Here is a 566,768-nt window from a genome sequence, read left to right on the forward strand (position 1 = left end):
TGTTATCCTGTCTCTCTGTGGGCTGTCATAGGATAATTCAGACAGGTACTGAAACTAGGGTCAATGAGGAATTTTGACTGAAAAAAGGCATTAAGGGGTGACAAGTTGAAGAGCCCATGTGAATGCTCTTGCAGAACTCTTTTTCCTGCCTTCTTCTAATCAACTTCTTTATTTTTCACACCTCAGTCTTGTTCCTATTTTTCTCTCTCACATTCACCCCATTTATTATTTTCTCTTGCCCCACACCTCCTTCTATGTCTTTCTCTAGGTATGTTCTTGTGCTCTTCAAATAGTTTAGTGCAGTGTGGAGGCACGTTGCAATGCAGCAATCACTGCTGAGTGGTTCTGCTGCTGTTGCATGGCACAGTGGGAGGGATTTAATCTCCAACATGACACTTCAGGGGCACAGCAGATTGATGGAGGAGCTTGCTCCCTAGGAACACTGCTAGACACTATTCCTAGCTAGATTTAATTTTACTTCCTGTAAGTTTGTTTCACCATGAAGTCCCAATTTAAAGAGTTGTTATGTAAAGATGGGTTTAGGTTCAGAGAAGTGGACCACTGAAGAAGAATAGGGTAAAGTGAGACCTGAGAAAATGAAATATATTAGTCAGTAGTCTTTTTGTCCTTAGACATATGTGCTGTGGGAAGGTGGTCTGAGATGTAGAAGCAGAAACAGGAAACTTGCACACAGTAACAGATAAGTCTGCCAAAGAAGGGCAGAGAGTAACGCACAGCATAACTGTGGAATTTCAGAACTGTAATAAAAAGAGTTTGAGATCCTCAACGCTACAAATGAGAGAGAACTGACTTCATCAGCAAGTCAAGTCATTATACCAACAGCTGTGATGAAGCTGACGTGCTTCTACCACAATGTAAAAGAGGTTCCCATGTGGTAAAATACAATGACATGGTTTCTGAATTTCAAAATCAACTTCTTTCTCTATTTTAATTAAAAACCATCTTTGACATAGAATGGAATGTGCAAGGGACATCAAATATATTCATCACCATCACTCTGTGGAAATTTTGTACCACACAGACTTCATTGCTAAAGTAACAAAGTGAGTTTGTTAAGTTTGCAGATCTGTGCACAGAGTAATGGCCTGCTCTTCTCCATCCTGTGCTAGTAAATGCCTCTCAGGTTTTTAATTTTGTGTCAACAAATAATCCAATTTATCCTTTCTTAAAACCTATATATCAAATGTTCCCATTATTTTAATTTGGTCAATATTAAAGAGCAGTCAAAGTCTGATGTGAACAGACTTAACAATGTCTCTAAAAACCAAAACGTGCAGAGAGCTTTAGAGCATTTGCTTATGAATTTTAGTCTACTTGGCCCACTGCTGATGAGTATAATTTTTACAGAAGGTACATGGTCAGAGCCAAGTCCCTCAGTTTCCTGTTATTAAGTTAAGCTTGCTAACCATTATATTATTTTTTAACAGAGGCTTCTCTTAAAGGTGAATTAATGCAAAGCTAAGGTATTTTACCTTGCTAAGAGTAGCTGCATCATTTTAGGACCAATATCTGGACCCATGCATCAGAGCCAAATTTAGACACAGATTTGTTAAACCTGTAATGAAGTCAAAACACAACTAGTCTGTAGCTATAGTCTATGTAGTTAAAGTTCATAGCAGTCATATAGTGAAACACAGCACAGTCAGAGACTTAGGGAAGCTATCCTCATGCCGTAGCCATGAAAAACTGCTAAATAAATCTCTCCTTTCTTTGGCAAGGACTATGTGTTCACAAAAGGGGAGATGATCGTGCAGACCCACAGTAAGCAATCATGGTTGTGATCAACATATTTATAATTAGCTGTAGCAAACACTTCATTTTAGATTTTTAAATGTTTTTATAGGTATTTTGTTAGGCATTGCCTCTATTTCCATCTATCACAAACTTTTCTCAGGCTACAGAATGAGTTTGGAAATATAGATCCTGGTTTAGAAATTTAGATACCACTGCTTTCTGGTAAGGAAATGACCTAATTAAGTTTCTTCAGTATTTCACTATCACTGCTTCAAATGCAGTCTACAGTAATACAGGCATAAAAAAAAATTACCTGCCCTCTCAGAAACAAGTTTGAACTTCTGTTCAATATATGCTTAAATCCTTGCAAAGAATTTGAGTCATTCCCTGTAATATCTGAGTCGTCATTCTTTCCTGTGCTTCCAATCTACATCTTAGGTAAGCTGTTAAGTAAGATGGAAGATATGTAAAAATCCCCAGATTTTATGGACACAGAAGAGCAAACTAGATTTTCAAGCTCTTGAGAATTTCATGTAAGACTGACCATGATGCTGTTTAAAAGAATATTAAAAGCATTTTCTGAGTAAAAAAAAAAAAAAAGGTACTTTCCAAAGCAGATTTGAGGATTATCTGATAGATCTTTGTGAGTGAATAAGAAAATCCCATGCAAAAGCCAGGTACTTAGACCATTTTACAACCTAGACAAAAAGAAAGATTTTCTTTAGCTTCAGTAAGAGTCTCTTTGGGCTCTCATATGTTAATATTCCTGTCAGAAGCCCTACTCTGACTCTGTCTGAAGAGTAGAGTGAGAGTCTCCATGGGTTTATTCATGATCCCAAAAGGACTTTTTATGTCTTGGAGGGATTTGCAGATATCCACAAAAATATCAGAGAATTATTTTTGGACTCAATGGCAGGTTGAGGGGGTTAATCCATGGGTCCTCGAGAGAGCCTCCCTGCACTGTACTGCAGTTTTGCAGTTCTATGGGGTTTTTTCATGACCAATATTCCTACAGGCTCTTGCAAAAAAAAAAAAAATATATATATTAAAAAAAAAAAATATATATATATAAAGCCAGGAAAGACTAGAAATACTGGGTTGGTTTTTTTGGTGCAGTTTTTTTGGGTTTTTTTTTGGTTTTTTTTTTTTTTTTGGTTTTTTTTTTTTGTTTATTTGGTTGGTTTTTTTTCTAGGCGGGTTGTTTGGATGGTTGTTGGTTTGATTTGAGGGGTATTTTTTTAGGTCTGCTTGTGCATTAAGTTGGTTTCAGTCAGCCTTCTATCCCTCACCTCTCACCAGCTTCACCACTTGTCACTCAGGGACTTTGAGTAGCTCTCATAAGGTTTTTGTATTTAACAGCACAGGTGTGATGGGTGATCTGAGGATAATGAAGTACTGTGCCTCCAATTTGTGCTGGGCTGCAGAGGGACACTTAACTCTTGCCACACTTTTCCTTCAGAAGATATATCCTTGAACCTAATGATCTTTGATTCAATCTGATCAGAAACTTAAATAACTCCTGCTGAGGCAACCTTTCTCATGGCTGAGGATAGGTATCATTTTAGTCTGAGTTCTAGCACGACTATTTTAACTAAAGTGCTTGAAGAAGATAGTTCTAGTTGTTTGGTTGATGGGTGTGAGGAGCTGCAGTCAACTTCCAGTAACAGTGGTGCATCTAAGCAGAAATGAGAAGTCACTTACTGAAATCTATAACTTTGATGTCTCTTTTCTCTCTCTCCTATAACCTCTACCAGCAGAAATCAGTACAGGTGCACTGATGAAATGTGTATGTGGTATGAGCTAGTCTCCAGTTTTTTTACCTTTTGATGACATCATCCACTCTTCCAACCCATTTATGATATTCTGTGAAACAACTTTTTGAGTTGGGTCATATCCGAATTGGTGACGAAATGATGGTGGTTGCAGTGAATAAACTCAGGTCTAAGCACAGGTTTCTGTGCACTGGCTGCCCCAGCCTAACTAGATCACAGAATATTCTGATTTGGAAGGACCCACAAGGATCACGAAGTCCAGCTCTTAAGTGAACGGCCCATCCAGGGATCACATCCACAGCTGTTGTGTTATTAGAACCATGTTCTGACTGATAGAGCTCATCCCAGGTTATATACCTCTTCATCCAGACTGCTTGCTCTGGGAATATTTAACTGTAATGGCTTCAGGTTTTCATCTAATTATATCTCTGCTCATTAATTATAATAAAATTTAAATTGCAATAAAATGTGGGTCTCCTCTGCCTGTGAGTTAAAAAAAAGTTTTTTAAATATTTTTAAGCCATTCTACTGCTGAAAATTACTGTTTTATGTGGCAGCTGCTTATCTGTGCCTCTAGATGGAGATGCTATCCATTTAACTCAGCCCTCTAGAGAAAGCTGTGGGATGATTCCATTTTGCCTTTCATACTCCAAAGACTAAATTTCTTTTTTTTCTCTGATTTCTGGATTATAAATTTATTTTGATCTTAGCAAATAGACATATTTCACACCTTACCTGAAAAAAAAAAAAAACAACAAAATATTAAAAATGCTCTTCTCTTCTAGTTTTCAACAGTAAGAGCATCCCTAACTATTTACTTTGCCTGAAATGTAATGCTAAAACCTTCTGCCATTCTGAAAACTCCCTCTACTGTGTAAGCACCTCTAACAAGCTGAGGTGCACAGGATTGCAGGTGGAACTCAGAAGGAATGACATGGACCATTGTATTCAGTCACTTTTATCATATGGATAAATCTCCTGGTTCCACAAGAACAGAGAGGAAAACCTTCCATAACTTCACCAAGAGAATTGGTTATTTTCTCACTAGTTTTGGAACAAGGTTTTTTATTATAATCCTAGCAAGAATGAGGCATATGAGTAAAAGTATCTTCTCTAGTCCAGAAGGTAAAAATCCCATTTTTTGGATCAAAACCAGTTAGATTGAACAGTGTGTATTGAGCATATTTTTCAGGTTTGCCCAATGCCGTAGGATGCAGAATTTAGCTTGTAATGGTATCAGCTGCCCAAAGACAAAATGCAAACTCTCTCTTGATAACACAGGTCCCAAAAACCAAAAATATATCTGCAGCCAAACCTATACTGACAGAAAGGTATTATTTCATGTGCCTTAGTACCAACAGATGACTATTATAACAGTAGTAATAGTAATAATAGTACCAATATATTAGAAATATTTTGTTATCTGATCTTTGAGGGAAAACGGCCTTTTTTATTTTTATTTATTTCCTGAAACTAGAGAGATTATTGTTTGGTTGGGTTTTTTTGTTTTGTTTTGTTTTTTGTTTTTACTATGTTGTCTATACTACTACTTGTGTCATATTTAATATCAACAAGTTGGGCTCATGACATTATATTTCCTTCTATATAGTTTTTCTATATTTCCTTATATACAGTTTTAGACTGCAAGAGAAGCAGTGTGCAAGATGTAGTTAACAGCATAAATCTATTTGCAGTGCGCAAATGGCAATGCACAAATCCTCAGACCCTAACGTGCCTTGAGGCAGCAGCTTTGGTGCCAGCATTGACACCTACTCATGTACAGTCCCCTGCTGCTTTTGGGGGAATATTTTCATTTCTGTCTTGTTTCAGTTGTTGTTTGTGGCACACTGTTGGTGGTTTTTTTAATAATTTCTGACTCTGATCTACTTGTTGTTTCAAGATCTGTGCAGAAATTTTTAATTTTGCCCATAGGTAGCCTTCAAAATTAGATGGGGAAAAGTAGATCCAAACTGGCCCACAGTATATCTTTTTTGTAGGACATGTGTTGATTGAGATAAACAAAAGTGCATGAAAAAGAAAAAGAACAACAGACCACACCTAGACAGGAACTCTTAGCAAAGCTGTATCTAGTTTCAAAAGGATTGCAGAAGATAACTCATGTGGTGAAGATTTTAATCTTCAGGTGTTTGGGCATTTTCTGAAATGTATTTTTACCAAAAGTCCAGACTATAAATGTATTCTCTCTTAAAGTCTGCAATAAATTCTGGCTAACAGACCTAGGATATTTGTCACAGATTAAGGGATTTTGTTTCTCTCTTTTTTTTTTTTTTTTCACATTGTGAGTTTAAAGTGGTACCAGGAAGAAATTTAGAATCAAAATCAATTGAGCTCAAGATAAAAATCATTTCAGGAAAAAAACATTTCATTATTGCTACAGCAAACAAGAAATCTATTTTACATAGGTTTGTTCTGAAGAGGAACTAGATCAAAAAAATAAAGTTAAAGAAGTATATTTCCTTCTGCTTGAGACTTAGATGTGCCCTCAGAATGGCAATGCACATACATTCTTGGGTAATCCTGTTTAAATCACAAATATAACTTTCAGGTGCTGATCATTTGTTGCCTGTTTCATGTCTTGACCTTTATATGGTTTCAGAGAATTCAAAGAAGACATTAAATCCTTACCAAATTTAACTTGTCAATATGCACAATACAGAAGAAGAGTTTGTCTAATTAACTCTGACAGGCATGATGTATCAGCCATTTTTTTCAATATACCAAACATTTTTGTAGTCTGTTCTGTGGCAGATGTTGGAGATATATTTTAAATTTAAAATTACAGTGTTTGCTACAAGATTTGCCTGCACTAAATGGATGTGTTCCTGTCAGGATAAGTGGAAAGCACAACTCAGCAGGATGCAATGCTTAAGTATGCCCCAGCTCTGCCCTAAACTGTTGCCCAGTCAATAGAAGGGAATGATTTTCAGTACTGTGAGTTCTTTACAGGGAGGAACTACTGCACTGGGAACATTTCCCAAGTACATATCAAATATCAAACAATGAATTCTTTTATATGTGGATTTCTTGGCTTTGGACATTTTCTGTGCAGTGATTATGGTGTTTCCACTCCAAAAAGTCATATATATTTTGAAATATATTTCAGAAAATTATCTTGGTTGCTTTTAAGGTCACAAGAGACATTTCTTGCCTTTTCTGGGTATTCTCTGTTTAGCAAGAATGCACTTAGTGTAGAAGGATAAATTATGGTAGCCCACGGGAGTCAGTGCCATATTGTGCAACTCACACAAACACCCATGGGCTGGCAGAGGAGACCTCTGTTTGTTCAAGAATAAGATCTGGTGTTTCTCACACAGGAGGTCATATTACCTTAAAATGCCTCTGCCCTATTGGTCTGCCTGATGAATAACATCTGCTTCCATAACAACTGCCTCTCCAGCAGGAGAGATGGGCTCTGTGGAAAGACAAAAACAAAAGTCGTCCTTACAAGCAGTCTTGTAAGCCAGCAAGCAGCCACGATGAGAAACAGAACCCTCTCTGTGCACCTGATTCCAACCCTGCTGCAGCCCACAGGAAGGAGCCCAGAGGATTGCAGGGGCTCTTGAGTTAGGAAGCGTGCACAGCCCTGCCTCTGCATGCGTAATTTTAGTACTCTGAGCAGTGACCATGTATCAGATTTGTCTCTCCAGCCCTACACTCTCTCATCAACATACACAGCAAATTGTGCTTCACTTTACAATCAGGCAAAGGGAAGTTTTACTGGAGCTGGCGACAGCAGATGTTTCCCTGTACCTCAGAAAGCTGTAACTGCCCTTGTAATTTGCAGTCCTGAGCTACCAGCCTTCTTAAGGGCTGGAAAGTTTTGTGCAAAAAGAGGGAAAGAGACTCCTTTGCTTCGCTTCTATTCATATTAACACAATGAAATCCTATTCCTAGCAAGTAAGATTAGTTTTTAGCTTTCATCCATCTCCTTGCATCCTATAGACTCCCATAAAATCAGGGAAATTGTTACTGAATTACCAATATCACCAAAATTTCACCTGAAAACATTCAGGAATAAAGTCAGCTGGGAGATAGCAATTTGGTTTCACAAGCTTCAAGTTTTTTAAATTAATTTTTTTCTTCAGTGGAATGAAAACAGAAATTCTGAGCAGTTTTTCAAAAATATATTGTGGAGAAACACTTGTTTCCTTATAACAAAGCATAATTTTTTCATCTCTAATCCACTCTCACTCGTTTCCATTTTGCTCCCCCACTCACTTTCTGTCACCAGAGGTAGCTGCAGAGCACTAGATCATGAACCTTCTTCAGCTGATTTTTTTTTTTAATCAATACATCTCTATGCATGATTTTGCCTCTTCATTAAAAATGCATTCTGTTAAGAATGTTCATAAACAACTCTGCTTGGGAGAAATTCTTAGCTTGTCCAAAAAATGTATGCCTTACACATCTAGCTGGATAACCAGCTGCTCAGCTGTGAAGCTTTGGGAGAAAAATAGACTGGGAATTGCTGAAATGACAGTCCTATATATTAAAGGTGTCCCGTCAATGTTTTTGCACAGAGTAGAAATTGTGCTACATTTCACTCAGCCTATTCTTACTGTGCAAAGCACACACTTAACTAAAGCATTCCTCTTCCTCATTTTGTTATCTTGAACCCGATCCCAAGGATTTCAGTGTTGTACCTGTAAATAGATAGCAAAAAATAAATATCTATCGAGCCTTATGTTCTTCTATTTATTCATATTCTATCTTCCTCTATTTATTCATTGAAGTATTCACTTCAACATAGAATTGGCAAAAAAATTTTAGCTGTTTTTGATAGCAAAGGCAAATGCATAAGCCCCACCCTCTCTCTGTCAGTTGTATTTCTCTAAGTATAAATTTCAAGACTACAAAGTTTCCTCAGACAGAAAACCTTTTACCCTGGTTTAGCATTTTGACTTTTCCACGGAGACAGGCTTGCTTATTTCCCCGAGTTCAGAAGGGATTTTGCCACTGTGCTGACATTTTGCATCACGTTCTCTCTTTTGCATCTGGAAAAAAAAAGGGAAAAAAAATAAAAAAGCACAGTACTGAAATGACAGTAAAAATGCATTCCTCCTTTGAAGTGATGTGGACTGCATATGTCTGTGCATCAGCAGGTTACTTAGAGGAACCAGAGGAGAATTTTCTAATCCCTGGTGTATAGAGGAGCAATACATAGATAATTTTTTTGTCTTCCTTTGATTGCACCACCATATTTAGAGACTCTTTCTTAAAGAAGTGATGCCTTATGTGTGAGGGGGGAAAAAAGCAGAATATTGTAATTAGGAAAAATACCTAACTTCCCTGTCACATCTGGCCTTCATGCTTCAATAATCCCTTGAGCACAGCTCATAAATAATGAGCACTCAGATGCTGTACAATTCCAGTGCATTCTATTGACTTCCAGGGGATGCGCAAAAGGATAGAATATATCCTGAAGGCAAAAGCATGCACTATTTTCTTAGTCTTCTAGCAAATGTGTACCACTAGCAATTTAATTACTATTTATTGAGCACTGCCAGTAGGGTATAAGGGGCACAAAAAGAATTGCTATGTGTAAACAGAACAGATTTTTATCTGTTTCTTTATTTAGCATTACCCTGCTATCTATTTCAGACCTTTTGTTTTAGCTTTATGTGATGCAGATTAAAAATATTGTGATTTGAAAAATAATGGGAAAAGTACAATCAAAGCAAGCATCAAAAGATAATACCATGTTTAAAAAAACCGAAACAACAATGCCTTATCCAGGTACAAATACTCAAAAGTAAGTAAAAAATAATTTTCATCTTATTACAAATGAAATATGTCTGCATCTAACTAGATAGGCAAATGACCACTGAGGTGAGTTTACAAACTGTTAACTTCAACAGACCCACCCTCTTTTGTTTATTGACAGACTAATTAGTTTGATGAAGTGCCAAAACCTTTGTATGTGCTGCCTAAAAAAGGAACTGCTGGGTAAGAAAACTGGGGGAAGATATGGTAAAAACCCATTCTATAAACCTCACAGAAGCATGCCCAGGTGGAAAATGAAAGACAGAAAGAGAGATCTCCTTCCTGTGATCTGTGTCTCAGTGGATTACATTCTTATAACTTCGGGTTACAAGAATGTTACACCCTCCAGTCTGGACTTTTTATTTGGAATAGGGTTTGAAATGAGCAAAGCGAACCATTTTGTTAGCAGGAAAGAAAATAATATGCACGTTCAGTTCCAAAATATTCAAGTCAATATTAGTTTTAAAAAATAACAAAGAGAAAAATGCATCTGAGAACTTAAAAATATAGTTTTGGGTCCAAATGTGTGCCTTTCTCACATATTTAGAGCTAGCCTATTGTTCTGTTATTCTTAAACTGTGGCGTCGTACTCTTTCTCCCAGGTCCGGGGCAGCTCTGGCGCCCGTCGGCGCCGCCCCTGCCCGGACTTCCAGGTCTGTCGCTTCTCTCCCGTGTGCTGCTGCTGCTGGCACGCCAGTCGAGGTCTGCCGGGTTCTTTCACCCATGCGAGGGTCCGAGGCAAAGAGGGAAGGAATGTCCAAATCACCCACGAAGGAAAGTGGGAAGGCTTTATTGTCACGGAGAGCTGCAGTGGGGGGGTAGCGACCTGCGCTTCCCACTCCATGTGGGGGAAATGGCGCCAGAACCCAGGAGGGAGTGGGATGATACAGGGGATGTGATAGGGAGGGCAGACGCCGCCCCCCAATCCATGCAGGTGCCGCAGTGATGACGTAAGACAGCGACCAACCAGGGAACCGCAGGGGCGGACACCGAGCCTCGGGCTGAGTGGGATTGTGGGGATGGGGCGGCAGACACAGGGGGTCCCAGGGCTGGACGGGAGAGTGGTCACAGGAGCGGTAGGGGGGGGAAAGCCCAACAGCAGGCAGCATGGGGCCAGAAACCACGGGGGGCGGGGGGGGGATACACGGGGGAAGCGCAGGGGTACACAGGACTCAGCTAGCTATCACCAATAAGAACCCCTAAAACCCAATCCCAGGATGCAACAATTCCCTCTTTTTCAAAAATATAAAAATGAAGAACGGCTGCTTGATCTTCCTCACTGCTCGTCTGACTGCTTCTTCGCTCAGCTTCTGCTCTTGGTGCTTCAGCTGCTGCAACGGCTGCCCTTTGCAGATGGAGAGCGCCTGCTGCGATGATGCTGGGGTGGTTCTTCCCTGGGTGTTTGGGGATAGGGGAACTGGGACAACAACTTTATTACAAACATGGGGATTTGGGACACACACAGACTGGGGTGGCTGGAAGGTTTTTCTGGGGCTTTGGGGAAAAGTGTTTTTTAAAGAGATTGTAGGGTCCTTTTTCCTTTTGCATCGCCTGCAGTTTAATGCAACCCCCCCATTGGTGGGGTCATCTGCCGCACTCACAGGCACCCTAATGTTTTGAACTACCACCTGCACAATTACTTGATCAATCACAGCTCCCCTTAAGGTGCTGTGGCCTGCCTTATTTTTATCTTCACGTAAGGCAGATGCACGTTGTTTTTTCAGTTTTTTGGGGGGAATGGGGTCTCCTCTCACCCCTCCCCCCTCCCACTGTCCCTGGGGGTGCCCTGCCCAAAAATGGACATTGAACAACAAAATGTCCCCTCTGATCGCAGTGGAAGCATTGGCGTCTCAATGGAGGCTGCTTCAGACCAGCATTCTTCGGAGGCACAGCATCCAAGGCAACCATGTGGCTTCTGGGCCTTTTAGGGATCTCAAGCTGTGTGTCAGTGTTCATGGATGCTGCTTCCGAGACAGATTTGTCCTGGACCTCCAATCCCTCCATATGCCTCTCAGCTGCCACCTTGACCTGTTCCATGGAATCTGGAAAATGCTCAGAAACCCACCTTGGCTTCCCCCTCCCCCTGCTTCTCTCCCTCCCACGTCTCTGGGAACCATGGGACTGCAGAGTCGGGGACTCTTGCTCCCCCCTCCCTCCTCTTCCCTCCCTCCCCGCTCTCCAGGAACCATGGGAATGTGAAGGAAGGGGCTCCGATTCCCACCCCCCCCACCCTTTTCCCTCCCACCCAGATGTCCGGGGCCCATGGGAACTTGGAGGTAGGGGTTCCTGTCCCCCCCCCCCCCCCCCCCGCCCTTTTCCCTCCCTCCCGGCTCTCCGGGGCCCATGGGAAGATGGGGGTAGGGGTCCCCGCTCCTCCCTCCCCCCTCTTCCCTCCCGCCCAGATCTCTGGGACCCATGGGAAGATGAGGACGGGGTGCAGGGAACAGGACGGGGGCTGCCTCCCTCAGGCAGTGGGGCGGGGATGGTAGAGCTCTCCCTGGTGGGGGAGGGCAGGGTCGATGACTCAGCAGGGAGGACATGCAAAGGACTCGAGGGAACGCCCACACGAAAGGGAGCAATGGGTGAGGGGGTAACCTGACCTCCTGAGGGGGCGGCGCTCACTCCCACAGGGAGGCGGGTAGGGGTTGGGTCAAAGGCGGGGATACAGGGAACAAAGGACAGAAAGGGGTTGTGGGAAGAAGAGACCCTGCCATGTGGCTGCCCTCCATCTTGGGAAGACAAAGGGATTGAGCACGTGGCCTCAGCCTCCTCAGGGAGACAAAGGAAGGGGTTTAAAGAAACAGAGCAGCGTGGGGCAGCTCTAGAACCGGGATTTTTAGCAGGGAAAAAGGGATTGGAAAAGGGGTTTAGGGTCAGTTCCTCAGCAAAGTAGCCAATTTCGCTAAGGCAGGAGTGCCAGGGGAGCTTGGGGGAGCCAGGAGCACAGCCCATGCTTGTGGGGCTGACCTGCACCTTAAAACAGTGGAGTACCTCCCCCCGCCACCCACCCACCCGGGTTAGGGGAAGAAGGGTAAGAAAGAAAGATGGGGAAACACGTTCAGGGGAAACAACATTCTTGTACGACGGCTCTTTCCCCTCCCTGCTCGCTTCTCATGTGGATTCAGCTTTCACCACTTCTGAAATCCGCAAATGGAGGGTGGCAAAGGAATCTTTCACAGAGGGATCCCTGCGTTCGATCCCCTCCACCAATTTCGCTCCTACCCGCTCCCAGAACTCTTTTTTGCGAGCGTCCCCCGCGGTTACGCGTGGGAAGGAAAAGTACAGCCACCTTACAAACTGTTTAACCGAATTTTTGGGGTAGAGGCCCCTCACCAATAGAGTTCCCTTAAGTAGGGTATAAAATTCCTTCTGGTCGGCAGATAGCACGGTTCCCATGCTACTTCTACCCACACAACCTCACCCCTGGTGCAGAAAAAGAGGAAAAAAAACCAAAAAACGCGAAAGACCCCGGCGACTGCTGCTTCACACTACGTGCTGGGTGTCCGTACCCTCGGAAACACGGCAAAGCCTACCCAAGTGAAAGAGAGTATAGCCTGGGTACCCTCCCGTCACTAAATACTCAACAAACAGGGATCTCTGCAAACAGAAGGTTGGCACCAGGGTCCTCGGTCCTGGGAAGTTTCTCTTCTTTGCCTCTTCGTGGCCGTGAAGAGTTTCACTTCCCCTCCCACGCAGGGGGCACCGCGTGCCTCCCTGTGGGTGGCGGAGAGTTCACTGACCTACTTTAGGCGAGTCTCCTCTCCCGTTTTCAGTCTAACACAAAGCACAGTTCTGGCACAGCTCTGCGTCTGCGCGGCGGTGCTCCATGCGGACCGCACACGCTTGGCTTGGCGGCGGCGGCCATTGATCGGTGGCGTGGCCGCGCCCTGGTGGCGACGGCTCTCTGCGTGGCTCCCGGTGCTTTGCGGTGAGTCTCCGTCTGCGCAGGGCAACTCCGCCGGCTCAGGCTCCACTGTTGGGCGTCATTTGCGGCGTCGCACTCTTTCTACCAGGTCCGGGGCAGCTCCGGCGCCCTTCGGCGCTGCCCCCACCCGGACTTCCAGGTCCGCCACTTCTCTCCCATGTGCCACTGCTGCTGGCACGCCGGTCGAGGTCTGCCGGGTTCTTTTGCCCATGCGAGGGTCCGAGGCAAAGAGGGAAGGAATGTCCAAATCACCCACGAAGGAAAGTGGGAAAGCTTTATTGTCGCTGAGAGCTGCAGTGGGGGGGGGGGTAGCAACCCGTGCTTCTCACTCCACGTGGGGGAAATGGTGCCGGGACCCGGGAGGGAGTGGGATGATACAGGGGATGTGATAGGGAGGGCAGACGCTGCCCGCCACAATCTGTGCGGGTGCCGCAGTGATGACATAAGACAGCGACCAACCAGGGAACCGCAGGGGTGGACACCGAGCCTCGGGCTGAGTGGGATTGTGGGGATGGGGCGGTGGACATGGGGGCTGGACAGGGGAGTGGTCACAGGAGCGGCAGGGTGGGGAAAGCCCAACAGCAGGCAGCATGGGGCCAGAAACCACAGGGGGGCGGGGGCGGGGGGGGATACATGGGGGAACCGCAGGGGTACACAGGACTCAGCTAGCTATCACCAATAAGAAACCCTAAAACCCAATCCCAGGATGCAACATTAAACTGCACATGTAAGGTGTTTCCTTTGGCTTTAGCCAAAGCTGACTGTTTTTTCTGAATACATCTTCTAGCTTTAAACATTTGCCAAGTCAGTTTTTTTGGAATCCATTCCTTAAAGGCAAAGAGACTAACTTCCTGACGATATCTGTTTTCTTTTCTTTCCTCTGCAGGCTTAAGTTGTAACTGGGTATCTTGTTATCAGAAACAAAATGAATAACTCAACTTACATAAACTCTTCGTCTGAAAATGTGATGGCCTTGGAGAGTCGCTATAAGACTGTCGAGGTGGTGTTCATCGTCCTGGTGGCAGGGTCTCTCAGCCTGGTCACCATAATTGGGAACATCCTGGTCATGGTGTCAATCAAAGTCAACAGGCACCTCCAGACTGTCAACAATTATTTCCTGTTCAGCCTGGCCTGTGCTGACTTGATCATCGGCATCTTTTCCATGAACCTGTACACCCTCTACACTGTGATAGGCTACTGGCCCTTGGGGCCCGTGGTGTGTGACCTCTGGCTGGCTCTTGACTACGTGGTCAGCAATGCCTCTGTAATGAACCTGCTCATTATCAGCTTTGACAGGTACTTTTGTGTCACCAAGCCCCTGACGTATCCCGTGAAGCGGACCACGAAGATGGCCGGCATGATGATCGCAGCCGCCTGGGTGCTGTCCTTCATCCTCTGGGCCCCTGCAATTCTCTTCTGGCAATTCATTGTGGGAGGAAGGACTGTCCCAGATGGGGACTGCTACATCCAGTTTTTTTCCAACCCTGCTGTCACTTTTGGCACTGCCATTGCAGCCTTCTATTTGCCTGTTATCATCATGACTGTCCTTTACTGGCAAATATCTCGAGCCAGTAAGAGTCGGATAAAGAAAGGAAAAAAGGAAGCCGCCCAAAACCAAGAAACAGTTTCCCCCAGCCTTGTCCAAGGTAAAATAGTGAAACCAAACAATAACAATATCCCAACCAGCGGGGATGGGTTGGAGCACAGCAAAATTCAGAATGGAAAACCCAGTGAAGAGACTGTAACCAATAACTGTGTTCAAGGGGAGAAGGAGAGCTCCAATGACTCCACCTCCATCAGTGTGGTCGCTTCCAACTTGAAAGAGGATGAAGCTACCAAAGATGCCAGACAGGCTTCTGCCTCCCAAGACCATGTCAAAGCGGAGAACTCCAAGCTGACATGCATCAGGATAGTCACCAAGTCCCAAAAGGGCGACTGCTGTGCCCCTACCAACACTACCGTGGAGATCATAGGCACGAATGGGGAGGAAAAGCAGAACAGCGTAGCCCGGAAAATCGTCAAGATGACAAAGCAGCCAGCCAAAAAAAAACCACCCCCTTCTAGAGAGAAAAAGGTGACAAGGACGATTTTGGCCATCCTCCTGGCCTTCATCATCACCTGGACTCCATACAATGTGATGGTGCTCATCAACAGCTTCTGCACATCCTGCATCCCTGGCACCGTATGGACCCTAGGTTACTGGCTCTGTTACATCAACAGCACCGTCAACCCCGCCTGCTACGCGCTCTGCAATGCCACCTTCAAGAAGACCTTTAAGGACCTTCTTATGTGTCATTACAAGAATATAGGAGCTACAAGGTAAAAATAATAATGAAAATAATTGTGGAAAAGGTGAAGGAGCTCCAAATTAAATTCAAAATACCCTCGATGCTATAGCACTTTATGCTCTTCTATGGAATGTGCAATCCAGGATGTTAGTGGAAATACTGATAAGGGGGCATCAGCTGTACCCCTGAGGACTACACCATAAAACATTTTTTAATAAATGAAAATAAATATTTAGGACACGGGGATGTTTGAGAAATTATTCAAGTATGAGGACTGGAGGCATGGTTCCTTACTTTCTGAGAGTATTCTGCAGAAGGGCTTTAAAGTCAATGATTTTTGGTCATTCTGTGTAAAATACTTTTTCTTTCATTCTCTTTTTCTTGTTTTTTTTCCTGTGTGTGTTTATTACATCTTCATCTAGGTTAAAAAAACCCCAAATTTTAATATTAACTGTGTGGAAGAGGCATAGGAGTTTGGAAGATCATTGCATAATCCAAATCAATCATGGCAGAAATTTTCTAAAGCTCAGAGTCATCTAAAGCTGTTTTGCCACTGTCATGTAAGAAGCTAAATGCTAGGTAAATCATGATGAAAGTTTTTTATGTTGTTTATGACACCACCATTTCCAAAGCCACATCGATTCTGAAAGTGTTCTTATGCGCAACATGTAATCATTGTATATTGTTCCAAGTCTGCTGCTTGTCCCATCCCAGGGGCTTTTGTTCTGTGACTACTTCATCATGTCAAGATAAAAGTGAAAAGACGTGGTCCAGACTGCTACATGCCAAGACTTCTTCAGCATCCATGTAAACCAAAGCTTTTGAGATGAATTTGTTCACTTTGTTCGTCACATAACATCAATCTGAGGATTTATTTGTCTTGTACCTTCATCAGCCTTTTCTTCCTTTCTGTACCTTACTTGTCTAGGGCAAGACTGAATATCAAAAGAAGCTGTAAATTTAAAGGTCTCATCCAGTCAGCCACCATGGTGGCCAAACAAAGGGTCTCAGCTGAAGAACAGAAACAAGATTATTACTAGAAAAATGAAAGGCTACATCCATTTAAAGTTGGATGTACAGATGAAGAGGTATGTTGAGGCTTCACAGAATGAATAGCTAATATTAGATGGCCATGCTCTTGACCTCTGAAAAGATGATTCTATGATTAATTTATTGAGGAAAAGAATAAGGTATACTGACATACCCACCTGGATCAAGCTCTGCTAAGCCCTTAGTGTGAAACTGAGGTCCTTTTTGGGTGAATCCTGCACAAGATGTTTGCTTTCTGGAAAAGATATTGGTCACGTTGCCTTGTACTACCTGAGAGCCATATTTTGACTGTAAGCCAAGGGGTAACACTAATAAAAATGCAGAGAGGAAAACTGTGATTATAGAAAAACAGATATTAAAATAGTCTTGATGAGAGTCTGGCAAGGGTTGAGTTCAAATATTTTTTGCTACTCTACATTAGGTGAAATTTAGATAATTTCTGCCTGACAAAGAATTTAGTATTCCAATATTTGATGTTTACTGTAGCAAAACTAAACATTTTGTGGACAGGTCAGATGGTATCAGGTTACTGAAAACAGAGATTGTCTTTGAGTTATGCATATTTTATTTACCTCTTTCCTAGTACCTCTAACTTCCAGGCCATAACAAAGGTACATTTATATGTTTTCTTACCCAAAAAGAGCATAGATAGTGTCCTGAGAATCTCTTTTCTGGAGTGAAAGCCACCCACCAAACAGGACACCAATTCATTTGGTTATTTCATGCTACAACTTCAGCACATCAAAATAGCAGTTTCTGAGATTACAGAGAAATTAATCTTGCAGAATTAAGTTTTACATTTGACAAGCTTAATGGAACACAGTGTCAAAGCACTTTGGTATCATGACAATTTTCATGTTTTGCAGTACAATTCTCAGCAGAAAGTGAAAATGAGGAGGATTAAACTGCAGTAAATTAAGGCCACATTAAATTCCGGATTAACATGTCTTAATATGAAGTCATTGAATTTATGCCCCTAGTTATTTCATCCTAATATAAGTGTCTCTGTACAGCCAAGGATCTAATTTTGCAACCCTCACTTGCCTTGTGTCATACCTACTATCACTGTTTTCATCTTCCTGCTTGTAAGGAAGAATAACTAAACGACAAAGCTTGCCAAAATGAGCACTGCTTGCTTTTTAAAACTTCATTCACTAGGTTTATCTTGACAAGTCAAAGGAAGGACTTACACATTCCCAGGTTGTTCATTCTCTTACGGTGTTCAAAAAATCCAGATAAAATCTCAAGATAAAATAAAATAAAATAAAATAAAATGTGTTCAATTTCTAAATCTGACTTCTTTAGAGAAGTTGCATAAAAGAGACACACCTGTTTCTTTCTTTCAGCAAGTCCTGTGGGTATGGTACAGGTACTCAAATTGGGAAATAATGGTTTGTATAGCCATACTTAATCTTTTAACTCTGGTTTTCTAGCAGGTGTGCAAATCCCTTATTCTCACATTTGAAGCTATCACTTGTTCATAATGAATTAATCTAACAGCTAAGGAAACTCCTACAGATTAAGAAGTGTGACAGATAGATTGCAATTATATTCCTTCATCATGTGATATGATGACACTCAAAATACCACAGGACCTAGCATTCATGAAAAAAAACAAGCAAAGGAAAAACATCAGTTTGAAGTTTTCTAGCACTTGTCCCTAGCGCTACCCTCACTTTTGATCTCAGAAGACACAGTTTGATTTGTGTTATAGTATATTTAAAAGGCTTGCAGGACACACAATCCTCTGTGTTTCCACCCTGTAACAGTTTATGGTACATTTACATTTGCAGACAATTAAACAGTGTAAAAATAGATGACATAGAGCACCTATGTATGGATCCACAGGCATGCAAACACACAACCCTACATGGTTTATATACATGAAAAATAACCACCTGATATTCAAGATATTGCATGGAACCTTGTCTGCCTAGTGTGCATTGCCAGCTGCTGGGAGGTGCAGAGCCAACACTTAATTGCACTGTCTAGCCCCTCCTGAAGGTAGAGAAGAGGCAGAATGTGCTTTCAGATATTGGGAACCTCTTGGGTCTTCAGCTGGTTGTGGCTCAGTAAATCAAAAATGTGCTAATGGTTCAGAACTGCAAAATAATTTGCTCTTGAATATCCTTTGAGCTTTCATGTCTTTCTTTTGTGTCCCAAACCACGTTCACCAGGTTTCATTTCCCTCCTGAGTGATAGTTCTGCAAGATCTACATGTCAGTCTTGAAGCACAGCTCTCCCTGGGTAACTTCGGCTTCCCTGGCTGTCACCTGCACCCTGTGGTCCCCAAGGCCCCAGGTGGCCCTGCTGCTGGAGCTGCCTCATCTTCACCTTGGGCTTGGCCAGAGGACCCCAGCGGCATGTCCACACCATGTGCTGCACTGGCCACTTCTGTTTCACATAGATATCAAGCACACTGTGCAGGTGACTCATGAGAACAAAAACAAAAAGAAAAAAATCCCCAAACCCATACCAAACAACAACAAAAAATTGCAGCTAGAACTTCTTGTCCCTTCTGTTTCTTCCTCTTTCATTATTTCCAGAAAGAGGTAGCCCACGGGGAGTGATTTCTGTTGTCATGGGACAGCCCTACCTTCATGCTCCACGAAGAGAACAGCAACTTGGAAATGCATCAGTCTAGTGGGCAACTTTTCTGAGTATTAAAGATGTCTGTGGTCAAAGAGAAAGGAAGAAAAAGAATGAAAGAAAAAGAAAGAGAAAGAAAAAAAGGGAAAAGGAAAAGGAAAAAAAAGGAAAAGGAAAAGGAAAAGAAAGGAAAAGGAAAGGAAAAGGAAAAGGAAAAGGAAAAGGAAAAGGAAAAGGAAAAGGAAAAGGAAAGGAAAAGGAAAAAATAAAGAAAGGAAGCTGAAGCAATATTTAAAATCTGTTTTTCCAGTGAGAACAGAATCTAAGAAAAACTTGTCAGCCTTCTTTCTGTTTGAGACTTTCATTTGATTTATTAGGAATCATAGGATCTATTGAAAGATAGCAAAGTGTTTGAATGTTGCCTGATGAAAGGCAGTCCAAAGACAACAAAGACATCTATATAGGTCAGATTGCTTTTTCTTGCTTTCCTTCATTGTTTTTTTTTTTTTGCAGTACAAAAGCCCAAGGGGATGGGAGTGCCCAAGTGAACCCCAGAGATCAGTTGTTTGGCATACACAAAGCATAAAGGGGACAAAAGCAAGTGCTAAATCTATGAGCCCTCTGTTTTATACTCTTCTGGTGGAAGAAAACATATTGACAAGAAGAGGTGCCTTCAATAAGTGTGGCTGTGGTGAAAACAGCCCACACACCACTGAAGAAACCCTTGAAGTGGCCCAGCAGCTCCTGGCCTCCCATCCAGGGATACGAGCAGGAGGGCAGAGACTTCTTTTTTATTTTATCTCTTTATGGATTTGAATGTGCCCATCTGTCTGTGGGACTTGCTAGCAAACTCACTGTCCCCTTCCCCAGTTTTGACTGATTTTGATCTCTGTTCTTCATTCCAATGAATGAGCCATTCCTATGGATGAGTGAGTTTTGCCTCAGGATACAGCTCCCATTTTCTCCTGTGATGCTGGGGTGGCACACCTTGAATTTTTCACCTCTGCTGATAGTACCTCTCCTTGCCACTTCTATGCCCCAAAATTAATCATAGCAGTGGCCTAGCAGGACTGAATAGGTAAAGCATCCTGACAGCCAACCTGCTGCAAACTTGACATGAATGCAGCTTGGGGGCAGGAGTACAGTAGAGCCATGCTGATGTTTTTTCTCTCTCCCCTTAAAATACTTTGGAAAAAAAAAATTTTTTTGACAAATTGTGGAGTTTCTGGGGGCAAGAATCTAAAGTTTTACCTAAGAAAGGGCAGGGAAACAAACTCTGGCCCTGTGCATGGGGGGTGTTTGCTGACAGTGAGTTTGGAGTTTAATAGTCCCAGATGACAACAGTACAAGTGGTAGAAATTGAGAGGCTTAAAAGAAGTTAGCTTTTCTTTCACTAGAGACACTTACAAGGGTATGATTTCTATACAATATTGCTTTTTCAGTTCTGGTATGTTACAAAATGCTCTAGACTTTTAAGGAATCTTTCTTTTTTAAAGTTTATAGAGAACCTTGCCTTGAAGGAACCTCAGAGATGGTCTTTATTTTCTGTGGCCTCTCTTCTCTGCCTGTTTTTCCTCTTTTGCCACGGTTTTACTAAAAAGCTTTCCTCCTTACTTTAACAAGTGTCACCTGTGTTACAGGTTTGTAGTTTCACTTGCCTTTCAGGCACTGTGAATGCTGATATTTACCCTCTTTGACTCTGTCCAAAAACTGCCTTTCCTAGCATGCAACATCCTCCTCCACTGAAGCCCAAGCTACTGCGTGGACTGGCAAGTTCCATGAATCCTTTCTGCATGGGTTTTAAATTGGAAATAAAACAAACCCTCCAATGAAACAAAGCCAAATCAGCTCTTTTGTTCCCCAGTTGTGTTATCTCTGTGTTAGGCACAGCAGTGGATAATGTCAAAGAGTGAATGTGCTTGTAGTGGGATATCATGCTGCCACATGCATGGATTAATTTTCTGCTCTGTGCAACAGAAAGGCAGCCTTGCCTTCCCTCGAATCCCCTTTCATTCATGAGCTTGCTAGCAGAGCATTCACTGAGAGTCCAAACCTAAGAATGTAATTACAGCAAGGCTGTGTTGAACATCTACCACAACCAATGCAATTATTTCTCCTATATTTTTACTTCCCTCCTTTTGCAATGGCCTCTTTTGCTACACTGTGGAGCTAGTGGGTTACATGAGCATATCAGTCCTCCCAGGCCTCATATTTCAGAGTACTGGGTAGATTTGTTAAATGCATTTCATTCCAGTAATAACCAAATAAAAGAAAATAAATTCTGGTGTCTTTTTGCCTTCCAAAGTTCTTCATTACCTGAAAAGTACCATTCAGTAACTACTCTTTTTCATCTTTCCACTGTGAGTTTCTTTTCTTTTTTTTTTCTCTTTTTTTTTTTTCCTTTGGATCATACTTGCCAAGAAGCACACAGAAACCATTTTCTGAGGTGTCCCAAAGTGCTCTGACTCTGGCAGAAGTAGCTCTATGTGGTTCATGAGGCAGTATGATCACTGCCCATGTCACAGTGCTTTTGGAAGGAAGAATTTATTTAAGAATTTAAGATATTAAACACTGGGTGTTTAATATCTGGACTAACTCACCTGACAGCACTGGAGAAAGCACAGGGGGACAAGGCTGGTGTGTTCTTACTGGCAAAGGGACAAGCAAGTCACAGTTGGATAACTTTGCTGCTTCCCCCAGTTCATGTAGGCTTCAGGGAAGAGGTAGGGATTTCTGCCCCCACTGGAGACTGTCTCTCCACCTCTATCCAAAGACAGCCCTTCCCTGAAGCACAGCCTGGTAGTAGTGGCAGTAATAGTAATAAAAACACTGGTGGAAGAGCCGTGACTGCCAATCAACAGACATCCTTCTATCCTATCCCTTATTTCTGGTGCCACTTGGCTAAGGTGGTAGGGAAGTTAGAGACTAGCAATTTGTAAATACCTTTAGATTGTGTGTTTTAACATGACCACCACCATATCTTGACAGTGTAAAAAATAATACATTATGTGTAACACTATCCAGATAAGCTCATAATGTAAATATATCTACAATGAATGTCAAATTACTCTTCAAGCTCTATGTATGAGGAAGAACCTCATCTCTTCTTGAGATCTTTTTTAACTTAACAATATGAAAAACTTGTTATTCATTTATATATATATATACACATATATATTTAAAAAAACTGCATTCTTTTCTTCAAAAGAAAATACTACTGCAAGAAAGAAGGAATGCATTACCTGTATGTGATCTCCAAAATCATGTGGTAAAACCAGGACTGGTCAAATTCTTGATGCCGTACATTTGATCTCATATAAATAAGATAAGCACAAGTTTATGGTTAGCTGTGTAAAGCTGACCCACTTGATTATATATACATGATAGATATATATTTATATATGCTGTATAGATATACATATATTATACACAACATTCATACAGTGGAAGCAAAGTTTGATGAAATTATATTAACTGGGAATTTGGATGTAATGTTGTGATCCATTTGGAGAAAAAAATTCTGTGCTATTCAGCAGTATTTGTTATACAAGATGAAGAAAGAAAGTATTTCATCAAAACAAGCCATGAAGGAATAAGATGATGAGGGTTTGAAATATTTTGAAGAGACAACTAAAATTACATGCAATATATATGTATGTACTTCTGCTGAGTTGTATTCCTAGTTAAAGCATTGCATTAAACAGAGAATTATAATAGTAAAAATGTGTTAGCATGTGGTGTCTCTATTTATTTAATCTTTCTACTGACTGAACTACTCTGTGAAATGTAATTGTGATAGATGGAGAAAAATGGTTTTCCTACAGTAGCTGAGAATGCTTGTAGTAACCAGGAAAAAAATTCTAAGCTTCTTTTCCCTGACTTCCTTGGCAAGTGTGAAGTTCAAGTGAGGTCTGAAGTACAACTGCACTTTTTCTTGTTTTGTCCACATCTTTGTTCCTCCTTCAGAAAATGTCACCTTTAACCACAATGTCCCTAGAGCATTCTGACAAGAGCCTCCAATAAAAGCATTCCTCCAGATACTTCTGTCAGCCAAGTATTGAAAGGGAATAGGTAAGATTATTTTAGAGCTGTCCTGTTATATCCAAGCAAAATAATTTTTTTACTTTGAGGGGAGATGGCACCACTAACAACCGAATACTTGTTGAGCTTCCTTTGCCTTATGAATGCAAACCTGTCTGCATGGCATGCTCAGAAAGCATCTAGGAGTAGAGATAAAGAAATAAGGTGCATATTCACCTTCTCAGGATCCCAGGACACTGTTTCACCCCCACTTCAGAAGCAGACAGGGCTCAGAAGCAGCAAAGGGAGTGAGTGGTAGTGACTGGGGACCATGGCTGCCCAGGTAAATCTAGGTTTTGGAGCACAGTCTATCAGTTTGACAAGAGGGGGTCACTTGGGCATGATGAGTACATGAGCTCTGTCAGGGTACTTTTGTCCAGCTGCTCCAGAATGAGAAGAAGCCATTTTAATAAAGTAGCCTATGTTGGCTTCCTTTTCCTAATTTTTCCTTTCTAAAATTTGAGAATCTTCACTGTTTCCACATTTACAGGATATTACACCTGTCTCAACCTCTCTGCCAAAGACTTTCTGCCTCTGCCATTTGCTTTACTGTTTCTTCAGCCCAAGCTCACCTTCAGCCATTTCACCGTCCCTCTTCACCCGCACCTTTCCACAATGAAAGTGAGAAAAGCCAGTTTTTCACCTGCCTTTGTCTCAGAGAAGTCAGATAAATTGATGTGTTAGAATAGATTTATTTACTTGTCCTGTATCTAAGCCCCCTTGCACGCTGCAGAGCAGGGACTCTACTGGTAGGTTGTAAGGTGGGAAAATTTTAAGTGGTAGACCCTGATGGTCAAAAGACACTTGTGAGAATCACAATAGAGACACAAACAGGTACCTGAAATCTTTTCCCAAGGCACAGCTATTTTGAGCATGCACATTTCTTATTTCTTATTAAGAACCACATTGTAGAAACATATAGCTAAGGCTACCTGTAAATTCAGAGCACTGATGCTAAACTTATGTTTATCTTCCCACACATATTTTGAAAACATTTTTGTCAGTGCTGTTTCTACACAGAAAAGATACATAGATATGCCAGATTACCTGCCTGAGCCATTCCCTCAGACTCACAGTTTCACCACCAGGCTGTGAGCAAAGTTACCTTTTCCTTTAAAAGAGTAGAATCATGCTTAGCACATAAAAATTACCACCCCAATCTTCAAGTACAGCCAGTAATATTTGCAGTTAATGTACTACTTAATAATGTACATCATCTCCCCTCTGGAGAGACATTTTGAGACAATGGCCACCAGGCCAGAAGTGTCTTTATTAAGTGCTTCTCTTTGAGGCCATTTATTAGCAGAAAAAATTAGGTAAAGTGTAGCTACCTACATCACCCTGAGTTCTGGGAGCACCCTAAGAAAATCAATACAGAGAAATGCTGCTATTTAGTAAATCCATTAACACTGTTTCTGGCCTTTTGCCAAGCATTGCATGCACTGTCTAGATGTGGGAACCTACTTGGCAGCACCAGGACATTGACACCTTCTCCATGGAGCTTGCCAACTTCACTTCTGCCAACACACAGAATGAGGGAAAATAATAAAATCAGCAAGAATGATATTGAAGAATTGGAGAGACAAAAATACCCCTTTCCTTCTGCTCTCAATCTTTGTTCTGTCTTGCCACCCTCTCATTCCTTATTTTGGTCCTTCCTCCCTCTCCCTGTCCCTTTCTTCCTTGCCTGTCTCATCTGCCTCTCCAGATTTCTCTGTCTCATTAACAGCTTGCTAAAGGTGCTAAATAAACCACTATGAAATCAAAGCATTTGGCTTAAAAATGGAAAGCAATGTAAGAGGGAAAGAGACAAGAAGGAATGCCTCAAAAAACTCTGGAGTTAATTCATTTAGTTTAGGAACCAAAGATTTTCCCTGACTCCCCCCATAATCACTGCTATCATTTTGTCTGCAGTTGAAAAACACTTATAAACAGAGCTGAGCAGAGATTATTAAATCCATATGGCACAGGAGCAATATTTCTAAATAGAAGTATTGCCAATGGCAGCTGCAGCAGATAATTTTCTGGAACTATAAACACAATGGATCTGTGGTTTTGCAAAATTCATCCTACTAAAATGCAACCTAATAAAAGAATAAGGAACAAGGTCAATGCAGTTAAATCTCTCCAGTACAGATCTACCTTAGCTCCCATCACAGATGGAGTGCAGTGCCAGGAGTGCCAAAAGCAGTGCCAGGAGCCCAAAGGAGCAAGAACTCTGTAAAAGTCGCACTCTTTGGGACAAATTAACCTACTCTTGGTTGTCTGGCCAGGTTGTCATTTTGGGTAAGAAGAGCTAAAATTCTGCCAATGTTGCATATCTTTCAACAGGAGGGTTAGGCTTCAGCATTTCTGCCAGTAGCCAAGAGATAAGGATGAGAGTAGAATTCAGTGTATACAGGCTTAGTTATTAAATTAGTGAATGTTCAGGATGTTCCACAGAAAATATAAACAAGACATATCAAATATGGACATCAAATCCTAGATTTTGTTATGCTGTCTTTCTAAAATGAAAAACAAATAAACCAAAAGTTTCCAAGTGTTGTAATTGGTATATTTTCGTTACAGGGAAAGTAATTTCCTTCTATGGAAAAAGTCACCATAATTTTATAAAAGGGAGGGTTGAAGTCTTCTGTTCATGCTGAGAAGACATGAACTAGACAACTACAAAATAATGGAGTTGGTTGGGAGCTGTCTAGTGAAACTTTTTCCTGCTGTAAAATGCTGATTTGTTGTTTTTTTTCTTTTTCCTTTGGGGGGAAGTGGGGTGGGTAAAGCAAGAGGAGACTGAGGGAAGACCTCACTGCAGTTACAATTTCCTCATAATGGGAAGAGGAGGGGCAGACACATCTCTGCTCTGTGGTGAGCAGTGACAAGACCCAAGGGAATGGCCTGAAGTTGTGTCAAAGAAAACCTTCTAGGTTGGATACAGGAAAATATTCTTCATCCAGGGGGTGGTCAGACACTGGAACAGGCTCCCCAGGGCAGTGGTCACAGCACCAGCCTCACAGAGCTCAAGAGGCTTTTAAACAATACTCTTGGGTACATGGTGTGACTCTTAGGGATGGTGCTGTGCAAGGTCAGGAGTTGGACCCAGTGATCCTTGAGGGTCCCTTCCAACTCAGCTGATTCTGTGATTTCAAAGGAATCCGTGGTTTTTAAATACTCTAGGAAAAAGAGGGATAGGTTTTATGCACAGCCTTGAGCAGTGGCCAACCAGAGACATGCACCAGGCTAGAACAAGCATAAGCAGGTTTCCATAGCATTCCACAGAGAACAGGAATGACCATGATTTTTGTTCTGGGCATGCTTGGGTCATAATCCAGAGCACACAAACAGCATGATTATGCTTTTATAAACACTTATAGAGGTGCTCCTCTTATACGTGGGACCCTGCAAAGTGGAATATATACTTTAAAAGATACATCCTAAAATATGTGTTAATCCCTTGGAAGACACAGTTCAGAGCGGAAAGGGCTGAAAAGTGAAAGTCAATGGTGTTTGCAAAGAACTGTGAATCCACAGCAAGAAATGAAGATGAGGCATGTCACGCTTCATCTGCCAAAAGTAGGGCACCCTTGTAGGGGCAGTGTAGAAACATAATTTTCCCTTATTTAAGGAACCTTATTTAAATGGGTTGAAGGCCTCTTTGGACACAGTTTTTCTGCCTATGCTGATGATGGGGAGAACCAGGGTGACAGGCTCAAACAACCTTCTTTTGAACAGCTACAGTCAGACGAGATGCTTCTTAGTCCATGTGTGCACAGCCCCAGGGTTTCATCGGTTTTGTAGATGCAGCTGTATCTATGATTATAATAACTGGTGTTACGCTGGGAAAAAATGAGACAAGAAGTAGAGATGGGAGGAAAGAAGAGAAATACATTATGCAAAGCTGCAAATTGTATGGGGAGAAAATAAAGCTGATTGGTTCTTATGCCTTTGCTCAGTACTCAGGAGTGTCTTTTGTTCTGGGAGAGCATTTGGTCCTTACAGCAGCAACTGTTATGTCCAGTTTTGCATGCCCTCAAACACAGTAGAGCCACCTTTGAGCTAAGTTTCCTGAGAGCACAGGAGAACAGCCTTCTTTCCTTACCCTGGGTGCAATGGTCGTGGCTGGCATGGACCTGCCCCTCTCATCCCTCACAAAGGCTCTTCATGAGAAGAGAACAAAGCAATAAGGCAGAGAGCTCCAGCCTGGTGCAGTGCAAGTTGGGAAGGGCAGAACAGGAGCGCTGTTAACAGGATCTGACATCCCCATCACGTTTTCTCCTCTCCATCACTCCCTATTAGCATGCACCCCACCGAAGGTGCCAGGAAAGCCACTTCGCAATAACATCACTCCACTTGAATACTAACCTGAAATGAGAGGAGCCTTACAAAGGGAACTGAGAACATGATTGCAAAGGCCCAATGTGACAATCACCCAAAGGGTAAGGAAGGGACATGCAGTAGTTTACATGCACTTTTTCCATTTCCATCCACTCCGCCCTCTCTAAGTTTGCATTTTATACAGAAGGGAAAAATAAAATAACTGATTTGGATTCAATTCCCTACAAGTCACTGCTCTTCCTGTTATGCTGGACACAGCATGGATGGATGGATAAGCATGTGATGGGTAAGCAATAAATATACTGAATAAAAAAATACACCCTTGTCTGTAAATTTGCCAGGAGAAGCCTTGAGACTCTGGTTTAAAGTAATTTCCATTGCACACCCTGTCTCCTGCTCTATTGCCTTTTGCCCATTGTTCTAGGAAACCTCCTACAAGGGGCTTTCTTTCTATTAGTTTATGAACTAATCATGGAACAATAATTCCTCAGGGGTCCAGACAGTGCTGATTACCTTCTAATGAGATAAAGTACCCCTCATCTCTAGGTCAATCCCTTGAAACCACCTCTAGTTTCTTCATGGCTAGGAGTGATCCTAGCCTGTTGATAACAAAATATGTTAATGGTGGTGGGTACTGCTGCCTCAAAGCAAAGCATTTAAAGGAAGAACCTAGATGAAATGTTGAATTTAGGGAAGGAGCATTATGAGTTCTATCTTTAATTTCTGCTGTTTTTCATCAGGTCAGTAGCTTATCTGAAAATAAATTCAAAATTAATCTTCAACTCAGAGCAAATACAAGCCCAGTGACCATTTTTGACTACATCTCACCCATACATTTGTCAGTAAATGATTCTAGAGGGAAAGTGGCAAGGAGAGGGAGGTGTGTAGTATTATACCTGTAGTGACATAAGCATCAGAAAAGCAATTCAAAACTAGAAATGAAAAATTCAGCAAAATTAAAATTTCATTTAGCACAATTCCATAATTTATTATTTGATTATGTCATGGTTTTGCATGATTATTATATGCATTTCTAAATGATGCTCTAACAAATAATGAAATTCATTAAATTCATGCACCACATAAAATATTGTAAGTCGTTTTCAGGATTTCTCATTTCATGGAAAATTGTAGAAACAAACTTTTGTTCCAAGGTCATTTAAACAAAATAATAATTTCCTATTTTTCCATGAATTGGAAATCTGTATTTCAATGTCCCTACTATTTGTGTGTCTGCCGCATGAGCACATACACAGATGTACAACTGAAAAACCTGAAGGCTAGGATGATGACATACTAGATATCACAAAATCAGGCATAGAAGCTGAAGTATAAATAACTACTGTCTCCTCAGTACAAATACATTTTTCAATATTTAAAATTTGTATTCAACGTAATTGTGCAGTAAGTGTGGTTTGAGCAGAGGAAAAGAAAAATATGCTATTTAAAACCTCAGAAAAACACTGAAAAGCAGCACTTTTTCAAAATCTGGGTGGGGGCATTTACTGTCCTCTTCAGTTGCTCAGCTGGAAGGAGGTGGTGAGCATCAGCACACAGCCTGTTTTTCATGCCTGGCACAAGCATGTCTCTCCAGACACCTGGGAGTGATCAACCCTTGTAAGAGTTTAGGCCAGCTGAGCAAGGGCAAGAAGAACCTTTGTAGGCAAGAAGGGAATTCTTTGCCTGCACAGCCTGGGTGCCAAATTCCCCACAGCTCTTTCTCAGGAGCAGAGCTCTGTGCATTGATCAGCACAATACAGCTGTCCACCCACATGGTTATTAATGGCTAATAAACAGCTCAAGCACCCACAAGCTGCATTTTTCTTAGCATCAGCCTGCAATCAATTAAATAACCAGAAGGGCTCCAAGAGGTGCCATCAATTGCAGAAGTTATTACGCTCTCAGGATGCTTCACAGAAAACTCCCACACAAAGAAATTAGCTGTCAGATGCTGCTGTGTCTTAATCAGGAGTTTGCAGTGGGGTTGGGGCTCCTCGTGGGCACTGCCTGGTGCAGAGTGGCTGCTGCACAGAGCCCTCAACTTCCCAGGTCCCTCTGTGCTCAGCTACCTTAATTGACTGGTCTGTCGTCCTTGGGAATAAGAGAGGAAATTGGAACAGCTTGAAAGGAGCATGGAAAACAAAGCACAGAAAAATTATCTGTGGCTGGCTCCCATTAAGGAGCAAATCCTGTTTGCTAGTCAAAAGGCCCCAAAATATTGGGTGCTTTCCAAGGGAAATATGAGGAAATTTGAGTGAGGTATCCCATTTTCACTGCTTAATTTAACAGCTTGCTGTTGGTGTATGTGAAAAAGGCAATTGTAGCAAACACAAAGCAAATAAACCTGATTTTAAGGCCAGTGGAAAAAAAAAGTTAGATATAATATTTATGTTCAGAAAAAAAACAAGAGAAGACTTATTTTCCTAGTTGTTTTTCCTAATAATATACAAGGGGTTTTTTCATAGTTTTAGCTATGTTCTGTAGTGTAAAGCAACTTCTATCCTGGCTTTATGACATCCATCATACTGAGACTGTAGTGAACAAAGCAGAAGAGAAAGGTAATTGACTTCAGGTCACTAGACCACAGCAAGAAGACAAAGTAAGCTAACATCTTCAGCAGAAGTCAGCAATACCTAGCAGGTCTCATTTCCCCTGTGCCCACACTTCTGACATAAGAAACAAATAGTCCAAAAGTTTCAGCAAAGTTATAACATAGGAAGACAACAAAACATTCTTCACATACTCAAGCTCTTAGCCATAAGGACACAGAAGCAGCCATACAAAAAGTCAGAGAAAAACATTTAAATGAGCTAAGAACAACTTACACGGCAGCTGAGCAAGGACTCTTGAGTTTGTAAGACTCCCTGTGCAGGGACAGAAGCAGAGGTAAAATACCCCCAGTGCCTAAAAACTTGCAGCTGCATTGCTACAGATGCCTCTGCCTGCAGAGTGCTGACCATGGAGGGTCTCTGTTCATCCACAACATCTGATGGGATTCAAAAACTCATAAACAAATATTCTTCTACCTGTCCATCCTGGTTTCAACCAGGACAGAGTTAATATTCTTCTCAGTAGCTGTTCCAGTGCTGTATTTTGGATTTAGTATGAGAATAAGGTTGTTAACACACTGATGTTTAAGTTGTTGCTAAGTAGTGTTTACCCAAACTCAAGGACTTTTCAGAAAGCAAGTGCACAAAAGCTGGAGGGGAGCATATCCAGGAGAGCTGACCCAAAATAACCAAAGGCATGTTCCACACCATAGAAATCATGCTCAGTATATAAACTAGGGGGAAACTGGCTAGGGGTGGCCAATCACTGCTCAGGGACAGGCCAGGTATCAGGTGGTGATCACTTGAATTGTGTCTTTCTTGGGTTTTATTTCCCTCTCCTTTTCATTACAATTTTTAGTATTGTTATCATTGGTATTATTTGTATCATATTTTGCTTTGTTTCAATTATTTCTCTGTTCTTATCCATGAGTTTTCACTTTTTTCCAGTTCTTCTCTCAGTCCTCCTGTCAGCAGGGGCTGCCAGCAATGTCTCCTCATATCCCCTGGCTGAACTTTTCCTACTTTTTAAGAACTACAAGAGTGGAACAAAAGAATGACTCCTTACCTGCTGGGTACCTGCTGTTAGGATACTCAGCTGTGACAGAAGATGCCTGTGGGGGCCTCAGATATTGCTTGGGACAACTATGAACACTGACTTTCCCCTTTTTTTTTTTTTTTTCCCCAGTGCTCTAAACTGGAAGGTGGTCACTCTTTGAGCATAAAAAAAATTTAAAATAACAATAAAAAAATATTTAGCTGAATCTGCTCCTCTTATGGATTTAAATGGAAATGGATTTTTCAGCTTTCTTGGACATGACAGACAGAGATATGAACTAAGGCCTTCTAGTGGTAGACAAGCATTCTCAGGCCACTAAAGTATTGTTCAAGCCTAAGAAACTGTCAGCAAGCTGGGAAAAAATTGTGCCTAGAAATACAAACTAGAAGAAAGTGTTCAGTCTTCTCAAGCCTTTTTTTATTCCTCCCTGCCTCCAGTTAACCAAAAAAACAGCTCCTTCCTAGCAAGCAGCTCTCAGGTCTTCCTCTCCAAGGCACCCAGCTCCTTACAAAGGGAGATTTTCAGTGCCCTGTCACTAAAGGGAAGCGTAGCAAAAGGCCTGGCATTGAGTCCCCAGCTCCTTTTATGACTCTGAGTTTGATCATGGGGTAGATGGGTGTTTGGCAGCTCTGCACCTGGAGACAAGGAGATAAGGTCCTTTCCTATTCATGACATATATTGGGGGTAATTCAAACACAGCAGAATAATTACAGCAATAGGCTAGAAATAGAAAAGCAAATTGCCCTTTCCTTCAGTGTTGGAGAAGGCAACATATTCCCCATGGCACACTCATCCTCACAAATGCATTTGCTGAAGATAATGGTTGCCTGCTGCTTAATCAGAGGGGAATGCACTGTAGTGATAAATCATTCTCATGGAGGAGCTTCCCAGGCAGCTCTTCCAGCTGGGGACCCCAGGCTGTCACCCACAATGCTCTGCTGCTTGTCCAATGCTCCAGGCTCTTCAAATCAGGATCCAAACAGGTTTAATCTCTCCAGCTCTGGAACTGCTCAATGCAGTAGATCACCACTTGCTGACTGATGCAAGATGACAGAATTCACAGAATGGCCAGGTTGGAAGAGACCTTGAAGATCATCGAGTCCAACTCATGCCCTAACACCTCAACTAAACCATGGCACCCAGTGCCACATCCAGTCTTTTTTTAAACACATCCAGGGATGGTGACTCCACCACCTCCCTGGTCAGGCCATTCCAGAACTTTATCACTCTTTCTGTAAAAACTTTTTCCTACTATCCAACCTATATTTCCCTTGATGCAGCCTGAGATCTGTCCTCTGGTTCTGTCAGTGCTGCCTGGAGAAAGAGACCAACCCCCACCTTACCACAGCCATCTTTCAGGAAGTTGTAGAGAGTGATAAGGTCACCTCTGAGTCTCCTTTTCTCCAGGCTAAACATCCCCAGCTCCCTCAGCCATTCCTCACAGGGCTTGTGCTCCAAGCCCCTCACCAGCCTCGTTGCCCACAAGATCCCCCTTCCCCAGCCCGGATCAGCCACCCTTCTGGGTAACTCCCCCCAGTTTATACACTGGGCATGACATTCTGTGGTATGGAACATCCCTCTGGTCACTTCGGGTTACCTGTCCCAGCTGTGTTCCCTCCCAGTTTCTCTTGTGCAGCTCCTCATGGCAGAGCATGAGACAAAGGGGGGAAAAAAGTCCTTGATTTAGGATAAACATGACTTAGCAAAAACCCCAAAACATCAGTGTGTTATCAACCCCATTGTCATTCAGAATCCAAAACACTGCACTGTAATGAGAAGAAATTAACTCTGCCCTGGCTGAAACCAGGACACACATGCAGTTCTGTAACCTGATCCAACAGCTGACCACAAACACAAGAATTATACAGAAATAGGCCTGGGAGCTAAGATGATGAATCAGCTCAGGTTTCATCACTCAGAAGTATTTCTTGAATAAAAATTGAGCTCTTGATCACACACAACCCTCCCCAGCCCTGCCCTTCTTCTTTCTTCTCCTTCTACCTCTGAGCTTTCACCTTCAGGCAAGACCTTTGCCTTGTGCTCAGGGCCACAGGCTTCTGAAGTCCTGGAGATCCCATTGGTGATGTTCTCACTGTGCAAGAGGCTGCATTTGAACATGAGCTCATTTCCTTGTAGGCAGGAATCTTCCTTGAAACTAAGCTTCAGGGGTTATTGGAACCCTGTTCAATTTTAGGACTATCTGTAATGAGATGCCAACACAAATGAAGGTGGATTCTGAACCCTTTTTCTCTCCTGAAGTTGCAACATGCAAATTTTTGAAAGTAATAAGTTGAGGTGATTATTGCAGTCATCCAGCTGAGATATTTTTTAGATGTCACTATTTCTTTTAGAAATAAACGATTCAGACAGACGCTCAGACAATCAAAAGCACACACTGAATCTTCTTTGAAACTTAATCCATTTGCAAGCTTCTCATTTTACACTAAATGAAGGAGTGTTCAAGGAACTGCATTTTTAACAGTGTGTTGGATTCACCACACAGTAAGAAAGCATGAGGGATGCCACTCCAGAATGCCATCTCTGTGGTTTTAGGTGCACAACTTCTATATATCCCTGGGAGCTTTCCTCATCTATGGCATGCTTAGTAGGAAACAAAGAAGTGGATATTTTGAAAGCAAATCATCAAATACTTATGATTAAAATCTTCTTATAACCTTTGCCTTTCATCTTTGTGGAAATATTAATGAGAACAGAGAGCTGTCCCTTAAAATAAAATTATAAAATTCTCACTAGAAAAAGAGTGAAACTGGGCAGGATAATTTATTTCCTGTACTGAAATCATCACTAATACTGGTGAAATTCAGCATTTGTTTTCTCTTTTAGCCAGCTATAACCCTATTTAGTAATGAAGTGGTCTGGTACTAATTAGCCTTCATTAGCTATTTATCTGCCTTTATCATGGCAATTTGCTACTCTTTATTAACCATAACTACTGAACATCTATGTAAATAACAATTTTCTGTCATCTCTCTAGAACTAAGACTGCTACTTAACAAATTCTCAAGGGAAAAAAGGGACATGTCAGCCCAGGGCTTGCATGCCCTTCAGTATTGGGAAATGTAGCAGAGTGTGAGTTCAGATTCTTTTCTCAAAATCCTAACAATTAAGCTCAGATGTTAAGACATAGATTCTTTTAGTGGTGAGATAAATAAAATACATATTTGAGTCAAGCAGAGGTATTTATCAAATTTTTCTCAAAAATTACACACGAGGAAAAAAGGAAGTAAAAAATTTAAAGGAATAATTGAAATACTTTCAGGAAAATGTAAAAAAAAAAGGAATATATTTGAAAATTTGCCTACCTTATGGTTTAGTAAGTGGTAAAATTAAGAAAAGGAATAGGAAAACAAGCCTTGTTTCATTTAAGTAGATTTTAACAGAATGTCTAGTGAGAAAACATTTTTCTTGACCTATTTTTTTATTATCATTAATATTAGATTAATTTAAGAGGCAGGAAATAATTGCAAAATCTTAACTTCAATAGTCATCTACTCTGACCTTTGTAGAAGTGGTACCATGAGTTACCATCCAGAGATTCCTGCTGCAAGTTCAGAAATTCCACTTGAATTAAAACTGTTTTTTATAGAAAAACTTTCTCCTGGATCTTGAGACAATTTAAAAATAATCCTGGTTTAGTGACAGGTTTGCTGGCAGATATAATCAATTTCTCTTAAAAATGCTTCAGTGATTGAATATTCTTAGCTTAAACATTTGCCATTGATTTCTGTTCTGAGTTTGAGTAGCTTCAACTCCCAGCCATGACAGCCATTTGCAGATTTTTATATTTTCAGAAGGTTAAAATGTTGTCTCCTAGTAAATCTGCTCCTCTCACAGGCACTTATCTACAGTGAACAAGCATCATTTACCTTTAAAGATAAAAGAAAAAGACATTTTACAGTAAAAAAAAAAAAAATTCCAGGACTCCAGTATTCCTTGTAGCTCTTTTCTAGACTTCTCAGTTTGTCAATATGCTTTTAAAAGTATGAAACAGAGCTGACTGGGAACCCTGTTTTATTTGAAACTCCTTTCTCAATATAAAACAAAGCTTTCAATGGAAACACGTGGATTTACAGGAGATTGCCAAACTGCCTCAGAATTACACCAACAATGTAAATATTTTCTAGGAACATGGCTGATATGTATACAAGTCATCCAAGTTCAAAGCAGGGATCTCAAATCTTTAATTCTGGTAATCCAAGGGATTCAGCTAATACAGCAGTGCTCTACATTGATTGTCCCCACTTGGAGTTATTGCACTTTTTGTAACTCACTGAAGCTCAGTGGACCCAAACTGAGAACATTGCAGTTCATTGTGCCCTGCACAAGTGCTTTCCTGGCACTGCTCCTGGCACAAAAGTCTTGGGCTCAAATTCCTGATCCAAATCCAGCAAAGCAGATACCCTCAAACCTTGACCCATGTCCAGGTGGGAAGACCACCATCTTGGGTGTCCTGAGGGATTGTCCAAAGGGATAAACATGTCCAGGCCCTGCTGCAGCACTCCCACAGGATGGGACTTCTGCCATGGCCGGGAAAAGAGGTGGCTGTGGCTGGGGACCATCACGGAGGCTCAGATGCACCAGGTGCCAAGGTGCACCCAGGCTCCCTGGAGGCACCCCTGGAGTTTGAGACACTCAATCCAACCACTGAATTTAAGTCCACGATGTCCCAGGGGAGCGAAACTACTACTTAGCACAGGCTGCTTTCAATGCCTTTGAGTTCTCTAGCTTTCACACAACAAATATCAGACAACTTTAGTTTGCAGGGCTAAAACAATGACTGTGCCTGGAAACACCCTGAGAAACACAATTTCTGCTTTTCCGATCAGGTTTACTTATAAAAGCTGTGTACAGTCTTGCTACATGTGGTGGTAACAGTGGCTCTGCTTGTGACTGATCTTTATTTACACAATCAAGGACTGCTTAAGTGGCTCTTGTCTTGCTAATACACCATTCTTAGAGCTCATGTTGCAAAGATATTCACCCTGATCCTTCAGCCCTTTATCTCAATCATGATTTCTAAACACAGCCTTTATCTTATATAAGTAAGGTCTAAAATTTTCATTCCTAGATGAGCAACCTTGCATTTAGCAGTACTGAAAAAAAGGTGGTAGTTGTCCAGCTGAGCCCCCTATGCCATCACCAATGTGCAGCTTTTGAACGTTCCCACACACCTCATCCTTCTAGCTGGAGACAAGATTTCCACAGCTGCTGTGGTGGAGGGAACTGTACAAAGGGAAAGGGATGAGGACAAAGAGCATGTCAACAGGAAACCCAGGGAGACCCAGGGAGATTTGCCCTTACTTGCATATTGAAAGGCAACCCCAAAAATTGCCATGAAGATTTCTAGCTCTTAATCACCTACCACTTATCTTTTCCACTCAGGAAAACCAGACCTTTGAGAAATGTGGAGCATCCCAAATCTTCTAAAGTCCTCTTTTGCTCTGGAACTTGGCATTAACACCATTCATTCCTCCTGCAGCTTCAGTTCTTCACATAGGCAGGCAGTTTCAAAAGCAGTCACAGCCTTCTCCCTCTCTCTGTGACAAGAAACAAGAAAGCAGTCCAGACAGGAGATTTTATATGTCTGGAAGGAGGGTTTGCCTATGTTTTTCCAAAATACAGATATAATTACTGTGCCTCAGGCAAAGAGGAAGAGGGACAGAGAAAGAATATGTGCCTATAGGCGCATAGCACACTAGGTCCTGTACAATTCTTCTAGGTAAAGGCATTCTTCAGCTGTTGCATGCCCCAAATCACATGAGAGCCAGGTTCTTATTTGTCTCAAGCACAGGGTAGCATTTAAAGTTTAGTGTGGATTTTTTAATGACTATCCAGCTTGTGCTGTTTATTTCACTACTCATTCCAGCCTCCTAATATAGAGCAACTTTCCCAGAAAAATGTTAGGAGGCAGTGAAGTGACTCTATCCCAGGTAACATGGGTGTCCAAAGGAATCTCTTCTGTTTGGCGTGTACTGTATGAAATTCTATTCACAATTTCTCTCTATGCAGTGCAGTTTTTCAAGGATATACACAAGTAGTCTTATAGGATTACACCTCGTGCATGCAAGTTTCTGTAGAGTTTCTCTTTTCAGTATAGAATCCCAATGGCTCATTTTGTCAGAGCATCGTGCTAACACCAAGGTTGTGGGATTGATCCCTGGATGGGCTATTCCCTGCAGAGCTGGGCTTGATGAACCTTGTGGGTTCCTTTCAACACAGAATATTCTGTGAGTGTGTGACACAGTAGAACACTTGTAATTTGTCAGCTTGAAGGACTTTCATCAGTGTCCCTTTTTCCAATTTATCTCTGAATGCACAGGAGACTTATTCACACCTCCTTCTTTCCCAAGAAGAAAACTCCATCTCTCAAGAAAGCAATTCCTGAACCATTTACTGTGCTGCTGACTCCTGCATTATCCCTCCATTTCAAAAGACAATAACTTTCAGTGTTGGGGTTTTTTTGCTTGCAGACACGCAAAAAGTTTTTCTTGGAAATGTAGTCTTCTGCAAAGTTCATTTTTGCCAGCTGTTTTCTCCTCTGCCTTTTGTTCATCTCCCTTAAGCCAACAGACTTTCAGGGCCAACAGAGCCCAGCCAGAAGGAGCAGGGTTTACCCCTGCATGGAAAAGCATGCCGTGAGTACACAAGACAGTGTTTTCAATATATACAAGGGTTGTGATTACAGGTTAATCCAGGGTATCTCAATCTCTACTGGTAACACTCTTACACTTTTCATTTAAATATGTTCCTGGGTAGTTTTAGAGATTAAATTTTAAAGTGATGATATTAGGGATTTTTTTCTTTTAAATCCCAAATATTTCTATTCAGCCTCCTCAACACTATTATCCTTTAACTGTAGTGAAAGCTCTATCTCTTGGTTTTACAGGTTTCTTAATACATGCAAATAAAATTCCCAGGGAAAACTGACAGCTTCTATGAAAGCAATATTTAAGAGAGGGAGCTAACATACCCATAAAATTATATTTCAACAGGAAGATTTTCACTAAATGTAATAATTTTTTTTAAAAGTGGTTATATGTTCTTGGTCTCACAACCCACTGCACATGCAAAGAGAACACACAGCGAGGTGTGTACCTTCCCTGAGGTGGTGGTCAAAGGGAAGGACTTTGATGAAGTGCCTGAAAAAGACACCTAGACAACTTGTACCAAACAAGAGTGTCTCTCTCTCTCACCCCTTTCACAACCCCAGCCCTGCACCCCCAGGTCCCAGGGGCTGAGGCTGCTGTTACACAGGCACAACATCCTTTCTGCAAAACAATCAGCATCACAGCAGATTAGCATAAACCCCTTCTCTTTCCCAGAGTGGGGAATTTCTTGATTACCATAAGCTGTAACCTCATTAAACTATCACAAGGAAAATAATATTTCTGACATTCTCAGTGCTTTTGGTTTTTTAATTCGCTCATCCTCAGCAGGAGCAGTTATGGAGAGCGTGGGAGGACAACTCCTCTTAACCAGAAGCAGCCTTCAAGGGCAAACCGCTCTGATCCAGACTCCTGAGGAAGGGGGAAGAGGCAATCCCCAAAGGAAGTAAATCTTCAAAGGCTAGCATCAAGACTATTCTGGGGAAAAGCAAAGTGCATTCATCTCAAGTCTAACATCCCTTTTTTCCTCAATTTTCAGCTCCTAAAACAAATAAAAATGTAAAATTACTTGGGTTTTTTTCCTTTTTTTACTGAGCTACTCTTTTTGGACTCCTTTACAAACCAATTCCAAAACTGGTATTGATGATGCTGCAGAAAATGAACAGTGTATGAGTCAGGCTGAATACAAAAGGTGGGTAAAATACTGGCAACGTTGTGAAAGATGAGGTGGCAGCAGAGCAGTGGAAACACTCACATGCAGCTACTGGCTTAGCAGTTTGCAGTGGTTATGGTGTCTGTGGAGAGCAGCATAACCAGCTGAGTTGAGCCAATGAACCCCTGTTTACTTCAGACAGCTTGTTCCAAGCTTTCACAGAAAACAGGTGGTGGCTTAGGGAGAAATGTGATGAATTTTAAGTAGCAATACAAGTGCAGGTCTTCCTCCATTTAAAGTAATGCCTGGCTGCTCTTTCCAAGCACTACGTAAATTATTGGGCAGCCTGAGCTAGGGAGGGTGTGGAATCCAGCCTTGAGGTAGTTCATCTCCTCCAGCAATGCTCTCCTGATCAGTGGAATAAGTGGGTATCAAACAGGAATTCCATTTTTAGAAAATACCTTGTTTTCATTCTGCATTGGATTAAAGGCCAGAACACTGTGAGATACTCAGTAAAATCAGACAGATTGTGCTCAAAGATGTTCAGGTCCCTGCTGCTCTGGAATTTGTTTCATCCCAGGCACAAGCACCCCACAGCAAGCCATAATGTCATTCTCCATGGGGTTATCCATTTGGCAGCGCTGCACATTCCTTGCACACGCAGCAATTAACGTTTGAGAAAAAAAGAACATGAACCGGACAGGTTCTGTGCCTCCCACATGTTGACATTAGCTGAGAACCAAGAGAGTTCAAGTAACCCACCCCAGGCAACTGTAAGAGATAAAAAGAATTTTTGTTTGAAACTGCAGTGCAATGACTAAATAAGTAAATAGTACCTCATACATATCCTGTCTCATGGAGATATAAGAGGTTTGCAGCCAACAATTACACTGAAAAATGCATGTGATATGAAAGATTATACAATGTAAATGTAAAGATTCTTTCTAAAGAATTTAATTTACTAGGGCAGAAACCTTACCCAAGCAACTTAAATTCTTGAGCTAGAGTCACAGAGGTATTTTTAAGGTATTAAAAGATGAGAATCTGTTCCTCTGCTTAATGAGCATGGGATTAATAGAAGGACAGCATTTTCTCCATGGTGGTCTTTCTTTTATTTTTATTATTTGCATAAACTGATATCAATAAATATCTTATTTAAGGTGGCAAAATATCAGAGTATTCTTTTATCTTCATTGAAGCAATTTATTAAATTTTGATCAGCTTCTTTTTGAACAGACTAAACTCTTCTGACCTGTGTCCATAAAGTGTCCCAGTTATCTAACTTCCTAATATAATAAGTTTTTCTGGCATAAGTGGCCACTATTGTTTCCCATTTATATAAAATTACTATCACCATTTTTATCCTCCATTCATAATGGTTTCCACATATTATTTCCTACACTGTCCTTTAGAAGGTCTTACACTTAAGAAGGACCTACCAAAAGGCTTAGAATTAATTGATGGCTTTACTAATGAACACATTCTCTTTGACCAGAAGTCTGCTCAGTCTGATGTGCCAACTTGGCAAGTCTTCAGTACCCTGCAAGAAAAAAAAAAAAAAACAAAAAAAAAAAAACAACAACCCATAAACAAAAATTACTCTGTTCTGGAAGATATATCTCAAATAACATTTATTCCTATATATTTGCAAATCATTAAAATAATGCTCTCTGTTCTGCTTTAGTGAGGCTTTGAATTTTTAAGTAAAAGAAAAACACAGACAGAAATAGCACAAACTTTTTAAAACAACTTGCTAACTTAGTGAATGCTTCTAATCAGCGGCTATGACATTTCACTTAGAATTGATTAGTACAAAGTATCCAAGTCCCCTCTAGGATCCTTTGGGGCTTTTATTGTCCGAAGTTTACACAATCAAAGAACAAAACTTGTGCCCTCAAGTCATCTAAAAACTATTTCAGTAATTTCACTATTTTCATGCGATTTTGCTCTTCATGCAGAGTGCATTTCTGCATTAATTGTGAATGAAAAATTAGTCATATTCAAATTCCAAATAGCCCACAGGCCTTGGCTGGCTTTTCTATGGTTCCTTCCATTAAGCAATCATGACAATTTTAGAAGCTCAGTTTTGGGTAAGAAGTCAGCTCTTTATCAATTAATGAACTGACAGTGAATTACCAAGGCACATATGTTATGTCCCTGAAAAAAACATGCATTTACATTGTCGTGGCTGAGACCCCCAGTTAATTCAGTGTAAGGGCAGAGAATGCTCCAATTTTCAGTTTCCTCCAGCACACTGAGCAAGGACTCATACCCTAGGAAAACAGGAGTTGCTTAGCTCTGTTTTAGACTGAACATGCACCTAAGTCTATATTAGGTAGATGTAATTATTGCCATATATTAAAAGGGATTTTTTGTGTCTTTTTTGAACTGCTGTAAACAAATTCTGCTTCAAGACAGAAATGCTAAGCCCAAAAAGACACATTTTAGTGTCAGGGGTACATGGACTGTGGGTCATGCCCTACATTGGGGCAACACAAAGGACTCCTGCCTGCTAACCCTTGTGGAGAGCTCAGCTCCACACAGCTGCTGCCTCACACCCCAAGTGGGATAGGGAAAAAAACTGAGGAGTAAAAATGAGAAACTTTTGTTGGCTGAGATAAAGACAGCTCACTTGGTAAAGCAAAAGTTGCACAGCTAAGCAAAGCAAATTAAGGACTTCATCCACTACTTCCCATCTGCAGGCAGGTGTTTAGCCATGTCCAGGAAAGCAGGGCTCCTTCACACCTAAGTAGTTAGGGAAGACAAATACCATAAATCTGAATACCCCAGTCCCGTTTCTCCCCCCCAGCTCTAATTTCTGAACACAACATCATATAGCATGGAATATTCTTCCATGGTCAGCTGTCCCCACTGTGATCTTTCCCACCTTCTTGTGCCTCCTCTAGTGGGCAAAGTAAGAAACAGAAAGGTCTTCGATCCTATCCTTACGTTCTCAGCTCTGTTCTGATCACAAAACCCAAACAGCAATGTAGAAGCTACTGTATAGAATTTTTTTTCTATATTTTTTCAAGTTTCTAGCTGAAATGGAATGTAGAGGCATACAAACTTTGATTCAATTGTTTAATTTTATGTTGTGGATCCCAGGCATGGTTCCTGATTTTGCTTTGCCTTCCATTTTCTCTCCACACCTGCAAGAGGGAAGCTGATAAATTGAGATTGTAAACATGAGCTATTTTCTGTTGGAAACACAGGCATGTCATAGGAAAGCACTGTAAGCAGGTGGCTTTCTGAAGCCAAACACCATGTAGGTGTGAGCTGCCCAGGCTGCCCTGCACAATTCCTCGATCTCAGACCTGTCCATTTTCTGCCCCAGTGCAAGACAGAGATTGACAGAAAGGCTTGACTGGGCTGCTTGTGCTACAACTCATCTACTGTGTCAACTCTGAAGCTGATGGAGGCAATAATTCCTTTCCAGATTTTAATTAGAAAGATTGAAACCACCACCACCTTCTTCCCTAGCTTTCTTTTTTTCCTTTACTGGTGATATGAGGGAGAAATCAAATGCTGTCCTTTGCATGCAGTCAGTCACTGATTAAATGCAGTCACCTCCCTCTATGTACGTCCACAGTCTTTTAATACATTTACAAAGTGTCACACAAAACAAATATTAGCCCTAGGCAACAGAGGAAAGGAAAATAAAGTTTAGCAAAACAAATGTACTTATACTCATGGGTCCCAAAGACTTCTCCTAGCTTATTACAAGATCCAACAAAATCTAATGAAACTTCAAGAGGATTCTAGAAAACAATCATCATGCTGTTACTCTGCGGATAGTCTCAAAAGTATGAAGCTAACAGAGAGGCACTTGAAAAGAAAATAAAACATCTCTTTTAAATTGAGTGTGCTAAATGTCACAAAGCCAGTAGGAGTATCTTATTTCCACTAAATGCAGGAAGAATGGGAAACACATTTTTCCTGATAAACAACCCTGGTGCTAAAGCAAGTGAGATAATTACAGGTACACTTGTCTTGGGGATGGCACATACCACGGGGGAAATGAAAGACATTCAGATGTTCCATCTCATTCACACCTTTCTTCTATATTCCTGGAGATCATAAATTACAGGAGCCTACTGGGAAAGGGCTCTCTAAGCTCTTCCTTATTTTCCCTGTCTCCTTAGGATATTGCCAAATCCATACAATGCTATAACCCCCTTTCAAATCCTTTCTAAATATTAACAAGTTGCCCCTAATAACACTGACATGATAAAGTCTAGCACTTGCCTAATTGCTCCTCCCTGTGTGGATATTAAATCCTGAAGGTGAGAAAGTAAAAAGATTTTATACATTTATGGTTACAGTGAAGCAGGAAAATCTTCGCTTGCTCTTACATAGTGTGGGAGCATGTATATGTGTGCCTATATATTGTGTATGTGTGCCCATTTATTGTGTATGTGTGCTGGGTGATCCCTGGGTGAGGGTTTGATTGTGGTTCTCTTTTTGTGGCTTACATTTCCAGCAGGTTGTCTGGTGGCATCTGATGATTTATGAATGTTTATTTATTGCGCACTAAAATTTTCCTTCGAAGACTCCCATTGTCCTGTTGTGGTTGCTGCCCATAGGAACTGCCCATGGCCCATAGGTTGCTGCAGGGAAAAGGGAGAGCTTGTTTCCAGTGTCAATTTGTCTGCAATAAAACTGCTGTCACTGTCACACCAGAGAAATAAATCTGGAACTTGTGGCTACTATGCAGGTTATTATAAAATAGGTCAGTGACACTTTGACAAATGAACTGTATTCATTCTTGCCTTACACTAGAGCTGCAGGGGACTTCAACTTCCTTGAGATATACAGGAAAAAACAAGGTGGAATTATTTAAATATTATCAGGTAAAAACATACAGTGTGGCTGAAATCCATCTTCACCTTCAGGGTCTCCTTGCATGACATCTAAATTAAGTAAATTCCCCATCAATTGAGACAAGATTTTTTCTCAATGCAGAATCTAAGGAACAGTGGATACCACTCCAGGATACAACAAGGATGATGTCTCAGAAGCATCTTTGGCCTGTTACAGCCTTTCCTCACCAGTGTAATTGTTTCAGGAGTGGATTTCCAAGGACAGAGGAAAAGACATCACTTAGGATGTTGTGACACATCCCTCTAACTCCGTCATGTGCACTCTCAGTGTAATGACATGCCCTGACACCTTGTAAGAGATCACAATCAGGGAGTACAGTAATTGTGCCAAGACTAATTAAGAGAATTTATGAAATCAGAAATTTGAAGTCATTGCAGAGATTAATCCAAATTAGAAGAGTTCTAATAAAAGCTAGACTGATACAGATGATAGATAGCTAGTTTTTTTCCTCTCTCTTAGAGTTTTTTATTTTATTTCTTCATTCCCTTAGTTAAAGTCTAGTTCAAATCATTGAAAGAGATGCTTGTTCAATAGACTCTTAAAAATATTATTTTGTATTTCTTGTTAATTCAAATTATTCACCTTTTTGGGGGAGAAAGAGTTGTAGGTGGATGAGGAAAAAAAAAGCATCTTTATGTGTAGCCACTAGTTTATCCATGCAGCACTTCAAAGATGGAGATACTGACTGTGAATTTTTGCTTTTATCTACAACATTGAAAATTTGAAAAACAAACAAAACAGAAATCCTGCAATCATTTCTTGAAAAAGCAAATTTTCCATTTCCCTAAGAAAGGCCATCTGGGAAAGCAAAAATAATGTAATGTGAATATGTCATGCTTTCTTTACACCAAGAAGACATTATATAAACCAGCATCACCATGAGTTTAGTCATAGAATTTTTCTCCTTGAAATTTCAGAACAGTGCCAGTATTTATTTTTCCATTGGGTTCATCCTTAAGCTCTTGCTGAATATGCACAAATAAATTCCTGCCATATATATTCACCTTAAACAGCAACAGTTTAATTGCTCTGGCTGTAAAATACTATAAATCAACATTAACAAAGAAGTTGTGCCTTCATTGCAAGCATTCCTCAAACAAAAACACTACAAGCATTCAAGTGTAGTAGCCCAGGCAACTGGGTAGTAGCCCAGAATTCGGTTTTGGGGCACGCTAAGAAAAAAAAAAGTTAAAATAAAGCCCAGTCACCAATAAAAATTCTTCAACAAAAATGAGTGGCTGATTCTTCTGTGAGCATTTCCTCACAGATACATCCATAAATAATCCCAAAGTGCTGCTGTGACAGTCTAGCATGGCCAACAGCACAATACAGATCACATTATTTTCAGGACTGAATTATCTCTGTTTGGACAAGCATGTTCTCTGTGGAAGCATAATAATTTTTAATGCTGCAGTTTTCAAGAATGAAGAATCCATCACAATTCAGTAGAAATTCATTCATGGTTTAAAATATGCTTTGCATTTTAGGAATTGTCTTTCAGAAATGCCATCTGAAATGTTCGGGTTACTAAATGGCTTGAAGTTCAGAAAAAATCAAATATTCTTTTTGCAGAACAGAACATATTGCTTTCCTATAATACTTTTTATTTATTATGTTGGGTTTTTCAGTATTTCATAATACAACTCTCAAACTGGCAGGTCTGTCTGACCTTCAGTGTGTTTGAGGTGTATTATAGAGGCCCAGAGTACTTTTGCTTTTCCTTTAGTATTTGCACCACTTGGAACTGAGAACAACGTATGTGTGCTGGCTAGCACTCCCATGAAGGAACCTGGAGTGATGGGAATGTTTTACCTCACCAGACAGTAGTAAAAGCTGCTGCTTCTTCTTGCAATAAGGCACTTCTCCTTGTTTGACCCTGCATTTAATGTCAAAATAAAATCTTGCTAAGGATGACACAAGCTCAGTGTAATTTTTCTTCACTAGAAGCTTACATGCAGTCAAAGGAGGAGATGGCTTCAGAGAAGGCAAGATCCAATTAAATTGTAAATATCTATAAGATTAGTGTGAAATAAATTGGTTTATGTCCTATGATTAAAAAAGAGCTAAGATTTCAGTTTCTAGTGTAGCCATTGATCCTGCTGTGTGGCACAGACACAGCCCACACATTTGTGGGCTCCTTATGTATATGATAAGTCAAAGAAACAGCACAGCAGCAGCCCTATCCGTCCATTTCATAAGTATATTTGTGTATCTTACACCCCATACTCTGCACAAATATACTAAATGCAGCCAATATCAGTAATTTTGTAGACTGAAAAATGGCAGTCAACAACTACTGCATGCATTTATCTATTTCAGATTTTTAAAAAAGACAATTTTTGTCATGTTTTATTTTACATACTAAGGAAAAAAATCCTGCTTTTTTTCCCAGTGCATGTTATTTTTCTTCCAGTTTAATGCTTGCCTTTCAAAGACCCTTTAAAGGGAAGTTTTGGCATGTTAAAAAAATGGGAAAAAAGAGGGTTTTGCAAAAATTTTAAATAAAATATAGCTCCTCTGTGGCAACACTAAATAGCTTTTGCAAAACAATTACACTAAACAGGCTTACCTCTCCTAATATTAAAAAATTGACCCAAGGATATTGACAACACGTTATTTCAAACAAATAAGAGAACTAATTGATGGTTGTGCTGAGCTTTGGTTCACCAAAGGATCTTGTGAGAAAGTATTTCCAGCTCAAGAGAAACCGAGTGCTGAGATTTTTGCCGGGGGAGCCCAGGAGGCCAGTGCCATGTAGGATCCAGAGCAATTCAATTAATTTAAACAAAATGACAACCAAGGCTTCTCTAAGATTTTGGCTTTGTCAGAGCAAGGGCTGCAGACAAGATACAGTCACTATGTTCTTCTTCACAGAAGAGAAAATATTGTAATCTCTAATGCAAGGAACTAATAATTGTTTGGAAACCTTTCAGATAGGAACATTTGGAAGAAGAATTCAGTGTATATCAGACTGATGGTTTTTCTCTGCCACCTCCCACTGTCACTGACAGTTGTTAGTGACAATGAAATCATCCAGCAGATGCTGTATTGCTTTAAACCCTCAGAGCTACAATGCTACACCATGTACTTTTAACATTTTAACATCACTGACATAATTTTCATAGCTCTTCATGGCACAGTGCACATCCACATGCCCACAAGTCAGACAGAAATCTCCCAGGTTTATTTACCCACTGTCATCCTTTATGTAAAGTGAGTGAAAATGTCAGCAAGTGGAAGAGTGGTGGCTACAGGTGACTACAAATAGCCCCATTTAATCCAAAACTTGGGTACTAGGAGGATTTACCAAAGATCATGTTAAAGGCATGGGTCTAACAGAAAATACTATATCTTCTTCACAATATTCTTCACAATATTTCCAAGTGGACTTAACATCTCAAGATGCTATCTGTGTTGAAACCCAGCACTGCTCAAATCATGTCTGGTTTTCTGAACCTGTTCAGGTTTTCTGAACCTGAACCATCCTTTTAAACACTCCCATAGTCCTTAGGTATACGGTCAAAACTCCTTGTACAGGTAGATATCACCAGAAGATCAACCTTAGAGAAAGAAGTCCTCCAAAGAAAAATAGTCACAGTAGAACTCAAGATTCAAGTTTTATTTCATCTCCTAAAATTGATTCTTTTACTGTTTCCTTTTTTATTTTTCTTCCCTAAATGTGTTATTTTCTTTTCATCATATTTCTTGCTACTATGAAAGTCCCTTCCCTTCCCTTCCCTTCCCTTCCCTTCCCTTCCCTTCCCTTCCCTTCCCTTCCCTTCCCTTCCCTTCCCTTCCCTTCCCTTCCCTTCCCTTCCCTTCCCTTCCCTTCCCTTCCCTTCCCTTCCCTTCCCTTCCCTTCCCTTCCCTTCCCTTCTTCCCACATTTGGTATTGATTCAGTCTGGAGGATTTTGTGCTAATGTAGAACAAGGACATGACTTTGAAGGTATCACTATGAAGGTTTATCACCATACTCTGTGGGCCACAATGTGCTAAAAGGCACAAATGCCTGAGGCTGGGGCAGCTTACATGGCACAAATGACAAGTCATAATAAATGATAGCCTGTTTCTAAGGATGAACTCATTTAGCTTGTCTGGCTCTGAGTTTAAAAATAATTATAAATAAAAAATAAACTGACATACTGTACAGCCAAAACAGAAATTGAGTAGGGAAGAAAACAGCACCATATTGCCTGCAATTCCAACACTTTCTGAATTGACTTGAGATTACTTTTTTCAAACAAACACCAATTTTTTTTTCCCTTTTGGAAGTGAAATCAGTTCTCTGTTGCTGAAGTTTCTTGTCTTTCCTCATTACTTTTTTGCTACCATTTCAACAGCATGGAAGTGCATTGCTACTAGCTAGACATCACAAAACTGGGCTGAAGAGCCTGTGCCAAGAGGCAGATGAGGTATTTCCCTGGGAGTGCTGTGCTGGAGCTAGGTATGCAGACAGGAGGAACCAGAACTGCTGACTGATCAGGTAGAGCTGGGACACACAGGCAGAACTGCTGACAGCAAGGGAATGTGGCTAGAAGGTCTCTGACTGGAAAAAAAAAAAAAAAGAAAAAAAAATAAAAAAAAATAAAAAAAAAAGAAAAAAATTAAAAAAAAAAAAAAAAGAAAAAAAAGGAAAAAAAAAAAAAAAAGGGACCAGCCTATGGGCCTGTACAAGCTCTTAATCCAGCTCTGTTTTTTCCTTTATCATTCTCTTTTTCCTTGCAAAGATTTGTCTTCCTTTCTAAATAGACTAAATCAAAACTTGAAAGAGAGGAATGATCTTAAAGCAAACCCTCCTCTATTCCCTGAAGGCAATATTTAGTAAAACCAAAAAAGGTTATGAAAGCAAATCAAGCCACTACTAAAAGTCTGAACAGTTGCAAGAATAAATATTATTTATATTGATTTGGCCAAAGCCTATGTTAGTGCTTCCAAATTGTCAAAAGCCACTCCATAAATTCTCTGTTGAACTTTACTCTTGCCCTAAGAAGAAGGGCTCCTTCATTCACAGTATTCTTGCTACATTAATTCCTCCTTTTCTTTCTGTAACTATCCTGTAAAGGTTAACATCAACAAGGTAAAACTAGCAAAGAGGATCCACATCTATAAATTTAATTTAGGACTGGTTAGTCTCCCAGGCATGATCATTCCCTAGCACAGAGTTTTTACATTTTACCTAAGCTTCAATTAACTAGACTTTCTTCTTCTGGTGCACATGGAAAATGGATTCTTGAAAAAATATATAAAAGACTATTTATATATGAAAAAATATTTACTGTACAAGTAACTTCATCACTGAGGCTGGCTCCTCTTAGACCACACCTGTTAGTGTTAGTAGGAGAACCACAGCTGTAATTTATTCCTGGTACAAATGAGTGAGCCCACAGATTTAGTCCCTGGAGGAGTATTTGTTTCCCTACTGTTGCCTTTGGAGATGGCAAAGTTGGTATGGCACAGTTCCTTAAATCTTCCAATCTGACCCTGCAAAGTCATATTTGAAGTGAGGATTACTTTCCTGTTCCAGCTGGATAAGACACCACAGTTGTTATATCAGCAATTCAGACATTTCAGGTCACCATGAAGAAGAACATACAACAAACCTCATTAAAGGCCTTAGTGCCTCCTTCTGAAATGCTGATACCTCAGAGATCAAAGACCCTACCAGGATATGGTCTCATGGTTTCAAAGCAGTAGGATTTCCACTTTGGAAAGCCCCTATTTGTCCACAGTCAATTGCTGTGTGCATTTTTATTGTCCCTGCAGTGATGCCAGCCCTTCTGTATTTACCAGACTCTAATGTCAACTCTGGCTTCTGTATTTTTTCTGTATTTTCCCTTCTTTTATTTCCCAGCTTCTAATGTCAACTCTGGCTTCCATTAGCTATGGAAAGGTGGTTATCACTAATCCTACTAATAACAGCAGCTTGCCAGGGCTCACTTGCTTAATGGACTTGCAAAATGCACACAGCTACTGATTTCCTTCATTTGCTGTCAAAACTAAGGTCAAAAATAATCTCAGGAGACCCCAAACTTGACCTTTTCCAAATATTATGCTTGTCAAATTTTACTGCAGAAGATGAATTATCAATGCAAGCAGTGAGAGAGCAGTGGCTTGATGTGTTCAATGCCTCGCGCTGATTCAGATGAAGGGATGTTTGCATGTCAGCACAAATCAGAATCAGAAAAGAGGGTGATCTGTCAGTGGTGCTCACAACAGACATGCCAGCTCCTGTCCAAAATGGACCTGTTACCATTAGCATTTCCCTGAATTCGTTCTTCACTTTCTATGTGCAAGAGCAATGAAGCACACAGGAAAGTAATGCCATCCATATTGCCTCCCACTCCACTACAATAAGCTTTGCTTTTAAAATACTATTACAGGCTCTATTCATTGTGGGAAAGAATTGAGAATTGTGCAGGAAACCTATTTCCCCTCAGGGAAGGAGTAAGACATAATTTCATTCCTTAACATTATAAATTATGATGTTTTTTCCTTTTCCTTTTTTTTTTTTTTTTTTTTTTAGTTTGAGAGGTTAGAAAATGCTGTGGAGATTAATAACATCACTGTTATTAATTATAACCCACCAAAATACATATTTCTACAATAAGGAGGGAGTATTCTCAGTGGGAGATTATTCTGGAGAAGAGAAATTACTTAGGAAATAACCATGCCTGGGTCAATTGACAGAAAGCAATTAGTTTTTTCCCCAGCATGTAGGAAACAGGCAGTAATATAATTGACTCACTGTACTTTTTGAAATAAACCAGTGAGATAATGCACAGAAAACAAAACTGTGAGAACTTGTGTCAAATTAGTCAAATCCTGAAAAATAAAATTATAGCAAAGAAATACATCAAGACTGAGGTAGGTACAAAGACCCGACATCAGTAGCAGATTAGACAACTAGACTGACAGACCACTTATAAACAATGATGCAAATGTACTTACCAGACACAGCATGTGAAAATATTTCACCTTTTGATCTCACCCTCAGGTGTTACATATTCTGTTTACTCTGGGCATGTACATGCATGAGGAAAGTGACACAGTTATTTTATAAACAGTCTACACATGTGGTCCATGTGATACAAGCACACCTGCATTAGAAATAGAATATAATTTCCAAACAGAATTACATTCTGGACCTAAAAAAAAATGCTCACAGGGAGAGGCTGTAGGGTGCTGAGAATATTTTTAGAGTTCACAGACAGTCTGGAATCCATAATCCATCTTTTCACTAGCAAAATAGTGAATGTAAATTGAGGCGTTATTCCACCAGTTTTTGTGGCAGGCCAGTGGCACCTGCCCTGGAAAGTCAGAAGATGAGTACATGATTTAATCTGGAAAAGATGTCAGTCAAACCAGAATTCCTTTCCTTACCACAACCATTCCATGCCCATGCTCAACCAAAAACAAAAAAATGAGGGAAAAAAGTAAAGAAAGCAAACCCAATGTGACTCAGTTTTCAGTCACTTCAGTTTCATCTCAGTGTATCCTTCATGGTTTGTGGCATTTAATTATGTTTCTACTGCTTTGATGGTCGTTTTTAAAATAATAGTACATTAAATTAAAGTGTATAGTTCTACTAACTGATCTATGCTTCTTCTGTACCTTATATTTCCTGCAAAGTTTTCAGGCCACAATAAAAATGCATTTTTTGTCACTAGTGGAAATAAGTGACGCTAAATATTGTCTGGAACAGGAGACCAGTGATTTTCAATTAACATTAAATAGGAAACTGTTTAATATCAATTGTTATTAAATGAGCAAATTAGCTTTTAAATTAAAGCTAATAGGGTAGGCAAAGTTTTCCATTAAGCAAGCCTATATTAAATGTATTCAATCTTTTATGGTATCCACTATTCTGTTTCCTCAGCTGAAAGATGTTTCTTGATAAATAGGCATTTATGCAGTTTATGCCCCTTCAGCTACCAACTTCATCTGATCTCTATTATAAAAATTCAGTGGATAAGGCATTCTTGCAAATTTTGATGGGCTTTAATTCTATGGCTCCTGCCAACTAATTATCCTCATTTTGAACTTCCTCTTTGAGCTTCATCTCAGACGTACCATTAACTGCTTTTTGCTGTTCCACAAAGAGGAGCAGTGAAAACATCATGTTCGATGCTTCTCCAGTTTAGATGAGGGCCAACTGCTGATGTTAATGAAACAGTATTGCATAGAGAAAAAACAAATGCAGAAAAAGGCTTGATATTTAAAAATTTCTCAGAACATAACCCTCATTATAGGAGCTGGTAGCTTCTAAGATTCAGGAATATTTTTTTTTTTTTAAATGAGCAGTGTATGAATCAAAAAATGGTCATGTCAGGATATTTATTTACTTTCTACCATCTGAATAATAAATGGATGTTGAGTTGCATGGGGGGAAGGTACATGCCATGAGTTTTACTCAAACAGAAAACCTAGCAGGAATATATGTGTTGGACCATATCTGAAACCTACATGTTTGGAAAGAGATGAGAGAGTACCAGACAAGTCTGTACCTCTAAGATTCTGAAGCTCCTCTGAAAACTTGTTTGTTGGGTATGTTAGGATACAGCTTGAAATCTGAATTATTCATAACCAAAAAGCCATGGATTTTTTTTAGCCACTAGATGGGCCTTCAGTCATAAAGTGAACAAGACTTCTTGCAACTCTGACTCCCATCTCCTGCTGTCACAGAGTTCATGTTCTTAAACTCCTTTAACAACTTTATCAAACTAACTTGAAAGTTAGCATGGCAGTCTCACAAAAGAAGCAGATGTGTGTAGCTTCTTGAGTTAGGAATTCAAGTATCTCCCCAGAAGGGGACCAGAGACATAGGTGGTGTATTAATGAAATCAAAGCATAAATATACTTACATTTTAAAAGAAAGTTTTCATTTTTCTCTACCTAAAGATGGGGTGTTCCATAGCCTAAAATGTATTTTTCAATGAGTTTCCAAAAGCATTCTGAAATAGTCTCACATAGGTGAGCTAGTTTACCTGCAGTAAGAAGCAATTCTTGCCACCTAAATGTATAAACATATAGTCTTGCTGAATTGTCTCCGGAGAGAAAACAGAACTGCATTATAGAGGAATTTTGTGCAAAACAACTTGTCCTGTGTTTGTGAAGAGGCAGCATGTTAGAAAACTGGTGCGACAGTTTGATGGGTTTCCATGGAAACTGCTAGACTTGAATGCATGGGTGCACAAGCAAGCTTGCCAGGTGCCCATGATTGGTTCAGAGGAAGGAAAAATTACATTTCCATGACAGCCATAGATTAGCTGAGCAAGTCTCTTTCCAAAGTGATGTACTTGCAAAAATAGATAAGCACCAACCAGACTAAAATTTGTTTGTACTTTATACAGCAAACTGTGTTATTTGATCCCCCTTTGAAAATGGCCAGATTGCAGTTTCTGCCCATTGAGTGTTTGACCCAAGAGTCTATGGTCTTCTGCTGCAAGGTAATTTTATGGGAAAAAAAAAAAAAATAATAACCCAGCAGGTAGAATGAAGAAACCAAAACTGAAATGGAAGAATCATTCCCTCAAAGATAGCCGCACAAGCATTTCTGACACCAGTGAGATATGTAATAGAATAAACCAAAAATAGGGCTTATTTGATAATCCTTTACATTCATTGCACTTGTCTGCTGGCCTGATTCTAAAAATCTGAACATAACTAGGCCATCAGCTACTGCAAATCACTATTACTTTGATGAAATAATGAAACAGTAATACAACAGTACTGAGTGTAATACTGAAAGCTTCTTTAAACTGGAGCTCTTACAGAGTACTCTTCAATGAGCAGATATAGGTTAGGACCAGGGAAAAGGCTGAATTGTACCTGGTGGCTCCTCTGTGCTTTCTCATTGTGAGACTGCTGACTTTTTCATTCACTCTCTGAGCAGAACTTAGGACTAAACAATGCAAATACCAAAATGTCACTGTCACACCAAGAGAGAAAGGTGATGAACAATTCAGGAGATAATGGCAGGGAGCCTTAGACCCCTGAAAAATTATGTAGGAATATACTTTGGGATCCAAAAGGTAAGAAGCCTTTCAGATGCCTCTTTAAAAAGATTAGTGGTATCTGAACAAAATCTCACAGAAATCAATTCACCAGTTTCATCTGACAAGGAATTTAGTTTTATATACAGGGTAATACTCAGGGAGCAGAAAAATGGGCTGTATAGATGATGGGTAAGAGGAATTATAGAGATCTTGAAGTATCTGGATTAAGTCCAAAGAACACAGTGCAAGGGTAAAAGCTCAGATGTTTCGCTGTTTTGCCTAGATCCATGAGTTTCTTGCACAGTTGGAAGTGAAAACCTTGCCAGTACAAAAGATTTGTCTAGTACTCAGAGTTTCTGAGAAAACCAACTTTTCAACAGACTGCCTTCAGGTATTGTGCTCTGGGAAACAGCTCTTGTGTGTCCACACACCTGGAGGATATAATTACATCCTTGGAGCTTGCTTCTTGAAGGGAGTCTACACGCAAGGCAGTTACAAAGGGCAACAAAGAAAACTGTAACTTACTGAGCCCAAAGAAACCTTACAACTACTTAGGCTTCTTCCTACAGGAGTCAGGACAGCCTAGTAAGTCACCAAGGTGTCCATCAAGGCATCACTGAACAAAAGCTAAGGACTCTCTGGGCTCTGTCATTGCCCAGAAGGGTCTTACTCTTACACAGCTGTTAGATAATGAGATCAGATTTTGGATCACTGTAACTATCAATTAAAGCCTCACCTATAACAAGTCCAACAACTTAGAACAATTTTTTTAATGGATCATCGGGCATATACATAAAATGGCTTTGTACCCTCCTCAGCTACAGTGAAGACACTTAGATTATTCATTACACTCAAATTCAGATGTCTGAAGTACTACCTGTATGGATTTACCTGTGGTTCAGACGTCTGAACTCCCAGCACAGTCACTGGAGAGTTTTTCCATTTGTCCATACACTCTGTTTCAGTTATCTTATGGTATCTTTCCCAGCTTTCATTTATATGCTGAATAGCACAGGACTCCTTTGTGTCATGTGCCATACCTGCCAGTGCAATTCAGGTACCTTAAAAGAATTTCTGCTGGTTAGATATTCATAAAAAAACCTAAATAAAACACTGATTCTTCTCTGATTTGGATGGATACTCATCCACCCAACTCACACAAGATCTCTCTTTCATATTCCTAGTGCAGGTGTCTACAATCTGGAGCTGAATATCATCCTCACTTCCAGCCTTTCTTTCTAAACCATCCTTATAGGTCTTTATCCTTGGCCATACACCAAATGGTATCTCCAGCATCAAGTATTCATGTCAATAATAAGTAATTGTTTAAAGAAAAAAAACGTATTCCACACAGTAGTCTCCTAATTTTATATGCATATGGCTTTATACTGATTCAATGATAACGGTGTAAAAAGACCAGGAGCAGAAAGATTAACAGCAATGCTCAATAGAAGCCTCTGCCCAAACATTTTTTTTTTTAAATCCTTACTTGCTGTTTAAAGCACAATTTCTTTTCAGAACCTGTGGGTCTTTCATAAAGGAGTGGGTTACCATAAAGAAGTGGGTAACTGCATCTACTTTAAAAGTTGATCTCAGCCTTTATGAAGGGCCCAGCTAGGAGTCCTTCAGAGGGGTGGCTGCTGAGACACACTAGTCCTGCTGCCAATGGGCCACTGGTGTTTTGGGAGCAGAGGAGGTATGAATGAGTGTTACCACCACACAGAGGGCAGCTGGCAGAGGTACAAAGCAGCCTGTGAGCCCCATACATTGTCCAGCGGGCTGCAAACAGGACAAAGTAACAGCTTCAAAAAAGGCACAAGTAAGTGTTCAGTACACAAGTCCATTATAGCACATTGTACTTTTCCATTCTTTCATTTGACTAAATCACAGCTTCAGGATAAAATGATGTGACAAAAAGAACCTTGTACAAATGTGTTTAGTATAATGGCTGAATGAGCTGACTCCAGGAGAATCTTGCACGTTCTAGCAATTTTTTCTTTCTGGCTTTTCTTGACACTAATTCTGTCACTGGCTTCCTATAACACATAAATGATATGGAAATTAAAGCAGGAGTGAAGATCAAACAAAAAGTCACAGCACTTGAACACTATTATTCTTACTTTCCTGAGTGAAGTAATTTGTATTAAATTATGCCAACTAAGTTACCCTAAACAAATGTCAATGTTGAAAACTAAAGACAAAATATTGGACAACAAGGTGCTGGCTAAAGGATTTCCAGGACATTTTTCAGTTAATAAGACACATAAATTTTCCATATTTAGAAGACAAAATTCAAATCAGGAAGCCTCAAAGTACAATATTTTTGACAGGGAGCAAATACACAAGCTGTCAGTGGCACCCCATAACTTCCCTTTTGATTACATGCATGTAATGTTCACTATAGTTCTTATCTCTCTACTGATAAGAAGCTTTTGCCAAGTAGAAGATTCACTAACTTACCTGCTCCTAGCTGCAAATGACATGCTGCAACCCTTTCAAACTTATCAGAAAATAGTGGTCACATAATGAGATTTGAATATAACAAGGGCTTGTTCTACACTGGGTATAATCATTCTCTTTGTGGAATAAGAGTATCATAAAAGCATATGAACATAAAAATTATGAAAACAAGTAGGGAAACACAAAACAATTCTGGAAAATTGGGCAGTGAACTGGGTGGCGGGCATCTGAGTGTCAAGATTTTTAAACTCACATAGCATGCATTCTTACAAATTATTATCTAAATACTGCAGTCAAATGAGAATGTCTCAATATATAATGCCATTCCCTCAAGTTTTGTACAGGGTTGCTCAAAAAAGATCCTTAGAAAAGGTTTCCACAGGCCTGGGACACGCTTAGAATTTAGGTTTTACACTTTTCACTCATGCTGAAACAAGACACTGTGAAAAAATAACTTTGGCTGAGTGACAGCAAATTAATGAGTCCTATGAATAATGCATCAACCAGAGTGATAACATTCTTGGCTTTAGTGAAACAAGACAGGAATCTGGTGAAGAGCTAAAGCATGTCATGGACTACTTGCAAGCCCTCTTTACATTCTAAAACTCTCCTCAGCTGTTTTGGGTGTATTTTGCAAGGAACAGCAAACACTCCCAGCCGAAATAATTATCACTTCTGCAGATGTTGGGGGATTTTCCTTCTGGGAAGAACTGGACTCATAAGGTAGGAGCAGCTTGTATTTTCATGGAAGTTTCACTTGGAATGCAGATATGCTATGTTGTGAACCGGTAACCTGAATAAGGGACACAGATGTGCTCAATGTAAAATGTACATTCAGTTTGTCTGACCTAATTCTTCAGAGTCAGCCACAGCTGAGGTACCTCAGGAACAGAACAACCATACCAGGAGCCATCTAAGGACTTGCAAATCCTCTGCATTATTCATTATAGAATTATACACATACTTTTGGAATTTAACCAAGCAACAAGTAGATGCAATGGTTTAAAACAAAATCTATACTTACATGTTGGCATGTCCTACAAGTCTTCCAGAACTGGGCCAAAAGCCAGTAAGAAAATTTGCCCTCATCAGGGACTCATGTGCTCTGGTGCAGCTTTATAACACGTGTAGCACGAGTTGGGAAAATGGATTTCCCATTGTACATGGAGACATGGCTCACTTCTCAGTAACACTTCATAAATGTAGGCTGTTCAATTAAAGCTTGACTGCAACAGGATTCTTTTAGATTGGCTCACTGCATCCCTCAGACTCACACAAGCATCGGAGTGCTGGCTGGAAGAGATCTCTGGATGCCTCTGGTCCTGTTCCACATAGGAGACAGGGCTGTTGCCAGCATTAGATAGATCAGCTGTTGCTTTGCCTGGCTGAGTCCCAGGAACTTCCAAGGACAGAGAGTCCCTGACCACTCTGGTAACCTGTTCCAGTGCTGCACCAGCCTCACAATGAAGATTTTTCCTAATGTTCAACCTGAACCTGCCAAGCTGCAGCATGTGATTTTTGTCCCTTTTTATACCACTTGCCACTGTTGAGAAGAGTTTGTCTCAGGCAAGTTTCTTTGGATTGGAACTTTGCTGTTCGGCATGTTAAGCATTCCCCCAGTTTAGCATCATCTGTGAATTTGCTAAGGGTATGTTCTGTCCCCAAAGTTGAGAAATTAATGTTAATACAAGCTACAGCAATTAGTACTGATTAGAGTTTATTTTGTGGTGCTCCCATAGCTCATGTGAGAAAAATGAAATGTCCCAGTCAGGATTTCTAGCTCTCAAGAAAGATCCAAGTCTGGAATGCCAGAGTCCCCAAAGCAGAAACATCTGCTGGAGAGTTCTTGCTTGTTGCAGCACATGTACTCAGGATGACTGCAAAATGAAGACAGAAAAATACATGCTCAAAAAGAACTAGTGACAGCAGAACACTAAACTGGCTAATAAAATGTGGATGAGAAGCAGCAGAGTAGACAGTATTTGCCATTTTCATTTGTCTGTATCAGTTTTTTTTTTATCCTCCCCAATGCACAACATAACTTTTGCTACCTCAGAAGAAGAAACTGAAAACAAAAGTTTGCATCTACTATTTTAGCCATAGGTTTCTACATACATGTTTAGGAATCATTTTTTCACTACCAGGAGAATGCAGGTGAGTGATAGCTGATGATATCTGGTTGGAAAATGTGTACATTTCTAGGGACGAGGCTCAGTCTGCACTCAGATGAGAAAGAAAACAAACCACCTCTTGTGCTGTGCACAGCCTAATGTTTTCTTAGAGCAGTTTTCCTTATTCATTCTTCTTTTCTCCTCTAGAAAAGGCATCAAACAGGCTATTTTCACTTAGCACGGGGGATTGTATTTCATTAGATTAGAAGATATCTCCACTTTGCTTGACTCTACCTTTCACATATTTTTCCTGAGGACAAGAAAGTTTCAGTGTGCAATATCACATCATATCTTTGTTGCAGTTTGGTCAAGGCAAGGGAAAAGAATATTTGAGATCCATAAGAGGGAAGCTCTTTGGATAGAACTGAAAACTTACATGTCTCCAGAAACAAACTCATACATTTTTTTTTCTCCTGAAAGAGAGTATTAAAATTTAAAAAATAGGTCCCTCAAGCCTGAACTTGGTGAGTGACCAGGATTATTTTCAGGGAACACGTTGATCCTAACAGAGCAAGCCTCCTCTGTGCTATCAGAAAATACACTTACATGGTTTTACCACCAAGAGGCTCCCATGCATTCTTTAACAACTCCTATGACTTGAAAATCAGTGTTCCTCACATTATAAGCTAGCCTGTGATTCTGCAGGACCACTGAGGAAGAACGGTCTGATCCTCTGGTGACACAATACCAGATGTTTCCCTGGGTACATCAACATCCACTCTGTTCTTGCATGCTCAGAGCAGTGGCATAATCAGCCCTCCTTGCACTAATAAACTGTTAATCCACAGAGGTGGAATAGCTACAGCTCTTGAGATTTGTTTCTCTATTCAAATAATCTGATGCATGCAGTTCACTCTCTGCTGTTAATCAAGCTTATTTAGGTTCACACATGCTAGTGTTATAAATCACCTTGTAACAATTTGCGGGGGAGGGGGAAATTATTATTTTATTTTATTTTATTTTATTTTATTTTATTTTATTTTATTTTTCTATTTTATTTTATTCTATTTTCTTAGAACTGGTTTAGTTGCTCATTAAACCTGAAATACCTTTTTGAAACATCTCCACTCAAGCTATGTTAAAAGGCTCAGTGAGCACCTGGAGGGAGAAGAAGCATGAAGTGATCACAGTAATTTAGCCTCTTATGTTAAAATTTGACCTTCAATATAAAGCTTTGACTACCCTTGAGCCCTACACAAAAGCATTTTACCAGAAAGAGCAAACCCGGAAAGAAGTATCTCTCCTCAGGATGATGTTTTTCCTTGCAATTCTGAGTCAAGGAGAACCTGAGAAGTTCTCCTTTGGCACCAGGAACGCACTGATATCTACTTTCCCAGCATATGGTGTCTTCACTCATTTTTCCTCCTCTTGTTCCACAGAGTGGTGCTAAGCTGTGCAATCCTTCCTTGCAGTGAAGAGCATTTACTCAGGTGGGAATTACACATGCAAGCAAGAACTCACTACCAAAAGTAGCTGTGGCAAAGGGTTGGTTTACATTTGTGTTTACTCCAGGCTCAGCTGGAAGAGCAGGGCACGTTGTGGATTCCAGCTGAAGTGCAGGGGGAAGTCACCTACCTCCTCTAGGCCTGTGCCTCACCAGCTGCTATCAGAGTAGGCTTTGTGTATTTGATTTGGCCTTTGCCATCAATTTGTACAAATTATTCCTGAGCTAAGTGTCTATAATGCATGAACTCACAGGTCCATTTCCTTGCAGGTGTGTGCTCAGCAGAGATTATCTATAAAAGCTGCCATCAGCTATTGTCAAATCAGAAACCAGAAATGTTATTAGTGAGAATTGTGGTTCTTTTTTCAAGCAGCTATGAATCAATGCTCTATTGCTTGTTTATTGAGTTAGAGGATATTGGCAAAATGATACCAGTATGCCCAAGGAATGTTCTTTGCTCCTTTTTTTTTTTATAATGCCACTGCATGCACTGTTATTTTGAAACCTCACTTCCTCTGGATTAAGACAACCTGCACTGCAGGGCATCTCAAAAGAACTAAAGTGATGGGAATATCTCAATACAATGGTCAGGCAGAAGGGAGAAATGTCCCTTGCTCTAAGAAGCTGCTGGAAGAACTGTTTCTTATACAATTTCTGCCCTGCCACCAGCAGCTCCAGGAGCTCTGAGCTCCTGGCAAAACAAAACCAGAGCTCAGGAGCTGGGGACAAGAGGACCAAGGGAAGGTAGTGCTCATCTGGACATGAACTGGGGGAGAAGAAACTGCAGCTGATGAAGAGCCATAACAAATTCCCCTGGTGGCTGCTCATCCAGTGACAAGAAGGCTGTGTAAATGTTTGCCAGAAAACTGCAAAAAAAATCTCTGGAGCAAGATGGCTCCTGAGTGATTTCCTGCTCCTGAGTGAATCTGCTATAACTTAGGAGAAAGAGGAGTTCCTACAGCAGCTGTTTAAGAAAGAGCTTGACAACTACTGAAAATTAGCTTGGCTCCTATCTGCATCTAGAAAGGCAGCAACTGAGAAAAAAGATGAGACATTTTTTCCAGCTGTAAACTCAAATGCATATCGAGATAGTGGCAGAAGAAAGTCTGTTTATGTTTAATCACAGTGCATTTGTATCCCTGGGTATTCTGATGATTAAATGTTACTTATTACTTGCTACCTTTGGTAAAATAAAAGGTGTCAGAACCAAAGAGGCAAATGAGCTGAAATTTTGCTGTTACAAAAGCAGATTGCTTTCTGCAGATCTCTCTTTTCATCACGTCTCTTCTCCCCACCTTGGTTGCATAACCCATAAAACACTATCTTTCATCCTAAATACGCCAACAGTTGTAATTGCACCTGGCAGGGAGCTGGAGACCTGCACAAGAAAGTAACAAATCCAGAATGCCTCTCCAAATCTCTTCAGTTAAGAATTGCCTAAGTTATATGAAAAGGTAAAAGAAGGCACTGTCTGATTTAGTGCTCTCCTGATGCAGTCAATGTCTGAATGACATCACTGGTGTAGAGAGGTCTGCTTCTGCTGCTGAGCACTGACCAACAAAACTTTCCAGCTTACTTACTTACCAGGGGTTTGCATCTTGCATGGCAAAAGAGAGAAGCTCCTTTTCCTTCACTCACCCTGCAATGGGAGTTTTTAGACTCGTTAAAATATTTTTATCTCAGGAACAGAGCAGTCTCTTGTAGCGCCTATTTACCAGGCAGACGATGCAGAGGAGCAGGCCAACTGGAGCCATGGTATTAATAGTGGTGAAGAAAAGAACATTATCATGTCTAATACAGTTATGGACAGATGGCCTGCTTGTAGCACAGTAATCCTTCAATCCAGTTTCAGTCAGTAAAGTAAGTCCTCTGCCTCAAAATAAAACACTCCAAAGAATGACTCAAGGACCTCCTGCTTCCTTTCTAGGGGCAAGTCTCATTACAAAGTAAGTTTTCACTTTTTTGGCTGTTTAATCAGCAAAACTTTCTTACATTGAAGTATGCAACTTACCATCATATTTTTCTATGGTTATACTGCTTTCCTGTTGAATGTGACTCCCTCTGCTCCATTTTAGCTGCCTGCCCTGCCTCAGTTGCAAGGTGTCTGTGAGAACCCCTGCGGAATGCAGCAGCTTGCAGCAAAACCCTTACAGGAACAATTCCCCTGCTCCCTCCCACCATCATTCCCCCAGTGTCTGTGAAATCTCAGCAGTTAGGACTTGTCACGCTGCACTACAGTTTTGCATAGCTCAGTTTGAAAGAAGCCAGACGAGGTTAAAAAAAGGGAAAATTTTACCATGTACTCTCTTTTTTGACAAGTTGATGGTTTTATATGGGAAAGATAAGAATGCAATGATTTTTTTTTTCTTTTTTAAAAAGGAAGCAGTAATTAGAGAGAATGTATGGGGGGAGGTAATCACATGGCAGCTGAGAGGCAGTGAATCACTGCTGGCATGTGTCATGACAGCATCTTTGGACTGTGCAAAAATGCCTTACATTAAAAAGCTCTGTGTACCCTCTAGTTGCTTGGTGATGGGCTGGGCACACTGGCCATTCTGAGACAGGGTTGAAGGCAGCTTGAATGTTTTTGGACTGCTTTTAAATCTTATTGGCTTCCTAGCAAGTGCATTCACACTGTACAGTTTTAAATATGACCTTGGAAGGGCAAAATGTGGCAGGGTGCCCTCTCAAACTGTCACAGCTCCAAGTTCCTCCATGCATTCAAATCCAACAAACCAAACCCTGAATTCCCTGCTTTCCCTGCTCCATCTCTACAATGATTAATAAGAGCAGAAGCTTCTGTGCTGTCTTCTCTTTCATCTCTCACACAGACTTGTATTTAGATTGTTGCTGATGGCTGTTGCTGCTGTTTCCCCAGCACCTTAGAAATCTTTGCAGAATCCAAAACTCACATTTTCCTTTCTACGCCTACTGCCAAATCCCTTTATTACTGCTTTTTCTGGCTGGTACTGCACTATAATTCAGTGACCTACTGTTTGGAGCATGCTCACACCTGCATGGACTATAACATCTCTCAGGTAACCTCTAAACTGTGTAGTTCAGCAGCAGCCTTGCTATTATAAAGAGAGTAAATAATCCATGTAATAGTGTAGCTGAAGAGCTGCATGATTCATTGGCCAGTCTACAAGATATTATGATTAAAATTATCTCAGATATCCATATGATATTTTCAAAGTACAAAACAAATATAATCCTAATTTACTAGGGATCACCATGCGCACGTATTCCCTCCTTCCCATGTACCTTGTTTAGAAATAAAAAATCAGTATGTTAGAGCTGAAAAGTTAAAAACACTAAATCAGAAACAGAAGATACTCATCCCTTGGCAAGCTGTGTCCATCTATAAAGAAAAATAAAGATTTCATGTGCTGAAAAGTGCATGAGACTGAACTCTGTAATAAGGTGGTTAATTTTCCTCTTTGCACCATTTCCTGGTGTGTTTTGGATTCATGGCTGGTGTGAGGATTATAATTTCCATCTCTTCATTTTATGACTACCACTTATTTAAATCCTCATCTGTGAGGCTGCACACAACTTCACCTCAGTCAGCTCCTCTGCTTAAAAGTGTGACCCTTGCCCACTGCCACCCACAGCAACAGAGTGAGGCAGTGGGGGTGAAAAGCAATGGCCCCACAAAGGGGACCAGCCCAGCCCTGTACAGCTGCCATGCTCAGCCAGGTTGCTGCTAACAGGGCTCTGAAAGGGCTGGCTGGAGCTGGGACTAGAAGGTAGCTCTGTTGTCTGATAAAGTAAGTGGATGTGTTGCATGTCCTTGTGATCTGTGATGCTGGATTCCCCATCTTTCATGATTCAATCAATTTTTTGTTGCAGAGAATAGGGGGTGGAGAACAGGAGGGAAGAGCCTGGATAAAAAGCTCTTTCATTCTTCCCTTCTTTGGACAGTCTAGTTTGGTTTATTTTATCTTGACTGTAGGAAAGGATAATATCCTGCTTTGGGACTTGTGTAAACATTATTAGCAAAAAGATTTTGTTTGCTCTTCCCTTCATGACTGAAAGATACAAGCCATTAAAATCAGCTGTCAATTTTAGAAATGCTCTTGACTGTGCATTTTAGATACAGCTGCACCTAACAGTTGTCATTGTTCAAAAAGCCAGGCACCAATAACAGCCTGGCCAAAGAAGTATACAAGACTAACACAAAGCAGCAAATAAAATACTGCTGATGTAAAAGTAAAATACTGTTGATGTAACAGCAGCCACACCACCCTTTTTCTTCCCTCTTCTCTTTGTTCCGCCTGGACCCGGGCTCATTCCTGTTCCCTCCCTGGCAGCACTGAGTACCCTTCCTCCCTAGAGATGCCCAGTTCCTCTCCCTGTTGACATGTCTGAGCCTCACTTTCAGTTGTCATTGTGATCTCTTTCCCAGTAAGTGGGACACTGACCTGCTTCATGCACAGCATGTTTGCTTGACTCGGGATGCTGCAACCTCTGGTTCTGCCCCTGTGGAAAAATTACTAGATATAGAATTATAATTATTCCAGAATAATTCAACTGATTGAATATTTCTGGAGCATCACTTTGATCTCAGAACATTTGCTATTTAACTAAAGCAGGTTTTTCTGGAGTCAGTTTGTGCAGATGTAAACCTTTCCTCTATCCTTGAACAGTTATTGCACAATTGCTTTTTCTCAGTAACTGTTCTTTCAGTCACCCTACACCATCATGAAATAGAAAAAAATAAAAAAGAATAAAATTCACCACATGAGGAGACTGTGGTCAGACCATTCCTAGGGAAAGCTGGATTAATGAAAAGGCCCTACTCCAGCTTCTTTTTTCTTTGCTGATCTTAGGAGAAAACTTCCAAATCAGAAAGTGTTTTATGGATGACTTTCACTGCTTTGCTGCCAGGCTGGTAACTGATTCTACCACCTCATTAGCTAATCCATTCCCAAATTAAATATGGACTGGATTCAACAGACACATATACAGGAAGGGGTAAAGTAGATGAGTGTAATGGAAGTGTAATTGGTTTTAATGTGATGTAATGTCAGTAAATGCTCTGCATTAATTAGTGTCCCAGGGCAATCTTTCTGGTCTCCAACCTAACTGCTCATAGACAATGGAGCTTAGGGAGAAATACATACAGAGAAAGCTTTTCCATTATTCCCCTGGTATAAATGACAAATCAAATGACATTGGGATATAAAAAGGACACTGAATAAAGCAAAAAGCCCAGGATGACAGTGTGGGGTTTTTTACATAGTCCATAAGGTACATTTGCTCTCACTTGCCTAAGGTTTTATCAGCTCAATACGATGACTTGCAGCCCTGTTTTTTCCCCATCATACTCTCTTAATCTTCACTTGATTTTCCAGTAAAGATGGCAAGGGATATTACTGTGGCAGATGCAAAAATGGCAAGTCACCACATCACCTGATGGCAAGTACAGCAGGAAATTCCTGAGGGTGGTCAAGCAGAAGAGCTCGGCCACAAGTGCTGCCAGATTAGGGAGGACCAGAAAGGATAAAAGCAACTATGAAGTTGTCCCAGCTAAAAGTTGCCCTGAGCAGTGACCCTGCAAAGTACTGCACCATGTGGCAGGGACCCTTTGGAAAATCAAAATAAAGGTCTGGTGCCTGCACAACAGGCACAGTCTGTCTGGCACCAAAACATCTTCTCTAGTCCACCTAGTAATTGATCTTTTCTAGCCTTTTTCTTCTGTGGAGGAGAAGATGGCTGTGCTGGGAGAGCCAGTCAGCCCTTAGGATTCCTGCTGGATGCCTGGGAAATCACAGCAGACTGTCTTGGTGTCACTGTTTGCAAAAGGAGACCATCTCCAACAGCAGAGACAGCTAAAAGCTGGAAATGTGTTTTCACAGCTACAGCAGTAAGAGGGGATAAATTCATGGAGTTCTCTCTGTCTTGAAAATTGCATGACAATGTAAAGAATGGCAGTAATGAAAAAAAAATCAGTAATGATGTATTCAAAAGGGAAATAAGCGAAGATCAAATAATTTCATTATAAGCTAATGATGTGTCTTTTGATTGAGTTCACTTGCATCATAGGCCAACTGTATATATTCTTAGCCATAACTGAAGAGAAAAGCTTCAACTTATTATTAGTCCCCTGAATTGACTGGATTTTTTGATTTTCCTGGAGAGCTTTTGTTCTCTTCAGCAGTGTATGGACACAGTAGTACAATCTCATTGTCTGCTCATGGGGTCAGAGCACACACCAACCCATCAGCAATGGCTGGTTTGCATTCAGAGTATACACCAGTACCTTACAAACAGGTTCAAATTGCAACTACACTACAGGAAAATAAAAATAGATAAACACATTCCCTTGGCAGAAAGACAATTCCCATTTATGTTTCAGAGTATGAAAAATAATTATCTGTGCAGGGGTGTTCACCTGTTACTGAAATTTCCCAGCTTCAAATAAAGAATTTTGTAACTGTTGAAAATGAGGGCATGATGGTTCGATTCCTCTGATTGTCAGGCTTCCATGTAGTTCAGTGGAAATTTAGCCAAAAGCAAAAACACATGGAGTCTCAGATAAAACCAAAAACTCTCATCAAATCTAGAGTAAAATGTCTTCCACTAATAGTAATTCAGATTATAAGTGGGTTCCCTCTGAATGCATAGATGCCCTTTTTCTGTTAGCTCCCTGGAAAGAACCCAGCAGTGTGGTTTGCTGACAAAAAAAAAAAAAAAAAAGTCAGAATAAATAGCTCATCTATGTAAGTTTTTGAATCTGAAAACGTTATAATTTTTGCCAGAAAGGCAATTCTAATAGTTTCACAGACTCACTTAGAGGCAAAGGCTTTTTTCATGCCATACTGCAAGTGCATAGCTGATAAGCCACGAAGAAGTCACACAACAAATCCCTGCAGGAACAACAGAATTATAGAAGAGTGGGAACAAAAGAAACAAAAAAAAAGTGAGAATTATTTGCTCATTTAAAAATATTAGTGAGTATAGGATAAACATGACAGCTTTAAAGCACTAAAATGGGACTGATACATGACATTTCAGGCTTTGCTCAATTCTGTGACAGGGCTCCAGAACAGAGGAGGGCAGAAGACATGAAAGGATGGCAGCAGCACTCACCTTCACGGTGTGCAGCAGCAGGACACACTGCCAGGCTCCCTGGGAGTGCCTCTGAGTGCTGGTCCTTCGGGGCTCTTTACTCTCTTTGCTCTCCTTGAGCTCTGTTCCACTGTGCTCACTGACACCAGATTGCTGTGGCAGGGAAACAGAAGGAAATGCTGTTTAATAAAATTGCAGTATGAGACTCAGTGTCTTACAGTTAAGCTTTGGAAACATTACAAAAAACACAAACAACCAGGGCAAACAACCAGGCAGGTGGTGAAGTCTAGCAAGCTCTGTGTGCAGCCTCTACATGGCCAGAAAGTTTTGTGTTCTCATCCCTTTCTCTTTTTCTGGTTATTGTCCCACAACACTTTAGGTTTAGCTGCTATTTTTTGCCTTGTTTTGCCTGTTGGGGCTGGTACTGTGAGGCAGTTTTAGAGGTCAAGCATCATGTCAGCCTTCCGAGTTGTCAATACAGACAGTGACCAGTGGCATCAGGGGAAAGAACAAATTCAGGGCAAGGAAGGCAACCTCTTAACTCCTAATTAAATTGTACTTCCAACTTAGCAGCTACTTCTTGGAGATTTCTTAATTTACAGACAGCAGCTCTGTATTTTTCAGTCCAGAAAGTTTTGAGTTATTTTTCCTATTAATTTGTCCAATCACTATTTCAGCCTGTTCAGATTTTTAACTATGATGGTAACTTGAATAGAAACAGTTCCACAACTTAAGCATACAGTGAGTTTTTAATAGAGAACCCACAGAATCCACGTATAAGCCATGTAAAAATATATTTAGATATAGGCTATATATTAAAATCTATAGATGTATATTAAAAAAATTATGACTGGCATAAACATAGTGTAAAACAGTCATCTCCAATGCATTCTCTGCCTGGGACAGATAGAAAATGAGCACTGCAGGGCATCATTAACACAAACACTGAATAAAGGAATAAAGCAGGCTGAGAACATAAACTGTGTTTCTCTTCACCATCCCACCTCATTTCTTTACAGCCCACTCTTGGGGGAAATGGAGATAAAAGCAGTTCCAAATGCTGCTTGTAAACATGATGCCTCTTGGAGAGCATCCCGCCCCTGGGATGCTGCTGTTGGGTGAAGAATATTCAGGATTAGGTCAAATCCAGGCATTTCCCAGAGGCTCAAGAGAGAAAATATCTATCTGAAGCAGGGCTCAGGGCTCTTCCAAACCAGCTTTTTGGAAAAGCAGCTAGTACTAGCTCTTCCTTCACTAGGTTTCCTTTCAGTTGCATAGAAAAGAAGTCGAGATTTCTTTCTAAATATTTCCAACATTCAGGCAATTAAAAAAGGTATGGAAGTTTCTAATTAAAAGAATTTACACATAGAAAGCTAATGAGTGGAGAAACGCCTTTAGCTCCATCCCTTGACTGTTAAATATGTGTTTTGGAGCCAGCCCTTCTAATGAGGTGAAGATTAGAAAGCAAGTGGCTTGAAAAGGCATAATGTGCTTTGACAGAGAGCAGAGAGCTCTCACCACAGAGGTGAGCTGAAGTCCCTAAGGTCTTGGCAAGACATGAGCATGGCATGTTGACATCTTGCTGGGTGTTTGCAGTGATGAATGATGCTAAGCAAGAGAGTTTATTTCAGCCTCTTCTTCCAAGCCAAAAGGTACCTGCAATCCATTCTCCTGCCCTTTGAAATCTGTCGATGCAGAGCTGTTGACTGTTTTGAGCAGTAGTCTGCCTGATTTTGTGAGTGCTGTTTTGCAAGCCTACCTGGCAGACTATGAAAAAAACTTCTCTTTCCCTGGCAAGAGGCCAGGGTGTGCACTGCAAGCACTAGATACACGTAGGAAGAAAACTTATCCTGTCATCTCTCCAACTTGCCAGGCAAAACCGTCCTCCAAACTGTAAACAAAGCTTAAAAGTTCAGTTTACTTGTAGCTCATATTCTTTGCACACTTCACTATGAACCTGCTACCTTTCTTATCCTGTGTTTATTAGTAATTTCTCATTTTGTCCTTTCCTCACACTGTTCAAGCTGTGTGTAGATAGTGGCTATCCCTTTTTGTAACTGAGGTGGAATGACTGAAAATGACCAATCACGTCCATGAATTGTCCAACTCTGTTCCCACAGCATTGCTGTGGTTCAATGTCAAAGACTTCCTTGTGAATAGAAAGTTGTTGGAAAGTTGTAGGAATGTCAGTTTAGTAGTTCCTAAATTACATGCTGGTTGGCAATACAAAAAATCCTATTCTTACACATACAGTTGTTTCATTTTCCATGGATAGGTACAGAGTGTCTCTGCATGTCTAAAGGCAGCTTCTTTTAGTTTAAAATCATTCCCAGTTTACCTATCACTATCTGCCTGTATAAAAAGTCATCCTCTCTCTTTTTTATAAACCTACTCTAAGTATTAAAAGCACAAGGCAAATTCAGCACCCCAACCCTTCTGCTCTAACTTGTGGATGTGGCCTTTCCAGATTAAATGGCTGGATTTGGTGGTATAAAAGGTCTTTTCTAACCTCAATGATTCTCCGGTTCTCTGTGCTTAATTCTGTTTTTCCAAAGCTCTCGGGCACTGGCTGACCCTCTGGATCAATAGCACAGTCAGCCAGCCAGCTGCAGCCCCAGGCCTGCTCTCTTTGGCGTTCACACCTCCCAGCTGGCACTGGCACAGAGAGCTAAATATGTGATTTTGTCCTGGCAGAGGCTCCCACATGCCAGGCATTTGGCTGAGGGCTCCTGTCAGTGCAGCTGCTGATATGGGAGCAGGGGGAAAAGCATCGGGCTGGTGACAGCTCACCTCCCTCAAACACAGAGCAAGTGAGGAACTGGAGTGTGCAGAAGAGGGGCCTCTGGGTGCTGGGATAATTTGGTTTAAGTTTATGTAGCCCCTTTCAACTGAAGAATTGAAAAGGTGTCCAGATGAGCTTTTCACGGAGAAAAGTAGTTAAGGTACAGGTTTGAGGTCTCTCAGGAGATGCTGATCGCCTTGTGGGACAAAGCCCTGAATCTGTCAGCGGGAAAAGCGAGATAAGGAGTGGTCCTGCAGAGCTATTCCCAAACCATCCCCACTCTCACTCCACGGCCCCTTCCTGTGCTCGCTCGTTTCCAGGAATTCCTGGCCTGCTGTTGAGAAATGCGGCTTCGCCCTGGTTCCCAGTAGGGCCATGAACAGAGCGGGGGCTCCGTGTCCAGCCGCGCGTTCACCCGGAACCTGCTGCGTTCCACAGAGTGCCCGGAGCTCGCCGGGGGCACGGCTCAGCCTCCCTCCCTCAGCTGGGGCAAAGTGAACAAAAGCAGGGACTTTGGCTCCCCTCTCCTCCATACCAACACCAGGGCCACGGAGGAGGCAGTGAGCTCTCCACTGTCACCTCTCTCCCACCCCTCCCAGCTGTGCTATGTGGGCACTCCTTCCATCTGGAAGGGCAGTTTTGCACTAGGACTTCAGATAATTTCACTCACTGCCACAATACCTGGCTGTAGTCCTCTTGCCTTTTACGTATTCGGGTCCCCACATTCAGAGTTGTTAAGACACTATAGTTTTTAAATTCCTGAACACTTTTGAAGTGCTGCCTTCCAGTTTAGCAGCTTGCAACCTTACTGGAAGGGCAAACTACCAAGCAAAACTCGTCAGCCTCAAACACTTCATTTCCCTAAGCTCCCTCAGCATCTAGCAAGGAAAGAGGCCCTTTGTGACATCTTTCAGATTTGCTAAACTAGCCCTCTAGTCTGAATCACCTTCTGAATGGACTTGTCATGCTCCATTGACTGCAGAGGGAGCTTAAGGACAGCCTCTGAGATTAACCTCTGACCCCACACACAGGGGTGGTGGGTGCTGAGCACTGCCAAACTGCATGAAAGCCTGTGAATCAAAGGTGTTAACTGGGAGTGTATCACTAAACTACAGCATTAATCACAATAATGACTGTTACATCCTTGTTGTAATTGCTGCTAATACATCAGCAAACAAAGTATATTCCTGGATTTAAGATTAGACTGTTTTTCATCTCCCTTGATGAAGACTCTAGAGACCGGTAGGATAAATGCTACAAAGTAGGAATGTGGCTGCCTTTTCCATTGCCCTTTTCTTACTCTGTTGTACCAGTTTATTGTAACCCTTATGTGAAAGGTTGCAGGGCACCCTGCACTAAAAGAAAATTGACTTGTCTTTTTTCTTTGCATGTAAGCAGATAGAGCAGTAGCTTATTTAGGGAGCTTTCCTGATAAGACAGCAAACAGCAGTTGTGATAACCCAGGCCCAGTTCAAATTCAGCTACTTACAGAACAGTGTTTATCAGAGGGAGTGCATGTTTTGTCTCTGAGACACTCAGTTATACAGGGGGTGTGATGGACCCCTGTCAGCAAAGGAGGACAGCAGCAAAGAGAACAAACATGGCACTCCATTCCCAGCTAAGGATAAATGAAGACCTGGTCTTGCCACCCCTTTTAGCACTGGGAAGTGTCCTGTTGAGTCAGTAGGTCTATGTGCACAGCACTCATGTAAATTGTTACAGGACTGAGATATTACATACTTTAGGATCTTTGCACATTATATCATGAGTCTCACCACATTTTCCCATGCTGAAAATGGGCCAGTTCACATTTGGAATATATCCAAAATCAGGTCCTGAATTCAACATAAATCTTTTTTAGTATATCTTGTCAGATATACTAAATATATGTGTGTGTGTGTGTGTGTGTGTGTATGACCTATATCTTTTTATATGTCAGATATACTTGGCTTACCTTGCAACCACCCAGGCAAACCTATATTTGGGATAGGTTTCTTCAGTGCCCTAGTCTGTGTCCCTTCTTGTGTACTTTTCTAATACGTGTACCCAGTTTTTTGTTGTGTTGATCTTTACACCAGGGATTCTATTCCCACTTTTCAAAACCACTTTTACCCAGAATTTCTTCCCATATCTACTAGTCCCACAGACGTTTTAAGACTATTTACAACAGTGACTCCATGTAATTGCAGATATAATGGACACATTTCTTCTCAGGTAATCACTTAAACCCTGAATTCTGGGTCAGCAGTGTGAGTCCTAAGCCCAAGGAGAAAGTGGAGGAAAGGAAGAAAGCAAAAAAAGAAAGAAAGAAAGAAATGAAAAGAGAGGAAGGGGGAAACGACAATAGGGGTAATGTTGCCTTGTGTACATCTCTTTGGCTACTACTTCCACTGTAAATGCTTTGAGAAGGAGTTGGAAGCTGGTTCACCCTTCCAGCTGGAGATTCCATTGCATCAAGCACATCCCCAGGTAGCCACTTCATCCTGCTGAGCCCCACTGTGCACCCTGGAGCAATACCCACTGCATTTGACCAAGGCTGAACATCTAGATCCCATGAGCATCTCTAGTGAATTGTAGTAAGTAATAAAATTTTTTAAAATCAATGTAATAAAAAAGCTTTCAACCAGAAAGTCCCCACATAATTATACAGGTGCAGAATGCTTTCATTAGGAACAGTAGGGTTTTTAAAATTGAATATCAAGGGAAAAAAAATCTGTATCTCAAAATGCAAGGGTATGCAAGTTAATTATCATTATGGAAAGATCTTTGCTTTTCCTCCATTCCCAACATAAAACACTTTTCTCTTACTCTGCCTCCAGAAATTCCACTAATAAGCACCAGTAATAAAAACTCCTAAATAGCTGTTAATGAATTGAAAACAATCTTTTTAAGATAGATTTTTTGGTGTCTTTTGGTCTTGCAAGACTTTATGTACTGAACAGAACAAAAAAAAAAAAAAAATATTGTTACTGACCTTTTCAGATCCAAGATTTCATCTTTTGCTCCTGTGGTAGAAATGGTGTAAAGCAGCAAATGAAAAGTGTTAACTAAGAAAGCAGAGACTAAATAAACACAAACAAAAACCATTCTTTGCCAATGAAGACAATAATTTCAGTGATGATTGTGTAGCAACAAAGCCTTCTGTAGATCAGGGTACCCAGTAAGGATGGAGATTTTTTTCTGTAAAAGATATTCTCTGTCTGTATGCATATTTATATTTAATGTCAAATCTCATTTGACCACAAATGTAATAATCTTTCTTTCAGAAATGCTCACAGTGAAGATTTTATAACAGAATTGTGTTTTACTACAAGATTACAGGGATTTTTGCTTCCATTTGGGTTTCACTGGATACAATTAGTACCAGCTAACTTAAGAAAAACAGAGAATCTCATGTAGGCAAATTCCCATATCACTATAAAAGAAAATAATGGACAAAAACCTGGATTACTACTTTGTGAGAAGATTTCATCCTGAACATGAGGAGTTCACTTTGCAAATTCTCTGTTCTCAGTGAAAATCAGGCATTGCTGCATCATCTACAAGGCAAGGGATGAAGTGAGTGTGTCTCTGTGTCTGTGCAAGGATGACTATCAGGCATTTGAGTTTTAATTAAAAGTCTATCCTGTGCAAGGTCAGAGGGATGATGAAGTGCAAAAAGGCTTTGAACTTCAGCTGTAGCATTGCACGAGATTAGTTCTGAGGTCTCAAAGGTCTCAAAGTGGCTTTGTGCTGCTAGAAGATACTTGCCTGCAGACATCTCACTCTGGTGATCCTCCTTCCATCCACACCCACCTGATGAACCACCATTCCCAAAAGTTTGGAGCACAAATTGGTAGCAGAACTTAGGTCTCTTCTGCATGAAGTCCTCTCCATTCATCTACTCCATACATAACAAACCAAAAAGAGGCCATGTAATGACAGAGATGGCCTCCTAAGACCCTGTTCCAGGAAAGCAACCCAGCCAAAAAGAATGTGTGTAAAAGCTCTGTTCCATGTTTATAGCTCAATCAGCATCTGAGGACAGCGGTGGGAAGGACATGAGAAATCCAGAACTGCGTCTCCAGCATGACGGAGCTTAGGGAAGCTTACCATGACTTGACACACTCCTCAAGCAGCTCACATTTACTGACAGGATGAGATACCTCACATGGAAGTACAAGAGCATCTTAAAAGTCTTTCACTACCCTGTAAGCTAAAAATGTAACTAACTGTCAACCAGCATATTAAAAAGGAATTAACATTTTTCTTTTGTAATTAAACAATACTGAGTACTTGGTCTCCATTCCAAGGATAGGATTTAAGCTTCTGAGTTCATTAGTGGTTTGAAGAATGTACTGTCAGTTTCCATACCTTACAATACTTCATTTTCTTCCAAACAATTTTAGAAGCCTATCTCAATCTCCTCACCTTGTAAAAAATGTGAAGCACCTCCCTCTTTTGAAAGTGACTGATGGAACATTTTTCATGGAGTAATTAATTAATTATTCTAAGATTTTAACTAATAGTTGGCCACAAGAAAAATCCCAGAGAAATTGTTCTTTGTTCTACTCTTGAGTCTTAATCACCTCTCACCAAACACACACATTAAAGTCGCTGTTAAAGTAAATCAGCTGAGCATGACTAGGCTGGGAATAAGGGTACCACTGCTTACCTGATAGCGTAATTTTTAAAAAAATCAAACTCTTCATCTGTAATCCATCATTGTGTCAATATCACACAGGTTGAAATAACTGTATACTGAAACAAGCTGCTTAAAAGAACTGAAAAGTGCCAGGAAATTGGGACAGACAGGCTTTAGTGGTCACAATCCAAAGAAATGTTTCCTGCTAGATTCAGACCTCTTTCTGGCAGACCTCTTTCTACACACTAAAACTTTTTCTACATTTACAAATCTGTTTGTGTGACAAGCAACACCTATAGCCAACGAAAATTAGTATAATAAAGAGATACCATTATATACTTAGAATTAATTTAAGAAACTCTAGAAACAGTTTCCACAACCAAATGAGGACACCACATGTCTGTGTATTAGTTTATTTAATTCTTTATCGCCACTAAGAGCAAGTAAATTACGCTGATACAATTGGTAAACATATACATTCGCTAGAGCCCCCCAAAAATCCCACAGAGCTAAGGGAAACATCAAGGGATGTTACAGGATTAATGGTTTCCTTCTACAATATGGATATATGGCTTTCATACAAGTTTTAAAAAATTGAAAAGGTAACACACTGCTAGCTTACAAAATCAATATACAAACTGGAAAAAAAAAAGGAAAAGGAACAGGAAAAGAAAGTAACCCATAAGAAGATATCATATAGCACTGGTTTAATAGATATATACAGAATTAGAAATCCATTGAACATGATATTCAGGCTTTGTTATTTTGACTTTCATTTCTCCTTTCAGTTTACCACTCAAACTACAAGAATTAATATGATTTCTCTCTTACTTTTATTTTTCCATCTTATTTTACCCATTTTCTTCACTTTTTAGTGGAAGAGAAAAAGACTTTTCCTGCCTGTGTTTATATGTTCACACTTAACTGAAGCAGTTCGTCCACTTCAAAGCTTTGAACAAAGCCCTTGTGTGTACTTGGTGTGACAGAAGAGAACATCACTGTGATAGTAAGTAATTTTTGGTCATTACATTGGCATGTGTTTTGCATTTCCCTTGGACACAGCTATCCTTAAACTGAAGTGCTTGCAAGTTGGAAGAAATCTAGCTCCTCATCCTACTTGTGTGTATCCTCACTTAAACAACAGCACAGGACAAAAAGCTCTTTCATTTCAACCACAGCCTGAAAACGTGGCAGCACTGGTCATGATTCACGTTTGGACTTATGTATGCACCTTTCTAGAGTCTTCTCCCATATATGAATGTATATATATATATATATATATGCAGTATGCATGTGTGCATATTTAAAGATCAGCTGTGTCTGATGCTGACATCTGCATTAGGTGGATTCTAGCTCCAGGTTGCAGCCTGTCTCTGCTTCAGGCTATCTCAGCAACCACAACACACTCTGGACTACCACAGCCATTTCCTTCAGCTTAACAGTCTAGATGAACTACATGATGGTAATATGGGGAGTGCAATGAATGATCTAATGAGAAAAGTTAAATACTGTCTTGCTGCCAGATAGAGTGAGGGAGCAAAATTAATTGAATGAAACTGGCTGTGGGTAAAACAGCCCTGCAGAGGCTACCCAATTTTCCTAGCTTTCCATCACTGAATTCAGGGTTAAAGGTTTTGTACAGTCTTTAACTTTCAATGACCACCTGCAATGGGAATACTTGTGCACCTCCATTTTTAGCTCATCAATAAATCCACTCTTTGGACATGTTTTCAATTTTGTTGCAGGTGTTTTTTTTTTGTTTGTTTGTTTTTTGTTTTTGTTTTTGTTTTTTTGTTATCATGGGTTTTTTAAGAAAGGAGTCAAATCTGTAGGTACAACTTTTACCTATACAACTCACTCACAAAGCCAAATGGTTTAAAGGCTAGGAGATACTTACAGAGTTCTTTAGCCATCTGTGACTCCAAGACATCCAAATTTAAATGGCAAACTGCAGAAAGGGCTAAAGTACAACCTCACCAATGAGACAATAATAGTTGAATTCTCATGCTCAGTTCAGAGTGATGAGGCCACAAGACAGACATTTGTGAAGAGTGGCAGAAAGGGGGCCATTGGGAAAATGATTTGATTTCAGCATTGTTTAGTTTTGGTCCAAAAGCAAAGTTTGATGCTGCTATGCATGAGACTACTGACATCTTCTCCAAATGCAAACACCCATGGGTGGAAGAGGCTCTCTTCATGCTCTACAGCTGCTCAGGCAAGTCTTTCACTATCCCTGAAACTCTATGCACCACAATAATTTGATGATAAAAGAGGACACATAAAGGATGTAAAGGATACAACTGCTTGCCACTATTTATCTAGTTAAGGTGGTTTTCTGTTTTCTGTGGTTTTTTATTTGAAGGCAGACACTCCTACATCAATGTCTCTAATTTTTGAGATGATCATTTGATCATTTCTGTCCCCTGAGAAGCCATTACAAGGTCAAGTTATGAGGAAATTTTACTAGCAATCCATCCTCCCAGCAAATCCAGGGACTCTCTTTGCTCATTATCATACTTCCTTGTTCATTGTCACACAGTGATTAAAAACTTGCTACTGTATCTTTTAATTTCAGAAGGATGCAGATGGAGGAAATCTGTGGTATGGGCTTCCTTGGGCTGTTTTGCAACAATCCAGGAAGAAATGGAAAATATAGTCTCAAGGATGAGGAAAGATCAGCAACATCCACAGAAGATTAACTGAGAAGTAGAGTGCCTTAGCAGAATTGACAGAATAAATGCGATCAAAATTATGGATAAGTGTGGGAAGGCAGGCAACAGGTATACCTGTCTCTGCAAAAGAGAGAACGCAGTCTCAACTTCAGAGAAGTGCTGTCCTAGAGAATTAAAATGGACTGAATAGAACAAGACACCTACCCCCACTGGCATAGTAGGATTTGAGAGACATGAAATGTCTCCCAAATGGGAAACATTTTTCATGTGGAGACATGAAATCCCACTACTGTGGGATATCAAAATGGTTTCCACCTCACCCATATATTGCTTTAGAAAAGTGGTGAGTTTACATTGTTAATGTTGCTGCAGTTCCTAGACTTGAGGTAAAATTACGTTATTGTCCCACCCTCAACATTGACATTAGCCTGTACAGTATTTTCTCCTTTTGACTTTATCTCCACTTGAACACTTTCTTTTGAGGCTGAAGTGGGACTTTACTTCTCTGTAACACTTTACATTTGATTCATTTTAATTAAGGCACAAATCCGGGAAAGTATAAAAACAAATGTGCCAACCAGTAGTTCTGCCTTCTGCATGTAAGGAACAGGCAATAGAAATTTGTATAAAATGCTCCTGACTTTCTGTCTGTTCTTAACCAACTCTCCAAAGCATTTATACATTTTGTAATTGTTATTCTTTAATTTCTTCTAACTTTTCTCCTTTGAAAAGCAGTTCAGCCCAGAATGTCATTATGGAATTAGAAGATGAAAATCAGTAAATTACAATTTAGTATCTACCTGCATGTACAACAACATTTTCCCTTCCTGGAGCCTTGCCCAGAAGTTTTACTGCACTTAATAGACTGTTAAATAGGCCAGTCTGACAAGCAATGACTCTCATTCACTATGGGAATTCCTGTCAAAAAACATATCTAAGTCAGAAAATGTCCCAGTCCTCAAATACTATTTTAAATCAAGATATAGACAGGCCTAACTGAAAGCAGCATTGCCTCAGCTTAGTTAGAGAAAGGGAAGGGAGATATACCCAAATACACCCAAATATATTCAGGTTTAAACTCACTGGAGTCCAGAATCTGGATGCAGATTCATCCATAGCTGATGTTCAGAAACCCACCCATCTCTTTTATTATAGATTTAAGTGCTCAGAAAAAGGCTGTCATATGGGGGATTTTTATCACCTCCCCATACTCCATTACAGCTGTAGCAAATGAAGATGTAAACCACTCCTCAAGAGGGACATTCATGACGGAAATTTCTGTCCTTTAAACTAGGTAAGCAACACATCTATACTAAGTCATTTTTCATTGTAATAGGATAGCACCAAGAGGGTAAACATGTTTTTCATCTGAAGTAGCTGCTCCCACAGCACTGTCAGACCAGCTTACCCTCCCAAAGCAGGGAGGGTAGAAGATTAGAAAGCAAATATGGAGAAGTTTCAGAATGACTGAAGGAGAAACTGATCAAGATGGGTGGGAAGAGGTTTTGTTCAGAATTTTGCCTTTTGCTTTCTTGATAATGTCACTAGTGAAACAAGGGCTCCTTTTAGATACCGCAAGCCTCCTTTTAGAGCTGACCTGACTGACCTATTCAATCTTCCTCTGTGTTCTGCCATAAATTACTTTATCACCTCCTGCATAGCTAGACTTTCCACTGAATGTTTTCTTCTGGGTTATTGGAAATTTTCTTCGTTTTAGGTTTATAAACTAATATTCCAATTGCTGTCAACAATAAGATGCCAACATAATAGATCCAAACATATGTGGATGAGTTGCACATAAGAAATGTTCTCCTATTTCACACCCTTTGCTGAATTTTCTTCTGGTCCTAACATGATATTTTTTGTTTTGTTTCCTTGTTTTCTGTAAACTTTCTCCATGAAGGCCCTATGCCACCACAGGAACCTGACTGGCTTCCTTCAAAATCTATTAGGAATGTTCCTTGAATAAGCCAGATGTGCAGTTAAACAGAAGAACCATGAGGCATCAGAGGAAACACAGGGGAATTTAATTTCTTTATACTCACAGAAGTGGAAATAAGAAGTCACATCTAAGGTTTGCTAAAGGACAATCAAAGTGTTGGTCTCAACATCATTCCCAGTTCCTGCCAGCTCCCTATGAAACATGGACTAGATTAACCAGTGTGAGACAATGGTGCAACAGTGTTGGCACTCAAAGTTGAGCCACTTCAAGTGAACTGATGCAGCATGTAGACAGACAAACCTTTGGTGAGTGAAAAAAAGTTTCCTTCTCCCTTTGCTTTCAACCAGACCTACCAAACCATTAGTTTAATTCTGAGGCACAAGCACAGGTAGACCTGATTAGACCATGAACAAACCAAATAGCACCCAGAACCACCTAAATATGAGCCTTTATGATTTTAGATTTGGTCATTGCACCTCCACCATGTGTGGGGGACATTTTTAACTATACCACAGACTCAGGTATGTCTAACAGCATGGTCAAAATAACAAGGACATCAACACAGACTGCAAAACACACCCACGGAGTCTGGGAAATAATTGTGAGGCTAGTCTACCTTAAGCTATGTCCAGCCTTGGCTAGGAGGCTTCAGGAGTGTTTGGGAACAGAAGCACTTGCCTCACCGTGAGTCCAGATCAGCCGTACCCTCTGCGTGAGAAAAAAGAGGGCAAGCTCTACAGCTGTTACAACTTTTTCCACATAGAAAAGGGGAGTGATGTTAGTATGAAAAAAAAAAAAAAAAGACTCTCTACTTGTCTACAAGCTAATCCCAAGAGAGAAATGTGATTTACTCAGATGAACAGAGCCTGCTGCAGCTTTACTGAAGTCAGGGTACCATGCAGGAGTACAGGGGAGACTATTCCTCTTGACCAGCGGGCAAGCCTGCAGCCTACAAAAACAGCAAAGTTTATTTCTTGCTGTTGAATTTTAGGATTTAGAATTCTGAAGCAATTAATTTTAACTTAATTTGGGCACTGAAATCCCTTATATTTCCTCTAAAAATGTTGGTCTGCTCATTGTCAGCTTGTTAAACAACCCTTTACTTTGAGACAGAGCAGCCATTTGTCAGATCTTTTTCTACTTTGTGACTTCCCTCCGGATTCAGAATAATTTAAATTAGGTAAAACTGAACAAACTGAAAAACAGCTGGTTATAATTTTTCTCTTTTTTTTTCCCCTGCAGACTACACTAAAAAAAAAATTACAGCTAATTTTATGTTGACTGAGCTTTTCCCAAGGTCTTTTGCTTATATAAAAATGGAAGAAAGCAAAATATACTGGTTTTGTATTTCCCTTCTGTTTTACTAAAAGGTAAACCAAAAATTATTTCATTCCTATTGGCTTCAGGTCCCACAAATTGTCCCTTTTTTGGTCAAAAATATGAACTACCTCTGGTGGTTGCCAAGCAGATATCTCCTTTTATTTCCCACCAGATATACTATTTTTTATCCACCTATAATTAAGATCAACAGGAATATTGCCACTGATACAAAAGAGAGCTGGGTTAGGCAGAATCACAACAATTCCAACTAGATCTTTTATGAAAATTATTTTCCCCTTCTGTCAAAATGAACAAATAAAATACAGCATTTTTCAGCTTTGATAGGTGAAACGGAGGACACTACCATCCACCAACACTGATATGCTGAAAAGTGGAAAGTTCTGTCATCATTCCACTTTGAAAAATCATTGCTAGAAAATAATGAAAAATTAGGACTCTTTTATGTCCAGTTGTTGAAAGATTTTAGATTTACTGCCAACATTCAAAATATGGTTAAGGAAAGGAGTGTTACTGTTTTTCACCTGTAGATGGTGACATTTTGGAATTAACACAAAGCACACATCCAAGAAAATCTCATACTTGTAAATACTCAACAAAATGCCCCCATCCTTTCCTTAAACAGTTTCATACAGTTATGCAGAAGTAATCAGATATTAAAAAACAGGCCTCAATTTTTCAGATATAAGGTCCTAATATGAAATATAAATGCATGCAGCCAGAGTGCTATGTTCACACAGGGTACCACTGGCTTCAGTAGAACCCCACACAGGCTCAGGTTCTGCTTGCATGTACTAATTACAGATTTACTAATTACAAGACCTATGGCAAGACTTGATTTAAAAAAAATTAGAAACCTCTACATTGTTCAATATACAATAGACATAATTTTCTAAATGAGTTTGGAGTCCTTTATTACAGGCCTCTAAAAATTGATATTAGGGTTATACATTAAAAATACTAAAGTAATAAAAAAAAAGGATTTTTTTTTCTGTGTTTGCTTTTTTCCTTCTATGGTACCATTAAGCTATAAATAATTTTAGAATAAAATGCCTAGTATAAATGAAACTGTTAACTGATCATGTTTGCTGATGTCCCTTTCTCACATTGCCTAAGTTGACTCCATTAATCCAGCATCTTCTCTTGTTTCTTGCCTTCCTTTTTCTTCTTCTTGGATTCTGTCAAGATATAATAAAAACAATAAAAAAATTAGTGTCTAGCAGGCACTGCAATAAATTTCATTTAACACCCGTGGAACTTCCCCTTTTCTCTCCATGCACATAAGAATTTTCTCCTCATTTTGAACAAAGACAGGGAAAAAGAGAAGAAAAAGAAGAAAAATAACAGGGAAGGTCACAGCAGTAGAGAAGGTGGAGAGGGAGTTGCACGTTCACTTCAGAACCCTCCCTATCTGAGGGGCTGACCCTGTTTGGCATGCAAAGCATTGTCTCAGGAACTTGCTTGGAAAATAAGAAAACAGCAGGCATCTCCTGGAGAAACCGGGTCACGGCTCAGTGGAGAGCTGGAAGAAAGCATTACACACACTACCCACACATATACCCTTCCCCTGCTTCCTTTCTGTCTCATTGTGAGCCTTTGGCTTTCTCTGAATGTGTGAGCAGCTCCAGAACATGAGGAGAAAGCTCTCTTGTTTCTCCAGCTCCTCCACTGCCAACCCTTCCCCGTTCCCCTGGGACAGACACCTATGTGTGCACTCAGGAGGCAATGGGAGCTTGCCCTGGGGTCCTGGGAGCACGGCCTGTCCAGACAGCTGAGACTGATGGGATGAGCAAAGGACTAAGGAGATCTGCTTCTCTAATTTGGGTTAAATAAGGGAAGGATGGGAAGGCACAAGTAAAAATTTGTGCGTTGTACTACCACCTGCAGAAACTTTCACTGTACTAGGGTAGTGTGGTATTCAACAGGTAAAGGAAATTCACAGAGGGACCTTGGAAATTAAAACAAATTAAGAGGATTAGGTACTCTTGTGTCACATGTCACCTTGTAATGGGGAAAATAACAGCTCTCACTGGGAACACGAGTAAGTCCCTATTGATACCAGCACAAAACAGCACAACAGGTATAGCAGAGAGATGGAAACAGAGCTTCTGTGAAGTATCTTCCCTGGAACCAGAACAGCATGCAAGCAGACCCGAGTTTGCCTTAACCCAGATTTCATTAATCAAACCAAGCAAAACTATCAAAGAATCATAGAATATGCTGAGTTAGAAGGGATCCAGAAGGATCACTGAGTCCAACTCCTGGCCCTGCACAGGACCACCCAAAAAATCACACCATGTTGCCTGAGAGGGCTGTCCAAGCACTTCTTGAACTCTGCCAATCTTGTTGCCATGAACACCACCTCTGGCTAAATAACAACTATCACCTTGAATGAGAAGAAAAGCACTTAGCCGTTAAGGTGGAACTGTTATTTGTGAATATGATTCTTTTCCCTCTGACTCATTTACATAATGAGTCAGTCTAGGAATCATCAGTTGTGGTAAAAAGAACTTGTTCTCATGAAAGCCAAGGCAACTACACCAACTTCTTTCAGGTATGGATAGGGCCAGGTACCTCCAGCAGAAGGCAAATTTAGGCTACCACATTTCTCTGATGGTTATTTTTCCTTTTTTTCTAGTGTTTCAAACCAACATTTTTTTCTTCACCTGTTATAACAAAACAAAAATTACTTCCAATAATCCTTTAGTCAAAGCAAAACATAATACTTATTTAGTCATATAAGCTGCTCTAAAATCTCTTTCCCTTAAAAACTTTGCTTAAATTTCAAAGGGATAATAATAATTTAATTTCAAAGAGATAATTTAAAAGAAGCAATTTTTTAAATTTAAAAATGAATCTCCCCCCCGTTTTTGCATGTGTGGTGTGCTTGCCTGTGTGTCTGAATGTCTGTAGTCTGGAGCTATTCACAGAATCTGACACCATTTCATAACTTGTCATTAGAAAAAGCAATCTTTCATTGTCTTAGTATCTAATTTGCTTTCAGCTACAGCTTTCCCTCCACCCCTGCAAATTTCCTGCATCCCCCCTCAACCTCTTTTGCCCGCATCCTCCACTTCCTCTAATTTTGCCACTCTATAAGACTGACCCTCCTGGATTCTGTATTGATTGCACTCTCCCTTATACTTTTTTATTCCCCACATAACACTACTTTCTCTGAAAGAAACAGTGGCATTTTATCAATCAGACTGGCACTGGAATCTGCAAAATTTATTTAGAGCCAGAGCAGGCAGCAGGGTGCTATGCAGACTTGAACCAGGTTTACTAAGAGCAAAGGAGACATATAAATGCAGGCAGACTGCTAAGAGGACTCTGCTGAAGAGTCCAGGAGAAGACTGTGGTCTAGAGTCACATGAATGCACCAGCTCCCCATCCTCACTTGATCTGAGGTACCAGACAACCTACTGCTTATTCATTTGCACTTAATGCCTGTGGGTCCACATCTCTTCCTTTCTCAATTCTTCCCCTTTGTCTACCTTGTGCTAATTTGTACATCATCCAAGCTACCATCTACCTCCAAAGACAAATGACTCTGCTTTGGGCCTCAGCAGAGTAAAACTGTCATGTGAGTACTTTTAATGAGGGAGGAATTCCTCCCTCATTAAAAGTACTCACATCACCAAAGCTTCATCTTTCAGACAGGTAATCTGGATTGATGCACAGCATATTTGCTCCATGAAATGACATGCATACACACAATCATGGGAGTATTAAAAAAAAAAAAAAAAAAGAAAAAAGGAAACTGCCCAGCCCTTAGGCTCTTTTATAATTCCCACCACAGACACCAATACCCATGTGCTGACCCATGAAAATGTTGACATTCATATGTTCATGCACAAGTCTGTTCACAGCTACACTCCACCCGTTTTGATTATGATCGGGCTATGGTATGTCCATGATTAACAATGTATAAAGTTGCCTCAAGATGCACTCTGTTTATGTTTTTTCATTTCTCTACATATTCTTTGCATTTGTGTCATTCAGGCTTTTATTGTCCTCACCTTTGTTCACCCTATGCTACGATTTCCACTTTTATGACAAGCTGCTGGGTCACAGCCACACTGGGAACCACATCACCCTGATCACCCTGCCAGTGCTACCCTCCCCAGAGTAACCAGGAATGACTGAAAGGGTCACCATGCTCAAAAGGCTGACAAGTTCAGAGAACAGTGAGAGTTATCTGCCATCTCATCAGTCCCAAACTCCAGCATCAGCTGTAGCCATTTGCCAGTTAAGTGAGGCAAAGATCCCCTAGGTACACTGTCCAACCGTCCCCTTCAGTTTCCTGTTCCATATATGAAAATGACCAAAATTCAATTCGGGTTAGCACAGATTGGATGTTAAGACCTTCCGTTCAGCCATTTCCTACTAGGCATCTTAACGTGGTCCCATCAGAAAGTGACTAAACAGAGCCCACTGAGACAGCCTTTCTGATGGAGAAGCCACAAAGCTGATTCCACATCTCACTGGCACTGCAAAGCAGCATGAGCCCAGCAACACTCATCACTGAGCCAGAGGGGAGCAGGAAAAGCTGCCCAGTAAGCAGGGACTGTTCTGAGCAGAACCCTGCCATTTCCAGGAGCTTTGGGCTTACAGCAGCCTCCTTCACCTCACCCACCCCACTGAGTGCAGTATTTCCACAGGCAGAGCCACAGAGCTGTCTACCAGCTGTCCTTTGCCTTCAGGGAATGTGTTTGCTGCAGACAAGTGCCTCCAAAAATACAGAGAGACACTATGGTAAAAACACTTAACCAGATGAAACTCAGGTTCACACCAGCCCACACAGAATTTGAATCTAAATCTACTCACTGCCCTATTTGCTTTCAAGTCAGGTGGCCCACTTGTGCCAGACACCAATTGGCAGTATCTTTATGAGCTATCTATGGTAGAATTCAGGGTCCAGAGAGGCAGAAGCAAAGCAAAAATAAGGATGATAATCCTGGATTTCAGAAGAGCAGATTTTGGTCAATTCAGGGACCTGCTCAGCCAGGCTAAATATCCTGGACCAGGGTGCACGCAAAGAGCAAATTCCAAATGCCTGGTAGTCCCTGCAGTGTGCAACCACCAAGCATTGCACAGCCACTCTGCTCCCTTCCTGGAACCAGTGGACTTCCAGCAAAATCAAAACCAAACAGCCCTGCAGGAGCAAACTGTGTCAATGCACAGGCACTGGATAATCTAATCCTTCATCATCAGAATAACCCTACAAATTGCTGCAGGACTTAGAATTATTTACAGGATTAAAAACTGGTCATGGATTAGCACTGGACCCACTTTCTGTGGGCCCAAGATGACCAGTAACAAAAATTTCAGTCAGGGTCTTAAAGAGTAAACAAGTTAATTTGATTAGCAGAACTTTCTCTATGTAATTTGGAATCGCAGCAGTCCTCTTTAAACAGTCATCTTCATTCCAGAATCTCATTCTTACTATGGAAGCAGCAAATGAAAATAATTCAGTTGAGCAGGAGCCACACACCATTTGAAGCCACTCTTAATGTATAATGCACAAAAGGGAGGTAATTACATTTTAATGGAAGTCAAGCTTTGTAAACCAAGATTTGCAGGTCTTTATTCTCATTTTTTGAAAACAAGGTAACAATTCACTCATGGCACTGCTGAATTTCTGTGCATAAAAGTCAAGCAGTGTCCCCAAAAGCAATATAAATCATTCAAAATAGCAAAAGCTGTGCTGATAGAAGTTCAGAGTAAAAAAATTCCACATCAGATACAACGTTCAGGATACAATTTTCCCAGGGCCTAGCACTCACTCAGTCTTACCAAGCTCAGAGGAAGGCATGTTTTAGAAAGGCCTCTCTACCTCTCAACTGGAGCAAATTTTCCAAAGCACCAGGTTTCTGTGATGGTAAAGGGCAATAGTGCCATGGGGTGCATGGAGCTTCTGAATTTTGGGGATGAAATGCCTGTCCCTGTGGAATGGAGAAGTCTTAACTTTGGTATAATCAAGGATTTTACACCTTGGCACAAAAAATCTCACCTTACAGAGATTCACGCTCCTGTCTAGGAACATAAACTGTATTATTTTGTGATTTCCAGGACTGTAAAAACAACTACCTGAATTTCTGAAAACCCTTTAAGCATAGTATTTCTTTTTCTTGTAGAGGAAGAGAACGTTTCATGGCTATCTAAATAATTTTCTTCCTTTTTTCCTGTACTATACACAGCATTTATGTATTCCAAATGGTTTAAGATGGAAAAACTATATTATGATAGCAACTTTGCTCCCTAATGAATTCTTCTGAAAAGCCTCTTTGAAAAACACAGTTCTACTGGATGGGGGAAAAAAGCAATAATCCACCAGGTGAACAGCAGCAGAAGGCACCTCTCCAATCAATCAATGACCCTGATGTAACTTTTACGTCATTAATAGATTACAATTGATTGCATCCCTTATATTTTAGCCTCTGCACCTTACCAGCTTTCTCTAGTTATCTGTGTTTCTCAATTTCTTCACACTTGTGCTCACTCCTCTCCATCAGGTTTTGTTCTGCTTCTCACTTTACTAAAGTTTTGTTTAGGACAGACTTTCATTTGTTCCCAGTTGAACACAAGAATAACTTGATTTAGACCTAAAGGCTGCAGCTGCCCCATTTAAGTCACAAAGTCATGCTGCAAAGTTGTGTTAGGAATGGGGAATAGCCAGATTTACATTTGTAACAAAAACTAACATATCTGACAAAGGAACGGAATCAAGTCACCACTCACAGAAAATCTGTCAATAATTTTTCTTTCTCATTGGACTGCAAGAAGAAATAAGTGTAGGGGAAAATAATTCAATTTATTGTAATATGAGCCACAAAACTCTGAAATGATCTTAGTCAGAAGCCATTTCTTGAATCTGACATACTGATGTAGGACCTTTAAACCCTTTCCTTTAACATCGCAACTGACCCAACCAGTCAGAAATTACAGGGAGCTTTTATTTAAGAGATAATTTGCTGAAACCAAAGATTTTCATCAGAAAGGTTTCCCTTTGATGATTTTCTTCCTTCAAATATTTGGGAGAAAAAGTTTCAAAAGTGCCTATGCAGAGGCACTCAAAAGACCACAAAGACACACGCAATGTCTGACTTTGTTCAATGGCCTAATAGCCCGAAGGCAAAGAACATGAAAGTTTAATCTCATTTTCTTTACATCTAGGTTAGCCCTTAAGATGTTAGCTCTTAAGAGTAAGTATTCGGAAGATTGCAGTGGATAAACTTTTCAAACCAAGGCTGTTTTGCAACTGGAGTCTGCTCCAGGGGTCTAGCTAACGCTTTCAGAAGTAGTTCACTTTGCTCTTCGGTTGGCTTCTCATCTGCCTCGGGTACATTCACACTACTGCTTCTGTAGGGTAGGGACTTTCTCACTGTTCTTCATCACATTCTGAGCTCAGCACAAGAGGGACACAGTCCCAGCTGGCTCTTCAGCCCCCTCCCTGTCTATGCTGTACACAAGATCCCCCTTAATGCCAGCAAGACAGGTGCAGGCACAGGCTGATATATTAAGAGTTTGCTTGCTGCATTCACATGTCTGCAGGAGACTGGTGGAGACAGAAAGCTTTAATAATCCATTGGGACTTTAGTATATATCTATACTGAAAGTTATTTGTGGTATAATGTCAATAGATAAGCTATTTTATTCAGTTAGCTCTTGAAAAGCAGGCACATGTCCTTTTCAGCTGTGCTTACTGCATCTGCCCCAGATGAGCTCTACCCTTGGGGCATAGGACATGGGGCTGGCTTTGATCAGTGCTCCCCACTCTGCAGAGTCACATGCAAAAGTCTTGCAGTAAGCACAGACAGAAGGAAAGATGAAGAGATGGCAATGTGGAAAATGAGATGGAGGGATAAAAATGGGGGTGGGGGTGAAGAGAGCTTGAAAGGGAAGGAAGTGAAGAAATAGAAAAGGAAAAGAACAGAACGGAAGGAACAGGACTTTCTTTCTGTGTAACTGCTGGGAACAGTAATGAGGGTGAACATTTGCTGATGGCATACCTTTTATCACAGCAAATCCCATAGCTTAAGGCATTTTCATGGCTCAAGGGCACTAGCTAATGCCAAGGAGGCTGGACTGTTCTTACGAGCCAAGAAAGTGAGGCAATGAGCACATAACAGAATTGACACACACAAGGCTATTTAAGCTTTCACTCACAAAGATCTGCATTAAACCCTAAAAGAAACTCCTGCAGGTACAACAGTGTTAAATGAGAATTTGTCAAATCCAGTTCTTCATCTTTTGGGGCAGCATAGAAAATGAAAAAATAATCTGAAATACAAACCAGGGGGTCAGAAAAACATGGAAGTTTAGGTTTGCATGAAACATCCCAATGTTTTTCTTTTCAAAAATACCTATGAAAGATGCAGAACAGCTAAAAATTGAAAAATATTTACTTAAAAAAGTATTTTTTCTCTCCCTCTCCTACATGCATTTCCTTCTCCCTGGAATTAGAGTTGTGTCAATCAGATTGATATTATGCTATGATCTGACAAGGCATTCAAATTATTTATCCAAACAGTAAAATTTTTCACAGGTACAAAAGCAATCTCAAGGGAAACTACAGCACAAAGCCTCCAAGAAACATAAGGAAATGGAAACAGAAAAGCAGCCATTAAAAGACATCCAAACTTTATTAGTTATGGGCTGCACTGGCAGCTTATAAGCAGCTTGAGGCTGGTCCACACTGTAAGCAATTGTGTTTTGTTTTTCTCATATAGATAATTCTCATTCCCACTGAAATTGAGAAACATCATATTTCCTCCTGTCATGGCAGCAAGGAGCCAAATGACAGAGTCATGTGTCAAAGCCTAAAGTTTCCAGTGAGTTTTACTTCACCTTGAAACACAAGCTTTGTCCTCAGACCAGCACTGGGAAACACAACCAAGCATTTAGTGCCCAGTCTCGCCCCTCTGGACCACTGTTTCTTCTCTTGGTTTTCACATTTCCCAGCACCATAAGGCATAAATTATTAATGGCAAAACTGTTTCTCACAATGTTTATGCAGTGCTTAGTACAATGGCACCCTTTTTCGGCTGGGGCCTCTGGGCACTCATGCAATACAAATAATCATGATGATAGCAACAATAATAACAGCCAGCTATGCTTTTTCCACTGGGCACACACTTCCAGTGTCCTATCCCACAGAGCTCAGATCACTGTATTTCACTACAGGCTCCTGGTCAGTGCCAGGGGCTATTCTTCAGTAAACCTGTCTCACCCTTTAGAACAAGAGAAAAACCTCCCAATTTTACCTTTCAGGTTTTTCTGTAACTATCACAGCTGTTTCCTAATATGAGAGAATCCCTCATTTTTATAACTAATTAGTTTGAGCAGATTCTATTATTCTGCCTCCTGTAATACTAATTATTACACTAGCTGCATGCCTGCACGACTAATGAGTTACATTAAAGCTGGGGAATTCTAAAACCTACAGAGGGAGATACAGCATGACTGTGAAGCCAAAACAGGAGACACCAGCATCTTTCAAACAATAGAAAATCACAGCCCTAACAAGTCATTTCCTCTCACTCTGTGTCCCCTCCAGCTGCTTTGTGCTGTTGCACAAATGCAAAGTTGAGGGAGGGCACCCCAGAAAAAGCAACTTGTCCAACACGCAAAATGAAGTGGTCCAATTTCATCAGTGCAGCGCCCAGTTTGTCTGAGGAACAAATTGCTCAGGAGAGCAAGTCACTCATACACCACTGTCAGCTCCTTGCAACAACTAGCAGTCAAGCCATCCTGCCAAAGCTGGTCAGTCTGTTCTGGCAGCACACTGCAAGATGCTCTCCCAACAGGTAGGTATCTGCCACTGGAGTGCTCAAAAACCACAGGCTGTTTTCTGTTCCTGCCACCGAAGCAAAGACAACTTGAGTCCATCTCTATGATTTGATAAGAAGCTTCCTAAGAAGACCCAAGGTAAAATGGTGTTTAACACTGATGGGAGTCCACTGAGATGACATAAAACCAAGGACCCTGATTAAAGACTGCAGTTCAGACACTCACCTTGAAGTCAATTGTAACATTCTGATAATTTTATTTGCATTATAAAAGGGAGCAGCAGCTACTAGCTACATGCCTGGACCTGCCACTGATACTTAGTCAATCTGGGAAATCATTTAGCCTTTCTGACTTTCAATTACTACTTTTCTTCTAATTAGACTTCCTGAGCTCCAAGGAGTGAAGCAGGATTAGCTAATTGCTGCCTGTAAAGATACACAGATAAAAGAAAAAAGGTAGGGCAGATGATTTATACTTCACTCAGCTCTGAAGGAAAACTCTTCAAATTATATGAAATGATTAAAAATACAGAGTGCAGAAATTTCCTCCATGCAGTAGCATGCACACCGTGCCAAACGCAGGAAACTGTACTGACACCTTGCTATGCTCTCAAATGCTAAACCTGATCTGAATGATACAGAAGAGATTACAGCCATTAACAGCTCAGTTAGGTCTTGCCTTCATGTGGGAAATCTTTCCAAACGCTGCATGTTGGAGGATGTGATCTTTGGTTGGCACCCCAATTACTAAAGACAACAGTGGTGTGAGCAGTGTTAATATTTGCCAAACTTAGCACGTATTTTTCCTGTGTGGCAAGGACTGAGCTGAGACATGACAAAGTAACTCATAGATGTGATATACTGTAAATTGATAAAGAGTTGGGAAGGGAGATTTATTAAAAAGAGCTAAATACAGCCAGGTGAAAAAGTTACCAGAAAGGAGCATAATTAAAAACAATGAAGGGTACATTGCAGAAAGGGCAAGCAAACAGCTTTTTCTATTTAATTTTATCTTAATCAGAAGAATAAATATCTGAAAGTACAACCATTATGGGGAGAGAGAGAGAAAGAATGAGAGTGACGGAAAGAGTGTAAGAAGAAATAAAGCCCATCAGGCAACCCAGCTCAATGAAAATAAATTCCTCCTCTCTTAGCAGTTAAAGCAAAACGTTTCCTGAGTCCTGACAATACTCCATTCTTCTGCTTTCTGGCTGGCTGGAACCTGAACAGGCATCAATCAAGTTTGGGTGGGTGTGAAGCTGGCCAGATGGAGGATGTCGGAAGTGTTTTGTCCTCCTCAGCGCAAGCTGGCCATTAGAGCAGCCACTCGACAGAAGTGCCTGAGTCTGTCACATCTGTCAGGACAGTTTAGGGACATCTTCAACATCACCAGCCTTGCACACACTGATTAGAATATGCAATTGTGTGTGCTAGAGAACAGGTGCCTGCCTCCACTGGGATTTTTTGATAAAAATCATCCTTTCATCATTTCTAGACTTCGTGACAGGCTTTCTCATGACCTCATTTGTGGACTAAATACACAACAAACCGTGGTGCCTGGGACATCACTATCACACTGCTGACAATCTGTCTGTCCAAATGCACAGTATTCAAGAAGGAAAGATGTTTTTCATCCTGTGTTACCTACACTTTAACCCAGCAGCCCAGGACCATGCCACTGTCTTTCAGTCTGAGAACACGTTAGCAAAGCTATGGAGAAAAGAGCTTGTCAGGAAGCCAGGTAAGATTAAAACTCCTGTTTCATCATCTGCTCTCATCCTTAAATAAAGTTGTAATCCATAAGACAGCTGCTTAGAAGTAAAAAGTACTTCTAAGCACTTAGATCAGTTGCTAAGAAGAATTTTTTTGTTTGTTTGTTTCCAAAATAATGGAGAATGCTTAAAAAGGTTTTAAGCTTTTAAGCTTTTCTATGTATGCTTACTAAAGATAAAAGAAATCCATAAAAACACTTAGGTTACCAGTTTATGAAGAAGGAATTGATTCCCAAAGTTTATGAGCATCTCCTGCTTTAACTTAGCATAAGTTTTGTCAGAGATCATAGAAGTCCTGGAAAACCAAACTATATTTTATCAACAAATCTGTAAAATTATAAACCCTGAGATTGTTTTGCAGGTATGATTTTCCTTTCTGTTAAGAACAGATCCAACTCCTATGAACAGCTGTAGTTTTTGAAATCGTTAAGTGAGAGGAGGGAGACTCATCCTATCAGCAAAGCTGCCATATGTTGATGGGCTGGAAAGGTGGATAAGCAACAGTAGAGCAGCATCTACACTTAAGATCCATCAACTGGCACTTTCCTCAAAGAACAGAGAAAGTGAGGAGGAACTTTAGACACCACATCCCATAAAGGAAATATGTCAGCTGAAATTTGATGCACAACGCTTCATTGGTCAGGCTTAGACAAGATAACCTGTCTTACCCACACAATTCCTGGGGTTCTAAAATAATCACATTAATTTTTTTTTTTTAATTAGGGAGAACTTTGAAGGTCTCAGATACTGCCCATGCAAGCAATGATCAAAATTTAAATTATATTTAGCTAATTTAGTGGGTGTAATGAACAATAAAGGTAGTATTACAATGCTATTTTCTTCTTTCAACACAGATCTGTAGAGGACATGCTTGGAATACTGTTTACATTCCAGTCTCTCCACAACAAAAACTCTTTCGCAATAATAGAAGGAATTTAAGTAAGTCCAATAGTGAGCATGCTTATTGTGGATAAATTCTTACACCAAGAAATACTTAACTCAGAAGCTTTAAAAGATGGCAAGCGACAAAAAATTAAAAGAAGATATATAAAAGTACCATTGATTGGAGAAGCTAAATAGGGGCTTTTACTGACCTCATTTACAGTATGAAATCAAAAGGAAAATGGATATAATGGAGAGGTTACAAATACAACCTAATATAATAAAAATTTCACCTCACTGGAAAGGGGGTTAGTCAGGAAAATTATGAAAACTGCACTTTATTCTGAATATACTGGTATTTTTCAGTGCAATATTTTCAGTCAGTTCACGTCTACTTTTGGTACTCTCAGCCTGTTGCTGTCTGATATGCATTCATTGGTGCACCCCTTGAAAGAAAGACCAGTCAGAGAGGTGACCATTCACAGTGAAACAGATTCCTGAACTGCTGAGCTCCTGGCTGACTGCTCTGCTGCCAGAGCACCCAAATGTCAGAAAGTCCCTGCCCTGCCCTGCCCAGCCAGGCAATCCCAGTAGGAATGGCCAGCCCTTGATCAGCATCCACAGATCTAGCTGGATATGCGTACAGACCTTTCAGACTTCAGAAAATGACCTACTGCTTCCAAATAATGCATCATGGGCCTTCTTTGTTATACTCTTGAGGCACTGATGAAAAGTTAGGGTTGAAAAAGGAGCCTAACATATAACTGTAGACCATTTGAAGTGCTCAGGCCATAACCCAGTTCTTCTCATTTCCAAATAAGGAAATTCATTAAGATTCTGGCTACAGATTGAATGCAGTTTAAATCTTTTCCTTTATCTTAGCTGTGGGTTTGACTTACCTCCAACCTGTAATATCCTTCACCTCAGGAAGAAAACAAATTCTCTCATTCCAGCCAACATGCCAGCACTCCAATTTTTAACTCAGAAATAAAGTTCAGTGGGGCAAAACTTTTCACACAGTACTAATCTGCTTGACCTAATTTCTTCTGCTAATTCCTCCTCCTGGTGCCAACACACTGCCCAGTGTAGCTCCCGTGTAGTTATACCCACAGATCTGCAATATGGACTTTGTTAGCTCTGAGCCCAGGCAGGCTGTATGTGTGTGACTCCCATGCCTGCTGCTCCTACTAATGCCAAGAGCAGATGAGTGAGCAGGTGGCATGCAGGAAGATTTCTAACGCAGATCAGGAGAGCAGAACTGCCCACAGTTACTATGATTAAAAACCGACATTTGTACCTATTTCTCTTTCTGCATTCCTTCAAATCAAATAAAGCCAGATCTCGTAATTAAGTCAAACCCCACAACTGGTTGCTGTAGTCAGTCCCAATCCAATTTTCAGTCTCAGCTATAACTCACTCCTAGACTCTAGAATCAGTTAAAGTTGACTCCAATACAGCAATTTCTCAAGCTCTGCCTTTAAAACTCTAATTTGAAAATGAGCCTGTACCACCCAAGAGCACTGCTCTCACAAAACAATGCTGCATCAGTGCTCTGCTTTGGCCCCTCTCCCCCTGTTCTGACAGCCACTGACTGACAGAATATAGATATATGACTCAGTGGAAGCAGGACAAGGCAGAGGCTTGAGGGGCAGAGGCCTTCTGGCAGCACAATAGGAAGCCTCATTCAGTAAACTCCCAAAGGCTACTTAGGCATGGAAACTTGAAAAAAAGAAAACAGCAAAAACATGGAAAAAAGTCCTGCCCCCCAAACTGCTGAACAATAAAATCACACATCTCAAAGCCCTTCCTGCATTCCCATCCAATCACTTCAATCTTTAAATGACGTTTATTGTCACCAGCTCAAGCAACTCAGGTAGTCTCTGAAAATCTAGTTGTGACTTTGCTGCTCCACAGCCTGTCACTATCTGCATAGGTTCCAGACTCATCTGATAACTCCATGGATGGTGTACAAGGAAAACCAGTCACATGGATGGATGGATGGATGGATGGATGGATGGATGGATGGATGGATGGATGGATGGATGGATGGATGGACGGACACAAGCACACACACACAAAGTGCCTGCAACTTCTCTGGTTGCTCAAACAGAGCAAGCCACCTGCAGGTACTCCTCTGATCAATGGTGCACCACAGCCCACAAGTGGAAAATTGCTTGTCCCAGGTGCACCTGTCACACCTAATCACATTTATTTGTATTGCTATCCAAGCATTCAGAGCCTGGAATGTGTCAAACCCTGGTGGTTTTAAGTAAACAAGTGTCAGGGTAGCATAGCTTTTATAATCTACTTAAAACACATTACTTTTGTTTCTCAAACAAGATCTCACAGTTTTAGCTCCCACTATAAATCATCCTATACACATAACACCTGCTATTCCACTAAAGGAGTACATTAAAAGGTTTTAATGATTAGAAAAAAAAAAAGTTTTTCTAAGGGCCACATGGTAACACAAATGCAGGGCATATGTCTTTCTATGTACCAGGAATTATCCTGTCAGTCACACTTAAATAAGACATATATATTCTGTACTGTTCTTCCGGCTATGTTTGAATAAAGAATAAACAGCCCCAAGGGTGTACAGTATTTTCATATTTCAGTGTGCAATGAGAAGAATATGCTTTCAATGCTACTTGTCCAGAAGGAAAGCAGACCATTTTTCAACTAGTCATTATCCAATACCAACCAAAACTTATATAAAATATGTCTTTATCAGGGGATATTTTTTCATGTTGTTGTTATTATTATTCTGTTCCCATCGACGAGTGAGTTACAAAAAGAATCTTAACTCTGGAAGTCTAGGTGTGTAAGCAAACTGGTAACAGTACAGGTGGTCTAAAGTTAAAATTGGAGCTCTAATCTTCAGCTTACTTTTCAAGTGTGAGACAGCCTTGACTATCCAGCTCAGGAATATTCCCTGCCTGAGCCCTGACAGACAGCAGCAGTGCGGAGCTGAGGAAAGGCCAGGAAAGTGCAATATCCTGTACAACTGAGCTCCCACTGAAGCATGCACAACATCACAAACCCAGTGATTAAAGTGAACTATCATGCATCTTTCAGCAAATGGAATTTACCTTGAGGCTTGGGTTTGGTAAGCTTCCCACAGGGCTTTGAAATTGTGACAGTCTTCTGGCAGTCAGCGTTATGAAGGGCTCTCTTTAGGTTCCCAGTCCGAGTCTTCAAGGCCGTGTTCAAGTCACATTCTCCCCAGGCCTGGAACTGGTATTTGCACTCCGCTGCAGCAAGGAAGAAAAAGGCAAAATTTAAAACACAATGACTGAGTGTGAAAACAAAAACGTTGTGAGTCTAATAGGATATCACAGGCAGTTGGTGCTTACAGACAAAAAGATGTGCAACTGAAGAAAAGAATCACAAGAAAACTTTAAAGATTATTTGCAGTGGTAATTGCAGTCTCCTCCCCTCCCCAGTGCTTTAAAATTTAATCCTCTTGCTTTTGCATGGATATTGCATTTTTTTGGCATATTAAGGGAAATCCATTCAGCTGTGAATATGAACAGCACAACAACAACAAAAAAAAAAAAAAAAAAAAAAAAAAAAAAAAAAAAAAAGAAAGAAACAGCAATTTGAAATGTCATTTACATCCTATATGGTTGTTTCTCCATTTGTGTGATGCCAGAGGTTACCAAATAATGCTTGAACAGTTTCTAGAATGTATGTGCACCCATAAACTTCTCAAGTCTGAAACTGCAGCACTGATTGTATTGGTAAGGTCACAATAATTTCAAAATCATGCAAGCTGTTTACTAGAAAAAACCGCCAAGTTTGCAAGAGTAATAAAATTTGAGTTTTGGACAGATACCTTGTCCAGGACAGATCTGACATATCTTCCCAAATTGGTACATACAAACCTGCTGAACTGAATGGTAAAAATGAAATACAATGGTCTGGAATGATAAAAATACACTGGTCTTCACTCCCTCCTTTCACTGCACACACGGGTAGCCAGCCTCCCACACTCCACATCACACATTGTGAAGCCTGTGATAACCATCACAGAGGTTCACAGCTGTGAACTTGCACTACTGCCCTAAACAAGGCTGAACACCACAGAGAGCAGATTCCAGCATGCAGGAAGGCAGAGTTTATAATAAGCAGCTTATAGGGACTGTCTGCAGAGGAGCTCTGAGGAAGCTGCCTTCTGACACTCTGCATGTTCTAACACTGATGAACCTGAACTACAGGGCTAACGCCTTCACCAAGACATCTGCAGAACTAAGCAGAAAAAACATGCTTCCTGCTCCATACTCAAAATAAAAACCGAAGTAAACCCCTTAAGAGAGCGATGCTGACCTCCAAATTGCTTCTTCCAGTTGCAGGGAATCTTACACTTCTGAGTCTTGGTGGTTTGTTTGCACTCAGCTCCAGTGCGGGTGCCCTCACGTGTCCCCAGGCCGCAGTCACCACTGGTGGGCACGCAGACACTCCACTGCCATTCCCCACAGTCAGACTTCTTCGCCTTTTTCTCTGCATGAAGACAAGAAACCAAGCAAGAGAAGTGCTCAGTACCCAAAGCCTATGGAGAAGTTGCCTAAACTTAACCAAAGTCACAGGACCTGGAAGGGCAAGGAAGACATTTGTAACACAATTGCCTTTAAAGCAAAAGGTGTGACATCCTCTTCACAATTCTGCAGAGACAGAATTTGAGTCCAAAGCACGATGGTCATTAAAACTCAGTCCCACTATCATGTTTACTAGTCCATTCAGATATCCTCAAGTGCATTCTCATTTCCAGAAAACTAAAAACCCACAGGGATCACTGACCAAAACATGCAGGAGGGCTCTCACTCAGAAAGCTCTGTCTCCACTAGCTGGGGGCATGCAAATATCCTCAGTTCCAGCTGAAGCACTACACACTAAACAGTGAGAAATGTATGCGCTGAAATTGTGTATCAGAGGATTTGAGCACCTCCAGGAAACAGCTGTGGAATTCAAACTTCTGATTTGCTATACCATGTCACGTTTTATAGCAGAATATTTCAAAAGTAAAGGAGCTACATGGAGAAGTGTACTCAAAGTGCTGTTAATTCAGGTGGGCTTGTTGCTCAGGGAAAATGTAAGGATCATGACTTTATTTAGATCCTTAATCACAAGTCTTATGAGAAAAGATAGCAATGTTATCAAACGCAGGGATTCACAAAAATAATTACTTAGGCCCCTAAATCATCACAAGTAACTGTAAATATACTTATATAATTTTTTTTTCTTCTAGGTCTTGCATGTTTATGTTACCATTTTCTCATATTTCCACAAAGCCAAAATGGTTAAAAAGTTCCTTTTTTTTTTTTACTGGGAACACTAATTCGGACGGATTCACAGTTCATATTATCTGGTATATAAGTTGTCTGAAAATAATAAGACCTTAAGAAAAACACCAAAAAATACATTCTTAAAAAAATGTCAGAACTGAGTTTGATAGATATGAATTTTCCACCCTGGACCAGTTTCTCTTATAATGAGGTCTGAGTTCATCACTGACAGTGGATGATGTACTGCTGGATGTCTGGCTGTCTGTGCAACAGCAAGTTAGTACAATTCTTTGTCAGAGGATTTCCATATCACACAGCATCAGTGTAGCACTGTCATATATAACACTGAGTAAGTGACATAACTGCTCTTTCATCACTCCTGTTTGGTTCCCCCTAAGTCAAGCATGAAACTATTCACAGAGCACATTTTAAGCTGCTTTGCAATATCCACTGTGTGATAAACCAAGGACTCCAGTCTCTGGTGCTGTCAAGCTACCACTTGACAGGGAAACCCCTTTCTGCTTCCCTATTTAACACAGAACTATGTGTCACAGCCAAAAATCCTACCCTGATGTCAAAAGGTTAACAAATGACCTGATTTCATAACAAAACCAGAAGCATTTGACATTCTCACACACATGCAATCTATCTTGGAGATTAACTCTGAATTAGACTGGACCTTACCTGGTTTCTCTTTCTTGCCAGCCTCAGTGTTACTCACGGCTGCCAGAAGGAAAACGAGTGCCAGGAGGGCAGCTGTGAACATTCGACGTTGCTGCTGTTGCAGTTGCATTCTGCAGATCAATGACAGAGAGGAAAAAAAATGGTTAGTAAGATTGTAAAAAGTGGGACTCCAACTAAAGCATTTTTGGGAAGCTCTGCTTCAGGACCACAAGACACAAGCAGGTCAAACATAATTAGCTATTGCCAGAATGGGCAATTATCTCCACTCCAGAGAGAATACAGAGATTTTTAACTATTTACCAGCCTGTGTACCAAATCCCTGATCTACAGCAAGGACGTTATTGGAGGAGTTTTGCCATGGGAAGTTCTGTAACAATTGCTTGCCTTCTAGAAACCTGTTAGAGAATCAAGCATCCTGACAGGTCTGGAACTCCTCTCCTCTTTTCTGACCTCTGTCTGTGTAAATATAAGCAAAACATACACTTCATTTTTCACTTTACCAATTCATATGAGGTAGGGAATACTTTACTGTCCATCTTGCAAGGGTTGAAGTTCTTATTAAGCTTAATTGACATCTGAAAACAGCTTCAGAAAAATTTATATAGGTGATATGTGATGCATTTTCTTAATTGTCATTGGCATGTTGCTACATACTTCTTCCTTCCCCTCCAATTAGTGTCTCTTCATAATATAAATTAAGCTAATTGTTTGATGTGCAAAGTAGGCACAGAGATAGGACTTGCACACACTGCTAGAGGCTATCCACAGCATGTTCATAAACCTGAAATCTGGATTTGAAAAGCAAATATTCAAATACAAAATGGTATTAAATTCATTTGCTTGGGATTGAAGCATCATTCACTAACCAGTCACCAAAAGTCATTCTGAGCTTTCCCTTTCCCATTTCTATAATTTTGGCACTGTTTATCAGAACACAAGGCCTTCAATACATAATTTAAAAACAAGCTACCTCCCCCTTTCCTAGAGACATCTCTCTAGTATGCAGCCAGGTACCAACATAGTGGACTAGAGATTGCTTGGATGAAAGGAAGGTTTCTCCAATCTTTTTTTTGTTCTGTTTTTCTTCAAACCAGAACCCATGACATTCATGTTACATCAGCCTTCAGAGGAGGAGTAACAGTGCCACAGTTTTAAAGACAGTCGTTAAAACTCAGCTAGACTGATATTTACAGAGAGTTTAATGGCAGCCTGCTCTCATTTTGCTGAGCACAGCAACCGTGGAGGAAAAATATTTCTGAACATGAACAAAGAACAAAATGTATTTGAAATTTAATTTGGCACTCCCCAGTATTCTCTGCTGGCAATCTCTTGCTCAAATGCAACATAATTATAACTGACATGGAAAACAGGAGAGGAATCCCAAACATGGAGACTTTTAAGTATCTGGCTTTAATATCATTCTAGAAGTCAGATGAGACAACTTAATAGCTGTGTTGAAATAAAATTAATTTGAAGACTGCAAGAGGCCTGGCATTCAAATGTCTGAAAGACCTGTCATTAGCACCAGTTACATTTACTTCAAAAGAAAGTATCATTTCCCTTGAAAAAGAAAAGACCACCATTGTTTCCAGCAAACTCAAGAAGAGCCCAGAGTAAAGCACGTGAGTTGTCAGAGAGCTTGGATTTGTTTTTCCTTTTCTTCTGCTACATGCTTCCACTCAGAGCTTTTCATGTTTCACAGAAAATTAAAATAAATAAAACAGATTAAAAAATACATTAAAAAAGGCAATTAAAAACTAAATATACAACCTGCCCTTTAGCTCCGCTTACTTCAAATTGCTTTTCCATAATCAAATGAGCACCTCTTTCATGAGGAAAATGCTGAGAGAATTGTGTTTATGCAGTCTGCAAAAGAGAAGGTTTGGGGTGACCTAATTGCAGCCTTCCAGTACCTGAAGGGAGCTCCTGAGAAAGATGAAGAGAAACTTTTTACAAGAGCATGTAGTAACAGAACAAAGAAAAATTAATTCAAATTGAGAGTAGGGTTAGATTAGATATTAGGAAAAAATTCTTTACTGCACCCATGGTGAGGCACTGGAACAGGTTACCCAAGGAAGTTGTGGAAGCCTCATCCCTGGAAGTGTTCAAGGCTAGGTTGGATGGAGTGCTGAGCAACTGGTCTAGCAAAAAGGTGTCCCTGCCCATGGCAGGGGGTTGGAATTAAATGATCCTCAAGGTCCCTTCCAATACAAACCATTCTATGATTCAAATACAGTTGCCATACTATTTAAAAATCCAACTCCACACTCAGTTCCTTGTCTCTTTCCTTTGGAGGAGCTTTCCCACCAGTAACACTGCACATCCCCTAACATCCCATTTTCACTATAATTTGTCTTCTCACTTCATCTCTTCCAATCAGCTTTCCAGAATCCTTTGTTGAAGGAGAGAGTTAATTTCATGGAAGCACATATAGCAGAAGATATAAACACTTTCTCGAGTCACTGACTGCTGGGTGTCAGAAGCTGAAGCAAAGGCAGCACTAGTGGTTTTACTCTGCAGGATGCCACCAAATACAAGAGATGGTCACAGTTTTGGGGCTGCCTCCCACATCCTTGCTGCCCACCCCAGGGACCTGGGATGTGGTCACACAGACCCCAGAGGCTCTCCAGTCACTGGGAGTCATGGATAACTTACTAGGGAAGCTGCCTCATATAAAGTTGACAGGGACTCAAATTTAAATCAGACTGACATTCTTTTCAGCAAAACAGATGGGGAAAATAGTTAGGTTTTGAAGACTGAAACATTCCAGAAGCCCTATAAACAAAACCCCGCAGAGCCTTAATATAGCATCTTTTCCTAAGACTCAAGACTCCCCTACAGCCAAAACACTTGCCAAATGTCTAATGCAAACACTGAACCTGTAGAGATATAGATATTTTGTCTCTCTGCAGAGACCCAGGCTGCTTCCTGCAGTGCCTTTCCTATACCTACAAGTGAAAAGCCATGCTGTACAAATGGAGACCTTGCCTCACACCACACCAACACCTCGAATATGATGTAACCAGAATAACCATAGAAAACCATTTAACTGTTTTGCACAGTTTGCATGGTAAACAGCAAAGGTGGGAGCTCTCACAAAATTACAAGCAGCCTATATGTAGTACTCACAAAATAGCAGGTATTTTTTTCAAAAGGCCAAAAAATGCCATCTATCAGCAAGTATGTGAGTCCAATCTTCAGCTCTTCCTGCAAATATTTTAGTTGGCAGTTAAAAGATAGATTAAGATAACTCACCAAACAATATATTCTACTGTAAATAACTATCTTTTTTGGTTTACTTTTTCAAAATTCAAAGGGTTGATTCTTCCTTTTTATTAGATTCTTTGATAACATTTTCTGTTCAATCATTGATTTAAAGAACTGCCAGAACTGGTAATAGCAATGAAATAAAAAGTGTTTCACTATATAGAAAATGGACTTGTCCTGGATATTTTGATTTTTGCAATGAGCCCTCTGGCTACACCAATAGTAACAAGTAAATCATGCGCCATGAGAGGAAAGCATCTCTAAAATCCTGTATGACAGCCCCTAAACAGAGCAAGGTGGTAGCATTTAAACAAATGGCAGGGGTATTTACAACCACAGAAAGACAAAGATAAAAGTGAAAGAAAGAAAGGAAAGAGATTTTTGAGGTGTGGGCTGCTGCAGACAACTTCAGAAGAGAGAAAAGGTAAAGAGAGAGAAAGAGAGCTTAGAACAGTTTAAATTGGAAGTTGGAACAACATGAGGAAAAGAGAGTGAGTAATCACATAAAGAGCACCATAACAGGAAAGAGAGAAGAGAGAAGTGGTTAATGACAGTTAAACACTAAACCAGAGAGTGTCAAAAAAGCATGAAGTGTATAGTGAAGGAAGAATTTAAGAGCAGTTGAGATACACCATAGCAAGTAGCTTCTTGCAGCAACAATAAAGCATAGGAATTACTTCAGGCTTACAGTTGATTTCCCAGTCAATTTCTGCTTGGGAGTAAAAAATGAAAGGAAAATTTAAAAATGGCAGGCAATCAGAGAATTAATGACTTCATCAACCATCCATCCATGGTTTCAATTACATGATGAGCCTCAGAAAGAGAACCAGGCAGAAATCACTCCATGGCTGCAGTTTCAGGGACCTTTTGAGCAGAGTTTGAGCCTCCTACTCTAAATCCCACACTACCCCAACCTGATTTTACAATCCCACTCAAGTGGACAGCCCAGGCGTATACTTCTTAAACCTTCGGATCTCTGCTAGTGCAAGCCAAGCTTGCCAGAGGGACTCTGCACTCACACAATTAATTCACACCCAGGTACTCCTCAATCTGAACCAGTCTTTCCTGAACACAAGCACTCAGAACAAAGCAGACAACTTTGGATGAAGCTCTACTGGTGAGCAAGAGTTTATTTTTCCTAGCCTGACTGAAGCTGGCATATGTAACACATCCCAGGATCACATATGCCTTTTGCTGTTAATAACTTTTATGCACAAGTCTTTCCTTTCATCTGTTTTTTCCAAAGCAACTGGCAAGGCCCCAGAATACAGAAGCACATATTTCATTATTAGTCCATATGAGTGCAATCTACCACTCTGAACAATCAGGTCTTCTCACATAATTCTAACAACCTGCCCCTACCCTCCAGCTCTTCCAGTATAACGTGCCAAACACCAGCTGTGTTGATGATACTGTTAAGCTGCTGAAATAGATATTTTTGGGGTTTACTTAACAAAATGAATTAAGCATTTATATTTTAGCTTGTAGAGTTATGTATTGAATTTTAACCTTTTACTTAAGAAACCTCTGCCTGGTACAAAGGGCATAAGAAAATGCAAATTTCTGAAGCTTCTTGCATAAAGAACAATACCAGAGGAAGCAAAGAACCCAGATAAAGAAGCTCCTCTGTCTCCAAGCCTATCAAGACTGACAGACGTACTCAGATAAGCACCAAAGGACCAAAAGTGCATGCGCAGAGAGGAAAAGTTCAAAAGTTCAATCATGAGGAAGACCACAATCTTCAGCCTCAAGACCACCGAGAGACCCCCGTACGACCACCACAGCAAACCACGCGTGCCAAGAAGGGCGTGGACCTATTTAGCATGAGAGGCGAGGACAGGCGGGGCCAGGGGTTGAATATGCATTGAAAAGTTGTGTAATGTATTGCATATGGAACACCTTTGGGAATAAAAGTGTGGGTCAGACTGAGGCTCGGGGCACAAGTTTTGGAGAGATATCTCACTTGTGTCGGGCGCTGACATACATACCCACTTCATAACTACCCCAGGTTATGGAGTCTATCTATTTATTCCGCATATCGCTTCACTGCATCTATAGCAACACTGAAGGTATTGCCATTGCTAATGATGGGCCATAGGCTTTGGAGTGAGTTTGCCAGGGCTCTGAACCAAGGTTTGTCGAGGTTCACCTTTTCTGAGCATTCCTTGGCCTGTCCACAGCTTTGTCACATTTGTTTAGCCGCAACAGCATTTCTTCTAATTGACCAACCAGCTGTGGCTGATTTGAGTTACTTTTCTTTGTCATTGCATGGAGCCACACAGGGTTTGTGACTCTATTATGATAATATCTTATAAAGAAATGCAGGGCTGGTACGTTAGCAGAGGCCTTGAGAAATGGAGACATAGGATACAGTGCAGAGGAATACAGACATGGAAGATAGAAGATGGGGCACCAGCTTATCAACAGAGACACAAACACTTGCTATAAACAACTGTCCCAAGGTCAGATAAAGTAATTCAGACATGGACCTGGACAAAACTGGATATAGGGATAAGAAAGAGAAAGCAGAAATAGTTTCCAATATACCTAAAAGGTATCCCCTCTAGAAAGTTTGGATATCACAAGACTGCAGACAAATGAAGAGAGAGAAAGGCATCAAAGCATGCTAGCAAACATTAAAAAATAAACAACCCCAGGTTGATCCTAGAGCAAGGAAAAAGAAACCAGCAACATGAACATCCTCCTGGACAAGGACCCCAGAGGATGACAGGTCACCATAACCATCTTTACCACCCACACAATGAAATCATCAACCTGAGGGCTAAGAAGAGCTGGGGAAGGGTCAGCATAACATCAGGAAAAGCAGTTGAATCTAAGTGTATGTATAAAAATTTTACCTGTGGTGGCGGCATTATTGTTAACATTATTATAACACCTGCATAGATACAATCTTTTTTTGCAATAATTAATCTGCACTAATAACAATCCTTGGATTAAACCATTAAGATTTAAATTTTAATAACAATAAATCATTGACTTAATATAACTATATAAAAAAGGTATGGTTCCTCTTTTTCAGTAAAGAATATTTTGAGCTATGACTCCCAACTTCACACACTATTATTTTCATCCCATGACCGCAAATAAAAATGCATCCCAGGTGCAGACTTAAGAAGTTCTTGTAACCCATTATTTTTCTTAAAAACACCACTCATTTTGAGTTCTCTTTAAACTTCCTGTCCACTTTAGAACTAACTTTTGCATTAATCCTTCTTTTTTTCCTGCTTGAATGAATAATTTCTCATCAACTTCCACAACAATATTTTAATAAATTACAGTTTGATTAGTGCCAGATTAGTCATATCTACAAAATCAGTTTTTAAATGAGCTAGTTTGGGACATCAGCCTCCTTTCAGTAAATACATGCTGTGTTTAATGAAATTTAATATTTAACTCCAGTTCTTAAATTATTCCCTTATTCAAAATGTGCTCTACTTTGCAGTCCATCCAGGGCAGATGCCTACAGCTACCTGGATCTGTTTCTTTCCCTCTTCTTAAATGTAAATATTTTATTTGCTAAACTCTAGTTGTACAATAACAGGAAACAAAATTTGATCCATGGTTTAATGGATCTGAAATGTCACATGCCATTTTTAACAGTAATCAGAGATGTAAACACAAGTTTTCTCTGTAAAAGAAAAATTAAGAGCAGTTGGCTCTTAGGACTTTGGGAGTTTTACCTCAGAAACTCTTGAAGAATCTTTTGCTTCTCCAGGTCTTTATCTCATTCACCACCCAATGCCTGCCCCTGGATCCTACCTGATCTCCCATATGGAGAACTGAGGCAAAAGCTTACATACTTCTGGAGCCAGACCTTTATGAGCCACGATCTCCCAGCTGTACCGTGTTCCCTCTTCCTTCACACGCATACACATTTCCTTTGTTGTTTTTATTTGCGCTAGTAGGGAAATAAAATTTAAAAGCTAGATTTGCTCTTCATTGCCCTTGCAAGATTTAAGTCAGCTTAGTTTATGGTGAGTCTCAGCAATCTTCCATGTCTGGACTTTCAAGACAGTACTTTATAGGATGATCACTGCCAATTTTTTAAATTTCTTCAAGCTCACAATAGCACTTCAGTGGGCTGATCCCCAGTTAGATACAGAATTCTGCTCTACAGCTTTTTCCCCCACTCTTTTTCTTGAGGAAACAAATTTCAATTTTATTTCTAGCTTGATAGAAATAAATTTTAATCAGTCCTTTATTAAAGAATTTGCATCAGTACAACACACATCACTAGTTTACTTAATTTCACAAAAGCCAACTTTTAAAACTTAAAACTTTAATCAGATCTATATTCATGCTCCTATGCAATATAAAGCAAATCAGCTTGCTAACACTCAATACAAATGGTTATTTTTAGGGATAAACTTTAAGATGAGATATAAGATCACACTGAATCAAATTCTAAAATAGCTCAACTTTTTAGAGTTCTATATTAGGCAGTAAAGAAATCACATCAACAAATTTTAGCACCTATTACTATCAGCACCTTTTACCTTCCAATTTAATTTGTGAAAGATAACCCTTCCTGTTATAAAAGATCTCCTGTTTTACCCATGTATAATCACACAGGGTCTTCTAACGAAAGTTATCCACATCCAACTTGGGGATGTTTTTCCATACTCCTCCAAGAGAAGATTCATATGACTCAAAACTATCTTATGTATCACAGAATGACAGAGTATGCTGAGTTGGAAAAGACTCATCAGGACCATCGAGTCCACCCACTGGTCCTGCACAGGACGCCCCAAGAATGACACTGTGTGCCCCAGAACATTGTCCAGACACTTGTTGAGCTCTGTCAGGCTTGGTGCTGACACTGCTTCCCTGGGGAGCCTGTTCAGTGCCCAACCACCCTCTGAGGGAAAAACTTCTTCCTGATTATCCAACCTAAACCTCTTCCAGCCAACCTCAGGCTGTTTTGTCGAGCCCCATCCCTGATCACGAGAGTGAAGAGAAGCAGTACCTGCCCCTCTGCTTCCCCTCATTGCGGTCTCCCCTCAGTTTCTTCTCCAGGATGAACAAAACAAGTATACCAATAGCTTTTATTTATTTATTTATTTATTTATTTCGTATATATAATTAATTTCCAGCTATATTTCCTTTGCTGTGGTTTCTCTATTTTTGGAACCTTTTCTGGACCTTCAAGTTCTGTTAACCAGTCATGACTACCACTGCAGAGTGTGTGGGGGCTAACCCAATAATTTTTATTTGCAAGTACTACACCTCTTTCCAGCTTCTCCAACTAATTTCCCAGGCCAGGTGTGGACCTGATATTTAACTCTGTTCTCACCCAAATGTGTTTCAGGTTCCAACTTCTCCTTAACTGCTTTCCATCCTGACTACTGTGGTTTATAATCTAATTTAGTTCTTTGTCTTGTCTACTCTGCCAGTGTAGTGTCATTCTTTTATCCAATGTAAAGTCTTTATTTACCTTAGTTTTCCTTTCCCAAGTATGAAAAGCAGACATAGACATCACATATATTTCTCTGTATACTTTCTCAAGAATAAAGCTCACCAAATTCTTCTCAGAGCTCAAAATCTTGAGTCTCCATCATTTTATCATGCCTTCATGGACCAAAGAAATGCTGTGTTCATTTAAAACTATTACTATAGCCCTAGTGGTCTAAGTCCAAGATGGAGCCAATATTTAAAGAAAGAAAGAACCTTTAATTATAATAACTGACTGTTCAGCCAAATGGTCTCTCTCTGGCTGAAAAACCAAGTCTTAATCTCATTTATAACAATGGTGATCTTTCAGAATGATTTTGTTAAAGAAAACCTACTAGGATAATGATGAAACATTGAATTATCTTCTTTGGACAAATTAATTAATGCAATTATATTTTCCACTTGGGTGGGTAGGGATGAGTGAGTTGGTCAGTGTATCAAAAACTCCCCCATATTAATTCAGAGACCTTCAGCCACTGCAATTCTGCCCAAAGCAAAAGCTGTGTGCTCATTTTTCATACTTCTGTGACTTTTCTGAGCATGCTTGGTTTCCTTTTGGCCCATAATAATGAAATTTTGGCAGCTCCACCTCTAACTCCAAACACTGGATGCCAGTACTCTGAACCTGTGTGCTAATAAGACAGTTCAAAGCCATGTAGGAAACTGAAAATAAGCTCCCTGCACTTCAACTCTGGAGCAGAGCCAGCATCCCAACAACAGCCTCCAGGTCCCCATTTCGAAACACAGAACCCAGTGCAGCTGACTGGTTGTCCTGTCTGGGAAAATGATAAGAGAATCAGGGAGTTTCAACTAGCAGCCACTTGTGGGTAGAGAGAGGGGCCACCACACATGGAAGCTGCTCCAGCAATGCTCTCCCTCCACACAGAAGGGGAAAAGCTGGCAAGCAGCAGCTGGCAGGGAAGAGGCAATTGCTTCAAGGTGAGCCAGTGCTGGAAAGAGTTGGGTAAGCAGCAATTTATTCTGCAGTACAGTGGCAAATTTGAAAAACATAAATTTGAGTGTAACTGTCTGTTTGTGACTACAGATCAGCCAGGGAGATGTGAGAAAGGTCTAAAAGGCTGAAATTATATTTGGCAAACTTTCTGTATTTTTAAACTAGCATTTATGCTCAGCTACAGCATAGACTACCATAAGAATGAGCAAGAATTAAACAGTTAGCTAAAAAAGGAAAAAAATCATAGCATGACGCCTCTGATAAGCCCAAGTCAAACACTTCATTTCAAAAATTGCAGTGTGCAGCTCGGCGACAACATTTTTCAACATGTAACCAATTCTATATTCTCTTTTCAACATGGACATTATTAAGGGCAATGAAAAATTATAAAAATTATAAAAATGAGCAATGAGGCCGGCAAACTATACCAATGCCATAAAAGAAGTAGAGAACCAAGATTACATGCCTGAAGAAAATTACTAACATGCAAACAAACAAAAAAAAAAAAGGCAAAAAAAAAAAAAAAGGCAAAAAACACATCCCATCTAGTTTTGTTCAAGTAACTAAACTAAAGTAATTAGTTCATTTGTGGATAGCAGTTCCCCTAGTCTTTGATATTTGCTTAGCTGATTGCATATTTGTCTCTCACATCAGGCTAAGGCCAATACACATACTGGGGATATTTTATATTTCTAGTTCCCCAGACACAAATGAATAGTTCAAGTTGATAACAGACAGTTGATAACATGAGTTCTGCCTTTAAATGCTGAGCATAATTTAGATTGGTGTAAGACTCAAGACTCAAGAAAATGGACAGTACAAACAAATACAGATGGAACATTTCTTTCATTTTTTCCAAAAATGTTCCATGGGAGAGCATCAGTTTCCACAGGATAGTAAGTCTTTGAAAGCATTCTTATGAATTAAAACAAATTTTGTGTGGTTTTATAAGCTCACTAATATACAACTGCATTCCCTTCCATTAAAAAAAAAAATAATTAAATAATAAATGTGTAATAAAAGAATTTTACACAAGCTACACAGAGGACCCTAGTGCTTCTTTTATCTGATCAAAGAATAATGAATCACTTATAAAAGGTGCCATTTTCAGGGGTCAAAATTTAGCATTCATGCAGTACAGTCATGAACAAGACATAATGGTAGCAAATAGTTTCTTCCTCAAAGGAAAAGTGCAGTAAGTGGAAACAGAGTGCTAAACAAACACAACAGGCAGCACCTTGATTAAAAGGCCAAAGAATTAAGAATCTGGAGTGGAAATGGGCAAAACTTTCAAGGGGATTAAAAATGTCATGCTTCTCTCTTCCCAGATCTCCAACATAAGATTTTTAAAAAGTGATTTTATTTTTCAGAAAGCCTAGGAAACACATCTAATATTTCTTAATAGTAATAATTGAGAAGGGAAAAATACCCAACTAACAACATAGCAGCAAAAAAAACCCTGATATTAAGAAACCAGTCATGTCTATAAAAGGATGAAAAAACATGCTGTGCTTTCAAAAAAAGCATTACATTTCTTTAATGCAAAAGCGGTGGCTGCTATTTTTTCTGTTGGTCCCCAGTGAGTGTACAGAGATCATTTTCTTAGCCCTGGACTTAAAAAATTTTCTTAGAAATGAGATTTTTGAAATGAACATTGCTGTTGAAATCAGTTTCCTCTCATTCCCTGAGGTCTTATTTTGTTCTCATCCACAACACACATATTTTCTTCCCCTCTTTTGCTCTTTGTGGGTCTGAGCAAGTCTGAATTGATAACTAATACAGTTCTGCAACTTCCTCTTCTATTGACCTTCCACTCCTACTGCTCCAGCTGTGAGGCTGGAGAAACAAAACAAAAACCCAAACCAACCCATATTTCAGTTCATTCTACTATGTTTCCAGATCTTAACTGAAAAAGACATTTTAAGCCACTTGTTATTTCAATTCTTTTCCCCTCCCTGCTCTTCCCTCAACAATCACGGCTGTCATCTTAGTATCGACAAAATCACAGTGGGTTTCTTAGACTTTCATTTCCCTAGGACTAAAGATTAGACACTCCTGGATCTGCTCACCAGGAAGACACAGGAGACTGACCTCCATTCCCTCCAAAGGATTTGTCTCAGTGACAGCAAGGCCAAATTCTGACTGAACTTTGCTCTGCATCCTCTGCATCACTGTTTCTCCCCTTGTGCTGTGGTCAGAAGTACCACAGTGACTGGCAAATTCTCTCTCTATTCCCTTTCAACTCTGTTCTCCCAAGGTGCAAAAGATATAATTACTTGATGATAGCAGAGGGAAAACAAGCTCTTAGTAGTTATTCTTTCTGCCTCTTTTCACACCTCAAACTACCAGTGGTTTTGCTCTACGTAATGATCTTCTGGTTGCCTGAGACTGTTAGAGCGCAAAGAATTTTTTCATGGTTTTTCAAAGTCTCTGATAAATGACCAGATCCCAACTACTCCACTACCATGACCATAAGACCAGAAGAGGAAAAATAAATACTATTAGAGAGAGCGTTCTGATATAAAGAATATTGCTGACACCTCCTTGGCTACCTAATGTGCTTTCTTCTACCAGAGATTAATTTGGATACCTCCTGAAAAATGTTAGAGTAAGGAGGGGCATATTCCCATTCACTTGCTGAGCAGAATGCAGAAAAGAGCCTCTCACTGTCCCTGTCTATCCAAGAGAAAGTTTTCTTTACTCATATAAATTCATTTATTGAAACAAAACAAGCTTATGAGACCACATTTTCCTGTCCATTGCAGTTGCAACAACGCCCTGTGGGTATCACAGTCAGGAAGGAAAAAAAAAAAAAAAAAGAGCATTCAAGGAGCAATTTTTGTAACTGAGTCCAGAGCCAAAGATTATTACTAATACTGTGAGGATGCAAGCCATGTGCAGATATACTTTGATGTCACCACAGTCCCAGTGGCCACACCACCATTGTGAAAGAATCGTGGTTTGAGAGCTGTTTAAGCTGTGACATGATTTGCATAATGAACAGCTGTACTGTACAAGCCAAACAGATGCCTCCACTGTATTTTTATTTTAATTTTCTCCCTCTGCCCCAATGAAGACATTTTCAGCTCAATGGCAGTAGGAAAATCACAGCATCTGTCACTATCCTCACTTCTGCATCTATGGAACAGGGATAATAGCACTTGCCTCCCTTAAAAGAACACTGAGAAACCCATGATAAAAATGATTATGTGAAGAGGGGATAATTTTATTAGCCAGCATCAGCTGCAGTTTGCTCTACTTTCCTGCATCTCATGCCTGCATGGTTCCAGGTTTTGAGCAGGGTAGCCAGACTCCCTCAAGCAGAGGAGAGCAGCAGGAACACTGTGAAAACTCCCAGTGGCTCAGCATGTTGCTAAAGGAAAGCTGCCAGACTCAGCAAAACCTCCTTATCTTTGATAAACTACCTTTCCTCAAAAGTAAACAAACTTTGGCAAATATTTGAGTTTTGACTTGCCTGAGATGACTGTCAGGTTGGAGAATTTTTACTAGTTTGTTTATTTGTTTTTTTTTTAAACTTCAAATCAGGCTCTGGGAAATAGGCCATACTCATAAAGAAAATAACCCTTTTTATTTCTTTTATTCAATATGACTCTGTCTCCTTTGCTGTTTGTCCATTCAGATGACATTCCAAAATATGCAGTACAGTCAGAAAACTAACCTGAAAGCACAGAGCCTCTCACCAATGCTCTATATTAATCTTTCCAAAGTACTCTATGTATACTTTTTTTTTTCAGAGAAATTCTCTCTGCTTCAAGTGACAAACATCAGGGCATTGGGACAGCTATGCAAAAATGAATTAGGAAAAAATTAAATAAACTGAAACAAAGGCTATGTGAAATGAAATCTGTGTCTCAGCCTTGTTGTGACACAGGGCTAGAATGTGTTTTTAAATCCTTCTCTTCCAAAAACAGTGAGCAGAGGGCAGCAGCTGTGTGGCATGTTATCTCATCTTTGCCAGTCAGCAAACAGCATCTCCAAGGCACAAATGCCCTCCAGTGTGACACCAGTCAGCAAATAAAGCCAAGCCCAGACCTCATGTTCTGCAATTGATTCATAGGAACACAGAATATTTTAGGTTGAAAATACCTTTAAGATCATCAAGTTCAACCATCAACCTAGACTGCCAAGACCACCACTAATCCATATCTCTCTCACTGTCACATCTTCATGTTACAGGGATGATGACTCAACCACTTCCCTGGGCAGCCTGTTCCTGTGCTTGACAGCCCCTTCAGCGAAGAAATATTTTTTAATACTCAATCTAAACCTTCCCTGGTACAATTTGAAGCCATTTCTACTCATCCTATCACCTGTTACTTGGGAAAAGAGAGTGACCCTGACCTTGCCACAACCTCCTGTCAGGTACTTCACAGCCCTTCCCACTTAGCTAGAACTTTAGGAACTGCCTCACTTGTTCCAGTGGAATTTTATCAACTAAGTTGGACCCTCCCTCGAATTAGTGAAAGAGCATTCACCATATAATTTAATAGTAGCAGAAATGAGTTGGGATGCACTGCCATTTCCTTTTCAGCTCTTGGAGACAGGCCAATGCTCACTGTGACCTTATCAGTGCTAGAAAGGAACAACCTTTTGACAGCTGCAGTGAAGCAGCTTTAGGATGTTCACTGATGGTGTCAGCAGCACAAGGTAGTGCCTCCATCCATAGGAGATTTCATGCATCCTAGAAACAAGCAAGTCAGTGGAAGAAAGGAAAGTACAATCAACTTCACTTGGCAGAAAAGAAACTGAGGTTTATAGATATAAATCTACTTGCTTCTAATTATCCACAGATGTGTCTGACAGAGAACTTTTTTCAGAGAAAACAGTCTTTCACCTTAATGAGGAAAACATCTTAGACAGAAAAGCTCACTTATAAATATGCCCAGGAAGACCGAGTTGTCCCTGTCCAGTCTCTTACCTTATTGGAGTAAGTTTCATTTTTCTATCCAAGGTAAAATATGTCAAATGATGCTGTAGCTATGTCATTTCAGCTGATAGAGGATGAAGTCGTACAGCATGTAACTTACCTGAGGTGACACTTCAGTGCAGCCTTTTTGGCTTTTGGACAGTTGAGCTTTTTTGTTCCATTCCATAAAAACCTTTCCATTTAAGTCAATACAAAGCTGCATACTTGCAGCAAAATTTTGGTAGCTACAGAGTAAGGCTGCAGTCTGTATTACAACTGAAAGGACACTGTGCCTCAGCTACATTCCAGCAATGCAACAGGTCAAAATACATTCAATTCTTTAAAAGTCTATTTTCATCTACCCAAGCAGGGTGGGAACATGTCTTCATGGCTGATTAGTCCTCTCTGTTATCATCCTTATCTGGTAGAAAGTTGTGGAAAAATTAAGAAACTCTATTCAAATGAAAAATTCTTGTCATCTGACATCTCTGCTCTAAAGTGAGGGACACCATTTCACTCTGTCCTTTCAGTTACCCTTCCAGGTCTCATCATCTCCAATCACAGAAAGTCCTCCCTTCCTCTTTGTTCCTTCACCCTTGTCTACACATTTTTAAAGAGAATGTCCTTATCTGTTCTTCTGCACCTTATGGCTGCTTTAGGTTGCAAAGTTCTCTCAAGACTACTAAAACAACCCTTTTTAAACAAATAAAATAAGATAAAAAGTGCTCCCTCCAAACTGGAAGGTAGTATTCACCAAACCACTGGAAGGTGAGAGAGAGCTCCTAAGGGAAGTTATGTTCTTCCAAAACCAGACACATATTCTATTCCATCTATGTCTCTGATACTAAAAATAATTTCTAGCATTGGGAGAACATAACACCACAAGGGAAAAAAAAAACTGGAGGAGTTATTTATGCTATTAAGTATTTAACAAATTATTTGATGGGAAGATCATACAACAATAATCAGAAAACTGAAATTTCATTGAGTAATGCTAATGCAAAATTTGCAATGCAAAGGTGGAACTCTTCTTAAAATGTGGGCAGGCAAATACACATTTCACACTGTTCCCATTGTCTTCATTTTGCATCTGCTGCAGATCTCAGTATTCAATGTGCAAGTAGGAGACAGAAAATCTGAGGGAGACAAGAGGAGACTTTGGCAGCTAACAGGGAGAACCAGACCCATTGTAACCCTGAAAGTCCAAACAGGAGAACTAGATACTCAAAAAAAGAAAGAAAAAAGTATTGAACAGTGACATTTAAGACCACTATCTTTGGTGGAGAGAGTTAATAGCAAGCTGAGAATAACAAAATGACCCAAGAACTACTTTTCAGTTTACTCAAGATTCATATAAATAAAAATGCAACAGGTCACATGTGAAAAGCTTTCTACAGAGTTGTCTTTCCAAACTACAATGGCTAAAGAGATATTTTAGTTCATTTTTGTTTCTTTGATTTTTTTTTTTTGAATGGTGTCCAGATTCTGCACAGACTTGTGTGATATAAGTCATACTAATGATATAGTGTATCATGACAGTATTACAGAATCAGCCAGGAGATGCCAGAAAGATAAGATGGCATTTAGGAAGGAAGAAGTTGGCATTTTTAACCTCCAAAGGGAGACTACAGCCTGGAGGATGTTGAAATATTGCTGAAAGGCAGGTTTCATTCAAATTGAGTTCTTATTAACATATAAAAATGTAGTTTTTTAAAGTTGCATCTATACTACATATCCAAATGCAGTAATAATTAAAAGTAAAAAAGGGAAAAAAACACAGGCTGAGAAAAGCTCAGATTTCTTGATGATCAACTGACTGATTTTTTTTTCCCCCAGACAGTATCATTTTCCACATCTTTCCAAACCAGACTGGTTTTCAGTAACCAATCTCTTGATGAAGCTCTTTGAGAACCACCCCTTTGGCACTTTGAACAATCAGTTAATCACACAAACTTCGTGCTAATTTACCAGCAGAAAGTAAAAGAAAGAGAAAAATCATTTATGGCTATGCTTAATTTAAAAACAAAATTTTAAAGCTTGGAATATCTCTCTTCTGTAATTGATAGCTGATGTTTTGATTACTGTTTCCTACTCCTCAAAATAGCCCTAGCTACTGCTCAAAGATTTTTCAGGCAGGCACCTCAATCACCCCTATAGAGAATGTGTTTTATACTACAGATATTTCTGATGGCCTCCAAGGCATTTTCCTGGAAGGTGAGATTATTATGCCCTAGGGAATATTGAAGTATATACCACATGTCTAGGTTGCATAGGAGATGTGGGAAACTACTACTATAAAGTGTCTCATAGAACAATATTTATGGCATTCAGATATGCCAGTTTTGGGCTGAAAAGTCTTTCCCCCTCACTAAATATCATATTCAAAAGACTGCCAGAAAAGGGCAAGGCAGTATGATATAGAGCAGCCTCTCCCTTGTATGAACATACACTTTTAAACTTAACCTGTAGTCGTGCATAGCTACATTGTGTAACTGCATTTCTCAGTGAATAAAATATTTGCCAAGTGCTATTCAACAGCATTTTCTTCAGAATGCATCTCCCAGCAGAGCTGCAAAACAGTCCTGTTTGTCATGAGTGAAAGAAATTGCTTGTAAGCACTTCAACAATCATAGAGGCAGGATTCTTAGGAAAAAGTTCCAAATTTTTCTGCTCTTTGCATGATGCATGCGGGGATACTTAAGAGATTCAAGTGGTAAAACTCCATAGCCAAATCCATGTTTTCAGACCATGTTTCTAAAGCTGAAACCCAGGTGGTCTCTTTAGAGCCTGCTGCTGAGTGGAGCTCTAGGGATCACAGTGTTTACACCATTTGGGATGTACAATTTTTTCCCTTCCTCATGCAAACTGACACTTCTCCTCCTCCCAGACTTCTGCACTGCTAATACGTGCAGAAATTCAGTACTGTATTTCCCCATATGAAGAACTTGGCAAGGAAAGACCCTGTGCTCTTGGCAGAAGTTTATCCTGGGATTATGCCAATAAACAATCATTTTCTAGTTGCCACAAGCATCCCATTATTTCGGTTTAGCCATTCAGTCCACTCCAGTTCAGCTCTGTTAGTGCTTCCTTAATAAACCCTTATTATCAGGGGCTTAGGCCTCAGTCATTTGAATTCATGCTCAGCCGGGACTTGGTATTCAGAAACCCAGTCCGAATGTCCTTAAAAAAAATACAATTAAAACCCTTACTTGGCCACAGAGCAGAGACAATGAAATTTCATTGGCTGCAAGCTATATTTGCACTCTTAAAGACTTGAGAAAAGCTGGATATTGAGACTTGTTTTATAAACACTTGGAGGCTTTAGTTCTCACTGAAGAGAAATGCCATGGCAGTCTTTTTGCCTTCATCCTTCTTTGTATCTATAGCCTGTTGTTTACTACACAAATAAATATCTTTCTCTCATCAATTTTTAACACCTGTTCTTGGGGCTAGATTTGGTGGGGGCAGACAGGACCCAAAACCCAAAAGCACCTTGAAGCGCTCATTGAGGTAGGTACAGACTGGGGACAGCACCTGAGACAGCTCCTCCTCCTCCTGGGACACAACCTGGCTGCTCCACGGGTTTGCTGCCCACTGAAGAAGTAGCTCAAGACACTCATCAGTACAGCATGGGATTTACAGCTCTGATCCAGGAACTCCAGTTCTCCTATAAAGTAGCAGGCAGTCTGTAGCACTCAGGGCACCACCTACACACTGAATTTGTGAGGGGACTGGCTCCAGACTTTGAATTTTAGGTCATCTTCATTTCTGCACAGATCAATTAAGAAAAATAGTTTGCCTGGAGATTAGTTATAACTCCCAGACTGTAAGGTTTGTCACTGAAAAACTCACAACTACCTCCCTCATGTAATCCACTGTCCTAAACCCCTTAAAATTTAATTTGTTCTTGATTTTCTATTCCCTACAATAATGGTGTATAAACCATCAATCACAGTGTTTTGCTGCTCCCAATGTCCCTGTGTGGTGCCTGCTCAGGACAGGAGTAGCAGCATGAATCCCTCAGACAAAGCAAGGGTGGCATCTCTCTGCTCCTCTCCAGCAAGTTCTCTTTGTTCGATTTGGGTCCTCCAAGACACAATATTTAAATGCAAAAAGGTGTATCACCCATGGTTCAAACTAGTAAGGCTTTACACTGTGTTCCTTCCCTTCCAATACAACCTCCCTCAATATCACACCATCCTTACCACCACAGAGGTAAGCACCAGCAAAACAAATCCTCATCCCCTCCACCCTCTCCTCTCCTTTGCTCTCTGCAATTATAATCAAATATGCAAACCACAGAAAATGGATTTTCTGCCCTGCATCCTAATAAATCTGGCTAGTGCCCTAAAACAAACTGGCTCACAAGATGGGGAATCCACTGATAACTTCTTTTGGAGTTAGGAACTGGGAAAAAATACAAAGTGTGATAAAAAACATACACATTTTGGACATCTAAAGTGAAATCCTTCTCCATTTGGTGCTTCAAGCCTCTCTGCAGGTTACTCCAGAGAATTGTGTGACCTGGGAGGATAGGAAAAGTACACAAGATTTCTCAAAGAGATGCTTTACTTGAGACAGAATCCCTTGTGAACACTTTTTTTTTTCTGTTCCCATAAACTTAACTGAAACTCTTTACTGCTACTGCTGACTGAGGAATTTGGAGACTAGCATGGCAAAAGCAGCTTTCCAGGGACTGTGCTACTACTGTGAGCCGCCAGAGTGGTAATAAAGACGAGTTAGTGTGTGACTGAAAGACCAATTTCATGGGCTCCTCTCTGGGCCCAGGGACCCCTGTCAGAGCAAAGAGCTCCCGAAGGCTCTGGATTCTTCAGTTAGAGCAGAATTACACACACAAGAATCCTGAGACAACAGGAGTGCCATCCACCTCAAATGAAATCATTGTCATATAAACCTCTGAAATTGAAGCTGTCTAGAAATGCACCAGACCTTGTAAGCTTTCAACTGCTCTTTATACTCTTCACGAGGGATTAGAGAGCTGAATATATTTGTAACTCTAAATAGTACTTCCCATTGATCCTTTGTTTCTAATTTCTTCCCAGAGGTTTAATAAGCAGAAAAGTATGCATGATTTTTATAATTTCTGTAAAAAAGGAATTCCGTTTCAATGAGTCTCCCAAGAACACAGTCTATTTTAACTGCTGAGTTTTGTCATTTTTCATTTTTGTGAATTTGCAAGAAATACAGATGGAGGCAAAAGGCCTTAATAAAATCGCAATAGCTGAAGTTAACGGGCAGGTACTGGGGGGGTGGGGGAAGGAAGGAAGAAAAGGTGAGGGATGTTAACCCTTGATAATTTTAGTGAAAAGTTATGACAAGTCTTTACTGGTTTATTTCTGCACAGCTCAAACCTGCAATGTAATCAGTCCATTCTTATACTGGCAACCCCCAATGGGAGTGATTTTTCCAGAAATGCCTCAGGACTTCATTGCAAAATCCCAACCGCAAGGCTGGTATAATCTGCCATGAATTAAATGCATGATTTCTCATTAGGGAAGATAACTCAAGGGTCCTCGAGGTAGATGCATTTGCAGTTGCTGTATAGGTGCAATACAGCATTGCCCTCTGCTGGATTTTAAGCTGTCTACTCTTGCAAAAGTTGCCTCTGGCTGAGCTAGAGAGGATGATTTTTAAACAAACACAGTGCTAATTACCATAAGGGAATATCCTGCCACCAAGTAAGGAATGGAACAGTGAATGAATGCTTATTCCTAAGCATTTTTCCCCCACTCGGCTAGTAGAGCTTCACACAAGGGGTGGTGTTGACTTATTCAGCCCTTCCCTAGCACAGCAACAGTCACAGACTATTATGCATCCCCCAGAGCTCAAGTACTGCAGAGTGACTTGCACACAGATACACAACATCTAAACAATCCAAAACTGAATTGTAGGTGAACTCTGGCTGAATTCTGGTACCTACAAGAGTGGTCAGTCACACATGACTGTCACGTCCAACAGCATTCCTACTATATACAACTTCTACGAACTTTTCTGGGCATCTCCTGATGAAAACTCAAGGGCTGTTTCCAGTCTCTTCATAGCTATGAATACAGAGTCTGTGGACTGATGTAGGATGAATGTGACAAGAATGAGGAAGGATCTCCTGCTTATGACTAGGATAATTTTCTTCCTAGCAGTGGGTACAGTGCTGCCTTTTTGGGTTTAGTATGCAAATAATGTTGATAACACACTGATGTTTTACTTGTTGCTAAGTAGTGTTTATGCTAAGTCAAGGACTTCTCAGCCTCTCATTCCCTGCCAGCCAGCAGGCTGGAGGTGCACAAGAAGTTGTAGGGGACACAAACAGGACAGCTGACCCCAGCTGACTGAAGAGCTATCCCATACCACAGAATATCATGCTCAGTATATAACATCTGGAGAAATTGGCCAGGAGGAGCTTATCCCTGCTCAGGGATTGTATGGGCATCAGTCAGTGGGTGATAAACTATTGTTTTGTGCATGGCTTGGGTTTTATTTCTTTGTTTTGTTTCTCTCTTTTGTGCTGCCTCATTTTTCATTACAATTATTATTATTGTTATAAGTATTGTATTCTGTTTCAGTTGTTAAACTGTTTTTATCTCAACCCATGGGTCTTGCCGTCTTTCCAACTATCTCCCCAACCAGAGAAAAGGTGAGCTACTGGCTGCATGGTACTTAATTGCCAGCTGGGTTTAAACCATGACGAAGAGCAAACTAGATGCAGCACAATGATACAAAGCAAATCTTTTTGTCCATTCCTGCTTTTCATCATCTTATCATTTGCTGACTGTCCCCTATCTAATTGACTTTTTGGTGTAACCAACCAAATGCACACATATATACAGGTATACAGGCACACCTATTTATGTAAATACTTATTTGAACACACCTGGCTGCAGTGGGTTAATTATACTCATATGACCTAGATAAAGACAACAAACCCCATTTCTGTATTTCTTCAGTTATTATTCTTGCTGATCATCTAAAAGACACAGCAGGGCCTTTTGCATCCTGTAGCTTGATGCTGTACAAAATGGGACCCCATCCAGAGAATCAGGACATCTGCTAATTCAGACTAATATACAGGAAGCTGAGAGTTAGCAAAATACTGTTTCAGATAAAAAGGAAGTGCAAAAAGAAAGCTCTTTTCCATTTATACTAATTTCCAGAGTCTACCCTTGCTCTTCTTAAGTGGTCCTTTATTTGGTTTCTTCTAACTTTGCTTTTCCTATCATTCTTTTCCCTTTTCACTCTACCTTATTCTCTCATTTCAATCTCAATTTACCATTTGACTTATTTTCCCTCTTTCACCAAAAATACATGCAGTATATTCTTTTTGGAATACCTAGTCTGCAAAAGCTGCTTATATCCCCAGTTTTTTTAGGATTCCAACTCTGTTATGTCACTTCACTTCACTGTGGGAGAAACCCACTTTTCTTCATGGGTGGTATTGTTAATAGTGATAACAGCAACAACAATAAAAACTTCAGTTTCTAAAGATACTTTCTTGCTTCATTGCTAAATGAGAATATCTGCACTCTAAACAGCCCCCTTTAGCCTGTTTCTCCCCGCAAAATATTCACAGTTCTCTGTGGGAGGCTTCTTCCTAAAAATAAATGTCATTATTTGTTTTCTCTTATCTTACAGCTAATTAAATTTTGCCACCATAACATTTCCCCTTTTCATTGTGCTGCATTTCCAAAGTATCAAACTGCACTTTGGCCTTTTCCTGCTTCTTTTTTTCTCCCTGTACTGGCAAGCCAAGAGGAATGGCTGGGGTTTAATTTAAAATATTTCAACCCCAGCCACATGAAATGGAAACAAAAAACAAATCCTACATTGTTTGATCTCTAGAAAGAAGTTAGCACCACAGGTCAAGGTTTGATAATCTAGTGATTTCAGCTTACAAACTGTGCAAAGTAGAAAACACTGATTAAAGGTCTGCATTATTACATATGAAAACATTCAGACATGAAATTGCTAAGAATTTACTGAAAGAGTGACAGATGGAAGATAAGAATTATATACATAGTAAAAAAGAAAGGTGATAAGTTTCACATTATCTAGAAATCAATTCTTAAATACAAAGTCTACCTAGGTGCCAAAACAGACTTTTATGGACCAAGAAGACATTTAAGAACACAATTCACAGCATCAGCTCAAATTTTCACTGCTTTGTGGGGTTATTTTTAATTATCTATCCTCATTCAAACGAGTAGGCAAATGATCCATTAATGTTTCATACTCACCTTGAACCAGTGACTAGACAACATGCGAAACTATAAAATCATTCCTGTAACGATGGGAAACACCTAAACATGCAACAATTCCAAAGCAGTACCAGCAATTATCAATTGTTTTGGAACTATCAGTGGTCACTATGGCCAGTGATGCAGATGATGGCTCCAGTTTAAGACTGAGGGAATAAATCACAATGCACATATTTCAGCAAAGTGATCCAAGGTGCAAGGCAATGCATATAAAATTCTCAGTGTGTCACACTCAGGTTCATTCCCTACTTTACATTCTAAAGCACAACCATTCAAATGAAAAAAAACACCAAAAACTAAAAAACAAACCCAAACACGTTGCTGCTTAAAACATAAGTTACAATCACAAACTTACTTAAGACTGTCCTTGATCTTTGGGCACACTGCACTTCATGACTGGTTGTATTTTCGATTAACTGATTAAATTGACCTTTTTTTTCCACAACAGTAGCTATTCATGTTTTATATTGGAAAATGCTTGGTGATGATTATATATCAGAATGCAAAACATCTTCATATGACCACTGCCCTGTCCTGAACAACCATGGGGGAAAAAAAAAGATTTTGCAAGGCTTTAGATGGCCACAAATATAATAGTGATAGTACAGCCCTGATACTTTTCATAGCAATGTCAGAAAATCAACGCAGGAAAACTATCAAATGGCTGATCTTCTTTTCTCTCCCAGGGTGTGGGTGTCCCAAAAGGTTTTGGCACATTCCAAAGCAATATGCAAAGTCCCTGCAGGACAGAACTGGAGTGGGAGGACTCTGACAACATGCAGCCTCCTTTTGAGTTTAATGTTGCCAATAGGGAAAGGGGGAAAAATAGTTTGTTCTCTTTATAATTATACCAGATAATTGCATTTGGAAATTATTGCCAACAAGAAGATAGAAAAAGCCCAATGTAGTTTTCAAATTATCTTGCCTGAAAGAAACAGTGTATTTAAGCTTTCCTGAGAGTGACTTTTAGTCCCTATCAGAGAAAACACCTATGAGGATTGAGTTCAAGTTACAATTGCAATAAGGCATGAGTAAGGTAGCACAGTCTAAGCAGAAACAGAAAGACTTACATTCAACTCAGACCTCATGGCACCATAAATCCTGATGAAATTTGGAAAATGAAAGAGTAATGCTGACAGACAGGCAAGGAACAACCTTCCACTGTCAAAACTTTCTGAACATTATGCTATTTGTTATTGTTCATCACATGCCAAGAGAAAGCAGAGCCAAAAAATGTTTCATTTACAAACAAAGCCTAAAGTACTGGAAAATTTCATGCATTCATCATCCCTTCCCACTTCAGTTTCTACAAAAATAAAAATAATAAAAATATTTTAAAAAAATTAAGCCAAAACAGAACAAAGCCCAAAACATTCAATGGACCCAGCATTGGATCTTTTCTCATATTTAAAACTGCAAGATCACATGTTGATGTCTGTAAGGCTGCATACTTTAGAAAGTAAACACACATTAAATGAACTTGCTGCCTTTAATAAATGTGTGGATCTCACAAACTCCATGATTTTTTTCTGGCAACTTACCAATAGGGTTAATCAGGCAAGTGCTTGCATATTCAGTCCTAAGGGACTTGGGATTTTACTGGTGTGTAAGATACTTAGACTCGCGAAATATGTATCTTCTATACCTTTGCTCAGTGCTCAGCAAGTGCTGATAACTTCTCAGATGGCAGTGAAGTTTAAATACAGCTAAGCATCACTGCAGCTCAGCTCCAACCTGAGTAGCTAGAATATTGGACATCTCTGGCTTCATAGGGCACATTAGAAGCCAACTTACCTCATTAACTTTTTGTATTACTGTAGCCACACAATCTTCAGCACCCAAGCTACCACTCAGCCAGCAAGCCTTTAAGGATCTCAGCCATACACTCTTCATTCTCCCTGTACATCATCAATCTTAACAGTTCTCAATCCCACTCCTGAGCAATTAGCTCACTGAGGCTGAATGCACCTTCAGTGATGCATGCCAGCACAGGAGGCAAGGGTTCAAACACCAAAATCCAACTTTGCCATGTTATTTTTTTCCTTTCTGGATAGTTTGTGATACTGAGACCTGCTGGGTCTGTTCTACTTTTACATTTTACTACAAAAAGAGAACCTGTATCTGTTTGCATATGAGATTGCTTCTGAGAACATTTCAGCCATTCCTTGTTCTAGCAACAGGAGAAACAAAACAACACAGAACACAGAAAGAAGACAAGTTGAGGAAAGAGGATGAAGCATCACCCTGTTTTAAATTCATTAATATTTATATCTTCATTTATGACAGAAAGGAGGAAGAACAGCTTATAATGCCAAGGATCATAAGACCAGCTTTCTCATGTATGGATTCAGGGAGGCAAGAGGGAGCATTCCTGCAGGTAATTAGCCTTGACTGCTAATCACATTAGCCAAAAGTGATGAGAAAATTAGTCTGATGCTCGTCCTAGATTCCCAGAGTAGCACTGCTGGTTACTGTGATGCTCTGATGCACAGCAACCTGCAATACATCCTCACTACCACATGGACAGGACTGGCCATAACCACAGGCTGCCCTTGGAACGGATGGAATAAAGCCAGTGCCTCTTCAATCACTGCCCTGCTCTACCCCTAGGACCATGTTTCCTTGTGGGTCAGGGCAGATAGCCAGCTTCTGATTCACTCCGTTGATCTGCCCTCCTACTACAACAGCACAAAGTAAAGAAGAGTAGTAATCATTTGCTTCATCTTTTCAGAGTCAACATTTGCCTGTTTTGCAGTTTTCCAGAAGAAAAAGGTCACGATTCAGTCACAATGAACACATTGTGGAAGTGGACAAGGACTTGGATTTACATTTGTCTACTAATTCTTCTAAATATATATTTAAAAAGCAAATATATCACTGCATTTTCACATGACCTGTCCCCTGAGGTCTTATTCATTCCTGAAGGTGGAGAGTAAAGTCCTAGCACACAGATATTGCATATACATCTTATGAGAAACAGTTTCCAAAAGTTGAGAGGGATGCCACAAAAGCTGTATGTTAGATACACTGAGAACAGAAATCAGTCCCAACTCTGTCACTCAAGGAAAAAATTCTGTACCCTTTCAGGGTAGAGGACTGTGTCACAGATGGCAAAGGCCTAAAACAGATGGTAAAAGAAAGGACTTGGAAGAAAATGACAATCAGGAATAGGATGGGCCAGGACACACAGGGACAAGCAGGCTGTGAATTGAGGAGGAAGGCTGATATAGAAAGTCTCTGAATGTGAAGCTCAGCCCAGCCAGCTGGGATGAGGACACTGGAACTGAGGTAGTAGCTCACCTGAGAGCACGTGAGAATGGGCAATTAGTTTGTGTGACCTGAAACTCAACATAGAAAATGGAGAAAAATAAATCCTTCTGAAGATAGTCTTCTTAAGCCAAAACAATGAAAGCTTAATTATACTGGAACTTACTAAGGGTTAGACTTTTAAAAAAAGCACCCTGTAAGACTTCAAAGGATGGAAGCATAGAATTTAATAACTGTTACTACTAAAGCTTACAGAATTTAAGTGAAAAGCAATTACCTGTAGATGTCAGACTTTCAACTGCTAGAAGACTGGAGTAATTTGATTTCCCCTCATATAAACATTTACATAAGCCAGAGGCTGTCAGGGGATTTAACGATGGGAGTGCTACGTCAGAAGAGTGGGATTTCCAGCATCTATTTCCAGATCTGTGATCCAGGCCACCCTATTTCCTTTCACTCCACCTCTCTCCCAGCCACAGCATAGGCTTGTTGTAAGCAGCTTTCTGCCAGAAGAAGGTTGGATGATTAAGGTAACTACCTCACAAGGCTCAAGGATTATATCTTCATCTTCACTGACCCAGAAATAACCTTCAAATAAAAAGCAGGACTCCTAGTGAAAAAGCCTGGAGACTGGGGGCAGGAAGGAACAAAACCATCCCAGGAGTTCAAGCCATTTCAGGGGCCAGTTGACAGCAGACGATTCCAAGGCACTCCTACCAGTTTTCCTAGCAGCAATTCATCCTCACGGGTATCTGGGAAGCTGTATTTAAACAGTTCATGTGATCAGGACCTCTTCACACCACCCAGACTGCACAAATCATCAAATCATTCCTCTGCATTTACTAGAGGTTTGGACTTTCCTCCAAAGCAAAGATCATTCTGATTTAGATGGCTTCCTACCAAATGTAGCCCCTATTAGGCTACTTTGGCTTCCTGGCTCTGTGACCAAAGAAGACACACAGGATGCCCAGAAAGCATTGGAGTCTAAAGTGTTACTCTGGTATAAACCACAGCAGAGGAATTTCCCTGCAGCTCCAGGCTGTCTTCCACAGCAATTATGTCTCTTTGAAGGAGCAAGTACATTGTTCCTTCAGACACAGAACTTTATCAGGATGTCAGTGGCTGCACATGACTGAGACAGCAGCTGAAGTGGCAATGTTGCTACTCTTAGTTCCTACAAACAAAAAGCTAGTTTAGTACCACTTGTCCCCTTCTCTTTTAAGATAACACACAGTGCATGCTCTTCACCTCATCCATGCTAACAAGTTTTACAGTCAACATCCAGGCAGGGAGAGAAAAGTCCCGTGATTTAATGTTTTGCCATGTCTGCTCTTCAGCAAGAGCAACACCTCTAAATGGAACGCATTATTATTTCAGCTTGCAAAATGCTGTATTCCTGCATTTTGATTCCCAAAATGGCTTGACAGGAAAGAAAACTTCTTGTGCTTTACTCAAATCAGTACTACTACACCTTCTGCGAGGCAGTGTACTCTCGCTCCTCAGATAACGCACAATTAAGTCAGCTTCCTCTTAGCACTAGCTTTTCAAGGCAGAGCCAACATTAGCAAGTGGGTTTGCTATAGAGAGGGGAGGAATGTGTTCCAAGCATATACGAAAATACAAAGAAATTTAATAAGACCAAGCAAGGCAACACCCTTGAGGGTGAAACTATGAGACTGTCACATGAAGGAAAGTGTACCTGGAAAAGGAGGATCTAAGATAGCAGAATAGATAAATCCAGTCCCTGCAGCAAATCAAATTTCTATGCTTTCTGTCGATTGTCTTAGTTTTTTGTTTATTTCAGGTGAGTGGAATAGAGGAATAACAGAACCTAAAATCCCTGCTGGAGCAGATTTGTTCCAAACAAACATCTCACCAACAAAAGCAGATTAAAATAGGAGACAAATCTCTTAAGAGGAAAAAGAGAATAGCCCTGGTTCACCAGCCAGTGCACTCGGTACAAGTGCTGCTCCTGAGGCAGCTCAGAGCACCCTTTCTCTGAGGTGATGCTGCATCAAAGTCACCGTCCTGCAGATGCAGGGAGACCTCCCATCAAATGCCACAATTACCAACACGATAGCAGCTCCCCTCCTATTCATGTGCTGCTAAACACAGTCTGCGTGTGCTAAAATAGGCCAATATCTTCCTTATTAACAAAGAAACTCTACACACGCACTCCCTGCACTGCCTCCTTCTACCTGTCATGTAAAAAGACCTCCTATGCCTTTATTCTCCATTCACTTTGTCTCTGGCCTATTTCTGGGGTCCCCTTGGCCTGAGTTTGCATACCTCTGAACCAGTGGCTGCTGTTGCAGGTTTGATCCTTTCTTTCCCTGCCTGGCTTAGCTGCCTTTATTAGCTGCAGCATTTCTCCAAAGTTAGAGCTCTTTCTCTCAGCAGTCTCTCCTTTAGCATGGAATAATGAATATTACAGCTGATTCTTTCCCTCATTAGAAGAATTTTAACATCTCTAGAGTTGCCTTTGACTAATAGGACTCTTACTTATTCAGTAATGCAAGCCTCCATTCTGCCTTTGGTTGTCAGTTTAGAGTATTTCTGACAAGTCAAGCTGTTCCATCCCTATCTTCCCTAGCCCCCAAAACAAACAAAAAAATGCTCATGAATGTCACACTTTACTAATAACTTTCCTAGTACCTCATTTTTACCTCCTGTAGTTACTATATTCTTACTCTTACTCCATTGCAAAGATGCAGGGTTTGTGCAAATTAGTCTGAAAAACCCAGTGTTCCTTTTGCTACAAGTCCTTCTTTATTGCTTTTTAAACAAGTGAAGAAATGCTTAAGATTAAAAAATAATATGCTACATTACTAGACCAATTACTGGCTACTACTGTCTTATGTACCACAAATCAGTAAAAAAACTCAATGAAAATACAGACTTGGAAAATAAAAAAGAATCATTAAGATTATTATTTTACAGGAGTCCAGAATTCATTTTTGTATACGAAGGAATGCATAATAAAAAAATACAACAGCAAGAGCCTGTCACAGTCAACTTCTAGCAAAGAACCCTAACAGCCTCCAGCAAAATAAGTCCACCTTTCTAGCAAAATAAAAACCTCTGAATCCTCCTCTACCTTTAACAGGTTAAGCTGTTCATTGCAGGGCCACAGGGAAGCCCAGGGATGCTAGTGAGCAGCAAAATAAGCAAAATAAGAAACCATAATTACAAGGAAAACCTTCCCACAAAGTGTCAAGTACCCTGAATGAGAAGGAACTGAGTATTTCCAGACATCCCAACTTGATCTGGATGATGAAGGATTCATATCCTGTATTATTCAGAGTACAGAGAGGCTTTTATAAACTTTGGTTGCTGATCACACAGCACAGATTTTGACAGCAGCATACTCAGGACTGGTAAGAACAGTATTGCTCAGTCTGGGATCTAGATAGATGTAGCAAGCTGAGAAACATAACACTGGGGCAAGGTTTCCGAGCAGGTTCCTCAAGGAGTTTAGCACCAAACATTTTTATTTTCATTTAGTACAGAAGACTCAAGAAATCAAGCATGTCAAATTTTTTCCACTCCACAATTAGCAGGCTTTCCTGCTAGTTCACATTAGGCTCAGGTCATCATACAAGAAGAAGTGGAAACCTTGGAGATGGAGGGATAACAAGTTCTGAAACTCAACAGTATCAGAAGCAAAATCCCACAACACTTGGAAACTAACAGAAAATTCTGCTTTGAACCCCTGCCTCATCAGACAGAAGTGTAAAAAGGGGAATCTTAGTACAGTCTTGATTACCACCATGATGAGACCATTCAAAGAGGGGATGTGAATTCAGAATGTAACACACACAGCATGAGGTCATGGTGCATCCTTCCAATTCCTCCCCTGTATGACCAAACTTCAGAGAAAAAAACATCTGCAAATGTCAAAACTCTGCAGGTTTGGTTTTTGTTTTTTGTTGTTGCATGTTGGCTTTTGATTTAATATTGGCAAGTTTCCTAAATTAAGGTGTTTAAAACACCTAAATTTTGGATGTTTGGAAACAGCTTGATACACTTTGCTATTTCACATGGGGAACACAGACTTTCACTCAAGGACTGTTTGTATGATGCCAAGAAAACATCCCTCATCTTTGTGGGCCAAGTCCTCCTGGAATCTCTTTGAAAGAAATGTAAAAATAACCTAGTGAAATGCCAAAGTAGCTGGGATTCTTATCTACACTCAATTTCCCCCTCCCATTTCTCAGAGGAGAAGGGCTGTTTACTTAATCAGAAGATTACATTTGTTGATCAAAGGATGAGGGGAATCCTCCCTAGCTCACACACCCCATCCACATGCAGATTTCGGAGCATGGCCTCACTGAAGCACAGTGTATGGCAATACAAATGAACTACCCTTATATTAAGTCACCAGATGTAATCCTGACAGCAGCTCCAAGCTCTTGGTTTCCTCCTCCTCCTCTGATCTCTCTCTTTCTCCTGCCTCCCTCTCTCTTTGCTTTGATGACTTTGACAGCCAAGTTCTTGGAGAGTTACTCCAGGTTACAACGTGTCACCTTTAATGGAATTCAAAGCTTTAATTCAGAAAGTGGCCACTCTTGACCTCTGGCCCCACTGCCACCCACTCTGCCACCCCCCTCCTTTCTCCATCGCCATGGAAATGAATAGCTGAGTGAAAAAATGGGAGCAGGCAAAGTCTAAAGCTTTTCACAGAGCCCCCAAAAGAAAGATGAATGAAACTCATTCATCACTGAGCAAGGGACCCAGAGAGCAAGCCAGAGGCAGAGCAAGCAAGGGAGAGAGACAGCCTGAGATAGAAAAGGTTACCTCATGCAGGAAGTTATGTGATTTGAAAAAGAAAAGCACAGGAGGTGTGAGGGAACACAGTTCACTTGCGAAAACTACAGATTCCACCAAGAAAGATGCTGGTTTGGGGAGCAGGGGTGGTTTCCTCAGCCCCTTCCCAAGATAGAATTTCTCAGGAAAGGATTACTAGGAAAAGGATAGAAATTTGAGGGAAGAAGGGAGAAATGCCTGAAAAGAAATCTCTGTGAAAGTCTGAAGGATGGACCATTCATGGAAAGGAAAAACTATAATTGGGAACAAAGTTGTGGTTTTAGTGTTTCAATTCCATCCAGCAAATCTTCTGCTTTAGAGAGAAATATTTTTCTCCCAATGCATACACCTGCCTTTCCTCTCCATCACCTCCGCATCACATAGCTTGATTTGTCTTCATATGTGATATCAATCAAATTCCAAAGCCATTTTTAGCACTAGCGAGTAAAGCACTCTAGAGGCAATAGCTTAATTCACTCAGACATAGCACCGGTTTTCTGTCATGTTCCTCCAATTTCCCCATTTCTTGCAACCTCACTACAACTGCAAAGAGCTCCTTCTTTTCAGGGCATGTGAATGAGGTTCACAGTGAAACAACAATAATTAAAAACACAGCCAAAGGACACCACATACCCCAACATCAGACGAAGGAAAATGTGCTACTGCATGCTGTGTTACAGATCTGAGGGAGCTTGCTGATGCCAGTGACAGAAAGAAAGGGAGAAGGACAGAAAGCAAAGTCTAAAATGCAGCAGCTCCAAAGAGCTTAATTTGCCTGCACCACTTGAAAATGAGATAAGCAGGACAGAAGGAAGGCAACAAGCTGTGACAAGTGATTCCCTAAAACCAGAATCTTTTGCAAAGGTATTAGAGAAGTGTCATAGATTATACTAGGATATTTATATAATTGATGACTTCCCAGAATATCCAGTCAAAATTCATCTCAAGCATATTAAAAATAAGGCAGAAGCCAGCAGGGCCCTTGGGGATGGTTATGGGAGAAAAGCTGTAAAGGGCAGATCTCAGTAAGAGGCAAATTCTTACCTAAGCCTGCCTTCCAGCCTTATCCCAGCAGAGAAATAATAATGCAGTTCTCATTTTCAGTGAAGGCCAATCCAAAGCTTACCCATTAAGCACAACTCAGAAGAGAGCCTACCTAGAGATTAAGTGATAACTCCAGGAGATAGCTGCCCCTTGCAGAGTGATTACCATTTTAAACCATGAGATTCTTTTTCCTGCTTCCTAAAGCTAATCAGGCATGATTCTCTTTCATTCCTCCAATCCTTTTGCCACAATTCAATTCCTTTTTCTTAGCATTTGAGTGAAAGGGTATCACCTAAGAGGCAGGAATCATTAAACTTTATCCAGTGTTAATTCAGTGAACTGGATGCCAAGCCAAGCTTCCTGGGAATGACGTTAGCACCTCTGCTGGCCAGTGAGCTCAGACCCAGAGCTCATACTCAAGCTCCAGCTTTTGGTTAATCTGTATTACCGTCCATGGTAGCTCATACCCTGCCCCTGCCTGAGCTACCCTGAGGATTCCTCAGGGAGGGAAATTCAGGCACACAAGCAGAAACACTCCCTTCAGTGAATATACAATATACAGCCTGGGAATCACAGTCAGGGGGAGCCAGTATAGCCACAAAGCTTTCTGAATAAAGAAAAACAGAATTGGCAACTTGTATACAAATTAACTGAAATTAAAGCTGCCATTCTCCATTGCGTCCAAATCTCTCTCCACAGCTATCAAAACACATATCAAAACCAGAAGTAGGCACAGGTACCACTCCTTTTCACCTGCAGAATGCCTACTATTGAGGTGATGTTTTTGCCTTCATCCCCTGTTACTGGGAACTCAATCCCTCCAAACACACAGGGAGGCTTGCTAAGACCACAGGCATTGCCTATTAAAGCTGGTGAGGCACATCTCACTACAGAGGGATGCCAGCACTGAAGGCACAATGTAGAATTGCTGCTACCCCTCTGTGCCTTGTCCTTCATGAGAAACAGCTCTGCTAAGGTGGAAAAGCTACAAGTAATGCTACAGAATCACAGGCTGAGGACAGAAGGGAGAGTGCCCTGCAACACAGCTGAGGGGAAAAGGAAAGAGACCAAGAAACCCAACAGGGATATTCCTCACATCCTCACACCTTGCCTCATCTTCCCCAGGCCTCTGACCCGCAGACCTCTTCCTCTCTCCCGACCTTCATGTAGCTTTGCCTATTCAAAGCTGGCTTGCAAACAGAAAGAGATCACTTAGGAAAGGTTTTGCTAGTTCTTAAAAAAAAAAATAAATCACTGTTTATTCAGGGCACGGCAAAAGTTGATGATGGATGATGCTATCCTACACAGACAGAGTAAACACACAGCTCTGGCATAACAAGCTTGTGTTACTGTTAAGAACAGATATCAGTAATATTTTAGAGTTACTCTCTAAATGGTTCTTCTCTCTGGTGGCCTCAGGCTAAGGCTTTGAATTGTCCTGAATGAAGATGTCTCTGGTTGATTCCTGCTGTAGGGCAGTTCAGGTCATCTCTGTGCTGCACATCTGTTTAACATAAACAGACAGATTTTGGAAGCAGCAAATTGTGCCACAAATGGCTCCACAGAGGTGGGAAGCCTCATTTGGTCTTCAAAGAAACTTCCTATAGTAAATTTAAAAACTTCAGTGCACCAAACATGAAGGACACCTGCATGTCATTAAGTACTTACTGCTGAGCAGACAGCTTTCTGGGTCACCATCTGTTCATCAAGAGCACCAGCTCCTGGCTGCCTTTCCCCAATTCAGTGTGCTCCAGGCTTTGAACTCTCAGCCTTGGCAGCTCACAATTACTCAAAAGGTAGCATGGATGGTTCTTCTGTGTCAGCAACACAAATCAAAACACAGTGTCCCACGAGAGAACAATTCAACCAGGCACAGTTCAGTAAAGTCTGTTTAAGGATTTTAGGAGCTAATCTGAATAGCTCATAGTGTATTATGCCTCTGTTTGTGGTATCTACTGCTGCCCCTCTAATCTCATTAAGCTGCCTGCTTATCTGTAGTTATCTGGCTCTGGTAACACTTATTGTGTGTGTTGTTTAAACAAATGTCCTCTCCTGTGCTAGGAAGTTTGCTATCTAGGCAACTGCTCACAGAAGAAAGTTCAAAATTAAGATCCCTTGGCCTAAACAACACAACTTGTTGAAAACACCTTTTGTAGCAACAGTAGAAGCTACCTGTGTAAAGCTTGAGAAAAAATATCTCATCAGCTCTAGAAATCTAGAATTACTTTCCCGTCACTCCACAGAACCCAGGTTGGCCCAATCCTGGCACTTCTATCCAAAGTTTTCAGCCTAAAGTTTCAGCCTTTTGAAGCTGAATCACCTGATAGTTCCACGAGATCAACACAATCATCAAAACAGGCAAAATTAATCACAGAGACAAAATAAAAGGGTCCTAATGGGTCCTAATGTTCACTGGGGAGAATGACCCTTGTGCAAAACAAAGCAGGACAAAGAGATCAGAGTCTGCTCCAAGGTCTGTGGAACTGATGTATAACCACCTTCCACATCATAGGCTTAAAACTTCTGCTTTCTTGCCCCATGTCCTCCCCATCCAAGCTGTATTACACAATTTCAGGACTGGCACAGTTCCATATTCTCAGAAAGAGGAACAAATAAATTTTCCCATTTGGGAAAATCCTGCTTGGTATTTGATGTTTCAGAATCTTCTTAAATGAAGCCAGCCATTTATTATAGCAATAGCCAGTGCTCAGATTGAACTAGAGTTCAAAGCTGCTAAGCTTCTTCACTCTTCTCAATGAGAGGAAAATCAGCATTTCCCTTGATTCTGGAAACAGAACTGGCTTATCAACATGACCAGAAAAACCATGTGGTGCTCCCATGAGCAAAGGAAGCCTATAAAGCTGACACCTCCTCCACCACTCCTAAACACAGTCCACCTATCTCAAAAATGCATGTTTTTCTTCATTCAGATTCACCTTTCTAAGAGACTTCATATAGGTGAGACTTGAAGAGAGGAAGATAATGCTTGGATGGAGACGTTTTGTGTCTCAGGAGCTGGGTTTCAGGAATAAGGGCTGTGTCCTGCCTGTCTGCTGTCAAGAAAATATCTCTTGACTGGAAAGGAAAGCATGCACTTAAGCTAGCATTCCAAAAAAACCAAAGAAAGCAGGAGAAAAAACAGAAAACAGAAAAAACTACCAACAACCACAATATGTCTAGAAAGGAAAGAGTAAGCAACTCTCTACTTTGCTGGTAAATGACCTCTCAACCCAGCCCTTTTAGTTTCTATGATGCATGTTTCTCTGTTCCCTCTGCTTTTGACATAATGTTTGACTCTATTTCTCTAGGTTTACAGCAGCCAAGTTACAAATTGATATGATAAAGGGCAACACAAGAGGTGTGACTTGCAACATGTCACAGCCTTTGTAGGAAGCAAATTGGCACCTAAATTACAGTATTTGCATATTACAGTTAAAAAGAGAACTCAATTACTTGCTAAAGCAGGACACATTTGCTATCTTTTAAAACACAACTTCTGCTTCCCTGACCTGCCCACATTTCACCTCTGAGAAACTGAGAAAAACTCTTCTGTCAAGACAAAATGGAAGTTCTTAGGCAAAAGCCCCAAGTTAGTTCCTTGTACCAATCTTCTGGTATCCACAACTCCACATTTGCCATTTACACTTTGTAAGATGAGAGATCCGCTGCCTTCTAAGGAAAGCTTTTGTGAAATCATCATCCTGCCTCGCACCATCAACACTGTAATATAGTAAATTAGTTTGTAATTTAATTTTTCTTATCATAGCTTTCCCTAGCAAGTTAAGAGAAGCCTTTAGTACTTGTAATTTTTCTTCCCTAGGAGATATTTATAATGTGGTTATCTGTTCTTCTTGAGTTTGTCAGGCAGACTAAGCTCTTTAAGCAGCAGAGCAAACTTTCTCCAGACACTAGTTTGCTGAAGAGTTTTTCCTTTGCTTTCATTTCTTTCTTTTGTATCTTTTGATACCAACACAGGATGCCTTATCCTGGCATCTCCACCATCACCATGGTCTGACCCTCTCAGGCATATGCCTAAGACCTAGTTTTAAACTTTTCTCCACAGCACTACATCCAGAGCTCATCTGACAATTCCTGTTTCCTGTGACCCCCTAAAATCCTTTTTAATCACTGCTTTCCAGATATTTCCACTACATAGGTTTCATTCATACATATGGAGATAGAAAGGACTAAAACATGCTGTGCTAAGCCACTTGCATAATTTTTTTCAGCATTGAAACACGACAGGGAAAATGTCACCCAACCCTAAGACACAGACATAAACACAAAAAGGAACAGGTGGAAAGAGGCTCCCTGCCTTTTTTGGACATCTTTCCCTCTTTCCAGAAAGGTAGAAAGAGGTCCTCAGCAGCCTCAGACTGTTAATAATTACTCCAATGCTCAGTTAGAAATGGCTTTTGCAATATTTAACATTTTCCTTGTAGACTAAAGTCTAATTCTTCATTAATTTTTAAAAGAAAAAAAATTAAAATGTGTTTTCAGTCTTCAGCTTTAAAGAAAATACTTGAAAGTATGACCATCAGGTTCCATTCAAATAATAAAAAAACAATGCAGAAGACCAGAACAAAGAATCCCATCATTGTTTTGGATTTCCTTCATCTAGTGATTTTTAGGCAAATATCCTGACAGGAAAGGGGGAGGAGTGGGAATGTCAGTACTGTATTCAGTGAGTATAATTACACTGAATTAGTGCTAAGGCGTTTCGAGAGAGGGGAAAATACTATTCCACAGAGTTAATATAAAGTGGGCTTTCATGTACATACAAACCCACAAGGAGCAAGCTATTGCCTGCTGAGACCCATTTGAGAGCCAAGGGATTGATCGGACTCGGCCAGCCCTTGCTCGAGAGAAAAGCTGCAGTTGTGAATTACTGTAAAGCAGCATTCACATGATTGATGGGTTTACCCCCACCACCACATTTGTTTCAAAGATCCATTCTGTCTTCTGTGGTGATGGTGTGAATTAACCACACTCACAATGGTTGGCTGGATTTCGCCAGACCGATCCAAGGTCCTGGAGTTCGACAGAGCTTTTATCTTATGCAGCCTGTGTGACTGGAAAATGGGGAAGGGATGCTATTGAACACCCAAGCTTCTGAGGAGCACCACAACACCAACCTCCTCAAAAAGTTAGCGAACTTTCTGCCATCACACCAGCCAGCTCACGCTGGGGAAGTGTCTGAAGAAGCTCTGCCTCTGATTTCCCTTGCAGTCTGATACTACCCCCACTTATCCTTACATTCCAGGGACCATAAGGTGTAATTATTTCATCTCTTATCTTCTTAACCCAATATGTTTTCAGCAATAGATTTTTTTCCTCCTTTTCCCCAATGAAGAGCAAGAGAAAGCCTGAACTCTGTATCTAGTAAAAGATCCAGAGACTCCATATAATTTGGGATGGGATTTCTCCTCAAGGCTCAGGTGCTGCAAATTAAAAGTAATTAGGATAGCACAGGGAGAGAACAATCATACATGGGCCCAGATATTGACCAGCTTTTAAAAATGTCCTGAAATCTTTTGAAGGGACAGTATGACACAAGAAGCCAGAATTTTTTGAAAGTCCAAGCACACGCCTGCTTGGGACTGTCTCACAGCATCCCAGGAACTGATTTTTCAGCCAGGAATAAATAAATCTGTGTCAACTGCAAACTGCACTGGACTCCTCCCAGTTCCCTGGAAGGTACTACATATATGAATAACATTTTGTTTTCCTTTGTGTGGTAAACACATTGCTTAAGAGAGAGAAAAAGAAAACCTAAAAAAAAAAAAAAATAGCATTAAATACTATTAACTACACCAAGTTTGCTGCACACAAGCAAAATGTAATCTTCCTACACACAACTCTGCCAAAGCATTTCACACTGCATCATTTCATTTCTCTTGCCCTGGTCTTCCATAAAAACATGTCTTATCCTACAGCACTTCCTCTGTACTCACAGTCCTGTTCTAGCCACAAGGACGAAAAAGAAAAGATGCATTGCTACTGCAGTCCTTGGTGTCCCTGTACTCGCACCATTTCTTAACCACTACCTGCAGCATCCACTGCTCCCCACGGTGTGAGAGCCCTTTTTCCCAGCTCCACCATCCCAACAGCTGTCCCAAGACTGGCCCTGGAAAAAGGGTCTAAGAGCAGGACAATGCAGCTTGTTTTCCAATCAATGTTAGGCCTGGGAGCTTCCCAGAATGTCCTGTCTAGGTTTGTCATAGGACAACAAAGTCTTCTCGTCAGGTTTAGAGCACCCCTGCAATCAATCCTCTTTGGTCCTTTCTTGGACACCATCTTCATCTGCCTTTCCAGCTAACCTGGGTGTTCCAGGAAACACAAAGTCAAATGTTTTGAGAGGTCTCTACCTCTTCAGGAGCATCCCCAACTCCAAACCAACACAGCCTCCAAACAGGCAGATGCTGAAGTTGCACCAAATGGGGTTAAGCACATTTTAGCCACTACACCCAGCCCCTACTTGGAAATTCTCACACCAAAACGTGTCATAACTGAAAATATACAGTAACTAGGTTAGTCCCTGTGCACCAAACAACTCATACAAACCACAGTTTGAGCTCAGCTGTCCTGGAGTGACTGGGTTAAAAGATGAACACTCGGCATTCTTGGCAGCAAATAGGAACTGCTCTCAGACGGTCTCCTGCTATCATACATTTCCAAATTTTCTATGTGCACGTTTTATTAACCCCAAAGGACAGTGTGTTCCATTTTACAGTGAAAAGCTCTCTCAACTGCAGAGAAACTGATTTGTCCAGAACATTCTGACTTCTCCTGACCTCAGCTGCTGTGATTTGCCTGTCATACACACATGCTGTGTGCTCCACCACACACACAGGGAGAGAGGAAAATGGGATCAATAATAGGTTTCTCTGGGACCTCACAGAGCTGCTGGAAGCCTGCAAAGCACACACATGGGAAAGCACACCATAAGACAACATCATGGATGCTGCATGAGCTGTGGTGAACACCAGAGTAGCAGAGAACACACTACTGCTAACAGGGCCACCAAATCCCACAGACCAATCCCACCAGACCAAGCTGAAGGCTCACTCCAGTCCCAGGAGGCTGGCAGTCCTGTGATATGACAACAACATTTCCACTGAACTCTGATCAGCGCACTTAAATTCTTCCCTCCCCTACAAATCCTCTAACTGTGCAGTTCAGTGCAGCGGCATTAGCAGCTAGATGTCAAACATGGGTGTGCTATTAAGAAAGACTTTTTATTTCACTTCCAAAGCCTTTGCACAGTGGAGCACCATTGAAACCAGGCATGTTTTTCGTCAAGTTCCACCTAAACAATGACTGAATTTAAATAAAAGCTATTTGTTGTCACCCCTTCATTTGCCACACTCAGAGGCACGGTGGGCAAATGTTATAAAAGCTCCACCTTTAGGAGCAGGAAGTTATCTGCAACCTCACTTGGCTTCTGTCACCCCTGGTGCTGAGTGTGTCACAGCAAAACCTGGAACGCATTTAGTGACTCACATGATGACAAGGAACACTAAGCCCTTGTGCCCATGCTCAGCACCCTCCATAAAAGCCACTTGAGCTCATCAAGATTAGGAATGAACTCTTTCTTAAGTCCCACCCAATCCAGTTAACAGGCTTATATGGAAATGCTGAGAGACAGGGCTGACAAGTGGCAGTGCACCTAACCTGTAAACACTGGTTTGCTGAAAAGGAAGAACATGTCGGTACTGCCTAGCTCAGTCTCACAATTGCCTCTTTCCTTTTCTTATATTCCTTTACAGATGCTTTTCTCTAAAGATTTGAATTTAAAATGGCTTAGGTGACCTTTGAGATTACTAATCACTGTTATAAATCTTGTTTCAGTAGCACAAAGAAAGAAAACCAACTGTTAAAGACAAGCCCATTTCATACTTCCTGATCAAATAGCCTTCCCTTCCTGCTCTTGGCATATGTTTGCATAAGTTGATTTTCTTCTGCTAAAAAGATGCTGGCATGCATCAAAATAGAAAAAAAAAAATTGCAGAGATGTTTCAAGACTGCTTGTTGTGACATCAGCTAGTGATAAGATACTACATCCCATCTCTCTCGTTCCATCTGTGCACAGGAATGCAACCTGGGAGAAAGGGTTGCACATGACCTTCTGCTGAGGAGCAAGCACAGTGGCAGATGTCCAAGCCCTGCCCTCCCCACCACTGCTGAGCATGCAGGAAAGTTCCAAAATGAAGGCCGAAACAAAAGCTTCCTCTCTTTCAAAAAGGAGTTGTTTTGGGATTCCACACTTAAAAGGTAATAACATGAAAGTACCTGCAACCTCAACTTACTAAGACTTGATTTTCCATAATAGGAATCAGAAAGGGGAAAAAAAGAGAGTAAACATCAATTTTGCAAATAATGTAAATAATTCTAGGAGTTAAATGAAAGACATTTTAGAAGTGTGTTACTATGAGAAAGTTAATATTAAAATAATTTTCTGTGAGATGCATGGAGACTAAGTCAGCATCAGATAAACTGAACACAGTCAGACTTAAAGGAAAGTGGGTAGTTTGCACAGGATATTTCACTCCTGACAACATATTTGTTTTCAAATAGTTATCCATTTACCACAGCTGAAAAGCACCAGGGCAACAAATTAGATGTACATGGGTGCAATTAGCTCTCATTTCTAATAGCACAAACAGCTTCCTGGAGCACAGTTTGCCTAGCTGTTAATTAAAAAAAAAAACAAAAAACACCCCCACCACCCCCCAACAACAAGAATATACACATTTACTTTTACATATATATTTAGTTACTTTGGTGGACCTTCAGATATTTCAGATCAGGCTTTTAGTTAAAATGCTTAGAGGGAATTCTTCTGAAAAGGCAAAACCATACAATATTGCACACATGCCAGCTAAGGAGGAAGAAGCCAGAAGGACAAATAGGACTTTTCAGGCCTTCCTCACAGGGAGGTACAGGAGGGGAGAGTTTCCAACTAGAAATGTTGAGCTGCAGATTTGAGGATGAGTAATAGACGAGCCTTCAACTGAGACCAGGGCTGATCAATGTGAAATAGTCGGTGATCAAATGATGGCGTTACCATTTTCCATAAAAGTGAAAGTGGGATAATTTTTATAAATTATTTCTTGTCAGTGTAACCAACTCACATGGTGGCAGTTAGTTTGAAGATTGCAGAAGGGAAATCTACAATGAGTAAGCCCTAAACAATGAAAAAGAATTGATAAGGAATTAGGGCTGTTTCTAGACATTTCTAAAGTGAAGACTGCAACAGTTCAGATACATTTCCACAGGATGTAAACATAGAATTCTCTCACAGTCATTTGAAATCTTCACACCACAGTTACTGCCTGATTCTGGTATAAGACTGGGAGGTCACTATCAGCGCTAAGAGAACCAGGTTTTAAAAAACACAGAATCTGGGAGTCGCTTCTTTCTGTTCCCTGAGAGCCGTCCTTTCAAAAAGCATGCCAAGAATGCGCACAGATATTCTGAAATGATGCCAAAGTGAAATCACTGATGATACTTCAGGTCAGTCAGAAAAAAAAGAAAAGAAAACAAAATTACTTCACAAATGCCATTTAAGAATTTATTTACTCACAGAATATCTTTAAGAGAAAGAAAATGGAAATGCAGCCCAAGTGAAACTAATAGGAGAGAACAACTTTGGCAGGTGAGATGTAAAATGGAGATTAAGAGGTCCAAGAGCAAGGCTGAAGAACAAGGAAGCAAATGCATTGTGACAAGTAATAAGGCATTCCTTAAGCACACGGGAGACTGGAACTCCAGAAGAGCCAGTGGGTCCTGTAGACTCTCCTGATGCAAAGTCAGTGAGGGCAGAAAGAGAGATTGCACAGAAGTTAAATGGCTCCCCTGCTTCAGATTTCACCTCACAGCAGGGAAGGGAGATGCACGCCCCAGGGTTATACAAGTACAGAACTTGAGGCAGAACTGCCAGACAGAGTTAGGAGAAATAAAATTAAGCAAGTGAAAAAAAAAAAGAAACTACTTGAGAAATTTGATTGCACCAAACTGCATTTCCAGAGCTGAGAAAAGTCAGTTAAAGGCAAAAGTAAACTAGCTAGCCTGAAATAGGAGCCCCACAAAATAGAGAAGTCTAAAAAAAGCACATTTTTCCAATGATAAATCATAACCTACAAATGACAAGTCACTAACCTACAAAAGGGTTTCAAAACCATACCCTGGCTATTTTTTACCAGATATAAATTGTTTAGATTTTCAAAGGCTTTGGAACTGTTAGGAGAGCTCTTGTCATCTTGGGACAAGAGGTAACTGTCACTCTTTCAATATTAGCCAAGCAACAGAGACTCCCAGGATAACAACAATATTTTTTTCATACAAAAGGGAGATGTTTTAGCACCTGAAGTCCTGCCTAGGATCAGTGTTGCAGAAGGCATTTGTGAAGTATCTGATAGAAAGAATGGAAAACAAGGCCACAAAACACACTGCCCATATAATGTGGTGTTAACCAACAGTATGAGGATGCTTGTTCTCATAACTATCCAGGCAACTGGACAACACCAATACCAGATAAAATTCACCACAGACATATTGAAGTCTAATGGGAAAAAAAAAAAAAAACACAAACAAACAAACAATATATATATATATTTACCTGCTTCCAGTTACTACTGAACTAACTTCTAGACATCAAGAAAGTTCTGAAGACAGATGATGTCACATGCCTGTGCTTAGCAAAATAGTCATTTCAGAGTAGCAAAACTTTGGAGCAGCACTCCTAAAATTGCAAGCTGTAATATGAAAAAAAGTTTGACTGTGGAAATTAAAATTATAGAATGTTGGGTTAAATTTCAACTAATGTGATTGCTAAAATAAGGGCATGAATTGTGACCACACTTAGAAATAAAGAAACTGAAATATTCTTTTGATTTAGAACTAGGTATGGGGCTGTAAAAGGCTACTGAAAATGAGAAGCATGAAAGAATGTGTAATATTTATGACCTACTGCACTATTTAAATAGAAGAGAGATAAAAGCAGAGATAAGTTGAGGTTATGAAAATAAAGACATTATAGACACATGAATTCAAAATTAAGATTCAGGAAACCTCAGCTATTCAGAGTAATGAAAATACATCTTCAAAATCAAAAGAGATTGCTTGTGGCTTATCTGTCCAGGGGAAAACTCCTTCCAGATCTGTCCACATTTAAAGCTAAGGAAGGTGAACACTATTTGCAAAGAGTTTTAAGAAATCCACATAAGCCTGGTTTTACAGAACTCAACCCATGTTCTACCATCTACTGTCACACCTTTTACAATTGGACTGAAGAGAGTGGTCCATGCCTAGGGAAAAGCCAGGCCTAATTCACAGACTGACCCAGCTGCTGCTCCAGAAACACTTTCTGCCTTTGATGGTTTAGCTCTGCAAGGCAGCAAAGCTGGGACCATACAGGAATCTGAGCAAGGAAAGCAGAGTTCACCTGGGATGAGCAGCTGCAGCTTGGAAGTTCTGCTACTCCAAAAAGCATTTAGGCCTAGAATATATCTTTTAAACCTGAAGGAATAGACGACAGATACAAATGAGATTAAAAAAAATATCCCTTACATTTCATACCAATCACACTTTGCATCAGGCAGTGAAAACCAAGCTTATTGTCTGCTAACAGCACTGATCAAAGGCTAAAATGCTTTTTGCAACAGAAGTTATGATTATATGGGGAGAATAAAAAGAAAGAAAAAAGAAAAAATATCAAAACACCCTGTCCTGTGAAGCAATTGAAAAGGACATGCACAAGTTTGGGGGGGAAAAATGAAATAAAATTTCTATTTTTGTTCAATACTATAGTAATAGTAGTAATAATTATAAATAACAATTACAAATTATTTCAACTGTTTACAATTATTTTGTAAATAGACAACTTTATAACAACTTACAATTATCACAACTGTTTAAAATGTTTACAAATACTACACTTAGATTCTAATTCTCAAAGGTATGCTTTGAAGAAAATTTTAAATGAATCTGGAAAGAACAAACTTGAGAAAATGCTCCTCGTTGCCCACTGCTGGGTTCTATAGCACTTATTTCTGAGACACCTTGATCATAAAAATGCCCTAATGAAGAGCACAAGCTGGACATCAAGAAGAGCTTACTGTAGCCAATGTGTCTGTCTCATATGTAGGCTAAGTTCTTGTTTCCATTCTCTCAATGCCCATTAAGTGCTGGAAGTGTTCAGATAAAAACCAGAATTCCACTGACCTGAAATCACAGATTCAGTTACACAAAAATTTCCATTTCGATAAGCCTTAGATGAAATATTTCAACCTCAATTTTTCTTGAGTTAAGACAGATAATTTACACTTCACAGACTTCCCCTGCTTTGAGTTTTTTGTTTGTTGCAGTTTAAATAAGACAAGAAATTCCCATCCACAATTACTTGAGAAATCTCAGTTGGTAAAATCCCAACAGGAATCAGAGCCTTACTGCACATGCTGAAAGTGTCAATGCATAAAGATATGAACTTGTCATTTACAGTACATGTTGCACAATTGGTAAGTCTGAAGTTATCTAACACATTTTTGCTATGCATCCCTACATTTTTTAAAGCTTCTCCCAGCAGAGACCTGCTTTTGGGGTGTGTGTAAAGCATGATGTCAGGGCAAAATCTCCACACATCTCTCTCTGTTCCTCTATAAAAACACACGCCTGCCATACCCACTCATCAAACGGTTGTGGTTAGCACAGGAAAGAGGGGTTCTTATTTAAAGGACTTGCAGACACAGTCATAAATAATTCAAACTAAAATATAGTACATGGCAACTAAATGAACAAAGTAGATGCTGTAAGATGCCACCTTTATTTTTTAAATCCTTTTCTTGTGTGGCAGTATTCAACCTACTGCCGCTCTCAAAAGCTCTCACCCTTTGGGAAAACCAGTACAGAGGAGCTGTATTTGGGTACAGAGGAGCAGCCAAAGAAAGGCCAGGACCATGCAGGACACTGTACCACCAAGAAAGAAGAGGTGCTTGTAAATGTTAACTCAGTTGCAAAATACTGGAAGTGCCTACAAATATTTCTAAAAGCAGCTTCAAAATAACTTTTATGGATCAATATTATGAGTAAGAACAGGAAGTTCACACACTTCTCCTCCCATTCGCATCCCTTTTTGAACTTCAGATTTGGGTTTTTTTTTCCATCATGAAAACACGGCAAGTTTTCCAGGTAGTTACAAACAGAGAGAGAAAATGTTCCCTTCTCTCCTGCATTTCTGATTTCAGCCAACTTTACAAAACATTTCAGATGTTAAGCCCAGAAGATTTCTCCCTTCAGAGACAAAACCAAGGGTTGATCCCAATGGAAAGATGGCAGCCCCCACCTCTTATCAGGATAAGCTCAGAACCTTCACAGAACCATCTTGTCACCAGGTTTGGCAAGGGGATAAGCACCCATATGGCCCAGACTCTGCTTTGGAAAGTTATGGTTGGTAACATGGACAAATAGAAGCAGTTCATGTTGGAAAGTGGAGGAGAAACCCAGCTCATCATTAGCTTGACTTTACCAAAAAAGTTAATAGAAGAGCAGCTCATGCTTAAACAGGTCTCTAGAAATATACCAAGTGAAGCTTGGCCACATGGTAATTGTATTGCTAGAAAACTTTTCATAAGAGCTTTCATCCCACCCACTCACAAAAAGCATGACCTGAACACATACTGTGTCATCAGATAGCTTTATTTCCACTAATTATGTTAAACTTATAAATTAAGTTTGCACGATCAAGCAAAGATTTCACATGCACTTTTACATTTACTCTAAGTAAATCCCACTGTTCTCAGTGAGGTAACTCAGAGCCCATAAAGATGTTCCAGCAATGCACAAGACACACACAGGCTATAGCTCAAATTGGAAGCAATGGAAAGAAAAGAACAGCACCTCTTAAAACACATACACTTATAATCCAAATGACCACTCAATATTAATGAGTCCAAAATACAAACTAAAACCCATGTCCCATTTAATGACAGACTCTTAAGCTAACAAATATGAAGACAGAGGAGTTTGCCTTTTCTTCTTTACCACACCATAAATACAGTTTCCCATGGGATTTGCAAGCACAGCAAAGATCAGATTCAATGCAGATACCCCTACTTAGGCAGCCCATAATCCCTGCCAGCTCTTTACAAATCCTCTGCTGGTGGATGGTCTATTTGGGATTAGTACTAGAAGGAAAATGAGAGCGACCTTCAGGCTCCTCTGAACTCTGCAGATCTCTGGTCAAACAGGCCAGAGAATCATTGTACCATAACCAGCTCCCACACGGGTTTCTGATTTGGTTTGCAGGGGTTTTTGGTTTGGTTTGTGGGCAGGTTTTTTTGTCCTTCTGCTGCATAAATAAGCCTAGAAGAGGAGGAGGCCCAGAGCACAGAACAAGTATGCTAATGCCATATCATACCAACTGCCACGCTAACAGCAATCACACACACACGCCTGCTCACACGCTCCTGCCAAATAATCACTTAAGCAAACATCAACTACAGAGATTAGCAAAAGCGTCTGACAACGCGCAAATCGGACAAGAAACATGGGCTGAAGGGACAGCTTAGCAAAGTGAGGATTTACTAAGTGAAATGACATGAAGTTCCTGAATCAAAGCTTGCACCATTTTTGGAAGACTGCTGAAAATCCTATCTGTTGGCTAGTAGATTTTTTCCATCCACCCGTCCCTACTGCATATCAGCTGCAGCCAGACAGGCTTCTAATAAAAGCAAGTTACTCTTGCACAAAGGAAAATATCTTTCCGGCCTCTGGGAAGGCAGCAATCCAAGCAAACAACCAGGCACTCAGGTGGCACAAGCCATTGGGAAGCAACCATGGCATCTCAGGGGCTTTTCAGCACCAAAAAGCAAGCTAAATCCCTACAGGAAAAGGTTGGTTTTCCAGGTGAAACCATCCTAGGCAGAAAAAGAACTTCAAATTATTTCTGTTCAATAGATGGTGATAGTGATAGGGGGCTGGAGGAAGGCTACTTTTAAATATGTAATTTTTATTGTGCAAATTAAAGTGTTTTTCTATCAGATTTAAGGCAGACTACCAGAACAATATATTATCTCTAATTTACTAAAAGATGCTTCACTCCAAAGACACTTTCAATGAAAGCAATGAGGTTTTGCTGCAAGAAGCACAAGAGTCACAACCATTTAGTAGCATTATAGGGCATTTGTGTCTTATTTTGAAGAATTTGTTGTCAAAACAAAGGAGGAGGTACTCTTTCTAAATCTTAGACTGAACCATATATTCCTTATTCTGATGAAGCTCTTGCTGAAGCATCAACTTTGCCTGAATCATGTTTGGAGGATGTGTGCCTGGTTAAATATTAATCTCTTCTAGACAGGAAGAATGTGATTTCTAATGAGCTGAAAAAGAACTAAAAATTGAAATGGAAGAAGCTTGGTTGTCTGAAAGCAAGTTGTGACTTTGTAGCACCATTGCACAGATACCACCATATCAGAACTGCCATCTTTCTACCAAGGCTATTTCCAAATCAATTCCTATCTTACTTTCAAAGATAACAAATCTTCCTTAAGAGATCCATGCCTTACCATCTGACAAAGTGCCTAAATGAGCATTACAGAAATGTTTAAATGCACATTTTGAGACAATGTCACTCTTTCCACTGCTGCTCACATGTCATAAACCTGCAAAAAAAAAAAAAAGAAAGACAGAACACCTAAAATAGTTATCTTTAAAAACAAAGTTTTTGCTACAACAAATACCCTTACACAATGTATTAAGCACATTTTGGATGCTCCTATCACAGAAGAAAAGATGCTACAGACTGTGAGCCTTCTGTTGCTGGCTACAGATGGGTGCATGCATTTGCATTCCACTACTAAGGATCCTTTGCACTTCGAGATACATGATGTGTGAGGAGTAGAGTTAAAAAAATAAATACATACATAAATGAATCTGTTGTTCTAGTAATCCAGTAGAAACAAGGAAGCCTTAAATGCAAAGAGACATATCATCTTTAGTTGGTTATGAAACTAATGCCATTGTTTGCATGGCTCTGAGGAGAAAAAAAAAACAAAAAAAAAACCAAAGAGATCAAAACAGGTTTTGTGCCTGATATCCACTGGAACTGAATCTGAGAAGTTAATTCAGTTATATCTGTGCAGGGACAGTCTGGCTTCCACAGATACATATATATTTACTGTTTGTATCAACGCACAAGGAATTCCAATGTACCCATGGAGTCAAATTATCTGTTTTTTTGCCTTTTTAATCCTTAGGGACAGAAAAGGCAATGGGTAGATGCAATTAGCAAAGTCAGATGATGAAGACAACAGCAGAGCTGTCTCTGTGTCTTAACAAGCTTAGAAGATCAAGACCAACTTTGCAATCCAGCCTAAGAAACAGTCTAGCTTCACCTCATAGTCCTGTGCCTGTCTCCACTCAGCTGGACCAGCCTCCCTAAAATATCTGAGCACCAACCAGCCAGATGAGGCTTTTCAAAGGAAAGCAGAGCCCATCCAGTCTTGTCTTCCCTTCCAATTGCTCTGTCTGGTTTTACTCTTGAGAGGAGAGGTTTTTTTCCCTGTACAGACAGGGAATTCCTCCAAAAATATTGTTTGAAGATGGCAAAAATTCTGTTTCATTTATGTGGTTAGCTACCTGTAGACCAGTGTCAAAAAATGGATTTAGACTGGTATTAGAGAATTTTTCCTCTTTTTCTTCCCTCCCCACAGCCATTTGATGGTGGTTTCATCCACAACTAAATAGGGGACATTTACAAGGTCCAAGCTATGCTGAAACTGTGTAGAAACTAATGAGGAAGGAAGATTTTTATAATGCTCTTGTGAAACATTTAATGAGCTCTGAAATAGTGCTGGCAGGCCTCAAAGGAGAAAGGCCCAGTTTAAAACCAAACTTTTCAGTTTACTAAATGGCAGTGTGCAGGAGCCCCAAGCACTATTTATTTTCTAAGACTATTTTTATCTGAAAATACCCAACTCCTGTAACCCTCTTCTGCTCCAAAAGTCTTTACCCCTCTGCTGTAGCTGCCATGCCATCAGTGGCACTTGCCAAGCAATGTGCTCCTAAGGCCCAAAATAACACATTAATACATTTTTCTTAAAGTAGTGGAACTGGATTTTGCCTCAGATATAGTTAGCTCATCTCCTCACCTCCAGAGGTCGCCCCCATTGAAACCAGAATGTGCCATTCTGGGAAGGCTAGGAAAGGCTTTTTGGAGTGGAGGGATGGTGAGGGTGAAAATCCCCTGGCTTTATCAATAATACAGCTCTCTTTTATTACATTCCCATTCCCCCTTCTCATCTCCCATCAAACTGCCTTACAGCTGTGTTCTCTCAATCTTCAACCTGGAAGACATGAAAAAGCAGTCTGCAAGACAACTACAGTTTTTCAAAAGTCACTCCCACACATATAGACAAGGAAACAAATAAAAAAAGTTTGAAAAAAGAAAATTATCACAGAGCCACTGCAGAAGGTAGAGCTAGATATTTTAAATGGCACAGTGATTCTGTTCCCTGGAATTAAAGGAGGTGAGACATACTAGCCAAGAGAGAGTCTAGTTAGGTGAAGTCCTGCTGACCCTTTCTAGCATGGTAAGGTGAACCAATGCTGAAAACAAACTGAACCTGCAACAGGTCCTTTTAAGTCTTTGAGGTCCTTATTTTTCACTTGGGAAAAAACTGTAGGAGCCTAAAGAGAGTCTGAAAAGTATTGATGAAATTGGCATCACAAGATCACTTTTTCTGACAAGAACAAGAAAAATATTAAGAAGCAAATTCCATACTGACTGCCAACTCTTATTTCATGGGTTGGATCAAGCTCATGATAAAAGTAGCAGGATTAAAGAGGTCTTCAGCTGATGACCGCTTCTGTTCAATCTAAAATCAACAGCTTGCAAAGCATATTTAATTTTAAAAAAAAAAATCTATCTGGTCTTTATTTAGTGCCTAATACTGCTGACAAGAGTAACAAGTAGTCAGTGCCCTGGAATTTAGTGACATATAGAAGATCTGCCTTTTCTCATCTGGTTTCCCTGCTGCTGTGTCAGTCCACAGAGACACCGCCATACCATTTCTTACACAACAACTCATCTCTGTGGGTTATTGTAGTAAAACAAAAGCATCCACATTACAGAAGACATTGCTGGCTCCTCTAATTCCATTTTTCCACAGTGCTTCTGCTGAAGAAACTGATGTCAGACAACTGACTCAAATTTCCCCGAACTCCCCTCAAATACACATTGAGCACTTGACAATGCCCACTTTTCTATTTTCCTCTCCACGGCTCCACTGGAGAGGACCCTCTGTGCATTCAGAGCAGCACAATGAAGAATGATTTCCAAAGCATTAACTTGGAGCCATTGAGACTTGGATGTTTTCAAAATGACTCTATTGTGCTCAAAGGATTCTAGACTACCCCAGCTACTCTAGAAGAGAGTCTTTTTCCCCTTTCTCAAAACATCCATCCCTTGAGCCATCCCTGGAGTGCATTGTTGGGCCGATTCCTTAGTGCGGCAAGTTCCATCAGTCAAAGCTCAACAGATACAAATAATATCAGGATATGGATATAAATTAGTGCGACAGACCCTAAATAGTTTTGACAGGTTTAGTAAGTATATATAGCGACACAGAATGCTATTCCTGCTGTCAGACATCAATATGTAGACAGAAGATTGGGGGCACCATGGAAACTCAGCGACATAAGAGTGGTATTGATTGGATAGAAAATGAGGCTGCAATTTAAGCTTAAGGCTGCCAGAGATGCCAAGAATGGAGAATGACCTCCAGCAGTGAATTTTCAGCATAAGCTCCCTGTGAACAAGCCAGTCCAAGAAGGATAAATCAGGGACAAGCTCACCAGGGATATGGCTCAAGTGAGTGTCACTACCCTGAGCAGATGAGAATCGCTCTATGTGTGCACGCGTTACAGTGACCTAGTTCGTTCAAAGACAGCATTTTGTATGGTTTATTATGGAGCCCTGGAACAAAGAGATTTCCTCAATTAAAGTCCTGAAATGCATCCTCTAAATGAAAATGCTTTTGATACACTGACCAGCAAGAGGTTGTAAATATCGAAGCAAAGCAGACATTGTTAAAGACCAATTCCCACAGAAAATGCCACAGTTGGGAATGTAGGTAATGAGGGGGCCTGAACAGAGCAGAAGCAATGAGCCATGCCAGCTCCATCCCTAATGCCCTAGTCTTACACTAAAACACTTGTTATACCATAACACTAGATAAATTGTATTTTCCTTGACAAAAAACCCCAACACACAAAAAAAAAAAAATAGTATGAGTTAAATGAGTGCATTTTCAGAGCTCCTGTGAAGAATTATTTTTAATTCTTATCTAAGGAGTCAGGAACAACCATTCCCAGAATGATCAAGAAGAAATAGAGGACATGTCAAGGAAGTACCTTGCCGAAGCCACGAGTGCTGGAAGTTCACTAAGTAATAATATTCACATTCGTGGCAGAAAGATTAATCTACACAAAACATCCGTACATCAGTACAGCTGTGTCAGGAATAAGATAACCCTCCAAAGTGTCCCCAGTGTCAGGCATATGGTACTGGGATAGCAGCACTATGTTTTGTAATCCTATAGTGAGACAAACCTTCTGCTGGCAAGGATACATCAGCCACAGACTGCATCTCAAATACCTGGGGATAGACATCTGGATAACTGCAAAAAAAGCTGTTTTTCTTAGGCCATTTCTACACTAAAAACGAATATTTACCATTTGTAAAAGAAAGGTTTGTTGCTGGCGTCTATTTTCCCCACCCAAGAGCTGACTTGGGAGTAAAGTCAGTGAGTTTCTGTCCTTCAGTTTCACCCAAAGCTTCATACATGAAAAATCACTGAAGAGTTTAGCTCAGCCCAGAGACAGGAGTATATTAAATCTCCACATTTATTCTCTTTAGCAGAAGTTGCTAAATTATGCAGCAGGAATTGGTTTTGCTGCTTTTTGGGGTCAGTTATGGGGTTTGGGGGTTTTTTTAGTTCAATTAAGTACCCTCTCCATGCACTTCCAAATTTCCCTTCCTAAGCAAATTAACAAATTTTGTCACAAATGCACTGGTTCCTTTTTCCCTTCAAACTATTTCTCATGATCAAAAGTTCAGACTTCTTTTTTTAATTCTTATTCTTTTTCAGGGAGGAAACCAAAACGAACAAAACAAACACACAGAAACATTAAATTTGTTTTGTAATCAGCTCAAGAACACTGCTCAGAACACATAAAAACCCAAGTATTTCTTTGTAACAACTTTTACTTTCCTTTGCTCTCTCCCTCTTCATCCCTTCCCTCCTTCTCCCTAATACAGTCAGTTACACACATCGTTTATTTCTTGTTCAAAAAGTTGAGCTTTGCTAAAAGCTCAAAAAAATCAGTGCCCAGAGGGAAAACAAGGAAAGGACATGAAACTCAAGAGCTGATGAGCCACAGGTAAAATGCTCCTCTACCATAATACAAGTCATTGCAAGCAAACAGGATCTAGTTAAAACACCACTATCCATAGCTCCAGGGTTATGTCACAGAGAAAGATTTAACTCCTGTCACAAACATTTCCCCAGTGCTCCCAAGAACCAGCCAGTCTCTCAGATGGACATCCTAGGAGCCAGCTCCCAAGGGTGCCACTAAGTTAAAGTGCAGTAGCCATTCACCACCAAGGCAAAGCCACTGGCAGCGTGAAAGAGGTGCGACAGCCAAGTGGAAGATGTAAAAGGAGCAGATAAGCTCCTGCAGAATGAAGACTACCACTCCCCTATGAAAAGTTGTTTTAAAAACGAGAGAAGAAAGGAAGGTAAGGAGTTAGAAGCACCGAGGGTGGAGACCATGAAACATTTGCAGAATCACATATACGTTCAACAAAGAGGAAACTGTGTTTTCACCGTTGTTAACTCAGATTTTCCCCCAGCCTATCCCTCCCGAGGAAGGGGAAGACACGAACTAACGACGGCAGTTTTAGATAGATCTATCAACACTTGCTAGATTTAGTTGTTTCACCGGGAATAAATTAGGGATAAGAAGGCAAAGTCCCAAGAAAAATATCAGCCGAAGCGCTCGGTCTGAAGGTACAATTTAAACTCCCGAGTTCCAGCCGGGACGTTCCTGGCACAGGGTAACTGGGACCCGCAGGGGGTTTGCCGCTCCGCTGCCCTTTTGTCCTTTCGAAACGGACCTGCCCGCACACTCCTGCCTCCCTTCCCCGCTGGGTCACGTCGCCCACCGCCACCGCTGTCCCTCTCACCCCGCACTGGCATTTAAACGCTCCCAGGGACCAAAGCACCGCGGCAGCGCTCCCCACCCGGCAAAGCGCGGTCCCGTTCCTGCTCCTGGGCACTCCCAGACCTCACCCACCACCTCGGCCAGGTGTCTCCGGGGGCTCAGGTGTCCCTCTCAGGTGCACGCCTGCTCCCACCCAGCCCCACGGCCCCTCTGGCCGGCCACCCTCAGCGGCGTCCTGCTGGGGCAAGTGTCCCGGAGCCTCGGCAGGGACGAGGCGAAGCGCTTCCCACCCTGCCCCGGTGGAACAAGCGCTGGAGGTACCATCCCTCGGGCAGACCCGGGAGTCCCGGCCGCTGCCTCGGACTTACTTCGGGCGTCAAAAAGCTCTTCTCCCGCAGCTGAAAGGGGCGAGCCGCGACCGTCCCCGGTGAGCAGCGGCTGCTTCTGCCGCCGCCTATCCCTGCGCTGCTCACGGACGGCTCTGCTCTCTTTCCCACCGGAGCTTTCTCGCCGAGATTTTTATACTGGAGGCAGGGAACTTGATCCGCGCTTTGACTCGGCGGAGCCCGGGTTGCGGCGAGGCGGCGAGAGGAGGGAAGGCAGGCGGGCGCCGGGGCAGAGCGAGCGGCCGCGCTGCCCCCTCGTGTGATGCGGAGGGGGCGCGCCGCCGGGTGGGTCACCCGCGGGGCAGCCTCGCCCCCGCCGCGGGGCTGGGCTGGCCTGGGCTGGCCTGGGCGGGCGCGGGGGCGGGACGGGACCGCTCCTTTCCTCTGCGATCCGCCGCAGCTCCCCCGGGAAGAGCGCACCGAGGAGAGCCCAGTGGGGAGCTGCTGCAGCGCGGTGCGCCCCAAGATCCCTACCAGGCTTGCTAGCCCAGGCAACTTGCCCTCCTCTTCATCACCCAGGGAGAGGGAGAGGCATCTCGCCCTACATCTCGCCCCCCGACCGGTGGGGGGCTTCAGCTGCTTTTGCAGGTACAAACGTCCACCGCAGCTTTTGCTCCGGTCGCCTTTGGCTGTCAGAGTTTGGGGAGCTCTAACTTCGGCTTCACTGACTTCCATTTTGACCACGGGAGTGATAGGCTGGAAATACTGCTAGGGAGTGGGAAACAAGAAAATAAATAAATAAATAAATAAATAAAACCCCACAGTCGACCGCTTCTCCCCCCCCCAGTCCCCCACCCCCAGCTTTTAATTTCAACTTGGCCTAAAAGCACTATGAGAACAACTTTTGCCATGCCATTTCAACATTTCTGGTCATAGCGGTTGCTGGAGTTGTATCAGGGCTTTCATTTAGTGGCAGGCTTTTCCAACTTTTAGGTTCATTACATCCACTGAATAAGAGTGTTCCCCAATCCACAGCTTAATTTAAAACTACGTGGACTTGTTCCAAACTCCAGGCAATTTCTGTGTAATTCCCTCTCCCCAGAGCAAGTCTCTGCCTTCACTTGAAAGACTGGGCCCATTCACTGCTTAGGTCTCAGCTGGGTTTGCAGCTTGCAGCTCCTGCTCCAGGTTTGCACAGAAATCCAGTTCAGATTCCCCTCCTGTTTCCAGAGGAATGAGCTAAAAAAGTAATTTGTCTGGCACCGAACACATTGCATCATCTAACACCTACCATCTGTGACAATGAAAAGCACTGTACAGCCAGTCCCAGAGCAGGCAATTGCACTCACCTGGAGTCCTTCTTAGTAAAGTAAACTAACCCTTTCCATCCACACCTTGACATCTTCTTTTCATCACACAGTTATGTGTTCAGTCCTGGCACGGCTGTTCACGATTTGCACCACCAGCAGGTTTAATGACAGTGATGTAATTTAAAACAACAATTTTGATTTGCAGTGTAAAGTGATGGCTTGAGGTGGAGAGAATATCCTTTCTAGCAGCTGGATGAGTGGAAAGGAGAACTCAATGGCTTTCGTGTTTCAGAGCATGCAAGGCTGAATGAATGCTTGCTAGCCAGCTCGCACCTTCCTGAGGTCTTCTCAGTGAAATCCTGGCAGCACTGTGCTAAGCACAACAAGCATCTAGAGAAAGAAACTTTCCGTCAAAAAACACCTGGTAGTGGTTGACACTTTGCAGACCCAAGAAATTCTCCATACAACCACTATAGCACATGTCAGATGATCAATCCTTTCTGAGTAACTAAGTAGAAAAGAGAACAATGGCTCTAAGTTCACCTTGATTGAAACCAAAACGGATTGCATCAGAATGGGCCAAGAGGTTTCTTATTTTCCTCACAGAAATCCGAGTCTTAGCCAAAACACTGCAAGCTTACCATTTTGATAAAACAGTGGAAACTTTGCAGAAAGCAACTGCTTTTCACAAAGATGTGCATGATGTTAGAAGCCTCCTTTGACCTCTAAATTTGGAAGCAATGTCAAGACCACATTTGCTCCCAGATTTTCTCCCTACCTAGTTTTTCATGGCTTAGACGTTATTTTCCTGAAACTGAGTTTACATACAAAAAAATAGTTTTGTGTGTTATTTGACTCAGAATCTCCAAAATAAAACTGCTAACAAGGTTAGCAGAGCTTCTCAGGGGACAGATCATTGTTCAAAGCACCTATGACTGAAAAACAGAGTTTCTCGGTTTTTGATTGCCAAAAAAGTAAATGTTTTTTAATGTTCGTATTATTTGTTTCAATGGCACCTTGAGGCTTAACTGAGGTTTCCATTGCAATAAGCACTGTACAAATACAGGAAAAATATTCTTTTCCCCAAATTGCTCACTGTGTTGTATACGTTTGATATTAATGGGGCATAATACTTGAATTTCTTGACTGAACTTTTGCTATTGAGATAGAACCTGTTAAGACAGAGAAGACAATGAAACAGTGAATACAGCAGTCTTGAGAGGACAAATGTAACTTCTTTTGCCAAGAAAAAGGTCACCAGCTATGTTATTCACAGCCTCAAAGGTGCCTGTGACATTGGTTCCCAGTGGGAAACAGCAGTACAGCATGGAGAAAAGGGATGGATGGAAGATAAGCTATGACCAGTTACTTTCAGGCTTGCCTGAGCTTGCCTTGTTTTCCTTAATAAAAGGATATTAAGGTTGGAGAAGCTTATCTCCAGATCTTCTCTGCTGTTTGGTCTCTCCTGAGATTTTTCTCAGACAATGATATAATTGCTGCATGATCTCTGGAACTGCAGACCAGTCAACATTTTTTTGTGACATATAGGAAAATCCCTACTGGAAAAAATACTTTTTAACTATTACTTTTCTACTCTGAACACAAAGGAAACCAAGAAAAGAAACTTTGCTCACAGATTGTCAGGGATACTTACTTATCTTTAAAATTCTTAGCATTTGTTTACAGTTGTTGGTTCCACTCTGATCAAAAAGCAGTGGTGAGGAATGGACTGGCAGCTGTAGAAGTCCAGTTTCTGTTTTCACGTATCCTCTTTGCTACCTGGAGCAGAAATGCACAACCTAAGGAGTGAGCCAAATCTGAAATATCTCTTAAAGAGGAAAACTGATGGTTCAGGCCAAAACAAGCTGTAAAAGGACCTTTGATTAATGCCATGTGCAAATGGTCTCATAAACAATCCAAAATATTAGATCCTAATAAGAATCTCAATTCAATCAGTAAAAATTTATGTTAATTTTGGGGGAAGAAGCTCCCAAATTTAGGTACAGTTTTTACCAAAATAATATCATAATTTTACCATAATAAGTTGCCTTGAATTAGGTGGGGTTTTTTCCCTTTGAAAAAAACATAAACACCAACTTTTCTCTTTGAAGCTGGGGTTTTTTGTTACTCTTAGGTAATCACTTCACAACCCACCTGAAGGAAATAGTTTGAATTTCTAACAGCAGTTTGCACTTTTTTTTCCAAAGATGGCCTTAAAAATTCTGACTCTAAAGTTCAGAGAGCAAGTCAGAGGACAAGGCTTTATGCAATTTTCTCTCAAGAAGAGCTTCCCTGTTTTCAGTCCCACTGCTGAGTAGGTTAGAAGGTCAGCTGGAGCTGAGCTTGCCTTGTTTGTTTCAGCTCCACTGTAAATATCGATTTCTTTCCCTGCCCTCCCCAGCCATCAGCAACAGCAGCACCAGGAAAACGTAACATGATTCCAGGAAAGCAGAGAGTAGAACTCCACAACAGTTTAAAGGTTTCTTCACCTTTTGCTCCATTGTTGTTCCCGAGCTATTGAGCTGCCAAGCCCTGGCAACTGAGTGCTCTGCATCTCGACTGCCGCGCTCAGATCAGATTTCCATTAGTGATACTGAATTATTTAGTGAATGCATTGAGGATTGAAATCAACTACTTCTGAGCTGTTTACCCTCTCACTCTATCTTTCATTTCAAGCCCTCATACTATCATCACAGAGACTATCAATCTTATAATTGGAGTAGAAAAATCCACGGAGTTCAGAAATAATAATTCATACCTTACTCCCTAATATTAAAGTAATCCAGAGTATAAAAAATCAGATTTCCCAGAGGTATGTGGAAGACAATGGCAAGACCATGAACCCAGAAGAGTTATTCTTTCATGCACATATGCTAAAAACTTAAGATATTTGAAAACAAAGCCAGTGGCCCAGAACTTGATCTTAAGCTTCAGTCACCAAACCATGAATACATGTCGTAACTTTACACATTTGACTGACTCCATTTTCTACAAGGGGATTAAAGCTCTTCTGCTCAAAATTATTCATGTGCATACATCTGCATGCTGCAGTTTGAAATCCACAAATATAATGTGACACAGCAGGCCTTTCCAGATCCCCAGCATTTAAAAGGCTGCTCTTCATATGTTGGCTTCTCTCACTACTTTCTTCTTTTGTTTGTGCTGGCATTCCTGGGAGTGGAAGTCTACTGCATTAAAAATAAAATACCTTAGCTATGATGAAAAAAAAAATTGCTTTGAGTACATGGCCACCTTTTTTTTTTTTTTTTTCCATAAACAAACATGTTCATTTCATTCTAGTTTTGCAATTTAGGGAGAAGTTTAAACCAAAAGAAAATGGCATTTTATTATGAAGGGCTGAGCAACAGCTACCACTTCTGTTCTGTATTCTGGGGGTTTGTCACTATGCATTGTAAAATCGAAGCAAAATGCAAAAACAACATGTTTTTCCTTTGAAAACGAACCAATAAAATTGACGTTTTTAATTGATTTCAAACTTACGGCAGAAAATTACTCTACAATTAGAATGCAAATTTCCCTTTCAATTTCTCCCAGGAAGAACCTGATTTGCTAATACCTATTTTTTCACAAGGCACTACACCCACGTGCCTAACTATTCTATGAAAGGACTGGCTTTAGAAGTAGAGAAGATAGCATTTATAATCCCACCAAATCTGTCCTTGATGCTTCATTAAGGCAATCAGCCAGTGTCAGACACACTACTAAATAGCTTTGCCCTGGGCACTGGACTGAAATGGTCAATTTTACTCTCTGCCAAGCTAGCAATAACAGATTAGAGGCTCTAACTCTTTAGCAGGCAAGTGATTAGAAAATTAGAAGTATTCTGATCCTTTCCCTATGATCTAAATCATGACACGTTGTATTTTTCAGTTAGAACTCTAGTAACCACCTTTTGAAATACATAATCACTAGCTTTCAATCCAATTTTGCGTATATAATAAAAAAAATATTTCTTACTATATTCCCTTTAAGGTGAATTGGTAGTATTTTGGGAACAACCATTACAACACCCTTTGCATCTGCAATATGATGCAAACAGCACAACTCTGAACCTGAATGCATGAACAAAGAAGAAATTCCACTTACCAGAATGTTCTCTTGCCTTCTGATTTGTTTGTCAATTTGTAAAGAGTTCACCTGTGTAATTATAATGATGCTAAACTTCACATTTAAAGATAAATATAAGTGGTTTTAACAAGTCTTTCTTATGCACAATCAAATGTTAAGAGTTCTCCTTTGGAGCAACTGCAGAACAGGCAGCTAAATCATTGATTACAAATCTGAGTGAAATCACAGCAATAGAAGGAACACAAATTAATATCAAACATATTCAGAAATACCATTACTGAGAGTTCTTTACAGCTGTTTTTCCCAAGACTCTGGTGGCTTAGTTCACAGTTAAGCTCGTCAGCTCTCAGTGGTTACAGTACAAGCTTGCACATACTTAACAGAGGGGTTTCTCTTCACTTTAGTTAGTGACAGTCACTGTAGTAAAGGCAAACATGTATTGAGACTGACAGTTGTGGAAGTGACAGCAACTCATCCATTAAGTAGGACATAATAAAATTCAGGCCCTAAAATGGTTGCTTCTGAGGATGTTAGGGTTGCAAAGCACTTTAGGAGCTAGCTAAGTAGATAGATACTTTCACAAGAGAATAAAATAAAAAGTGAAATTGTATTAAAGATTTGTAGTACTCCTTCCCTGATACCATGTTTTTAGAAACAGCTGTAGCCAATGGGAAATTTGGGTGATATCACATCCAGAGATAACAAGAAACCTACATAAAGGTCTGTTGTTAAAAACACAAGAACTGGAAGACAATCAGCTATAACCTGCACGTGTGCAATACCTCATTAGTTAATGTAATAGCCAGGATTTTTTTGCCCATAAGAACAAAATTAGGTACATCTGTTCTTAACTTACTGGCAATTTCTTGCTGGAGATTTGAGCCAGTTGCCCTCATAAAGCACAATACATCTTTGATGGAAACTCCTGTGGGATGCTGTTGGCTTCAACGCCAGCTTGATCTAGGCTTTCATGTTCAGGAGTTTAACAAAATGTGGCATCATCATCCACAGGCCTAGACCTGGACTGGCTGTTATTAAAAAAAAAATATGCACATTAAAACCTTTTAAAATTCACATTAAAAATTTCATTCTGATATCAAATTATGGGGATTACTGTGGGCAGTGCTAACACTTCTTGCTAAATCATGTCAGTTTTTTCCCCAAAGACCTAGTTCCCAGCATTATGTGATTGATTTAGACATTTAGTTTTCAATAGTAAAAAGTGCAAACATAGGGGAGAAAGTCCTGATTCTTCCACTTATGCTTTACAGGAAGATCTCAGAATACAAATGTTAAAACATTGCTAAAAAAAAATCCAGAGTCAATAAAAATTCCCAGAATATGTGTCAAACTGTATATAATAAACTTCTATATTATAATATATAATACATATAACTGTTTAACACTTGGAGCCTTTCTCACAAGAGCTGGTGGGAGTTTTTTCACATTTTTAATTCTTGGAACCATCAACATAGTGAGAAAGACTCGATAAAATGGCCACACATGTTGTTCTTTTGGTTATTTCCTCTGGTACATCCTTCACTTCAGTAGTTTACTTTGCAGATTGGGAATCTGAAAGGAGTAGAACACAGGGGAAGGTGTCTTCCCATGCAGAATAATTTCTGACATTACTTAAAAAAATCCTAATTTTAGGCTCATTTCAACAAAACCACTACAGCTATTGCTCGTAATAATTTTGCTTTTACCATTCATTTCTACAGTGAAATTATGGAGGTTTTAAAAGGAGTTAGGTCTGAGCAAAGATACATGGTTCTACTTTAAAGAGAGGGAACAATCAGGCTTACCCTGTATCATGCACAGCTCTTCTGGTCATTAGTCTTCTTATTTCTACCGAGAAGTGGATAGGAACAGGGTCTCATCCTGTTTTCTAAGATCCCTCAGGTACTTTAGGCCTTTTGAAGATACCATGTTTTTTTTAGTAGTATTTATGCAATCTTTAAAACAGAGGAACACAATCTTAGCTAAGGTTCCTTTTGTCTTAACTTTAGTATTAATGTTAATTAATTAATATCTGACTTTATTGATGAAATTATAGTCAGAACCTAAGAGGATATATGTACTTGTACTTCAGTAGCAATATTTTTGCTTTTTCAATTTCCTTTTCAATGCTACATGAGATTGTTCAGAATTGTTTTTACCTCACCAGAGGTACTCTTGTTCTAGTTATTCTGCCTAAATGTTATGATATTGCAAAGTAGACCTTTCCAAACAGTTGAGTTCTGTCTCTCTCTTCAGCATTCATCCCTCTCTTTAAATAACCTGCATCCTTCTCTTTGTCTAAATGATGCTAATATAAGATCTGATTAGGACAGCATAAATAATGCACATCTAGAAATTGCAAGGAGTTGAAAGCTGCAACACCACCAGATTTGTCTTAGGAACCACAGTTAACTGCCTAAAGGCAATATTGTATATATTGGAATGCTCCCAATATTTTACAAAATTCCCATGCTTCTGGTACAATTTGCCTATCTCCATTGCCTTCATCATATCTTTTCAGGAGGTAGAAAACGAGTCTGTAACAAGGAGCTCATATGAGTCTGTGACCCTTTATCACTATTGCCTGAATTCTTTCTTTGGTGACATGTTTTAGATTTTGATTAATTTTTTTCCCTTCTGTGTATGTGTGTGTGTGACATCTGTTTTGTTTCAGCTGTCTGGGATAGGAAATGAGGAGCACTTTCCTCGCTGCATTGCCTGTCTTTACTCCAGCATCTATGGGTACCGTTCATTTTCCAGATGAAATATTGTTTTGGAATGTTGTAAAATGATACTCCCTTTATGTTTCAAATTATTCTTACAGTGTTGGTCAAAAAAATGAAAAACACCTAATTTTGAAGCATAGGCATAGGACCAGGTCACAAATGTAATTCAATGCTTTTTATATGGTGTTTTTCCCCTGGTTATTCTGATGATGAAAGAAGTGCTGGGAATCCATGAACTTGTTTAGCAAGTGTGTCTTTTGTGGGTTTGTTTATTCATGAAATTGAAAAGTGAAGATGGGTAAAATCCATGCAAACTGATACACTACCTGATCTGGACAGGAAAATGCCATCCTCCATGGAATCCTGGTTTATTAGCAGGGATAACATTTTTATTAAATCCTAGATGAACCCCCACAGCTGGATTCCCCTGCTGCCCCAGCCTGGCTAGGAGGTAGATTTATCCTGTAAGGAATGCCCAGATCCCAGTGCAGGCACATTGCATCTGGGCTCTTCTCCTGTGGAGCTGATTCTCACCTGTGGTTTCCCCACTAACTCAATAAGCCAGCTGTGTGACTGAGTCTGAAATATTACCTGGTACTTTGCTACAAGAATTGTTCTAGGAGGGGGATTCAAGGCAAATTTTGCTGGGCTTACTGTTATTAAAGGAAGAAAAAAAAAAAAAAAAAAAAAAAAAAACAAGACAAAAAACCCCAAGACCTGCTCTGTTGAGTAGGTAAATTCATTGGAATTTACACCTTCTCAGGCTGCAATAATAATATGTTTATTAAACTTCAGGATCACAATTCCCGGGACATCAAGGTATCACCCAAGATGTCTCAAAACCATGACTGATTCAAACTTTTCTCTGATTACAACCATTCAAAATTCAAATCCCACCCACTAAGATTATTGAATAGAATTTGAGAGAGGCCAACAATATTGTTTTAACATTCAGGTGCTTTTTTATGTGGGATGGTTGAGAAGAGGAAGAGTGTTGGATTTGGAATCTCTTCAGAATTCAGATAATTTTTAAGCTCAGGCTGTCTAAAAAAATGAAGATGAATTAAAGAAAATGGAAAGTGATTTCCTGTTACCCTTGTGCAGAATTACTCGACCAACTTGACTGTTAAAATTCTGGCATTCATATCTGTTAAAGTCATTAACTAAATGTCCTCCAGCTTAAAGAGGTCTTGTTTCATACATCTCATCAATACTTGAGACATGGGACAAGACTGAACTGCTGGTTTTGACCTCATTCTCGTGCCAAATTTTTCACTATGAACTCTTAAAAGCCTTTGTGCAATTAGCATATGAAGAGGATTAAATTAGTCCCCTTTGGTCAAGGTTTGGGGTTTTTTTGGTGTAGTTTTTTGTGTTGCTTTTTTTTTCCCCTTAATTAATATTTTAATATATTAATAAGAGCAACAGCCAAGAATGGGCATAATTGTTTCAAAAGGTAAGTTTGAAAGATTGAGAAAATGAAAAAAGAAGGCTTGGAATAGTAGTTCTACCATAAGGATAATTAGTTTTCTTCATTTGTTATTCAAAACTGTAGCAAATTTCATCCGAGAACTGAAAGCTACATCAATATTACTGCATGCTCTATACTGGTGTTCATCCCAATGGTTAAGATAAGTTAAAGCCAGTATTTGCATATTTTTTAATTAGTAAGCAAAATAAATGCCAAGTTCAAGCCTCTGGATGCTGGCTGGCCTCTGTGTGTGTATGTGTGAGACAGGAACTGGCCCTTCTGCCCCCCCTGGCTGGAGCTTCAGCCCTGCATTTTGCCTTCTCCCATTCTAGGACAAACCATGCTGGCACTGGTTTCTCTTTGCCTTGTTGCTGCACCAGATCTCATCAGATTCCCTTTCTTCATGGTTATTGAAGAAAATGATGACGAGGACTGGAAGACAGTGGTCACTGAGGCCTGAGTCAGTTGGCTGAGCTGTATCTACATCGTGACACTTCCATGGGAGCCTCCACCTCACACCCTTGTGGCAGGAAGATGAGGAATTACCTACCTGCTTACCTGGAAATTCTATGTGCTTCTTCCAGTCAAACACACTGCTCCTCCACGACCATGTTTGGGTAAGCATGAACTCAGCTGTACCCTGAACAGATCATTTTTTAACTGTTAGGTTCAGCTCACACTGAGATAAAGCCATTTTGTTGTTGTTGTTGTTGGCCAGTGCAGTGGTATTTGAACCTGTGGAGAAAGCAGCTCTCTCTTTTTCCACTGACTGACAGTCTTAAACCAGGCCCTGTAGTGCTTTTTACTGCTATGCTCACATTAAGATGGACAGAAGAAAAACGAACAAAGAGAAAACATTTCCATGTCTATTGTTTTAGGGGATCAGAATCAGACTTTTTCCTGGTGTCCATGTGTATCAATGGAAAGAATGTGGCAGGGCTGCAGGCTGTCCCTTCCTTCTCCTCCCAGTTTCCATTTAAAGACCCAACACATTTGAGAAGAACAAATCTGTTTTCTGTTTCCTATTTTCTGCACAATAGGAATGCAACTTTTAGCTTCAAGGAAAAAAAAAAAAAAAAAAACCACAAAAAAACCCCACCACCACAACAAAACCTAACAACTGAAAGAAAAGTGCATAAGTTCATGAAAATACCTTTGACACAAGAGACTGCAGAAACTGGAAAACTCAATAGGAGACACACAGTGCAACAGAATTTGCCAGATGTGAGGTTAACATAGTGAGAGTCAGAGGACTTACAGGTCTATTCTTTACACCCACCAGTGATTTCCTGGGTGACTGAGTAAAGGAGCCTCTCTTTAGTTGTCTGTGGTGTGTTCAGCACCTGATTCTGAAAATCATACACATTTTGTGTTTCTATTTGTCAATTCATATTCCCTGTTCCTTATAGCAAATACTTTTTTCTTTCTTTCTGCTTTTATAAAAATCCAAAGAAGGCCTTGATATGACCTAAATAAGGGTCCTAAATTCAAGGATCCAACCCTGATAATCGTGCCCTAACCTCAAAGTTGACCCTTCTTTGAGTGCAAGACTGGATCAGATGTTCCCACCAACATAAATTAGTCTACATTTGTATAATAAAATTTATATTTATGTATAGGTTATATAATATACGCAAACTGTTTCTGTAATCTAGTGAGGAAACATAACAAAGAGCTTCCAAAAAATCTCATATTGGTTAGAAAAAAGGGCAGTAACAAACGGAAGGTTCAATATGCTTGGGTAGAACCAAAGTTCAGATCTGAGACAACTAGAGCTGGACATCACAGTCTGGAAACAGAATGTTAATTTCTCACACCAAAAAGTTTTGTTTCCTCAAGTCACAGGTAGTAAGAAAGAATCTAAAGCAGAGAAACTAGCTTTGGCCAATGAAGTTCCTGAATTATCCACCATTCCCAAATCCTTGGATCCAAGATCTTCATAGAATCACAGAATCATTTAGGTTGGAAAGGACCTTTAAGATCAGTCCAACCATTAACCAAACACTGTCAAGTGCACCACTAAACCACATCACTAAAAGCCACATCTACACAGTTTTTAAATGCCTCCAGTGGCTCCAACACAACCACTTCCCAGGACAGCCTGTTCCAGTGCTTGCCAACCCTTTTGATGAAGAGACTTTTCCTAAAATCCAACCCAAACCTCACCAGGCACAACTCAAGGCTATTTCCTCTTGTACCATCACTTGTTCTCAGGTAATGGTAGAGAACAATAAGGTCTCCCATGAGCCTCCTTTTCTCCAGGCTGAACAGCTTCAACTCCCACAGCTGCTCCTCTTCAGACCCTTGCTCCAGACCCTTCACCTTACACATACATAAGGCCCTTTTTACAGATGTCTTTTTTATTGGATGACTGAGTTGAGACACTGAAAAAGGTTGCAATTTAGAAGGAACTGTGAATCAATACTCTGAAAAGATTAATCTCAGTGTTTGTTATTAATAATAACAAAAAAAAAAAAAAAAGAAGATCATCAGATCCTGTATCACTGAATTTTCAAAATTAGAATACAGGAAATTACAGAAACTTTAAAAAAAAGAAATCTTAAATGAGAAGGTCAGAAAGTATTGGCATTCTAAATCAAACAGCACTTCATAATCCTAATTATCCCTTATTCTCTTTCCCCCACATAAGCACAAAGGTGATTCATTTCTGGCCATAGATTGGACCTTCTTCATTATTAAAAAGGTGAAGAAAAGCTATAGATGATCTCCAGAGCACTGCAATACTGACCTTGCTCTCCCATTAAGAGGTCACTTCTTAGAGATGGTCACTGCAAGTAAAAATCAGCTTGACTGCAAATCTAGTATAAGAATTTCAGGGTGACTTATGGAATCAGACACTGCTCACTTGGTTTTGTATTGGTGAAAACTTCAAGCTACAAAAAAAACCTTTAAGTGACTGGAAAGACTAACAAGAACTTTTAATAGCAGTGTTACATGGAGAAACTGCTGGTTATCCAGTGACCCCTTACTGTACAATCATCACATTCAGCTGGACACCACTGTTCATTATACATTTCATAAAAGGCAGAAGGGAGGAACAAGGAAAAAGAGTGAGCAGCCAGAATAATAACCCCTTATATTTATATGGAGCCTTGCATCCCATTAAGATGTACCTCAGGGATGATAGTGAGACACATTAGCAAAACACAGATACTCCTGGAGCTAAGTATGTATTCATATATGGACTGAGAAAGACCAGAGCTTATTAGAATATCATCAGCTCTGTCAGTGAAGAAATTTATGAGGTACATATATGTATTAACAAAAAGAGAAGGCAACCATACCCTGTTTAAAGCAAACACAGTCTTCAGCCTGTTGGCTGATTATATCAAGAAGAAAATCCCCAAAATCTAGACACAAAACACTAGTCTGAATCAGCTAACACAGTTTTTGACTCAAGGTCAGTCAGATTTGAGCTCTGGGATCCAAACTATTCAGAACTACATTTTAAATCTTATTCTTTCCTTTTTAAGTCACTTCTTCATTCCCTTATCACCCTTAAAAAAGCCAACCAACCACCAACAACAAAAGAGATTCCGACTACTCTGTGCCCTCCGTGTTTTGTGGAGAGTAACAGAACTTCCTCCTGAGCAGGTCTACTTATATCCTTTGGAGAGAAGCCTCCTCCTCCCTCTAATTTTAGCAGAAGGTTTCATCCAAAAGCTGAAACCTCTGTGGCTCCCTGTCAAGGTGTTACATGCTTCGGAGACAAATGGAGAGCAATGGAGGCTGCAGTCAGAAGTTCTTCTGACAGTCAGTCCTACTAATTTTCATTAGTTCCCTGATAGCAAACTGTTTATAGGTGTTAACCAGGCAGCGTTCGATTCTCCTGGCTTCCTGTCGTCTACAGATTGAACATCTGAATCAACACCTAGCAGCCAACTCCTGTTTCTTATCCATGGGAAACAAACCCTTTACTTTTCTGTATCTTGAAAATCACAGCTCACCTTTAATACTGCAGAAGTGCTTGCCTTACTGAATGAGAGCAGCAGAATCTATGCACTTGACCCACTAATACTTCTAACTCCACACTCACATGGCAACAGCTCCTAACAAACACACTCTTATACATCCCTGGTGCTAATTTAGATTGTGGATAGGTGAGGCAGAAGCAGAGAGGGTGCACCTCTGAAGGTTTCCTTGTGCTGCTGTGAACAATACAGCTGCAAATACAATACTCATGTAGCAATATCAAGCCTTGAATGTGAAAACATGAGATCAAACACCTTGAAATTATGGGACTGCTTCCAATATTTACCTATTTTTAGACTTAACAACCTTGGCAACATGTCTTACAAGCATCACTCCCTAGTTTAAAAGGTCCCTTGTTAGGGAGAACCACATTTTAACTGCAGGGAAATGCTGAAATCACTTGGCTGCGGTGAAGCTGCAGGGGTTTTGGGGAGAAAAGGTTTCAAAGCAAATAATTCCTGTCAGGATTGGGTTTTTTCCTCCCAAGAATGGGGTTTTATTGTTTTCATTGTAGTTACATTCCTACTATGAAAGCCTTAGCTTTTTAAAGAAACATTATTACATTTCATATGTAAAGAAAGGTTGCATGAAAAAGGGAATTCCTCAGTTAAGTATATTAGTCTATGAGATAGATATTTTAATATATATATGTGTGTGTGTGTATACAGTTACGGATTTCACCAGCTCTATTAAAGAATTTTGTAGGGAATATAAGCAAGAAACAGCCCTGTGTTAGAAACAGTTAACAGAGCTGAAATTACAGGAGAAATTACAATGAATGAGAAAAGAGCAGTTGGACTCTCTTCAGAACATGTGTAAGGCCACACACATGCAAGAATTTGGGGTTCAAACCCAGTAGGATGCAAAGCTGTTTTCTCATTTTTTTAGATGCACCACTGAGCAGCTCTGCCTGCAGGTGGTGGAGCACCTCCAGAGGTTGCTGTGGGGGCAGCCCCGAGCACATCAAAAAGCACCACTTCTCCACACACATTTCCAGAGAGCAGCTGGCAGCCATTTGGTGCAGCTGGTGGCTGTGAAGGACCCCAGAGGAGCCAGTGCTTTGTACCACAGGGCTCATGAACGTCAAAGCAGTGCTTGGTAGTTGTTTCTTGCTGTGCAGGGAACTCATGACTAGGCTACATCCTCATCCAGCCCCAGCCAGTCCTGCACAGGCAGAACAGTCAGTGCTTTTAGTACTACTCTTATTAATAATAATAATATTCCTAAGCTGTCTGAGACAGCAGGAAAAGGGAGCTTAAGACATCTTTTAAAAGACATGCACACAGCTGGCTGCTGGCAACAGCAGCGAGCATCAAAGGGCTTGGAGTGGAGGAGGGAGACAGAACCATGTGTGAGGGAGGTGTTTTGGGGGCAGGCACTGTCCCAGAGAGACAGGACAAAGGAAACATCACAGAATGATTCAGAAATACAATTTCAGAGTGGGACAATTTCAGAGGCAGGGGAGCTGTTAGGAAATACTGACTTGCATAGAAGAAAGGTTACAAAACTTTTGTGTCAGAAATGGCACAGAAACTCCTGAGTGAGGCAGGGAGGGGAGCCGCTGAAGACAAGAAAGCAAGCAATGGCCATGAAATTCTCAAAAAATTTTCCATCAGACACAGCTGGGCAGAAACAAGCAAAGTTTCGTTATATGCTTATGGGTTGGTCCTGAGATAACATGGAGGTGAACCAGAGAATGCACTGGAGAAACTCTCCTGAGGTGGTTACCTAAGATCCTGAGGTGACCTACACACCTACATTACAGTCCTGCTAATCTCTGCTGGTTCTCTCCTGCACACACTGAATGCTGTGCTGGCAATCTGAGTTTACTAAGGGACTGAAAAGATGTTCCTGGAAGTATTAAAAGGTACTATAAACTTTTTTCTTTACCATGAGCTTGAAGCTGATTTATACAGAGGTTTAACACTCCCTTCTCTACACCAGCAGATATGCACATATATACACACATATGCAGAATTTTGACCCCTGGCTCCCTTTCCTCCACTGCCCCTCCACTCTTCACAACTTCCAAGTCACACCAGTCTTTCCACTCTGTCAGAAGCAGTAACCCAGCTCTGCTGGCAAATAACACAAAGAAACTCAGCCCAGCCAAGGCATGCACTTCTTCACTTTTTATTCTGTACATTTCCACACAAGTCACAATACAGAAAAAGTGTCCAAAAGGAACATTAACCAGCTCTTTCACTGTATACATATTTCTTCCTTCCCCCACTTTAAAATCTCTTTAGTTAGCAAGACAGTGATAAAGATACTTTGTATAAATAGGAAATGCAAGAAAATAGTGGAAGAAAATACTTTCTTACTTTGTTACAAAAAGCCCCTCCTCCTTCTTGTATTCCCCCTCACGGATGATTACCTGTGCCTTGATTCTCTGTTAAACAAACATCCTCCATTCATGGGTGCTGCTGCATGCCTCAGGTTCCTTTTGCCAGCTGGCAGCCTCAAGATGCTCCAGCGCATTATGCACAGGGTCAGGTAGCATAAAAGAGCCCTTTGAGGTGTTATTACAACTCTTGGAGCAGATGTGGGTTCAGATAATAGGATATATACAAATACTGGAACTCTGGATGCCCACGACATGTAGGTTAAAAATGCTCATTTGTTATTTGAATTTACTGCTCGGTTCAGGGGGTCAAACACATTATAGAATGGTCCAGCTTCTGACCTCAGTCACATCTTGGTTCACCAGGAGTGAAGCTAGTGCAGAGATCAAAATCTGCCCATTGTCCTTTCTCCACCATCTCCAGGAAGCATATATATATATATATATATATATACATATATATAGCTTGATGAAACTCAGGCTTTCCATCAAGAGTCTGTTCATCACCATCCCACTCCTTCCTGGCCTTGATGACTCCTTCCTAGCCTCCTTCCTTTTTGCACAAGACACTTCCAGCTCCCTAAATCTTTGTTAACCCTTGTCCTTGTACTTTACCAATTTTCATATCCCATTTGCCAGGTGGCCAGAGGAGATGTTAATATGAAGGCCAGGGAATCTGTTCCCTCAAATGTTTCTGTCCATTGCCCAGAAACCTTTCACATCAACAAACCAAAGTGATGACTTCTGGACTCTTAGGCAATATTCTGTCATAACAGCATAATAGCAGAGAGGTGACAGAAAGAGTTATTTCTGAGATGGGCACTCCCAAAGGAAACATTCTGTGCTCAATGAACTCAATACAATGGAATAAAGCTGCTCTAAAATTCAGCAAAATACTCTTCTCTGAAGAGAGATAAACCACCTGAATGCTTTCATTGACTTGAAATATTACCTGAGTTGCAACTTTTAATACAAGATAGTTCAAACATGGAAATCAAGCATGAAAAGTGCAAAATAGCTCATTGGAAAATTCTCATTCTCCATCCCTCTTTGCTATCTCAATTTAAACCATTTAAACTAAAAATCATGGGACAGGGCTCCTCTCATTCTCTGGAGCAAAAAATGGCTTCAGAAGAAGCAGAAGACGAGTAACATTACAAGGCACAATATAAAATAATAATAATAAAACCCACACAAAACAAACAAAACAAAACAAACAAAAAAAAAACAAAAAAAACCAAAAAAAAAAACCCAAAAAAAACCAAAAAAAAAAAAAAAAACAAAAAAAAAAAAAAAAAAAAAAAAAAAAAAAAACACACAAAACCCAAGCCACCAAACAAGAAAACCAAAGCCCATACAATTCCAAAACATTTAATATAGAGCATATTTCAGGCTTGTAACACAAAACACCTTACCTATTTGTGTATGGGGAGATGATATTATCCCCATTTTACAGATAAGAAAACTGAGGCACAGTAAGGCTAAATTATTTACCCAAAAGGACTCAATGGAAGTAGCAGGAATACAACCTCAAACCCGTGATTTGCTACCTTTGGACCCATCTCTTCGACCCCAGTACCTCCGGAGAGAATTCTGATAAACTCTGATAGTGAATACTTTCCCTATTCTGTGACACAACCATGTGGCACATAGTTAAACTTGTTAACTATCCTAAGACAGAAGCATACCATTAAACTAAGTGATTATTTTTTGCATAATCTTCTTTGTTTTGCAGCAAAACAAAAAGTCAGGTCTTGCTGGAAATAAATCCTCACCAAGCTAGCTGTGACAGTCTCATAAACCGAGCTCAGTCTTACATACATTGCATTTTCATTTGCACGAAACTGCAGCTGAGGAGTGTTTGTGTCCATAGGAAAAGCATGTTTTCCCCCATACCACTGTGTTTTTCCCCACTGCAAGGCTGCAAAACCATAGCTGTTCTAAAAGCTGTGCAAAGCAGCAATACCAGTGGCACAAAGGCAGGCCGGTAGCTTGTAGCAAAATATTCTGCTCACTGACTCAGAGAGGACACTGAAACCTCCACGGACTGCCAGAAGGTTTGTGTGGGAGCTGCAGAACACAAGTCCTCAGCTTCATCATTGGCTAGACTTTCAAAAATCTTTCAAAAGCCTCCTGCTTCCAAAAAGCTGTCTGCATCCAAAATGACTGGCACAGGGCTTGCAACACAAAATAATATGGGCAGGAGAAAAATAACTTTCATTTCCCACTGTGAAAGCACATTTCACCTTGAGGAGATTTCTACAGAGAAATGTTGGCAGTCATATTCCATTCCATATTCCCCTCCCCAGTGCACTGCACCCTGGTGGGCCGGTGGCCAAGCTCCTAAGTCCATTTTGAAAGGGATTTTAACTCTTGATTATTTAATTTTCCAATGGAGTTACAGGACACAGAGCACATGTACCACATGGTGTGAGGGCAGCTGGATGGCACCCATTACAAAGGACATCCTCAGGATGATTACTCTGGGAAGACACAAGCAGGAATCCCTGTCATGAGGCACCAGGAAGAGAATCAAAATGTGCTTGGAAGAGCCCTTAGGAAAGGAAGTCAGCCCCTACAGGCTTGCTGCTGTCCATATGTATTTTACACTCTACATGGCACTGATGGGGTGTCAGAATAGGTCCCTTCAAAGAGTTGTTACTTTTGCCAGTGAGGTGTGAGATTGATCTTTCTGCACATAAAGCATCCCCTGCTTTCCCTCTCCCAGCTCTGTGAGGTACAGCAGCAAGCTAGGGAGAGACAAAGCTCCCAAGAGCTGCTTAGTTCTTTGAAGGCTCAGCCACTTCTTTTCTTTCCTCCCAAAGCTGTTGCGTGATCAAAGGAGGCAGATGGAAGAGAATCACTCTGCAGTGACATGTAAACGGAACAAAAAATCCTGATAAGCCCCTGCCATCTCCCTGTGATTTCTGTGAGGTACATGCTGAGCAGAAAACTGTACAGTAGCAAAGCCAGCCTTTTTGCATGAGACCAGCACGCTCGCTTGCCAGTTGGAAGCAGCTGCCTCTTCTTGCAAGCATAAGCACAGAGTAACAAAATTTCATTTGCCCAGGAAAAGATTTTTTTAACAGGAAAATCACAAAGGGAAGAAAGATGAGAGTAGACAAAAAAAAATAGATATAAGAATTTTCCTATTGATATTAAAACTAAGTCTGGAAAGGCTGAAATCAAGCCCTCAGGTATGAAAAACCAAAGTCCCTCATACTTCCCATCTGTTTGATCCTGAGATTACAACTTGGGCATTACTGCCCTCAGAGGAGTCTTTAGTACTGCACATCCAGCTCATTCCTAGTACAGAGAATTTCAACATTCCCTACCCATGTCTTTACATGGTCAGAGGACATCCAACCATCTGTGACTGGTCAAGCAGAAGTGTCCCAAGGGTAAGCATATAAGCAGGACTTTGACCTTTCCAGTCAAAAATGAAGGTAGAATTTACTAAGGAAAGAAGAGGTAATGAAAGATTAAAGACCTCAGTACAGAATCTCTAAAAGGGTGGGGGGGGGAAATGAAGAAAAAAGCAAAGAGCACTGAAGAATATTTAAAATTAAATTTAAATAATATTATGTTCTATTTCCTTCCTGTCATTAGCTGCCAGCAAGATCACTTTTTTCCTTAGCTTTGACATGAATGTACTCCTCCCCTATGCCATGTAGATAAGGTCTTACAACAGTAGCAAGACCACAAACAACAACTGCACCCATCTTCTATTAAAACAGGCACATCAACAGACTTCCCATTCTGATGAAGAGAAAAAAAAATGGTCTTGGAAAAGGGCTGAAGCAGGGCACAGGAGAAGAAGGACAGCTATTCACTTTGTGACCTACAGCAAACATTTATTTTGATGTGGCATTGCCTCCATTCATTTGAAAGGAAAGCCTCCAGCGTGGCTCAGGAACAGGGAGGGCTGACCTTGCTCACCTTAGGGCTCATGTCTCACTTCACAAAGCCTAAAGCTTTGCAAACAGAAGGGTGTCCTCCTCTAGACTGTCTGGTGATCTCTACAGGGGCAGGAATACCTCTGCATCTGGGTGACATAAATATTGGACACAGTGAGCACCTACCTCACTATTAAAATTAGATATATCTAATTATGATACATAATTACTCATTACAGTGTCATTCAAGAAGTAGCATTACAACCCCCTATTGAGAAAAGAACAATGCATGTGGAAGCCATTCTGTAGAATTCCCCACTCCCAGGGGCCAGCTTAACTTTGCTTTTCTAATTTTGTCCTCTTTCATTTTTTATGTGAATGTCACACAGGAAAAGCAGCCCTAGAAAAGTGGGACTGCTTATTAAAGCCTAATTAGCCAAGTAGAAATCACTCATCTCTGCTCCATCACACTCAAGAGCTTCTTGAGCTTCTTCTCCACACCTACAAACCTAAGTGATTTGTACAGTTCCTAGACAGGATTTGGATTCTGTAGGAACAGAGATTACCTTCTACTTCTTCTTGACCAGAGGTTGAGGAAAAGAGTGGAAACTGAAGGTAGCTGGAATCAAAAGGGCATTTTTCTCATTAAAATGAAGAGCAACACTAAGAAATGAATTTCACATGGTTCATATGCTAGTAGTTAGGTAATTGCAGCAGCTCTTTGGCATTGGATTGCCACAGTGCACACTTCACTGAGTGCTGGGCTACACGTCAAGCAGCCTCCCAGACGGGGACTAATTGAAGAGCCAGGTGTGGCACTTCACCAGCAAAAGGAGGCTGGCAAGAGACGAGGCAATTATATATGTAGTATTATATTGCTCAAAGAAATAGTGATTTTTTTTCTTGCATTTCAAAATGCTGCAGTTTTTAAATACTTTGCATATGAATGCTGAGGCTGTTAAAATATTGGTGAACTCTGAAATAGCATTCCCAAATCAGAGCTCTGATTCTAGTAGATGAGGGTGGCAAAATAGAAACAGATTTTTGAAGAAAGTAGTTTTTTTGCTCTTTTGGGCATTCACCTACCTTTATGTGTCTGTCAAGAGAATTTCTGCCTCCTTGAATCCACCAAATCTCTGACACAAAGGAGATCTAAGCTGACTGTTTTAACAGGACTTAGCATCAATTTATTTCCTGAAATATAGATGTGTTAATATTGAAACAAATGCTTTTGTTGCAAGGCTTCCCCCTGCTCAGACTTTAGAAGTTATGAGGTACTACCTCAGAATCAGGAGATTTTTAAATGATCTGCCTGCCTTCCCTACTCTCCGGGTAACTAGATACATGTGTACTGCACAGGATAGATTGGTTTTTTTTGTCTTTTGGTTTGGATTTTTTTGTTGTTGTTTTTTTTAAATTAGTCAGGGAAACAAGAAACTACAGCTGAGACTGGAATGTGGCACCTTATAAATAAGGCAGGAGACAAGATGCACTCTGATGGCTGAATACAGTAAGGTTATTCAGCTCTAAGCCTGCCTAATCACTGAAGTCAAATGTAATGAATTTACTCGTGTGATCAAGGCCCGAGGGAGGGAATTTTCCCCTTTTGCACACATGGCACAGTACGTGGGCCAGGAAATTCCTTGGCCAAGGTAGGGGGTGCTGCTCCAGTGCACATGTACAGGGGGTGAGAGAATACCACTCTGTGGGCACAACCACGGGCAGCAGTGCTGGAAACACACCAGGGAGGGGAAACCCCTGAGCTCTGGTACCTGCAGGGGACCTCAGGCAGGCAGTCCAGAGAAGTCCAGTGCCATGGCAGAACCTGGGCTAAGAGTAGCCATGGTCACTTGCTGTGGCCACCTGGAGTAGCTTGCACCACATTAGTGAGTTGCTGCTGCAATCAACAGATTTTGGCAGGCAGATAATGGAATTTAAGGCTGTAGCAACCTATTGCTAAGAAAAATAGTTGCTAAGAAAGGAAAATGAGACAATGAGTACCACATAGCCTCACATGTATCCAGAAAGGCACAGGAATATAAGCTGTTTCCAGGACTGCTGAAATGTCCAAATATACTCACATTTGATGATTTAGACTAATTAGGAAATTAATAACCCAATGTCATTTTGGCTCAGATTCACTGAGGAAAATAAAAAGATGAAACATTATCTTATTAATGGAAAAGAATAGGTAAAATGGAGGTCAAAATGGTACTTGTAGCAAGCTTAAAAACAAGTCTAATAAAATACTTCTCTATAGATGTTAGTTTGGTGCAAAAGTGGGAGAAGGAAAATGACACACCTCAAATGGATCAGCACAAGGAACTGCTTTTTTCTTGTAGTAGATAAAGTACAAGGAGAGAATTTCCTTGGGGCTTTTTCAAGGCATTCAAATTTCCAGCATGCCCATACATTCCTCGAGTACTATTAAGCTCCCAGAAAACTTAAGGCTACCAATGTATCTTGCCCATTTCATACCTCAGAGACAGATCATGTCAACATACTTTTGTCATCCTGGAAGGGTCAACACATAAGCATGTCCCACAGAAGGCATCTGGGATGGCTGAAAGGGAAACAGCCCTTTCTAGATTAATTTGTGTTAGAAACTTTCACTACCATATGTTTCACCATCACAGCAAAGACAAAGACAAAAATGAGCCAAAGAGCCATGAAATATTACTAAAACAAACCTCCCACAGCCACATGACCAGAAAAACTATGTGCCCCATCTATTCTTACACAACAGTACCAGCTCAGCAAATACACCTGTGAAGACCAGTGGCAACAAAATATCAATTTTGTACTATTTTCTTCATCTATGGTTCTTCTGTATGACAGTCCTAATGTAGCAGGGGACATCTCATGTAGACTGATTCCAGGCTACAGCACCATGAGTTGGGACTGAGCAATTCTACTGCTGCTGGGGGAAAGCAAGAGTAGAAACACCTTGGTTTTCAGTAAAAACACCTACAAACATCTTAAAAGGCTAAAACACAGACAAGCAAGACACCACATGAAAGAGTGAAAGAGCCACTTGAGTCTGACACCTGTTTTGTAACAGGCAAAATTTGCCTTGAACCCCTGTTCAAGGCATAACTCAGCATAAGCATTGCATAAGCATAAGTTTTGCATAACCAAAAGCTCAGCCTCACACATCACAGTATTGAGGGATGCCCAGAGAAGTGGTGGATGACCCATGCCTGGAAGTGTTCAAGGTCAGCTTAGATGGAGCTCTGAGCAGCCTGGTCTAGTGCAATGTGCCCCTGTCCACTGCCATTCTATGCTATAATGAGTAAAAAATGTATGACATCATCATGCCTTGAATAACACATAAAAGATACCTCTAGCATTGAAACATGAAATAATAAGAGTAACTGATGCTATTAAATTACAAAATTAAATTTATTTATCAACATTATAAATACTTTCTTTCCCTCCATTTAACTCCAAAATGAGATAGTAAAACCAGTACAATGGAACAATTCAGAAGCTCCCCAGTCCTACTGAAAAAGCTTCCCTTTAATAACAAATTAAAATGGAAAATGACATTTTGTCAGTCCAGCAATCTCAGTAGCTGAGCATCCCTAGGGGCTTTGTCATTCAAATGGCACAATTTCAAGTGTGTTTGCATGTGTATGTGTGCACCTATATACATGCATACTGATATTTATAAATATACATACATATAGTAATATACACATATTAACAGACACAGCCACTGAACAGATGCTTTAGTAAATGGAAATGTTTTACATGTAATTTAATTGGACTCCCAGCTGCATGCTGGAATTTGGGCCCTGCCCAGTGCAGGCACAGTTGTACTGTACTAATCTAGACTCCAAGTGATCCAAAGATTCAATACATATGAGTTACCTTTAACTGCTGCAGAGTTTGCCTGCTTCTGGTAATCCCACCACACGTGAAAAGGATAAGGAATAGTCCTGGTCCCAAACTGCCCTCGGTGAACCAACTTTTGATATTCCTTGCCACGCACGAGCCGTTGTGGAAAACAACAGATGTGCTCTGTTACCTGCAGATAGCAAACCCCACCAGTACCTAGTGCCTCACATGTGCAGTGCTTCAGAACACCTCAAACGTTAAAAGGCACCACGTCCAGCCTGGTCCTGCCCTCCCTCCAGTGCTAGGGGCTATTTTTATCATACAGTAGCTGTCTCCTACTGAGCACACAGCACAGGCAGTTTTCCAGAGACACAACAGGCTCACTCTGATCATACCATCATAGTCCAGCTTTCAGTGAAAAAGGCAAGCCACGCTCTCTCGCATGCTCTGAGTTCCTCTGAGCAGTCCAAATGGCACAAAATTGCTCAGGAAATCTGCCTATCCTGCCAAGCTGCTTCAGAGCCAGCCACAGCTGCAGGCATCTCCTGGGTACCAGGGATGAACTGACAAGGGGAGGACAACTGGGGACAGAGGGACCAGAAGCAGCTCCCTTATCATAATCCACATCTGGCCTCTGGAGGCTACCTGTGATGAAAGTAAGCTGCTTCATGGGCCTAAACAATCAGGGGGCTCTCACAGGCTCAGTGACCATACTCAGCTTGGCCTCAGCACAGGACAGAGCCAAGCTCCTGTGCTATTGAAACTTCCTCCATTTCTCAGATCAGTAAAGCAACTTGTTTTCATCAAATGTATAGAAATATTACAGTAATGTCTTTTCTCACAGCTGGGAAATGATGCAAAACCATGAAACCACAGTGTGAGGGTCTTTCCTTGTGGAAATATCACATACACCAAAACGATATTCTGAGTTTTTATTTTAACAGTTGCCAAATTCTGTTCTAATATATACACACACTTATTTTCTCCACAAGCCCCTGGATAATTATCAAGGGAAGTAATTTGGCTTTCATATTTTATTTTTTAAATGAGAAAGGTAAAGACAGAAAGTAAGACAAAATACATTTCATGGTGCCATTGATCTATAGATTACAAATATATATAGTTTCCTTCCAGAGGAAGAAATACTAAAGAAATATTTTGCCCATATCAAATTAACTTTTGAAAAGAGGAAAAAAATTAAAATATATTGTTCAGCTCCCCACTCCCTACCACAACAATCACTCGTGCTTAAAAAAAAAAATTGCATTCATTTGATTTTCTCCACTTCTACCAAAGAAGAAAAACTTATCTGGATAATGACCTGAGTTATTTTCATGGTTTCCAAATGTATGTAACCCCAATGATCACCATCTACCAGAGAGCTACCCCTAGCAAGGGATGTGAAAACAAACACTGGTGGATCTTTTGATTTAAACAACAAAGCAAAATTCAAAAATGTATTGCAAGAGTTATGTCACAAGTCAGCCATGAGCATCTTCATGGGCACTGGTCTGACAAAGTAGAAGTGGAAGCTCTGCTATTTTGTCAACTGAGATATCTGTAGCAATTGGAAACCCAAAGATGAAACATTTTATTTATGCCTGTGTATTTGTTTGCTTTCTCTTCTTTTATGGTTATAAGACAGAGAACAGATGAGTACAGAAGACACAGCTGGCCTTTACAGCAGCTAAGCTTTACATTTCAAACCTATTGTGGGTAACAAGGCAAAGAGCTGCTGCTTGTCTTTCTCCAGGGACAGACTCCCCAAAACTTGGTTCCCCTGAAAAATCAGATAGTTTACAGGTTCAGTCAAAGAAGGTTTTCCCATTCCCAATGTGACCAGGCCAGTGCCCATTTGTTTGTTGGCAGCAGCAAGCCCAGGCTGGCTGCTGATGTTCCAGGTCTCCTTCCTCCCTCTGGCTGAGCTGCAAAAGGGACTAGGTCTGTCACTGAGTCCATCAGAATTCCCTCAGTCTTGCACAAATCTCTCCCCAGTGGAAAACCCATCTTTTCAGAAGTAAAGAACAGCTATCAACTTCTAGGCAGGCCTGAAACCTAAGAAGAACTGGGTCAGCCATTACACGCACAAAAGTGATATGAGAAACCTTCCTGGTGACTTTCTGCTCTGCCATTCAGCATGGAAAATCCCACAGAGCTCCTCTCCATACAAATGCCTGTCTTGTGAGGATGCCATAACCATATGCCCAGCAATGATAAGGTTGGGTTTTATCACTGCTGTTAATATGACTGTGCCACAAACCCTGGGTAACAAGGCAATAAGCAGCATCCTCTCCAAAACCAAGGAAACTCCATGGAGGCTGGGTACGGACAATTCAGCTTCTGAGAGGATGGCAGGGGAGGGAATGTAGCTGGTAAAAACACTGGATATTTCTTAAGGGCATCCAGAGCTCCTCCAACATTTTGCTACTGCCTGACCATTTGTGAAGACAACACAGAGATAACAAGTAATATTTAACTGATGAGAAGTGAGGGGAACAGGAGAATAAAAACAATGCAGGAAACTGTAAGGATGGAGCAGAGCCTGGTTGGGTGGCTCAATGTACCAGTTAGTTTGGATTTTGTTCCCCTACACCCTCTTGACTCTTTCCTTTTTTTCTTTTTTTTTTAATAAATTATACAGATGAACATGGGAGAAGTTCATGCTACTTGCTGGAAGCAATAAGGTAAATTTTTGTGGCCTATGGATTCCACAGACCTTTGAGTGTCCCACCTCATCCATCATGGGCTAACTTATGGAACATAACCGTTCCGCAGCAAGACTCAGTAGCCCTTAGAAACTGGTGGCATGTCCTCAGGTATTTTCCTCAAGAGTGAGACACGTGGGTTCCATCAGTTTCTTCCTCACACAATGCCCAAGTGCCTCAGGTGCAGTCTCAAGATTTCCAGGGATCCTCTCAGACATCAGACTGCTGTCTCTAGATCCTCGTGGGAAACCATTTGATAGTTTTGTCGACTCTCCAGGTAGGAGGCCAGATCTGGATCACCAGCTTGCTGAGCCCTGTCACGAGGGGTCTTACCCTGTAATAGGAAACATGAAGAGAAAGTCTTGTGCTAACACATTTAGAACAACAGATGATTTCTAGGCACAAGATGATTAACAAGTCAGAAGCCACTTGTCTGGATTTTATCTGTTTCAGAAAGCTTTTTGCAATGTACAATTCTGCCATCTGAACATGAGATGATAGAATCATAGATGACCTCTCTTCCCATTACAGGCTACCTCATAGAGCCCAAGAAGGCAGAAATTGGTTTTGATTTGACCCAGCTGCAGCAAAGGTGCTCCTGATTGTGGAGTCCAGAAAACCAACTCGCTCTCAAGCTGCTGACCACAGGGTGCTTGTGCACAGAAACTCCAGAGAGGCAGCTTCTCAACCATGTTCCTAAGCAGATTGCTGTAATGACAGAATATTCCCTGGATTTCATTTTTCCCAGATTTCTTTCTCAGTCAAGTTTACACCAAGAGAGTGCTGTGGTTAGTGTCACGCCAGTGAGCATAGGGGCAAGCCAAGGCAAAAGAAAATAGCCATCCTCACAAAGCAAGCCAGCCACAATAATCAAGCCTCACAGATGCTGTGCAATCAGAAACCAAGGCTCCTGCAGGTGGTCCTTGCCCACAGGCCTCTCTTTTTACCACACAGGAGGAGAATACTGCTGTGCCATGGAGATGTCTCATTCACACCCAATGCACCGAATAGTTTGAGGCCAGACTTTCACTATGGTGACAGTGACCCACATTGGGGACAGAAGTCTCTTGTGTTTGTTTAAATCAATACAGTTTTCTCTATAAAAATAGCTTGCTTAAAAGGAGCTGCCCTCGGCACACACACGGAAGCCTGAGTCATGCAAACAGCAGGGCCGGATGCTGCTGTCTCGCTCGGCTGCAGGGGTTTGTAAGTGGCTGATGGAGCTGCGTTACCTTGGAGTCTGTCTTTCTCAGAGAGGCTCCCGCATCCACCAGGAGCTGGCAGACGGCGCGGTGGCGCTGGCAGGCTGCCTTATGTAATGCTGTCTCACCCCTAGACCAAAGTACAGAAACCAGCAGTGAGACACATCACACCAATGTACATTTACGAAGCATGAGGAGCAGATAGACACAGAAGGATGCTGCATTTCTGCGAAGTTCCCTCTTGCTGGCAGAGGTAGATTGTGCACTCTCTCCCTTAGCATCTACATCCTTTGACTCAGTAGGAAAGCCTGCAATGCACAAATAGCAGACGAAGAACTTCTGAGGGATGGGAAAGAAACATTGACAGATTTTACGTATTCAGAGGACTGAATGTCACATTCCCGTCCAACCACCAACTCTGTTAATTGCTGCAAAGGCAAGCTAGCCACCTTCTTATTTCACAGCAGGCAAAACAACAACAGGGTTTGTTTCTTCCTGCAATTTCTTTCCTCAACCTCATTCTTGGAATCATCCTAGAAAAATCCTACCCACCAAAGCTATGACTGGTGCACTTGCTGCCCCAATTCTGATACCCCGCTCTCTTGGATGTATGAGAGTAAGAGCTCTCATGTGTTTTCCACCACTGGACTGCTGAGCTACCAGGGAAGATTAAATACATGCTTTCCAGCAGAGAAGAATGTGTGGTGGGAGCACATTTGTTGCAAAGCTTTTCACTCAGACTGCAGCTAAGTCTGACAGGATTCTGAAACTGACTGAAACTAGCTTACTCTTTACTGAGAGTAAAGAAATCTATCTAGATTTACCTAGGAAAAAGAGGAAACTATGCTTTGAGTGGGTTGAAAAGGAGTCCTTAATATCAGTATCCAACAACAAGGGCCATTACATAACTTGTGAAAGAGCAAATTACAAGAAATACATGTAGCAGGACAAATCTTGCACCTACCTACACAGAGTACATAAAAGAATCTCAGCCCCCATCCATGACAGGGGATGTTGAAATACTAAGAGGCAACCTTGTCATCAATATGCCCTTGCTGCACCAGAACCAGTATCAGAATAGGATACCATCCTATTTCCCCCTGAGGACCAAAAGACAAATTCATACTGCCAGTAACAGCTTGAACCTTCCCTTTCCAAGAGTTAGAGGTAGAGGAACCTCTGTAAAGGGAAGCCCTCATAGCTGTGCTCACTGACACTTTATGTGGTGGTGCTACATCCCTGGATGAAAAGAACCAGGCAGTCCATCCCATCCCTGTCACCTCTGGACTTTGCTCATGCACCTTGTGCAAAAGGTGTTCTCTATTAGCAGAGGAGGGCACTGTGGGATGAGAAATGGTAGGCTTGATCCCTATGAGAAAGACTGTTTTTATTTCATATGTATTACACGTATTTTCCAGGATTATTCATGCTTCCCTTGCATACTTTTGTGAAACTTTGATTATACAAGGTGTAAAAAAATTGAGACTTGGAAAGGAAAATAATTTGTTTGGGTTGGGTTTTTTTTTTTTTTTTTTTTTTTTTTTTAATGAGAACAGAGCTGATTGATGTTTTTGCTACTTGATGGAAACCTTCAATTGCACAAGTCCTGGCCACTTGGGAGAGCTAAGGCAGAGCACCCTGGATGAATCAAGAAGGGACTGAAAAAAAAGGTGTAGAGCAAGAAAAGTAATTTCCTGGCTTTTGGAATTTACTCTCCAGGTTGGTCCATTAGTAGCTGGAGGCCAGAAACATCAAAACACAAGGGAGGGCTTCTATTCCTCTAGAAAGATTAAGGAAGCATGGGAAGCAATAGGGAGAAAGTCCTCTGTGAATCCAATGAATGTTTGTTTTAGGCAAGAAAGCCACATATGAGGTGGTTGATGTGTGGTTTTTAGGGGGCCTTCTGTTTGTTTGTTTCTAAAGAGTTGTGCCTTTTTACAAGCTTTTTCCTACTTAACAGTTTCCACTTGAAAACCAAGAGGAGTCTGCTCATTTAACACACATAACATGAAGGACAGAGTAGGTTGTACTTACGTTTCACTGTCTGTCATGTCCAGTAATTCAGATGGACCTGCAAAAGATAGTCAGGTATGTCATAAAGCATTTGCCTGCATGACTAAAAGATATGTCTACCAGGAGAAGATTCCCAGCAAAAATATATAAAAGAAGCCAAGTGAAAGCTCAACCTGTACAAATATATCAAACTTCAATGTAATATTTGCTTGTGTGAGCCCTTGCACTAATAAAATTCTGAAAGCACAGTTACTGATGGAGTGTCAGCAACAGGGAGTAGCAGCCTCTAAATTATACTGGGAATGAATATTCATGGAGTTTATTTTCTCACTCTTCACCTTGCTCAATTAAGTGGCTCACATAAGTACAGTACACTGAAAATGCTGATATACTGGAAACCCTGATATATTGCAAGTTAAAATCCATTGTTGGTATTAGAGGGAAAATGTCATTAGGAATTTGAAATTAGCCAAATTCCATCCTGAATGACATCCCTGTGCTACTCCATTTAATAGCGTTATACAAAATGTAGATCAGGGTGGAATATTCCCAGCGGTCTTTATATTGATATGCAAATCCTGTACTCTACTAGTTAGCAATGATCAGGAAAGTAAGATTAAGAAAAACAGAGAAGATTTTTGTTAAGTGAGAAAAAATAATACATTTATGTTAATGTCCCTCTGTCCTTGATATTCACTTCAGGCAGATATTTATAGTGGCAAATTCCATTGCTGAATTACAGTGATATGGAAAGGCTGGAATCTGGATTATCATTTGAAAAAAATCAACTTTTCCTTTGCAGTCTGTCATAGTATTCTTCTCTCCTTCGCTCTGGAGTGTAGTGTTAGATGGTATAGAGCAGTTAGCAAGGGGAACAAGGAAACGTCACAAGACTTCTCCTTCCTGCACATGAGTATTTCTCTCCAGCACACTGTGACTTTGAAATTCAGGAGTCCTCAAGAGCTTACAGCAAATCTCACCTGAAACTGAGGAATTTCACACTACTTGCTTACAAAGGCCTACACACAACCTCTCTACACTCCCTTTACTGAGTCTGTGTCAAAACGGATCAGAGCAGCCTGTCTTTACCTCACTACTTTTACAAAGTACACATGGAGCATCACTGGGGCTCCTGGAGCTGCAGGCAGCTCCTTCATTTCATCTTCTGTCATCATGAGAAAGGGTGACGCTTAGTCCACAGTGCACAGGGCATTGTGTACCACTGCACACTTGTCATGACAGTTCTCCAAACTCAGTGGCCACCGTCAATTATTTAATGCAGCCTGACTCTACCACCATGCATCCTCATGTCCACACTTGGCAGTTGTGTGTTCACTCCTGCCTATCAAAAAGAAGAATCAGTCACTACCCCCGAGCTCCCAGAACCATGAAGAAGGATAAAGGGTGATAATCAGAGCCTCTTGCTCAGAGGAAAAAAAGATAATGCTGAGAAATTAAAAAGACAAGTAAAGAAGTACATATGAAGAAAAGGAGTCAATACATATGAAGAAAAGGAGTCCTTTACATTTCCTAGGAGAAAATTGTGTTCTCTCAAAATTAAAGGTAATTCCCCATAGCTTCCTGCAATGCCACATCCCTTTGATAAGTAAGCAAGAATAGAGAAGACACTGCCACCTATTATTTCTGCTCATGGTTGGAGCAAGGAAGGTTGTATTGCCAAGGTGGAGCAGGATGACAGGTTTAGCTTTATGGGACATAGATGTACTTGTCCAGGTAAGCAGAAGAAGCTGTTATAAGGTAAGTAAAGGTAGTAAAACAGAGAGTATTCAGAAGAATATGACCTGAGAGGGAGAAGAAAGCTTCAGCAGAGTGGGTCTGGAGAGAAGCCAAGGGTAAAGGACAACTGGTGTGAAGCAGGAAGAAATAGCAGGGCTAGGACAGAGGAGCTCAGTGCTGAGGAGCATGGGGGCAGACCTGAGTACAGACCTGAGAAGATGATAAGTACACCCCGCCTAAGTGTGAAGGGTGCTCTCCTGGATACTGTCCCAAATTAAGCATTTCATGGAAGAGCCCTGACTCCATCTGAGTCATACATAAGGGCCAGATACAGTGGTTAATAATTAGCTGCACACCATGGTACCAGGATTCTTTAATTTCATTCTCTCTGGCCTGTCTCTGAAGCTGGAATGTCCCAGCTCACAGCCTGAGCGGTGCCTTTTCCTTCTTTATTTTATTTTCACTTGTGCTTCTCTTAAACCATCTCACGCCCTCCTCTTAATTCCCTTTCCCCTCTTTTTTGGACCTCATTTTTATATCAGTCTCCCTGGCGCTGCCAACCGACCATTCCAAATCCCCCTCTGCCCGGGGACAAAAGCTGCACAGATGTGAGAAGGGCTGGCACTGGGAAAGCTAACGGCACTGTCATCCTGACCCAGCGGGGAGGCGGCTGTTTCACTCTGGGACAAGAGGCAGAGAAAGAAAAGGGGACCAAGGCACAGAGAGAAAGAGGACAAAATAACCCAATAGAAATCCGGAAGGGAAATGCATGAGTGAGATTTCTATCAAGGAAAACAGCAGGAGGGGAAATAAAAACAAAAGATAGAAATGTGTGGAGAGGTGGAGGGAGGAAAAAAAAGAGAGAGAGAAAGGGAAAAAGAGACTGGGGGGCTGAAGAATGGCAGGATGGGGACAGGGGACAGGGTGGGGGGGGCAATATTCACTTGAAAAGAGCTGAAAAGCATGACATACTGAGGGGAAGCCCAGCTGAGATCACTCTCTTTCCTCAACATCGCCCATAGACTGTCTGTGTAGAACTATTAACTTTTTTTCTTCTCTCCATTTGCCCTCTTTCGCTCCACCAAAGCCCTTCTCCAATTTCTCAGAAAGCAAAGCAGCCTGAGCTGGGTATGGGAGGAGAGAATGCAAGGAGACTCAAAAGCAGCTGCTCATTCACTGAGCTCACTACAATAAAAAAAAAAAAAACAGCATTTTAAGTGACCATATTTCAGAGGCATTTCCAAAATATACAGCTCCACACATTCTTGAAAGGCCTCTGAGCCCACAGCTTAGCCCTCTCCAATGGATGTGGTTACAGCTACCCACAGGAGACCCACAGATATTAACCCCTGCCAGTCCCATGAAGAAGGGTATTTACTCTAAGCAGTAATATCAGACATTATCAACATTTCTGGATGTTTATCTGTCAAAACCCTCTTTGTTTATTAATCTGATTGAGGTTATTATCTGGGGAACAAAACTGGATGTGGATCCTTACCTTCAAAGTAGGAGTATTTTTAAAATAACAGTAAACTGGAAATCCAGAACTATTTCAAGTCGCTCCCCAACACCACACTTTTTTTTTTTTTTTTAAATTTTTTTACCTGATGGGAAAATTAACAGTGGTCTTTTCTGCTAGTGTCTTTTAGCTCAGAATTTCCACTATAATATAGAGGCTAGACAGGTTATGGGAGCATTCCTTCCTACATGTCCATCAGCCACGTTGCCCAAAAATTTGGTACGCTTGAAATTAAAACAAACTATGTTATACCTTGTGCCTTCCAGAAAAACTAAACTGTTTTCTGCTCAGGCCCCTCACAAATGACCACTGCCCTAAAACATTCTGCAAACCTAGACATACTAACAAAGTGTCATGCAAACTCACTCTCATCCAGTGCTGCTTTTTGATGACTATTCAAACTTTGCCTCCAACACACATCACTATCACAGCAAAATTTGCTTTTCCAAAGCCTTCCAAGGAACTTCTGAATCTGATCAGGATGCAAATCAGTGATGGCTCTTAGCTCTGGACTTTGCAATGCTAAGATTAATGAAAGTATCATCATTTTTTTTAAATCAGGGGATGCTTTCTAGTGAAGCAAGGACAATGCGGTTTGAGGACACAGAAATGTTAAGGATGGGATGCCCTATGTACTGTCTGTTGCAGCAGAAGTTCCCACAACCACAACCTCCTGAGGCAACTGTAAACATCTTTCCTCTCTTCTGTTTAAAATCAAGATACCATAGATGAACTTTACAATTCTTGCTTGTCTTTTGAATGTCTAGAGAAGACAAAGGCAAATGGGATTATTTGTATAAGGTTTATAAATTACAAATTTTTCACAGCTGCCAGATAAAGACTCCAATCCAAGTTTGATACCAAATACAGATGATTTAGAAGGCTCCTTTTCTAACAGATATTCTTAAGCCTTCCTTAATTCTGCTTGTGTTAAGCAAGTAGACAGTTAACTCTTCTCTAATGTACATGCATTAGGATGCAATGCAGTTGCTGACTGCAGCACTAAAAAGCTGTGGTTGTGATACCCACTGAGTTTGGCCCTCAGTTTCTAGCTAAGCATTTCTTACCTCGGCTACAGACAAGTTTTTAAAGCTGACCCTCCTACTAAAAGCAAAAGACTCCTGATTTAGGTGGGCAATCTTGAACGAGTGATAGGTCTGTGTCTCTATGTATCTGCCCTTCCTGCACAGGGGATAGAACAAACTGTTTTACTGCAGCAGCAGCCAGCACAACTCTTCTTGCAGCAGCAAGCAGCTGTTGTCCTGACACCTACTACATTGGTGCTTCAGCTGCTATTCCAGGCTTGTGCTGGTCCACTGTGAATTATCTGGCAGCACTGCACAGCAGTCCCCCTGTGTGACTCATCCCTGCTATTTCTAATTTAAGATAGGTTATTTTCCTTCCCTTAACATCTGAAATCATTCTGATCATGATCACAGAATAACCTTGCATATAAATGTGCCCTGCATGTTTGCAGAAAGCCATCTCCACAAAGGACAGCTTTAGCACCACTACACTGTTTTTCTTCCTTTGTAATTCTAGTTCCATGGGTGCCACTCCTGCATTGCATTGGATTCATCCCACTGTTTTTCAGACTAGAAAGTTAAAGTTCCTGGAGCAGTGGGTTTTTTCTTCTTTTGTTGCTGTTGTTTTTTAGAGATATTCAGAAGATTTTTCACTGTGTGGTTAATAATAGATTTTCTGTGCTCTGTGCTTGAGGGTATTTTACAGTGGAGCTCCTATTATCATTCACTATCCTCAGCCATGTATTGAGAAGCAGACAAACTCCAGAGGAAGTGTAACTGGGCAGAGGTAATTGTCAGAGCAGAAGTAAGATGCATTTTTATGAAATTTTTATGGGTGGATATTGGAAGAATCAAGAAGCTCCACATAGGGAAGCCCTTAGATATTAGTAGCATTGGATCAGGTCATGTACAGTAATTAATGCTGAGCAGATGCCAAATGCAAGAGAATGCAAAGAAAAACAAGGGCATTATGATGATGATGATTCAGCAAGAGAGCTCATTTGTGGCTGAGAAGTGCCCAGAGTAGAAATAAGTTTCATTAATTGTTTGGTGGGAGAAGAGAGGAGGCCTCTATTAGATTGTGCATTGTCCCATGCACTCCCTGATCCCCAAAACAATGCATTTGGAGAAGCCCAGAGGACATATGTCTGGAAAGATGCAAAAGCTTCCTGCCATCCTTGGGGATAAAGAAGGGAGAGAGGAACTGAGCTGACATTTGCTCAACCTTCTGATTTGCCTTTGTCTAACAGTCCGTAATCCCTCACGTTTCTCTATTTACTTAAAAAATTCCCATGGATTCCCTGCTTACATTCTTATCAGTTTAAATTATCTCACTTTAAATATTCACTAAAAGAACAGTAACTGGGTCAGACTGTGGCTAAGTTAAAGTATATGTGTCAAATAAAAATCCTAGAGAGGCATCAATGACAGTGAGTTGGCATGGGCCATGTGCAGTGTGAAGAGATCAGGGCCAGTAAGAAAACAAAGCAAAATTATGCCTTGTCTACAGAATTCAGTGGCATATGTGTGCACTGTGACTAATGCAACAATCCAGAGCAGGTAAATAGGAGGTAGAGCTGGCACTGGTAAGGTTTGCTATAACTGGTAAGAAAACCAGTCATTATTTGGATATACAGCCAACTGCACTGACCTATCCATGTGTAGGTATCTATACATAAAGGAGTAAAAGAACAATTCAGGCCCTCTTAGTCAGATTTTTGGAAGACGGTTCAGTTGTCCACACACAGATATTTTGTGCTGTTTGATATACCTATGGGCAAGCCTTGGGATGCACTTGGAATGACAGAGATGCTTGCTTGGGCTTTGGCTGTCAGTGCAGGTCAGGCCTCCTCTGGGCCTTGTGTTTTATTGTAGACCCAAGCAAATGTCCTGGATATCCAAGGGCAAATGACATTAGACATTTATGTTTATCTAAATGAATAAAGTGCACAGGTAACTGCTGCCTGAATTACTTTCTGGGCTCCAGTGACTACCTTGGCTAAGATGCCCTTTGAGTTAGCCATGCTAGAAGCCTGCTGCTATTAAGGATGCCCTCCTCACTTCCATCTGCCACCAAAAGTGCCTCTGTCATACCAGAGCAAATGAATTAAGTCACAGATTGCTGCTGACAGTGCAGAAACTTGGACATATAGAATACCTGACACCTATATGTTAATACCTAACTTAGGGGTCAAGATTGAAGAGATGCATTGCTGCTTCTTCCTTTCTTAGGAGTTGTGCTTTTTTCTTCTCTCTGTACAATTTGTGCAATATCTTGGAGCAATAGCTAACACTTATTCTAATTACCAGAATTATTAATTATTAATTATTCTAATTCTCTCTGTTCACACTAACACCTCTGCTGAAATAATGTAGCTGATTTTGACATTCAGAAGCCAAAATAGCCATTGATATTTTGAAGTGGGGTCAGAGAAGAGTTACAACTAGAAAACTTTTCCTATAGTGAAGGAGGCTGATAACTGTGACTTCAGCTCTATGTGCAGGGCAGTGACTATTTTACTGTGCCACTCTCCAGCAGTGAGGGAACAAGGTTACAGTGGTTTAACAGTGAGAAGCTCCTAAATGTGACTGCCTCAGACACAAAAAAATTTCTGCATAGCCTGCCATCTCTGCTACTGACAAAGATGAGTGAAAAGGAAAAAAAGGGCAATAGAATGATCACAGTCCATAAATACAAAATGGAGATTTTTTAAATACAAAATGGAGTTTTTGCTGTTGGGTGGTCTTGAATCTAACAGACATAATATTCTAAGGCTGGAATGGAAGCTAGATGAATTTGTCTAGAAGTAAGGAAGCAGATTCCTGACCAGTGTGTTACTAAATGGTGAAATAATAACAATGGTTGTATGGGCTCTTTGTCACTGTAAATGTTTTAATAGAGATTAGATGCTTTCTACAACATATGCTCTAATTGAAAAACAGTTCAGAGGATCCCTGTGCCAGAGGTTTTAACTAAAGCTTCACACTGCTTCTTCACAGCCCCCCAGCTGCTGCAAATGTGAAAACACCATCCTCTTCAAAAGCCATTCTACTTCATCTTTTCACACTTTATCTGGAGCCATCATTCTCATTTCTACCCCATTCCCAGCCTCCTGCTCACACATGCTGCAGGTGGACATTTCACTGAGGGACACCACAGGTGAGTGAGGCAACTTCCAGCAGCCCAGTGTGGTTTTGCCTGACTGACACTTGGCTGAGGTACAGCTCTCTGTGGATTTGCCCGCCGGGACTCACCATGCTCCAGGATGTATTTCACAATCTCGCCGTTCCCAGTCTTGGCAGCGTGGTGCAACAAGGAGCAGTGATCAGGTCCTTGGATTAACAAATTGGCTCCTTTTTTACAACATTCTATGAACTGGAAAACAAAAAAAAAACACCAAAAAAAAAAAAACAAACAAAACAAAACAAAAAAAAGAAAAAGAAAAAAACAAAAAAAAAAAAAAAAAAGAGAGAGAAAAAAAAACATACAGAAGGATAAGATGGGAGGAGCAGAAAAACAAATATGTCAATAAATTCTCTTCTGGTTTTCACTGCAAGTCAGTACCAAATAAAATATTAATTTAAAGCCATCTTTTAGGCCCTGATATGAAACATCTGAAACCAGAAGTATTGACAATTACATGGGTTAAGGAGAACAGTCTGTATTTCCTAAACAATGAGACATTGCTACTCTACTGCTGATGATTTATTGCTTGCTAGGAATTCTTGCAAACCACATCTGGCAACACTGTTGGGATATTTTAAAATATATGTACTTGATAGAAAATTCTGGCTTTTTTTGCTGAAGACTCAAATTTTTCTTCAGCACAGGAGTCAAATATTTTATGACTAAATCAGAAAAGTCCAACTCAAAATTCCACAAGGAGGCAAGGTGACTGTCACGGACCTCCTTTCTCACAGTGCCCCCTGTTCAGGGCTGGCCGAGGAGGAAGCACTATGTGGGGTAAGAATGAGAGGGGAACAGCAACCAGGCAGGTCTCAGAAATACTGCAAGCTTTGGGGGAGAAAGGGTGGGATTTGCAGTGCAGATCACTGCAGAAAAACGAGAGAATTGCTACAGTGAGGACTCATGATGCGGTGCATCTGAAGAAGGGCAAGGAGTTTGCCCATCAAAGCCAGCTCAGGAAAAATGTTTTCAAGAAGTGCAAAGGAGACAATATTTTTATGACTGCTTGAAGGACTGCTCCCTAGATGCTGCAGCCACAAGAGCTGAAGCAGTGGTATAGAAGGGAGGCAAAATACCTGCAGGCAAAAAGTTGGCCTAACAGCACTGTCATTTTTACAAATGGCTCCAAGCTGGCTTCTCACAGATAAAATTGCAATCATTAATCACAGTCCTCATCCAAATTCGAGAGCATGTTTTCAGATCCTGACTTGGCTACTGAGGCAGGCAGCCTGAATAACTGTCTGATGTAGGACTTCAGTCATTGGCACAAAAAAATTTGCATGAGTAGTTTTGCCTCCCAAACTTACTCCCAATGTTTTGAGACATCCATCAGGTGATGAAACAACCAGCTGAGGTTTGTTCTACCTGGTCTGGTGGTTACCTAGATAGACTTTGAGAGAGCTAGCACTTGGGGGCTTGGCCACCAAGCTCACTGGTATAAAATATCCTTTCCTGTGTAAGGCTGTGGCTATTCAACACTGCCAGTATAGTAATTTCCCTGTTAGTAACTGGCACATTGCTCTGTGCAGTGGGCTCTGAATCCTGGGCAAAAAGGCTCTGGCTAACACCAGATCCTATTCATGCAAATTTCATGCCTCACCTGAATGATGTGTTCCCCTAGTATTCAGGGTTTCCTGGAAAGGCTGTAAAATGGCACTTGCCAGAAGTCCCCCCAGCAGCCTATTTATGATTTGAGCAGAGGTGTAATAAAATGTACCGTACATCTGACTGGCAAAAAACTGTAAGTGGACACTCAGTGCTCTGTACCTACCTTCAGTAGATCACCAGATATGACTGCTTGTAAAAGTGCTGCAAAAGACAAAAAGAAAACTGATGTCAGGCAGAAAGCATTATGCATACAGCTTCACAGCTGAGGACACAGCTCAGAACATGTGCAAGTTAAGACTGACATTCCTTAGTCCCCTTGCATTCTCATATACTACCAAAACCAGTGTAAATCCTGTGCTGACACATATTGGAGAGGCAGAATATAACCCATGGTGATGAAAGCTGTATGGACATCAAGCCATCATTTCCAATACTCTCCTGGAACTGCAGGCTTCTGTCTGAATTTTTCACTTGGGACACTTCTGAGACCTTTCAACAGTGTCCACAAGGTGGACAAGGTCAAGTCTCCAGCACCTGAACCATCACTGAAAGTATCAGTGTTATCTGCACAGAGAACCTGAAACTGTCTACAGACCTGTCAGACTTTGTCATATTGATGGTGGAGTGGTAAGTCAGTCCCCAGTACACAGAGAATCCCAAATTGTAGATGACTGAGTGACAAGAGAGAAATTTCTTAACAATTACTTGTATTACAAATACATTTTGAGATGCCAGAGGGGGGCAAGTCCCCTGAGTTTGGCAGGCAGGGTCAAAGACAGAGCAAGAGCCAGTCCTCACCTCATCAGCCTTTGTATTTTAAACAGACATAGAAGCAAAAAGAGACAAAGTGGACAAGGACTCACAACAAGCCAGGACAGAGCTGCAAACAGCTGGGAGTTTCTCACTACCCACTACTGTCTGCCCTGAGCCTGTTAAAAAACAGAAGGAAGCAAAAGCCTGGGACCCTCTATTGCCCAGAGAAGCTGTTACAAACTTATCACTATGTGGCTATCTCCTTCTTTTCTACTCCTTCTCCCTGTCATGATATATATTGTAAAAAACAACGATGAATAATCTTTCTGAGAAAGCATTTATATGGTTTGCATCTTAGAAAGCACTAAACATGTGCCTCAACTCACACTTTTTCAAGAGTGTCTAAACCCATTTCTATCTTTGTGTCTAGGCAGGGCAATCAAATTAGGCATTTGCTCAAGTGCCATCCATTATAAAGATGCCAAAAGTTCATGTAAGCAGGAGCAAGGGGGGAAAAAGAACCACAGCATAGCCCTGCCTCTGAAAAATAACACACAGGAAAATGCAGAGTAGGAATTCCATGATGAGCTTGCTACGCTTTCAGAAATGACAAAGCATCCAAGCTAAACACTGCAGAAGAGGAAGGATGTTCAGAGGCAACTCAACACATGTCCTTTTCTTTGAAAACACTTGGGGCTATTATGTGGCTTTCTAGTCTCAGTAATGCCTTGTGCCCTGGCCACACCACATGGGAAAAGTAAAACCCCAGTCCAGGTAAGCTCTGCCTTGAGGAAGCAGTAGCAGCAATTCTTGCAACTTTTGATTTAGGGCGATTTTTCAGTGACCATGAGTTAAATCAAATCCTAAAAATACCCCTGCATCTGTGAGAGTGAGGACACACAGATTTTAGGAATGGAAGGCAAACATCAGCAGGTAAGAGCTAGAAAATTCTTCAGTTTTTATTTTCAGTGGTTGACATCCTTCCTTTTTTCCCAATATTTCTAACAATTGCTCAGACCAAATTAGTAGCAGAGCAGAATTTGACTCATGTAATTTGCTTTATCTATTTCCCCTTTTTTTGGGTCAATCTGGTCTCACTGACAGCTTTATTCTTTAGGCTACTGCAGTCTGAACTTGCAGTAGCCTAAAGAATAAGTATTTTGCACTCCTCGCATGTGAAAATTAAATGAACTGGTGACATGAGTTTTTCATTGCCTTCAACATCCAATTTTTTAAGACATAGCTTCCCTGAAGTCACTTTCCTAAAAGGCAGTGGTACATTTTCTTATGCAAGCCATGCTGAAGATTACACTTCAAAAAAAAACAGGAGAGAGAGCTATGATTCTATGAAAAGCCTGACAAGATGTGAAAAATCTTCTACACTGAATATCCATAATCAGAATTGGTCTGGTGATAAGGCTATTAGGATAAAACAGCTCTAAAACAAATTCAACATAATTAGACCAATCTTCTCATCTCTTTCCTAAGCCTCAAATCCAGCAAAGCATTTAGGCAAGTACTTAGCTTTGAGCTAATTACATTCTTTTCATGCCAAGTCTACCTGCACTTTTAAAATTAAGCGCTTTGCTACAGTAGAACCTACTGGATAAACGAATACATTACAGATCAACAAAACCAGCTGGCATAACAAGAGATTAGACACCAGTAAAATAATTCAGAGCTGTACACCCCGACACAGGAAGATTTAGAAGCTATTGAGCTAGAAATGGAGAAAGGTTCTTTAGAATCAGGAGCATGTTTACATAAATATATGAATATTGCTTAGCACACTAACCCCATAGACCCAAATGGGGCTGCTGGGCATACTGAGGAGGAGGGTGAAGATGACAAAAATCACCTGGTTCTTAAAGAGGTGGTGAAGCAAGCAAGCAGATGGCATTGACAAGAGAGAGCAGACTGAGAAGTTGGAGAAAAATGTTGTTAACATGCAATGCCAGGCTAGCTTAACATTAGAAGCATTAAAGTGAGAATTGTTTTATTTCTTCTAAGCAACACTGGTGTAATACATAAAATTAACTATGCCACTGTTTTATCATATAGAATATACCTTCAGGTCTTAAAGATGTGTCAAAAATCACTTGAATTAATTAATATTTTAATCATGTCATTGTTTTCTCTGTTTCTCCCAAGAAAAGCATTTCTCATTACTAATAAAAGTGTTTTATTACCTTTTATACTTATTTATTAAGTAGCTTTATTGCTGATGTGACAGCTTGGCAAAACTGCCAACTGGAGTTCTCTGTTTATGTATTGAGGAAGCACTCGGTCCTCAGGCTGCCTCCTCAGCAAAGCTCTAAATACCCAACTTAGAAAAGAATCTTCATTTAAAAAAACTCAACCAAAAAAAAAACCAACATAACAACAAACAAACAAAACAAAAAAAAACCCAAAACAAACAAAAAACCCAAAAAAACAAAAACCCACCCAAAAAAACACAAAATCTAAACAAACAAAAAAAAAAAACCACCATACCCAGGCCTGCCAGCAAAAACAAAAAATGACTAGCAAAACAAACACCAAAAACCACCCTCTCCAAAACCCCCTCACACACACACACCTCTCCACCTCTCTTATAAATTATTATTGAGCAGATACAGGTGTATAATGCACCAACAGGAAAAAAAAAAAGCCACGTTGAAAAGGCTGCTAATTGAATTGTGGTAGTGCTGCAAGCTAATACAGATTGAGATACAGGATAAACAACTACTAGTAGTCTCTCATGCTGAAAACAATACTTTTCCTAGAGCATATATCACTCATCTAATTTCTATGTTATTGTCTATTGCTTCCATTGGAAACAGCTATTTTTATTTCATATTCTAAAATCTATATTAATGTCACTGAGTTACAACAAATATTTTTGTTTCCCGGACAAAATTAACTTCTGAAATAACAATTGCTCTCTGGCTCTGCATGTGAAGCCAGCACCATTAAAACAGTGCTGCAAAGTCAGACATTAAACACTGGGCATCAGAGAAAGGAGGAGTGAAGTATTCATACTCCATAACTTCAGAGGCTGCAAGATGCCTGAGAGGTCTCACAGTGTTGCTTGGATGGTCAGAAGAGAAAATAACTCTCCATAGAAAATAACCTCATTTGCCCTGCAACAGTTCATGTTGTGCTCCACAGACTAAAGAAGCCCTAGATAAAATTTCCTCCAACCTGCAGCACCTAAATTAAGAGTCAAACTAAGACAGAGAAGGCATCCTTCAGAATGGCATGACTCCAGGAGACATGTCTGATCACCTCCAGGAATGACAACCAAAAAAGGGCAAAATGAGAGGTCCTCTTTTAAGGTTTTCCAAGGTGTGATACTCCTAGTTCCAGGCAATGCTCATGGTCTTGGAAATTACAGTTTTTCATATACTGTACAGGCACAGAATGAGAATGTCTCATAAATGTAAGGGCTAAGGCCACAACTGCAGCACATCAGAATACAGCAGAAGAGAGGCAGAAGTCATCACCATCTCATTGCTCACTTCAAAAGCTATGAAAATTCTCAGAAGCATCACAAGCAACAACTACCCCTTCCTGTGTGCCCTGCAGAAAATTTTCCTCCGAATCCCAAAGCTTAATACCAAGGACAGACACAGGGTTACTATCACACCAGAAACTTTGCTGCTAAAACACCTTCTGAAGGAACATGAAAACAAAAGTTCTTACAAAGCCTTGTAAGTAACGCCTCAGGATCACAAGGTTCTTTGCTTAAAGTAGGTTGACATGGAAGATATTAAGTTATTTGAATAATCATTAGTGAGACAGTAAAAGGAGATGGTCTGCACTGAAAAGAATCTCAAAGAACAGGGTGGTTCTAGAGCCTGCCACTGTCAGCAGTTCAGGGATGACATGTCTTTTCACTTGAGTAAAAGATTCATAAACCAGAAGTAGCCTCCAGATTTTATTAGTCAGATTGCACACCTGATCTGACTCTTTCAATGCCATATTTGAATCCACTGCTTCTGTGCCAACTAAGCCACAAGAATGCAGATAAAAATGTATAGCAACTTCCAAGTTTTCAACACTTACAAGCAATTCTTTAGAGAAGATCTAAAAATTTTGAATGAAGGGAGCAGAATTATTTAAAACTGTGTTATAAAGTATAAGCACCACACCAAGGAGTTGTCATATTCATGATTAAAATGCAGACAATTATAGACCTATGAATGAAATACAGTGTGACAGCAGAATATTTGCAATAATGCATCCTATAATGAGTTAAAAAATACCAGAGTATCAATGCATGTAATCAGAGTATGACAATATTTAAGCACATGGGAAATTATGGCAGAATTCAGCTACCATAACTCAAGACCTGGTTGGAGGAGGGTGCTTTGACCAAAGTGGTTTGGTGGGTGGCATCCCTGCCCATGGCAGGGGAGTTGAAACTAGGTGCTCTTTAAGGTTTCTTCCAATCCAAACCATTCTATGATTCTCTGATCTCAAGCAGAATTAGGGCTCATAAAACCCTTAGCTCTTTCAAAAGACACAGTAAGACAGTTGATAATCTGAAATGATCAGCTCCTTGCAGAAACTTCATTTAACAGACAACGCCTGCATCTGTCCAGCCCTTTCTAAGACACATCTAATGCACTGATTCAGCATTTGGAATTGATATGCCATCAGCATCAGTGCTGAATGCTTCTTACTGGTTGGAGGCAGCTAATAAAAAATATAAGAGCTTTGGTGTGGAGTGCCCAGAATTTGAGTGTCAATGTTCACCACCATCTCCTGCTAGAGTGCTCAAGGGAACTCTTAAGGAATATCTCATAAAATACTGCTTCGTTCAAACCTTGTAGAGCTGAAAATGGAGAAGAAACTATAGGAGAAGGTGACATCATCAGATTTTTGAGTTATTAAACTTAACTTGGACTATCATTAGCTTCCAGAACATTTCCAACCCTTTATTGCTGTTTTAGTCTCTGTGTAATTCATAGAGTCAGAAAATTAAAGTAATTACTGTTTTACATATTGAGATGTTAAAAGCGGACCCTGATTAAAGGAGTACTTTTACACAGTTGGAGTCTTCCGAGCTGTTAAAGATCAGCATTACAGAAAAGATAACAAAAGAAGCCCTCGGGGTTTATTTTTCACCAGTTTTACAGAAATCAATAACTTCTATTTCAATCACTCCAAAAGCTATGCCCTCAGAAGACTGGAGTCCATTCAGAAATACACTATTTCTCACAATTTGTTCATAAAAGGTTTATGACAAACTGACATTAATATAACTTACCCAGAAATGTACACAACTGATTTTTTTCTACTCTAGTCATGATCTTCAGCCTTGACCTCCAGATGAAAGGAGTGAGGAGTACTACAGAAAATTGCTTTGTGGATTACTTCCCTTCTGAGAAGACTGTGAGAAACAGGCACGTGACATACAGAGCAGTGAATTCACTTGGTGTTTCTGAAGGGCCTGACAGTCCCATAGAACCATTTTAGGGATCCATGAAGAGAAGTTGCAAATCTCTGCACTTGAGCTTTCACAAAAACTACCTCTTTCCAACATTTTATCTGCTTTTAAAGTTACAGAAAGAAACATAAACCACCTATAAAATACACATGCCAAACTGTCTACATAACTGAGAAATTCAATTACAAAACTAATAACGCTTTGTTGGAATGACTGTGAGCTCACAGGTCTTTGATCTACAGACAATCTCAAGTCTCACCAAATCTGATGGTGATTAAATATTTCCTTTGAAGATAAGCTGAGTGAAAGGAGCAATTAAATTTTTCTTCATGTATTTTATGCACCTGCAAGTAGTGGAAGTGACAACTGAAAACCATGAAAAAATTAGACAGAAATTAAACCTTGCAGGTTAAGGGGTCTTCTAGATGCTGGCCAAAAAAAAAAAATCAGAAATAAATGCTAAAACCACTTATTCTATAGTCACTGAAAATATATTCACTATATTCACCTAGACATATTCACTGATATATATTCACCACATATCACTTATTCTATAGTCACTGAATTCACTGAATATAGTGAATATATTCACAGAAATATTCAGTATATTCTATTCACAGGGGATGGAAAAAGGCTCCTGAACTTGCTAGAGGAGCCCAAAGACTGCAGAAGCAGCATGATGGAAATAGGACAGCAAAAAATAGATGCAGATGCAGTTTAGAGGTTTCCTGCCTAAATCATAATATCCCTTGTGCTGAATAAAGCAAAGAGTCATTGATTTTTAATTTCTTTCCAACATCTATCTGTTTGCTACCACTGTCTTAAAGAAACAGGGGTTAAACAAGGGTTCCCCACAGGTTTTCAAATTCACAAAAGTCCTGGCCTTCTTATGGAACCTGAAGGCAATGCCACCAGTCCAGGCAGGTCACAAGAGCTCTGCTGTGAGGCACTATTTCCATGAAAGACAACAAAATAAAGAGCCTGAGAGCTCAAAATACTCCCAAGAGACCAAGAAAACTAATAGTGCAGCAACCTGCTGCAACCAAGAGCTCAGCAGCACATCAGCTGAGCAGCAGCCAGGCACACACACCTGTTCAGCAAGAGGGATATTAGGAAGGCCTTCACACACTATCTTCAGCTACTTTGTCTGGACAGGAAAATGTGCAGAAGGACACATCCTCTTGTGGTCTGAGAGAGACACTTCTGAAGTCTGCTGGCTCTCTGAATAAGTCATGCCTCAATAACATCTATTTCTAGGATTGGACAAAGAGGTAGAAAACCCTTCTAAATATTTGAGCACTGTTCTTTAGTTACAAAAGCACCACATCCCATGCAGATTTAGAGAATTGACATCGTTTTGACTACACCTGTTTGCCTAACTTGTGAATAAGAAAAAAATTTAACATGTAAAAAAATGAATCATTACTCAGGTAGCTATAAATATGCATTGTGAACATTTACTTTTTAAGAATTTAAAAATTCAAACAACTGCACCAAAACACTGGTAAGAGAGAAGGAGCTTGGAGGGGGAAGGCAAAAATAGCCACACATGCTTGCTGAAGGGAAAGAAAGGCTAAATTCTCACTTACACAGAAGTCCCTTCATACAACTCTGGAAGGATAAAGAGGCTTTCAAGCAGATGTAAATTACACTTAAGCTGCCTTTAAAGCCCCATTTTCACTCAGACTAGTTTAAAGCTACTTTGATGCCAATTAGAGTCCAACCTGAATTGTTTCTGTGGCACTAGTCAGAGCTGAGAGTGCAGTGGATAGGAGTGAAAGTATTCATACTCTAATGTTGAACTTTTGCTGCAAGACCATTTAACTCAGATTTATAAAAGAAAAATATGGTAAAAAAAAGAATACTTCCTTTGTAACTACTTCATAACCCTAAAGAAGAGTCACAGATAAACTAAGCACCATCTGGCTCACATCATCACTTTTTTGCTTTCCTTTTCCCTTCCACCATTTTAATTTTTAAACCAAGGCAACAATTTATGTCATTCTCAGGAGTGATGTAGTGGAAGAAAATGTCTGTGATGAAGTGAGAACGCAAGGCAGGGAAGACTTTGGCTGACTAATGCAGTAATTTTATCAATAGAGTGGCACTACCTTGGCAGAAAGAGAATTCTAGGTAAAATAATTAAGCAGAGGTTTATTTTTAATTTAAAAATAAATAGGACAGCAAAAAAGAAGCATTGTGGGCCACACTGTTCCTCTTCTCTGGCTTTGTGGACCATTCCCATCACAGGCACTCTTAGCACACTCCCTTCAGATTTTTGCCACTGCAACACTGGCTGCAGTGCCTTTGCCTGGCAATATCTAAGTAACCCTTCCTCAAAAAGCTAGGGCTTCACAGGAGGACTACATCATCCGAAATTCAGTTCAAGAATATTTTTTGTAGCCAAGTTCTTTAGTGGGCAAAGTGATTGCCACTCTTATCTGATTATGAGCAAGCTCCATCAAAAAAACCCAAACAAAAAAACAAACAAACAAACAAACAAAAAACAAACCAAAAACAGACACAAAGTAGGTAAGTAGGTTGCAAGGTTACCCAGAGCTTCGGCTTGAAAACAAGTACTCTGATTCAGACAACATATTCCTCACTCATACTTCCTCCAGAGGGGAAAAGGATAATGGCAGTGGCTATCGTGAAATAAATGTTTTTCTGGTCTCATCTATTACTTATTCATATGCCCACATCTGCCAGACATCTCCGCTCAGATGCCTGCTGACCCCTCCGACTGTTTGGATATGATGAGAGGTGGGGTGTAGGCACCTTTTAAAGGTTTTATCCAGAAAGGACCTCCCTCAGCCCTAGACATGTGCTTTCACAGAATGCTTTCTCTTGCCAGGGGGACCCCAGGTCTGCATCAACACCAGCCTCTGCTGAGCTGAGAAGCAAATGAACAAACCCAGAGCAGATCCCCAAGGCATCATTGGCTCAGCCACAGATACTTTCAAAACACTATCCAGGAGGGCTTTCTTCTCAAAGTGATTAATTAATCAAAATAAATACCTGCAGTCAGGAGCCTCCCTCCAACACCTCCCATACTCTCTTTAATTTGCACAGAGAAAGCATTCCAAGACAGCTCAATTTGTTGCTGGGTAAAAAGCTGCAGCATCACCATTAACAATACAGCATCTCCTCTCTCTCTTTCAAAGGCCTCTGGTGTGCAAAATAGCCATTCATTTCTTTATTTTTTCAATTCTACCAGGACTTAAATGTTTGGATTCATCTGCAGCACCCTGCTCATCCTTTTCATCAGTATGGCAGACTGCTTCAAAACTCTGGAGGAGAACATCCCTTTGCAGACTGTGACTATCAAGATTAGTGGAAAGTGGCTCCAGAAAGAAGAAAGGAGGCCAAGAGAGTGAAGTCTGCCTTCCCACAGGCCACCATGGGCAACAGGAAATCCCATCTATCAGAGGTTCCAGGAAGTGTTATTCCTTCTTGTGCTATTTTCTGGGACTCCTGCAACCATCTTCCTCCTTGCATGCATTTAGATGTCCTCTCTTTAATGGAGCTGGAGCAAATGCCAGAGTGTACAGGGCATTCTGCCTCCAAGGCAGGAGCAGATACTGCATAGTAAAACATTTTCCTGTGTGGGATGGAGCCACCACTGCCTTCCATGCACTCACTGGATCAGTCCCTTCCTTATCTATTCAGAGGGATATCCAGAGACAGAATTACACCTCCAACCTAAAACTTCTAGTTTGAATCCATGCCAAGCCATCCCTGTGGAAATTTTTTTCTAATAGAGACTAATTTAGAAGTCACCATTATAAACTCACTTTACTTCTAATGCACTCCTGGTCCTGCACAAATTCCTCCTAGGTGTAGGATATCCAGGCTGGATGACTCCTAGTCATGGCATGACTCCATGGCATGGAGCCAGCATCTGGCAGAATCTGAAAGACTTTTGAGGGTTGCTATTTGTCTTTTCAAGCAGAAAATCCATCCTTTATCTTAATCTCTTATATAATATTATTACTTTGTAATAACTGTCTTCAAAATTTCTCCATTGAATGTATTTCTCTCTTGTCTTAATTTCTCAGTTGTCCCCTATTCCTTCATGAATTTTGGATCTATTACAACAAAATGCCCAAAACCACAAACCCTAAATCACAGAAGTTATGCTGATGCAGCAAAACCACATGTCTGCTGGAAGCAAACAAGGCAAAAAGCCCAATCTCATTGGTTTATAGAGAAACGAGTAGGAGAGCAGTGACATAAATATTTGAAACCTCGTGTCTCCTGATCAGAATGCAACTCAGGTGTGTAAGGATTAAGCTCTGGTTGACTGCTACTTGAGGTGCATTAGTATAGCTACTTAAAACTGAATAATTCCATCAAAGGCAAGGTTCCTCTGTTTGAAGTCAGACACAAAATTATTGAGCAGCATCAGTTCCAAGTTGAATAACATACCAATGAATAACCAAGTTGAATGACACACCAATATCCCTACGTCATTAATAGCAACACTCAAGAATTTGCTGGGTTTTTTTCAGAATACTTGAAATGGAAATAGAACTCATTGTACTCTTTTTAAGGCCATTTCCTTCAACTGCTCACGTGATAATGAAGAATCAACCCAAATGTACAAGGTAAGCAAAGAATAGTAGAGAGAACCTAACTTTGGCCAGATGAAACTACAAATATAAATATTTAATGTAGATTTCTGCAGGGTGGCTGTAAATAGGAGTGGGCAAGGCATGATCCAGTGTGCACACAAAATACAGTGCAGCTCTGAAAGGTGCTGGGTGAATGAAGGGTTTGGCAAACCTCAACCATTCACCTAACCATAACCAGACAAGGGTGCACTGGATAACCAGGCAATGACTGTGTAGTGGTTATACAATGTATTAGAAGTCTGCATTCTCATCACACTATCATACTTGTTCCAGAAACAATGGATGCAAGAACCTCCAACAGTGTCAGACCTCCTGGGCATATCACCAGGACTTTTTATACAGAAAAAATATAGCAGGTGATACCCTTCACTAAAAGATGACTTGCCTGGCCCTCCATCATGATATCTACCAGGTCTTCCGTGGGCCTGACACTTGACCATTGTTGAGTCTCATTTAACCCCAAAACCCAAAGAAAACCACTGACTTCCAAGGCTGCAGCTGCACCAGGGCGTACCTGACTGACCAGGTCCTTTTTCAGAGACATCAATCCCCTGTCTAAACTGGTATGCTTTAGGATTTACTTGGCTTGTATCACTTTGTCAATCAGAGCATTTGAGGGTTAGGGGCTTTGTCTACTCATTTTGCTAATTTAAAAAAAGGAGAAAAAGAAAAGAAGAAGCTGATGGATTTCACTCTTTGGTTATCTGGTTATTTGGTTATACCACTCTTTGGTATATTTGGCTACCTGTACCAAGAAAAAAGACACAAACTTTAAGAGGTTTTGGGTATTTTTTCCTTTTGAAATTTGGGATCTTCTAGCAGTTCTCTTTCGCTTTCTGTGCCAATTAAAATGGCTCTGTTTTGCAACTGATAAAGGTGCCTCTAACACGTGTCCCCAACAAGGAGCATGGTGTGCAGTTACAATTGTTCAATAGATGCCCAGTCCCAGACAGATGGTGTTTTATCTTCACCCGCTTGTCAAGACAGCATAATGCATTGTCCTGTCAGGAATTAATGGAAGTGCCACTCACATTAGATGCTAATTCTGGTACAAGTCTGTTAGATGCTACAGTTACTGTTTCCCACTAGTGCTTGTGACAGTCTATCCACCCTGGAGCAGAAGCAGGACATTCAGAAACCAAGGTGAGGAGCACAATGCAAAAATCTATGCAGAACGCTACCTTGTGGTCAATAGGAAAGAGTAATTTAAAAAGCAAGAGGATGATAATAACAAAAACCCTACAGAGAAACAACAGTAGAAAAGGTGACAACTGAATATTAAAGCAGACAAAACACAGATCAGGAACCAAGAGGGAGGTTAAAACAAAAGATCTGACACAGAGAAAGAGCCTTTTCTCAGTAATGATCAACATATCACATCATCAGAAAATCAGCACTAGAATGGTGTCCATAATGGGGAAGAGCAGCTGTAATACAGGACAGAAAGTAGGTACAGTAAAGGTACATTATTCTGCTGTTGGATCTTCCCGCACTATGTAGGCCAAAGCATTATTGTCTTATAAAAAAAAGTAAATGTTTAACATATTGAATAGGTACACAGTTGAGTACTGATTATTAATGAACAGATTTCAAGATACATACTCCAAGACAATATGCCAGGAAACATCTGCATAAACACTATAAAAGACAGGTAATTCAGAGATAAGTTTTCAGCTCTCTCATGGACACTGTTTTGTTTAGATAAGAGATTTGAGATCTAAGGCTAATTTGAGATGCCTCCACACATGCAGTCTCAGCGGACTGAGAACCTTCTAGACTCTAAAGAGCTTATGCTGCAGCACTTCTATGCCATTTTCCTTTTTGTACTGTGCCCATTTAACATGGCCTGTAGCTGGCATAGTGGGATAGAGGAAATCCAAGTATTGGACCCTTCTTTCTGAAAAGTCTCTGGAGAATGGGAAATCTTTCATGCTTGAGAGAAGCTCCTATATACTTATAGGAATGACAAACATAGTTAGAAACTCCATGGTCACAAAACTTCTAATAACTAGCATTATCACATCACTAATTGGTCAAGGCCTTCCACTCTGCATTTCAGAAGAGGTTGCTTATGAGAGAAAGAGAAGAAAGGCAAGGAAGAAGAGGCTATTCAGAGATTTTGATCAAACCTGAAAAGCCAAACCATGGCAGCAGATGGTAGATGGCAAACAGGAAGGTTCTATCAAAAACTCAAATAGTATAAAAATAGTGGAAAGAAGAAAAGCATTCTGACAGCATGAAATACTAACCTTTAAAGATACACAAGGAAATGCATATACACCGTCTGTTGCTCCATTAATAGATAAAGATGGAGCAATAGAGTAAATGCAAGGGAAATGAAATAGCAAGAGCAGTCCATAACAAGTTTATGCAAAGAGATGCAGCTTGAATCCAGGTCCTGAAATAGTATATTAGACCATAATGATTTCAAATCTCTTCTGAAAGTTGGAGACATGAGGTATACTGTTAACTTCTCACAGTCCTGTACTGCATATTAGAAGCTGTGGCCATGGTAAAAAGCAGATGAACTATTAAACAGGAAAACTCCATCTGGTTCACAAAATCAATGAGCGGTAAATAAAAAAAATCTAATAGGGCACACCAGGAAATTAAACATGTATATTTCTACCAGTCTCATACTTTTATTTGTCACAGGATTAGCTGCTACCAGACACTAGGAATGGACTAGATGGGCCAGATATATCATTGCATGTTTGTTCATTTTTATGGCTTTCTTTACAACTTTTGTTATTGAGAAAGGACTCACCAAGGAGATGGAAGAGAGTTTTTTAATGACAATATGTTTGACATCCATTATAGTGGACTTGGCTGGGGCCAAGGACAATGTAGGTTGATACCTAACTAGTCACTCCACACTCCAAGTGAACATAGTTCAGTGACACACTTCCAGGCTCAGACCTCCTTACACCTCCATTTGCAGCAGTCCTTACTATTCCCATCTGGATCTTCCTTGAGTAATGCTTATGGTATTGGCCAGAAAATGTTCTGATTGTGTGACTGAATACAAATTGAATGCCAGAAGAACATAGATATTTCTTTATTGGACCAAAAGTGTATTCCCAGTTCAGAGCCACACAATGAGCTTTTTTCTCTCAGTCAGTCTCCCTTTTTTTTGTTCCTTATTCCTTATGCAACTCTGGCAATGCAATTACCACCCCTTCACAGTATGTCTCTGGATTTCACTACCAATGTAGCCATATATTGATATACTGCAGATGGACTTAAGTTTGCCAAATTATTAAGCAGCTGGTCACCACAAACTCCCTCTTTAGCCCATAGGAAAAATCAGATCCTTCAAGTCTCCCTCACAGCAAGCTTATTGCTATAACCTGCAGCTCCTGCTACTCAAGCCATGAGATTTTTCCATGTAGAAGAGCCTAGCTAAATTCCCTACTGTCCTACTAAACTGACTTTACTGGCAAGCCAAGATAATATGTGCCCAAGCCTTTAAAACACAATGCATTATTCTCTCAGTGACAAAGATGCTATTCTATGAGAGTCATAAAAGATGTGCTTATCTTTACAAAAAGCATGTATTGTCCCTTAAGCCACACATTTTCCACAGGTGAAGCTCTACACAGTTGGATGAATAAACTGTAAACTCTTGCAATAGTTCCATTTGATTAAGCAAGATTCATTTTACAAATAGCTCAACAACTTCTGTCAGTCCCAATTAAACTAACCAAATGATCAAGCACTTAATGTCTAGGGGTGAACAAAGTTTCATCAACATCAAAGTTTCATTTTTATAAAAAAAACATTTTTCTCCACCACAACTGTGTTAAAACAGAGCTTACTCACTAGTCTTTGGTCTCATTTTTAATATGCTGTTAGTATCTATAAGACAGATCTTACCTTGATCTTCTGAAGAAACTGGTGACCTGGAATAAAACAACAAAATCCAGTCAACCTTGGGTAAAAGGAAGGTCACAAATAAAGTTCAGTCTCAGTCTGGGGAATGGGATATGGAATAATTTGAAATTGTTATTCTTTATTCCTTAGAAGAGAGGACTGAAAGGCATCTGACAAAAAAAAAAGAAAGAAAAAAAAAAGAAAAAAAAAAAAGAAATAGAGCTGAACAGGTCATCTAGCAGCAGATTCTGCAGGCCAGAGTGACCATATGGAGGCATCTCCGTGAGGACTGATGCAAAGACTGTTTCTTGGCAGAAACTCATCTGCTACTGCCACTGCCAGGAGAAAACCTCACAACAAGGGGTGGTCAAGGAAATTACATCTCACATTCATTACACTGGCCATTTGTTTGCCATAAATCAATGTAGTGGTTAGCATAAAACAGTAGTCATAATTAATAAGAACTCATGCCATCTTCACAAAAGTAACACAACAGATCCAAAAAAAAAAAAAAAAAAAGTCTGGACAGATGTAAGTACAGAAAAAAGCAACCTATCAGCATCTACCAGCTTTTGTGTTATATCCTATAACACAAAAGCTATAGGATACCCTAGCCAGTGGATTAGGACTCTGATAATACCCCAGGAGAGGGAAGGGTTGTAAAACACAAGTGATGTCTCTGTGTCCCTGCTGACAAAGAGAAGAACCCCAGTGAATTCCAGGGATTTGTGTCACAGTTTCCTTCTCTAAGGATCACACTCCTGATGGTTTTGGTCACCACCTAGAACAAAGGAACACCTCCATTTTTCCCTTTGCTGCAGTAGCGTGGCTTAGCAAAACTGAGGCTAACCATGGAGCTGAATCTGGGATGTACCTTCATTACTCAGACCAGACTGACAGCACACAGTCCAGGGGACTGGACCATTCCTCAGCACTTCCCCAGCACAGATTTCAGTTGTATGCACAGCCTTCCCACCCAATGAGTTTGTTCCTGCAGCGAGTGGGGCAACCCATGTTTCCTTTCCAAGATATTTAATTTCACAACAATGTACAAAAATAACAAATTAGAAAAGATTTAAAAATGTTAGTGTTGCCAGCAAACAGATCAAAGTCAACATATGAAAAGGAGCCGCAGAGGGGTGAAGAGAAAAGAAGGAACAAAGGGGAAAAGAGCACATGTATATTTAACTGAGTCAGCAGGGGCTGAGGGCTGGAGGGGGAAAAGAAGTGAAGGAACCCCGGGTTAGAGGAATAAAGGAGCTGAGGAAGAAGCCATGATCTCATTTCATAACAAGGGCTTGAAAATGAAGGTTGAGGGATTATAGAACATCAGAAGCAGATATGCAAATATGTAGATGCAAACAGGAAAAATTGAAAGAAAAGAAGGAAGCTTTCCTGCCAATGTATGTAAATTTTTTTGCTTTAAAATAGAGAAAAATTTGCAAATAAAGAGAGGAAAGAGTTAGAGCACAGCTGGAGCAATGGTCACTGTGAAAGGAAAAAAAAAATTGATTGCCTAATTAGGATTCTGGCTGCACAAGAAGCCAGTGTGTCTGTATGGATCAGAATTAATTAATCCTCTACTCCCATTAAAGGCTCTGATTGCTGCTGAACATCCTAAGCATGTATCCTTATCCTACTCTGCTGCAACCAGGCCAGCTCTGCCCTAACCCTTCAGCCACGTGTGTGGAAACACAGCAGGAATGCAGGTAACCCAAAGGATTTAGCAGGCACCACTAGAACTGTCCTGCTTCGACCAGTCAGTTAAAGACTTTTATCCTTAACTCGTAGCAGAACCCCTTTTGAACATCAAAATCCACTGCATTTTCTACAAGGCTAAACAAATCAGAATGGGTCATATCAAGAGGTGAAAGTTTTTTAGATACTTGAAAATATTTTTACGCACAAGAGTCATACAAGGTTCCTTGGCTCACATATTCTGACTCTCCGCACATTGCTAATGAAGTATTCCACTGCATCAGCAGAATTTATTCCTTTGTTTTGTTTCTTAATTGCCCAGTTTCATCACCTTTCAGTTCTTTATTTGAAACAATAAAATAAACAAAAAAGATTATCCTATAATTTGGCTCTTCTTTATGCTTGGTTAAACAGATGTCATTAGTTCCTTAAAGCATCAGCAACAGAAGAGATGTTATTACAATACCACAATGACTTCTCAATTAAAACATTGATTGAAGGGGAGGATGAAAAATATGTTTATTCATATTTTGTGTGCCTAAAATTATTATATATTTTTCAAAATATTATTGCCTTTCTGCTTTGTTGCATGTCTCAAATACAATGTTTGTAAGAAATTTAACAATACTACTAATGCTACTATCAGTGGTTTTATTTGAAAGGATCCAACAAATAACTGTGTAGCCTGGTATCCTGAGAAAATAAGGTTTATATAACCTTATTTATATCAGTTTCATCAGGTTTATATCATTATCTTGATGTATACATATGCACCTTTCGGTATCACCCTGATAAACACTGAGCTTGCTGGCTCATTTCATCCCTTGTTAATTGACAGAGAGTCAATTCCTGCTTTCACACAGCAGGAAACAAAATAACATAAGCTCAACTTTTCTGATGTAGCAACAAAGTCACAAAGGAAGGTTTTGAATATCCCAGCCACAGGAAAAGCTCCAATGAGAGCTTCCACCACTGGAGATACCAAAGGCTCAACCACAATAAACTGGGCTTTCTTTATTCCACTACAGACATGAAGTATTTTGGCAAAGAGCAGAGAGGACTTTCAGCATCCTCCTACAATTCCAGGCCATACAATCTAGCAAGGGGGAGGGAGGCTTTCCTAACTGCTCAAGTCCTCTCTAACTACACCAAGGGGAGTCTTGTTTGTGGCTATGATGGAAGGAAGTGAGGCTGCAGAAACCTCCACACTAAAGAGAATTGGGCATTTTGTGCACTGACTCATCCACCCCATGCTTATGGCAGGCTCCAAGGGAGGAAGGAGAGAAAACCTAATCACCTGCTCTAAACCACATCCACTCACTCCACAGCCACAGGGGCCCTTCCTGACAGGAAAAAAAAAATCCAGTAGATGCTCATATTTCCGGTCACACATCTTTCTCTCGGGTCTGTAAGAAGTGTGAGAGACATGCTGTGGCAGCACTGGTCACCAGACAGGTGTTCCAAGAAGGGAGGATTCTCATCTGCTAACATCCACACAGGAACCATCTGTCTAGTACCTGTCAGCTACCCTCCCAGTATGATCCTGGCTATGTGTTTTACTGTCATAAAGAAGCAAGTTATCATCTTCACAGCCTCCATGCCTAAAAAAAAAAAAAAATTAGAGACAAGTCAGAGATACTTCAGGAAAACTAATATACTGTCAAGATCTGTGGTCTCACCTGGGTCAAAACACTTTGCCAAATGACATCTTGAAGAGATTTTCATTTGGTTTAACAAAACAGAAAAAAACCTTCAGGAAAAAGTTCAGGCACTGCAATATCCTCTTCTTGGCCATTTCAGAATGGAATAACCTTTTTCTTAATATGTATAGATATACACATCAACTGGGTTTGGTTTTATCTTGGTAAAATTAACTTGTAGAAAGAAAGGGTCACCATCTCCCCAAGAGAGTAAAGGCAGGCCAGATTATCTGTGACTGACTACATTTCCAGAGTCATGAGATTCAACTCTCTCTTCTACCAACAGTGATTTTTATTTTCTCATGCATAAATGAAACTGGGGAGCCTGATTTCACATATTTTCACCAAAGGCTTTAACCTGTCTTTCCTCCTGCTCTAGTTTTACAAACAGCTATTGTTGTAGCAGATAGTTTGAGTAAAGACATATTTCTGTGATAGGAAAGAGGATCAGAAGGGAGGAGCAGGAAAAGCATGTTGTCAAGAAAGGTCTTAACACCTCTGTTTGCTTTCCATGGTGTTCATAATCCTCCCTTCTAATAGGTCCTGCAGCAGTGTTGTCCTGTTGCAGAGTGGCAAACTCAATCCAGAGGGATAACAGAAGTTGCAAGCCTCAGCCAGCAAGGAGAAGCTGTGCCAGGTCTGTTCCACCATCCCTTATGCAAGCAAAGCAATACCCTTTGGGCTTAATGCAAAATCCTCAAGCATCTTCCAGAAATCAAGGTACACATCTTTAGAAATGCATTAAAAAGCCATAAAAATGGTGTAAAAAAAAGCCTGATCATACACACACTAGATGAATCCAGCAAATTGGAATACTTAAAATATTGAAGTCATGAGACCTGCCCACCTGAAACCACAACAGGCCTCCAAGTTCACTGTCTGATCCAAAGCTCCCTGGAATTTTCCCACTCAGTATTGCAGGGTTTGGATTAACTGCTGCAGAAATCTAATCCTCAGTATAGGCAAGGCAACCTTCAGTATCATACAAACCTTTCTCAAAGAGCCCAACAGTAGAGCTGTTTCCAAGTGCACATTCCAATATGCAAGCTCTAGGTTTATTCAGCAATAGGTGGGTGGAAGAAGGAATATTCATTTCTAAGGAGGGAAGTGCAGGGAATGTCACAATTTTGAACCTAGTCAACTGAGATTTAGGAACCTAGAGATATACAGCCAGACTCCAGGAAATGAATTGTAACAAAATTTCAGTAAAATAGTACATTATTCATGAAGACAAAAGCCTCTGAAGAAACTAAGTTGAAGGTGATGCAAAGCAGCTATTTCAATCAATAAACCTGTAGCAGAAACCATCTGCACCAGGCCCATTTAAAACCAGACATTTAATATTTAAAGGCCAAATAACAATCTCTATGCAGCAATTCTACTGGGGTTTATGACCATTCCATTTTTTTTCTGCTTAAGGAATGTATTTCTGCAAACTTTTTAATTCAGTCTGATAACAGCTGCCTGTGATGAGGGGAGAGCAAGAGCTGTCAAATTAAACCCATTCCTTCTCATTTTGCAAATGCTTCTCTTCAGAATCAAAAGTGGCATCCCTGTTGGGATTTATTCACATATCCTGATTGCAAATGAAGAAAATTTTTAGCACACCAAGTATTTTTTAAAATATAGGTGAGGAAACCCTCTCATTCAGCAATTTGTATCAATATCCCTGTGAGTTCCCTGCAGTCCCAGCTGCAAACAGTACATTATTTTACTGGTAGAAAGGCAGAACTGCTTGCTTTCCTGGTCCCTGACTAGATAATGCTCAGTCTGGGCATCACCATTTTCTACCACGGCACTTGATGAAAAATAAAAGCCTAAGAATTTTTGAGAGCTTCCCCACACTTTCACTTTGATCCGATACATTCCCAGATCAGAGTGACCATCAGAGGCTGGAGAAATACAGCAAGTTAGCAAGTTCAGCAAAGGCAAATGCAAAGTCCTACACTTCAGGAGGACTAAACCCATGCAACAAGACAGGCTGGAGGGTCTAACACCTGAGAAGAAGCTTTTCAGAAAAGATGCCTGATGTACAAGTTGATCATCTGTCAGCAGAGTTCCCTGCGATGGAAAGGTCCAAAGACACACTGAGCTGTATTTGCTAGAGCAGAGCCATAAAGTAGATGGAAGTGATTTTTGACCCTCTAGTCCATGCTTGTGAGACCTGAGAACAAGACAGACATTGACAAATTGGACTGAGTTCCAGAAAGGCCTGCAGAGAGGCTGTGGGCATAGGAGGACAGGCTATGGAAGCTGGGTTCATTCAGTAAGAGGAGAAGGTTTGGGCAAAATCTAATTGCTGCCTTTAACTACTTAACATGAAAGGCTAGAGAAGACAGAGTCTGCATGAAGAAGCAACAGTCACAAACTGGCACATGGGAAATTCAGATGGGATGTTAAGGAAAAAAAATTCTACCATGTGGATGATCAAAGAGAAGAACAGGCTGCATAAAGAGATTGTTGAATCTCTAGTTTTGCAGATATTCAAAACTCATATGGAAAAGGCTCTGAACGTCATCTATCTGGATCTATCTTGAAGATTTGTATTAGATGACCTTCAGAGTTTTTCCCAACCCAAGTTCTCTGCAATTCTTTAAGTCTCTCTACAAAGCTTTCTGGGTTTACTACCTCATTTTTCCTGTCATTCTTTCTTCTCAAATATTTCTTATAGACTCATACTGCCTCACACACATGGGAAAATGCTGACCAGCAAAGCCCCCGGAATCTGAGCAATTCCATTCAAGTTATTTATCAGTTTGCAGAAATCTGTCTGGACATGTCCTGTAACCTCCAACAACCATCTACTGACAAACACGAGAGATATTATCCTTTTTTAATCCTGCTAAAGGACAAGTTCAGTATTCCTTCTAGCATCTCTGTAACTTCTGATGCCTTAGGTAGTAGTTTTCATATTTTTCAGATTCTGTACTGCTTTAGAGAGTACTACTGAGCTTCATATTAAGGAATGGTAAGCTCTTTTCACAGAGTAGGTAGACAAAGCAATTCCTTTCCTAGCTTAGGACCAAGGAAAACTAATCCAAATCTCAGGCCCAAGAACATAAACAGTGTGGATTGAAGAGAGAAAAACAAGGAAGATGGGACTTCATAACCTAAAGCTATAATTGGACAATTAACTCCAATATGCTAATGGACGAGACTTATAAAAATGTGAGACCCTGTGACCGATTGTTCATTTTTTATGACCATTTTGGGTTCATCTTGGGTGTAGCCCTGGCTGGGCTCTTGTCCTGCCCAAGATGTACCTATTAAGGCCTCCTAATAAATACCTACTTTATGTTTTAGCTCTGTCTAGTCTCTGTTCTAGGTAGCTTTCATAAGGCATCACTTCCTTCAGCAGTCTCTGTCTCCACCTGCACAGCCATCACTGCCTCAGGCTGTTCACATGCAGTCCAACACACAGGAAAGTAAGTGGTGCTTCTTAGGGAAACCAGGGTGGCTCAGATGTGTTCTATGCTGGGTCTCAGGCATGTCAGTGTCCCCTGTATTGTCTCATGTCTTTTTGTACTACTGCTTAAATTTTTATCTCTTACCTTTCCTCTGTCCACTGTGGAATGTTTTACTGAAGGCTTGTAAGACCACAATGCAGCTATACCTGAAGCTGCACTGACACCCAGAGGAGTTGTCTGGGAATTGCTGCTTAAAAAGGGAACAGAAGATTTTATTGCAAAATCAGATATAAACCCAAACACACCTGTCATTAATTTTTTAAAAGGAGAAGAAGAATAGAGAAATGTTCTATGAAATTCATCTTGGATAAGATAGTTCCACCTCAAAACATGACCTGAGCAAGCTAGCTTGGTATTTACTTGAAAAAGAAGGTATTACCAAATGAGCAGCAAATTCATTGTAGGATAATCACAGCTTGTTTGGATTCGGTTTTTTGTTTTGTCTTCTTATAAATGCTTGGCCTTTCCTTCTCTTATCATCACATGACACTAAAATATCTCAGTGGAATGCAAGAGAATTATTTTGAAGAGGATTCTCTCCCAGGTTTTTGAAATGCTCTTCTTCCATTTCTGTACTTTAATTAAATCTTCATAATCCTATAGAAAGCGAGATCTAAGGACACCATGTAATGCTTTAGAGAAAAAACAATCTGGATGTCAAGGCATTTGATGTTGTTTGACACAGGTCACTGTTAAGAAGACCTGGAAAAGGAGCTAAAGTGGCTACATTTATGTACTTCCTTAGCACTCTACACAAGCATAAAAGCATATCTATTAGGTAACCATAGGTAACATCTGGCTCTTCCTCAACAACAAATCACTGCACTTTTACTTCTTTCAGGAAAAGATTAAAGCAGAGGTCACTTTGTTAGGACTTCAATTTTTATTTAACCCAGAAAAAGAAATTATTTTGCTAAGCACAATGCCATGACAGCCCCATTTTGGGCACCTCAGGTATAACCTGGTTCATAAGATACATCTTCATTTGGCCCTCAGGCTAGATGGAGGTGAAGCACATCAGCTGCTTGGTTTCTTGAGATACTACCCAAATAATTTTAGGCCACTTGGGGTTTCTAAACAATCCAGAAGCTACCCCAAATGGTGTGTTTGTTATGACAATGCAAACCACTTTTGAGAAACAGCATTTTGTTCCCAAAACACATTAATCTCTTAGAAACAGATTCTTGCAATTATGTTTAAAAAAGTCATCTGATTTTCACAAGTGCTAAGCACTAAGAAACCTTCACTTTCCTGCCATCTTTTAAAAATAATCTGAAAATTAAAAAATCACCTTAGTTAATATGCATGACATCCTAGGCAGAGTAGAACTGCTGAGCTGCTTACACTCCTGCTATAGATTAATTGATGGAGAAAAAAACTTCTATTGGGACTTTCAGATATGGCTTTTGTGCTGCACTTTTAGATGCCTGGCAGAGAAACAGGAATCTAGGAGTCAGGGTTACACTGGCTCCAAGCCATCTCTGGTTCTCTGATTTCAGCTCTTGGCACAATTTAGCCAGGTCCATCTATCCCTGCTTGCCCATGGGCATCAGCACTGCCAGAACCTCAGCAAGGCTCTCTGTTACAGCCCTGCTCCCCATGTATTTCTCTCCCTTGCACACACGTCTGTGCCAGCACTCCTAAACACCCTGTCTCAGCTACCAAGACAAAGCTGTGCGGTTCAGTGGGTCTTTCCTAGTGCAGAGGAGCAGCAGGCAAGCAGGGACAAACAGAATGTTTTTAAGCTTTCAGAAGTTTCTCTGCTCACCCAAGTCCTTTGGCAGGCATGTAAAAGAGGCACTGTACCTCCTACACCCTGACATATAAGCCCAGAGCCAGGGGATTCAGACACTCACACTAGACATGGAACAGAAAGGGCAGCTCCCTGCAGAGCAGCCATGCCAAGACATACAGACTGGGAAACAATGAACTTTCCAAGCAGCCCCAGTGAAAAAAAATCTCACTTTTTGTTCAATGAGTCAAGTGAAGGCTCATGTCAGAATATCGTTCCCAGCTTCACCCAAACAAGTAATTTCTGCAGGTCTAAAATACCCCATTGCAAACCTCAAAAGATGACCTCTTTTCACACAACTATCCTTTGTCTTTAGCTTTTTGTCACATGGTATTTTTGACATTTCCCAGTTTTCAGCCACAACAGAAATACAAACACGAAGATATCTGAAGAATTATGGAAAGGTTTGGCTTTTTTGAGTTTAACACAGGCAACTCAGGTGAAGCAGTACTTCTGTGTGATAGTTTAGAGCAGCTATTTTACCAAACTACATTTCTATTCTCTTTGAAATCCTGTTAATCCAGAACTTAGTGATATGAACAGGAATAGAAATAGAAATGTAGTCTGAATGCATATAATGAGATGTCCAGGTGTGAAAGCTTGAACACAGTATGTAGCCCAATGTGTGTGTAACACGTGTACAGGGCTGTGTTTCTTACCCAGGCTCTGAAGCTCACTAGTTTTGGCTTTCATAAGACAGCTTGGTACTGAGTGAGAACACATTAAGAACCAATCTCCTCTCCAAGCAGATGGCAGCTCCTTATGGCAGGGACAGAGCACATGGACACAGGCTTGCTATTCCTGTGCAACGCTCAGAAAACTAGGACCAGGAGGTTTGGGGTTTGGTTTTTGTTGTTTTGGTTGTTTTTTTCTTACTTCAACTCTTACAAATGAGTAAGAGGTACACATAAATATAGACATACATGTCTAAAACTACAAGGTACACAACTTTTCCAACCTTGATTGGCTTTTTAGTCTGCCATGTTGGAGAATATTTGACCTATATTTATAACAGTGCTTAAAGTACACCCAGAAAAATATATCTTTCTGTCAATCATCCTTTATCACCCCAGTAAACCCATCCATCTCCTTTTCCAGTGCCTTTAATGTCACTGGGGACCTTAGGTCTGTTGTTTCCAGTCCATAAAGCTGGAGAGAGGCATATTCACATTCTACAGGGGCATTGTCAGGTCCACTATTGCTACCCTGCTCCTGCCAGGTACAGCTACCACATGTCCAGTGCTTGCAGGGAAAGCAGTAGGCCCTAAAAATTAAATTTTCAAATGTCATTTTCTTTTATCCAGAAAAAAAGAAAACAAGATTATGAGAAGTTTTTCTCTTTATATATTACTGCCTTCTTTGCTGTAAAGCTGTTTTACTTCTCAGAGAAGATTCTGCTTTGCAAACCAAGAACTAAAGTAGGCAAGCAAGGATGGAAGCAAAGGAGCAAAGGAACACAGGGGTTTTTTTTGTTTGTTTGTTTGTTTTGTTTGTTTGTTTGTTTTTTAAGAGAAAAGAGATTCTACTGCTTCAGTCCTGGCTATCAGCCAGAGTGTGTAAAGCAAATTAATAACTGTTATGGTAAACCACTTAAAGAAAACCAAGGTACCCAGCTGTCTCTACTTTGCCAACATGATTTTTTTATTCTTTAAATGCATTCTAAAATAAAAAATTACATTCCATGTGGAAAACCTGGCTTTGCCCCTTTGTCTACTGGGAATATTCAGAAGGCATTTTCAAGATAGGTGGTAGCTGACTTTTTAACATTCAGGTAAGATGGTTCCTTTGTCAAGTACATGTGCATTCGGTTGCTTGAAGTTGCCCCAAGGAGAGGAGGAGAGCTGGACTGCTTGCATTTCCCTTTTGGAAAGTGGGATGCCAGTCAAGAAGCAAGATCTCTCTAAAGAAGCCAATTTGTAGTCTCATCGTGTGTGGGAGTGTTTTGCATGTCACTGTCTGTCAAAATAATTTGCCAGCAGGGTGAATTTCCTCAGCTGTGCATCAGGTGTTGAGATGGTACAAAAGTCATTAAGAGGGGGCAGCTTGGTGAAAAAAGAGGTAGACAAAATCCCACCTAATCCACTCTGGGGAGCTAAATGCTGAGTAATAAGATGTACTGGTAATAAATACTGAGGAGAAAAAGAACACTGTACAGGATGTGCTCTGTTTCTGCCATCTATCGAAGGGGTGGATGCACAAACCCACCTCACCTGTGCCCACTGTTACTAAAACCCCTTTGCCTCAACAGCAGAGGCTGGAGACTTCATTCTTGAAGAAAACACACTCTCTGCGTTGCATTTACATATACAAATAAGGTTATAGATATGCAAATCTAAAACAATTTCTGATTTGTTCTTTTCCCAATTATGGTTAACAAGTGCAGAAGCAAAACTTGTGTCTTAAAGCTCAGTATTACTGGGCTGGGGTTGTCAAGATGACATGTAAGTACCAATTACTAATGACTGTTGCAGAAAATTTCAAGAAGTAAAAGCCATGAATTTTCTACAGCCCAGTTCTCCGTAGATAAGGCCAGACTTGACAGTAGTGGCATAAAACTTCTACTAATCAAAACAGAGGAAGAGATGATTAAATAAGGATTTGCCTGTATGCAATCACTTAAAGGTAACACCAGAAGTTGCTGAAAGTTTGTTTTGAATAGCTTCCAGAACCATCTGATTCTCACTGTTTGCAAAGCTCCCACAGGTGCAGTGCATGCCATCACCACAAAGCCATGGCTCATCCCCTGACCTAGCAGGGCTTGTGTGTGGCACCACTTTGTTTTGTCCTGCTTTTGTGCCTTCAGACACCACAACTAAATGCCAGGATCTTTCCATGCCCAGAACCATCCCTGAGATGGTACCACTCCAGCTGAAATAGCACAAAGCCTCTTGAATCCTGAGTTGAGAGCATCTGTTGTCATGTTTTACCCACTCAGAATAAACCAAGAGCATATCTCATGTAGGCCAGTCTTTGCAAAGATATTTCAGTATGAACATTCCTCTCCATTCTCTCATTTCCTCTCACAACTCTGCCTTTCTTCTACAGCTGAGTCAAGGTGTGTCTGCTAATCAGACATGGCCAGGAGTCCTTGAATAATTCTTGTATTTTTCCCCACTGAAATCTCCCAAAACAATGAACATAGCTAAGAACTTGATTTGTATAGAGAAATCATATTCAAAACAGAAGCTTAAAATACATGACATTGTTTATTACACCTGTGCGCTAGACTAAAAAAAAATTAACAGGTGCCATCCTTGTCAAAGAATTCTTCATAAATGGAGGTAAGGGAACTGAAGAAAAGTTTGCCTAATGGAGGATAAATTGTAGCTTTTATGTAGGATGTGTATAAAATTTTAAGTATTTAATTGCATCATGCTGACAAATAGCAAAAGCTTTAAAAATACAGGATCAGACCCCGCACCAAAAAGCATCACTTTTTTCATGCTCAGTCTCACATAGGGAACTTGTTCTCCCTCCAAACAATTTTTTATTCCTTTGCTGTATTCTTATAATTTATTTTTCCTGCTTTGTTTGAAGTTCTTTTCCTATTTAACCCATGTTTACCTTCTGAATAATTCCAAGTCCTCTTTACAACACTTTTCCCCTTCTTTGGGTCTACATCTTCCTTTCCAGTGACAACCCCACCTTTTTTACATCACTTCCCTAGCAAGAGGCAGAGTTGCTTTAGGCAAATCTCTCCACTTTTAGGTAGTGAGAGAGATGCTTTACAAGCTATTTGTAAGAGTATCCAAGACAACAGAAGAGAAAGAAAAGGGAGAGTTGAGCAAAAAACAGACACTGCACTCTGGTATATTCAAGTTCTGTTATATGGACTACACAGGAGTGTACAGTAAAGGTAATGGTGATTTACACCTTCACTAAAATAAGATTTGTTTGAAAGCAATCAGTACTCATAGAGCCTCATCTGCAAAATAGAAAGCAATTCTTATAGGTGTACAAATAACTGAATAAGACATACACACTTCACTCTTGCAGTGTAATTTTATTAATGCAGCTTGAACTAAATCTGAACCTGAAAATTAATTCAGATGTTGCTATCAAAAACACCAGGGTAGACAACTCTTCCTATTAAGGAGCTGATGCTGAGTTTTCCAATACAATATTTTTCGGGCACACCCTTGGATTTCTCAAGTCCTTACCAACCTTTGAAATTTTAAAGATTCACTGTCACCAGACAGCCTGCCTAGCATGTTCTGAATCACCTCTTTATAGTTCCTAAACTTCTACTAAATGAGCATTCTTTCTCCTTTCTACATGCAAGTTTGTATCCCTGATGCTCTTCTCATCTTATAATAAATGAAGATTTATCTTTAAAAAATACCCTAAAGCACCTTGTAACATCTGTGTTGTCACACTGATTTCCTGGGCAATGATCAGATTCTTGTGGCTGAGTGAAACACTTGGCATTTAGCCTTTTTCTTCCCTCTTAGAATCTAGGTTATTATAGCTTCATAAAGCAATGCTTGGATGGTATTACTAGCTAATTAATGTCTATTTAGTGGAAAGGGCTGCAGCCATCTTCCAGCACCTACAGGCGATTTTTTCTTCCTCTCCTTGACAAGACCAGATGGCATTCTGGCCAACCTTCACCCACCCTTCACAAGCCATGCACTTGATTCAGAAAATGCAGCCAGCAGCTTGGGAAACACATTACCATCACAGCTGGACAGATGCTAGAAAAATGCTGGTTACTGCCACAAATGGTGGGAAAATTAATGACTTCAATTAAAAGATGTAGATTAAACCTCTACCAAAATATAGTCACCTTTTAATCTCTGTATGCTTTTGGGGTTTTGATTTTATCAAATTTTCCAGCTCTCATCATATAACAGGGCGACAAACAACTAAGAAGAGAAATATATGGCCAACAACAAACACACAGCAGGCTGTGAGGTCTTCTGCATCTCACTGCACCATTTGATCATAGGATGAAACCACTCATGTACAAAGGAAGTGTCCAATTTCCTGTATCAGTGCAGTCAGACCAGAATATTTATCTTTTTTCAAGATCAAGCACCTCTAGTCCTAGCAAATTGTCTTCCCAATGTGGGATTTTTAATACAGTGTTCACACTAATTGATGTTCTTATTAAACTACAATCTGCCCCAGCTCGTGGTTACTGCATCAAGACACTGTTTCATGTCCTGTCCAATCCATCACAGATCAAAAAGCCACCAAATAAGGAACAAAACATGAAATACTATTAACCAACAGCTACCTGAAAATAACATGAAGTTCAGTTAATTGAAAATAAAAGCTTAATTTTTCTCTCAGAAAGACCCCTGTCTCAAAACCATTATAGTAACACTATGCTTTAAACAAACAAGCTTGTGATCAAAAGCAACACCTAACATCATAGTTATTTTTCGATCACGTATTCCATTCTCTGCTTTCATTTATTGAAATATTATAAGGGATCATTCAACTTTGAATTTTTAGTTACATTCCTCACTTGTCAGAAATAATTACTTCATCTTAAAGAAGTTTTATAGGTATGGACATATATAGACATATATAGACATATATATATATGCATATACACACATCTGTATGTGTGTATATAGTGAGGACAGATACACACTAAGCATCCTGAAGATATTTTATGACCAGCTCTGGTCATACCCTGTTTAGGAGAAAAAATGACCCCTGAGAAAGCACTCCCAGTGAGTCAGCTATGGCACTTTCTCTCACACCTAGTCCCCTGTCATTTGCCCTAGGCTAAACTATAATGCATTTTGAGCTGTACAATATTTCTGACTAGATAAAAACATTGGATGCTGATGACTCTTAGAAGATCCATGAGAGCTCTGTGTACAGAAGGAATTGACTACTCTGTTCTCTGCCATGTTCTTGTTTAGGAATTTTGCTGAGATCCTTTTCTCAAGTTTTAATTGAAAAATAATTTCTGAAGGGACAAATCTCTGCAAAGAACCTGTGAGCAACTTCAGCTGCCAAAATATAAAAATGCTTTCTAAAGTACTAATTTTTTTTCTTTAAAGCGCCATGTTAAAGAGATTTTTTAGATTGCTAAGTCAAACATCCAGAAGCTTGGAAATTTGGGATCTCACATCATACTGTAACCCTGTTGCACTCAAATGTTATGAAAATTTTTAGTCACGTTGCTACTTTCTATTTTCTTCTACTGGACTCTTGCCTCAGTGTTTAAGTCAAAACCTGCTTGATATCCTCCATATATGCACTGCAAAGCCTCCAGATTTATTTCTTCCACACTGCCAAAACTGTGCACAGAATGCACAATGATCCATGTCCTGCTAAGCATCTCTGATAGAGTCTCCCCATAGTATCTAGGTTTCTCAAGACCATGAAATTTACCCTGTGCTCCTTTAAGGTGAGGTTGCAATATTATCTGTACTCTACAGCCGGGAAAGCAGGCACAATCTTTCCATTCATTTTAGTCATACAACCTGAGGTAACAGAAATCCTATTTCTCAGTTTCCAGCCTGAGAAGGTCTTTCAAGACCTCCTTGTAGTGGCCTCCCAGTAACCAAACCTACTTCACAGTTGATATACACAGAATGAGGAGCCCATGGTTAACTAGCCACTTGCAAAAAGCTTGTTGCAAATCCTCACCATTCAGAAATTCTGTCTTGGATGCTGAAAGGAGAAGCCAGTCCCACAGAGCAACATTCAACTGTCTTAAATTTAATAATACCTCCAATGTGGTCCCCTGACTCATTTACCATACACCTCCCACCTTGGTAGCAAGTGAAGCAGTGTCTAAACATATTTCAGAGTTTGCCCACCTGTGTAACAACCTGATTAAAGTCAGAATTCTGTATTCTGGAGAGAAACAGACATAGACCCTTCCCCCATGCCCCTAGCCTGTCTCATTCATCTCTTACCTATCTGTACCCCATGCCCTCCTCCTTTTCATTATTCCCATTCTGACTCCCCAGACACCTGGTTGTCCTCTGTGCCCTGAGCAGCTCCATCCTTTAATCTTGTTCCCCAAGTTCCTGCACATGCTCCCTTTTTGCTTCTACTCCTCTGGCTCTTGCAACCTCTTTTCCTTGTTCCTTCACACACACCTTCTCCTGACCATCTCCATCTGACCATGACTGATGCATCCCTTTTCTCCTTGCTGCTGGAGATCAGCTAATGAGCAGCACAGTCCCACTTCCCTCAGCCCTGCTGGCAGGTCTGCAACCTGAATTAAGCACTGAGGAGCATAACTCCTCTGTGAGCATGTACAGAGAGAAACTTTTGGAAGCAAAGCTCTTGAATCTGAGGTGTCTCCAAAGTGCACAAACAACCTCATCAGCAGGGCAAATTCAGGGGTAATTTTCAAGGCAGCAAAAGGCATCTCCCTGGTATTATGATGACATTTTACTAAATGTCAAGCTTCCAAAACTTAATTCCAGTGAGGTTCATTCCACTACCAGCACTAACATCTCAGGAAAGAACCACTGGATTTATTTATTAGAAGGAAGGTCATGTAAAGGAACACATTTCCCACAAATTTTGTCTCCAGAAAGAACTGGCTTTGTTGTTAAAGTTTTTACTAAAATAAAAAGAATCAGTCATAGACTGAGTCTTAGCATGAAAAATTTCAGCCAAAACATTTAAAGTTTAGAGAAATTGTAAAGTTAACAATTCCTCATAGTAGGCAGTGACAGGGACACTACTTTGAGCAATGCTACTAGCTTACTTTGTACTTAATAAATCCACCAAATGTAATTGTTACAGCTAAGCAAGCATTTCCAGTCATACTGATGTAAACAAAATCATTCTTCCTATCAATAAGAAATTAGTCCACATGTTCTCACCATCTCTCTACACTGCCTAAAACTGTCTAAGCATAATTTTTCTCACAGATTTTCCAGGTTCAGATTTTAGGCCCTTCCATTCCAGTCTATGGAAAAATGAACCTAAATTCACCATTCTTCACTTTGCAAAGAATATCAAGAACTGAGCCAGAATCCCTCAGGGAGAAAAGCAGGCAATTTTCTCCTGACAGTGGTACCTTGATCAGCCTTTCTTGCCATGACATCTCCTCCTGACAGCAGTATACAGTTAGCTGGAAAGTTTCCAGTTGGTAGCTTCATGGCTAGACAGCTTGCCATCCACACTGCACCTGTCCCAAAGCTGTAGGCTCTGCCTGCCCTGTACCTTGCAGCCCTCTCCCACACACATCCTGGCAGAAGAAAAAACCTGGAAAAAAGGCCTCATTGTCACTATGCCTAATTTTTCTATACTAAGTTTTAAAACCTGCCCATAGGGTTGCTGATACAGTAGAACAATGAATTCAATTATACATAATATAATTGTTGGGGGATGGGGGGAATAAGACACCAAAACACAAATAACTTTCAAAGCCAGCAGCAGAGTTCTGACAGACATTTCCCATCTAACCTTTGGTAGTGATCCACTGATGGTTTTGAAAATCTAAAGTGAAATAACCAAAAAGTTGAGAACAATATCTAACATAGGTAAGCAGAATAAGAGTTATTTTTAAATCAATCTGAACATAGTAGATAGTACTAAGGAAATAACTTATTTTATGGGGAAATTATCAAAAAGAAAACCACTGTACAGCCACTCTACATGATTCAAGATTATATAAAAACCTTTGCCTATATCTTTGACAGCAAGCAGCAGTTATAGTGGTTTCTGCTTTATCACATTGCATCAGAGCTGCCTTGAGGGTAAATGCTTTGACCTTTCACCAAACCAGCTGACAAGATGATTTTCTTAGCTGGAACTTCAGACATCCAAAAAAAGATATTTTCTTTCAAAAACTTGGATTTAGGTTTATGAAAAGGGGAGGGTGCCCAGAGAATGAAACGAAGGCAAGAACATAAAATGATGGACAAAGAGGACGAACATAAGGGAGAAGCAAAAGAGAAATGGCAAAAAAGTATTTGTAATTTCAGCATGTCAGCCCAATTCATTAAGCTTAAAGGAGACATTAGGAGTTGTCTGTGGTGACAGGGACAGTGCATCATCAAGCAGAAAAATGCAGAGGGCTCTTACTGCAGCATATGTGTCTGGTTGGCGTCCTTTTGTTTGTCAGGTACCTCGTAGTGGGGAGAAATCTTTCCAAGGCCACTGTCACTCAGCATCCTCTTCCGAACTGCAGGGTTCCACCGCTCCGGTATTCTAAGGAGAGAAGGAACAACAGAAAGGCATTCACACCCCACTTGGAAGCTGTCTTTCATTGCTCATTGGTTGCCAGCATTTTTCAGCCCAAGGCAAGTTCAAATAGATTAATTCACTTTGAGTGCTGTTCCTAAAGACGAATAGAAGCATTTCCGGTCTGTCGAGAGGATAATAAAAACCAGACATACTTCATGATCATTCTTCGACACAAAGGGCTTCAGGGCTTTACACAGTGGGATCAGAGCTCTGGCCATGCAGAGAAGTTTGTAACTCAATTGTTAGAGATTTATGGCAGGATTTAGGGTCAGGTGGTGTGAAGTGATCAAAAGGTGCTGAAGCCCACTAGTCCTGCTGTGTATTCCAGGAAGCCTACTACTGTCCTCCTGTCATTACCACAGCTGGATTTGTTCCTACAGAATACCTGCCCTCCCACATATCTCCTAATCCTTCAGAAAAGGGGACCAGAAAGAGATGCCCATCTCTAATACAACTGCTGAAAACCAGATTCCAGCAGCACTCACCCAGTTGCCTGCTCCACTACCAGGTCAGGCATTCCTGGTGGCGTCCCCACCTGCTGAGACATTACCATCTCTGGGTCCAGAATAAAAATCTCGTCCTGCGAAATTTCCGTCACAAAGTGCAAATGTTCCTGTCAGAGTGACACAAGCAACAAATAATGAACCTGCAGCATCACTGGTCCCTCAGAGTACCCAGCTGCCCTAAAATGAGTTGAGTGCATGTCAGGTTCCCTGAAGAATATTCAAGGGACTATGTGTATTTAAGTGTGTACTCATATATACACACACATTAAAATCAATGCCACAGAAGTAACCAATTTATATGTCATTGATTTCAAGCCAAACAAGATGCCCCCTGAGCAAGCTGCACACTCACAGCAATATTTAAAAGGCTGTTACTTGATGACTATGCCATTCTGATGAAACCTGGAGGTCTACCCATAAAGCTGAGGTTTGCATTTTGAAATGAGGACCAACACCTGGGGTCTCTTCTTTGATGATGGTTGACAGAACTTTTCATTGTTTGGGGGTACTCTTCCAGACCTCCAACAGTTGTACATTCGGTAATCACATCTTCATTACCAAAGAAACCAAAAAAACCACTGAGTGTGAGTATGCCTGTCTATGTAGAGAAATGGGCAGAAAATTTGCCACTGTTTGTGTGCTGGGACCAACACACAGTATTTAATTTTTTCCCCACAGAATCACAGGATGAAGAAGTAGGCATTAAAATGGCCATTACTACAGTACCAAGGATTAGAGGAATGCAGAATAAGCCAAACAGAGTCAAATTGCCCAATTTAATCTGTAGCAGCATCTTATTCATCCCTGCCTTCTGAATGTTAGATTACAACATCAAACCATTTATTTGACTGTGTGCAAAGAAGCCCCATGGTGTCTACATGCAGACACTGAACATAGGAACTCTGAACTAAAGTCACAGCTCCTTCTGCTTGAGCTAAAGCACCATCTGCTTCTGCTAAGAAACAGCAAAGTGTTCATGTGATTCAGAAACAGCTTACACAGCTCTCAGGGGGACCAGTTACAAGCAAACACAGTGTGAAATCAACAATTTGCACTTAATGTTGGGTCACTAATTGGCCTGTTCTGGCTACAAATCGGAAACACCAAAAGCTGTGTAAAATTTTATTTGTCTTTTAAAAAATATATTCAGATTGTCAGATCTATGCCACAGGTTTGAATCCAGCAGAGATACACATTGTTTTGAGGTCCCTTGTGAATATTTTGTGCATCTCTGTTCATAATTCTCAAATTGTAACAATATCTTAATTTCCATAGCTATTTCATGGTGCGCACACACACGCAGGATGAGGACTTCTGATGCCTAAAAATATCAATGAAAAGATAAAAAAAAATACAAGGGTGCCACACAGATGCCCCTAGTAAGATTTGATTAGTAAAACAATTGCAGAAAATTCTGATCTGTATCAGATTGGTAGTAAACAGAATGGCAGATGGTCAGCAGATACAAGACTTCAGTGAAACAACGTGAATTAGATCAATTAAAAAACAGCCCAAGATTTTCTTCTCTACTTCTCATGAGACATCATGAGTAACATTTTGCAATACACAGGAAGTATGGCAGATAATTCATTTTAAGCTGCCTTTAATGTAGCTTTAAAATAAAGAAATCTATAGAAACAAAAAACAAATAAGGATTTACCTGAGATCTGTCAATGCGGTAAAAACGATCAGCAGAAGTTGCTGCAAGACAGAGAAACAGCAAAAATAGTCTGAGCAGGACTGCATGGACAAGATGGGCTGCACTAACACTGGCTCCTAAAATAACCCCTGTGTCAGGGAAGTCACAGTCGCTCCACAAGAACATAAGTTAATTCCTATATGAGTGGCGTGTCTCGGGTCGGTACTGTGACCAACATCTTTGCGCGTGGCACAGACAGTGGGATTGAGCGTGCCCTCGGCAAGTTCCCTGCTCACACCAGCCTTGGTAGAGCAGTGAACGTGCTTGGAGGAAAGGGACACTAGCCAGGGGGACCTTGGCATGCTTGAGAGGTGGGCCAGTACAAATCTCATGGAGTTCAACAAAATGCAAGGTCCTACACAGGAGCCATAGCAATCCCAGCACACCTACAGCTGTGCTGTGGAGAAGAGATTGAGAGCAGCCCTACAGAGAAGGACTTGAGGGTGATGGCTGGTGAAAAACTCAGCATGAGCCAGCTGGGTGAGCTTTTAGTCCAGAAAGCCAGCCATGTCCTGGGCTTCAGTAAAAAGAAAAGTGGCCAGCAGGTCAAGGGAAAGGATTCTCTGCCTCTGCTCTTGTGAGATCCCGCCTGGAGTGCTGTGTACAGTTCTGCTCCCCCAGCACAAGGAGGACCTGGAAGTGTCAAGCAAGTCCAGAGGAGGGCTGTGAAGTTGATATGGGGACTGGAGCACCTCCCCTACAAAGGCTGAGAAAGTTGGGGCAGTTCAGCCTGGAGAACAGAAGGTTGCATGGAGACCTCAAAGAAACATTCCAGCGTCTGAAGAGGCCTACAGGGAGGCTGAAGATGGACTCTTCATCATGAACTCTGGTGACAGGACAAGGAGTAAGGGGTACAAACTGAAAAAAGGGAAAATTTCAGCTGGATATTAGGAAGAAATAACTGTGAAAGTGGTGAGATAGTTGAACAGATTGCCCAGGGAACTTGTGAATGCCCCAACCCTGGCAGTGTTCAAGGTCAGGCTGGGTAAGGCCTTGAGCAATCTGAACTAGTGAGAAGTGTCCCTGACCATGGCAGGGGGGGTCAGGCCTAGATGATCTTTAAGGTCCCTTCCAACCCTTAACATTCTACAATTTTGCAATATTCATATTGCATTAAATGCTGAATTTAAAGATAAGGCTTAATGAAACAGTAGTCACTGAAAATATTAACTTAAAATAAATATTTTAAAAATGCATAAAATGGATTTCAGCCTTATAAGAAGAACTGATTACATTAAAATATGTGACAGAAAAAGCTGCTTTGTTCCAATGAGAGTATAGCAAGCATATATTGAATTTGATGGGTCGAATGGGATTAATTCAAATTCTGAATCTAAAGAACAGTAATGTGCTTAGGAACTCTTTATAAATCAAATGCTCGGCCACAGATATTGACTCTGAATTAGCAATATGGTCAAGGAAAATTTATGCTACTCATGAAAAACACATGAAAATAGGGGGATTCACTAAATAAAGCAGGTATTATGAATCTTGTCATTGCCAAATAATTTATATTACTAACCCCACAAGTATTTATCATCTACAGTGTGTTTCACCAGATGTGATTTTTTTTGTATCTGCTTTGCATTTATTTGGGTGAGTGAAATCAGGTTCATTCACTCTGCAGTTTTGACACAAGAGTACAGTGATGTAGGATTGTAGGTTTTGGCACTTCACAGGAATATCAAATACTAAAGACAAAAACTGAACACATCTACCCATCCAGCTTTCTCCAAAAACCAAATAGATTCTCACTATGGCTTTTATCAATGTCCCTCATGAGAGACAAGGAATGGTGATTAGAAATTGCCAAGGAGAATTTGGTTTTGTTTTGAGCATTAAAAATTTAAGCCTCCCCATGCTGAAGCTTTTGTAAAAGCAGATGCCATCCATTTCAGCTGCTAATTCCTGTGCTCTGGAGCCTGATGTAAGGCCCAGTTAAGTCACCTGCTTTGACAAAGTCTGGGTCAAGCACAAGTGCAGCTCTCCAGCACAGAGTTACAAGGAAAGGGAGGTACACCTTTCTGTCACCTAAACACTGTAGTGCCTAAAGACTACAGCACCTGCAGAGAAACCAGGGTGAAGAACTCAGCCTTTACCAGCAGCAGTGAATTGCCACAACTGGCTGCACTCTGAGCACAGGCAGTGCACGCGATAAATTCTGCTCATCACAGGAGAGGCACTAATAAACCAAGCTTCTAACCTGCCTCAGGGGAACACCTCTCTGTGGCATGAAAAAGCTACAGCAGGTATTTTGATTGTTAGATGAAGGGCCTGTTTCATTTTTTTAGAGGGGAAAGGGGGACACTCAGCTCCTTTTTTACATGCTCAGTGTAACAAGAAGGAACAGTTACCCCTCTCTAGTAATCCACCCAAAACTATCCTCCAGAAGCAGGCAGCATGAAGGGAGATGCACTTACCATCTAGGAAGCACCATCTAGGAGAGAGCCTCTGAACAGAAAGTACTCTGGGGAAAGAGCTTTCCTGGTCCTGGATAGGGCATGAAAAATATGTTATTTTAAAAACCCAGCAACTGTTTCTTCTCTGAAAAGGACTATTTTCTAGACTTTGACTTTTTCATTTTGCTTTACTTTCATTGCACAATGTACAAAATCGATATAACCCAGGAACCAAATGAAATTGCTGAGGAGGAATTAAGATCTTCCTGAGCTGTATATCAAAGATTCAAACAGGCTATCCCATGTGTTTTTTAGTCTTACTGGAGAGACAAAAGGGATCAAAAGGGATCTAAGAGAGCAGAGGATGATTGTGGCTCTGCTCCATGCTGCCAGTGAATGGTCAGCCAACTTCCTAAATCTGCTGCATATAACATTTAAACACAAACATATTTGCACAGGGAAAAACACAGTAGCGTGGATCTTTGGCACAGACAAATTGTATAGACACAGATTCTATCCTCATTCACATTTTAAGCAGTACAATCAACATATCCATAAATGTTGTCAGTTCATGTTGGCTCAAGATTAAATTTTACTCCTCTTTCAGACAACAGACCACAGAGAGTATATCAAGTCACATGGCAGGAAAATAAAAAGTAAAAACAACAGGGAGGATTTTACTTGATCCCATAAACCTTATTCTCATATAAAGCTTATGGTATCCAGCATTACAGAGATGGAGACAATGACAGCAAAACATCCCATTAAGTGAACTATAACTGTACATGAGGAGCAAATAGCACATCTCAGGGATTTAATAGAATCAGATTTAAAATACAGCTTTGTCTAATATGGGCAAACCAATTTGTGGGATTTTAGGTTTGATTGTATTGCCACTGGAGTGCTTGTCAGAAAATCAAAAATCTCTGAGATCCACTAGGCTTGCTGACACTGTTGTATCTACATGCACAAAGCTTTATGTATCTTAATATTTAGTCCACTCTGGGTCGAATGCAGGGGACTGCAACACAAAGGACAAAAGGAAGAAAACATCCAATGGTGTGTACTAAAATGCAGTTTATAAATAGAGATGAAATTATTAAAATTCATAGAGTACAAAATGCTGAGAAGATGAAGATAGGAACACTGCTGGTAAATGCCAAGTTGAGTCACAAATTGCACATTGTGACATACTCCCTTCAAGACTTCATTATAGTTCAACTACGGAACTAGCTTGCAAAGTTTCAGGCCCACGAGAATATTTTGAAGCATTAAACTCATTAGAGAAACAAAACAGAATGAGAAAACACTTCAGTATACTTTTTCTCATTTGCACCTGGGTTTGCTTATATTTCTGCTGACTGCCTATGTTTTGAACTGCAGAGGAATCACACAAGAAAACTGCATTTATGAGATTTGAAAGTACCCATGACACTTTATTAGTGAGATATGAAGACAATTCCATCAGCTCAAGCACTCTATTCATGCCCTTTATCCCCCTCTTTTTCCCATTTCTGTAATATGTAGAGGCATACCAACAAATATGGAACAAACCTCAAATTAACCTAATGAGACAATTTGCAGAAATGAACCACTGAGGGAAAAAAAAAACAAAACAAAACAAAAACAAGAATACTAGACAAATAAATGCTGAAGACAAAACACAGAGAGGGTGCATTTCAAATGTGACATCATAAAAAATGAATAGTATGTTAGGGATTTCACACTGCTGTGCACTAGAGAAGATGGGTAGGCAACTAATTTATATACTGCTGCAACTGCAGAGGTTAGAGCCAAGTATGGAGCTGATTTCTGACATTTCATACTCTCTTGTACATCTCCCCATATACACAGATTTTGTTCTTCATTTTACCTCAGGCAGTTTCCTACACATGGAGCAGTCAGCAGCTACTTAGGTTAATTCATAATGAGTGGAACAGAATCATACATGCTGGTTTATTAGTCAATTTTCTAGACACTAACACTGTTCTAAAACCTAGTTCCAGGGCAATGATTGATGGAAATGTCAAAAATATGAAGTTAGCATTGGATAGGGAAACAAAGAAACAAACCATCAACTGATATAAAGAAGGGCAAGTCCAGGAAAACATGCCAAATTGCATTTTCTTATAGCGTCTGCAGTCAGTGCATCTACAGGCATTCTCGTGAAACTGGAATTCTGCATCCCCTGAGTAATCATTAGCCCCAAAGAAATTATCTGCAATTTCACCACAATTGGTTCCTGTAGGTTGGGTCTCTTTATGCTTTCTCAGTGAACTCATTCCTGCTGATCCAACAAGACCTGCATTGTTATTTCTAGGAAGATGCTATCAGCACCATGCAAACTTGTCCTGTGATCCTAAGCATGTCAACTGACCATGGTTTGTGCCAAGTCTCCAAGCTAATATCAAATCATTTCAGGAGTCAGTAGAGTTAGTCTCACTAGTTTACTTCCAATTTAAGCACTCTACAATGAATTGTTTTACTGAGAGAAATATGCACTCTCAAATGATACTTTCAACTGAAAAGTTCTGTATTGCATAAATTGTAGAATAAAGTAGTAAAACACAATGAGACCAATTTTAAGAACTATCCACCTAAACTAAAACCTATTTATCTTATGCAGAAAACACATATGTGCTTAGGATGGACTAAAAGTTATCCTGAAGATTATGTAAAGTAAAGGCAGATGGCTGTCCTGTACAGAATTATTAAGAGGCCGGGCCTGCTAAAACACCTTTTTTTTCCCCTCAGTGATAGACTTTATTACAACAGCTATGCAATACAACATGTCTTTGTTCAGTTTCTCAGAGAGAGAAACAATTTTACTTTTGTCATTTGTCTTACAGGACACATTTTCTCATTCACTTCAATATTGAAAATACTGCTATTGCAATGCCACTAGCATCATCAAACTTTGTTAATTTTAAAGGTGATTCCACAAAACTTTTCCAAGACAAAGCAGAACTAGCTTCCAGTATTTAAGGGTAAATCAGATAATCAGATAATTAGAAATTAATCTAACATATGGGTTCAAATGCAAAGAGTGTCATTCCCATTTTTAAGCCTCTTTCTGTTCTGATACTAAAAGGAAAGTTTATCTTACCTGGTAATGAACTCTCTGTGTAGTAGAGGTTACTGACTGTAGGTCCTAGCAGGAGAGTGAAAGAAATGGCAGTGATGAAAAAGATTAAAGCAACAACAAAAGCTGTTTGTAGTTCTACTGTCTGAAGTGGTTGGGCAAACACAAATCATTTTGCAAATATTTTTCACTAGTTTTAAGCATATGAAGCAAACTCCACAGAAAAGTCAAGGAAAGCTCAGTTTAGATTTGTATGCATTTGACCTAAAAAAATCGTTTCAAAAAGAGATCACACTAATGTATCTTTATCAGGTTAAAAAATCTATTTGTCCCAAGAGAACTATCTAAATTTACAATATCAGCAACAAAATTAATGAAAATATGCCAAAAATCTTTAAGACACTTTTGCAAATATTTCTGAGTGATTAATGCACTAAAGAAAATCACTGACAGTTCTCTCTATTTTAAGACAACCTCACTCCAAGAAGGTCATATCAGAATGATCCTGACATTTAACAGGGTTCAGGCATCTCATTTATTTTAATAGGGATTTTGTCAAATAGTTACAGCACATGACATAGTCTACTAAAGAGCCTGGCCTGCAGATCATTGCCCTCCAGCAACATTCAAATTGGCAGAGCTCAGCAAACCTTGGCATCTATTCACAGCAAATGGGACCGAGCTGAACCAAGCACACATGCAAAAATTAGTACAAGCACTGCAAAATGTTGGAGAAACACAGTTCCTCCACAACCACTATGGATAATTCAACCAGAATATCTAGCTGTGCTTCCTTCAGGGGTTGTACCTAAAACTGCCTGAACTCAGTGTGAGATCACATTTCTAATCTGATGAGACCATCATCATTATTATTTCACTGTAATTTTCTGTACTGCATACTTCAAATATGCACCACCTTACAATATGAATTTATGTCTGATAATAATAGCCATACCAGTCTGATAATAAAAGTCTGAAGTGAGATACTAAGTTTCATAGTCAGACTGCAAGTGTGGAGTCTCAAAATCTATTGGAAGTCAATGGCTCCCAAAGAGTTCAATGGAAGGGATGAGCTTCATAGTTCCTACATAAACTAGACCAACAATTTATAAATTCTTATAAATGTCCATATATATATATATTGTTTATAAATGTAATGTCATCAGACTTGTAAATGTTATTGACAGCTATCACTAAGAGATTGAAAAAAAAACAGAGTCAATACATAAATGAAAATCCATTCATTTTATCACTAAAGTTCACATTTAAAATTATTCGGGTAATGACGCATTTGGAGTCTGCATTTTCCAGAGTGTATTGCAGTATGAACTCTCATGAGACAAGGTGTTCAAGAATAAGAGCAAAACTATTGTTAGCTTCATGAACACCCATTTCTGTGTCTTGAAAATATCTAGTTGATATTTGTTGTGTTTAGTGGCCTCTCATATTACTCCATTATTAGAGAATGGTATTTGCATAATTAGACCCACTCAAATGCCACAGTGTTTATCCTTGCATAACACACTTTCTAATCCATAATTTATGTAATTTCAACAAGGTATATGCAAAGTCCTAGTATTCCTTTATAAATCAAGGAGAAGTAAATACACCCATCCACTTCAATTCTGTTATCATTTAAAAGGAATCAGTATTATTTTTAATTTCCTGTTTAAGGACTATTTTTCAGTCCTTTTATTATCATATCTTAATTCTAGAATTTTGGTTTAAATAGGCAAATTGCAAAACTCTTGAAATGTGGCTGTTGCAATTATTAGACCCCTGCACTCAGAACAGAAAGAAGCATAAAATAGGTTTGTGAATGACACCTGAATTCACAGAAGCCTCACCTCTTGCAGACGGTCGATGTACATACGACAAGTCTCCAAGTCACAATCTCCTCGTACAACTATGATCCCTAGGGGAATGGCTGAAAAAGTCAAAAACAAAGAAAAACCTCTTTAAATGAAGTCTCTTGAACTGTAACAGACTTGCAATGGTTTCTGATTTTTTTTCATATCCTCATATCCTCTCCGCTATCTAAACCTTAACAGTTACGTAAAAGCAAGAGCATATTATTCATCATCAGTTTCACCCATTTATAATTATCAAATATTTTGTTTTCAACCACCTTTCATGGTTTCATGAAATAAGCTAAAATATATTCAGTTAAATTGAGTACTTCATTTTCAGATCTGAACATCAAATATTATCTGTAAAACAAAGGAACACACCCCAGAACAAGAGTTATGGGAGGCACCCTTGTATCTTGAAATAAGAGTGATATTTCATTCTCAGAACTCAAAGTCTACAGGTTTAAAGCAATGGAAATCACAGCCTGATTTCAGGGAAAACTATCCAACACCAGATTATTTTTATCTAAGGCTGCTTTTAAATCAAAACAGATATTATTCAATTTACACGCAGAATCGACACATTTCCATATTTAGTCAGACAGAAAAAAAAAAAAAAAAAAAGCTTGCAAAAATAGAGCAAAAACTTTCAAGTTAGGGCAAAATTTTTAATAACAGGAGATTGAGGTTTCCACATTCATTCTGTTCTTGCCATCAAAAAGAGTCCAAAACAAAATCACAAAAAGAAAAATAAATAATAAAGAATACAATAAAAGAGAAAAAAGTGAGCCCACAAGAAAGGTTCCAAGAGCGCTACCTACTAAGATCTCATTAAATAAAAAGAAAACAAGTGAAAACTCTTGAGTACCTGATTTTGTGAAAGTGAATCACTGAATTAAGTTATTTTTTTTCCCTGAAGTGTCTTAATCAAATAATGGCAAAAAGATTTATGGGAGCAGCGGGAAATATATTTAAATCCTCACATGAAATATTCCAGAAGCAGAACAGAATATCAACTCATAAACAATTTTGATAACTGGATAATGAGCAGCAACATAAAATCACCAAGGTTTCTGAGATAAACAGAAAACACAACTGTGCTGCAACCCTTCCTACTGTTGAAAAGAAGTTGATTAAGTGGGAGAGATGTATTTAAATACTTACAAATTCTTCATTCTGATAAGAAAATAAGACAGTGCTAAAAGATATTGGGGAAGAGAGCTCCTATTTTTCTGGTCCACCAAAGCCTGAAGCACAAAGAGGAGCTCAGTGGTTTGCAGGGAGAAGAGCTGGGGAGCTCCTACTGCAGTCAAGGTCACTGTGGACCTCAGAGGCCAGCACGGGGCTCAGCAATGCTGCCAGAATTGTGTTTGGAAAGCAAATTGAACAGCAGAAGAGCTACAGACCCAGGAAAGCAGGAGGCAGGGAAAAAATGCTAGGGCGAGAACAGGAACATAAACAAGGAATAGGCAGGAAGGAAGAGGTCACACATCTCCTGAAAGAGCACTGACATCTAATAGTGATGACAGTCCCCCTGCACATTTTCAGAAGGGCCAGGTAGAAACAGTGCTCATGGAGACCTGAGATTTTTTCACTACAGAACAGAGACTGAGGCACAAGTGAGTGGAAGGAGAGTCAGAAACAGCTTCAAACACTCCAGTGCTCTGGGTTACAGACTGATTTTCTTTGCCTAGGGTTTATTATTGATTAACCTGTTTTGGCAGGAGCCCCTTAAGCTCTTTGCAGAGACTTCTTAATGGCTATCTAGATTCAATTGAACAGATCCCTTTGCAGCCCTACTGAAAGAAGCATTTGTTAAATTCATTTATAGCACTAAAAGCTGAATTGTAGCAGACATGGCTACACCTCCAACAGCTACAGAGCACTAGACAGTTACAGCACTGGCTCACAGACTGTCACCACAGACTTTTTTCTCTCTTCTATACACTTAATGGGGACTAAAGCTTTGACCTGACAAAACAACACAGATAACAGAATTGGAATCCTTAACTATCACCATTCCTGACAAACCAAAGAGAAGGACCTTAAGACATTTGTAATTCTAAAGAAATCCACAAAAATATCTAAAAAGAAAAAACTAGCATGCAATAGATATTTTAATGGTGATACTTTGTGAGTCTCATCTAATGATTGAAGAAGTACTGATTCACAGCTTTAATTAAATTATGTGATACTGGTTCTTAGTGATCAAAGAACAGTTCTGAAACTCTGGGCTGTGCGACTTTGCCCTTCAAAAGAAAAGTGCTGCCCTAACTGTTTGGAAATCATGAATTAGCATGATCTATGGCTTTTGGGGTCAATAGCTAGCTAAGGTGTAATGTGTGAGGTGGGTCTCAAGTGGTCCCATTCCATATGGTTCCTAGCCTTTGAAAAGCCTTTAAAGTCATTACTGGGTAACACTATAGTTTATGCTAAAATGTTGCTTCCCAGTTTATGTTGTTGTTGTTTGTTTGTTGCTTGATTGGTTCCTTTTGCAAGACTCATTTGGCTTACAGCAAGGAAAACGTTCACAGCCCTGATTTTTATCATAAACCACAACAAGCAATCAAAATGCACCACACAGTCAAGACTTACAAAGTGCTTCACAATAGTTGCTGTTCTAAAACAAAAGCAAATGCTTAGTGATTGATAATGGGATAGAAACTCTGGGGTTGCTGCTCATTCTACAAATGGTGCAATACCATGCAATAGAAGCAAAATTAGTTAATTTCTGATAAATCAGTTAAAGGTCAAGTCAACATACATAGCAAACAGTGATATTGTGGGCACTTTCATCCAGGACTAAAGGAGCCTCTGCATTTGCTGTGTGGATGAGGATGTGGACAGAACTGTGCTGTGGGGCTCAGGGATTACTGGATATGCCAGGAGAGAGGTGGGAGTGCAAACACTCACATTAAGAGCACGGGCACTACAAAACAACTTTCCATGTACCCACACACTGTCCACTCCTGTGAATATATGGATAAATCCACACATGTGACTATGCCAAAAATAAGGGATAGTCTCAGATCATGAGCCAAGCCACAGCACTCAAGTGCCAGATATTTTTCTCCTGAGGTGCCTGCACTTCTGGCTGCTTGCATGCATCTCCCAGTTCCTTTATGCTCCCTGGATGATGAAAAAGGATTTTGTCCAGGCAGTTGTGATGGGCAGCAGTGCAAGAACACCAGGAAATGAGATAGGCAGACAGTTGCTTCATAATCTGAACCAGTGCTGCAGAAAGACTTTTGTTCCTAGCAACACCAACCAAAACCAAGGATCAGCAGGAGGAAGGTTAGGCAGATGCGGCAGTATGGCCAGCCTGGTGCTCTAATTAACTGCAAAATTAGGAGTGATTTTCTAAGTCCTCATGAAATTAGCTATGGAATTTATAAACAACAAACAAATCTTCCACCCATATTAAGTACCCATTATGCTAAATACCTAGAGCTAGTGAACTCTTTAATAGTATTGAGGACACAAATGAAGGAAGCCCAAGCATACTTATATATATATATATATATATTATAAAATTCAATTAACTTACCTGTTTATTGTTATGAAAGGATTCAATTTGTGATCTTAATACCATGATTAACCCACTCAAATCCCAAAAAAAAAAACCAGCTTTGAGAGAGAACTTTACAGTAGATGTGAATGCCAGGAAAACTCATTCTGATTCTGACATACCTTGGGGGACTGGGGAGATTACACATTGGACTGTAAATGTTTAATGGAACAAATAAAGGATCCTCACTACTGAATATGTCATAAGAAAGCCATTTTCCCGAAGGGCTTCCACTGATATTAAGAATATGACGGACCAAGCAAATACATGGTAGAGAATTATAAAATATTCAGGCATTTATGTTAAGAGGTTTGGCTTTCACCAGTATGGTTTTAATAAAACTGAGTTTGTACAAAAGGATTTTCTTACCACACAAATCTAAGTCATGTGTCTCTTCAGATCCCTTCTGCCTATTATACTGAGAAAACTCAATTCTCCCTAGGTTTATTGGCTACTAGGTTTTTTTAGCTCACTCGCAAAATCCTCACATATAAGGAGGTAAAACAGTGGGGGGAGGTAAAACAGTTTAATATCAGATTAAACATTTTAAGCATTTTCAAACATGTTTGAAAAGTCAGGCATCCTCTCCAGTCTCTCAGTGATTTTTCCAATATCCTGCCAAAAGGGAAGAAGCTGCCCAAGTCAAAGAGAGAAACAGTGCCAAACACCACACAAAAAGCAACAGATTATAAAAAAAATTTTGAAGGGCTGGGAATTGAAGCTGGCTGGGAATGGATATTGGGACTAAGAGCTGACAGCAGAGATCTGGACAAACAATGAATAAAGTATTTAGGGTAAAGAGAAAGAGCAGGAATCTGCACTGTGAGGTCTGCAGAGAGAGACTAAGGCAGGAAGGATGTGTGTGGGATAAGTTATCCAAAGGGGACAGCCAGGACTGAAAAAGTAAGAGGAAATCAAATCAGAAAAGCACTGAGGAAACATGCAAGTAGAATATGGACAGAACAATCTCACAGAAAAGCCTACACGAGAAAGGCAAATTACAGTGTGATTTCCTGGAAAGTTTAAAAAGGAACTTAATATTCTTGCTTCTCCCCACTTCCCTAAGGTAAATATAAATTTTTTTATAAATTTATAAATTTTATATAAATATAAATTTTATAAATATAAATGCCCATCTCTTCTAGTTTAAAGAAGATGACAAACTTAACACATTACAATTTCCCACCAGCTCAAAAGGCAGAGGACTGCACTGAATATGCCCTGTGAGGTGTCAAGACAAGGTAGATTTAGATTAGATAATAGGAAGAAATTCTCTACAATGAGAGTGGCAAGACACTGGAATGGGTAGCCCAGATAAGTGGTAGATGTCCCCATCCCTGGGAGAGTTCAAGGTCAGGAACTCTGAGCAGCCTGCTCTAGTGGAAGAGGTCCCTGACCAGGACAGTGGGTTGGAACTAGATGATTTTAAAAAATCCCTTCCCACTCAAATCATTCTATGATTCTGTAACCTCATGATATGAAATATCAATGGCTTGGGTTTACTCCTTCCCCCAGCCTCGGACAATAACAATTTCCAATATTTAACTCACTACTGACTTTTAATCCTCTTGCGCTCACTTTACTGGGAGGCTTTAAGCAATCCATTCAACCCCTCTCAGTTTCAGGTCTTATGAAATCATCATGATGAAGAAATGCCTAAATTAGCTAATGTGTACAAAACACGTATTGACAAAACAAAGTTGTTAGAGCAAGGCACTGACTTCTAAGCAGAGTGAAGGTAATGTTGTAATTTATGGAGCTTCTACCATATGCCCAAAGAAATCCCCTGACAAATACATGCCCATTGGTGTATCCTTTACAGGATGAAAGAGAAGGTTTGTAGTTGTGCAACCTGCCTCAACTAAATCCATCCAGCTCAAAATTGCTTTCCAATATAAGCACATTTCTTTTGTGGCTCATCAGGAAGTCTGCTCCCTGCTGACTTTTATATTACACATTCAGGATATAAATACCAAGTCCTAAGTGTTGGGAGTTTCTTACTTAGCTAGTTCAAAATCACATAAGCTAGTCTCCAAATTAGCCTCACCTGTGACATACCTAAGTTTTAAAGAGTCATAATGCCTTTCATAGATCAAGTGCATTTCTGGTATGAGGAAGCTATAGTATCACTGTACATGTACACATCACAATGACTCACAATCTTGTCACTCTGTGTACACCCATGTATCTGATAAGAACTCCTAGGATGACCCCAAAACCCTCAGGTAACCCACAGATACTAGAGGCACACACATTATAGACATTTAGCTACAGATAATCAAAGAGACAAGAATTCAAGGTTAAGATCCCATCCTGTTACAGCATCATGCACACACACAGAGCAAGGAGGCTGCACAGAAAAGGATTGTTAGGTTACAGACAGTCCAATCATTAAACACACAGAACTAAATTTTCTCTTAAAATTTCTTTTTAGTCTAGTGTGCTATTTTATTCTAGAGGATATAAGGAGCAGCTGCCTCTGTGTAAAAGAAAGTATGGGACACCCACAGCTGATACAGCTCTGGAGTTATTTCTGATACTGTTATCACTGCAACTGGTTATGATTCCGCCCTAGTCTTAGTGGCACTGAGGAAGCTAAGATTATTCTCTATGGCTAGGGCACACACAGGGCAGTAAGGGTTGACATACCCTATTAAAAATCCCACCACTGTTTAGTTACTGCTTATGGTGAGTTATTTCACGGATATGTTTTTATGGTGTAAATCTGGAATGGTGTTGCTAGGAACAACTAAGAAGCACTGAAGATCACTAGGTCACTAGCTAGCTTATGTTTGGTTTGTTTGTTGCTTTTTTTTTAACATAATTCGTTTCTGCATATGCCTCCCTTGTCAGGAAATTCTTAGTTATATTAGAAAGGAGAAAATAGGGTGTCACACAGGAAGATTTTGCTGTCTTAAAAACAACTCAGATGTTCACCCACAGTGCTGCTTTGGCTCACACTTTCCCGCTATAACAGGAAGCCAGAGAGAGTGCACACAAGACAAGCAAGCAGCAGTGGCAGAAATAAATTCTGTCCACCTAGAAACATCAGTCCACCTCACTTCTTGAGTAAGATAATCTTGGTTGTGGTCATTGTAATGGCACAACTCTCATATTGTCCAGAGATGGTGAAGTTTGTGACTAAAGTGCCAAGTGTTTAGGACATGAATAAGGAGGTATTAAAAAAGACAACTACATTTGCAGTGAAGAATATTACAACATAACTAAAATGCCAACATATATCCCTTTCTTAAAATGTTGCATCAAAGCATTCATCCCTCCTCACTGAAGGATCAATAAGCACCCTCTGTACCATCATTAATCATCCCACACACAATACTGAGATGCTGACAGGAGAAAAGAAGGAGCAAGGGGAGGGAAGAAAGGGACAATTCAGAAACAGCATCTGGGTTAAATGCCAGCTGCATTGTCAAGAAAAGTAGAAAACAACAGAAGGAGAATGAGCTAAGGACAGTCATGCCCTTCAAAGGAAAAAATTACATTCTTTAATTGTTCTGGAGGCTCTCAAAATGAGGTGTCTACCTCCAGCAGAGTGAAGATTAATCTTCATGGAACAGTTTGTATGATGAGCTCCTCTATGTCAGGAAGGCATTCTTGGGTGAAATAGTTGATAGATTCAAATCAATATTTCAAACAAACAAGGGGAAATAATGTATTTACTGTGAGTTAAAATGATCCAGATTATTACAGTGAGGTCAGAGCTTTCAAAACTGTATTATGGAGACATGTAACAGGCAAAATCCATAACAGATTCTTTGCTATTTTTCCTTCACGGGTAACTCCTTATTAACTGGCTTCCTTTTCCTGTTCAGATTGCTGTGAGATTCTGCTTTGCTCTTAAATTATTTAGGGGGTCAAAGTGTTTTTAATCCTTGTGGATGGAGAATGGATATTAAGTATAGCATTCTGGATTCAATTGTAGGTATTCTGCCAAAACCTGAACAAGTACATAAACTCGGTTGCCTGGCAGCATCTAGTGAGACATCCACACACACAAGAGTTACAGTCCTGCTGAAGGAAACCAGCACCTCTTCAGTAACAATTCCCCAGTAAAAGAGGCATTTCAAGTTATATAACCAGAGAAGCAGGCTTGTGACCACCAGTATATAGTGCAAGTTACATGCCCTCTCACAGGACATTCCTACTGCAAAGGCTAAGGTGAAGTATCTTTTCTGGTCTCTTTTAGGATAATGGGGATATTTACTTTCTCATATTCTTACAGTAGGTAACAACAGTCATGCACAAGCACTACCGGGACAGTTAAAAGAGGACTGATAGGAAAAACAACTCAGTGAAAAATATCTGGGGAGAACAGTCCAGTCCAACTGTGTTATATTATCATGGTGGACATGCATTAACTTCAAAGATACAAAAGGGTTTTATTACAAATGACCCACCAAAAGCAATTATTTTAACTCTTGATGAACAAACATCTGTTTTTTGAATGATAACCTCTTAAGCACACTCCTAGTAAGTGATCAAATCCACACGAAATCTAAAACCAAGATGTTAGATCAGTTGCTGGCATTTTCTTATAATGTTACCATTATGAATTTTGGCAGGTGACAAATAACATAAATACACAATTACCACTGCAGTGACAATTGTGTAAGTTGCATATTTTGTGTCAGAACATGTAATGGCTCCTAAGAACAAAATACATGCTAACTACAGACACAGAAAATTTTCATCCATACTCAGTATGGATGAGTATAGCTCTCCTCAGATGGGAAACCCTCAAATGAACCAAGTTGTTTCTGACAGTGTTGGGAAGTTGTGTGTTCAGTGTGGCCTGAAATCTACTCAATATTAAACTCTCAATTTAAACTTGAAGCAAGTTCTCCCCCAGTGAGGAATAATCCTGATCCTGTTAAAATTCTTCTCAGTCCAGTGAAGAAGGCTTTGATTGCTTTAAATATGACCAAAATCCACTAACTTCAGTTAAGGTTGTCAAGACCTATATTAAAATTTAAGCTGTTTCAATTCTTTTGCTGTAAGGAGAGATGGTAGATTGAGGAGGGGTGGGACTGGAAGAGTGAAATGGGAACAGTTTAACCATCCTCCAACAATAAGATAAGCAAACCAATTAAAAGGATTGTCATCCTGTAATTACCAGAGCACTCTGTACTGCAGAGGGAACTGAAGCTCTGTTGCACAACAAACACTCATGCTTGTAATTTCATATGAATAATGAGCCAGATGCATAACAAGACTATTAAATTGTTATCACAAGCAGCCCTGTCCCTCATTGATTAATGGCTCTGTGTGTCACCAAGGAAAGGAATTCCATTTTTAAGTTCAGATTGTCATCATCGATGTTGCCAAAGCAACCACTGTCTGCTTTTGACTTACCCCTAAACACAGCAATTAAACCATTACATGAGGAAACAAAGCAGTGATTATTCTGAAATGGAAAACTGAAGGCTGGTAAAGAATAAGAGTGTGGGCAACCTAGATTTGTTCCCCAAGATAAATGTACATGTGCAAGAACCATGTTCCAGGTCAGTGCACATTCTCAATATCAAATATATCATGGTCTCCCACTCAGTTTGAAATCTGATGCTAATCATAAAATCTGGTACCCTTTCATATACTAGAAACCCAGAAGAACCAACAGAAAGACATGAATAAAAAATACTCAGTGTGAAAAACTTATTTTACAGTAAATATAATCAGAGGGCAGAAACACAGTTAAATAAGAAAGCAGGTGGAATCTCTATACATGATCTTTATGGAGGATATTATATAGAGAGAACACATTTGTACATATGCACATATAGATGAGCACACTCTTTACATTACTCATCCAAAAATGTATGCTTGACTGTGTTTGGGGGTTTTTGTTATTATTTTTGGGGTAGGGGTTGTTTTGGTCAATGTAAGATTTGTACAGAATGTTCTACCAAAAGCAGCTACAATCTGGCTTCTTCCAACTTACAAGCTTCCCGGAGCTTTTCCTTGTCGTAATGCAGCCCCTCGTATTCTTGTAAATTAATCCTGTTCACTCTGATCCGCAGACGATCTGGGATGGAATGAGGGCTGCAAGAAAAGAAGAAAGCTTCTTAGACAAAGTGTTCCCTGGAAGAGCAAAGGAAAACAGGATATGAAGGGATTTCAATCTTCCCTGAAAGAAGAAAATGAACAAGCCTCTTTTAAAGTCCCCACAGGCCTATTCCTGCATTTTAAAATTATGACTTTCTACTGCACAACAGCATAGACATTACACCTTAAAAAATAAGATCAAGAATCCCATTTGCTGTTTTCGTGACCTGAAACTGCAAAGGTTTTTTCTGAGTTCTTACACCCCTGTGTAGCTATCCTGCCCTTCTCCAGTTTGGCTTTGTGTAGATTCCCAGAACCCTACCACAGCCAGTAGACTGATCTGCCCACCTGAATTTCAAGACACAGAGAGATGCTTCTTGGGAAGTATCTCAGAACAACCTCTGCTCACGAGAGCATCTACACCACATTACTGAAGGATCCTGATCCAGCATCTCAGGTCTGAGAAACAGTCAACAAAAATGGGGCTAAGAACCAGATTTTGAAAGTTGCGAGTCTAATACTGTGAACCCAGGAAGACCTTTAAAAGCAAGTAACAGTATGGCAACCTCACTTTTACAGATTTTAGTCTGATTTAGATACCTCAACTATTGATGATTTTGAAAGACTCAATAGGTCAGTATCTAGAAATTTAGTGTTCGTATACTTAATATGAAATATCCATATAAATATGAATAGAAATTTGTCCAGAAAAGCTTTCTTTTTCATTTCACACTAGTTTCTACCTTAACATAATCTATTATTTGTTTTTCTAAGCTTAGCTAGATTGTATGCAAATTAATTTAGCCACACTTGTATCTTCCACTTTTAAAGAAAGACAATCTGTGTGTGATAATGCACGTAGCAAATGTCTGTCCTATAGGAACTCAGTCCCATGTCATTTAAAAGTAGATTACTCATTCTGTGCTTTTACCAAAAGACTGTCTATATTTTCTGTTTTAATCTTGTTACTACCAGGACTCTGTCTACAGTAATATTGACTAATTTTATATATATATATATTTTACACACTGCCTTTTCAAAGTCATAATGCTGTGTACTATCATAAATATACAGTTTTGCTTCCTTCTTTGTCTCAGTTTTCAACTATTTGATCTATAGCATTTGCACTACTAGTGAAGGACAAGGCACATCTCACAAATGTTACCTGTGTTATCGCATTTCTAAACACCAGTCCAAATGTGAATTTCCTTCACTAATGTCATCAATTAATCAGTGGTAGAGTTATGTCCTATCACAATGGGCCTCATTTCAAACTCATTATCACAATGAATAATCTGGGTATCTCATGAAAGCAGGAGAGGTAAGACAGGGAAACAGGATGACCTCACACCAACATCTGCCAAACCATGGCTGATTGCCTCTCTTCCAACCTACCTGGAGAACAGGATGGTGTTTGGACACCAAGGGGAGAGAAAAGACAACACTGACTTCTGTAGATTTTCTGACTTACTACCTAATACCACGTAAGGAAGAAAAACAAATGTTATTTCTTAGCTTGAAGCCGATGGCAATCTACTGCATGCACAGTATCACCTTCTGAGTCAGATTAGTCCTTTCACCTGAAAAGAAGTGAACAAGTTTTTTTCTTTGCTTGGAGCTGAAGGAAGAAAAATATCTAAAATGAAGAGCAAATCTAGAATATATTTTTTCTTCCAAGAACGACACACACGCTCTACAAAATTCTCTTTTATTTAGAAAATGTTTAGGAGGACACTTCCCATGCTTTTGCAAAAAATATAATTTTTTATCTATAGGTGCACTGTCTATCTCTGACTTTGCTTCTGCAGGAACAACAAGCACGCCATCTAAAGTGTGATGTATTTTCTGAGGAGAAATAGGAGCAGGTCCAGTGTAGAAGGGCAATCAACTGGCAAGTACCAGAGCTTGGTATTCTGTTCTGCCCTCCTCTCACACAATTTTTATAAAGACAGGCTAAAACCACTACATAAACAGGTTGTGTGCTAAAACATAAAACTGGAGAGAAACAGAACTTGGTCTCTTGTCTATTTGAAAAGTTTAGCTATCTTAGTGAAAAAAAAAATGTAACCTGGAAACAGTAACTTTCTATAGAAAATAAACTATTACCAGAAATAACAATGCCAGGACTTCCTTTCTACAGGGCAGAAATTTATACACTTAGGCAGCTCCAGTCACAAGTAGATATTCATAACACAAATAAACAAATCTACACGTTCCTAAAAACATGTGTGTATTGACACATACACAAAAGAGACATTTATTCAGTAACTGAAGCTTGATGGTTTTGTTCATCAGTTCTTTGCAAACACCCTTTGTTCTCTTATAATAGTCATTGGCTGGCACATCGTGCCATTAAATTTTATTACCTATTCAAAATAAATTTGATTCTAAAACTCACTATTTGAATATTCATTTCTTATGCTATCAGACTAGCAATTGACACCAGGGTATATTGTCCTCATCAGTCAAACTAATTAACTCATTCATTCACAAAACTATTTAGTGCAGCTGAGCAGAATACTTCCACTACTGTGTAGTGGAATGTATAATAGTACTTCCATATTATTATACAAATAGATCAATTTGTCTTTGTTTAGACATACTCAGTATATCCAGAAACCAGAAAGATTAAATACATAAGCATGTCCATGTAAAAGCAAATAACAGGGTGATGAATGTCACTGAACACAAACATTAGTACAGTATTAAGAGAAATAGATGTCTCTGAATACTGTGTAAAACAACTTGCTTAATGGCAAGGAGAGGAAGAAAAGCTTTCCACATAAAGCAGCAATTTATACATAAATTTGGGGAGATTGCTGCACTTTAATTCAACCTAAATTACTTAAATTATTTACCTCTTAACAAATTTTTTAAATGGTGTAATACATAGTCTACACAAAGTATTTGAAAGTACAGATGAATGAAGTCCATTACCTCCTAAAGAATCTAATTAAGAACTCATTCCACAAACACATCAATCCACAGAATTAAATCCTAAACGTCATTTGCCTCATGAGGATGCAAATAAAGATTGATGTCAAATAAGACATTCTGTTTGTTCATGTTTATTATTTATAATGACTTCATTTAAGCACAAACTTAAACATGAATCTTCTCCAAGATCTTTCATCTAGAAAACATACTTGGCTATTGATGAAGTAGTGACTTCCTCCTCTCACCCCTATTAATCATCCAGCAACAAGTGAGAGGATGCCAGACAGCTCACTTGGAGCACAGCTAGTTTTCCTAAGACACGTGCTCCTGCCCCCAGTCACCCAGGGAAGAGCACAGGCAGAGCAAGCTTGGGTCCTGCCCAAGCCTGGCACTCCTGCACAGCAAACAGCTACACTTCTGTCATGTCACCAGCTTGATTCAGCTGGGGAGACAGACTTGTAAATTATAAATACCCCAATCCCTATTTCAATTATTTATGAACCCAGTGAACCATTTCTTACACTTCATGTCTCCACAGAGAAAGGAATAATAAGAATAAACAGTCCAACAAGTCTACAGTATCCAGTGATAAATTTCTGATAGATCTTCAAGAATACAGCCAACACCATCCTACACACAAATTTTAACATGATTCAGTAAACAGAAAAGGAAATCTACTTCCTCCCATACAAAGCATACTTGAGTAAAAAAATCAGTCTTTTAGGGGATGTTTGCAGTGACAATGAATGATTAATGAATTACCTGTCTCCCAGAGAAGAAATAAACATGAAAAATTAATTAAGTGTTCTGGTGTTTAGAACAATTGGAAAGAGAAAAATGAATTCACCTTACTTTCAAGATCACATTGACAGAGCTTGGAAATGATACATTAAAAATAAATTTCTGACAGCATCTATCTACTTGAAACATAAGAACTGCCACAACAGTCTCTTCTATGGACAAATTTCAATGCTTCACAAATGTTCCCTACAATTTTAAGGTGAAGCTCTTGCTAAGCTCTTTACCTAAAAAAAAAAAGCCAAACAAAACAACCCCTTGAAATTATAAGCTCTACCATACATTTTTCTTTCATTTAGGAATCTGAGCTAGATGAGCAGTCATGTCATAGAGTGCTGGGCCAAAGGACAGTCCCCTTAGTTAGGAGAAGCATTGGAAAGAAAAGATAAACCTCATAGATGGGATAAGAATTTCATGATGGAACAAAATGGTATAATAATAATAAATATGGTAATAATAATAGTAATAGTAATTATAAGTGGGGGGTAGAGAGAATTACAAACACGAGAGAAAAAAGTGATGCACAATACAACTGCTCACCACCCAACATATCCCCAAACAGCAGTCAGACCCCTCCCAGGTAACTCCTCCAGTTTACATACTGGGCATGACCTTCTCTGGTGTGAAACATCCCCTTGGCCAGTTTGCACCAGCTTACCTGACCTCACTCTCTCCCAGCATTGAGTGCAGCTCCTCAGCAGCAGAGTGTGAGACACTGAAAATAGTGTTTACTTGGGATAAACACTACTTAGCAACAGCCAAAACATTATTCTTGCAATACATAAAAACAAACAAACAAACAAACATTAAAAAAAACAAAACAAACAAACAAACAAAAAAAAAACTAACAAAAACCACCTCTGTACAGCTACTAGGGAGAAAATCAACCACGTCACAGCCAAAATCAGGACATAAGTGTTATCCCAGATAAGCCAGGTTAGTAAATTCTTTGTCACTTTCTATCTCACAATTGCTTCAGCAAACACACCTGGCTTTGTAGAGGCTAGACCCACACAGACTCTGAAAGTACAGACATATTCTGAAGTGCCCAGTAGAATCCTGGAACTTGCTTTTCTTCTCCTGCATGCTAACTATGGTTCTCTCACACTTTACCCTTCCAAGCACAGGGGGTTCTCCATAAGTAATAATCCCTCTAAACAGAATTATAGAATTTTTGGGGTTGGAAGGGATCTTAAAGATCACTTAGTTCCAACTCCCTTGCCACAGGCAGAGATGCCTTTTACAAGACCAGGTTGTTCAAAGCCCCATCCAACCTGGCCATGAATACCTTCAGGGATGGGGCATCCACAACTTCTCTGGGCAATCTGTTCCAGCACCTCACCATAAAGAATTTCTTCCTAATATCTAATCCAAACCTACCCTCTTCCAGGTTGTAATGATTCCACTTGTCATTACATGCTCTTGTAAATGATCCCTCTCCATGTTTTTTGTAGGCTCCCTTCAGGTACTGGAAGGCCACAATTAGGTTACCCCAAAGCCTTCTCTTCTCCAGGTTGAACAATCCCAATTCTTTCAGCCTTTCCTCATAGGAGAGGTGATCAATCCTTCTAATCACCTTGGGGGCCCCTCTGCTGAACTCACTCCAACAGGTCAACATCCTTCCCATGATAGGGACCCTGAAGGTGGATGCAGCACTACAGGTGAGGTCTCACAAGAGGGGCAGAATCACCTCCCTGGACCTGCTGGCCACGCTGCTTTGGATGCAGCCCAAGATACGGTTGGTTTTCTGGGCTGCCAGAGAGCACAGGACAGCTTCATGTTCAGAAACCCACAAGTTAAACAGGAAAAACTGATGAAGAAATGAGGAGACTCAATTCCCTATAAATCATGTTTCAGAAAAAAAGGAGGTATCTCTAAGCATTTTCATCCTTAACTCTGCATTTGGAGAACAGTTCACTTTCTCCCTTACACCTTGCCTCCTACTGTTCTTTATTAGACTCTCCTCTTATAGACAGTAACCATATTCAGCCTGAGAAAATTGATTTTGTTTGGCATTCGAACCTCTGAAAGCAAAAATATTATTTTCTATTACCCTCTTCTTATTCACACAGATTTTATACACATACTCTGCTGCAATCATTACCACAAACTCCATAAAGGAGTAGTATTTACCAATACAGTGATATTTGTATTTTCATTTATGCAGATTTTGTAATTGAAAAAATAATTACTGCCTACCCATAATGTTTATTCCACTTGTAGAAGAGCTGTAGGATCTACACAAGTAAATATCTTCCTTTTCATTGATAATTTTCATCATTCCTTTGCATCAACCACACAAGACAAATGTACTCTCACATATGCATCTTCTCATCTCTGAACATCCAGCAGGAAAATGCAAGTTTTCACCTTCCTTTTAAAAGACCCTCAAAAATACAACACTTGTATTACTTACACACCTTGTATAAGCTTTTGCAATGGATCACACTACAGTTCTACTGTCTCTGCAAAAAAAGACCATATGAGCCTAATAAATTAGCTGCCCAAAATTCCCATGGATCTCCTGCTGCAGAAATCCTGACATTTATCTAGGACAGGCTGTAATCCATCACCAGGTCTCAGTAGGATCTGCCCTGCTGTTCAGTACTACCTGGAATTCAGTCTGCTTCTATGTTGTTCAACAAGAAAAAAACAAAGCATTATTTGAATCTCAAAGCCATCATAATCCAAATCAAATTTCCCTGTTACCTCATGGGTTCTTATTTTAATTTGCCAGACACATTAAGTGGCAGCCCCAGTGCAGCAGCATGTTTAATCTATTTTTACTGATTTAAAGATACAGAACATCTTTGACTTTCAAATTAGCTTGGGGCTCACAAGTCTTTCTTTCCCTGCTTTATTCTGACAGCTGATATCAAATGGGACATTAAAATTAGCTGTATCAAAACTTGGAGGTCATTTTCCAAGGGATATCCCTGAGCTTGGAAAAAGTATTCGTTCTCTTAGACACACAGCTCAATGTTCTCTGTAAGAAATAAGGGTTACCTCAACTTTTTTCTAGAGGCTGATTTAGATGCTGAATTGGTGAGGCAAGTTGGTTTCATTACTTTAGGCTTGTCAGCAGAATACAGCAAACTGGACCCATGGAAAAGGCACACCAAACCGGACATCTTTCCTTTTTCCAAAATAACAATGAAGTACTTGCAGGTTTCTGAAGATTCACAGAATCACAGAATGGTTGAAGCTGGAAGGGACCTCTAGAGGTCATCTGGTACAAACCTCTGCTCAAGCAGGCTGTCCAGGACCATGTCCAGGCAGGGTTTGTTTGTGACTAAAAATGAAAATTCCACAATCTCTCTTGGCAATCTGTGCCAGTGTTCTGTCAACCTTATGATAAAAAGCATTTTTTCCTCATGTTCAGAGGAAACCTCCTGTGTTGGATTGAAAAGATCTCATCTCAATTCTTTCCAGGAATGGTACCTGGCATTAAACTTCAGATGTACCTGTTGCTATGGATGTCTGGGGAGCTGGCTCATAGCTGAACCTGGTCACCATCACCAGACACATCCTGCTCACCTTACTTGGCTACTGTGGAACTGTGCCCTTCCTGGCAAGATCCTGCGCCCATCAGTCATGCTGTCATCTGAGCTCCCTCTTCCCATTTGTCACTGGATTTTACTGCCCCATCTCTCAGCTGAATGACATAAGGTATTAACAAAAGGCTGTGGAACTTACAGAGAAGAAAAAAGCCAGATACTCACACAGTGAAGGAATCAGGGGGAGCCGAGACTCTCCTCAGGTCAGCAGACTGCACTTTATGGATACTACAAGGCAGCAGGAAATGAGTGGCCAGGAGAAAAACAGCACACAGTGAGGACAGACAAGAAAAAAGAGGAGAGAGAGAGAGAAGGAGTGGGAGAGAAGAAAGAGAAACACACACAACATTTAAACAGAAACAAAAGGAATGTGTCACATAGAAGCTGAATGAAGGGACATGCAGAGCTCTGAGCTCACACTAGGAAGCCAAGAGCAACTGTAGACATGCAAATGGAGAAAATCACTGCTATGTGGCACACAGGAGCTAAAAACACAAGTGAGCACCAGTGAAAAGCTTAGCACATAAATATACAAGACAAGGAATCCCAGAATTTCTTCCACAGGCACTGAAAAATTTCAAGGCAACAGACTTTGGAAGCAGGTCCAGAAACATAAATATCAAAGCTGAGATCCAGATGGATGGAATTGTCTTCAAGAGTTGACCAACTCTAATTACTGTTTAAGAAAAAAGTACTCTTACTGGAGATTTTGTATCTACAATGACAAGTTGCTGTTTCCATTTCTCTTGCTCATACCTTAGGGAAACTTGCATTTTATTAATATTCACCTTTAGTGTTTATATTCACCTTTAGTGTTTATATGAATTCACCTTTAGTGTTTATATTCAAATAATCCCTTTCTTTTTCTTTAATGTATCAAATATGCTTTATCTAAAACTCTTCCCTCTTCTTTCGCTTCCATTATGCAGGATGTTCTCCCTCAACCCAAACTAAAAGTCAGTGAGAGCAAAATATATTTTGCAATTCAGGAAGTGTTCATTACCTAAAACTTTCTGGGGAATACACTATGCAGGAGTTTCTAATCAGAAAATTATTCCTGGAAAAGCTGAACCACAGTTTCTCTTCTTATTCCCCATAATTTTTTATATAGCTCACAACAACCACATTCTTGGCTCAGTCACAGAAAACCAAGCTGTGTTGTTTCTTTCACATGCTACCATGATCAATAGTGGTGAACAGGAATGAGAACTTAGCCAACAAGTGTTTCAAGGAGGAAAAAAAAAAGACACCCACAGAAAAAAAGAGGATCAGGACAAAAAAAATACAGAACAGTGTAAAACTTCAAGTCTTTTTCTACTCACTCTCACTTCTTATCTGGCAACGATATCAAAGCTGACAATAATAACAACTCTGCATTTCTGTGACCAAGATAATTTTCTAATTGCTTTCCTGTCAAGGAGCTCAAGAAGAGTTGTCTAGTAATTAAGGATAGCTCCAGACCCGCTGACGTATTTCACACATCTAACATTCAAATGATAGTCATTAAAAAACCCTTCATCTATCATGTTCAATCCAATACAAGGCTTTCTGGAAGATTCCAACAGAACAAGGAGTTATATCCTAGAGATCAAGTTAAAAAAACAGATAAACATATTTAATCACAAATTTCTTCACTTATGCAATACTACCAATCAGCATCATATTGAATGAACTTCTTACAATACTAATATGCTTCCTAGATTTTAACCATTAACAAGTCATTTACTTTTTATCACAGTAGAAGATTCAAGTCCTCTCTCCTTCCTTTTTAACACCTCAGAGCAAAGCACATACACAGATATATATATAGAAATAGATGTAAATATCTACACACACATTTTCTGATATGTGAAGCTGAGACTACAGTTCCTGACAGATCATTTGCATTTTCCCAAGACACAGATCTGCAGAAAAATACCTCAGCCAAATCAAAGGACTCTGACAGCAATTTAGTGTACTGTGGCACATTTAAATCAAGCTAAACCACGAAGAATATCCCCTTGACAATTGGCACGTACTACAGATCTGTATTTCCCTACCAAAGTTTAAATTCAGACTTAAAAATCCAAACCTAAGCCATGCTAATTATCAGTTTGAAATACCATGAATTCATTTTTTTACATTTGCATTAGTCTCCTTCAGTGCAGGAAAAGATGTCCCTGGCCTGCCCTTTGCTTTATTCTAGCTTTCACTAAAGATTGAGGAGTTGTGGTTGGGTGAAATTGGACACTGCTGCCCATAGTTAAGAGTCTGCTATTCTCTGCTCAAGAAAGATGAGTATACCTTATATATTTTCTAGGCAAAGAGAAATTGCATGTTAGACAAATTGGTTTCTATGCAACTTAAAGCATTAGTCTCAGTAAGAGAGGAGTGCTAAATTGAACAGGAACACATTGAAAGTAACCAGGGTGGCTTTGATTACATTAATAGATTGACAGCCAGGGGATGACAAAAAAACTCTTAAGGGCTGAAGTCAAAGTTTGAAGTAAAGCAGAATCTTTCTCTAGATATACAGCTGTAAGGGAGACAACTTTTAAGACAGGTGAAAAGAAAAGGTGTGCCTAAGACCTTGTCCTTTTTTTTCCAGTTATATGAGTTAGTCTTTTAGAAGGTATTACATCTCTTCACAGAACCTGCCTCACCACTACAATTGCAATATTAAAATTCCCCCACCCATCTCCCCAGAAATATTAAAGCCCTAGTGCATGAGTGTTTGAATTAAATGTGGATCCGTAATAACTTTAGGGCATTAGTTCAGTATCTTTGGATAAGGGACAGACTGTTTTGTTTCACATTTGGAATATTTGATGAAAAACAGCAAAGTCCCTTGCAACACTCATTCTAGCAGCAATAAAGACCTACACAAGGATTGCAATAATGCCCTCTACAAAATAATCTAAATTATTTTATTGGATGGCCACTTTCATAGCTCAAAATTTGACTATTTAGGTTTCTTCTGATTAAATTATATCTGTAGTGCTTGTAAAGAAAGTTTAATCATGAAAAGGAATGTTAGTCCTGTGTATTCCTCCTACAAGCTACTAGTTTCCAATCTTAGCTTTTCTCTAGTCATATTTACAATACTAATTTCTCATTTGGGTTTCTATACTGAAGAAGGATTTCCTACAAACAGTTCTTTCAGGACATTCAAATCTTTCTCCATAGACTCTGCCAGGCAGCATGTGCTCGTAGCAGAGACTGAAATATGTCCTGATTAGTTCTTGATTGTGACAATTTCTTACGGGGTCTTCAATGAAGCTTAAAAAGCAGATCAATAAGGCTGAGAAACTAAATCAAAAAAACTTCAAGGGCAAATGGCATACATATGCAGAACCATCAGAAGCCAAGGGGCACACTGCCAAGCCTGCAGAAACCTCTCTAAATAATAAATATATAACAGATAAAACACCAGTCTAAAAGCAAGACAGGGGTAACTCAGAGGATAAAGAGTAAAAGAAAGTCAGATAAGTATTTACAATAGAGTGAAAAGGGACTTCAGAATATGTGATTTTTTTAAAATTTATTTTTCAAATGCGTTGCAAGTCCAGTACATGCAAAATCCATGACGGAATATGCTGCCCCACATGGGCCTCCTGCCGTTAGGACATGCACATATGCAACTCACTCATTCAGCAAAGGCATGGACGTTCTCCTCTTGCTTTTCTGCACCATGTTGGCTTGGTTCCTTAAGGAGATCCGGATGAGGGAGGGAGCCAGCCGACAGGGCTCGCCGTCCACTTGCATGGGGATGGACTTGTACGTCAAAAGCGTCACCTCCCGGCACTGGTGCAAGCGCTCTCCATGACCACCCACCTGGAGAGCAGCCTGCAAACAACAAACAAAATACACAAACAAACAAAACACCAAGCAGGGAAAAGATAGCTCAGAACAGAGGCAGCTGAGGCAGTTAACAAATCCAAAATGCCACTTTGCTGGCAGCATCCACTACACAGTACTCCATACCTAAGCTATTCTGAAAGAGCACAAGGAAAGTGTTTTCACCCCAAAACTGCAAAGCAACAAGCAGATATCTAACCACATGCATTATAGGACTCACCATCTATATATACACACGTGTGCACACAAAAATTAATAACTGTGTTCATTTTTAAAGCTTTCTATTTGTTTTGGTTGGTTTGTTTTTTACAATAACAGTCATGCTAATAATTATTTGCTCTTTAAAACAACATCCCTTATTAGTTACATCTGGGAGACAGGCAAACTATTTCCCCTTCCTGAACAGAATAGTCCTTAATATGAATTAGATATTTTTTTTATTATGAAAGCTTACACATCAAGTCAACCTCAACATTAGATAGGCTGAAAAGAGCAAGCAGAAGGACCTTGTTAAAACAATTAAATATCATGTTAAAGAATTCACTTCAAAGAAATTAAGTAAGGAAGACAATGAGCAGATCCTTCGAGTTCTAGGCATACATGTTTGGGCAGAAATGTATTTTTTTAATGAATATGAGTATTATGTGACAATTAATTCTCATATCTCAGATGCAGGAAAAAAAATCTCATATTAATGCAATGCTAACAGAGAACAGTGCAAACACAAGTCAAGGCCTGTGCACTTAATATTATGGATCAATTGACAATGTGATCAATAATATAAGAATGCTTTTTATAAAGTAGCTCTTTCCCTTGGTTTCACAGACCCACTTAGGTACAACAAGCACATCTGAGACATACAAGGCAAGTTAGGATTATATTAACACAATCTACGGTTACAATCGTTCTTCAGCATCATAACCAAAGTACAGCTGTAGACCCACAGTTCTCCTTTAAAAAGAAACAGAAGCTCAAAGGGCCCTACTTCTTAAATTCAGCCCCAGCTGAAATTGTTGGTAGCTTTCAAGATCTATCTAGCCACTTCCATTGACTAGAACTGTATTAGTGGCAAAAACAAAAAAAAAAACAAAAAAACTCTTCTGACTGAAAACTGTCAGTTTGTACATGCTATAGTTTTGACAGCATTTTCAAAAACATGTCCTAAACTCCTCTTCACTTTTATTCCACAACATCTATTAGGCTAATAAACAAAATTTTTCTTGTGGGTCATTTCCCTAATCCACCAGGCCCATTTGAAGATTAGATTTGCCTGAATTTCTCTTTGAGGAAGCAAACACCATTATCATGGGTATTTACTGAAAGTGACATGGACTGAGGGCAGGTCACACAACAAAGGAGTTTAGCTAAAACAGGCTTATCCATCTTTGTTTTAAACTGGGTTACATGAGACAGCAGCAAAGGCCTACAGGTATGGAGCTAAGTGTGAGCTATAAAAACTTGCCAGCAAGTCCAGCTGAGGGCCTTCTGCTGGCTACACTAAGCCCAAGCTGCAGTGCCTTAGGTAGGCTGATGCTAACATGGGGATAACTGCCAAGTCTGGCTGCATTTAACCACCCCCTGAAGACACTGTCACAGTGACTGCCATAGCAGGACACCAGGGTATTTAGAGGAAGATTGCTTTTATGGTAACTCAATTTAGTTCACTTTAAGGACAGCATTGGAAGAAAGTGCACTGACAAATTAAAATTGTTGGCTGAATTTCCTTTTCCTATCAGAATAAAAAGGAGAGATAAAATTAATGCAAGAAATATCAATAAAGTCTTCCACAGCTATTAGTAAAGTTTCACAAGATTTGTGGTGAACATATGGAAATTGTATATCCATATAAGTTTATTTAATATTTAATATTTCTATACCAGCTATATTTAATAATAGACTTTAAAGCCATAGAATGAAATATATAAAAGTTAAAGAGAAAAAGGAGTGTTTATTTGATCATAGTATTATTAGTATTCCCACAGTAAAATCATTACTTCATGCTCTTATCATGCTGTTATTACTGTAATAACCTTGCCATTTAACTTCAGAGCACTGCACATGCAAATCAGCCATATTTTTCAAGTAATACTTTTTATTATTAAATAACACTTCTTTTATCAGAAAATAACTATTTGGCTCTGCCATTTAACAGCAGAGCATGCTTTGGCCTTATATGACCATGGGGAAAGACATCTGTTTTTCAGTATCAAGGAGTATTTTGCACTCTGCAGGGCTGCCCACAGAGCTCTCCCAGCCTGGCAGCACCCCCTGTACTCACCAGCGAGGCCATGGTGAACCCGATGACTTCAATGTAGCCATCGTCGTGACGCTGAGGTTCAAAGTCTCTGTGGTCACCAGGGTTCCCCCAGGGCATTGTGCCAGCACAATACCTACAGAGAGAGGTTTGGAGAGCCAGTCGGAGAAAGCAGCTTGCCCTGATGGGTCCTGCCTTTTTGCTTGTTCTTTTTGTTCCCAAGCTGATACAACACCCTCGGGTGTATCCACCATAAACTTTATCAGGTTCCTCTCTGAGAGGAAAATGGGGAAACACCAGGAAATAAGTCATGGAGCAGCAGCACTCCCTATTTGCTTTGATTCCTTCTGGTAAGCTGTTGAGCCATAAAGCTGTTTTGCCCCTCTTCCCCCTCTTCCTGTTAGCTCAACACAAGGAATGCAAAACGTTGCATAGTTTGAGGAGGCAGGGAGACATAAGAAGCTGGAACAGATACAGCTGTGGCATCTCTCTTTTCTACCATCAAAGAATAGATGTGAAAGTGATCTGAAAGTGATAGAAGGGGGAACTTTGGAGAAGTGGCACCAAGAAGAAGCTTGCAGTACAGGATTCAGAAGATTAAGTGCTTGGGACTGCCTGTGGAGCAAAGTAGGAAGTTGTCTAAAGCAATGGTCTCCAAAGTGGGGTGCATGCAAGAAAAATCCACAACTGACAAGACAATTAGAGTGTATGAAGAAGAATATTAATTTTACTTTCAATAAGAAAGCAAACATTAAAAAAAATTCAATTAAGCATGTTTCATCTTTATGACATTCTTAATCCATATTTATGCATGCTTTATATTGCTGGTAATACTAGAATAGAGGTACATGTATAAAATTTATAAATATACATATATTGGGGTGGTGTTTAAAAGCTTTCGACTGATAGAAATGAACAATAGAATTAAGTTTGGAGACTACTGTTCTAGAGAGCAGGAGATCAACAACTTTTCATAACTCAGCTATATTTTTATTAAGGACACCTTGTAACATGTTAAAAACTATGACTTCTTTCAGCAGTTTCATATTTCTGAACTGGTAAAATATTTATCCTTCCCCTCTCTCCATTTCTGTCCCCTCCTCCCCTTTTCCTTTTTTTTCCACACTTTGATTCTAAAGGTATCTGCTCCTTTACTAACGTGTTTGCAGGTTATATGCACAGCTCTTCAAACTGTGTTTGTTAAGCATTTCTACTGTATCAGGATATTAAACTTTTTAAGGAATGATTTTGCTGCACCCTGAGCTCTGATGCCATTCTGCTTAGCTCATTAACAGCATTATAAGCAGCCAGCTCTGAACAAGGTAGCCCAGAGGCAAAATGCTTCCTGTACATTCACCCAGCCTAGGACAAGTGGTAGGTGTGTCTTGAAAACTATTGTTATTTTTCTTGTATAACTTCAAGAATCTGTCTTGAGCTTACCTGGGTATGTTTAAAAACACTATACACTGGAACTTCAGCTCCTGGATCTTTGGAGTCAGGTCTGTACCATCACACTACAAAGCCAAAGTGACAGAGCACAGAGAAATTGCTGAATGGAGCCACAGACAAGAGAAGTGTTGCTGCTTTGTAACAACTTTCCCAAGACTTTCCTTGGAATGTGTTGTAATTGTCATGCTCAAAACTGAAAAGTAACAGAGCCATTAAACTTTCACCTCACACTCTCTCCAAACCTCCACCTCCACCTCCTTCCCACAATGCTATGACACTATTTCTTATACTCACCACAACTTTAACATGCTTGGATAAATCTCTTGAGCTTCTTTGCAAAAAGTCTGTAAAGGCTGCCTGCAACAGAATCAGCGCAGGAATTGTCAACACTTTCTCTCTTTTTTTTTTTTTCCCCTCAGTTCTTATCCCTCCACAGAGCTAATTACCAAAATGCCATCCTTTGGTCAAACTTCCTCTCTCAGAAGACATGATTTGATTTTGTTGTTTTAAATTGCGATACTTCTGCTTTTGAGAGCTTAACTGAAAAAAAGTCCTTGGACACCCAAGTGCAACAGTATCCTGGACCATTAAGCACAAATTCTTGTTCCCTTGTTTCCATGCTTAAGGTACAGTGGGTCATAATTCAGAAATACATTGTATGCCATTCATTATCAAACTGGTGTTTGCTCTTAATGGCTTTAGAATAAAGTGTTGTCCATGTGCCTCCTGGATGCACAAGTGAATAATTATATGTGCATATTCACTCATCATTAATCACTCAAAATATCTGATTTGTGCTCTGCACTCCCCACCACCCTACATCCAAGACTGCTCCTCAAAGCTACAAAGATACAGGTCAAAACTTTGGGAATTCCTCTAGGAAAGTCAGTATCAATGCAGTTCCCAAACCCTGAAAGAAGCAGAGCTGTGCCTTGAGAAGCTTATGAGCCAGAAGCAGAGGGACCAAGATATGACCAGGACTGTGTCCAAAGGAGTGGCACTTTTCTCACCTGCCCAGCTCTGTATAATAACAGTACCAGAGGCTCTTTTCTACAGACACCTGTGTGTGGCACTGCCAGAAACAGCAGGAGTGCACTTGAAATTGTAACAGGCAGAATGAACTGGCATAAGCTCCTGATGTGAGAAAGTGAGTGGGAAGGTAATTAAGAAGACATTCAAGCAACTAAGTTAACATCATTCTGCAAGACAAATCTGTACTTACCCCAGCATAAAACATTTTATTTCTAAATCGGCTGTTGAATTTCTCTGGATTTGCTTCTGTGAAAGGATGAAAAATAAAAGTAAAATACCCTAATAAAACTAGTAGACTTCATTATACCTTCACATTCCCTGCCAGCACTACAGTGCTTTCAATGTATCACTCATAGAAAATATTACCATAACTATGTTTTCCATATGTGAGTCCCCCATCTGTGCATTTCTCTGCTATCAGATTTCAAACATTGATATTGAATCCATCCCTTTTCTTGTAGAGAGTGGAAATAGAGCAAGAAGGTAACAAGAATTCAATCAGTTAATTTAACACCTCTCAGACTATTCAACTTATGATCCCTCAATAGAATTTTTAGAATTTCTGTTTCTAACAATGGAGAACAAATCTGTAAGAATTATTAGAAATTTATGAAACAATAACCCATGCTTTGAACCAGGAGTAAAGCATTAGTAAATTACAAGATGAAACAGCCCCTGAATTCTGATGTGTTAGAGTTACTAAGGAATAGACATTTCTACCCAAAGATTTCTGCAGAAAAAAAAAAAAGAAAAAAAAAGAAATTGCTTACTTTAAAACCTATTTAGAAACCTATTTCATTTTGATTAGACTCCAAGAGATGGATAATTTTAAGTTTAGTAGTAATGTACATCTAATGGTTAATTATTCTCGCTGTTAATGTAAATGTGGCAGCTTCCAATCTTGAAATTTTCAGTCTTCAACTGCCAACTGCTAAATCTTGTTATACTTCCCTGTCAGAGTAAAGAGCCTTCAACTATCAGATATCTTCTCCTTGAGTAAATACTTATAGGCAGTGATTAAATTGCTTCTTAACCTTCTTTCCAATAAGCTAAATGGAGCTCCCTTAAGCTCTTGATAGAAGGCAAATTTCCCAGAATGCAGTTAATTCTTGAGTCTCCTTGGAAATTGCTTTCCTGTTTGTGGCATCTAGAGATTCCAGAAGCAGCCCTTCTGACCCTGTATTCAGTGTTAGTGCCAACTACTCACCCTGGCTCATTGATTCTCTAGTGAAAACATCACTGCTACCAAGGCAGTCCTTCTGGCTAAAGCATCACATTAAGTGTGGACACATCCAAATTACCTCTCAAATGACCACTTAAAACAATACTTCCAGGTCTCTTGAAAGCCACTACATCTCACAAAATATGGCTCCATTTTGTGAGAATGAGCTGCTTGAGGTTTGATTTGCTTGTTGGCTCAGTTACTATATCTGTTGCTGTGTCACAGGTGACTCAAACTCTGTCAGGGCCACTTCTACTTCAAACAATGAATATAACTGCATAGGTCAATCTCATCTCACTTATTGAGCTCACAGCTCTTCGTAGAGAGTCTCAGCACTCAATGCTAAGCAGCAGAAGGCTTCTGAAGACTTAGTGCCTGTGCTGCACATTCTCTCATGTGAGTATCCCTGATCGTTCCAAACAGCAGACACCACAGCACTGGACCTTACATGGATCTTATGACTAAAGCACCAGTTTAGAACAAGGAAAGGAACCTTTCTGATGTCAGGGATTCAGCAGTCCCTCAACTTACTGGTCCTACTTCTGCCAACACAGATGAGCACGGGTAGGGAGGAAAGACTCTGTGATGTAAAATAGAGCCTTAAGTTGCTTAGAGTGTAACTTTGATTGTAGAAGTAAATTATTGAGTGCATATCCAATGCTTACTCCTTCCTCACCATTCCTAAACCATCAAAGAAGTAGAAAATGGAATGCGTTAGACTCTGTGTGCAGTGGGGAAGTTTCCTGCAAATGAACAGTCATGAACAGCTGAGGGATCAAACAGCATGTCAGCAGGGATAAAGTAAATTGCATCTTCCATGCTCTACCAAAGCATAAGGGTACCAATGGAGGAAGCTGGAAAGAGCCAGTATGCAGAGCACTTCTCAAAGAAGCAGAGCTAAATACTTTAGACTTGGATCCAACCCTCAAGTCTCAATCTGATTAGTCATAAGAAAAGTGTAGAAGTCGCCATGGAAAAGGCCACATTAATATATAGGTTCCTCTGAGACGCTGCAATCATTGCTTATTCTAAATATAGCAGCTGACCAATATCTACTGCTTAAAGTGTCCTGCTAGGCTGAGAGCTCATATTAATGTATATTTTTTTTGTTTTCAGGCATGATATTAATTTGTTTTAATACTATATATGATTACAATAGTTCCACATGAGGTAATTGGCTGCATACATTTGCTTAAGAGTACAAATGCTATAGCTGTGAAAGTACTTAACATTTTGCTACCATTGCTAAGAATTTCTCTGGATTATCATCAGTGGTAAATAAGATCATGATCTGCTTTGAATTGCTTAATTCACCAAGCCACAGGATTCCTTGGGCTGGAAGGAGCCTTTAAAGTCCATCTAGTCCAACCCCCTGCAATGGGCAGGGACATCTTCACCTAGATCAGGTTGCTCAGAGCTTCATTCAATCCAACTTTGAATGTTTGCAGGGATGGGACACTCACCACCTCTCTGGGCTACCTGTGCCAGTGTTTTACCACCCTCATTAAAAACTTATTCCTTGTATCTAGTCCAAATTCACACTATTTTTGCTTAGAGCCATTATCCCTTGTCCTATTGAAACAGGACTCATTTTTCCTATAAATTCCCTTCAAGTACTGAAAGGCTATAATAAGTGCTCCCAGGAACCTTTTCTTCTCCAGGCAGAACAATCCCAATTCCACATGAAAAATAATACAACCCACACACCAGCAACAGCAAGGCTATAAGCTTTCCTCTTCTAAAATACATAGAATTCACTTCATATTTGAGAAGACAAGGACTACACCAGCAGTGAAGATTTGTGCTACAGAAGCTCTGCTGGCCATATATACTCAGACACACAGCTTGCTCTGCCAAGTGCTTTTTCACCCGTGTAAATTTTTAAAACCCTGGCATGTCTGGAATAACATTCATCCTTTATAGGGCTCCATAACTTCATTATTAAATAATGCCTCCATTAAATGAGAAAGTAGCCATGCGTTTAATCTATACAGTATATTCACAGTCACATTAGCAATGCAGAGTGACATGCACTCATAAAAAAATGCATACAGCTGTCATAATTTCATTCCTGTGCCCTTTTGTGGCCCCTCATTATTATTCCTAAAGCTTAAAGCAGTCTTAAACATCATAAAATATGCATTAGCTCATTCCATCATGTATCCTGCTCTTTATTTAGCCTGGCATTAGAGTGCTTTCTTTTCATCTTGAAATGACACTGATAGTATGACAGTGACTATAAGGAAGGCTGTGTTTCAGAAAAAATACCCGCATATGAAGCTGGAATGACCAAAAGCTGAAGGCAGACATTTAAGCAAGGTTTGTTTCCACAAGCACACTTGCCTAAACCGTATAAATAAAGCCGTTCATATCAATGCAAAACTGCTCACATCAGTCCTTAAACCACAGGTCAGTCTGTACAGGGTGGCATAGCTGCCACTGGCAAGGGGACAGACAAGGTGCTACAACTGCTCAAATTCCTGACACTTCTGCAGACATTAAACCCTTTAACTTGCATAGAGACACTCTGGGTCTGTACCAAGTCCAGGGATGTTGTGGTATGCTGATCCATATGTAACAGCTGTTCAGTTTGAGAACACAATTATATTCCTGTCACTTCCAGTCTTGTGGCTCTTCTCTTCCTTCCACTTCCACACTCACACCTGACATATCCTATCTCCTTTACAAGATCTACCACTTTGTAAAGCTTCCCTTCCAGCCCTTTTCCTCCAGTACATTACAGTCTTCTTTGTACTTTTTACATTTCTTAATCATGAAGTCCCTTGGAAACTCATAACACAATCACTTTCTCTTCTTGTATGTATCTTAAGGTTTTATGTTCCAGCTTTACTTCTGAATTATAAGAACAGGATGTTAAATCCAACTCTATTTCTAATTAATAAAATAACAGCCCATCCACAAGGCTAAGGAAATAAAAAGTTCCTATTACCTCTGGATTCATGGAACTCCAGTGTAACATGTGCATCAAATCCAAGACTGAAGTAATTATTGAAGACATTGAGGGGAAGCTGTAATTAGATAATAAAGAGACATTAAACGAACATGAATGGAACATTTCTCAACACACCAGGGTATAACTATTTAAACTTGGCTCATCATAGAAACCTACTAAGAACAAAGTGGAACATATCAGGGAAATGTAAGCAGAAGGTTGCTCTGAGGGTTAGTAATGGCCTGTGGAAAATGGTCGGATACAAGAGCCTGAAGAACACAAATAGACCTACAGTGCTTTATGATCATATGTGTGTCTTTGTTAACACATTAAAGGGTTCTTTATGTTGTCATTTAGATTTCCCATAAGACTGCACCACTTAACATATCACCAACACAAAGGTTTTCAAAGGTTTTGCTGGCTCTTCAAGCTCAGCATGGCAAATGAAGCTCCAGCTGTGTTCTTCTCGCTCCATATATAACCAGGAGCAATCCAAGTCCCAGATAAGAAGCTCTAATCCTACTGAGGAAGCAGGAGGCAGGCAGGCACACATCTGGCCTCTTCATTGTTTCACACACCCAGCAGGCCTCTTGAGAGGCAACTGTAGCATTCAATAGATAAGCAGGAAATTATAACTGAGAAGAAGAAAACGGTTCACAGAATCGGGAGGTTTTTTTAGTTTTGTAGTATTTTCAACATCTCCAGTCCAAATGATAAATTACTATGCAATTTCCTTGCAAAAATTTTCCCATTCATCAACTACCAAGACCCACATAGAAAGAAGTTAAATATAAAAATACACTATAGCTTGCTGTAAAGTGGGAAACAGTTTGTATCCATTAGCAGAATCCTAAGGAATTAAATTGTACATCCTGTTTTTAGTTTTGTCTAATTGGGGAATGCATGGCAGTGACAGGGTTGCTTTTCCTGTGACTAGAAAAAAGCAACAATGACCTTTCTGATAAAATGCTAGGGATTTTTTTTTTCCAGGATTTATTCTTTGACATAAATGTTCAATGCCAGGGTGTTTCAAACAACAAATAAATGCCTTTCACACAACTCTGGAATCACTGACACATGAAAAGAATCAAAGGGAGAGATGCAAATAGAAAATTTGAAAGTTGCAGAACTCCCTACCCATGCTGCTTAAAATGTAACCCAAAGAGGTCCATGAGCATTCTGTAGCTTCCATGGGGAAAAGCTCTAACCTTACGTGCCCCATCCTCCAGCTCATCTTGGGGCAAATCAGGATTGCGCTCAACCTGGAGATTCCAACGGTCCAGCTGGACAATGGTTCCATCTTCTACATGGCACAGGATCTTAGACACTGGCTCATCTGTGTAACCCTGACAGCAGAGTGAACAGAGTATCAGCCACAGATGGTGAAAACAAATCAAGTTACCAATTACCTACAGACTTCCCTCCTTTCACACATGCCTAAGACCCTCAATAAATTTTTGATCAAGCATTTTAACAAGCTGCTATTGAGGTGCACAAGTCTAGGGCATGCAAAGTAAGGTCATAAGGAGAGAAATTCAAATAATATTTGCCTTTCCTGGAATAAGCTGTAGTAAAGGATAAACAAAGAGAAAGTTCAAATTATGCTTAAATTAGAAGCCTGTTTACTGTTCTTGTCACTTGACCTTAAATACAAGATATATCTACATACACTTTGTTGTTGTGATGCAACAACATCATTAATAATTCAAAATCCCAGACTGCAAATTGAAGCAAACCGTTCTGCCAGAGTGAAACAGAACTTGGACACAGGTCTGCCTGCTATTTTAGCCAAAAGGAAATTCCACCCCACACAACTCAATCTGAGCAGCAAGTTGAGAACCCCCACATAAAGGTACCCCAGTCCGTCCTTACCCCACCCCAGTTGAGGGTGCGGGCAAGGTCATTCCCAGTGCCAAGTGGAAGGACAGCTACAGGAGGTGGTGGGCTGAGTTGCAGCTCATCGAGGATGGACAGGATCCAACCCACCTATAAAAAGGAAAATAAAGAGAACCCTCAGGAATATTATAGGGGAAAAGACATATCTTGATGATATCATACTCTTTTTTACAAAGATCAAATAAAAGAAATCTAAAAATGAATGAAGAATAATATGGACAATTCCAGGTAATTTTTTTTTTAATCACCATTATGTCAAAAGAAACTCAACCCTTGACAAACAGTTATGAAATAAAATGAGAGACACATTAAAACAGTATGATGTCTCAGAACTTGTCCTGCGAAGCATGAACTGACTCACAAGTCTCCCTCTTCCATAGGAGAGACCTTAGTGCTGAATTATTTCACTCAGTACAAGGCATTATATCTATATATATATACACAATATACAGATATGCACACACATACATATCTAATAAAAGAATAAAAGACTAGACTAAAAGGCAGACTACAACTCCGGGTTGGAGGCTTTGGATTGGAACAGTGGATCTGTCTCTTTTGTATCCTAAGCTATTAGTTATTTCAGAGAGCTATTTCTTCTATCTTTCTTCTGGACTACATAAAGCTTTCAAATAGAAATCTAGCCAGAAGGAACAAATTACTGTAAATTATTTTGTTTTCATTAAATGGTAATTTTCAAAGAGGATAAAGAATTGTTGCTAAAGATGTTATCAAACTTTTGGTGACTCAAATTCTTGCTGCAAAAAAAAATTCTTCTTCCTTGAACTACTTGTCACCTAAAAAAAAAAAAGCTGAAGAATCTCTGCTGCATTTTTAGATAAAGAATTAATAAAAATTAACAGAAGTTTGTTGTTTTTTTTTTTTTTTCCTGTTTCCAGTTTTAAAAGGTCCAATTTCTACTGCAAATGTGAGCTTTTAAATAGGACAGAAAATCTGAATTCTGACTACAGCTGGACTGATTTTTTCTTGCCCCTGTTAATATTACTGTGATTTCAAAGATATTCTCAATCCAAACCAGGGTAGCTTCACAAAAGGCGGCCAGTATAACATGGCTATCAGGAAAAATAGCTGGAGTTTGAAGGACTGCAGAGGATGTGGCCTGATAAATGCAGAAACCACCATGTTATTTAGTATTCCAGGGTATTTCTTTCTCCAAGTCTCTTCAAAATAGATTTCATTTTGCACAAATGGCATTTATCAGACAGCTACTTATCATAACCAATTGTCCAATTATTAAAGCATTCATCTGGGATGTAATCCCCTACTTGAGTTCATTGTCTGACAACAGCCATCTCAAGTACTTACAGTTCTCATGACCTTGGATGTCACCAAAAATACTGAGGTCTTTAAAGGGATTTTCAGAGGTAAGTAATCCTCTCTCTTTGAAAATATCTATACTTCTGCACTGATAACAGGAGACAGAATAAAAAGTCAAGATAACATCAGTAGGGCCAGGACTTCTTTAAGAAGTTGGTCATTGTCATTACCACTGACTTAACACATCTGTGCTTCAGCCTCCTGCTGCTACAGGTAACATCAAAATACCCACCATTTTTCTAACTGCTTTTAACTGATGAACAAATTTCTATTTATAAGGACAACATCGCTATTTAACTTGAGGTCAGTTCTAAACCTTGTACGTTAGTTGCACAATCTAGGATGACACATACTATCATTTCCCTGTAAACAGAAAGCTTCTGACTGCTTTGAAAGCAAAGCTTTCCACTTCTGCCCTGAAGTAACAGTGGAAAAGTTACTATAAGTTCTGATTCACCTCAATAATGAGAGGTAACATCTGGTCTCATTGCATATTCATTAAGTCCATTTGAGCCAGATTTTTCATTTCTAGATGTAATGGCTTTGGGAATAACTAGATATTAATTTGTGCCAAACTGAGCAGCAGCAGAGGTAATAGTGGAGTGCTGCTCATACTAATGAGAAGGTGCTGCCACCTTTCGCACAGTTCAGGATAGGGAAATAGGATGGTTAGACTCAATGTAGTTGTATTCTTTTCTCTTTTAATATCTTAATGATAAATTTTCCCCCCCTTCCTCAGATGGGAAAGAAAACAGATGGAAACACTTTTTCTCAGCTGATGCCTCCTGCTAAAGGACTGCCTTTCATGTTTCTTAAGGAAAGTTCATCATTCAGTAGCAGTCATGTCTTGTTTTCCCATGTACCAGCAAGGCAGTGGTCTTTTCACTGATTTTTTTTCTTCATTCTTGCAAAGGAAGCATTGATATTAATAACCCTACCCCTGGGGTTTTAAAATAACCCACAGAAGCTGGAAAAATTCCCCCAGAAATTCAAGCCAAGGTGAATTAAGAGAGGGGATTCAGCTCTCTACAGAAGAAATCAACCACTTCTCCATACCCTAAATCTATAGAGATATGTACTGTCCAGTCACTGAATCTTGAGAGTAGTAATGCATTTTCCTTACCATACTTACTGCTAAAATTGCCATCAAATGCATATTGAGGAACTGAGGCTCCTAGAAATTCAAGGTCAGTTTTTCAACTGTACTAGCACTCAGTGGCACAGGCTGAAATTTAAAATACTTTTAACTACTGCAAAGAGAATGCAGTTATAATAACTCCATTACCACTCATGACCTTCTGACCATGAGCTGCAGAGTTTTTCTCCAAATGAAGGTGCACAAATCCTTTCAAGACCTGACCCCATTCACTTATCCAGGAACACAAATCATGTTGTAAAGAAAAGTACTGAATGTGGATCTGACAGATCTAGCAGGAAGGAGCAGAAATAAAAATGTAATGGCTCCCAGACACTAGGTTAACCTTCTAGACCCTCAGATCTAATGTATAGAATGAGAAACCAGCAAAGTTGTCTTTATCCCTTTTAAGCTGCACAAAATCTTTATGCATAAAAGAAAGAGGGCTTTGGACATGAGAATATGGCCCCATATCTTCACAGGGCAGACCACACAGAAAATTGAAAAACAAATATTAGATTTCACAAGTGTAAGATATGTTGTCTCTCTGCCTCTGCAGGCAGGGTGAGGTGGGAAACCCACCACTGTGAAGAGTTTAATCACTTGGCCAAAGACCATGGCGCTGCCAGGTCCCTGTCACCTACCGTCCCATCCCCACCGCATGCCAGGATCCGCAGGTTCGGCACTTTTCTGTACAGCTCCAGCCTGCCCAGGGAGGGAAAGTGGGGAAAAAAGGAGGAAAATGTAAGAACAGTAATGCAGACATTTCTAATGCATTTTGCTGAGTGACAGTGTAACCACCACTTACTGCACTTTCAAATATTCATTACTAAGAATATGAGTAGAGGTGGAAATGTGAAACCACAAGGATGTGAAATGAGGCCTTCCTCCATGTCAGGCAGCACCTCCTGACAAGTGTTTGATCAGTTTAGCATCTTCCCAGATTTTCAAATTCCCGCTAGGGAGGTCAAAATCTTTCCTTTTTCTCTTACCCTAAAGCAAACACATTTAAACACTGAGATTTTAAAACAATATTTAATGTTCTTCATCATGACTTGTTGAGCTACCATTTCTCAGTCTTGTATAATGTGACAGCTTCTTCAACTAGTGACTGTATTTTAACACCACAGAAGGCAAGAATATGTAATAGTCTTTCTCTGGGTATGTGATCTAAATATCAACAGGAGAGACAAAAAAAAGCACCCACTGAAGTCCTGCTCCTTCAGTTACACCCTTCTGCTGCAACCCAGAAATCCATAATGAAATGTTTTGTAACAAAGGGGGGAACATTCACATGAAGAGAGCTGAGTGACCAGAGGACCTAACCCTCTTTTTCCCCATTATACAGCTCTGAAAAACATATGTCTAACTTAAAGCTTCTAAACTTCATGAGAGAACAGCAGTGCAGGTGTTTCTGCAGGATAATATAAAGCTTGGGTGCCTTGAATAGGAAACACTTGGACTGTTCTTCTACAGGAAGATATTTGATTTTACATTATTACAGTAAAATATTTATAGTAATAATATTTACAAAAACAGACAAAACATATTTATAAAATGTGAAAGTAGTTCTGAACAGATGGTTAAGTAAAGTCAGTATCCCCATGTCCAATACCACAGAAGGATGGTTTCTTAGCCCTTGGCAGCAAGAATCAGCCCTTTAAAGAGAGGTACTCTCTCCTTGGAAGAGGTTTGCTCTTCAGTTATTGTCTGGTTAAGCTGAGATAGTTACTCAGTGAGCAGGGACAGTTGTACAGTGCTGTCACAAGGCAGTCTGGAGGCAGCCTCCCCCCACTGGAGTGCTCATTCATTAGGGAATGATCAGGCATTGGGATCCTCAGCAAGCCTTGGAGCCATCTGGACCTGGCTCTGTCTGGACACAGGGGCAGCTCCTGACCTCTTCTCACAAAAGCCCCCACTGCAGCCCTTCCCCTTGCCACCAAAACCTGGTCACTAATCCAGCCAAGCTAGATATTTTCCTGTTTTCCTGACCAGACCAGAAATAGGGTGCGCAGCAATGAAGGCTCCAGTACTTACGCATCTCTCGGCCCTTCCTGAGAGAGATCAAAGACCTGGCGTGGATTCAAATACCACATAAACATTTGGAGAACCTTGGTACCCTGGAAAGAGAGAAAAATCAAAGGAAGGGAAGTCATGAGCAGTTTAATGATTATTGGAAATAATAGTGTGCATTATTCACTGTATTTCAACTGCTTTTCTTTTTTTCTGTGCTTTATAAAGCCAACATAAAACAAGAAGACAAGCTAGAAAGTGGCATAGCAAATGATTGCTCTGTAGAATAACAATCCAGGACGAGGTGCACATGCAGGCATATAGACCAATTTCAACAACACAGATCACTAATGTTCCATAAGAACAGGCAGTTGGGGTCAGACCAAAGGTTCATCTCCCACAGCAACCTGTTCTCCTGCTTCTCACCACCTGCAACAAGAAGAAACCTCTGTTATCCCACCTCACCCTCAGCTATCCATGACAGCAAGAAGTTGAACAAGGTTGTAGCCAAAGTCTTCATCACATTGAACACTGTCCAAGCAATGACAGTTCTCTGGCCTCCACCATCACCATGATAATCATTCATAATTGTAACCTCTACCATCTAATGAAGCAGGAGTCAAGGAATTTGTGGGGTACAGCTGCCCCAGTGGTCCCTCACTCTATGCAGTGTGGCCCAGCCTATCACCTAAAGGTATAATTTCTGTTTTCTCAAACTCTGGGGTTCATATTCCCACTTATATCCCTTCCTTCATGTTCTGCCCAGACACAAAGTGACAAGATCTCTTACTAGTAGCAGAGAGCTAAGAACTCTATGGGCTGAACTTGTACTCTAGTTCAAGAACGCCTTTCAGACATGGCCTGAGGGTACAGATCAGGAATTTTCCATAGCTCTTCCTTCCTAGGGATGGCTCTTCTGCCTGACACCTTTCCTGAAGTGAAGAACTGTGGCAGCAACTCTCTGGCCACAGAGGGCAGCACACAACTTTCCCAGGCATTGTCCTGTGGAAGGCTGTAAGAAGATCAGAGAAGAGAATGATAAACAATTCTTATGTTCACTAGCTGCACCTGTTGTTGTGAACATGTGGAATGTGTTATGGAGATTTTTTTACCAAAGGGTGGTTTCTTGATTGGCCAATGGTGATGGTGTTTAAATTGAAGAACCAATTGGGTCCACCTGTATCTTAACTGTCTGTAAGGGTGATGGGTTTCTTAATAAGTATAGTATAATAAAGTGATTGATCAGCCTTCTGAGAAGCATGGAGTCAATGCTAATTATTACCCTGCTGGGGCCTGTGGAGACAAAGAACCAAGAAAGCAGTCATAGTACCTAGGAGAAGGTATAAGAATAGAGAAAATAAATGTGATGTTTGCCATAAGTATTCTTCCAATCTCAGCTGAGTGCAGTCCATAGAACACTTGAACCAGAGGGAGGCACAGGACTTCAGATTTCACTTCCAAATATCTCCTCCAGCCTGTGTAAATGTTTAGCATCCACAATATCCTAATGCAAGGAGTTTTTCACTGAACTATAGACTGTGAAAAGAACCAGGCTTTTCCTTTTGTTTTGAATCAGTCTAAAAAGTTTCATTTTATATCCTCTCTAATTCTAACAGAGGACAAAATGAGCAGTGCCTACATTACTCTCCATGCTCTGTAGGCCTCTGTTGTATCTTACACCAATCCTCTCTATTACTAAGCCCTGTTTATTGAAAGGCACTCCAATTCTTTGATATTCAAAAAGTAGCAGAACCAAGAAAATATTCATTCCAAGAATCCTGAAGAAGAAGTCTGCTGTATTTTAGTCACTGAAACTTGGTGTCTGTGGTACAGTACAAGACCACTAATGATTTTTTTAGATGCCATAGGAATATGTAATTTCACATTCAGTAATTTTAACAGCATTTCCTAGCAAAGCTAAACCACTTTCTGGATAAAGTCTGAAAGCTTCACTAGAAACCAAATTTTCTGTGGAAAGATGAAATCTTCTGAAAACTTCCAAAATATCATTTTAAATTCCTTTCAAGAATCTGAAGATAGGAGTACAACCACTCAAATACTCAAGCATCCATTCCAGTCATCCAACTCTACTGAAGTAGAAAGGTCATTCCACAGCAAGGACCTCTTCTGAGGAAGGTCTTCAGGCTTCTTCAGGCATAAAGTCCTTTCTATCTGACTGTCCAAGAAATAGAGTCATTTGCATAAACCCTGCTGTTAAACTTAAATTTTGCAATCCAGACCCAGCTGATACTCTTACCTGATTCCCTCCACTTTTTGGATTGACAAAAACCAGCAGTGGCTTCATGAGTGGAGAAGAGATAGGTTTTATCACAAAAGGCCGGCCTTTGTTATCCTGAGAAACAGAAGCAAGAAACAGCTTTAGTACAAGCAATGCAAGTTTCCTTAGCAGAGCACACACAGAAGACCCAACCTAGCCCTGACAAAACTACTGCAGGTACTAGAAATAGTACAGCCAAAACAGTGCAGTGCCCAGCTGAGAGTAATTTATCCAGCTGAGACAACAGAATAAAATAAGATGGGGGAAAATATAATTTCAGGGTAGCTTACAACTATTTCAAAATTCATTCAAGATTATTTCTGACCCTATCCCCCACAATTAGTCACACAATACTAATAACATGTCAGAGACAGTGTTATTTCCAACACAAACAGTTTTTCCAAAGGAAAATAGAATTACAAAAGTTACTTATTCCATTAATTCCATCGAACAGACAAGTTGCATAAGTACTTATTTACAGATGATCTGCTCTCAAACTCTTGGCCTTGCTGCCTTCCCACCTTTGAACAAATGCCACAGATCCAACATGACTCATCAATGAGAAAACTATTTACCTCCCTGCTCCCTAGCCCCTGCAGGACATGCAAGAGCCCAGTAATGGGGGCACTGTCCTGGACTTTTACAGATTCCAGTTTCTGGACTGCAAGAAATGCAAGGAAGGACTTGAACCAGAGCCTTGGCTATGCAGGGGTGAGTCTCCCTCCACCTCTCCCATGAGGCTGATTGTCTATATAATTAATTCACTAGGAAGGATATGGAAGCAAGGTCTTCTATAGACGCATGGTAAATAAACCAATAGATCAATAAACTGTTTTCTTTCTCTGTGGTCCAATTTTAATATGAGAGCCTCTGAAGAAGACATCCTAAAATGGATCACATCTGGATCACAGCCTTGCATCAGTGGGTTTCACAGCCCCAGTTTCACACCCCTGTTCTGCTTAGTGGAAAAAAAGGGTGTGAGCTGAGTCTCTTACATCCCAAGGGAACACCCTTTCACTAGGGTGGTGGTCCTTCTGGAGTATGGTACATTGTTCCTTGAAAAAAAATCAGCTCAGAAAATAAAACTTCTCATACAAGTTTTATCTCTTCTAACAAGAAATTCAATATCATGGAATTTCCCAGGGGGGAAATACATTAAACACTTCAGTGAAAAAAAAAGGGAAAAAACTTCTAAGTCTGTGTTTAGACATTTCAACAAAAGGAGCATGATTTCCAAAGCACTGGAATACCTACTTCATTTCCTCTTTTGCTGGCTTTTCTTTTAAAGGACGTTCTCTTCTTTCGCCGTGTTGAAGTCTTTAAGGAGTTCTACATCCAAAGAAAAAAGAATACATGAAAAGCAAAACAAAATTTAGAAGACAGGCCCAGACAGAGCCCCTTTACGAAGCTCTTCCATGCATGTCCACTTGGAGAATGATAAGAGTGTCTGGCACATGCTTGAGATTTAAATTACATGCGCTGCATGCTTTACACTTCCACACCACCGTTTATGGAGAAAGCCACACACGGAGACCAGACTGGTGCTTTGGAACCGGAAACTTTCCCACGCTGTGAGGGGGGAGAAAAGATCAGATGCTCCCGTAGACTCACATAACACCACATGTTGTACCTGCCAACCCTCCCAAAAGGGGTAGGAGACGCCCATTTCCCCTTCGGGGCTCCAGTCTCCTGCCCAATCAGGCTCGTCTCCTGGTATGGAGACCACCTGCATAAAGATGTAATAAAAAAACATGATAAATAAGGTATTTCTCATGTTTTTTTTGTTTGCTTTTTTTTTTTTTTTTTTTGGTTAAGGAAAGAAAACAACAAGTTTTAGCTCTGGCAACCATTATGATTCAACAGAATGTAGGCCACCATGGCATATGATGCTGGCACTGTAGAGTCAGTTCCAGCCTATCAAGAAACTTGTGTGATCATCTGCTAAGTAACAAACTGAATTGCTAATTTTTAAGGATTTAAGTAAAGAAGGTGTTTGTGGGGTGAGTTTTTTGTTGTGTTTTTAAATAATAATACCACTCAACTACATAGGAAAAAACGTACAAGTGCTTGTATTTTTGCAGAACCTATTAAAATAGAACTAATGTTAAGGCTATTCTCCAGGCAGAAGACAGTCTGCTCAGTGACACAGAGCAAAAAGGTGTTCTGGTGTGATAAGAACAGTCCAAAAAAAAGGAATTTTTTTAAATTATTTATTTTAATTCACTAATTGAAGTTATACCTGCAGGAAACCCTAACCATTTCCATAATGGAAATTTTGTCTTATGGGAAATACTTCAAATATTTTTGCAGTATTTCAACTTCTAGTCTAATCATCACCAGGAAATAAAGTAGCATGAGGAATTAGAGGAAAGTTCATTGATTTTTTTTTCCTTGATATAAGAGGGAAAGCAAGATTCACTCAGCTCATCTGAAAGTTCTTTTCTGTCCTAACCTTGATCAGATGTGCACCACTAATGAAAGGCAACAAGCAGAGATCATCAAATCTGTAAAAAGTGATGTTTATTCTTAATCCTGCTCACTATTCAACATCAACAGGAATAGCTATGAAGTTTTGTTTAATACACATCAACCACTTCCAGAATTTCAAGACTTAAGTATGACATGCCAGATACACAAGTTAATGCTTCCACATCCCTGAGAAGAGAAACTACAGCTATCTAACTGAAATGTCTAAAGGCATTGTCCTCTATCACATAGATCAAGAGAAGCCTTCCATAGAGCACAAGGTCCCAAGCTCCCAGCATTCCTGGAAAAGGAAATAGTCACGTCTTATTGCTTACTGAAAACACTGAAGACAAGACAGCTCTGTAGAGCAATATAAGGAATTTGCCCTTTTAGACCATATTTTGAGAAACCACCTAAAGAAATGTTCATACGTCCATAATCTTCCCTACCCTGATACAAAGTGATCTTGAAAGCATGATAAACCATAAAGACTGCACTGACTACCAAGCGCATCAGCAATCCCATCTGCATGGTCTTGTGCTGCCCTACCTCAGTAGTCGCATTGGCTGCAGGCAAAGGTCAACAGAAAGATATAAGGGCATTACATTCAAAGCTGCTTCCCATGGGGGCCTTAGCCCAGTTCCTCAGGCATTCTCTGAAGGATTCTCCCTGGATTTGGGCGAAACACAGGTCAGGGAGAGAAGATCTAGTCTATCCACACTCTTTTTAGCAGTGTGCTGAAAGCTCACACGCATACCAAGGGTAAAGACAATTCAGTCAAACTCTGACTAATTATAAAAGAATAATTTAAAGAATGTTTAAATGTAGTTATTACGTCCCACCATAATGGACCTAACAGTGGGGTGGGAAAAGGCATACAGCTATATTAAAGAAACAGTTTAAGGCTACGCCTCCATTCATGATTATAACCATTTTCATTTCCATACTCAAAAAGGCACTAAATGCTGCACCTCTACAATGTTATTTCACCTCTTTATATATATATATATATATATATATATATGTTTTTTTTCAAACATGCCTTCACCTACAGTGTTAACAGAACCTAAAGCTTTGCTACAGTAATTGCAACCATGTGTCCATAGCAGATGAACTGCAAAAAGCTGCTTAAACATAAGCAGGGTTTTTTTGCAAACATGCAGCAGAGTAACAGCCAAAGAGTATTAGCAGTCTTTGCACACCAAAGTTAAGACATGGATACATCATATCTTGTTCACAGAACAAGGTAATGAGTGCTTTGTAAACATATAATGTATTCAGCAAGGTACCTGATAGCAAAGCATACCTTTAAATGGCCACAAGAAATAAATCCTAACTTCCCTCTAGAGAGGAAACCTCTCTTTTGAGGATGTCAGTTTGTCCGTCTTCAAAAAGAGATTTTTCATATTATTGAATTGTCAGTATAGCTTCTCAGAAAGCTTAGGTAGATGAATAGAGGAATAGGAGTCCTTGTATGGTGTTGGATGTTGTGAAGGCCATGAACTATCTCAGACAAATCCACTGAAACCTTTCAACCTCTTCCTTTGCAACATTTCATCCTCAGTTTTCAGAGGCTTTTAGCACACTAATTTTCAAATTACTTTAACAATGAACATCATCTGGGAAGGTCAATCTTGACCATCTTCTGGTTGTTCACAAACCACTCTCAGACAAGCCAGCTGCACTCGGCAATTGAGGAAATAAAGAAATAAGCCCAGAAATGTAAGTATTCACTAGAACTAGTTCACAGTCCTCAAAGGAGGAGGAGAAAACACCAAGTTTATTCACCTTGAACAGAAAAACCTTGGAATTTTACAGTTACTGCCTTTGTCTTCCCAAACAGAAGACAGACTAAATCAGTAAATCCATCAGTCAGATCCTCCTTATCATTTGCTTTTCTCCCACAAAACAAGCATACGGCAAGTCCACTGCCAGAGCTAACACCACTTTGGCTACCAAACCTTACCTATATCAAAATACCACCAGTCAACAAGCGTGACCTGCTTCACAGACTAGGAGATGAAATTGTTTTGAACCCCAGGAAAACAGAGTTGGTATCAAAGCACTGCTAACAATACAGAAATCAGTAGAAAAGTTACAGAAAGTGGCTCACATTACAAATAACATGGAAGAGGTATTGGGAGTTTTCCATTCATGTAAGGAGGTCACTACACATAGGGCTACCACCAATTCCAAAACTGTTTGAACCATTCTGAATATTCTTCATCTTTAAATCAGTTGCTTACAAGAAGCAAAAGCTCCCCATTTAGACCACAGATTGTCAGCAGAAATTTGTTCTTAACCAATTAAACCATGATGCTTCACTAGCACAACATTGTTGGTAACGAGACACAGAGTGTGGTCTTTGTGCAAGCCTAATATTTGAAAGGTGGTGACCCACGTTGTACAAAATAAGCATGGAAAACAATTTTTGTGGCAGTCAAAAAATAAAAAATTGTAAAACAGGGCAAGGTTTTGCTACAAAATGCCATCTTACTTACTTAAAGGAAACCACAAACAAACAGGATGCAGGCACCACTAAAATCAATTTTATATGAGCAGGGAATTCAGTTCAGGAGTTGTCTGTGACCAATGTAAGTAGTTAATTAGAGCTGAGGAAATATTTTATACCCAAAAAGCTTCTAGCCATATTTATTCTGACTGTGGAATATGTGAAAAACAGATTGTTGGTTACACATTCATTTTTTTTAATGTGAAATTACAACAATTTGTAAATATTGTGTTTGTACTCTCTGGATCAAGTGATGTGAATATTTCATACTGTTTACCAAACATTTCTATAGGGTGAAGAGAGTCATAATACATAGAAGTAGAGCTGGCCAGAAACAGCAGGAGAGGAAAAATATTTCCTAAGAAAACAATAAATAAGAAAACAAGACTTCTGCCAAAAAATCTGAAAACACATGCAAAAGATGCATCACTATTTTCTAAAGTAATAAGGATGCATTTCCCATAACTCCAATGGGTGCTATTAGGAAGTCTCATGGAAATGCAACCTTTATCTGTGTTAAAGACAATTTTGATCTATTTAATGCTCCAGTTACTCAAGATAAAGTTTTGCATGCTACTGACCATGAATTTCAAGGACTAGAAATGTGATTGCAAGTTAATAATCAAGTATTTTCTCTGTGCTCATGACTCAGGCACACAAAGCTAACAGCTATTTTAAGCTGAACATTTTAAGCCTTTATTTAAAAGATTTTTTCCCATAAATTATAATTACCAAGATTAGATATATTTTTTTCATTTGAAGCTTAAAAAAATGGACTAGAATGCAAATTATCTACAAATATTATAAGGAAGATACCCTGCTTTGGGCAAAAGCCAAAGCAAAAGAAAGTTGCACGTCAGGGTTTGTTGGGTTTTTTTGTGTTTTTTTTAACTAAAAATTAGATAAAATTTAAAGGATTGAAGAAAAGCTTCTTTTAGTAAGGTCAAAAATCAATACATCTGTCAAATACCACACCATTGCTGAAAATTAGCCAAGGAAATTAAGTCCCTGCCAAAGACTCAAACATTCTTCAACAAAAGAGAAAAAAGTATTTCTCTAGAGAAGACTGAGTAAAACAGAGAAAGAAGAATGTGGGGGAAAATCTACAATCTACAAAAAATGGCAAAAAGCCTTTTTTCTGAGAGTGGAGGTGGCTAGGAATCTTGCTATGCTCTCTCTTGACATAAAGGAGAAACAGAGGCATCTTTGGTTGACTTTTTGCTAACTCTACCCATATATTTCCCCTTCCCTCTGCACCTTGTCTTTAACAACCAGTTTCCTACTCATGCCCAAATCTGTCACATCCCTAAGCTGGAACTAAAGGCAGTGGCACAATTTAGGCCTCAGGCCTTTTTCTGGTTTCATGGACTACTTTTTTCTTAATGCCTTGGCTACAGCCTGAACTGCTTAGCTTCTTCTTGACAGCCAGGAGGCAGAGTCAAAAAGCCCAAGTCACTTCCAAAGGATGGACTGAAATAAAGAATATTATTCTGAAATAAAGATTTAACCAGCGTTTCTGACTCCTTGATATGTTCAGTGTTTGCTTCTTTCAGCTCAACTTGGAATAAAAACAAACTTTCAAAGAAAAAATTATTCTCGCATGATGCGAACCCTCTTTTAATTTTTGGCCAGCTCTCTTTTAGATATCTTTTTCCCCTGTTGTTAATTCAGCAGTGAATTACCCTCTCCAAGATGTACCACATCCATCACAAAAGCTTTGAAGTCCAATGCCTGTTAGGTGCAACTCAATGAGTGGGTGGTTTTGTTTACTGTTGACTGCGCAAACACTGGTGTAAGACCTGATTCTTTACATGTCCATTAAAGAAAAATTCAGAGGGATGCCAGTCCAGACACAGCCAATTCTTACTGAAGTTCAAGTGAATGCTTGTGAAGTTTTTCCCTGTATTTACTCAGCTCTATTTAATGAAACATGCCTACCACACGGGATCTCTTGCAATATGCTTGCTGAACTCACAGTTACAGGAACAACTCTGAGCTGAATTAGCTCAGAACAAGTCATGTTTGTTGCTAATCATCCCAAACAGGGAAATTTACTGAAGGACTTGATGGAGGGGAAAGAGGATACAGGTTCATAACCACCATGGTTGTATGCCGGGTTTCAGGGATAGAGGCAGGGTTGAACAAGCATGCCTTGGTGAAGGAGGACCAAGCAAAGAAGCCAGGCTGGCCCTGCACAGCCAGACAGGCCCTGCACAGCCAGACAGCTTCAAAAACAGACATCAGCATGCAGTTACCTGAGGTTTCTTCACCTTAATGATCCAGGTGGGAGGCACAATGACAGCAGCATGAGCCCCCAAGGAACATGGCTCCTCAATGTGATGTAGCATGAAACAGGTGACTTTGTTATGAAACTGGAAGAGAGGGAAAGAGTAGAGTCAAGAAAGACAAAGGGGGAGCCTGGAGAAGAAGAAGAGGGTGACAGTACAAAAACTGGAGCAATATTCCCAACTCCATCATCTTCAAGTCCTTCAACATATGGAGATTTAGGACATGTAACTAAAGATTATCTTCCTAAGCCATGCCCTCTTAGAAAAAAATAAATAAAAATAAAAAGACATAAAAACAAACCAAGACAAACAAAAGCACTAAACCAACAAACCAAAAAAACCTCACAATCACTCCTAGTTAAACACAGTCTCCTGAAGTATTTTCCACTTACCGCCAGCTTGCACCAGGAACAACTGATAGCCACAATCTCTTTACTATGGAAGGAGAATTTCTGCTGAAAGCCCTAGAATAACCAGGGGGGAAAAAAACATTAAATTCCTCTTGATTATAAGAAAATCTATATCTCTAGCCAAGTGAGTGTGCTAGGCAAGCAGATTTTTGGGGGATAAAGCAATTGCAGGAGGTAACAGAGAAGGTTCTTCCTCAGGGGTATAGTCACAAAATTATTTTAAAAGAATTTCTGCAAGATTTTTCACTTTCCTTAAATTTTTTTTGTAGTTAGAAACAATGGAAGAAATAGAGAAGAAATGTCTATTTTAATTTTTAATGGATTTCTACAGATTTGAAATTTTCAGATTTTCTATTGAACAAAGTGTTCTGTCATTGCAGCCTCGTTTGTTCTAAATATAAACAAGAATTTGAATTTTCCTTTTTTGCTACAGAATAGAATTACCTTTTTTTTTTTACAACAGAACAAAATTAACTACAATGTCTCTCTGGGAATGTTCTGACAGGAAAATGAAGTAATTAAGTTTATAGTTTTATTGAACTGACTCAGATTAAAATCTTTCCAGTAAGTTACAAAAAAAAAAAAAAAAAAAAAAGAAAAAAAAACCCACTGTGTCTTGATTCAGATCTCACAATTAAAATAAATTATTTCTTTGCATTTTTAAAACAAGAAAAGCCCACCCCAACCAGAAAATGCAATTTTATTCTCCTAGAGATGAGAGATTCTTCTTTCTATAGAATGTAATATGACTTTGCTGTAAATTCTAAGGCTGGAAAAGACAATTGAGTCATATATATCCTTCTGCATGCAACACAGGCAACAAACAATAAGGTACAGTCTGTAATTTTGAGCTGAGTTAAAGGTTATTATAGTCAGAGAAAAAAAATTATTTGCGTTGATGGCTGGAGAGATGGAAAGTCCACAATATCAGTGAACAGTTTGTCTGATGTCTTTATTGTTTAGATTTCAGATTTGCAGTTGGTTGGATCCTTTGTTCATGGCCTTCCATCAATCCTCTCTCTACCTCTGTAAGCAGCCCATTACCACCCAGAGTTTTCTAATTCAATCTCTCTACCAAGTGATGAATCTCTGAGCCAGTTTTCTTTTTACCAAGCTGAGTATACCTAAATCTCCTACATGCTTGGGAAAATGCCCAAGACCCAATGCAAAAAAAATTAGAAACTTATTTAGTAACATCTAACAGATCATTGCCTCATTGATTCTGTTATTAAAGTCCTTCTTTCCCTGCAGGACAAATGAGCCTATTAGTGTTCAGTGAAATGAAAAGGTCAAGCACATCAAGAAGGAGAATTAAATAAAAAAAAAAAAAAAAAAAAAAAAAAAAAAAAAAAAAAAAATGCAGAGATGCCTTGGTCTTCTGAAGTGAGGGGTTGAGCTACGATCTGTCTATACAGGGTGACTGAGAACAATTCTACTGACAGTCAGAACAGGAGGAGGCTCTACCTGCCTGCCCAGAATGCAGAAGTACATCTTGCAGCTCCATCTATGGGTGTCCCCAGCATGTACTCAAACCAGTTTGCCACATGGACCTCATCACCAAGACCAACTCCTGAACAGGCTTGTGTCACCTCTGGCTAGATTTTTGGAGATTTGTTTCAGTCTTTCCCCTAGTGCCTCAGGGTTTACATTCAGAGAAATTCAAAGCATAAATTTTTCATAATGATGGTGATTTGGCATATTCAGGTTTAGCAATGGAGTGTAGTGAAGTGGCTTAACAAAGACAAGCTGGCCAGATACTTCTGGCTGGGCACATCTTGTCTGCCATTCAGTGCGGGCCTAAGAACAGAATGACGAACTTGATACGAGTGCTGGAACAGAAGTCTGACACCGGACAAAACACTCTTTCCTTATTTACTTACTCTAGTGCTTCACAATATTTCTAACAAATCTCACTACTCCTTGTTCCAAAGTGCATTAAAATAAAAAATAATTATTTCATTCCCTCATGGGCACAAAGTGTTTTGGTTTTTTTCTGCTTCATAACATCAGTGGGAAAACCCTTCTCTCCCAAAATCTCCAATAATAAAAGTCTAAATTCAGTACATTAATTCCACAGCCCATCAGCTGTGCATTTTAAACATATGGACTGAGCAGCTTGTCTGGTTCTGGATGGATCATTTTTCATTTATTTAGTAAGTCATTTGGCTTTTAGAGAGCCATTAGAGAAAGTTATACAGCAATAAAAACATATTAATGATAAGTAGCAATAAACTACCACTTTCCTTCCTCAAATTGCTTTACAAATGTGAGCTAATTCTTCCTAAGGATACAAGTTTCAGGTAAGATAGCATTTATTTGAATGCTAGCTTCACAAATAAATTGATAAAATAAACTGTGCACTGTGAGTCACAGTGAGATTTGGCAGGGACTAATGGACTGAAACATAGGAACCCTCCATATTTCATGAGAAATCATATTTTCTGCTGTCCCTGAGTGAGAAGAAACGCTGAATTTCAGATGTCTACAATCATGCAAGGAGGTCTTCTGCACCAAATTAGAAATTTTGAGATAGAAAATTACTTTCACTTTTTTGAGAGCATAGGCCTAACAGATATGATTAGCACTGATTCTCCAGTAACCCTCCACAACACATGAAACCCCATGGTGTGAGCCACTCCTGTAGAAATAAAGAGTTGTGCACACCAGAAAAAATGTACTTGTAGGAAAAGAGCACCTGAATGTCACAAAACCAGCTTGTGTTGGTAATCCAACCTGTCTGAATAGTCTGGATTAAAGTACAAATTAACATCGATACCTGTGCACTACAGTCAGCACATAAGGATTACTAGTTCTGATACGTATTATTTATATTCCCCAAAGTATTCACTATTAAAGGCTATTTTCACACCAGTGTTAGGGCTACTAATAATATTTTTTGCAAGTACTTTCCTACAAAAGATTTTCTCTCTTTAGTGCTCTTAGAGATACCCTAATGCAGCATAACTGTAGGAGAGACAGGTATTATTACAACTCGAATACAGACTGCAACAGAAGCACTTGCATGGCGATCTCTGCTAAAATACCAAAGAACTAGAATGGCCTTTCAAGCACTAGAAATTTCAGTCTTAACTTTACATGCAGCTCTGCGTCAATCCACAGGCCTTTAAAGGGACCAGTGACAGAGACACTGTAGACACATACTGCATCTGTGTGGAAGACACCCCACTCTGTACAGCACAGAAGGTTAAAGAAATAGTGTTTGTTTAGCATTATGGTCCAAAATGTGTTCTCAGTCTCAGAAAACCCCTCAGCCACTGCTAGCTGGAAGCGTATAAGAAAAAAATCCCTTTTCATTCATCCTTAAGCTTCTATTACTGCACATAGTTATGAAATGGATGCTGGATCACATGGTCTGAGCATTTTTATGTCATATTATAGAAAGAAAAAAATTAGCCATATTTCTCTGATGATCTCAGGTGACAAATAGCTAACAGCTACGAATTTTTTTTTCCACATCTTCAAGAGAAAGAAAAGGATTATTAAGCATCATGAATGGTGTGGATGCCATGGCTTGGACTCTTAATTACCATTCCTTCAAACACAACAACTATGAAGCATTAGGAAAAAAACCTAATGTGTGACAGGTTTGAAACAAGCAAATGTAGTTCTTCTCATAGCATGTAGTTAAGTTCAGGAATTTCTTCCTAAGGGATATTTTAAATGCTACAACTTTACATGAACTCAGGGATCGACAAGGCAAGACCACAGGAAAAAGATTATCATAGACTGTTAAATATAAAGGCACAATTTCTGGAAATTCATGAGACAAAAACAGGAATAGTTTTCTTGGTTACACTGCACATTCCAGGCCCCCTTCCCTGGTACCAATTTCTCTATAGAGTACTTCAGCAATAAATCAGTAAAATTACCCTTGCGAAGAAGAGTAAAAACCTAAAGCCTAGATGAGTTTCTATAAGCTGTATTTGCACTAGCAAGTAATGTGTAACAGGGTAACATAGGCTCTGTTAGTATTCAGATTACACATAAGCATTTTCAGAGGATTTTACTTTGAATTAGCTGCAGTCTGGTCCGGTGGACTGAATTCCCACCAGTAACTGCAGAGTGAGCTTCCAATTAAGTTTAATCTAAAAGGAATTCAGTTTATTTGTTACTAGACTGTCCCCCATCTGAACCATTGCAAGTGATGATAAGAAGGAAAATTTCTTTCAAACTGCACTTTTGATCTAAGGTTGAACACTGATAGACCCCTGTGTACTCCATTTTTCAGGAAGTGTCAGCCATAGAAGATAATGGCCCACAGAGTATAAAGCCAGGCTATGCTAAGGATATGGAGTGCATTAATCCCTATCCACTTACTTATGATTTGAAGCATGAGATGAAAACTTTCTTTATTTAAACTGTAATTAATGATCATTAAAATACTTAACCATCCCATTCCAGGCATGAGATGGAACCATAACACAACAATGAGATCTACCAGAATCCTTAAGTATTCCATGAATAATACTTTTTTTATTGCTTTAAAGGTACTGTCATTCTGTTTCAATTATAATTTCCCTTTTCTTGCAAGACAAGAGAATAATAAAAGTGGCTCTTACTTGGAGGTTTTTGAAATGTTATAGTAGTGCACATGCATTTTGCTGTAATAGGAGACTGTGTGACCAGTAAATATAACTGATTTTTTTTTTGTTATAATTTTCTCTAATTCTTTGTTTCCTGGCAAAGAACAACTCTACTACAACATACTTATGTTGTTCTTAACTGGATATTTCTTATATAAGGGGAAAACTGAGATTTTTTCTGAAGTTTTCTATATTCTCTGTTTGATAGTTGGATTTCAAGACCTATACCAAGCCAGGCTGCCCATGGGGATATACCTAGCACAAGTTTTGATATGATACCTAGTATGTACTCTCACTGCAAAATCAACTCCAAATGCCTGCAGGGGAGATCCAGGCCAAGAAGGCAGAGAAGGACGGCAAAGTCATACCCTAAGAATGCTGTGTGCAAACTCCCTTGCTGCACCATTCCCATGGTACTTGCTATAAAAGAGCATCACGTTTTATTGCATGTCCTATTGCAGCTGGTAGCTGACAATCTGCATGAGTATCCAGATACAAATCTCATTTTCCTCTGACTGAAGTGCTGTGCCATGGAGATGAGACCTGGACTTTCTTACTAGTTGTAAACAGGGAGGCAAAAGTATAATACAGTGCTAAGGAAAGGAAATTTAATCCCTGTTAATTTAATTTTTAAGTATCTCTCAATATATTCCAGGGGTTATAATATTTCAGAAGACCTTCAGTAGCTAAAGTACTTCTTCCCCCTTTTGATACTTTTTTAGAAATAAACTTTTACAATCTATGAAGCAGAGGAAACACAAAGAAGTCTCACAAATCTTAGAGACTGCTGGGGAAGAAAGAAAGCAACAGCCTTTCTGTTCCAGAAGCCTAAAAAATATGCCATCACAATTTTGGCACAGAGGACAGCACTGCAAGAAAATCATATTAGCAGAGGGTCAGCTTAGCAATTAAGGCTCAAGGAGCCACAGCTTTCCTCCTCCTCCTCACTTTCAGCAGCCAGTACACCACAACCTCCCAGGACAAATGCTGTGCTCATTCCTGCAGATGCAGCTGCCTTTCTCTTCCCACATGGGAATCAGGATTGTAACTCAACATCTCAGGTTTGTCATTAGCTATTAAAAGAGGCCAAGTGTTTGTGATAGAAAAAAAATGCAGTGACTAGAAGGACCTACTGGTTACCCTGAACTCCTAAGTGCCCTGTGTCATGCTTGTGCTGTGCAGGAACTCTCACCTTTCCACACTGCTTACATTTGCCCTCCTGCCTCCGCCGGTGCACCCAGTGATGCCGCACAAAGTTCTGCAAACAAGGACAAAAAAGATGTGTTATAGGAAGCATGGGCACCTTGCACTCAGTGGTACCATCTATGTGAAATTTGTTAACAGACACCAAGGGAAAAGTCCCTTCAGCCAGCTGAGGAATTTCTGGAGCAAAATGTGCAGCAGGCACTGCAGGAAACCTCAAAAACCACCAAAACTGTAAGAAGAATAAGGACAAGGTGGTGTTTTCTTTAGCCTCATTGAAATAAGGCCAGAATTACTTCCTCAGTATTCAGGTTTTTAAATCTTTGATTTTGAGATACTTCTAAAGGGGAAAAATATTAAGAGAGAAGAAGGGAAATGAGAGGAAAATAGTTTTTTAAAAAATAAAAATACTAGCTCAAAGGCCAGGAAGAAAAACAATGCTGCCAAAAAAAAAAAAAAAAAAAAAAAAAGAAAAAGAAAAAAGATAGAATGACTGAATGAATGGGCAAAAGACAACAGAAAGGTGAAATGTTTTCTGTCAGTGTAAGTAATAGAGTGCTTCAGCTAGAATTCATTTTACATTTATTCTGGAGAGGGGAATATGTTCCACTGGGAACCGATTCTCTAAGACTCCTCTCAATCTCAAAGCACTTCTGCAGCTGCACACCAGGGGGACCAGCACACATGTGAAATGAAAAGAAAAAAAGAAATTGTCATTTGTGTATTACTTACTTCTCTTGGAGATCTGGAGCCTCCTTCTCGGAAAGTTGGTTTACAGCGAAAATTAATCTGGCATTAAAATAAAAGTGTTAGAACTTAAGGTGAGCTGAAAGAAAATTTATTCCAATATCTTGATCTAGGCTAGACTTCCAAAGTACTTATTATCTATTACAATATTAGCTTCACTAGATGAAAAAAAGTTACGTACCTGAATGTCAGAAAAATCTCTTTTCATATGCCATGTTAATTCTCCTTGCTAGACCTTGACACAGCCCCATCTTCACTAATGCTATTGCTGCCTACTCAGTTCAAATATTTCAACTGCCTCCTCCTTCTAGAAGGAAACCACTTTATCTGTTCTGTTTTTCTGAAGATCATTTGCAAACAAGTGCAGACTTCAGCTTAGGTCTCAAAAGTCAGTAGATGCTGGAAACTTCACTCTGTAAGACCTTTTTGCACATCCTATCTTTATGTCTTTATAAACAAAATCTATGGAGAAGTTGCCACTTACATAAAAAACCATGCAAATTCTCATAGATTTCTACCTTTTCCTTAGACAAGGATGTTTGCATCCACCTCCCCAACAACAAATCTTTTGGGGAGCATTGTATTGCCTCATGCAGTGGTGTTGCCACTCCAAAGAGGACAACAGGAGCTCTCATGAATGGAAAACATTTTGAGGAAGGTGAAAAGAAAAAAAGTATTTAAGAAACAAGAAGGCAGGCCTATGAGAAAAAAGTTTTGAGAAAAGAAAAATAGAAATAAGAATAGAGGGATGTAGACACTAAAAAAGACACTGAAGAAGAGAGAGACCTGCAAAAAGTCTAAAGGATATGTGAAGTAAGGATAGGATGCACTAAATGAAACAAATACAGGTTTGAGTTGACTGCCCTTCAAAGAATTAAACATTTGAAGATAAAGCACAGCTATGCTTTTGTCACAAAGGTAGAATGATCAAGTTTCTTCAAATTTAAATACAACCCTCCCCAAATAAATAAGTTCTCCCCCCATTTAATAGTTGCTTTCAAAATAATAGTTCTAGGGAGAAAAATAAAAATAATAATTAAAAAGAGGCACACACACAAAAAAGTAAACAAAATACCTAGTACATCTAAAGAAATGAAAGGCATTGTAATACTAGTCTTCTTCCATTGCTCTTCACCTGGAATTGCAACTTGTTATTTCACTGCTCAGTCATGGCAGGCTGGAAAGACCCAGCTTATATTTATTTTCCTTAAAATTAGCACCTTTGAAGAGAGGGTAAAGCAGAAGACTGATGTACTAGTTTTAAACTTTATGGACTTTTAAAAAGCCCTCTGTCTGGAGGTGGATTTCATGGTCTGCAAAACAGCACAGAGAAGCTGGGTTTTATCTAAGTGTTCATTTTCTCTGGCTGGCAATGCCACCAACTCACTGGGCTATGGAAAGTCAGCACTGCTGCAATGAAGGAAGTCATTAAAAATTCACTGGTAACATTTTGTGCTGAAAGCATGTGCTAATGTTAATTTCACTGTGTTTAAAAGCATCAGGGGTGGAAATGGTACTTCTCCAACTTGGTATTATGGCAATCACTGTGGGAGTTGTCAGCATGAGTCCAAATACTTGGAAAGGAAAAAGCCCTTTCCTTATAGAGTTGCTGCTATAAATTTGTTATGCATCAGCTTCCTTTATGAAGATCAACATTTCTAAACATATAGGAGTGAAAATGAAGCTCTAATGAAAGCAATGGGGAAATTCCCACACATATTTCTTTGCACATACCCCACCAGGAATGAAAAGGGTGGGGAGGAGATTTCTCTAGCACATTTCCAGTTAGGCATAATGGAGACAAATCTCTGAGAGGAAGACTGAAGTCAGTGATAGATATTCTGTAGGTGCTTGGGTGTGATCAAGGACCCTTGAAGGAAATGATAAGCAGAACAGATGCTCACAGAAATCATGGTAGTATAAAGGAAAGGTTTGATGTTTTCCATTTTACAGACAAAACCTTGAATTCTAAAGTTTTGAAGAGAAAACAGTATAGTCTGTAAATACAGGGGGGAAAGCTCACACTAGCATCTTATGCTGCACTGCTCATAATAAATATAACTGTCATACAATGACAGTTGGGGAATTGTAAAAGGCCAATTTTGTACATGACCGGATACTCCATTTTCAAGCTTTATTTTTTAATCTAGAAGCAGAGGTAAATTATTTTTTAAAATATTAAAAGTGTGAAAGCATTCTGTAGTTTTTTCTTTGTTTGGTTTTGGGGTTTTTTGTGGTTCATGGGGTCCAAAGTAATATACTTTAAAAAAAAAAAAAGGTGCAATTTTAAGCCAAGTTTTGGTCACAAGTACATTGTTAAAACAGCTGTGAAAACTTAATTTGACACAGAGGGTTTTCCAGGCTGAAACCTCACTAAAATAATTAGCATGTTGGCTATGTCAGGCTCCAGAAGATGGCAATGTCTCACCTTCTCTAACTGCTCCATGCAAGCGTTGTGGACCACGATCTTGCAGGCAGCACACTTCCTCCGCAGGGCAGACTTCTGCAACAGGAAAGGGACAGTGTGTGCGTGGAGCTGAGCTATGCCCAGGGGGAAAACAGTCAGCTGAAAAACAGGAGATGTTTCGCTCCCGATACAACACACTTCCCCCCTCCTTGGTGCTCTCAGTTGTGTACAAAATTAAAAAATAAATAAATGAAAAAGATCTGCAGCTCTTCTGGTTAAAACATGAACTTTTGTGAAAAAAAAAAAAAAAAAAAAAAAAAAAAACACAAAAAAAAAACAACCAGCCACAGCACTCCAGCTTGTGAACTAGAAGTGAATATCTCCCTCTAAGTAGGGGATCATGTTAACACTGCAGAGCATCACTCTAAAAGTGAGCATCCTAAGAAGATGATGAGCAAAGAGGAGAAAAATTGCACATGTAAATCAGAACTCAGATCAGTTTGCAAGAGGTCTTTTCATGCTTATCGTAAAATATTTAATTTGATGGGCCTGACCATTGCCTTGCAGAAAAATACTTGGGTACGTGGGTCATTTTAGCAGAGAATGGCAAAATTCTCAAAGAATGTTGTTAAATGCTTCTTGAAATGTTACAGCAGGGACAAAATTCTCAATTATGCTGGTTAGTTTTATTAATTTCAGTAGGGCTTTTGAAATCATTTCCATTGAATCCCCTGGGCCAAGGCATATCAAAGGCAAGAGAATACATCCAGAAGAGATAATGTATTTATTTTCTTTATTTCCATAAACTCAATTTAATGAACCAGATTGAATTAATTTTCATAGAAGTTTAACTTACAGACTTGTGCTTGAGGGACAGAAGATTTATAAATACACAGTAAGCTGAGATTTCTTTGCTTCAGATTTTTTACATTCAATTTATTCATGTCCATTTAAATATCTAATAAATGATTTCTTTATAATTTTCAGCATATTTTAAATAAGCTCATTTAAAAAATAAAAGGAACACAGCTTCAGCTCACATTATGGAATATCATTTTATTAATTATCTTAATTCTCTAGATACATCCTAACTGTACATGTTCATATGTATATGGTGTTCTAATGTTTAACCTGAAGAATCATGGCATTGTATAGCAGGCTAATCTTTCATGACTTGGTAAGTTCATGGTTTTTATCTCTGTGTTTACCAAGTTTGTTTTTTATCTCTGTGAAAGCCATACACAATATCTTATCAAATTTCCATATCACTTTCAATGCACTAAATCATGAGGAAGAACTTTCTCCATTTTAAGAAGGCAAAAATCTACTGAGAACACAAGAACCACCACACTGGGGCAGACAAAGGTCCACTCAGCCAAAGAAATCCTGTGTCCAGCTTTTGCCAGAACTTGGTGTCTCAGGACCAGTGTAAGTGCATAGCAAACACGTAGTGACAGTGACACTTCCTTTGAGTACTACCACACAATCAGCAGTTGTTGGGACTTTGCTTCAGAACTCTGAAGGAGGCATAGGCTTCTGGGGCTTGGCCTTAATGCTATTTACCATAATGTAACCAATTTGCTTGGGAAGTTTTGGGAGATGGGTATTAAATTTGGGCTATGGAAAGCATTAGCATTTTGGATCACATTGCCCTGAAAACTGGGGGTGATTAGTGGATCAAAATGCTTTGATTAGAATTAAATGCTCAGAAGGTGGAGGGGCACTGGGGAGGGTGGTAGTAAAAGCAGAAAGACAGCATCATGAAGAGTCACAGGTGGTAACCACAAATATACCAGAGAAAAGGAATTCCCTTTAACCTTTTCAGTCCAAGGGCTAGGATACTCCCTTAGAGCATTCTTTCGAACCAAAGACATGAACACAGGATCCCCACTCTCTTCCCAAACTTCCTAAATACCAAAGTAAGAGGGGTTTGGGTATTTTCTTCTCTTTTGATGAAGCAATTTAACTGAAACCCTAGGCAAAAAGAGCTCCTGAAGTAGACTGGAGGTGTAACAGTCAAAGAACAGATACTCATGGATCTGAGATCAGTCCAATGAAATGTTCCCATAGACAGCAGAAAAGCCTCAATAGGAAAAAGGTAACCTTGAACATTCCCTAATAGGAGAAGGTAAACACTCAAATATGAACGCACTCATTGCTGGTGAGTGTATTCAAGAGCATGGAAAATTCAGTTCAAACCCGTGCAATGATTAAAATTGCAGAGATTTGATCAGATCCTCCTCTCAGAGGCTGCAACAAGTGATGTATTTGTGTATATTTTCATGTAAAATAGACTAGTGTCTTTTCATATTCCTGAAACATATCAGTATTCTACTCTTTTTTCCCTTACCATGTTAGTAAAGCTGTTCATTACATACATTCTCACTGTGTAAATAATCTGGATCAATCAAAACTGGTTTGTGGTTTTTTTTTTCCTGACACTATAAGGTCTTTACCAGAAGCGTTTTACCCTTTTTGCTCTCCTTTTGGAACACAGGCAAACAATTCAAGCTCTCAAGCGACTGAGCACTGCATCAGTCTGAAAGCAGGCTTGTTACCTCAGAAAAAGAAAAAGAAATCCAAAAGTAACTCACTGAGAATTTGACTTGGCAGCTCTCCTCCCCCAGGTAACAGAGGTCCCCAGAAACATTTGTCTCTAGCCACAGATGCTCTCCATTCACAGCATTTTCCTGGGAAAAAGAAATAGTTGTTCATCTGTTTTGTGAAATTCAGCCATCTGAGCATATAGGGGAAAAAATAGGTTATTCAACAAATTTAGAAAACTAAAATAAACTAAAAAAAAAAGCGCCAAACAAAAAAAACAACTACCACACCACCAGGTATTGCTTTGGTTTTCTACAACACAAAGCCATAGCATATAACAGTATTGCCCTGGCTGACCATCCCAGCTTAAAAGATGAGTCTGAACACAGTTCAGTTAAACTTTGCTGATGTTCTTCCCACATGCTGCATAGTTTAACTGGGAATTCAGATTTCATAGGTGTGAGATGTACACAAAATTTTAAAGAAACAGAAAATTCAGAAAGATGAAACAAAAACACAAGTAATGAACTTTCAATGGGAGAAACCAAAAAAATTGAGAACTGGGCACAGGAGTAAAAACCAAAATGCTGACTATGTCTTTAGGATGATAGGATAAACTAGACTAGGGAAAATGCTTTCCTTGAAATAGCTGGGTCAACACTGTTTGTGAATACCTCAATAAAGCATTACACTACCAAGAGAGACTGGACTTGAACTTTATACATGAAAGAACAACACACTCATCTGAGAATGCTCTCAAAAAAAGGATCTACCAAGCACACTGACAATTAGGAGTGATCAACATCTAACATCATAGGCTAACATCTAACTTTGTCTTGACAGCCTCATTTGACCAAATTTGTACCTTGATTCTGTGTAAATTCTTGTTCTAGAGAAACTTGATTGTAGATGGACTATGGGTTTCACTTGCCTGTATTCCTGATGTGGCTAAAAAGCCTAAAAGTCTACTGTACACTACTTGAACAAAGTGAATAAATAGGGATTCTGTTCAGCCAGAATTAGAGCATACCAGAAAACACTTTGACAGTCTGATATTTGCTTCCCACACTGCAGAAGTCAAAAACGATGATGCTCACCAAACAGATGGCGTCCGACAGCAGGATGCTCTGAATAGCCATCTTGAGGAAAATAATTTATTTAAAATACCCCTGTCACTTTCAAAGTGATAAAATGAGATAGCTTCTCTTGCTATGCTGATTTCTTAGTAATGCAAAAAAGCAGAAGTAGCAAAATCCTTTTCCTTCTGGAGTGCATCCACAACAGCCAGGACCTAGGCAAGACTGCATATGGTGCCTACCACAATCATGGTGTTCACTTCCAGTAAAACAAGAGGAAAAGACCAACACTGGGTGTTTTTTGGTGAGAGGTCTACCTGTCTGCAGGTCTTCAACTTCATCAGAAATGTTTCAATTCCCAGATCACAATTGTTTAGGTGAGGATTTTCAACACTTTTATAATGCAAAACAATTTCTAAGAACTTGCACTAGCTTAAGAAATTCTTCAAGCCTTTCTTAGAGCGTATTATTCAGACTGTAAATTCTGTCCCTAATGTGTGTCCTTATATTGCAGCTATTTTCTCTTCAGCAGCATGATACAAGCTCACCAAAGAGTGCTTGACCTGAGCAGATTCTCTGCTGACAAAACAGTGCCAACTCAACACTGTAACCCAGAGGTAAATCTCGTAGTATATAAAAGATTGTTAGGAAAAACCAACCCTGAAAGCTAAGCAAGAAAGCACTCAGCTTCTAGGACAGAATTTTTAACAAGGAATAAAAATTATATTAAAAAATAGATTAACCACCGCTTCATTTGGACCAGGTCCACATAACTTGCCATCAGGATTTCTAAAGATAAAGTGGCCTATTTCCATAACCTGGTTTGGACTGTTCGTTCCCTATTGTTCCAGATTGTATCAGAGATTTACATGTCAAACTTTACATCACCATGTAAATAAAATTAGTTAGTAGTCTATAAGGATGACCTTCATAGTTCATGTTATTATAGAGTTCTAACACAACTAGGTAATAAAAATGTAAATAAGCTGATCTAGTATGAGTGGCAACCTCCAGACACCTGCTACCACAGAAAATTTCACAGCACTTTGTGTGAAAACTCACAATTTCAATTCTAGCAAATGGACTTTTGGAAAATCTTTCATCCTGAATCAGAGCAAAGAGCTGAGACTGCTCAATATGAAATGCCCTCCCTCAAAAATCATGCATTCTCAGTTAATTTGTCTCAATAAGATCAAAGGGAATTATTTGAACTTCACTGTTTTAAATATTACAAGGCTCTGTCATTTATATGATGAGACATTCTCTTGCCCCTTATGAAAATCAAGATGATATAGTCAAAGGAAATGCTGTGACATTTTGTAAGCCAAAATTTTTTATTCACTTCTGACAGAAAATTTTAACAAAAATCAATGCATTTCTATGAAGAATTTTGACTTCAACAAAACAGTATTTTCTACTGCAAAATTTATGGACAATATTCCACAACATTCTGGACAAAAGGGCACTCATCCCTATATACCAAGACAGAAGCTGACAGAGGTCCCTGGAATAAGCTGCTAACACCTCTATGATGATATCCTGTATAAGACAAAGCTAAACCACAGTAAAGGTTCTGTCATCACTTGTATATTTTGACACAGACTTTTTTTTTTTTTTTCATAAGATGTTTGCCAGTTTGGTTTATTCTGTACTTTATGTCTTTATGTAGGCTTTAGGATTTAATGTCTTTTAAAGAAGCAGCTGTTCTCTTTTTGTCCCTGAAGACACAGATGCCAGTCTCATGCTCTTGCCATTTTTCTCATGTTGAATCTGTTGTAGTTGTAAAGCTACACACAAAATCAGTTCAGCTAATGGAAAAAAAGTAGATATCTTATCTACCAAATCAGATAGACAAAATGACTCGCCCTGTGACCACATAACTGTTGGATCTGACACAAAGAGTGGTGGGTTAAAGATGGCTTCAGTGGGACTGATGCTTTTGGTGCCACCTCAGCTGACCCAGAAAATCACACTTTTGGGCTGGCACATTTTGCTCTGACTTGCTATGTGGAAAATGGATACTGTCCATCATTATGGATAAAACAGCAATGATTGTGGCCTAATAAAGAAAACTGTGAACTCTCTCTCCTCTCCAGCTTCCCAGCCTTCACAAATGTGTGAACTCAATGTCCTGGGAAGAAAAAGAGCCCCTGCTCAGTGAAGCGGAGGCAGCAATGCTTTCCTGGCAGCCTGGCTCACAGGGGACACACCATCTCAATATCTCTCCATCTCCCAGATGGAGACCTCCCACTTGATTGCTCCTGATCCATTATCACCTTAATAGCAAACAAAAATAATTTCAGTATAGCAAACATTCCTTGCATACCAAACAAATACCACACACAATCCCCCCTGAAGTGGAAGAGAAATAAGAATTCAAGGACCAGGCGTTTGGGAATCATGTAATTACATGCGCGTATTCGTGACTTGCTGTGCACATTTCATTGATTGAACTAGATTTCTTCAAGTGCTCCAGCATAGTAAATGACAGAGCAAGAGTCACCATTTTTTTAATGCCCACCACTATCTCCATACCTCACTGTTCCTCAGACTGCAGTCAGCATGGTTTCAAAAGCAGTGGAGATAAACCTGGCTGTTTTAATTTGCCATGTCAAGAAGCTGTACTTATTCAGCCAAACAAATAAAGCAGTCAGCCCAAACTTCTAGCTCAAAAGAGCTGTAACTCCAATTGTAACAGGAGGAATGGAACTCTCCTCCACTCCCACTATGACTGACATTCCACAAAAAATTATTTAAGAAAAATCTCTAAATTAGATCAGTAAGAAAATTTTCCCTTTGTTAACCCTCCAGAAGAGAGAAGAATCTTCTTGCAAATACACATTTGGGTGATACTTATGATTAGTGTAAAATCAGTGGTCATCAATCTAAACTTAATTAAATATATTTGAAAGCAAAAATTACTAATTTTGGCCCTTTTTTAATGAGATGACTATTGAGTAGAAACAAATTTGTTTGGATGTCTCCTTCCCAAATATCTTTCTGTCATGTTTGGATAATGTTTCACCTTTAACTCTGAAATTTCAGAGTTTGCAATACTCATGTTGCAAACTGGAGTAGTGCCTCAAATATTTTCCTGTTAATATACATTCTCAATTTTAAGTCCATCTTAGCACATTTTAATTTGGGAATACATTTCATGTAGAGGTCACCTATTCTTTAATTATTGCAAATGTAATACGTGGACATAGAGCAAAACAAAACAGCATAGGGGTACGTTTCTCCTTTCCCCCACCATACTTTCCAACATCTCAGCATCAATTGCCTTTTGAGATCCCCCTGAGCCTCAGCTGAGAGATCACCTGTATACAGAAGCAGAATAACAACATTTGTCTTCATAGAGAAGCAATGTTCAGATGCTATCAACTGAGATGATGATTCCCCATGTCCTCATGAACCACTACTTCAGCTGATAACAGCTGCATTTCAGCAACATGAAAAAATACATATTTTCTAGATGTCACTTTCTGCAAAATCACTGCATCCTCTACGCCACTGGAAAAATACAAAGATATGGCCACCATTCTGAAATATGACAGACCTCTTTTCTCTTTAGATCTCTCTGGAAAGAATATCAGATCTCAAACCTTCATGAACAAAAAGTAGCAAAGTAGAACTACTGATCCAGAGCACAGCACTTCAAGTGTCAACTGTACACAACAATTCATCCATTTTTAAATATGCATGGGGCTTGCACTCCTCACTACATAATTTGATCTAGAATTCCTATCACCTCCTCATCTTTTTATGTGACTAATGGAATACCCCAGGATTCTCCTTTTGTCATGAGAGCATATAAAAATAAACATCTCTTTTCAACTGAAAGCTTAATTCCCAATTACAAAATTTAGCCTTGAAGACCCTCTAAGGGAAGAGAAATACATCCCCCAGTGTAAAAGTTATATAACTTTTAGGAAGTTATGATACAGAAGCCAAACCATTAATGGCGAAAATAAATAAATTTATCTAGAATGTGGGAAATGTTTCATCATATGCAAAACATGTGCTACTGTATTAACATATAGGCTAATTATCCAAGCTTTTGTACATCATTAGGCACTAATTAGGCACTTCTAATATAGACACTTACTGTCCATAAAAGTAAGCAGACAGAACTACTGACTAGTACCAAAAAGGCACAGAATATAATGCAACAGACTCCTTTAAAAGTCACATTCACTAATTTTAAATACCTCACTGATATAGGTCACTTGATGTCTATTTGTCTAGCCCACACCCCAATCAATTTATCTACAAGGATGTGATGGAAGATGGTGTCAAAAGCCTTGCAAAAGTCAACACAATGGCCTTTGCTCTCCCCTCATCTACCAAAACAGTCATTTAATCTGTTAGGCTGGTCAGGCACAATCTCCCATCCATAAATCAATGCTAAATACTCTCAGTCACTTCTTATTCTTAATATTTTTGGAAATTACTTCCAGAAGGATTTGCTCCACAACCTTCACAGAAATCAGGGTAAGATTGATTAGCCTGGAGTTCCCTGGATCCTCCTTATCCTTCTTGAAGGCAGAATGGACATTTGTTTTCTTGCAGTCCTCAGGAACATCCTCTGACCCTCATGACCATTCAAAGACAACAGACTGTTCTAGCAGTGATATCAGCCAGCTCCCTCAGCACCTTTATGTGCAACTCATCAGCTCCCATGGACTTCTGTATGTTCAGTCTAAGTATTCCCTAACTTGATCATCCTCCACAAGACTTAGTTTTCTTTCTTTCAGACCCTGGTATAAGTGACCTGGGACTGCTGAAGGCAGCTCTTACCAGCAAAAATGGAGGTTAAAAAAAAAAAAAAAAACGGGACTGAGCAATTCCAATTTTCCATGCCCTTTGTCACCATATTCTCTGCCCTATTCAGTGGCAGCCCACCATTTTTCCTGCTGTTGCTATCACTGATGATTTGCCTACAGAAACCATTCCTGTTACCTTTCCTGTTCCTGTTACCTTTCCTGTTCCTGTAAGATTCTACACTAGATGAGGTCTGGCTTTCCTTACTCCATCCATGTGGAATCAGGCAGTGCCTTGTACAATCCTCCTGACCCAAGCCTGCTTCCACATATTGCCAAATGCCATTTTTTAACTTCTAGTCTGACACAGTTTTCTGTTCTTGTTAAGACCTAAAAGATTTCTTTGTCTTTTACACACATAATTTATGGTATAAACTGTAATATTTCTCCTCTAAAAAGCATTCAGCTTGTACCCAGAGGACTCCAATTCTGCATTCACTGAGCAGAAAGCATATATCCGTCAAGTTTTTTCATTGACCACCAAGAATGGAAACTGAATACCTTCAAATGCCTCTTAAGAAGTGGGGGAAAGATTCTGAGCCTCATTGTCATGGGAGAAGGAAAGAAATGGGCATCAACAGAAAAAAATGCACTATTAAAAAAAAAAAAAAAAAGATTTAGGGATGTTCAGCACTCTACTATTCTAGTGGCTGTCAATAGTTTTGTAGGCACCACAGAAAGCAAGAGCTAGAAGGCAGTAATTAAAAGAAAATTACAGGAAACCTTATGGTTATAATCCTTAGTAGAAAATGGTAATAGAAAAATACACAAAGACCTGGATCCTCAAAGGTGCACAGACAGTGTATTGGGTGGCTCAGTGTGTACTCATTTGAGAATCTGGGCTAGAATTACCTGCTTTATTATTTAACACTTGGGAGTGATGTCTGAAATGAAGGTGTGTGGGAGAAAGGTATAGGCATAAACATATCACAGGGGCAGCCATTTAGGTAAATTCCTTTTTGGTAAGGCATCCCCAGCACTCCCCTCTGGTTATTATAACACCTACTCCACACACTCTATTCTGTATGGCCCTGGTGTGAAAAGAGAACTTTAAAGTATACAGCAAAGCTACAACTTGAACTAAGTGTAACAAATGTGATGAAACTGGACATTTGTAAGTATGTTAGGGAAAAGAAAGCTCAGGGAAGAGTGACAGTAGCAAGAACAATAGTAAAGAATACTGGGGGGGTTTGTGTAAAAAGTCTTAGGGGACATGAGAATCATCACCTCTATTTTACAGCTATAGAGGCTGATGTATTGAGAGAAAAAACAACTCCTCTGAGCTCACTCACAAGGTAAGTGACAGAGCAGAGAATGGAATCCCACACTCTGACTCAGTGCCCTGTTCACAGGTCCATCTGATAATGGCAAATCCCCTGCAAGGAACTCTCAAAAATGGAGGCAACGGCCAGAGAATTCTTTCCAGTTATTACTGTGAAGACTGTGGTAGAAAATATCTCCTGACTTTTAAGTCAAGAGACAATTTATGCTCATGTCACTTAGACTTTGGAAAGATCTCCCATCATATGTCCTTGGAGAATCATCCTCAGAAATACTAAAGAGAAGGATGATGAATATGAGGATGCAACACACACTGATCAATGCTGCCTTCCAGTGATTAAATACAAAAACTTCTTGTCTGGCTCTGAAACATCAATTGAAATATCTGTTCACTCTGCCAAATATACCTCTGGACTTAATTTAAAACTTAGAGCTTTTTTCTCTGTTGAAATTCACTACATATTAAAAACCTTTGGTCCACTTCAACCTCCCCACATCTCCAAACCTCACTTCCATCATACCTCAGATTTGAGAAATACCTTTCTCCTTTTTACCAGTTACCACAGCTGGTCAGTTCAGTCTCCTCCCAGCCACAGATGTCTTCCACTCACTATCATGTCCCTCTCCCCACATGACACAGAACTGCTTCCTTTCTCCAATCAAAGTGTGAAGTAAAGCAGCAACACCAGTCTGAGAGGCTGCAAACAGCTAAGAAATTGAACTGATCAAAAATCTAAACCATAACCATGGAAATAAGCTAAAAAAAAAAAAAAAAAAAAAAAAAAAAAAAAAAAACCAAAAAAAAAAAAAAACCCCACACAAACCCCAAAATATTTAATCAATTTTTACCAACTTATAGCAAATCTTGCTGTATTTAAGTATAGGGATCACATGAGGTAAAAGGAGTAATCATCATGGGATCATGAATCACCCTGGTAAAGGAGTAGCAGACAATTGGCTGAGCAAGGGCAATCTGTGCTTATTGGACTTGGGGTTCAGATTTTTTTTTTTTTTTTGCAGGTATTGTTGCTGTTGCTTTTTCTAAGTACAGTTTTCAAAGGTGTTTAATTTAGCTGATGTGCTTAACCCTTCACTGATGTGACTGATCCTTCAGATTTCTACTGAACAGCAGTGATGACTCAAGACAGGCATTTTTACTACCATGCTGAATCAGCACCTGGGTTGCTGGAATGAAAGAATAAGGTATTCTCCAAAGCACTTCCAAGAGGATTCTGTGCAAGCTTTCAAACTGCAGACCTCATAGTGAATCTAATCCAGCTTCCTGCAACACAGCCTGCAAAATTTCATCCCCTTAAACTTTGAGTGCAACACCTGGAGTTCAAGAAGAGCAAGCCATTTAAAAATCAATTCTGTTTTGGTACAGAGAACAAAGATAAACATAAGCCATATTTATCAAAACAGAAGTTATCTTCAACTCAAAGATGCTTGGGTGGCTGGTGCCTTGATACTGCAATGTATCAACCTCTTTACCAATAGCCAAGGGTAAAATCTGCTGCACACTTTGCTTTGATTGAGACATTTTTGTGACCTGCTGGCTTATGCTCATCTTTTTAGCTCTTACCAGTGCATAACCACATGGAAGGTGTGTGGGGATGGTTCAGGGGAGGTACAGACTTGCCATTAGTAAAAACAGAGAGGGTGGCCAAACCCTGCAACAGTCTTCCTAGAGAGGTGGTTGATGCCCCATGCTTGCCAGTGTTTAAAAGACGTTTGGACCATGCCTTTAACATTTTGCTTTAACTTTTGGCCAGCCCTAGAGTGGTTCAGCCCAGAAACATAAAAGAGCAAGACAAGGGGTGGAAACATTGTCTCCATGTCTGCACACGAGCTTGGGCTCAGAAGAAATCTAGTCATACCTACCAAGAGCTGTGACCAAAGATTTCAATTACCTACTCTACAGATGCAGACAACTTTACATGTGTCTTCAGCCTTAAATTTTGGCCCATCAAACAGAGGCCCAAAACCCTGCTGTGCTAAAATTAGATCAACCTTTGATGGCAGACTTTGTCGAGAAGGAGGTGGGAAAATGTAACCAGATAGCTTCCAAGCTGGAAAATCTGTCCTTTTTTGCTCAAGTCCCCACAAGTTTTCATGTTTCTGCCTTGTGCTTCAGCTCATAATAGAAGCATGTTCCTAATGACTAACAGCAATTCTGATAGCAACATGATGTCTTATGTTGATTTAAGGATGGAGAGGGCAACAACTAGAGATACCGCTCAAACTAACTGCCAAAAAACCAAACACCTACAGTCCACTCTAAGGCCGCTCTTGGTTCCTTCACAGGTCCATTGGTGACTGGAATGTTGAGGGAATGCACAGGAGCCAAGTGCTGGAGGCCTGACCTGGAGATTGCTTTCCTGCAAATTGAAAAGAAAAAGAAAATTGAGCGTATATATGAAGTGTATATGTAACAAATATATCTCTCCAACATAATTACCCAACATTCTCCCCAGCCTTCTCCAGAAATCAGAGGAGGCATCAATGCATTTCATTTCAGCTTTAGTGAAATGGTGCTTGAATGCCATCTCCTGCTAAAGCAGTTTAGGAAAAGAATAAAGCAACCTGATCACTGGAAATTACTGTTTAATGGAGATCAGTTACTCAGCTGGCACTAAGCTGAAATGTCAAATCCAGTGGACTATCTGTGGTTATGTTTGTCAGTGTCAGTGGAGTCCTCATGCATTTCACCCTTTCCTTACACACCAACTAGATCTGTTGAGTCAGTTGATGCATAATTCCAAATACCATTCATAGGAGACAAAATATGAGTTTATACAAAGAATCAAACCCTTGTTGTTTTTACTTAGCTTATAGGCTGGAAAAAGTCATCTATCTAGCATCCAACTACATAAAACAAGACATGGGGACACCACCAGGAAGGGAAACCATAAACTGCTACCTTCCTTGATCATATCAGAATCCCTCAAGGAATTACAGTTTCTTTCCACTTCTTTTTCTATTTCAGTTCTATCTTTCTGGTCCAAAGTAATTTTTACAGCTCTTGAGGCATAGATGCGACCTTCCTCAGAAGTCACAGGTGGTGGCCAAAAACACTGCTGAAGCTGGCTCCAGAGTGCTGAGGGGACATCACCCCTGGGATGTCCACCCTCAGGTGCAAGCCCGGTATGCTGCCAATACAGAGCTCAGCTGCACCTGAGCAGTCTGTTTCCTACAGCTTCCCAACACTATTGTATTGTAGGTATTAGAACTTGACGGTAGCGGCCAAAAGAATCTCACTGCTTCAGCTGCAGTGATTCGGAAGAGGACAAAAATAATCTCTGAGATCTCTCCCTTTGTAAGCCAAATACACACATCCCCCACAAAGTAAAATGACAGGCTGTTTGTGTAAAGTGCATTTTTGTGATACTGCTCCCACAGTACTGCAGCTATTTATAGCATCTCCTCATCTTACCACTGTCCCAAGGCAATAAAGGTCAATTGAGCCAGTGGAGACAATCCAGGTCAGCCATATGCTAAACAAATCTTTTCATTGTCCTGAAAATATACAACGCAATATATATCTGCAGTAAAGGAGCTTGGAAGCCTCGCTGCTCACAGTGCATGTCTGGAAAAATAGAGGGAACTGAAGCAGAATCTATTAAACCCCCTCTTTTGTGGGCAGCATGAACAACTCAGAACATTAACATCAGCCACTGACCATCCAATACCCTCTTTCTACTTAATGTGGGCAAGACTTTGACATTAAGGGTTTTTTTCCCTAAATATTTTGCATTTGATAAAAAAGGGGAAGAAGCCCAAGGAAAATACTTTAACTATCTGGCAATGTACCAGGAGGGAACAATTTAGCAAGAAAGATTTTATGCCAAATATATAAGCACAACATAAGCTACACATCTCAATAATTGGATTAAACCCTTAGAGAAATGAGTTACACGAAACTAAAGAAGTGCTTTTAAAATATATTTTTCAAGAAAACTTTCCAATATTTGGCAGTTTCTTTCTATGCTGTTTTTGGTATCAATGTAGTTATTCAGGCTTCCTAAACACAAGAGCACGTTCTTGTGTCTATTTGTGATTCATAACACGCTCATTTATTTGGGTGGAAACAGGGCAGTATCACTTTTTCCACTCTGCATCAGTGACAGGGAAAAAGCAAGCCTACTGAGGCCTGTCCTCACAAGAGAGGAAGGTAAATATGTGTAATGAGTGGTTGCAGACATCTCAGCAGCAAGCCTCAGATACTATTTCAAGTCAGAATTAGAGATGCACAAGCCTCCCACAGGAGAACCTGAGACTTGACCCACATTTCTTTAAGAGCAAGCTGAGGCTGATGAGCCTTTTTGGGGGAGACCTGGCACAGTTTTATGCCAACAGCCTGCCCTTCCTCTGCATGCCAAGCTGGATTTATGGTTTGTCTGGAAAGTACACATACACAAAACACAGGCATGACAATAATGCCTTTTTTTCCTTTCCTGGTCTGTTTTAACATGTTTAACTTAAAATTATCTCAGGGATTGCAAATTTGTATGAGCCAGCCAGAAGTGATCCCTAGGCCCAGGAACAAGTCAAAACATGTCTACTTTTGCACAGTTTCTTATCAGAATTTTCTCTCAGAGCAAAGAGAGACAAAGTGTCAAAACACACCATATGCACTGCAGAAGCCTTTCCCATTAAAAAAGGAGGCCAAGCTAAAGAGGAAACACATGGCCTTCAAATAAATATAGACAGACAAAGGAAAAATGGGAAAAAGGGGGAAAGGTAAGGTAGCACAAATCTGATAGCAGAGCAGATGCTGAGTATCCAGGTGACCATATCTCATATTACTCTGACAAATTACACCACCTGGCCCTTTTCCAATGGCAAGGTAACACAAATGGCTTTTAGTTATCTTTCCCAGAAATTTCATCTCCACTGTGCTGAGTGCATGAATGGAAACACAGGCTTGACAGTCAGCCTTTCCCATAGAAATAATCCCTGTTCCCTGATAAGAGACAGACAGAAAAATCTGTGGTCTCATCATATATTCCATTCTTCAGATGATGAGGAGCACAACTTTGCTAAAACGGGCACAATCAGTCCAGTTGCTGGTGTAGTAACCAACAGCTAGGAAATATTTCATCATAAATAATGAGTTGTATTTTGATAACTACTTTTTCACATCCAGTAATCAGTTATTTGTAGTAGATATTATTGACTTAGCTAACACACCACCGTTGAGAACAGGCATGGGTACACATAAATGCCTATGTCATTGAATATACAACTAACAAATATATCTGATATTAATTCCATAGATACCACAAAGGAAATTCTTTAACAGAGCAGTCAGCTGTCTTGAAAACCAAAAGCAATCAGACAGTCAAGACATTCAAGTACTCTAACTGACTTTTTTATTTTTTAAAAGCATTACATTTGCATTTTGCTGGAAAGTCAGGCAAGACTCAACCTACTTATTAGATCAAAGGATACATATTTGATCAGGGGAGATTTGAGCTTATATCCCAGCCTTTGGCTTTATTGAGCCTTTTCCTCCCTTGAAGGCATATAAGTATCCTCCAATGAGTTCTTTAGACTGAACAATTTTACCTGAACCTTCAAAGAGCACAACAATTAGTCAATAGCATGCAACTTATTTCAGTGCTAAGAAAAAAATCTATTTGGAATAGAAAGAGTAAGCTACTGTTGCATGTGGTTAACAGCTTTGACTGTCAATTTAGCTGTCACTGGTGTTGGAGTTGCTGCCTTTCAAGGCTGGGATTATCATCCTCCTTTGTATATGAGCATTACTATTGGGGTAGTCTCTCAGCTGCAAGGTTGAAAGAATATAAAAATGCAGGGAGACTGGCTTCCACAGATCCTATGGCTAGGAGAGATGTTTTTATGAGTCTTTTCTCAAAGTTAGCCTAGATATTTACAGAGAAAGGGACAATCATTTGTATAATGATGTTTAAGTTACAATAGCCCTGACTTTCTTTGCATATTCAGTGTGGGTAAACTGTACACCTGCCAGCCCTCAGCTTTGCCAATTAGAGCTCTAAAAGCCCTGTACAAGGCCAGACAGCACCTGTATGCTGTATGAACAAATTATATGTGCCTGAGTTTATTTGGAGGTGGCTTTCACTCCTGCAATTTGGTGCTTATGAATGTTATGAAGAAAATGTACTGGCTAATTTCTGGCATTATTTAAGTTTTCCCCATGCATCTCTGCTGACTGCACCAGGACCCTGAAAACCCACTGTTCCCAGCTTGCCTTCTGGGCATGCATTTTTCTCATTTTCAGCTGACCACTGGGCAGTGATTATTTCACTGCAACATCGATTCCCAGATTTTTTGCATTTGCTATGAAAGGAGCCAACTTCAGCCAAATTAAATAATCTGTCTGGTGCACAAACCCATTCCTGACAGTAGCAGGTTTTTAGAGAAGAACTGGCACAAATTGGGTGATCCTTCCTCTAACATACTCCAGTCACAGTTTCCAGTAATCAGTAGTTTAAGGACTTCCTGAGATGAAGGCTGCTTCCAGACCTTTGCACTTAATAGCCTGTAATGGCTTTTTACTCTAGGAATGTGTTGGTCCTTCCCTGAATCCATTTATAGTCTTGGTCTCCACAGCAGGCTATGTAATATGCTCCACAATTTAATTATGGGCAATGTAAAGTACTTCCTTCGTCTGTTTTTAAAATCCTGCCTGATAATTCAATTGCTGTATCATATTGTAAGTAACAGAGAGTAATCACTTGGCTCTCTACACCTTTTGTGATTTTATGAATCTATTGATATACCCCTTAAAACACCACAATTCCAAGTGGAAGCACCCTAGACTACTTTGACTTTTGCTAATCCTGAATATTTTCCATCTTTATCAATATTCTGTAGCTCAATTATGGGTTTTTTTGAGGTACAATTGCCAGAACTAGAAAAAATATTCAACATCTGGCTGCACCAGAGTGGTGGTGTCATCATACTTTCTGCACTATTCTCTTTAATTATCCAAAGATCTCTTTCCTGAGTGTTAATTGATAATACGAAGTCCAAACTTGATAGCTTTTTAATCCTGCACATGCATTATTTTCCCTTCACCAATCCCACATTTCAACTGCAATCTGCCTCAGAGTCATTCAGCATCATGAGATCCTTCTGAAAATTTCTGCAATCAGACCATGCCCACTCTAACTGTGTAAAACAAGCTTTGCCCCCTTTCATTTTGCTTCCAATGCAACTGCTCCCATCACAGCACTGCGCCCATCACAGGTCCCCAGTGATCCTCACCAGTAAACACCTAGGTAAACCTGAGCACCACCCTATTGCTTGATACACAAACAATTGTTTAGCCATGAGGACACCATGCCTTCCACCCCTGGTTTCTATACCAGAAGCTGTTTCTCTTACCAGATCAAAGTTTTCTGGAAGCCCACAGGAGCTCCTCTTGGCCAGACCACCCCAGTTCACAGGCCTCATGCCTCTGTCACAGCAACCTCTGCAAGATTCACCAGTCCTGGTATGGAGAAAGCTGTGCTGGCTCTCCTCCAGCACATCACATTCAGCAGGGCATTTACTAATCCTGCATCTTACCAGCAGCCTTACCAGTTTCTCTGATTAGAACTTGCTGCTGGGTTGCCCCATCAGCACTCTGTGAACCCAAGTGACCACCCCACTGCTTTAGGAGTAGAGCTCACTTAACAGGGGATTTATAAAACCATCTCAGCAGTTTCTTATTTGAATTACACCAGAATACTTAGCAAAATCAAACCTTAGTGATTAGTTACTGCCCCTTTTGTGGTCATAAGACTCCTACATTAACCTTCAAGTTTTCCTCAGGTTCATCTGCACAAGTAGCAGCTCAGCCTAGGACACTCTCAAGCACCCTCAGCAGTGAACATTGATGCAAAAAATTCAATAAGTACTGAAAGAAACAGCCCTTTCAAAAGTCCTCATGAAATGCTTTCCTAAGCATCTGTCACTCCCTGCTGCCCAGGGAACCAGTGTATGGAAAAGACAAAATTTGGGTAATTTCCCGGTCAGTCAAGATCCACATCACCAATACCCCAAACAAACCTTTTCTGCCTCTCTCTCCACCCCTCACCACACAAAGCTGTCTGAAAAAAGGTGCGTGGAAACTGGCACATATTAATGAGACACTGCAGCTCTATGCAGCTCTGGGCAGCTTTGCTTTCAGCCTCAAGCCCAGCCTTCCTCTGCCTGGAGTGGCTCATGTTCACTAGAGACTGACCTGAAAAGAGTGAAACAAATTCTCACTACAACAAACTTCCCAAGTGCCTCCAACAGCAACCACAGAACTGTAACACAGTGCATCGACTCCCTGGTAAGTTCTGCTAGGAACATTTGGATCTACCACATCAATAAACACTTTATTCAGCTTGTATTGAGCAGCTACAAGACCAAACAGAGCCATCAAGCCTTCCAACAAAAGGAATTACGAGGCAAAGCAAAGGGAGCAGAAAATAACTGCAGGGAATTGGATCAGGTTAACAGAGGAAATGTTTCTATGACACAATGATGTCTTTTCTGTGTCAACACTGCAGCTCACAGACATTTCTGTGTTATGCACATTCTTTAAAAGGAAGCATTTTGGTATTCTTGACCCTCAAATTCTGGGTGCAAGAATGGCAGGTTACTTTTCCTATCCCAAAAGAATAAAATGGATTCATGAAACAGGTCGTGTGTTACAAGAGGCATTCACAAGTTGTGGCATGAATATGTTTGCAGTTTCTTCAATGTAGACATGCAAATCATCACTGCCCTGTGGTTATACTTGGAGCTTGATTTAGTGTCAAAATAGTGCAAGTCCAAAAGCCAAAGATCTCTACTATATATCTTTTCCTCTTCTCTGCTTCAATTGACCAGTAGGCATACATTAAGCACCAAATTTTATCTTTTGGAAAGCAATTTATGGCTTCAATTTGATCCTGAACTGTGCTAAATTATTCAACCCCTTAAATCTTATCTTCCATCAAGAGTTCATCTTCTCAGAAGCCAGAGAAAGCACACAGTTTTGTGTCAGCTCCTATCAAGGTGACCAATATATCTTGTCCCAGATCTGTAAGTCACTTCAGAGTCTCTATTGCACTAAAATCAGGGTGACTTTGTTCCTGCATGCTTTCATTGGCCAGGCCCTGGATCCAGCTCATTCCCCTGGAAATTGTAACAATCCTCATCTGCAATGTTGAAAACTGAATATGGCTTAGATTCAAGATGTGGATAGTTAATGAGATAATTATAAGAAAAAGTCAAAGTCATGTGGAATTCTCTCTGAGCTCCTATCAGAGCTCAGATTTCCATATATCAATGGTTAGCACCCATTTTTTCTTCCTGCTCACTTTAGGAGTTTTTTTGCCTTTCTCCTAATTCATTCTCTAGATTTCTTAGCAAATAGGATAAAACATGAAGGAGACTTACGGTACAAGGCAACGAAATTTTAGGACCAACAGGATTTCTCCCAATATTTTGTTTAAAATTTCTGAAAAGATATGTACAAATAGGGTGCTTTCTCTTGCCACAAAAAGTGACAGGCCGTGGAGGACTCTTTGTAGTAACAGAAATGCCTGCATTAAGATTCATGAGGAGGAAAGGGTAAAAAGTGATACAGTTGGTGATGCAATTAAGATGAAGAGTATTCTCTATCTCTCTAATTTACTGAGAAAGAGACAAACAAAGGAGCCTAGGAAAGCTGGGGATAAAAAAGATACAGAAGCTTTCTTCTGAACTGGTTTATTTTGCTTTATTTTTGCTTCAGTCAAAACCAATTTGTTTCAGAAAAGGGTTTAAATTTTTTCTAGTCTGTAGCTTTTAAAGCTATGAATATATCAGACCTGGAAAGGACCTTTTAGGTCATGAAATCCAGTCAACTCTATTTCAGGCAAACTTATCATATGTTTGAATTCACAAAGTTAAAGACCCATTTCAAATCTAGCCCAGTTGTAGCTTCCCTCTTATTCCTACTGAGAAGCTATGCTAGATCTCCACTCTTTTCATCATTAAAATCCTTTTTTTTTTTCTTTGTAATTTCTATCCAATATGCATGCCCCTGCACAATCTTTCTTAAATTCATATTATTAGGATTTTCACATTTTATCCAAAGAGTTAAAGTTGAACTGACAACCAGTGATTTTATATGATCCTTCTACAGAATAAAAGGCGTCTGAAAGTTTTGATCCAGAAATCTTTAAACCTTCGGATCAAAATCCTTAGAGTGAGTTTATGTAGGGCAGAGATGTGCAGAGGGAGTTAGAAGCTCACATTTCAAAGATTCTGGAATCAATCGAGTAACCAAGATGATAAAATTTAATCACTGTCTTTCCAAGTAAACAACAAGAAATGCTCTAGGGAACTCTGAGCATAAATGATTTCCAGCTGCATCACAGACTGGACATCAGCATTAGAGAAGATTGATACATTTTTTTAATACTTCAGAAAGCAAAAGAAGTCTGAATGGGAATCATTTTCATAACACATTTTCATACATTTCATCCAGACAAAAATCATGGGCTATGCAGGACCTGCATTCTGTTGCTCAAGTGCAGACAAACAGTGGTGACAGCAAATTGGATAGACATGACTATGGTAAGATTGTGACCTTTTTTGGAATATATATATTCCAAAAAAAAAAAAAAAAAAGTGCAGATACTCTGTATTATCATTGCCAACCAGATTAAAAATAATTAAGCTCTTTTTTTCAGGGTGCTTCTTGGTGGCATTAATCAATATTCATTTGATCTGGAAGATAAGGAGAAGGAAAACAAAACAAGATAGGGAGGAAGGGAGGAATTTAGAGCAGCATTTTAACATTAGTCTTGGAAATGTTTTCTTGCCACTCAGATGCTAGCACATGCTTTCTAAAATAACTTAATTTAAGGTAATTTCTATATCAGACCAGGATCCTTCGTTGGCATAAGCTATTTACACAAGCTGAAATGTCATTATGATTCAAGGACTATATAGCCTCACATAAACTATAAAATATACTACTATGTTTTTATCCTTTTCTACAAATCCAATGTGTGCCTTGCAGTTTTGCACTCTAAGCTTCAGACAGTTGCTTCAAATATGGATTTTTTGGAACCTTTCCATGCCAATGAATCATTAAGTGTTCTTTTCTTTCCTTGTGTGGTATCTTTTCCTTGAAAATGGAAACACCAAAAACTGTGATTGTCCATTTCCTCGTTTTTCCCCATTATAAGCTTTCATTTAGCATGCAAGGGTCTCAGAGGGGTTAAAAATAAAAATCTTCCATTTCTGAGCATGCAAACAAAAATTGAAAAGTTAATGGAGATTCATACTTACTAGACAAAAATAATTCCACAGTTTATAGACAGCGGATTTAATAAAAAAAAGGAATATTATAGGGGATGCCAGAGCAAGTTCGTTATCAAGTACTGATATAAGAATCAAATTTTCTTCCTTCCAGATATATAAATACCTAGGACTCAAGGAAAGACCCAGAATAAAAGCAAGCTTTTAAACAACATAAAGCAACTATTTTTTTTCTAACAAAAGATTTTGCAAGCACACAGGACAGAGAAATACCCTCTCTTCTGAAAAGCAAGTTAGACTTTCACACTCCGAACACAGAGTCTAGAGAGCAGAGCAGGGAAGGGAGTTCAGGCTTTGCCTGCATAGTTCATGGAAAAAGAAAAAAGAAAAAAGAGGGGAAAGAAAAAAGCTTACATTTACTTTTCAATAGAGTGACACCCAAGAAAGATAAAAATATAAAACTACCATTCACTAACCAAATAAATTTTGTATTTTCTCCCTAAGGAAGGAAGTCCAGCAACTGAGATAAGATGAAGGTTTTCTCCCCCTTTCCCTCCCCAGGATCCTATGAGATACAAAAACTGATGCAAAAAAAAAAAAAAAAAAAGCAACAAGTGCCTTTTTCTTTTCATTCCTCACCACAAAGACTACACAATTTGATGTCATCTACTGCTGTGCTTAAAAAATATTGTTTTGATCACCTGAGACAAGAAGCCCTTAATGCCTCAGGGTCTGGTAGCTGTCAGGTGAGACAAGCACCACCACGCTCCAAGCACCTGCACCTTCATCCTCTCCATACCATCCCCAACTTTCTTCCTTTCCCTCTGGCATAGTTTTTATGCACCCATGCCAAGGAAGCAGATGTGTGTCCACCACTTTCAATTCCCTCTGTTTGAAGCAAACTGAAAGAGCTCAGCAGAAGGGGAAGAAAGAGAATTTACTGCAGTGAGTGAATGGCAGATGAAAACAGAAAGCATCAGTTCCCCACAGCAAATCTGTGTAGAAACCTATCCCTGCAGGACCCCATCCAAAGCTCAGATTCTAATCAAAAGGTTTTGATTACTTTTAACAAGTTTTAGCATCAAAGAACAGAGGCTTAGGGATAAAATTTCATCCCAAAAAAAATCTTAAACCAGGAATGAAGCATGTGTGTAGAAAATACAATAAATTACCACCTTCCCCTCTCCTCATCAGCAACAACTATATGGCAATACAGAAGTGAGGAAAAAGTTAACCTCCTGGACAAGATTCCCCCTCTCCCTTCAGTCCACCAAAAGCAGAAAATGTAAGAAACAGCTTAAAAATAACTTCTAAAACTGGAAGAGAATCTGACTCAAGCCCTGTTCTGAGGTGTTAACCTCAGAATACCCAGTGTGTTTATAAAAAATGAATTCCCGCTCACAGAATATGCTGAGTTGGAGGGACCCATCAGGACCAAGTCCTGCACAGGACACCCTGATAATCATGCCATGTGCCTGAGAGCATTGTCCAAATGCTTCTTGAACTCTGTCAGGCACTGTGACCATGCCCTGAGGAGCCTCTTCCAATGCCCAGTCACCCTCTGGGTGAAGAACTTTTTACTAATAGTCAACCTACATCTCTCATGATGCAACTTCAGGCCATTCCCTTGGGTCCTGTCACTGTCACAGAGCAGAGATCAGTGCCTGCCCCTCCTGAGGAAGCTCCTTTGGACTCTCCCCAATAGTTTCATGTCTTTTTTATATTGTGGCACCCAAAACTGCCCCCAGCACTCGAGGTGAGGCTGCCCCAGCCCAGAGCAGAGTAAGACAATCCCCTCCCTTGCCTGGCTGGCCATGCTGTCCCTGATGCCCCCAGGACAGGGATGTCCCTCCTGGCTACCAGGGCACTGCTGGCTCATGTTCAACTTGGCATCAACCAGGACCCCCAGTCTGTCCATACATCCAGGGTTACCCCTGTCCCAGGTGCAGAATCCAGAACTTTCCCTTGTTGAACTTCACCTGAAGTGAACTGGGCGAAGTGAACTTCGCCCACTGGGTGATGGCCCAGCTCCCTAATTTGTCAAGGTCTCTCTTCACGGCCTTTCTGCCTTCAAAGGAGGCAACAACTCCTCCCAGTTTGTATCATCTGCAAAATTGCTCAGTATCCCTTCCAGTCCTGCATCCAAGTCATTAATGAAGATGCTGAAGAGCACAGGGCCTAAGACAAAGCCTTGTGGAACCCCAGTGGTGACAGGTCTCTGTCTGATGTCACCCCTTGACAGTAACCCTTTGTGTCCAACCCATGAGCCAGTGCTCACCCATTGCATGGTGTGTTTATCCAGCTGTTTAGCTCTGAATAGAACATGAATTACCTACCAAAATACTTATGATTGAAGCTTTGCAGTTACACATAATATTTTTTTTTTTTTAATCAGACTTTCTGTAGCAAACCTTAACATTTCTGCCTGGAAAAGAAATCACACCAGGTTTCACATCGGATTTAGACAACAACATTGCCTGTGTCATGCATTGTTAGAAATCTCACCAGAATCACAGTGAGGGCATTCTCCCTTCACCGTGCAGCAGACACTGAATTGTGCTGCAGGGAGAGGCCAAGGCACTCTCAGTCAGGAGAGAGATTATTGCATTCCCTCCCAACCCCAAGGGACAGCCGTCACAGGGTTCAGCCTAGCTCTCAGTTTTGGAATAGGGAAACTTTCAGGGAGACAATGAGGCAGAAAAGTGCAGGCAGTACATCAAGTAGGTCAGTGATCTCCATGGCTGAGATGAAAGTGGAGGTTTTTAGCCTTCGTTAGCAGCTCAGTTGATCTAGTTAAACAAATGGTATAACTGGAGTTTGGGTTGTGTTTCTTTTCTTTTGGAACCAATTTAAGAAATGTTCATTTTTCTCATAATACGCCCTTTTCTTTTTTTCATCTAAATTTTGTTAAGTTATACATATGTGGTTCTGCTTCCTCCCTGTTGCCTCATCAGTTGTATACAAGCAGGCTAAAATAACCTCCACAATACAAAGCACTGTCAGATGAATATAACAGGCAAACAGTAGGGAGGAAGGAGACTTATTTTTCTTCTAATTTCTTTTTGGCTACAGTAATACTGGGTGCTGCTTCTCTTGTGCCTATATAGCTTCAGAAAAGGACAGAGTAAATTGCTGGTGCTCCTTCAGGGTTGGATAAATCCTCAGACAGAATGACCTGAAAGCCTACCTTGACCTGGACAAGATCTGGACATTAAGCTTACGACAGGACATGCACTATTACTTGAACATTATTTTAATTTGAAAGAGATTTTGAGTGTAAACCAGGGATCTGTAATGCCACACTCTTAACTCTTGTCTTGGTGTATTGCTTAGTCCCTGGGGTCAAAATACTGATTTGAAGTTAAGTCACTGATAAGACCGCTATAGAAAGAAAATATTACCTGTTGATGCACTGGTTTTATTATGAAAGAATAAGACCAGTACCTGAGGCTCTTTTCTATCATTGAACACTAAAATGTGAAGATAACTGACAGCACAGGAGATTAAAATGCTTTACCACAAAATTACCAGGGCAAAAGGTATCACCTGTACAACCATCCCACCCATTTTTACCCTGGAGTAACACTTGTAGCACTGAGAAGGCAGGTCAATCACCAGATTCAATCCAACTTTGACCTCATCTTTTCTTGGGGTTTTTCAAGAAGGGAGACATGATCCAATTGTCTTATGCAAGGATAAAATTACACGTCCCCTAAGACGTGACCTGTGTGGGAATGCTGAGTCATTTTACATTGGCACACAACTAAATAGTCATTAAATCATGCTGGTTTCAGGTAGAATTAAATCTGGATTAAAAATCAGCTAGAGGGAACTGCTCATCATGCCTCAAACTAGCACTGTCTCCAGATACAGCACTATTAAAAGAAAGAAAATCCAACTCTGGTGAACTAAAACCAAGTAGCACTTTCCTTGTTTCATTACATCAGCCCCACCAAGCACAGTAAGGTACAGAAATGCAGTAATTTATGTTTCTCCCGACATATTTTACTGCTGCATCACCTATTCAATAAGATACACACAGAGAAACCATTTATTTAGATAGCAACCATCTGTTGGGTGAAATCACACCTTGACCACAAAATGGCCATTGTTCTACCAAACAGGAGCAAAAACATCCCAGCTGCCTTTTGCTCTTGGCAGATATAGAAGCAGCTAGGCCAGGGTACCCTTTGGAAGCTTAAATACAGAATGAAACCTGACCTTTTCTTAGCATGGAAATCCAAACTACCTGAGATCATCTGATCTGATGGGATCATAATATAGATGTAAAAAACACTCAAGTGCAGGACCAGATTACTTACAGTTATTCACTATGCCACTTTCCCAGCACTCAATAAAGGACTGAATCACTGGGTGTTATTCTGGTTTTGGTACTACGTCCACTTCAGAGGGAAGAATATATTCTCCCCTTAAACTCCATCCTGTATATCTCTTCAATAAAGCCTTCAACAAAATTCTAATGGGCAGTCAAGTGAAGTGAGAGAAGAAATATTTTGAGTAGAGTGCTACTAAAATAATATCATTGCCCTCTTTCTAGTGACATTCCTTAGTAAGAGGGAGAGCACAGCTTGGCCAAACCAGCCAGCCAGCTTGGGGACCTGGCCCACAGCATATGAGGAGGAGGACATGAAGGAAGTTACACACTCCCACCCTGCTCCAGCTTCATTCTTCCAGCTGCCTTTACCAGAGCAGAAGGACAGAATAAACATAGATAAGAGAGAACATGAATAAAAGGCACATAGCAAAAGACAGAGAAATCCTGAAATTTTAAGGGAAGCATGACCAATTTCTGCTCAACCTAGGATTAAAATGTACTTTTTAGGATTGATTTTTGCTGCTCTAACAGTGAGCATAATCATCACATGCTGATAGTAGGACAGAGTTCACATCTTGGCACATTTACATGAGCAACAGGGAAGAGAAGGGCAATGCTCTGCTCCCAAGTCTTGCAAAAAGTACCTAACTGGTGAAGTTAATATGATCACAAAACCCATCCTTGCTAACTGCCCTCACAGCAGATTATCTTGACAACTCCACAGGTGATGCTTCTTCCCTACAGCCACATTCAGGCTTTCAAGCCCTGAAGGGATACTGAAAGGTTATGAAAAGTTCCTACTGAGAAAAATCCACCAGGGAGGCAATTGCAACTACTCAATAAGATCCTTCCAGATACAGGCAGGTAACTTCTCTTAAAACAAATACTGCACTAAAGCTCTTGCACAGAAAAAGTTCTGGCAACAAAAAAGAATGAAAATAAATCTCTTCTGTGGAAAAGCAAAACAGACAGAAACAAAAACAAAAACCAAAAAAGTGAGTACTATTGCTATTCTTTTGCCCCAGATTTTCTTCTATATATTGTCTGTTCCTGGAGCTGAGTAGGGGTGGCCACTTCTGAACATGTAGAAACCAGGAGCTGCCTTGCTGGGATCAAGAGCCCTCATCCCCAGCAGGCAAATATGGTCTAACTCCAACTCCAGTGAAGTACTACCACTTCGGATCACTTGATACATTATCCACAAATTAGTTCTTCGCAGACTAAGAGTATTCTATTAAATCAATTATTTATAAGTAACACCAAGCAGGAACTGAGTGAAAAAAAAATAAATAGGCATTGTCAGGAAAAATTTCAAAGAGCAAGAAAAACACTCCAATTCCCATTGCTGTTGGGAGGCACAGAAGCAGATAACTTCTTTGTATGGTGGGAACTAATACAACATCACGACCCACACCAAATGGTTCAACTTAAATTTTTAGACTACTTAATTCTTACTAGTCCAAATAAGAGTGTGAAAATTACTCCCACTTAAGAACATCTTACTGCAATTAAGGCCAAGTCTGTGCCCCTCGGACTACAACAACCTGAAACCACTGCTAAGGGAGTGCCTACAGGAGACACAGTGCTCTGAAGCCTCTCCTTCACACTGATACGTAAATCAAGTACAAATTTCCCAATTAGCAGCCCTCTAGGAAAAACTAAGTAACTAAATTGTGTACAATAATAAACACTGAAAAATCTACAGTGCAGTGAATACCAACTCCAATTCTTACAGGTCCTCCAGAATGTCCCCTTATTTTGTTATTGTGATGGCTTTGTTTTTTTAAGACATCTGATTACTGAAACCACATCTGATTACTGAAATTCAGACGAAAAAGCCTGTCTGAATTTGCAGAGAAACTGATGCAGTAATTTTGGTTATAAAAAGGTCATTATTCAAATGCCAATGACATTACTTCAACACTGATGAAAATGCACTGCTAATTAAAGTGTACAGGAGATGAGGGTGAATACCTACACAGTCGATTTGAGTGACTGCTCATTTTGGGTAGGCTTTTAAAACATTGCTGGTAGCAGCAATACTGCAAGCCTAGTTTTCTTGACAAGTCAGGATTCAGCTTTCTAAACTTGAGAGATGCTGCATTAACTGATGAAGATTGTAATTCCACCTGGGGGAACACAATAAATTTGAGCTTTGTTCTTGTGGTTTAGCATGTCACCAGAAACCTTTGCTGGAGTTACAGAAGCACTACATGCAGACAGGAGTGCATTACCTCATCAATAAAATGTTTCACAAGCTTTTACAGAGCAGCAGCAGAAAAACAAAGAGCAATTTGAACTTGCTCCAGGTACCTTCTAAAGTATTTTATTAGTCTTTACAGTAATATACTGCAAATAACTTGTAATAAAACAAAGATCAAGGTGAAGAATTCATAGGATTTGAATTCTACTTGCATAGCCATGGCAATATCATGCATCTCATACTAAACAGGAGACAATATGCACCCACATTAAAACACAAAATATCTGCACAGTTACTGGTTTCCTTTGACACTAAACAATGCAAAAGAATAAGTCATTTAGACATAAATAAACCTTGGATCAGGAAATCCATGAACATAATAACAAATCCTAAAGAAAGTTTTAGATTCCTTTGTTCATCTAGAGCTGAGGAAGAATTAAAACTCCCCATAGCTGTTAAGTAGTTTATATTTTCTAGATATGACTCAGGTGATGAAAGTCCCATAGCTTCCCTTAGGGATCTAATCCACAGGCTACCAGACCTCTGGGTCAAAGTCCTGGCTGTAGTAAATTAGTCTAGCTCCTTTGGCTTCGGGCTAACTAGGTTGATTTTTCACCAGCTGTTGTATTTTTACAGCAGTACAGAGCAGAGCAAAATTAAATGTCATTTTTATAATTGCCCCCTCATTTAACTCAATCTCTCTTAGAAGACTCCAGCACTGTAGACTTCTTTGTTTTAAAAGCTTAAAAAGGAGGTGAAAATGCTACCCGAGAAATAAAGGTCCTTTAAAACTCCAAAGGCATTTCCCTATGTTTCCATGGAAATGGGGCTTCACTCTTTAACCAAGATGACATTAATGATCATATGCCTGAAGTCACACAAAAGAGAGAGAGGACAGAAATTATCAGCTACTCCAGAGTGTGTCAATCTGGAGCACAACCTCCCCAGTTAGGGGTAAGACTTGATGCCCTTTCTGCAATTCAAAGCTTCAGCAGAAGCAGCTCTCACAGCATTAGAACAGATCAGGCTTGCTGCTTTATTTTTAATTTGGCTCAGTAACCATGTTTGCTAACTATAGAAGTACAACAAATAAATCAATGCCATCATCATCTGAGGGAGGAAGAGGAGGAGTAGGAGAAAGAAAGGGCAGCTTTAATAAAAGTAACGCTAAATGTGTTGCCGTGCTCCAGCCCCCTCGCAATGTGTCTGTAGCTGTTTTATCTAGCCCTGCTACCCATGGCTGCACGCTGAAGACTGGAAAGGATCACTCTGGATTGCTGTGTTGGAGGCTATCACCATTACAGCATGAGCTGACAGCAAACACCCAAACTTTACTGAGCTAGAAACGTGTGCCATGAGCAACAGACCCTGCTGGTATGAGCTGTTGGTCCAATGGCGAGTGGAAAGGAAGCAGAGGTGTGAAATTACTCGTTCGGGTTCCATCTTTTCCATGGCCAAGACAAGAGTAGTCAAGTTCCCTCAAGATATTCATTGCATCCCTTACCAGTGGATAGCCCTAACTCTCTGCTGAGGAGACTTTCAGCCTGGCAGATCTGACCACAGATGACTTAAGCCATATCTGTTTCTTCATTTGTTTGTGCCAAAGTGTCCTGACTTTCCATTTGTCCTAACTGCAACACCATCATTTTTTCACTGAGCAGAGCTGGAGCCTTGAAATGGATTCAGTGAAGAATGTGCCAGATCACAGTTTGCACAGTGCCCAAAGAGACATCACACACTACACAGGTGCTGAAGTGTCAAGGAAAATGCCCATGCTCTGACCAGAGAAACTACTCCAGTCCACCTTGAGATCCATACATAGAGCAAATAAAGGACAGATCACATACAGACAAGTGCATTTGGCAGGGGAAATATCAGCTAAATTATTATTTTTGGGACATTAAAAAAGGATACCAAAACCCAGTATTTTCAGACTACTTCTACGTAACTGTTTCTACTTTAGATTCTGCTGTTCAATGCTACGCAGAACATGAATCTTCTGAAGCGTCATTAGGACCAACTGTCGTGGTTTGACATGGAAGTGAATTTTTTCCAGGGTTGGGTCAAACCAATCAGTGGTCAGGTTTGGATATTGGCACCTGGAGTGACCACTGAAAGTATGGACACCCCTCTGAGAACACAGGGGGTTAAAAGCAAGAATTCCCAGGGGAACTGTCTCTTTGGTTCCGGTCGTCAGAGAGTGCAGACTCTCCCCTGCCCAGCCATCGGCTGGGTGGGCGAGGGGAAGCCACGCGGCCTTGTCCAGGTAGGCCGAGGGGGCTGAGGGTCTGGAACCGAGCCAGCTCCTGCGGGCAGAAGGGTGGAGAGAAGCAGAGATGCCTTTGTTCCCCCCCCACAGAGGGAAAGTGACAGAGAGCCTGGCGGCACCTGGAAATTTGCCGGCAGAGGAGAAGGAGAAGGGCAGGGGGTGGTGCCCAGCATGGGAGACGGAACGCTGGACCGAGATATCAGCTGTCCAGGGAGTCTGAACTTTTAACCCTTTCCAGGAAATGAGGGCTTTGTAAAATATTACTCCTCCTTGATTTGTAGTGGAAGAGAGACAGTCCGGGACCCGAGATGTTAGAAGAAGAAATATTTAGGTGGGAGGAGATGATGAAGTAGCTTTTGGCTGGACTTTTCTTGTTAGCCATAGACTGAACCAAATTCTCCTGCAATAGAGACTGCATTTTAGGGGGATGCAGTGGTGACCCAAGGAGACCTGCTTCAGCAACCACCAGCACAGGAATGGCAAGAACAGAGGAAAGCTGAGGAGGGAATGGTGATACCCTCTGTCTTTGGGAAAGAAGATGATTTCTGTTCCTGGACCCTTGGCCCCAGGGGAAAATGGGGGGGGACTGTAGTCCCAAGATGAGAAGCTGAACTGTTGTATCTTTGGGTCCATGGCAAAGCATCCTTAAAGGAGCCCTATGGGCAGTCTGTCCATGCACGGTGGTGAGAGCACTGTGACATGGAGAGGAGAGTGTCACACTGGCAGATTTTTTCCGGGCAGTTGCCATGTGTGACAGGGAAACACAGGAGGTGGCAACTGTGTTTCCTGGGGGGTCTGTGGTGCAGGAGAGACTTCTCTCTCCCTTGATAGCTTGAGTATTGATTATCTGAAGGGTGGTAATTTGATCAGGAATCCCGGGTGATGTTTCATGGTGGATGTTTTAGGAATTGGGAGGAGGAGGGGTGTTTTAAAAGGTCTTCATCCTGGATTTAGTTTATGTGTTTTCAGTAGTAGTAGTAGTTTAATAAAGTTTTTTTTCCCCTTTGTTATTAAGCTTGGACCTGCTCTGCTCTGTTCCTGATAACATCTCACAGCATTTATTTGGGGAAGGTGCATTTTCATGGGGGCGCTGGCATTGCGCCAGTGTCAAACCATGACACCAACCTATTGGGAACTGCTGCTGAACTTTGATTTTTTACACAGAAATAATAATAATAAAGAGAAATTAACTTCGGATCTGTAAGAAGGCTTGCCAAACAGAAGTCACATTGGGGAAATGAAAATCAGGTCTGATTTATTAATATGCTCTTCTAGGCATGCAAAGCCTTAGAGAGGCTGCATACAGGAAAAAAAATTCCCTTCTTTATCCCAAATTTAGATCCATAAAAGAAAGGAGCTCTTAATTAGTCTAGAAAGCAGAGAAGCCTATGATCCTTTGCACCATGACAACCACAAAGCGAAATGCTGAAGGTCTGGGGCAACAGATCCGTATGGAATATTTTTCCCCATATATTCTGTACAAGGTGTATGTCCTACCTTACACTAGTTCGGAGCACCAGACTGTAGAAGGACTGACAAGGGGGATCCTTTTGTGCAGATAAAAATAAAATATTAGCAAACATTTGAGAGTTTTTAGGTTTGCTTAAGCATTAAATTCTTGGTAGATTTAAATGTGAATCAGAAACAGAGAAAATATATTAAAATATATGAAAAAAAAGCCCACAAAAAAGACCAGAATTTGCTAAATGGTGCATTGATCCTACACATTATTCTGGAAATAATTATCATTTTTCAAAACCACATATTTACAGTATATAAATCTCTTGTATAAAGAGATGGAATTCAAAGAACAAGAATAACTTTCAGAGTAATATACATTACACATGCATACAGTACCACCTGAAACGGAGGTTCTAGTGAAAAACTGAAATTTGGGTGACTCATTTTACAGCTTTGGTGCTTCTCTTCTTTCTGTTTCAAATATGGTCAAGTCAAAATACATCTGTGACTAGACCACAGAGGTCTAGTTACCCCTCTGATTGTGGATCGACCACCATGCAAGTGGGTCAGCCTCAAGTCCAGTCATAATGACACTAAATTAATTATATGGCATTGAATTAAGACTCTCAAGGAGATCTGATGAACTGGAGTGCCTAACACAGACAAAAAGAACAGTTAGTTGCTTTGTTTTGGTTTAGGTTTTACTAATCAAATACAGCAGTGCTTTGCCAGCTCGGACTTCAAAACTCAGCTTTACGTAAAGACCAGGACTAGAAATAACTCCATGTTTTGGGTAAACGCTGTGAACGTACAAAATGTAAACACTAAACACAATCTGTGATATGGACTACAGCAAGTGTATGAATCATTGTGATGCAGTTACATGTCAATATATTTTATACTGGGATTGCCTTTGAAGCTAATATACTGGTAAATCAATTCAAATGTAACCAGCTGAGTATAAAAACAATCAATTTATTTGGCTTTTGCCACAATGAGTATTCCTGCATCGTCTGACATTCATTGATTTTTCTAATGGTACCACCAATGTAGAGAAACAATAGTTTGGCTGTTAGAAATTAAAAAGGTAACAGGATTACACTAGTGGCTTGTTCAGGTTCCTACAAAAACTCAAGAGCACTGAAGGAAATCTGAGCTGTGTTCTCAGTCTCTTAACTGAAGCCAGCAGCCCCACACATTCTTTTCTACATCTATTACTGTTTTTTGGCAACAGAATGCTGTGCTAACCTACCAACCAAAAGAAAGCCAATGGATGGTATTTGAATCTTCTCAAAGCACTACTTAAAGGGAAAAAATAGAGAAATTTCACTGAAACAGACAAGACCAAGAATAATATGAAAAGAGATGGAGTGTGGGTGTAAAAACAACTTTATCTTTCCTATTCTTTAGTTTTTCTCTCCCCCGTGGTCCTCTAAGCATTATATTTACAAGAGGCTTGGTGCTCTATTCTGGTACAGGATATCTCTGAAAAGAATTGTAAAATCACATATAGGTAACAAAAAAAATTACCATATCAATTTATTTTTTTAAACCAGGTAAGAGTAGGAAAAAACTTGGACTGGGATTTGAAATGAGACACTGGGAATGAGGAGAATAATGGAGATGATGAAGTCAGAAACATTTGGTAAGACTGTTGGTCAAAAGCACATCCTCAGTGTTCTTGCATTCCCATGGTTCATGGATGGAGTCAGGACAGCATCTAAGATCAGACAGGACCACTGCAAAGAGTGTTCATGAAACACTTATGCTGTCATGAAGATGAGCAAAAAAGAAAACAAAATCATGAGGGCATCCATAATTCCTCCCTCATTGTGCAGCCTGAATAATGTCAGAAGGAGCAATGAGAAGAAAACAAAACACTGAATAGCTTCTCTTGAAACAACAGTAGACATCCCAAGCACAGAGGGATGCAGGAATTCTATGGGAAAAGCAGTGTGCAACCGTGTAATTAAAGACTGAATCACAAGGCATATGTGCAAGAGGGTGGGAAAATCCACATCCTAGCATTTCCTAATTTTTGTATGTTTGATTTTGCAGTCACATGAGCACTCTTTTTCCATATATGCTGGTTTTGTAATGAACATGTGTCCAGTATGTAAACAAACACTCCAGGCTGCAATTCAGCATTGTTCCCCCCAGACTGAAGGACTGCACTGTACTTAACCACTTCCTTGAAGCCACACTGGTGTCCCCACATTACAGCAAGGATGGGAGTCACCCTGCAGTTCTGCAGCTGGGGAGGGTGCCCAAACCCAGAACAGTGTTATCCTCATTCTATACAAATACCCTGAAATGGAATACAGGTCCATTTCTACAAGTGGAGGATTGACTGGACAGGTCATAAGCCCATCAGAATTGTAGATGGAGCAAAAATAGCCTTTGAAAGAAAAATGCAGCTAACACTTAGACTAGCACTCATGAGCAACTTGTGGCAGCTCAGAAGAAGGGAATGAAGAGGAGAAGTCCACTACTAAGTGAATATATTTGAACAGCAACCTGCCAAGCATTGTTGCAGCACCAGTTCGGGGTGGAGGAAGAATAAAGGAAAAAATTGAACAGGACCTTTTTTTAAAGGTACCTTAAAAAGCTCTTTTAAATGACTTAAACTACTGCATCAACTAACTCTGTTAACAAGACACAATCCCTCCACTGCAGCAAAGTTGCTCACCTTCTCCTCAAAAATCCTGCCTGCCAATGAAACATGTGACAATGAATAACTGGACTCCAGTAATCTGGTTTTTGCCAATTGAAGCATTACATGAGTAGTTGAGAAGCTGCTGATATGTGTTGTTTCCTCCTCTTGCAGAGATAAGCTTTTGGGTTAAATTATTCCAACTCAAAGCCAACAAATCAAGGATTCCAGGGGCTGACTCTCTTGTACTCACTTCCAGAAGAAAGAAAGGAGGAAGGTCACATTTTACATTTGGATTACCAATATAAAAACTTCCTATTCTTCCAGTAATTTGATCTTAAGCATTATTTAATAACAAGTGAACAATTAACTTGCTATATAGTAAGTTTCATTGTTTTCACCTCCTCCATCTATGAACCAAATTCAGGCAAGAGAAGTAGGAGGGAATAGAAAAGAAATATCAAGAAATGGAATGTCATCCTTAGGAATACCTGTATTTCTGTTCCCACTCCCAGCTTCTCATCTCTTTGATCAGTCTTCCTCAGGTAGCATGTCTGATTTCCATCTCTCTTGCAAAAGCTAATCAAGGCTCCACAGAATAACAATAAATACAATGAGCAACAGATGAAGAAATTACAAAATACTTTCACAAGAATGTCTTCATGCTGATAGACAATTTTGTCTGAGATTACCTTAAGGAATATAAAGCTCCTTTGCCACAGGAGCTATCAATTCACGTTGGGACTTCAGTTCCAATGTTGCAGTTTGGCTGGGTCTCCCTAGGAACATGCCTCTGTTATTGATCCATGTAGACTGCTTCAGAACAAACACAAATGAGCAGCAATCATAGATCTGATTCTCTGGGACACCTCTGTTACAGCTGGAACAATCCCAGCACAACTAGAAAAACTCCCATCCGAGTTCCATCCACTGGCTAATGTGCGTCCTCATTGCTGAGATTTCCATTCCCTCAGCACTTATTCAACCTGCTGTATTTAAGTGCTTTTGGGCAGTGTCCTCAGTTGTATTTATTTATCTATCCAGCCATTGCCTGGCACCAACAGTTCATGCTAAGAGTTGGACTCAACATACAAGTCACCCTGGCAGTCACTGTTACAAAATCCCTTCCAGCAACACAGAATCGGTTATCAGTTGGTTTTGGTGAGGAAAGTCTGGTTCTACCAAACCAGAGCACTCATTGGTATATTTTAAAATAAAAGGCACTATTTCAAAAGAGGTGTACACTACCACAGTTTTAAAAAATGCCTAATGACTTTAAAATATATAAGACCTGTTGGGGTCCTAAGTGGTTCCCTTGGGCCATTTCAGACAAAAGAAGTTAATTCCATAAAAGTTTGGTCAGAGGAGGATATTCTTATTGGAGAGGTCTGGGATGAAAATAAAGTCTTGATTTTCCACTTGGGTCTCTAATGTTCTTTTAAACACACAAAACTGAATACAGATATCATATAAAAGGTACAAAGAGCATTTTCCTCACTCCACAATAGGCTTCTCATTTTTAATAGAGACACATATGGAAAATACAGTCTTTCCACTACCTTCAAATTAAAATTAAACACTGTATTGACAATAGAGTCTTTCTAGCATGTGATGCATTGTTCCATGTCAAGAGGGCATGATGAAGCATGATTTCGTTTCCTCATGGGCCTCCTGACCATTACTCCCTCCAAAACCATGAGCAACTTGAATATTATTCTTACTTTTATAACTTTACTCTCCTGGTTACCCACCACAGATTAGATTATTCAGTTTACTTCCTGCACCAGTTTAAACCATTATCTTCTTCCCTTTCAAATCCCCTCTGAAGGCCTACTTCTCCTGCATTGCTTATTAAAAAAAAAAAGGTCAGCAAGCATAACTTTTGTTCTCTTTCCCTAATTTACAAGAGTCAAAACAGGAAAAAGAGGGCATTGAAGTAGTGTTTGAAGAAGCAGAACTGAGCACTTTAACAAAAATAAACCAAACAATACAATTGCTGGCAGTCATTGCTAACAAACCACAGTGATTGTACCACCTATCATTCTCCCTCAGACTTTCAAATTCAAAACAGCGATTGCAGTTTCCACTTTTGCTGGTATAGATTGGCAATAAATTGCTTTTGTGGGAAAATACTTTAAAAAAAAAAATTAACCAAAAAGATTGGAAGCTAGGAGGAACGTTGCTTTTTTAAGTGCAGAGCTCTCTCTCAAAGCATCTATTTTCTCTCAGTTTGAGAGTTTGAGTTTGACGCATTACCTTATGATACATAATGTGCTTGGAGGCAGCTCTATGCACTGGGTACACCTCAGAAGTCTTCTCAAAATGAGCAGGCAGAAGGGCAGGTCCTTGTGTGAACTTACAGATTTTAAACAAAGAAAACAGGGCACTCCATGTAATCAATCTGCCATGTGATTTCCCCAGGTTGTTCATTTCAGGCAAATCAGAATATCTTTTCTACTTGTGCTAATGACTACAAATCCCACTCATCTGGCACTCCCACTGTGAAGTAAAGCAATAACATCCCCCAAACTTTATTTTTCTGTATCTTAGAAGAGAGTGACATGCAACAAAATCTATGGCTTTTTAATTTTCTAGGCTAAGGTAGCTGGCAAGAAAACATCTCTCCAGACAGGTAAAGGAACAAGACCTTCATTCTCCAAGCGCTTGCTGCTGGAGCAGAAAGGTGAGAAGTATCAAACAGATGGACAAGATAGAGGAGAGAAGGCAAAGGACACTGGATTCTCCTTTGGCTGATATTTGCACCCACAAATGTGTCAAACGTTCTCCTGAGTGGGTGCCACCCACACCATTCCTCAGCTGCTCACAGATGAGGATGGAGACAGCTCGTGTAGCACCAGCCTCCACTGACCCAATGCTCCTAATTTCAACCCACATGTTACTCATATCCCTTGAGGTCTGTGTGAGGCAGGAGACACCAAGTGAAGGGGGATGTTCCAAGCCCAACAATCCCTGGCTGCACAGACAGTGGGAAACCACTTGTTGCAGGGTAGAAAGGTCAGCCTTGGACCTCACAGAGAGTGAAGACAGCAGTTTTCCCCCAACACACCAGTGCCAGAAAATGATGCTTTCCATGGCCAAAGATAATCCTCAAAAGATCAGCCCAGGGGTGCAGAAGACCTTATTGAAATCAGCAAAAAAATCAGAGACAATACAATCTGATCCCGTGCACCTTAATTTTGGTGCTTTATACACAGCTAAGAATTAATTCTGTTCTTCAACATCTTGTTTTCTTCTCTCTGCCACATTTCTTCATGTAAGATCTGTTTTGCCTATGTTTTTGGATTTGAGGATTGTTTTTTGTAGGGGTTAGGGGGTTTTGTTTTAATTGGTTGTTTTTTTCATGAGCAAAGCAAAGCAATTCTTTTTTCTAGTTTTCTAGACAGTGAGGTCTTTGAGATCAAAGGTAGACTAAGCTACCTGAGGAAAAAAAAAATCATTTGACTCAACAATTTTGTTTTCTTCATGGAAGGTGTATACATCTTGTGCTAGGATTGAGGGCACCTCCTTGACTTCTACTTTAACCCCAGCTCCAGCCAGTCAGAGAAGATGCTCAAACAGAAAAATAAGTTTTAAAGTAAGGAAAGAACAAAAATACTTTTGAACTGGAAATTGTAGCAAAGAGGTGAGGTTTTAAATTAAGTCTTTTTTTTTTTTCTTTAAACCACATTACTCTTCCTTAATGTCAAAGACAAACCTCAGAGGACTCATGGAGGGCACTGTGTACACATATACAAGAACTAGAAAGAATTTTTTCTTGTTTTTCCTGGAAACTATGTGTCAGCTTCTGTACAGACTCATTTTTTGGCATGGATCTCTAGGATGCCACATGCTGAAGGACAAGTGGATATCTACTGAGCTTGCTAAAATCAATGATACTGCCTTGCAAAAAAATTCACTACAGTTTTGGCCAAAATAAAAAGCAAGTGCTGAATGTCTCATAAATCAGCTTTTAGCTAGTAGAAAACTGCAATGGCACAACAGAGCCACATCAGTGTGCAGAGGACAGCACCATTCTGTGCAGCTCTGCAACTGGGAATAGAGCATCAGGAAAGTGGGGAAAAAAAAGACAGCAAACCCAGCTTCCATTCCTGTTCTTTTGCCCTTGCATACACATCAGAGATCTGACAAATGCAACAATTTCCCTGTCTGGCAGCTCAGCAAAATTGCTTGTTTCAGACTGAGTTTTATGATGTTTGAAGGATTTTCTAAGCCTTCAACAGCAAAACTAGAAGCATGTGGGTAACATGGATTATTTCAAGCTTAGTGAACTTTCTCAGCAGTTCCTAACTGGTTTTAGACCTTAAACATGCATGAGGACAGCTACATTTTCAGCTTTCAGCACAAATAAAAACAATGAAACATAACAGGAACCATCTGTAAAAAAACAGGCTCCAGAACAACAGCTTGAGGCAGAAGCAGATTCATGTATTTTAATGTGGAGTCTTGTAGATATATTTTTAGATAACTGGCCCCACAAAGAAATACAGACTCCCTACATAATATTTTATTGAGAAGAAATGAATCAGGTTCTTCCAAGTAACATAGCTACTAAGCTGGCTAGTAGAAAGATGCCAGGAGAGTGCAGCAAGAGTGGTCTCTATATCTGCTTAAAATTCCCATGCAGTCCTGACACCTCTGTGACAGCAAGTGCCTCCATGTCTGTAGCACCTCACATGAATGGATCTCACATGGAGCCAGTCGAAGGCAGCAGGACCCAGCAATTTGGGATTTGGGTTTTGGATCAGTCTCAGTGCCATGTCAACAAGTTGAGCTGTTCTTCAGATTCAAGCTCCCAGCTGTACTATGCAAAGAGCAGTATAATCTCACCTCTGTCTGCTGTAGACAGACTCTAAGACTAAGAGAACAATCTTACTGAGACAGACCAAAGCCAGCAGCTCTTGCTCACAGCAAATTAGTGATGAGCATTAATAGAGAAAGCATGAGAACATGGCAGGTGCAAAGTTATGTTGCCTTCCACATATCCATCTTGCCTTTAGCAAAGCACAATTTTAGTCTCCTTCCCCTTAAAATCATCCAATCCTCCCATTCCCTGTTCACCAGCAGACTTTTGGTGTTCATTTAACTGGATTTTTAACACAGGTACGTTTGTCTCCATGACACTGTGTGGCAATGAAAACCACCACATAATATTGAATTGTAAGCAAACGTTATTCCTCTTATTTTAAAGCTGTTTGACAAATTCATTTGGCTCTCACACTAACTTAGCCTTCCCTACTTGCCTTCTGTTTGCTCTCCAAGCCATTCAAGCTGGTAAAACTTTTTCTATTTAGTCTTTTCCCAGCCATAAACTGTTCCATTTCACTGATCAAATTACTATTGCTCTATTTGAGCAGTAAGCAGAAATATTCAGAGACTCATCTACAGTGACTACTAAATCTCTCTCCAAATGGGTAATAACTAATGCACAGTCCATCCTTGCCTGAGTTAACTGCAATGTAGTGCAGATGAAGAAAAGTAGCCTTATCAACACAGAATTGTAATCCCCATTTTATAGTCCATTCATTCACTACAATTGATCTTCTCTCCACTCCACAGTTAATTCTCATTTTAAATAGCTTAGAGACAAGTTTCAGCACCCCATAGTTTACTTCCTCTTTCCAAACAATTTTCAAGAGTAAGAGTACATTTAGCACCAACTGCTCTAGCTCCACATAAATCTCTGTAACCCTTCCAGACCAAGCACCACTCATGTCTAGTCTTTTTTAATCCGTTTTTAGACCAAGAATCTTCACCCCGCAGAATGCAATTTTGCTTCTTCTAGACCAAGAAGAATGCTGTTCAGAAAAATAAAACAGTAGCAAATACAGATACATTATGTCAATTACATCATTAAATAAACAAACAGCTTTGGCACAGGGACCAGAAGTAGTGTGACTAAATACTGTCACTTCAGCCCATCTCCAGCCTTGAGCAATCCAAACTCAATGCAAGCAAATCCCAGTCAGGCTCAGGGATTTGTCTGCATATCAATAGTAAATCCAAATCCCTGGAGGATTCACAGTTATCTCCAAGCTCACATGTATGGGAAATAAAGCACTAGCCACTCATCCCTAAAGCTGTTACAAACCACAGCTCTTGCTCACGGGGTAGATATTGATGGTGCTAAGAAAGCAACTGTACAAAGGCAGTAGTTGGACTATTCCTGGAGCATTTCTGGAGGTCGAGGTGGGCAGGAATGGCATGCCTTCACCATATAAAAAATAAATATCTTCCTTTCTTACTGATAGAACTGAAATACTGTATAACACATGGAGGTAGCAGGCATTGCCCATTTTTTTTTTTTTACCATGTATTTTTAGATTAAATAGATTGAAGTATTTTTAGATTAAATGCAATCAGAGTGTGCCTCAATAGCTGATTCCACCAGGCTGCTAAAACACTTTGGCTGTCTTTCAGCTGCCAGATAACTCTGCACAATAACTACTCCACACCACTTCCCCAGTAAGGCCAACGTGTCCCAGGTGTCTGCAGCAAACTGTGAATGGCATCACAAATGAGAAGTGAAAGTGCTCAGAGCCTCTATAGCATAAGTCTGCGTTGCTAAGGAGGATAGATACACTGTAGAGATGTAAATGATTTTAGCCTATTAGTGATCTTCCATGAGAAGCACTCACAATGGAGAAAAAAATCTGGGAATTCATCTGCATGTATTTTTTTTATTCCTGCAATTCCCTTCAGTTCACTGGGCTGTGCAGACAATCATTTTCAATACAGTCCAATAGCTCTATTTGTTTTTCTCAGACTTCTTCCAATTTCAAGCCCTGTAGACTTCAGCTCTGCATTGTTTTAAGAGAAGCACCATAAATCTCTTCAAATTCACATGCATCTCTAAATTAAAGTGCATTTCTGAAGCTTTTCTTGCCCTTTCCCCTTAAAAGCATCAACAGCCCTGACCTAAGAGGAAGAATACAATTATGGTTGTTTGTCAGTAATTTTGTTCATAAAAAGGACAATGAAGACTAATTTATTTTTTTTTCATAGAAAAATACTTTCACAGCAATGCCAAATAGCTAGAACACAAAAAAAAAGAGGTGCATCTCCTATGGATGAAAGGCAAAAATCTTTGCTAGCACATCTTTTTCTAGTGCAAGCAACACAGACATGAAACAAGTAAAATGCACAAAGAGGTCCAAATGCATGCCAAATAAATTATAAGAGAACTAAGCCTCATATTGACCAGGACCAAGAAGTGCTGAGCTGTCACTGAAGCCCAGGCCATTTAAATTTGTTTTGTGTTTAGGAACACCAATGCTGACATCAGCAGAAACATTTTCAGAAAACCATTTCCTTCCCACGTAAGGAATGGCAGAAGAGAATGCAACCCAGAAAAATGCCAGTATAGATCAGTTCAAGGGTTTATTGACCTTATACTGACAGCAGTTTTGTCTTTTCCCACAGGATGTAATCCTAAACTGCTCAAAGTTCCACTCTTTGTGTAATGCTCTTCCTATGCTATACAGGATAGAGACAGGTTTTTAACAGGTTCACTAAGTTAGGAACTGGCCCCTAACATAAATGACCACTTAAACAGGAACTAGAAAAAGATCAGATTGTTTCTAACCAATATTAGATATCTTTAATGGAAGTCATATCCCAGCACAAAGTCTGTTGGGTACAGGGTAATATAAATGAAGACTTGAGGAGAAAAATAAAGGAACTCTTGAATAATACCACTATGCTAAACATTTTACATGACAATTTTCTCACCTACAACATCCTGCAGACATGTCCTTATTAGATAAAGCAGCTATAGAGAAAAGTCATCTGCTTATTTTGCTTTGAAGAAACAAGATTGACCTGAAAGCATACACAGGAGTGTACAGTAAAGTGAACTGTCAGGCAGCCTTTAAATACTGGACCAAGTCAGGCTCCTTGTCTGTCAAGTGAAGAGAAACTTCAGGGGGCTGCAATTACATGCCTGGATCCAGCAGCCTTCCTGAGACAGAGCAGTGAATTGCCAATATTGCTAGTGAAACACCAAAACCATCCTTTTGAATAACAAGAGCTTCCACAGTTTCTCATGTCACTCACCTCCCTGCCTTAACTCATTCCATCTCAGCCTATGGGAGTTGATTCCCAGCCTCATTTTGGGGAAGGTGAGAGAGATACTACAGTTTCATAACCATTTTCCCTTTGGGCAGAGCTTTTTGCTATCAGGAGCTGCTGAGTGCTTTTAGCACTAATTAGAAGTAGCCACACTCATTCCAGCACCACTTGGTGAATACAATGATGTGAGATGCAAAATCTTTTGAAAGCAAAAAAATCTCAGACCTTGACAGGGAGTAACAGCTCTACCCCTGCATCACAGTCTTTCCAAAATATCCAGGTGACTGGCTATTTCCTTCCCCATGGAGGGGTATAAATCCCAACCTAAAACTCCTTAAAGGGTTAAATGTACCAATCTCTGTACTCTTTCCAAGTCCCCACACCTCTGATGCTTTTTCTAAGGGCACAATCTTCAATCTCAAAATAATCTTTTCAAACCTGATCTAAAATAGCAGTTTCCTACTTGAACAAAGAGCTATGTGAGCTGCTCTCTGTTCCTCACAATTGCCTACATATTCACCAGGAAAGAGAGAAGTAACAATATACAGCAATTCAAATGCTTTCTTTAAAACAACATAAAAAATAAAGACCTTCGGCAGTAGAGCGCTTTGCTCCTTGTAGGAGCTCCCTTCCAGCCGAAGGACTCCAGTGATTCCTTCACAATTCACAATGATTAGACCAATATTTTCTGTCTTGAAGCTGAGGGAAAACCTTGAGTTAAGGGAATTTCAGTAAATATGGAAACACCTGGTGATTTTCATTCACCTGTGCAGGCAAAGAAAGAGTAGGAGTTAGGCAAAGATTTCTCACCTCAGTGCTGCTTTTGATTAATTACAGTGAAATTGCACTCTTTTATCCACTACTGTAAGCAGAAAAGGATTATTACAGGAGAGACTGATCCCTGAGAAAATACAGAAGAAATGGATGAACCCAGTTACCCACTTTAAATTTCTACTTAGCTTCCACAGTGTTCCTCAGAAGACCCCTCTTCTGTCTTTTTTTTCCCCTTTTCTTTTCCAGCTGCAGTAATGTTCTGTTTATATATCCTCACTGAAATATCCACAGTGACTTTTATTCCTTAGAGAGCTCCACAGTACTTCTCTCCATGTGAATTTAGGCCATTTTTGCCAGCACGCATTACTTGACATTTAAAGTGTCGCCATGGTACAAAGCTCCTGGCACACCAAAATCTACTTGGAGTTTTTTGTCCTCCTTAACAGTCTCTACCAAATGTTTTCTCCTGTCTTTTTTTTTCAAAACAAGAATTTTCTGCAAATGAAAAAGTACCCTGTGAAATACTTTGCCTCTCCAAAGAGCATACAGATTCAGAAACAGATGGAAATTTAGACATTCTGCTTTATCTCAGTGTATCAATACAATCATGTCAAGGGTAGTGGATGTTGAGGGTCTAAAGTCCACAGGGTTGTTCATCTCCCTTATTCAGATGCCCCTTGGATTGCCATTTAACATCAGTGCTGAGAGCAGGAGGTGAACTGCACAGATGCTTCCAGACACACACACGTACGCTTACAAGTGTTTACAGCATTCAGAATGGGCACAAACACTCATCTGGAGTTTTAAGAGAACATGTCCTAGCTGTGTTTTTCTTAGAGGATTTGGTTGCACTGGGGGTTTTTTGAGGCTATTCAAGTATTAGGAATATTTGATGAAGCAGCCTACTGCATGCAGATTTCCCAGAAATGAAAGAACAAAGATACACTGATGAGCTGTGTTTATCCACCTCCAGGGAGAGATATAAAATGTATGAACTGCTTCAGACCGAAACAAACAGGAATTTAAGAACTTACTGACTAAAATGATAGGGATGAGAGCTGGCAGAAGTTATACTCACTTCTTAATTGTTATTGTCAGCATTTCATGATACATACTCCAAATTCTGACAGATAACTTACTCAATGAAAAGTCTCCTGAAATACCAAGTAACTCAGGTCAGCTATGCTGGACTGCCCTTATTCTGTGTTCATATGTAGTCCCACCTGTGCCACTTCATATCTGCAATGTCTAACAGTGAGTGAAATGGCAATTTGACCCCACACTTACGTGCTGCCCTTTGCCATCCCAAGAGTCTCATTCAGCTCCCCTGCAGTGACCCTGCATCTTGCCCATTCCCTGATATCCAGCACCTCGCTGCTCCAGTTTGGAGGCAAATCCCACACCAGTGCTTTGTCAATTGTCACCAACAGCTGTTGACTTTTCAGGATATATCACATGTCCTCATCAGTACCAGTGTTATTTCACACTGTATTCCCTGCAGTAATCCCAGACGAGTATCATCCAGTCTAGGTCATCTATCCTCACATTCTTTTGTTGCTTTATATAAAACAGGCACTTGCAGATCAGAAATCCAGAGTACTGAGAGTAAGCAGTATGGAGTAATGTTCTGTTCCTGATGTAAAAATCCAAAATTTGCTTGCAACAAATATTTCCATATGAGGTTAACTTGATTTTAAATTTAATCTCATTGCCAAACAGATGTTTGCCTTGAAATCAACACAAACACACAACTGGGAGCTTGCCACTTTGAATCTGACCAAATCCTACTGCTGCCTGAAAATTCTGAAACATGGTTAAACTAATTTTCATAGATTAAAGATTCACATCAGCCTTCCAGCCTCTTACATTCAAAGAGCTGTGGCACATTAGACATCCAATTATGGACCAAGTGGGGGGAAATGCCTTTGAATTGCCTATATAGTTGCAGTTAATAATTTGACCTGTGATTTTACCTTTGATCAGAGGGGACTAAACTTGTTAAAACTATTCAGCCTAAAAACAGTTTATGAAATGTTAGCCATATTTAGCATATATATTCATATTACAGATGAGGAAACAAGCAAGTGTATGTTTTATCTGCCATTTCCAAAATAAGGGGAATGAACATGCGACTCCCTATTACTGACATTTTCAAAGTTAATTTGAGGTAAACAGTTGAACAAATAAACAAATTTGAAAGGGACATTTTCAAAAATGACCATGCACCCATGCTCAGCAGATCAGATTATTGGTCTCAGCATGGACATCCAACATGATTCCTTTTTTCTTAATAAAAAAATAAAGGCAGTATACCATGTTTTAAATTATCTATACATTCAGAAATTACATTATTTTTCCAATAATAAAGTTAATAAATGCAAAAAAGCATTTCTTTCCCTAAAGAATAACTTACCCATCTAGAGTCTTTCAAGCATGTGATACAGGTAACACAGACAAAAATATTCTGAACTGCCAGATCCAGAAGCACGTTCAGCATTCCCCTTTGTCCGTTTTACTCAACACTTACTCCCAATGTTGTAAGAGGAGACAGAATCTTGGCTCTTTTTTTTATTTTTTGGGCTTTTTTTTTCCTTAGGGTTTCAATTTATAATAGCGCGGGATAAGCTTGACTGCAACAAGGTGACTGAAGAGTCTTCTGAACACCACTGCTCTTCTTGCATGCATTAAATTTTCTGGAAACTGAACTCCAAAATGCCTGGATTTAGTTCAAACATGTTTTCCCAGGGATTTATTTGGAATTTTCCAAGCTTTCAACTGCAAGTTCAGTCTGCACCCCCCATGAGGAGCAACTGGGCTCCTTGCAGCTTGGCTGGAGGCACAAGGGGACTACCTATGCCTAAGGGAACTCCCCAGCCTGTCAAAACCTCAGGGGAAGGCTAGAAAAGGTCTATGCTTTTGAGACACAGTTGCCATACTGAGACAGAATGCTAGAGGCACGGAAGCAGAGAGATAGAGCCAAAAAACAACAAATCACTAAACTTTCTAGCACAGAAGGGAGCGAGAGTTTTCTAATTCCTTAGAGATATCTCAGCAGGGAAAGGAGCTTTTGTTTTTATCTTAGATGGCCAATACACATCAGGATTAATTAGTAGTCATTAGAAGATATTTTCCAATGAAAAATAAACCAACTAGGAAAAAGAGGACCTTCTGAATACTTTGAATTCAAAATGAAGCACAATTCTCACACATGCAGCTCTCATTACAATGTTTTCCATTGCCTTGGAGATACACATTTCACTGAAAAATTACAATTTTCTAACAAAAGAGTGTGACTTCAGAAGCCAGGTTCCTTCATAGGCACACTGCTATTTTCACTACACAGACAAGAGTAAAATGTGAAGGATAACATCCTCTAAACAAAACCAGAGCATCACACACCTCTGCCAGTTCCATTTACTTTGCTCTGAAGAACCCACTTTCAAAATTAATCCAAAACTTGCAACTGTCTTGTGAACAGGAAATTATCCCAAACAAAATCTGAAACTTGGGTTAGAAGATAAGTTCTTTAATCAATTGTTTCAAATATTCTCTCCTAGTCAGATCAATATTAAATTGCTAGTTGGAGGTAGAGAATTATTCCATTACCTCTTTTAGAAGTGCAGAAAATTGCTTTAATTTGTCAATGGGAAAGGAAGAGAAGTTTTCAGCCTTCATCAATAGACATCAATACAGTCTCACTATAAATCTCTCTTCAAACACCTCCACAAGTAATCTTACAGAAACAAAAAATTAATTTTTTCTGTTACAAGAAAAATAAAATGCATTTAACAAAGATTACAAATAAACTAGGTTTTTGTACAGAAATCTACCTCCTATTAATTGAATAAAGTTCTTTTGCTTTCTTAATTAGTGAGTATTATTCAGTATAAAATTGTTTTTTGGTTTTTTGTTTTTTGTTTTTTTAAATTTGCTTTAAGTGTGTTTGATGAAATGAAGGACAACTGAATGGCAGGATTCCTCTGTTCCAAGCTCAGTGTGATGCTCACATGGGCAAATAACATCCTGCCATTAGTACATGTGTCCTAGATTGCAAGGCAAGATGTATTAAATAGAGGTGTGGCAGTTATTTTCTGTTAATTGGGCAGTTTTCTTTATCTCTTCCACAAATCAATCCTCCCCCCCCAGGGAGACATCTTCTGTTCATGGGATATTGAATGTCACTGCATGACTGATAAAAGTCACAGCATCCCATTGTGAGATGCTCTGCCCAGAGGGAGGAGCCAAGCATTCTGAACTGGATAGAATCTTGAGATTCTTGGAATACCAGCATGGCTTTTTCTGCACTGGATTTCCCAGAGGATCAGCTGCCTCTTCAGAGGAAGACTACACCCTTTTCTACAGGATTGCTCCAACAGAACCACACCTGACACTCCAGGAGGACTGCAGCCTTAATTCCCAATTGGACTGCTGCCAACACCCTGTCCAACAGGGTGTCAGGTTATATTCTGACTCTGCCAGTGTTGTTTTGGTTCACTGCATTGTTTATCTTTTTATTTTCTTCCCTAATAAAGAACTGTTATTCCTGCTCCCATATTTTTGCCTGAGAGCCCCTTTTAATTTCAAATTTATAACAATTCAGAGGGAAGGGGTCTACTTTTTTTTTTTTTTTTAGGGGAGGCTCCTGCCTTCCTTAGCAGACACATGTGTTTCCAAACCAAGAAAATGTGCCTGGACAATGAGGGAGAGGGTCTACAAAGGCAAATGGAGGGGCGAAAAAATACAACCACAAAGTAAAGCAGATCTTCACAGGAATCAATGAGAGCTTGTAGCTTGATCTCAAATGCCATGCAGATGATGGCAGCCCTGTATCAAACCATCAGCATTACACAGCAGAGCTCTGCTCAGCTTCGCAGGAAAGTTGAATTCCTGGTCCCTTGCTCAGCAGAGGTAGAGACCTCTTTCCCAAGATTGTGTTAACTTTTGAAGGAAGCATTATTCCTTCCTCCTCAGCCAGGGAAAAGATCAATTTTTTGCACAATGGAGACCCTTTCAAAGAGGGAAGAAAGTGTTATGCATAAGCACTCAGGAGGAAGAAGTCCCAACACCCAGGTGCAATAACCACCCAGCAGTAGAGAGAGATACAGTTTGCCAGTACTTAATTCAGACATTCATTACCCTAGCCCAGAAAAACGGCACAATAAATCATTGCAAGTAAGGCAACTGGCTTTTCTAAATGCATACTTTTCCCTCCCCCACTATCATTCCCAAAGCCCCTCTTGACTTTCCATCTCAATTCTCAAGCCATTTTCCACTGAATGTGCACAGTACTGGACACCAGGAGCAAACATGATCTGGTACAATCAGTGAACTGTGCTGGATACAGCTCATCTAAAAACACCAGCAGATATGCCACAGCATCACGTGTGATGAGAACTGTCTTTCCTCATGGATTAGAGAAAGGAGTCCAGAAAACTTGAAACACCTTCAGTGCTTGTGGACAAGATTGGCCATTATGTCACTAAGCATTATGTCATGAAACTTTTCAAGCTTAAAATTCAACAGTTCCTGCAAGAACCCACTCACCAGCTATCCAAGGAGCCTGACACTGCAATTTTACACCTGTTACGTTTCCTGCTGCTTTTGCAAAAGAAATCCATGTATCCCATAACTTCCAGGAAAATTTAAAAAAATTCTCCAAGTCCAACACCTCAGATAGCCAGCCTAGGTAGAAAACAGAGACGTGCCTCCTCCCACTAGTGTGTCCAACTGAAACAGGGAAATCTAAAGCAGGAGGAAGAAAAGAGGTAATATCATCAAAGGCTAATTCCTGGAAGAGAAACGTTGCTGGTGAGCTGATCAGTATGAGTCTGCTGAAATGGTGTATGGCGAGGTGGGGAGAGCATGTGTGCACACACATGCACACAAACGTCAGCCCCTTCCTTGGAAGTGGATTAGGTGGCAGATGGTGTCAGAACCTGAGCTGCTGTCAAGAGCAGAGTTCACACTGTCCTGCTCTCCTGCACTTAGAGATGAAAGCAGCAAAGACAAGCCATTAAAAAAAGGCTGATAAATAGCTGACAATCAGCTCTATCAGAGGCAGAGAGTGGAACGACATCACTTCCCTTCCTCCCTTCTCTTCCTCCCTTCTCTCTCCAGAGTCCTTACAGGCAAGATCCTCTCTGAAATGGAGACAAAAGAGGAAACAAATGTGTGTGTGTGCAATCTCCCAGCGTGAGAAATACCAGAGGCTCCGTTTTTCACAGAGAAATTAGAACCTGCTATTACCAACCCAAATATCAGAGCCCAGGACAGAGCAGGAGGAAGCAGAACACTCAGCTTAAGATCTATTAAAAGCAAAGTGAGTAGGGGAGAAAGAAAGAAAAAAAAAAAAAAAGGAAGAAAAAACTCACTGCCCTTGATTGCCAACACAATGAAAATAAATGAGGGAAATAATGCTTGGGAGGGGCATACCAGCTGAAATCAGTCACATTGACTTTGTGCAGGCACTCCTGTTATTACTAATTATTACAGATAATAAGGGTTTTCAGGCTGAGCAAAGGGATTTTTTTCAATTCCTAAAACCTCATTCTCTGTGTCCTGTCACCTACCTCCCCCTTTTTTCTCTGGCCTCTGAGCACCTGCTTTACATAGCTTTCCTTGTATTATCATTAGCTTCGTGGATAATTGATAGCTGTGCTCGTCCAGCTGATGCTAAGAAAAGAGCGACAAGGTGGTTTGACACACACTTACTATAAATAGACACACAACATGGCCAGCGTTTGCCAACATCTGATGATGCCTTCCCTCCTGGATACTAAAGTTAGCTAGTTTCTCAAAGTCAGGGAAGAAAAGAAAAGCAAGTTAAAATGCCTTCAATTAATTTTGCAGAGATTGAAGGGATAAAAATAAGAGTGGAGCTTTATATTTTTATGACATGCTAAAAATACTTTATTAAACCTTTGGCATAGTTTGTAAAGCAGAGTTTAAAAGCCTTTTTTTTTTTTTTTTTTAGCAACTGTGAAGCTCCAAATATTTATCTGCTGATGAGGTCTTGGTCAATAGGGCTGAAAAGGGTCACAAGCAGATCTCTGCTGCAGAGGATGACACAAACCTCTGAGCTGCACTAAGCCCAGTAGCTCTGCAAAGCCCGTGCTCATGCTCCGAGGGTGAAGGCTGTCAGTCCTGAGTGCAGGGGAATCACAGCTGCCTCTGCATGGTTGGCAGGAGGCTCAGGCTGCCTCAGGCACTGACTCAGCAGCAAAGCCTCAAGACTCATCTCTGGTTGGTTCTGGACACTTCTGGGCAACCTGCTGACCTATCCTTCACCAGACAAGCCAGAGGGAGGCTTCCAGCTGGAAAAACCTGAGTCTAGCTTGGCCCATCACCAAAGGAGGTATCATATTTCATGCAGTTCCCTTTGGTGAATACCAGCTTGCTGTTGACCCTCCCCAGAGCCCCCTTCCAGTGCTGCAGTACAGAAATTGCCTTTGTATGATTCACCCAGACTTTTGGCAGGTTTACTCCCATGCCCAGCTTACCCCACTTCCCAACCCTGACTCTCAGCACATTTTCTCCTCCTTTGACAAAAAGCTACCCAAACATGATGTAGGCTCCAAAATAACCTGCTCCCAGACTGGAGGAGATGCTTATCTCTTTTTGTCTTATTCATTGTATCCAGGTGGATTTTGCAGATCAAGTTGATTTTTTTTTCCCCTCCAACATAAAATTTTTACTTTGGGAAATTCTTAGTGGCTTCCATCTACAAGCACTAATATAGACTCAGTTCTCACTCACTAAGCTTCACCAGTACAAATAAGGCAAAGAGCAATTTCAAATTTTTCCTGCTGAAGAAAGCAGCTGCAGGAAAGTATTTGTCCCAGCACATGCCAAGGTATTGGCACTGCTTTTGTCCTTGCAGTAGCCACCTCCCATTTCAGAGCTGATGAATTCATAGATGCCCTCAGGACTCTCTCATTTTCTTTCTGAAAGCAATTTTAGACTGCAGGAGTACAGCAGCATGAAAATAAACAACTGTTTGTCCTAATCCTCAATCAAATACCAAAATAGAGAAAATCTGGCACCATGTGTTCTCACACACAGACAGTGTCCAGTCACGACACAACAGCAGTATCTCAGACTTCAGGGAAGGGAAAAAAGAAGAGAACCTAAGCCAAGACTCCATGTAGCTCTGTGACAGGCAGCCTACACACAGCAAGAACAGTGGTACAAAGCCACACAACTTTGAGGAGTGGGAGGAGGACTTTTTCTTTAAAAAGCTCCAGAAATCTGCATAAGATGGAGGTTTCATCTTAAACTTGTAGCTCAAAGCTACCAAGAAAAGCTGCATCAGGAGCAAAAGAAAAAAAACCCTTCCCTTTTATAAAATTGCTTACCTAGTCAGTGCAGGAGGGCAAACACTGTATGGATGAAACAAAGAATAAAAGCATTCAAACAGTTTTTCCTCTCACCAGCCAAAAAAAGTACCCACTAAAATGGAAGCTTTAAATACTTAATGTCCAACACAAACAAGCAAATTTACCCACAAGACTGCTGGTTCAACACAAACCAGCAGCACTCCCAATAAAGTTGATAGAGGTTTTACATTATCTGCACTAATACCAGCTGGGGACAGATAAAACCCACTCACAGAAGAAAAGATGCAGGTTCCCTTTACAGTAGCAGAAAGACAGGGATCAGATGGAGAACAACTGACCTTTCCCATTTTTGTTACACTTGCACAAAGCAGTTAACATCACCAAAAGTGTGGGAGACAATTTAGCAGGGATCAGTGCTTGGAGTCTCAATAGATTATGCTACTATTTTGAGATTGTGTAAGAGAACAAATCAACCTTCTTTATAAATCTTGGCTTACTTTAATAGATGTAGTGGATATCAGACTAAAAATAACATCTTGCATTCCTTTAATTTGTGTACTGATTGACCTCTTACAACAAATATCCACTATTTGAGCACTGGCACTATTAACCACATGGTCAAAGCCTCAGCTGCTTGATTGATGTCTTGCTCACACACTTGTAACTAAAGCAATCACCACCCTGAGACCAGCAATATCCTTCCCACAAACTCAAGTTAGCAGAAACCTTGGAGATTTTCCCAACTTTCCTTACAACAGATGGCCCTGTGTATTTCCCCAAGATCACCTGGGTATTTTCACTACCAAATTCCCACTCCAGCAGGGACCCAGGAAGCTGGCAATGTCTGACATCTCCCTTGATGGTTCCTTGCAGCACAGGAGAGTTTTTCAAATACTTTGCTAGAGGGCTTGATTTTATTTCAGGGATATGAGAGTTCCTTAAAAATTTAGGTACAAGAAAATTTTGAAAATTTTTTCCCCTGTAAATCCAGACTTTTCAATTATGGTTACCTGTAATTACAGAAACAGTACTCAATGATCAGCATAGTCCCATCCAATTCCTTATTGCTCCCCACTTATTTTTGGGTTTTCCATGTATAATGTTTTTCCCCTACGCTTCCAAAAATTACAGAAGAGTTGGGGTTTTTTGACAGGCACACAAGCCTACACCCCTCCACCCCTCACACAGGCAGAAAAGCACTTTTCTGCACTTTAGCCAAAGATGTGATTGATTTCCACCTATGTTCAGCCCACCACTGAAATTCTGCATTTCAGATGCAGCTTTAATATAGCAACCTATTTTACTTCAAAGTGGGCTGAACACCCAGAATTCCTACTAGTGGAGAATTCTAGTGTAGAGTATACAGAGGAAACAGGAGTGGAAAGTTTCCAGATGAAAGCAAAAGTCATTTCCCAATGAAAACATAAGTCAGAGGAGTGATGCTCATGATGGTGACAATTGCAAAAAGGAAATCTAATTGGAGATCAAGAGAGGCAAGGTGAGCTATCAACTAAGCTGAAACTCAGCCTAGGAAAGTGAAGCCTTGCTTAGAAACATCATCATGCTATTATTAAACTCCTCACAGACAGCTCAGCCTGACAGATTCTGTCTTACTGAGAATCCCTGAGGCCTCACCCCATCCACCACTTAGTCTGTTGACTCAATCTTTGACTGTAAATGAAAAATTTATAAAAGGCCTGGTAGGGAGAGTGGTTGAATGGCTGCAACCCCCTCTAGAACAATTCCTTCATGGTGCTTACAAATCAGAGCACGTGTTTGGCACTTTCATCTCTCTGACAGAGTTCAGCCACAAATGAATGCCTGGGGTAGGCATCCCAGCTTCCCTTAAAACGCTGTTTTGCAGGCAGACCAGAACAAGGGAGAAATAGTGTGCCGCAGGCAACACTCATGAATTCATTCAGAGCCTGGAAGTCTGGCTTAGAAGTTGTAGCATTTCTAGGCACAAATCTTGCAGATATGCAGGAGAATCCCATGCATCCTCCTGTTTTTTTGCCATTCCTGGCTGGGCACTCTAAGCTAACAGGAATTTCCCTATAATGCTGCCTGTCACAATTTGTCATGGCTGTTCCAGGGCAGAGCAGGTATGCAAGAGAATGACAGCAGCTTCCATTTAAATATAGTTCAGGCATTGATCACAGGACAATTTTGAGCATTATTTGCACTATTTCATCTGTCAGTCACTCAAGATACACAGACCACATCTGCTTCTTGAGGACAGCATTTGCTCCTACCACTAAAATAAAATCTTTATTACAGAAGTTGCTCAAAAATATGCACACTACCCAGTGCTACATACACTAAGGGTATTCTCTGAACAGCAGGAAAGTATTAGAAACTGGAATTAAACTGTGTCCTCACCCTAAATTTATGTAGCAAATGTATAGGCAGAGGCAGTGTGGAGGGCATTTTTGTTAGGTCATCTAGACAGTCATACCCTGTAGCTGTAGAGATTTCATTTCCTTTGGCAAAGGCTGCCCATTTCCATCAGGGAGATCAGGGGAAACATAAAAGTTTACATGGGAGCTCACAGGAACATGTGTATCTGAGAATCTTCTGAAGGTGCTGTGTCTGCAAAATAACACACTGTCCCCCCTGGGGATTCTTTCTTTTTTGCCCTTCTCCTTTTATTTTCTCACCTTTTTGTTGTTGTTGTTTGTTTTATAGCTCTATTTTTCTTTCTGAAGTTTTTGTTGTCCACTGCTCTCTCCATCATCCCCTTCAAAATTAATCCATCTCCCCTTTAAAATTAATGCGCTCTCTCTCAAATCCTTTGCTTTCCCTAGGTAATAGAACATTTTCTCCTCCTTTCCCTGCTCTCACCTTTTAGATCCATCCCCCACACCTCTCTAATTCAGTATCCTTGTTACACTTATGTTCTCTGCTTGCCTTCCTTCTCCCACCTTCCCCATTTAATCTCCTCCCTCCCATTGCCTTAAAAATCTGTACCTTCCTTGCCCCGTTCATTTTCTCCACTAACCATTCCTCCCTTCCCCTTTTATCTGGCTCAGTATCTACTCCCCCACTTCATTCCTACCCACACAGCATCCATTGTGCCTTTCTCCTCCTGCCCCAGTTTCAAATCTCCTCATCATATTTCATTTTCCTGAATTCTATTCAGGTTCGCATATCAGCCTATCTCCCTTCATCATGTTACTGCATATTTCCCATCTCCTAAATTTTTCCTTCCCCATTCACCCTCTCCATTTATAACAGTAGTGGGATCATTGCTCTTATTGACAGCTATGACCTATTAAAATTTGGGGCATACATTTTCTGATCAGAACTAAAGCCCCTTCATCTTCCTGTGCTATTTGTCTGTCTGTAAGCCCCTGTTGTGGTTTGACATAGAAGAGAATTTTTTTTCCAGGGTTGGGTCAAACCAATCAGTGGTCAGGTTTGGATATTGGCACCTGGAGTGACCACTGAAAGTATGGACACCCCTCTGAGAACACAGGGGGTTAAAAGCAAGAATTCCCAGGGGAACTGTGGTCATCAGAGAGTGCAGACTCTCCCCTGCCCAGCCTCAGGCTGGGTGGGGGAGGGGAAGCCACGCGGCCTTTTCCAGGTAGGCCGAGGGGCTGAAGGTCTGAAACTGAGCCAGCTCCTACAGACGGAAGGGTGGAAAGAAGCAGAGATGCCTTTGTGCCCCCCCCCCCACTAGAGGGAAAGAGACAGAGAGCCTGGCGGCACCTGGAAATTTGCCGGCAGAGGAGATGCAGAAAGGCGGGGGATGATGCCCAGTGTGGGAGTTGAGAGTGCTGGGCAGAGATTTCAGCCGTCCAGGGAGTCTGAACTTTTTACCATTTCCTGGGAAATGACGGCTTTGTAAAATATTACTCCTCCTTGATTTGTAGAGGAAGAGAGACAGTCCGGGTCCTGAGATGTTAGAAGAAGAAATATTTAGGTGGGAGGAGATGATGAAGTAGCTTTTGGCTGGACTTTTCTTGTTAGCCATAGACTGAACCAAATTCTCCTGCAATAGAGACTGCATTTTAGGGGGATGCAGTGGTGACCCAAGGAGACCTGCTTCAGCAACCACCAGCACAGGAATGGCAAGAACAGAGGAAAGCTGAGGAGAGAATGGTGATGCCCTCTGTCTTCAGGAAGAAGATGATCTCTGTTCCTGGACCCTTGGCCCCAGGGGAAAATGGGGGGGACTGTAGTCCCAAGATGAGAAGCTGAACTGTTGTATCTTTGGGTCCATGGCAAAGCATCCTTAAAGAAGCCCTATGGGCAGTCTGTCCATGCACGGTGGTGAGAGCACTGTGACATGGAGAGGAGAGTGTCACACTGGCAGATTTTTTCCGGGCAGTTGCCATCTGTGACATGGAAACACAGGAGGTGGCAACTGTGTTTCCTGGGGGGGGGGGGGGGGGGTCTGTGGTTGATAGACTGAGTATTGATTTTCTGAAGGGTGGTAATTTGATCAGGAATCCCAGGTGATGTTTCATGGTGGTTGTTTTGGAAACTGGGAGGAGGAGGGGTGTTTTAGAGGGTCCTCATCCTGGATTTAGTGTGTGTGTCTTCTATAGTAGTAGTAGTTTAATAAAGTTTTTTTCCTTTGTTATTAAGCTTGGGCCTGATCTGCTCTGTTCCTGATAACAGCTCACAGCATTTATTTGGGAAGTTGTATTTTCATGGGGGCGCTGGCATTGCACCAGTGTCAAACCATGACAGCCCCACACATGTCTCATTCCTGCTACATGCAGTCTTCTGTCACAATCAGTGCAAATGCTCTCCTAATATGGAATGGTTTCATCCTAGGATAGCCCATGTTCATGGAACTGTATCACACAGCTCAAACAGCAGCTCTTTCTGGTGGGACAAGTTCACATCTTACTATTTACTCCATGAACACTGAAATTAGCCTAATTTCAGATTTCACCTGCAGGTTGACTTGCAAACTCTCTCTCTCTCACCCTTGCCAGCACAAGCTGGTACATGTCTGTGAGTGCACAACCCAGGATGAGCAGGGAACACTTCCCTGTGTCCGCTGCTCAGCAGTAACACACACTCTAATGAAAGCTATGCCAACCACCAGATGCCAAAGGACAAATACAATTCTTTCTCAATGTGAGGTGTAGGGGATTTTTAGTAGACAGAGGGGCATGATTATAATACGTTATTAAAAAGAAAAAAAAAAAAAAAAACAAGTAAGTGAAATCAACAGACAAAACCCCATTAAGAAAATCACTCAATCAACCTCCCAGGGTTGGGTTTGATCAGGGGACTGTTCAGTAGGACCTTCAATACAAACAATTGAGGTCATATAAAGATGGTTCTTCTCTGTACTGTGCTGATGTAAAGAGAAGCTATACTTAACCTCCTTCATCCTCCCCTTGCTCCCAAATTCAAATGACTACATGATTTGGCATTTCAAATCCAAATGGGAAAACCACAATACCTGGTGAGAGATGTTGTTCTCAGTAAGAGGTCTGACATCAAGCAGAGAGCAAATACAAGCACCCAGGCTCTTGGAGCTACTACAACACTGGAGAAAATAATTTTTTTTAAAGACCCAAACAAAACTGACATTTTAAATGTATGTACAAACAGCAGAAATCTTTATCTTCTCTGATTTTGTTGAAATGGCAGTGTCTGAAAGCCAGAGAAGAAATTTGCTCCACAATCTTTTTCATATCTAGGAGAAGGGATGTGGCTCCTATGGCCTTGCAGAATAGGGGACAGAGTAAGATACCATATCCACAAACCTTAACTTGTATTCCTTGTGCACTTGCCACTCAGCTTCTAATGTACCTCCATCATCTGCCATCTCCCACTCCTCTCCTTCAGACTGGGAACATGACAGGACTGTCAATAAGGCTATTCCTGTTGACTTTAAGGCCTTACTCAACTAACATGGAGAACATGTCCTCTGCCTCTGGTGCTGAGGACATTTTCATACATAAAAGTTGTTCTTCAGCAAATAAGCTGAGAATGCTGCTGCAGCTGGGTAAAAAGGTCTTTCTAATCCAAAATGTTAGAACCTTGTGCTTAACCATTCCATCATTCCCCCCCTCTCCTCCCCAAGTCCTTGAGGTGCTTCTGCTGGTAGCTAGTTGCCATAGGAACCCTAATCTTTATGTGTTTTGCTTGTTAAATAAACTAGCTGGAGAAACAGTCGCTGTGTGGTTTACAATTAGTTGTCCTATTGCTGTGCTTTGCACAGGTCCCCTGCTTGCCCAGCACACATGGATGCTCTTATACCTCTATTTACCAGGAATGCAGCTAGGCTTCCCCCAGACTCTTTCAGAAAAATACCTTCTTAAATTAGCAGCCCTAAATTTTAAGTGCAAAGTTCAGGCATAATTCAATTGAAGCTTCATATGTGCAACTTGGCTAACTTTTCCCCCACTAGTCTGTATTCTGCCAAACTATAATCTTTTATGTTCTGGATCCTTCTGACATGCCCATTACTTCTTACTCCTTACAAAAGTGCTGGAAACAGCACTCAAGCAGCCAACTCTGGGAATATTTATGTATGTGTGTTCAGGCCCACAGGTAGAAAGAAGAGACAAGTGAATAAAACAACACTAAGTTGAGCTAAGGTTCATTCATTCTGGATGAAGGTGTTGCAAATTCCTACTTTAAATGAATCTGCCCCGTGACAGAAGTCTCTTTTCTTTGATAAACGTGGTCCTTATTCTTCAGGAAAGCCATTTTTAAATTCAAGCTAAGTTTCTTCTCTCCCTCTACTTTGCTTTTTTCATTTCTCTGTGGGGGCTTCTTTTTTTGAAGAGGTGTACAAGGGAATCCCAAGTGGCTTTGCTACCCCCCTTATGTAAAGTATATTCTGGGCTGTCAGAGTGCACAGATCAGCAGTAAAGCATTGTGGGGGCTATTTCTTCTTCTTCAATCCCCATGAGTCTCCTACCTCCAGTTTTCTCAGAGATTCATAGCTCAACAACCTTAGAAAAATATTCAGTTGAAACTATTTCAACTGAAGCCTCCTTTGGGTTTGTACCTGAACTAGGAAGAGGTGCTCTAGGGGCCAAGGGGAAAATTGTCCAAGATTTATTCAATAAGTTAACCATTTGCCATTTACTTGAGATTAGACTTTCAATCCCTCAGAAGGTTTGCATGTTCTATTTTCACAAACTCCACAAGGTAAACACTATAAATAAATAGGTGGGCTCTGCAAAGAGCTCAAAGGCTTCTCCACAAGAGCTTGGCACAGCAGTTTTCATTCCTTTCCCCACCACAGTTCAGCCCATGCAAAATTTCCAGTGTCCTCCTCAGTTTATGAATCCCTGCCTCACTAAGACTTCTCTGCCACCACCCCCTCTCACACAGTGACTCAGACTTATTAAGATAACTTCTCTTTTTCTAGTTCCTCACCTCCAACACACTCAATGCATTAAGGCACATACTCCTGCACATATTTGAAATCCTCACCCAACCACCCTCTCTCATGCAACTTTCCTCCTACAGTTCTTGCACTCCCCCATCCTGGGATGACAGAGACAGTCAAAACCCACCAAAATTAGTTCAACTTTTTACTTACACTTCTGGCTTCTCCCAAGATTATTTTGAGCTGGTACTTGAAGACACCAGGACAAGAAGGTCTAAGGTAGCTCTCCTCTTCCACCAGCACAGACTTTGGTCATGCACAGAAGATCATTCATGACCAGACACACGGTGGGGAGAGGCCTTAGTGCTACAATGCAGCTCAGTGCATGTGCTGCAGAGGGGTCTGGCTCTGACCCACATGCTGTGTGCAGACCACAGCCATGGTATGCCATGGACTGGTTTAGGAATGTACTGGTTCCTTTGAATAGTGACATTTTGTCCCATGCAAGAAGAGGGATTTGTATATAACCCTGCTTTAAGACGTTTATGGCAACAAGAGCTTCTCATCAGGTTTTAGCACCATCAGGTACCCTAATTTCCTACCAGGCTATGGATGCTCTGTAGGCATTTGAGTGGTCACTGGGCATAAAGCAGGAGGCTGAGGCAAGACACAAAATGATCCCTTCCAGCCCCTGGGTCCCAGTGTCTGTGTCAGCACAGGAAGGACCATGAGCTGCACAGCAACACTGGCACTGCAGGGGAAAGAAGGCTTTTGCTAAAGCTGGGGATTTGCTCAGATTGACACCTCTGCTGCTGTACAGAGTTCTGCACATTCACTCATGCTCGCTTTTGTTCCTTTTCCATAACCAGCAACAGGTGGGGAGGAGTGGGATGTACATGCAGAAGGAGGATGCAGTGGGAGCAGAGAACATGTTCCTGACATTCAGGGATATGTGAAGGGAAAGCTGTCTGCCTGGAGCAGAAAGGGACTGGGAAAGGCAAGGGGCCTGCTGAGCCGTGGGTCGCTTAGGTAGGAACAGGGACAGACTTCTAATTCTGGCAGCATCAGGTGGGAGTTGGGAAAATGGCTGAGGAGAAGGCTGAAGCACAAGGAGTGCACACATCAGATTAAATGAGGGAATTTCATCCTTTGTACCAAATGTAGATGCTCTTAAAATAGTCTTCTGTCACACTTGTGTACTGATTAAGAAACAGTGCCCATTTCTGAAGCATAATTCTGTGTGTCTTCATTTCATATCCACTGGCAAAATGCAGGAAACACCTGGAGCTAGGCAAATGGCTGTGCAACAGTCTTTTGCTGTTTCCCTGATCCATGCAACCATAGTTCATGTGCATCACTTCTACTTCAACATTACAGTCTTCCCTGACCAAAGGCTTCCAAGTCTAACCTATCTGAGATATGCATACCCAAGTGACCCTGCTGGAGACCCACAAGAAAATTAAACTGTGGCTCATCTCAGGTAAAGACTCCTCTAATTTCACTGCAACTCTTCCAGCCACCTTCTCCCACAGAATAGGTTTCTGATTTGCCCTACACTAGTCTGCTTTCTGGATAACAGGAGTTGGATTCATTTTGTTCCTCACTCAGAGGCCAGGCACACAGCATTTATCTTCTGTGTCCAAATTTGCAGCATAAGCCTCACACATGAAACGCCAAAGGAAAACAGAGCTAGGGAGAAGAGACAAAAAAGAAAGGTTGCCCTCTTCACTTTTCCAGGATTTTTATTTTTATTGGGTCGAATTTTAAACACTCTGGAAAGTTGCTGGACTTCTTTACCCAAAAAGATGTTTAATCACTCTAATTCTGAGTCAGGATAACTGGACAAAAGAACCACACATTTGCTGTTCAGAGAATAACTGAGACATCAGCAGTAACAGAGAGGCAGTACATGATCCAAGACACCTCATCTTTGAGCATGAAGATACCATTCCCACGAGAGAAGGAGATATAATATCTGGACACATACTAACCTAGGCCTCTGTGATGAGCTGCCAAAAAGTGCTTCAGCTCCTGTTAATTATGGTGGTGTTTCTACAATGATGAGATGACTTCTCTGTGGAGAAGAGCTCTCATCAGGAAATTGGTTCTATTGCAATTAACATCTTTGAATATCCAAATTTAACATCCTCCTTGAGCCTTCTCCCTTATTTCAGGAAGTTTGTGATCAATCAAGTCCTGAAATAGAGCTGGAGATCTGGGATTCAGGGAAAGGGGAGGAGTTCTGTGTTTGGGGGCAGGAGGGTTAAGTACACCACAGTTTCAAAATCAGCTGGTTGATGTCTCCAGCAGCATTTCAACCTCTCATCCCCATATGCATAATTTCCAAGAAAGCTGTTATCATCATCACCACTATTTAGAGTCAGAATGTCAGAATAGGTGACATATCCATTTCCTTGCCTCAGCTCTGTCTTCAGGTTCAGCTGTAGAGCAGAGTCTGAGACACAGCAAGCCTAAAGACACAAACATCCTCTCCTGAAACATTTAATACAGTGTGTTATGGAACACACCTTTCCTCTTCCCCTCCTTCAAAACAGAAATCATCAATTTTCACTGTCACTCCATCAGTCCCCAGCTACTTCAGCTCCTCAGAGAGCTGAGGTAATGTGAATAGATGCCAAAGGAGAAAACAAAACAAAACAAAACCCTCTTGCTGATCTTGCTCTGGACCACACTGCATCTGAAACACCCAGTACTTCCAGCAGCAGCCCTACCACAACTCAACTCATAGCAAGAAGGCAAATTAGTATTTCTGATGGACAACCTTTCAGAGGTGAAGGCAAACAGGTTTTCTATTCCCAGCACACTTGAAGAAAAGCATATAAGCCTAGCCACCAAAATTTTCCTCATCTTGTACCACAACAAGAAATTTGAATAGTAGATGCGCTCACTTTATAGCACTGTAAACAACTGGGGAAAAGCAGCCATACACAGGAAGGATTTACCAAAAATTACACTGCTAGCTGGCTATTAAATTTTAAGCATATATTCACAGACAATACTATCAGAAGGTTAAAGTTTAGGGCTCAAAATTCATAGCCATGAAATAAGATTTTTTTTCCTTAATATTAAAAAAACATTACTTTTGTTGTATTATATCCAGTTATATAAAATCTGATTTCCTGCTAGATAGCATTAAATCCTCCCCAGCTTGCAAAATGTAAACACTGAGTGCTTGCATACTTATCTGGGCAAATCACTATGACTAAGAAAAATTGTATTACATTCAACGAAATTGAAATAAAATGCAGCACCACTTTATGTTCTACAATGCCATCTCTTGTCAAAAAAGAACAAAAATGACAAAAAAATCAATGAAACTTGAGAAATAAATACAAGAGTTGCAAAATTAGGGTGCAGAGTCTTGGCCCACAGCTACAGCAGCTCACGCAGTCATCTACACCTGTTTAATAATCAAGAAAATATGCCTCAAAATCACATTTGGACAGTGGAGCCCAGGGTAGCCAAAGAAGAAACCATAGGGAGTCACTCTGTATGTTCCAACAGATATCAAATTAGACATGAGATGAGCAGAAAACTGAACAAATCAATCCTACAGCCTTTCATACTGAGTCCTTCTTTATTGTCAATGAGGGATGCTGTTGAGGCAGAAACAGGAAAATACTTGGATAAAGGCCTGTTGAATGAAGTCTAAGATTTAGAATAAGAGAAATAGAAACCAGAGAGATGATGGGTTAGAAAAACACTGCACAGCATGAAGGCTCACATCCGAGAAAACAGTACAGAGGGGTTTGCAGTGTTCAGTGTCTTCTGCAGGGCTGCCTCTTTCAAAGGAGCAAGTGAAGTTATAAACCAAGTGTGATTTATGAAGATCAACACACAATATTATGATTCATTAGGGAAAGCTAGGAACTAATAATTGGGGTTCCCTTGTCCCAAATGACTCTATATTTAATACAGTCTGTACAGAGGCTGTTGTAAACACATCATCCTGTCTTTCAAATCACTGTCATTTGTGTGCATTCACACTGAGAAGCATCTTGACCATGAAGAGTTACAAATACAGTTGAGGAGGTTCTGAAACTACTAATTTTACAGCTCTCAAAGCCAGGGTAATTTCAACAAAAGAAGGAGGATAATAGGAAAGCCAACTCTTGGGGATCCCATAAGAATTCCATTTACTGGAAACTGAGGTCGGGGATAACCAGTAGGGATGGGTGCTCAATCTATCCACTCAGGTAACCAAAGGAACAGGCACTGAGGAAAGGTTTCCTGAGTGGTCTGGCATCCTGAAGGTGTCCCAGCTTTCTGTGCCTGCTGCCAGTGAGTCGGCAGCAGAGCCAACATCATCCAGAACATCATACCCCAACTGCAGGAGGAATGAAAAATGCACAGATCAGGACCACCAAGCAAACTTTTGTTCTGAGGGCAGGTCAAATTTCAGTCCTCTTACCCTTCACATAACCCCTCTAAAATTCTATCACTTCAAGGCATGAATTCACAAGAAGTTATTAAAAGCACAACATCATTTAGAGTCTGCAAAGTCCTCTGTCACACTCCAGTACTTCAAGTGTTCCACACCATACATCTAAAGCCACTTGGTTCTTGGTGACATTTAAGGAGAAAATTCCTCTTTAGCTCTCCATTCAAATTGACAGAAACCGACAGGGTGAGTTAAAGAGCCCCTTTGTTTCTTTGCTCACTATTGTACATACACAAACGTGTTGACACATACTCTGCAGCTAACGTGGATCACATAGATGGCTCACAGAGATATAAATACACACCAGAGATATAAATGACAGCCTGGAGCACACAGATATACGTGCAACAACCTGCACCACACAGATATATGTGCACCAGCACACATGAAAGCTTCCAACCTTCGTGTGTTCCAAGGGTGCTTGTCTTTCCACCGATCCCACATTCCTGAGAAGTCCTGCTGGCTCCTGCCCCCAGCACCCAGTGTCTGACTTTCTTGTCAACTTCAGGAGGTGCCCAGCATGAAGACAAGAAAGCACTAGATCCAGGGAGGCTTGAGGAGTACCCTGTGACTGCCCCAGGGCAGCCAAGTGAAAAAAAGATGAGGGGGAGAAGGAGGGAAGAGGTGGTTCCTGAGAGGTCACTGGACCAACTGTCATATGAGTAGGTTTCAGTTCCCTTCCCATTTTTTATATTTAGGTGAAAACATGAGTAGCTCCTTATAAAATAGGAGGGGGGAAGAAAAAGCTCCACCTCCTTGGCTTATATTTTTCCATGGAGGACCTGACAATGTTTGAACATCATGACAGCAAGTAAAAGAGTAAGCAAAACCCATGCAATTTCCAGATCCTGCTGAAATTTTACTTCAAATCCAGGGATGAGCATTGAGAGTTAGAGCAGTAAATAAAGAATCCTTTGCTTTGGCTTCAAGCAGATAACCACTGTAGCTTTCTAACATCTCTGAGAAGCCTTTCATAACAAGTAACAAAGCCAGGCAGAGCACATAATAACCCTTACTCTGTGATAAAGTATAATAATAATAATACATTACCACCGTTTGCTGGTTCATCTTTATCCATGAGTAAGAAGTAGCTACTGTGTTCTTCAAACAAACATTTTGTCTGGCTACAAGCAAAGCTCTTAAAGTCAGAGTGGATTCAGGAATAAATTTACTTAATTTACAGTGCACAGCAATAGTCCATCCCATGCTAATGGCAACTCTTATGCTTTTTGTCAATATGTTCTTTTTACAGGGAACTTGGATAGCTTTTTAGCTGGTTCATTTGCTATTTTGTGTCACACATCACCTGCTCTTCTCTGCTGGTGTTTTCCAGCTTTACAGCTGAACATTATCCCTTTGGGCTGATCATCCTTTTTTCAAAAAGGTAATGCTTTGAAATACAGGAAGCAGATATAACAAATCCAGAGAGGAAAAACTTTCATAGATGTCTGCCAACTCTTCAATCTTTCCATTCTCTAAATACTCCCTTCCCCTTAACACCTGCTACCCTCTTACCAAAATGGCTGAGCTTCAGTGCACACACAAAGTCTCCTCCCCAAAAAGTGGTCACAGCATCCCACCTTCTGCAGGCAGGCTTCACCAGCCAAGGGCAGTAACAGCCTCCACTGCCTCAAGTCCAGCTCCAAAGGCCTCTAAGCCAGCTCAGAAGAGTAGTTCAGCCTCTCTCCTTCCCTGGAATCCCATCACCCACGTGTTCCTGGCACCTGTGCCTAGAAAATCAAGGGACTCGCTGACCTGGGTTTGCATCCCTGATTTTCCCTTTATGGCTTCCTCTGCCATAAATGGGGACACTGGGCACGATGTCCCCCAAAGAAGCCCCTTGAATTTAGTATGAGCTCATCACTTGTACTACTTTTAACACTTTGTGATCATTTCTGCATAGAAATAGGTAAATCTTCCATTTTCTCTCTCAGGGACAGAGAGACTCTTCTGAAATATTTCCATTCAGCATTTTTTCCAATCATATTTTAAATGTTTTTCTTAAAACCAAAGCTGACTCATCTGCTAAAACAAGATAGTCTGACTCATATTTAACACTTTTGTCTCCATGGCTCATTTTGGTCACCAATTGGCTTAGACTTTTCTTTGTACTACATGTAAGGGGAAAGAAAAGAGAAAAATGTACTTTAAACATCCATTCAGTTCCAAACTGTTGACAAATGCTTGGGATAAATCCGCAGAGAAAGGAAAATTGTTTTAGCACCTAAAGACCTATTACAAATTAGAACAGAAATGAAATTTTTCAGCAAGAGACAGATTTATATTTTCATGTTCCCAGATTCAGATGAAAAGAGGGCTCTCTGTTCAAGAGATATTTGGCTAGAGGATTTTCTTTTTTTCATTTACCATCATCAAAAATCATATAAGACTAAACAACAGCACTTCAGAAATTAAATAACAAGCCAGAAATAATTTCCCATTTACACATATCTTGCAGTGAAACTTAATATTTCTAAAATATCTAAAAAGGGGAGCCCTAAAAAGTGAGGCCCAGATTTAGGTGAGATATAAACTGTTACTGCTTCACCCATAGGAAGCCCCCATTTCAAACAAGGACAGCATCAACATCCTGTTTAGATCCCCGAAACCCTAATCCACAGAAGGCCCCTCTGAGGTGGATCCAAGTAAAACACCTACAGCAATTTTCCAGAGGAATCAAAAAAGCTGGCGAGCAGATCTTATGGAAATTAATGGGATCTGGGGTGTTGCTTGCCTCTAGCTTTCTTTCAAAGACCTCCAGGTTAGCCTGAGAGCCTGGTCTTCTCTCTGATATGGAGATCACTAATAAAACCAAAACAGTGTTTTGTTCAAAACCCATTTGTGAACAAACTAATATCAAAGGCTTTTCAGTAACTTATAAGTGGTAGAGGACTTCAGTCCCAGCTGAAGTGAAATATACTCACAGGCTAGAACTTAAGAAGTTGTTTATGAGGTTTGGGTAGGGACTTTTAAAAATCTTCTGATTCATTAGGACAAAGAAAAAAAAACTGGGGGAGAAGAGGGGAGAGATTTTGACATAGCAAATGGAAACAGGTTTTAAATGTCAGAAGGTAAAACAGGCTTAGTTATGGCTGTGTTTTGGAAAGCAGCAGGGAACTCAAGACTTCTATATAAACACATAATTGAAGTACTCTGGCTCACAATTCTTGCCTAGGTATCAACAGACAGAAATTCCCCTTGCTTCACATACTTCCTCTATGCTCTGGCAGATGTTAGCATCCAGACCCACTGGTCCCACACACTTTTCAGCTTCACCTGTGTTTAATGCCTCCTGAGATCACAAGAACTGCACTTTCAGGGAACACTTTTGCAGCCTAGGCAGGTAGGACCAGTCTCTAGAAAACCCTCAGCCTGGGGGCAGAAAGTTGTTGTCCATCCCTGCAGCACCTGAACTCTGCAAGGGCAAGGTGACTTTGAGAAGAGTTGTGCTAGAGATGTACTTCACACCGTGTTTGAAAGGAGGGACAGCCCTCTCCTGTTCCTCACCCACAGAGAGGCAGATCATAAGCTCTCCTGTCACAAGGGGCACCTCCATCACCAGCCCCAGCAGCACAGTAGGCACACAGTGGAGATCCAGCCCATTTGTTCTCCAGTGCGAGGTACCAAAGGTCCAATTCCTCATATGCCTCCACCATTTGCCAGCTGCATGTGATCACTCATGAACAATGCTCTCCTGCCCAGCTCAGAGGCACACAGTTGTGCCCTCTCACTGACCACGGGTCATACACAGACAGTCCAAGACACAACAGTGTTACTTCAGTGCTTTATAGCACAGGAGTTAGAACAGAACACTTTTCCTTCCAGCTGTACACCTTGCCTTTGCTGTAACCAAGAAGGAAGGAACCTGGTGCAGCCTGTTGAAAACAAACAGAATGCCTCTGATTTTACAAAGGAGCACTTGGGATTTAAGGGAGAAAACCACATCTGAGAGAAAGCCATGGCAGTGCTTTCTCCCAGATTTACCCCTCTGAGCTACCAGCAGGTCCCTATCACTATACTGGTGGCACCAGGTCGCTGGACAAATATTGAGGAAGCCTGGCACTGAGCTGAGGTGTTCCCAGGGCAGTCAGAGCCCCACATCTCTATGTGGGAAGGGAGGAGCTTGCAGACTGCTGGATAAGTATAGATGGAAAAAATAACCAAGTAGTTCCTTGGGCATTACATTCTCAAATTGCCTGAATCTCCACACCTGGTGGTGGGCACACCTTCTCAGTCTGGAGGAGATAAAATTGTTTGTGCCTTCTTAGCCATTCCTCAAGGAATTACTGCTGTGATTTAGCAAAAGACTCAACTAGATAATCTATTTCAGAAGAGAACCACCAAGGTCTAGACAGCAGAGGGGTTTAGCTCCCCCAGAAAGCCCAAATTATAGAGGTCTGTGTTGGCACACATCATCTGCCCTGCTCTGGGCTTATCATGCCACTTACTGCTCCAGGACTTGAGAGCACAGAACTCCAGCCTGCCTGCACAGCTCAGAGCAGCCATGCTCCTACTCTGTAATATTCCTACTGACAGAAAACATGGAGAATAAAAATTTTCAGTTGCCTTGAAGATGCAAAATAGAGCTTAAGGACTAACTAGAAAATTAGATAAAAGAATGTAAAAGTAGGCACACAGGATGAAAAACATAGCTAGAACCAGTGGATAATCAGATAATGGGGAGCACAGGGCTTTTGTGGCAAAGTTATGCAACAAGAAATAACAGCACATGCTCTAAGAGAAGTTCAAGGCAAAGTCATCACAATACTGGGGGCTCTCAGTGAATACAACTACCAGAGACCCCTTTAGATTACCCTTCAGAACCATAAGAGGACTTCCAGTAAGAGGCAGAGGCATCTAAATTAATTCTAGGAAAGGTGATGTTCATGTATTAGCTAGGAAATATGTTATAATGAATATGATCAATCATGGTGGAATAAACACCCTTTTGTAAAATGTCACGATGCACATCCAGCTGGGGGAAAAATCCCCCAGATGTATCCAGCACTGTAATAAAAATGCCTGCTTTCTAATACTTCCAATTATGTTAAAATTTTTGTTCTCAAGGTGATTTCAGTATCACTACTTTAGAGGGCAGGACTGGCCAGAATACAGCTCATGGCAGTTATAAACTGCTCTTCCCGAAGTATTGCAAAACAGCAGGGTTGGATCCTTGGCCAGCAAATCCTTTGCCTGGAGGCACAAAGGCAGACTGAGTTGAAATGCTGTACATTGGGCTGCTACATCCAGGAAGAATGAAGGTCAAAGACTTTGGGAGAGAAAAGGTAAATGAAAGGAGAAGGCAGCAGTCAGAGAAAGAGCATCCAAACCTACTGGCACTATACCCACAGAAATCCCTTATAATTGTGGTAAAACCTTCAGCCTGGCTAAAAATCAGAGAAAGCCTCTTAGGTGCCCCAAGCTCATGTGTCCCTGAGCAGCTACTCTGAAAGGACTGTTTTAACTCTACAAACATCTGAAAAATTCACAGTTTAACCTTTACTCTTGAATTTCATCTCCTGTGGTAAGGGAACAGCCTGTCCTCTGCCACCCCAGTGATGTTGCAGAGATTAATGTATACCTGTACAGGATTTTGAAGACCACTTTATAGGCCCCCAGAGTGTGTCATTATTCCCTAAAAATGCTTCAGAGAGAGGCTTGTGCTCAGCATGCAGCAGCCAAGAGTAGGGCCAGGGCCACAGACACCCAACCTTATGTGCCAGCAGCACCCCAAGGCAGGAGACAATCCCAGCAGGAATACATCACAGGAACACCTGGCATACAAGTCCCTGTCTGCAAGCCAGTGCTTTCTGGTAAGGATTCCCATGCATTTCAATAATGGATGCAAGAGCAGCTCTGCTCCAACGCTCGGCAACAGCAACCAAACAGTGCTGTTCTTATACCACGCCGAAAGTCACAACAAAGACCAATATCATGGCAATAAGCAAGAGAGCTGGATCCCCAGAAAAGCTCAGGTGCCCTGTGTTTCCCCTCCCATGCAGGCAGAAACAGTTGTTCCTCTCCAGCTCATAACAGAGGCATCAAGAGCCAGGAGGAGAGAGACAGAAAGAGTCAAGCAAATCTAACAAGAGCAAGAGAGACAACAAAGCACTGACACCACACACAAGCCCTCAGGTAGTTTCTTGCCACTGAGTCCATCCCCAAGTTCGACTTTTCCATCCCCTGTCATATGTTAATAATTCTTGTTGATGGCCCTCCTGCTAATATACCTGACTGCCAGAGTGGGTCAGAGCAGGCAAAGGCAGTGAGACCTGCAGAGCCACCCGGAGCCTGCCCAGCTCTGAGGGAACGTAAAAGACAAAGCAGCCAGCACGGACATTCCTGCTGCAGAAACAAGTCAGATTTTTTTTGAATCTTTGCTTTACAAATTACATACAATCACTAGCATGAAAAACGTGTGTGAACGAACCATTTAATGCAGTAGTTCAGATTCTGCCAGCTTGGGCACAGGAATCATGTCTGCTTGATTTACTCTCTGTTAAGTAGCAGTCCCAGCTTTTACAGCACAGGCAAAAGCTTAGATGATCCATACTGAAGTATGCTAGCTCCAAGAATCCTGATTTTCTTGACAACACCCATTCCAAACAGACAAGCCACTAAAATTTGGAGCACCCTCACAAGTGAATATATTAATTTGCATCAATATTCATTTATCTTTTACATATCGCTTCCCTCATACTTATTTTCTAAACTACAGTGGAACATTAACCCTAAGTACACATAGATTTCATGTTTAAATATACCAAAAGGAAAGATGCAGAGAAATAAAAAACTGTGGAGCTTCACACCTGGAAAAGACCACATGAAACAGGAGATCTGTTGCTCATTCTAGCATTTCTCTGCATGGATGGGATTTCCTTTACAGTGCAGCATCCTGATAGACCCCAGACACTTAGAGCAATATCCTTCTGGATACATAATAGTTCCTTCAGTGCATATTTACTTTCATGCAGCCCATCATTCTTTATTTGGAGCTATATTTTTATGCACAAAACAGTAGCTTTCAGAGGAGGCAGGAGTTATTAAAAAGTTCATCTGTTCCAGCTGCTTAATCTTTACTTAAACTCATCATTAATCCTTTTTTTATGACACCATAATTGTCCCTATGGCAACCAATTATGATGTCACAAACAAGATTAGAATTTTAGATATGGGAATGGAATTAGCTTCTCTGCCATTTGATTAGGTCCTTAGCGGCTGTCACACCTGATCAGATCACTGCCCAATGAGTTCAAGAACTCTGCTCAATATCCCACCAATACAGGGCAAGGCAGACAAACACAGGCAGTGGCACGTGCCTAGTGAAGGATGGAAAGTTGCAATGCACAGACACTCCCTTTCCAGCCCTCCAGGTCACATTCTCAGCTCCTGAAGCAAGAAATCATTGGCAGCCCCAGTGACATTGTGGGTACTCAGTAGTCAGACTTGTTACGAATGCAATTAATTTTCCTATAAAAGCCTAATCCTTCTTTGAATTCTACTGAATACTACCCTTCAATGATTTGTTGCAGCAGTGAAGTCCCTATTAAATACACACAAAACATTCATGTATGGCAAGTAAAGAAAAAGCCCCTGAGCTCACTTGTTTCATCATTATTTCTTCTACTTATACACCAAATAACCACAGTCTGTCATCTCTCTTCCTGCAGAATAATCACAAACACACTTGAATGACTGAAGTGATTTACCCTTCTTCAGTCCTTTTTCATTTCATCTCTAGCTTTTCAGGCTCTGAAATCAAAGGAAGAAAAGACTAAAACTAATAGAGAGGTCAAATGTCAACCACCCAGGTACCATTCAGCACATCATCAACAGCTGGAGGTGTCACATATTCACAATAAAGATGATTTGTCTCCATCCCTTCCCCCCTGCAGGTTTTGTTTGTGCCATTCTGGAGAGGTAAATGAATTAGAGTAACAGCAAGTGTTAAGCTAAGAACAAAGCTCACAAAAAAAGGGACTGTTCCACAGAATAACATCAGGACTTGCACAGAGGCACCTGCCTCTAACATATGATCCTTTCAGCAGCCAGGGCTGCCTTTGAACCCTTAAAGAACAATCCTGAGAGACCAGAAGTCAAGGGCAATCTGTGCATTTTACTTTCCAGGCAATCTAATGTAGCTCACAGAAAACACGACAAACATGCCCCCTAGATATACATGCCCTAGAGAGGCAAGAGATTTGCTGTCATGTCCTGCACCAGGACCAAATCACAGAACAAGTGGCTCCCAGCTGCCCTTGCAGCTGGCAAAGCAGTTCATTTTCAAGATGCAGCTCACAGCAGGCAAAATGGCAACATCTCTATTTGGCTGTAGAGATATTGCAGCACTTTATAAAACTGACATACTTGCCAGCATCCACTAAAAGAAGTCACCACTTCCACTTCAAAGCAGATTTGTATCTTGCAAAAAAAAAAAAAAAAAAAAAACCAAAAAAAAAACACAGCAACAACAACAAAATTTAAAAAAAACACTTTTTGCAAGAAAAATTCTATGTTTTGCGTTTTTTTTTTTTTTTTTTTAATTTGGAAGCATTTTTCAAACACTAACAAGCATATACATCTATTCATCCTGTTTGTAGGAAGGGTCTACATAAAAACTAATTTTAAGACTGCTTTCTTTGGACTGCCTGCAGTCAATAGAGAAGGGCTCTTCCAGAGGGCAGTTTGGAGCCAAAATTATGTTGGCAAAATGGTCCTCTGGAGAAGACTCACATGCTAACAACCATTGAGTAGGGGTAGCCTCCCCAGGCTGAAATTATCCTTCAGAAATAATTCCTCCTCTCCTCATACTGACTTTTTCACACATACCAGTACTCACAATTTTTCCAGAGCCAGCAGGGCGTGACACCAACCACTAAGATGTGCATGTGGGGACTGATTCATCACAGCAGAGCCATTAGAAGGAAATGCATTAGTCTTAATGGCAAGAACTGCACATTCACATGGTCTCTTCCCCAGAAAGTTCTTAAATCCTGTGGGAGACATATGTCTGGAACAGCAAAACCAGTACAAGCAGACACTGTTCTGTGACTGACAATTCAGCAATCCCTTGTCCAGACATAATTTACTATAACAAACTCTGCCTTGCTATTTAACCTCTCTCTTATATTTGTTGCCAGGCTGCAGTTACCAACACCCTTCAGTCTTACCCTCCCCTTCCTTTTCTGCTGCCCAGACCAGTTGGATGGGAGCTCCTCAGTCCAGAGAGCCAAATCTCACGGAAACTTGACCAGTACAAAATTCTCACCCTGTCAAGCTGAGCACACTGTGGTGCTCAGCAAGCAAAGCATGGTGGGAGAGATCATCGTTATCCTGCCAAGATCCAGCACCCTGGTGCCCCCTCCCTGGGAGACGGTAATTGCTGATCCAACTGCTCCATGCTCAGAAAGGAGCAGCAGAAATGGCTAAAGAGCAGATCAACACTTCTTCAGGGAAGAAGCCATTTAAGCTCTAACATCAGACATCACTTTCATCTTCTCTGTAAGACAAGAGTTGTTGCCAGTAAGTGACTACTCAGCTTTCTACTAGCCAGCTACTTCCACCAGTAGCTGCAGAGGAAGACTTCCAGATATAGGACATTATCACAAAGAGAAGGAAAAAAATAACCATTAACCCTACACTTGATGTACATTCAGCTTTCAGACACCCCTGGAGAATGACCTCCCTCTTTAGCTAGAAAAATTAGGATGGCCACCCAATATAACTCTGATAACATGTTTTAGTCATGACATCAAGAAGTCCCTGCTAGCAGTCAGAGGATAACTCATCTTCCATGTTCCTTCAGTCTCTGGTAGCTCAGAAGAGGCTAAGTGTCACAGGGCTGACCAGCACCAGATGTGATTATTGCAACACGTTTCTACCATAAAAAAATTAATCATGGCCAAGATAGTTTCAGAAATGCTACCAAATAACAACTTTGGCTTGCATTCCCATTCATTGGAAAATTCTCATATTTCAAATCAAAACAAAATCACTTTTCTCAATCAGAATCAAAAGAATTCAGGAATTATAATATCAAAATTTCTATATTTTACTTTTAAGATGAATATATAAATACATTGGTCAAGCTGGAAGATTTTTTAAACAAACCAGCATCTTCCTCAGAAGATTTCAGTTGGAAAATATTATGTCAAAAATATTTTTTAAATGGGAATATTCCACTGAGAATTTTTAAGCTACCTTTCTCTACTATAGAAGACTGGAATTACAAGCAAATGCATATATTGTGGTACCTTCACAAGTGTTACCTGATGCCCAGCTTCCTTAGAATGAGTAAAAGGTCACCATTTTAAAAAACAAGCATTTTTTTTCCCACTGCCTCTCTGTTTGAGCAGACTCTTCACAGAATGGCTTTGAAATCTTCCTTGTGTTTCAGCACACACCGCCAGCTCAGCCACATCAGGCACGAGCCCTCCAGGCTCACCTGGCTGTCCCCAACACCTTCACCACTCTAGTCAGCCACTGACGCACACTGTTGTGCCTGCAGCCACCCATCATGAAGATATTTTCACTGGTTTTCATTAGCCTCCTATTATTTGTGATTCCACACATAATAGAAGCTGCTTTGTCTGCCTGTGTAGTAAATTTGTCTCATAGTCTTACAACCTCGCTGTGAGAAGCTGTTAGGATTGATTCACAATAGGGCCAACATTTCCATCAAGCAAATATCATGCTCAGCACCTGACAAATTGTGACACTGTTTGCAAAGTGACTGAATCAGAAACAAAAAGCTTCCACTGCGTGTTTGGGTAGGGGTGGCTGGGAAAGGGGCCACCATGCAGGAAACAGGAGCTGCTGTCCAGGCACAGCTCAGACACAGCAAATACCCATGATTTCTGGGCATGATCCTCATGATGCAGGCAGGAGTGGGCAGGAGAGCTAACCTGCCTGGGAACTGCCTCTTGAGACAGCAAGCTGTGTCTCCTACAGGAGAGGAATCCACATCTTTCTCTTTTTCACCCATTAAATCAAATTGGGTGGAGTTGATTTTGGTGCCCCAGCTTTTTTCTTCCCTCTTTTCTTTCTCTCTGTATTTCACAGTCTTATTGGCTTCTTTCAAGCTTGGAAGAATTTTTGTTATAAAGTATTACCCAGTGCACTCTAAGCACGACTTTCCACCCTTCCTTCTTCTCATTCTTCATTTTATAATTGCTGGTGACCCACTGGAAAAGTCTATCTTTGGTCAGCTGGGGGATCCAAAACCCAGACTGGGTTGAAATAATCAAATCCTTTTTTTATCACCTGCAGCTCCCAGCACAAACAGATGGGAGAAGCAGACACATGGAGCAGGCCCACATCCATATCCTTCAGGAGGCAGTCAGGCTCAGCTTTATAACTGATAAGATGCACAACCACAAATGATAGTAAAATAAAATCACTGGTGGCAGAAAGGAAAGGCCATTTGCTATCTTGGCACTTCACATGTAAAATGGGATGATCTCCAATTTTCATGGAGCAAAAGACTTGAGTAATCTTAGGACAAAGGCCAAAGACTGAAAAGAAAGTGAATTACCTTCTTTTTCTGCTAAGTCAGAAGAGGGGTATAATCAGTGTGTGATGGAAGCTCTCCCTGATTCTGTCTGCACTGCACCTCTCCCTGAACAGAAAACAGCCCCTGCCAGTTAGGAAATGAGGAGGAATGAACCCAGTACTTTCAAAGCCATAGGTCAGCTCCCTTCTTCCTTCCATCTCTCTCCCCAGATTAGTCATCTTATCTTCTCTTCCCACAGAAGAACTGCATGAGCTGTGAAAGGAGAGGAGCCCCCAAGCTCGGGCTCAGCAGGTGTGGCTTACTGGATCAGGTACTAACATAAACACCAAACTCAAAGTCTTTCTTCAGAAAGAAGGGAAATTGGCATTGTAAGAACCCAATATGGGCAGGAAAATGAAAGCTTCAACCCATCATCTGCTGATGACAGAATGATATTTCAATGCTTTCCTTTCTGCACTAAGGAGGTGGGGGTAAGGGGAGAAGAGTGAACTGAGCAATCCAGGGATTAGGGAAAAAATACCATATTGCCCAACCAAGGGATCAGATTAGGCTTTCCTTTTAAATTCCCTGCTATCTGATCTCTCACATTTTCACCAGCTATGAGGTGAAAATTGGAAAGAATGTATTCCTTCCTCTTGAATAGGTGACTATAGAAGATCACATATGAGGAAATAAAATTACTTGTGTGTCATATTAAACATCTCACCCAGTTGCAGCCAGAGATAGCTCAGCTTTGTGTCCTTCATTAAAAAAAAAAATAGGAAAAAATAGCAGAATTTGCTCCACTCAATCTCTTTCTCTTTTTTTAATCACATGTGAGATTTTTCTAAACACATTCTTTAAGAGGGGACCTCACACAACACTCTCTCTGGGTTTATCCTGTCCCAGACAGCATTTCTTAGAGTGCTTCTGGCCTGAGACTGCCCAGAGGCTTGCATAAATATGCATAATGCTTGGCTTATGTTGTTGATGTCCATCACATCCCCAGGAGTCTGGGGTATGGACAGCAGCTTGCTCTGCACTGGGAAAACCCAGGCTGTTCCCAGAGGGAAAGACAAGCAGTATCTCCTCTGGAAAGCAGAAAAGCTGTGCTTCTGCCAGCCCTCCCTTTGGAGGGTACCAGAGCCTGCCAGGCCAGACTGCCTACAGCCATCCCTGCTGAAGGTTATGGTTTTTCTCCCTCTCAAATAGAATAAGGTTTGATCGGTAAGGGGATTTTTGGGGAAAGAGCTGCCACTCCTAGGCCACTAGACTGAAGGCCATCGGGGTAGCAGTTTCTAAGCACCATATGTAAAATCTGTGAGGGGGCATCTTAACTGCTTCATTGGTCTCAATCCAACTCGTAGCTGCCCCAGCATCACAGCCAGCATTACTCATCCTTCTCTCTGCTGAAAAAAGAGAAACAAAATGCTGCCAAGACAGAGGCCAAATAACCCGACACTCAGTAATTTTGCTGTTCACTCTGGAACACAGCACATTTATCAAACGATGATATGGTCCATATCACACTCAAGGAAATGAAAAACCCTGTTTTGCTGTTTGCTGTTCAGGATGAATCAAGATTCACAAAGCCAAAAGATAGTCCAGGCAAGCATCATAGCCCTACCCTGTACCCAGCCCACTGGGAGCCTACTCCTGCACTGTTTGTTATGCATCGGTGGGGCTTGTCAGAGAACTCTCAGTATTCCTTCAATACCTGAAAAAGCTGGGAAAAAAAAAAAAGCTGAAAAGTTGGAGAGTGTAACTAGTCCCTCTTCCTTTTTGCCATAGGTTCATGTTGTACTGATAGAAAGAAGTCAAAAACTAATCTGTATTCCAATTACACCTTAAAAGACCATGCAACTCCTCTGCAACATAGTTTACCACTGCAGGGCTTGGAAATTCCCCATATTGCAGCTCTAAAGGGGAGAAGGAGGCAGCTTGTGGGCAACTTGATGGCAAAGAATCAGAGATAAAGCACTATACCATAAAGCTCACACTAACCTTGAAGGCAGGAAAAAAACTGTTTGAGCAACCTCAGTAATTTAAATCTAACCTTGCAGAATGTGAAACCCAGCGTTCATGTAATTCTGTGTTCTTCATTCATTTACCACACACTGCACAGCCCCAGGTATATAAATAACACAGAGCACAGGGGTCTGGGGGAAGGCAGGGCAACAAAGGAAAATTATAGAATTAAAAGGTCAGAGAGCAACTAAAAAATATAGAAAGAGATAAATTCTCTCATGGTAGACACTGGCCAGGGACAAAACTGCCTGCTGCAAAGCCAAATGCAGTGCCCTGCAAAAGAAGTGACAGTTGCAAACTGTCAGCTGCCTGCAGAGACAAAAATGAAAAACAAGGAAGAGCTTAAGTTCTTTTCACTAATGGAAGGCCACCCACAACCAAACATGTCAGCTGCATCAGTACTGTTGCTAATTCCTTCTTCAATGTCATTTTAAATCAAGCTAAAACCTGGAGGTGACTACAGTGCCAGAAGCAAAGAATCCTACAAGCACAAGCAGCTGGCAAGACCCTGGTACTGGATATCCCTTGAGGCAGTAACATCAAAGGCACTTATCTTTTGTTTCCTATCTACATGAGGGTTTTTAAAATGCGAATTCTCTCAGTGTCTCAACTTACAAATAACCTCAAAACTCATAATGAAACTCTATTCACATCTTTGGCATTTCACTTACTTTCACAGGAGAGTCCATTGCCCTCTAGGGCTCCATCAGGCTACCATCAGCAATTAGTAATGAAGGACCTGGCCTAGCGTGCACCTTCACATGGCATTTCACTGCCTTCAGAGCACCTGCAGGATGCAATGCTCCAGGAGGAAAGAACCTCGATATGTTTTCACAACAAAAGGATATACTCCTGGGATCACTGACTAATTGGATAAAAGCATCAGAACCACCCCATTGCCATCCCTAGAGGAAACTCATTAGCAACCTAATGAAATAAAGTGATGACAGGAAGGTATTTTCTCATCATCTTTTAATGCTAACGGGCTTTAAAGCTATTTTGCTTCCTCATCCTCTCCTGTGGTGCCCAGAAACCCCATGGCACCTCTCAGAGCATCACAGGCAGTCCCCTCTCCTGCATATTACACAACATCAGGGAGCAGTTTCAGAGCACAGAGGGATTCTAGGGTGTTCGACTCACCATCTTTGATGAATCTGTGCAATTGAAGCTTAATCCCTGCTCCACTTGGAAAATGCTCCCCAGTGGGTCAAGCTTCCTGATGAGTCATACAATTTAGAAGAAATATAACCTGACTACTAAGGACTTTGCTGTTTGGTTTTATGACAGGCAAAACTCATGAACATTTGAAAGTAATGAGAAATATTGAAACAATTTTTACCATTTTAGAATACTTTCAAGTAGGTGAAATTACAAATACAGAAGTGAGTTCTACATAAGCATAGTTCTTCTAATAATTATATCTCTATTAAACATGATAATTTTTTACTCCTTCTCTAAAAAGCATCAGCTCATACCCCCAAACACTTCTGTATCATATAGCCTTAATATGCACATATTTTAGATGTACATATTAAACACAAACTCCTCAGTAACAGCGAGGGAGGCATGGATAATTTTGAATAAATCTGAAAAGGATATTAGAAAGCAAGACAAAGTATTCACCCTCCACATTTCCACTACCCACACCTCGGGCCACTAAACACCTTCCTCCAGGTCCCTGGACATTGAAAAAGAGCCCACATCTCTCCTCCAAGAGCTCTTGCACAGAGTCAGACCACCAAAAGCATCAAAACCATTTATCTCTGCAATGCATCTGTAGCCTAGCTGAGGTTACAGGGCTGCCAGCAGCACCACTGCCCACTGCCAATAAGTGACCTCGTTGCTGGTGGTACATACCTTATTGGCAGCCCAAGGGAAGGGCATCCTGCATCTTCTCATCTCTCTTGTTTAGCCACAGGAGGAGCAATGAAGTGTTCAATTATACCTGAATCCCAAGTACAATTAGACATCTCCCTTCTCTCTGACTGCATGGCTATTTGTCTACAGCAGTATGGATTAGTGTTAGGTAGTCACAGGGCTGGTGAGCTGGAAATCTTTATAGGTAGACTTTAATGTTATAACTCCGCCCCCCCCCGCCCCCCCCCCCCAAAAAAAATGCATTAACCAAATAATGAAATAGCACTTTCCCATTAGGAACTGTAAGTTTTGAACCTAGCTAAGCTTTCAAGTAGCTTTTAAATGGAAAGGGATGCTGGCAGTGCCATTCAGAGCTGCATTGGAATGGAAATCCAATACTGAAAGGTTCAGGACCTCATTACCAAGGTTTTCCTAGCTTCCTCAAAAACACAGTATAGATAGGTATTAGGAAATATCAGGCTCAATTCCAGAGCACAAATAAAGTCAGCCCTGCACCAGCTTTCTTTGTCATGAACACAGTAGTTAGTGATCATTCATTCCTCAGAACTACCTAACAAATCCTTCCCTTTCCCCTCAGCCTCTCCCCCAACTTCATGCTGAGCCATTTCACTAGATTAACTAGAGGTGCTGAGAATTCAGAAGAACCACTTAGTGTTCTGTGGCAACCTCAGGCTACAGACAACCTTTAAAAATGAACCCTCCCACTTGCTCAATGAAACAACTCAGAACCAAAGCTTCACAGAAACAAAGAATGCTTTGGTTTGAAAAGGATCTTACAAATCATCTTGATCCAACACCCCATCCATAGGCTGAGACAATTTCCACTATCCCAGGTTGCTCAGAGCCCCTTCCAACCTGGCCTTGGACGCTTCCAGAGATGGGGCATGCACAGCTTCTCTGAGCAACCTGTTCCAGTGCCTCACTACCCTCATAGGAAAGAATTTATTCCTAATGTCTAAATTAAACTTTTTTCAGTTTAAAGCCATTATCCCTTGTTCTGTCACCACATACCTCTGTAAAAAGTTCCTCTCCAGCTTTCCTGTAGGCCTCTTTTAGGTATATTTGGGTATATTATACTCCAAGCAAGATCAAATTATAATATTCATGCACAGCTGTCCTCTGCCTCTCCCCCAGCCTTCAGGTTCTCTCTGAAAGTTGCAGTTTCAAACCTTTTCTCTTCCAGTCTCATTTTGGCCTGGATGAGAGGTCTTGCTCTAAGTGCTAGAGTTGAAGATCTGTTCCCACTTTGTCCCAGAGACTCCATCTGCACTCTAAAATAAGTCTGTATGTTTCTTTCCCTCTGTTTCTCAAAGTGTACTTACAAAAATTCAAGCCCTACACTGCCTGTGTTATGGATTGTCACAGATTACAGCCCTACAGGTGGAAAAAGCTGAGACAACATCCAATGGACAAAAATTACACTTTTAATTTGAGGCAAGGCTCTGACCAGCACACTAGATATTTTTGGAGTCAAAAACCAAACGGCTTCTTCCTTGACACTACGTAGTCTCCTACTTTGTGATCTCTTCTGCAGACTAAGATGGGGGACTGAGGTCTTTTGTAAGTGAAAAAGTTCTGATGAAATTTAAGGTAGAAAAAACACTTTTTTTTTTTCCCTAATCACAGTCATGCCAAGCCCAGTGTTTTCCTCAGAGACCAATTCAAGCACTGACTGGACTAGTCTGTGCTAGTATGTGGCACACAGCAGCCAACATATTAGAGAAGGTGGTGCCGGTGTGAGGACTGCACACACCTTAATCTTCATGGACAAAATCCTCCCTGAATTCCTTTATAGGCAAAACACAAGTTTCCAGATAGGGGAAAAAAACCAGCCTTTACTAGCTGGCTGAGAGGCAATCAACTTCCCTGCTGGCAGCATGAACAGGGCTGCACATGCATCAGCAGAGCCTCACCAGGAGCTCAGCATCCCCAGAGAACGGGTAACGGGAGAATCCAGGGGCTGGCACAACATGGCATCAGGGAAGAAGCTGCACCCAGCACATCCACACCAAGAGGTAGAGACAGAAATGAGAAGTGAAACCAGAGAGATGTAGGGGCTTTTCAAGAGAGAGAAATGTGCCTGAAAACCTGGGACACAGCTCTTGGCACTGCCCTTTCCATCAGACCTATGGCCTTTGCCATGAGCAAGCACATTAATGTTTTGCATGCATAAGTACGTATTACCTTAGAGAAAAGGACAGAAGAAGGCTGAAAACTGACACACCATACATTGGAATTAGCAACATAATGACATCCCTTCATCTTTGTCCCTGGATATTTATAAAGAGCATGCACCAAGGCCCACAAGCACACAGCACACTGTGGTATGCATTTCTCAGCCCACGGAGGGCCCAGCAAATTTTTGGTGAAAGCACAGAGGGTTTTACCACATGATTGCAACTTTTAAAATACACAGCAAAGTCCTTCGTGCTCATGTCCCACCATAAACCCTCTTCACTCTGAAGGGACATCACTTTGGCCACACACAGCCACCAAATACCCAGAACTAACCCACACAGAGGCCCCTCTAGTCTCCCTACACACACATGGGCTTCTCTAGGGGTACTCTTAACACTTTTTTCAGATATACCCCATCCCCCACCACTTTTCTTTGCTAAGAACAACAAATCCTAGAATCATTCAAAAACTAAAAGAAGCAGGAGAAAAAAATGTCCCCAGGCCAACACTGGACATGTGGGTGAACATGTCAAGTATACTTGAGTTCATGCATTACTTCCACTTAAAAAGAGCTTTTAAAGAACCAAAACAACTTTGTAAAGCGAGACAAAAAAAGATCTCCAAATTTCTACATACAATTTATTCAAAGGCAAAGTTTCTCACTGACAGTTCTGTAACTAGAAGTGGATACAAAGATATGAGGCTGCCATTCCTGACCATTTTTTTTTATTATTTTTTCTCCTGTTCCTCTTTTCCTTAGCATCTGTGAAATCTTTTGTCTGACTGTCATGTGTGTATCTTATGCCCAGGCTCTGCTGCATGTACCATAAAGCAACAGGAAGAGCACAGAAGATTGTTGCCTATACACATCTCCTTCCCAAAACCTCTGCCAAGTTACCAAATTTTAAAAAAAGAAAAAATTAAAAACAAAACACCCAAACAATCAAAAAAATAACCAAACAAACAAATCTATCAAAAGTCTGTTGATGCTTCAAGAAGATCATTTCATCAGCCCCATGGCTGATCCAGGAGAGAAGAACTGACTACCTGCTCATTTATTCCAAAGGACTAGGGAGAGCATAATCAGTTTTCCACTTCATCAAAGTTATGTGGCACCTGATTCAGCACTTTTTACACGATGAAATTTTCCACCTGCAGGGCAATCTGAGTGTACAGGTCCGTGCCTGTGCTACACAACAGCTTCATTATGTGCTCACAGAGGCTCACCCTCTCAGATCACTGATGCACTTATCTCATTTTGACTATGTACATAATTCCATTGCAGTTCATGTGTCATTTTAGTCAGAGTTGCCACTCACATCATCTCTTTTGTGAGGTGCTGCTAAGCCCAGATACAGAAGGGAGAAGGTCAGACATGCTCTAAATTCAAAGACAGTCCCTTTACTTTGTGCTGCATAGAGACATTGATGGCCAGACTGGCAGCCACATCTCAATGTCAGGAGGGAACCTTAAATGTCAACTTGATTTTCCTGTGGTAGGATTCTTCTTTCTGACTGTCCCAGCATTTTTCTGCATTTTGCTGCAGCACAGAGTTTCCAGCTCAAAGCTTTATAAATCAAATAGCTTCATGAAGGCCCCCTCATGTGTCAAAAACATCCAGTCATCTGCTTTGGGAGGAAACAACAAAATGGTGATGAAAGTCTTGGGTGACAAAGTAAATTGAGTTACTGTTACACGAGTGGGTGGTAAGAAGACTGCACAGTACCTACCCACCACTCCTAACAAAGACAGTCGCATGCAGATCCTCTGAGATTAGGCCAGAAAGTGAGAATTATTTCCTTGACATTTGGTAGAAAATAAAAACCCATCCATCATTTTCATGCAGAGTAGCTGCACTCATTTATAGCATTAGAATGTGTTAAGATTCAAAGAAAGTTAGGTAAAATAAAACAACACAATCAAAAGTTCAAAGGCTTGTGTTGGGTGTTTTCATTTTTACAAATGTCATTCAGCTTAAGTTATTTATAATATTTCACAGTACACTAGTGGATGCTGTCACATTTCATAAAACAATTAAGCCTTGGTAATAAGAGACACCTCTATTATCCTGTCTAATATTTACTGAGAAGTGATGTGTGTCTTATGACTGTTATCATGTCTGAAAACAAAAGAACAAAAAAATTAGGATGTTTCCAAGTTTACATTTCTACTTTAGTCCCCATCTGTAGTCTCAGGTACTTAAATGCTCATCACCAGTGACAGGGTTTGTGTAGTAAGGATTTCCCAGAATTTCCTTGCCATAACTTTTTCCCCTTCAAACGCAGTGATAAAACCACCTCTAATTATAACTCCTGTTACTTACTGCCACGGCAGACAAGCAGCTCTTGCTGATGGTGCAGGGGGAGAGGCCAGCTCGATTCTTGGCTTCTGCTCTCAGAGGAAGAGTCGGGAAAGCACACAAGGCACATCCCAAACAGATTCATATGGCAAGTGGGGGAGAAACTTCAGCCAAGGAAATTCAAACCACCTACTTGAGGTGGTGCCCGTTCACAGTGACTCATTCCTCCAGGAGTGGAGCTGGGTGGCCAGGGGAGCTAAAGGAAAGCAGTGCCTCCAACCTCCTCATTACCAAAAGGGCAGTGCACGATTCCCTGCTGGAATTCCCTGTCTGGCCAAAGACAAGGCAGGAGTGCTGAGCTGCCGAGACGCTGCCAATTAGTGGCACAGGACTCTGAGGGGGTTCATTACGGCCCCACATTTGGAAATTCCTGGCTCAAAGAGGAGCAAAACTTCTAAAGCCTGCCACCCACTGCCTCAGTCAGGATTTCTCAACCTGGTCAAAATGAAATTGCATTTCTCTAGGAAAACTATTCCCTGGCGACAAGTGTTTGCCAAACATCACTTGAGCTCTCACAAGAGGGACATAAAAAATTACAACTCTATTTTTATTTCCAATGCCACTAATCAAGAGTCCCTGAAATTCTAAATAATAATTAAGAAAATAAAACAATTTGCTCTATTGTTTGTTTCAATTGTTTCAAGTTAGCTTGCTCTTTAGGTTGTGTTGTTTTGATTTTTAGGGATGCTCTTTTGTTTGGTTGGGGTTTTTATTAATTTATTTATTACTTTTACTATTTCTCTAAGCTTAATTAAATGACAAGACTGCATTGCAGATTAGATTTTGGAGGTGCAAATACTTGCAGGAAACTACCAGATAATGCTTTATTTTCCAGGTTTCCTCTTACCTTAGCTTTTTATTGTATATTCATTGTATATTCTTACTAAGCATCCATCTTTGGTACAATCTGAATTTCTCTTTATATCAAGAATTACTTCAGGAAAGCAACTTTAACCTCTACTTAATCTAAAAGACACCACAAGGTTCCTCACAAACTTTGCAATGACAAAATAATAAAAATTAAAGGGAGAAAAAAATTTACCCCACACCTTTCTGTTCCAATATCTTGTAAATATTCTGCTGGGTCTAGAAATGTATGGGGTAAATACTATTCTGAGAACCAAACTGTAAAAAGCATTTCTCTCTGGCAGATGTACATATTTAATTCACTTTTCAGTTTTCATTTGCCAATCTTTTCACAGAGGGCGGGAAAATGAACTTTTGGTTTTATCAGTTTATTAAAAAAAAAAAAGAAGAAGTTTTTCATTTTGTGAGCCAATATTTCAGATTTTCAGCAGAAGAGCCAAAACATTGTTAAGATATTTAACTCCATATCTTCAGGGTAAAAAATAAATTAGGGCTAAGAATTGCTGCTTAGCTGTTGGCATCCTGATATCAGCATCCAACCATTGAGTGGGTCAGCCTCGTTTAAGAGATGAAAAAGAAGATTTCTCCCTGAAAAGGGAGATTTCTCTGGTTGTCACTCGGTCTGCACAGCAACAGGTGCTGCAAGAGACCCCTCAGCAAGGGATCGAAGGTTCTGTTTGAAGTGCCCCATCCCCTCCGTCTGCCCCGGCGGCTCCCCCGGCTGATCCCGGTCCTGGCAGGCAGGAACAGCGCTGGGAGCAAAAGAAGATCCGCTCAAGGGATCTTCCAGCGCACGGACACGAGCACAGCCCCACTCTGAAGCCATTAGCTCCTGCAAAACACGGGAGAGTGGCACATCCCCACTGTGCGTGTGTCCCCAGTTAGAGCACAGCGAGCAGATCTGCTCCGAGCGGAGCTCCTAGGGTGGACAACGAGCTCTGCGGACTGCCAGGTGCAAGGTGGATATGGCTGGGAGCATGGCACGGTCGTGGGAATTCTCAAACTCCCCACAAGGTATACCTGTGTTATTTAAAGCAAGTTTTTGCTCCTGCTGGTTTGACTGGGGGACAAACACGCCTATGTTGGTATTTGCTACACAAAATTATGACGTATTTAATACAGCAGCTCCTGCATTTCAAGCTATAGGCCACATCAGTACAAAACATTGATTTCTGAACATGTTCCTCATAGTTTCGGTACAATTCTAGAGAAATTAACAAGTTATTTGCATGCAACAACAACGTCAGCTAATTAGAGATGAGGATATTTGCTGTTTAACAACAAATTTAAAAAGAACATCATACTTTAAGCCCAGATTCAGGCAAACTATAGTTTAATAACATTGGCACAGCAGAAGTTTTCCTTCCTTTTTTCCCCTGTAACAATACCCTGACCTCCCATTTCACTCCTTCAACTGCCACCAATAGATTTATTCTCTTATATGCATTTTCATACACCTTTATTATTTTAAGCAAGTTCCAACTGTTGGGGTTATTTCCTGAATGTATAAAAACAGCTCTACAGGTGTATATGGCAATATAATGCACCTGCATAGAGAGCCCTAAATGAGCTGTTTGAAGGGCTCTATGAAGCTTGAATAATTTCTATTGTGCCAGTGGGTAAGGGAGTCCAAGTGCCAATGTAAATAGGTTTTCCTGGACCTAATATAGCCATTTACATTCGCAAATGTATTTCAGCACCATAATTTACTGAGGGAAATGGTAGCAATTTAAAGAGACTGAGGTTACAGGGTGTGGAGAACTCAGTGGAGGCCCTCTGCGGAAGTTTTATACTCTTCTATCTATCCAGATTGTTCTCATTATGGATAAATGATAAAGGAAATATTATCTATAGGGAACCAGCCATAAATGAGGAAAAGGTGTGGAAATCCACAGGTGCAAAGAAAATGTACTTTGTTGCACCCTTAAGTCAAGTAGAATGACTGATATGCATCAAGAGATACTTAAGAAAAGGCTTTCAAAGTTCAGGACTTGTTACATGCTTGCATAGACAAAGGAGAGAAGAAGGAGGGGAAAAAACCCTACATTTCCTCCTAAAAGCATCTAGTATGAAACCCTTACAAATATTGACCATGCAGAAAACTTCAAGAATACCCACAATATTAACACATTTCTCGACAACCTAGACAGCTGAACATTAGAAATAGATTTTACTATCTCTGCTTCCCTGCCCCCATACCATCCCCAAAAAAGGCAGAAAACTTATTTCAAACTCCTTTCTTTCTGTCCCAAGAGCAAACACATGAGCAAACCTGTCTTGTTAGCAGCCACTTTATTTCAGCAGCTCACTGCAGACTTTGCCTTTACCTGCAACGGATTTACCCCTAAATGGCACAAGCTAAGAAAATCGTCAGGGTAGAGATGCAAAAGTACCAAGAGCCTACTGATGCAATGTTTGTTTCAGAGGTATTCAGTAAGTTTTCATTTTCACATCGCTCACCTTACTGAGTCTAGGATAAATCATCCCAAACTTCACACACTGCTGGGACCAACAGCCCATGATGGGGAATGTGTCTCTGCACACATCAAGCATTATATGAAACTGCAGCTATGAAGAGTGTTTAATTACATCATCTTTAAGCCCTGCCACATGCAGAAGCTTAGACCAGCTCCTAAGTTATCCCAACTGTAAATTGACAGCACATTAAGCATCCCCAAGGCTGGGGAGAGTCTTCAGCTAATTTACCTGTGGCTAGAGACACCCTTTTCTTGCAGTGACAAGTAACAGCTCTGTATTTTCTGTCCTCCCAGCTGAGAGGGCTCATCCCTAAGCACACTAGAACATTAGATACTGATGGTGTGCTGCCTCCACAGGGGCTCTGCAACTAGAATTAGGTAAGACTCAAAAACTTTTTGGCATGGACCTTCTCAGACAGCAATCCGTTTTGGCAGTTGCTGGCAATTAGCAGCTCCTAGCTGGTAACAGAAGAGCAGACAAGCCCCAGCGACGGCCCCTTCACGCAGGTGTATTTACAAGAGGAACAAAGACATTTATTTGACATCAGGCACATGAAGCAAACGCATAGGCATAAAAAACAGAAGACCCTGATTATGAAAGTGACGTCCTGCTCAGGTCATAGCAGGGCATGTGGCACCCGGTGGCTGTCTGCTGGTGGCCCCCAGCCTGCAGCCACGCTTGAGGTGCCAGGCACAGCAGCCCCCCTATCTTATCAGCCGCTGGGGCTTATGCAACGGCGACCGGCGCGGGTGCGGAGCAGGCAGGGAGGGGACATAGCACTCCGGGAGAATTCCCACAGACAAACCCATCCCGGGAGCAGCGGTGCCGCCAGAAAGGCTTTTCCCATTCCCTAAACGAGTGTTTGGAGGCGCCGGGAACACAGGCGGCTGTGTTTTCACTGAAAAGGGCAAGCCCTAATCCCTAACCAGCCGGGCAAGAGCCCCGACTCTGGCTCGGAGTAACTCTGAAGTTCACCCACATTCCCTGTCACGCTCCCCATGTCCCCTGGCGCTGCCGCGCCGGAGGAGCGCCCTAAACCTGACGGCAGCAGCAGGGCTGAGAGCCGCTCGCTCGCTAGCTTAAGGGAATGCAGATCTGGGAGAGCTTTCAGACTTCGGAATGAAGAAGAAGCCCCTTAGGTGTCAGGCGGGTCCGGCGGTGTTGCCCTCACACCGCTGCCTGGCCGCAGCACCACCGGACCCGCCTGCCGCTTCCCCACCCACCGAGAGGCGCCCGGCCGTCCGGCACCCACCTGTAGGACACCTGCTTCCTGAAGGTGAGGCTCCGCAGCTTCTCCTCCAGCGACTCGTCCGCCGCTGACAGCCCCTGCTCCTCCGGGATCCCGGCGGCGCCCGCCGCCTCCCCGCCACCCTCGGCCCCCCGGCAGCCGCCGCCGCCCGCCGCCCCCGTCTCCTCTCCGCCGGCCGCGGCGGGGGGGTTCATTGCGGCGGGGCAGCGGGGCTGAGAAGGAGGAGGAGGAGGCGGGGGCAGGGGAGGGCCGGCCGGCGGCTGCAGGCGTTGGGGGGCGGCGGCGGCCGGGGGACCGCAGCTCCCGGGGCCGCGGGGCGCGCTGCGAGCCGCGGCGGCTGCAAATGGCAGCGCGACCGCGCAGCATCCATCGGCGGCCGCACTGCAGCGAGGCATTGTGGGAAACTCCTGGCCTGCCACGCCCCCCACCACGCCCCGCCGGCCGCTGGCCAATGGCAGCGCCGCGCCCCCGCCGCGCCCCCGCGGCCGCCCCCCGCCCCGCGGCCGCGCCCCGCGTCCCCCTGCAAACACCTTCCCGAGCCAGCACAGGTGCCCCGGGGCACCCAGCGCTGCCCTCGTCTTCTTACACCCGCGCTTGCTCGTCTGCCAATTGCTTCCAATCTGTTCCCCCGGTGATCTCAATTTGGTGCACTCAGAATCAAAGCACCCAGCGGCAAAGAGTCTTCTGACAAGCATCACGGTGCCCCTTCGTAAAGTTACTGTACTCCCACCTTGTTCCTTGCTTCTCCCTTTTCTTCATTAGGGGACACTAAGGAAAATTTCAGAGGAAAGCGTCAGCATGTTTCAGCACAAGAGTGCTGACAGTGACAATAAGATTAAAAAGTACAGAAAAGGTTGAGGTCTGTGGCTATACAGAAATTATTGCAGGAATTATGCACAGACAGTGCTTTGTTTTCAGTATGCAAAAGTTCCCTGAGGTAATGCAATCCAAAATAGAAAGACATAAAATAAATAAATAAAGAAATCCCACGAACAATTATGCTTATTTATACAGAGAAAGCAAACCCTACAGGAGGAGATTTCAGAATCTCCTGTGCTCCCTAAGCAGCCTTGCCTCTTCTGTGTGAACCCTATGCCAGTCAGGTTCATGACAGTCAACAGATTCCTTATACCTGATCCTCACTCCTTTCCAATGCCATTCCCAGATTACTTTTAATTACTAGTGAAGCACATAAAGCATAATATAGCAATGTAGAACCCTTGCTTATTAGAAGCAAAACTAAGGTTCTTATGCAGGACTATAAAAGGAAGGTCTGGATCCTCCTCTGAGCTGTGTGCAGAGAGATCTACAAACCAGCATGGAGCTCTACTGGAACCACTGGTCCTTTTCCATTGAGAGCTGGGACCTCAGCTGGAAAGTCTCTGGTTAACTCCCAAGGAAATCAGCAGCGAATGTTGCTTGCGACAGCATTCAGTCTAAGATCATGTGACAAATATATTTTTTGCAGAACCAAACTAAACCAACTTGGGGCAGACCTGTCAAAGAGCAGTTCAGAGCCAGCCCAAAAGTCAGCTTCAAGGATGGGGAGTGACACCATAAGTCCCTCTCTTATCAGTGCTACTTTTGAGGTTTTGCCATTCGTGAAAATTGTGTGGCCCGTTGCTATGAGAAGATGCCAATGACATGTGCTAAAAAACTGTAACTGCAAATTAATTTTGCACTTGGAGAGCAGAACACTGTGCATCATCTCACAGCTTTATTCTCCCAGCCTTTGGTCCACATGAGAACAGCTCTGTGGCCTGTGCCCCAGCTAATGACTCTACCTCCCCCAGAGCATCTGGAGCAAAGCCTAACAACTAATCAGGATTTCCTACCCCCTCTCCAGTGAACATCCATGCCACTGAGCCACCTCCTTCAGCACGAGCCCTCCTGTAGCTCCTGCTTGTCAATAACCCTTTTATCCAGATGACCAAATTTATACTCTGCTCTGGGATTACCTATTTTTCCTCTGACTGCTGCGATTTGCATGACTCATTTGCAACATGAAGAGCTAAATTGACTGCCTTTTTTCTGAATATGAGCAATTATGAGAGAGTCTGAGGCTCGTGAAGGAAAGCCCTGCTTACGCTATTACACCTGTGGTGTAGCTGTCAGTCCTTGTGGGTACAGGAAGGCAGAAACTTTGTAGGAGTATCATGTTTGCTCCAAGGTGTGGCTGCAGACATACCACTGAGGGAAAGGATGAGCACAAAAATAGATTTTTAGCAGGTTTTGCCAGTATCTGGGATTATCATGCTAACAAAAAATCTGAACTCCCAGGTCTGGGTTCTCATCTCTTAAGCGCTGTCAGGTTAAATGGGACACCTCACACCTCTCTGTGGTGCCTCCCCTGATTGTCTGGGAGAGCTGACAAGGTTCAGCAGGTGGGGGGTTCTTTTTCCTGGGTGGAAACTTCTCACCATACTGCATGCCATGAATAGCAGGGTGGATGGTGAGAATGAGAGAGGAACTGCAGCAAAAGGAGGGATTTCAGCCTTTTGGAGTAATGCCAAGGGAAGGTTTATTTCATTACTCACATGCCTGTAAAATCCCATTTTGAACACTCCAGTGTGCACAGACTGTGTGTACTGCAGTAAGTTTTATTTTGAGCAGGAGGGACTGAAAATTCTTTTTCTAATAGAAAAGAGATGGATATATTAAAAAGGGGATTGGGGAAGAAAAGGATGAGGCAACCTTACTTGTTCAATGTGCCAGCCTAGCCAGTGAGAAGTCAGTCTACTTTAAATGCTCCATATTCCTTAAGTCCACACAAAATTCATCCCCAGGTTAGCCCCCAACATTCAACTTTCAGGAAAAAAAATACAAACCATATAAAAATAAATTTATACACACAGACATGTGTATGCATGTATTTGCATCTCCTCCAATTGTAAATGTTTTTTTAATGTTACATAAGTGACCAGCTTCCCTTTCCAAATCCAATGTTGATAGATTGGATCCACCCACAACAACATTCACTTTTGGTCAACATTTGAAGGTCTAGTAGAGCACTGCTCATCCATTGTGAAACTGAGGGATGTTGAGGCTCAGCAAGGAGGGACCCACCTCAGCTGAGCAGATCAAGCACAGATTTTTACCAAAGAGGTTTAAAAAGAGGGCTAACCAGACCCTAAGCATTTCTTTAGACAGAGAAAATGAGACAATCCAACAGTCATGGACTTATTCTTATCCTCCCTCAGCTGTGCCACAGCAAAGATAGGGGCCAGAACTTGTAATTTCCTCCTTACGAGAGAAACACAAAATAGTATTTTATAGCAATGTATAGAACTCGTGCAAACACAGCGTAAGATTAATTTAATAATGAAAGTGTAACCATTTGAAGCCCACAAAGAGACAACACCAAGAAAATGAGAAATCAAATAAATCACTTTGATTTTTTGAGGCACAAACTGGAGGGAGACAAGACACTCAAGCATTATTATTCATTAGAAAGGAAATATGCTTTTGTTTCCAATTGCTATCTCCTTTGGATCACCTTGCTTTGCTTAATCTTAGTGTGATTTACAGAGAGGAGGAAACCACCACTGGCCTTGCAGACCAGGAATCTGAAGCATGGAATAAATAGGGCAAGCCAAATTCACCAGCATGCCACAAGCATGAGGTCCACGTTTCTAAAAAAAAAAATCCTAAAGCAAACAGATCAGGAAAGGGAGCATCAGGAATGAATCTTCCATGAAATACCTTCAAGGGGGGAGAAGTCTGTACTGTCGTAAAATAGGTACAAACAATAGCTACCAGCACAAGGAGAACACTTTCTACCCAAACATGCCATGAGAGGCATCATGAGCTGCATTTGGACATCCTTCCTCCTGCCCTGCAACAGGAAAAAGGAGCATCAAAATCCAGCCTTGGATTCAAACAGTAAGATGCTTTTCCAAGAACAGCATGTCTGGAGGCTGATAGGTAGGGAGGCTGACAGCTCATCACACAGCATTTCCCCATTGTGTGGGGGTTTCTTTTTCAGGCACAGACTCCCTGCAGCATCACCTGCTGTGTGATGCTTTAAGGGTTGCACAAAATCCAAGGAGATTCTTAACTGATGGCTGGTCACCAGCCTGTGTTTTGTTTGCTTGAAGGAACTGAGCTCAGCTAAAACTAAACTGAGGGCAACTTTCCCAATCAGTCACAGTCTAATGATTTTCCTCTAAAAATGCTATATATGGCTTGATGCTGCAAACAAGTACCCTGGATCAATAGTCCTGGCAAGTGAAATTGCCTCTTTGGAAAGCAAGAGGCACACAGGGTAGATCCTTGGAGAAGAGCTTCTTCTTTTTTTTCTTCCTTCACTGCCAATTTCTTTTGCTACTTTAACCTCTTTAGCCTCAAATCAAGGCATTTCTGAAAATCCACATCAGACAGAAATTTAGTGCAGGCCACGGTGTTCCAATTTCCATGGTATGCTGCCTTCCCCAAACTCTAAAGCAACCTTCTTTAAGAGGCCTTGGAAAGGATGCACCAAAGCCATCTGTCTCACTCCCATTTTCAGTTAAGCTGGAACTATTACTTCCATAGCTAATATTACCTGTGGAAGATAAATTCTTGGTTGCTGTTGCAGGGGTGCCTAGTACTCATATATGAGGTCTCCCTCCCAGTAGAAAACTAACATAAAACAAATTACTGTACCATTTGTGATGCCAGCACTGCACAGGGTAATTTTTACACCTGCTGTAGGTCATCCCTTGCCAAGTTCCTTGGATGACCAGCAAAGCCACAGAGTCCCCAGACTGAAACCAATCAGGCATTTTCTTTTCCATGTCTACTCAAAGCAGCAGAGGTCAGCTCTGTGCCCTATCTGGATGCTGGGTTTGGACTGTAGGGTGTAATGTTGAGTGCTTACATAGGCAGAACAACTTCTGAATTGCTGGAGAAAGCTCCTGAATTATCTCAGGGGTGAGGCAGGCTAAGGAAAGGAGTCGAGGCCAGCAGAAGACCCAATCCCAAAAAGCCAAAGCATAAAGTGCTCTTTTAAGAGTTCACTCCAGTTTAAAGAAGCCCAGTGCAAAGGCAAAGCAGGGAAAGGCCTCACCTTCCAGAGGGCTGTTTGGCCCACACAGATCAGCCCCAGCAAGCTCTGTCACTCTAGGTGACACAGCACCTCAGTGTCACTGGGCTGAAGCAATGCCTCCTCGGGCATCAGCCTTCCTGGATCCAGAGAATTTACTGTTACAGAGAATTTACTGTTAATGGGGCTGTAGCACAGTGTTGCACTGAGTATCATTATCACTGTTAAATGCTGTTGGCCTTCACCTGATTTCCACCCATTACTGAGATATAATTCTCAGATAATCTCAAAAAGGGAAGGGGCAGCCAGCTTCATTAAAACCCCACATAATTATTTTTCTATCACTAAACTACCAGGGTTCTGTTGAAGATGGACACATTGCACACGCTGGCACACCTGGGAAAGTCGAGGGCCCAGATTTTTTCCAGTCATCAGGAAATCAAACAAGTAGCAATTGCTTTTTTTCTACAGAAAATATTTATTTGCAAGAAATGAAAAGCATAACATACTTTACTACATACATATTTAGGCTAAAAAAGCAGGTAGTCTGTTCTCTCACAGAATCAGGCAGATGATTTAAAAAGGAAAAACAGCAATTTCTTTCCACCCAATGGACATGTTTGCAGTGTGAACAATGAGGTGGGACCGTATCCAGATTACAGCACTTGTACAAAAATAGAAAGGTCACAGAACACAGACACAGTGTTAAATAGACATGGCAAGAGAATAGAGATATCTGCAGTCAGAAGAGGCCCCAGTGAAGTTTACCAAGGCTGAGTTTGTTTTTGTTTTTTTTTTTTTTTTTGGGGGGGGGGGGGGGGGGAAGGTGTGCTTTTGCACTAGTATCATTGTCCCTATCATCTTAGATAGGTCTTAAATGTTTGCACAAACCTATACTGCATTCACATGAACAGAGGGAAAGGGAAAGACCAGCTTAAGTGCCCTAGGGGTGTCACAGCAGAGTGACTGTCCTGCACGCCCAAGGCAATGGAATTGGCCATGGATACTTCTCTTCAAGAGAGCACCACCAGGTAATTTACCCTTGGAAGGCCTAGTGAATCTTAGGGAAACTGGGATGCACTTGCACCACCCTCTGAGAAGAAACTGCTTCCTCTGGCTGGCATCTCACTGTGCCCGAGGGGTGGTTAGGGCATCAGTGCTCCCAGGGGCCTCCTTTTAGGATAATATACACCACTTAAAGGAAAAAAAAGTAAACAAAAGCATTCAACGCCATAATTCTGAAGACCAAAAATGATACCAGAATATAAAATAATTATTTTTTTGTACCAAGCCAGAACTGGTCTCTAGAAAGGTCAGACAGTCTATGCACACACACAAAATGACACAGTGCAACAACATTCAGTCGACAATTAATCACAGGACAGTCTTCAGAGCAATTCACACAACAGTTTTACAAGTGCTCAGTGATGTGGAATGTGAACAGATTTCAGAGAGAAATGCCTGGACTTTCCGCTGCATCAAGCCCAAAGTGCCCTGTGTGTTCAGGTAGATGCCTTTATTTAGCAACACTTACTACATTAAGAAAACTCTGTGTTTTTGATACCTTTTGATCATTCACCATGCACATGTGCACAGATGTGCACACATGCACACTCGTTCTCACCAACTGTACAAATGAAGAAAGCAAGGTGCCATTATATCAGCACCACTGAATTAAAGTCTGTTATGGCGAAGTCAGATATGAGCAGAGCTTCTGTAGAAAAAAATCAGTACCTGCTTCTGCTTCTCCCTCTCTCTCTTCCACTCCCTTCATTATGGACTACTAAGGTTCAGGAAGATATTTACCTGCTGTTTAGAGGGTAAAGTGGGATATAACACAAAGATCAGGTTTGTATAAACAGGACTGCATAGCATTAAAGAGCAAGGGGAATATGAGTGAACCTAAACCTAGCAGGCGACCAATGAAAGAGGATATCACTGCTGATTTAGGCTATCACTGCTGATTTGTGGAATCAAGAACTAGAAGGTTTCCCTGTGATGCAAGGAGTCCCTTCACCTGCCTTTGCTTTCACTCTTTCTGTAAGACAGGTCTACAAATCCAGCCTTCCCATGTTCTGTTCTCACCTCTTTAGCTGAAGCTCTTGGAGGAAGAATCTGGACATCGGTTGTAGGGCAGACAAGAGACTACTGCTAATAAAGAATATCCAAACTCAATTCAGCATCAGATCCAAGCAGCATCACAAATTAGTTTCCTGCATAATGCACTTTTTTTCTACACAGGAATTTGATTCATATATATATACACACACCTCGGTAAAGCCGAACAAGGCCTGACATAAAAATGAGAAAACCAAATTGCAATTTCCCTCTCAATCCTGGAGTCTCCAATGGATGCTGATCACCTAAGCAATGCAGTATTAATCAGGATCAACCTTCAACAAATTCTCTGAATGCCCAATGTCACTTTATTGGCCATGAGAAAGCTACAAGATGGATTGAATCCTTACATTTTCTTTGTAAAGACCTTACTTAACACATACATAGTTCATTCCCCTTTGTAACCCCCACAAAGTTGTTAAACCTTAATGCTAGACAGTGCAAAGCAGCAACACATCATAGCACTACACTGTTACATAGGCTGGGACAACTTTAGTAGCTACAAAGTACTGACCTATCATTTCACCTTCAGAATACAAAATGTTCCCTTTTTAATTAGTGACTTGAGAAAGAAATATTTTAGTCACCAGGAGTATAAAAATACTCTGTATTCCTCTGTTCTTAGCTGCATGGGTTTTGAACAATGGCCTCTTGGCATTAGCTAGAATCTAGAGCCCAAATACTCAGTGGAAATCCCTCCCAACGTAGCAATTAGCATCATTCACTTACTTGACCTACATTCTAAAAGTGTCTAGACAGAATTCACCACTGATAGTTGGGAGGGATGGGAGTGGAGAGGTGGGCTGGTTTCTTTAGCAGGGAAAAAAAAAAGTTTTTAGATTAATTTTTGGTCTATGTTAGAAGAATCAAGAACACATCAAGATACACTGTTACACAGAGAGATGTGGAGAAGAGGTCCCCTGTCAGTATAAATCAGACCTGCAGCCCCCAAGAGCAGTGTGTGAGAACCATGCTGGTTGTATCAGCTGGGATCTGGCCTAAGAACCTCAGCCTAATCCATTGGTCTGTGCTGCTGAAAAATATTGAGTGGTACAGATGAAATGAAAGAAGTGCAGCAAAGAACTATAAATATCCTGGGGGAGGGGGGAAGCCAACATTATCTACACACCGGTAATAAGGTTAGAAAGATCACATGCCCTGTGATTCAGACTTTTTAAATATACATATGTATAAAATAATGCCCTATATTCCTTCATAGTTTATCTCCCTAGAAGCAAAGACTCAACAGATCTAAACATACTTTAAAGCTACAGGCCAAAAGCTAAGTTTACTACTGTGTATAAAATTGTGCTGGTGAGCAACATAACCTTACAGCTGAGGACTCCTTAGGTTTATCACTGAAGTCCTCTACTGGACATGGAAATTATGTAGCACACAAGGCCTTTCCTTACCCTGTCCATACACACACATATGCTTCCACAGCACCAAGTCACTGATAACCAGAAAAAGCACACTGGCAGAAGGCTAAGGCCTCAAGCAATAGAGCTGAACTGACTAAAAGCACTTACTGGCATCCTCCCTGAATATGCCTTACTACTCCTGTCCTATGCCCTTAACTCAGAGCACAGAAGCTGCCTCTCCATGTGGTCTGCAGTGCATCAACATTCCCACGGGGTCACCCCTGGATGCTGAGGCTGGCAGTGCGATGGCACCTTGTCCTGCCCCTCCGATCCCCTGCTAGGTACAGAACACGGGCACAAACTCCCTCTGGAGATCCTGGGTCCTTGCCACACAACATCTGTGAGATGACGGGGATTCCTTGGCCCCTGGCAGAGAAACCTGTCCTATTAAGGCCCCTGAAGAAAAATGATCACAAACACACCAAAGTCAAGCAAAGTTTTTCCTTATTATAAAGTAACATGTAATACAATAAATCCCCAAGCAATGTGTGTGCTAGGTCAAGAGATTCCCTAAAAAAAGAGGACCTAAAAATAACTTAAAGGATTACACAAATTAAGATTATAGCAATAGATTATCAAACACTTACAAGAAATCAGTATGGCCATACTGGCTTGGGTGGATTACTACAGAGGCCTGACCCAGACCATGGCCAGTTTAAAATGCCCAGGATGAAAACATGATTGATTATCTTCCAATCAGATAATCAGATTTGAACCAATATGCCCAAATCAAAAAAAAAAAAAAAAAAAAAAAAAAAAAAAGGCAAAGTTTTAATGGCGGCCAGTGCAGTAGGTTTCAGAGAGGAGGAGCTATTTTGGTTGTGCAAAATCATCTCTCCTTTAAGAGCTTAGAAATAATTCCACTTTGGTTTTCACACAGTGAAGTCAGCCAGCTGTATCTGAAATGGGAGGTGATCCATTTAGCTGGCAATAGGCAGGAGCTCAGGCTGCACAGTGCAAACTGCAAGACTGGTAAGTGGTGTTGTGCTTCACACCCTCTTTTGCAAAACATTTAACCACTTGGCTGCCCCCAAAGGCGGCAAACCAAGGGTGCTCTGGAAAAAAAAGACCATTTAAGAAATTTTCTAAACTATGACCTTGCCCACTTATGCTGACCAGTTGGGGTCAATCCCAGCTTTCTCCTGTCACTTTGCTGACCTCAAGTGGCTGAGCAAGTGGCTGACCTCAGTGGGGCTGAGCCCCACCCCCTGGGGCACTCACAAGTGATCACTGTTTATGTGAAGCCTTAAACCATTAAAAAAAAAAACTAAACACAAAAGTTGTCCATGGATACTGGAATGATTCAGAGAACCCAGCAGGATCACTGTGAAGGGAGACAGACTTTATGGTGGAGGTTAACCCATGCCAAGATGGGAACACTTGCAGAGCAGACTACAACAGCACTTCACCTCTCTTTGTCACCTCAGGTAAAATAATAAGGCACTTGGGTAGAAGAATAGGGCATTACCTAGAAGAGCATATCTGCACACCAGAACGAGCTCATGGAGTCAGGCACTTGTTTCACTGTCACTGATGTGAAACACCCTCTTAAAATGGCACAGGGGGGACTGATCCACAGTCCCCTCCGATTCACCAAATCCCTTCCATTCATTTCACTGAATTTTGAGTCAGGCCTGAGGGTGGCAAATAGGATGCTGAAGGAAGAAAGTCTAAGGAGAATGAAGAACAAGAAAGGAGCTGGTGCGACAGCTGCTGTAATAAAATACAAATTCAATATTTTACAAAATAGAATAGTTGCAAGAAATATCTACAGTACATAGTAAAAAATTATTTGTAAAGCTAGGTTAGTTTTTCCCTTATTTATCATTAGGAAAAAAAAAAGAAAAAAGAGCTTCAAATTACTTTTTTTTTAATTGACTTCTTGTGGTAAACTGTTAAGTAGCTATGCTAGCCTGCTGAATTAGGATTTTCACATTAGATCCATCCTCAATGGAGCACAAGTGCCCTTCTGTAGGAACCAGATAAAACCCTGCTCAAATTCTGGACTGAGTTCAACTATGCCTCTGCAGGGACAAATTGCAAGAAGCACAGCTCAGGCAAAGGCATGACCAGGGTACTGAGAGAGAGAGAGAGAGAGAGGACACTTGAAGTCAACAACACCATGGGACAAAGAAACAAAGCATGGAGAAGAGTACTGGACCAGGATCAGACCTGAATGCTGCTCTTGGCTTTCTCAGTGAGCCTGGGCCAGTCACTTCACCTTCCCACGTGCTCATCTCATTCCTCCTTTGACAGGTGTCCTGCCTACATAATCAGCTTCTCAGATCAGAGGCTGCCTTGGCATACAGTTAACACAGGATCCACCAGCTCTAGGCATGAGCTGGGCCTGTCTGTACCCAAAGCAGTTGGTCTCAGATCACATCTCTGGAAAAGCAGGTAAGAGGAAAATAAGACACATGGCTATATTTTAGGACAATTCAAGCTTAAGGGAAGGAAATGAGTATTCAGTGATGTTTGTCTGTCTAATTTCAGGGTCTACCCAGATCACTTGCAGGGTTAGGAAAGCTCAGTTCTCTTTGCAACTACCTGAACAGAATTTTTCAAAGCTAATAAATACTATTTACAATAGTAACAGGAAGATGGCAAGGAAAAGAAAACACAAGACAATCTGAGACCAGGTCTACACAAGAATTTTCATCAACCAGCTAGAAGTCAATAAATTAAATCCATACAGTCCTCTCAGGAGGCACTTCTGGTTTAAGCCTTACATTGATTTAGTTTGTTGGGAAGGAACTGACTTAAACTAAATAGATTAGCTTTAAGCAGACTAAAGGGCATCCATCTAAAATATTGCATAAATGTAACAAAACCTGCTTTCTAAACAGATTTAGTTAAACTAGTGTAATTCTCCCACACTGTGTGTGGTAAGACAGTGACTGATCTTTGTTTAATTTCTCAAGGGTGGAAGCAGGGAAGCCTACTGGGACTGCTTTCAATGCACAGAGAAACCTACCCTGCTAAGTGATGAAGAGACTGGAGGGGAGAAGAGAAAGAGCATGGGGAGGACAATTCAGCAGCATCATGGACCAGCCCTCTCCTGCCTGTGCTGTGACCTCAGCAGTGTCAGGGCCCTTTCTTGTCCCTTCAGCAGCAGGCTGCACATGTGCTTCTCTACCCCCGCAAAAGGTTCAAGTGCTGTAGACCAGTAGGCACAGAGCTGTGGTGAGACTCTAAGCACCATCATGCTGCATCTCCTCTCTCTCTCAATTACCTTCTCCCAAAAAACCTATCACCCACATGCTCCCATTGCTTTTGCACAATTCACCCTTCTCCAGAATGTCTTTGTGCTCAGATCAGGCTGTGTGCATGTACAGGCACACACACCCACCAGTCACTGGCACGCTGCTGGCATCATCTGCCATCATAATTCAGTCCTGCCCTTGCAGCGTTAAGACAGGAAAGGGATAAAAGCAGAGATAGGGACTGTGTGCGACGTGAGGAAGGGAGTTACAAAGACAAGAGATCCCATCTGTAGTCACAGCCTCATCAGTCAATGCAGAAGTTGAACTCCCTCTCTTTTGTACTTTGGTTCACTGAGGATGACAAGTCAGGGGAACTTTGGTTGAAAATATGTGGGAAGGAGGGAAGTCAAGAAAAAAGGCATTTTTATTTTTAAGAGGTGGCATTGACTCTTCTATCTATTTCAATTATCTTCAGTGTTTCATTTCCTTCTAGTTCGGAGTTGACTCTGTAGGGAACAAAAAACCAAAGGTAAATGCTAATAGTAATTTTTTTAAGTACATATCCTGCTTGATCTGGCTAATGCTAAAGAGCCATTCAGTATTTACCAGGTAGTTATTTGTCAGCTGAGTCTGGTAACATACTGAATTATACTGAAGTAGTCATCTCTTTGGTTCTAGGCAAGCAAAGGTGCAGCAGAAAGAAGCACACATATTTAAACCAGTGACTCTCTCTTTTCAGAGGCCTGCAAAACTTATATTTATGCTAAAAAAAAAAGAAAAAAATATCCCTTACATTTCTACTAAAATAGAGGGAATTCAGTGTAGGAACTTAAGTAGTCAGATAATTTTACATGGCTGTCTCTTGAGAATGAGTCCTGCAAACTTTTTGCAGCAATGCTTTAGTAAAATCACTGCTGTGAGAAACTCCAGCTCTTCATGCCCTAACCTCATTGAAATTCCAGTGAATCACAACCTCACACTTCCATACAACTGCCAAAAGCTTATTCCTTTGGGAAGCACACAAGTAAGTGCTTTAAAGAAGTGGGTAGGCCCAACTAACAGGCTTACAGGGGCTAGGTTTCTGGCAGAAGTACCGAGTTTGGTAGCTGTATTACTACAATTCTGTTGCAACCACTTCTCCAGAGCAACAGTGGCTTTGCCTATAGGGTCTCCGGATAAAAGCCAAACTCTTACTTTATGCTTCATGGTGCCCAGCATAGCTGAGCTGCTAGTCTAACCTCTGGCCTTCAGGCATGAACAAGAGTGACACAGAACACCCGTGTGACAAGCAGCCTACTCTGCACTCACCTGTGCTGCTGTAGGCCCAGCAGCACTGATTTCTCTAGCCTTGTCTCGTTGGCTATTGTGAACTGCATGATATCATCTTGCTGTGTCCCTGACACAGCCTCCAGGGACAGTGCTGTGAACTTGGAGGTGTCTGTTTGCCTGTCATTGCGATCTGCGAAGGAGATCGGGCTTGGTGGCTCCTCCAGTTGTTGAGGCTCTTCATAAATTAGCAGACTCCTTGACCTCACTGCATGAAAAGACAGAAGGCAAAATGAGATGAGCAACAGACAGCTCAGAGAACAGCCCTGGTCATTTCAGGAAATGGAAACTGTTAGGGCAGAGCCAAAGCTGCAAAGGCCTTTTCTTTTCATAGTGATTAACTGGCAATTTGGTAGCTAAAGAAAGAAACCACAGGAATGGTTCAGGTAGGGATCAAAAAGCTCTAAATTACTCACAAAACAAGAACAAAATTAAGTAATAACTTTGATAATATATTCGTTCATTATGGTTATGTAATACTAACAGTTTCCCATTCCATCCTTGGACTCTTTGGTGACACTGGCAAAGAAAAAAGCCACTGAAATAATTTGTGCATTTTAACAGTATGAACATTTGCTACAGAGTAGAAACCCTGCTACCTTTCACAGACCATTAACTTTAGTTCCACAAACGGAGGCAAAAAATTCTTTAAACAGAAGTACCAAGCAGGCCAGTGGGGAAAAGGTTTTGCTCATTTTTATGAAGTCTGCTGCCATCAGTATAGTTTACCAAGCTATCCTTCTTAGAAAAACACAGGTATATATTAAAAATGGCCATGCTTGTGAAGGGGGTTAGGAATGGCTGTGGAAAACAAGTGCTTAAGTACAACCAAGCAAAGAGCAAGACTGGAATAGCTGTCACTTACCAATGGAATCTGTGTAGGACTCCGGTGAGGAATGCTGCCTGGGCAACACCATCTTTGTAGCAGAAGGATATGGCCCATAGCTCTGAGAGAAGCTGCCAAAAACTACTGCAAAGCACAGCACCACCATCTGGCAAAGGGAGGATGCAGGAGAGGTGAGTGCACTTGACCCACATGCGCACATGAGAACTGAGACTTTATCAAAATAAATCACTTGAGGCCATCCTCACCACAGCACAGCTAGCAATGGCACCTATACAATTACAATTCAGTTCTTTAAAGGGCACATTTCAATGCTGGGGTTCATTTTCAATGTCTGCACCATTCTGACCAGCAGTCTTTTTTACTGACAAAGCTGAAATGCAGATAAAGCTGCCATGTGTGTTTTATAGGCACTGCTGAGGATTTCCAAGGTTATTCCTGCTGCTGGCCCCAGTCTTGCTTCCAAGTGAGGCTAGACTGGGAGAACAGCTTACGCCTTGTAAATGATTTCCATCAATTTACAGCACTTTAGGTATAAAGGGAACTTGATAGCTGAGTGTAAGGAGGGAAAAGAAAATGTTTCATTCTAGTCATTTTCTTATCTTGACTACTAGTACTGAAATAGGACAGAGGTAGATTTACAGCCTCAGTCATATTTTGATTTGGTTGAGAAAGTTTATTTTTATTGGTACCAAAAGCATCGAGCCTCAAAGGTCACCCTCATTTTCATTTTACAACCCTAGACACCATTTCCACCATATAATACTGCAGGAAATAATAAACTGGGTCCCTTGGAAGAGCATTGCTCCTTCTTTCATCACTGCAGCACCCAAGCAAAAGCACAGGCCCAGTCTCCTCCAGAACTCACTACCTTCCCACAATCATTAATCTTCATCAGTCACAAGTCTCACCTCTCTCAAAATTAAAAAATCATGAAAAGGAGTTCCCTAAGCTGCAAATTTACCATTGAGAGGCTTTGCAGAACAAGAGATGTGCCTTGAAAGAGTTTCTCATTCCCTCAGAATTCCCAGCCTTAGGGACACTCACCATAAGACAGGTCCCTGTTTGTGTGCTAGCTGCCTTACACGAGCGGGACACTTTGCCAGCAACCATGGCTTGGAGTCTCTGCAACTGCTGCAGAAGTGTTCTGGAAAGCAAAGACAACAGACAAGCATCACACACACTGACCTGATTGTTGGTTAAGTAGATTTTTTTTTTTGTTTCAAATGCCACACATGGCAATAATACAGCATTTAGTATAAGGTAGAGATAGTTAAAGTCTTCTCCTTAAAATTACTAGCAAGGAATGGTTTTAATTTTACAAAGTTTTTACATGTATTAGCACTGAAATGTTCAAGATTTTTTGCTTTTCCCTCAGCTTATGTCCCTGAGCAATTACTTCTCTAGTACTTTCAGTAAGTTCTTGTAAATAAAAATTGTATTTTCAGTGTTTCTTTACAAAATGGCACATTAACAAATGAAACTGCTCTGCATGCAAGTGACCAGTTGCATATATAACCTGACTCTATGTCATGAATTCAGCAGGAGTTTTGCCATTATCTTTAAAGATGCAAAATCAAGTTTATAACTGCTCAGTTAGTTATCAAAACCTTCAACTGCTCTAGTTGGTAATCTAATTGGTTATCAAAACCCCCTTTTCCCAAAATCTTGCTATTTATTTGTTTAGAACACATGCTAGCTGACTTTTAAAGAGAAGAACTTAAAACCAGACATAGGCACAGTCTTCACTTCTCACATTCATTTATTAAATAAAACACTTTAATGCTATTTGTTAAATCCTGAAGAGCTGACAAAAATTGCAGATGCTTCAAGTGGCTACTCTGTGTCTATCAGAGGTCCCAACCACAATGACAATTTTCTTGTGGCTGGATTCAACAGCCCCAGAGCAAAAGAGCCTTCCTGACTGTTTTTTTTTTTTTTTTTTGGGGGGGGGGGTTGGTTTTTTTGGGGGTTTTTTGGTTTTTTGTTTGGTTTGTTTTTTTGGTTTTTTTTGTTTTTTCTTATTTTGTTTGTTTGTTTTTTACTTTTTCTGCTGTAGCATCAATTACTACAGTCAGAATACAAGCAATTTAAATGGGAAATTATCTCAAATTATGATTGGTACAAGGTTTTCACAGCAGTTTTTTTTTTTTTTTAACAATCTATGAGCAACCCAAATGTCTGCCCTCAACACAAATACAGTATAATTTTGTATCAGGATGCTAAATTTTCTATTTGTTCCCAAGTTTACTTTTCACTTCTGTAAGTTTCACAATCTACTGTGGAGGATACCCCATAGAAACTCCAGATGACAGTTTTGGAGGCTGTTATGTCAAAAGCTAAAGCAAGAGGCAAGGTCAGGATGTCAGAGAAAATAGAAGGAGTATTTTAAGACCAAACTGGCTAAAAGCTAATTGTAGGACAGACCCAGAGGTGCCTTCACAGCTCAATATACACTGGTCTGCCTATTTTCATAGATTTTTTAATCATCAATGCTCATTGCTAATTAGGGTTTAATGAATTCAAGGACTTCAGGAATACATTCTGAAATGAGCACAAGGCATTCTCACAGCACAGATTTATCTGGGCCAGCAGATCCTTCTCAACTTATTAAGAAAGGATATCTTGAATGCTCTTGAGAGCATGGCTTACTCTGCAACTCAGTATTTAAAAAAGAGAGCAATATGCCCAATGCAATCCTTTATTCAGTAATACAGAGATCACAGGCAAATTAAGAGATACAGTGTCCACCACCTAAATGAGACCATCCTAATTCCCTGCTCCCTTTGGCATCTCTCCCCAGTTCCTCCTGACATCCACTGCATGGTATGGTGTTCACCAGACCTTTGCACATCATTTCCTGGCACAGAACACCTTGCCCACAGCATTCCCACCACGTGCCACCAGCTGTGTCAGACAGCAATGCCCTTTCAACCCTGAACTTTCTGTGTTATTTTGGAAGGCTAAATCTTTCCCCCATCTCAGGCCTGACTCACTGGGCTCAATGCAGAACAGCTCTGCAGAGTGAGGAAGAAGGAGCTCTCCTCCTCCTCAGCTCGGGGGCTGGCAGCAGCAGCAGCAGCCTTGAAATGCTGATCATTCTTGCCACTTTTTGTGGAGGCGTCAGCGAGAAAACAGCTAATGGCTGGTGAGGAAATCAACAGAGAAGAGGCAATTCTCTTCAGTTTGTTCATCTCTGCCTTTTCATGCTCAATTTTAAAAACTTGTTGGGCAGAGTGGGCCCAGAGAGCTGATTACAAAACAGTCTCTTTGGAAAGTGCAATTAGGCAGGTATTCTGAAGTCTCATATAGACAGAGGAAGATTCATCCTCCACCTTATTTACCAAATACCTTCACATAAAATGTCTTTCCTCCCCAAGTCATTTATCTGTTTGAGCAGAGCTACTGTTTCCTTCTCAACAGACAAGGACTCAGTGTTTGGAGTTGACAGGATACAGGTGTATTTGCAAACTGTGAGCAAGAACCGAGGCAAGAACAAGAAACAAGTCTGATCAGAGATGACATCTGTTTATCCTGCCACTGCCAAAATGGGACACTCCTTGGTGCATTTATTCTCTGTTTGAATCTGGAATGGTGGAAGACTGGATTCTGAGGTCAAAAGATTCCCATGCAAAAGCTTGTGACTGGACAGCTACAAGGGTGATCTGGACCAAGAGAAGCAAAAGGAGCACATCTGTGCTCTGCAGAAAAGGGACTCCCTTTAAGTACCAGTAGAAAGGCCACAAATGCTTTTAGTGGAATACACTGCCTATGGCTAAGTCCTAACAGGAGAAAATGCAATCCCAAGACAGCATGCTAAGGGGGTTTGCACCCACAGGGATTATTTTCACTGTGTCTGACACATTTCCCAGGGATATTCAATTAGAGGGTCAATTCCGTAGGAGGTGTGAGCATGCTTTCACGCTTTTCCCTGCCAATGGAAGCACCTCATAGGAAAGCTGTAAAGTGACTGAAGACTCCTGCACTTCCTTCCACATGCTGCCAGCAAACTCGGTCTGTCTGTGATGTCTTGGTTTTGGTGCATATTCACATATATTCATCTTCAGAAGAAGCCTTTTCACTACAAAAGTATGGCCAAACCAAGCCTTCCCTTCTGCTTCCAGTGATACTTTAATTAAGGAGAGAAAACTTGTCACTTCAGAACCACCTGGGAGACTTCCTCAAGTCAGTACTTCTGTTTAAAATCCAATATAGATTCAAACAAACAAAAAACCAACCAAACAAGACATCTTCTAAGGGACACCAAATACTTTATCTTAATCAGAAGTTTTTAGAGGATTATTCCTATTGTGGAGGAACAAAACCCAATTCTGATAAGGAGAGAGAAAAATTATTCTGTCTTTAAACTCTACACAGAGATTCCTTCTCTACCTGTCCCATTTATAGGAAAGGGGACAAATCCCAAAGTAAGGTTTTAACAAAAAGACCACTTAAATCCACTATCTTCCCTCATTTGAATTACAAAGAAAATCTCCAGCAATTTTTTCATAAAAGATGTTTCAGCATAAAAACCAATGTCCTCTTGGTCTGGAATTAAGGAGTTACTCCAGGGCTGCTAAACTTTGTCAACTATTGTAAGAGTGGCCTGAAGTTAGGTGCACAATATCTCATTGCAATTTAAACTTAGATCCTTTACTTCTTGAAAATAATTTGCTAAAATGACTGTACCAGTCTCAAATGAAAGAACAATCAATAAATCAGTGGAATCTGGCATCTTTGGTGCTGATAAACCCTTGGTGGGTCAGACTGATGTGCAACTTGATCTTTAGGTGACTGCAAGTTGAAGAAATGGAAGAATATCCCATTTTTATTTACAACGCATTGCCGTTAAGGTGCTTGTTAGTGCAGATCTACACAGCTGGCTACTGCAACTCCATGGGAGCAATTCTGGCAGCCACCTGCATTCATTGTCCATGTGTGACACTCTTAACCACACATGCACTGGATCCTATGTCTATCATTTCTCCAGGAAAAGAGACCATCAAGATACTTACAAATACAGACTCAACGAAAGTGCGAAGCAAAAGCACTTCTCAACACCTCATACCCAGAACCAGATGTTTTAAAATTGTCTTTAAGCCCAAACAGAGCTCCCAGGTAGACCATGCTGGTGTCAGAGGATGTTTGCAGCCCTCTGGATCACTGGCAGTCCCTGCCTTTGGTCTCAGTGCCAAAATGGGAGTGGGTCAAGCCTTCTTGGTGACTGGGACAGCTTAGTTCAATACCTAGCACCAGCTTCTTCTCACACCCTTTGCTATCTGTGAGAGCAGTGTCCAACATGCTTAGATGCTACTCAAACCAATGGCTCACTTGTGATTATAAGACAAAACAGATAAACATGTAATAATGTGCTTCCTTAGTTTTGAGAAAACTGCCTAGGAAGGAACTTGGACGGGTTTCTTTTAAGGGTCTGAGTCACGCAAATTAGGAGAGGTAACATATGCTAGTGTTCTAATACTAAAGCTGACAGAAATGCTGCACTCACCCACTCAGAGTAATGAGAATGAAAAACTCCAGCATCTTGATCCCCAGCCTCCTGCCTTGTCTTTTAAGATGTGTGAATGCCAAGGGAGATGCTCCTGGATGCAATTTTTTTGACCACACCTGCACCTTTGACATTACATCTTCAAACCCAGATTTCCAGGCTAAGGCTGGCTTTCAAGGAAGAATCTTCTAAATTTTTTCATGTTACTAAGAGTAACGAAGGAACACTTTTATCAGAAAAAAAAAAATCTAGTGTTTCCATGGTTTGGAGCCAGATTTTCAAAAGCAAGCAGGGTTTCCCTGAAGTCTTAGGTATGTATCTATTCAAATATTTTCTATATATAGATTAACATACTCTTAAAATCTGATTGCACATACTGAAACTGCTGTTCAGTAGTCGTATGTTTTGGAAATTGCTCTTCAGTTCCTCTCAATCCAGCTAGACTACACAAACTTGATAGTGATTGACAGTAATACATGTTCATTAACTTTTAGGTAAGCAACTATAGCCCAACTTTTCAACAAGGTAAAAATCCAACTTTTTCTATATCTACACTTGAAAGCATCATTTTAATATGTAACCCTAGCTCTTATTTTCCTGTTATCTTTTTTCCACTCTTACAATCTTTCACAACAGGAGAACAGCTTTGATGTTTGTAGATCTAATTTTAGATAATATGTTCAATAATGTCTTCATTTTCAACTGAAACAAAAATTCAAAGTTACAGCTCAAGTCAACTAGGCTCTGCTTTGGCCATATTAAATAAGATACATATATGCATAACTGTGCTAGGTACTTTGAGAAATAAAGCCCTAAACCTATAAAATCAGGCATCCGATGCACCAAACTGACACTAAATAACTTTGACCACCACTGCTCTGAATTTAGATTCCTGACTGTCTGTAGGAGATGGAAGTTCCAGCTACAGGATGCTGTGAAGACAAGTTCTGAAACATGTGAACAGTTTCTGAATGTCATGCCAAGGCTCTGTGCAAATACCAATGAGGAAATGAGACATTTTGAATTCATTGTAGGATGTGGATAATGTACATTAAACCAGGGCCTGGAACCATTCTCTGAATGAGACAGTTGCACAATTCTACAGTAAATAGGAAAAGTGGCTTTTTGGAGTTAAGGTGAAAAACTCTATAATATGTTATGTTACAAAACTGAGGTTTGATGAAAGCCGGCACTTCAACAAATTCCTCAGTACTTCACACATAAGCCTTAGCAGATTTTAGACACAGTTGATATCTAAATAGCCAAAACAGCATTACCATGAGTTACAAAAATTTCTGTGCAGAAGGATGAACATCTGCTTCTCTGCATGAGATTACATACACATCAATATCAATGCTATTGCAGAGGGAAGGAAACAATGCAACCCATCCCACATGGCCAAAGGATTTGGAGATCATATCACTTACCTAAAACTTTTTAGAGCATTTAGTATGAAAGAATTAAGATAATCAAATAATAGATAAGATGCTAAAGGTTCTTTCTGAAAGGATGGACAACACCAACAAAGCTTGAGTGCATCCTCAACAGATCAGAGATGAAAACAGCTGGCCAAATTTATCTTAACTGGGGAGAACAACTCCAGGGTTGATAGCATGTTGTCCCCAAGGGGATAATCTAGAGCTGCACCTTTTCTTAAGAGAGGTTGGCTTCAGTACCTTCTGGGACAGATTCTGGGTGAGACATCTCTACTCCACACCTACAGAATAGTTCCTGGTTCCTTTATGTCAAACCCTGGAGGACGATGTAAGAGGCAAAGAAATGGCTTGGCTCTCTCCAAGCAAGCAGCAGATGTCTTTATGCATGAGCAGTGTGTGGGAGACACTCTCCAGCAAGTCACAGTGCTACAGGGTCTGGCTTCATGAAATTAGAGATTGGATCCAGAGATTGAAACAACACATGCCACTCAATTAGCAATGCACTGGCTGCCAGATGAGCTCTAGGGCCATTTTCCATGATCGTGAGTCTTATCTTCCAAACCCAGCCTCCCCCCCACTTCAGTGTCACCATCATGCTCCTTGGCAATATTCAGCCATCACTGCAAATGCCTCTAACTGGGAAGTGTTAAGGGTGGGCTCATCTAGTACCTACTCACTGGAATTTGCCACACTGAGCAGAAGCCAGGATTGACACTGCACTCTCTCAGCTAACATCGAATTAAAAGCTTAGCTATCCAACATCTTCTGCCATGTGTCCTTTGAAAAAGCCACCGAGTAACCCATTTTTTTCAGAAATGAAGAAGCAAGAAGGTGATTTTCCTCTCCAAATGAAGGAAATTCTGGGGTGTGAGATAGTTAGAAGGGTGCACAGTAATTGCAATGACATCTAGTAGTGCATAAGGAGCTAATAATGACTCTTGAGTTTCAGCACTGTTATTTCTGGAAGCGTCACATCTCAAGTTAAGGCTTCCTGGTAAAATTTCAGTAAATAAAGATAATTGGGACAGCTAGACTGTAGGGTTTTTTTGTTTTGTATTACTACTTACATTCCCTTGGGCAGCAGAGGAACTCAGAGAAGAGTGCTAAAAGGTTTCTCAAGCACACCACAGGCTGGGGAGGCAGTTTAAGACATGACATCAAAACCTCCATGCTGCAGTTACAATAACTGGCCTTCCACATCTTTCTCTAATATGAACCCCCATCAGACACAGCTATTGTTCATATTTCAGTTGTTCTCTTAACCTCCAGATTTTCACTTTTCATGGTAATATCCCACTACCAAGTTTTGTTTGATGATCTCCATACCTTACCTGTTAGTGTTCTCCAGGACTTCAACCTTCTTACGCAGCTCACTGTTTTCATTTGAGCAGGTCTCAACTCTGGAGACAACACAATAAAAGAGAAATATAAAAACGTCAGTTATTTATTCAAGTGATTATAAAACAAGCCAAACTTGCTTTCACTGAGAGCTCTATGATCTTGCCTACATTTAAAGAAACAATTACGCCAATGAACTTCAGTCATAATATTTAATCATATTTCATAGTGTGAAACACAAAGCAAAAGTTGCATTAGCTGTCTGGGAAATGCCATGCTTTTGAAATCAGAGCCTCAAATTTCAAGTCTATGAGGGCTAATAAACCATGAGATTAAAGACAGTGCTCAAGACTGTCCCAAGATTCTACCCATTTCCAAACTGTCCCTGGAAATCCCCAAACTAAAGGACATTGTCATATAACATGTAAGAGGTCCAAGTAAAATATGTGACTCCTAAGAAAACAAACAGAACCATCCTGAATAGCTTCAAGAAGAAAAAAGGGAAAAGAAAATATCCTCGATATCTGGTATGCATGAGGTGGAATTTCAGAAGAGTAACTCTGAGCAAGTGAGACAGAGCTATAAAGAGACAAGAAAAAAATGGAAATTACATCAAGGATATCACCAAAGATGGTACAAGGGTTTTAACAGAACCATCTGGTGAATTGCATAAGAGTAATACTAGAATATTCATCTCCTGGAAGAAAGATTAATTTGGGATATAAATCACTAACTGGAGGTTTGGCTCCTGCTTGCTAAGGGAAGTCGATGGGTCACATGCTATTTTCCTGAGTCCTGCTTATTTTCCCAGGCAGTCCTGACTGACTCACCCACTTCCTATTTCTGTTTTCATCTGCACTAGAAGACAGTGTTTACTCACTCTGGATCCATCTTTCCCTGAACACTGCCTATCCACTAGGCCAACACAGTTGCCTGAGGCGAAGGCCAATACAGCTGGGTCTTGTCTAATTTAAGGTGTGAAGTGTTTTCTGGCAGATTAGCGACCCGCTGCAGGCAGGCACAGTCCTGACCCCGACAAGCAGCTGCCAGGAGCAGGGCCTTTTCTCAGTCACTGCCACGAGATGGCAGCTAGCACTCTGTGCATGGAACTGTCCCAGCAGCCACAGCTGGATCCCTTCCCAGTCCCACAACTAGTGCTATTGGCCTGCTTGAAACAGGAAGGAGGCTGGCTTACTTTTTTTCCAGACTGTCCATGTATTCTTTCTTTTTTCTTCTACTTTCCTGGGCAGAGATCTAAGGAAAAAGGATGAAAAACACCAAATATTTGCACAGAAAACAAAAGCATCAGAGACTAATTAATAAACTGGTAAAAAGCCCCAGTGTTATTGGATTCAAGATTCTGTCTTATTCTCATTTCTATTCCTGGCAAGCAAAGCACTGACTTGATCTATTTCCACATTCTGAAGCAAGGCTCCTCCTTTCACTCACATCACACAAAAAAAGATCATCTCCTGCTAACCTTAAAAAGTACATCAGATTCATCTGGAGAGAATATACCAGGAGAAATACCAAAAGATGATCCCAGGATGATGACCAAGGGACGATGTCATGCATCCGGGAGAGAAAAAGCCCACAAATATATTAGAAATGGGGTCCTGATGAACAAGTCAAACAACTGTCAGCAGTGTGGCCCTGTTGGAAAAGCAGCCAGCCGAACATGGGTCTGCATCAAGGAGATTGTAGTTAGCAGGTCCAGAGGAGTGGTTCTTCCCCCTCTATTCAGTGGCTGGAAAACCACAGCTGAGTACAGCAGTGCGGTCCATGGCTCAGAAACAAATCCTCTGCAGTACAGAAGCAAGCCCAGAGGCAGAGCTCTGCTATAATAAACATGCCAGAGCACAGGATATTTCAGGAAAGGAAGAAAAAGATGGGCTTGTTCAGATTGAAGAAGAGAAGGTTGAGAAGGGAATCTGATGTATTGCTGTCTTTAACTATCTCAGCAAACATGATGTCAGAGCTCTCAAAGGCACACAGGAAAATGGCAAGAGGCATCAAATACACGTTGCAGCAAAGGAAATTCCAACCACACATTAGGGATTCTAATTATTTGTTTTCACTACAAAAGTGGCCTAATATGGGAACATGGTGCCCAGAGACACAGGGGACTCATCACCCTTTGCAGCAGTGAAACGTGACTGGACAAGACCCTGAGCAACCTGCTCTAAGCTGACCCTGCTTTCCAAACCAGGGCTTTGACTAAAGGACCTCCAGATTTCTCCTCAATATAAATGATTCTATGTCAGTGGCACATGAAATGCACCAGATCACTTCAGACAATTTTTTAAAAACACAGTACAAGACCAAATTCCAATTTAGTGTGTCCAAATTTAAACTTCTATCTGCAAAAGCAGTAGCAGAATATCATAACCATTAAATATGTGCTAAAATCCTCTAGAACAAGTGAGCTGGCCAAGCCTGAAAAAAATTGCATTCTTCCCCATCACTAGGATCTTCCCCATGCCAGAAGGAAAAAAACCGAAACTTGTAGGGCATTTGGCACCTTTGATATCAACTTTACAAGTCCCTGAATTCAGTGTTCAAAAGACTAGTGCAGTGAAATACAGAGTCATATTTTAAAACAGGAAACAGAAAAGAACACCTTCCTCACCATGCAAAGAATACAGAGCTCTTTGCCTACCATAAGGGTAGGATTGTACTGATTTTTAAATGGAGCCAGGCCACAGCAACTTGATACCCTGCCTGCTAAATACTCCATTGTTAGTGGGGTCAGGTAAATACCTACACTGAGGCACACTCACACTGACAGACAATTTGATGGATGTGTTTAGGAACAAAGAAAAGCACTTTATTAAAAGACAACTTTCAGCATTCAACAGTACCATGGACCATGACTGCAGAATTCTGCCGCATTTTTTAAAATGAAGGACAAGTAGGAACCACCCAGCAAAGCTAACTAACATTTACCTTGTTTTTTATTTTCCTGCGGATTTTCTTTAGAACTTTCTCCTCTGCTTTTGTCAGGGGCAGTTTGGTAGGGATTGGGTAGCCCTCTGCTATCAGTGTCCTCTTCTCTTCCTCTGTCAGGATGAGGGGGCCAGTCCCCTGTAATTTCTTCAAGGGTCATAGAAATGAAATGAAATAAAATAAAAAAGTAAGTGCACACAGTCCTAGAAGAAAAGGTTGTTTGGGAGGAGAGGCAGCAGGTCTCCCACTTCAGACAGGACTAGGCCTACTAGAACAGCCTCCTGCAATCGGGAATGTGTGGAAGACCTTTCAGGTAACTTCCATTCTGAGTTCAAACCTTTGGGACAGGATTCTCTGTTGTTCTTGGGCCAGCTCTGTCCACACTGAGGCCAACAGTGTAACTGCCTTTGGCTCAGACAGGGAAAGAGACACATGAGAAACACTACTGAAAATCCCTCCCTAAAGATCACCAGCTGCTAATAACATGACAAGAGGACAGATGCAGATCTACCAGAGACAGGTCAACCCAGCAGGGCTGGGCCCTATGGCAAAACACAGTCCATGATGGGATAAACCTCATAACACCAGTGAACCCTGTCTCATCTTGGAGGAGAGGCACATGCTGTTCCCTGTGGGAACAGAACAGACCAGTGAGCAAGAATTACTGGATCTGCAGTTTTGACCAGAGATGAATTCATCGAAACAACAGAAAGTTAGCAAATCTCTGCCAAAACCAGTAATTAAAAAAGAAAAAAAAAAAAAAAAAAAAGACACACAGATAAATGGTGAAGAAGTGAAGAAAGCCAGCTGAACTCACATGTGGTGCAGTCAGGAGAGGGGAATTAGAGAGCATCGAAGCTGTGCGTGACGCAACCTTCGCCGCGGCCTGGAGCTGGATTGGGCTGGAAGGAGGGAGCGAGCGAGCTGGGCTCTGCCCTCCTTCAGAGTCACTGCCATGGCTGCTCGGAGGGGTGGGAGGCAAATGCAGGGGATCCACTGCTAAATGGCAACAGAGACAGAAAGTAACACAAGGGTTTAAGGGATCAATTAAAATTGCCACTAAAGCCACCACCACCACACAGTTTCCAGGACTAGGAGCGTCTGCTAAAAAATGGATCAAGCAGAAGTGGCAACTTGGAAGAGGTTCAGAGCATGCAGGTCTCCAAAGAAGGAATGAAATGCAGCAGCTATCTTTAGGTTTGACAGACAAAACAGGCCTCTGTGCATATGCTCCAGTCACTTCTACCTACACTTCAGCTCCTTCTTCAAATGCCTTGAGGTTCATGTATAATGTAAAGTACAAGTTCCCTGCTCCTGGGAAACCACATTAACAGAGGGGCTCTGAGCCAGCATACTTTCTCTCCAGATACAATAGTATTTTCTAACTTTAAACATTAGATTAAACAATCTGCCAGTATTTGCAAGGGAAGGGATCACATCCAAGGAGTTACATGATCAGGAAAGAGAGAAAGGCCTCCTAAGGACATGATTTGGCACGTCTGAGAAATGACTGACAACCTAGTGACAGCAAAGGCTTCAATGCACTGATGGAGCAGGAGCAGCACAGGCAGCCACCACAGGAACTTCTCTCCCACTGTCTATCTAGGGCCATATGATAACCTCAACTGCAGATAAAAGAACCTGCTCTAAAATTGTCAAAGTGCTGCTTATGACCCATTCTCATTAAAGGGACAATTTAGCAAATGCTCAAAACAGCCATAACTAAGTCACTTTTCTTCTGAGCTAAATTTACAGCAATTGAATTTTGAAATAGGAAGATACAGGGCAAATTTGCCACCTTCCACTTCTGTTATGCTTTGCAAATTTGAGTTGAAAAGATCAAATGGGTGGAGAGGGAGGATGGAAGAAAAATAGTAATAAAAAAATCTATAATACTCTTTTTGTCTCACATGTTAGCTTTTGCAGTTGCCAGAAGAAGAAACAATTTGAAAAACAGAAAGGCCCTTAACCCCATAAAGTGAGCAAACAAACCTACACCTGGGTTGAGATACAGCCTCCCTTTATTCACCTGCTACATCATTTGCTTCTCTCCCTAGAGCAGTACTACTCATCCACAGAAATTAATTCACTAACAGAATACCAAGTGTTTCTAACTGAAATGCAGCTATCTGCTCAGATCTCACACCAAATATTTGGCTCTTCCAAAGTTTTCTTGGCTTTAATTGTGTTTAGCTTTCAGGGTGGGTATCTTTGCTCCTCCTTTCATATTACAGTGCAAGTACAAAGAGATAATGATTGTTCTTAAAACTAATATGCTACAAACAGATTCACCTAACTTTTATTTTCATATGAACTCACATCCTGATTTTGCATCAGAGGGTAACAGTGAAGTTCCTTATATCTTAACTAAGTCTCCCCAAATTGATTTATTTTCTATCCTAAACAATCCTGTACTTGTTTAGGATAGAAAAAAAGTCCCTTTAGTACAATTATTAATACCCTACAGAGAAAAAGGGATCATTTTCTTTTGATGAAAAAGGGTGGGGAAAAAAAAAAAAAAGAAAGGAAAAAAAACCTCACATAAAGGCTCAGAGAGACTCTGGCTCTTCAACAGCCTGAGTTGAATCCCTATAAAACAACAGCTTCAGCCTAAAATCTAACATGGTGAATGAGAAATCCGAATATTTAATCAGGGTAAAGTACATTTATTGTACTTTCTGGACATCTACCCCTACATTTTCATTTGGTATTTAACAGACCTTCCTTAGAAGAGAGGTTCAGGAACTGATCCACTTCATGGGGCTCCAATTTAATCTCTGGAAGAACTTTCTGGGTCAGTGGTTTCATCTAGAAAAGAGAAATTAACAGTATGAAAACCTGGAGTACACATCTTAAAAATCTTAACAGAAGGACACAAGGATTACTTCTCCATAAATGGAGAGGTTTCCTCTCCTCCTGCTCTACCACAGGCAAAGCTTTAACTGCTTCACACAGTTTGCTAAACCAGGCTACAGAGAATACTGCCCTGACTACTCCCACTATGACTTTTCTTACTACTATATTTAGCTAAAATAAAAGATTATGCCTCAGAGATGACATTTCAGACTGAAAGCTAACATGTAACCCACTCAAATTACATCTCTTAGCAACAGAGCTGCTGCTAGGATTTGCTGGACTGCACGGTCTGTTTGAGCAAGGACAGAAACACCCCTGGGAGTCAGGCAGAGTGTCTTAAAGGCCATTGTCATCTGGGAGCAAGAGCAAAGTGCCAGTTGCTGAGCACCAGGTTTTGGGACCCAAGTTCCTTTCACAGTGGTGAGAAGCAGGAAAAGAGACAGTCACTGATGACTGAAGGTCAGAAGACACCTGGCTTGCCCCACGGACAAGGCTGGGGCACCAGGCTGCCAAGCTGTTGCCCAGAGCCTGTCTGTGTGCTGCAGTGCCAGGCCTGAGGAAGCCAGTCTGGCACAAAAACAGGTTAACTGCAGCCAAAATCTCCCTCAGTAACCTGTGTAACTAATCCATGCAACAGCAATGAGCCACCAGCAAGTCCCAATACTCTGCAAATCACAGCATCCCAAGCAGCAGCTTGGATGGGAACTATGTCCTGGGAACAGCACATTCAAGCTAACAGAAAATTATGGGAAACTTGTGCTTAGCTTTTTTCAGTTTCTCATAAAATAATTTCTGTTGCACATATTTCTGATCCACATCCAAGCAGAAATATTTATTTTCAGCATATATCAACTCCCTCTAGCCTGGACTGACATTGCATCCTGGCAGCTGACAATAGCCATGCCTCTTCCTCTACTAGTTGGGGACCTTGGTGAGCCACCAGCTGCTGCAGTTCATTCTCCTTAACCCAACCACAGCCAAACTAAGCTCTTTAGAATGCCCACTGGCTGTTCCAGCTGTGGTCAGAAAAACATCACAAAGCTCCTTGTGAAGCTGGTTGGTCCGGAAGTAGCAGCAGCTTGAAATGTCAAAGCTTCACATATCTGGCAAGAGTAACTTTGCAGGCAAACAGGGAAACTCTACAATCAATCCAAACAAGGAGTCTTGTTCTGCTTAGGGAAAGGCACAGCAGCATGAAATCAAGTTCTTATGAAAGACACTTAGCTTGGGCTTGATAGAGCAAATGGATTCGTCAGTTCAGGTGCAATTGGTTCATTAGAAACTATTCAAACATTTCTAGAAACCCAAGAGCCCCAGGCTTTGGGGCTAGCATAGAAGATAAAGTTGTGTATCCAGCCACTAAGAGCTAAAGATGCAGACAACAAGCTCTTACAGCAATAGTGGGACACCAGCAAACATAAAAACCATTGAAACAGACTGCAGTGTGCACCCTGGACTGCCAAGCTCTGGCACCAAGGAGGCTACACTGGAATGCAGCCTTAGGAGAAGCTGCAGCTAACTGTGCAGAGAGAACTGAGTCTGCAGTACCAGGGCATCTGTCTGTAGCTCAGGCTGCTCCCCCTCCAGCGACGTGGTCGTGACGGTGAGACTGACTGAGGGAGCAAGGCCTGATGTCTCACAAAGCCCTGGCTCAGTCTTTATTGCAGCTGGAGTAAACTCTGTAGCCAGACACCATTCCTCATTTTCCAGGTCACCTGCCAGGGAAGGAAATTGGACACCACATGTTTAGATCAGAAACAGAAAGACTACAAATGAAAATAATGTCATTCCTTCTCCAGCAAAGGGAAACAAACACAGAAGACATTTTAGTCTATCAACAAAACTCTGCCCTTACTATTCAGCTTTCAGTCAATGCAAACAACCACGCCATTTCAGGGCTGTAATCTAATCCTAGCCCCAGGATACACAGAGGAGCAGCGAGGAAAGACACAGAGCACTAATCACTGCACATTGCTGAAAGCTGCTAATGCGTAGCAGAACAAGACTAAACAAGCCACTGGGTAAAGCAGCCAGAGAGCCCTGTCCTAAACAGCCTAATGCCTGCTGACTCAGTTTATTCCTCCTTCTAATGATAGCCTTTAGCTGGACTTCTGCTGCTTCTACTGCTTGCAGGCAGCAAATAGCTCAAATGGTGGGATTATACTTTTAAGAACAAAGTATTTGTCGCACCCTTAACTTCATTTTTTTCCCCCAAGGATTCGTTTAGTACGTGCAAAAGAGGATACAGGCTTTGATGATTTCACAGGAGCACCAGTGCCATGGTGATCATGCTAATTTCCTCCACAGAGCCTCTGGGAAGTCACAGCACAGGATGCATATTTTATCTGACAGCAATGAAACATGCATCACATGTTGGCAGAATTATCCCCTAACTCCACTTACTGAAAGCTCCCTAGTCCAGAAAAAGCCATGCAACTTTTTTCTAGACAAAGCTGAAGGGTTTGCCCAGCATTGTCAAGAACTGGAAGAAGGTTGGCATGGTAAGTTTAGCTCCCCATTTCCATTCACTGTTTTACTTGCTGAAAAAGGACTTCTCTTCCAGGTCTCAAGTATAATAGAGTACCAAGAACTTAGGAAGACTCAACCTTTGAAACAAGTCCACAAGGCTATTAACAACCCCCTCTAAAAACACAAAATAATCAATTCCATTTTTGTCAATTGCAATTCTGCCTTAGCAAACTTCCTAGACCAACTGGAAGACTTTAGTCTTTCCTCTTGCAGGAGAATATCCTATACCAGGGGCACTGCATCTGAAAGATGCATGTGGCTCAGTCCTCTGCCATGACTGAGCAGTAGTTGTGAGAGTCATATCCATTAAATAGTGCAGCTGGAATCTCAAAGCAAATATACATAAAAGGACAAAGAGTGTTGATCTTTCTTTCAAAGCTTTCTACTCTCTTTAAACAGATTCTTTACTGCATATATGAAATTAAAAGAGAGAGAGCAAAACCATACACTGTGGGGCTGGAAAAAGCAACAGAGCTCTGAATTAACTGCATGCTGCACCAACATCCTGGGAGGCAGCCATGGGGCTGTGGCTGTGCCACCAGCATTCTGCAAGGCTGCACAAGGCCCTTAATTCACAGCTGAGTGTATCAAGCTGGTGAGATGTCAACAGAGTTCAGCTGCAAACAGGTAACAAAAATAAGAGTGGCTTACAGCCTGTGCTGCTGTGTGTCCTTGCTATTAAGACCACACACACACACAGAGCACACAGGCACTGGGCAGAAGCTGGGTGCCTGGAAGAAGGGAGAAGAATGCACATCTCCAGTGCTAAGTAATTACATTGTGCTGGGACCTAACCCCCACCACTGGCAAGGAAGGAGGTAATTTGAGTAAAGACACACCAAGGAATTAAAAATGAAAAATACGTATGCTGTAATCAGAAGCTCAAGAACAGCAAGGCCAGCACTCTGCCAGGTTAACTGCAGAGCAAGGACTAAACACCATAGTTAAGCTTCTGGAGAACTTACTCCCAAAGCTGCCTGGGAAATGCAAAAATAGAGGTATTTATGGGAAAAAATACGTAGGCTTGTCTAAATATTAACTCAGGAGAGAGGACATTGCTCTTTTTCAACCCTCCCTGAGCCTCTCTAGTCACAACACAAAAGCGCAGCGCCCTCCCAGCTTGCTGTGTATAATCATTCAGGTAAAACCTTTAAAGTGGTATCTGCCTGGAAATCCAGAATCCCTTGGCAAATGCAACTTTCAAATGCCTGTTTGGATAGCTTGAGTCAAAACTGGCCCCACATTGCCTTGTGCAGAGCCTCCCTTTGCTGCCTCTTGCACCTCTGGGTCGAGCTACCCTGGGGCAGTACCACTGTGAAGGCTATGGATAAATGAGAGTTATTAGTGAAGCCAGTAATTAGCCCTTAATTTTCTCAAATTTGTATAATCATGAAAGTAGAAGGGAAATTCAGCCATGGGTGACCAGCACAACAGGGCATGTCCTATAAGGATGCACTTCATGATGTTTATCACCTCTAATCCCCAGACTCATCAGGAATATTCAGATGCTCTAAGACAGCAAGATATGCTGGCCTTTGACTGGTCACTTCACTCCTCTGGAATCCATCATTTTAGTCCTCTGGAAGCCAACTTTGCTGATTAACCTGACATCCCTGCCATCACCACTTAGATCTGCATAAAGTGCTCAGAGTTATTCTAGGCTTTAAGCCAGTCTAACCAGTCTGTAGGGTTACAGACAGTTTTAGGCAACAGCAACACGCTGCGTTTAGCACTGCGATAATTCTGAACAACCGCATCTGGCACTTTTTTGACACTGCCTCTTACAATGCATGGTGACAGCTGTCATTCCAGATGAACAATCCTGTGAAAGGAAGTGATGGAGGACTGGTCAGATTTCACCTTGATAACTCTACTATCCACCCCCCCTCCCACCCCCCCATCTTTTTCCAAGTCGCTGTTACATATTCCCTACCAAGATCAGGGACTGTTGTGCTACAAGTTACTTTCTTTTGACATATTCTAGCTTCTGAAGTCACCAACAATACCTCCTCTGCTCCAAGAGACCTACAAGGACATTTCCCACTCTCCTTTCTCCTCCTCCTGAGCACAGCAGGTTGACATTATCTGAAAATCATTCTTAGTTTACTTTTACAATAGTTCCCTAGCATGTTAGTGTACCCTGCCACGCACTGTACTAGCAGAGCAAAGTGGCAACCCTCCTCCCAAAGCTCTCAAGAATGTAACACAAAATGAGAAGAACTTAGGCAAAGGGGAAAAAATGGAGCAGGCTAATAGATCAGTGGTCATACAGAGAGATATGGCATGCCCTCCATGGCAAGAGTATTTCTGATAGAGGGTTATAGAGAACCATGAGAGGAGGTTCTGCAGAATAATGAGAACAAGCAAGAAGGTGCATGTGAAATTCTGAAATGAAAAAGACAACAGGAGCTGGCTCAAGAGACCCACTGTAGGAAAAGGGAGGTAGGTATCTTTTCCAAACCAAGCAAGACATGCTGTGGTAAGAATAAATGACTGGTGTCAAGAAGTTAGAGGTGTTTATATTTATATCTGACATGATTCAGGAGGTACATGTGAACTTTTGAGCCACAGTCCAAAACAAGAAGCTGAGAGTGTTGCCTTATTCATATTTGTCTAGAATTTGTGCCATCTTCATGATGGTACAAATTCTAGACAAATATGAATAGGGCAACACTGCAGCCTCGAAGGTGAAACAAAATATGCTGCAAGTCATTCAGATATAGAGAGAAGAAAGCCTAAACAAGAGATTTGGCTCTCCAAATGGCTAAGAAAATATACATCCTAAGTATTGTCACTTTGGCTCTCTTGAAAAATCTCAGGCTTCAAAACAGATCACTGTTGAATAAGTGATCCTGGCTGTCAGTTCCCTCCCCAGCTGAAATTTTCTACAAACCTCAGAGCTCTATCATGTTTAGTTGGTCTAGACTGTTTAGATGAGTAGCATTCCCCTTTACCTACACTTTCGTAAGTCCATAAATGCTAGGCATTTTGGCACATGGAATATGTAATTTAGGGAGTCCACACAGTACTTGGCAAAATCCCAGCCAACACTACTACATGCAATGCACTGGTGCTGGTAAATTGCACATGTGAACTGAACACTCAGGTTGCAAAGCACCCAGGTATTAAGAAATACCTATGAATGTTTAACTCAGTGTCCTTTTGCACATCAAATACACCTAAAAATAGCAATGTTTTAATAATGTGACCAAACAATTTCTCTACAGAACCCATGCTTTATCCAACAAGCAGAATGCATGGTTCTTCACTAATTGAGAAGATGTTCCATGTTTTGTTCTTTGCACTGTCTCATGCACAGCCTCACCTCTCCTTTACCAAACACAATTCAAATTTTTTTCCCACAGGGCTATTTAATTCCCTCCTAGGGAAACACTCCACAACCTGAAATAATTTTCACAGTAGAGCTGAAAATTCAAATGAGACATAGAGAGACTAAGGCAAAAAAGTAACTAGTAATTTTAAATGGCCAACTAGAGACAACTGGAGACAACTGGAATTGGATTTTTCAGATTATTTAGCCCTGTTACTATACTAAAATCCAGCAGGCATTGAGCTTTCAGGTTGGGCTGTGAGCATCTACCACTGCTGCAAGTTAAACATCAGTTTCAACTCAGTCATCCAAAAAAACCACAGCCACCCAGGGTTTGTGACACATGCACCTAAGATCTCCTGTGTCCAAGACTACAACTACATTGCTTCAGAAAGCTTTTGTGTGCCTATTCTGTCATCAAGCTTGTGCCTCTTCTCCTGCAGACTTGATGTGCTCCTCCAAGCATCACAGCTGTAGCTGTAATGAGGGTGTGCGATTTAGGCACACGTGAAAAACACACAACCAACAACGGCTGTGTTTTTACGTGTCATAATTAATAGATACCATTTCTGTGTTTATAAAAAACATTTTTAATATATCTGTATTTGTACACATATTTCAAAAATTCTACATAGTCTCTTAATAGGAGCACGTGTAGCTTTCTAGGATATTCATATCTCTCAGAAGAACTGCAACGTTTTGTTTCTCTTCTTGTTCCGTAGACATGGTATGGAAAGGCAGGGTAGGGAAAGTGGAAAACAAGGTGAAAAATGCTTACCTCAACTGTACATTTTTTTCTAGTATCAGAGTTCCCAGAAAGTTTTGCTTTCCTTTTTTTATTTCTATCCAACTAATTCTTCCGTCCTGTCCAACATACCACCTCCTTTCCTGTGAAAAAGTAGATCTTCTCCAACACTGACTAAATTTCACCCTTTCTGATAACGTACAGAAAAACTTAGAAAAATAACTAAAATGGTGTCCCTTGCTCCCCACATTCTTTTCAGCACTCTCAATTAGAGTTTACAGAGACACTTATTGCTGGATAATTAAGTTGCATGTGCATTTATTGTGCTTTTTTCAATAAATGAGAGATGCACTCTGCATCTCACTCCTCTCAAGTACAGAGAATGGAAGTACCCAGAAAAACAATATGGGTTTCACCTTTTTTCCCCCTTCAGTAAAAAGAAAGATAGCACCACTATGTAAACAACCCACATGAAGGGTGTACCACTGAACCCAATCTTTAAAGGGAAATAAAAGCCCATACCACCATTACAGACCTCCACCACAGAGAACAGATGCATGCACTGAATGTCATTTCAAACCAGTGTGCAAATAAGACCTCTAGAATCATCACAGGATATATCCTTATCGGTATCATCAGAATGAAAAGGCAGCTTTTGCCTCCTCCTTAAAGCTCCCTATTCAAGTGATGGGTAGAGAAAAACAAAACTGAAAACTTAACGAGACCACAGACTATCAGTCAAAGTGCTCTGCACAGGTATCAGAAAAGCCATCTCTGAACAGGATAATGCAAAAAGTTCCCTAATGAGTCAAAGTGTTCTCCAGCCAAGTGTACTTAAATAACCTCCCTCTTCAGCTGTGTTACAGATTTGAACAACAGGGCTTCAACTAATTCCTTCTGGTGCATGGCAGACCTCACACTGCTACCATGCACCAGAGGGCTGCACGCACAGCCCACCTGGCTTCTGCACAGCCGTGCCATGGACGACCATCTGCAGTCTCAGGCTCAGCTCACCACATGTTAATGACACACTTTGATGCAGAGGGTGCTTAAACTGAACCAAGGGCCCCTGTGTGCACAGCTGGTCTTTGCACAAGTGTTCAGTCCTCACCTGAATCTTCCCTCTGAGGGGAGTGCCTCTATACACTGAGCAGTGGGATCTAGGGGTGCTCACCACCACAGAACAGCTGCCAACTGGGAGCCAGCTAACTGCAATGGAAAAGCACCTCTTGGAAGAGGCTCAGAAGTTGTTTGTGGGGAAAATGTCTGCTTGATCTGTCAGAGAAGCACCTCTGCACCATGAGCCCAAAAGGGCTTCTGATGCATACATTTTGGGCATGCTGTTGGACATGCTACTTGCAGGGAAGGAAGTTCAGTGTCCCTAGCTTTGCAGTCTGAGCCTTTCCAGCCTCCCAAAGGCAAATTGGACCTTTCTGGATAAATAACTGCTTCCTTCTCACTCCCCTGGGTTTGGATGGTTCTCAGTGCCCAGCTCTGGGCTCACATAACACTCCCTGTCAGACACAAGCCCTGTTTATTATGCCTGAAATGCTGAACTACAACGCCTCTACCTCTCCCCCTCTCTCCTTTGGGAGGTGAGAGCCCACATTCATCGACAAACAGTTCCTCTTACAGATTTTCCAGATGGCATTTCCCCCTCCTGGCACGCACACACGCTCCCACCGCAAATAATGAAACCGAAGCCCTCAGAACTGCTGCCACAAAAGAGATACTGTTTGACTACCAAACATTGGGGTCCTTTTCAAAGTGCCAGGAAGGGAAAATTAAATAAAGGGGCAAACATGAGCAGCAGTGATACACAGTAATTACAATGCATAGCAGAAATAGCTTTTTTCATAACAAATGATCATCGTTCACACCAGCATCCCCTCTTTGACCAGCACAGAGTCCATGTAAAACCCACAGATAATTTGCACCACTATCGAAGTTACTAAGATAGAAAGAAAGACATATCACCTTTATATACATGGGAGTCAGGCACAGACTGAGGTGATAGCTGGATTTACAGCCTTAAAGTTGGATAACATTAAATGTCCTATATAAGATTATGATTTATTTCTTTTAAGGTATGAGAAAGCTATCCCCGGAAGTACTGTGGTCAAATAAAACAGTTCTCTCTCTCTCAGGTCCCAGTTTTTCTCCTCACACCCCACCCAGATGCTGCGAAGGCAGATCTGTATTATGGCTTCAACACATGCCCACAGTACATAACTAAGTGAGCACAAGCTGTCGGTGCAACACTACAGAAAAAATGAGATCACTGGTTTGACAAACAGCAGGACTGGAAGTGGGAGGAGTATTCCCATAATATGCATCATCAGGGAAACTATTCCTGGGAAATCAGTTCCTGTAGTCACTTGACAAAGAGTTTGAAAAATAAACTGCAAAGGTCCCTGTATTGAGAAAGGCATGGCAATAGCTGGAGGTCCAGAAAATTCTACCTAGGGGGAAATACCAAGGAACTGCAGGTCATTTAGACTGTATCCACACAGCAGTCAAGAGGGAACTTAATCACAGCCTACAAACACCTGTGGAAAGAGGTTTCAGAGACCAGATGGTTCTTTAAAAGAAACAAAAGCTGTAATGAGATCTCATCTATGTGTAACTGGAAGCTAAAGGAGGCTAGACTGCAAATAGAGCTGACAATTATTAACAGTAACCATAAGTAAATGCCCACCTCTAAATCAAAACTAACATTTTTTCAGACATGCTGCTGCTCAAGTAGGAGTTACAGGGTTGATGCAGAGTGACCTATTGAGACTGTGGACCTTGGATATATAGAAGTTCAAAAATCTTCTCATACTCTGGTATGAATTTAGTTGTTCTCATACAGAGCAATGCTTTCCAGCACATGGTGTGATTCTTGGGGTGTCCTGTACAGGGCCAGGAACTGGATTTGATGATCCTGATAGGTCCCTTCCAACTCAGAGCATTCTATGATTCTATTACTGTATATGGTGACAAGGATTGACATAAAAATCACTCAAATACAGGCCACTCCCACTAAATGGCTTTCTCCTCATTTCCTAAATAAACATACAAAAGAAAAAAAAATGACGCAGAAAAAGAGTTGCAGGAACATGCTCTAAAAATTACCAGTCTAGCTTTGACAGCAACTTTTGAAAGAACAAGCGAATTTCTTCTTTCATTTCTGTTTTCTTTAAAGTCAGGGCAGCAGAGATTCCTGTTTTCATTGTTCACATTACATTGATTCAGTATTTGGACAAAAACAGACAGTAGCAAGACATTGTACCTATCTATATATAGAAAATAAATTAGGATATGTAATATAACCTAATATAAATAATAAAACACTTATGACTCACATATACACATGTATATTATGTGTGCATACATATGGATACAAATAAAACATATGAAGACCAACCTGAGACTCAAGCCCAGAGGTGCCCCTATGCAAAGAGACAGCACATGACACTGATTGCTGCTTGTGAACTCCATACCTAAGCAAGGGTTTGTCGTAGCCCTGCCTGAGATGAGGGATGGATTTTTTGTTGAATGGAGAAAAGTGGGAGCCATGGTGTTGGGGTTTTGTTTGGTTCATTTGGGTTTCTTATTTGTGTTTTTCTTTTTCAAACCATGTAGGGAGATGGACTTGAAGTTTAAAAGTTGAAAAAGGAAATTGATGTTTTAAAAGCACATTACAGAAAATCATAACCTCAGCAGTAAAAAAAAACAGTTAACAATACAGGTTACAGCCTGGGGCCAGCCCCAGTTTTGGCACAGCTAGGAGTAAAACAGAAACACACCATTTCAGCAATCAGTCTGTCAAACCTGCAGCCAAGACAAGCCTATTCAAATCCAAAAGTAACTTCAAAGCATTCCTGAGCAGGAAAGCACCAACAGGCAGGGCAGGTGGGGACCCAGACTAGTCTCAAAAGTAGAGCCCTCTGGGGACTGGGAAAGGAATGTACCCAGCAACCTGGGCACAATCTGGGGAGGCACAGCATCCAAATGACTGGCCAGCTGTCCATTGTCTCTGCCCTGCCAAGCTCACAAAGTGAAAAACACCAGAAAAATCAAACACACACCCACCACAAAACACCCCCAGCACTTGAACTGATCTCAGAGGATGAAGAGCCCCACACAGATGCTGCAGGCTCTGCCTTCACACTCCTGCTACACACCAGCCCCTCAGTACTACCTGTACTCAGCTGTCACCCATGCATCTCACATGTCCAAATCAGGGGGCAGCCACAATCCCAAAGTTTGTGCTCACAGCTAACAAGATCAAGCATGAGAGGGCAGGGAAAGAGCCTACAGTAAGTCACAAGAATAACCACAGTGCCTGCTGAGACTTGGGTCTTGCCTTGTTCCTGGCTGCCTGACCCACAGCCCTCCCTTTCTAAAAGGCTGCAGAGACTGGAAAACTGAAGACAAACCTGCACTGACCACAACAGAAAATTAGGCTTCTTTCCTATTTCCTTACAGCTGTCAGAAATGAATCTGTGTCTTAAAAGGCTGTAATGAGATCTCCCTTACCCATCAGCCCTATTCCCAGTCTGCCCTCCCAGCTTCTTCAAGTCCTTTCAAGAGCATTTTCCACTCCACAGCTTCTTCCCACTGTCCTTCTCCACAGCCACTCTACAGTTGTTTCAAAAACCCCAGGGCTCAAAACTAGAAAGCAGAAACCTGGTGGGAGAGAGGTGGCAGTGCAGCTGGTGTGGATAGTTTGTACACAGGACACAGCCTCCTTTTTCATGTTCCAGCCTGAAGCCCTCCTCAGGCCATATGCCTTATTCACCAGTCCAGGCAAACAAAAGTGATCAGCCAGCTGCAAGCAGGCAGGTCAAGCCTGTAAATCTCTCTCCCTCTAGTTTTATGCAAAACTGAATCTAAGAATAGATTCTTGTTGTGGGGAGAAGCCAAATAATGCATTAAATGCCAGATGTTTTGCACACATGTGCTTTAAAACTGACACCTTCAGAGAGCCCACACTATCAACAGGCTGCAAATATTCAAAAAATTATTCTGTACAAAGCTGAGGAAATGGCCTCAATACAGTGAAGTCAAAAAAGTAGGGAAAGTCAGTGTCTGTACCTTGACTTTATGGACACTTAAATGTGTTCTCACATTGAATTTAACAGGAATTCCCGGAAAACTTAAACCCAGAGTTATGAGTTTCCTAGGTTTTACAGTTCTAGCTCTTTTTAGAAAAACTTTATATAAAATTTATAATTACAGGAATAGGTCAATTCAGCAGCTGCAGAAATCACAGTAATAGGCAGGCAGTGGCCAGCAAGAAACAGCTCACAGCAGAAATTACTCCTTCCCCTGCAGGAGTGGGCAGGAAAATGGAATCAGAGCAACCAATCACTCCACCATAATGGCTGAGAGGAAACATTAAATAACATTTCCTATAAGGTGCTGGAAGACTTGGGGCAAGAGGGGGAGAGGAAACAGAAGACAGAAAGAGACACCGAAAGGCTTAAACCTGTTTTGAAGATCATGTGCTGAACAAGGCCAGTCTATTTCTCAGCCTCCCTGCATGCTAAAGCTCTAAAACCATGGCTCACCACGGGAAAAAAAAGCATGAAAACACTTCAAGAGCTCACCAATCTGCCCACTGGGATGGGCATTTGGAGAATGCAAATTTTTTGGACATTCCATATATGTCTCAGCTCCTGCCACTCCACAAAAGCCCTCCCAGCTCCCCAGCAGCAGAGGATTATGCTGGAGCATACAACCTCCCTGTCCACACTCTGTACTTTCTGGTCCCCAAAAGGGCACTGGTGCTCCCAGTGTCTGTGCCCTTACTCCTTCATCAGAGTTGTCAGGAGCACCGTGTACCTTCACTGTCTAATAACAGAGATGCTTTCAATCTCCAGTGTCAAACCCTGCAGTACTGCTATCCACAAAATTCTCTTTTCCTGCTCTCATAGATTCAAGGAATGAAAAATCATCAGGGTGATGCCTTTGAATATCTATCAGACAGACAGGTTCACTCTAATACTGCAATTTCCTTAAGTATTTCTCTGAGCTTCACTGTTTTGAAGTCAATAGGTGCAGAAAGGTCATGAGCATGATTATGGGGTTAGGATTAAATAAAATCCCAAACACCAAGAACAACTCCTCCTCCTTTCTTATGAAACACTCTGCAGAGTGAACATAAGACGAAATGTTTTCCATTCATTTTCTATTTTTAAACCCACTTGTTAATGTTTCTTGGCTTTTTAAAACATCATTTGACTACAGCTCTCTTACAGTGGTCTCAGCAGTATGAATTTCTTCAGGAATTCTCCCCAAAGGAAACTCCCCTCACTTTTAGCCTAATTTGAAGCTTCCCACTATTAACTTCCAGAAAAGCTTGGTTTCTGATGTTCCTTGTGCTTGTTTTCCCTTCCACAATTAATACCTCCAGTATGTGTTAATTTAGAAATATCCATACAAAACAGCTAGGAAATAGAAAAACTGAAGACTTTCTGTAGACGATGTTTCCCAATCGTTTCCAAAAATCCTGTCCCACATTGAAAAATCCTTCTCACAGGTTTTATTAGTTGTCAAATCTTTAAAAGATTTCATCTTGTTCCAACAGAGCACTTTGGACTACAAAACTGTCAGCCTTCGAAGACCTCTCTGGTGCATCTTCACAAACAGTTTAGCTGGTCAGTGCTTAGCCAAGAGCCCTAATCTCTCTCTTTTATTGCAATGCAGTTTAACACTCCACTGCTTTGTACTGTAAAGCTAATGGTGAATATAAACCAATTATTAGGAGTCAAAGTTTGGCATTGCAATTATTCCTTACAGTTACCAGAGATTCACGGTCTTGCTCCTCCACCAACCACTTCACAGCAGAACAAGAAGGTTTGATCTCCTCCTCCCACCATTCTTCCCTTTCCCCTCCAGATGTTTATAAATGCTGAATTACAGATAGCTGTTAAAAATGCTATGGATTTTCATCATTTTCTATGCATCACCATTTTCCACAGCCACAGTTCCACCAGGAGCATTTCACTGCTGCATCCTCACAACAAATGAACACGGGCTCAGTGTGTTGTACCTTCATTAAAGTTGTCATCAGTCGAGATGTGGGTCAAGGGAGACTGGGGTCGGGAGTCCCCACAGAGGGAATAGCTGTGTTCAGCCTGGATGAGGGGTGCTGGGGATGCTGGAGACAGTTCCACTTCCATTATTTCATTCTTCTCAGACAAGAAGGGATCATTCAAGAGCTGACCTAGGACATCAGGTGAAAATTCATCCAGGAACTCTGTGAAGTGCTGTGGAGACAAAAAGGCAGGGAAAAGTTTATCTCCTTGCCTGTCTGTCATGCCAACCACAGGAGGGAACAGATGAGAACAATTCTCTATGTACACTGGGCATCCGTGCCAGTCAGCAGCAGGATCTACCAGCCCTGTCTAACAACCTCCGCCTCCAATCACTACTTCAAGCTGAAGAGCTACAGAAGCTAGAACAAAAGTCCTCTCAGAGGCATACATTACAACAGAAGAGCCTGTCATTAAACTGCAACAAAAATGGAAAACGGAAGCATGGTACTCATGTCCTGAAGCAGTCTCCTCCCGCCACATCAAAGGTACTCACGATGGTGCACCACCAAAAATGGGAAAGCAGATTTCCCTCAGAGAGAGTGAAAGATCCTGCAGGATCTATCACCAGAACATATTGTGTATGGAATAGAATATAGGGGGTTAATGCTCACTGAAGAACAGTAGAAAAATGAAACACATTCCAGCACAGACTCTGACACCACATGACTATTTTAGCTGTGCAGAACATTCCCTGTGCTCCAGGAAAACGGGTCCATGCACATCCGCAGCCAAGCAATTAACACATTTGCTATAAAACGGGTTTCCTGATTGATTTATGTATCTATTTTAGAAGTAGCATTCCACCTAAAGCCCATATCCAGCTTCTAGGCCCCAGAGCTAAAGCTCCTGACAGCCAGTACTAATTACCACTTTGTCTATTGCACTGAATTCATTACACCAGCAGCACACGTTACATCTGTATGTAGCAGAGTAATTTCATGTTTGTTTGTTATTCAAAATGAGCACAAACCAAACCTTGCAATCTATTTCCTCCCAATTCCAATGCCGTTTCCATCAAAAACTTTGTCCCTTCATCATCTTTCCAATGTCAGAAAGCTACATCTTTGACAGATGAAAAATCTGCACTGCAACAAATCATTCCTGTTCATCTCATTCACACAAAGAATTCTATTTTTGTAAAAAAATACTTGCACAGTGAATTGTAATGAGATTTTCTGAACTATGAGCCATTATCTACCATCTTATATAGAATCTTTGTCGGCCAAGGCACGATGCTATAAAAGTCTACGTTTGTTTGATTTGTTTAGTTTTTGCACGCAGTATTGATCTTGGCTCTGCATCATGCTCTCTCCTGCACAGACAAACACTGAAATTCAAGATTCAGCTTCCTGTAGGCTAAATTAAGAATTAAACAAGTCAATATTGTACAAACCCACAAGGGAAGCAGTGTGCTCATGCCCTCACATTTCACAGCTCCAGCAGCACCTGTGGCCTTGAAGCCTCATGCTGAAAACCCTGAGCACAGCTGGCTCTCACAGAGTTCCTGGATGGTCAAGCACCTCTTCCAAAAGCTAACCATGCCTTTTTCAAAATCAGTAAGTCTTGAGTCAATTCTGACCAACAATGAGGAAAAGAAAAGATTGACTGAATACAAGGCAATAAACAGAGGACCACAGCTGCTATGCTGGAATAACAAAGTAGCTAAAGAAAAGCCTTTACAAATGGCAAAACAGATTCGTAGCCTCATATTTACTTACTGTAAATCATAACACTAATAAACTCTTAGAGGACTCTGCAAGAGGGTCATGACTACCTTAGAAAGTGTCATTTATTTTAATTTTGATACCCAAGGACTCACTAGCAGTTCACAACCAGGTGCTTCCCAACCAGGATAAAAGTACAAACTACAACACCTCACTATGCAAAGAAAAAAGAAAAAGGATGCACAAGAGTGGTTGAACATCCTGGTATATCAATAAAGACACTGAATAAAACAGGTAGGCAGCCATTAATGTGTAAAGAAGGCACAGAAATACTTCCCAGCCATGAAAGAAATCAAGGATGAACCTATAAAAAAGCAGTGCCTTTCTTAGGGACAATGCTTTTCCCTCCAGTCTACACACCTCTTTTCATCTGGAGAAATGGCAAGAGTCGATTGTATTTGTTTACATATTTTTCTAAAGCTGGAGCATTTCCTTCTTTCTGATTCTTGCATGCATTATTCTGACTGATGAGTAGCAGATGCTGGAATATGGCTGCTACATTATTTGTACCATGGGTTCGACATGCAGCTGCTTTACCACCAGTGTCATCCAATTTCAGGATGTCATCCTTGAAAATATCATCCCTACGTGCTGACTTAGTCTGACACTATTTAGATGTTATAACTTAACAGACTCAGCTTAAAGAAACATGGCCACAGGCTACTCAGCTATTTTTGGCAAATTCACAGATAAAGATTTTTTTATTAGCCTTCTATCACTGTTTTGATATGGAATAAAAGCTTATCAAATGTTATTTTACTTTTCCATTTGACTGAATTTAGGCTCATCAGATTTTTTTTTTTTTTCCCTTTCTGAATTGAGAATTTTACTAAAATTCAGGAAAAGCAAAGGAGGAAACACAACTTCAGAAAACCAGAGAGAAAGAGGACCTCAGGGTGGGGAAGGATGTTCAACACTTTTGCCAATATTTGTGCTTTCTCCTTTTCACGTACAGCTGCGAAGCAGCAAGCTGTAAGCAAGAAAATATGCATTTATAACAGAATTATCTGAGAGCAAATAAATGGTTGGTTTCTAAAATGATTTTCTAGTTTCATTATAATCATCAAGTTTATTTTTAATAGTCTGTGATGTAACATTGTACACTGGCCAACAGAGACTGTCACAGGTCAGACTGTGTAGCTACTGAACTCAGCAAACAGACAATTGTAGGGATCTGGTCCAGATCTTTAGGGATCTGGACTCTGATTTAAAAAATCACAGACTCCTTGATTTACAGGAATCTTTCAGATGTTATACACTTCTCTACTACAGTGAATGCCTAAAGCTAGATCACTTTTTGACCCCAAATAAAACAATTGTCTCAATGAATGTGGCTGAATTTGCTAGAGAACTAAAGAAGAAAAGGCATCTGAGCAGCAGCTAAAGCAAAAACCATCCGGAGGCAGCCAGACCTCCAGCTCCCCAAAACTTCCACCTACACCTAAGCTGCTCCTTCTGTCTTTTCAAAGCACATTCTCTCAATGCCAACCTGTCTCCTGCTCCTCCTCCTCCTCCTCTCCTCTCTGCCTCCACATGCACCTCAGCGGTCAGCAGCCACTTCCATAGCTGGAAAACCCCAGAATAACCCTCAATTTTGACACAGTAGCAACCACCCCTGCACTCAGGAACAGGAAAGGGCAAATTGGGAAGGAAACTGAGACTTTGACCCTTAGAACCTGTTTGCAGAACAAAGAAATTTTTTGTCTATGGCTTTCAGCTGGACATCTTCCACTCAGAGAGTTTACCTTTACAAAAATTTAAAAAACAGAGGAAAGAGCATTTGCACTAAGAATCTGCCCTTTTTTTTTTCTTCTTTTCCCTTTTTGTTGTTAATACCTCTGCAGACAGCTCAGCTGCCAGATTCCTGCTATCCTCACACCCCACTGGCAGCCCCAGCACTAATTGCAGACGTGTCAGTACAAGGAGTCTGAATTATTAAACTGTTCTCACCACATAGCAAAGAGATGTGTTCAGCTAGAATTTTAACCTCTGTAAAAAGTCGGGGATTTAGGACAAATGTAACCTTATCTTCCACCTCCCCTTCCCCCAGGACCCTGAATAGAAAAACAAAACAGAAAAACAGCAGCATTCCTGTTTACATACAGAAAGTAAATTGCAGCCTGAGGAGTTTCAGCACTCATCTGGCAAGACATTGGCTCATGCCTACATCCTGGGTGTTTTTGGGGAACACAAACACCTCCAGACATCCCGTTGCAGTGAGTAAACAGAGGAAAGCTCTCACATCCGGGTGCCCAGTGGATTTTTGGACAGCTCTTCGAAAGTAGTATTTGGCTGCACACCAGCTGTGCCGCGGGCTGCAGCTCTGCACAGCATCTGCCTGTTCCTGCCACACAAAGGCCCTTTTCTCCAGCTGCCTCAGGGACCAGGCTTTTTTTTTTTATTATTTCTTGTCTGATCAAATGAAGATCTGTGAAGCAAAACACTCAGGTTTTGCTAGGTGCATGGCAGTGCTGGCGTTTCCATCAGCTGACCTGAAGCCAGATGAGAGCAGCGCTAGCCCAGTTGGTCGTTTGAAGATGATGTTACCATGCCTAAAAACTAAAATCATCTTCAGAAAATTGACCTTCTAAGAACTCATTAAAAAAGGAATTCAGAGAAGTCAAGAGCCCAGAATGACACTTCCCAGTTACATTTAAATTTTTAAACAAGTAGCAGGGCTTTTCTGAGCCTGCAAAATGCACTACATCAGCTGCAAGTGCCACACACCAGTTGTAGTAGCACAACCTCACCTTTTCCAGCAGAGCCATGCCAGAGGGGAGCTGCAGTGACAGCACCTTTTGCATACTGCTAAACAAGCCCAGCTCTCCCAGCAGACCAGGGCAAGGCTGCCATGCAACATGCCAGGGTTATAAGCACCCACAAATTCAAGATATTACCCTCCTGGGAGTTAGTGGCTCCCTCCTGGCTCACCCCAAAATCTCCCCATCCTGAAGGGATCTGTCACCCCTCCAGAGGAGGAACTGTCAGGTACACAACAGGCACTCATTTAAAAAAAAAAAAAAAAACCACCATCCACCTGTAGGTACAAACAGCCTGGGTTTTATGTCTTCATTATACTGTAAAATCATTTCATGTCTACTCAGTAAACTATATTGAAATTCCCTCATTTGTGGGAGAATATGAAGAATAACACAAAACTGGTATTTGAAACCAGCAATGAGATCCACTGTAAGAGCAGAGACAATTGTTTGGCCTCTCACACCAGCATTTACTCACTTTAAGCACTAAAAAAAATGTGGACAGATTAAAAAAAATCCACTAAGTTAATAACATACAGGTTGTGTCATCAGCAAAACAAATGCCAGGAAATTCAGAGCTAATAGATTTACATGGTAATTAAATCTGCACATCTTCTCAACTTGCTCAGGTTACACAGTTGAAAATGCTGAAGTTCATGCAGAGCAAATCTTATAATCCACACCATTATGTACACATGTATGCACGCATTTCCATTGCAAACACTCAAATATTCCCACCCCACAACCAGCAAAGCAGACATGCATTTTTTTTTTTAACTTATCAGGGGGATTTTCCAAGAACCTTTGCCAGTCTTCCAAAATATTCTTTCACTTTTTTCTTTAACAACCCCCACCAAAAAAATATTTCGTATTTAAAAAGATAACTAAAACCTGAATGGCACTCTTAAAGAGAGAGAACTCAATATGGGTTAAAAGAAAGAAAAACAAAAATCGAAGAAAGAAAGAAGCCCTTGTGCAACAGAGGCAAGGGTGGGAAACAACTCTCAAGTTCAGTCTTTAAGTCCACAGTCTGCAAGAAGAGAAAAGGATGCTATTGCTCCTTCCTAGCCCAAGCCTCTTAGGAGTCATGCAAAATAGGAAAATCCTTCTCACACTCCCCTGCCCTTCTCCCAGTGCATAGCTCTTGGATCTAGCCTAACTTTTCAACAGGCTGGGTGCATGTTTTGCTATTTCTCACCCTCCCTCCAAAAAGGCAAAGCCAGAGGAGTGAGTCACTGGGGCAAGAGGAGTGAGTCAGTGAGCTGGAAGTCCTTCAAAAAGGCTCCCCCCATGTGAGTCCCTGACTGAGACCTCAAAGTACATTATTAATTCTGTGTTGCAAGTAAGCATTTGGATTAAGCTCTCAGGTCAGATGTAGCTGTTCCTTTGTCTAAGCTTCCCCCCCCCTCCCCCTCCAAATCCCCTATCCTTTTTTTTTTTTTTGCCAGCTTGAGCAGCAGAAGCACAGCACACTAAGCACTGTCCATTACTTGTCCCCTTGCCCTTCCCCTCACCCAGTGAGCAGCAGAGTCACAATTCCTTACCCCCAGTGATTGCAGAGGCTGCAGGACAGGCCTGACTGACCCATCTGCATCTCACAGCCTCCAAGCCATCAAGGGCAGGGGCAAGCCTCTCCTTGCCACCTCCAGCTAGCGTGGCTTGCACCACACAGGGAGGGGAGCTCAGTTTCCAAAACTTACTCACTGGGGTCTCCAATGATTTTTAGTACCCACACAAGATACCTAAAGAGACCAGATATGTACTAAAAGCTGTGTAGTGAAGAAAAGTATGTTTGGTTGGTTTGTTTGGGTTTTGTTTTTTTTTCACCATGCTCCAGCCATGCAGTGCCAGTCATAAATATTTCCTGTGAGGTAATATTAATTTGCTTGGTTACACCCCAGCTACACCTGCAGGCTCTATGGAAGGAACTTGGATTTACTGCAAGTTTTACATCAAACTAGTGTCTTCTGTGTAACTCACAGGGTTAAACCAAAAAATCAACAGTGAAGAAAGTTTTCAGAGTGCATACAAATTTTACAATTCAATGGTGGGCATTTATGGCCTTCTCTGCTGCGCAAGAGCTCAGCAGCAGGGATAACACTTTTTGCTCTTGCACAGCTGGTTCAACTTACAGCCATTTTTAAAAGAAGATGGTTGCTCCAGTTCCTTCTTGACAGGAGACAGATCTTAACAATATAGGAGAGCTTTACACCACTTGGCTTCATTTAACATCTTCCCTCAACATGGAAATGGGAGGGGATGAAAGCAAATACATCTCAGGCCTCATGCAACAGCATCCCTTGTTGATGGGTACAGATGAGCCCAGCCCAGCTGGCACAGCCAGCACAGCTCCTGTATTTTAAACAAAATCCACAAGACTTGCATGCGTCTTAGAGATCACAGAATATCTCAAGCTGGAAAGAACCCATAAAGATCACCAAGTCCAACTCCCAGCTGACTTTACAATTATAACAGGAAGCAGGAAAAGATAACTACTGATACTGTTAGGAAACCTCAGAAAAAACGTAATTTCACATCTAGGTTCCCATTAGTGCATGGGACCTCCTGCAGAACACAGATGCTTTCCAGTTGAGCTGTTTCATTTTTAAAGTGTTCTCAACAGCCTCCTCCCTGAGGACCAAATTAGTATCTTTCAAAGGAGGATCTTTCACCTGGTGAAAGATCTTTCTACCTTTCACCAGGTATAGGCAGGTGTAGGTAGGAAACAACTTCTGCTCTATCAGCAGTGCTTGCTAGACCTGACTGACAAGACACCTGACATTTAAAATAAAAACCCTTATTTTTTCCTTCAAAAGTGTTTCTTTTTTAATGGTTGCAAAGTTTAAATGGCAGGGTTCCAGCTTGCAGGAGCCATCGTTCTTTCTTTTTCCTAACACTGGCTGCAAACCTACACACCACCCATCAAAATCCTGCTCTTCAATTAAAGCTGTCTGTTATTATAAAATAATTAAGCCTTTATGATCAATATTGGCAGCTGAAGGGAGAGATTGGGCATTTTATTTCACAAAAGAGTTAGTATTCTGTTTTATAGATTTATAGTACTGGTTGGGGGATGTTGTGATGCATTGTTTTTGTTTGTTTTTAAGAACAGAAGCTGAGGTTTGAAAAGACACAAATTTAAGCTCCTCAATTTTTATTTAGGCACTCTTTAGTTTTGAAGAGTCAGATTATCAAGTGCCTAAATGCAGACACCCTGAGTTGATTCTGGAAAATATGAATTAGCTTTTATTCAAACACATAATACTTGAAATTGCAGATGTGTGTAGAGTTAAAAAAAAAAAAAAAAAACAAACCAACACACCATGCACAGATAATCCTTTCTTAAACTCAAGAAACAGGTGTTTGAGCACAGTGGAGGGCGAATAAAAAATTGAGTGGTGTGGATATTCTCAGCTCAGTCAGAGAGAAAGAGAAAGGTTTTCTAACCAGGCAAGAGCCTGGGCAACATTTGGGAAAGAATGTAAATATTTCTCTAATCTATCTTGTTATTCACATTGTTTATAGATATGTCCTGCCACGGTGTGTCATTCACTGCACACCAATGGTGTGAGATGTTTTTACTGTAAGACCAATGAAATTAGTCTTCTCAATGTTCTCTATATATAGAGCGGTACATTTGAAATAAGAGAGAGTTCATTTTCTTCGCCTTCTGATCTGGAGTTCTCTGTTCCCATCCTGCTCAACAGCGTCAGAGTGGTTCTGTGAAACAAATGTAAAGAAATCAACAGGTCATATTGCCCTACCCAGGAGGATGAAGTGCCCAACCCTTGCAGAGCTCAAGGATCAGCAGCCTTTGGCTAGCAATGACCTGAGCTGCCACAGGGTTTAGACCCTGCCCAGCAGGACCTGTGTCTCTATCACACAGTTATCTGCTATCAGGGCAGCAGGAACACACTGGCAGGACTTTGTGTTCAGTGCTGCTGTCACTGAGGGTTACACATTAAGTACTGTGCACTAAAACGGTTGTGTATCTAATACTCTTCCAGTGTGTGATCTCACCAGACAGTCAAACAAACAATCACTGAAGAACACCTTTCCAAACAAGTCCTCTGCCTTGCTTTCAGTAGAAGCATCCTGGGGCTTGATCTGATGTACCTCTTGCCCTTCCCATGAGACTGCACTGAGCCCAGACACCATGGATGCACACAGTGCAAGGACTTCATCAACAGCAGGTATCATCACAGATTTCCCAAACCTGACTGACAAAACATTTCCAGTTTGCAACTTGAACATCCCTACCCTATACCTGAAAGAGAACATGGTTTTTGAAGCCATGACACTGGAGCTGCTTCAGGTGAGCCAGCCCTACCAAATGCATCCCACAGCAAAAAGCCTAGCATTTTAAAGCCACCCCAGTGGTCCTCTGTACCATGAGATGGATAGGATATTCAGGCACCCATGTTGCACTTGTACAGCCTTAACTCTGCAGAAATTCACACAGGAACATACAGAAATGGTTTTGGCCCCTCATTTTGTATGGACCAGTACTTCCATCACCACTGGTACTCTGGGACCCTTCCTCTTAGGGAAGACACATTTCATTTTATGTCAAAACAAGAGAGGGGGGTTTTTACTCATGTCAAAGGTAAACAAAGTTTGTTTTGAAGTCCTGCTGAAATCTGCAGAAAGGAAAAAAGGAGACAGGATATGAAAAAGATCAAATACGTATACACTTACAAGCATGTGTCTGGAAAAATCATTTTAAGATACCCCACACTTGAGAGCTGGTATTGCAATTTCCTATGACAAGCCTTTTGTCCCAGTGCCAGTAAACATTACTTCACTCAGTTTTATAAAAAATAAATAAATAAACCATGAGTGGTACCAGACTAGGGTTCAGGACCCAAGATAGCAGTAGATGGAAACATCTGTATCCTAAGACCAGGTCTTAAACAAAAACAAACTTCTGTGCTTGTTTTTCCCCTCTGCTTCCCTCCAGAGATGCCAGGACTTGTGGAACACGTTATCTAGCAAGAGGTATGGTTGTTCTCTCTCCTCATGAGTCCTGGGAATACAGGAGAGACTTTCAAATCAGTGTTGCCATCATTTGTCTGTGACCTGACACTTCAGCTTCTTTTTTTAGCCCTCTCCCACTCAGTGCACACCTCTCCTTCATCTCTAGCTCCTCTCTGTACCTTCCATTTCCAGGCCTTTGCTCCCAGGCAGGTGAAAGAGAGGCCAAGCTACTCATCCCCTTGCAGGACATAAAGAAGAGCAGCAGAACTGGGAATGAAGCTGCAAACTGCAGGCAAAGACTCTGCAGGAGCAGAGCCAGAAAAGCAAGAGAGCAGAAGGAAAACAACAGGAAGAGTCAAAGTCACAGCACTTGGAAAGGGATAAAATAAACCAATGACAGATAAGCAGCATATTAAGACTGTGCCAGAACTTCCTCCATCCCCAGCTGAGTATTTTTGCCAAGTGTCACTGACTTTTGTGCGTTGCCATTTAAATCTCAGCGTATTACAGTGTATACTCACGTGACTGCTCTGGACTTTCTCTCATTTGTCCCTCCCCACCTGAAAGGCAAAACCACTGCCATCTCACCATGGCAGGTGAAGAGAAAACCACACAGGGAAAACAAACCTGCTTACCATGGGAACACAAATATTATATATTTAAGCTACTGAGAGAAAGGAAAAATTATCAAGAATTAATGTAAATCAGAATCTAGAAAACAAGAAAGAGTTAACAGAAAATGCAATTCGGAGGGAGGAAGATTGCTTCTGAGTTTGTCAGGATCCAGAGGAATGTTAATTATAGATCAGGCCACTGCTTGGCTGCAGTTATTGGGGGGAGAAAATAGAAGATCAAAATGTTTAATTGAATATTCCTGGGAGGGGGCGGTTCTGAATTACTGCTTTTTATATAAAACCAGATGATACAGCCATCTCACAGGATGGTAATGAAATGACTTTTATTCCTACAATAATGGAAGAGAATATAAAAACAGCTACTCGAAGTTGGCCATTTTAATTAGTAGACCTAGAAAACTTCCATCTGGAAAGTCTAAATAGAGCTTCTATGGAGCTCTTGAAACTATTTTCAGTAGGAGACAATACTAATGGACTGTAAGAAATAATACAAAAATATTTAAGGCAACCAAAGTAACAGCAAGTTAAACTACCTACTGTTCATTTCTGATGAAGGGAAGAGATGGAAAAGGGAAGAGAGTAGTGAAGAGCCCAAGAACTTTCAAATGGAAGAGAAATCTAATTTATGCTTATAATTCCACAATAACTGATAATAAAGCTGCTTAAATTCTCTCTCACTCTGAAATAATATTACAAGCTTAATACCCCTTGTAGCATAAGGCAATTGACTTGGTGCTATACAAACAAAGCCAGAGTGAGATGAGGTCAACAGGCCTCATTCAGAGTTACAAGGAAATCAGAATATGAAACACAAATGAGCTGATTGTGCCACACGTTTTCAGTGGGGTCCCACAGGGATCAGTTCTTGGCCCTAGACTCTAAAAGCCACCACTACTGAAGGCTGCAGATAATGCAGTATCAGCAGGGGCAGCAAGGAACAAAAAGGTCAGGTCACCAAACCAAAACACAGAACTTGGTAAGCAGCCATAAACAAGAGACATGTCTTAAGTAAAGCTGAAGGTAAATAAAAAAAAAAAAAAAAAAAAAAAGCATCTTATGGTGCAAACAAAGGGTTCCAAGTCACACTTGGGCGACTGACAATCAGAAGCCCAGACCCTAGGACTCTGGGCCATGGATGAAGGAAGATCTGTGGGACAGGTACCATAAACACTGGGTCCTGGGGGGGAATTACTGCAGATGTGTGCTTATGCTCCAAATGCAAGATACCCCTGCTGTATTTCAGGTTCAGCCCCTCAGCCAGTGCTGGGGTTTCACTCAGTTCCCGGTGCAGCCAAGCACTGGGAACTCTTGCATGGCCATCCCATGCTGTGGGGCCAGCACCCAAAGAACAGCAGGGAGGTATTGTAGAAATTTTTGCCTTTTTTATTATTTTAGGACTTCTTTTGTTTGTTTCTTAAATTAGAAATTTCTTTCATATTTAAAAGAAGTGTACCTGTAAAGCTTAATCGCCAACTACAGCTTTGTACTGCAGGCTCAGGCCAATCACACAACCTGCTGCACAAGTCTGTGCTCCCTGCAAAACCAGAGTTTGAGGACTTCAGAAGACAGAGAGGTGTGAAGCACAAATTTCTCTGTGCTCATGGTGGACGCCGCTGTTCAGCTGCTACTGGCCACAGCCAGGCTCCACTCCTATGCCACCAATTTCAGAAAAAAAGGAAGTTAATCAAGTGGAGAAAGTTCAGAGAATCACAAGAATCACTATAGAAAGGGAAATCTTGCCTCAAAATAAAAGCAAATAAGAAAAGATGAAACCAATGTATTCAGCTTATCAAAGAGGAAACAAATGCAGAACATGAATGTTGCTAAGTAATGAAACAGGGAATAAGACTTAAGAGGATGGCTCTACCAGCTTGCAGCTGAATTCACCATTGGAGCCAGATCCATTCATTGTAGTTCACAATATTTAAAAAAGGGAGAGCAATCAATCATGAAGTAACAGTGCGACTTCTTCGACCTAAGCCATTCTTAATTGAAGAGTCGAAGTTGCCCTAAGAAGATATGCAGAAATTCAAACAATTTGGGGAAGCTTTATAGCCCTTGATTTACATAACGTTAAAATAATTCATCATAATTGTTTCCTTTGGCCTTCTGGCAGCCAAACAAGACTGTTTATTAGAATGGCAGCGTGTTCTGGAGAAACTGATGCAAAGCCAGAGCTGGGAAACCTGCTGATGCAGCTTTGCATTCCTGTATTCCAGATAACCTGATATCCTTATCAGAAAGGCAGCTGGGGAACACAGTTCAAGAAGGCAGGTTTGAGACCAAAGGTTGTTCATGTCAGACACAAAGCCCCGCTCACAAGCCTGCTCCAAACACAGCGCTCGGCAAACTTCAAGTGGCCGGCACATCCCACAGCGTTAGCCCACTGAGAGCACTCTCCCTTGTTTATTTTTAAGGCTTGGTTCTCCAGCTTTGCTGCACAATTGAGTCAGCTTTCCTCCCCACACCAGAGGGCTGATGAGGGCTGGACATATGTTCCATCTAGCTGGGACCCCTACCACTTGCCACCACTGCAAGAGCCCCAGCTCAACAGGGAACTGGGAGAGGGTCTTGGAGGAAAGATTTGGCAAGCTTGCATTGGACTTCAGGGTTTCTCTATCTAAGAGACTGAAAATGCAAACACATGCACACAAGCTATCCCCTATCCTTCTGAAACTGATTTGTCCTTCAGGATTGGAAGGGCAGCTGCATACACACCACACCACAAGCAAGAGGTTGTGACAAGCTGCAAGGACTCACAAGCACAGAGCACTGTGATAATTTTCAGAGTCCACATTTGATTTCCACATCCAAGAGATGGCTCGTTTCACTGCTGATGGGAGATCCCCCATGAGCCCAAGCAAGAGGGATGCTGAAGTGCATGGGGAAATCAAAAGGGAGCTTCCACTTGAAGGGATTTGCTTCAAAGGAAGTCATTTAGCAGTTACCCACTTCAAAGTCTTTTTTAAGTCTTCTACTTAGTAAAGCTGCATATGTCTGGGCATCTCTTTCAGGGCCTATCATCCTTTCCAAGAGCCAAGTTTGCAGCAGCAGAAGGTTGCCCATAGCACAGAAATCAAAGGCAAGTAACTTTACTCTTGCTTTAAATCTGACAAAGAGCACAAACACAAGTGTGTAATGTGCAACCCTGTTCAAACACAGCCAGAACAAGGTTACTTTGCTCTTATTTTACATTAGAAATAAGCTTCTTTTTTAAAAGAGTTTTTAAAGCTTTTTTTAGTTTGATAAAGAAAAGCTTTAAAAGCAACCAGCTGACAGAATGAAAGGAGAGGGAGCATTTAAGGAAAGGAGGAGTTTGATCCAGTTTTAAAGATTAATTACAAGATTAATGCCAGCAGAAGGTGCTCCAGCCAACACCTCCAGCCAACACAGACACACAGAGTCCTGCGCAGCATCTTCCCCCTCCACATCTCCCAAACCCTAATGCACAAACAAAGGTGCTTTCACTTGTGGCACTGAAATTTAATTAAGTGGATATACTGAGCAAGCAAGTGAGCTGTGCAGCATGGAAGATGCCTCTCCCGAGGCTGCAGAAAGAGCCTGCCAGCGTCCTGGGGCCGGAGACGGCGCAGGGAAGTATCAGACATTGCATAAGCACAGGCACACGTCATCGCTCATTCCCGTTATTCCGGCCAACGCTAGCTCAGACCCCTGCCAGCCACAGCCAAGATCTATTCCAGCTATTCAGAGGCGTCTGGGTGCCTGAATGGGGGAGCAGGGAGGGGAGGCCCAGCCTGGGGGTGTGTCTGGGGATGGACATGGGACCTGTCCCAGCACCCAACCAGTGCCTCCAGGGGCCCCTCAGCCCCTGCTTGTGCAACCATTACCCCACAGTTTAGAAGCAGGGGGAGTAAGGTGGAAAATGTCGTGTTTCCAGACATTACCAACACATTTTCCTTCTAAGGAAAGAAATATGGCCTAGTGGTTAGAAGACTGGGCAGGAGCTGCCAGCACACACCACCTGAGCTGGCCTGGGCCTCTCATCCCCTGAGCCAAAGGTGCCCTTTGCCTCTTCATTCCACGCACCCAAGGGCAGTAAGGAAGTGACAGTCTCCAGTCGCAAGGGAGGGATCTCAAGGGTAAGGGCATGGAAGACCGCATCACATTCAATGCCAAAATTATCAGGATCATAAGAAAAGAAAAGCCAGTTGGGAGATAGAGAAAATCCCTTGTTGCAGGGCACAGCACTGGACACTGCACAAAGACCAGGAGCAAGAGACACACACAAGCACTTGCTTAGGTTAGAAAATACCTTTGAGATCATCAAGTCCAACCCAGCACTGACAAGTCCAACATTGAACCTGGTCTTTAAGTGCCACATCTGAACATAATTTAAAAATCCCCAAGGACGGTGACTCAATCCCTTCCCTAGACAGCCTGAACCAGTACTTGACAACCCTGTTGGTAAAGAAAAGTTTCCTATTATCCAATATAAAACCTCCGCTGGGGCAACTTGAGGCCATTTCCGTTTGTCCTTGGGAGAAGAGACCCAATCCACATTGCTATGACTTCCTTTCAGATAGCTGTACAGAGAGCAAGAAGGCCACCCCTGCACCTCCTTTTCTCTAGACTAAACAACCCCAACTTCCCCAGCTGCTCCTCATAAGATTTGTGCTCCAGATCCTTCACCACCTCTGCTGCCTTTCCCTGGACTTGCTCCAGTACATCGGTGTCTTTCCTGTCGTGAGGACAAACACCGGATTCAAGATGCCACATCACCAATGCCACATACAGTACTTTAGGCTCTGAGGGCTACTCAGAGGTAAAGTGCAATCTCAGGAGCTCAGAAATCAAAATCTGCATTCAGGAATTTCAGGCACTGTGATTTCTTCCATGCATCCTGTAAGCCACCTGTGGCACATGGCCACACGAGACCCTGCTGCCACCAGGTACCAACCCAGCACAGCCCCTGGCATTACACAGCTCAAGCAGAGAGCACCCAAAGGGAGGACAACTCTCCCAGAGCTAAATGAGTCTGTTTGGCTCTAGGGAAACAAAGGTACAGAGCCAGACAAATAATCAGGGGAACCTTGTACTGCTTATCACCAATGTGTAACTCCAGAGCCAGTTAGGACTATACGTACATAGATTTATATACATGTGTATGTGTGTGTGCTTGTATGTGTGTATTAAATATAGATAATTTTTTAACACAGCACCAGTGCCTGCGTAACATTTCGGATGAGCATCTGCTACATCTGCTACAGACCATCTGGGCTGGGAGGGAGGGAGACCAAAACGCAATGGGACTCTTGAGGAATTTGAAACTTGTGGCGGATTTTACACAGAAAGATGTTGCATAAGGGACACTGACAAATGTGTGGTATCAGGAAGGTTTTTTAACTAAAAGAAGGAAAAAAAAAAAAAAAAGAAAGAGAAGTGATCCTAAAACTGCTGCTTCCTGTGGGGGCTGGAGCTGACTACAGATGACAAGACTGCCTTCACACTACTTAAATTCAGCATCACGAAATGAAATCAAACCAAGTTGCCAGGACAGGCATCAGTGTGCCAGAAGATCAAGCACTGAACTGATGTTGCCCCAATGAACTGAAAGTGGTACCTGGCGTTCAGCAGGTTAGCACAGAGTGTCTTTTGCTTCCGTCAAAAAAAAAAGCACATCAAAGCCACACAAGTTTTAATTCATTAAACTAACATACAAGAACAAATGGTTCCTGTGTAAAGCATTCCAACATCCTTCTAACCAAGACAGCTTCACATTCTTAATGTTTATGCGTTGATACAATCTCAACCACTTCCCTGGGCAGACTATTGCAATACTTGACAGCGCCTTCCACAATTTTTTTTATCATATTATCCAATCTAAACCTACCCTGGTACACCTTCAGGCCATTTCCTATTGCTTGTCACCTGGAAGAAGAGACTGACCCAACCTCCTTTCAGGTAGTTGCAGAGAACACTAAGGTCTCCCCTGAGCCTCCTTTTCTCTAGGCTAAATAACCCAGCAACCTCAGCCACGCCTCAGAAGATCTGTACTCCAGACCCTTCAGCAGCTTCTTTTCTCCAGAGACTAAAGTTTTACAAACTAGATTTTATAAATCAAGGCTCACAATAATTACATCTTATGCAAAAACAATACAAAGACTCAGACATGCCAAAACTAAAACCATTAGATTTTCAGAATTGCTGAGCATCCTCCTCTTTATACCTCTATATTTAATTTTTTTTTCTAGTCGCAAGAGCTGTGAAGTCTAACAAAGAAAACTAAAGAAGATGAAATATGTTCAAGTTTGCAGAGTCCGCAAACTTCCCCAGAAAAGTATTGGGTGTGCAAAAACAGCCAGAGATTTAAAAGCACTGCTCTGTTCTACCAGCAAGTTGTGGTTTCAGATGGCTTTGGAAGATCTGGTCTTTGGCAAGTCAAAATGAGCATGGCTGGCACTAACACCAAAGGTGAAGAAATCAGTATTTTTGGGATTTCTATATGCTGAATTGCTCCTGTGTTGTAACAGTTGCAAGCATGCACACACTGGGAACTCAAGCATAGGACAGTAGAGAGAAATAGCTCTTCTTTTGGAAAGAGCAGCTGTCCCTCTTTTCCCCATTAAGTTATCTTTATTTTTCCAATAATGCAATAAAAATATCTAGTAACATTTCAAAAGGTCCAGTAGGGTATCATTTTATAAAAGGAACACAGTAGACCATTTTACAGAAAGACCTAATAATTTTGTTCCATGAAAGGGTTCTGTTACACAAGCCTCCAGTTTGAGCTTTATGGGGACAGCCAAGCACACCCAGAAAAGCCTGCAAGCAGATGGAGAAAATAGAAATTGAAATGGACCATCCAGCTTTTAGCATAATTCCCATATGTGCTATTCTACAAGCTACCAGGTGGGTAGGATGGGGGGAAGGAGTAGAAGAGATCATCAATCTCCTCATCCTGCCTACAGTGCTTCAATCTCCAGTGCATGTAGGTGCAGTTAGACCTACTCCCCTATTCACAGGACTTGTTAAACCAGCCAGAAAAGGTCAGGACAGAACATGGAAATAGATTTAAACCAGATTCCCATGCTAATAGCAATTCAAACTGCATATTCCCTAACTAAAATGAAAATATTAAATAAAAGCAGAGACAATCTGATATGATTTTAAAGGTTTAGTGCTCCAGCCACTCTTATTTAAGCAGATGATTTGTCTGATTCTGATGTAAATCCATTCTTAAAAGTTTAAGCAGTAAACAAGGATACATGCTGAGAATCAATTTTTTGATGTGTAGAATCAATTTTTTGATGTGTAGAAATTTGTATTCCTGACTTTTCTGTTGATAACATAGAGGCCCTCCACACAGTGCTGTACCTGCAGGAATAAAAGCTGGACAGCTTTATTTTTCACACCACATCACAGTATTGTTAGGCAATGCATTGTATTATCAATCAACACCAGGACTCTGCACCTCCAAGAGGGGCAACTGGGCCAATAAGCAAATGGGCTACAGACCCAGCCAAGGGCTGTGAAATCTCTCACTGCTAAGGGATGTCCATGCACATATTCAGGTGTTCTCCTGGAACACTCTGAAGTTGGTGTTTTGTTTAGGGAAAAAATCCAGCACCTAAGGAGGACTACAGAGAGGGTCCCTACCAGGACTTACAAGAACCACAACACAGACCTTCTGAAGCCTTCAGTGATAAGACAAGAACAAACAAAACACAAAGACACAGCTGGGGAGTAGAAGAGGAATGTGCACAGCTCCCCATCTTGTCTTTCAACACTCAAATTCCCACAGCAATGACTCTTTTCTTCCCAAAAACAAGAGCACACTTGTGAAATTGGTGCAGGAGCACCACCAGCAAGCCACCTCTACTGATATACACAAGCTTCATCCTTGGCAAAATAACCTCTAGCAGCAAAAAGGTCCTGTTGTCATTCACCTTGTTCAGCCTCTGCCAGTGGTGGCACAGGACCACACTTGTGAGCTGTGGGTATTCTCAGCTCAGTCAGAGAGAAAGAGAAAGGTTTTCTAACCAGGCAAGAGCCTGGGAAACAGTTGGGAAAGAATGTAAGTAATTCTGTAATCTATCTTGTTATTCACATTGTTTATAGATATGTTCTGCTACTGTGTGTCATTCACTGCACACCAATGCTGTGACATGTTTTTACTGTAAGACCAATGAAATTAGTCTTCTCAATGTTCTCTATATATAGAGTGGTGCATTTGAAATAAGAGAGATTTTCCTCGCCTTCTGATCTGGAGTTCTCTGTTCCCGTCCTGCTCAACAGCGTCAGTGAGCCTCTGATGGGGAAGAGCCCTGGGCATGCTGGGGAAGGGGACAATATTTCACCAACAGCCACCCAGAACACCCCAGATGCTTTTTGTATCAGATACCTATCTAGCCCCAAAATACTTGAACCCTTTAGTCACTGCCCAAAAACTCAGATAAACAAGTTCTAGAAAAATATCCAGAAAAACAGCCCTGGCTTAAGATAACGTGCCAGACACCTGCAGGACTGTCACTCTCATGATGGCAGGAGCAGGCCTTCACCCCTGCCTCTCCTGCTCTCAGGAAGGGACAAGGTGCCTAACTCGCCGGCCTGGGCAGGGTTAGGCTAAAACACTGGTGCATAAAGCCCAGTCACCTCTTCCCATGACAGTCCCCAGCAGAGACACAAAAGGGACAACTGCAGGCAGCAGTATGGAAAAGCAACCCCGTGCAAAGACAGACCAAGTATGTGCCTAGAGCAGCTTCAGGCCTGCCTCAGTCCAAAGCACAAACATGGAGCTGCTGTCTCTCTTGGAGAGAGACAAGAGCATCCCCACAATTCACTCACCAACGTCCCAGCCACGCTCTCATACTTTATATTTAACCACCAGTAACCGACGTGTTAACCCCACCCTGGATTTACATCATCCCCTTGGCAGAATAAAACCACATGGATTCAACGGGGTTCGGTTAAAAGTGATGCACACACGCAAGGCTCAGTGGTCCCAGGGTCTCAAAAGCCTGATTGTTGGCGCTGCCCCTGCCCCTTCCCCTCCGGATCCAAAGGGAACACAAGGACATTTGTTGTGAAGCCGCTCCCCGCGGGCGCACAGAGCGGGGACTGTGCAGGCACGGTGGAAAGCAGAGGTGGGCTCCCGCCGGAGGGGAGCTGTGCTCCATCTGCCTTCCACACGGATTTCTGAGGCTCTTTCTTCCTTCAGCGCGGCTCGTCCAAGGCACATAAACATAGAAAGTGAGACATTCTGAGCAGAGGCAGCAGCAGTTTCACAGCCCTGTGGAGAAAGAGCAACAACCCCGCCTGTCCCCCATCCACGGCGCACTCCCCAGCAGAGTCCCTGCCGAGGCAGGGGCTGGCAGGGGTCCAGCCCACCCGGACACCGCGCCAGGAGCCTGCAGCTGCAGGAATGTCTAGGACCAGGCGCACGCAGCTTTTTTTAATTGCATGCCTCTGCTTCCACCGTCTCAGACTGCCCTGGCTGGGTACATTTTGGGGTCGGCTTCTCTTTTTTCTTTCTTCTTCTTTCCCAAGTTCTACTTTTAAGTGGATGGGGAAGGGGAGAAGCAAGGGGAGCAATTATAAGGCAGCCTATTGTGATGGAATGCTCCTCTGCCTATTCCTAGACTTTGAAGGGATGCTCTCCGGCCTAAATGACCACAATCGTATCTTATCCTCATTTTTGGGTAACACTTGGGTTTTTTCAAACTCTGAGAAACCATTTTGCTCTGTTGATAGCGGTGAAGAAAGCAGGCATCTCAGACGACACAAACCAGTGTGAACAAAGCTGAAGGAACACATTTGAGAAAACCTTGATGTGCCTGAAAACCCACATGCAGGAAGGAGTGTTATAACAAAATCAAGCTATGAAACATACTTTGGCAACCTATCTTTAACAGCTCAAGAGTCTAAATGCTGCTCATATCCAATGGATGAGAGCACATCTTGAAAACTGAGCAAGTCCTGGCAAAGTCACATGCAAACTACTTGGCTATGCCAGCTCTGTCATTAAAACTCAGGCTGAGCACAACAAAGAGGCACATTCCAACTGCAAAACTCAATTTGAAGCCATCACACCAGACTGCAAATGCAGAAGGAGTTCATAAATATGCAATTTCTTATAGCCTAACTTTCCATCCTATCTGTTTCACCAAAAGGTGCTGTTCAGCCTCTTGTCAGCAAACCACAGCATCAGTAGACCATGCAAAAGGCCACCACCAGGAAAATCCAAGTATTGCTGTGTCTCTGGAATTCTGAGATAAAAATGTTTAACAGTCATAACCTGCAGAGATATGTGCCCTTCTGCCAGGAACTTTTTGGTTTATTCCTCATACTCAACAGAAGGCACCATCCTTCCCAGAGGTCACCCCTTCTCTCAGCTTCACTCCACATCCACTGTTCCAACCGAGTTCCACCAAGATAGATTCGTGGGTTATTCAAACTAACAGAGACCACCTTGGCAGAGCAATAAGAGGGAGCTACTCCAGGTTCAGTTATGCCAGCAGCTCTAAAGTGGACAGCCAGAACACCTAACCAGTGGTTCATTTCTTGCTTTCCTTCCCATGGGTGATTTCTGCTTTATTTCTACCTGTTTGGTCAATCAGGACTGACCTCATTTAAGAGATCAGCAAGATTCCACAACTTTGGAGCAGCAGCAGCCCAAGCACTCAGCCCTGTACAACTCAAGCTCTCCTAGCAAAATTGGGATTTCTTTTTTTCTCTCCACCTCTCAGAACTGCATTGTTTACAGCAGCAAATCACCTGACAGCCTATTTCTTCTTGAAAACAAGAGAGTGTCTAGAAGTATGTAAGTAATTCAGTGTTTTCATGCAGAATCTTACAGTGACATGATAAAAAATCATATATTCTTCCTGCATCATCTGGTGTGTGTAAGTCTTTATAAAATGAGACATTATGATGTAGGTTGTTTAGGCTGCTTCATCTAAATCACACTGCCTTGCACAGAGCACTGCTCCCTTTACAGGTATTACGAATGACAGAATTTGGTGATTTAATTGCAACAATTAGACCATTCTGGCTGAGGTAAAGTGCACAGAACTTCACTGAAGTGAAAAATACACTTCTACTAAAAAAAAAAAAAAAAAAGACCCGTATTCTTGCAGCAGATCTTTGCAAACAATATGGGCAACTCTTCATTTTCTATAATTATTCCATAAAACACAGTGAGGTATGTTAGCATCTATTTTCCAGATAAGGTAGTGCAAGAAGTGACCTCTTCAAACTAGAGTAGCATTTGGCATTGAAAATGCAACAAAAACTTGAGTATTTCTGTGAGGGATCTGCAAATCTACCTATCCCCATATGTATAAGTCTGGAAAAGAGATACTCTGTCTTCAGCCTCAAGAAGAACAAAAACTGGTAGAGGCAACAGACATCTTTAAGAATTCTTCTTAAACTCATGGAATGAGCAATTTGAGCTCTATAAAAGACTTCACAAAATTTCTGTGTATGAAGATGCACTTTGAAGTCCAATTTCACTAAATTGTCGTGCCACGGTCATAGGACAGGAAAAAAAAAAAAGCCGATTGATCTGGCTATCTTGTCCAAGTTTGCATTACATAGCTATACTATCTCCAGGGTGAACAGCTCTTTCCTAGAGAAGAATGTGTGGTTTGTGTGGTTGCCTATCTTTATGATCTCATGGATTACCCTGAAATGCCTCGGGCTACAGTGCATCCTGACCAGGACATGCTGTCTCTTCAAATGTTGCAACAACAAAATTTAAGTGCCAAGTAGATTTCGCAGGCTACTCTCCCCAGCCCTGAGTCACCCAATGGCTGGAGGTGTCAGAGTTACCATAAATCAGCAGAATCCTGCAGGCTATACTGACAGGACTGACACTGCAAGCTCTGGGAGGGCAATGCTGCTTCCTCCAAAACCTGTGCACACTTTTATTACAGCACACACAGAGGATTATTCAACCCTTCCTGCTGAAGGGAACATCTGCTTCTGGCATGTAATGTTCCCAAATCCCACCAGAAAAGATTACCCTAGGTAGCCACGTACTTCAGGATGGCAACAGATCAGCCTCAAACTGAGCAATCCACTCATGTCTGGGCCATCTGCCATCCACCAGACACAAAGTACCTGACTTTGTTTCTTATTACAGAAACAATCCAGACATGCTTTAGCAATTGGAAAATAAACTACAGCTGAAGTTCTTTTGGCCTGACCACTGCAGTGGGTTTGTTTTTTTTTTTTTTTTTTTTAGTCTCTGGTGTTCCATATATAGTTGTGACAGCAGCAGTAAAACATTCTCTCAGCTGCCCTCCCACAGCCAAGCCTGTACCTACCCACACCACAGATGTACTCAGAGGTACAAACCTCTCCCTCCCTATTTACATGGCCTCACAAGCCTGGGATGCAGCTTGCTGCCGCACTGTTCGTGCCCTACCACAAGATCCCAAATTTGTGTCTCCTGTGCAAGGCAGCACCTGTGCAAAGTCTAAGGACCAGGATGAGCCATGTATATCTCAGATTCCAGAGCAGTGCGCTTCCCATGTTGCCCAAGATCATTGTGGGATCAGAGCTGGCAGGTAACTATCAAAAACTCGTAACAGAAATTATTTCATTCTTATAGAGTTATCAAGGCACACTTTAAGCACTGCATATACAAGAGTAGATTTCAAAATGTTTCACATTTCCATGTCTTCTTCTTCACATATGCTTCCATCTAGCAAAATCCCACCATATTAATGAGCAAGATCTTTACCTTCCTTGTGGTTATGCATAATCCTAACTAAGCAAAACATGGACCTTCCACCTAAATTTCTTTAAGTTACTTAAGCTACATTAGTTAAACTTTATTTTACTAATGTTCCAGTGCCACATTCTGATATATTCTGCTTTGGATGGTGCACTCCCACTCTTTTCCCAAAATACAGAAACTGTCTCCGAAATACTGCACACCTCCAAGAAAAACAACACACCAATGGACAGATGGCAGTTTCTTGCTAAGGTTGAGCACACTCCTTCCCCTGTTGAAGAGGGAATCAAATTTGGATCTTCTGAGGTTTGCATCACTTCCTGGTAAAGGCATATTTTGTCTTCTTTTTTTCCCCTTGCCTTTAAACCTCCTTACCCCTCCAAGTCCAGCCAGAATCCAAACCAAAGTGGCTGAGCCAGCTTGCACTACACTTTATCAGTCAGCCTTTGACCAAAGCCAGCGACCCAGACTTCCCAGACATGCCTCTGACCAGCAGGCCCAGCTTCCCACAGTGGCATCGATACACACAAGTGCATCATGTCTGTCAGGGAAAGATAAAAAAGCAGTCTGCAGATAAACATTCTGCTGCTAAGTCACAGGTTCATCATGCATATACTAGAAATATTGAATAAGAGGAACCCAGCTTCCTCTATTGATAACTCTATTGTTTTAAGTGAGATTACAGATAGTTTCTGTTTTCTTAAATCTCTTCCTGGTCCAACTAGTCTTTATTTATAAGCTAAGAGAGCTTCTTGCTAATTTTTCCTCCCTAATTCTGTCAAACTGGCTGTTGTTCAGTCTATGCCCTGTCCCTTAGTCTGAACCCCCTGAAGAATTCTCCAAAGCTTAATCTGGAAAGAGAGGAGCTTCTCCTATTAAAACATATTCAGCAGGAGCTGGCAGGTCTGAGTTAGATACACAAAAACCTAACAATGAGAGCTTCACAAGACCACCAGCACCTGCCAGCAAGGTAAGGAGCAGAAGTGACACCCTCCTACACTGTATGGTTTCTAGGGCAGGAGTTGGCTGAAAGAGCACACATTTCTCACATTTCTCAGCTCTTCTACATCTCTCTGCCCCTTCCCTGGATCTCCTTAAGAGATCCGCTGGCTATACCCTTTTCTAGTAACATAATGGAAACCCTTTTTACTCCCATTGTGGTTACACTTGTGCCCTTTCATATGAGCCTGTCCACCAGTGTGAGAAACTGCACTAGGCTATAGTAGAGAAGATCTAAATGAGGCAGAGATGTTCCTCACATAAAACTATAAAAAAATTGACATTTTATAACCTTTTTTTTTTAGCTCCCTGTCAGAGAAGGATGGAAAAACTCTCTCTTTCTTCCCAACCTTATTTTCCTGTTTGATTTTCAAAGGAACACCACCAGAACACAAAGACTATTTGCTAAACAGGGGACTCTGAGAAGTTAACAGTGATCTCGAGCATTTGAATATACTGTCTGCAGTTATACTGACCATAAGGTCCTAAGGTTCCCTGCTCACTCCCTAAGTGGGGAACATCCCTGTTTGGCTTGGCTCAGCTTCCTGAAGTGCTGCGTCACTAACTGGAAACAGGCGGCTTTGCAGGGAGATTCCAAGAAGAAGCCCAAAGGAGCAATGCAACCACAGGCACCACTCCTCAAACCAAATCGGGAAGATACAAGATGCTGAAGGAACCTGGTATTTGCTTGGTCCCTGGCTACGCTAAGAAAAGAGGGTTTAAGTGTCTCTGTGTTGCAAATGACCACAGTGAGGAACCTGAATGTGCTGGTTACATTAATTGTGCCCTTGTACTTCAGAGAAATCCTTGTTGAGAGACAAAAAATAACAACCTCCTCCCTGCTGCTATGAGACAGCACCAGGCCATGTGTAACCTCAGGGCTACTTCTACACCAGTCCCCTCTCCCCTCCAAAGTCCAGAGGGAAGATCAGCTCCTGTATGAGTACAGCTCCAGTCTGAGATGTGAAATATCTCTGCTTAATGCAAGAGCTCTGAAGCAAAGCATCACCCAGACACATTTCAGATTGTCACAGCACTGCCTCAAAGCTCACACACAGTGCAGCATCTGCCAGTGACTGAGCTGGTCAAAGAGCTGTTTCCCAGCACCAGCACAGCCATCTCTCTTTGTCTCACAGTGTAGACCTGTGATGTCACAGCTTGGGCTGCACACAACACATCACATTTCCTTACCCCACCTGCCTCCACACTTCTTCACCTCCTACTTGGTCCAGGTTTTCTCAGGCATTTGCTCACTCACTTCATATCATCTCCACAGAATTCTGACTCCCATTTTTCCCTGTTGCTTGACTAAACTGATGGAATGCAGCCTGCCTGCCTCAAATACCTGATCTCTTGTTGGAGATCTAAGCAGAAGTGGGAAATGAGATTTTTGGGACACCTGCTGGAAAGGGATTTTGAGACACCTCTCTTAAGAGGGCTCAATTGAGATTTTTGGGACACCTGCCTTAAGAGGGCTCAATTAAGAGAGGACATGTAAGTCAAGAAAGACCCCTCCAAGGCCTTCTGGCAGTACTCTGAAAAGCCAGGCATGTCTTGTCCTGTCCCTCCACTGCCATGGGTTACCTTGCACAACAGAATGATGAAGGCAGTCACAGGAGGAGAACTTGTCCCACAAATTAAGTGGTGCTGAACGACCAGCATTGCTCATTTATTCCAGCCCCAGACAGGCTCTGGAGGTGACTCCCAGCAGCACGTAGCTTCAGTCTCTCCTGGTGGAGCCTGACCAGCCTGACAGGATCATCAGGCTGAGGAGCTTCATTCCTTGCCACACATTCTCCAGGAGGCACTCCATGCTGAGCAGGTCAGGAAGGGGCCACTCCACAAGTGCAGCAGCATTCCCCCACACATACCACCACATCACAGGCACTGGGACTTCATGCCAGAAGGAGAAGCAACACTGCTATAGAGAAGATGGGCACTCTCCTGGTCATTGCTGTGTTTCCAATACAGCTTTTGGACACTTTCAAACCACATCTGCTGTCCACACTATACTAGAATAAAATATTTTTGCTTCTAGCATATTCCAGAGAAAAAACAAAACAGCATTACCACTACAAAATTTTATGCCATGCCACGGAAGCAGTTTAAGGCAGTATCTTCTGTCTGCCAGCTACCTAAATACAGAGATGCCAAGGAAGAAAAATTACTTGCCCTTCCCAAATGTCCAATGCCCTCTCCTCCTCCTGTTTCAATTTGCATGTCAAAATTAAAGACTATTTCCCTATAAAGTATGAGGAGACTGACCCTGTATCACATAGAGACCTCCAGGCTTGTTAAAATGCTGCAGAAGTTCTGGACAGGCATTAATGAGGTAAGGCCTGCCACAGCCAGGGGATTTTAAGCTTCCTCCAGCTGATGGTGTAGAAAAGTACAGGTGTGTAGTTGATGCACAAAGGCAGAGGGACAAGAACAATCTTCCACTGTTAAACACTGGGGTAAAAGTTGGTACCATATCAACCACCACCTTCCATTACTTATACCTTTAAAATGAAAGCTACAAACTTTGCTTTTTTTATCTGCATATTTATCCCATCTTCTCACACATTCCCTTCTTCCTCACACCTCACCCTAACAGCCTTGCTTTCTGCTTTTCCTCTGCCCTTTCCTTGCCAGGGTTGAAGACCCTTGGCACACTGACAACAATCACGTGCGTTTTACCCACTCCATCCCAAACAGAGGCTTGGAGAATACAAGGCCACCTTTGGTACTCAACTTCAAGAGGGACTATACATAAAGGTGGCCCTGTATTTTGGGACTTAGGTCTTTTTTTTCTTTTTTCATCCGCCTTGTACATTTCCCTCCTTTATACGTGCCAGAAGTGTCATGATAAACACAAGGAGTTCAAAAACAGCTTGAAGCAATTCAAGTACTTATTTAAACTTCACTGAAATCAACAGTTCCGGAAAATTACCAAATGCTGTGATGTATGTTACACCTTGAAGTATCCAGAATCAACAGACCCAGCAATAAAGTTTATAGCATTTCAAGCTAGAAAGGTCTATGAAACCTTCCTAATCTTCCCCATCCTAATCCACTGTTTCCATGAGGTACCCTTATATAGGATCTGATAATTTGCTGAAATATAACTGCCAGAAGAGAACATGGGTGTGCCTCAAATACTGAGGAATGAGCATTTTTCTTACCTCAAGCATATTTTAGCATCTTTTTTGTTATGCTAAGTCGTGATTTCCAATATGTATTCACCTGTCCCATAGGTAGCCACATTTTTTTGTTCCTAGTCACATAACTTTGTTTCCAGACACCGGATGAAAACCTTGAGAAGCCTCCTGTCTGGCACCTTATTGCGGAGCCCAGTAAATCTATCCGCTGACACCAATTCTCCATTAGCAACTACTTTGAGTCAGTCCTTTAATTCCATACACTTTGTGGTACAATCTTTCAGCCAATACAATGAAATAAACTGCCAACTGCTTGCAAAATTTCTCCACTTACTATCATTCTTTTTCATCTCAAAGAAACCAGGTTTGTCTGACTATTTCCACTAAATTCTACCTACTAGGGTTAAATCCTATCTGTATTATTGCACTCTGTAACTATGGAATACTAAAAGATTCCGAGTATTTTTACATATCTTTGGTACCAGGATCTCCAGTGCATAGTTCTAATTTCCTCTCCTTTACTCTATTAATTGAATATTTTCAGCTATTTCCTCATAATGTCATGACCCAACAAAAATCAATGTCAACAAGCCAAACTTCCTCTCTGGGACCTTCCAGCCTATCTGGATTTCCAGTTATCTAGATTTATTGGTTCCAAGACATTTGGAACCTGATTACTGACAGTGGCTCATTTTCATATGACACCATTTAGAGAAGTCTCCTTTCTACCCTTACACTTGCCAACATTGTGTTTTCCCCTTGGACAGTCTTTGCTGATCATCATCAGCTTCTTTTTACTTCACACCAATTTGTTTTTACCCTTCTCTAACCTGTAAGCATTAGATCAGACAAAAAGAGGAAAGGTACTACCAGAGGACATTAGCAGTTTAAAAAAGGCACAGCATAATGATAGCTTAAGATTCATAATCCCCTTTATGATAATTTTAATCTAAGCACAAAGCTCTGAAGGGATCTTGCTGTGAGTACAGAAATATTCATTATCTTTGTGTTATGAGAACCACAGCTGAAATCAAAGTTTTCAGACACTCTATTCTGGTACTATTACTGAAAATTACATTGCATACATCACATGAAACTGAGAAAGACGCCTCAAGAATAGCAATGTTAGCTTAATATAAACTGTTCTGATCACACCACTTCCTCAATGTCCTCCAAACACCTGTCCACCTTCAAAGCAATACATATTTAATGTTTGTAATAATTTCTCACAAACCTGCTACTTCAACCACTTACTGTTGCTGCTGTTCTTGGAATTCTCCCAAATTAGCCTCTTTCAGATATCCAGGTGTCAAGAACTGACAAGTCCTCAGCCAAACTATGACATACTGACACCTGCAAGATCCAGGTTTTTAACAATCTCCCCAAACCATACTTTTCAATGCTTTCGTCACCACAATGGCAGCAGCACCGTTAATTGGCCATCCCCAGCCACAACCCAGTCTCCTTTACACCCAGACTTTACAGCTTTCTGCACTCAATAACTGCTTCAGAAGCTTCTTCAGCAATGCAAGTTTCTGCAGACTCTTGTTTCTTGCTTACAATTCCAAGCTCCCTTTCCCCCCTCAAATGCCTGTGAATTTGAAACAATTTCCTCGTAGCTCCAGTGGCTCCATCCCAGCCACCACACCATATAATGTCCCTCTTGAGCACTAAAGCCACATCTTAAAACCTAGCAGGGCTTTTTCCCATCCCCAATTAATCTTGCCAGCAAGCTGTCTCAAGTGAGGTTCTTTTTCATTAAAGCTAAGAAAAGATGTTCTGGACAAGAAATGCCTTTACATTTTTAGAAAAGTAATCAAGATTTTAACTGTACATTTTTGAAAGTCAGTGACACTTTTTGTGTTCATTTTGATCTTGCAGTGTTTGTAGCTGAGAAAAATCTGGCAACATCAATTAAGTTCATCTTTTCCCTGTGGTTTTTCTAACATATTTCTAACAACCCAACAAACAAGCAATGGCATTAGGGAAACATTCCCAAGTCACAGAGCCGGCTCCCCAAAGCACTTTTCTGATGGAAATTTAGCTGAAATTTTGCTCTGAATTAGTACAGCCAAGTGAGAAGTCACAAGTCACCCTGGGCAAGTACAAAATACTACTTTTTCTCTTTTAGTCCTCTGGCAAGCGACAGCATCCGCTGAAAGCCATGAGAAGCAAGCAAGCTGAATTGAAAAAGAACTGCAAAAGCACTAAGGCTCAAGGAGGAGACAAATTTTGCATCCAGAAAGCTCGTGCCTTAAGAACAGTGCCAAAGCTCATTCCTGCCATGCCTGTTCCTGCAGGCAGTCATGCCTGAGCGGTGCAGAGAGCCGGCTGCAGATCCTGAGGGAGCAGCGCCCACGCACATCTGGAGCCCTGCTGCAGCTGCCAGCTCCTGCCCTCTCCCAGTGAGCCTCGGGTTCAGCCCCTGCAGGAGTGCCGTGAGGGAAGGGGTCAGCCAGGCACACAGGCACCGAATCGTGTGGATGGCACTCTCCATCTGGAGAGGCAAGGGGGAAATGCTTCGCAGTGAGAGGAAGGGCAGATGGCTCACAGCCAGCCATAATGGACATCCCCAGAGAGCCCTCAGTCCCTGCAGCATTTCACCAGGGAGCACGCAAGGCATTAGAGGCATATGTAGGCAGTGACAGTTTGCCAGTTTCTTTTCTTTTTCTAAAAAGAACCCTTCTGCTTTATGCCCTTTTTCTAAAAAAATACATCTTACCAGCCTGCCCGAAAGCCCACACCACTCCCAGGCCTGAGTCACACACCCAGCAGTGCAGGGGGGAGGCACGGAGGAGGGGAAGGGAGCTGCAGCACCAAGGAGCTCAAATAAGACATACCATCAGTGCTGATGACGAGGCGAGTTACACCCATGATGAGAAAGACAGATGTTTTGCAGAAAGTCAGCCGCTGCCTCATATTAGCAGTTATGAAAGTGGAGAGTTCAGACATCATATTTTCCTTCAGTCTTCATCCTTTGCTAGCCAGAACAGATCCCAGAAAGCCAGGTGTCTGGCTGCAGGAAATACCGCAGCCTTAGTTCTAAGTTCTTAGTCTTGGCCCTCCTGAAGGCATCACTGTGTCCGTAATATCCCAGGCTTTCTAAGGCAACCATGCCATCACGGCTTTGTGGTGAGAAAATCCAGGAGAGATCAGTTCTCTGCTGCTCCTGACTTTTGGACACAAGTCTCTCCTGTGGGTACCAGAGGCTCCATAAACGAGAACACACATGTCTTCAGATAACCCGCACAAAATCAAAACATTGCAGGCAGATTACTGAAACCAACATAAGAACCTATTTTTTCCTAAGACTAGGAAAAAAAGCAGCCTTGGAATAAGCATTCTCTTGTGCACAGAATTTGCTGCAAGGATGAAGGAACAAATATCTGCTTGGTATTCAAGGACTGGAGTTTGGGGTTTTTTTTTGGTTGGTGTGTTTTTCAGGTTTTAGGTCTACAAAACCTCCTCCATGCTACTCACATGAGCTAATCCATGAGGTGGTCTCTTCCCACACCCACAGGTTCAGGGTAATCCACAAAAAGGAAATAACACAGGTATGAGGTAGCATAGACAAACAGCCTTGAAATAAACCAGTCTGCTGCCCAGCAGTGCCCTATCTCAATGTGAGCAGGTCAGTGCCTTGAGTCCAGACTGCTGTAAAAGGAACCACAGCACAGGTCCAGATGGAAAGGGGTCATCTCTAGCCCAGCCTTCTGCCCAAACAGGGCCAACACTAAGCTAAGACCAGCTTACTCAGGGCTTTAGCCAGTCAGGTCTTAAAAACTTCCAAGGAAGGAGGTGGTGCAGTCTCCCTGGGCAGCTCTCTCTCCAGTGCTCAGTTATCCTCACTGTGAAGCCCTTTTTCCTTACCAGGTCTGAACCTCTCTCACTTCTGCTGATGTCCATTTCCTCTCACCCTCCTGCCATGCTGTGGTGTAAACAGCCTGACTCTTTTTCCACTCTTTCCAACAGACCTTCACATCACAGCATCCAAACTTTGGAAGAGAAATTAAACCAGTACTCCTAAGCACAGCAACTGAAAGATGCTTCTCTTGCTTCATAAGTCACCATGTGCTTCAAAGAATTTTGCCACAGCCAAGGACTCTGCTCACATCCAAAATCAGGGGCAGCACTCAACATCCTTGGTGCAGAACAAGGGCAAATTGTCTTTCTTTCCTATCTCCTGTCTACTGGAGATCAGCCCATCTCACCCAAAAAGCACACTCCTTACCTCTGCAGGCAACTTCAGCTGCAGCAAGGGCTTGGAGATGAGCGCTGCAGGGTCACCAAACAGCCTGGGCTCATCCCAGCAGAGCTGCAGGAGTGCAGTGAGCCCAGCTCCAGGTGAGCCACTAAAGCCCATTAGGAATATTGCTCTTTGCCCCTACACTACAGGAGAGGAGCCTCCACCAACTTCTGCCCCGCATCACTGCTCAGGATACATCCAGTTTGGCCTGAAGAAAGGAGGCCTGAAGCTCCCTAAGACACCCAAAACTCCCTAAGAGGTTATTAGAGCAGCCTGGTCTCTATTTCTCCCCCCACATGACTGACAGATTGCATGAAAGGACAAGCCAGTCCCAGCACAGCTGCAGAGGAATGTTTTTCTTTGGCAGAGAGGAGAGAGATGAAGTGGGTGTCACGTTTTTCCATTAAATTTTTGCCTGTCACCTCAGCGGAGCCAGATCACATACAGAAGATTGAAAGCCAGTTAGCAGCAGATGGCAAAAAAAATAGAAGGTAGTAGTTTCCAAGACACAGAGAGGTCACTGGCAGTATTCAGCTCCACATTTGGATGGATGGCACCTATGGGGACAGCTCTAGCAATTAAGGTCCACCCCATTTAACACCACTTTATTTTCTCACATTGCCTTCTCTGCTTCCTTACTCACCCTCAGGACAGGGAATGCTTATTATTTGGTAGAGTCTGTGTATCTTTCCAGCACACATTTAGCACTGCACTCAATACAGTGACTCTTTTCTGCAGTTGTGATTTGTGTCTGATAGCTCACAGAGAGAGAGAATGAGGAAAAAGTCCCTGCTCTGAAAAGCATCTCAGACTGAATGTGCACCTCAGCTAAGCCTTGTTAAACCCCACCATTTTTCACCTGTCTTCTCTACTGCCTATTACTCACTTCAGAGAGCTGAAAGGGCAACAACATATTTGCCAGCAAAATTGTGGCCCTAAGCCAAGCTTATTCTTTGCATGCCATTCCTTTTGCTTTTATGCAAGAAAAATCATTTAGCATCCAAGGCAGCTCCCACTTTTCACCAGCACTTGACATCACGGAGGGGTGGTGGGGCCATGGACCAACCCAACATCAGTGCTTCCTTGAAAATCAGGTCTGTCTGTTTTTCTGCAACATACCCACATCCTTCTCAAACAAGCCTTTTTCCTACTGACCCTTGAACAAATACCTCTTCCAGGCAAACCCTGTTCTTTCCAGTGACATGCAAAACAGAATCTGCTGGTATCAAATAAATACACACATGCACATCAGGCTTGCATCTAAGCACAACTCATAAATCTACTCTGACTATTCCCACTGCACATTCCTTCAGCTCAAAATGCAGTTCCACTATCCCTTCCCCAGCTAAATATTCCTACCTGCCCTTTCACACCAGCATCAGTACCTGGGCTGCTACAGGGCAAGCTGTGTCAGGGACCTGATAAACCTGAAAGGTAATTTCTGGCAAAAAAAAAAAAAAAAAAGTCATTTCAAAACTGGATGAGCTCTCAGGCAGCTGCCACAACAGCCTGTGGTTACATCCAGGTGCAGAACTGCCCTCTCAGGTCCTATCACCCACAAAAAAAAACACAGCCAGAAGGCATCTCCATGATTCAGAGAGAGATGAATAGGGAGCAACAGAACAAAAGAATGTGCCCTCCTGAAAACACAGACTAAGAGCTCTACTGTGAGAGCACCCCTCAGGGACCCACCAGGAACCTATTTCTCTTGGAAAAAGGCAAGATGCTGTAGGGAATCAGAGGAGTTAAAGGGGGGACCTTGTAAGCTCAGGGTCGGCAGCCAAGACAGCCTGTGACAAATGCCACCGAGCCAGGTGGCACTCTGTGTCTGACAGCAGTTTCACCTATCAGTAATTGCTAAGGTCTCACCCACAAAATGATCCTTCTCCAAAAGCAAGAGAAGCAGCCTAAGACAGAGGATACAGATGATGGATGTTTAAACCAAGTATTATGAAGTGTCTGGAAAACAGCTTTTGGGAATGCAGGGAAGAAGGTGTACAGACAGCAGTAAGCACAGCAAGGCCTGATAACCAACATTTGGATGCAAAAAAGCACAAAAAAGCAGCACCTATCTGCAAGTGCAAAGCCAGCAGTAAAACCTGCCCAGTCAGAGACAAGGGGCTACTTTCAAAGTGTCTTCGAAACAACCAAATATCTCAGAGGCACCAAGAGAGATTGAGCCCACAGTGAGACAGAACTTCCAGCTCTTTGGAGGAAGGAGTAGCCAGCAAGGCACAGCACACACTGCACTCCTCTACAGACACAGATAATCCTAAAAAAGCAAGACTGCTTTACTAAAAACTAGTCCCCGTCCCAGGATAGGGGAAACTCACTTAGCCATAGCTAAGAAGGGATTCTTCACATTGCAAACAAAGACCTGCAACAAGCACAAGTTCCCACCAGCCCTGTAGATAAGCTGAACAACTCCAGACACAGGAAAGCCCTGTCTGGTAACACCATAAGTGAATTTCCTTCACCCCTACTATCGTGCATAACCTGCCTCATGTGTAAGGACTGGCTTTCCAAAGGAAACATTTACAGAGCACAGTGCACATCAGTCACGTCCATTAGGAAAAAGAATAAATAGTGGGTTTGTACATTATGCTGGCTTATTCCTATCTACCACACTTCAAACTTGGTCCCAGGACAGACTAACATTTTTTCCAGCTCCTGTCTTCACTGCAGATCAAGCACTTCACAGCCAGCAACTCAATACCCCCATTTTTCTAATTTTAACTGTCAGAAAACAGCAGGGTAAAGTTTCAAGGTCTCCTGTTTGTGTTTATCTCCACTTTTAGAGGAACTGTAGATCAGTTAGACCCATTGCAAGTACATGACATGTCTCTTGGCAAACTGAAATAGTTTTCTTATTTAAATTTGGGAAGAAAATGAGGAGGAGAAATGATTTTCAGTGCAAGGCACCATGTACAACTAATTTTGCTGTTAAGCAGTTGTGATGTTGATTTTTTTATTAATATGGAAAGTCATTGACGAAATTTAACACTACTGCCTTGTATGAGCTCTGTATACAACTATTTAAAAATCTCACTTTCTCATTTCCCCTCCTCACTGCAATTTTGGAAAAATCTTTGCAAGTACTGACTGTACAAATATTTTACATGAAGTCAGCTGCAGGTGTATAAAGAAGAAAGAATGAGGGATTTCAGCTTTATGGTTTGTGGGCAACAGACCAAACCCCATGTGCAAATAAATGAAGTAGTTCTCCCACTACCAAAATGAAACAAAAATTGGATCCAACTATAGTGACACCAGAGAGCTACATGCAGCCACCACACAATAAGACACAGCCAGCTCCACATCCACACCAGCTGCAGTAACCTCAGCTTTCAATTAAATACGCAGAAACTGTAAAACTCAAGCCCTGTCATCCATTAAAATAACGACTGCCATACTCCAAAAGCTCGAGGCACTCCCTGGCAGCTCATCCAGAAGCAGCTTTCCTGCAGAAGTCATTAGAAGCACAAAGTAGCAGCAACCATCGTTTTTGTGGCAGAGGAAATGAGTCACCAGGCGAGCGCAGCTGAGGTTCAGACGTTGGTGATGGGGAGGAAAGAAGGCCAGCTCAGAGTTCCCCGAGCTCATCTTAGATGACAATCACAACCCTGACCATTAACCCTCACCTTTGGTTTTGCTTTCACAGGGAGACAGAAACTTGGTAGCAGCAGCTTGGGAAGCCTCCTCCTCTCATTCCAACCTACACTACACCCCTGACCCAGGGCTGAGCTGCCCCCAGCATCGCCAGTGACATGGAAACAGGATCACAGGGCTCAGATGCCATTCAGGCAACAGCAGCAGCAATGTGACACTTCACTAATTTCAATGTTTTCGTGAGTTCTAAGTTCAATAGGCAGGCTCTTTAACAAATAACCCACTTGGGTTACCTGGCATTTGAAGTTACCTTCCAATTAACCACTCATCCAGACACCCAGGACATGACATCTAGGAATTTAGTCCTAAATATCTGAGCTAGCTGCTGTCCCCCCATATCTGTAGGGCAGCTGCAGTTCTGTGTGTGCCAAGCCAAGATCACATCCATGTTTGCATTCCACTGCCTTTTGCTACCATCTGGAAGGAGTAGCCCATGTGTTAAAATGGCCATGAAAATGGGGGGAGGGGGGGCGGGGGGGGGGAATAAAACTGCCTCCTCAGTATTACATAAGGAGGTTTTAAATGTCAAAGAACCACCTGTCTTTCAGCCCCCAGCCAGCAATGGGACAGGTAGCTGGCATTTCACGGTGTCAGACTTATCTGTCTACATCAGATGTGGCACTTGTCACAGAAGACAGGGTCCTCCCAGCTGGGCCATGTCCAACCACAGATCAATCCCAGTAGAGCCCCAGGGCCTCCAGCAGAGCTCTGCCACTTCAGGCCCACCTGTGTGTTATGGAAAGTAACAGCAGCAGCCAGAAGCTGGAGGTTTTGCCACCTGGCCACACTCCTGCTCGCCTCGGACCATGCCAGGTGTTGTGTTTCCCTTCTGTTGAACCACCAGAAAAAAACACAAAATAACAATAATATCACTAATAATAATAAAAGCACTGCCTTTCACAGTTCCAGCACAGGGCACTACCAACACAGTCACAACAAGCTACAGCACAGCTGAAGATTATATAATGCAGACACGTGACACATACCATGAACACGCCTCTGGGAAACCTTTCAGCCTTTGCTTCCATGGGAAACCACTCTGGAAAAATAACTGCTATAAAGCTATCTGGCATGCAGGTGAGCACTGTGAGGACTTTAACGAGACTTTAACCTCCCGGATTGCTGCCTGCCAATAGCAGAGCTGAGCTCCTCACTTTCTCTAGGTACAGTTGATCATATCACTGACAGCACCAGTGGGGTGAGGGAAGGGCTCCTCACACAGCTTCAGGCACTGGTGAAATCATCAGCTGTTGAAAAGAAATGTAAATCCCCAAGAGGTTGGATTTCAGCCCTGGTAATTAAGGCAGACTGGAACAGTTTAAAATAGAGGTCAAGTTTTTAAGTATGCATACTTTCACACATGTCTACTAGCGTCAAATCAACAAGAGCCAGGAACAGCCTTTTTGGTCATAGAGAGGTTAAATTTCAACTCAAAATACACAAAAGGCAGCTGGCATGGAATTCTCACCCTCACCAGTCTGTACACACAGGTCGGACTGGAATGACACTGACCCTTCTTCTTGCTTGTGAGCTCTCCCCTCAGTCATCATCATCTTCTCCCTCCTCCCCCTGCCAGTCCAGCTTGCGCTCCCAGGGCTGCTTCACTGTCCCAGAGACTTTTCCCAAGCCCATGGTCTCCTTGGATGCAGACCTGCACATCCAGCTAAGGGGCACCTCAGGAGTGTGTGAAGACCAGAAGATGCTGTAGGACACGTGTTCCTTGGCTGTGAGGGTGACAGCACAGGGCATGGGCACTCCTGCAGAGGGGACACGGGAAGGGTCTCCTCATCATCCCCATCTTTCCAGTAAAACCCAGCAGTTTACTGTGGCAGTAAGTTTACAAACAGCAGAGTAACTGAGCCAAACCAGTCCTCCCAGACGGAAAGCACAGCCCAGGAGAAGAACAGATGTTTCATCCAGAGAGTTCTGTTTGTTTTGGGTTTTTCAAACGATTCTATAAAGTTTTGGCCAGAGGTAAATAGAGACCTTGTGTTTCATGGTATCAAGCAAGGTATTTTCCTCCACATGGCAGGGCACATTCGTAAAAAGAAAAAGCTCAACAGGCACAAGTGTGGGGTTTTCTCACTCTAAAGAATGTCAATTTCATAAACATTCTTTTCTTCTTTAAAGATTGCAATACCTCACTACACCTACTTTAGAGCATTTAGTTGGGCTTTTTTTCCTGAAACTTCTTTCAGAAGAATTCCACAAAAAAACCAAAAAGAGAAATTTATTTCATACTTTTTATTTGGCTTCAAGAGAGTCTGTGAAGAAATCTTAAACTCCTAAAAAGACCCAATCAGCAAGATAGCAAACACAAACAAATCAGTCGCAGTGTTACTCCCAAAAAAGGTCATCACAGCCCGAGATTTTGCAGATCCAGCAAAAAGTCCCTTACAAAATGCTCATCTTCATAGCATTCAAAGCTGAAGATCCCCAATAAAACTTGAAAACAGAAAAGGGAGAAGCATCCCATTTCCATCCGCCAGACAAACAGTATATTTTCTTTATCAAGACACACTTAATTCTCAGGTTCCTTGAGATAGGGCAGAAAAGACACATATCCATGTCACTGCAGCCACAATTTCTAGCCCAAGTGTAAGATCTCATTCAAAGCACTAATTAAAGAAGACATGAGAGCACTGAGTAAGAAAACAAAAGTTAAGAGTGGCAACTGTATTCTCATCACAAGGATCCAAACAGAGGAAGTATGCCAGCACAACTGTAAAATCTGAAGGGGAACACTCTCCAAAGAGCCTCTCATTTTATTCACAACATTCTTGTTGATAAAGAAAAAAAAACACGAGAAAACAGCTGTTTGAAGGAAGAGCTTTCCATTGTTAAGTGCTCCTGCTGGCTCTTTTAAAAGCCCGAGCCACCATAACACGATTGCTTTTCCCCGGATCTACCAGAAGATACACATTGCGCAAGAAAGCCCAAGACTTTCAAAGACAAAGAAGCCAAACACTGTTTAAAGACTGTCAGGCGTGCAGCAGGCTCGCTTCCTGCTGGAACGAGGATTGGAGCTTGTGACGGACGCGATCCCGGATCAGTAAGACTACCACACACAACAAATAAGATTTTCCTTGTTTACTTTACAAGCCTAACGCCAAGATCAGCACTGAGGCAGTGGCTGTGGGATCACCGCTGCTCCCAGGAAGAGCCGAGTGCCTCACTCCAGGGCTGTATTTACACATCACCCTCTTGGGTGCAAGGAAGAAACGCGGAGCCCGTAGCAGCCCCTGCCAAGCGCCATCCCTAGGGCAATGCCACATGCCAGTGGCCACCACCATATTCCTCTGGGTCGCCATCCAAGCATGTGCTCGACAACCACACCGAGCGTGGGCGCCCCATGCCTCGCACCAGCAGCGGACTGGAGGACACTTCTGTGCTGCTATCCCGAGGTGCTCCGGCAGACTCCCACTCGGGATTCACACCTACAGGGCTTTACAGAGGTGTACCGCTGTGCCTGAGAGAAGCCTCCTGAGTAACAGTGAACCAACAGAGCAGAGATAACAAGACACGTTTCCTCGGAACTCTCCTAACTATGCGTTTTGCGCAAGCCAAAATATGGGTATTCCAGCCAAAAAACAAACAACAAAAACATCGAAACTTCTGTCATTTCCTTCCTGCGCTTGGGGAGAGGGACAGAGCCGGGACGGTCTGGTCTTGAAGAAGAAGACACGGCCGGCGACTCCTGAGCGGTCGCCCGAGAGAAGCGGCAACGCCAAGGGAGCTGAAGAAGCCCCGGCAGGGCAGGGGGAAGCGGCGACGGACGGAGTGGGGCTGCGGGACCTCGGTCACCGGGAGCCGCCGCCAGGCTCGGAGGGGAGGGGGTTGAGCCCCCGCGGCGCACAGGGGACCCCAAGGCCTGCCCGAGAACACTTAGGCCCCCGGGGGTGCAGCCCCCGAGGGGCGGCAGTCACGGCGAGGGGCGCGGGGAGCACCTGTTGGCCAAACCCGCCCGGTGCCGACCCGACCGGGACGCCCACGGGGAGCCCGAGGAATCCCGTCACGGCCCCCGAAACGCGGCCGCCCACGGCGGCGTCTCAGCCATCCCAGCCCCGGCCTCCCGGCTCCGCCAGCAGCCGCCGCCCGCTCCCGCCGCTCCTCACCGTGCGGTTCAGCAGCGTGTCGGGGTCTGCGGGCTCGCACAGTTCGCTCAGCTTGCGGTCCCAGTGCAGCAGCGGCGGCTGCTCCCCGCCGCTCTCGCACACCTCCATGGCGGCCGCAGGCACCCGCGCCGGCCCGTCGGTCTGTCTGTCGGTCGGTCCGTCCGTCTGCCGCGCCACTGCCGGACGCTGCCCCCGCCGCTGCCCCGGGCCGCGGAGCCGCGCGCTCGCCCCCGCCCCGGCGCGTTCCTTCGGCCGGCGGCAGCGCCCGGGCGTGGCCGGGCGGGTCACCCCCGCCAGCTGCGCGCCGCGCCCCCGCCCCGCCCCCGCCGCCGCGCCCGCCAATCGGGAGCGAGCAGCGCCGGGCGCCGGCCAATGGGCGCGCGGGCCCCGAGAGGCCGCGGCCGCGAACGTGGGCGTGGCACGCGCGGCCAATGGCGCGGCGGAGCGGCGGGCGCGCCGGCCAATGGGACAGCGACAAGACTGCGGCCGGCGCGCGCCGCCCCGCCCAAGGCCGGGCCGCCCTCAGGGAGGGACCCGCGGCGGCCCCGGCTCCGCAGCCGGGACAGCGCGGCCCAGGGTACCCGTTCGGTGAAGCTAGGTCAGAACGCACTTCCTGAAAACCAGAACTCCGCAGCTCTGGGCAGCCGCACGGAGCACGCTGGTGCCTGCCCCAGCTCGGTCCCAGAGCGCTCATCAACCGGCAGTAAAAATAATCCCAGGCAAAGGGAAATTATGGCATTTTAAGACTTGTGTTCCTGCCAAGCCGGGGCAACACTCACATTCCATTGTTCTTTAAAAGTGACAAGCTGCCAAATACTTAGGATTGAAAAAGCTGGGCATTGCTCAGTGCTTATCTGCAGCTCAGGCACGGCCGGGTGCTGCGGGGTCAGCTCAACACTAATGGACAGTTCCATGCTGCCTTGTGCAGGAACCAGAACTGGACTTCCTGGCGTGTTCTCTCTCTCCTAGACCGCCCTTGCGACATCACCTCTTGTGGCAGCCACTTCCATCCACTCACAGAGCCAGCACCAGTGCAGCACAAGTCATCCAGTCCTCACTCAGGAGAGCCCAGACTAGCCCTCTAAGGAAAACAAAGCCAGAAGAATTTCCCAACATTTAATATGCATAACAGCAACAAAAATAGGAAAAAATATGGTGATTTCACCAGGTTTGTTCCTTTAAAGTTTATTAAATTGCTGGAGTTTGATTAGGGGGCGGGGAAAGTGCAACAGAAGTTACACTACCAAAGATCTCCTGCAAGAAGTAGTTATTTTAAGTTAGTTATTGTGAAATAAGTCAGCCTGATATTTACCTTCAGCAGCAAAGAGAACAGCTAAAACGAAATTGCCAGTACCTGAATTGCTACCTTCCACTTTGGCAAGCCCAACCAGAAGTACAAACTTGTTGTTTGTACTGCCAGGCACTGTTATCAAAGCAATTCCTCAGTGCCAGTCCAGAGATGCAGATTGTGAAATTTGTAAAGGTCAGTTCCTGATCCAGGAGCCTCCATGTTTTCATTGGATGTGTTCTTCCTCTCAAAGCTTTTGTGGCCTTGTGCTAATCCCTTTAACAAAAGGCTCCTCATCACCCTGCTGGCTAAGATTAGCACCTTCTAAAATCACTGCAGGGACTAGATTCTTGGGGCTGGGGCACTAAATGAATGTTTTGCCCATGTGAGAAATCTAAAGGGAGACCCGTGTTCACCTTTTAAACCAACAAAATGAAGGCCACCTTAGAAGAAGGCGATCGTGCAGCTTCCTTTGCTGAGCATGATGAGAACAAGGGGCTTCCCAAGGACTGGTGTTTGACCAAGAGTACTGGGCTGAATTTTCTCACCCTAACACATTTCTCAGGCAGAAATATTTAAAGAAGAAGTTGCACAGGCACACACTTCTATCCTTTCCCCTTGGGTAAAGCACTCATACAAACTGAGGCACCCTGGGTAAACAGCACGCTGCTTTCCCCAGTGGTTTCCACTCTTCCTGCACCATATAAAGCTGTGTCCCTCTCCCCTCTGCACTTCCCCAGGAGCTCTCTATCATTGGTACTGAGGCACAATTGCTGCTGTGAGACACAGAGCTGCTGACAATTCATAAGTATGCTGGAAGACTTCTTTGGCCACTGAAATATTTTGACACACAAATCTAGCCATTTCTGGGGCTATAATATAAATATAAAACACAATACTGGAAACTGCCCAGTTACTGGCACATTATTAAAATTAGTGTTCAAGGCTACATGTAAGTTTTGAGCTTCAAGATCTCTGAAACAATTACCCAAGACTTTGTAAGGAAATTTGCTTTGCATGGTAGCAGCCAATGGCATAGAGACCATACTGATGTGTTTGTGCTACAGCACCAGCTCTTCTTGGGAAAGGAAATCTGAAATAGCAAGGTTCTGCTAGAGGTTGGCAGCACATACAGGTTACCAAGAAGGAAGAGACAAAAGTGGAGGAAACTAATCCTTTCCAGAGAATATTAATTATTCAGTGTGCTGATACAACACATGGGACAGCAGTCTAATGTGTCACATGTTGCTGCCCACAGACTGACACTACACCAGAAATTAGGCACTGGGGAAAGCACCTTAAAACCTACAAGAACATGATACAGACACAGCTATCCTAACTTTATCCCATACTCCCTGGAGGAATTGAATGGTGGACTTCAATAGTTACCAGCCTGCTGAAAATCAAGGCTGTTTCTCCATGCTTCATTACTTTTCTCTTTGAACAGATATAATAGTATTATTAAGTTCCAACTCATGTAATTCTGAGAGCATTTTTTATTTCTTTTGTGTAAGACCCTTTCCTCACCCCACTCTTCTGAAGTGGGCTTGAACTCACCCTGCAGCACAAGGGGAGAGTGCAAAAATTGACCAAAAATCTACAAGAACATAAAAGGGTGGGGGGGTTATTGTCTGCACATACTGGGAAGAGAAGAGCTCAGCTTTTATTCACTGAGAATTCTGCTCTCTTTCTACGAGGAGCAGAAAGCCTATGCAGAAAACACACATAGAAAACCTACAGAGAAAACCAAACCAGCTAAGAAGGAGGAAAACCTACAGAGAAAACCAAACCAGCTAAGAAGGAGGTGGCTGCTAAGGCAGAGCTCCAAACAAACACCACTTACTTAAAATACCAAAGAACAAAGCAAGCAACAAGACAAACTCTAGCAAAGGAAAGCTGCTCTCTTTCTCCTTGCAGATCCGGGTTACAGAAGCCACAACTCCTGCAACCACATCATTACTCAGTTCTTGATCAGGTCAGCTGCACAAAGGTTCATTAAATATTTACAGGTGACATTTTTCTGACTTGTGGCAACCAGGATCAAGATAACCATCCATTTTCTACAGCCACTCTGTTCAAATCAGTTTGAGAAACCAACCAGCAAGAAAAGAACAAACAGCAGCAGAGCCCACAGGATGAAAACTGCCAGGTTTCTGACCAGCTACCAGTAAAAATCTTACCCCTTGAAAGCAACAGAAAACAGCCACAGCTAGAGGTATCTTCAACAAATTCAGCACCTCTTAAAGAGTGCAGGTCACAAATTTCAGGTCTAAGAATATAAAGAATGAACCAGCAGTCAATTTCTAATTACAGTAGTTGCTAGAGATTTTTGTGAAATGGCCAGGTATGGTAATGAGCTGAATTTTTTACATGGGACTAAGCAACGAGCAGAAGAGAAGTCGAACACACCCTGACACATGTTCCCCACAAGAGGATGTCTCAGGAGAAACCCTGTGAAAGTTACTTCTTTGTGTGTTGTGCAGACTTTACTTGCACTAACAAAGCAAATTTCTTGTGTAAATGAGGTTTAAATCACACTGCTGTGCTGAGCAGCTCACCACTGCCAAGATAAACAGACACCAAGTCTTAGTTTGTACATTCAGACACGCTCAACTACTTGGCAAAAAGGCTTCCACCACAGAAATTTCAGAGTTAAAAATAGAAGGTGAGCTTGAGAATAGTAAAGTTTTCTTCCCACAATCCTGGCGTTTCATTCCTTTTATGACACATGAAAAAACTGGGATAGCCAGCCCTGAAGACAGCCTGTTACTAAACCCACATAATTGGTACACTGACAGAAATACAGGTTCCTTTACCAGAATCTTCTTTGCTGTTGTACCCAGGGGCTTCTCTAAGCTCCAATTCAGCCTTCCTGCCTTTGCAATTCCTGCCCTTCTGCAAGGGCTTTCACCAGGCCCCCACATGCACTGCGGGTCTTGAACCGAAGTGTGACCTGTGTTTGGGAACACAGATACAGTGCCCCCAACCCCACAGAGGACAACGAGAGGGCTATTTTGGTGAAGTGGGACTTGATTTCTTTGGCCAAAGCATCTTCTACTTCTTCATGCCTCCTAATTTCTGTGGACAGAGCAATTACTGCAGAGTAATGAGAATTAAAGCTGAAAGCACTCTCTGCAGTGTGACACAGGCACAATATCATGATGTCTTCCTCAAACCAGGCACAAAGACAAGCAGAGAAGAGTGTTTCCTACACCTTACAGGAGGCTGACAGAAATAACTGAGTGCCATGGAGCTGCCTTGCAGACCAGAATAGCCCTGCCTCAGAGCTGTTCAGAAACACTCCAAATACTTGGTGAACATGCTGACATTTTAAAAAGAAGTCATCCATATTTATCTTTTGTAATTATCTCCATAAATACATAAAATAAATTCCTGCTTAAGGTCAAACACTTCTGAATATCCTGGTTGATGCAAGCAGCCAGGGTTTGCCTCATCAGGTTTACACAAGATGCTAACACAGACAAGAAAAAGCAGAATGCCATTTTTCCAGGGGACACTGTGGGAAAACACTCATTGCCTAGTCATAAACAAGGAATCACTGTATTTCACTCAGGTGATACCATTCCCATTCCATTTCCTCACAGAACAAATACCCATCCATAAAAAAAACCCTGAAACCAACCAGATGCTATAGGAATGCTGATTTCACACAGGATTTTCTCACAAGTGAAATGATTTCGTTACAGATTAACTTTGCCCCAGAGTAGCAGAGCAGACATAGAATGAACATACAGCAAGCCTTTGCCACTGGTTATTTTTGCTGCAACTAAGGCAATGCAGAATCATTTGAGAAGGGCTACCCTACTGCCAAGCTGTGCTGAACATTCAGCACACTGCTTCCAGTGTGTGCTCAAAGTCAGTGTGTGCTGTCTTTATAGCAGGTCAATCTTTAAAAGTGTACTAGCTACTTTAAATAGAACTGGAAAGGCAAGAAAACCCAAAATTCTTGAGTAAATATTTTTCTTTGCTGGCACCTAATCCTAATACCTTGTGCTAGCTCTGCTGTCTCCAGCTTGAGCCAGGGGCAGAGATTAGCAGGAGCCATTCAGCAGTTGCAGACTTCTGGCAGTTCTGGCCGTTGTGGTGGTGAAGGGAATCCTTACTGCCACTTCTGCTCTGAGTCTGGAGGAGAAAGGCAGCTCCCAGACTCCAAAACAGACACTGCCATGAGCTCCACCACCACAGCAGAGTGCAAACAAGGTGACCATTGAATGAACAGAAGCTCAGCGCATTTGCTCAAGGCGTCCTAGAAGGAAGCTCAAGACAAACCCCAGCTTTTGGCAAACAGGAAAAATTTGTGTGGACCAAACACAAACTACTTGGATCACTACTGTGCAAGAGCACCATCACAATTGTCACAGCAGTACAACAGGCTCAGATTAAACAAGCAGTTAAAGGAATTAAAAGTCAGGACTGTCTGTTTAAAAAGACATTCTCCTGTGAATAACCCACTGAAGTAGCTAAGCCTTTGCAATGCATCTGACACCCCAGTATGCCAGTGACAGGGGCTCAGATACTTGTTAGAGCTTTAACATCAACCAGAAATAGATGCTGAATTGAAAAAATTGAAGTTTTTGTAAGTACAGACAATGTGCACAGGGCATAAAAAAATCCCCGAAGTTTAGTAGGGGAAAGAGCTGCAGATTATTAATGTGTTCTGCACTGGGATCAGAGAGAGATGAGATACAAAATCCCACCAGCTCTGAAGGCAGGAAATTGTCACTTCTAATATTTTTCTTTCCCTGTTCACATCATTTTGTATTTCAGTGGGAATTTCACTTTCACTTTTTCGTGTAGTAGAATTAAGCACCTTTTAGTTGAGCAACTTCTTACCAAGAATACGATCAATCATGCTCACTCTGACAACAAAACGAAGTGAAACAAGGGCCACTCCCACACTAAGAATCCCGGACCCGGAATGTTTTTCAAGTTTTCCACGCGACTCCCCGAAGGCAAAGCCAAAGCAGTCGGCTCCTCCAGCTCCTCCTAATGGCAAACCACAGGCACAGCACCCTAACGAGGAACGGAGTGGGAATGCTGATGTCATCCTACACCAAACACCACAACAAACAAGACTTAAACAGAGTTTGGAGAAAGACAATACCTAGGATCAGCAGGGGGGCAGATGCAATACACAGGAGGCCTTCTCTGGGTCTGTGACAGAAATCTCCAGCTGAGCACTAGTCAAAGCCAATGGTTCTGCTTTAATCTCACTGTCCAACAGGCTTAGAGAAGGAAAAACAGGGAATGACACCTATAGAACAGAGGGGGGATGTCAAAACTGAGAGGGGATCAGGCTGGCAGTCCCCACAAGACAGGAAAGAGATTAAGGCAGACAAGGCCAGAAGGTTTGAAAATGGCTGAAGATGCAAAGAGTGACTCTCCATGTATAGATTCATCAGCTCAAGAATTGATACAGCTGCCTGGGGTACTTCTTTTAAGAAGGAAAAAAAGAAAGTAATCCAAAAGATCATAATAGAGAGAAAGCACATGGGAGAACAAAACACACACAAGTACCCTCTAGGTAACAAACATTTTATTTATTTCTTAAAGAAACTACAGCAGATATATATTTGACTACAGAATTATGAAGCACTGAAAAACCAAAGGAATGAAATGGCCTGGATCCAAGCACTAAGGACATTACACCTTTTCTCTCACCGAGCCATCACTCAGAAAAATCACATTATCTGAAAAGAAATTTAAAAAATTAATCTTGAACATTGTTTTGCCTTGTTGGAAGCCTTCACACCATGAAACCCAAGTATTTGTGTTGAAGTAAGTTGCTAAGATGTGGATTTTGGAACAGAGTAATAGTTGATAAAACAAAACAGTGTCCAATACAAGGTTCCTGCTCTATCTCCCCTGAAAGCAGACAATTCAAGGTGGCCATATGTACTATGAAACAATTGTGCTAAAGCCGATGAAAAGCCGCTGAACAGTGAAAGACACTAAAAACATGTTAATGGTTTAATTATTTGACTACAATCTCCATCAGTTACAGCTTATTTCCCTTTTCTTTTGTCATGTTCACTCTGCACTATATACACTATATACCATGCCAACAGCCTGCAGGACTATGGGAAGCTCCTACTTCATCAAGCTTAAAGAATTTCTGAAGTGTCTTGAGACTGGGCCGCTTGAACAAGAAACCATTAGGAGAATACTAATTTCAAAAGAGAATTCCTTCTCCCTTATAGCACTGCTAGCTTTTAAAGAGGCTGCAGAAACATCCAGGAATATGACTGTTCTTCCTTTTTTTTTCCCCCCTTCCTTCTCTGTCCTAGTTTTTTTAGACATACTTGTGTAACAGAAATGTTTGCTCTACTACCCAATTAATTTATCCCTTACTCAAAAGCAACACAGGAGCAGCTCTATCTACAATAAAGATGCTGCAGGATGCTCAGGCTATTTAAAGGCTCAAGGAAGAAGTTGTGTTTCCTAGTTTTCTTTGTTGTGTCAACCCAAGGCACAAGTCTACTCCTTATCCAGTCTGTGGGGTAAGCAAATGACACCACCAGTTTGCAACTGGATACTCTCATTTTCTGTGTGTTCACAAGCAGTGCCAGAGGAAATCTTCTGGTACACACTAGCCATTGTCTCAAAATCCCTGAGTGTGGACAGTGAGGATGAAGACTAACCAAGCTTCATTTCAGAGGTCCTCCACCCTCTTTTCATTTTAAAAGGGCAAGGGGCACCTTGGTGCTTTGCTCCTTACCTGCTATAATGGTTGTGGCCTGTCGCCTCACATTGTTTTTATCTGTATATTCACCATAATCTATCTTCCCTTCAACAAAGATTCGAGAGCTGAAAAAAAAACAAGAATTTTATTTTGGTCAGAGAACTGTGCTGCTGTTTTCCACTCTGTAATAATAGAATGGTTTGGATTAAAATGGGATCCTTAAGACCATATGCTCCAAACCCCTGGCCATGGGCAGGAATACCACCCACTAGATCAGGCTGCTCAAAGCCCATCCAACCTAACTTTGAACACTTCCAGGGATAGGGCATCCACAGCTTCTCTGGGCAACCTGTGCCAAGGCCTCACTACCTTGACAGCAAGGTTTACATCCATATATCCAACCTCAATTTCCCCTCTTTCACTTAGAGCCCATGACTCTGTCTTATCACTACACTTCCTAATGAAAGGCTGAATTCAGAATCTGATTCAAAGTACACAGGCTTTTGTATTAGTTGCTTGTAGCTCCTCTGCTAACTTGTTTTATGGCACCTGTATCTTACTACAGTTCCTGGTCACCATCATTATTACAGTAATCCATTATTAAGGCATTAAATCCTCAGCCACATTTGTTATTCACTTACCCCTTCCTCACATACTGATAGGTGACATCCCTGAGGCCTGGTCTGAAGACAGAGATCCTGTGCCATGTTGTCTTCTGACTGATATCACCTAAGGTACACAGAAGTAACAGAGCTGGATGCCAAATCCTCTTTGTGATACAAGATTCAGAAATTAGTTTCAATACATTGGTATTCTCAAATTATAAGTGATCTCCCACTTAACTGTAGAACTAAATGTTCCACCCATCCATGTCCTAACAAATTCTTGTGCAGAAGCCCAGTTCAAACCAAGACATTGCTTTTTCTATAAGGCAGTGCTCATGCTATTAATTTTTTTCCCCTCAGACACTCTACACTGAATAAAATCTAGAGAATGAGATATCTGCAGATGCAAACTGATGAGTTTCATGAATTGACAGAATCAATGAGAAAATTATCTTTTATTTATTTTTCTCATCCTGAAATACAAGTAAGAGTATGGAACCTGCCATGCCTCTGACAAACCCCACCAGTAACAAACTGCCCATTCAACACACTCTCCTCTCCTCCTGAGGAAGGTCAACAGCAGATCTCTCTTCAGTATTTGCTGCTGGGGATCAATAAGAGACACACAAACACACCAGCATCCCTGCTGACCTCAAAGGAACCTTCCTGCACCCCAGAGATTTGCAAGTGTGCTGCTGCTGGCCATGCAGCCGTGACCTGGGACACGTTGCTTGTGCAGACTCACCTCCCTGGCCCACTTCACTATCTCCTGTCCGCCACATCTCATTGGTTGCAAGGGAAAATATGGTAACAGGATTTTTTCCTTCCACTTGCCTCATGATAGGGTCCTGTCCAACCCGACCAAGCAGCTGAACACGATTCATGGCTGAAACAAGAGACCAAACACACAGGTGAATTATGATGCTTCTAAGCATGGCAAGCCATCATCAGCAGCTTTTCTCAAGGGCCTTTCTCCTGAGCACTTTTTAAGCTCTTGGGACATTTGGCTTTTTCAGGCCCCAGCAGATAGTTGACTCTGTCTGTACTGTCATTATCACTGTGAACTAACTGATTTTAAGAGCCAAAGGTTCTTTGTTCTTTCTGTTCCATCTCTTTCGCATCCATGTGTACATCCATGTATACATGCATGTATCACTTGAGACTAATCTGCACTTATCTTGATTTCTATTTGTTTCATAATGCTAAAACACAGTGCACAGCAGTACCTTTAAAACAAAGTTGCATTACTATTCTCCATCCTCTGAATGAGAGAGTCAGTTTTTGCACCATTACCAAGCCTAGGCAGACACAGTCTATCCTTCTCCATGTTCAAGGAGAACTGGAAGAGGTCAGGGAAGTATCCCTTGTGCACCATGAGCATGTCAAGTGAATAGTGAAGGCTGAAGTACACCTGGAGCAAATCCTGCTGGGGCAGCAGCATACACACAAGTGCCCCAGGGACCCAGAAGTCTGAGAAACAAGCACACAAGGCACCTAAAGGCAGATGTTAGAAACCATGCCAACAGCAGACCCAAACCACTGCCACAGATAAAGCACGTCTACCTGCCCTATAGCGTGATAGTCCTTGTCAGAGCTTGCTTCTTTTCCCCCCAAAGTGCTGCTTCACCTGACAGAGATCAGACAGGAAGCCACTCAAGACTATGTGTGCTTGAAACAACACTTAGGTGCTACAATGAGGAGCTACCATTCCTACCTGCTTCTCTCCTGTCCTATTTCAGACGTTCCAAAACTTAGATAAACACAATGAGTAACAACTAAATTGCATCTCAGGAGGTACTTACATCTTTCAAGTACCAATGAGTTAACCGTATCAGAGTCATGTCTTACAAACTGGCGTAGCACCTGAAGGAACAGAGAAATGTGAGTTTCCAAGACACAAACAATGAACAGCATTCACAAGCCTTTACACTTTATTTTCTGAACACTTGCAGAGGTTCTGCAAGTATGTTCTTTTCCAGGTAACTAATGGGGGACCTGAGGAAAAATCTGTTCAGCCAAATGAAGCTAATAAGATTACTTAAAGAGCACCTGGTTAATTCAAGGTTAAAGAGTTGCCTAGAAAGAGGTGTGGCCCAAAGGTACACCTCCAGCAGTTATTTTTTGGACATGCAGTAACTACTGTTTTTCTGTAATATGTAAATAAGAGGGGAGGAGGCTCATAGAGTGGGAGTTCGGGTGTTTGAGCTTTAGTATTTGAAAACAAACAGGTCTGAAAGTTCTGCTTCGTTTCAGAGATTAACCAGGTGTGCCTAAAAAGTACATCCATCCACTGGAATGAGCAATGGATGCACTAACACCTTTGTTACCAAGGCAAATCTAGGGCACAAAATTCTTAGTACTGCAAGTGAAAAAGGTGTACAGGAACTGCCATTATTCTAGCAAATGTTCCATCCTAGAAGAGCGGAGCGGGGGGGGGGGGGGGGGGGGGAAGCCCAGAAACGCTTCTGCTAGAGGTCCATGTGCAGGAATTGGAAAAAAAGGCTAAAAGGCTAATTTCCTAGAACAGGTGGTTCCAGAGCTCACACTCTTTCTCCCGAAGAACAGACCCAGCGCCGAGGCCCCGGCCCAGCGGGCACGGCCGGGCGAGGGCTGGGGGCGCTGGGCTCTGTCCGCCCCTCCCCTTCCCGGGGCAGCGCCGAGCGCAGTTCCGCGTCCGCAGAGTCGCTCCAGCCTCTCGGCGGGGCAGAGGGGCTGGAGCTGCTGCTCCCCCCCCGCCCCGAGCGCGCCCCGGGCCGCCGCAGCCCCGCACGGCCCTACCTGCCACGCCGGTCGCCGCCACATGCTGCCGCCGAGCCTGCGGAGGGAAAAGCAGGGCTGAAGCGGCGCCCCACGGAGCCCCGGCCCCCCGACCCCGCGCCCTCCGCACCTCTCCCGCCGCCGCGCTGCGCCCGCGGCCGGCCGGAAGAGGAAAGGGCCGGGCGGAGGTTCCGGGCGGAAACGCGCCCGGGCCCCGCCTGCACCCCGCATAGCCCGAGCCCCGAGCCCACGGGGGTCACAGAGCTCGCGGAGGGACAAAAATGGCCAACAGAACTCCATCACTCCGTCATCGGTTTAAAAAATGATAAAACTTTTATTCGCACGAAACGATAGGATCTAACAGTTAAAAGCCAGCACGTGCAACATCATAAAACCAACCAGTAAAACCTGGAAATAAGCGAGTGAGCAAGCGGTCTCCGTCGTAACAAGGCGGTGCTCTGTCCAACAACACAAACAAACGACAAGGACCCCCAAAGTTACATTTAGCGGGGGGAGGGGGAAGGATGTATGAGATTTCAAATACGAAATACATACCACCGTTAACACGGGCAACTCCAAAAAGCTGAAAAAGCCCTTTCTCATTGCCCTCATCTTTGCTGAAAGGCTGCAGTTCATAGGCAGGCAGCTGCACCACGTGCAAGATACTGGAGGGGAAATGGGTACAGACAGACCCAGCACCAACACACTGCAGTTGTCTCCCCCACATAAACAAGGAGTCCTCCCCGACTGACAGAAAATGAGTCGGGCATCAGGGACTAACGAGTCTGTTAGAGCACACCCAGTTAGAAAACTTTTGTTGCTGAAATATGAAAAAATGTTTTCTTCAACTCCCACTCCTTAACTCGAAGTATTTCCTATTACTCTGTGTCCCCCCTCAGTTAAACACCACTCCAGCTGCATCCTGAGCCCCCCAGGACAGCTGTGTAACCAGCCTGGCTCCTGATGTGTAGCTAAAACTGGCTCCTAGAAGGGGCCAGCTGTAGATGTTGTCTGCCTGTACAGCCATTATCATCCCTCTAAAGATACAGTCAGCCCAAGTGTTTAAGACCACAAAATCACCAATAACAGGGCCCAACTAAAGAAAGAGGGAAGTGAGAATGAAAATGTCATTCTTTTGTCATGGCAGAGTTACACTGAGTCTATAGCAAAGCCAATTACACAATAAATTAAACAGGTAAAAGACTGAAGACAACCTTAAATACCATTATCCAACACTTGAAAGCCAGTCATTCTTTTCTCAGCCAACATCTCATCATAACTAACAGGGGAACAAAAAAAAAAAAAAAAAGACAGGGAGAGAATATGGGGCATTGGTCTGTGCAGACCCTCTGCTTTCACAGGGCCATTCAGCAGTCTTTGGATAACACAAATTCAGAAACCCAGAGTAAAGCTAAACGAGCGACAGCTCTTCCCTCCCACCAGACGCTTGCTCTTCTGCTTAGAAGAGGTTTCAGACTCTTGTAACTTGGCACTTCCTAAGGCTTGGTCCTTCATGAGGGTCTGGGCAAGGCGAGCTGCTTTAAGTTCCCTGCAGGGGGAGACGGAAGGAAGAGGAAAGGAAGAAAACCATGTCATGCATGAATCCCCATCAGCTACAGAAGCAAACGATGAACAATCTTGCACAAGAGGGTTACTGCAATACTCCAGCACTACTGGAAGGGGGCAACTTCTCAGCCCAGAGGGTAACATGAAGATTGCTGTAGCTGTCTATAGAGTTTCTGTTTAAAATGGTAGGAGCTCTGAAGATTTACCAGAAGAAAACTATGTATCAGGTCAGCAACACACTGGCACCATTATGAGGAACACCTGGCACAGTTTTTCTCCCATTGTTTCAGACAGTTGTGAATGCTGAAACTTAATGTCATCTCATACATATATAATACCTAAATAAAGGCAAATGCTTCTTTTCCATTGCTTTTCTTCCCTTTCTGGTACTTGCTGTTCTTCCAGAGCATTCACTCTTCTGTCTACACAGAAAACCTACTCCTCAGCTGAATACTGCACTTAGAGAGGCTGTGGGCAGTTCTTAGATCCCAGTAACCCAAACACTACTGCCAACAGCAGTGAGAGGCAACAAGGGGAAAAAAGGATATCTGCCACCACCTGATATTTCTCTTCCTTCTATGCTTAGCACTATCTCAAGTGCATTATCAATTCCTCATCTGCCCACTGGCTGCAGGTTGTATCAGCATTTTGCATCACCAGTGGCTGCAGGAAGTGCATGAGTTTGCTGTTGTAACTTAGCCAGCTCTTCAGCCAGAGCTGAAGCACAGCTGCTGCCTGGGCACTGCAAGTCCCTGTGTTACATCCCCATCATCCCCCCAGCTCCAGGCATAGGAACTGGCTGGGGATTTCTGCACATGCATTCTCCCAGCACTACCACCCTCCATTCAAAGCTGGTGACCAGCATGGTCATGCCCACGCCTTCTCCCCTCCATGCCCAAGCCAGCCCTACCTTTCCAGCATGGCAGTCTTGCATTTCTCCATATTTAGCTGCTCCTGGAGCTGCACAGCTTTTCCACACGAAGGACGGAGAACAGGGTGTTTGGTGAGAGCCGTGGCAGAAGGTCTTTGTGCTGGGTCAGGATGGATCATGAGCTAGAAGGCAAAGGAGTTCAGAGCTTAGAATTCCCGTCACATGCCAGCTGCAAAAGCCACCATTCTGTCAAGACTACTTCCTCACCTTAAGGAGCTCAAGAAAACGGTGGGGAAGCTTCTGGGGGATGGGTGGGAGGTTGCCTTTGCGGATGTGGTGCCACAGGACCCCATTGTGAGGCAGCGGTGCTGTCCCAGCTGCCAGAGCCACCGTGAGTGCCAGGGCAAAGATGTCTGCCTTGGGCAAGTAGCAGTATTGCTGCAGAGAGAAGGGAAAGATGTTAGAAAGGAACATCTTGCTACACTAAGCAAAGGTGAGTTGGGGTATGAGCTCAAAAAGAAACAGCCAAGCAAGTGTGTGCATATGGCACTGCCTTCACCACCCCAGTGAGCTGTTTTCTCCTCTTGAGGATTAAAACATTGGCAGCAGGCAGTACCACTAACCAACAGCACATTGGCTCTCAGCCAGCCATGAGGACCTTGCAGGCCACGTTGGGATCACTGCAGTAACTCCAGAGGATGGCCTATACTTGTGTACCTCCAGCCTCCGTCACAAGGCAGTAAGCTAGCCATGCCCAACTGAAACTGAAGACTGCATCTGATACACTGGCCCAACAGTTCCTAATTCACAGATACTGTCCCTTAAATACCTGAACTGAATAACACATCCAAGCTGGTTGTTCAATTCTGATTCCCTTTCCATTTGTTGGCCAGAGTGACAAAACTGCAGTCAGTTTAAGAGGTGTGTTGTGCCTCCCACCTCTCTCCACTACTTGTTCAGTGTTTGTTTTACAAGGCATCTGTCTGGGTAAATATATTCTTCTAATAATCATGCCCAATAGTTTCATCTCAGCTGGATATGCAAATCAAATGTCTTACAACTGATAAATGTTTTGTCTCGCTGACCCCTCAAGGGGAATAGTTGCAATAATCCAATGATAGCTACTTAGGAAGTATTTACATATTAAGTAAGCATTTACATGTTAAGACCCACACCACTATTGTTAATGATAAAGCGATAATTTCACAGATTTCACAGCCAGACCAGACAGAAGAAAGAGGAGATAAGGTGAGGAACAAGTTAGACTAATGACTGATCTACAGCTGATCTCTTCCCACTTGCTCTCCCCACTGCCCTGCTCTAGCAGTTGTACCTCTTGCAAAACCTCATTGGCCAAAAAGCGTCTGTCTCCTTCCTCCACCTGAGGGTTTGTTATTGATGTCACATGTCCAAGGTCACCTGAGACAAAGAACAAGCAACTGAAATGTAGTGAAGTAAACTGAAGTCACTCTCCAATGAAAGCCTGCATTCTATAGGCACCAACAAAGAAACACTGAGCAAGAGAGCAACTAACTCAGGAATCTGCACTTGGAAACAAGCACATGAATTTTCTGTGACTTGTCTTCTTAGAGGAATTAATTCTGGTGAGTAATTGGAGCACTCATGACTATCCTATCAGTTCTGTATGCAAGTCTCTTCAGCCATAGGGCACAGCAGCCTCAGGCAGTAATGGGCAGCCCTAATCTTAGGCCAGCTGTAAAGTAGGCTAAAACCTACCAATCTTATACACCACACCAGGAGAGAATTCATCTTCACTGTCACTCTCCTCCTGCCCAGCAGGGCCTGAAACTGCCAGCTTGTGACAGATGAAGATATTACCTGCAAGACAGAGAAGTTTAGCAATAAGATGATAGCAGTAGTCAGGCTGCAGCAGCCTAACAACTTTGTCAAAATCCCACCTGTCAAAGTAGTTAAGCTTTGCGGCCAGAGAAATGATGCACATGCTTCCCACCCTGTAGTCAGCTTTCTGCCCAGCTCACATTCAGCCACACAGCTAGCATAAGACAGTTGTATCTTGTGCATAAAATATCCTAGTGAAATCAGCTTTCCCCTCCCTCTGCCCTCTGAGGGAGAAGCATCATTTCAGCAGGAAAAAGGAGTTCCCCTCTAAGAACATTAACTATATGACAGAGGGGAAGCATTACCCTGGAGGTGACCATCCTGAGCTGCAGAGAGGAAACCTCGTTACTATTTTTGCAGGAACTCAATCCCATCAAGGTGGGTAAACACAAAAAAGCCAAGTGTTGTGCAACAAGACAGCAGTAAATGAGGAAGTCCCCATCTTCCCTAGCAGCCCTACTTGCTCCCTCGGTATCAAGGTGATTCCCATGAGCTGGGATTACAAAGGTCATGAGACAGGAGTAAAATGCTGCCAACTATCAGAGAAGGCTCAATTTTAGAGAAGCAGTAGTGGCACAAATCAAAATAAAAATAAAAAATACAAAACACCATACACAAGACAAGGGCAAGGTCCTCTTTTCTTTGAAGCACTACAGTCAGTCCACCCAGAAGGATTTATTACAGGTCCTACCCCTGAGGGTTCACTAGGAAAACCCTCCACAAAGGAGGAGGGTACTATACTTACTAGGTTTGATATCCAGGTGCACAAGGCCAGAGTTGTGGATGTATTTTAGTCCCATGGAGACTTGCAGCAATATTTCCTTCAGCTCTGCTTCTGGGAAATACTGCCCAAGCTTTGCATTTTCCAGCAGCGCATCTTGGAGACTTCCACCTAGGGGAACACAGTCAGTCTGAGACCTGACAGAGGTTTTATGGAACAGCATGTTTGAAACAGCTTAGCTGCCCAGAACACTTGGAGGCTTGCTAGTGACAAACCCTAACCACAGCAGCTCTGTGTGCTCTAGTGAGCAAACTTGGACATCACCATTTGTCTTCAGCCTTCCAAATGCCCTGGAATGCCCACCAGCCTGCTGCTCAACAAGGAAGACCAACTGCAGTTCTACCTCCAGCCTACAGCTCTATATCCTGCCAGGAGAGCTGACCTGTTAATGATGCTGGTGCTGCTGCTAGTGAACAACAGAAAAATTGGCTTCTGCTGGCCTTAGATGAAGAAAGCAGGTATAAGAATGGCAGAACAAGGAAATTGAGTTCCCACTAGCAGATTTTTGACTGAAAAGCATTAACATTCAATAAAGTTTTGTGGGTCTGCATCGAGACATTTGGATATTTCAGAGCTAGAAGACACCATAGCCTCTGTCTCCATCAGCTTACTTTTTACCACCTCTCTTTTGGCCCCAGATGTTCAGCCACCAGAACACAAGCAATACATCAATGCTGCAGCAATGACCACCACATTTTGTGGTTGCCTCCGCCGGATTTGGAAGCAGTACTCCAAACAGCTGTCACCACTCTTCATTGAGCCCCAAGACTACAGGTGCAGGCAAAAGATGAACATTACATATTTGCCTTCAGCAGCTCTAGTAGCTAAAGGTATCTTTTCCAATTTCTCTCAAGCAGTGGTATTGCCAGGAGCAAACTCCAGTACGAGTTTACCACCCTGCCTGCAGCACCCCATTTATACTTTGCCTCATCTGTTACTCCATTCCTCTGCAGCTGTAAACCCCTTTCTTCTAGTAAAGAATGCAAGGTGCCTTCATCTCAACCAGTCACTATCCACCTCCATTAAGAGGAGGTTTTGCCAAGATACTTGGCCCTTAAGTCAGCAGCTCTTGAGTCCCTCATATCGGGTGCCACCTCAATGGTCCCAGCACAACCCTAAGCATCAGAATGGGGAATGCTTTTCCAGGCTAGCAAGAGAGAAACAGTTTTCAAATCCCAGAAATACAAGGGTATTCACTGCTTCTAAAACATTAGCACCACTCAGAGCTTCATCTAAATATTATGCACTCTTACTGGATTCTCCACAGAAATGCATTCCCAGGGCAGTTTGCTTTCTTGTAAGCCAAAACACCCACATTTAAGTACAAAAGAAGGCAACTTTGCCCATGCTGGGATCTCAGCCTTGAACACTGTCCAGCTCTTACCATTGCAGTGTTCATTCTGGATAATCATGTGATCGTCCTCTGCCCAGGCCGAGTAGTAGCGCACAACGTGGGGGTGGTGCCCCAGGACAGCGTGAGCATAAACCTCTCGTAGTGCCAGCTGCCTAGGGAAGCACACATGGAAAAAGCTGAGGTGACAGGCTGCCAGAGGCTGCTTAGCACAGGAGAAGAGCCCTGCTTTGCAGCCTGAAAGTCCTGAGCCCCTCTGTTCCCCCTTTCTCTCAGGTTTTGACAGAAAGACTGGCTCCCACAGCTGTTAGGGCAACACCTGCCCTTGCAAAAATGCTCTGAGCAGCTGTTAAAGAAAATAATTGCTGAGCAAGTTTTTTGTTAAAGAGGCAAAGGCAGCAGCTTCAAAGACTTTGCTTTAGCATGCAGGACACCACAAGCTGGTCAATACAGATAAGAGTAGTGCTGGCCATACAGCAAGGCAGGGACAGCAGTAGGTCTGTCAAAAACTTCCTGACAGTTATTGTAAAGAAACTGCCTGGATGGACCCAAGGTGTTCAGGTATTCCATCCTCTCATTTTCCAGTGCATGTGACTACTTCTTTCCCTAGACATTTATATCCAATGCTGTATAGTGGTCTCTTCCCCCACACTCCCAGCTGTTACTTGGAAGTACAGCAGTAGCCAATTTTTGCTCATGCCATCCATCAGATACTTTTAGATCCACGCTCTCTCCTTCCCATCACACCTCTCAAGAATATGCCCATCATTTCAACTGGCAGTTTCCAGCAAGCACACTCACTCATCTGAGGATCCTGCCAGAGGCCTTTTGGAGCGTTTGATGGCATAAACACATCCATCAAGGCGTTTGATGCACTTGTAGACAGAGCCAAATTCCCCCACACCAATTTTCTCTAGCTCCAGGAACTCCTTCTTGTAGCGGGAAACCATATTGCTGGCTTTCAGAGTATATCTCTGCAAAGTCACAAAAATAGCAAAGACAAATAGGAGTTGAAAGACTTAATAGCTGTCGTTGTTCTAGAGGTGTGTAACACTTGCTGTCACTGAGTACCCACATTGCTCCCTCTCCCATTCTGGGTGTTCATCCAGGCATATGTGCAGGTGCGTGGCCAATTCTTGAAACAGCAGTTTCAGTTCTTAAAATTGCCTTTCACTTGTGTTTTTTTCTGACCACTTTAAAGCCCCCTTCTCTGGTTTGGCCAAGTTGCAAGGCTGTTTGGTCAGTTTTATATAATCAGGACTTGTAAGCCACAGAGGTAGAAATTGTAGTTAAGGAGAAATTTAGTCTAGTTGGCTGCATATGCCTAAGCCTCCTTGGGTTACTGCCATCACATCCCTTCTCCTGACAACCCAGACCAGTTCCAAGACCCACAGCTGATAGAGTCACTCAGGGATGAACAGCAAGCAACAAAGTACTGGCCTAAAGACAGGACTCGAGAAAACCTTAGATCTATTGCCTATTCGGAGCTCAGGAAAGAAGCTTTGTGTGTTGGCTTCGTGTGACCCCAGCTGTGTGTGTTTACCCTGGCAGCTGAGGTTGCCTGAAGCCAAGGCCATTCTGTATCAGCTCAGGCTCTGCAGGTTTGAAGCACCAGCTGTTGGCTAATGGCAGATTAGCTGGTCTCAGTGTATTTGTTTGTATTCCCACTGATATCTCACCCAGAGACACTTTTCCACAAAGAGTTGAAAGCTGGCAGAACTGTTGAAACATAATTATTGCTACAATAATGGCCACTAGGGATCTAGGAACTGCTGGTACTGCTGGGAGAGTGATACCTACTGGCAGGGAAAATAAGTAAAGAAAAGATAAGCACTGGAGCATGAAGGGAACAACAGGAGCGGACTAAGTGATTTTTCTCCATCCCTTACAGGTTTTCACAAACCACTGCTGTGATTGCTGTAGTTTATGGTACAGAGGAGGTAAGAGTTGGTCCTCACAGCCAGGAAAATGTGGCTCACATGAAACAGCAGCCCTTCCCAATAGGTTGCGTTTCATAAGGCAGCTATATTTTGCACTATTTAAAGAAGCTTGGCAGTAAAAATACCTCCTAGTTCACCATTTTATACCTATATTACATACTCAGTCTCATTAGCACTCAAGCAGAATAATAGTTCAGTAATTCACAAGTTACTTGAGGCTTTCTTCTAGGTAAAACAATAATTGTGGCAGCCCTGGATGTTACCTGGTAGCAGATTTGCTCTGCAGGTGTAGTTTTTCCATGGAGACAATTTGCCTGCAATCCCAGTCTCCTCGGCTAGAGGGTACCGTTATCCTTCCATTAGCCCGGCTATTGCAGTTACAAAGAACAATTCCACTTTTTCTACGTTTGTCATATCAAACAAATGTTAAAAAAAACATTCAGCTTGGACCTTTTCTGTCCTAGGTATTCATCCTCTGGCACGAGGCCATGGTTTATACTCAAAAACAGAAAAAAAAAAATCCATCAAACATCAAGCATTTACAAACATCTTATTGACTCTGTGGGAGGGAAATGTACAGACACTCACCTTTGTAGGTTGCTCCTGTTTTATCCGGCTTCCTGTATGAGGATCATTCCTACAACAGAAGATTAGGAAAGTCTGGTGTATCATTTCAGTGCAGCAATCCAGCTGGATTTGAAATGAAAACATCTTTCAAAGGAACCTCCAAACCTTGCTTCACAGCCTAATAATGTATTTTATAGAGTTGATAATCAAGTTTTCAGTTGAGGTCTTAAAGACTGCAGTCCCATGTTAGGAATTCTTTGTTTCCATTTAGGAGGTCTCCACAAAGCAATTTTAGTACTGCCCACAGGACAGGGTGGCATTGTCCAGAGGCATCATTCTCCTGGCCTCCTTGTTACTGGTGAAGCTGCAGCCATAGCACTAAAGAGAGCTGTTGATCCCCCACTCATCTTTCTGAACAGAGGCAACAATTGATTTTTATTTCTATTTCTGTCACCTTTATACATCTGCTAACATTTACTGTACACCAATGAATACTACAGAAGATGATTCATTGTTAGCAAATAAGTCCAGATACTGAACATCTCCATTACTTATCTCCTTCCAACAGTCTGATTTCAGTCTGCTGCTTAAGAGTAGCTCACTTACAGCTCTCCTCCAGCCTTCCGTTTGCCATTAGGATGAAAGAGCATTTGTCGATAGGACTCTGGTGTAAAGGGATTAATGTTGACAAGGGAAGCTTGGGAAGAGTCATCAGAGTCAGCACGAGGAGTGAGTCTCAGATGTCGGAGGCCTTTGGCTGGGACCTTTGTTGCAGAGGAAGGAAAAGCTGTCTTCGATAACAAGCTCTGTATTGAGAGAAGAAAAAATAAGTGGCAAATAAATCACGACCTTTTTTTGTTGCCATTCCAGAATAAAATTCTTGTTCTCCTGTAAATCAAGGAGAACACAGCTCCCTTCCTTGGCATAGCTGAATCATTAAATCCCTGTGTCCCTAGTTTAGTCCCCACAGTTTTCATTTTCCACAAAGCATTCCATTCTTTGTTAAGCCCTTTCATATTCTATTCCCTGCTCACTGGGGTGAGGCCTGCAGTGCCATTTTGGCACAGTCCTCAAGAGGAACCAGCTGCTCCCCTTTCCCTCCTACAGAGAGGTAGGAAATGCATCATATGTTGCATTAACATGAAAGGCCTAGTTCTGCCAGGCATGGACCATTGCATCAGTTCAGTCAGGACAGGTCTGTCAGGAGATGAGCTAGAACACCACCCAGATTTCCCAGCGCTAAGCAGCATTAGGATAGCAGAAGTTGCTAATAATATTTTTTATATGGCTACTAGCAAAGCAAAATGAACCCATTTCTCCTCATGAATAAAAAACAGTTTCAGAAATTTAAGTTCAGAAAGAACATCTGGATCTTCTACAGTTAACCTTGCCACAGAAGACAGGCCACTGTGTTTCACTCACTAGTCCAAAAACTTGGGCCATGAAAAGCACAGACACCAGTTTTGAGCTGAAGACAAATCTAATCTGATTTGAGTAGTTACTCCCTCAGTAACCATCAGCTTTTAAAAAATACATTTGGTTTTGACTTTTTTCAGATTCAAGAGAGTGGTATAAGGTCTAAAGGATTATTTAGCATAGTGGTTTCTTCTAGTTAAAAGCCCTTTAAGAACACAGAAGTCTCCCTGTTAAAGGTTAAGGTACTCTTATATCTTTTCGATCCCACAGTGATCTCACTATTATGATCCTGGAGCCACATCTCCACTCACATCTGGTGCTCTGTCTACAGTTTTAGACAGGGCTCTGCACGATCATCCTTTCTATCACTTTCAAATGCTCTAAGGCCAATGCTCCCTAATGTACAAGCAGATTTAGGCCCTTTGGAGCCCACCTTTTGCAGCATGCTTGAAAAACAAGACATTTATCCCAGGAGAGAAAGGAAAAGAAATTGTTGATTTCATGCAATTGCTGCTTATGGGCTACAACATGACAAGCTACAAGCAGCATGTTTTGAATGATCCAGCTAACATTTTATCTACACAATGCACACCCTGAAAGCAGCCTTCACTACCTGCAGCCCATCTGGGCTGGAAAAGATTTTTATACACCTCTCTTGTGGTTTAACCCCAGCCAGCAACTAAGCCCTCTGCTTGTGAACCCTTTGCTCACAACTACAATGCCTTCCTCAGTGTGATGGGGAGCAGAAACAGGGAAAAACAGGTAAAGCCTGTAGGTTGAGAAAAGAACAATTTAATAATTAAAATAAAATATAATAATTATTATTGCTATGAAAAGAGAAATAAAACCCAAGACAGACAAGTGATTCACAATTGCTCGCTACCTGCTGACTGATGTCCAGCCCATCCATGGGCCCTAATCAGCCCCTCCTGGCTAATTTCCTTCTGTTTATATGTTGAGCATGACATTCTATAGAATGAACTTTCCTCTGGTTTGTTCCTGGCAGCTGTCCTGGCTATGGAGCCACACAGCTGCTAGTGCTTCTGCTCCCTGGCAGAACATGGGAAACTGAAAAGTCCTTGACTTTGGGTAAACACTACTCAGCACCAGCCATGTTTTAGCAACACTGTCCTTAAGCCCAAAATCACAGTGCAGTACCAGTTACTAGGACAAAGTTAACTTCATCCAAAGCAAGGACAACTTCTCACCTATGGTGAGATTTAGGGAAGATTTCTTATAAAGGGTCACTGCAGGAAATTTTTGGAGTGATGCCCTTTAGACTGCTTTCCCCTAGAGAGTGGCAGGCCATTCCTCAATAAATATCGCCACAGAATCATATAAGGCCGGAGGATCATGCTTCTCACCACAATCAGGTTTTTGGGGGAGGACAGAAGTCAAATCCTAGCTCAGAAGCATTAAAGCATTGATCTTCTGTGTACCACTTAAGCAAAGGAGCAAACAATCTATCAGTAGAGCAGGAACACTCAGAGAAGACCAACAGCTATGCTTCACTGCAGGTCTGGACTGCTTGGAGCCATGCACACACCAGAAATTAACTAGGAACAGAGAAGCTGGTGCCATGTCTCCACCTGTGCTTACTTGAGACAAAAGGCAGTTGAATTTCACTCTCTCCAAGAAGTTACTCATGAAACAGGGGCTGGGATCCTTCTCCCAAGAAACTGGCTCAGTAGCTAAGTTGCGCTTCAGGATGGTGACACAGGAGAAGAGAGGCTTACTTCCCTCTACAAGCACACATTGGTTTGCTGCCCCTTCCATAGGGGATTTGCTACCCTGAGAACAAAACTCTGCTTTCCTCAGATTCACTGAGCAACTATTCCACACAAAAAGAAACACTGTGGCACCAGACAACAAGCTTGTTGGAGCTGATCAGTCTTGCCAGGCAAGGTACACATCTCAGCCATAACACCAATTCCAAGTTTCAAAACAAAACCCATTAGCATCCAAAAATGTGCTGAACAGAGCAGCAAGTGCAGCTGCCTACCTCCAAGCTCCCCCCAAACAACAAGCTTACTGAAGGGAGATGGATTTATCTCCTACAGAGGTGCTACAGACCTGCCATTACCTTAGGAGTGTGTGGGGTGTCACAAAGCTGCAGCTTTTTCCAGGTGATGTGCAGTGGTGTCTCAGGTTTACTCCAGCTCTTGCTCACAGATGGGGAAGACTTCAGGGTGGGACTCATCCAAGCTTTTGTTCTGCTCAGGAAAATCTCACTAAGCTTTCTCTGAGGGGTTGCTGGCAAAGGACTGCTCTCTTGCCATTTCTGGAACTCTGAGCTTCTTGGGGGGCTCAAGCTCAGGGAATCCTCCTCATTGACGCTTCTTTCTTCACTCTCTTCACCACAGCTGGAAAAGTCCAGTCGCTGAATGAATTCGTTGTTGTTGTCCCAGTCATCCATGTTAGCACATGAAACAGAATAGATAGAGCTGATACTGGCCTGTTTTGTTAGAGGGACAGAAAGACAGCATTATTTACAGATAAACTACCTTCTTCCTTGTTTCATCAAGGGCATCAGTTCTGCTGACCACACTCTGCAATCCCACATGCACAGAAACCTTGGTCATTCATCAGTGTAATTAGACAGCATTGGTAATGAAGAGCACCCCAGAATTACCAGGTACAAAGCCATTCAGCTACTGCTCATGTAAAAACAGATTTTTGCTTTTTGTCTTATTGGCATAAGTCAGATACAACTCAGAAGCCACTGCCTTTGCCAGTAAATTTCCCAAAGAACTCCTCCATCCCTTACTCTCATCACACAAGGAAACACATACAAATAACACACACAGCCTCCACTCACTCTCTTCTACATTAAATTTGTCAACCAGAGGGGGGCGGGGGGTAAAAACTCCATGGTACATACAGCTGTAAAAGCAGAGGGTGCCCCAACGAGTCACCAGATACCCCACAGACAGCTTCTCTCCTGCCCTGGACCATTTATAACCACCCCACACTTGAGCTAAAGCTAATGGGAAACATCTGGAGCTTGGCAGCACCTGTCCACAATTGCCTAGTGGATGAGAAATTCTCTCTGGATGTGGATTTGCAGTGCTAACAACCAGCTCTGCAGGGAGCCAGGACTCCCTCTCAGTCTGAGTCATCTCCCTGCTCCTACATGCTCTTCCCTTCTCTAGCTTCCTGGGGCCTGTAAGGGGGGTGATTTTTGCTGACAGCCTGTCTGCTCCATAATCCCATCAGAGATCCAGCCTTTGTGGGCTTTACCTTTAACCTGTATACCCCTGTGATGATGGGGCCCTGTGTTTCCTTCTTTAAGACTGAATTTCACTTCCTGTATTTAGATATGTGTTCATTTGGGCAAGTGTTGCAGCCTGCAGGGAGAGGCCATTAGCCTAATTTATAATGTACAGATTTATGAATGTATCATTTATAAGACTTCAGGAGAGAGTCAGGAGCCGTACACAGGTCTCGGTACAGCTTCCCATCTGAGGTTTCAAAGGAGAGGAAGGAGGAGCTGTGCTGGGAAAGGCAGCCCCAGAGGTGGGGTCGCTCTGTTGCTCCCTGGGAGCAGGTCAGTGGCTCCCTCCTCTCACTGCACCTCTGTAAAAAACAGGACAGGAATCTTCTGAGCCTTTGGCAACCTGTGTTTCAAAGTGGGACTAGAGCAAGTTTTAACCAATTGGGAACAAGGTTGCAGCAGCCTTTTTCTTAGTCTTGAGGAGAGCTGCCAGAAGGACATGCAGAGATTGGAAGTGGCTGTACCCCATAGGAGATGGATGTTTGGCACAAGCAGCACCTGCTTTCCTTGGCACACATCAAGGGTAATTCCCACCAGAACACAAAGGGCCACACTGGTCTGAGGTTTCTGTGCTCTCCTAAGCCATTCCTTAAATGAAAAGTGTGGCCTTATGAGTCTCTGAAATTGCTTGTTAAGACTGTGATGAACAATTCATTTGATACAGAAATTACTTGTATCCAATTCACCAAAACAGCCTCAGGAGGACATGCCAGGAGCCCAGTACGGGTTGCATTTGGCCCAGAGGTTGCAGTATTTCTTGCAGGCACAGAGCTGTTGCTGCCGTGCAGCCTCTCTTAGCCTGAAATGCTGCTGCTGCATCTCCCTGTGCCTTATCCTGAGCGAGGTCCAAAAGCCTGGCAGTGATAGCACTGGCTGCTTTCTGCTGTAACAAGCTGTGTCTGCAGCATCTGGCCAGCTGAGATCCAGGACCACTTTAGTACTGCTGTGATCTGACTGCATTCACCAGATGTTCAGTACCTGGAGCATCTGATTGAAATATATTAATTCTGAAGAAATAATGCTTTTAGTCCCCATGACTACATGTTCTTCATAACCCATAAAGGAAATTCCTTCAGACTAGTTTTCAGTCCCACCTTAAACAATTTTTAAACTTCTTTCCTCCTCAAGATTTAGAGGCAGTATCCATTTTTTCTAAGGAGGGATGTGATATGTAAAGGAGAAAACCTGCTGTGTAAAGAGGGCCCAGCTTGTTCATCTTGTATTTTAAAAATAAAAGCTACCACACTTTCATTTACATTTTTCCTGACTGTTCAAAGACCTGATGACAATTTCCGGAGCCCTCAGCTGGAGGGAAAAGGTGTTCATTTCCTTTTGAAGTAGAGTTTTTATTTCTAAAAGGGTAATATTATCTTCCAGCCAAAATAATTTCAATTTTGGTGAAATAATAAAACAGTAGAAAATGTGGTCTTTGTTTTTTGCATGTATCCAACAAAGTGTGCCCTCAGCAGGCCCAGATTGCTGGCCAAAGCCATATCAATTGCTCTGGTACCACCAGGTCCCTTGTCCCACAGGTTTTTTCAGCAAAGCTGGGAGCTCAGAGCATGATGATGTTTCACACATCTCAGAGCCAGCACTGGCAGCCCCTGCTCTCTGTCACTGTTTGCTCTTCCCACTGCATCCCCTCCCTCATGCTGGGGCAATATTGGTATGACTGCACTGCTGAGGGGACCAGGAACAGCTCTGCACCACAAATAGCTCGTGTGGGTCATGAAGGAATTCTTATTTGGGATTTGTTTCCTGCCTAGATTGCTGGGGGACAGACACTTGACATTTGTAGCAGCACTAGTGTGGAGATGAAGATAGAAACTAGCTGTCACTTCAGCGTCACCAATATGCAAAAAATATATTCATCCAAAATGAAGATTGGCACTGTCTATACAGTTAAAGCAAAGCATGTGGCCAAGTATTTGCAGAATCTGGTTTTTCTTTACACAATAACAAAATATTGTGCAGGGTTTGTTTCTTTTTTTCTTTACCAGTCACCTTCTATGAAAAACTCCATCTGCTAAAACCACCTACTCTGATCTATAGCTCTGCAAAGTAAACTTGTGCATGGGCTTTGCGAAACAAAATGCCCACTCAGTGTTGGAGCTGTCTGAAATGAAGCTCACAGCAAATGGATGCTAATGTTACCAAAAAAGAAGAGAAAAAACCCAACCCCCACTGCTGAGGAAACTGGATGATGGGTTTCTTAATGGGGTATTGAACACTCAGAACTGCTCAACAGGAAAAAAGTAAGACAATTAAGGCTTTTATGACAGTATCTTCCTTTTAATTGTGGCCTGCTTAATTGGGTAATTCAATTAATCAGAAAGACCTAGGGAACCAAGTTAATCCTAATGACACTTAATGACATTGGTAGGGCATAAGGAGGACGGTAATTACAAAAAGTTGGCTGATTGTAGATGCCTTGGTCATGCTTGTGTCCCCATCTTTCAGTCTGCTTGTTCTGCCCAACGCTGTTTCACATCCTTCTGTAGCACATACGTACATATATGTACATACATATATACATACACACACACACACACACACACACACACACACATATATATATATATATATATATATATGTACACATACCAGTATACCAGTATATACTGGATCGGTGTCCCTGACTCTTTCAGATTTGTGGTTCGCAGCTTCCACCACAGCCATTTGAGGAGGTGCGAGTCTGCCCCCGTTGCTCTGCCCAATTCCCGTGGCTTTCCCAGCAGGATGGCTTTAACGGGGCTGGGGGAAGCGGCTGCTCGGCACTGCTGTCACAGCCTGGGGGAGACAGAAGGCGGGCAGCTGGCTCTGCCCTGCGCCAGGAGGTGAAGCACGGGCAGGCGGACTGTCCCCAGCCGCCCCTCCAGGAGCCGGCACCGGAGAGCTCCGAGCCGGGACCTCCGCCGGCTGCTCCGGGCGGCTCCGGCCGCTCCCCGGCGCGGCTGCCCCGGCGCGGCGGCCCCGCGGGCCCAGCCCCGCCCCGCCGGTGCCACCTCCGTGCTCCCGCCCCTCGCTTCCCGCTCCCCGCCGGTGCGGCGCGGGGGGTGCGGCTCCGCTCGGTTCAGCTCGGCTCGACTCATCTCGGCTCGGCTCATCGCTGCTCCGCTCGGTTCGGTTCATCTCGGCTCGGCCCGGCTCGGCTCATCTCTGCTCGGCTTGGCTCCGCTCGGCCCGGCCCGGCCATGGTGGAGCGCTCGGACGAGGCGCCGCTGCTGTTCTGGGCCGAGGGCCCCGCCGTGTCGGCGCCGCCGCCCGCGGCCGAGCCGGGCAGCAGCAGCAGCGGCGGGCGGCGGCTCGGCGGCGGCTGGAGCGCGGCTCTGTGGGACGGCGAGGGGCCGGCGGAGGCGGCGGGGCCGCCGCGGGCCGAGGCGGAGGAGGACCAGATCGTGGCCGTCTTCGTGGTCACCTTCGATCCCCGCACGGGTGAGCGGCGCCGGGAGCGGGCGGGCCGGGGCGCCGGGGCCGGGCCTGGGGCTCCCGGTGCCGCTAGAGTAACATGGATGCGGCCGGGACTGGGCTTCCCCTGGGGACCGCTCCCCCCGCATCCTGCCTCCCAGGGACCGCTCCTCCCGCCGCGCTGGGGCAGCGTGGCCGGACCCAGTGGTGAGCGGCCGGCGGGAGCCGGGCTGCCCTCTGCCCCCACGGGGGACCGCGGCTCCAACGCACGGCTGCCGGTGTCGGGACCGGGGGCCGTGGGCATTTGCCGAAAACGGAGCACAAGGGGGATTGCTTTTGGTCTCCATCCTGCCGAGAAGTAGTTCTGGCGGGAGGAAGGCGCCTCGTCTGGTGCCGCTCCGAGGAGAGGGATGTGTCTATCTCCACGGCACGGGGAGTTTGTGGACGGCGCTGGGGCATCCCCTGTGCCCCGCACAGATTTAGGCCGAGCCTCTGCCCAGCGCTGCCCGGAGGGCGCCAACCTGTTAGCAGCATCTTGAGAGCATCCTTCTGTCTCCGTGGAGTGGCGCAGACCTGCCCGCAGCTATCGGTGATGGATGGCGTTTGTGGCAGGCATAAATCCGGCAGGCTCGCAGGGCATGATCACCAGCAGCAGCGTATTTCTTGGTGACCAGTGTGTTTAGAGGCTGGCCTCTGGTGGGATCTCTGGGACTTAGTGCTTTGAAGGAGTGCTGCGATCCAGGAGGGCAGAGGAGAGGGGCAAGGGAATATATTTTCCACTTCTCACTGCCATATCCAACTCTGTCAGTGCTGTTGGACTGTGCTGTTGTATCACTACTGACAGAGGTTATTAATTTCAAACCTGTAAATCAGCATTTCAGAAAATGTCTTAACTTTGTTTTCCTAGTCCCGCTGCTCCCACAGTATCCACCAAACAGGATGTCAGGACACAGATAGGAAGTTAGCACCTGCTTTGCACCTGTGAACACAGGTACTGCTGTGCAGAGGGGTCTGATGTCCTGAGACACATTGTTGGGTCTTTTGGCTGCCAGGCACCAACCTGGGGTTCAAAGGCAAGAGAGACATTCAGGAGCCCATTTGCATCCAGATGTGAGACTGAGCTCCTCTTTCTTCTCTAGACAGGCACTGCCTTAGCAAATCCATGGCAAAACTATAAGAGACAGGGAAGAGGTCTGAAAAGCACAGTGAGGTTGGTTCTTCAGTGGGAGGGGAAAGTACCTGACATCCTGCTCACAAGAGGGCCTTGGTGGTAAAGACTGAATGTCAGTCTTGAACTAAAAATCCTAAGTAGAGGACAGGACATAGCTGCTGGTGTGATGTGGTGTCAGCAGTGCCCACTGTCAGACAGCATGGCTGCTGTGTCCCAAAACACCCAAGGATTCTGAGAAGTTACCCTTTCATACTGCACCAGAGAGAAGTGTCTTCAGTCTAGACATCATTCACTCATAAAAATCTGAAATAAGATTGGATATCATCTTTCCAGCAGGAGATGGAAAATAGAGGTGTTTCTCCTAAGTATCCAAAATATGAAAGAGTCTGGGTGCCTGCAGCAACAGCAGGTTGTCTTTCGATCTGACAGCATATGTCTTCTATGAAATGGTGAGATTTTCTTGAGAGTTGGCAGAAAGCTGAGCTTTCTCAGGAATTTTTCTGAACCAGCTGTTGCTTTGAATGAAGTCCAGGGAAAGTTGGGCAACAGCTCTTCTCACATCTGATGTGCAGTTAATGCTGGGTGTCATCAGCCTTGGAGTCGTCTGTCAAGTCCAGGAGGATTCAGCCTCCTGCTGCTACCCAGCATGGATGATAGGTCTGTGAGCAATACACCAGCAAATGTCAGCTTTACAGCTGGGAAGCAAAGTGCCCTGTGGAGGGTGTGGACTTGGAAAAACAGTATGAAGTTGCAGTGGTGTGAACTTGCTAAGGGCAGAAAGAGAGTACAGGAATTACTGGTCAACCACATCAGATAGTGTGAAGGACTTCTTTTATTGTTTGTAAGGGTATCTGGTCCTTGTGTATGACTTAAAGGAAATCATCCAGTTAGTGTCTGAGCTGCTTGATTCTGCCCAGGAAAAACATGGCAGACCTCCTTTGCCAGCTTGCTGAGGCATAGGAACAGCTGAATTTCTGGTGGTGGCTGTGCAGGTGGTTATGCCCGGTAGTGTCTGCCCAACTACAGGCAAGTAGGTGGGCAAGAGAGGTTTTGCTGTAGAAGCATGAAGTGACTATGCTAATAAAGAACATAACAATTTCCCTCCAAAATTTAGAAGGGCTTGAAGCAGAAGAGCTTAGTGCACACAGTTACATGTGATGAGTTTCCAAAGGTAGGTTATGGGGTTGTCAGGTCACTGTTACAATTCCAGTGTCCCTGTGACTGTCAACACTTGGTGCTGTCCTCATGTGCAGCACGGTGAACCTTGTGGCACTTGAGAAGGAGCTTTCTTCACTGCTGTTGTGGGGCAGCTGATGACAGTCACCTTTGTGGATGTCCCACACAGTGTGTTAGCTTAAAGGGTCTGTGAGTAATGGAGAGAGACAAGGAAGGAAGAGAGGGAAGTAATGTGTTTTGCACCAGGGAATATGCAAATATTCTGTTTTTCTGTCCCACATTTCTTCTGTGCAGGAAACAGAGCAAGTGTGATGTTTAGGTTACACTTTATGCTTCTCCTGTCCTGGCACAACATGGTAGCATTGCACAGTAGGGGACCCTAAAGCCTTCAGGAAACATCTAATAGTCAGGAGTGACAGGTGATGACCCCCAAATGCTGGTGCCGGTATCTTCTTTGTGAAGATGTGAAAATCCAGTGGAAAGAAAATACAAGGGAAAGAGGAAGAACTTTGCACTCTAGAAAATGAGTGCTGGCTCAGACCTGACCTGAAGGTGGGAGATAGCTTCCAGGAGATCAGATCTGCAGATCTGACTCTCAGCAAAATCACTAGTCTGCTCTCTAATGCTGGGTGACTCTCACTTGGAAAGTTTCCTGTGTGCATGGGAGCTGCTTTCTCCATGGGGAAGGGCAGTGCTTCCTGTTTTTCTACAATATTGTTCCCTCCTCCCTCCTCTGATTTCTTGGGCAGACTGGCAGTCATATTGCATCTGGGTGAAGTCTCTCCTTTGTTTGCTCTCCTGTTTCGCCAGACTGACTTTCCTACTTTTTAATCTCCGCGTTTGTTCTCCGACTGCCACGTCGCCCGTGTGTTCATAGGGCAAGGTGGCATGAGGAACAGCCAGGAGCACAGGTGCAGGTTGCTCCTGACAGATCCCAGAAGAAAAAAGTAGCTACGTGATAAGTGAGCTGGTTTTGAGGTCACACGCAGGGTAAAGATCTGTTTCAAGGCATCCTTTCCTTATTGCTGCTACAGAACAGGCACTGTTTGAGCAATGTCCACTTTAACACCTCTGCAGTGGATGTGACCCCTGACAGTGTTTGTGACTAAACTGAGCAAAGCCCATCTTCCTTTGCCCTTGATGGCACTCTCACCTATCGGTCTGTGAATCTACAGGTTATGACCAGTAAGGGATGCTCTGTGGGGCAAGGCTTAAAAGCACATCTGGCCTTAACCACAATTTCGTGGTTATGAGGCAACAGTCTCAAGAGCTGACTTCCTCACGCTTTCAAGGAAGGTTCTTGCACCTTTAAAAAGCAAACCAAACAGGCTCACACAAGCCCCAAACAACAAAAGCCACCATCTATATATAATGTGCGAGCCCTCCAGGGGAGCGCGCGGGCTGCTATGATGTCATTGGTTCTCTCTGCCAGCCTTTCACACGCCTCAGAGGCCGAGGCGCTGCACAGCAGAGCTCTGTGGGACTGCCCAGGGCTGTGCTCGGGGTCACGAGGCTGCTGGGCTCCCCGGCCAGCCCGGCTCTGCGGGAGAAGTCTGCTTGTGCACTGCAAGCGGGCAGTTGGATGCACAGCTTCTCCTGTTGCCATGCCTAACGCTGTTGGGTTTTTTGAAGTCCTTGCCAGGCAGGGCTGGGGGAGGTCTACTGAATACAGCATCTATGTGAGAAGAAAAATAGCCTATTTAAATGTCAGTAGCTAAGCCCTATTCCTGTGCAGGCATATACTTGTGCAGTATGAGTAATGAGACAAAAGACAGGCTTCAGAAATGAGGCCTCAGATTTAAATATCTCCAATACTGTGGGCAGACTGACAGAGACCAGAAACGCAGTGGGTGAATTTGGAGCACATCTCAGTGCTGTGGGAATGTCCAGGTGAGCAGGTTGGGCTCTGAAGTGCTGGCATGGGAAAGTGTGAGAAGTGACCCCTTTGTTGGTCCATGGTAAACTTATTGGATTTCATTTGCTTTAGAGACATCTTGTGACTTCTCTGATATAATCTGTTCCAGGATCAGGCTCCTCAGGTGGCCTTTCCCCTGAACAACTGCGTGCTTTCTGGCTGGGTTGGCGGGTGACAGATGTTTGCTGATCTTGATCTAGCTTGTAATTTATGTACTTTTTTGTTGGTTATTCTAGCATGCACAAACACATTGCAGCACTTGGATCACCTCAGCCTCCATATAAAGCTTCAGCTAACTCCTATCCTAAAGAAAATAGGAGAGATTTCAGGGAAGAAGTGATGATTTGGATGATGGTTCAGGGGTTTCTGTTTGACCAGGCCTGCCAAGCACAGGCAATGAACAATATTGGTGGTGGTGTGAGCTATCCCAGAAACTCATCTTAAAGAACAAGAGTCTGTCCTTTGGTTCTTTCTTATGGGATGGATGCTTGTGTAGACCAAAGCTTATTCACCATCAGGTAAAATCGTAGCTGCTCTGTAATTAAGCTTATCAAGAATAAATCAACAAAATAGCACTAGCTTCAGAAACGTCCTGCAGCGTCTGTGTGTTGTGCTACAACAAGTAACGCTTGCAAGAAATGTGTGGAGTATTATATGCCATGTACTGTCTGTGACAATTTAGGAGTTCAGGAGTTATTTTAGGGCACTGTTACAGGTGTCCCAGGGTTAGAAAAGCAACAACTTGCTGTTGATGATGTATGCATTTTAGAAACAGGTACTGTATTCAAGCTTACCCAATTGAATTTGCTTCTCTGCAGGCAACATGGTGGAATGGTGTTTACCCCAGGATATAGATTTGGAAGGTGTGGAATTCAAATCCATGGCAAGCGGGTCCCACAAAATCCAGTCCGATTTCATGTGAGTACATCTGAGGTATATTACCTCTTCCTTTCTTAGTTGTGCATCTATACCACCAGCTCTTAATTCAGAACATATAAGAAAAATACCTTCTAGGAAGCTAGGGTCCTGCAGAAACCTGCTTGCTAAACTGTTTCTACCTGTGCCAAAGATACTTTTCAGACACTTTCAGTATGGTATTAAGTACCAGGTAGCTGCAGGGATCTGCTGTATGACTGCTTTGCCTTTGGAGGCCAACTGGGGCAGGCCAGCTTCTCGCTGGCGTGCAAATTTCAGTGTGTACTGGGCAAATGATCTGCACTGCCACCATTGAGACTGCAAGCAGAGGCCTAGGGTGAAGGGCAAGGAATGGCAGAACTGAAATGGAAAGAATTTTGCAGGAACAGGACCTAGAAAAATATTCTTAACTCTGCCAGGGCTTTTGGTTCCTTTAAATGTTGTTATAAACAGGTCTTGCTCACTTTCTTTTTTGCTAGCTCCTTCAGTGGAAACACATTAAGAGAGGAATTTTCTGCATTCTGCTAACCCAATGTTGCAATGCAGCAATGTTTTGCAATGAACTGCAATGTCACAATTCCTTTTGGTCAGGAATAACAGTTACTTTCTTAAAGGCATGTGAACTGAACCCTTGCAGTCTGATGATCAGAGTGTGCTTCAATGTGCTGGCACCCAAAATATGACCAGGTAGCTGTACTGTACTCAGAACTGCATTTGCTACAGGCTTCTTCCTTGGAGGAAGGGCTCTGCTCTGACTGAATCATGCATTCTGTTGGTCTTCCTTCCAAGTTATTTATTTGCATTCCTTACTGGCCTGTGATGTGGCTGGTGGGGGCTGTAGTGGGAACTCCTGGGAAGTCTTGCCTTAAATATTTTGTCTTGCTACTGAGAAGTCTGGGGCACCCAAGGCCTGTCCTCAGCCCTTCAGTTAGCAGGGTGGGATTTCAGGGAGTTCCTTACCGAAGAAAATATGTTCCCAAATCAGTAATTTTAGCCCTCAGTTACCTTTCTTTCTTCTCTTTCCTCTTTTTAAAGTTAACCCTTCTGTCAAACCTTTGTCTCCAGTTATTTCCGGAAAGGGCTCTGTTTTGGCCTGGCCTGCTTTGCCAACATGCCTGTGGAGAGTGAGTTAGAGCGTGGTGCCCGCATGAAGTCCGTGGGCATCCTCTCCCCTTCCTACACGCTGCTGTATAGGTACATGCACTTCCTGGAGAACCAGGTCAGGTAAGTTCCCTTGGGAATGAGCCTGGCCATTCCCCACCTGGGAGAGGTAATGTTCTTTCTATGGAGAGCAGTTTTAGGCAAGTGAGAATTCAGTAACAATGCTCTGCTGTGATTTCCTTGACTGGCTATTTATCCAGAAAGTATAACAGGTTCACAGTGTGAAGGAGCCAAGGAACTGATTAGCAGCAGTCTGTTCCTTCCTAAGAGGCTAGTCAAATGCTACCCAAACCCTGATTATTGTAGGCAGACATAAGTGTCACAGGGAGAATTGAGAGAACAAGTTCCTTTTTCACCTTCTGAAAACCATTTTATTAGGGCCTTACAGAAGGCTTCTAATTGTGTAATGGTGATCCTAGCTAGCTGTGTGCTTCAGTTGTGTTGAGTGGATCTAGCAGCAAAAATGGTGATGGCAGAAAACTGCTTCTACCTGAGTGTATTTAAAATAGGACCAGTGCTCTGTACACCCCAGCTTGCCACCTGTGTCAATCCTGTGCGTGTTCTCTGGCTGCACTGAGAGCTGGTAGTCCTGATGTTTCTTCTGCCCTCCTGGATGAGTCTGTGCAACTGAGGCACCCAGGATCCCTTTTAGTTGGGAGAACAGATGTTTGCTGGGGGCAAGGCACTAAACAAATATTCTGGAGGTACTGCAGATCTCCCCTTTTTTTCCTTTCTTTTCCAGACACCAGCTGGAAATGCCAGGGCACTACTCCCATCTAGAGGCATTCTATGATGACAAGAAAGGAGTTCTCCCTGATAGCAAGGGCACCCCCAGCTCTCAGCAACCCATCCATTGGCTGCCTTCCATCCACAGATACATGTACCCAGAGATGAAGGTGAGGCAGGTGCCTGAGGCCTGCAGGAATGGGCAGAGGTCTGCTGCTCCTTGCTGGTGCCTCATACTCCTTTATGTAAGCAGTCACTCCTCTGCTTTGTAGGCTGCTTTAGATAAGATTTTGTTACTTGGACTGTTGCAAGCTGTGTGCTGGTCTTGCTCCCACATTTAGACTTAGCATCTGTGCATGTGTCCCTGTTTCACCTCTGAGCTGTTTTCTTCCCTTTTGCTCCACCTGCAGATCACACACCCTGCTGGCTGTATGTCTCAGTTCATCAAATTCTTCGGTGAGCAGATCCTCGTCCTCTGGAAGTTTGCCCTGCTGCGCAAGCGCATACTGATATTTTCACCACCCCCAGTTGGAGTTGTCTGCTATAGAGGTATGTTTCAAGGGACACTGCAGAGCTCTCATCTAGTAGGCTGAAGCACTGCAGAAATGCCTGTGAATACTGAGGGGACAGACGTCATGCACATCTTCAAAATCCATTGTGACCATGACTCGTGAAGATACCGCTCAGTCTGCATTTACACGTTTCCTACCAAATGCTTTTCTTCAGGCCTCATGAGTAAGGACACATCTGGCACTGTCAAACTCAGTTCCTGTCAGCACAGGACAATAAGAGTGCTGACTGAATTTGTGGATTCTAGAATGTGGTATTCCTATGGGAAAACTGATTATTTCCTGTGCAAAACAGGATGTCATCACTTGAGAAGTTATGGTGTTCAAGGGCATTTCAGAGCTCTGACCATTGTTTTCATAGAGGCCTGTGGGAGAACTGGGCAATTGGGGTTCAGAATGCCCTTGAGGGAAACCAAAAGCATCTCAGGATGTACTTCTCTTGTCCACAGTGTATTGCTGCTGTTGCCTTGCAAATGTTTCTCTGCCTGGTCTTGGAGGAACTGTCCCGGAGTCCAAACCATTCTTCTATGTGAATGTGGCAGACATAGAAATGCTGGAGACAGAAGTATCATACGTGGCCTGTAAGTATGATGGATTAGGTGTGATGTTTTTAGCTTCAGGCTGCAAAATGTCTTGAGACACCAGACTGTGGAATAGAACTGATGAGAAATAGATTGTGCATGGAATGACTAACTATGCAAGCAGGAGAGAGCAGTTGGTCTGCTGTGAAAGCAACATGCTGCTCTGAAAATCTTCTCTGGTTTTGGCAGGTACAACAGAAAAGATCTTTGAGCAGAAACGGGATCTCTATGATGTCTATGTGGACAACCAGAATGTGAAGACGCATCATGAACATCTGCAACCACTCCTGAAAATTAACAATGCTGACAAGGAGAAGTACCGACGGCTCAATGACCAAAGGTAATCACAGACATCTGGGTGCTCCTGATAGGAGACGTGGAATAAAGAGGACACTGCTTGCTCCTTTGTACTTTCCTCCTTGTAGTATTTTGAAAATATCCCACTGGTTCAGCTCATCTCTTGAAGATTCTGGTCGTCTCATAAAGATTTGAGGTTCACAGTAGGTATGTGCAATTAACCTGTCTCCCTTCTCTCAGGCAGATGTTAATGTATTCTCAAGAAGTGGGTGAGGATTGCAGCTCCTGTGAAGAGGACCTTTTCATCTTGTGAGTGGTTACCTCTAATACTTAGTTGGACACAGCTAGTTTTAGAGAGCCTCTTGCACCGATTTTGTGTTGCACTGTTTGGCACATTATGAAACAGCATGTTTGACATAATTCCATAGTTAGCTCTCTTCCTCTAGGGTTCCAAAAACAGACTGGCTCTTCCTCTTCAGATCATCTTCCTTTCATTTTGAGAAGCCAAAACGTAATATCCACTAGGGTCGCTTATGTGTCGGGAGGGAGAAGTGAATTTTAAAAACACAATCAGAGATGTAAGAATGCCCTCGCAAATATAAGCACTATAGGATTTTTCTTGCCAGAAATTCTTCTTCTTTGGCTCTGAAAAGGACAATGTTAATGGGAAGCAGGCACTGTACCATGATGGGGGTTGGTACAGTGTGGAGATCAGACCTGCATGTGAAGGATTGGCTCACTGATGTGGTTGACTTCATACCTGGCAAACAGAGGAATGAGAACTGGGTGTAGAGTGGGAGGTACAGAATTAGATAAAAACCACATGTCTACCATCTCTGCAGCCCTTCACTGCCTGTTGCTATTCACGCTCTGCAGCAGGTGAGAAGTAATGGGATGAAACTGTGTGAAGGGCTGTCAGGGCAGAGCTCTGATTGTTTAGCTTCACATGTGTAGCCAGAGCTCTTTCTGCATAGCTTTGTGTGTTTCTAGGAAAGCAGCAGGAAAGAAGGAGCCCTCACTGATGTGTTCTGCACCGGTAATGGAGAATTTATTTACCCACTGGCTTATCAGATGGGTGACAACACTGTTTCCTCCTTTACATTATGGGAGCTGTAGGTGTGATGTACCTGTTTGGTGACCACAGAACACACTTTAGCTGATAACGTGGCTTCTTCTGAGGGAAACGCACAGACGGGAGCACCCCTGTCAATTAAAAGTTACTGCTTTTTTATTCTGGGTCACCTGTAGAGAGAATGGAAAAGTACTACAGCGCCACCTAACAAGGTGGGATCTCTGGCTAAAGGGGGTTAAATGCAGTTCTGGGGCTCTGCTGCCTGTTTGTTAAATACATTGTCTTTCTGGAGGTCCAATGCAATCGCTTTTGCTGACTTTACCCTGTAGGTTTTTCATGGAGCAGAACAACCGCATATTCCAGACACTGATGGAGGTGTCAGCCAGCCAGGACAAGACACTGACAGCTGACCACGCACGAGGCATGGGTCTGGATCCCCAAGGGGATCGAAGTTTCCTTATGGACCTCCTGGAAGTGTATGGCATTGATGTTATGCTAGTCATTGACAACCCCTGCTGCACTTAAACCAAGGGCAAGGGCGATGGGGAGCAAAGATCACTTTTTAAAGACTACCGGACATTGCTTAGGAGGATCACTGGAACTCACCACAGCCACAGTTATTTAATAACTTTATATGGAGAGTATTTATAATTTTAAAACAAAATGTGATTTTATTTTCTCACACTCAACTTCCCAGTGAGTACCTGCTCTAAGGTTCCTTTTGGGTTTGTCTCCCTTTCCCTTTCATTTGTGTTTTTTTGTTTTGTCTAGCTAGGACCAGTGCACCTTTGCACCAAACCTCACTGTTGCCAGTGATAGCTAGGTTTTGGCCTAGCCTGGATACCTGAGCCCTGAAGACTTCAGGAAAGCACTTTGTTTGATGACAACCAATGTGAAATGCTATAGCTGAGCTTTCAGACTTGGCTGGAAAATCCTCCTATCAACTCCCCCTTCCACTTGGGGACTGAAGAGGGCTTCAGCACAAGCTGTTAATGGCCCAATCTCGTAAATAGCTCCTACTGAGTTTATTGGTGGGGACAGTTAAACCAATGGTAAGAACCAGGACTCCTTTAAACACTCCTCACCCAACTTTAAGGTGAATTGGAGTCAAGCCACCCTTCCTTGTAAATGGCAGAAGCAAGTTTGGGATCGGGGATGCTACAGGATCTTATGACTTTGCTTACTGGAGCAGCACGGTTTCACTTCCAGCATCTGAGGTGGTCTAAAATAGCAGAGACTGCACCTACCTATATCATAGCCAGAGAAGAGCATCCTCTCTCCTCAGTCCATCCCACCACCACCTTTGGCTTTTAGTTGCATCGCACCTGCTGCTTTGGTTTAAAATCTTCAAACCAGCAAGATGGTCTCCCATTTAACAGGGACCAACACCACTGAGCCACTTTGCAGTCACTTTATTGTCCAGCCTCAGCTTGGACCATGCTGGGCTGGATGGGGTAGAATAAGTATGCTTTAATTAATGTCACTAGCCCTTCCTTTGTAGCTGATGGGACTTGATGCTCCTTTGCTTTAACACTGTCTGCTAATCCTCCTTTTGTTGAGCCTTCAGCACTGCCTGCTGCTATCCCTGGCTTTCTGTGTGAGACAGAGAACAAACCCTTCAGGTGGAACAACTGAAGTTTGCAGGAGTTTCCCTTGGAGTTTGGTATTCTTAAGTGGCACAGTTGCTAGAAGCAGTGTTTAAAAGCAAGTCTGTCTGTTTTCCTGGGTAGAGCTGTAGAACCAGATGAAACAAATGTTTTCTTATGTGGAAAGAATAGGATTCAGTTACTGAAGAACTAGTCATTAACTCCAGGAAGGCTATCCCAGTAAAGAGTAATCCCTTTGCCATACAAAAGCCAAGAATCATACTGTGGGTTCCAGGTGTGACAAAGTTTTGCCCCAAATCCTTCAACCAGTAGCAATATCAGTTTTAAGCTGACTGTTCTTCCTGAACTGTGGCTATAGCTGATTAGTTGCTGCTTCTATCATTACAGATTGCAGCACCCTTGGAGGCTTTTTGTGTATTGTAGGAAAGCAAACTGTAGCTGATGTATCCATTTGTCCTAGCATTTTATAGGATGAGACAGAGCCTGAACCACCGAGATCTCACCCACTCTAAAGCAGGCAAGCACCTTTTTGAAACCGGTGAAGCAAATTTTCTCCAAGTATATCCTCTGTGGATTGTCTCCCTCTGAAAAGGAGGAGGCAATTGTTCCTGCAATTTGCCTCTCTCTGAGCAGTCACTCCCCTGACTGCTTTTTCAAGGCTTTGAGATGTTTTTGTACAGAAGAAAATATGCTGTTGTTCATACTGTCAATTGCTCACAACAACTGTAACATCATCATCCTTAGAAGGTTGGGGAAAAATGTAGAAAGAGGTAAAAACAGCTGAGTACCATTTAATGGAAAGACCAGTCTCTTTTCCTTAAGAAATGGCTTTGCTTTTAAATGGACACCTTAAGTATAAAAGTGGCCCACAACTTCCACACTTTTTTTTCTCTAACTTCCATGTTAAAACTTCAGTTTTAACATGCTGCCTGCAGTGATGATCCCTGAGGAATCGGGGCAGCTGAGCCGCCCTTTTATTGCTGTCACTTCTTCAGACATCAAAAGAAAAAAAAACCAGAACTGAAACTAGTCTCTAGCAATTTCTCCTCTCACTTTCTTGAAGGTTTGCTACATAGTTTAGCGGTGGTCAGTTGTTAATGACTTTCTTTTCTATTTTCTTTAGTTCTTTTGCTAAACTAAACAGAAACAAACCTTTGGTTTAATGTTGAAATTTTACAGTCAGTGCAGTCAGAGGCTTTCTAACACCCTGCATTAGACCACTGTTGTTTAAAGCTGTTGGAACATGAGGTCTAGTAGACAGCACTGACATAGCCCTTACCTAAGCAGAAGCTCCTGAAATTCCTATTTGACATTTAATAAACCTCTGCTTTCCAAAAATTAGGTCCTCAGTTGTCAGCAGTAGTATGGGTGCAGAAGCATCAAAGCAAGCAATTACTGTAGTAGCATCCATGTGCTACATCCAGTTGGATGGTTGCAGCCTATTTTGTTCTTCCTTGTAATTTTGTTCTTCCTTGTAATTTTGCTTCCCTATCAAGGCTCTCTTGGCAGGCAACTGCTACAAAAGTCAGGAAGTTGTCCAACAGAAAACAGAAGAAGACTTTTCTCTCCTAACCCTTCCTTATTTGATTAGCTGCAGAAGTGCTTCCACCTGCGCTCCTTTTCTAAAAGATAGTGCTTTTATTTTTGTCACATGTGGAAAGTTCTTGAGAAATGAGTAATGGGTACATAACAGAAACAAATTGTTATAGCTTGGGGCATGAAGGATTGTTCTGTGGAACCAGTTTAACTGAGTCTTATCTATCCAGAAGATACCATAATTCAAGGTAAAACAGTTATGTACAGATATTCAAAATCCCCTCCTGAGTGCTCAAACGGTGCTGGGAGCAGCTGGGAGCAGCTAGCAGCTGGGAGACATCTACTGGGTATGTTTTGAATCAAAAGAGGGAGGAACATGTGGCATAAGATAGAATATTGCTGATTTGTCTTCTCCCTTTGCCTTTACAGTGGTGCCTTCAGTTTCTTGGGTGTAATGCTTCTGGTCAGTTGCTGTGATCAGAGCCCAGGTTCGAATGGTGGTTACAGTAACCAGGTCTATGCTGTGCCCCTGTGTATTCTCTAAAACTCAAATTATTGGCTAGCCAGTGCAGGTTCTCAGCTTGTGCTTGCTTGACTTTAACCAGGAGAACAAGAGCTTCCTAACTATATCTTAACTTGAGCTGCACTAGAAATGTATAATCAAGCAATGAATTATTACTACTAGTACTATCTGCATTGAAGGGTAAAGCTTATGAGAGACATAAAAGCTCAGTTTTCAATCTGAACAAGCAACACTATGCCAAACATCTACATCATCCAAAAGTCTTCCCACTGCAAGGTTAGGCCAAGCTGCATAGAGCCAATAAAGAACTATAATGGATACTAGGAGAAAGGCACTTGATGCAATCAGAATTCAGATTTGTCTTACAGACATGCTACTACCTTCTTTTCTAGGATACATGAGGTACTTACTGCAGTGTATCTTACAGCCAATGGTTGTGACTGTCACAGGAGCTGAGCTTGCTTGTCCACCATCCTTCTGGGCAGAAGTTCCAACACCTTTTCAAGAGGAAGTACCTCCCTGTACAGGTTATTCAGTAAAGCAGGGTTATGGTGATAGCCCATTTTAACAGCTGTCAAAGTTAATGAGCAAGAAGTTGGCAGTAGCTGTGGCCCTCCTGGCCACAGACTGTGCAAGGGATGGGCACACTTCTCTCAGGGAGGTGGAAAGGCAGTGGCTTCTAGAATAGCAGGGCAAGATCACTCTATCCTAAAGCAAAATTCTAGGTACAAAGCATGCACACTAACCCTAACTCTCATCCTAGCCATTACTTCTAAGTTAGTTGCTGTCGTCTTCCCACCTTCCCAAAACCAGTGGTGTAGTGATTATAAGACAGCATAAATGTCTTTTACAAGGGACTGAATGTATTGATTTAACAGTGTGATCTGTCTAAAACTGAGGGTACTAAATGCCCGTGAACCAGGATTTTAGATCTTGATTAATGCAACATGTCATTCAAATGGGAATGTTTAAATGTGGTCAAAATAAACAGGTGCCTTGAGCTAGTCCATCATTAGATTGTTATCCTTCCTTTTTATTTATGTTACAGTATTCTAAGCCCTTCCAGAGTTGAAGCCAGGTTAAGTGTTTTCATGAGTGGGACCTAGGATTTTACTCCTCCTTCCTGTCTTGGTGTTTGTACAAAGGAAGATTTTTGTGTTGCTGTCAGACAGAAACATGAGAACCAAGTCCTTTCCTCAACACTTTAGATAGCGGGTTCAGCCCCTGCCAATTTTATGTAGTGTCTATCTCACACCTCCCTTCTGAATGTTGCAATTCAGAGGTCTAGAATTACCCTATAGTGGAAGAACTCTGAACTGCAGAGGAAGGAGAAAAACTACTTGAATGGTATTTGTACAAGCTACTCAACTTATGCTGATATGAATATTTAAATACCAGCCTGTGTCTCAGATGATCCGTGGTACTTCAACATCAGAACAGCATCAGCAATACCAATTCTGAAGGGATCTCTTGGTTACCCTCAAGCAAGGAATCACATTGCAATGGGAGCTATGGAAGAGAACCAGTGATTTTTCCCTGTAAAATGGTACAGATGAACGAGGAGCCAGTTCTCACCATCTCATCCCTTGCAGCAGGCTGGGTGTAATTCTAACAGCTCTGATGTTGTTTGCATCTTGCAGATGTGTGGTTGCTCCCATAGGCCTGTGGCTCTGTAGAAAAACTGCTTACTAAAAACATGGGTATTTTTTAATACTATTAAAGCTTACCTTTTTGAAATGGCTGTTGCCTTGTCTTTCCTGCCACTGGAGAAAAAACACATTGCTGATTTTATTACAGAAACATCAACTTGAGGAAAAACTCCAGTGGTGAGGACTGCCCTCAACTCTGAATGAGCCAGGGGCTGCAGAGCAATGTCCCAGGTGTCTCTGTGGCAAGCAAAAAGAGCAAAGCACAACCACCATGTTCCTTGGAGAGTGACCCAGGGCTCCACTGGGCACTCTTCATTACTGCAAACCAAAAGACAGCACAAACCAGGTCCTATCACCAGCATAACTATCAAAAGAAACTCGCAGGCTTCTATCCCCTTCAGTCTCAGTCAAGAGTTACAGAACAGCTAGGGCTGGAAGGGACTTTAAAGATCACCCAGTTCAGGTAGTTTGTCTCTCCACAGTGTAGTCCAGGGAAGAACATTAAGCTTGGTTTCAGCATCATGCAGAAACCCAAGCCTGCTTCCCCTTTTGAGGCATTTTTCCTTTAAGATGTCTCCAGCAGAGGATGCTGTTGGAACACAGGCTGCCAGGATTCAGTCCTTGACAGAGCTGCTGGAAGCCAACTCACTTAGGTCTGTATTTTGATAACAGCAGAGTGTCAACAACTGAATTTAGATTAGACCACAGCGTAACACATTGACTACAGACAACCACGTCAGAAAAATAAGGGTAATTTTCTTTCTTCTAGTAAGCAAGGCAGAATCATGCGAATTTCTAAGTAAGAATAAGGGCAACAGATAAGCTTGCCTAAGTCAGTAATACTTCCTTTCAGCAATTAAAGCAAGCTATAAACAAAAGCTCATAAAAGCAACAAAACTAATTATGGTACTGAGGCTCAAGGGGGGTGGAGGTTGCATATGGAGTGGTGAGCACTGTTTACATTAGACAAGAGCAATCAGACACAATAAATAATAAACTTAATTTGGATATCCTTACTGGAATTATACTACTGCAGGAATAAAAGGAATACTTACAAAAAAAAAAAAAAAAAAAAAAAACAAAAACAACAAAAAAGAGACTCACTCAGCTTGTTAAAGAGTCTTTCTAAATAGCTTTCCAAAACTTTTCATACAGCTTTGGGTCAATGATGTTTTCCAATTTGCTTCTGCGCAATATACCTAAATTGATCAAAGGAATACATTTCTACTATATAATTACTGGAACTCTGTGCTGTTGAATCTGGCAAGATGAAAAAAATTAACAAAAATATCTTATCCAGATACATATGGTGAATTTTTAACCTTGCTCTCGAGCTTTGTATCACCAACCTCCAGTTTATTTTGTAACAGAGTAGATAACCAACCATCTGTTTTAATGTGGCAATTCCAATGTTTCAGAGAATTCCTCAGCATTACTCCCCACCAAATATTTTTTTCCAGGATCCCAGGTTTTGTAAGATTTTTACATGGGTAAAGTAAACCTAAACTCTTAGAACACAAAGACAAGTATACTTAAATTTTACTTTAATATACAATGGCATTACAGCAGTAGCATCTGGCACACAGCACTCAGCCTGCAGTGCTGTAAATGGAACAATGATGACTTCTTAGGGGAGGTGGAAAAAAAGATGCCATCAAGTTAACATGCATTTTTCAGAATTTTCATTTGCCTTTTTAACCCCTCTGTGATCAGTCAAATCATACACTTCCAATGGAAGTACCTCACACATAAAAATAGCCAAAAGGCTTTTTAGTCAAGTGGGGTTAAACAAGTTAGTTAGGTCACATGAGCCTTGAAGAGACCCTGGTAAGACTGGTGAGCACTGGCCCCTGCGCCATGAATTCTCATTGTACCGCTGCCTGCAGTAGCTGCTCTCTCATTCTGGGATCGCAGAAGAACCGGAGTTTGCGGGGTAAGAGCTTCACCTCCACAGGCATAGCTTCATACTCCTCATTATCAATGCCAAAGGATCCCTCAGTGCCCTGTGTGCAGTGACAGTTAAACATCAAACATTATTTCAGCAAGGCTGTAATGCTGATTTTACTAATAAAACATAGTTGCATACTCAGCTCAGTCTCAACCAAGATGACCCCCTGCCTCTGCCTTCCAGCCCATTTTCTCTCCACAACGCATGGAGACCTATCCTTCACTGCACAGAATGTATTAGGAGTCTGGTGCACGAGATGTTACCTCACCTAGTTACTAATTAGTAATAATTAAATGCTAGGAAGCTCTAATGACCCACATTGTTTATACTGAAGGATTCTTTTCTACTGGAACTACAATTATGTGCACTTAGATCTTGGGTCTGCCAGTGGTGACATAAACTAATCTGCAGAAATGCCTGTTAAGTAACTTCTATTAAATCCATGTTAAAAACCCCCTTTCAGCATTGTTTTACTATATTGATCTGAAACATGAGATGCAAAGTAATTTACTGGCTAGGGATTACTCAGCAGTAGAATTTTCCCAAGTGTTTAATGCTGATAAAGTCACCATGTGATTAAAACCATTCATCAAAATGGCAGGCTGACTTTACCTAAAAACAACTTCAGTGACTGCTTTGTGTGCCCTCGTCTCACGGGAGGGCTGTGCTACCTGGGTACTCAAACCAACTCCCAGGGAACTGGGACACCAGAGTAGCACAGACTAGAGGAACTGGCACAAGTTGTGGCAGTCAGAGGTACAGCACAGCAGTCCACCTCCATCAGCATAAACTGGTGAGACTCATCTGGGCTGCCTCCAGTTCCTTCACTGGAGCTGGGCCATGGAGTTGAACAGCACTGCTCTGTACCATGCACTCATGTTCTGAAGATCTTAGCAGCAGCTGCAGTATGAACAGCTCATTTTATACCACAACCCGTACTTATGGCCCAGCTGTACTTAGTCCAGCACTGCAGAGTATTCTTTCAGAATCACAAATCTGCCATGATCTGAATTCAGTGGAAGTATTCAGATGCTGGTTAATAATGACATCATAATTCATGATTTTTACTTGGTATCAACAGATTTTTTTGCCTTTCAACACATTCTTTATCCCTTAATATGGAATTATTTTGCCAAATGATAGATCACTTGAAAACAGAAATTATCTATGAGATTGATTTCGTGTCCTTGTAAAAACAAGAAACTGTCCTCCCAGGTCTGCAATAACAGCTCAGAGGCAGGAAAAGATGAATCTAAATTACACAGGCAGGCACAACTTTGTCTTCTTTGTCAGCTTCATAATTTCAAAGTTTTGAGGCACTTCCTTATACTGATCTCAGCTCCCCTGTCCTGTCTTACCCCTCCTTTGTCTCTAATATCTATCTTCTTCTATACAGTACAATGCTTTGTAAGGCATAGGAGAAGATCCACGTATCACAGCACTACAGAATGTTTGAATCAACAGTGGATCATCTCGTCCAACCTCCCTGTTCAAGCATAGTCATCCCAGAGCACATTGCACAGGATTGTGTCCAGATGATTCTTAATTATCTCCAGTGAGGGAGACTCCACAACCTCTCTGTGCAGTCTGTTCCACTGCCTGGTTATCTGTACAGTAAATAAATTCTTCCTCATGTTCAGGTGGAACTTCCCATTTGTATGCAATAAACTCAAGTAAGAGACCCTTTAACCACCATGACTGCCTTCATAAAAGATCTGCCACTATTTCCTGGCAGGTTTACAGACAATTTGGGGAACTTCAGTATGTCTCTTCTGGCAAGGGACTCATTGGCTGCACTGTGGAACTGAGTGTTTGCAGTATAATCAATCTCCCTGATTTAGAATAGGAATTTCTCAAAGTGCAGCATCAACAGGTACAAGAAACAAAGTGAAAGTTTTTCAGCTCTCTCAGCTTCTCACCTCTGGAAGTTGCAAGATGCATCTGCTGGCTTGGATGCGCTGACTCCCTTCAGAGCACATGTGTGGATCACGCACCTTTTGACTTCTGTCCAGACCAAAAGAGAGTTAAGGTAAGGACATGCTTCTCTCAGAAACAGCATTCTTCAGAGATGACATTTTGCTGTGGTAAATCACTACACATTTGGTAAACTTAGAGGTTATATACACAAATATTTGTGTGTTTAACTGTGAAAAAAGTAGAAGAGACCTTCCCTCTTCTGCTGCAGTCAATGCATATCATAATGGACTGACAGCCTCCAACCAGCTTCTGCTCTGAGGCTCACTAATTATATTTGAACACTGAGCAGAGTTTTGTGCTCTTCACTTCCATGCTGAACTGTGCACTTCCTGTAGTGATTACCATCTCCTCATACCTCATGCACCTAAACTTACCAACAACCTAAGCAACCTAAGCAAAAAAAAGATAGAATTATAGTTACATTGAACCATTAAATTACTATCTAAAAACAAACAAACCCCCCACATTTTTCATATGAAAGCCAATCAGCACGACATTTCTTATCAGCTGCTTCTGTTATTGCTCATGAAGAAATCCCCATAATTTTATCTATTCCAAATAACATATCCAGTTTGACAGTTTCTCTCTTCTGGTGCCTGTGAGATTCTTATTTATGTACTGTACTTATTTAAGTGCTGCTTCCTTTCCTACTTCTGCTGATGTCAAAAGGGAGCACATAGAATGCAGTTTCCTGTCTTGGAAGGCTGGTGTTCCAAGTGCCACACGGCCTTTTTCAAGGCTTAGGCTGCTGTCCTGTCACTGGCTCAGCTGTCAGAGAACAGTGTGCTGCAATTCCTTTTCCCCACAAGTGCTGCTGCAGAGTGAGCACAAGCTCTGGGCTGTGCTGACTTTCCTCTGCCTCCTGACTGAACCACACACATAAGCTTTTGACTGACCCCTGGCAAAGGGTACACTGCATCCCAGGCAGCAGCCTCAATCTGGACCCTTCTCCAGAAGACAGCAACACGCAAACAGCAAAGAGAACAGCACAGAATTACAGTGTTAATACAGCACAACTCTCAAGCATGGCAGAATTATCACAGATATTTCTCTAACAGGCAATGCCTGCTGTCCCCAAATTTCCATCTTTAGACTGACATGAAAGAAAGGTGTATTTAAATATTGCCTAGGAAAAGAACTCACAAAAGCATGTCAATCTCCCTGTACATCAAGTCTTCTATGCCCTGAGGAAGGCATCGCTTCTAAAGTCACAGAAAATCCCAGAGAAGGAACATGAGAAGAGAGGGTTGAAATAGGAGATGAAAATCAAAGACAAGGAAGAAAAGCAAAGGAAAGGGCAGGGAAGGACGGAAGCAATATTAACTGTGTAAAGTTTGGTTTTAATCAAATATGTATACACTAAAAGATTGATGAGCGACTGTGAGGGAATTAAACATCCTCCAGCAATATAAATTATAAATCACTGATGGCATGCAATACTGTCAGTTTATACAGTGCTGTTCAAACAAGCAGCAAGATTCCTCACATAAAGTTTAACCTGCTTGGAGTTTATCATACAAGGTCCTAGATACATACAAGGCATACTCTGGTGAGCGAGCAGATTTTTTTTGGCCAATGAAGGCACATGAAGCTCTACAGAGATGTAATTGTGGGGTCAAGGTAAACTCAAAAGAGCGAAGACATGGAATTAAAGATTAATCAAAGGAGAACACTGGTAGAAGTAAATAAGACACAACTCCACCTGCAGTGATTGCCCCTTTAGTGGTTCAGCATAAAAAAAAAATTGTAATTCATCATGATTCAGAGTAAGACCTCTAACAAAAAACCCAGTTTTCTGCACTGTAGATGATAACTGTAATTGTGCCCTGGAGTGACAGCTCTCCATACTTTCACATATAGAATCTAAACTGGCTACCAGGATGTGGATTACTGCTGCCACTTTCCATGCCTGCTCTCCTTCCCTGCAGCACTTCTTATTAAGCACTCCATTCTACACAACTCTTCTTCCCCCACCTCATCTAAACATCAGCTCTATGACTGCTGTGGATGCTCTTGATCACACAGATCTGATCCACAGCCAGAGGACACTTTTGTACACCTGGGATGACTGCCTCTTTTCTTGGAAATCCAACAGCAGCTACCCGTCAGCACACTAATGCACCCCCATACTTCCCCAGACACACACACACACACTGCCTGAGTCTCCATGGTAGTTTCCTGCCGTATGTGTGGTTTTCTCTGTGTGACCCATCAGTTCTCATCAGCTCATGTCAGTGCCCTCTTCAGCATAAAAACCCCTTGATATCTGCACTGAAAGGCTATTTCCCCTAAAAACCTTTTTCAGCCCCCCAAATTCTGGTATTTAAATTATATGCTAAAAAATAAGAAAAAAGAAAGAGCTGTTTCACACATTTCCAAAGACAAACCCTGTTGGTGCTAGGCAATGAAGGGCCTCTGACAACGGGCTTAACTCAAATCCAGCTGGCAAAGGCACAGCGAGACCTCTGAACACCCTGATTCTGCCTTGAAAAAACAGGGCACCTTTTCTCTGATCTGACTCCTCTCTGTACAACTAACCATCCCCTCCCACTGCTCCCCCACCCTCCACACCTCTCTTTGTCTTTGTTACCTACAGGCTTTTTGGCACTATTTAATCAAAAGAGCTTGTTTCTCTGAACTTTGCTTGAACAGCTCAAAGCTTTCAATACTGCCTCTAATTAGCTCTCAACAGCAGGGCAATGGTAATGCTCCCCAGAGGCTTTTTCTGCACAACACTGTAACTGCAGTCACAAAATGTGCCACACTACTGCAGGAAGCATGTCCAGTCAACACAGGAGGTATTATTTACACCGGGAATACACTTGAATATGCCTCCCTCAAGTCACACAAGCTCATCTACATTCTTCTGCTAGCAAAGTGTTTGAGAATTCAGAATTGCATGTCCTTTATCTCTCTCCTTTACGAGACCAGGCTCCTCTTGCTTTCAACAGGAAAACTGCCTCCTCCTTTCCCTCTGTAGCCTTCAAAACAAGAAATCAGTGTCAAGCAACCACGGTCCACATGCTCATGCAATTTGAAAGCAGCTGCAGGTGGTAACCTGACTTACAGTGTATGCATAGGTCAGAAGATTTTATTCCCACTGAGGCTCCTGGGAGGCTCAAATAAGGGGCCTGAGTTGCCATTAGTATCATAAACAAGTATCTTGCAGGAATTATTAGGGTGATGACAAGCAGGTAAAACTGCAATGAAATCCTCCCATTGATTTCACTAGAGGGAGCTCAAAGACTGAGAAAACAGCAAAATAAAGGTAATATGGACAGGAGCTCCCCTGGATTTAGCAGGAATATCTGTTGCTGGTAAAACCTGCACTGAAGACACAATGTGTTTGTGAGTGGGATGTAAAGGAGGAGCTGAAAAAGGCAGCTCTGATTTGCTTCTTGTGAGAGCAGGAGGAACAAGCACACTACAAGACAACATCACAAAGGAAGCTGTAACATTCACTTTCTCCACACTCTGCTTCTTCATACCTGCAGCCTTTTTTATTCCACATACAAGCAGGACCAATACATTTGCTTGAAGTCCCTGTTTAAATCCACATCTTCCAAAGTTCTTCCAGCTCAGACCTGATTTCTCAGAGCTATTGAGCTATTGAGGCAAGGAAGCTCATTTCTTAGACGAGGGCCTGTCTAAACACAGTTCAAGAATTCCCAGGTACCACTAGTATAAACAAATCAGCTCTGTGACCTACCTCTCAATCCACTGAGCAGCTAGGGCTAAAAGATTCTGGGCTAAGTCTGCATAGCTGCCTATAAAACTCAGTAAGGACAGTAATATCCAAGCAGTACTGACTTACAGCAACAGGGGAAAAGATGAAAGGTATAGCAAACTCAGAAGTTAGGAAGAACTCTAGGTTCTGAATACTCCAGGTTATGGAGCTCTGCCTTGTTTACAGAAACAGAAGATGTGTAAGAATTTTAAAGAACAAAAGTACTAGTCCCCGTGAACCAGTACTGACTGATGTGCTTTGCAGTTCTCTGCTTCTCAATTTGGCAGTACATTATGAGAGAAAACCAGCACATTTTTCAGAGATCCTGTCCCCTTTTTGCAGCCTTCCCATACTCACCCTCTGTGAACAAACTCCCCTTTGCTGATACTCTCTGCTTCAATGCAAATGTCCATGAAGTCCTCAGTGCGCTGTGCAAAAAAGGATTCAGAGTACAAACAGTTAACATTTGAAAATACCACACCCACGATACTGCAATATGTTCACACAATGGGCAGTCCTTTGTCCCACAAAAGGAGGCAGAAGATGCATTTCTGCATTTCATGCTTTATTACAGACAGTGTTTTCCTATTAATGAATATTCAATAATTACTATTCACTATTCAACATTCATTATTCAAGCAAAATAGTGAGTCACACGTTTGGCTTCTCGTTACATTTAAAGACAATAGCAGATCTCTTAGGCTTACTTATTTAATTTCTATTCAATGGATCTTTCATGAATTTAAGCAATAGTACAATGATACAACATTTGGCCACCAAACACCACAGTAAGAGAATTTTAAATTATACAAATAGGAAACCAAAGTGTCCTTGGTAACAACCCTTTAAATTCCTTACTTAGCTTCTTTCCTATTTACAGCCTGCCCTTAAACTGAGTATACAGTACAGCTTTTTCCAGGAAAGCAATTTTGATTAAGATGCAACTTATTTTTTTATGTATTTAAATATTTTTGTCCTGGCAAAGTTGTAGTGTGCAGATGCAAGGAAAATGACAAAAGTCAAAATAAACGCATCTATTAGTGTAACTTTGCTGCTCTGCAGAGGCACTGCCTGGGCTGCACCTGTATGGCTTTATCAGCTTCCCTTCAATGGGGCAGCCTCTGCCTGAATCTGAGGTGAGACACAGAGACAGGAGTGGCTGGCAGCAGTCATCAGATATGGCCTGGTATTGATTCCAGAGAGATGCTGTTCAGCTTTGAGGGCTACGGGACAAGCCCTCAAGAGGGACTTCAATGCAATAATAAGGGGTCCACACTTGTAGAAAAAGAGATGCAGTATCAAGATACTTCCAACTCTAGAAACAGGAAAGTACAACCGGTCTAATAAGAACTTGTCAATTTTTCTAGGCTATGCAAGAGACCTGAGAACCCTCTATCCCTTCCTTCTTTTCAAAACCAAAATTAAAGTGCATCTTGAAGGCCTAAGGGAGGCAAAACAAACAAAACAACAGAAAGAGCATAAGGGCTAGTTTGTGGCAGAGACTTTTTCTGTTCTTGGTAGGTCAGTTTTTACTTTACATCACTGGCTCCAATCCAGTTCAACAACCAAAATTCTTGTGTTCAAGTGCTACCTAAAAACCACTAAAAAAATACCCAAATACTAGTCTCTGTCTAGCTTCTACCATTACTAGGACACTGTACTGTAAAACCATAAACTACGACTAAGAAGAAACTAAAGTTCATTTGGTATACTCTAAGGAGAAACCAGGAAAATATTAAAAAAACTGTATTGGCCTGTTTCGGCTCTTTTGGTCTGATCCTACAAGATAACCTATCAATATAACTCACATTTTCATGTTCTTAAAGGCCCTGACTTCTAAGGAAGAAATATGTTGCAGTAAGTTAGCCTCATGTTAAACTGGGTAGAGTGCCAAGGGTTTCCTGCACCCTTGAGGAGGAAATGCAGGGAAGCTCATGAGTATAGGATCACTGTCTAAGCATTTTCCTGTAAAATTAAAGACTGACATCTATCCAAATAGCTTTCACAGCAGTCAAATTGCACCAAAACACAAGCCTGAGGCAAAGAGAGCTTCTAAAACACTGAATGAACAGCATGAACATGCTGAGGAGGTTATGACAGGAACCGTTCCTTTGATGCCTTGCTTCTATTCTTTCAACTACCTGCACTTCTTTTCCTTCAAATCAGTGTCATTTCCCTAGCACCAATTATTTTTAACTCCACTCTGCAAGTCTATAAAAGAGAGAGAAATCAAAAATTCCAGCCAGACACTCAGGCTCAGCTTCCTTCTAGCAGCAGTTGATAAAAGAGAATCACTCTCATACAGGTGAAGAAGGAAAGGAATGCTTCTTAGTGCTTTGTTTACTAACGAGAAATCCTAAAACTTCTATTTGGCTTCTGAAACCTTGTACAAATTCTTTCTGATTCCACTGCATCCCAGTTTTACACTGGTCTCTTTTGCTTTCACACTGGATCTCAAACTTGCCCATTCCTGGATTCAATCATGGACCTCTTCTTGCATGAAGTAGTAAATGCTATTTATATAGACCCAAGAATGGGAGCACGACAGGAAAATGTCACACTACGACACGAAATAACTCACACAAGCATATTTTATGTAAAAGAGAGGAAGAAAAGAACCAAAAGAGAGATTTTATTTTCTGACTCTGTAATATATAGGATCCCAAAAGTGACAGTGGATTGGAGGGTGAAATTGCCACCTCTCCAACCACACTGGTCAAACCAAGAGGCCATCAATTCTCTCTTCCCACAAAGAAGAATGCAAAACAATCATTGTTTATATGAACAATGTGTGAGAACTACAGTAGAAATATGTAAACATCAGAAGGCATAGAAAACTTTTAGAAGAACTTTAAAACTCTCAAAAGAACAGGGCGACAGGAAAACTGTGGGCAGGCAGCATTTGGAATCCAATTATGTTATGGTCTTACTGTTAGATCAAGCTGTCTGTTCCGAGTTGCAATGGAAAGCTCAATGGTGGACATCTTCAGTTCTTCCCAGTTCTCTGGGGCTACTTCCTGGGGTAATTCTGTGTATCAGGAAGAGAAGGTATCAGTCATTAAGTGGAATTTAATTACACAAATCACTATGAAGCAGATGTCAGACACCAAAATCACTCTGAGCCATTCTGGCCATTAGTTTTATTAATTAAAAAATTAAAAGGGAGCTTAGGCGTACTGAAGAAAAGAAAAAAAAATACCATCAGCATTTACACAGTGTCAGAAAAGACTGTCAAGCACAGTACATCACAGCCCTGTGAATCCCTATGTCCAGGGATTAACAGATCAGGGCTGGTGACTGGAACATTTAGAAAACCCACTAAATGCTAGTACCAAAAAAACAGGAATCCAGTGCTCAGGAGGCTGTGGTAAAACATTTTCTACAGGAGGCAGCTCCACAGTTCAGTTCTCATATCAAGGTCACTTGGTTCATGCTCCCACATGAATCACCTCTGCTAGCCAAGGAAGAACAAGGTCTTTGCACTAGACTGTGCAAAATACCCACTCTCCTTCCTCCTGTGGCCTGCCATGTGCACTGCCCAGACAACAGCCCAACCCAAGAGAGGCTCAGAGAACACAAAGTTTATGGTACAGAAAAAATTTAACATACTAAGATAAATTTAGGCCTTCTGCATGGCCCAAATTTTACTGTTCTATTTAAAGTAACATTTGTTGCTCTGTGTCAGCAACTCTCCTCACCCTGGAAAAAGAAGGGCTGCTCCTCTCTGCCCAGCTCACTAAGAAGCCATTTTGCTGGAAGATTTCCAGAAGCTCACCCAGAAATGCCAAGTATCCTCAATGGATACCTCCACTGCAATGGCATGTCTGAGTCCAGGGAATGCCTTGGGTTCTTTACAAGTGAGTATTTTCTTATGAGACCACAAACACTGGCAGGACTACTCTGTTCCATTTCTGACAGATGCCACTATAATTGTCTTGACAAAAAACAAAGTTTTAAAAAATAAAAAAAAGGAAACAAACAAATAAATAACAGTAACTAAAAAGAGAGCAGTAAAGTAGATATGCCCTCCACACAACACAGCCCTGGATCTGTTAAAGTAGCAGAGCCTGCATGTGAGTTTATGCCAGAACACACCCAGCCCACCTTTTGGAGATGACCAGTACAATCGAAGTCGTCTGTAAAGCCTCACATACAAAGGAGGCCTGGATGATTTCTCCTCTGGCTCTTCTGGAGGTCTCTCAGTTGGACCCAGGTACATGAGAGCAGCTTGATGTTTCTGAGGCCACTCCTTGGATTTACATGGGAAGAAAAGACAGAAGATAAAGGGCATTTTGTTTAGGGCGTTACCTGTTTATTCTGTTTAGTCCTGTAGCCTATTTATCGCGTACTCACACATAGTCCTGCAGAGCTACTCAGAACCCCCCCACTGCCTCAGCCTACTTTATGGCTCTCCAGTCTCCAGGTTTATTGGTGAGATGACATTTCTGCAGTTTCAAAAAGACTACCCACAGTTCCCAAATCCACTAATCTAATCCTTCCCTGCACAGAAGCTTTTTCCTCCCTTCCTTCCTGCCCACTGAGGGCATTTTCCTCTCTATGAACAGAGGGTGAAGGGATGTTTCCTTTGCTGCTGATGTGGCAGGGTGACACAGATGCTTCTGGCTGGAGGGAACCCAAACCAGCCAGGTCAACAGTAATATCTGAAAGCACAGTTGGTTTCTGCATGGCAAAAAGGCAACCTCAAAGAGCAACTGCTCAGCAGGATCCAGACAAAGCCTACAGTGCTGTGTGCAGCCAAGGGGCACTAAAACCTGACAGGCCTTTGTTCTGCAGCAACTCAAACAATCCAGACCTGACCTGATAGTCAGGTGCTTCTAAACAGCAACAGAACAGCTCTTAAGGCAAGACATGTGAGCTTTATAAAGCATCTTAAAAAAAAAAAAAAAAAAAAAGAAAAAAAGTACTAACACATTATTCTTGGTGATATTTCAGATTCCAGTACCAAGGTTACAGAAGAACCTCAGCTTTTGAAATATCTCCAGACACTGACAAAGTTTATTTCCTGTCATTGTTTTGAAAATAATTTCTGAAATGCTCCAAACATAGGACTTAGGAAGGGAATCATTTAATTGTTTTTTAAATTTATATACTAAAACAACACAGCCAAGAGCTCACATGAACTCAGTACAGTTATTTTTCTATGTACAAAACTTCAGAAGTAGTTTTGGATCATATAGCACAGGTTGTTAAACTAATTCACCTCACACCTCTGAGAGCAAGGAAGGACTCCACTCTCATGCTTACATAATAAGCAGGACAAACAGAGGTTGTACCACTAGGGCAGTACACAAACAATAAATATTAATGATTAAATGGAAAAGCAGCAACGCTGTGATAATATTTAAGCCTGTGTATTTTAGAAGAGATGATAACACTCATAACAATGCCCCTACCAATATCAGAGGTGATATTTCCAATTACATTTTTCCATCTATAGGGTCATCCTGTTTCAAGAGACACACCCAGTAAAACAAAAAAATATGAAGTGTGGAGCAGCAAACACAAGCCAGGAAGAGATTAAACTCAACAGGCTGGAGACAGTTCTTGTAGAAATTAACAAAATTATAACATAAGAGGCACATAAAGCAATGTGAATATCACATTTTGAATTAGGTGAGATCAGGTAGAAAGTTTTCTATCTAAATGGCTGAAGAAGTGGGCATTTCTCTTTAACCTTAGCAGGTTAAATAGATCTTTTTAATGTACAATTAATAGCTCACCAGAGAAATCCACTATGACCACCCCCAGCTGAGCCTAATTTCTCAAATGAAGTGAGAAAGGAGGTGGACAGAAAAGAAGAATAGGTGTCTACCTAGAATGGCAGAACACAGAAGCATAACCTTATATTTTCTGTGGATTAGAGGAGGGGGAAAACATACCCCAGCTTTTCTGGATACATCACTATTAAGTCTCCCTTTACAGGAGCTGCCTACAAAGGAAGCATTGTCACAGACAGCATGGCTAGACTGCTAGACTATTTGATCTACTATACTAGCTCCTGGGCATTTTCACTGCCTTCCAGGAGCTTCCTTATATATTCAGAGAATAGGAAAACCATGTGAATGAAAATGCCTTACCTTTAATGCAGGTCAAATTTTAATCTTTCCAGGATCAATTTTGAGCAACAGAGAAGTTTAAGGAGAGATAAAAGCTATTCATCTTCATGTTCATTTTACTACACAAGGAAGCCTGATTATCAATGTGCATGAGCAGTCTAATTATAGACCCTTCTGCCACATGAATAAATCAGACTGAAATGTTATTACAAAGACTGTTGAGAAAATGTGGCTGAGCACTTTAGCACTTCACTGCTGCTCACCAGTTTCACAAGGGGTTATTGGCTTCCCCTGGTGATCTTGCAGCAAAAATTTTAAAATATTTTTTAAAAGTATTTCTCTTCCCCTTCCTCTCTTCAGAAATAAGTCTATCAATTGGTAGGCTTTTTAGCAAGGTGAGTTTTAGTCCCATTTTATACTGTTACCAGAATCCTTCACGAAAACTTGCAAATAGATTATACAAAGCAAAGTCAGCCTGTTCATTTCCCAAACAAAAACACTTTCCTCACAATTAATGTTTACCTTAAATGTACTGAAAAAATGAGCTGCTTTGGTTTTCAGAGGCCCAAGGTACCAGTACCTGAAAAAAGAACAGAAATAGAACTTCTAAGATATCCAGGGGTCAATACTGGGAAAGGGAGAGACTTTGCATGAAGTCAGAGTATAGACTTGTTTGCCACTGAGTTAGTGCTCCTTGACAACCTTAAGCTTTCTGATATTGTAAGATAGTTTCTACACATCACCAGCAGCCTAGCAGTGACATCCCAATCCTGAGTTACACATCACCAAAATGCAGTGTATCATCTTCACTATGGGCAGCAGGACATCTCACTATCAGAATTTTACTTTGTTATGTGAGACAACCGGGGATGATTTAAATGTCTGTGGTCTAACAATGGTGGTGTACATCTCCACAATATGCAATACAGTATATTTCCAAAGGTCAGAGAAAACAAACAAAAAACCCAAAAGCTTCAGTGACAAAAGAACCAGCAAACATTCATTAGTCCCAAAGGATTCTCACATGGAAATTAGTTTTACAAAATAAAACTCCTGCCAGCCACACAGCACTGTATAGAATCTAAAGATGTGACTGTATTTAAGCACGCTTGGCACACATTTTGATCACTGTCTTTCACTAAAGAGGGTCAACAAAGCACATTGAACCCCACCAGCTCAACAGTACTGCCGATCTAAGGATCTCATTAACCATTAAGGCATGCAATTGTGCCACCACTCCCCTCAAGCCTTGAAATTGTCTATAAAATAATAACATAAAACAGCACCAGGTCTCCAGCAGCACAGTCCTTAGCAGAGGGATAGTCAGACACACTTCTGGACCTGTGTCGTATGGCTTAACTCCTTTTGAGTTCTTTTCAGTTTAAGATCAGCTGCACTGGAACACACCCGATGTTTTTAGTCCAATAACCCATCTCTCACAGGGAGCAAAGGTGGATGAAGTGGAAAAGTATAAAAACAGGACAAGCACACGAGGATTTTGTTCCAAGCAGACTCTGAGCACCTGTTCATTTCTTGCTGAAGTGCTTTCCAAGCTGGACATGTTTCTCTGCATTCAAAAACATTTATGGAAGGAAGCAAGGCTTGAGGATGTTCGTGTGCCTCATGTACCCAAGGTGCTGTCATGCCTCCAGCACTGAGCCCAAAGGACTCTTACAAAAGGGAAGTGCTGCAGGGAAAGATGTGAAGGCTAACACCAGGAGAAAACCGGGGCATGGGCAGGAAGCCCAGCAGGAGCGCAGAGCAGATAGAAGTGCACTTCCTTGAACTGGGGGCTGCAATTAGCAGGAGAGCCTGCAGCACAGCCAAGTCAGCACCTACACAGCCCACTAAGAACATCCCTGGCTTCCCAGGGACAAATCTGACCATTTACTGCATCTCCCTCATTCCCTTTTAAACCTACTCAAACATTTGCCAGACAAATTCCAGAGGTCTGCTACCTCTTCCTTCCTGACAAAGACAGCTCATTCACAAAGCACATGGAATTTCCTTACAGCTGCATTTCCTCCATAAGAGTTTGGAGAATGAGCTGCTTTGGCTCTGCTGCTCCTTCAGCAGATAATGCCTATCATTTGATACACAGATAGTGACATGTTAAATGTCCATTTGGAGAAAGCCCAATAATTATGAATTTAGCATTCAGGGAACAGTCATCAGATAGCACAGTTCATGCCATTTTTGGCAGGAACCTGAAGGCATTTCTACTGCATCTGATGTCCCTTGTTGGAATTGAGTTTCAGAGTACACACACAGCTTTTCATTAGCAAATGATGAAAAACAATGGCCAATTACTTTACTTAGACTTTACTCAAGGGAGAGATTTCCCCCCGCCCCTTACAATCTGAATAAAGTTCCAGAAGCAGATACCACAAGGCAAGAAGAAAGTAAATACTTAAAAGAACAGGTCAGCACCAAGTAAGTGTTTATTTCAAATTACAAGAATTCTGATACATCTTACACTCCCATGCGTGCAATGCAAGACAGAGCAAGAGTGGGTGCCTCTGCCTGTCAGATGCCTACATTCAGAAAAAGACTTGAGAGAGGAGAGTGTGTCTTTTCAGGCAACAGATACTAAAAAGGGTACAGTTTCAAAAAATAGTATTTTCTTACTTGCTAACTTTAACTCCTGCATCTCTGTAAGATCCCCATCTTAAACCAGAGACTGCAAACACAGGCTGCTCCTTTTCTCCCTATGAAGAAAAATAAACATTGCAAAATTGCTTTGTCTTACCTTTTTTCCAACTTTATTTTCTGAAGTTGGAAAAAAAGCACTGCTACATAAAAACTTCTGTTAAATTTCTGTGTAGAAATTTAACAGAAGAGGTATGACAAAGAGCTAACAGCAATAAAGCTTAACAGAATTTAAGCACTGTAAATTCCATCTGCTCCAGGAAGGAATAAATGAGGTAAAGTTTTGAACAGGTAGCCTGAGTTTGACTGCACACCCAGCAATGGCCATTTCATGTTGTGGATTTGACTGTTAGCCAAAAGCAAGGAGTGCTGCACAGCAACACAATGCTCTTGCTGCAGAAATGTCCATTCTACAACTGAACAGAAAAATCATTTTCAGAAACCATACGAGGCACAGTCAAAGGTCTTCCCATTTTGCATTTTTTCATTTGTTAAAGAAAGCTATTAACTTCACAATCCACATGAATGCATCAAATCAGCAGACAGCTGCTGCTATCTCTCATCATTGCTACAGAAATACCACTGTAGTAAGTTTTGTATTCATCAATACTCTGAGTCTCAAACAAAGGCAACATTGAGGCATTCTAGTGTTTTCTTCTGTTTAGATTGTCTGATGCCACAGCACATGGTGGAGAAATGACTGGCAGCAGAACTGCTGATATCATAAACTAAAATTCGTAACAGCAATACACAGAGGAAAACCTGTCCATGTAAACATAAAAACATCAGAATAGGAAAGCTTTAGGAATGTTGGTTTCCAAATAAGTAGATGCTTTCACCTTGATCTGCAAGACATCAAGTGGAACTGTTTCTCCTTTCAAAATGGCCAGTGTAGCATTAGTAATATGTCTGCAAAACAAACAGGAAAAAAAAAAACAAAGGAAAACAAACAGGAAGAAAGGAAATTAGTAAGCTTTAAAACTACTTTTTTTTTGTTCAGCAAATTCCACTATGAGTCCAGGTAGGGCTTTTTTCCAGTAAAAGTAAAAACCCCAGGGAAACCTGCACTTAACTGAAATCAGAAAGCAAAATGAGTGGTTGCAACACATGACAAAACCTAACAAACAGCAAAATACACAAAACCGCAAAAAGGAAATTATCAGCCTAAGCTTTTGAGATATCCCTCCTTTTTGGGCTAACCTGGCAGGTCAGAGGCCAACTGTGTTACCTCCTGTTTCAGATAGTTAACACACTAAGGACCCAAATCATAGTTTTATTTTAGTGGTAACAAGTATTACAGCTTAGGAGAGTATGGGACAGCATGACTGGTCTCAACTCATGTGTCTGAGATTGAACTGCACTAGTATGTGCTAATTTATTTTAAAGTTTTTCATCAACCTAAATCTACCTATCAGCAGTGCTCATATTGTTCAGGTATCCATTACATTGTGGACAGTAGCCAGGGCACTTTGTCATTTCAAGTTGTAAAGCTTTTGTAACCAAAGTCCTCTAAATAGTCTATGTTCAAACCTTGAAGCATACACTTGATTGAAACCCCTTCCTTGTTTTCGAAGTTGGGTAATATTTAGTTTCCACACTGCATACATTTCCAGTATCTCAGCTGGACAAGGAAAAAATGCAGTTTTCAGATCCAGCCCAATATTCATGTGAATCAGTGGGAGAAACTGCCCTTGGTTTCATCAGGATTACAATACTGAGACAGATAAGGAAGCTGTTCTTCCCACAGCCCATCTTCTCTCCCAGCTCTTATCTTTCTCTAAGACCTTTACAGTTCCTACACTCCAAAGTAAGAGAGTGCTGAAGGAACCAAAGCCCAAATATTTCTTCAGAAAATATCACTTCTGCACTTCTTAACTCAGGCTCTGTTACTGGTGCAGGTTGTTAAGCAGCCCATTGACCAAATTACCTTCAACTTCACCAGTGTGCTGCAGTCCCACCTGCACAGTTCACTACCTTGGCACAAGAAGATCAACCATTTCAAACAGCTTCTTTATAACCCAGACATAAATTATTATTTTAATCTTAGCTGCTGATTACAGCCTTGTCCACCTTTTTGAGCTTCAAAGCACTCTGGTAATTTTAATGAAGGATGTTATGCCAGTCAACTCCTGGGTTTTACGTATGATGGATACCAGCAAGGGTTCCACAAAGAAGAATGTTAATGAGTTACTGGGAGAGAGAGTGAAAAGATTTCAGGATCAAGAAGAAATATATTTATTATTATGAGAGGAAAAGAAGGGGAAAATTGAAAAGAAATGAAGTGTGGGGAAAAGAAAGATTGACTCCCTTTTCTAAGCGGACAAAACAATCCTACAACAAACTGAACTGCAGGCAATAGATACCACCAGACTGGATGATATAGAGGATGCTGAAGATAAGAACTGGGTTGTTGGATTACTGCCAGCATCAGTCCCACCACAGGGAAAAGTGAGACCCGCCCTGCAAAGGTCAATAATGGGATCCAGTCTTTCTCATATTGTATGCCTTACTTTGCAGGTCCTAACCAGGCTATATGTGGACCTGTTTCTAGAATTCTTAGACTGGAGAAGGGTCAGAAAGAGGTATTATTTTTGGCTTATTTTGTCATATCCTTGTCATACCCTTTCTGCTATTCCTAAGAGGCTGATCCTTTTAATTCCCTTTTCTTTTTAAACTCTGAGCATCACACAATCACAGAGAAACTAGCCACAGCAAATGATTTCTAATAACACATACATTTCCTTCTTTTAATTTTAGTCAGTTTTTGGAAGTCATTAACTCAGGTAAGTCAGAGAATCATCAGGCTCTGTCCAAAGACTGCCAACTTCTATGTAACACAGAAGAAAAGGAAAAGCATCAAGCTACCAAGAAGCACTGCTTCTTGAAAACAAACAACCATGTTTCAGAAACATGTCATACTTACTGGACTTGATTCGTGCTCTCAGGGTACAGTGTGTGGCTCAAAGTGCAAGTCTTTCCAAGGGGTATGAATCCTATAGGAATCTTACTGAAGGCAGCCTGGACACATAAGGAGAGTAAATTAACATTTGCATGAAGCTTCCTGTGTGGAGATCACAGCTGTGTCTGGCATCACCCCTTTGGCACTGAGCACCAGGCACTTCCTCACACAATGACTCAGAACATGGCACCCAAATCTGTGAAGCCACCATTGCCAACTGGGTACAAAGGAGCTCTCTATAATCATTAAGAGCATTGTGACATGCATTTTGGCAGCCACATCCCAACTAATGCATGGATTCTGTCAGCAATCTAGAATCTTTCTTAATACTGATGGTGGAATCACAGGCTCTGAATCTCATTTACCACTGCAGAAATCCCCCTCTGACAGAGTAACCTTGCACAGCAAAGAGATTTTCTCACTTAAGGAAAGGAAATTAATTGATTCCTCTGCCATCCAAATCATAAAGCAGCAGAAGGTCTAATTTTTGGAAGTCACTGACCATATTATTTTTCTGTACAGCTGTTCAGCAAAGGGGCTGGTTGAAGGAGCAAGTTATTACCCTGTACCTCATCTCAAACCTTGATTTTTGAAGCATGTCAGCAACCAGTGCAAACTACCCCATACCCCCGTGCAGCACACCCCTCCTGGGGGATGCTGCCAGCAGCACTGGGACACAGCCAATCCGCAGCCACTCGGGAATTTCCCTCTCACTGCGCACCCAACCCCTCTCCCCTGCTGTGTCCATGTCACCTGTGAGTGCTAACACTCTCAAACACCCTGCTCTCATTTTCTTCAGCACTGCTTTGCAGTGTGCAGATGAGAGGCTGTTTGCAGCTCCTGCAGTCAAGCTCTGCTCCCCTGGCTGCTAGGAACAGGGCTTCTGGAATACCTTGCACAGGCTCTTATGCAGGCAACAGTGGTGGGACACCCCTGAGGGAAAAAGGAAGCAGGGTACAGAGAGAGGGAGCTCGAGTGCAGATCTCTATTCCTAGGACAGAGTGACATGAAGGACAAGAATTCCTTGGCCAAAGACATGAAGTGACACAGTGACAAATACTACAATGCAGTATTCCACCCATAATTGTGCTGGATGCAGAATTTCCTCCACTACTGCAAAACGATCCAAGCTACATCAAGATAAGAAGCCAAAAAAAATAAACTAGCCAGTAAAGCCTCCAAACTTTGCTTCCACTACTGTCAGATTACAAAAGTCTCAGGATCCAACTATAATAATATTAGATTTAAAACAATGATGTATCAGAATTGATATAACTAGCCTTCCTTTAAAAATATTGACTTGGTTGCAGAGTCCCCCTTGTCACATTCAGACAAAGCAAATGCCTAAACAGATACAATTCTAGCTGCCAAGGGTATCATCATAATCTTTTCTGGATCATTTAATTGAATTTTTGCCAGCTCCTGCTAGAAGGTTTTGGGAACAATGATTCCCTCCTTTCTTCAATAACACTGTCCTCCCACTTTAAAAAGAAAAATCTCTCTCATTTCCATTCAGAGTGATCCACCTTGAGAGGTTAAAATTTGCTTAGTACAGCCATCTGCATAGGTAGGTATGTACTGCTTGAAGAAACAGCAAAGCAATCCCAAAGCAGGAGTGTGACCATAACTGAATTTGGTTTCAAGCCTGTACAAATAGAAGAAAAACATGTACTTTTGCCCAATGCTTCTGCCAAACAAAGTGGCATGCACAGCTGGTCCATGGGTCTTTGAAAATTGAGCATTTGGCTTCTCCACAATCCCTGCTCTGACGCTGGAAACTTCCCAAAGCCATGGCTTGGGAGTCACTGCACTCCCTCAGAAAGGGAACAAAGAACAGCAGGCAGCATTGCAGGACAGCAGCCCAGTTGGATTGCTGCACAGCAAGCTGGCTCCAGAGCAGTAAGCAAAGTATTTGCTGGAGGCAGCTGAGGCCAAGAGATCACAGTGGATGCACAAGACACTCCAAGAAATAAACACAATTTTTAAAATGACACTTTCTCACCTCATCTGCTCTACGGAGAAGTCCAGTTATGACCTGAAAAACATGGGAAATGCTCTAAGAAATGTATTTTGCAGTTACAGTAAGAAGCTATGAAATTCTTAACCATGTTTACTCTTTGAGAAGATTTAAGGAGCAGCTACTCTTTTATGGACGGTGCTACATGGCAAAGGAGGAACGTTCAGCCTGCAAACATGCTGGAAACAGCAGGTTTATGAGTGTGCCTGAGTACATGCTGGTACCACAACCAATAGCAGTGTAAATGTTTTAACACTGAATGATGCTCTGCATAATGCAAAACCAGCACTGGTCAGTACAATTAGCAAAAGGCCAGAATGAACCTACAGATGTATTCTGATCTCTTTCTCTTAAGGTCATTGCATTCAATTAGCCATTGTCTTATGAAATCAGTAGTTAGAAACAAGGAACTGCTTGAATAAAATAGAGTCTTGAAAAAGAGAGTATCCCCCAGTTCTGCTCCTGCCATTAATCATCTTGACAATAGGCATTTATTAAATACGTTCCATCCTTTGTTATCATTCCCACGTAATTTTTAAATTACCTGGTTCCCACTTAGTAAAATATGCATTCCTCTTGGGGAGTTTATAGAAAGGAAGGAACTTTGAAAATCAAACCACTACAACTACATCACACAGAAAGTCAGAATCATGTCCCTCTGAAGAGTTTGCTCATTCTAGAATAAAGTTCTGGAAGACAGTTATGTCACAAATATTTTTGCCCCCACTCCCATAAACTCTTAAGACTAACACCAACAAGCAGAGTGTTCTGTCCCAAGAATATTAGAACATTTACTAAAAACACAGATTCTAAACTGGACAGATCTCTACGAACAGCTGTTATGATGCTGCTACATTGCACAGACTCTATCTACTTGCCCTCAGCCCAACTATGATTCTAAACAAACCAGGCCCCTGCAGTACCTCTTGGACTGTGCCATCTCCTCCTGCAATAATGATCAGATCCGTGTTTTCCATTAATTCCAGAAGCTTTTTTGCTTGTCCCTCATAATCAGTCTAAAGAAACAGAGATCCAAATATGAGGACTCAAATGACTATTTTTAGTATATCACTTTTATGGAAAAAAAAATCATCTATCCATCTGGTTAATAGTTATTTTTATATAGACACACAGTACTGTATATTACTTACATTCAGAGTTTTTTTCCAACTTACAAAACCAGTTTGATGCATAATATATGCAAGTAAACACACAGACAGACAGAGACACACACAGAGGTTAAATGAAATATCAGAACAAATCTTACTCAATAGATCTAGAATATCACAGCAACCATCTTATTTCCAGGTAATATTACATAGAAACAAATCCAGAAGCCAATCACTTGCAGAAAAACTCCCACTATCTTTAATAGCCAAACTGCTCAAGGGCATCTTCTGCAATGCAGCATCAACAAAACAGAAGCCACTGCCTGACAGCCACTGACAATGGATTTACCAGTAAAGGACTGACTTTTTAAATCATCAAAACCATTTTCTACAAAATTCATGTATTTTACAGAGCCATCTCAGCCTCACTTCCTGTCCACCCATTTTGCCAACTTGTATGTCGGGTCTAACACTACCAAGCATCAGTTTTAAGTCTTCCAAAATGATTTATTCTCTTAGGGTGGGACTAGGTATATTTAATGACCAGAGAAAGGGATTAATAAAAACAGCATTTTAATACTAAACCTTGCAAGATTCCAAGACAGAAAGATGCATATCAGAGTACTTTGCTGTTAGGACACACTGACTATTAAGCAATCCACATATCACAGCCTCAATATATGGCAGAAAGATCAGAATCCCTTCAATGTTTCCTTGTTCTTCTCTTTTCAACCTGTTTGTTAATTCACACCATTTAGAGCTCAGTGTTCTGCTTTTGTGGTGGCAATGTTGAATTATTTGGAGAGAGACCAGAAATTATTTCAGTGTAATGATAAAAGGTTATTTTTAATTAATCTGAACTGTTCAACTGCATGTCAAAATTCCTCACTTTTCAATTCAAATTCAGGTGGAAATGACAAATTCAACAGCAATGGGCACGCACCACTAGCCAGCACTCAAGTATTTAGGGAGTTTTTTTTCTCAAACATGAATTACAGAACGGCTGCTTTAGACAGACAAACAAGCATATGTACTGCTTTAGCTGAAGATTAAAATCTCATTACACTGTTTGAAAACTAACTGTGAATTTAAAAGATTAGGTATCAGCCTAATATCTCAGTATTTATTTCTTCCTATAAGATGGTTACAGGACAACTGAGAATTTCAAATGCATACAGATTTGAATTTTAATTCTTCAAGAGGAGAAAGAAGAGAGTCACTATTTTTACAGTAGCAGGACCTATCAATTCTTACCTTAACCACAGTTACATCCAAGCCAGATAAATGCAAGATTGGTGCAGCATTCTTTTCAAAAAGGTTCCCAGCTTTTCTAGAAATAGCAGAGTAAAAACTGTTTAATGATGCCTGTGGCTGAAAAAAAATTAAAAAGGAAATAAACAAATGAATAGCAAGAAGAAATCTACTTAAAACCGAGCATTCAATCTGCACAATCAGTCACTCAACCAGACAGTCAGGAAAGATGAGATTTCATGTGGTTCAAATGTATTACATTTCTAGTCTCATATCTCAGATGTCAGGGTTTTGTTGCAGTTTTAATAAGTGCAAAAGATGCTATCTAACTTTTGCCAACAATAATTTTAAAAACCCATTAAAACAAATGAAGATCTCCAGAAAGAAATTTACTAGAAAATTAATGACTTGCAAAGCACCAGTCTTTAGGACCACAAAGTAGGCTTTAAGAAGTATTTTTTAAATCCGATTTATTACTACATATTATTAAATAAGGTTGGAAGCAAAACTCTATCTGACCTTTTTTGTTATAGCACTGATAATTTTATGCCTGTCATTGCATAATAAAATAATTATATCACTAACTATAAATTGTTTACAAGTAGAAACACGAGACTTGGTTAATACGATGCATTTTCCAGACTCACAAAAGCATGCGAGTCCAAGCACTTCCATGTCAGCTATAATATTCCCCTCATATTGGTACTAACAACTCTCTGCCCCTCCAAAAAATGCAACTATTCCAAAGCTTAGCTGATCAGCAGAAACAGATACACATCACATCCAAGATTATGGTTTTTCTGCTAATGAGCACGTAAAAATAGCAGCCAACCTCTTCCAGAAGTCTTGCTCCAAGCCCATATTTAGCCTCTCAGTTTGTGGGCACATCCCTTTCAAGGGCAGGTTCCCACAGAAGTAAGATCACTTCTTGCCAACTTCAAGTCTTGAAGCAATCAAGGTCATCTCTTATTTCTATAGTTTTTGAGGATGGAAATATATCACATGCAAAAGTTTGGAAGGAATACTACATATGAAGGAATGACAAAGGCCAAAACACAGGAGTAAAGAAAAGAAATGAAAAAAAAATATGTCTAGAAAACATTCTTCCACCTCAAGCAACTAATTCTATTTCTCATCCCAATATTTTTGGTGAAATAAAGTTTGGCATAGTTACATAGCACCAGCTTGGCATCAGAGGGAGGCAAAAATGAGCTCAAAAATCTGGCTGGCTTTTAGAGTGGATAGCAGAGCAAAAATGCAGAAAGTGTGCTCAAATGGGAGTGCTGGGAAGGGGGAATTTTACCCTTTGCAAGCTGCTGGGTTGAGGAAGACTGTTGCTTTCTTCAGTGGCATAGTGGCAGGCATCAGCTGGTTGCCAAAAGCCTAAGTAAGAGAAAAAGAGCAGGGCTCAGTTCATCCTTTAAGCACACTGCTAAAACAGTTCAAAATATATATCTCTACAAATGTCAATGTGCTTTCAAGCCTCATGACATTCAAATGAGTTCCATTTTCAGCCATTGTACAGATCTCTTAGTCAAAGACCTGCATTCTTAGCAGCAGCTCACATCACTGGCATAAGTACTTTTTAGCTCATTTTTACAATTCCACCACCATTTTGTTTTTGTCAACCTCTGGTTTCCTGCAATGGGTAGAAATCCAGGGAGCTCTCCTTGACTCCAAGGTTACCAGATTTTCTTTCCTTATGTAATTCTCATACACCTACCTGCCTGCCACCTTCTTTCTGCAGTCTTTCCAACTTCTGAACTTTAATTCTTCTATCTCTTCTACTCATTTTAGTATTTTCTATGCTTCAGTTTTTGAAGACAGGAAAGATAATTACAAGAGAATCTGCCTTGACCTACAAGCAAGTCCACTGTTTCTTACACTTTTTTTAAACTAATCTCTCTCTATAAAAATCATTCAATTCCTCTTCAACTTTTAATTCAATTCTGAAGAGGTGTCTCTATTTTAAATTCTTTGAGAGTTTGTCCACAAAGCCTCTTACACTTTGTACCTATTTCCAAAGCTGTTCAGCACAGGCAAGGAAATGCAACTTCCACACACGTTACATCCTGCTCTATAAGCTTCTAGAAGGTCACTTAAAGGCATCCTCACTAACACACCAAATCAAACTGGATTTGAACACAAGGAATACAAGGTATTCAGCAATAACACCCAGAAGCCCCAGAAAAAGCAGGAACCAAAGACTACTGTGCTGAACATGGCCCAGTCAACTGTCCCTGGCTTTTTTCCCCCCTTTACCTTGAAAGTTAATCCTCTAGCAGGAATTTTTATATTGAAGGAGGTGATACTGTACACAAATAACAGTACATTTTAGTGGTTGTTAGCTGTTCAAACTTATTATTAATTCCACTTGCAAACTTTGCTCAGGAAACCTCAATTTAAAGAAGGGTAAAGCTGGCTGTGCTGCTTAAAACATCCAGATTTCTTCTTTAGGAAAGAAAAAGGATGAGAGAAGTTGCTGAGAGTAAAGCAATCTTCAAAGAAAGTGAAACAAATCAATAAGTCTTAAGCTTTACTCAGAGATCAGCTGGAAAACAGACCAACTTATTATATTGCAATTGTTGGGTGGGAACTGGGGAATAGGGGCCCTCCAGCATGTTACAGCTGTTAGAAAAATCTAATTATCTGCTTAGGGGGCACAACATGATGTATTTGCACGCTCCAAACAATCTAACAAGGCTCTAAACAACCCAACAAGGCTCATAAAGATTTTATTAGTAATGACATAATTGCTTCTTTATGTAATATACTTAGACATTATGTTATATACAGGGGCATTTCTAAAGCAAATGCTGATTTGTAAGACAGGAAATAAAAAATAATAATAATAATAATGCAATATTTTAGAAGTCTTGCAGAGCATATATATATGAAGCTATAATTTAGTTAAGTCAATACCTTTTTCACTTTCTTGTCACATGCACACTTTCAGGTATTATATATCTGGACTTCTAAAATGACAACCACTATTCTACAACTTTGAAAATTCCTTTATATAAATCTTTTATAGTGCTTTATGAATTGCAGCAAAGGAACTACATTCTTTTGCAGAAAACTATCCTTGAGTGAATTGTTTGCCAGCTAAACAGCACCTCTTTACACATGCCCAGAATCAGCAACAAGAACGTCACTCAGCAAGACTGATCTGCCAAGGAAGACCGAGTCAGCTGACACTGACTTATCCCAGAGAAAGTGGTGTAAAATGTTAGAAATATGATAAATGGGTTCTTTATTATAGAATCTTTCCATAATCATTTGCCACACCCAAGGCTGTCATCATAAACTGGTATTTAAATTCGGAAACACATGGCAGAACCTTTGCATGAAATACTGCTGTCATGGATTCTCTCTCAGGAAGGCAGATCCCTCATCAATTTGATAATGTAACAGGCTTAAAAACTAAAAATCCAATGTAAAAATGGTAAGAACTTCACACACACTTCATTCAAACTAAACTTTTTCTTTGGTGAGTTTGCCTCTCTTTTGTTCCCAATACTTATATACAGCACTGTAAAAGCAAGTAGCATTTTTCAAACTATTTTAGATTGTTATTATTCTGAAGAACATACCAGACACATAATGCCTTAATGCAGTACTGTTGTGTGTTTTCAAGCACTATTTGGCAATGACACATCAGTGAGAATGGAAATTACAGCAAGAATTGATTACTAGGCTTTCTCGTTCATTCATTTCTAATGCAGGAGTCCTCTACAGGACATTTTCTCAGGCTTTAACCACTAAAATTGCAGGAAGCTCTACTGACAGTGCTTTTGTATTTTCATTTGTAAGAATAAACCATAATGGAATAGAACCTGTCACTTAATAACTGGATTTAAGAAATGGGAAATTCAGGATTTCCACAACTAAATTATCTGCTGGTACCAGTCTTTTCCTTAGCACTTGCACCTTTTTGACAATACACACAAACCACTCCATCAGCTCCTTTTAAAAAAGTTGGTTTAATTTGGTCAGCATGCTTCAAATACTGAGGTATTAATGGCTATTTTTTTGTGATATAAAAAACTTCTATCACTTTGTTATTATGTAGTAAAAATGAATATTTTTTGAAATGAAATTGAAAACAAAGACTCTGAAATTACAACTATGGTTTATGAGAGCAGTATCTTCAGGAAAATATTTTCCTTGTTTTTTCACAAGCAGCGAGTTCCCTTACATTTATTCTGGCACAAAGATCCATTGCACAAGACAAGTTGCTGTGAAAATCTTTCAACAGCAGACAGGGTAAAATTAGGATAATTCAGGTGCACAACACTTCTCTACTGAGAAAAATAATTTTCACCATTCTACTCAGGCCCCAGTATGTAGCAATGATGGGAGCAGTGTTACACCCTGCAAAATGCCAAAAATCTGTCATGAAGAAGCAGGTTTAGAATAAACTTTATTTGTGGGAGGTAAAAAAAACTTAAAATCCTACAGAAGTGATGTCATCCATGGGCAGCAGCACTTACACCTCCAAAACTGCTTATTAAGGACAAGGTTTTTTTTGTGGGAATATTGCAGTATGGGAGCTTGTTGACTGCTGTTTGCCCATGCAGGCCTCAAACTAAGAAATGCAACAGTCAATACCCTGAGAAAGTAACTCTCCCCCCTGAACAGTGGCCTTCTTGTCACTGATCAGCAACCAGGCTGTCCCCATTAAGTTCCCAGGAGATGGGTCCCAAAAGAGCTGGGTCAGTCAGTCATCACAGCTGGCATCCCTGATAAGGTCACTCAGGGTCAAACAGACAAGGGCAGGGTCTCTGCAGCTGAGCACCGACACAAAGAGGTTTGTGCTGCTTCTGCCCAGACTACACCCCTCCTGGCGGGGCTGGGATTTCACTCATCAACAAATCATCTCCCTATCAGAAGTTTACAGGCACAGAGCAATTGCACATGCAGCTATGGAGGTCTGGGTAGCTCCAGCAGTGACTAAGATCACCCCAAGGAAAAAGGCTGCACACCTCTGCAGCAGCAGCCAGGACCAAAAAGAGGCAGCACCCTTGTTCACCCCTGGGCATCAAGGGAAAGAACACAGATGATGGAGGGAATCATTAGAAGGCTTGTTATGTAGGAAAGGCCCTCTGGGAAAATCTCAGGAGCCCTGCACAACTAAGATAAGAGGCAGATTTTAATCTAATTTCATTACTTTAAACAGTATTACCTGGGCTTCTTGGCATGCAGCTCTTCGTAGCAGGTTATCACTATCAGGTAAGACAGAAAAGAGAGGGGACATTACGTTGTGTAAGTTTAAAACAATTTGTTCGTTTTTAAAATGTAGGTACATACCTTTTTTACACACAGTTTGACAACACTGAAACAGAAAAAAAAAGGCTAAAACCCCCTCATTTATGCACATATGCATATTTTTTTTCCTGCATGTGCACACAAGCATTCTTTCTGCAGAAAAGAAAAGCAGAAAACAAAGACCAGTATGCCAAGTGTGCCGAGATTATGTAAGCTCTGGCACACTGTGTAACTGTGATTTATTTGTTAAATTGCTACATAACTGTACTCCAGAGCTCACGTGTGGGTTTTTCCAATGTTCTTGCTGCCTGGTGTTTACACTAAAGGTACTTACCATTCTGGCAGTGTAGAAGGGTTCCAGAGAGGACTTAAGTCTTTGTGCATTACAACTGTGAACTCCCCTTTCCATCAGCTGCAAGCCAAACACACATTAATGCAGCACCTCCCACTCACCTAGGTCTGAGCACGGCCCAAAGCAGTAATTCAGAGAGGTGAAAAACACTCATTAAGTGAAGTGTAAAAACAAAAGAGAGATGCTCAGGGTTAGATAGGTCAGAGATGGTCTGTTCAGAAATAAATTCCTGACTTGTCACTGGCAAGGGTATATAGACAGCAAGCACTGGGACACAGCTTCTGAGTGAGGAATGTAAGTCTATTCCTTCCCCAGCTCCAAAAATGCCCTATTTCCCCTTGCAGACAGAATGGCAAGTACTGCTCTGCTGTGTCCAGAGTCTTGCATGTCCTCTAGGTACCAACACTCTCCATCCTCCAGCTTGTCCTTGCTTAATACCTGGCAAGACCATATATTTTTTCTCAAAATATCACATACAAAAAACCCCACTTACAGTCAGCATACCAAAACAAACACTATATCAACCAAAAGGATTAAAGGCCAACCAGACAAAAACAAGTAACTGGAAGAACAGCACACTTCTGCTCCAAAGTGTGGCTCATCAGGCCAAACTTTGCCATGGAAAAGGCAGAAGAGAAGGCAAGGCCAAGCCCATGTGCCATCTGTTTGATTCCATTGGTTTACAGTAGTCATCTGTCACTGGAACTATATAAGCTGCTCTTTTTGGCACCACCAAGAGATGCTGCAATGCCATGAAATGAGAAGTAGGGTGACTTCAGGTGAGATATAAAACTGGATTCTGAGAAAATAACTGCACTATAAAAGCCACAGATTTATTCCTGGTAATAATGAAAAGACAAAGGAAGAGCTCAAGCGTGGAAAAAGAAAATATGTGAATAATACCTCATCAGGATAACAGTAACTGGAATGTCTGCAAAAGAATTCCTCGGAGGCATGCTGTCATATTTGTTCCTTAAAACCAAAGGAGTAGATAATTTGTATTAAGCACCTGCAATATCACTTAGAGGAGTAACAGCCCTGGGTTTGATTGCAGTGATATGATGGAAATGCACAAGCTAAAACAACTCTGCAAAGGTTGATGTTCCAGGCTGTGCAACAGCAGTATCACAGCTAATTCCAGCTCAATCAAGACAGCGTGACAGGCTGGGTCCACACTGTGCCACTGAGGGCATGAGCCCTCACACAGGGACGTGTTCGCCTCCCTCTGTGACTACGTGTGGCCAAAGCAAATAGAAAGTAATTGTGATTTCAATACATAAAATTGAAATATTATGGGATATCAAGGAGCCCCCACTATCAAACGATGGCTGTACAGTTGATGTCTTTGAGAATTGCTGTCCTGACCTTCTGAACAAACCCCAGTCAAACCCATGTTATCTGTTTACTTCACATTGATGCTATTTTGTTCAGAAGTCAAGCTCTGTCACGCTGTTGGCCAGGCTGTTTTCCTGGTGCCCCTAGCTTTATGCTGCAGTGTTAATCGTCCTTAAAATGAAGTCCAGCAACACTTCCAAAATACAAGCAGAAAATACTGTGCTCTCTTTCTCAACCTCAAAGATCTTCAAAACAACTGTAAAGGATTCATCTCAGTGAGTTTTACCCATAAAAATTAAGCTTGACAGTTTAGATATCAACATTTATGCTGATTTTCTCCTGCACTGAAGCACTTAAAGAGACAGAAGAAGCTTACTTCGACACTTACCATTTTGGTGTGAAAGGAGAAGTTAAGATTCTGAGACTAGAAGAATCATTTACCATCCAGCAATTTCCAGGTGATTTGTCTCACCTCTCCAGCAGCATGGCACCCAGAATCCCATACCATCCCAGCCATACTCACAGGATTTCCACTTAATTCAACTGGGACATTTCAAACTCATCTGAGGTTGTCAAGGATGCCCCAAGTTTGGTTGAAAGATGCCAGGTAACAGGAATCTTTTAATTTCCTTAAAATATGTGTCAACACTTAACTAGATACAAACTCCAGAAAAGAGGTAAGAGGTACAAGTGCACTCACAGGGATGCATCTGTAAGAACAGCAGTCCTCCTCCTGCATCACAGCTTTTGCATTTATTTAATCACATGGCTCACCTAAAGTACCCCAAGTGGGCCTGCAAGTCCTCTGCAGGTCATAACAACCACTAAATAGAGCTAGAAAAATGTGAAAACCACCTGAAAGGTAACTTCTTAAAGCCTTCTGCCTCAATATGTATTAATTCTCAAAATATGACTGCTTGCCAGCTCCCAGAGAAGATGAGACTTTAATAACAAACATATGATTTTGTTGATTTTTTTGTACTTTATTGTCTACTATTAGATAGTAACAAAGCTTTTTCAACAATGCTCAAACATAAGCAGGTGGAGGCAGAGGGAAATTGCTCCACTGCCTTAAAGAATACACAGAGATTTCTTCTGACTTGCACCACATCCACAGCAAACTAAAAATCAATTTTTACTTCACGTTTCCCCTAAGGCCTTATCTACACAATTCAGCCTTAAAGCCAAACAGACAAGCAGTGTTGCATCTGCTGGCAAACTCAGGGCTGTCTTCCTGCTGTGAGAATTAAGCATCACACAGCTTACAGCTGGGCCAACTTGCTTAAGCAGTAAAAAATTGGGAAACGGAGAGGAACAAACAGTGGCAGCAGGGTATGGAAGAAAGAGGCTGTCCTAGGCTGAACCTCCAGTCAGAACATTCCCAGCACAGCCTCAAGTCCAGCAGCCACAGCAGCACAGACTCTGTGGAGAACAGAGCAGGCTCACACCAAAGGATGGAACCAACACAGAAAGGACACAAGAATGACTGTGCAGAGCTCCCCACTCCCCAGCCATGCCAGGCTGCCAGTACACAAGGCTCTGAGAACACAACATCCATATGACTCGCCTGGACAGGGCTGTTCTGATTTCTCTGTTCTGATTTTCTCTGATTTCTCTGTTCTGATTTCTGTCCCCTAGGGCAGGACAGCTGGCCACTGCTCCTGTCCTGAACATTTCCAGCTGGAATAGGGCATTAACACTCTTACATATAAGCACAAGATCTACACAATTTAGTATCGATGCTCCTCAAGATAAGACTGAATTCTGTGCCCAAGTGCCAGCAGAAGCCAGGGTGGAAGGACAGTTCCCATGATGAAAGGTCACCCAGGGCAGCAATGAATGCAACAAGCAGAAGAACTGAAGCTGTTTGAGGCTCTCAGCTGCAGCAAGGGTCTGTCTTAGATCCAACCAAAGCAACTCCCCTAAAAGTGATCACACTACAAATGTAAAAAGAAGCTCAGGATCTCATTCCAAAATGGGTTATCAGCATTAAATCTAAGACTATTAAATATACTCAAATATGAAGAAGTCTAAAAACCTTAAAGTTCAGTGTCTACAACAAACAGTTTTGTGAGGAGAAACTTGACCAAAGCTGTGCACACAGGATCAGTCCTCAGGAGCTATATCAGAACTCATGAAAAAGATTCTATCTTAGCAAAGTGCTTTTTTGGCTGCTTCTAATACAGCAAAAGCACAGAATCCTCTTTACTAGGTATTAGAATTTACTTCCATCTTGGCCTTAGAAGGGCATGAAAGACAAATCTTAGGTTTCATCAGCTTTACCTAAGAGTCAGAATTTATACTCTGTTTTTTTTGACAAAGTTTTGATGAAATAAAGTCAGCTACTCAGGAAGTATATGCAGAAAGGTGACAAAGCGAGTTATCAGCTGGCAAACACACAGAGACTAACATTCAAATTGTAGATAACAGCACCACTCAGGATTACTGGCAGGCAGTCAAAGGCTCAGGTGCTTTGCCAGCATTTTCTACTGAGAATGTCAATACTTTAACATATACAGAGCAAAACTAAGTATGCGATGAGTCCACTGCCTCAGTAGAATATCCAGGGTCTCCATCCTGACATGGAGATGATCACTTATGCAGTGACATCAAGCTAACAGACTGGTCAAATTTGACAATCAGTTCAGCTGATGTCCATGATGCTGGAGATTTCATTTCTCCTGATTTGGCAGAGCTGGTAATTCACTGCACCCCGTGGGGATACAAAGAACAGCTGCAGCTCAGTTCAGGAGAGGTGACCCAGGACATAAAGTTGAAAAGGGATTCCAAACTTGGTGAAAATTTTAGAACAATCTTTATTTGTAATCAACCTCACCTGTCTATGTTAAGCAGAAGTAGGTTACTGTGTATGAGCACACAGCAGACAAGCAGCATACCCTGCAAGCTTTGATCTAGGATATGAAATTAAGTGTCCCTTGTACCTGCAACATGATATGCTATAGATTAAAATGAGCCTAATTTATAAATTCATGCAATCCAGACAACCTTACACGTAGCAACACTGAGTTATCCTCCTACTTCTCAGATAGCACAAGACTATTTGCTATCCTAAATGCAAGACAATGGATTTTTAAAGCATATTATTTTATGAGAGCAAAAGGAATTTTAAGATGCATTATGGTTTTGCAAGAATGGCAAAGGGGTTCTAGTTAACAGTAGTTCAACCAGACATAATTCCTATCATTTGACACATGAAACACCTTTGCCACCTCCTGAATGACACCCCTGTGAAGAGGTAACTTCTGGACTATCACATGCTCAGAAGGGCTGAATAACTCATGGCAGAGGGGGAAAAAGCAGAAGGTTTCCTCCTTTAATTCTTCCTGCTCATCCAAAACTCCTTACTTTTAAATCAGTCAGTATTTGAACAAACACCCCCAAACTGAAAGGCTAATACACTGATCCAGAAATGAAATGTTGCAGGAGGAAAGTACCAGGACTAAGCAGCTCTTCAACCTTTACAGTTATTGCCATCCACAACCTTCAGATCAAGTCAGTGATGATCCATCACACTCCAGTGCCCCTCTTCCCTTTACACCCTAGGGAGCACAAGGGCAGCCACACCAGGCTCCACAGCAGAGGTGTGAAAGGGGGACTCCACATCCATTTCCAGGCAGGGAAGAGGCCCTGGGAACACACCTGGAAAAGGTAACATTCTTCTTGTCCATACAGCATCCTCCAAAGTCTTAAGGAAGTACTTCAGAGCTCTTCTGTCCCTGTGAGCTTGGAGAGACTGACTACAGAAGAGCTGCCATTTACCTGCAGGACAGACCGTTATTGACAATAGCTCCACTTAATGCAGGCATCATGGCTGCTGCATCCAAAAGAAGAAGGATCCTTGAGAAGTCAAAAAAGCGAATCACCTTCTCTTTGCAAGAGAAGTATTTTAGAAAACCCACAAGGATTGAAAGAGGGATGGCAAACAAATTTTCTTCAGCTGCAAATAAATGACCAACATCTCAGCTCCTTCCAAGAAGTCAGAGGCTAATCTGAGCCAATGCTGTGCTAAAGCAAGGCCCTTCATCAGGAATTTGTGATGCCAGAAACCAAAGCACAGGACCTCACTACACTTTAAATGTGTTCTTGAAGGGCAAATATCAGTCTGGTCGGGTATGGCCATGCATAGCAATTGAGCCTCTGATGTGGACAACAACAAGCCTCAGGGCCAACACAGCCCCTACAGATCCTTCATTAACCTATCCCAGCGCTGCCTGTGGCCATCTGTGCATGAGGCAATAAGCACCTCTCTGCTCCCCAGCACAACTGGGACACAGACACAGAAACTGGGAACAGGGAATGTACAAAAACACCCACACCAAAAGCCATTCCCACAAGCTGCAGAGAGGCATCCTGGCCTACTCCCTGCTGTCCACCTGCCACAAGGTAAGGTCCTCACCATTCACAGGGTATCACAAAGGGCTGTTGAGATGACCTTTGAACTCTTCTTTACACTCCTGCCATCAGGCTCTTGTCGTTCCTTGTTTTTCTCTAATCTGGATAAAACAACTCTCTGCAGGGAATGGCCCAGAAATTGCTAAACAGTTGTCAGTGTTTCCAAACAGTGTTTAATTCTGAAAGCAGTAGCTATGGCCTACATCAAAGTCTCACTGAGCTGTCTGTCATCACAGGATTTCCTGCCTTGCATTTCCAGTGTCAGGATCCTAAGGAAATGCTGTATTTTCCTTTACAGATAATAGGAGATTGGAGAATGGGACATGTAAAATTTTTCTGGCCCCAGTACATCATGTGGGTAAAAGCACCATGCCTACACTTGGGGCAAACGACCCCCATGCACCGAAATTTAGATACCAAAGATTCCCTTTCTGGTTGTTTGCCTTTCATATTTTCCTCTTTATTCCCCACCATATCACCTCCACATTCTCTGTGATCCAAACATAATTTCACTGCTACCACACAAGAAATCAGGGTATATCTGAAACCAACAGCACACGGGCACAAGAACTCCCAGACACAACAGACACGAAGGGGACACTGAGCCTCAGTGCTTCAGGTAAGAAGCAAGGAACTAAAGCAGATGTACCATGCAAAACAAAGCTTGATTTAATGCCAAAGTCCCTAGGTAAAAGGATGTGAAGAGAGTACAAAAACAACATAAACAGATTTATTTTCGTAACTTTTCCACCGAGGCTTTGGCAGCATTGCAATGTAAGTAGAAAAGAGGACTGTTAAAAATCTGACTAAACAATTAAAAATCATTAAGACAGTGACAATAAGCAGCAGAACCAAAAGTAACAGTTTTAAAAGTAATTTGGCTACACCTGCTTTTAAGTCAAATGCATGTCCTTGATGGACAAGGATTAAAAGAAACTCAGCTTTTATAAAACACGAATGACAATTCTACTTACTGTAAGGCACATCTACTCCAGAGGTAAGCAGTGGGAATGACACCATCAGGTATAATTTACAGGAGGAGCAGCTCCAATGCTTCTTCCAAGCTGGGTGGGCAATAACAGCAAAGACCACACCGGGGGGGACAGCATAAGGCTGCCGGTGCCAGGCCTCAAGAAAGAGACAGGGACTTCTGCTACAGCAAACAGGAGCTGGGAACAGGCACAGGACCACCACGCTGGGATGGGCCACGCTGAGCACACCCTGCAGGCCTAGTTCCAGTCATCCTTATAGACAGGCTCAAAGCAAGCAAGCTGAAGGCACACGTGTGGCTTATGACATTCTTGTTTAGGTTAGAAGACAAAAAACCTTCTCCTCTCCAAGAGGCCCAAACACTGCTCATGCCAGACACACTCCTCTCTGCTTAAACCTCCCGCCTGAACCCGCCCCAGTCTTACAACACGGCCGACGTAGGAAGGCAGAAAGGCACTGAGCCTCCCACGGCCCCAGCTGCTGAAGCAGGAGGGAGATCCATCCCCTCTGGCTGCCGGGCCGCTCCGAGAGGCGACCCCCATTTTAGGCGCTCCTCCTTCCTCCGTCTCTCCCTCCCGCCTCCCCGCCCGGCCCGGCCCCAGCCGGCATTACCAGTGCTTCCCATAGAGCCAGTGTCCGCCCCAGCCCAGCAGGCAGGCTCCGAAAGTGGATTTCTTCCAGTGGTGCCTGAGGGCCGCCAGCACTTTCGCCATCGTGCCCCGCCGCGCCGGGGGCCGCTGCCGTGCCCGGCCCGGCTCGGCTGGAAACGGCTCCCGCGGCCCCGGCGTTCCGCGCACGCAGCCGGCCGCACGGCACGGAAACAAACAAACAAACAAACAAACAAACAAAACCCGCGAATGCCAAGGAAAAGAGTTTTCACTCTTCCCAGAGTCCCGGCGCTCGCTGCCTTGCCCCAGCCCCCGAGCGGACCTGTTGCCATGGGCTGCCAGCGCTGACGCTGCCGGGGGCACGGGCAGATGGGGATGGAGCGTAGCAGAGGACAGAAGTGAACAGCTCTTTTCTTCCGCAACAATAAAAATATCCACGGTGTTGCCCCCGCCCGCACAAAAAAAAAACCCTTAAAAACCCCGAGAAAACCCCAAGCCTGCCAAAAGCACCAAACACAAACAAAACACAACAACAACAAACCCAAAGAAAATCAAAAGAAAACTCACAAGTAAAACAAATCACAAACAAACAACAAACGCAAAATATTCCAGAATATGCAGTAAGAAGATGTGAAAAATACATATTTTATGATTGGCTTTTTGCAAATACTAAAATAAATATTATATGTATAATGTTAGAAAGTTATGCTGTATTAATTATCTTAAGTAGTGTGTTAAATATAGTTTTAGGTTATAACACAATGTTAAAATAGAAACTACGTATGTGGGGATTTTTTAAAGGAATTAGATACTCGCTTCAAGAAAACAGTCACAGAACACCTAAATCTTCCAGAGAAGAGGAATTTATGGTTTTCTTATCAGAAGAAGCTAATTTCTTCAGGTCTTGCTCAGACTCCAAGATGCTGTGGCCAAGCAGCTGACATATACCAGAGAGTTTGTTTTAAAGAGAATGTATGCATAACCATGAAGTATGCCTGAATATGCAACAGTGTATTGTTTTAATGGTTATTCCTTTGTTCACAAGGCATGCTTGTCATGGCTTAAGTGCCCAAGAGCATCCGGACATCCGTAATTCTTTGCTTTTTACTGTCTTGTAATTGTCCTAACTCTAAATTTTTATTACTGTAATTGTATTACTATTTTTATAACCATTTTATTATTATTAAACTTTAAAAATTTAAAAAACCAAGTGATTGGCGTTTTTCACAGAAGAAATGTTGTCCAGGACGTAGGGGGGGTTTGCTGTTTAAGCCTAAACATCAGGATCACCATAAGAACCTGGAGAAATGTCTCCAATTACACATGGAAAACACCAATATCACAAGGATGCCATGAACAGCATGAACATCCTGCCAGGGGAAGGTGGTAACATAAACAACGGGCAAGATCTGACCTCATAATGGAAAAAGCTTTGGGACAAACTAGTGGTGGCAGCCTCTCCTAGCATTAGGTTGTAATTATTATTCTCTAGAACTATTTTTTACAAGGTAACCCACCCAGTTAATCAAGGGAAGCCAGTACATGTAATCTTTCTGGATTTCAGTAAAACTTTTGTCAGGAAAAGCCACAAACGCCAGAAATTTATGTCTAAAAGAAGACATAGGAGTCCCGCAACTTTATTCAAGTAAGGGAGAGAGTCCACCGGGGCGCACCTGCGGGTTTTTCTCTCTCTCTCGAGGTTTTGGAGAGTACAGCCTCCTTTTATCCTGAACTCGCGGCTGCATGTTGCCCTCTGCCTTTCCCCTCTGGCTGAGGTACAGGGAAGGTACAGCCTTCCCAAACCACCTGCAACATATCCCCCCTTGAACCTGTCATGTTACCCCAAAGTTCCAAAGCTCAAGCTTGTGCACACCCTTGTCTGTTTGAGGAGCCAAGCTGTCTGGGCTCTGCAACAAACCTGCTGCCCAAACCAGGAAAGACATTAAGACCCATTTTAAAGATGTTAACACCCACACCTTCACCCATGGAATTGTTTGTAAAGACATGAGCTTTCCTCTCAATCCCTCCTCTTCTTATTTCTCAATTTGTCTTTACAAACCCTAGTTAGTATTAACTTAACCCTTTTTAACATCTGGAAAAGTTGAAGCATCCCCTCCTGACTTTTCCACCTCTGGTCCCTACAGCAAGTGTGGCAAGTAAATACAGAGAATAAAGTAGACAATGACAGTTCATATTCACCAATTAATCACTAGAAGTCCTTGCCCGTGGCTACTGATAGCCAAGGTCTCCCATCGATGAGAAATCAGACGACCACTGACAGGAAGAAATGATGATGTCTGGCTCCAGATCAGAAGGCTGAAGGATTTGCTTTATTAAAACTATACTATATTACATTAATACTATTTAAAGAGATACTATACTCTTCTACATACTTACTTCTTACTTACCAATCTAACTAGAAAACTCGTGACTCTCTGCTGAGTCCGAGACACAGCTGGATCCGATTGGTCATTGAACCCAAACAACCTTCACCAGAATCCAATCAAGCAATCACTTCAGGTAAACAATCTCCATACCACATTCCACATGGGGAAAACAAAGGAGCAGAGATAAAAATTGTTTTCTCTTCTTCTCTCTGTGCTTCTCCTGAGAGACAGAATTATGTCTCTCTGTCCAGAGAATGTGAATGTCACACCCATCCTTCTCCTCCAGTTGAGAAGTGCAAATCTCTGGGGCTTTGGAGACCTTGACCTGTGTGTGATGTCCAGCTCTCCTGGATGCTGTTCCTGCAGTCCTGGTTGGATGTTCTGAACAGCAAAGTCCAAAGGCAGTGTCTGTGCTAAATGTGCTTCCTGTTCAAGTAACCCCAAAATGGCCTCAAGTAACCCCCACCAGGCACTCCAATGACCTCAGGTCAGCCCAAAGGACCTCAAGTAACTCCATCAGGGATTTCAATGACCTCAAATCACCCCCACCAGGCACTCCAATGACCTCAGGTCAGCCCAAATGACCCAAATGACCTCAAGTAACCACAAATGACCTCAAGCAACCCCTAAGGTTCTGCACCCTCAGTTCTCAGGGAGGAGCAGCCTGCAGCACCCCATAGCAGCCCATCATTACCAGGCTGGCAGGGGCAGGGATATGAAGCAGACTCTCCCACAGCTTCTCTCCCAGCCTGGTCCCTCCATTCATCATCTTGAGGAGTTGGCTCCTCAGTAGCAGGATCTGAGCAAGCCAGAGAAGGGCTCATGATAGCCCTTCCATTTTGCTGCACCCAGTCATTATAGAGTCTTAAAGTGGGTTAAAAAAACCCAAAAGCAATGAATATTACACAGAGAAAATGTATGAAACTACTCAGTGGACACAACCCAACTTCCTGTTCATGTCTCATTCTTGCTGGCCTCTCCCAACCCTGTACAAGGTGTTTGAGAGGAATGGGCAAAGGCAGCTATGAAGATAACAAACACTGTGGGAATTCACATACCCACACCCACATTCACCAAGCGTGGTTCAATAAAATGCATCTGCTCACCTTTCCCACTTACCAAAAGAACATTTGGACAATTGTTCCCCCTTTGACATAAAATGCAAATTAGAGAAGTTCCCATGTCTACTAGGAAACACACTTTGTGGTTCAGCAAAAGCTCCAGTGTGGTGAGCCCCTGATGCAATAGCAGATCTTGAGACACTTAACAATCCATTTCTAATGTTCTTTTTACAGATGGCACCTTGATTCCTTCTCAATCACTGTCCTGGTGACTATCCCCTTCCCACTTGTCCTGGGGCTCCCTGCACCTTTTCCCAAAGTTTCTCATGACACATGAGAGAGGGTGAACAGCCAGAGATTTCATAGAAGTGCAGAGTTATTCAGAGAGACCCCATCCTATAAGAGAGGAAGAGGGATGTTGGCCATTCCTAACAATCTTTTGGCTAAATAAGTGATGTGAGGGAGCAGTGCTGCTTTTGTAGACCACTCTTGACAGGGACCTCAGTTTGCAGACTCAGGAAAACAAGGATGAACTCTGGTCAGGGTAATGAATGTAACACTGGACAGATTTTTTTTCCTAATGAATGTTTTTGCCTTCTTAAAAATGTCATTTTAGCAATTCAAAAACATCAAAGTCAATAAAATTACTTTTTCTTTTTCTTGTTTTTTTTGTAAAAAGCTTCTCCAAATCCTTCTGCTTAAGAATGTCAGGATGGGATATTAGTTGTAACATAAGGTGGCTGCTTGAGGCCAAATTTGGGATTCTGGGTATGTGAATCTGTTCTGCAAAATAAAGTTGATGTAGAAGATGGTCCAGAAAACATGCTGCTGTTAGTGATAAGAAAAGCTGATTAAACCCTAGGGATTAGTATCCCTATTATGTTTTGGGTTTTATTTTTCCTTTATTGTGCAGAGCAGAAGATCTGGGATTTTTTTTTTTTTCTTTAAGTAAGAAAACATTAAATTATCTTCTGATGAATATTTCAGGGATAACCTCATACAGTAGCCATTGCTTCCCACTTAAATATTCTAGGTTCATCTGTCCAGTGCATCTCAGCGTGCTGAGTATGTGCACTTGATGCAGTGCTGAATGTTCCAGGTGGTGTGGAGTGATTAAATGTCCTACTTTTCTTTCGGTGTTTGTCCTACTTTTTTAGAGGATTCAGGTGGTATGGTCAACTGCTAACAGCAATGATAGCCTCAGATACTAGTACTCTCATCCTGCACTTATGAAAAGACTGTGTGCTGATAAATGCTTTTCAAATTTATAATTCTCATGTGGTGCCACAAATAATTTACAAACATCTATAACTTCCTATTTTGCAACCAAGTCTACCGAGTACAGTTATGTTCATTAACAATGTTTCCAAAACAAGCTTGAATTTTTAAAAGAAACCCTCTTTAGTATTCTAATACATGTTCAGAGCAGTCAGAAAAAAAATGCTTAAATATATAAAAGATCTGAGTATGTCTAAGATGGCTGAATGGCAATTTTCCTGTGCTCATAACCATGAAAACACATCAGAGTTACTAAAAGTGAGAAATTTTACCTCAGTTGCTGGTTGTTTTCAGCATCCCTAGCAAAGACACTGGACCCTGCTTTGGGCAGGGTGGTTGGACAGGGTGAGGTCCAGAGGTCCCATCCCATCTCCCCTACTGGGACTGTGTGACACTATCTGAGATTTTGGGTTGCTGATTTTTGATGTGGGACTTTTTGAAGAAAGCTGCCCTTAGAAGAAAGAGACAGTGCAGACAGCAACGACAGATTGTGCACTTGTCTTTTTACTTGCCTTTACTTAGAATGCAGCGTCCATTCCGAAATTCCTCCTGGCAAACACGTATGTCCTAGTTTTTGGTTGTAGCTGTCTGATCACCCTCAAGGTAGATCACGCCTGCCATGCTGCTGAGTGTACCAGGTAATTCTCTTTTAGCTGTCCTAGTTTTCTGCATGTCAGATCAATAGAAGCAGGTATTGGAGTGTGTGCAATGGAAAATGAGAGGATAAAGGACTGATCTTGAGCATCCTCTAGATTGTATGCTGTAGTAATTTTTTAGGCCAAGTAAAATTCCTGCTTTCTTTTTCATAACACTGTTCAGAGGAGGCTAGAATGCATGATTTTGTTTTCTTATGATTGCTAGGTGGTTTTTTTTGTAAAAAACAGACTAATTTAAAAAGCTGCTCTGTAACTCTTAAAACTTGACTGGGGATGTGTCACCTAAAATTTTCTCACAAGTTGTATATGAAGACAGGTGAACACCTCATCCTAATTACTCATGTCTGACCCTTGTATGATGAGTAATTTTTATAATTCTGTCTCTACCATCAGTTCCAAGCCTATTATCAGGAGTAGCTTCAGATACATGATCATGCTTCAGGCACATCCTTATTTGTTCCTTTGGCAAAGTCACATCTTCAGTCATCTCAGTGCTCAGCCACAGAATGTAAAAAAGACAGTAGAGAGGCTTTTGTCTACTGCTTGGCTATGCCCTACAATTGATAAGGATAGAAAATCATTTAGTCTTCATTTCTGTCCAGCACAATCTGTGCCTATATTTGCATAAAAAAGGGACCTCCCCAGTCCAGTGTAGTCCTTCTGTCATCCTTACAGCAATGGAGAATTGGGACCCCTCAGCCTGCTGGTTATTCTGGCATTTGAGACTCGTTTATCAATGGTCTGGGGGTATGAAACAGCAGTGCTGCCAGCACATCCTGTGCCATCGTGGTAATTATGTCTCTTCAGGTCCTTTCCTACAAGTAAAATGCAAATAACTACTTGTGTTGCAAAGAGACCAAATGTAGTGCTCTGCAGGAGCTGTGTTTACCGCAGCGGTGCAGCTCCATGCTCCTGCCAGACCGAGGCAGCGTTGTCTGTTAGTCTGCCCACGTCTCCCCGTTTTTCACATGATTAATATCCCTGTGGCCAGAGTGACAGGGAAGAGAATCCTCACAGAACCTTCAGGCTTTTGTGCAGCTGATGGAGAAAAATGGAATCTAAATCTTTCCATGTCTCTGACTCAGCAAGAGAGATTACAATTTGCTTTGTTTTAATTCTACACGTGAACACCACACATGGTTTAAACTGAGGGAGAGCCCTTTTCCTTGGTGGATGTGAGCAGCACTAACTGGATACCTCTCCAGATCAGGCTGTGGGAGCTCCTGATGGAGCTCCTGCCTTTCAGGCACATCCACCTCTGACTTTTCTTAACCACAAGCCACAGGCACAGGCTTGGCTGCAGACAGAGTTCTCTCTCTTCCTGTCCAGGAGGGTCCTTGGGCTAGCTGAAATCTCTGGTGGACTTCCCAGTCTGTGTCTCTCTGCTTCTGTTCTTCTGGTTTTGTGTCCAGGGCCTAAAGCTCCTCCTCCACAGTGTGTCCCAGGTCCCACTCCATTCTACCCTGGCCAATGATTTGTGTAAGAGAGAGGAGCACTGCACCCACTGAAGCTAATCAGAGAAAGTTCCTGCCTGTGAGAGCAGAGGAAGTTCATGATGGATTCTCTTGCCCTTATTTCCAGCTCTGCCTGGAGGTGTGATTCCCTGGGGCAGTCATGTCTGCAGTCAGTGCCTGCTCCACTGGTTTGGAGAAAGAACTGAATCACATTGGCAGGGTTTTTGGTTGGGTAACTCAGAGAAACTCTGCACAAGAATAATCCCTCCTTTCTTCCCCCTCCTTACTCTTCCTTGGCTCTTCTATAAGCAGAACATGACCAGAGCTTCACTCTCCCTAGAAGGAAATTCAGGAGCATGCCTAGCGTATTTATAAGGCAAAACCCACGACCTTTATACCCTGCCCCCTCTTCCCACATCCAAGTTATTACACAGAAATATTCCCTAATTCTCTGAGTTTATTAACTTTTTTCCAAGGGAATGAATAGAGATATTCACAGCTTTTGAACAGCAGCAGAAACCCATTAAGTTGCTCTGTGGCAATCTTGACAGGAACTCGTTCCTTTAGCAGAGACACGTTTCAGAAGGCTCTACGCTCACTCCCAAACCATTTGGATTCAGTAAATTCAGGTGCCACTGAGGCATCAGCGTGAGCTGGCCTGGACTCTAAGCTTTCAGTGTAGTTAGATCTCCTCTGGGTCTGCTCCAAATGGGGGAACAAGGCCAGTGCCCTGGGACTGGGATCTATCCATTCTCCTAGCAGCACAAGCCCCTGCACAGAAACGTCTAGCAGCTCCTGTGCTAATTCTACACTCCACTTCTCAGTGAAGGTCTCAGTGAGAGCTACATCAAAGACATCCATTTTGTTGCTGGTACAGGTTCCTACCCTCAAAAAAGTCCTGCTGACTGAGGCTAAGGTCACTCCTCTCTGAGCTCACACTGTTACTATGGTACTGCTACATATTAGAGGACTCAGCATAGAAAATAGTAGGATAGCAGGAGGGAGAGAGAAGGAAAGAGCCTGACCTGCCTGCAGGCTGTGCATTCCCCTCTAAGCAGCACCAATTTGGAAGGGATGTAGCTTCCCCCAGCAGGCTGGCAGCACCAAACCTCTCCTGCCTTACATCAGCAGGCAAGTGTTGTCACCTCTGCACTGAGTCTGAGTGAGGGATGTAACCCATGAGACTCCTCACTCAGACATTTGCTTTTGGCAGAGATTAATGCTCATTGTTTAACAAAAGAAATAAGTCGTATCCTCTCCTTTTATCCCCGCCATGCAGCTGGATGAGAGAGAGTAGGAAAATAAGGCTTTTACACTATTCCTTGATTTCAGTGCACCCAAAAATATTACATATACTTTCCTATATTCACAATGAAATACTGCCTACCCAAAAATCCAGCTGCTGCTATATACCATCCTGCTTATATCCCATGGCCAGACGATCTCGTATTCAGAAGAGCTTCTAAAAACTACTAATATATCTGCAGCAATGGTTCATTTTTCACTGAGGCTGTGACATCCTAATCTATGGACCAGATGGAGTGGGGCCTTGGGCAATTGTAATCAAAGAGCAACAGCCATAGTTTGAAGGAAAGAGATTCCCTGTTGGTTTTCTATTAAATGCTTCTATTTTCATTTTCATTTTCTTTCAACTCAATTGTGTGCATCACCATGGCCCACTGAACACATCTGGCTGACATCTTAGATCACATACCCGGCACATTACTGTGTTTGCTCAAAGTTTCACTCCTTCCAAAGTCAGTGGCAGTGCTCTGTGACAGTGACTTGTTTTATCCTTGTCCTTAGGTGGAGTTCAGGGATCAACAGAAGCAGTTGCAGGAAAAGGCAGGATGAGAAAATCCATCACTGTAATGATGAACCATTCCCATTCCTTTTCACCAACCAAATACCTTTGCTGCTGTAGAAGGTAGGAGATTAATTTGTCTTTGATGCTGGAGTGCCAAATATGACCACTTAGAAAAAGTATAATCCCACTGAGCTACTATAAATTGGTCTAGTTCAGTCCCTGCCAAAAGTTACATTCTGCATCTTATACTGACAAGAACCTTTGCTCACAAATTGTAACTGGCCATTTCATCAGTCTGTGAAGTACAGGTCTTAATGTCTTCAGGTGTTGATGAACACATAATTGTATTTTGTCTTCTTCTTTCCTCTCAGTAAATCAGTTAAATCAGAATAAAATCTGATATTCTGCTTTCTCATAGCTTTCAACTATTTAAAGGTAATCACTTTTCAGTGAGAAAAAAGTTATTGGAGCCACAGACCCTGTTGTAAATACTGCTTCCTTAGGTTTGGGAAGACATTAGAGAGTTCTTCCAAACATTTTCTTTACAAATTCTGTAGCATTTTCAATAAGTGTACTTCAATAAGCTCTGTGGCTAGCTTGGTTTTGAAGAGTTTCACATTGCATTTATCTTCCAGAAAGTTACTAATTGATATGGTTTTATGAATTGGTTTTGTTGTTTTTGTGTTGGTAGTTGATATGCTAATTATGATTGACACAGGCATTGTTTTTAAATCCCATGTTATTTCTTTCCCTGCATACAGTGCATATTCTTTGAATTCCTATCATATTGTGATCTGGTATCAGTTCAAAGACTGGCTTTGTTTCTCAAGCTGTTTAGACATTCTTTTCACTTAATATGCTGCTTTAAGGATCTCTGATAAGATGTTGCTGAGGGCAGTGTGAGACTGTGGGACTTGACTAGGCTCGACTAGAACAGCCGTCTATTTTACATTAAATGAAAGTGGTTTGAGCCACAGTAACGAGCCAATACTTGTTATCCACGCCCTCCAAATGCACAGGCATTATTGACTCCATTTATATGACATCTTTGCATGCTTTGTTTTCTTGCTTTCCCTTGCTAAGAACAGATGGGAAGAGTAATTTAAATACCAAATACCATAAGGCACCTGGAGTAAAGTAAATTAAGGAAATATGTAAGTGAGAGAATGAAGTGTTAAACCTCTAACAGGAGATTTACAATTAAGAATTAACAGAGATTATAAGCTTTGCCAAGAAACAACAATCACTTCGCAGAGTGAATCTCACAGAGGATGGGCAGGATGGTCTGCCATTACAAATACATGAAGGATCCCAGGTCATGGAAAAGAAGAGACTCAAGATGTCAAACATGTAAAACAGTGTATGGATTTATGTACACTGTAGCAAGCAACATAAACTGGGATAATGTTCATTCCATGATGAAAGAGGCAAGGAATACCAGACTTGACTTTGCTTCACAAAACCATGTGAATACCAACAGAAGGAATATATAGGATGGGTAATGAAAACAAGGACAGCACCACATGCTTAGATGAAAACTATACATAATGAAAATGTACAACATAGCAGCCAAAGATGAAATTATCTAACTGAAAATAAAGAAGACATTTATTTTTTAACTGTTATACAGAAGCATATGTGTTGCCAGAAATACTTTTGGAAGATACTTGTAGGAGAGTCACACATAGCAGAAAGTAAATATGGAAACAGAATGGACAGTGATAAGCTTATTAAGCACAAAGAAGTATGTGAACAAAACTGGAAAATAAATGGGCAATATACTGGAAAAGGCATAATTTGTAATACTGACCCAGAAAAAAATCTCAATTCCCTTAGCATCGTGCTATGAGCTCCCTTCAGTTCTTATCTTTAGCAAAGATACTCTTAAATCAGAGGCAAAGAGGGGATGTTGGTAGGATCACTGAATGGATGATGTTAGAACCATCACATTCATTTTTGTAGGAACAAAGCACAGTTTCTTCTAGTACTGGGACAAAGGTAAGCAAACAAACCAGAAAATTCTAGATAATGCAAATAATGCTGGAATAAATAACACAACATAAAAACTGCAATGAGTATGTCATGGGTGAGATGACGAGGGAGAGCCTGTCCACATAGATGAGGAAAATATGTGAAGATTCATTGGGAAGGCTGCTAACATTTGCCCCTAATCTGGCTGCTTGCAGCAACCACCTGGAGCACTGCTGCTCGGTGATGTTTAATGGATGTGCAGTGTCAATATTAATACAGAGTCTGAGAAACTGAGGGAGTTTATTAGGGCACTCTGTTCCAATGGTTCACAGCATAAGAGTTAAGCTACGCATTCATATCTCCAAGGACACTATTAGTGGTCCTGCAAAGCTTTGCTCAAAGCTGCAAAACACTGACTTCTGTGCCACAGATGCCAATGAAATGTGATATTGGTGTGTTCAAGTAAATGAAGAGATTTTGTGTTTTTTCACAGAAAACTCTGTCTGCTGAAATTGGCCATGCCACACTACTGAGATTGCCAAGCCAGTTCATCCTAGGAATTTCTGCTTGCAGTTAAATACACAGCTGGCAGGCATTCTGGGGGCCTAAAACTGCTACCTGTATGAAAATGCAGTAGGTACAGCTTGGAATTACATGTTGTGTGTAATGATCTGACTTTGAAAAACAACAAACCTACTATCCAAAGTTTTCCCAACCTTGAACAGAAGACTGACTGAGATTGACAGAGGTATGACAGAGAGAGAGACTACAGAGAAAATAAATGTTATTAGAATCGCTATTAAAATTCTGTAGAAACTCTCATTAGTTAGGACCAAAATGGATCTGTGATAGTCCTTAAGAGACTGAAAAATTTAAATGAAGAGCCAAGAAAATATTCCACAGACCATTAAAGGCACTAAGGAAGTTGGCAAAATTCACTAAATATACCAAAACAAGCAAGAGATTTAGATGGTTCATCTTGATGGTGGAGGACAAGGTGCAGAGCTGTGCATCTGCTTGTGTGTGTGCACTGTTATTCCCATCACTTTACTAAAACAGTGGGACACAAGCAGCTGTGTACTCGGTGGAGTCTGCCACCTGGAGCACACAGTTAGTTGTGTGAACATGCCTAGATCCAAGAAGGGAGGGAGGGAGGAGGGGGATGGTGAGCCTGTTATTTCAGCCAGGACAGCTGGGCAGCCTCAGGATCTGCAGGTTCATGGGTATCTGAATGTTTTGTCCCCAGTCAGCCTTGCAGATCCAAGAAGCAGCAGACTCCTTGCACTAATACTGATCCTGAAATGTCACTAAGCATTGATTTAGAAAGGAACGCGTGGCTTTAAGGTTACAACTTTGATGGCCAAACATCCCTGTCACCGCTGTGCTATCAGGCTTTTGTGGCCATCACACAGGAGTAATGGGAGCTAGGCAAGATGTAAGGCCCAGCTCTCGAAAGCCAGGCACAGTTTGATCACTTGGACCTCACCATTCCCAACCCAACGTGTTCATGAAGGGTCTGCTGGGTTCCACCTCAGCCACCACATCCTAGCCTGTGGGGAAACATAGCTGCTTGTCCATTCACATTCTGGGCAAGGCTTTGTCCTACAACCTCATGAGTGGTTGGGAGATCCCGGACCAAGCATCAGTCACTGGTAATCTCATAATTTCAGTGTAATGAAATGTGTATTCTGGTAATTTGGGAATAATTGTATCTTAGGTTAATAGCCATTGGTATCTTCCCTCACCAAGTTTATTTACTCCATGACACAGTTACTGTGTCTTAAACAGAAATCACCCTCAAGGTATCATCTAATTATCTTGTCATCATTCTGCAAATCTGTTTCATATTACCAATAATCTTATTACTACAACTGCAACATTCATTAAGCAATTAGAGAACAATAAAAATACATACAGTAATAGCAATCAAATTAAGTTTGAATCTCACAGTGAGTGATGGATAATTCTGGATCAGATTGTTCTCATACATTTTTCCCCATTATTTTCTAAAAAGGTTTAAATAGGTTTAAATTAAAAAAAATTTCAATTACAAGATTCTCTTCTAGAGTCTGGCCATTTTATATGACCTGGTTACCACAAAATGGTACAGTCAGGACCAGAATTGGTTGCAGAAACTTCCCCTTGTGAGCAGGGACACCTCACAGCAGAGTCAACATTGTTGGGTTCCCATGGCAAACACCAATCCCTGCACAAGCCAGGTAAACTCTGTGACAGTGATCCAACACCTCTTGGGTATGTCAGATGCTTCCACGTGACATCCTGAATGGGCTTGCATAGGACTGGGAAGCCATCACTATCTTCTTGACATGTAGTGGCTCCTGATGTTGCACTGAGCAAAGCCAAACCACAGATTTGTTTTGAGCCATCCATATTTAAAAGATTTGGGGCTTGATCCTCAGTTTGATCCTTGATCCTCAGGGGAGTAAATGGAAATGCATTCATGAAGTGCAGATAGGTAGATTTTCAAGCTGTTCTTGCCTATCAGCTGTGCCTGTTTATATTTAGGTCTGTTACACCTGCATGGAGCCACTTGAACATGTATTAAAACAATTCCCATCCCTAGCTGTGATCTGTACTCTCTAGTTCAACAACAGATTTGTCTCACTGGTAAAATAACTGCTGAGGAATATAAGTTATTTTTTCCATCTGCAAATGCACAAAACTATAGTTGAAACATTTTATGGGTACATTGCACACCTGATGGAAACATGACTGCTTCTTCTCTGGGTACATCAAAAATATCCTCAGCCAACCTCACTGTTTTTATCAACTCTACTCTTTTATTTTATGTTCATTCCGGTCTGGATTTTTTTTTTTTTTTTTTCCTGAGCATCACAGATGAGTCTGTGACCACTTTGGTATGCTCTGCCAAATGGTAGTAGAAGAAATCCAGCCTCTGAAGTACAGTATGTGCCATTAAATCAATGAGGGGATGGTGTGATACATGCTTGTGTGCATGTGTAAATTGCTGTGTGGGACAGGGCCAAGGCAGAGAGAGCTGCCTGGATTTGATTTGGACTCAGGAGAGGCTACTGGTCACTGCCTTTTTGTGCTGGCCCAGTGCCTTCCTAGTTTGTATTCCTCCGAACAATTAAAATCCTTTTTTGTTTTAATATGCAAGTTTGCATTTACCTCGATAATTCAGTACCACTACTACAAATATAATAGAAATACAGCTATGCCAAGTACATTTTTTAGCAAAATGGGCAAAGAGATAATAAATAGGAGTTTTAAAAACATAAAACTTTCCTGGATCCATAAAGAAAGAATAAAATGGGAAGTTGGAGCACAATATCCCACCCCTGATGGTATGACAGCCTGTAAATATCTTGTCCCTTTCCCATTCCTGTTGTGTGACCCTCCTTTCTGGGCTGTTCTTGCACATGACTGTGCTCCTGTAGAGAAATACATCCCAGATGGTGTATGCAGCCAGTTTTGGGAGGAATGAGGCAAGTCCCAGGGGCTCCCACTACACTGTTCAAAGAGACACAAGTTTTACGGTGTGCAAAGAAGAACAAGAGGTCAAAGGGAATAAGCTCTCTGGCCAGCTGCCCTGTAACTCACATCCCGCATCACACACTGCCAGTGTTTGTTCTGCTGCAATCCTATCTGGGCTCAGTCAGGAAATGCAAAAATGCAGTCAACTTTAAGGAAAAAAGTGACATGTGCCCCTGGTTTAGTGTTTGCTACATGTTGGGAGCCATCTGCCAGCCCAGTGCTCTGCCTGGCTGGAGGTTACACTCAGGACCCTGTTTCATCCTTCTCCTGTATCCTCTGTCTGGAGCTGCTGAGGGAGGGGCTTCTGATCTCCAATGCCCTCACACAGTTTGATATGGGCTCCCCAGGATGCAGTGTTTGTAGGAGATCCCTTTCCAGGCAGCCCTTCTGGGGCTGCAGGAGGGAGCCAGGATAGAGCAATACTTTGTCAGCTCTCATTGTGGTTTGCAGATTTGGAAATGACTCATGAGGAACTGGAAATCAGTAACATGGCTCCTCCTGGACATTCTCTTGGTGGATGGAAGCTGAGCTGCAGACCTTGCAATTGAGTTTGCCCTCAACCTCCTTGGATCTCTGCAAGCAGAGGGTGTGTGTTTTCCGAGGTGGTAGGAGCAAATGTGACAGCAAAGGAGAAACGAGAGAGGAAGGAGAACGAAGGGCTCTGTACAGAGGTGACAACCTTGAGGGCAGAGCTGGCAAGCTGAGACCTTGGTCTATTTGCACCAGTGTTGCTATTTGTGGCTGGATGCAGACAACAGTGAGGCAGTAAAATGCCTTTTATTTAAGGTGCTGACACCTCAGGAGAAAATGAGAAAAAGAGAGGTGCTAAAAGAAAGATACATTGCTTTTCATTCTTCTGTCCTTTCACTTCTTCCTTAAATTTTATGGGATGAACTCGCTCAATTTAAGTACTTGTCAGCAAAGGTCTGACAGGACAATCAAGAGCCATCCACTGTGCCAGCTGGGAACACTTCCAGGGGCCAGGTGCTGGCAGGTACCTCGGCACTGCCTGAAGGGAGAGCACAGCTTCCCTCTTTGTTCTCCCGTCCCCTCCCCACCAGGTAGTGAACCTGGTGCACAACACTCCTGCATTCCCATTAGCAAGTCCTGCGAGCCCCTGGGCTGCAGAAGCACATTCTGTGTTCAGGAATAAATGAACATGCTCCTAATAAATGTGCAGCTTGAATCTACTCTGCAGAGAAGTTGTGGGGCTGGTGAAAATTAATTTGTTGCTGGCAAAACGGCAAAAAGAGAGTGTTTTATACAGACTGGGACTATGCCACCTGGCAACATCTGAGCAGCGCTACCTTAGTAGATTTCACAATAGGCTCTTGCAGATGTCAGCCTCCATCCCTGCTTACTTGTGGGCAAAGGAAGGCTGGTAGGTGGGTTGTAGGGTTTTCTGCAAGGCTGTTCTGGATGGTGCCACAGCTGGAGGAGGGACAAAAGCCTGGCTGATTGCCTGTCCTGAGATATAGCTTCCCTCAGGGCACCTTCCCATCTCTGCAGATGTGTTTTAACTTGCCAGGTGTACCTTGGGAGCATTCAGACCCTGACTCAGACAAGGTGGATCTCCGTTCCAACCATGAGTGTTCCCGTATCATCCTCCCTGGTGGGCTCCTCTTTGGGACTCAGTCCCAGAGCAGAGATCTCAAAGACAGAGCCTCCCAGATGAAAGGAAGTGCTGATGTGATGCCCCTGTGGCAGTAGCAGCAATGACAGCTGCGACAGGCAAAGGTGTCACCCAGGACACAGAGCTGCTTCTGCCACCTGCGTCCCCTGACTTGGCTGGGCCTCCCGGGAAGCTGTGCATCTTTACAGAAAAAGCTGAGCTCTGAAGATAATATTTTTAGACTGGTTTCCTAAGGAAATGAAGGTTCTGTCGCTTCATGTCTGCCCATCTGTCCCCATCAAACTCTGGATCCACTGGTTATTTGCAAACAAGTTTGATGGAGCATTACGAGTTTCAAAAATATTTAGATTTCTATTTGTGAAAATCAGTAGCTGGGAAGAGACAAGAAGTGCAAGGTAATGCATGAACCTCTATCTGACAGAGGGGAAGGAAAGGAGGACTCAGCAGTCACCTGTTGGGTCTGAAAGCTCTTTACAAACCTCAGCACATGGCATTTCTTGCTGCAAATATGGTGGGTAGAGAATTCCCAAAGGGAATGAGCTGGGTTAAATGAAGCAGAAACTGCAGCCTGTCAGAAACACCCCAAATGTGAAATTGAGAACTTGAAGCTTTGTTCAATACACAGGGCAACACATTTCACTCAGCCTCCTTTGCTCTGACAGGTTTGAAGTAAGCTTGTAAGAAAGCATAACGGAAAAGAAGGAAATCTGCATCACTGTGAAAGTGGATATTTGGGGTTGTTTCATGTTTCATATTTTACTCACTGAGGGCCTTGTGTACCTGCATGTGTGTGCTCACTTTATTTAGTCATTAGAAGGCACTGAAGTACCAAGTGGCTTTCTGTGTATAGTGGTTTCAAATATATATGGCCAGCTCCAAGTGCCAACTGCTGGTATGAAGACTTTGCCTTTGTATTTTATATCCTCTCTTACCCTCTGCCTGCCTCTGCTTTTCCAAATCACATGCTTCTCATGGCAGGGTTTATTATTTCTCCCTTTATGTTTCTGGCATGCATTTTGAGTATCGCTGTGAACAGTTAGCAAAAGCCTAAGCAGGTTACCTAATGCCTTCAGTTCTCCTGTTTAATACCTCCTGAAATACCCACCACCACCTCTGACTGAAAGGGGTGTCTCTGGGGAACTGAGCAGGGGGAGATGATGGCCCAAAGCTTGGACTCTGTGACCTCTCTCCAGCCGTATCTGCTGGCAGTAGAGCTCTCCTGCTGCTGGGCGTGCCCTGGGGCCACCAGCTCATTTCCTGATACAGAACTGAGCTCTGTGAGAGGGCTTTGCTATCACAGGCAATGCCAGGTTCACTCTGAGCAGCCTGCTCCCGGTGAGGTCTGCTTTGAATTTCAGAGCTGAGGAGGCCAAGGGTTTATCTCAGGATGGGAAGAAATAGCAGAGAATTAAACAGTCAAAGGAAAAGTGCAGTTTCTTACAAAGAAGTGGTCTGTGGTCAGTCTTTGCAAGTCAGTAGCAGATGCAGGGTAGCAGGGGCACTGTGTTTGAGGCATGCTGGGGACACTGGGGCAATCAGGGGCCTGCATGGTGAGCTCTGGGGTGGCAGCAGCCTTTGTCACTTCTGGCTGGCCACAGGCTCACTGCTTTGTTTGATGTGAGTTAGCTGATAAGATCAGAGCTGAGCTCTTGTAGTTCTTCCACTTCTGTCTCATGTAAATGAACAAGACTGTGCTCCCTCTGAGCAGGGAGGGAGCAAAAATTTTAGTAAATGTAGCTTGTTAGGTGGTCTGATTTTGGTCTCTGCAGGAAAGGAGCTCAGCCGTGACTCTTTAGAGGGCCCCTGGGGAAGAGCCCGATAATGTAACAGAATAATGAGTGTCGAGCTATGAAAGCATTTCATTACCAGCATCCTCACCCCATGCAGCCCCAGTGTGCTGCAGTTATCATGTGTGTCTGACAAGAAAGGTCACCGTGAGATTATCCTGCCTCTGAAACACAGTGCTTGCATTCTGGTGAGGGGGTCCTCACTCCTGGGTGGGCACAAAACATCAGCAGATACTCAAAGTAAAGGGAAAGCTGAACTTTGGGGTGCTCCTCAGGGACACAGCGGGTGATTTCTCTGCTACGAAGAACTGGAGCTGTTGCTGCCTGTCCCTCTGTCCAATCTGCTGAGGCCCCACTGTGTTGCAGATGAAGCTGAAAAGATTTCTTTCTTCTAAACCTAATTCTCAAAATTTGCATTATTTTCCTTCCTAATTCTGTAGTTTTTTCCCTTCACGACTGGCTGGAATCTTGAATAGATGATGCTAATTCAGAACAGGAATTGGACCATGAGAGATCAGCTGCCAAGTCCAGGTGCCCAGAACTGGGGAAGGGGGGGGGGGGGCAGTGTCTGTGTATGACAGCCTCAGTCCCTGCCTTCCTGACTGAGACAAGGGCACAGCAAACCCATGCTCTTCCATGGGTGGCTTGTGTGATACTGGGTTATTGAAATCCCTCTGTTAATTTCCTCCGTGGTGAACTGCAGTTAATGATTTTCCCTTCTTTTGCTGTCTGCTTTATCTAGCTGCATTGCAGGCTTCTGTGTGATCCCGTGGCTCTCATGTATCCTTGCATGCCCAAGAGCCAGAGCCCAAGACATGAGTAGCAGCCTGGAAAGCACCACAGAGCTGGCAGCAGCAGGGCTGGGCACCTTGGGCACTGCACAGAGCAACAATGCAAGGTGGGCTTAAAATTCAGCCCTCACGTGGCTAATGCAAACCTGGACTCTTATTCATGAATCTTTCTTGAAGTCAGGCCACTTTCTTTCCTAAGTGCAAGCCCTTTCATGACAGCATGTCTGGCTCAACCTTCAAGGACCAGCTGGCCTTTGAAGTTCATGTTCTTCTTCCCCCTTCCCTGTATGAGCACTGAGCAGCTGAGGCCCTGTCCCTGTGGCCACGCTCCTGAGGCTTTCCATGCCGTCCCTGCCACAGGAGAGGGCACCTGCTTTCTCCCTCGCCAAAAAAGCAGGCTCTGCAGACTTCTTTTTTTAGCATGGATGAATCACATTTCCTCTGCTGATGGCAGGGAGCAAAGAGCCGAGCAACCCTGACCACTGGCATCGCTACTAAACGTGAGCGGTGGCACTGAGCAGCTGAGGATGGCTGGGCGGGCGGCCGTGCTTGGGGGCACGGGCAGGGGTAGACAAGGAGAGGAGACGCTTCATCCAAAAGGTTTTGACACCTCCTGGTGCTGAATATGCCACTGTAACACCTCTGTCCCCTTCATTTGCTTTGGAGGAATTGCCAGCTTCTGCACCCCCAGCCAGCTCTTCCCTGCTCATGCTCTGCTTCACCCCACAGATTTTATTTGCAGCAGCAGGCAGGTCATAAGCACGGGTAACACGAGTGGGTTCTCTTGAAAAATAGGCACATTCTTGGAGTTCTGTGTTTAGTGTATCACCAAGATTTCTCCCTTCCTTAACCATTAGTGCCAGGGAAGAGGTCAAGGAATTTACACCAATACTGATGGGTTTTTTGGTAGAGAATTGTCTTTTACACTTCTCCATTCTGATTCTTCATTTGGTTCCTTACTACCACTGGTGTTTTAGATAGGACCTCTTTGGGGGCAGGAGGGACTCCATCCTGAAAAGAATCCAGGAGATTCTTTGTTTTGCTACAACCCATAGTCTGTCATGAGAACAACAGTCATCTTGGGAAGAACCATCATGTGCCTTCTTATTTTTGACTGTCATGTCTTTATAGGTACAATGCCTCAATCAGGTAAAAAGAGTCAACACAGAAAATTTTGATATTTAACACCATAACCAACAAAATAACCATGTTTATAAACACCTTGCCGTTATTTTTAATAGTTTTGTTCTAGATTAGTTAATTTAAAACTCAATAATTAAAAAAATACTCTTTGTGCTTTTCTCTTTGATCCTCTCTTTTGCTTTTCTTCTGCTAGGACAGTTGCAAGTACTTTTGTCTATTTATTTTAATTCCTTTTTTTATACTTCTGAGGTAGTTTTGATACCTTTTATGAATTCATACCTTTTATGAATTCCCTGAATATCCTGGGACACCTGCAGCCCGACTCTGGCTGCACACTCCAAGCCCTACAGAAAATGTGTGTCTGCTGCATTGTTTTCAGCCTGAGGATATAAGTGCAGTGAGGAAGCACTAATATCAGTGCAGCGTTTCCTGAAGCTCTTACAGCTGAGCACTGGAAACCTGACAGGCTCCAATCCATATTCAGTTTTAGTTGTTTATTTGCTGGGGGAAGGTGGGAGCTAAACTACTGTGATGCCTCTATACATTTCAATTAAATCACAGACTTTGACACATTAAGTGGTTCCAAAATGAGATTAATGGTGTTAGAGTACATGCAGTACTCTAACATCAAGGTTCCAGCAGGAATCAATCCCTTCTATGACAGACAGAAAACCTCCTCATAAGCAGTCACATTGAGATCCTGCTTGTGTTTGTAATGTTTTGTACAGTGATTCTGATAAGAAGCCATCTAATCTTTATTATTGTTAGTTTTCAAAGAGCATTTCCAGTACCCCATAACTCAGAGACCACCCACCTCCCAGTTTTGCCCTTTGTCCCCCATTCTTTTGTGAGGATGGGGATGGTGAGAGGTGTCCAGTCCCGCTCCTGACACAAGCAGACTCAACCTCTTAAAACACACAACATGATTTTTTTTATTTGTTTAATCAGTTTACATTCCACAACTGACAGTTTACTTATTTATTTTTTTAATTTTCCATGAACAAGTTGTTAGTTACCAGACAAGATTTTAATCGATGGAAATACAGTATTCTGTGCCAATCTGAATAAAACCAAAACCAAAACAAATCAAAACAAAATGTAAATTTTAAGATTTTAACCAGTTTTTTGGCAAAGTCCTGTGATGCTTCTGCAATTCTTGTCTTTCAAAGTATAGGGGTTTCTTCATTCTCCCTCTTAGTTCCCTGATCTCAACACTGATGCACATACACCAACACCCATGTGTCTGCAGATTTAGCACCTTGGATTAACAGAACAAGAAGTTTGGGGGTGTTTCATGTTTAAACAAATTTTGTTCACCTCTGCTGCAACAGATTACAGGAAGAAATGGAAAAGTACAATACACTTGATGTCACATTACTTGTGAAATTAGTCACCACACTCACATCTCACCAGAACAACCTAACAAAATAGTCAGTGGTTGTTGATGTATTGTTAGCACCGATGGCCACAGGAGCCACTTTGCCTCTTACAGCAGCACAGAGGTCCCAACCTCCCAGGACATGTCACTCTCTATTACTTCTGACAACTGGATGTTACTACCCAAAAATCATAAAACTCTCTGTGTATTGGCTAAAAAGTGCTGCACTTGGTTGAGCAGCTGCATACACAGTTCAAATATCCTTTACAATGCCCAAAGTATAATCAGAAATGGACATGGTTTTGGACTTTCCAAAATACGTTGAAGTTTTATATATTTCAATGTAATTCCCAGTCTAGCAAAGCACTTAGGCATGTGCCTAGCTTTTAAGCATGACAATAGCATCCTTAATGCAAAACTTATGCTTGAAATTAGGCAAGTGCTTTGTGGGATCAAAGCTCTGTAGCAGTGCTCTGAAGAAATCAGGATCCTGAGTGTCCTAATCCTGGCTTTCACATTTACAGCCACTGCAGATTTCAGTAAACCCAGCTACAGTCTGGATTTTCAAAGGTGCTGAAAAGAGAGGGCTCCACCTGCAGCTGGTAGAACTTGTGAGGGGACATCAAACCACTAAATAGAAGGTCTTTTCCCAGGCTTCTGGCTTCCCATCTCCAAAATGGCTGTAATACCAACCTGCCTCAGACAGGTCTAATGGGACTCGTAAAATTTTCTATAGAGAAAATATGCCAGATAAATGTGATGTATTGCTGAATTTCTCTAAATATGCCTGAGTATTGTGGCATTCTAGATCTTTCTAAATCCAGCTTTGATGTGTGTGTACTGCACTTAAAGAAAACATAAACAGCTGGCCAAGGTGTACCCGCATGACAAATGTCTTGTACCAGTCATAATATTTTACTTGGGAATGTCCTAGGAAAGTGCTGACATGCTTCTATTTGCAGGCATTTAAGTGAATTATTATCTTAAGCCTCCCAAACTGTCAATTAGAAACAGTGATGACTGCAACTTTTATCATCATCAAAAGATGATTATGGGAATTGTTTCATTTCTTCTGAGCAAGAAAAAAAATCATAAGGAAAAAAGGACCCATGAGAAAATCAAGAAAGGGAAACCCTCCAAAAACTTTTGGCCAGTGTCGTAGCGTGTGGTTAGCTGAATATTACTTGAGGCAGAAGAAATCCTGAAGAGCAAGTATCTTCATGAGATGCACCTACAGTGGATGGTGGGGAGTCCAGTGTGTCTGGTTTCTCCCTGCCCCTTGTAACCAAGGCCCGTGCCCTCACACAAGAGTGTTTTGCACATCGACACACAATTTCCATGGGCACAGTGGGGAGAGTGAGAGTCAGACCCACATGCTGAACTGGCTGAGAGGTTCATGAGCAGCAGGGGAGCTTGCAGAGGAAGGTGACACTGGAGCTCTGATGGCCTGAGCACTCCACCCATTCTCCTTCCTTTCCCCCGGGATTGCCCCGGTGCCAGGCATTGCTCTGTCCCATGGAGCCTGGGCATTCACTCCCTGTGGCAGGGTCACAAGAGTGGTTATGGCTTTCATTAGGAGGTGAGACGGGGTTTTTTGAGAGAAAGTGGAAAGTTATCCAAGTGCATCATGGGGGTGAGAGGTCAGGCAGGCCTCTCTTGGCAAGCCACACCTTGGCAAAGCAAACACAGCAGGGAGGAGAATGTGCATGGCTAGGCAAGCAGGACTGTCGTAAAGAATGGGAAACAAAGATAAACTGGTATGGAGTCACCCCTTAGAACTCCTCCCAGGTGATGTTGTGTATTGACTTCATCACCTTTTAAAAGGAGGTTTTCTTTGACACTAAAATTCTGAAAAACCTGCAAAATCCCTGTGGGACATAGTGAGTCAACAGTTTAAAAAGCAACCTTTGAGAGTCCTACATTCCAGTATCTTCCTCCTCCCTCTCACAGAGAGGGAGGGCAGGAGAGTGATGATGAGAATTTAGGAACATTCTGGAAAATCTAGTGGAAAATCTAGCAGAAAATGGTGCTGCATACTTAAATTTGATATATTCTCAAGCTCCTCCTCATTTCCAGAGTTCACTCTTAAAGCCTTTATTTCTTTTTCACAGACGTCTCAAATAACAAAACAGTCACATATGCAAGAGCTGGTATGGAATGAAATTTAGAGAAAAATGTCTTTACAAGAAGTATGTCTGTATTCTCACACACAGGGAAGAAAAGGAAAAGAGGGAGACAGAGATACGTATCTTACTCCTCAAAATAGGGAAATGGAGAACAGGAGAAGAATGTCAGGATGATACACTACAGCTTGGGCAAGGTAGTACCATGCTGAAAATAACATTTCATCCCTGGAACTCAGCTTTATCTTCCACTTTCTAACTAAAGTCTTCCCTTAAGAACTAGTACACAGTATTAAATCTTCATTTTACAGTTCCCTGAAGTCCCTCTTGTCAAAACCTTAACAGTATTTTTAAAAATAAAGTTGTTCTTAGAGATAGGTGAAGATTGTCAAGTCACTGACTTAAATTTAGCTGTAGAAACAAATACAAGTGACCATACATTGGCACAAGATCCAAAGTTCACTTAACCTTAGAGTTTTCAGAAATCAGTTTAATTTTCCCACTCCTCTCACTGTGTTTGTTTTATTCAGGTAATATGTGGGACTATACAAGAGTTCCAAAGTTCTAATACTAGATTAAATTGCTGGTCCTTCTAGATAGACTCACTATCAATTTGCAATTCCAAATTTTGGCTCTGAGAGACTCTCACCATGAGATGGAGACGTACGTTCAGCCTTGTCAGAGCAGCTTTCTGAATTATACAGCCACAGTTCATCCTCTTGTTGAGTCCTCAGTTTGTTTTTTCTGAGGACAACTATAATCCCAACAATAGAGGATGAAATTGCAATCTCTTTAATCTCCATGTAAGCTGTTTGTAAAGCAGTTATTAACATTGAAAAAAAGAATATGAAACTACCCAGACTGTATCTTGGAAGAGAAGTTTTTGATTATCACTACCAGCTATATAACTTTTTCAGGCCAGTTTGGGAATAAAGCAAGAAAAGTAACCTTTGAACAGCTCAGCTGGTCAAAGGTTTAAGATGTAAATTCACTCTTTGAACTGCTTTAGCAATGCCCAGGATTGGCAGAGAAAGGTGAAGAGTTCAGACCAAAGACCTCTGACCTCCAGCACTGGGACCACCCAGTCATCTGTGCCTGGAGGCCACCACAAGGCACTCACTTCAAATGCTATTTCCAGGGGTTCAGACAAGCCCTATCCTTTGCAGTCACGTTGCAGTTTGGGAGGGGAAGGCTGTTGTGAACATCTCCTTTTGTTCCAACAGGCTTTCACAATTAAAACCTATGTTTGAGAGACAAGCCCAAGCCATGCACCCAAAGCACACAGACACAGCTGACCTCCATATGGATTCTCTCCTGCACTAGGTACCTGATTCACCTCACCAAGATTTAAGATCTTTTAAGATCTTGGGATCACTCAAAATAGGTGAGTGGTCATTGTGTGAAGCAAGAAGGAGCTCCTAAAGCTTAGATGTCAGTTTTGCTAGGTCACCACCTGTAAGCAGCTGTCTCTCTTCACTACCTGTACAAGAAGCCAAGGAAGATGAGCCCATTAACATTATGAACTCAGTGAAGTGTCTAAGGTTAATGGGTACAAAGGCAGGTCAGGAAATCCTGGCCTTTCGGTGGCTCAGTGTCACACACAAAGGTGCTCCTCCCAAACGTACACCTAAAGAGAAGAACAGCATCTGTACATAGGGCCTCTTAATAAAGGGCAAGAGAATCAATTGAGAGAGCTAATGCTGAACAGAAATTCTACCATTGCTTTTTCAGTCCATTCCATTTCCTTAAAAAAGCCCTTGAGACCCAGTCCTTTGACTGGATGCACGTGTGTAGATGTGTGTGCTGCTGACTTAAGTGTGGTACCCCTCCTCAACTGGTGCAATGGCAAAATGAGGATTTTTCTGGGAAATAGTACTTTTTAGTTTGTTTTGGTTTAAATCTGAGATACGTGAGGATTGTGAAAAAGAAACAGTCCTTTGTCTGAAATTCTGTACATCAACCTCAGGTTATTTCAGGCAATCATGAAGATACAGACATTTTTCATAAATTTACAAATATATATACAAATATATACATATATACAAGTGTACGTGTGTCAGCCTATGGGCTAGATTTAATAATGCTTTATTCCAGCCACACACAAGTATAATGGTTGTTTTTTACAAAAAGAGATTGGTAGAAAGTTGGAGTGACTTAGCAGTGACATTTCCTTCATCTATGCAAAAGATCCCTAAGCAGGCTGACATAGAAGTGCAGCCCCCTTACCTAAGTCCCCTCATCACATATACACATAAATAGGATCCAGTCTTACATCTACTAGTGAAACAAATTTCTCCTTGATCCCAATGACCTGTAATCAAAGAAAATTTAACTTGAGAAAGAACTGAAAGTTCAAGCCCATTTTAGATACAGTTTAGAGGTTTGAAAGTTGTACAGTCTACCATACAATGCCTCAAAATGCTTTAAAATAATTAGTTACTGCAGAAAAATACCTTCAAAGTTCCTAAATATGCTTTTCTGTGTAAGTATGGGAAATTTTGTCCTGCAAAAGATCAAACTGCAAATACATAGATATAAACACTCTAAGTGATGGAAATTGCCAAGTAAAAATAGTAACAGTTTAATTTAGATATCTGTGATTGCTGTTGGTGCCCAGGAGTTATAAATAATTCAGTACACTCTAACTGAATAGTCTAAGGCTGCACTTTTGTTGTTCTGATTACTCAAACCTTTTTCTTATGATCTATATTGTTAATGAATAACTCTTTGTAGAAAAAATACAGCTTTATGCTTTACAGCCAGAAGAAAACTCTTCTTGAGATAAAACATCATGAGAGCTTAAGCAAATTAGAACCGTGTAAGTTTTTTTAAAAAAAATATTAGGCACCAAAAGCATTTAGTCTAAAGAGTAATTGGATGCTGAAGCTGTTTTGTGTATCTGCTCCCAGGAGACTAAGCCATGACTGATTTACACTCCTTGGAGTCTACATCATTTTGAAACTGGGGCAAAACCCACAGGTTTTTGAAGGCTTTACTCTTTATCTCACCTACTGCAGAATTTGCTGTTGCTGCCTGAGTATTTCTGACCCGCTGGCAAGTAACAAGGCCACTTGAAGGAACTGCCTTTACAGAGACATTCCTGTGTCCTGCTGCCACAGGTAGGGCTCAGACCCACGGGATGTGAAGCTCCCTGCTGTGCCCAGCAGCTTTAACCACAGCCTTCCTGCTGCCAACAGCCTGCACAAGCCCTCTGCAGGCTCAGGAGTGTCCTGCCATGGCGCTGCCTCTTGGCACAGTGGGATTGTTACACTAGGGGATCATAAACATTTCTGATTTGGAGGAGATACATTGGCATCTCTTCCTTAAATATCCAAATACTTTTTGATGGAAAATATCAAATTTATCCCAGTTGTACTGTGCTTCCTCATGCATCTCCAGCAGAGATTTTGCATGTGATCTGCACACATAATCTAACAGGGACACAGATGGCATCTGAATTGCATTGCAACTCCTGAGTTCAGTATAAAAGAACAGAGAACAATTATGCTGCATTTTGCTATGTATTTTCTTTCTATATAGGACACTTTTACAGGTTCCTGGCATCCACATCACATGGGATGTGAAGATGTGTGTGTTTAAGAAAAGAAGGGAGTGAGGGTGCCCATGTGTACACACCCTATGCAAGAAACTTTTGGAAGTCACGTTTTGACTTTTTTGCCACTGTGCAGGAGTGTTAATCAGTGAAGGAAGAATATAAAAGTGCAGTCCTAGAAGGGAATGACATTTCCTGCTCCTGATGCTGAGGGTGACATTGAATTATCCTCACAGAATTCTACCAATTTTGAAGCAACTGCTGTTGGGTCTCCTTTTTTTCACTCTCCCACTTTCCCCTGGAGATAACCTATCTGAGACTGATATTTTCATTGAAAGTCTTCCCTGAGCGAGGGAAGGACAATTGATCTGTGATTCTGGAGTGCTTTACTGTGACCAGAATTTCATTTCCCTCTTGTGGCCTATATTGAGGCAATCGTCGAGACTCTTTCTCAAGTTAAATCCTAAACTTGTGCAAGGCCTAATGCAATTAAATTGACAGCACTGTATCAGGTTTCAGTTCTCCAACTGATGTCAACACAAAGCTTGTCAGAGCCCCCTGGCACCAGCAGCACTTGTCTAAATGTTGCCATTAATAATTATGGCTCTGAAGAAGGCTGTATGATTGGGGTGTTAGTGGGGCATACAGGATGGAAACCCTAAGGCTTTTTTGAACTTCATTTTCTGACCTTGGAAATTCATCTGTCACTAATCTTTACATGCTGTTTGTGTTTCATGCCCACTTTTTACTCTTTGTCTGTCATTGGTACCTGGCAACCTTTCAGAGCTGTCTCAGTTTTTCACCTTGAGTCTTCCCTTGCTGGCTGGATGAGCACAGCGGTTTGGACCATGAAGGAGTGGGAAACCTGGGGGCAAAAAAATGCAGTGGTGGTTTGTGTGAATGTGCCTGAGCACTCCTTTAGCCCTTCTAGGCCTACGTAGAGACACAGAGAAGAAAGAGCCCGAATAATGCATGTCTTTATCTAAGCTATACTTGGTAACATATTATTTTCCCTCCATTTCGCTGCTGGCAGTTAGCGTGGCACTCAAGAATTAAGGACAGATTACAGTGATTTTCTTCTGAGCTCTGCTTATCAGTGGGGCTCCAGGGATGAGTCTGATTTAGAGGCTCTGCACATGGGTAAATGGACAGCCATGGAGACACAGTCTTCCAGGAATGCTTGGGAATCTGAAATAGCCCTTGCATATCAATGCCCTCCTTCACCAACTTTGCTTTATTCACCATTCATTGAACTGCAAAGCTAACGTGCCATAGCTAAAAATGGTCCCAAATGACTTGCATCCACAGGAAAGCAGAATACCTGCACTCTCACAATTCACTCCTGGGAGAATAAGGATCCTCTGTTTAGAGGACTCTGAGGATGATTTTTTTTTTCACTTTCATTTGTTATTGCAGCTGGAATAACATTTTAAAAAATAATGATGATTTTTCAAAAGCAGTATTTCAAAGAAATTGCTCTGGTCACTGGTGGTTTGTGATTCACTTGTGACTGTCTCTGGGGCAGAAGAAGAAAATGCCCAACTAGAAGAAGAACTGGAGGGACTGTACTGTTTAGATGAGGAAAGGTCAGTTGTGTGTTTGCAGAGAGGAAGAAGGGATTGATGATATATGCAAGCAGCTAATATGGGTTAGGAAATTTAACACACAAACAGCTTTAGCTTGAAGAAGGTGGTGTCCTATAGGACACCTATCCTATAGGACATAGGATACAGGGCATGTATGCTCCTGCCACACAGCCCCTTCAGATGTACAGTGTCCCAGCAAGGACAGACAGCAGAATCCTGCAGCTGACTCGTTACAGTCACAGGGCAACACAAGTGAGTCACTACATACAAAACCTCAGCGTGCAGATCACTGTGGGTTGAGCCAATTCATCCTGCATCCTTAGGATGAGCATTTTAGGGTATCTGTCCTCACTGCACTCCAGTGGCTCTGTGGGCTCTGGAACATAGAGATGTGCTGTCCCAGAAGTGCAACATGAAAGGCTATGTGTAGCAAAGGGCCTGCCAAATATGGATCCTGCATTTCCACCTCACAGAAAGGGAGACTATGAACATACCGGTTGCTCAGGCTAGGACAGAGTGTCACCTTATCTACAGGGGAAGGATGGGAAAAGAAGAGCGTGGGCTGGACTCTGCAGGAAGCTGAATGTCATCTGAGAAAGCACATTCTTGACTTTAAGCATATGAGTAGTCAACCAAATTTAAGGGGATTAGTCACATGCTCCAAGTAAAGAACATGCTTAGGCACTTAGCCAGAGCAGATCTGAGGGACAGGGTCAAGCCCCTTAATTCTGAGATCACAGCTAACAGATTTTTAATTAGCTGCTCCTCCAACTAAGAAACTACACACTAGTCAAAAAGCTTCAATCTCTGTTCAGAAAGATGCTTCAAAGCCTCCCCCAAAATGCAGAAACTCAGAGTAGCTGTGAGTGTGCTTCAGCTCAGGAGAGATGGAGACACTCACCATCACAAATTTGCATCTGGATGTATTCTGGATCAACCCTGTTCTAATGACAAGCCTGAGCACTCAGAAGGCGTGGTGGGGCTGTGACCCCCATTCAGGGCTATGGAAGCACATGGGACTGACTCCTGCCAATCCTTCGAGAAGCACAGAGGGGAAATTCACCCAATCTCCCAAAGGGGTTCTGCCCTTACTTAAAGCAGTGATGAGAGAACTGGTGTTTGGACAAATGGTTCTTTTGGGGATCCAGCTGGAGATTAAGGTGACATGATCACCTGCTGCTTCAGACATTCCCATAGATTTTAAGATGCTTCATAGCCACACAGGCCTTACAGACGCTATACTAGAGCAAGTGGAAAATCACAGAACTGGCCCAAAGATTCAGGGTCAACACTTTTCTGTTGTTAATAAAAGTAACCATAAACCTCCTCCACCACTGCCACACACAGACAGACACAGAGGCTTATATACATCTTGTAAACCAACACCATCAGAGAATACTTCATCAAGGCAAAACTGGTTTTATGCCAGCTGCAGAAGAAAAGGAAACCTTTGAAAATCCATCAAACTTAAATCTTACTGCTATACCTCTTTCAAAACTGTATCTGTAGAATACACCCTGTGAACACACAAGGATACATCATCACAGGAGCTGCTCTGCCTGCCACAGGGCCTGATGGTAGACTCCAGATAGGTACCTCTATGACTTTGGTTTACCTGTGTCACCCCAGATACTTGTATTTACATGAAACACCTTTCCTATCACATTCAGCACTGCAGAGGAGGAAAAATGTTTGCATTCAAAGCTGTTTTAATTAAGCAGCTGTAATTTTCCTAATAATTTCTTAACAGTAAGTTTTATTTTTTTCCAAAATTTTTCATGCTTTGAAGAAATGAACAATTTTTTATAGGTCTTTTTTGGTCTCCAGTTATTGGTTTTCTGCATTCAGCCATTTAGGTCTCCAAGCTGTTTTTGTTTTAAATTTCCTTCTTCTGTTCAGTGGTAATTCATCAACCTCCTTACCAAGTAGGCACTTGCACAGTCAAATGATTTCAAAACTTTTCAAAACCACTCTATTTGAAAACCTTCCCAGAAAAAAAATAAATAAACCAATCTGCTTAAAAAGGAAGTTTCTTCAAAAGGCTTGTATTTTCAACTCGAATAAATAAGTAATTTCTCTGGTCACATCTAATGTAAAATGAAATTGTGAAACTTCAGTTGACAGGGATGGCACTTCAGTGGAAACACACTGACTTAGCAGCTGGCATTGGCATGTTTGGGGAATCTGTAGACAACAGAAAACAAGAGCTAGGTAGTTAACAAGAATGGAAGAAACCCAAATCTACTCTATTCCAACATGCCCTCCAGAAACCTCATTTCTTTGAGCACTGTAATACAACTATGTGTGTAAGAATTATTTGTTAGCTGGATATTTTTAAACCAAGCAATAGCGTTTCTTGCCAGCTGTGTAAATGGCATGACCTGGAAATTAATGCCTGCATTTCTGTGCAGCAGGCACAGGCTCCTTCTCCAGATGAGATATTTTAGATGGAGAGGATTACTTTTTATTGACTAATGAGGACTGATAACATGCAGCTATCATGTAAGAAAGGATTGCTGGTACTATCCCTGAATTAAGAGCATGTTGGGTTGGATTGGTTTTGGGGAGACTTTTTTTCTTTGCCCTGTTTCCTTTT

General features: G+C 41.5%; 7 protein-coding genes and 1 long non-coding RNA gene across 25 annotated transcripts; 3 read left to right on the forward strand and 5 right to left on the reverse strand.

The window, feature by feature from the left end:
* The first annotated feature begins 14,161 nt into the window (after positions 1-14,161).
* Positions 14,162-15,559, forward strand: CHRM2 (cholinergic receptor muscarinic 2). The gene has a single exon (XM_053943495.1). It carries the CDS (start codon positions 14,162-14,164, stop codon positions 15,557-15,559), a length of 1,398 nt encoding a protein of 465 aa, XP_053799470.1.
* Positions 15,560-74,788: 59,229 nt separating this feature from the next.
* On the reverse strand, positions 74,789-152,634 carry PTN (pleiotrophin). Its single transcript, XM_053943317.1, has 5 exons — positions 152,354-152,634; positions 98,756-98,865; positions 97,116-97,289; positions 95,879-96,040; positions 74,789-81,519 (listed from the first exon to the last, which is right to left on the reverse strand). Exons 2-5 carry the CDS (start codon positions 98,862-98,864, stop codon positions 81,467-81,469), a joined length of 498 nt encoding a protein of 165 aa, XP_053799292.1. The 5' UTR covers position 98,865; positions 152,354-152,634; the 3' UTR covers positions 74,789-81,466.
* A 24,264-nt stretch (positions 152,635-176,898) lies between these two features.
* On the reverse strand, positions 176,899-375,562 carry DGKI (diacylglycerol kinase iota). 3 transcript variants are annotated; one of them, XM_053943691.1, is made up of 33 exons: positions 375,410-375,562; positions 300,001-300,109; positions 290,602-290,697; positions 288,029-288,103; positions 285,586-285,642; positions 284,843-284,908; positions 279,029-279,100; positions 278,604-278,720; positions 272,625-272,699; positions 271,350-271,445; positions 269,117-269,199; positions 267,724-267,784; positions 264,583-264,696; positions 263,919-264,056; positions 262,708-262,786; positions 258,726-258,781; positions 257,798-257,860; positions 257,495-257,568; positions 256,079-256,190; positions 253,589-253,788; positions 242,568-242,668; positions 233,038-233,117; positions 231,215-231,259; positions 228,130-228,199; positions 225,671-225,711; positions 223,990-224,117; positions 223,343-223,468; positions 205,674-205,699; positions 191,140-191,177; positions 189,437-189,557; positions 181,922-181,958; positions 179,918-180,017; positions 176,899-179,019 (listed from the first exon to the last, which is right to left on the reverse strand). In XM_053943691.1, the coding sequence occupies exons 4-33, from the start codon at positions 288,044-288,046 to the stop codon at positions 178,903-178,905; spliced, it is 2,511 nt and encodes an 836-aa protein (XP_053799666.1). In that variant the 5' UTR covers positions 288,047-288,103; positions 290,602-290,697; positions 300,001-300,109; positions 375,410-375,562; the 3' UTR covers positions 176,899-178,902. The 3 variants fall into 3 exon arrangements, with proteins under 3 accessions (XP_053799666.1, XP_053799665.1, XP_053799667.1); XM_053943690.1 differs by lacking the exons at positions 300,001-300,109; positions 375,410-375,562 and having other exon boundaries at positions 278,619-278,720; positions 290,602-290,681; XM_053943692.1 differs by lacking the exons at positions 176,899-179,019; positions 179,918-180,017; positions 300,001-300,109; positions 375,410-375,562 and adding an exon at positions 180,058-180,195 and having other exon boundaries at positions 290,602-290,681.
* Positions 375,563-381,238: 5,676 nt separating this feature from the next.
* On the reverse strand, positions 381,239-456,304 carry CREB3L2 (cAMP responsive element binding protein 3 like 2). 2 transcript variants are annotated; one of them, XM_053942822.1, is made up of 12 exons: positions 456,081-456,304; positions 417,071-417,287; positions 404,972-405,138; positions 403,288-403,375; positions 401,385-401,563; positions 400,568-400,714; positions 398,817-398,875; positions 397,615-397,683; positions 390,389-390,488; positions 389,363-389,489; positions 388,480-388,705; positions 381,239-387,677 (listed from the first exon to the last, which is right to left on the reverse strand). In XM_053942822.1, the coding sequence occupies exons 1-12, from the start codon at positions 456,186-456,188 to the stop codon at positions 387,602-387,604; spliced, it is 1,563 nt and encodes a 520-aa protein (XP_053798797.1). In that variant the 5' UTR covers positions 456,189-456,304; the 3' UTR covers positions 381,239-387,601. The 2 variants fall into 2 exon arrangements, with proteins under 2 accessions (XP_053798797.1, XP_053798796.1); XM_053942821.1 differs by having other exon boundaries at positions 401,385-401,566.
* Positions 456,305-462,908: 6,604 nt separating this feature from the next.
* Positions 462,909-484,023, reverse strand: WEE2 (WEE2 oocyte meiosis inhibiting kinase). Of its 4 annotated transcripts, XM_053943007.1 has the most exons (17): positions 483,664-484,011; positions 479,869-480,240; positions 476,976-477,175; positions 476,391-476,439; positions 474,664-474,836; positions 473,896-474,017; positions 472,476-472,622; positions 471,608-471,709; positions 471,204-471,289; positions 470,138-470,308; positions 469,910-470,052; positions 467,455-467,491; positions 466,479-466,539; positions 465,422-465,562; positions 464,713-464,800; positions 464,108-464,196; positions 462,909-463,079 (listed from the first exon to the last, which is right to left on the reverse strand). In XM_053943007.1, the coding sequence occupies exons 1-17, from the start codon at positions 483,736-483,738 to the stop codon at positions 463,033-463,035; spliced, it is 2,103 nt and encodes a 700-aa protein (XP_053798982.1). In that variant the 5' UTR covers positions 483,739-484,011; the 3' UTR covers positions 462,909-463,032. The 4 variants fall into 4 exon arrangements, 2 of the variants coding, with proteins under 2 accessions (XP_053798982.1, XP_053798983.1); XM_053943008.1 differs by lacking the exons at positions 462,909-463,079; positions 464,108-464,196 and having other exon boundaries at positions 464,712-464,800; positions 465,511-465,562; positions 483,664-484,023; XR_008430965.1 differs by lacking the exons at positions 462,909-463,079; positions 464,108-464,196; positions 464,713-464,800; positions 465,422-465,562; positions 467,455-467,491 and adding exons at positions 467,564-467,891; positions 467,989-468,982 and having other exon boundaries at positions 466,491-466,539; positions 483,664-484,023.
* Positions 470,275-477,026, forward strand: LOC128788158 (uncharacterized). 7 transcript variants are annotated; one of them, XR_008430971.1, is made up of 7 exons: positions 470,275-470,363; positions 471,080-471,118; positions 471,285-471,474; positions 472,022-472,108; positions 473,150-473,341; positions 475,754-475,802; positions 476,938-477,026. It is a non-coding gene; the product is annotated as an uncharacterized LOC128788158 (long non-coding RNA). The 7 variants fall into 7 exon arrangements; XR_008430967.1 differs by lacking the exon at positions 472,022-472,108 and having other exon boundaries at positions 471,257-471,474; XR_008430966.1 differs by lacking the exon at positions 472,022-472,108.
* A 53-nt stretch (positions 484,024-484,076) lies between the features above and the next one.
* Positions 484,077-499,457, forward strand: DENND11 (DENN domain containing 11). The gene is made up of 9 exons (XM_053943937.1): positions 484,077-484,494; positions 489,548-489,647; positions 490,710-490,868; positions 491,548-491,701; positions 491,942-492,080; positions 492,550-492,681; positions 492,871-493,021; positions 493,219-493,287; positions 494,380-499,457. Exons 1-9 carry the CDS (start codon positions 484,254-484,256, stop codon positions 494,573-494,575), a joined length of 1,341 nt encoding a protein of 446 aa, XP_053799912.1. The 5' UTR covers positions 484,077-484,253; the 3' UTR covers positions 494,576-499,457.
* Positions 499,458-500,892: 1,435 nt separating this feature from the next.
* On the reverse strand, positions 500,893-536,387 carry AGK (acylglycerol kinase). 6 transcript variants are annotated; one of them, XM_053943065.1, is made up of 15 exons: positions 536,368-536,387; positions 528,265-528,304; positions 524,383-524,462; positions 523,083-523,199; positions 521,643-521,735; positions 520,705-520,737; positions 518,667-518,761; positions 516,583-516,652; positions 515,723-515,802; positions 513,617-513,674; positions 511,122-511,266; positions 509,948-510,045; positions 507,375-507,445; positions 503,233-503,317; positions 500,893-501,368 (listed from the first exon to the last, which is right to left on the reverse strand). In XM_053943065.1, exons 2-15 carry the CDS (start codon positions 528,278-528,280, stop codon positions 501,231-501,233), a joined length of 1,179 nt encoding a protein of 392 aa, XP_053799040.1. In that variant the 5' UTR covers positions 528,281-528,304; positions 536,368-536,387; the 3' UTR covers positions 500,893-501,230. The 6 variants fall into 6 exon arrangements, with proteins under 6 accessions (XP_053799040.1, XP_053799037.1, XP_053799038.1 ...); XM_053943062.1 differs by lacking the exon at positions 536,368-536,387 and adding an exon at positions 536,050-536,350 and having other exon boundaries at positions 523,083-523,158; XM_053943063.1 differs by lacking the exon at positions 536,368-536,387 and adding an exon at positions 536,050-536,139.
* Positions 536,388-566,768: the final 30,381 nt, after the last annotated feature.

Source organism: Vidua chalybeata, chromosome 5, assembly GCF_026979565.1.
Source record: "Vidua chalybeata isolate OUT-0048 chromosome 5, bVidCha1 merged haplotype, whole genome shotgun sequence".
Taxonomy (NCBI): Eukaryota; Metazoa; Chordata; class Aves; order Passeriformes; family Viduidae; genus Vidua; species Vidua chalybeata.

Bases quoted from the DNA above. Each gene is read 5' to 3' on its own strand.
- CHRM2 (XM_053943495.1), top strand. From the start codon at position 14,162: ATGAATAACTCAACTTACATAAACTCTTCGTCTGAAAATGTGATGGCC.
- PTN (XM_053943317.1), bottom strand. From the start codon at position 98,864: ATGCAACTGCAACAGCAGCAACGTCGAATGTTCACAGCTGCCCTCCTG. The intron at 97,290-98,755 runs GTAAGGTCCAGT...GTCTTCATGCAG, and splicing joins TGGCAAGAAAGAGAAACCAG to AGAAAAAGGCGAAGAAGTCT. The intron at 81,520-95,878 runs GTAAATTCCATT...ATATCTTGACAG, and splicing joins TACCAAACCCAAGCCTCAAG to AATCCAAGAAGAAGAAAAAG.
- DGKI (XM_053943691.1), bottom strand. The intron at 284,909-285,585 runs GTAAGTAATACA...CCTTGTTTGCAG, and splicing joins GCTCCAGATCTCCAAGAGAA to AACTTTGTGCGGCATCACTG. The intron at 233,118-242,567 runs GTAAGTTGGAAG...TGACTTTTTCAG, and splicing joins GGAAAAGCTCCGGGAAGCTT to CCATTCCCCTAGGGATCATA.
- CREB3L2 (XM_053942821.1), bottom strand. From the start codon at position 456,188: ATGGAGGTGTGCGAGAGCGGCGGGGAGCAGCCGCCGCTGCTGCACTGG. The intron at 398,876-400,567 runs GTAAATGTTAGT...CTTTTTCCTTAG, and splicing joins GCAGGAAAATAAAAAACAAG to ATCTCTGCCCAGGAAAGTAG. The intron at 389,490-390,388 runs GTGAGTGTCCCT...TCCCTTTGCCAG, and splicing joins AAACAGGGACCTGTCTTATG to ATGGTGGTGCTGTGCTTTGC.
- WEE2 (XM_053943007.1), bottom strand. From the start codon at position 483,738: ATGGCTGTGGTGGAAGCTGCGAACCACAAATCTGAAAGAGTCAGGGAC. The intron at 472,623-473,895 runs GTAAGAGCTGGA...GTGTTCCCCTAG, and splicing joins CCAGAATGAACACTGCAATG to GTGGAAGTCTCCAAGATGCG. The intron at 470,053-470,137 runs GTGAGGAAGTAG...TTTGCCTTCTAG, and splicing joins GTTTTCTTGAGCTCCTTAAG to CTCATGATCCATCCTGACCC.
- DENND11 (XM_053943937.1), top strand. From the start codon at position 484,254: ATGGTGGAGCGCTCGGACGAGGCGCCGCTGCTGTTCTGGGCCGAGGGC. The intron at 492,081-492,549 runs GTATGTTTCAAG...TCTTGTCCACAG, and splicing joins TGGAGTTGTCTGCTATAGAG to TGTATTGCTGCTGTTGCCTT. The intron at 493,022-493,218 runs GTAATCACAGAC...CCCTTCTCTCAG, and splicing joins CGACGGCTCAATGACCAAAG to GCAGATGTTAATGTATTCTC.
- AGK (XM_053943062.1), bottom strand. From the start codon at position 536,150: ATGGCGAAAGTGCTGGCGGCCCTCAGGCACCACTGGAAGAAATCCACT. The intron at 518,762-520,704 runs GTGAGAAAGTGT...TTATGTGTCCAG, and splicing joins TTCTCCGTAGAGCAGATGAG to GCTGCCTTCAGTAAGATTCC. The intron at 516,653-518,666 runs GTAAGTATGACA...TTTGTTTTGCAG, and splicing joins GAGAGCACGAATCAAGTCCA to ACATATTACTAATGCTACAC.